Source organism: Chionomys nivalis, chromosome 4, assembly GCF_950005125.1.
Source record: "Chionomys nivalis chromosome 4, mChiNiv1.1, whole genome shotgun sequence".
Lineage (NCBI taxonomy): Eukaryota > Metazoa > Chordata > Mammalia > Rodentia > Cricetidae > Chionomys > Chionomys nivalis.
In genome coordinates this window covers 54290173-54866888 of record NC_080089.1, presented here as the reverse complement: position 1 = coordinate 54866888, position 576716 = coordinate 54290173, and the positions used below count along the sequence as shown (strand labels likewise).

The following is a 576716-nucleotide window of genomic DNA, read 5'->3' as shown; positions in this document are numbered from 1 at the left end:
ATCGATGGGCATGCGACTTGCCTGCCCAGCCTCCAAAAGGACAATTGGGAAGCTTCTCACACATCTTGCAGTGAGATTGTGCTCCAGTTGTCCACAGTGGTCACATACTCACCATCTACTTGGTCTCTGACCCACTTTCTTCTTGTCTGCTTATGCTCACAAGGGTCACCTTCCACACAAAACCTGCACCCAGGATCTCTTTTCAAGCAAGAATTCAAAATGAGTCAGGGGCAAAGGTCTCTAAACTAGGAGAGTCTAAGGATATTGGAGAGAGGGAATTAAGATTTTGTTTTGTTTTTAGGTCGGGTCTTATTCTGTAGCTCTGGCTGGTCTCCCTATGTAGTGAACAGGCTAGCCCAGAATTCATAGAGATCTGCCTGCCACAGCCTCCAGACTGTGAAAATTAAATGCCAACCTGAATTAAGTTTTGTTAGTGAGTCATTAGGACTGGTAGTTTCCAGGATCTGGCTGCTGTGTTTGCTGTGTAAGGGAAACAGCACCATCTGTTGGTCACTGGTGTAAAACATCTCTTTCCTTGGTCTTGCTGAGCCCTGTCTGTCTAGTGGTCCTCTATTTACAGCTCCCATCAATCATTTCACCAATCTACTAGGTAATCAGGAAATCTACTAGGTTCTCAGGTAATATGATATGTGACAGGACTAGCCAGTTCCAAGATTGTGAATTTGCTTCTCTTGCTTTCAAATGCAATTCTTGGTGGAAAGAGACCTTGCATTGGATGAAATGATAACAACACAGAGGATCATGATTTCCTATAGTTCCACAGCTGGTGATGCTGCAGAGTTATTTTAGGTAAGAAAAGAAAAGAAAGAATCTATTCCAGCAAGGACAAATCTCTGCCCTGTCATTTATAGAAGAGGCCTAACATAATCAATGTGTTCTCAGTATCAGGAGGAGTGGTACCCTATCAGGATCCTGATGCTGTTGGCAAACTCAGCATCTGCCTCACTGAAAGCTGTCTATAGGCTGACAGTAGTCTTCTGGCTAGTTTTATGTCAACTCGACACAAGCTAGACTCAAAAGAAACACTCAAGTCAATTACAATCCATGCTTCTTCAGCTGGTCACATGGCCTTAGCTGGTATTTATAACTACATTCCTCTACTCCTATTCATTCTGTATTTCTTCCACCTTCAGCAGGCACCTCACCAGGTGTTGGCTCTTTTCCTGGAGGGGTGACCCAAACCTTCATTCCTAAATGCTTTGGCCCTTTGTCATCCTCTCTGGATTGGGCTAATACTGAAGTTTTCCGTTGACTTTAATCACAGGGCATGGTAACACCGAGAGACACACTAAAGGATCTCTTACACTTCATACACAATCTTCTGCAACTAATTGTGGAATGCCACACTAATTTCTCATCTTCTGAAACTCTTTTTTTTTTTCTGAAACTCTTATGTGCTATCAACAAGTCCAAAGTGGTTGCTACCTCCTGCTCACTTGGTCCAGTCAGAATAATATCATCAATATAGTGGACCAGTGTGATATTCTGTGGAAGAGACATGTGATCGAGATCATTTCCAACAAAGTTATGACACAGGCTGGAGAGTTAACACACTCTTGAGGTAAAACTGTAAAGGTGTGTATACTGCTGCTTCTGTAAGAATGCCACATCTGGCCCAGCGGCTGCAAACAGAGCCACCGTTTAAGTTTTCAATTGTCTACTGTCATTTTCCATGATCCATTTGTCTTCAGCACGGGCCAAATGGAAAAGTTAAAGGGAGATGTGGTAGGCATCTTTCATGGTGGTAATGAATCTCTGTGATCCCTACATGGGAGGCATGATGGCTATCAGGGAAGGTATCTTGGCAGGTGCAGGGACAGGGTAGTCACCTGACATCTATAATAATTAAAAAGCATTGAGACCAGGTTCCCATGCCTAAAGATCTGTCCCCAGTGATTGACATCCTCCAGATAGACTCTACCTCTTAAAAGTTCGAAACCTCCTCAAATGGTGTGAACAACCTGTGACCAAGTGTTCAAACACATGAGGACACAGGGGACATTTAACATCCTCAGCAGGGCACAAATCTTAGGGCCCTGTATAGGCTGGCTGTCATGGCACAGAATGTAGCCTCGTAGTGGAAATCTCAGGTCTCAGCTTTTCATTTTTGGCCTCACTTTTATCCATCTTCCAGCTGTGTCATGTGCCCAAGAGTTTTATCTGGTTACCAGCTTGTACCCAAGCCAAAGCCCATTTGCCTGCCAGTGTTCCTGTCCTTCTGCTGCCTCCGTTAGACACTGGTTTAATTATTTCTTTTGTGATAACTCTGTTTGAAGACATAGATGATGATGGGCAACTATTGTACGGGGGGACGTCACACAGAAAGAATGTGAATCACACAAATTGTGTCGAGACTTCAAATGCAAAAATCACAGGAGTGCAGAAAGCTCAGGATTTCACCATAAAGGAAAAACAGCCATTGTCCCCATCTCTGTTTATGTTATTTTGATAGGCTGGATTTTTCAGGTGATGACATACTAGCTTTGCTAACATAACGACGTTGCCATGAATTGATACAGCAACACACACTAACTAGTGGTGTGAGGAAGTGAAGAAAGGACAGACACACAGCCATATGTAAAGAAAAATAGAGTCAGGTGTAGGGTTGAGGTGTAAGCTCTTATGTAGGGTACCTACTAACTCTAGCAACCCAAAATTTCAGTGTATTAGGTACAGCATGGGGGAATGGCCTGCTGCTGTCTGGCAGGAGGTCTCCATAGGCAAGCAGCCTCACACTGTAAACACCTGGAGGAGGAAGATGCAGCTGCTAGTTTTTGTACACACTGACCAGTCATCAGTAAACACTCACACTTGGACCAGAGGAAGGCTTCGCCAACTTCCAGCCCTGCCATCGTGGGAGAAAGGATTTGCCAATTTCTTCTGGGCCAAGGCCTTGGTCTTTCTGTGGCTGAGCCTGTCAATAATACTCACTCACTCAGGACTTCACTCGCGCGGCTTCTTCTGCTCCTACAAACTGACCAGTGGCTAAAGGGGGAACCCTCATATTTGTGAGGCATTAATAATGTAAGATTGGTGTGTTTTCCAGGCCTAACAGTAGGAGACATTTTCATATACAGTGTTAATCTTCCCAGAGTTCTGAGCTCTTGTCATTCAGAGAGGCACTATTTACCGTGGTTATACAACTGGAACATTGTGGAGAAGATTCTTGACCTTCCTTAGGACGTGGACGCTGAGTATGCACTAAGGCAAACATAGAAATTGTTTTAAAACTCTTGACTTGGTCCGACTCAGCTCTGTATGAGAGGACATTGCTGTTATGATAAGCAGGGTGTAGCCAAAAACAATCACTTTAGAGACTTAGGTAGGCTTTCTGTGAGACCATGTGAGGTCTGTGGCAGAACGTTCTGTCAATTACTATCACCCTCAGCATTTGCCTCCCATCTTTGTGTGTCAGTCACTCGGGAAGAGCTCAGATGTGTGTCCATCTTCATTAAGATCTGCATTCCCCATGTGGAGTGGAAGAGACACAGTGAAGAGTCAATGAAAGCACCGAGTGCTGTTCTGTGAAAGGGCCAATGTGGGCTCGGATGTGTGGATCCAGATTTGGAGGCTCTAAACTGTTGTCATTAGCCAGATAAGAGGGGCTGGAGTCTGCACATTTCTGGATTTCCAAAGCCAATATGGATGTGTAGAGTTTGAGGTAACATAGCCCAGGGCAGGTTGCTACAGGAATCCTGATGGCATCACCACGGTGATGTGAAAAGCTCATAGAAAGAACCAATGCCACTGCAGAGAATTGAGGCTCACCATTTGTGAAACCACACCCCATGAGCACCAGATCACTCCTCACTCTGCCCTAAAGCCACTTAGGAATAGAAGATCCTTTAGTGATATGTAAAGGCAGTGTAAGCGTCATCTAAAAGTTTTGATGAAAGTGAATTCGCTGACTCAGAGGATGATGTGGCCAGCACAATAAGCATGATCAATCCAGAATGCACTAGTGTTAAGTAATGCATCAGATTAAATGGGAAAGGACCCAGGAGTGGCGAGGTTACACCTCCTTTAGAGGTGGGAAAGGGTGGGAAGTCAGGTCAATAGGCTGAGAGATGTGCAGAAGCAATGCTGTGCCTGCATCACTGAACAACGTGCTGCACTTTGCTCATATAGAGTGGCCATTTCGTATTACATACTGCGTTGTCTAAGTATCAACACAAGGACTCAGTTTCTCATTTAATACTTTGTTCCTTGTCATCTTCAACAAAGGAAGATAGTGTATTCTAGTTAGAAAGAAATGCTTGTGTTATCTGCCCAAGTTTATTTATCTTTTTCATTTTACATTCCAATCCCAGTTCTCCCTTTCCTTCCTACTCACACCTCCCCACCCCACCCCAGCCCACCACCCATCCACTCCTCAGAGTGGATAAGGCCTCATCTGGGGAGTCACCAAAGTCTGGGATTCCGAGCTGAGGCAGGACCAAGTCCGTCCCCCCTGAATCAGGCTTGGCAATGTATCCCATCATAGGTAATGGGTTCTAAAAAGCCAGTTCATGCATCCAGGATAAGTCCTGGTGCCACTGCCAGGGACCGCCCACCCCAAAACAGATCAAGTCACATAACATTCAGTCATTCAACACACACACATTCAGAGTGCCTAGTTGAGATTACCTGAGCACCACCCAAAAACAGACCACCCAAAGAAAATGCCTAGCATTCCAGCCACTGTAGATAGGACCACCTGCCAGCACACACTCACCAGGACACCCCTAGACAAATGTCAATCAATCAGGGGCCCTAAACCTCAGAAACCCCTCACCCCCACCTTTACTACTATAAAAACCCAACTCTAACTTAACTTGGGGCTCTCCGTTTGTTCCAATATGTTGGACATGCAGGGAGACAGAGTTTGCAAACTTGCATAAAATAAAGGCTCTTTGCTTGTACATATGGGACTCACTTCCTTGTTGGCTTTTTGGGGGACTTCGCAGATTTGGGCATAACAGGTTCTATGATAGGAGTTAGGGTGGTCACTAATCTGATTATGGGGGAAGCCTGTTCAGACATCTTCCCCACTTTCACTAGGTGTCTTAGCTGGGGTCATTCTCGAGGATTCCTAAGAGTTTCCCTAGGACTAGTTTTCTCACCCAGCCCATAATGGCTGCCTGTGTCAGGACAAGTCTTTCCTGGTTCTCCCTCTCTTTCACCCTCCCAATTTGGTAATCTCAATTCCTCATGTTCCCATTCCCCACTCCTTCTTTCTACCTCTCCTCCCAGTTTACTCAGGAGATCTTAACTAGTTCCCCTTTCTGGGGCCCTCCCAGCATGCCCCTCTTAGGTTCCTCCTTTTTACCTAGCTTCTCTGTGGCTGTGCATTGCAGCCTGATTATCCTTTGATTTACCTCTAATATCCCTTATGGGTGAGGACATACCATATTTGTCTTTCTGTGTGTGTGTTCCCTCGGGATGGTTTTATCTAGTTCTATCCATTTGCCTGAAAATTGCAAGATGTCATTATTTTTTTTTTACTGCTAAGTAATACTCCATTGTGTAAATGTATGACATTTTCTTTATCCATTCTTCAGTCAAGGGGCATCTAGGTTGTTTCTAGGTTCTGGCGATTACAAACAATGCTGCTATGAGCATAGGTGAGCACATGTCCTTGTGGTATGAATGTGCAATCTTTGGGTATATGTTGTAATATGAACGGCGGGGCTGCGTCCGCCCGCATGGCTTATGCCCCAAAATAATTACACGGAAACTGTATTTTTTTGAACATTGCCTAGCCCATTAGCTCCAGCCTCTTATTGGCTAGCTCTTACATATTGATCTAACCCATTTCTAATATTCTGTGTAGTACCATGAGCTAGCTTACCAGGAAAGATCTTAACCTGCGTCTGTCTGGAGTGGGAAAATCATGGCGACTCCCTGACTCGGCTTCTTTCTCCCAGCATTCTGTTCTGTTTACTCCACCCACCTAAGCATTGGCCTATCAAATGGGCCTAGGCAGTTTCTTTATTAACCAATGAAAGCAACAGATTAATACAAGACCCACCTCCATCATTTCCCCTTTTTCTGTTTAAACAAAAAAGAAAGGTTTTCATTTTAACATAGTAAGATTACATATAGCAAAACAGTTATCAAGCAAGAATTACAGTTACAATATTTATATCTATTTTATCTTTTATCATAACTAAGGAAAACTATAACTATAACTAACCATTTTTCAACTCCATCAAAGACTCCAGAAGGATATAATATTACCTAAGCAAACAAGAGATCCAAAACTCTAGAAATGACAGAGATATCTCATTGCCTGGATAGTCACCCAAAGTTCTTTTGTACCGTTGGGGCATCCATCTTCAGCCTACAGGCCCATAGTATCCAGCAGACTCTTCCATGAAGCAGGAAATTTTAAAGACAGTTCAGTCACTATTTGCTGTGTCCTGTAGAATGTCTCGCAGACTCTTTCAATGAGTCAGGAACCCCAAAAGACCATCTCACCTTCAGGCAAGTTCAGCAGTCCTCTCTCTGCAGGTTCTCTGTGTCCAGCTTATGCATCAGTCCAGGCAAGATCAGTTTCTTACCCAAATAGCTATCAAACTCCATAAGGAGCCTCTTCGATGCCCATCTTCTTCTTGAAGTAGCTGGTGCTGCCAGGAGCAGATGTGTCTCATTGTCATGAAAAACCCTAAGTTATTAAAACATTTAAAATGCCATATTCTGTAGTCTTTGAAAGACATGAAGAATGCCTAACCAACTGAAATATATCTATGCACATCTAGAAAATCTAACTAACATGACTAAAAGCTTGACAATTATTGATGATTATCCATTAACAACCTATATACATTACATTTTTAAATGAACTATACAATCACAATACCTTAATCAAGATTAGAAATATGCATATACATATAACAAAATTGACCTTCAAATCCACAACAATGTAAATTATTCATATCTATATCATATCCCCCTTTAAATGTAAAAGAACATTTATAAACAATATTTGGGAACATGGGGGCAGTTTTTCTCTCCAAACTGCTTTCTGTTGAATGGGGGCGTCGTTAATTAGGTCTTTTATGGTATAACCTGTGTGCCAGGGTCATCTCAGTTGGCAGTTGAGTGAAGTAATTTTTTGAAGGTGTTCACAGCAACCTTTCAGGAGGGCGTGGTCTATCATACCACATTGGTATAGACGCAATCCACAGAGTCTCATCCTCTGTGAAAACAAAAGAAGACCCTCTCCAAAGCATCATATCCTTAGACCCATATTATGAAATCATAATACCCTTGTATCCATTTTGGTTTAGCTTGGCAGCCCATATAATGAAATGTCTCTCTGCACTTAGCTCCTTTACAGTCAAAAATTTTAAAGAAAACACAATAATATAAAGAATCCAGACTCTCTGTGAATTTTCCATTTTTATGTGGCTTATTTTTTTTAATTTTTTAATCTATAACTATCTGTACTCCGGTCTTTCACTTCTTTGGTTAGAGTTACCCCAAGATTTTTTTATGTTATTTATGGCTATTGTAAAGGGTGATGTTTCTCTGATTTCTTTGTCAGCCCTTTTATCATTTGTATATAAGAGGGCTATTGATTTTTTTGAGTTAATCTTATATCCTGCCACATCAATGAGGGTGTGTATCAGCTGTAGTAGTTCCCTGAAAGAATTTTTGGGGTCACTTATGTATGCTATTATATCATCTGCAAATAATGAAAGTTTGACTTCTTCCTTTTCAATTTGTATCCCCTTGATCTCCTTTTGTTGTCTTGTTGCTCTAGCTAGAACTTCGAGTACTATATTGATTATATATGGAGAGAGTGTCTTGCTCATGATTTTAGGGGAATTGCTTTGAGGTTCTCTCCATTTACTTTGACATTGGCTGTTGGCTTGCTGTATATTGCCTTCATTATGTTTAGATATGTTCCTTATATCCCTGATTTCTCTAAGACCTTTATCATGAAGTGGTTTTGAATTTTTTGGTTACTTTTTCAGTATCTAATGTGATCATGTGGTTTTCTTTTCTTTTGGCTTATTTGTATTGTGGATTACAGTGATAGATTTTTGTGTGTTGAAGTGTTCCTGCATGTCTAGCATAAAGTCAACTTGATAATGGTAGATGATTTTTTGATATGTTCTTGGATTTGTTTTGCTTGTATTTTATTTAGTATTTTTTGTTTCAATGTTCATGAGGGAAACTGGTCTCTAATTCTCTTTTTTAGTTGTGTTTTTGTTGTTGTTGTTTTTTTAAAGTTGGTTTGGATATCAGGATGACTATAGCTGTGTAAAAAGAATTTGACAGTGTTCCTTCTGTTTCTATTATGTGGAACAATTTGAAAAGCATTAGTATTAGCTTTTGAAGCAGAATGTGTCAGATGGGTGGGAGAGCACAAATAAAAGAATCCTGCACTAGCTCAGAATAGGGTATAGTAAGGTTTTTCCTTATTAAAAAGGAACTCACGGATCACAACGAGGAAATAGGAATGGGGTCCAACATCCAGTTGTGGCATGTGGGAAGAAGAGGGATGAGTGGCCAGGACTGTGGCATTTTGGTAGCCAAAGCCACAGTCCAACCTGGTCTAGCCTCTCAAAGGCCATTAGCTGAAGGTCTAATCACCTCCTCTTTTTGTCTAAATAAGAGAGTTTTAAACCTGATACAAAACTATATGAACAGATATCAAGTATAAAAATTAGAATTACAACCATCATAAACAATATTAAGCAAGGAACATATGCTAAATGTCTCAATAATCATTTTATCCTAAGGAGTCTAAGTCTTGTATTAGAAATGGCGTGGCTAAATAATAAGAGGAAAGTAATTACGAGTATCTAATCTTTAACCCCATCAAAGGCCTGAGAAGAGAGATAATATTACTTGAGTAGGCAGGAAGTGCAATCAAGCAGCTTCCAAACTGTGCAGTAGATGACAGAGACATCTCACTGTCTGGATAGTCACCCAAAGTTATTCTGTAACATTGGGGCACTTGTCTTCAGCCTACAGGCCCATAGTATCTGTCAGACTTTTCCATGAAGCAAGAAATTTCAAAGACAGTTCCACCTATATTGGCAGTTTGTCAGTCATTTTCTTCTGTATCTTGTAGAATGTCTGGCAGACTCTTTTATGAAGCCTGAAGGACCGTCTCACCTTAGGCAAGTTAAGCAGTCATTTCTCTGTGGGTTCCGTATGTTCAGATCATGCAACATAATATCAAAGGAGATGATATAGGAGGTCCTTCTGTATAGGTGTTGCTTTTATTGGTTAATGAATAAAGAATCTGTTTTGACCTGCGATAGGACAGAGTAGAGCTAGGCAGAAAACCTAAACTGAGTGCTCAGAAAAAGAAGGCAGAGTCAGTGGGAAACCATGTAGCTGCCAGAGGAGACAGATGCCAGAACTTTGCCCAGTAAGCCACAGCCACGTGGTGATACACAGATTAATAGAAATGGGTTAATGTAAGATAATAAGAGCTAACAATATACTTAAGTGATTGGCCAAGCAGTGATTTAATTAATACAGTTTCTGTGTAGTTATTTCAAGTCTGAGTAGCCAGGAATGAATGAGCAGCCTCTTCCAACAAGCTCTTCTTTGAAGTTCTGGTAGAATTCTGTACTGAAACCATCTGGTCGTGGACTTTCTTTGGTTGGGAGACTTTTGATGACTGTTTCTACTTCCTTAACAGTTATAAGTCTATTTAAAATGTTTATCTTGTATAGATTTAATTTTGGTATGTGGTACCTACCCAGAAATTTGTCTATTTCTTTTAGATTTTTTTATTTTTTTATTTTTTTAAACCTTTATCTATTTATTATGTATACAATAGTCTGTCTGTGTGTATGTCTGCAGGCCAGAAGAGGGCACCAGACCTCATTATAGATGGTTGTGAGCCACCATGTGGTTGCCGGGAATTGAACTCAGGACCTTTGGAAGAGCAGGCAATGCTCTTAACCTCTGAGCCATCTCTCCAGCCCCCTATTTTCTGATTTTTGAGACAGGGTTTCTCCGTAGCTTTTTGGTTCCTGTCCTGGAACTAGCTCTTGTAGACCAGGCTGGCCTCGAACTCACAGAGATCCACCTGCCTCTGCTTCCCGAGTGCTGGGATTAAAGGCACGCGCCACCACCGCCTGGCCTCTTTTAGAATAATTATAAGTTTTGTGGAGTACAAACATTCAAAATGTTACCTATTTGTTATAATCTGCTGACCTGGTTTGTTACCTGGGTACCCTGTCCCTTTAAGAGACAAGCTCTGCCCACTCCTAACCTCCCCATCTTCTGCCAGGGAAAGCGAATCCCCCACCTCCTCTCCAGCCTGCTCTCCCTCTGTCCCTCTTCTGAAGAGGTAACTACTGCCCCTCTCTCTTCTTACCCCCTTCTCACCTTTTCCATTCCTCCCCTTCCCCCTTCCCTTTTCCCTCCATAACCCAAACTCTCTCTCTCTCTCTGCATAATGTATCTGTCTGTCTCTTACCCGCCACAGCCTCCCACCTGCCAAGGGTACCCACCAAGGCCACGGGTGACCCACCACTGCCCCCAGTGGGACTGGTCCTCCACCACCTGATTATAAATGATAACACTATTGATTCTTTGCATTTCCTCGGTGTTTTTTGTTATGTCCCTTTTTTTCATTTCTGATTTTCTTAATTTGGATATTCTCTCTCTGATTTTTGGTTAATTTGGATAAAGGTTTATTCATCTTGTTGATTTTCTTAGAGAATCATCTGCTTGTTTCATTGATTCTTTGCATTGTTTTCTTTCTATTTTATTGATTTCAGTCCTCAGTTTGATTATTTCCTGTCTTCTGCTCTTCCTGGGTAAGTCTGCTTCTTTTTTTTCTAGAGCTTTTGGGTGTGCTATTAAAGTCATTATGTGAGATTTCTGTAAGCTTTCCTCTTAGCACGACTTTCATAATGTCCCATAGGTTTTGGTATGTTGTGTGGTGAGCCCACGAATATTACACAGTAGATGTATAGCTGATCTATTGGACTAATGTATTGCAGAGCTACGGGAACACCTGTTCTTTAGATGAGTCACTGTCATTCTGTAGAAATCTCGTGAAATCATGATATTTCCCCCTTCTATAGTGTCCCAGCAGTGGGTAAACCGGACTTTTCCCATAAGGACAACCCAATACCTCCCCCCATACCAGGAAGTCATGGTATGAAAGGCATTCACTCAGTCAAACTTTTGTTCTCACAGCCAAAATCTGCTCCCCCACAAACTTTCTTTATTGACAGTACTCACTGAAAAGAAAGGAGCCTCATACAGGAGGCGATATGTCTGCTCTAACAGCAGACTCAGGAAAGTACAATCTACTGGTCTTCTGCTCTGACTTAACAGGTTATTAATATTCTGTATTTACCCTTCACCTTGATTTCAACTAACATAGGATCATAGCCCAGAAAATTAGCTGTTTATACAGGGAAAAGGCCTGAGTCACTAAAACTAATTTCAGAGAGAAAAATTCTCACTTGGGCACCCTGCTGGAGTCAAAAGCAAGGCCCCCAGAAGAGATTCCTTTTAACTCACCCAGCTAGACGCTAAAGTAAATCAAGTGTGCAGATCACTGTAGCTACCAAAGCTGTGTTCCCAGCCACCTGGGAGTTTCACAGCCACGCCCCCTCTGAGATGTAAGGCACCTCCTTGCCAGATCCTTGTGGCTGTGAAAATGCATGCTTGAGACTGTTGTTCCTGTCTATGGGATTGCTATGTCAGTATGCCTATATAAACTGAACGCTTTGTGGAGATCACCTCTTATGCTTCTTCTTGCTCCTTCTACATTCCCAGGAATAAAGAACATGTAGCAGCAATGCATGTGAGTTGATTTATTTCGTTTTACCCTGGGATCCAATTAGCCAGATTTTCGCCTGCCATCCTGAATCTTTCTGGACCCTGAGGCATTTAATGGGCTTAACCCCAAAATAAACCTCAGTAATGCGCACTCATTTTCTTTGAATTCCAGGAAGGTTTTAATTTCTTTCTTTATTTCTTCCTTGACCCAGTGGTGATTCATTTGAGCATCTTTCAATTTGCGTGATAGTAGACTTTCTACAATTAGTGTTGTTGTTGAGTTCTACCTTTAAGCAATGGTGATCTGATAAGATACAGGGGGTTATTCCAATTTTTTTTTTTGTATCTGTGGAAGTTTACTTTGTTACCAAGTATGTGGTCAGTTTTAGAGAAGGTTCCATGAGGTACTGAGAAGAAGGTATATTTTTTTGGGTTTCGGTGAAATGTTCTATAGATGTCTGTTAAGTCATTTTGAGTCATAACATCTGTTAGTTCCCTTATTTCTATGTTAAGTGTCTGTCTGGTTGACCTGTCCATTGGGGAGAGTGGGGTATTGAAGTCTCCTACTATTAGTGTGTTGGGTTTGATATGTGATGTAAGCTTTAGTAATGTTTCTTTTACAAATGTGGGTGCCTTTGTATTTGGGGCATAGATATTCAGAATTGAGACTTCATCTTGATGTATTTTTCTAGTGATGAGTATGAAATGTCCTTCTCCATTCCTTTTGATTGATTTTAGTTTGAAGTCTATTTTGTTAGATATTAGGATAGCTATACAGGCTTGTTTCTTAGGTCCATTTGATTGGAAAATCTTTTCACAAACCTTTTTTTTTTTTTTTTTTTTGGTTTTTCGAGACAGGGTTTCTCTGTGGTTTTGGAGCCTGTCCTGGAACTAGCTCTGTAGACCAGGCTGGTCTCGAACTCACAGAGATCCACCTGCCTCTGCCTCCCAAGTGCTGGGATTAAAGGCGTGCGCCACCACCGCCCGGCTTTTTCACAAACCTTTAATCTGAGGTAATGTCTGTCTTTGAGACTGAGGTGTGTTTCTTATATGCAGGGAAAAAAATGGGTCCTATTTTCATACCCATTCTGTTAGCCTGTGTCTTTTTAGAGGCAAATTGAGTCCATTGACATTAAGAGATATTAATGCCCAGTGATAGTTAATTCCTGTTATTTTTGGTTTTTGTTTTTGGTAGTAGTGTTGGTGTGTTTCCCTTCTTTGGGGTTTGCTGGGGTTTTCAGTTGCCTGTGTTTTTGTCATTGCAGCTAACTTCCTTGTGTTGGAGTTTTCTTTCTAGTACTTTCTATAAGGTTGGATTTGTGAATATGTATTATTGAAATATGGGTTTGTCATGGAATATCTTGCTTTCTCCATCTATTGTGATTGAAAACTTTTCTGGGTATAGTAGTCTGGGCTGGCATCCGGGTCTCTTAGTGTCTGCAGCACATCTGTCCAGGACCTTCTGGCTTTTAGAGTTTCCATTGAGAAATCAGGTATAATTCTGCCTTTTTATGTTGCTTGGCCATTTTCATTTACAGCTCTTAATATTCTTTCTTTATTTTGTATGTTTAGTGTTTCAATTATTATAAGTGAGGGATCTTTATAGCACAAATTCTAATTGGTCTTAATAATAAAAACTTGGAGTCAGTTATCAGGGGGGAAAGCTGAAGGACCATAGAAGCAGAGGGGCCAACCTCTAGTGTAACATGAAGGGCCAGGCCTGCTTGTTTGTTGGGGTTTTCTGTCCTGCCCAGTACCTCACAACCACATAGCCCCAAAGAAAAATCACACATAGGTCTCCATAAATTATAAACTGATTGGCCCATTAGCTCTAGCCTCTCCCTGGCTAACTCTCACATCTTGATTAACCCATTTTTCTGATCTATGTTAGCCATGTGGCTCAATACCTTTTTTCAGTGGGGCAGATCACATCCTGCTGCTTCTGTGGTCTGGGCAGGAGTGGGAGGAATCAACTTCCTCCTTCCCAGAATTCTCCTGTTCTCATTACATCATTTCTATTTCCTGTCTGGTTTTTCCATCTATATTTCCTACCAGGCCTGTCAGCATTTATTTATAACATGATTGACAGAATACAGACAATTTTCCCGCACCACTCTAGGGATTTCTTACCTCTACCAGTGCTCAAACCAAAGGGACAATCCTGTCCTCAGACTGCATCCTCAGACTGGATTGCTCTTCAGACAGCATTGAGTTCCTGTCTCCTCACTCCTTATATTACTCTTTCTGCCCAGCCATATCACTCCTATGTTCACCTCCCTAGTGCTAGGATTACAACTGTGTTATCCCAACATTTTTGTGAGCTCTCCTTTAAGCTGGATCAATTTCATGTAGCCCAGGGTGGTCTTGAACTAACAGAGATCTGTCTGTATCTTGAGTTGTGTGCCTCCACTGCCTGGCCTCTAGTGGCTTTTTTTAAAAATACAAACAAAATATCACTACAGGACTTTTTCCGTCCAGTCTATTTGGTGTTCGGTATGCTTCTTGTACTTTCGTAGGTATATCCTTCTTTAGACTGGGAAAGTTTTCTTCTATGATTTTGTTGAATATATTTTCTGTGCCTTTGGGCTGGAATTCTTATAATTAGGTTTGATCTGTATCCCAGATTTTCTGCAGATTTTGTGTTAAGAATTTTTGAATTATCATTTTCTTTGACCAATGAACCTATTTCCTTTATTGTATCTTCAAGTCTTAAGATTCTCTCTTCCATCTCTTGTATTCTGTTGGTTATGCTTGCATCTGTAGTTTCTGTTCATTTACCCAGATTTTCCATTTCCAGAATTCCTTCGGTTTGTGTTTTCTTTATTGTCTCTATTTCAATTTTCAAGTCTTGAACTGTTTACTTCACCTGTTTGTTTATTTCTTAGTTTTCTTGACCTTCTTTAAGGTATTTATTGATTTCCTGCAATTTTCTTGTTTGTCTTTTCTTCCATTTCTGTAAAGGAATTTTCATTTCTTTTTTTAAGGCTCTCTATCATCTTCATAAAGTTATTTTTAAGGTCATTTCCTTTTGCCTTATTTGTGTTGGTGGCTGCCATGGATCCTACCCAAAATTTTAAAGTAGCTTGTTATTATTTAAATAGTCAAACCAAGTCAAGTTTGCTTTATGTCTCCTGGTCCTCTCTGTTCTCACATTTATAATAATTTTAGTTATTTATTATGTTGTCTTTTGTGGAGAGTCACTTATATAGAGAATATATTTTGACACTGGAGAAAAATAGTGAGCATGTATCACTGAATCATAAAAATCTGTGAAGCCTTAAAAATCATTTTGTATGTCTTATGGCGTAGACACGGGATGCAAAAGCAGCAGTGAAGCATGATTCCTAAAATCTCAGAGACAGAAACTGAGGTTCAACCTGAAAGTTACCTCCACCTCAGTCCAAAATGGCAATCTGCCTCCAGGAATCTCAGAATGATACTGAGAGCTGTCCCCTCCCATCTTATAATCCTCTCTAGTTCTTAGTTTAAGGGCGTGCACGACTACCACATGATTTCTATGGCAACTAGTGTGGCTACTGGGATTAAAGATGTGTGTCATTGTGGCTGCTGAGATTAAAGGTGTATGTTATTGTGGCTGCTCAGATTAAAGGTGTGTGTCATTGTAGCTACTGGGAAGAAGGTGTATGTCATTGTAGCTATTGGGATTAAAGGTGTGTGTCATTGCTGCTTGGTCTGTAAGACTGGCCAGTGTGGATGTTTTACTTTTCTGATCCTTGTGCAAGCTTTATTTTTAAAATACAAATGAAATGCCACTACACATCAGTCTCTGTGTAAGAACAGGAATCACCAAAACTCTGGATGTCCTTTTTGATTTCACCCACAAGATAATCAGCTAGTAGTGTGTTGTGAGGATTGGTGTTCAGTCCTAAGTTCCATGTAAATAAAGTGGGCAGCAGTTTATAATACCAGCCATCGGGAAATGCAGAAGCTCCCTGAATTTAACATCTGTGAACAAAGCCAGAGCTCAAGGGTAGCAACTTCAGGGAGATTGACCAAAACCCCTGAGGCCTCATCAGAGGGAAGCAAAAGGGTGTGCATACAAAATAATGCGAGAAATACTTGAGTGCATTTTTGATATTTCAATTGTTCTCTGTGTGGTGTGTGTACGTGTGTGTGTGCGCATGTGTGTGTGCTTGTGTGTGTGTAGGCCCATATTTTCCATTTGGCACAAGAGCCATTAGCCCTGTCTGAGCTGATCACGTAACTCTGCAGACAAACTGTCTCTGTTTAACAATAGCCAGGATGTGCTGCTCCTAGTTTCTTTTGTTAGAATGTGGATTACCTGAGAAGAGATGTTGGCTAATGCTGATGACTTAAGAGTTTACAGGTTCAATGCTTCCTCCTTTTGTAACTAAGAGGATGTCTTATAGAGATGCTAATTCATGGCCTACCTGACTGCTAGATGACTTGAGGCCAGGCACCTGGTTGCCTAGGAGACAGCCTAATGTGTTTTCCCCCACTCAATTCAGGGGGATATATAAGATGTTTGGGGAATAAAGAGTGATCTGGCTTTTTCCATGATGACCTTGTAAGCTGGGTCAGTTTTATTCCTCACGACTCCGTTCCAGCCGGGTTAGGGAATCTGTGTTGGACCCACACGGGCTCCGACAGTGTGCATCTGTGTGAGTTCATACCACATGTCTACAATGCCTGGGGAGGTCAGACTGTGTGTTGGATCCCTGGAGCTGAGATTATAGGTGGTCATGAAATACCTGGAATGGCTGCTGAGACCTCAGGTCTAAACTGCTGATTCATCTCCAGCCTCATAATTGATGCTCTAAATTGTTGTGTGTTGGTATTTTAAAAACTCTATTGAAAGTTTATGAACCAGAGGAAAACTGTAGTTGATCTTGTGGGAGCCAGTGTGGCTTCACCTAGCACAGGCAGGAATGAGGGAGCCGGCGTCTGACAAGTGTAGCACTTAGGGGACATTGGGATCTAATGACCCTGCAGAGGGAGAAGCAGAATGGAGTGAAGTCAAAGCATCCCTGTGGGATGCAGTGTGACCAGGAGCAGCCATGCCGCACCCTGTGCTTCAGAGGCTGAGGGAGCAGGGAAGGGGGTGAGACACGTGGAGGTGTGTGTGCTTTTCCTTTCCTGCAGTAGGATGAGCAGTGCTGTCTGTGGACTTTGCTGCGCTTGCTGCTGGCTCTGCCATTTATGGATGATCTTTGCCAGAACTCTGACACCCTCCTGTTTGCAGGTAAAGAATTGCCATCGAAATTGGGGTTGGTTATCCTATGATCCCACATTTTCATCTGGGCTGAGTTGAAATGCCAGTGTTAGGATTCTACGGTGTGGGTAGCTCAGGGTCACTCAGGTGCTCAGCCAATCCCCTCTTTATGCCTTTACCCTGTCTTGAGGCCCGGAAAGATCAAGTCTCTTTCCTTCCGATGCCTGCTGGCTGGAAATCTGAGCCCAGGAGTTAAGCTGCCTGCTTAACTAGATTTGAAGACCACATCCCTCCCAGGCTTATGGATGCTCCTACAGGGTTGCCCCTCCTCTCTTCTGGGTTTCCATGCTTTCCTTGCTGCCTTCTGATTCCTTCTCCCTTTTAGAGCAGTTTTCAAGTAATCCCTTTAGGGTTCTGGCCCCTTGACTGTGGGTCTCCTGGCAGAAGGATGATGGCTTCCTTGTGTATGATCCACCCTTCTTTCTCCCTGCCTCAGTTCACCCTGCTGAGTGGTAGGGTTTGGACTGAGCCAATGCTTCTTGATCTGGAGGGTTCCATTCCTCTCGCTTTTGTTCCCAAGCAGCCTCTCCTGAGCTGTGTCCTCCGCAGGTGGAGCTCTGACACACCATGGCGAGGAGCTTGTCTTTTCAGCAGGGTCCCGTGTCTCTGGACATGGGCACGTGTGAAGAAGGGCTGTCTGTGATGGCTGTGACACTGGGGGTGACACAAGCAGAGCTTCTCTTCTGGGTGACTCTGAGGTGGCACCCTGAGGTGTAGAGATTCTGATGTCTCTGTTCCTTTTTCAGGTGACTTTGAGACTAAGACTGGAATTCTTTCCTTATGAGAAGACACAAATGGCACAGAAGGACCAGAAAACTGATCTGTGGCCCAGAAGGTGACAGCCCTGAAGGCAGGAAGGTAGGATGAAGCCACTAACCCCTGTTCTTGAGAAAACAGGGATCCTCTCTGGGGTATGTGTCCCATGTTCCCTCACCCCACCCCTTCAAGCACCAGTCCAGCTTGTGCGACCCTGAGGGTCCAGTTGCCTGACCTGTTGGAACTTTCTGGGCCATGGTTTCAGCACTGTCTGCTTGGGGCCAGTAGGTTCCAAGACCACCTTTGTTATTATTTCTGCAGGGTTGGAAAGGAGACACGAGACACGTGGGGTCCCACGTGGGTAAACTTTAATGGGAGGGGGTAACAGACAAGGGACAGGAGTGGAGAGATGGAAGGGAAAAAGGGGAGGCCGGGTTGGGACGCTCCGTTTTTAAGGGGCTCTAGGTGTCTGGGAGAAAATGTCCTGTGCATGTGTGGCTTTCCATTGTGCTGCTGGGATTTGTGGTCCACTGAGAGGCTGTATTCTCTGCGCATGTGTGGCCTTGTCTCCAAAAGAACAGCATTTCACCCTTTTGGTTTTATTAAAAAAAAATTGAGGGGGGTTGAGGATCTTAACGGGTAGGGAATAGGGGCGTAGCCTGGTCTCTCATGACTGCTTCCTGCTGGCTTTGGGCGCTGAGGGATCCGGGGAGCGTCCGATTGTCCTGATGATGTCCTGTTGATTATGTCTTGTCCGCTGGCGTTGAGTGGCTGATTGAAGAAATCGCGTCTGTCTGGAAATCGCATCTGTCTGGCTCTTGAGTAGCTGGGTCATCGTTAAGATGCTGGAAAACAAAAGTCGCATTAGTAGAGAGAAAAAAATTAGAGGGGAAATTTGGGGTGGAGCGGGGGGGGGCGGTTTTAGGAGGACAGGGGTCAAGAATAATAAAAAGTAAATGATACTTATTCCGTTAATTGAATGATACTTATTCCGTTAATGATCCGCTTGTGTCTGCTTTGTTCAGATGGGTCGGGCTGGTGTTTTGGAGCTTAAAGAAAATGTCTTAAAAGAAATAGATTTTAAACATATATTCCTTAACAACCTTGACCTGCACCACAATTTCAGTTCCTGGACAGCCAGAGCCACCTTTAGTGTGGTAGCCCCAGGGCAGGAGTTGATACGAATACTAAACCCAGGAGACTAGGCTTAAAGTCTTTGAACTTTTTAACTTGAGAGTATTTTGTAGGGATAAACCCTTCTAGAGCTGCAGCTGGCTTGGTTCTGGAAGGCTGCACTGAGCCTTCATCTGCCCTTTGTCATCAGCGCCTTCTTTTTACAATATGTAAAGAGTGTCTGAGAGATTCCCAAAGGTGCAACACCCATGCAAAACTTGGCTGGGAAAAATCCTGCAACCTGTGGTATTCCTTGATGGAGAATTTGCATTTGGCATTGTCCCTTTGAGAAACTTAGGTGAGATGTTTTGGGATATGATAATGAACTTGTTAAAGGTGTAGATTGGCTAACAATAAAAGTCCCTGGGGTAAGAGAGAGTGTCTCAGCTGGAAAGGCTAAAATCATCCTGAAGGTGCCTCTGCATCTTCTTCCCAGGGTACCAGTGTGCACTGACACCCGATCTACATTTGGTGCACCAATATCACAGGGCTTGAAGAAGAACAGATTTGCTCTTGAAGGACAGAGAATCCGAATACTCTTAAGGCCTGCAGGAAGTGCATTCTCAGAGCAAGAGGACTCCAGGATTGGCAGGGTCCAAAGTAACTTCCTATCTCTGGAGCAAAGGTTTATGCAGGTATTAAAATGCCTGCTAAAGGAAATGGAGAGGAAGTGAAGGACAAACAGCTGGTGTTAATGGCGCTGCCACTGGTTTCAGGCAATGAACGCTTTGTGTTCAATGAAAACTGGCAGTAAGGAAGCAAGTGTTGAGAGCTTTGAGGAGAGCTCATCAGAAAGGAGAGTCCAGATCATCCAAAATTTCATCTTTTGTAATTTAATTTCAAATGTTCTTGAGTTGTTTTAGAGTGAGGAGTCACTCAAAGCTTGATCCGATGAAGACCAGGGAAGGGAAAAGGAGCAGAGTCTGGCTGGAAGTTGTCAATCAGCAGAGGAGGATGTTTCTTCACAGTTAGATAGAGTGCTGTTTCGGAAGGAAAATGTAAGTGAGGACAAACAAGAAACTGGAGATGATGCTCCTCTTCTTTCATCAGATGAAACAGACTTAGAAATAAGAAAGGCTAAAAACTAACTGTACATTTAAAAATACAGGGGCTACCAAGCCAAAAAAATAGGAGAAGAAAAAGGATACTTCTCAGTAGAAAAAAAGGGGAAAAGGAGAGTTTAATAAAGAAAATCTTCCCAGTAGAAAAATGGGAAGACGAAAGAACTGAAAGGAAAAATTTCCCAATAGAAAAGGAAGAAAGAAAAGGAATTTTCCCTACAGAAAAAAGAAAATGCTTAATTATGGTCCTACATTGCTACCTGATGATGGAATTGAGGCATGGTTGCCTAAGGTGTTAAGGACACCCCCACAGGTATTCTCAGTCACTGCAGCAAATGCCTGCAAGTAATCAATATCCCCAAGGTCATGTTCAGATTAATAGGAGACCTATGGACATGGCAGATCTGAAAAGGTTTAAGGAAGCAATGGTAGCATATGGGATGCATCTGCCCTATGTAAGACAGGTTTAAATCACTGGGCTACTTGGAGTTATTCTGCAAGATTGGAAAGACCTCATGGCAGCTACACTAGAAGCTAGTTCTCAGTTACAGTGACTCACTTGGTGGAGAGAAGCAGCAGCAGCCGTGGGACGGTGTAATCAGACTAGAGGAGCAAATGTAGTAAAGGACCAGTTATTGGGACAGGGTCAGTTTGCCAATTTACAAAGGCAGGTACTGTAGGATGGTGCCACTGTTGTGCAGTGTCATCTAGTGGCTTTAAGGGTCTGGGATAAGCTCAAGGAGTCAGGGAACAGAGCTATCGCCTTCCTAAAAATCACACAAAGTGCAGAGGAAGCATACACAGATTTTTGCAAAGATTGACATCAGCAGTGCATAGAGTAGTAGCTGATCCTGATGTTAGACAGGTATTAAAAGAGTCTTTGGCATTTAAGCATGCTAATGATGATGCAGAACGCGAATCAAATAATCCCAACACTACCTCCGAATAGAGTACACTAAGGTTTTCTTTATTAAAAGGAAACTCGCAAATCACAAGAAGGAAACAAGAATGGGATCCAACATACAGGTGGGGCAAGTGGGAAGAGGCCAAAAGGATGGTCCCACTGGACTTTTGGTACCCAATGCCATGCCCCACCTGGTCTAGCCTCTCAAAGACCATTGGCTGGGGCTGAAGAGATGACTCAGTGGTTAAGAGCACAGCCTACTCATCTAAAGGTTCTGAGTTCAATTCCAAGCAACCACATGGTGGCTTACAACCATCTGTAATGAGATCTGGTGCCCTCTTCTGACCTGCAGGCATGCATGTAGGCAGAATACTGTATATACAATAAATAAATAAATCTTTAAAAAGAAAGACCATTGACTGAAGGAGGTTCCCCATCACCTCCCCTTTTGTCTAAATAAGAGCGTTCCAAATCCAACACAAAACCATATACAATAAGAACAGATATCAAGTATAAAAATTAGAATTACAACCAGCATAAACAATATTAAGCAAGGAACATATGCTAAATGTTTCAATAATTATTCTACCCTAAGGAGTTTAAGTCTTGTATTAGAAATGGCTTGGCTAAATCATAAGAGGAAAGTAACTACAATTATCTAATCTTCAATCCCATCAAAGGCCTGAGAAGGGAGCAGGAAGTACAATCAAGCAGCTTCCAAAATGTGTAGTAGATGACAGAGACAATTGACTACCAGAAGAGTCACCCAATGTTTCTCTGTAACATTGGGGCATCCAACTTTAGCTTTAGGCCTAGAACATCTAACAGACCATTTTCAGAAACAAGAAAATCTGAAAGATTGTCCTACCCTGTCTTGGCAAGGTTCAGCAGTCACTTTTATTTGTATTCTGCTTGTCCTCATTTTGATACCGTCTACCTTATAAAATTGTTACTAACAGGAAATGATTGTTTCTGTAAAGAACTGCATAGCAAGCCTGCAGCAAATGGCCTGTTTCTCCTCTTTCCCAGATCCTTTGAGCTGCCTTTGTAAGTTAGTCTGTTGGGCTGCTATAACAAAATACCTTAAACTAAGAAGTGTATGAACAACAGGGATTGTTTTCTCACAGTTCTGGCTGGGAATTCAAGAAGAAAGTACTAGCTTATTCTGTTTGGTGATGGTGTGCTTTCATGTTGTAGATGACACTGTCTATACCCCCACATGAGGAGGGACAGGGGTCTTCCTTTAACTTCTTTTACAAGGGTTTCAGTCCCATATATGAAGACTGTGAGTCTTAATTACTTCCCAAAGTATTTACCTATTGCTGTCACTTTGGAAGTTAGGATTCCAATATGAATTTTGAGTAGACACAAGCATTGCCAACATAGGTCTTTGATTAAACACCTGATGTTTTTATATCGTAACCAGGGTTGCCATATAAATATTTTACAAATAATTTCGGTGACTGGGTTCCCAAGGTTTTATACAGATTTTTAAAATGCTTTTCCTTTGTGCTTCCTAGACCTTAAAAAATCACTGAAAGATTGACTTGATGATAGACTTTATTAGTGCCTTTGTGAGTGATTTATACGAGTGTTTTAGTGATAAGGTGACAGAGTTCAGGTGTTCTCTTGTTGTCTTCCTGCTTCCCCAACCCCCACAACCCAATCCAGTTTTAAAGGAGACACAGAAATCCTTTGGGAATTACATGTAAATATTCTTCAATCTCTAGAAATAGATGCTGTTGGGGCGAGGGAGATGACTCAGTAGGTAAAATGCTTTCAGTGTGAGCATGAGGACCTGAGTTCAGATCCCCAGTCCCCTTGTAAACATCAGACACATGGGTGCATTCCTGAAATCCCAGTGCTGGGAGGTAGGAGACAGAAGCCTCCCTGGGGGTCCCCTGTCCTTTCAGGTTGGCCTAATTCAGTGAGAGGCCCTGTCTCCCATTACCCTGCCAAAAGGTGGTGGGGCTGGGTGGGAAGCTGTCTCAGTGGGTAAAGGGCTTGACTGTGGTTTAGATCCCACCACCTACATAAAAGCTACATGTAACAGTCAGTTCATCTGTAACCCTGCTGCTGGGGTGATGGTGGTTGTGGCAGAGACAGGTAGATACCAGGAGCCTGATGGCCAGCCAGATTCATGTGTACAGTGTGAGGAAGATACCCATGTCAACTTTTGTCCTTCGTGTTTGCACACATATGCACACACACCTATTATCCCTTCCCCAACACATAAATAATAAGGTAGAGAGTGGCTGAAGAAATAACTGATTTTAACCTACTGCATCCACACACATTCGTGCTTACCCCACACATGCATATTTGTACACACAGTGTATGCTGTTATGTTCTTTTTTATTATTATTTATTTATTTATTTATTTATTAAAGATTTCTGCCTCCTCCCCGCCACCGCCTCCCATTTCCCTCCCCTGCTGTTATGTTCTAAATGATATAACAGTCTTCTCCTATGGTACAATATCAATATTGTGGAATTGCCATTTTTGAAATTGTAGACATAAAGATTACAAATGGCTGTGGCTGGAGAAATGGCTCAGAGGCTCAAGAGCACCAGTTGCTCTTTTAGAATAACTGAATGAGGTTCAGTTCCCAGCAATCACAGATGGTTCATCACCAGCCCTGGGGAATCCAACACCTCCTCTGGCTTCCTCACACAGCAGACATGCAAATGGTGCATAGACATACTTGCAGGCCAACACCCATGCACATAAAATAAAAATTTAAAAATTTAAAATCCTGCAAATGACTTGTTTAATAAAAATTAAGTCAACGTAACTATTTTTGAATTTTTTTTTTCTGGGTGGAGTAACTTTTTTACAAGCATTTTTGGCTAAGTCTTACTACTGTGCTGGTTAGATTTTTTTGTCAGTTTGTTTAATAATCTGGGAAGAGGGAATCTAAACTGAGAAAATTCCTCCATCAGATTGGCCTGTTGGCAAGTCTATGAGGGTTTTCTTAATTGATGATTGATGTGAGAGGGCCCCGCCCACTGTTTATGGTGCCACCCTAAGGCAGTGTGGTCCTTGTTAGGACCAAAGAGCTACCTGAGACAACCAGGAGAGGCAAGCCAGGAAGCAGCTTTCTTGTGCCTTCTGCTTCAGTTCCTACATCCAGGCTGAGTCCCATCCTGACTTTCCTTCATGACAGTCTGTAAGGTCTAAGCTAAAATCCGCCTTCCACTCCAGGTTGCTTTTGGTCAGCTGTCTTATTACAGCAATAGAAAGCAAACTAAGACAAATTCAGACAGTGAAAAAGATCTGCAGTCCAGTGCTGGAGCTGCCCTTAAATAAAGAAAATTTCCTTTCTGTCATACTAAGGATTTCATGAATGTAGCTCGTAGTTCCCTTTTGTTTGTATTCTGGTGTAGGTAGACACCTGGGGCCAGCTCAGCTGCCATTCCTCAGGAGCTTGCCACTTTGGTTTTTGAGACAGGGTCTTTTGCTGGGACCTGGCCTTGCTTAATTGGTTAGACAGGGTAGCTGGTCAGCAAGTCTCAGTAATCCTCCTGCTTCTGCTTCCCTGATCCTGGGATTACAACTGTGGGTACTACACTTGGGCTTTTTTATGGGTGCTGAGAGCTGAAATCAGTTGTTCATGCTTGATGCCCATACTTGTGTGGCGTGCATTCACTGACTGAAATACGGTCCCAGCCTGTTTCTGGACTTTGTAGCTCAGAATGCCTTGAATTTAAACAGTAGGTTTCTTATGTATTTTGAAGGCTTGCAAAAGTGGAGAAAGAGTTGCTGTATATCACTCTGAGCAATCTACATGATTGATAATTTCCCATAAAAGCCATCCATGTCCACATTTTATCTGTAAAGATTTCAGTATGTGTTGCCCTGCTTTGAAATTCAGTATAGCAAGAAAGAGATAGTGTTGCCATTTTCAGTGGGTCCTGCCACATTGACAGGAAAATACTTCTTAGTTGATTTATTGATGGCAATATGCACTGAAGCAATTGAAAAACTCTTTAAACAATAAGGAATGATACAGTTTCTGTATTATTCTTAAAAATATTTATTTTTGTGCTAATATACTTAGTTTGTACTCATAAAAATGTGAAAAGTTGATAGCTTTTGAATATATCAATATTATGTAACAACATTATGTACCAAACTCTGGAAGTTTAAAGTTTATTTTTTAAAAAAATACAATTTATTTTGATCATATTCATCACCTGTTCCTCCTCCCAAATACTCGCAGATCCACCCACCTCCTCATTACCCCCTCAATTTTGTTTTATAGCTTAGCATACAATCTATCCTAGAAAATGTACTATTTGTAATTAAAAACACTGTGTACTCTGCTGTTGAGTTTAAAATTCTAAATATGTTGTTAGGTTCATTTGATCTGTAGTATTATTCTTGTTAAGTTTACCTTAATGGTTATGTGCCCTGATCTGTCCTTTCTCTAAAGTGGGTTATTGGGCTGGTGAGATGCATCAGTAGGTAAGATGCTGATCCCTTAGACCCACATGGTGGGAAGAGAGAATTGCTGTGGCATGCATGTACCTCCCCAATGAATATATGTATATATATTTATATATGAATATATATATATACACACATGCATCCATATATATTTTTTAATTGCAGGATTATAACCCATGTGATTATGTGGAAAATGATCTTGTCATAGAATACAATTTAAAAATGATTGTAAGTGCAGCTATTTTTATCATATGCGTTCATTTATCAGTGTCACACGTGCCATCGTGTTTTGTGGTAAGATCAGAGAACAGGTTTTAGCAGTTGATTCTCTCCTTCTACCATATGACTCCCGGGGATCAAACTTGGGTCTTTGGTCTTGGCAGCAAGTGCTTGTACCCACTGAGCTGTCTCCCTGGCCAGTGTGATCAAGTGGCTTAAAAACTAACTTTAGGTTTGCACTTGTTTGTTGTTTGCTTCTTTTTCCTACTTCCTGCCATCTACTTTTCATCTTTAAACTTCAGTCTTAGTTGTTGTTTCAGGCGCTGCTCCTGCCTCCGTCTGATGCTTGTGAAGTGTGGGTTAGGAAAACAGCCGAGAACTAGCTTCTCTTGTTACAAGTAGATCCAAGCTGACTTCCTAGGCTGCCTTAATCCAGGGTGGGCACTGATGTAGGGGAGCTAAGAACGGAAGCAAACATGCTCTCATTCCTCACAGTTCTACAGCTCAGTGTTTCCAGGCACTGCTGTATACCTGACACTACCCAAAGAAGGGCTTAGGAAGAGGGAATTTAGTCTTGACCTTAGGAAGAGGGAATGTAGTCTTTTTTTTTTTTTTTTTTTTTTTTTTGTTTTTTGAGACAGGGTTTCTCTGTGGCTTTGGAGCCTGTCCTGGAACTAGCTCTGTAGACCAGGATGGTCTCAAACTCACAGAGATCCGCCTGCCTCTGCCTCCCGAGTGCTGGAATTAAAGGCGTGCGCCACCATCGCCCGGCCTGGGAATGTAGTCTTGACCTTAGGAAGAGGGAATATAGTCTTGACCCAAGTCCCTCCTTAGGGAGATTTGGGGATAGGGACAAGTCTTAGAAGTATGTAGACTGTGTTGAACATTCTGAGTATTTTATTTCTTAGAATGTACTGGGCAAGATTTGAATATAACTTAATACTGGCGTTTATTGCTTTTATTTGAAACTTTATTTGAACAAACCTGTGTAAAATCTTTATGTAGCACTAAGTGGCACACTATGACTTTAAGTCAAAAATCTGTTGAGCTCTGTAAGAAAAGTGCCCAAGTAAGAATGCTGTTGAAATAGACATCCATAAAGTGATTACATATCTCATACTCATGGATTCCCTGGTGTTTATACTAAAATGAGTAAAAGCATTATGTTCCTGACACGTTTACAAGAATTAAGTTGTGAAAAATGATCAGATTTTGAATTTTTACTGAAAGGAGCACATTTAGCATGTTACAGAAAGCATCCGTAATATAAAATGAAAATTGTCTGGACACATACAAAAGGAATAGTAATATTTTTATATGTTAAATATTAGGATAAAGAAGCCATGCGGTGGTGGCGCATGCCTTTAATCCTAGCACTAGGGAAGCAGACACAGGTGGATCTCTGTGAGTTTGAGACCAGCGTGGTCTACAAAGCGAGTTCCAGGACAGCCAAAAACTGTTACACAGAGATACCCTGTCTCAAACAAACAAACAAACAAAAAATTGTATACATGAATAAAGAATAAAAACAGTCCTCAAGCTGGTGCCTTTTCCTTCCGTCTTTCTGTATTAAGTACAACAGAACTGAGTTGGTGATGGTAATACTCACGGAGAAAGGGGCATTCAATCTCAAGTTTCAGGTTTAGTATTACTGAAGTCTTGGGACTGAGCTCATCTGCTTTGGTTCTTGGAAACTCATTACTTTATGAGGACTTGATTAGATAGGACACAGAGTAGGGAATTTTATGTGATGATGTGTATACCTGTAAGATTTTCTACAGGGGAATAGAGAAATTATCTGAGGGAGCTGAAAGTAAGGCATCTATTTAAACTTGGTCATTTGGCCTGGAGTCAGTCGTGGTGCTTTTGTTTAAAGCTATGGTTGTGTAATCTGAGGGATAGCAGGAAGTTCAGACAAATGGAGGGAATTTTCACCATCATTGGGAAGCAGAGGGAAAATAGAGAATTTTGAGAATCTAGAGACCATAGTATAACACAGGTCCCTGCGGAAGCTCTAATTAGTTAGGTAGATGTTTCTGGGAATTTCAGGACAAGGCCTAAAGAGTGAAGGATGGAAACATAGACATTAAGTAGAAGGCTATAAGTTCTGGAGAGAAGACATGAATTCGCCTCTGATCAGAGTATTCTGATAGGTGGGATCATTTTTTTCTAGTGTTCTGGACTATTTAATAGTAATTAGTTCACTCATTTGTATACTGAAACTTTATTTTGTTCTGTTTTGCAGTGCTGGGAATGGAAGCCAGACTATGCTAAGCAAGCGCTCAAGCACTGAAGTACAATTCCTAGGTACAGCAGGCTACACAATACAGGCTCCTTACTCATAGTTCTGGTGGTTACAAACATGATACTGTCGTATGCTCCATCTTCAAGACCAGTCCTTCCTTTCTTCTCCATCTCCAAGACCAGGAAGGCTTTCAATCAGCTTCAGCTAATGGAGAAAACAGTGCGAGAAGGGCTTCCCACAAAACCACAATGAGTGGGGTTTATCTCCATCCGTCTCACCCACTGCATCATCCGTGGCCAACAGTTTGCCTGAGCCTAGAGACGCGGGGGCTCCTTGGGCTTCATCTGGAAACCTGGGATTGCACCAGTGAATAGGCCTCGCTCAGCGCCAGTCTATCCTTTTTCTCCTTCTGTAACACCTGCTCTTCCCACAGCACCTGGCCCACTGGTCATCGGTGAGCAGGACGGGCTTGAACTTCTCCTCGAACAGCCTCTCGTTGGCCTCAGAGTGCAGCTGGTGGGGCCCGACGACACAGAGGTGTGCGGCCAGGTGGAGAAACTTGTCTCGTTGATGTCGCAATCATGCATGTGGTTCTCCAGGATCCACCAACGGCCCACGAAGCCCACGTCGAGGACCCGGCTGGGGAAGTCGATCCAGCATGGCTGCAGGTAGTGGCAGCGGGCCTGACAGAGGCCGGCCTGGGCATCGAAGGGCGCCTCTTACACCAGCGAGCAGAGCCCCAGAGCCCGCGGCCCCTCAGCCACAGCTGGCACCAAGCAGCAAGAGAGATCCCTCGCTGGGCGCCAGGGCACAGCAGGCCGCGCCGCCGCTCAGCAGCCCCACGGTACGGGGCCGCGGCCCGGTCGGGCACTGCCGCAGCCGCGACATCTACACATGGCGTCATCTCGAAGCAGCGCAGGCCCAAGTGCCCAGTCGCAACCACACCCACACTTTGCTGCCACCATCGCGGAACCACTCGCCTCTCTTCCTGCTTCACTGCGCCCACTGGACCAGAATCTCCTCAGAGCGGCTGTCGCCGTCCGTTGGCCCAGGCGTTTCTTTTTGATAATCTTCGCCGGGCAGTAGATGAGATCTATGTGACTTATGAATCGGATCAGAGTGTGGTGGACTATAAGGTAAGGTGTGCTTTGCATCCTTCATCTAAAGTCAGATGCTTCAAAGTTTTCCTATTTCTGACTTGCTAACCTCACTTTTTTGAGTTTTAATTGTATAATTTTTACTTTATTACCTGTAATGAGAATTATTCTGTTGACCTTTAACTAAGATTGACTGACGCATGCTTGAGGCTTTCTTGATTTTATTTTTAAAAATTTTAATGTTTTATGTTATGTAATATATGTCCTCTCATATTCTTTGAAATATTTAGTGGAAAACTGTCTTAACTCGTAGTCCTGGGGAAGATAGTATGTACACACACACACACACGAACACTCTAGAAAACACACAGACACACAAACAGGATTTCAAAAGTCGTATCTGCATTTTCTTTGGCTACTGTTGGTGGTTATGGAGAGATTTTATTTCTTTTTTTTTTGTGTGTGTGTGTGGTTCAATGTTTGATTCCAACTAAATGCTTTATTTAGAAATTGCTCCCTTTTTGCCGAGATAATTGGCATGCTTCTAATTCATTCTGCTTAGAGAAGAGACTGATTGCTAGCCATAAACAATCCTGGGTGACATTGGGATGTCACTGTAAGGTGTTTTCTGATTTTAGGTAACCTTGTGATTGTAAGACTTTAAACAGTTATATAGCATAGTTTGTACAGAAAACTCACCAACCAGCCTGCTGGCCTTTTAGTAAAGGCAAGCTTTATACTGTGTTAATTTTTATTTAGTAAGATATTAAGAAAATCAATGGTACATTTTCATAGAATTATTAAAGAAATAACTGAATTTATATTTTTCAAGTAACTGTGGTTTTAAGAGTAACCATGGTTTATTATTTAGCCTTTGTGATACATGAAAAGTCAAAGAAAAATTACAAGTTGAGACAGCATTGTGTTTCCTTTTTGATTGGCACTAACCAAGATAAGTTTTGTCCTAGCTTGAAAATATGGTTCATCAGAAGTGCGATTGTTCCACTAATCCCACTATTACTCATCATTGTAGTATGGTGGTTACAACTGGTATTGCTATCATTGTGTAAAACTTTTTGTTGTTTAAGAAAACCACTTCATTTTAAAAGTTAATTTATTGTGTGCATATGTACCATGCACGATAAATGTGTGGTAGACAAGACAACTTGTGGGAGTTGATTCTCTCCTTTTACTGTATGGGTCTGGGGATCAATATCAGGCTCTTAAGAGAGATAGCAAGTACCTTAAGTTGCTCACCCATCCTGTTGACCCAAGAAACAAATATTTTAAATTAAAATCATATCATTTGAGTGTACTGAGTCAGCATGTTGTGGTAGGACACATTACGATATTTGGTATGGGGTTCAGCTTCTTCTATCAAGTGAATGCATGAGTCTAAAAGTGAGCAGAGGAGCCTGCATAGTTTCTAGGTCATTCCCAGAACTCTGATTTTTGTCTTTCAAAGTAGCAAATGTCCGACTGAAGGAATCAGATTTGTTGTGAAGTGCCTTCTGTAGAGGAGGGAAATTGAGCGGTTGCAGCCACAGCTCTTGAGATGAGTGAAGCATCATCATCTCCCTCTAGTTTGCTGTGTTTGAGGAACACTCACTGGTGTAAGGAACTCTTTTATTTCTGGTTCTGATACTTGCTTTATCCAGAGTGCGAGTTTAATAGCTACAAAGATTTATTATGTAACTTGTGGATTAAGAGTGAAAAGGGGCTTGAGAGAATTAAAGTGATGGCTGTACTATGACGAGATGCTTGAAGACTCATGCTCATAAAATCTGGTGACTTAAAGCTCTACTTACTTTGTCTTGTACCCTTCTTCCTACTGGGACTTCCTACTTCTTAAGTAATGTAAATAGATACAATTTGGTCATTGCTTTAAGTATATACCTTGTTATAATTTTTATTCTCTTTTGTTTTTTTCTCTTTTATTATTATCAAGGCTCTATGATTTAATTTTCCATTTTGTTACTGTATTTGTAAGGTACAAAAACTCAGACATTTCCCTGGTGTTTTACTTTTTAATTATTTTTATGTTTATGGATGTTCTGCCTACATGTATATGGGTGCCTGGTGCCTGCAGAGCCCAGAAAAGGACATCTGATCCCCAGGGACTGGTGATTGAGACACTTGTAAGCTGCCATGTGGGTGCTGGGAATTGAACCCCAGTTCTCTGGAAGAACAGCCAGTGCTCCTAACTACAGAGAAATCGCTAGCTGTATTCTCTTATTTTTCACGTGATTTAACCTGTGTTTTCTTATAAAGCACTGAAGGCTTTATTTCTTTTCTTTCTTTTTTTTTTAAAGATTTATTTATTAATTATGTATACAGCATTTTCCCTACATATATGGTGCAGACCAGTAGAGGGCACCAGATCTCATTACAGATGGTTGTGAGCCACCATGTGGTTGCTGGGAATTGAACTCAGGACCTCTGGAAGAGCAGTCAGTGCTCTTAACCTCTGAGCCACCTCTCCAGCCTTGAAGGCTTTATTTCTATTGGTGAGTTTTGTTCCTTGACTGAGTAATCACAGCTCAGTTTGGTGTCCATATTTAATAGCAGTTAATAACACCTGTATTATGTAATCTCATGAGAGGTGCAGCATAGTAGTCAAAGGTATTTTTATTTTACTCAGGATTGTTGACCTGATTTATTTTTCACTACATGATTTTCTAGGCACTGACATTCCTGGAATACCACACTCCAACCTTACCCCTCCATTTCTCTTGCTTCCTTACAACGAGGGCTAAAAGATGGGCTGAAGAGATGTTGTCTTTTGACATTTGTGCAGTTAGTATAGTGGTGGCCAGCCCCCTTCTTTGTTCACAGTAAAGTCTGAGGAGTAGATTAAGAGAATTTTGTTAGGACATTTGAGGGTCTAAACACACAAAGAGGGGAAAGGATAGAATCTTCTCTGGATGGATATTTGCCTTGACTATGATGTGTCTGGAATGTATTAATTAATGAGCTTTAAGGGAAAGAATGCTGAGAACATATTTTCTTCCTTTCCATGTTTCCCATTTGAATCTGTAGTGTGGGGAACTTGACATAAATTTGTATACCTTGGGGGGGGGTTGCTTTTAGAGTTTAGTGTTACCTGTGTCTTAGAGAATTTATGGTGTAATCAACTTACTGTAGCAGCCCATTCCCACTTGAGGGACGCTTGGGCAGTATGCTTCTGACCATTTGGCTTACTGAATGTGTAAAGAGTTCAGACAGATTTGAGCAGAGGGATCCAGTGTGAACTTGCACACTGCCCGGAGATCACATATGGTACCTGTGCAGTAACCATGATCTGTGTGTGCAGTGATGAGGTTGAGGCCACTGCCTTCAAATTGAGTCAGAGAAAAGAACCTGACCATATCCTGTCCTGGGAGCACTTTTGTTGGCAGCTGTCATCAGTTGAACTCCTAGAAGAGGACTGACTGATGACTATGGTGAATGTTTCTACAGATACCACTTAGGGCAGAGGATAGACGTTTGTAAAGGAAAGAGATAGAAAGGCAAGCTGAAGAGGATGAAGGAAAGAGAGCTAGCGAGAACAAGTTATGTTCTTTCCTGCCACTTGTGCTAATGAGGTGTCAGTAGATGAGATTTTTTTGTCTTTGTTTGTTTATTTGTTTTGTTTTGTTTTGTTTTTTGCTTTTTTTTTTTTTCAAGGCAGGGTTTTTCTGTAGCTTTGGAGCCTGTCCTGGAACTAGCTCTTGTAGACCAAGCTGGCCTCGAACTCACAGAGATCCACCTGCCTCTGCTTCCCAAGTGCTGGGACTAAAGGCATGTGCCACTACCACCCGGCCAGTAGATGAGATTTAAAAACCATGATTTTGAGCGACCTCCGCCAGAGTAGTTCCTAGTGAGCAAGTTCCACAGGACCAGATTTGAGCTAGTTACCTCTACTGGAGCAGGCCTGAGTCAACAACCTATGCCAGAACAGGCCTGAGCCAATCTATGCTGGAGCAAACCCAAGCAGGAGACCTACACAGGACCAGGCCCATGAGAGCAACCTCCATGCCTGAGCTAGCAACCTCTGCTAGAGCGGTCTTGAACCAACTATCTCTGCTGGAGCAGGCTCAAGCCAGCATTCTTTGCCAGAGCAGGCCTGAACAAGTGACCTCTGACCTCTGGGACCAGGCCTGAGCCAACAACCTCCACCAGATCAGGCCCTAGCCAGAGACCTCTGCTGGAGCTGGCCTGAGTCAATGACCTCCATGAAAGCAGGCCCTTGCCAGTGACCTATGTGGGAGCAGGGCTGAGACAAGGACACCAGTGGGAGCAGGCCCAAGCCAGTGACCTCTGCCAGAGTAGGCCTGAGAGAGCTACCGTCACAGGACCTGACTCAAACCAGTGACCTCCACCAGAGCAAGCCGAGCCAGCAACCTCCATGGGAGCATGACTGAGCCACTGACCTCTGTGGGGGGAGGCCCAGGCCAGTGACCTCTGCTTCTGCAGGAGCAGATCCAAGTTTGTGACCTCCACTAGAGCAGGCCCAAGCCAACGACCTCTGCAGGAGCAGGCCTGAGTGAGCGACCTCTTTGGGACCAAAATCAAGCCAGTGTACTCTGCCAGAACAGGCCTGAACTAGTGACCTCCTCAGGAGCGGGTACTGGGGGAGCAACCTCTGCTGGAGGAGGCCTGAGTCAGCTATCTCTGTTGGATCCGGACTGAGCCAATGACCCCTGCAGGAATAGGCCTGAGTGAGTGACCTCTGTGGGAGTAGACCCAAACCAATGGGTCCAAACCCTGGGACCAGGCCAGTGAAGTCTGTGGGACCAGGCCCAAGCCAGGAACATCTGTAGGAGCAGGCCTGAGCCAGTGACCTCTGCTGGAGCAGGATTGACCTAGCAACCTGAGCAAAGGACCTCCACTGGAGCCGGCTCCAGCCTTGACTTCAACAGGACCAGCCTGAGCCAACCACCTCTGTGGGACCAGGCCTGAGCCAGTGACTTCTACAGAAGCAGGCCTGAGCAGTTCTTTGCCCAAAGGCCAGTTTTGCCAAGGAGAAAACATCTCCAAGTGGAGTGTCTTCGGTGCCCAACATTCTCTCAGTAATAGATCGGTACTGCCAGGAGCAATTGTGTCTCACTTCAACAGAACCCTAAGTTATTTAAATGGCATACTCTATGTTCTTTGAAATGGTTGAATATTATCTGTCTATGCAGAATACAATCTCTATGTACCTAAAGAACCTGATTAGTCTAATAAGTATGGCAAACCTGGATGACTGTTCACCTATAATTCTTAATACCTATATAGCTTAAAGACTAAAACTTCATATTAGAATATTAAACAATCTTTAAACAACTGTGCAATGACTTTAAAATGTAAACAATATATAGGTATCTTTATCAGAGGTAGAAATATATAATGCAATATGATAAATATATCCTAAAATTGTATCAATATATAAAACGTCTGAAGCAGAGGTAGAAGCCTGCATGCATACAATATGACAAAATAACTTTGTATAGGTGTACAAATATTGTAAACATAAATAGGAGCATATTCAATATAACAAATATAATTTGAATTTATATCAATATACAAGAACCTATACCAATGTAAATTGTCTACAAATAATAGCTCACAAGTATTCACTCTATTACTCACTATTATTATTAGTGTGAGTAAGCTCACATTATTATCCTATTATCCCATCCAATTTCCCTTTTGATTCCGAAGAGATCCCTGAGCCTACATAATTTCTGCCCCAACCCTCATCCATATACTACATATAATCAACCCTTAACTGATGTCCCTAACCCTGAGGACAAATTTTGTTGGGAGAGGGGACATCATCTTCTAGAATTACTTCCAGTTGTCATGGGGCGATGTTTTTTCTATGGGATTCTGTAAAACTAAAATTATGGTTATGTTTCAAGACTACTGTCTTGTATAATTGGAAATAATCTCTGAGTAGTTGCTAGGGTTTTTCTGAGGTTCTTGTTTGAAGTTCTGGCCAGAATGTTGTAAGAAGGTGCACCACTTCAGCTGACCAAGCTGGAATAATTTTGAGCAGCTGGCATCCAAAACTGATCTTAAAGTAGCACTAACAGCATCATGACATCATATCAACCAGGTAGAATTATTGTTGTGGGGCCCCATGTTCTTCCTGGAAGCTTCAAAGATTACTGCAGGAAAATTTATTGTTAATCATGGAAAACTTAAACATTTTTCATATAAACATAAATTCAATGAAAGGTACGATAGAGACAAAAAATATATATGAGGAAAAGTAAAAATCTTTTCTAAATTAATTCTTCTCTCTGTCCCATACCAGATGATTCCTGATATGAGATAGAAACTCTAAATTTTTCTTTTAACAACATGCTTGGATTTATAGGAAAGCCATTGTCCAACTCCAAATCCACCGTTAATTTTTAAGTAGAGATATATACATGTTCAGGTAATGCAATTTTTTTTTTTTTTGGTTTTTCAAGACAGGGTTTCTCTGTGGCTTTGGAGCCTGTCCTGGAACTAGCTCTTGTAGACCAGGCTGGTCTCGAACTCACAGAGATCCGCCTGCCTCTGCCTCCCGAGTGCTGGGATTAAAGGCGTGCACCACCGCCGCCCGGCTGGTAATGCAATTTTTATACTGCAGATGACCTATCATCATAAGTCAGATTTCTCTTTGCTTGGTGATCTTTTCTATTTAAGCATCTAGATGTCCAAGGTCTCTCCATTTTTTTGAAGATGGGTATTTTCCTGCAAAGACAGGAACAGAACCCTGTCACAACTCTTATGAAGTTTACGTGCCACCTGTATGATTGTCACCTCTGTGGACGAGTTGTCATTTCTCTTTCTCAAGAGGTTTCTCTTTTTCAAACTGAGTTTTTATTAATTTTGATGTATCCATAGCTTTTCTTCTCCTGTGGAAGCAAGAGTGAAACTCCTTCCCCAATGTAGCACATCTCCTAGTTTCCATTCTGAGGTCAACACATCTGATGTGGGAGAGTCTTTTGTTTTGTGTTGATTTCATTGGTTAAATAAAGAAACTGCCTTGGCCCTTTGATAGGACAGAAAATTAGGTAGGTGGAGTAAACAAAACAGGATGCTGGGTAGAAGTCAGTGAGGCAGCCGCGATGAAGCTCCGACCCAAGATGGACATAGGCTAGACTCATCCCGGTAAGCCACCACCTCGTGGTGCTACACACATTAATAGAAATGGGTTAAGCAAGATGTGAGAGTTAGCCAGTAAGAGGCTACAGAGAATGGGCCAGGCAGTGTTTAAAAGAATACAATTTCCGTGTAATTATTTTGGGTAAAGCCAGTGGTGCGGGAGCCGGGCGGGACAAAAAGCAGGCCTGCCTGCAGCTCCTTTCTATACGCATCCTTGAAATTCACTGGCTGATTTAATTCAGAAGTCTTTTCTATTATCTAATGTCTCTCTGTTACCATTGTTCCTTTCTCATTACCATTAAGAAAATTCAAGGTTAATAAAGCATTATGCAATCTATTTCTAGTGGCATTTTCCATCTCTTTCTGTTTGTTTAACACATCTTTTATAGTTCAGTTTGATCTTTCTATAAGGGCCTGACCTGTAGGATTGTTTGGTATACCTGTAATATGCTTTATATTATAATAAGCAAAAAACTGTGTCATTTCTTAGACACATATGCTGGACCATTGTCTGTCTTTATTTGTGTAGGTATACCCATGATGGTCATAACTTCTAATAAATGCTTGATTACTGAATCAGCCTTTTCTGAGCTCAAGGCAATTGTTCACTGAAAACCTTTATAATGTCTTTATAATCTCTTTAGCTTGTTGGCAACTTTTTCTTCAAACCTTTGCTATTGACATGACCTTTTTAATGAAAGTTTGAGGCCTTTAGCACACTTCCAATCAATAATCAGTCAATTTCCGCATTACCTTGTGCTAGAGGACCTGGCAGACCCATATGGAATCAAATGTGTGTTATACATATGGAACAAAGCCTATTTCTGATTATATTTTGAACCTGAATGAATATGAAGTCAATTCTGTATCATCTGATATAAATTCAGCAATTTCAATATACATGACAACTCTTTCTACATATTATGAATCAGTAACTATATTGAGAAGTTCTTTAAAATCCCTTAGTACCATAAGAATAGGAAATATTTCAGTCATTTGGACAGAATTATAAGGGTTTGTTCCACCTTACTTAAATCATCTGATTTCTAACCTGCCTATCCTGATTTATTTGTATCAGTATAGAATTTACAGGCTTCAGCTATTGGTCTGTCACATACAATATGGGGAAAGATCCACATACTTCTCTTTATAAGGTTAATTCTATCACTTTTGGGATAATTGCTATTAATCTCTCCTAAAAAATAGCACAAGCTCTTTGCCATGGTTCATTGCCTTCCCACACATTTTTAATTTTATCAGTAGTAAGAAGAACTATAATCTCTGCTGGGTCTATTCCTGCTAGTTGAAGTCTCAATTTTCCTTTTATAATTAAATCAGAGACCATTTTCATATAAGTTTTTAATTTTGTACTTGGCTTATGCCTTTCCTAGAATCCCTTCTCAGATATCCTATTCTACCACAATTAAAACATTTGGGATTTTGATGTCTCCTCATACTGTTGGAAATTGCTTCTTCTATACAAGCTTCAGTATTATAGTCAAATGTCTCAATGTTCATTGTATGCAGGATCCATTCATCAATTGATACTGATCTAACCTTTTAATGTCCAAGTATCTTTTTGCATTCTAAGTTGGCATTTTCTTTTTTTTAAATTAATTAATTAATTAATTTGTTAAAGATTTCTGCCTCCTCCCTGCCACTGCCTCCCATTTCCCTCCCCCTCCCCCAATCAAGTCTCCCTCCCTCATCAGCCCTAAGAGCAATCAGACGGTGCTCTGTCTCTGTCTCCTTTCATCGCCTGATGAAGGTAATATTCAGGAGGATGCCTATATGTTTTTCTTTGGGTTCACCTTCTTATTTAGCTTCTCTAGGATTACGAATTATAGGCTCAATGTCCTTTATTTATGGCTAGAAACCCATTATGAGTGAGTACATCCCATGTTCCTCTTTTTGGGTCTGGCTTACCTCCCTCAGGATAGTGTTTTCTTTCTTTCTTTTTTTTTCAGATTGGATTGGATTCTTTTTTTTATTGTTTATTTATTTATTAAAGATTTCTGCCTTCTCCCCACCACCACCTCCCATTTCCCTCCCCCTCCCCCATCAAGTCCCCCTCCCTCATCATCCCTAAGAGCAATCCGGGTTCCCTGCCCTGTAGGAAGTCCAAGGACCACCCACCTCCATCCAGGTCTAGTAAGGTGAGCATCCAAACTGCCTAGGCTCCCACAAAGCCAGTACGTGCAGTAGGATCAAAAACCCATTGCCATTGTTCTTGAGTTCTCAGTAGTCCTCATTGTCCATTATGTTCAGCAAGTCCGGTTTTATCCCATGCTTTTTCAGACCCAGGCCAGCTGGCCTTGGTGAGTTCCTGATAGAACATCCCCATTGTCTCAGTGTGTGGGTGCACCCCTCGCGGTCCTGAGTTCCTTGCTCGTGCTCTGTCTCCTGCTCTTGATTTGGACCTTGAGATTTCAGTCTGGTGCTCCAATGTGGGTCTTTGTCTCTGTCTCCTTTCATCGCCTAAATGTTTTTCTTTGGGTTCACCTTCTTAATTAGCTTCTCTAGGACCACGCATAATAGGCTCAACGTCCCCTATTCATGGCTAGAAACCAAATATGAGTGAGTACATTCCATGTTCCTCTTTTTGGGTCTGGCTCACCTCACTCAGGATAGTGTTTTCTATTTCCGTCCATTTGCCTGCAAAATTCAGGAAGTCATTGTTTTTTACGGCTGAGTAGTACTCTAATATGTATATATTCCATACTTTCTTCATCCATTCTTCCATTGAAGGGCGTCTAGGTTGTTTCCAGGTTCTGGCTATTACAAACAATGCTGCTATGAACATAGTTGAGCATATACTTTTGTTGTATGATAGGGCATCTCTTGGGTATATTCCCAAGACTGGTATTGCTGGGTCCAGGGGTAGATTGATCCCGAATTTCCTGAGAAACCGCCACACTGCTTTCCAAAGTGGTTGCACAAGATTGCATTCCCACCAGCAATGGATGAGTGTTCCCATTGCTCCACACCCTCTCCAGCAAAGGCTATCATTGGTGTTTTTTATTTTTTTTAACCATTCTGACAGGTGTAAGATGGTATCTTAAAGTTGTTTTGATTTGCATTTCCCTGATCGCTAAGGAAGTTGAACATGACCTTAAGTGTCTTTTGGCCATTTGAACTTCTTCTGTTGAGAATTCTCTGTTCAGCTCAGTGCCCCATTTTTTAATTGGGTTGATTAGCCTTTTACGGTCTAGTTTCTTGAGTTCTTTTTTTTTTTATTCTTTTTTAATTAAAATTTCCACCTGCTCCCCGTTTCCCATTTCCCTCCCCTCCTCCCAAATATTGCCCCCTCCCCCCACTCCCCTCCCCCTTTCCCCACTCCTTTTCTCCTCCCCCCACACCATTCCCCCTCCCTCTGGATACTGAAGAGCAGTCTAAATTCTCTGCCCTGCGGGAAGACGAAGGTCTTCTATCTACGTCCAGGAAGGTGAGCGTCTAAACAGGCTAAGCTCCCACAAAGCCAGTTCATGTATTAGGATCGAAACCTAGTGCCATTGTCTTTGGCTTCTCATCAGCCTTCATTGTCCGCCATGCTCAGAGAGTCCAGTTCCAACCCGTGCTTATTCAGTCCCAGACCAGCTGGCCTTGGTGGGCTCCCAATAAATCAGTTCCACTGTCACAGTGGGTGGGTGCATCCCTCGTGGTCCTGATTTCCTTGCTCATGTTCTCCCTCCTTCTGCTCCTCATTTGGGCCTTAAGAGCTCAGACCGTTGCTCCAAATTGAGTCTCTGTTTCTACCTTGATCCATCGCCAGATGAAGGTTCTAAGGTGATATGTAAGATAATCATCAGTATAGGATAGGGTCATTTCAGGTTCCCTCTCCTCAGTTGCCCAAGGTACCAGCTGGGGACATCTCCCTGGACACCTGCGAACCCCTCTAGAGTCAAGTCACTTGCCAACCCTAAGATGGCTCCCTTAGTTAGGATATATACTTCGCTGCTCCCGTATCCACTCTTCCTATATCCCAACCATCCCAATACCCCGAGCTCCTCCCATCCTCCCCTTCTCATGTTTCTCATCCCATTTCCCCTTTGCCCCATGCCACCTCACCCGCAAGTTCCCAGTTTTTGCCCTGCAATCTTGTCTACTTCCCCTCTCCAGGCCGATGACTATACGATTTTCTTTGGGTTCACTTTCTTATTTAGCTTCTCTAGGATCACAAATTGTATGCTCAATGTCCTTTATTTATGGCTAGAAACCGATTATGAGTGAGTACATCCCATGTTCCTCTTTTTGGGTCTGGGATACCTCACTCAGGATAGTATTTTCTATTTCCATCCATTTGCACGCAAAATTCGAGAAGTCATTGTTTTTTACCGCTGAGTAGTACTCTAATGTGTATATATTCCACACTTTCTTCATCCATTCCTCCATTGAAGGGCATCTAGGTTGTTTCCAGGTTTTGGCTATTACAAACAATGCAGCTATGAACATAGTTGAACAGATACTTTTGTCATTTGATGGGGCATCTCTTGGGTATATTCCCAATAGTGGTATTACTGGATCTTGGGGGTAGGTTGATCCCAAATTTCCTGAGAAATCGCCACACTGCTTTCCAAAGTGGTTGCACAAGTTTGCATTCCCACCAACAATGAATGAGTGTGCCCCTTTCTCCACAACCTCTCCAGCAAAGGTTATCATTGGTGTTTTTGATTTTAGCCATTCTGACAGGTGTAAGATGGTATCTCAAAGTTGTTTTAATTTGCATTTCCCTTATCGCTAAGGAGGTTGAGCATGACCTTAAGTGTCTTTTGGCCATTTGAATTTCTTCTGTTGAGAATTCTCTGTTCAGTTCAGTGCCCCATTTTTTTTATTGGGTTAATTAGCATTTTAAAGTCTAGTTTCTTGAGTTCTTTATATATTTTGGAGATCAGACCTTTGTCTGTTGCAGGGTTGGTGAAGATCTTCTCCCAGTCAGTGAGTTGCCTTTTTGTCTTAGTGACAGTGTCCTTTGCTTTACAGAAGCTACTCAGTTTCAGGAGGTCCCATTTATTCAATGATGCCCTTAATGTCTGTGCTGCTGGGGTTATACGTAGGAAGTGGTCTCCTGTGCCCATGTGTTGTAGAGTACTTCCCACTTTCTCTTCTATCAGGTTCAGTGTGTTTGGACTGATATTGAGGTCTTTAATCCATTTGGACTTGAGTTTTGTGTATGGTGATAGATATGGATCTATTTTCATTCTTCTACAGATTGACATCTAGTTTTGCCAGCACAATTTGTTGAAGATGCTCTCTTTTTTCCATTGTATACTTTTAGCTCCTTTATCAAAAATCAGGTGTTCATAGGTTTGTGGGTTAAAGTCAGGGTCTTCTATTCGATTCCATTGGTCGACTTCTCTGATTTTATGCCAATACCAAGCTGTTTTCAATACTGTAGCTCTGTAATAGAGTTTGAAGTCAGGGATGGTAATGCCTCCAGACAATCCTTTATTGTATAAGATTGTTTTGGCTATCCTGGGTATTTTGTTTTTCCATATAAAGTTGATTATTGTCTTCTCCAGATCTGTGAAGAATTTTGATGGGACTTTGATGGGGATTGCATTGAATCTATAGATTGCTTTTGGTAGAATTGCCATTTTTACTATGTTGATCCTCCCAATCCAAGAGCAAGGGAAATCCTTCCATTTTCTAGTGTCCTTTTCAGTTTCTTTCTTCAAAGACTTAAAGTTCTTGCCAAATAGATATTTCACTTCCTTGGTCAGAGTAACCCCAAGATATTTTATGCTATTGTGGCTATCGTGAAAGGTGATGCTTTTCTGATTTCCCTCTCTGCTTCCTTATCCTTAGTGTATAGGAAAGCAACTGATTTTTTGGAGTTGATCTTGTATCCTGCCACATTACTAAAGGTGTTTATCAGCTGTAGGAGTTCTTTGGTAGAGTTTTTGGGGTCACTTATGTATACTATCATATCATCTGCAAATAATGAAAGCTTAACTTCTTCCTTTCCAATATGAATCCCCTTGATCTTCTTATGTTGTTTTATTGCTATTACTAGAACTTCAAGTACTATATTGAAGAGGTGTGGTAAGTTGGCATTTTCAAAAGCCGTAGATTCAATAAGTACTTATCTAGCATCTGGGTCAGTTACTCTTATTTGTACAGCCTTAGTTAATCTTTGTAAAAAGTCACTAAATGGTTCTCTTTGGCCTTATTTAATGCTAGCATATGACTCAGTTATTTTTCTTGGTTCTTGAATCCTGTCCCAAGCATTTAAGGCATAGGGACAAGGTATGTTTGTTATAAAGAGCCTGGTCCTTTGGATCTGTGTAATAGCCCTTGCCAGGAATTCAATCTTGGGAAGCCTCAAATCCTTTTTCTCTTTCCTGTTGTTCTAAAATTTTTACCTCTTCTTGCTCGTAGCATTTCCACAGTAGTTGTGACCCATCTTCCAGGACTGCTGAAACCAACTGTGTGGGGTAGCCTTATTGCTGGGATGTCTTTACCATTTCCCTAACAAATGGTGAATGCAAGCCATAAGATACTAACAGCTTGCTTAAATTTTTAGATCATTCATATGTATAGGTTTTCATCTACATTCTTTGGATCCTTTTGTGATGGAGGATGGTCATCTGTCTATGTGTTACTCTTATTGGTTAATAAAGAGACTGCCTTGGCCTTTTGATAGGGCAGAAAATTAGGTGGGTGGAGTAGACAGAACAGAATGCTGGAAAGAAGGGAAGTGAGACAGATGCCGTGGAGCCAGCCACCAGGTCAGACATGCTGAATATTTTCTGTTAAGCCACCACCTCATGGTACTACACACATTAATAGAAATGGGTTAATCAAGATGTGAGAATTAGACAATAAGAGGCTAGAACTAATGGACCAAGCAGTGTTTAAAAGAATACAATTTGTGTGTTGTTATTTCGGGTGTAAAGCTAACCATGTGGGAGCTGGGCGGAATGAAAAGCAGGCCTGCCCGCAGCTCCTTCTATAAATGAGAAGCCATGGAACTGCCATAGGAGAAAGGCACAAACCTTCAGCTAGAACCTTGCTAGTACGCCATGAGCCTCATAAAGTAATAGAAATGGGTTAACCAAAGATATAAGAGTTAGCTAGCAATATGCTTAAGTGTTTGGCTGTAGTGAGGAGATGAGCAGGCCTGCTTTTCATCCCGCCCGGCTCCCGCATGGTTATTTTTACACCCGAAATAACAACACACAGATTGTATTCTTTTAAACACTGCCTGGCCCATTAGTTCTAGCCTCTTATTGGCTAATTCTCACATCTTGATTAACCCATTTCTAATAATCTGTGTGGCACCACAAGGTGGTGGCTTACTGGGAAAGATTCAGCATGTCTGACCTAGTGGCTGGCTCCATGGCGTCTGACCTCACTTCCCTTCTTCCCAGCATTCTGTTCTGTCTACTCCACCTACCTATGTTCTGACCTATCAGGCCAAGCAATTTCTTTATTAATTAACCAATAAAAGCAACAGATAGACAGATGACCCACCTACATCATTTGGCCAAGCAATAATTTAAATAATATAGTTTCTGTGTGATAATTTCAGGAGTTTGGGCAGCCGGGAAATGAACAAGTAGTCTCTGCCTAAAGCCAACCAACCATAAGTGCCCACACCCCTTATTGACCTTCCTCTTATCTACAAGGCTGTTAACAATCTGGCTCAGATTCTCTCTACTTTGCCAGGGGAATATGCAACTGCGAACACATTATGACTGGTACCATCTTCTTACAGCTGTTCTGGAGCCTGCAGTTTTCCTTCAGTGGCACTCTGCCTATGATAATCAGGCAGAGGCACAGGCCCATCTTAACCTGCAATATGGGCTTGACATCATCTTGATTGCTCACCTGGCATGGCCAATATATTGATCCAGGGTCCCAATCCACCATTGGTCAATATGACTATTTCCAGCAGGTCTCGAACCTGGCATTTAAGTCCCTTAAGGCATGCACTCCCTGTGACCCTTCTGCTAATTTCTACAATTGTCCAACAATCTAGGGAGTCATTTACCAACCTCTTCACATGAGTTACCGAGGTGGTGGAATGTAGGGTGGATATGGCTCAACTCAGGAAATATTGATTAAACCATTGACATGGGAATGATGGGAAAGCCTGTCTGGAAAGTGGTGGCTGCTGTGTATAATGATGAGATCCATAAATGAGTTCTGGCTACCCTGTACCTTCACCCTGGGGCTGGCCCTATTGCTGTCTGACTACATCCATCAATGTCCTGTTGTCATATGGGCAGCTGTCTTCTGACTGATGAGGTTCTTTTGCCCTGCTAGACATTCTTTGGAGCTGTGGCAACTCCGGTCACCTGCGGTGTAACTGTCCTAACATGCATCCAAAGACAGAATGTCCCAGATACAATAAGGCTTCCATTGGTCTAAGGACTGCCATTTGTAGCCTTTAGACAACACGGTTCCTCTATACTCCCTCTGGGCATCCCTTAGCTCTGCCAGTAAGAGGGAATGATCCCACCCACAAAGTGTTCTGAACCTTTCCTGTTTTCCCCAACTCCCCTATGATGACCATATACTTGTATAGAAAACCTGTTAAAGGGTTCATGGACACGGGAGCAGATGTTATCATCCTCACAGAGACCAACAGTCTCTGATTCCCTCAAAGAAAATTCTGACCTGGCCTCTCCATCAACAGGGTGGACAGATAAAAGGACTCCTGAGTCACCATATGTTTAGTCTACTGGAAGGATATTGATGACAACCAGGGCTTCTTTTCCCCCATAGTAGCTAATGTCCTTTGTAACCTTTGGGAAAGGGACATTTTGAAAGACAGGGGTGATCCTAACCATGGATAACAATGCATCTTTTGATGACATCATGACCCATAACAAAATAGGCCTTTCAGGACGCATGCTCTGAAAGAACAATACTCCCAATTCTAGAGGTCACTGCTCACCTAGAGACCACACAAAAACTTTTACCAGACCCTATATTCCTCTCATGACTCCTTGATAATGATGTCTGGTTGGACCAGTGTCCCATCATTGAACCCAAATTATTGACACTTAAAGAGTTAGTCAAAGAACAATCAGATGTGGGGCATTTGGAGCCTTCTACCAGTAGATACTATATTTTTATCATTTTTATCATCCAAAAGAAATTAGGCTGTTACTAATCCCTTCAAGACCTACTTGTCCTTAAGGACTAAATGGTAAAGATAGGGACCTCACAGTCTGGCCTGCCATACCCTAGTGCCATACCCCTCTCATACCACATTGTTATGTTAGATGTTAAGGACTGTTTCTTTCAAATGCTCCTGGCACCAATGGACGGATATTGATTTGCTCTTACGGTCTGGGAACCTAATATGAGAAAGCCAACCCAAAGATACTAATTAATGTACTACCCCAGGGCAGAAAAAATAATCTCACTATCTGTCAAATATATGTCTCAAAGGTCCTACCAAAATTCCAGAGGATGTCCTGTTCATTCATTATATGGTCCTTATTACCATTCTAAAGCATAAAAGTGTGTCTGAAGCTCTTTTGAGCAATCTAACCTCCCTAAACTTACAGGTTGCCCCAGAAAAGATACAAATTGCCCCATTTATGCTTTCTTGGGGATCTTCATTACTCAGCAGATTTGGACATTATCATTCAGATTGACCCTCCAAGACTGCTATATCATCAACTATATGCTACGGTTAATTGGTTCAAACTGTTCTTTTAAATCCTGGCCCATGAAATGCTTTTTTCTGTTAGAGGGTCCCACATGCCCTTCTGCCAAGATTCAGCTGACACCCAGTGCTCTTTCACTTCTAAACAAGGTTCTCTCCCTCTTGTCCCCCTCTTCCTTGGGCAGACATGATCCTACCGAATTCCTCTTGGAAATTGTGTTGTGGACACCGTCTGGCTTCTTGGGGGGCCCTATGGCAAGCAGGGACTGTAATTCATCAGGTGTTTGCTGACCTCCACAAGGTCACTTCAAAATTTGAACAAACTTTTTACCTTGTTTTAAAGGCCTGTGCATTGGCTCACAGGACTCACAACCATAAGCCTGACAAGAATATTCTCACCTTTTCCCTCTGCTATTCTCCATCTCTCTGAGCAGCCTCTATCAGTTTTCAATAACTGGTCACTGGATATTCTGGCACTATAGACAATCACCTCCCAAAGGATAGGAGGATCTCCACCTTGTCCTCACTCCCTATTGAAATAAAACCCTATAGCATCCCTTCTTCTTCTCTTATTCCCCAAGCAAACATGGCCTTCTCAGATTCCAACAAAAATAGGTATGGCATTTTGATACAACATAATGTTACTGAAGATATGTCCTACATCATTCCCAATCTGGGATATGTCCGATTGGGTGTACTGCTTGGTACTTCTTAAAGTTTTCACAGAATGCCAATTGGAGCCTGTCAATATTTTCTCTGACATATTTTACTAGACATATACGAGCTATTAACACTGGTGCCCTGTTGTCCTGTGATATTAAGTACCAGGAAGAGGGCTTTTTCAGAAGTATAAATACAGCACATATACTTGACTTTTACACTTACTATTATTTTGGAAAAAGTTACATTTATTTACATAGCTTGTTTTCATGAACAGATCACATGAAGTTTGGGATTGAATGGCCTTTCTGCAAATATATGCATGACAAGATGGCCTTTATAGCTAAGCTACAAAGTTAATTGTACATGGCGATGGTTATTTGAAATAATATATAGAGCAATACAATAATTTTGTTCATGCCCAACACCCTTACCCTGTCAGAAGAATGGTCTCAGAAAATGGCATGTCCTATTATTTTCTCAGTGAGCAGTAGCTCAGCCTTTAAATTCAGAGATAGAAAAATCCCTCCATGAATTTAGAAATTTAGACAAAGATGCTCATAGTAATAGAAACATCAGGCAAAACATGCAGTTTGGTAGTTACATTATTATGGATAGGCTATGGAACATAAAATAACACATATAATAACCTCTTCTTTAAAAATTATTATTATTCAAAGCAACACAGAGAAACCCTATCTCAAAAAACAAAAAAAGTATTATTATTATTGTGTGTGTGTGTGTGCCCTTGTATGCCTGTGTGTATGTTGAGTACAGGTAAAAGGATGCCATAGTACAAGAGTGGATATATGTGTGTAAAGTACAAACTACACTAGAGGACGACTTTTCAAAGTTTCCTCATGGGTTCTGGTGATTGACCTCAGGTTGTCAAGCTTGTATGACACTCTTAGAGATAAGCCATCTTGCCATACCATTAACTTACTGAGAAATATGGCCTTAAGCATGTACTGTCACACTTGCCTATGTGGAAGCTTATAGATGTCACAGTAGGGATTGTGACTTCATTCTTCTATGACTGTAACACACTGTTGCCATGGTTATGTGATTATATATATTCGTGTCTCAGTTTTGGATTTCAGTGTCGTTGAGACTTCCCAACTAGCACTTGGGATAATACAGACTGTAATATTTTGATTGTGGTAAACGTTTAAAATGGGCAATAACTGCCCGTGTAAAGGTATGATATTCACCACTGGATGCTCTGCCTTCAGCTGGACTGGTTAATAGTCTTCAAAATATTTTGTTCAAATATTTCTTTCTTTATAGTATATATAGTTTTGGTTATGCTTTTCTATAACATGCATTTGATTGTCCTGTAAAGCAATTTTACTTTAATCTTTTCCTGTATGTTGTAAATAGGGTTCTCTAAAGGAACAGAATTGATAGAGTGTGTGTGTGTGTGTGTGTGTGTGTGTGTGTGCATACATAAAGGGGGTTTATTAGATTGGCTTATGAGATGCTCTCTGGGAACTCAACAAAGGCTGTCCCGTGTTTGAAAGACTGAGAATCCAGCGGTGGTTGAGTCCAAAGACTGGATGTCTCAGCATTCTCAATCTAGCACTGGAGTCCTGGAGGATTCCTGGAGAGCAGATGATCTTCAGTCTACACTGGAGTCCCAAGGAAACTGGTACTAGACTGGCAAAGGAATGCCTCGGCAACAGAGTAGCTGAGCTCACCAGAGAGAGTGAGGCCAGCAGGCAAACAGGATAGCTGAGCTCACCAGAGAGAGTGAGGCCAGCAGGCAAACAGGGTAGCTGAGCTCACCAGAGAGAGTGAGGCCAGCAGGCAAACAGCAAACTTATCCCTGTCCTTGCGCCTGTTGCCACCAGAAGCTTATTATCGCTTCTGCCACTATTATAGCTGATGTTGTTAAGTTCTTCCTTACTAGATGCTCTGTGGTGTAAATACAGTAACTTTTATAAAATATTTTATGATAAGGATATGTATTTAAACTATTAATCACAAAACATTGGAGTGAATCAAAAATTTTGGCGATATTTTGAGGCATTTTGTAAAATAACGTGTGTATATCTTTATTTTAACATATATTCCATTTTTACCTGATAGGTTTATTTTACTCAGGAAATTATGGACATGTGTTTTCCAGTATGTGATGGTTCATAGGAATGTGAATTTCTATGTTCTATTACCCTGAAAACATTTATTTTGAGGACTAACTGAATTGCCAAAGGTGTCAGTTAGAGGTAATTTTCCAACCTCCTTGCCTCTAGAGCTAAGCACTGTCAAATGTGGTAAATGGTTTTTCAGTGTAGAATCAGTTTTAATACACAAAAGTAGAGGACTAGGGTCAATTGTAAAGACTGATAAGAACATAGAAGCTAAATATTTTTTTATAATCAGCAGTTAGTATATAATGTATAGCTATAATATGATTATTAGAATTATTCACAGAGATAATTATGGTTACCTGTAGATTTGAAAAGATGTTAATGGCTAAAACTGTTTCCATGTGTTGGGTGACTTAGTTCTCCTGACCTGCCATTTTGAACTCTTTCAAAAGTTGAACTCTAGACTTTCCTATGATTTTATCAATGACTAAATGGAGATACACGCATATTTTTGGTACATTAATGATGTAAAATGGTGGGGTTTTCAGCTCTTAAAATATTAAATGTTTTAACACATAGTGTTATTACACCCAGTGTTCAGTGGCTGCTTAATTGAAATAGGTATTCCATTTACTATGATCATGCAACTGGGATATTCTGAACAATGCTAATCTCACTTTAGGAGTGGACAGTGAGTGTGTACTTAGGCCAACATAGTCATGACTTTTTCCCACTGAAGTCTGCGTGAAATGAAAAAGGTTGCTTTTGGGCTAAGCAGGAGTATGTCATAGAAGAGCAATGGCTTTAGAATTTAGAACTCAAGACTTTCATGAGTCTGGTTCAGTCTAAGCTGGCAGAACTTGACAGTTTATTTTGCCAATAACTTGACTTGCCTGAGTATTTATACCACATGCCTTATGCTCATTAAATCGCTCACCAACAGCACAGATGTGTGGCCCCATGGGTAGACTCGAAGAGAGACAGCGATGAAAGTATTGAAGCTGCTCTACCTTAGGTGAAAGGGTCAAGGTAGAAACAGATGTGCGGCCCTCATGTGACACTCTGTTTATCTGTCACATCATTCAGCTGTGGAGTTCTTAGCTACCATAGATGAGGGTCCATCATCTGTGAAAATGTGTGGATTTCTACCACTTTACATAAACTGTAAACATTATCCACTTGATGTCCATGCTACAAACCCTAGGGCAGATATGACTACATGAATATCAGATTTCATTCTAGTTATTATGTGGAAAGCACAAAGAATCTATGATTTTAGTTAGTTCACAGATACTGAGGGTTTGGGTGTGCATATTCTGTGAGTCCTTAGTTTCCAACTCTGCCATAAAGTCGGTTAAAATTGGACATATCTTTTAGTGATATTTGTGAAGTTAAGTTCTGAGACTGTACGAGCTGCACACATGGGGCTCATTCCTTATCACTGTTTTATATCATCCTAGTGAAAACTCAATATGGAGTGGTCAGCAGGGGCCAGATCCTCATTCTAACCCACTACACTGTGGGTTCACTGATCTGAATCTGGGCAGTCACACGTGAAAACAAATTCTTAGTTTATCAAAGGAAGATCATAACAACTACATTATGGATAGTTATCACTTAGAAAATGTATTAATGTCAGCATCTTCTACTGTTCAGTATTTTTTTTTTTTTTGATTTTCGAGACAGGGTTTCTCAGTAGCTTTTTGGTTCCTGTCTTGGAACTAGTTCTTGTAGTCCAGGCTGGCCTCAAACTCACAGAGATCCGCCTGCCTCTGCCTCCCGAGTGCTGGAATTAAAGGCGTGCGCCACCACAGCCCAGCTCTGTTCAGTAATCTTATTGTGTATCAAAGGATAAGTATATAAATATAATTATAACTTGTGTCTGCTAAGAAATATATTTCTCTAGCAGTCTACAGACTATTGACTTTAAATTCTCATTTTCTTAATGAAAAATGCAAATTCTGTGTATTTCAGTTTGTAGGTATTGAAATGGGTTTGAGAGATTCCTAGAAAGTCAATATTCTTTGGCCTCAGAATGGCCTGAAGACATGGTAGAGCTCCTGTATAACACTAAGATTCATTTTAGTGGTCACTCAGTCAAACATGAATTATTGCACATTGTCTTAGATTCTCATTACTTAGAGAGACCAAAATTATTGTCCATCTTTTCTCTTCTTGTATTTTTCCACTTTCCCTTTCCAATTGAAGAGGAGGGTCCAGCAGTGGCCCAGTCATGAGTATTAATGAACTACATCCATTCTGTTCAAACGTATGGACTAAATCCATAGATCATTGCCCATATAAAGGAAAAAGTTTTAGGCAATTACAAATTGCAGTTTAAACTGTTTTTGTGTGTGTGTTCTAGTTATTCCAGAGGACAGCGAGTTGCCAGCCCCGCAAGAAGAGTTGGCGACATCATCGAAGGTAAGATAGGCATCACATTTTCTACGGTAGAAAGGCTACTTTCATGATCCCTTAATTTTTAATAGATACCATATTTGATTAGCAAAAAGAACATTGCACTATATGTATTAAGCTGTTTAATTAGGAAGTGAATGAAAAGGAATTGTACCAAGTCATCCCTAACTCAAATGCCACCGTTGGGTGTTTTAGGAAGCCTCCTCTTCTTGAACAAGTGTTCCTTTTTATATTTAACATTGTTTAATTTTTACTCAAAAGGTAATAGATGGGGTTGTAGCAATGACTCGGTGGTTAAGAGCATTTGCCACTCTTCCAAAGGACTCAGGTTCGATTCCAAGCATTCACATGGTGGTTTATAACCATCTGTAGCTCTAGACCCAGAGAGTGACACCCTTTTCTGGCCTCCATGGACTCCTACACACTTGTGCACATCCATATACTTAATCACACATAACACAAATAAATATTTTCAAAGGTATATAACTTGTTGTTTATGAAGATTTGTATTTTCTGTAAGTATTGTCTCCAATTTCTCTTGCAGGATTTTATGTTTTAGATAGTGTAAGTAGGGTTTTGAAGATTCATTGTGACAGAAGCTTCCTGTGTCAATTATAGTAAGAGTAAAGTTGCCAGACCTTTAAAGCTTGAAAATTACTGTAGATAATTGGATTATGGAGGCACTTCTCAAAGAGACTCATAGGATCAGGCTGTTCAAACTTTCTCATTCATGTGACAGCATAGCCTTCAGAACCCTTAGTAGAATGATAGGGAGACCCAATTTAGACTGAGTCAGCAAAAGCGTGAAAAATATGTCTTTCACAAAGTATCCAAGAACAGGTGCTTTGTGACAGCATCATATGACAGACTAAAATAGAATGATTTTCTTGACTATTCTTCCCCATATTGCTGCAGGACAATGGTCTTGAACCTTATAAAGATTTGTTACTTGTATTTTAATAAAATGCTGATTGGCCGGCCAGTAGCCAGGCAGGAAGTATAGGCAGGGCGACCAGACAGAAAGTAGAGGTGGGGTGATGAGAACAGGAGAATTCTGGGAAGAGGAAAGAGTCAGTCTACAGTCATCACCCAGATGCTGAGGAGGCAAGATGAGAATGTCTCGCTGATAAAAGGTTCCAAGCCACATGGCTGACACAGACAAGAATTATGGGTTAATGTAGGATGTAAGAGTTAATAAGAAGCCTGAGCTAATAGGTCAACCAGTATCCGATTAATATAGACCTCTTTGTGTTTCTTTGCAATTGTACACCTGTGGGACCAGGTGGGACAGAAACCACTGTCAACATGGGCTTGAACCCAAAACCCTGAGATTAAGAGTCTCATGCTCTATTGACTGACCAAGATGGGCAGTATTGGCACACGCCTTTAATCCCAGCACTCAGGAATAATGGAGCAATTGTGTCTCACATCAACAGTATCCTAAGTTGTTTAAATACCATGTTCTACAGATCTTTGAAGTGGTTGAAGGTTACCTATCTATGCAGAAAACAATCTCTGTGTATCTAAAGAACCTAATTAGGCTGACTAAAAATATAACAAACATGAATGACTATTGACCTATAATACTTAATACCTATATAACTTAAAGATTAAGACTACATATCAGAATATTAAACAATCTTTAAACAACAGTGCAATAAAGGAGGACATTACCATTAAACTAAGTACTATGAGGAAAAAATATGTAGAAATAGAACTCATCTCATTCTGTACCTAATAGTGTTTCTTTTCTCTAAATTGTAGGTGGTACCAAAGAAGAAATCATATCGTATGTATTGTGAAGCCACTTTCTTAATACACATTTTAGATAAGAACATACTGTATAAGTACTGCCTGTCTTCTGTCAGTGCAACACTACAGTTTCTATCACCTGCTGAGAATGACACTTGAGACTTCTAGTTAAAGAAAAAGAAGCACATATGCACACACATGTGTGCATACACACACACACACGCGTGCGCACACACACACACAAAGTGATGTCCCAAGGAACAAATTGTGAGCATGTTTACTATCCATGCATTTAGTTGTGATCACCTTAGTTTCAGATTTTATGCACTGGGATGTGTCTATATCTGTATTTCTCCTAGATAGAAAACCCAAATATTTAAACCCACTGTCAGTTTCTCCAAAGAAAAAAATTAAAGTGCGTATTTTCCCTTCATTAGTTCAGACCTCATCACAGCCATGCGTGCTGGCATTATTTCTCTGTGTGCTCTGTCACAGAAGAAGCCACCAAACACAGAGGTCAGTGGTTGAGCTGTGTAACTACACAGGCCAAGATCACCACTGTTTACATAAACTTGGGGCTTAGTATCAGGGCTATGAGATGAAATTCCACTTACTACCATATCAAGGTACCATTAGTATTAGAGTTCCAACTCCTAGGTATACCTCGAACAAATCATATCTTCAGAGGTGCAAAATAACAGCAACAATAAAACCCATCTTAGCATCCACGTGCCTGGGTGCAGACTTCCACAAGTGTGAAAGACAGAGAAAGCCCACATGTGTTGGAAAATAGCTCACTTGGTAAAGTGCCTACCTAAGATGTATGAGGCCCTCAGTTTGATCTTTAGTACCACATACATCATAGTGGTAGTGCACAAATCTCTACTAGATCGTGTTTATTCTCACTCTGTGACAGTTTCTGGTCATCCTGGGCTGTACAAGGAGGCTGTGTCTGACGACAACAAAAATGGGAACCAAAAATGATAGGAGAGAAAGAGCTGACCGTCCGCTAGTGAGAACAGTGATTCTAATGATGGAAGTTACAGCAGAGGAAAACACATTGCATATGTGTCGTGACTGGATTTCTTCTAGAAATAGACTCCAGGAGGAACTGGGGAAGTGCTTAGCTCATTATCAGGAGCTCAAAGCCCCACACAGTTTTGGGTCCATGTCTCCTACATCTCGTCTCATTCTTTTAACGAGCCACATTTGAAGATGCGTGGACTCTGCTCTTAGGCATTTGCTCTTGCTCATGGTCAGTCTCCATGCTGACTGGTGAGAACGTAGGGAGCCTATGCAGTCAGTGCAAGGAAACGGTCAGCACTGAAGTATGACTGCAGATCACACCAGGATGTGTCCGTGTGTCCAGCCATCTGCTAAGGGGAGTTTTAGTTCAGAGGAAGCAGGACTGTGTGACCTGCCTCTGGATAACCAGTGGGTGGAAACAAAATCTGTATAGAAAAATCTGGTTTCATTGAGGAAGGAGTGAGTAGACCAGGCACATAATCATGGGTAGCTCAGCCACTGCCCTTCTCACAGGCAGGCCTGGTCTGGCCATAGAGACTGTTGCCAGGGTGACTGTCACTGAGGAAGTGGAGTGCACACACTCAATCCTTATTCACAGTGATCTAGGCATCTGGTCCTGTCAGTTTATGTTGAGGGTTTTATTCAGAGTTTACCAGCTGAAAGATGGCGTTGTTTTCCTTCCCACCATCAAGTGACAACTGGGTTAGTGTGACCTGGCTTCGGAGTCACTGTGGTAGACAGAAGTGGTCCCTTGTCCATGTACTTAGCTGTTAGAAACTACAGGGAGGCATCATGAAGCTAGTGGCAGAGGGAGACGCACATTGCACCTTTGAGGTCTCTGAATGACTTTTTACAAACTCATATTTTTGTCAGGGATTCAAAAGTAGAACATTCATCTCTATTTTTTGTTCTGCCACACACTTTGGTCACAATGACATAAAATTAAATACTCCAGTAGCCTCGGGTGAAATGTAGGAGGTAAAATTTCTCCTGCTCTGGCCCACTGAAAGTGATACTATATGCTCTCCCTGACCTGTAAAACATTGCGCTGTATAAAGAATGAAAAGTAAACAGTCACTGCCCATTGCCCTAGGGTCACGCAAACACCCTCTCTGAATGTAGCCTATCTTATCTAGCTGGGGTTTTGATTATTTTTATTTTATTCTTTGCATTTAACAAACATCGGGGCTGAAGAGATGGCTCAGTGGGTAAGAGCACTGACTGCTCTTCTAGAGGACCTGGATGTAATTCCCAGCCCCCACGTGGCAGCTCACAACTGTCTGTAACTCCAGTTCCAGGGCATCTGATACCTTCACACCAATGCATATAAAGTAAATTTAGATAAATTATATAAAAACAAAAACCAAATGTCATGACGTCTCTGAAGTGCCACTGCTTTTAACCAAGCCTCTGTTGTTAATTATTTCCACACTCGTAAAGTTCATGTGGGGTCTTAATTAATTTCCATTGTCACAGTGTAAAGGGTGGAGACACAAGGGATTGTACAAATTTCACACTGCTTTTCTGTGGGTACTATGCTATACTGTAGCACGATTAATAAAACCCCAGAGACAGAAATTGGGGTACAACCCCAAGGTCAGAAAAGCAAAACAGCCACCACTGCCTCCAGGAATTTCAGAATGAGATTGTCTGAGAGCTGTCTTCCCTGTCTTACATTCCTGTCCACTGCTGGGATTAAAGGCGTGCACCACTACCGCCTAGTTTCTATGGCAAACAAGTGTGGCTACTGGGATTAAAGATGTGTTTTACCACTGCCTGGTCTGTAAGACTTCCCACTGGGGCCGTTTTACTCTCTGATCTTCAGGGGAGCTTTATTTATTAAAATACAAATGAAATACTGCTACATTATGCCCATAAGAGACCTTACCCATCTTGACCAGGTAATGCCTACATACACTGATCTCCATGATGTCCCAGAGACGAGCAATGAGATAAAGTATTTTAAGTATTTAAACTCAGACCAATGACACGTCGTCTTCTGCTTTGTTTGTTTGCCCTTAAGACTGAACTCTTTCTGTTGGGTTTTCATTCCTTTTTCAGGTAAGACCAAAAGAAATCTGAGGCGCTGTAAACCCTCCCATGACAATGAAAGATCCGCAGCAGAGCCTGGTGGAGCCGCAGGAAGCACCAGCAGTTCTGCTGAAGGTAGCGTGGGAAGTCAGTAACTGTGAGCTCTTCACAGCCTTTGTAATTGCTGCTGTGTTCCACATGGAAGAAACAACCATGCCTAGCTGCATTTGCTAACGTGATTAGAAACACGGAGGGGAAGCTGGTGGTGTGAAGGCACTGGTAGGAGAAGGCCACATATTTGAGCTAATCAAGGTCCCTCATTCTTGTTCTTTTGGAGGTAACTCTTTTTGTGTCAGGGATCACAAATTAGTGTATCCATTCTCGTCTGTTTTTTTTCTATCAAGAAATTTGCTCCCATGGCATGAAAGTAGTAACTAATACAGTATCTGCAGGTTCAAAGTAAGAGGTATAGATTGCCCTGTCCCTGAAATGCTATCACGTGTTTCCCATGAATGTAAAACACCTTGGTCGGGCAAAGTTAAGAAGGAACAACCACTGTCCACTATCCTGAGACACACAGACCACCAGTGGCTCTAACTCCTGTGTCTAGCTGCCTCTTCTGGCTCTTATCAAACACCACAGGACACTTTTAAAGGACAAGCGCTTCTTAAAAAGAAGTTTTCTATTATTTGCTTCTGTAGACTCATCAGGCATATTGTGAGTCCTTAGGAACTTTAGTGTCATAGTGCCAAGAACAGTTACGTGAGGAGCTGCACAAACTTCACTGGCTCATGTAGCTTTTGTGATGACGCGGATGCTGTCCGTCTGCAGTCTCAGCCGGTAAACTTCACTGGTTCATGTAGCTTTTGTGATGACGCGGATGCTGTCCGTCTGCAGTCTCAGCCGGTAAACTTCACTGGTTCATGTAGCTTTTGTGATGACGCGGATGCTGTCCGTCTGCAGTCTCAGCCGGTAAACTTCACTGGCTCATGTAGCTTTTGTGATGACGCGGATGCTGTCCGTCTGCAGTCTCAGCCGGTAAACTTCACTGGCTCATGTAGCTTTTGTGATGACGCGGATGCTGTCCGTCTGCAGTCTCAGCCGGTAAACTTCACTGGCTCATGTAGCTTTTGTGATGGCGCGGATGCTGTCCGTCTGCAGTCTCAGCCGGTAAACTTCACTGGTTCATGTAGCTTTTGTGATGACGCGGATGCTGTCCGTCTGCAGTCTCAGCCGGTAAACTTCACTGGCTCATGTAGCTTTTGTGATGACGCGGATGCTGTCCGTCTGCAGTCTCAGCCGGTAAACTTCACTGGCTCATGTAGCTTTTGTGATGGCGCGGATGCTGTCCGTCTGCAGTCTCAGCCGGTAAACTTCACTGGTTCATGTAGCTTTTGTGATGACGCGGATGCTGTCCGTCTGCAGTCTCAGCCGGTAAACTTCACTGGCTCATGTAGCTTTTGTGATGACGCGGATGCTGTCCGTCTGCAGTCTCAGCCGGTAAACTTCACTGGCTCATGTAGCTTTTGTGATGACGCGGATGCTGTCCGTCTGCAGTCTCAGCCGGTAAACTTCACTGGTTCATGTAGCTTTTGTGATGACGCGGATGCTGTCCGTCTGCAGTCTCAGCCGGTAAACTTCACTGGTTCATGTAGCTTTTGTGATGACGCGGATGCTGTCCGTCTGCAGTCTCAGCCGGTAAACTTCACTGGTTCATGTAGCTTTTGTGATGACGCGGATGCTGTCCGTCTGCAGTCTCAGCCGGTAAACTTCACTGGTTCATGTAGCTTTTGTGATGACGCGGATGCTGTCCGTCTGCAGTCTCAGCCGGTAAACTTCACTGGTTCATGTAGCTTTTGTGATGACGCGGATGCTGTCCGTCTGCGGTCTCAGCCGGTAAACTTCACTGGTTCATGTAGCTTTTGTGATGACGCGGATGCTGTCCGTCTGCGGTCTCAGCCGGTAAACTTCACTGGTTCATGTAGCTTTTGTGATGACGCGGATGCTGTCCGTCTGCGGTCTCAGCCGGTAAACTTCACTGGCTCATGTAGCTTTTGTGATGACGCGGATGCTGTCCGTCTGCAGTCTCAGCCGGTAAACTTCACTGGCTCATGTAGCTTTTGTGATGACGCGGATGCTGTCCGTCTGCGGTCTCAGCCGGTAAACTTCACTGGTTCATGTAGCTTTTGTGATGACGCGGATGCTGTCCGTCTGCGGTCTCAGCCGGTAAACTTCACTGGCTCATGTAGCTTTTGTGATGACGCGGATGCTGTCCGTCTGCAGTCTCAGCCGGTAAACTTCACTGGCTCATGTAGCTTTTGTGATGACGCGGATGCTGTCCGTCTGCAGTCTCAGCCGGTAAACTTCACTGGCTCATGTAGCTTTTGTGATGACGCGGATGCTGTCCGTCTGCAGTCTCAGCCGGTAAACTTCACTGGTTCATGTAGCTTTTGTGATGACGCGGATGCTGTCCGTCTGCAGTCTCAGCCGGTAAACTTCACTGGTTCATGTAGCTTTTGTGATGACGCGGATGCTGTCCGTCTGCAGTCTCAGCCGGTCGCTCTTCTGTCAACACTGCCGCATCCACGTGAATTGAGACCTTTCCTACGCTGACCGTGTCACACCTGCCGGTACTTCACAGTGAGTCTGTGATCGTCCAGAAATAACATCCTGAATCAACTGAGTGTGCTTGGAATTAATAAAACCCAAGCAAAAGGAATAACTCAACCGCTCCTAGACCCTCCCATTAGATCTGATCAGGAATCCATTTCCTCCATGAGATAAATGTTGAAACACAGAACAACAATTAGTTTGCCTCTTCTGCTTGCTGTTCCACTGACCTCCTTTTGTGGTGAATGCATTCCAGTTGCTCCTGTGGAAAAACCAGCGGGTTTTATTAACACCAAATCGCATAAGGACGGAAGAATTTCAGAAACGGAGACCGTGTGTTTAGTGGAGAAGTCCTGCGGCCCTGCTGATGGTAATGACAACTCAATAATTGCTTTGTTCCCGACAGTAGTTGTAGATTATGTTGCATTTTCTTTATGAAAAGAATGAAGATAGAGGGCTGGAGAGGTAGCTCAGAGGTTAAGAGCACTGACTGCTATTCCAGAGATCCTGAGTTCAATTCCCAGCAACCACATGGTGGCTCACAACCATCTGTAATGAGATCTGGAGCCCTCGACTGGCCTATAGGATATATGTAGGCAGAATACTATATACATAATAAATAAATCTAAAAAAAAAGAATGAAGATTTCTTGCACTGTTTTTTTGATTTGTTAAATATCCATCTCCCTAGTTCATCAGCAGAACTACAGCCACAGAATGTAATAACACACTTAAACTTCTACTGTGGTTCTCAGCAAATGATGTGAGCCAAAGAAAAGCTGAGGTTGTTCTTGTGTGAGGCAGTTTGGCTTCACCTACTATAGTCACCAAGGTAAGAGTCACTCACCCTCCCCACTCTCTTCCTTCCAGATATGAACATCCTGGAGGAGAACAGTGTGGAGAGGGAAATGAGTAAGGAGAACAGCCTTCAAAGTGATGATCTTGGTAGCGGTAGGTAATGGTATTCCTGGTCACATCCAATTCTCCACTGACTCTTCCAGATACCAACGAAATGGATGCTGACAACACCAAAGATGAGCTGGGTAAGGAGAACGGCCTTCAAAGCGATGATCTTTGTGGTGCTAGGTCTTCCTGGTCACGTCCATCTCTCCACTATCTTTCTTCCAGATGCTGATGATCATGAAGAAGATGACTCTGGGAGTAGCATGGAGAGTGAGCACATCCATCCGAGTGATCAAGGTTACGGCAGTGGTAGGTAACGGCATTCCTGACCCGATCTAATGGGAGGGTCGAGAAACGGTTGGGCTACTCCTTCTCCTTGGGTATCTATAAGAGAATGTTAGTTTGAAGGGTCTTCCTACTGGTCAGGTGTTCTCATTGTTATGCCCAAATATCTAACAAAGCATTTTAATTGAGAAAGGGTTTGTTGTGGTTTATGATTAAAGAGATGATTCCATTATTGTGGAGAAGACATGGCAGCTGGCAGGGAAGGTGTCTTAGCCAGGGCAGGTAGCCAGTTGGTCACATTGAATCCACCCTCTGGAGGCATTGAGTTAACAGCTGGGCTCCAAGCCTAAATGTTTTCCTCAGTGACTTACTTCCTCCAGGGAAGATGCACCTCCTGCTGGAGCCCAAACCTTTTCAAGCAGCACCACCAGCTGGGGACCAAGTACTCAACCAGATGAAGCAATGGGGGATGTTCACCACTCAAACCATGCACACAGTGGGGTGTAAGGCCTTGTGGAGACTGACCATCTCAGGTCACAGAATCTGGACTCTAGGTGGAAAAGCAGGGACCCAGTTTCTTATTCTTTCACTCTTGGTAACCAGTACATGGGATCTGAGTAAGTCAGCTTTATTGTAACATCCAAAAATGAGCATGCACCTCATCTGCTTCCTGCACTGTTCTCCATCTTGAGTTAGGAGAGAAGATGCCCCCAGTGACATGCAAAAACTATTACATCATAACTAAACTCGCCATGGTTCCTCAGATGCGTGATGCTGACTTGGGGCAATCTTGTCATTCATTCCCTTCTGTTGCTAGTCTGCCAAGAGGAGCAACCATGGTTTCCTTCCTTCCCCAGGGCGGTAGTTTTCCTGTTGGACATGGGGCACTTCCTCAGATGTACTACTACTTATCTTACCACTAATGATTGCACTATTTATTTTTAGCAGTCTCAAAGCTTTTTGATGCAGAAAATCATAATTGAAATTGTATTTATTTACAAACCATTTCTACAAGACATTACAATTACAATGTTTGTTGTTTTTAAATTTCTTGGTGCCAGGAGAATCCCCAGCCTTGCCGGTCTGCAGAAGGAAGGACTGGTTTGTAGTGAGATGGTTCATTCTTGTGGATTACTGTCGTGTTTGGTAATTGGCATCTGACCTTATGGTGTAACCTGTGAAAGCTCGATAAGTGGAGAATCCTACCTCAATAGCTCATGGGATATAATAAAAGACTTGGCGTTGTCTGATGTTCATCAAAAAGTCACCTTCCTGGAATTCAATGCTTTGGCCTATGTGATTTACAGTGGCTAGGTGTCACTGTTAGAACAGGAGTCTGCCATTTAAATCCACGTAGACATGACCCTATCACAGTGGTTTTTGCACTACAGCAAACATCCCCGTTCAGTGTTCTGTGATGTGGGAGTGATTTCTTTCTAATCTGTTGCTTTCATTGGTTAATTAATAAAGAAACTGCCTAGGCTCATTTGATAGGCCAATGCTTAGGTGGGTGGAGTAAACAGAACAGAATGCTGGGAGAAAGAAGCCGAGTCAGGGAGTCGCCATGATTCTCCCACTCCAGACAGACGCAGGTTAAGATCTTTCCTGGTAAGCCAGCTCGTGGTGCTACACAGAATATTAGAAATGGGTTAGATCAAAATGTAAGAGCTAGCCAATAAGAGGCTGGAACTAATGGGCCAAGCAGTGTTTAAATGAATACAGTTTCCGTGTAATTATTTTGGGTAAAGCTAGCCGGGTGGCAGTGGGAAGCAGCCCCGCCGCTCCTATTACTACAGTTCTGGTTTCAGAAAACACTGAACCTGAGAAGATGCAAGAAGCTCATAGACTTTAGTAAGGCAGAGGGCTGGGATGGCTTTCAGTTTCAGGTCAGTCTGCAGTGGAACTGGAATGCTTGCCAAAACTGCACTTCTTAGTCAGAACCTTGAAGAGGCTCTGTTTTTTAAAAAAAACAGCCTTTTGACTTCTGTAAGCCCTCTTTGTTGAGGGTTCCCTCACCCACCCCTTCTAAAATCAGCCTCTGTCTTTGTGACAAAAAAAAAAAAAAAACCTTTGATTATTCCCCCAGATGGAGGAAAAGTTCCAGTACTCAGCCTTAAATGTTTCTGTCATGTTCAAATGTACCTTCTGTAACAGAAACATGCCTGCAATGTTTCCCCTTACAGTTCTTTGGAATTCAGCTGCTTTAGAAGTCTCATGGTCAAATTATATACTCTAACAATGGCGTATTATAAATATACTTGTCTTACCTCAATAAAAAGGTACTTTTCTATTCAAAAAAAAAAACAAATAACCCCTTATCAACTTGACACACAAACACATTGCTGTTAAATTCAAATCATAACCTTTCCTTTATTGTTTGTCCCCAAGATCTCTTCTTAATATCATAACATAAAATACTGGCCAGTCGAAAATAATTCCAGTCATTTAAAATCCAAGTTCTCTTTAAAAATCCAAATCTCTTAACCATAGGCTCTCGTCAAGTATAAAGAAGTTATAGATCTTCTTTTCTTCAGAAGGAAGAATCAGGGTACAGTGACAATGAAAACACAATTGAAATCCCATGGTTTAAGACATTCAGTGCCCAGTATCTGTGACTTACTCAGATCCCATGTACTGGGCACGTCCTGCTTCTCTGGTTCCAGCAGCAGCATCACACACACCTTGTCCTGTAGACTCAGGCCAGTTGCAGTTCACACCTGCTGATAACCCTGTAGAGTCCCTGCTGCTGTGTAAAACTTCACACCTCACACCTGCGCTGTCTGCTTTCAGCACAGTTTTCCAGATTCTGACAAACCAACCAAGTGAGCTCTATATTGAGCCTAAGGACACAGTGGCTCAAGTCAAGTCCCACATGCTTCTACAGTCCTCCTCAAAACAAGATGATTGGTTCTTTGCAGCAGTATCTCATTATTCTTATGTGTTAGTGTCTTTTCTGTTGCAGTAATAAGACAGCATCAGCAAAAGGTACTTAAGGAAGAAAGTGTGTCTGGCTTACATTCCCAGAGGTAGAAACCCAGGAGAATAAGAGTCAGAGCAGGAAGCTGAGAGATCAAGTAGTCAACCAATGCAGAAAATAGAGCGGGGACAGTGAGAGGGAGACGCTATCACTATTAACACTGCTCCCGGTGATGTACCTTGGTCAACAAGACTTCAACGTTCCATTACCTCTCCCAAACACCACCACCTACTGCCCCGAATGTTCAGATACATGAGGTTTGGTATACATTTCCTATTGAAACCATAATATTATGGTCTGGCCCCTTAGACATGTGACCAAGTGACATTGAACAATGCTTTAAAATCCTGCGACTCTACCAAGATATTGTGGTAATCCATCATCTATAATGGCAGCTGTACATTTTACTGTGTCTCCTCTGTGAATAAAATGAAGATGTCTACCAAACTTTTTCTAATATGTGAAGTGTTAATTTCCCTAACTCATGGGAGGAAGTGCAAACATGGGATTTAAACACACATTTAAATTCTCTTGTGGCCCTCATTGAATGCTGTGACTGAAAGGAAAGTCGAGGTTGTTATTTTGGGATGTGTGTTTAACCTGCTACCGGAACCAATATCTGATTCACTCTCTCCACTTACTTTCTTCCAGACATCGATGAGACAGAGGTCATAACTGATACGTCTAGTGACAGCCTAGAAAGTGAACACTCTCCCGATGGTAGGTAACAGCATTCCTGGTCATATGCAATGAGATGTCTAGGAGCAGTCATTCTATTCCTTCTCCTTGGATGTCAGAGAAAGTCAATTGAAGGGTCTTCCTAATAGACAGAAGCAATGACAAGACTCTATTAGTGAATCATTGTTCAGCTGCTCTTCTCAATGTTAGGAAGTCTGGAAACAACTGGGTTATTTCTTTGCTTGGGTGGTTGAGGAAGAAAGATTGTCAATTTGAAGGTCTTCCAAGTGGGCAGACGTGATGATGATACTCTGTCACCGAACCATTGTGTATTAGTTGTTTTCCTGTCGCCTCCACAAAGACCTGACAAAAAGCCCAGTAAGATCCTGACTTACAGAGCAAGGGAATCCTTCTAGCACAGTGCGAAAGACACGGGAGGTGTTTTAGCAGCTGTAGTGGCTATTTTAAAAATGTGATACTATCAGTATCTTCTACTTTTTAAATAAGTCATCATTGTATATAAAAACGAGTACTTCAGGAGCTGGAGGAATTTGTGTATCAGTCCAGGGTGTGTGCTACTCTTCCGGAAGACTCAGGTTCAGTTCCTAGTACCTACACCAGATGATCACAACCCTTTGTTACTTCAGTTTCAGGACATCAAATGCCCTCTGCTAACCTCTGTGTTATCAGCCATGAAGTGGTGTACATACATACAATAGGCACTTGTAGGTAGACATAAAAAACAAAACGAAGAAACAAACCCATTGTGACTATTGTGTTTGATTCCCAGATTACATGTAAACCATGAAAGTTGCCCTCTGAACCCACACACATGACGTGGTGTACACAAATACATACTTTACACACACAAACAATATTAAGAATACATAAAATTAATTGAGAAAATCATATTCTTACTGCATGCAGAATTTAAATGTTGGCCTATGGGGTTAAAAGAGGTTTGCCCAATATCTAGAAAGAATTGCTAACTGTCCTGACTTCAAAATGGCCTGAGAAAGCATGAGAAAGCAGAAACTACTTTTCTTTTTTATGAGACAGGGTTCTATGTAGCCATGGATGTCCTAGAACTGCTGACTCTGTAGACCAGGGTGACCTCAAACTTGGAGATCCATCTGCCTCTGCTTCTCAAGTGCTGGGATTAAAGGCCCGGGCTACTACAACTGCTAAAAACCCATCATTTAACGTTTATTTCAGGGTCTCCCCAATGAAACATTTTTAGGTTGTTTTAGATTCACATTATATAAAAGGGCAAAATTTACCATTCTCATTTCTCGAGGTCTTGATTTTTTCCTCAGCCAAGAGGATGGTTCTTGTATGAGAACAACCATGTTTATTAATGAACTGTGTGCACTAAGACCAAATGTTTAGATTAAATTCATAGAATTCTGTCCACATCAAACCAAGAGCCCCTGTGGCACAGGAAGTGATCCCACGATCTCAGAGCTATTTTGTGTTCTCCTAGTGCTGTCTGACAAGGACCAGATGAAGACCACCCCAAAAGAGGAGACAAATACATCACTAACTAAGGTAAACCATCTTTTCCCTTTTTGAAGACAGAAAGGTTAGTTTTAGGATTCCTTTATATTTTATTTTGTCACATCAGGATGATCAACTGATAACCTACACTGTAGGTATTCGAGTATTTTCTATGTAAAAGGAGGAAATGGAGGAACTGGATCAAGAAATTATTGATCAAGAAATATGTAAAAAAAAAGTCAGTGCCAGATTTTACAGGTTTTTTTTTTTGGGGGGGGGCTTTCTTCTCACAAAAGTTTTTCTGTCTAAATTGAAACTTGAGTGATTTTCACTCAAGAGTTGTCACACAACCTGTGAAAGTTCGTTTTTCTCCAAGCATCCTCTTGTCTTTCTTTAGAAGACTTCCTATGGTTAAGGCAGTTGGAATGTATTTTCCCAATTACTGATGTGGTAAAAGATTTTTACATCTATTATGAGGACATCAAGGTTTTGAGTTCTCTACAGCATGAATTCTGAGTAAATAATTCAGACACAGAGGCACCCCTTAGTAGGCATCCCTCTCACAGCACCAGATTGTCACAATATTTCTCTGCCATGCTTCAGTGTAGCTTTGAGGAAACCTTTAGTAGGGGACAAAGAGGTAAGTTTGCCTGATCTGGGCTAAATGATCAAGAATCAGAAAATTCTTTTTTTCCATACATTCCCCAGCCTCAGGTGTTTTGAAACAGTATCCTACAACAAACTAATGCAGACTCTTTCACTTGGCCACTCTTCCCCATCCTACATATTACTCCCCCAAGTCACTAGAAAAATCAAAGACAAATAGAAGTCAGTATTGTCTGACTAAGAGTGTTTTCTCTAAATTGCAGGTCCAGTCGAGGAAGTGCAGATGGAGTATGTATTTGGAAGGACTTTCTTAACTCACACTATAGATAAGAATTGTGTATTGATCGCACCACTGTTTTCAGTGTGTCCTGAAAGCCAGGGGACTGGCAGGCTTAGTTTAAAACAACTGATTTTCCAGGAGACACAGCGTGGCTTTGCGTCTTTAGTTCTCGTTTCCCTCAGTCACCCTGGGATTCTCTGTAACAGACGATATCTGTGTGTGTGTGTTTCCTCCAAAGATAACTCAATTTCCCAAGAAATTTCCAATGTCAATGAAGAAATTAAGAGCTCACACTTTGCCCACATTAATTTAAAACTCATCCCAGGTACGTATGACAGATTCATTCTCAGCATATACCCTACTAAAGAGGAGCACACAGGTCAGGGAGGCATGTGACCCACATGTCTAGCTAGGGGGACATAAACACGATCTGTTCCCAGATATGAGGTATACAAGTGAATTCCCAACTATAAACCCTGCCTCTTAACCTACCGCGATATGGGTAGAAATTATGGAGGAGCTGTAGCTTTCCATTTTCAGAATAATTCCAGCTGACGTTTCGCTGTAGCATCTGTGCACTGTACTGGAGACACAAGCCTAGGTGCCTCAGGCTGTTTGGCTTACAGAAAACTAGGCTGTCATACAGAAGGTGTTGGGTTTGACCCTCAGCACTGCATGCCCCAGGGAGTTGGTAATTCCTGTCTATCTAGTACTGAAGAGTGGGGTGTATGGTGATCAATCAAAGGCATTTCCTGGCCAGCCCAAGTGGTGGCATAAGACCCTGCCTGAAAAAATTAAAAACAGCTGCCACCACAACAAAAACTGAAAGACAAAAGCTTATCTGCTTGTTGTCAAATTGATTTCGACAATGGGAGACTCTACATCAGAAACATGGTGTCATAATTGGGTTTTTCTTCAACATGGTTGATTCTGGATGAATGCTTTACCACTATAGAGATGTTATGGTAAGTCCAAATAGCCTCACATATCTGGGCTTAGGTCTACTAAGTTATTAATATTGTCTTATTATTTTGACCATACTTCTTTTCAAGAGGAGGAACATTAATACCTGAAGGGTACTTTCCCTCACTGATGTTCAGTTTCCACGTGGGCCAATAAATGAGACATTAGGGAGCCAATACACTCAATGGATGTATACAGTCATCACCGAATGATTGGATTTCATGTCACAATTTCTAAAATGCCTTGTGACTGATTGTACTTCTACATGTTGAAGACATATGCTACAGATTGTTTTTGTTAAGCGTACATAGGACTATGTATCTTGCTCAGGGATGTGAATAGCAGAGTTTGTAGTTTAGAAACTGGACATGTTGAAGCATGAGCAGGGAAGGTGCACACTTGGGGCTAGAGAAGGCTCTGCTCTGCTCTTCTCTGAGCTTTTCAGGCTCCACAGATAGTGCTGAGGGCATTTGTCACCTAGAAAGTGGTGTGCACAGTCACATCCATTAAATCGTCAAGCCATCAAGCTTCTTGTCCCGTTTGCTGAGTTGGAAGGCTTATCCAGAGTATGACAATTGTAGGAAAGTGTCCCCTCTCCCCACTGCAACTCTACTCTACCATCAGGGTTAGAATGACTCGGAGTCTGAGTTACTGTGTGGTGTCTGCTGAGCATGGTCATGTGATCAGTAGAAAGAGTGTAGAGGAGATGGAGACTTTTGAACTAACCAAACTCTCAGATCACTTCTTTCAGAGAGATGGGCAATATTCACATCAGGAACTGGAAAGTAGAGCATCCTTCCGTGTTTTGAGGTTTGGTTTTTATTTCCTGTCAGAGTCATTATGTCACAGTGGCATGAAGATAGCCCCTTACCTAATTCCCTACCTCAGTGTGATATACAATCTTCACAAACTGTAAAACGCCATGGTTAGGTAAAGAATGAAAAGAAACCGTCATTGTCCACTGTTCTGGAACTGTCTCTGGATCCAACCACTGGTCTCTTATTGATCCTTTTCGCATTCCGGAAACCCCACAGAGCATTTCTCTAGATCTAGTGCTATTCTTTTTTTTTTTTTAAATTATTTATTATGTATACAATATTCTGTCTGTGTGCATGCCTGCAGGCCAGAAGAGAGCACCAGACCTCATTACAGATGGTTGTGAGCCACCATGTGGTTGCTGGGAATTGAACTCAGAACCTTTGGAAGAGCAGGAAATGCTCTTAACCTCTGAGCCGTCTCTCCAGCCCCTCTAGTGCTATTCTTTAAGGTTTGATACTCATTTGCTATGTTAGATTCATCAGGCTTAGTGTAAGTGCTTACGCAGTTGGAGTGTCATAGTGCCAAGAACTGGTGTAGTAAGTAGCTGCATACACTTCACTGGGTTTACATGGATCTTAAAGTGATTTGGATGCTGCCAATCTCACACTGAGTCACATTGCTTCTCTGTCAATACTGTGTCATTCACATGGATTGAGACCTCACTGACCATGCCATAGCTGTATAGAGAGGACACAATGTTTGTGATTTTTCAGAAGTATCATTCTGAATCAGATGTGTATGCTTGAAAAATTACTAATGAGATCAAATTTTTATATATAGAACAGTTGTTAGCTTTTCTGGGGTGTTGTTTGTTTGTTTGTTTGTTAAATGCAATTGAGTTGACATCTTTTTGTTGTGAATGCATTCCAGTTAGATCCATGATGAGAAGGCTGGGGCTTTGGCACACCAAGTCCTCCAGTATCAGACCTCAAACCTCAACTGTGTGTATAATAGAAAAGGCTTGCAACACCAGTGAAGGTAGGTACTGTGTATATTTGCTAATTAGTTTGTTATTAATAGTCATGATGGTAATATTTTCATGTTACTTTTCTGTTGCTATGGTAACACACTATGACTGAAACAACTTATAAAAGAAGGATTTTTATGTTGACATATGTATTCAGAGGGATAGCTATCAATCATGGTGGGGAAAGTCATGGCAACCAGTGCCAGGCATACTGTCAGGAACAGTAGGCCGAGAGATCACATTTTCAACATCAAACTGGAACTTGGGTGAGGCTATAAATTCTCAAAGCCTCCCCAACAGTAGTGCATTTTCTCCAGCAATGCTCCACTTGTAAACATGACACAACTTTCCCAAACAGTATCAACTACCAGGGCCCAAGGTTTCAATTACTGGACCTCTGCAATACGTTTCTCAACACACCAGCACATTCTACTTCCTGGCCTCTGTAGGCAAATGACCATATTATAACACAACATATTATAACATGTTATAACACAACATATTATAACATATTATAACACAACATGCATTTAGTTCAACTTGACAAACACCCAGAGGGTGCCCAGCCCCAGTTGATGCATCTACAACACACCTGAGACTCAGGGAACATTAGGGAAGAAGGCATAGAAAACTTTTAAGAGCCAGAAGACCCAAAAATCTGCTGTGAGGTTGACTTCTAGAAATGTCAGGGACGCCTCCCCCATGATACCTCAACAGTACGGCTGCCTAACCAAGAGTGGAAGCCCAATACCGATAGACATGTCAACTGGAAGTGGGGTCTCATGGAGCCCCACCCATTGAAAAAGAGCTGCAGACAAGTAAGGAATATTGAGGAAGGGAGAAAGAGTCGTCTTCAGAGATGAATCCCCAATTGCTTATTCAATAACAGTGGTCAACCCTGAAATCATATACAGACAAGTAGCTCCAGAAGGACTGAACAAGTTTTATTGATTTCGTTAGACTGATTGATCACGGTTCAACTACAGACACGAAGGAGAGAGAATGAACTGGAATTAGGGTGAGGCTATGAGGCTTCGAACCCTACCACCAGCAGCAAATTTCATTCAACAAGGCTGTCTCCTAAAGGTTCTACAACCTTCCCAATTGGTGCCACACTGGGCACCCGATGTCCAAATACCTGAACAGGACATTTTTGATTCAAACCACACTGCATAATAATATCTCTTATTAAGAGAAGAAAAATGTCTTGTATATTTTTAATGTGCGACATGTCCATTTCCCTAGCTCAACAGTAGCGTTTCAGCCATAGAACTAAAAATGCATTTCGAGGTCTATTATGGTTCACTCTGAATGATCTGAACCAAAGAGGAGTTGAACGGGTTCTTGTGTGAGGCAGTGTGCTCCACCTCCTATAGACGGTTAATATGTAAGTCACTCTCCACAGACATGCTTCCCGACATTGATGCCATGGATGATAACAACACTGAGAATGAGCTGTCTCCTGAGGACAGCTTGAACCGTGAAGACCATGGTAGGTACTGGCATTTCTGGTCACATCCAATGAAAATGTCTAGCAGAAGTCAAAGTTTTTCTTCTGTTTGGGAGGCAAAAAAGAGAGAAAGTCAATTTAAGGACTTCCAGAGGGGGAGAAACGATAAGACTCTGTTACTCAGTCATTCTGTTTAGTGACTTTTCTTATTTCTGTGACCAAAGAACTGAGGGAAAACCATTTTGATGGGGGAAGGGGTTTACTTTGGGTGTTAGGACAAGGGTGTCATTCTGGCAGGGAAAATGTCTTGGCAGGTGTATGGTGCTGGCTGGTCACATTGATCTGTACAGGAGCACATGCACCTGTACTCAGGAAGCAGGGACTAAACAGAAGTTAGACAGAGGTCTTTCCCGAGTGACTCACGTTCTCCAGGGATGCTCCACTTCCTGAAGCCTTTCTTAAGCAGGACTATAGGCTGGGGACCAAGTGTTCAAACACATGAGGCTGTGCAGAACATTTTATGATCAAACCAGAACACACAATATATGATTTGAGGCCTTGTGTTGATGACCATTTCATGTTGCATGATCTGAACTCTATGCAAAATACAAGAATCTGCTTTCTTATTTTTTGCCTCTTTATTGTCCTCTCTTAGAGGACTAGAGTATGTTCAAGTACAAAGAAATGACCATGACATCTGATCAAGAGATTAATATAGTGTGTCACAATCTTGGCAATTGATTCGAAGACTACTTCTTTCCTGTGTTATTATCCTACCTGTGCTTTTGTTAATTCGTATTTTAGTAATTTTCTGTGCACTTCCTCTTACTGAGACTGCACAGCGAATATAGGGAATCTGCTTGGATACTAAGGAAGTTAGACAAAATGAAAATAAGTCACACAGGCATCTGTGTCGACCTAAGACTGTTGTGCAGGTCTAATGCCCAGAAAGTGAATGAAAAGACCTCATTTGTTATGTGAAAGGATCCATCTTTCACTAAGTGATGAGTTCCTGGGTCTTTTCAGCCTTGTAAGTGCTAGCTCAGCTGATACAGGGCTTGCTTTAGGCACACAGACGTTCCCATGTCTTGTCCATGAATAGCTCATGGGAGGCGTGAACACATTTCTGAGGCAGCTGTGATCAGATGGTCATTTTCTGAGACTGTGGTTCGTTTCATTCAATTTGTGCTGACTAAAGTCAGTCAGTTGGAACATTTTGAAGAACGATGCTGACCTTACTTTAGAATTGGAGTCTGAATATGCAGGTAGGCCAACACAGGCCAACACAAGAATTCCTTTTAAAGTTTCAGCTGTCTCTGTGCAACAGAAGTCTACGTGAAATTAATACTTCTAAGAAAAGCAGGGATATGTCTAGGAAAATAGCTTGAGGGTTTGTTACAGGGCTTTTGTGGGTCTGGGAAGAAAGGTGCCCTGCACACTGCACACGGCTATGGCAGCACATTTACTGACAACTCGACTCTCTGAGCATTCTCACCACATATGTAATATTTACAGACCCACTCAGGAGCAGTGCAGACACACGCAGTGTTTACTTCTTTACTGTCGATACATGGGAATCAGAGACATGCAATGATGCATAGACCCAAGGTCGTGATGTTCTCAGGAGAACATGTCAAGGTGAAAATCAGATGTGTGGCCACTGATTAGGAGGTTCCAAACTGTTAACACCTTCTTATATTTAGGCTATCAGGACATTAACAACTGCACAAAAGATCTCATCTTCTATATGAATGTCTTAATTGCTGAAGCAAGTGGAAATCCAGGGGACAGATGATCAATGTTCTCTGCCTTAACATTAGTTGGCTAATCCGAACCTGGATGTGCACCCCACAGAATGAACACAAAGGGTGGCCCAGTAAAGAAAAACTAGCAAGAGAAAAAACAACGTGTGGTGTTTATATTTTAATGTAACAATGTCAGTATCTTGCATTCATCAAGAAGGCACTATTATGTATCAAAGAGTGAATCATTTACTGCCATTACATTATGTACCTGATATTACATGAAATTTCCCTGAATAATGTGTATATTTTCAAGATCAAAATCTATATGCTAGAGCTGGCTGCATGATTCCAAGGGTAATTGTGCATGTCTTCCAGTGCTTGGGACCTGAGTGGCATTTTTCAGATCAAATGAAGGTAGAATGAGAGAACCAACTTCACAAACTTATCCTTTGACCCCTGGACAGATGTTACATAGCATGCCTGCCTATACATACACTTTGCTTTTTTGTTCGTTTGTTGGCTTGTTTTTGTTTTATTTTTTGTTTTTTTTTCAAATGTTATTAGAATTGTTTTATTTTTTTCCAGTTCTTTTTTATTGTTTTTATTGAGTTATATATTTTTCTCTGCTCCCTTCCTTCTTCCTCCTCCCCTTCTGACCTCTCCCATCATCACAACATTCTCCATTTACTCAGATCTTGTCCTTTTCTAATTCCCATGTAGATTAGATCCATGTAGGTCTCTCTTAGGGTCCTCACTGTTGTCTAGGTTCTCTGGGATTGTGAATTGTAGGCTGGTTTTCTTTGCTTTATATCTAAAAGTCACTTATGAGGGAGCACATATTCTATTTGTCTTTCTGGGTCTGGGTTACCTCACTCAACATGATGTTTTCTAGACCCATCCATTTGCCTGAAAATTTTAAGATGTCATTATTTTTTTTCTTCTGTGTGGTTCTCCATTGTGTAAATATACCACATCTTCTTTATCCTTTCTTTGGTCAAGGGGCATTTAGGTTGTTTCCAGGTTCTGGCTATGAAAACTAATGCTGTTATGAACATAGTTGAGCACTTGTCCTTGTGGTATGATTGAGCATCCTTTGGGTATATACCCAAAAGTGCTATTGCTGGGTCTTGAGGTCGGTTGTTTCCAAATTTTCTGAGAAATCACTATACTGTGTTCCAAAGCGGCTGCGTTCCCACCAGCAATGCAGGAGAGTTCCCTTTCCCCCACATCCTCTCCAGCATAAGCTGTTGTCAGTGCTTTTGACCTTGGCCATTCTTACAGGTGTCAGATGGAATCTCAGAATTGTTTTCATTTGCATTTCTCTGATGGCTAGCTATACATATACTTTGTATATGCATATACACGGGTGATAATGAACACAAAATATTTAAAAATAAGATCATACTAAATGAATATGGAATCCATGTATGTCGACTTGTGGTGAATGAAAGAGGTTAGAAGAGATACAGACAGACTTGAATGGCCAGAAAGTAATAGAAATCTGACATTTAACATAACATTTGTTTAAGTGATAATCTAATCGAAGATGGATTATTTCAGTTTCTTAGACTCACTTTATTTATGAGAATAAAAAGTCTCTTCTTATTTCTGTAGAGCTCTTGCTTTGTTTTTCCTTTTTCTAGCAGGGAAAACTGTCCTGTAGTCCTTCAACTATGTTTGTTAATGAAATGCGCCAAAGCTAGGCATAAACACTAATTCCACATGTCACTGTCCCCAGCAACATAAAAGCCCTTGAAAATAGCAAGTAGTACCATGAGCTGAAAGTTATTTCCTGTTCCCCTAGAATTCTGTGAGGAGGACCGAATGAAGACCTTACAAGAAGCAGCAGAACCAGCCTTGGTTGCGGTAAGATGGCTTTTCCTTTTCTAACATAGAAAGGATACCTTCAAAATAATTCTTATGGGCATCAGATCTCAGTAACAAAACTGCTCACACACGATAAATATTAGAGTGTTTACACAGGAAGAGGACACAAGCGTGAGAGGACATTGGAAACCACGCCAGGCTCCACAGTGCCTGCCAGGACCCTTTCTTCTCACAAACAATTTCCGGTTTAGATGAAAATGCATAAGAAACTGATAGACATATTGTATAGGAAAAGTTCTTGTTTCTTCTGTGAGTGTCCCTTGTCTTTCTTCTGGGGTGTCCTAAGGTTAACACAGATGGAATGTGTTTCCCCAAATATTGATGAGGCAAAAGTTTCTGAAGTGCATAAGGGAAACTGAGGTGGTGAGACCTTTGAAGCATGAAGTTGGAGCAGATGATGGGGCTACAGAGGTTCCTTAGAAGGGGTTCATCTCACAGTACCAGGTCGTCATGAGGTTTCTCTGCCACATTTCAAATAAGCTTTGTGGAAACCCTCAGTAGAGAACAAAGAGGTGAGTTTGATGCAGGCTAACTGGGCAAAGGTGTCAAAACTACGTACTTATTTCACACAGTTCCCAGCCTCGGGCGTTTTGTAAGAGTACCACATAACAGACTAATATAGCATTCTCAAATTGGCTGTTCTTCCCGGTCCTGATTACCGCTCTCCTAAGTCACGGGAAAGACCAAAGCCCTGTGCAAACATAACTCATTATGATCTGGGCCTAAGTGTTTTTTCTCTCGATTGCAGGTCCAGTCGAGGAAGCGCAGATACAGTATGTATCCTGGAATGGCTGTCTTAGGACAGACACACTGTAGATAAGAGCCGAGCACAGTTGTCTTTGTCTGGCTCACCACTCTCCCCTTCTATTTATTTGTTTATTTACAAATCCTTTCTAATTTTTAAGAAATCATCATATTCCCCTCTCCCATTTCTTTTCAGATCCTCCCCACCTCCCCACCCATTGAACTCCACGCCCTCTTTAGAAAACAATCAGGGTCAAAAGAGAATGAAGATACATAGAACAAAGGAAAACCACATTAAACACACACATCTCATGTACACACAGAATCAGAAACCTAATATACAAGCAAAAGAGCAGTAGGACAAAAAAAAATGCCCATACAAAGCAGTAAGAGACAAAAAAATCTACAAAAATGCCATGACTTTGTTTGCGGTGACCCTCTGCTGTTGTGCATGGGGCCTGCACTGGAGTGTGGTTGATCTACCCAGGGAGACTTCCCTGGGGAAAGCCACTTTTTCCTTTGTGGGAGCTTGTCAGCTGCAGATAGCTTCCTGGTTAGGGAAGGGATCCCATGTTTTCCTCCCCCTCTCAGGTCTAGGACCCTGTCTGGCTTAAACCTATGTAGTCATGCGGCCACAGGCTCTCTGAGGTCATATTAGTTTCTTCTTCCTTCCAAAGAAATCTCACGGCAATGAGACTGTGAATTAGGGTAAATAACAACAGCTATCCCAAAAGACACATCGTGGTCATGTGTATGTAGTTCTCTCATTCACCCATGCTTGCCTTGTATCAGGAAATATCTTGTTTTCTCCCCAAGTTATTCCAATTACCCATGACAATTTTGTCAGTGCAAAGCCTCTGAGGTCATGCTTTCCCTACATCTCTAGTTCAAAGCTCAGCACAGCTGCATATGGTGTATTCATTTCTCAATAGACCATGCTACAGGAGAGCCAGCTAAGATAGGATGGAAGTGACCAAACCAGATAGCTAGGGAGTACAAGAGCAAATGTGCTCCCAGATATTTGCTATAATAGTGACATTTTTAGTTATAAGCTAAATTTTGTCCCCATGGAGAGATGAGCTATCATTTTACATGAATCCCTTCCGCATTCCAGGATGTACCCAGAAATAATCCTTCCTGTAGAAAATACAAACAGTATCTTTTCTGCCTCAGTGATCAAATAACATAGGCAGAATCTATGGATCACACGGGCAGTTATTCACAACCATGAAATTTAGACAGACACAGCTGAAGTGTGCTGGTTTTGTGTTTTTTCTCAGTCACTGGAATGCCAGGAAGACTCTGGGTTTGATATTCAGCCATGCTTAACGTGAGATGTGGACACAACGTAGGTTTGTTAGTCTAGCGCTCTAGAGGGGACACATGGCTGTTAGGAACTTAATCTCATCTTCTATCGCTGACATTGCCTAGCCAGCCTAGGCCATGACAATGCCGGAATGTTTCACTGAGAGAAGCTGACCATGAGCAGCGTAGTGAAGGAGTGTCATACGTGTAAATGACCATGGTCCCTTACACCACTTCTTTGGGAGGGATGGTTACTTTTTGTAGTAGGGATGGAAAAGTAATACATCTGTCCAGCTACATTATTTGTCCTCTGCATGGGCACAGTGTCCTCAGTAGGTAACTAATACAGTGCCTTAGGTCAAAAGTAGGAGATGCTGATTGTCCCCTTCTCTAGCACCTGTCTCTGAGGGTGATACAAATATGTCCATGAACTTTAAAAAGCTAAGTTGTGTGAATAAAGAAAGAAACAGGCATATGCTCTCTCCAGAAGGCTTCCCGACACCGTAGCTAGTTCTAACCATCACCCTCCTGCTGGTGGTTCTTCTGATGTCGGCAAACACCACAGAGCTCCTTCGTGGCACCAGTCTTGCTAGCAGGGCTCTCCCTTCATTTGCCTTTCAGCTATGTTAGGGGTCATGTGAGTTCTTAGGAAACTGTGGTGTCAGATGTCAGAACACAAAACTGAGCAGTGTGTTCACATGGCTCTGAGAGTGACTGGGATGCTGGCCATCTCACACGGTCACATCCCTTGTCATGTGTTGATCCTGTCTCATCCTCGTGAACTGTAACCTAGCCTACACTCACCATGTCATATCTCTATTAAGTGGACACCAATTTCCATGATTTTCAGAAGTGTGTTCTGAGTCAGATGAGTGTGCTCACAAATCAATAATGAGATTGAGTGTTAGACAAGGAACAGTCATTAGGTTCTTGTTTGTGTGATTTTTGTTTTATTATGAATTCAGTGGAACTAAACATTTTTGGGGGGAATGTGTTACAGTCATTGCTGCTTTGAAAAAACTTGGTGTTCAATGCTGCATTACTGAGAGAAACGCTGAAAGATCTGAACCCTCGTTGGTGACTACAGCAGAAAAAGCCTGCGGCACTGCTGATGGTACTGTGGAAATTTGATAATTAATTAGTCATTATCAGTAGTTGTAGATTATATAGTATCTGCTATAAAAAGAATGAAGATGCCTTACAATAGTTTCAAAATGGGAATTTTTTTTTTTTTTTTTTTTTGGTTTTTCGAGACAGGGTTTCTCTGTGGCTTTGGAGCCTGTCCTGGAACTAGCTCTTGTAGACCAGGCTGGTCTCGAACTCACAGAGATCCGCCTGCCTCTGCCTTCCAAGTGCTGGGATTAAAGGCGTGCGCCACCATCGCCCGGCCAAAATGGGAATTGTTAATTTCTCTAGTCCACCAGTAGAACGACAACCACAGAGCATAAAACCACATTTAAATGCCGATTTTGGTTCTGATGGCATGATAGGAACCAAAGAAAAGCAGAGCTGGTTCTTCTGTGAGGCCGTGTGGCTTCACACATGGCAGTCACCATGTGTCGTTCACTCTCCCCTGGCCTTTCTTTTAGTCATGGTGTCCATGACAACAATGCTGAGAATGACTTGTCTAGTCTGGGCCGCCTGAGAAACAAAGACCGTGTTATACCTGTAGGTCATGGCATCCTGGTCAGATACAGCGTGAGGCCTTCTAGACAGACAGGAGCCATGATGAGTCCCTCATGAAATCGTTGTTTCCTCCCTTGATCTGACCTAAGAAGGGTCACTGAAGGAAGGCATGACTCATGGAAGGGGTCATTCTATAATGTTTGAGAATACCTGGCAGCTGGCAGGAAGGTGTGGGTGACCCCATTTGTAGGAGACAGTTTGTCATGTTGCATCCATACCAGGGATAGAAGAGAACAGAAGTTGAACTCAGCTCCAAACCCTGAGTGTTGGCACTAATGACTCACTACCTCAGGGTAGCCCTGCACCCCTAAGCTCCAAACTCTCCGCATGCAGCAACACCTGCACACCATTCATCCAGAAGTCACGTAGCTGTGTAGACCATGCCATGTCATGTAATGTGGTGTCTACAAGGACCCACTTTATTTTATTGCTTCTTTGTCATCCTTTTTCCACAAAGGAAGACAGTAAATTCTTTTTTGTTGTTATTTTTTTTTATTTTTTTATTTTTTTGAGACAGGGTTTCTCTGCAGCTTTGGAGCCTGCCTGGAACTAGCTCTTGTAGACCAGGCTGGCCTCGAACTCACAGAGATCCCGAGTGCTGAGATTAAAGGCATGCACCACCACTGCTCAGCAAGACAATAAATTCTAAGTACAAAGAAATAACTGACTATGTTGTGTGGTCAAGGATTTTATGTAGTTTGTTTTCATTTAAGACAGCAAACCAAAGCCCACTTTCCTGCCTTGACTTCCCATTGCTTTCATTTGTAAGTGTTTTGTTATTTCCCTCAGGCTACCACTTATGGAAAATGTGCATATGAAAATAGAGACTCACTGGGTGGTGGTGATGCACACCTTTACTCTCAGCACTTAGGAGGGAGAGGCAGGCGAATCTATGTGAATCGATCCATTCTGATCTATAGAGTGAGTGCCAAGACAGGTTCCCAAGCTCTACAGAGAAATCCTGTCTCAACAACCCCCCGCCCCAAATTAAGGCCTTTATTTTGACAAGGTCCAATCAGATGAACATATATCATGCAAACTTAAAAGTTATTATTTCAGGCACATAAATAAATATAATAGAAAAACTTATGTATGAAAAGATCAACCTGTCTTGGAAGAACAAGTATTCTCATGTCCCTTTCTACATCTTTGAAGGACAAAGGAGATAACTCATTTGATAAAATGTTTGCTTTGCAAACCCGAGGCTTCCATCAGTTGGCCCACACATAAAGGGAGAGACCTTCATATCTGTGAGGCCCTAATAATGTAAGATGGAGACCTTTCTTTATCTTACAACACATGAAATCTTTTTTCTCATTATTGTTTTATTGAGCTATATATATTTTTTTCTTCACTCCCCTTCTTTCTTCTCCCCTTCCGTTCTACCCACTCTCATGGTTCCCATCAACACTCGAAATCTTAGTATATAATGTTAATCCATCCTATGTTCTGGGTTTCATTTCATTCAAAGAGAATCCATGGATCTTAGGCAACTGGAGCACTCCAGGGATTAATGCTGAATTTAATTTAAGAATAGACACGCAGCCGGGCAGTGGTGGCGCACACCTTTAATCACAGTACTTGGGAGGCAGAGGCAGGTGGATCTCTATGAGTTCAAGGCAGCCTGGTCTGTAGACTGAGTTCCAGGACAGACTCCAAAGCTACAGAAAGAGAAACCCTGTCTCAAAAAAAAAAAAAACAAAAAACAAAAAACAAAAAAAAACCACCCAAGACTATAGAAGTTATTTTTAAACCTTTATCTAATCTTCCAAACCCAAGTCTGTGTGAAATTAAAATTAATGTTTTTCAGGATCAGCATAGATAAATCCTAGAATACCAATCACTGCTCAATCCATGACAGTGATTCTGCCAGAGCATTTATACCACATCCCTATGCTCGTTAAATCACACACCAACAGCACAGACATGTGATCCTTTGTTATGCCACGCATGCCACAGATGGAGTCAAACAGTGATCGTGATGAATAAACCCGAGCTCCTGATGCTCTGAGGTCGGTCTTTTTCAACTTTCCTAGTGCTTCAGTGCTTTAATACAGTTCCTCATGTAGTGGTGACCCCCAACCACAAGACTATTTTGTTGTTATTCATAGCTGTAATTTTGCTATATTATAAATCATAATTTAAATATATAGATATGCAGGATATCTGATATGCGACCCCAAAGGACTCACGGCCCACAGGTTGAGAACCACTGTCTTAGGTAAAAGGGCCAAGCTGAGGTTCTAAACTTGACCTGTGCCCATAATTAAGGCTTTGGGGTCCTTAGCCACCATACCAGACAGGTCACCTATGTGCAAGTTTCTGAATCTCTGAAGCCTGGAGAAATGCACATGCTAAGGTAAATCCAGGATGACATAGCCCAGGGCAGAGCTTGCTGCTGCAATGTTAGAGTTCATCATTGACATGATGTTCAAAGCACATAGAAATAACCAAATGCAGTAAGGATGGTTGAGTATGACCATTTGTGATGCTCACACTGTGAGCCCTGAAGCCACTTAGGATTGGGGATATCCATTACTGATCTTCAAAGTCCATGTGTCACCATAGAAGTTATGAAGGTCTGTGAATTAAACACCCTGGGATAGGGACATATAATAATTGAGTATCAGTTTGGTATTAATATAATGATTCATCCTCGAGGAAAGTCTCATATGGAGCCCTCTTAACTATTCTCAGTGGCCCATGGCTGCCAGATCACCATTCTTCATCACCTTAGTTTGAGTCAGCTGGAGTGAACCTGGGCAGCTACTGTATACAAAGAACACAAATAATAGCACAGCAAAGGAAAACCACAGCAAATGGAGAAACAGCTGATGTATGAATGCAATGCTATCAGTATGTCGTGATTGTATATCAAAGAGTAAATACTTGAGTATCATTACATCTCATGGATGCTACATTCTATCCCTTGAATGATGTATATGCTAAAACTAAAATCCTACCTACCAGGATTAATGAGACAGTTGCCTGGGTAAACATGTTTCCTTTCTAAGGCTTATGGCCTAAGTTTGATTCCAAGAACCCACCTAAAAATTGAAGAAAAGAACCAACACCCCAAAGCTTTCCCTTGAATCCCCCACATACGTTATTGCATGTACCACCACACATGCATAATGACAATAACAACACTTTAAAGCTAAAGTTGCATATGGTTAATGAATACAAGATATATTAACATAGTCTGTGATGGTTAAATGACGTTTCACAGACACTTAGAAAGGAGCCTCCTTTTTCTTGGTTTGAAAATGGCAGAAGAAGTGATAGAAATTTGCAGTTTAACCTGACATTTATTGTAGTGTTTGCCCAATCGTCCTAGTTTGTTCTCTGTTGCTGTGATAAACTCCAATGCCAAAAGCAAGTTGGGGAGGAGAAGAGTTTACTTAGCTTACATTTCCAGGTAACAGTTCCTCACAGATGGAACTCATGGCGAGAGCACAAACAGGAAACTGTAGGCAGAAACTGAAGCAGAGACCATGAGCACATATAAGCATGTCCATGCTTGATGGCTTGCTCTCATCACTTCCCAGAATTCTTCAGTAGCTGTTGTTTCTACCTTGGGACAACCAGCTACAGGTAATTCCAAGTCCATTAGAAAAGTTCATTTTTACAATTCTTTTCCCCAAATCACTCGTGGTACCACAGTCAGAGTTTTCTAGAAAAACAGAACCAATGGACTGAATATATATGTATATATGTGTGTGTATATGAGTGTGTAAATATATATGTATATATATTATGACATATGCATATAAAAAGCTGAAAACTTTCTGGAGAGTGTTGGTCCTTTGTTATAGATAAAACCTGGAAATACTGGTTGTATCTCGGGGATTGAATCAACAGCACATCAACAGATACATCAACATGGTGGTAATGAGGAAGCTAAATGACCACACTGCCTTCCTCCTGCCATATGCCTTTTTATCCAGACTGCTGGGAAAAGAGGCTGCCTGAGTCAGGGGGGTCTGTAGCATCAATTAAAGCAATTGAGACAATTCTTTAGGTGAGGCTTCCTACTCATGTGATTCTAATTTGTGCCAAGCAGGCATATAAGCAACCTTAATATCAATCCAAAATGTCTGATGCCAACTTGATATTGCCTTAATTCCCATTATTTAGAATGGCAAAAATTCCTTTCCTATTTCTCTTGTGATCTTCCCTTTATTTCCTAACTCCAGGGGTGAGGATAGTCCAGGAGAAGCACAAACATGTTCCTTTTCAACTCCATCACCAAGACTAGACATACAGACCACATCCATAGTCCTTTCTGCATACCAGGCTAATAGACCTTGACATATAACAAGCAGTACCATGAGCTGAAAGTTATTTTCTGTCCCCTAGACTTATGTGAGGAGGTCCAGATGAAGACTTCTCAAGGGGCAAAACCAAGGGTTGTGGTAAGTTGTCTTTGCCTTTTTGTAACATAGAAATGCTACTTTCACAATACTTTATTTTTATGAGTATCAGATCTCAATAATAAAACTGCTCACATGCTATAGATATTAGAGTGCTTGCATAGGAAGAGGACACAAGCGTGAGAGGACATTGGAAACCACGTCAGGTTCCATAGTGCCTGTCAGGACCCTTTCTTCTCAAATTAATTTCCGGTTTAGATGAAAGCATGTATAAGAAACTGACAGGCATATTGTATAGGAAAAGTTCTTGTTTCTTCTGTGAGTGTCCCCTTTATCTTTCTTCTGGGGTGTCCTGTGGTTAACACAGATGGAATGTGTTTCCCCAAATATTGATGAGGCAAAAGTTTCTGAAGTGCATAAGGGAAACTGAGGTGGTGAGACCTTTGAAGCATGAAGTTGGAGCAGATGATGGGCCTACAGAGGCTCCTTAGAAGGGGTTCATCTCACAGTACCAGGTCGTCATGAGGTTTCTCTGCCACATTTCAAATAAGCTTTGCGGAAACCCTCAGTAGAGAACAAAGAGGTGAGTTTGATGCAGGCTAATTGGGCAAAGGTGGAAAAACTACGTACTTATTTCACAGTTCCCAGCCTCGGGCGTTTTGTTACAGTATCACACAACATACTAATACGATCTTTGACTTGCCATTCTTCCCACTCCTGTTTATCATCCCCCTGAGTTCTAGAAAAACCAAATACCTGTGCAAACATAACTTAGTATGATCACAGCCTAAGAGTGTCTTCTCTATATTGCAGGTCCAGTCAAGGAAGTGCATATGCGGTATGTATCCTGGAATGACTGTCTTAGGACACACTGTAGATAAGACCTCTACACACTGTGATTGTCTTTGTCTAGTTCCCCACTATTTCAAAGCCACCTTCTGGCAATGAATTTGTGAATTTAAACTACTACTGATATCCCAAGAGACACACTATGGCCATGTGTATGAAGTTCCCTCATTTGCCTTAGTAGCCTGGAGAGTTGAGTATCAAGAAATGTTCATGTGTTTTCTTCCATAAGTTAACCCAATTACTCAGCTTAATTTTCAAAGTCAATTTTGTAAATGAACAAAAATCAGAGTCTGCTCCAATGATAGAGAACTGCAGGCAGCTTCTGTGCATCAGGCTGCAAACGTTAACAACTGAGAAAGACAGAGGAAGCTCAGATGTGCTGTGGTTCTTTTGCTTTTGTTTTTTGTTTGTTAACTTGATTGTTGAAATACCAGACTGTTCTTCAGAAGGCCCAGGGTCTTGTGCTCAATACTGCAGAAGCTAGGGTGTTGGCTCACAGGTTTCTAGTTAGTATTCCAGGTATTCCAGAAGGGGATCGAGGATGTTAAGAGTTTAATGTCATCTTCTGCTTTGGGCATTTCCTGAGCAGTCTGGACTGTGCCATGAGACAGTGCCTGAAAAACAGTGGTTATTACTCTCGTGATACCATCACCACCACCACAACCACTACTGCCAGTGACGCCACCACCACAATATCAACAACAACAGCAAACAAAAGAAAAATCCTGCCTACCTCTAGCCTCATCATCCTGAAAATAGGAAACCTGACATTAGAAAACACAGCGATGTGTCTCATAATGGGATTTTCCTTCAACATGGCTGATTCAAAAGCTACGTGGTAGCTTTAGCATGATAGCAACCATTACTGTGACTTCAAAACCTACACAGTGTAGGGATGCTATCTACTAAGAACTCCAGTCGACACTAAGTTACTAACCTGGTCTCAGTCATTCTTTTCACTTTTCTGGATGAACTGGACTCTGTCCCCCCAAAGTGCTTGCCCTCACTGACGGTCAGTCCCTGTTGACTGATAGGTGAGAGCGTAGGGAGCCCTTGCGCTCAGTGGATCTGGTCAGTGCTGCATTGCATTATTTCTGAAATGGTAGCGGCTCAGGGTGTGTCTGTGTCTACAGGCGTTGGTCAAGGGGGTTTCTAGTTAAGGGAGATAGGACTGTGCATCTTTCTGTTTTGCTTTGTTTGAGACAGGGTTTCTCTGTGTAGCCTGGCTGTCCTGTAATTCACTCTGTAGACCAGGCTGGCCTCGAACTCAGAGGTCCTCCTGCCTCCCGAGTGCTAAAATTAAAGATGTGCCCCACCACCGCCCAGCAGGATAGAAGAGTTTGTAGAGTGCAAACTGGACTTTGCGGAGGAAGCAGTGACCAGGGAAGGTGCAAACGTAGTTAGTGAAGCCCCTTCTCCTCCTTGGCATGGTCTTGTCTAGGCTTCACAGACAGTGCTGAGGGCGGTTGTCACCAATGTTGTGTGAACAGACACAGTCCATTAAATCACCAAAGCATCAGGCCTCTGCTCTGTCAGGTGAGGTGAAAGTCTTAAGCAGGCTATGTCAACAGAGGTAAGGGGACCCATATTTTCCCAACCCTCTCTTGATAGCTGGTTTAGGGTGGCTGGGAGCCTGAGTCACTGTGCGGCCTCTCACCATCCTGGTTGTCTGATCATTAGAACCCGTCGCTGACAGACAGCGGCAGTATGAAGGTAGTGGCAGAGGAATCCACACACTTGCCCTCACCGAAGGCCGTGAGGCTGCTTCTTTGGGAAGAATTGGTTTCTTTTGGTCTTAGGGACTTAAAATTGCATCCCACTATTTGCGGGGACTGTCTGGTAATTTGGTCACAGGGTTATGAGGAAAGCTAAGACAGTGCCCTTAGGTTAGAACTATTAAGTACAGATATCCCCTTACCAGCCCCACCCCACACACTGAAGGTGATATTACCTGCTGTGTATGAGTTACAAAATGAAATGGATAGCTAAACAATGAAGAGTAGCATCCTCTGGCCACTGTTCTGAGCCCATGCAGCCACTATCTCTTGTCCCATCATTGCTTTCTATCTGATTCTTCTAGCGTTCACCAAAGACAATGGAGCGCTCGTGTAGACCTCATGTTATTCTCTAAGGGTCTACGCTCATTTCCTTTTCTAGAGTCATTGAAATTAATGGTGGTTAGGAGAGCGCAGTGCCATATTGTTCGGAATGCGGAATTGAGGAACTGCACTCATTTTCACTGTGTTCACATGGAGTATCAAAGTGATATGGAGTATCAAAGTGACATGGAGTATCAAAGTATCATTCTGACACACGACCCTTCTGTGGACACTATGTCATGCACATGAACTGAGTCCTTACCTGTGCACAGACCTATGTAAGTGCTCATTGAGGCCTGTGATCTTCAAGACTTTGGAATCATATAAATATGGTAAATGTTTAAACACAAGTATTGTAGTTTTCCTATTTTTAAAATGCAGTTCAGCTGATATAATTGTTTTTGCTGTGACTGTATTGCAGTTCCTAAAATCTTGAAAAGACTGGGTTTTGAAGGCATCAAATCCCAAAAGGACAACAAAGAACCAAATATAATGGTACTGAGTGCATCAATTAAAGTTAGTATGAGTTCTGCACAGAGCTGTGGATTGTACTGCATCTCCTCCATGAAAAGAACGCAGATGTCTTGTATATTTTTAATGTGGCGTGTTCATTTCCCTCACTCAATTGTAGACCTCAGAACCTAAATGCACTTTTCCACATCTATTGTTCTCACTGCATGGTAGGGACCAAAGGAAAACTGTTTGTTCTTGTGTGAGGCTGGATGGTTTCACTCACTACAGGCACCAGTGTGTGAGCCACTCTCTCCACTGACTTTCTTCCAGGTATTGACAGTGTGGATGACATCACTGAGGATGACCTGACCTATGAGAGAAGTAGGTAACACATTAATGGTAATCAGTGGCATTTCTGGTCAGACCCAAGCAGAGGGTCTAGAGGAGTCAGGTTATTCCTTCTGCTTGGGAGGCAGATGCTCTGATGCAGGGCATCTACTAACTCATGCAACTTGAAATCTCAGTGTATTTGTTAGGTACTGTACGGGAGACAGGGGAATGGCCTGCTGCTGTCTGGCAGGAGATCTCCATAGGCAAGCAGCCTCATGCTATAAACATCTGGAGGAGCAAAATGCATCTGCTAGTTTTTGTACACACTGACCAGTCATCAGTAAACACTCACACTTGGACCAGAGGAAGGCTTTACCAACTTCCAGCACGGCCCACTTGGGAGAAAGGATTTGCCAATTTCTTCTGCGCTAGGGCCTTGGTCTTTTCTGTGGCTGAGCCTGTCAATAATACTCCCTCACTCAGGACTTCACTCGTGCGGCTTCTTCTGCTCCTACAAACTGACCAGTGGCTAAAGGGGGAACCGTCATATTTGTGAGGCATTAATAATGCAAGATGGTGTGTTTTCCAGGCCTAACAGTAGGAGACATTTTCATATACAGTGCTAATCTTCCCAGAGTTCTGAGCTCTTGTCATTCAGAGAGGCACTATTTACCATGGTTATACAATTGGAACACTGTGAAGAAGATTCCTGACCTTCCTTAGGACATGGACGCTGAGTATGCACTAAGGCAAACATAGGAATTATTTTAAAACTCTTGACTCGGTCCAATCCAGCTCTGTATGAGAGGACATTGCTGTCATGATAAACAGGGTGTAGCCAAGAACAATCACTTTAGAGACTTAGGTAGGCTTTCTGTGAGACCATGTGAGGTCTGTGGCAGAACGTTCTGTCAATTACTATCACCCTCAGCATTTGCCTCCCATCTTTGTGTGTCAGTCACTCGGGAAGAGCTCAGATGTGTGTCCGTCTTCATTAAGATCTGCATTCCCCGTGTGCAGTGGAAGAGACACAGTGAAGGGTCAATGAAAGCACCGAGTGCTGTTCTGTGAAAGGGCCAATGTGGGCTCGGATGTGTGGATCCAGATTTGGAGGCTCTAAACTGTTGTCATTAGCCAGATAAGAGGGGCTGGAGTCTGCACATTTCTGGATTTCTTTTTTTTTTTTTTTTTTTTTTGGTTTTTCGAGATAGGGTTTCTCTGTAGCTTTGATGCCTGTCCTGGCACTAGCTCTTGTAGACCAGGCTGGTCTCGAACTCACAGAGATCAGACTGCCTCTGTCTCCCGAGTGCTGGGATTAAAGGCGTGCGCCACCACCGCCCGGCCATTTCTGGATTTCTAAAGCCAATATGGATGCGTAGAGTTTGAGGTAACATAGCCAGGTCAGGTTGCTACAGGAATCGTGATGGCATCACCATGGTGATGTGAAAAGCTCATAGCAAGAACCAATGCTGCTATGGAGAACTGAGACTCACCATTTGTGAAACCACACCCCATGAGCACCAGATCACTCCTCACCCTGTCCTAAAGCCATTTAGGAATGGAAGATCCTTTAGTCATGTGTACAGGCAGCATAAGCATCATCTAGAAGATCTGAGGCTGTGTGAGCTACATACCCTGGGACAGAAATAGATAACTACTCAGAGTAGCCCTCAGTATTTACATAATGCCTCACTCTTGTGCAGACTCTCATGTGGAATTTTGTTACCAAACCACAGTGTTGAGCAGGGGCCAAATCTCCATTCTTACTCACCTTAATATGGGTTTGCTGGTCTGGACATGGACAGATAGTTTATGCAGTGAATACAAATGGTGCCACTGTAAAGGAAAACCAGAGGGAGAAATAAATGATATGTAGTGGTTGTCTTATAAATATGTTCATGTAAGCAGTACCCACTCTCCAATAAGCTATTACTGTATTACAAAGCATGAATGCTTCAGTATGATTACATCAGGTGCGTTGTGGTATATTCCTTTTTCTAGAATGATGTGTACTCTATCAAGATTTAAATTGTCTATGCTACATCTGGTGAGATGGCTCCATTAGCAAATTACTTGCCTTTTATAACTGCTGACCTGAGTTTGATTCCTGGAGCCTTCATAAAAGGGAGAGAGAGAACCATCTCCTCCAAGTTGTCTTCTGAACCCCACACATGTGCCATGGCATGTACTCAGATACTACAAGTACATACATAGGTATAATAATAATTAAATAATAATAATATAAAAACAATTAAAAATAAAGCCATATGTGTTTTACAAATGCAATATATATGTTTAATTTGACCTGTGATGGAGAAGAGAGGTTTGTCTGACTTTAAAAACAGTGTCCATTTTCCTAATTTGGAAATGGCCTGAAGAACTGATAGACATTTGTCTTTTAATTATAACACTTATTTCAGTATTTTCCTGCTGTGGGAGCCCATTCTGCTCCTCCAGCCAATAGCCCTTAAGATACAGCCCACTTGGGCGTGGTCTCTTATACTGTAAAAGCAGTGGTAATTGTGTGCTTCTCTCTTGCTTCTCGCTTTGGCTGCTAGACTCTGTTCTTGTTAGCGCAGAGGACTGTTGTCTAGGACAGTGATCTATAAGTTTTCCCCTTAAATAAATAACCATTTTATTATTCATAATTCTGAACTGGTGTAGGATTGTTTTGTGACTTACATCATCATTTCCCTGACTCAAGAGAGCTTCTTCTAGGGTTCCTTTGAGTTATTTAGAGTACTCATAGGATATTTTGCATCTCATTGGTAAATATATAATGTTTGCAATATTTTTAGTATGTGAAGTCTACATTTTGTAGTCATTAGTATGACTGCAGCCACAGGATTTTAAGATGTATTTTAACACCCATTTTAATTCACATTGAATGATATGAATCAAAGGAAAGCTGAGGTAGTCCTTTTGTGAAGCAGTATGGCCTCTTCCCCTACTAGAGGCAATGATGTGTGTGTTTCTTTCTGTACTGGCTTTACTGCAGACAGCATTGGTGACAGTGAATTCGCTGACGCAGAGGATGATGAAGCCAGCACAATAAACATGAGCAATCCAGGACGCGTTAAAGGTTAGTAATGTGTCAGATTCAATGGGAAATCTCTGTCTGGTCTGTCCATACATGCAGGACCACATGCAGGTTTTTTCTGTCCTTATAGTCCCTCTTTAAAGGGCACACGTGGAGAGAGAACAGAGTGGCTCTCGCCTGTGCTCTGCTCTCTGTGGAGCTGGGAGGGGAGCACAGAGCTAACTTTCACCTCCTTTGAGGTTAGAGAACTGTCTGTCCATCTGGGAGCCTCAGACGGAGTGACTGTTGAGGGATATGGGCTTTTGGTCCGGCTTTGGCCTGCTTTTTAAATATTCTTGCTTGAGTACTCAAGACACAAAGTTCTACCTACAACTACGGTAGGCATTCATAGAGCTAAAAGGCCTGGACACGTGGGCATCACCTCTCCTGGGCCATAGACTCACACATGTGTAAACCTCATTTACTACCCCCATCTTCTCCGATTACAGTGTCATGTCTGTGACCTCTGTCCTCTGAGGTCTGTGGAACTCCTGTGTGTTCTACTCAAGAGAGTTCTGAGTCCTTCTCTTCTGCAGGCACCAGTTTGTAAGCTGAGTATTCTGTCCTCCAGCTGTCTTCCCAGGAGCCTCTGCAGTAATGTCGTAGCCTTTGCTCATCACCAAGAGTGATGACCACCTTCTCTCATTGTCCATGCACTGAGTCTGTCCTGTGGTCCTGCCTAGAGCCCCAAAGAACCACCTGCCTGACCACATCCTTCAGTCACACTTTCTCTGATTGCCTCTTACCCAGAGTCCCCCTCTCCATTGCCCTAGGCCATTTTGTCACTGAGTTCTGTGCCTGGCAGTCCATTAAGGCCTTTTGTATATTTTTCACCTGCTACCTTGTTCCTGACTTTGTATCCCTGGCCTCACCTCATTGTCCACATGTCCTGACCTAACCATGTTGTGATTCCTCAGCCTCAGAACTGAGTGTATACAAATAGATCCTCAGTCACCCATCAGTACCTTGTCCCCTTTCCCTTGATTCATGGCCCTATTGACTCCCTCACAAAGCTGCACACACAGTCTTAGGCCCAGCTGTGAGGGGACAGAAATGAGCACTTCACAGGAACATTCCCGGGCAGACAGTCACCTGAGACTTAGTACACCACCTGATTTGGTCCTTTTGTTAGGGAGCAGAAGTGAAGGCCACTGGTGACCAGCTGTTCAAGCAGGAGAACTGAACCAAGAGGGAAGAGCTCAGTGCCCTAGGAAGTGTTGTTCCCAGATGAGGAAAGACATAGAAAAAGAAAAAAAGCAGCAGAAATTTCCCCAAACATGCGAGTAGCAAGGAAGACGGCACCTAGGGGGTCACCTTGGTCCTCCAGTGAACATCAACAGTCTGATAAAAACTTGATGAAAACCTCATCTCTGTTTCCTGACTGAACTCATTCTGTTTCCAGATCCAGCAGAGCTGGGAGAAGGCCCTTTTGGACTCCTGCATCGTGCATGGGAACAGAAGTAATTTTCATGCCTTTCCCCAAACCCTGAAGGGGCACCAAAATGAAGTGCACTTGGATCCTCCTCTCTCCTACCCCTCAGTGCCCATGATGCGATGACGCTGTGCTGGGCACTACTGGCAGATGCACACATCATTCCATCTGTGGCTCATGTCAACAGAAATGCTACAGCGTAGCTTGAGACAGTTGGGCTGTAGGATCAGGCTGTGCATCAGGACTGCAGCATCTCCCTGGCCAGCTGCTGTCCCATGTGCACAGAGCAGTGCACAGCGCAGTGCACCTCTCCTGCACACACATGTGGTGTGAGCGCCCATTCACCTGGTACAAGAGCAGCTCTTTACAAGACTGCCAGCAACCACTGGGCACCAATTTCTACACAAGCACCTGTGGAACTTGTCCACCACTCTTCTAAAGGTATGAGCTTCAGAACCGTGCCTTGCACAACTGCATCTCACACGTGGGTGGTGAAGCTGCTGTCAGTAGCCACAATGGCACGCACCTTTAATCCCAGTAGCCATAATGGCATGCACCTTTAATTCCAGTAGACACACTATTGCCATAGAACCCGGGCGGTGCATGACTTTAATCCCAGCCCCTCATACCTTTAATCCCAGCCCTAGAGAGAATTATATAACGTGAGGAGACAGCTCACAGACACAGTCTCATTCTGAAATTCCTGGAGGCAGGATCACCATTTCATACTGAGGTAGAGAGAAAAACCAGGGACTGGCTGCTTTGCCTTTTGGATCTTTAGGTTGATCCCTATTTTCTCTCTCTAAGGTTTTGTTAATCATGCTTTAATTGAGTACATTGCCATGGGTTTCTCCTAGTTCAGAATGGAGACGTTTACAGGTAAAAATCTGCCATGGAAATTGGGGTCTGGCCATCCCACATTCCTGATCCCATGTTTTCATTTGGGTTGAGCTGTTATGCCAGTGTTAGGGTTCTGCTAACACTAAGGGTCTTTCAGGGTCTCAGCCAATCCCCTATTTATGCCTTTACCCTGTTTAACGGCCCAGAGAGGTCAGGTCCCTTTCTTTGGGATGCCAGCTTCCTGGGAATCTGAGCCCAGGAGTTAAGCTGCCTGCTTAATTAGATTTGAAGGCCACATTCCTCCCAGGCTTATGGATGCTCCTACAGGGTTGCCCATGGGCTCCTCTCTTCTGGGTTTCCAAGCCTCCCTTGCTGCCTTCTGACTCCTCCTCCCTTCTAGAGCAGTTTTCAGGTAATTCCTTCAGGGTTCTGGCCCCTTGACTGTGGGTCTCCTGGCAGAACGATGATGGCTTCCTTGTGTATGATCCACCCTTCTTTCTCTATGCCTCAGTTCACCCTGCTGAGTGGTAAACTTTGGACTGAGCCTTTGCTTCTTGATCTAAAGGGTTCTGAAAGACCACCAGAGTGGGGAGACTCTCACTCAAGTCTCGGGATAACACGACCCCCCAGGAACTCATGAGAGACCGTCCTTGCTGCAATCACATGAGGTTTATTGACAGGACAGGAACCAGTGCACTGGGGCCGAAACTCATTTCCCATGCAGGGGTAGAGAGTTCAACCCCGAGTAGCTGGGAGAAGGGGTATTTAAGGGAAGAAACCACAACCCAATAACCCAAAGTGAGTAGGGAGGGTGTCATTGGAAAATTCCGAAAATACCAGTGATCATTGGAAAATTCCAAAAATACCAGTGATAATCACAAGGGGGTAACTTGAGTTTTTCAAAATTATTTTCAAGATTATATATAATCTAACTTTATGGTCAGCTAGTTCCTGGAACAGAGTCACTGAACTGGCTAACCTAGATTTTTGGTTCTTCTCTCCCTGCTAGATTTTTTTGGCTCTACTCTTTCTGCTAGAGGGGTCTGAATTTGTTTGGGTCTTTTAGTTCCATCCCTCTTGCTTTTGTTCCCAAGCAGCCTCTCCTGAGGCCTCAGGTAGAGCTCTGACACACCATGGCAAGGAGCTTGTCTTTTCAGCAGGGTCCCGTGTCTCTGGACAATGGGCACGTGTGAAGAAGGGCTGTCTGTGATGGCTGTGACACTGGGGTGCCGTCTGCTGTTCTGGTGCAAGCAGAGCTTCTCTTCTGGGTGACTCTGAGGTGAGACATTGAGGTGTAGAGATTCTGATGTCTCTGTTCCTTTTCTAGGTGGCTTTGACACTGAGGCCAGAATTCTGTCCTTATCAGTGAAATTACCTGATGTGAGTGAGAAGGAAACACGGAACATGCAACAAACCAGCTTAGAAGTTTATTATAGGGGCATGCATAGGCCTGGGGAAGTCAGTGTGCAGAGAGAGAGAGAGAGAGAGAGAGAGAGAGAGAGAGAGAGAGAGAGAGGAGAGAGGAGAGAGAGAGGAAGATGGCATATCCAGCTTTTAAAAGCTGTTTAGGGCATGCATATAGAGGGTTGATGTGGCTACATCATATGCAGATGATGGGGTTCATACATGTGTGCAGAGGCTTAGCTGAGTCATGCATGGATGATGCAATCCATGCCTCATGTGGGTCATGGGGGGGGGTCTTTAACATTGCTGGGGGCAATTAGGCACTTCTGCCTGAGGGCTTGTCTGCACCTGCATGACCCCTAGGACCCGGAAGTATCAGCTTTATGTGGCTGAAATCATTACAATCAGAAAACACAACTGACTAAAGGAACCAGAAAACCAAATCCTGGCTCAGAAGGTGACAGCCCTGAAGGCAGGAAGGTAGGATGAAGCCACTAACCCCTGTTCTGGAGAAAACAGGGATCCTCTCTGGGGTATGTGTCCCATGTTCCCTCTCCCCACCCCTTCAAGCACCAGTCCAGCTTGTGCGACCCTGAGGGTCCAATTGCCTGACCTGTTGGAACTTTCTGGGCCATGGTTTTAGCACTGTCTGCTTGGGGCCAGTAGGTTCCAAGACCACCTTGACCTGCACCACAATTTCAGTTCCTGGACAGCCAGAGCCACCTTTAGTGTGGTAGCCCCAGGGCAGGAGTTGATATGAGTACTGAGCCCAGGAGACTAGGCTTAAAGTCTTTGAACTTTTTAACTTGAGAGTATTTTGTAGGGATAAACGCTTCTAGAGCTGCAGCTGGCTCGATTCCAGAATGCTGCACCGAGCCTTCATCTGCCCTTTGTCATCAGCACCTTCTCTTTACAGTATGTAAAGAGTGTCTGAGAGATTCCCAAAGGTGCAACACCCATGCAAAACTTGGCTGGGAAAAATCCTGCAACCTGTGGTATTCCTTGATGGAGAATTTGCATTTGGCATTGTCCCTTTGAGAAACTTAGGTGAGATGTTTTGGGATATGATAATGAACTTGTTAAAGGTGTAGATTGGCTGACAATAAAAGTCCCTGGGCTAAGGGAGAGTGTCTCAGCTGAAATCATTCTTAAGGTGCCTCTGCATCTTCTTCCCACAGCACATTTGTGAACCCACACCTGATCTACAACATTTGGCAAGCCAACATTGTGGGGCTTAACATAGAACAGAATTGTTCTTGAAGAATGACAGAGGATCCGAATACTCTTAAGGCCTGCAGGAAGTGCATTCTCAGAGCAAGAGGATTCCAGGATTGGTTGGGTCCAAGGGAACTTCCTATCTCAGGAGCAAAGGTTTATGCAGTTATTAAAATGCCTGCTAAAGGAAATGGAGAGAAAGTGAAGGACAAACAGGTACAGAGCTGCTGGTGTTAATGGCGCTGCAACTGGTTTCAGGCAATGAACGCCTCATGTTTAATGAAAACTGGCAATAAGGAAGCAAGTGTTTGCGGCGCGCAACTCTGCCAGCAGAGAAGACGACCACAACAGGATTCTTCTTGGAACGTACTTTATTGGAGCGCAGAAGACTGAAGATAAGATGGAGGCGAAAAGACCCCGAGCCCGACCGCGCGGGGAATATATACAGTGCCTGGTCCGCCTATGATGTGTCATTGCTTGATTGGCTCGGCCCACACTGATGCAATTGCGTGAGCAAGACGTGTGAGCAATTGATAGGTGGATTCAAACCACTCTTGGGCCGGTAGTGAGCGTGCGCAGAAGTTGTTTACTACTAGGGACACTAGCAAATGGCGGCAACGGGCTTAGTGCCAGACCCTGTGAACATGACAGCTGACAGCGCCGAGGTGCGCAAAGCGCCTGGTGCACAGAGCGCCGTGGCGCGCTACATCGAAACATGACAGCTGACAGCTGACAGCGCCGTGGTGCGCAGAGTGCCGTGGCGCGCTACAAGTGTTGAGAGCTTTGAAGAGAGCTCATCAGAAAGGAGAGCCCATACTATTAAAAATGTGGTCTTCAAGCTAGTCCTCAGTTACAGTGACTTATTTGGTGGAGAGAAACAGCAGCAGCCATGGGACAGTGTAATCAGACTAGAGGAGCAAATGTAGTAAAGGACCAGTTATTAGGAGAGGGTCACTCTGCCAGTTTTACAAAGGCAGGTACAGTTGGATGATGCCACTGTTGTGCCGTGTCATCTAGTGGCTTTAAGGGCCTGGGATAAGCTCAAGGAGATGGGAAACAGATCTGTCTCCTTCACAAAAATCACACAAGGTCAAAGGGAAGCCTACACTCATGTTTTGCAAAGATTAATGTCAGCAGTATATAGAGCAGTAGCTGATCCTGATGTTAGAAAGGTTTTAATTGAGTCTTTGGTATTTGAGCATGCTGATCAGAATATCAGTATTATAACATTGATACATACTCTGGATTTCAATGGGCATCTGCCTTGTGTATGAAAAGGTTGATTCTGTAATTACACATTTATTGGAAGCAATGTCTGTGATGAACATACCGATACAAATTAAAACTGATAATGCCTCAGGTAATGTTTCTAGTAAAATGAAACAAAATTTTTTGTGTGTATTACAACACAAAACACATTACATGAATACCATATAATCCTACAGAGCAATCAATTGTCAAAAGATTTAATTGAAGTCTAAAGGAGATGCTTGTTAAACATAAGGGAGATATGAGGACCCTCTGGGATAGACTGCATAAAGCCTTACTAACTATAAATTTTTTAAACGCTAATGAAACAGGAGCAATAGCTGCTGAAAAACAGTGGGTTATGGAAGAACTGCTAAGTATTATAAATGTTTTAGAATCCAAATAATTCAGGAAAAATGTTAAGTTAGCATCGAGGGTATGCTTATGTTTCCAAAGGAGATACATTATGACAAAAATCTGACATGAGCAAGAGGAGTCTCTAGGATGCTTCAGCTGCTGAGATGCCTCTAGAAGGCCTTTGAAGCAGACAACTAATCCTCCCACCTGGCGAGAGTTTAAGAGTTTGTGTGTCAAAGAGGGAGGCCATAATTGAAATGATCCAGAAACCTCTGAAGGCTACAACTTTATTCCTTGCTATGCTGTCAGTGGGACTGATCATAGTTGTATTCCCAATCCTACAATTAACTTATCAGTGTGTGGGATAGGTACGGATATTCAGGTGGTGGTTAACGAATGTCCTTAGCTACTTGGTCCTTATGACAACCAAGGTCCTAATTAGGCAGTAGACTTGGGTAAAGAGATTAAAAAATATGCTGTGGGAATACAAGGAATTCCTATTTGTATGGGAAAATAGAATTCAGTGTCTAAATATAACCTTTCAAATATGGTTATCTATCGTCAATACTACACATGATTATCATAGTAAGTTTTATATTTTTTATAGTCAGTACCACCCAACTTATTATAGTAAGTTTTATAATTTTCATGCATCTGGTTTTGATGGACAGAGTAGTTTCATCCATCTTCCTTTCTGTGAGATGAAGGTTACCAACAAGGAATCTGACTGGGTGCATTGGCAACAACGTTAAGAGCGAGAAACCTTGAGTGCTAATGCTGTGTCCTGCATCTGGGAGACAACATTAATGATGTCCCGCCTGGTTTATTTCATACTTGGAGGGAAAGGTGAAGATTAAGAAATGGCAGGGAGGAAAATATACAAAAGAAAAGACAGAGACACAGGATAGAATCAGACAACCCAGTGAATTCTGAATCTGCCCATGTTTATTTCTCAAAAGCTTTAAATACCCTAATCCAAAGAGGAGGGGGAAGATGAAAGACTTTTTTACAGAGATACAAGGAACCAAGAAAGTAATCACCTTCTTAATACCCAAAGCATCAAGTAACCACACCCCAGATCCATACATCCTGTTAGTAACCACACCCTGAGTCAAACCTCGTGTCTTAAAGAGCTAGACTAGGACTGAACTCTCTGACCTTTGGTCAAAGTGGAACACAGCACACTCGTGGGCCCTGACATGCTATTATCTCCCAAGGAGATGCTATTGATTGGAGCCCTGGTGGCTCCCTGCAAGGAAAATATTCTCACTCAAAGGTAAGATGGCAGCAGTATAGTTTAAATGGATCTGTAGAAATTAGCTCTTCTGTTAATGAACCTATTCAATGGCATGGAGTTGGAATGTGAGTCCTCTCCTGCAATTTGGAAATTCCATTCAGACTAACTTGTAGAAATTAGCAAGTGCTTTCAACCTCTTAAAGCAGGGGAGGGAAAGTTAAACATTAAGGATAAGTATACTTTGACTTTTAGACTAAATCAAAGCCATCCTTTTATGGCATGTGTAACGTTACCTTACTTGCTACTGAATGGGCTTGTAAATGACTCCCTGCTAATTTCAACATCACTTGTGAATGTTGTACCTTTCATATCTGTGCTAATTCTAGTCTGTCTTTCAATTTAACCTCTGAAAGTTTATACATTCTTAGAGCAAGGCGAGCAGTCTGGATACCAGTGAAGTTGTCAAGGCCATGACCAGATTCACCTGCGATGATCCTGATACAGAAGCTCGCTGAAAGAATATTAAGAAGAACATGTTGAATAACAGATTCACTGTTATTATGGGAATAATTGAACTGACTGCTACTGCTGCAGTTTACGAAATTCAACTGCTGAGTGCGTTAGAGACTAGCATAAACATTCAACAGAATTTTGGACTGAACAAAATAAAAAAGATAGTGAGATAGTTAATGAATTACCTGATTTGAAGCAAGCTGTTATATTGTTAGGAGATAAGTTAGAAATATTGAAGGAGGAGATAAAATTAATATCTGATTGGTGAAAAGTTTTTACAGCCCAACAAACCTCTCTGCTGATGGAATAATCCAAATCAGATCAAATCAAACCGAATTAGAAAAAGCCCAGATTTAATGAATGCCTGCTCTCCCCGGTGGCCAGGAAAGGAAGACCAAAAGACCACATGTTCATTCTCTGGGAGGCAGTTCCTGTAGGAGTGGTCTTGAGCCATTACTGGGGAGGAGTCACTGTTTGACAGGCTTTCTTGGAGGAGTCTGGACTGAGGCAACTCCCAGGGGAGGGGGCTTGGAATGGAACTTTCCACCAAACATTCCAGATTCCTTGGATATATGGATGTCAGGGGTTGGGGTGAAGCCCCAAGCCAAACATTCTAGACTCTTTGGGTGTAGGAGTGCCAGGGGACTGATTATCAAGTACATATAGTAGCCAGGCCTTAGTGCACAGAGAAATTAGACTTTCAGGACATATGGTGTTGACAGCCCCAATTTTAATAGATTTTATAAAAGACACCCAAAGGATTTTAGGGATCTGGCTTTGATCCACAGCTGCCCATTTCACAGAACCATACTGGAACCCAAAGTCTAATGTACTGTGTCCAGAACTGTAGACTTTGGGTCAAAAAAGGGGTGTGTATGGGGTGTACCCTTGAGTAGGACATCTCCTACAGAAGGGGTCCTAATGTAGGATTCCCTTCTGTATGCTGTGAATAGTTAATAAACTATCTTATGCCTGTGCAGGGCAGAATACAAGTAGGCTTGGAAAACTAAACTGAATGCTGGGCAAAAGAAGACAAAGTCAGTGAGACATGGTGTAGTTGCTGCCAGGAATAGATGAACTGGAATCTTGCCAGTAAACCACAGCCACATGGTGATACACAGATGAATAGAAATGGGTTAAATTAAGATGTAAGAGTTAGCCAATAAGAAACTAGAGCTAATAGGCCAAGCAGTGATTTAATTAATACAGTTTCTGAGTGGTTATTTCAGATCTGGGCAGCTGGGAACAAACAAGTGGCCTCCTACAACAGATTGGCATGCCAACATGTGGTAGCTAAATTCACATAAAACCTGAGAGGGCTTGGAAAGGAATTCTAGACACTGAAAACCAAAGTTTAGCTGTGGTTTCAAAACGGCAGCACAAACCACTCTGTCCATGTTGGGTGCCAGATGAAGACAGACGCTAAAATGAAATCCCACATAGCTCAGAATTGAGTATAATAAAGGGTTACTTATTTAGGAGTAGACTCACAGATCACAGTCCTCTGCTCAAAGGGGAAACAGAGAAAGAGTAAGCATGCGATTTACACGACATTTATAGTATAAGAGGCCACACCCAAGTGGGAAGGTAACTTAAAGGCTACTGACTGAAGGATTTCCTACAGCAGGATCCGGGGAACAAAGGCTGCCTTTGCTTCAGAAACATGTTTGGGCCCTGGCACAGCTACCTCTTTGACAAGGTACCCCCCAAATCAGAGGAGATCCTAGGCCTCGAAGGCAGTGACTTAGAGAGGGCTCCTTACAGGGCTGAGAGCTGATCTAGTCTGACATAGGGGGCTTGTGTGGGGGAGAGGTGTGTTTTCCCACCATGTGGTTGAGGGGCTGGGGGACAATCAGCCTCTCCCAGCCAAAAACACCAGATGGAATGTTTCTATACCCCGATATTAAGACTCCCTGCTAACGCAGCCAATCAATCCAAGTCAAAATAAGAAATAAAAGTTCAGGTTTATGAGTAAAATGTCTCAGAGGTCTTCTGGCCCCTAGAGAGGAGATGGGAAAAAGGAACCAGAAAATCACATGGATTTTCCTTAAGAGACTGTTTAAATATCCTGCAGGAGTGTTCCTGGGGATCTCCAGGGGAGGAGACTCCACTTAGGGCTGTCTAAGACTTGACAGGGTTTATAGTGAGGAGGAGTCTGAGGTGGAGCTCCAGGCAAACACAAATCTCATTCAACCCTGTGAATCATTTTAATCAATTTAATAGATTTCCTTGTCTAACTAGATTTGTTTGTCTCCTGACAACTGTAGACACTTAAAAGCCTGCGTGTTCCTTTTGCCCAGACTAACTGCAGACAGTTAACTCACTTTCACCCCAGAGCAAGTTCAAACTATGCTGAGGTCTGCAGGAATCATGCAGTGAGATTTCAATCGGAGACAAACCCAGGTCACAAGGCAACGCGCTGGGCCTAACACCTTTGGCATATCAACTGATTTTCACAGTGGGTTTCTTGTGAAGCCATAAGCACTCTGCCTTGCTGCAAAATTATGCAGAGTATGGAGAAGTAGGCACAACTTTTTCCCATGTACTGGTATATTGGGTTTTCCCCACCGCTCTGAGGTATCTCCAGTGGGAAACTCACACAGTCAATAACCTTGGTTCCCACAGTCTCATCTCTGCTTCTCTTCCTGAGACAAACTCGTTAGCCAGCTCCCTGCAATTATCTTCTATCTGGCAGGACATTTGTTGAGGAGCCGAGTCTTCATACGGCTCACTTTCCACACCTCCTAGATAGGGGTGGTGCATCCTGGGCCTGGCTTGTTTCTTAGTCCTTCCTGATAAAGAGACTGGTGTCCTAAATTCTCTTACAACTGATTTAGGAAAAGTGCTTACCTCAGTTAATCCCCTGCTTTACCCTAGAAAAGCTCTTAAACCCCTTTCACATGGATGGCATGGAGGCCAAGCGCCATTGTTTGACTTAGGTGCACTAGATTTTGTAAGATCATGAATTTTGTATTATATTACCATAAATCCCCCTTGTCCTAAACACATTAGGTATAATAGATATAATTTTAAGATCTGAAAAGTCCTCTAGTGACCTTTGGGATGGTTCTCTCCAGTCATGGCGACTTCAAGGTGATGTGATTACTGGTATCTCTCTGGGTTCATCTGCCTACTCTCCAGGTGGAAATATAGTGAGACCTCAAAGAAGAGGGCACCCATCTCTAATGCCCCCATGGGACTCTCATTTCTGCACTAACACCTGCTAAGAAGGGGACATGGCATACCCAAGGGTGGGTGAACTTAGGCTGAGGAAGGGGGCAGAGGAAGATGGGAAGGGTGCATGGAGTCTAAGACTGGAAATCAGAACGCTCAATCCTCACCCATCACTGACTATTAAATCAGTGTGTGCCTCCAAATACTTACTCATTGAGCTCAGTTTTCTCATCTGTAGACCTAGTGCTGGAATGAGGATATCCACAGCCCCTCCTCAGGATTTGTCTGCCTCTGTCACATGCCCCCTGTCGAGGGCCCAGTAAGTCTCAGCTGTGATTTTGCAGCCTAGGGGACATCTTTTGTCGCCATGGGTTCAAAAAATTGCTTCACAGTTCAACAATCTGAGAGCTGATGCAGGCCCTTCCTGGAGGGTATGGGCATCCCTTGCCAGGGAGATGGGATAGAGGCAAGATCACAGGCTTTGGAGAAGATGGGTAACTCCCTCAGACTGACATGGGTTTGGACCTGTAGGTAGTGCAAGACAATACACACATGCTGATGTGTATATGTGTGAATATGTATTATGTTCTCTTACAGAAAAATATTCTGTAAATAGTAAGAAAAAATCTAGCCCAAATGCCCATTCCCTAGTGGTACTCACCAGTTGGTCATTTTACCAGTGACTTGAGATATAGTGTCTGGCTTATTTGGGTAATTTTTAAATATATGTTACAGATTTTTCACAAATATTATTACTTTTGGGGTTGACAACACAAACTCACTTGAGGAAAAATCATTGGGACATTGACAGTCTGAATTTCTTCTTATAAAGTCATAGAAGGTTTAACCAAATGCTAGGCTCTCAACTTTGGACTTGCTACTTTTTAAAACTGTGAGCCAATAAGTGTCTGTTCATTGTACATTAAACAGATTCTTTTTTTTTTTTTTTTTTTTTTTTGGTTTTTCGAGACAGGGTTTCTCTGTGGTTTTGGAGCCTGTCCTGGAACTAGCTCTTGTAGACCAGGCTGGTCTCGAACTCACAGAGATCCGCCTGCCTCTGCCTCCCAAGTGCTGGGATTAAAGGCGTGTGCCACCACCGCCCGGCTAAAAACAGATTCTGACACCTTCATAAAATACACTCTTTCCTTGTTTACACAACCCTAAGGAAGGCAGGGCTATGTCTGGGAAACAGTGTGGACTGGGAAGACTATTAGGTTCATTTAGAACCAGATTACCATTTTTATTATGTTCCTTTTGTTTGCTTTTTTTCCAGATAAGGTTTCTCTGTGTAGCCCTGGCTGTCCTGGAACTCACTCTGAAGACCAGGATGGCCTTGAACTCAGAGTGATCAGCTGTCTCTGCCTCCCAAGTGCTGGGAGTGAGCCACCACCACCCAGCTTTGTTTGTATTTTATGGCTCAATTTTATTAAAAAATAAGACCCAGACAGAAACTACTCTGAAAGCATGAAAATCAGATGTACTGTTTACTTTTCAAAATGCAGGCTTTCTTTTCATTGGTGAGTGTGGGAGTAATGAAATTGATCTTGTTATGCCAGCATCACAGGACCCCTAAAGAAGACCACCACAGAGCTGGTATCTGATGCAAACACACTGAGGTGTATTCAAGCTAGCTGGGACTACAATCCAACACACCTTTGCAGTGGGTTGGGGAGAATAGCCCCAAGGCTTCAGGGTAGAGGATTTTAAAGGGAAAACCACAATCAGGGTGGCACAAGCCTTGGCATTTTGGGACTGGGTAAAGTATACAATTTTTGAAGTTGTTGTTGGGGTATGGGGAATTTCCAAACAGTGACTGTCAGCAGACAGGAATTTTAAAACAGTACTTAATTAGATGCCTACAAGGGTGTTCAAAGCAAGCAGATGTTGTTTTGTCACTTTGACCAGGGCAGGCACAGTTCCTTGGAAGTTTATGACTTTATGACTTTGCTGGGCTGCATTCATCTCTTTAGTTATGTCCTGTCTAAAATGAAGCTCTTTTTCAAAATGAAGTTTGTTAAGCTCCTTCAGCCTTACCTTAACTGATTATTCTGTAAGATCTCTACATGGACTTGCTTGTTCCCAATCTTGTGTCTCGTCCTACTAATAATACAGAAAGCTGAACTCGGGATATAGATGGGGTAGAGATAGTTTAACTCTCTTAAATCACAGAATCTGTCTTAGTTGGGAACATACACATCCAACATGATGCGGGATTACCCTCCTCTGTATGCTGTGATTACCATTAATGAATAAAGAAACTGCTTTGGACCTATAGTAGGGCAGAACATAGTTAGGTGGGGAAAAATAAATGGAATGTTGGGAGAAAGAAGGGCAGAATTGTAGAGACTCCGTGGAGCCACCACCAGAGTCAGACATGCTGAAACCTTGCTGGTAAGCCACTGCCACATGGCGATATACAGATTAATAGAAGTGGGTTAAATTAATATAAGAGTTAGCCAATAAGAAGCTAGAGCTAATGGGCCAATCAGTGACTTGATTAATACAGTTTCTGTGTGATACTTTTGGGTCTAAACTAGCCAGGCGGCCGGGAACCAACAAGTGACCTCCAACAAATTCTCTTTCTCTGACACCAACAAATGAATATGCAATATGATATTACAGTTTTCAGGGACAATACAATTTGTAAAGCCCTGAAGGAAGCTGTTGGGAATTGGCCCACGTTTTTGAATACCTGCTTTACATCAGTCTCATTCCATCTATTCAGGTCAGGAAGTGTCACACTCAGACAACACAGGCCCCACCAGCCTTCAAGAAGGAAGTAAACATGATGACTCCGCCCCCCCCCCCCCCATTCATAGAGGACTGGGCTGTACTAACTTGCCCCATATCAGAGTGTAGACGAGGGATGTCCTTCATTTTTTCATATAAGACTCTTAGTTTAAAAATATTTTGAGGGCTGAACCTGGTACTAAATCCTCTAGTAGTTTCTGATATGCAGGACCCTAAGGCAGGAGCATCACTTAAACCAACCTGGGCAAAAAGGGAGTGCAAATCTCTAAATTTCTAAATTTATAAATCCAAAAATATAAAAATTCTCAGTCCATGTAGAGAACCCTTTCTGATTGGTGTGCTGTAGCTGCTCATTTGCAGTCAGTCACCTGGGTTTCAGTTTCTTCTCTGTTCCTTCTAATGTGTAATGACAGATGAAATTCCACTTATGCATTGAGACAGGAGAGGCTTTGGGGGATAAGTACAGTCATGCACTTGTAAAGGTCAGAGAACAATCTCAGATACTGCTTCTCTCTTTCCACCTTGTTTGATGCCTGCTATCATTACCTACTGCATGCCAGGCTATTGGCCATTGAGCTTCAGGGAATTTTCCAATCTCCACCTAGCCTGCTGGGATTTTATAGACATGCATTGTGACCCTAGTTTTGCATGGGTTGTGGGGTTTCAAATAGAGGTCCTCATGGTTGCATGGCAAGCTCTTTACCTACTGAGTCTTCTCACCAGTTCCTATATTGGTGTTTAACTCTAACTTTGTGTTTGAAATAAGATATAACAGTCCTTAAATCAAATGAGACCCTCAGGAATGGTAGAGTCTATACTGTGTAGTTTTCTCTTCAGGAGCAGGAGAGTCTATACTGTGTGACTTGGACTCTTCAGGAGTGGGAGAATCTGTTCTGTATGATTTAGAGTCTTTACGGGTGGGAGAGATTATACTGTATGGTTAGGGCTGACAGACATTTAGGTGGACTTCATTGGCTGAGGCAGCAGCTTCCACATCCACCCATCCACTGCTCACTGCAGCAGCTCTCAGGAGTACTTTGGTTGTGGGATCCCACAAGAGTGGGTCTGCTCCACCTTGACTGGAGGGCAGAGATTTCTGGCCTATTCTTGCTCCTTCAAGGTTACAGACAAGATGTTTGACTTAAGGTGTGGCTACTAACAAGTTATTTTGTCCTAGGGTATGGTTACTTAGTGTTTTGGGTATTAAGATGACCCACAGAGGTAGATCTGTTCCACCTTGACCAAAGGTCAGAGAAATCAGGCCTCTTCCTGCTCCTTCAAGGCTATGACAGGAGGTTTGACCCAGAGAGTGTCTGCTTACGGGATGCTTGACCTAAGGTGTGGTGGCTGCAAGTCCTGCCTAAAGAAAGGAATAATTAACTAAGGATATAGTTGCTTGATGCTTCAGGTATTGAAGAGGTAATTGCTCTGTTTGTTCTTTGCATCATGTTAAAGCCTTCTCATACCCCCCTTTTTGGATTGGAGTAATAATCATATGGAAAATAAACATGACTGAATTCAGTATTACTGAACTGCCCACCCAACTCTATTCTGTGTCTCTGTCCTTTTCTTTCGCATCTCTGTTACTTCTAATCCACATGCCCCTACCCTTGAATGTGCAAATCCCGTAGCTGGACCTTGACATTTGGCAAAGAAAGTGATAAGGAAACAGAGTTCATCATTCATTTTTTAAATTTATTTATTTATTATGTAGACAATATTCTGTCTGTGTGTATGTCTGCAGGCCAGAAGAGGGCACCAGACCTCATTACAGATGGTGGTGAGCCACCATGTGGTTGCTGGGAATTGAACTCAGGACCTTTGGAAGAGCAGGCAATGCTCTTAACCACTGAGCCATCTCTCCAGCCCCATCATTCATTTTTTTCATTTAGTTCAGTAATGTAGATCAAGACACTGAACAACAGTATGCATGCTGGGAAACTCTAGAAAACAATAAACTATCAAAAATGGACCCAGTTCCTGCAGGTAAATGTGTCTTAAGGATGTTCATAGTTTCTGTTTGCTTTTAATTAGTTCCAATAAATATTTGGAAATGTTTTTAATGCAGGAATTAATTCCATATGAGGCATTCAGTAAACTATTTGTTCAAAAATATTTCAGCTATATTTCTATAAATACCTCCATTGGAACAATGTTAAGCATCTGGCTAGAGTTTTAAATAGCAACTCAAGACAGGCAAATATATAACAAATATAAATATACCAAATAAACATGCAATTGTTAAGAATAATGTTGATTGACATGAGTTAATACAATTACTTTTCCTGTGTTCAAGCTGAAAATAAAGAAGTAACAGCAATGTCAGAGAAGCAAAATGTTAGAGATAATTAGCAAGTTGGAACTTATAGACTTGAGTGTAGCACAGTGCTTCAAGTTGAAACCTCTTCTACAGCTGAGACTGGGCAGATGTAAGCAGCCTCTCTCTGGGGTATTTTTGCATTCTCCCGTAGTTGAATCAAAGTTGCTACTTGACTCACAGTAGTCACTCGTCAGACTATAAACAAACAGCTGGAGGGATGTGAAGCACAGTGGTCCACATCTGCAGGTGCTTCATGAACAAACATGCATGCACACCTGTGATCACAGATTCTGAGAAAATACCTGTTCAACTGCCAACATTAGTAGATGAAAACAGGAATATCATAAACTATACATATTAATAGCAGGAGAAAGCCTTGAGGACAAATATTTTCAAGTGTGGTTCCTTGGTTCTCTGAATCAGCAGAAGTTGGGGCAAGATGTAAAATTCTAGCACCCTACCCCAGCTTCACTTGGTTGTAATTGTTCACCATGGTGCCTGAAGTATGTTTTCTAACAGGTGGCTCTGGTATCAACCCTTACATCTGCTGTAGTTTGAGATCCACTAAGAGTCGATACTCACATAGAGTGTGTCTACAAGTGTGAAGAACAGAAATGTCCATTTATCTAATTTCTGAAGACATATGAAGTGAACAGATATAGCAGAGAGCCTGAGGAGGAGGCAAGGAGTGAGGGGAAGAGATAGTACTGACTTTGGTCCTTGGGCAGTCTTTCAAGGAGGTAGCCCAAACCTTCTTTGACTTGCTCTTCTGTACTCTGTCATTCACCAACTGGGCTGGGGCTTGTTTGCAGGAGGACAGGTGGAGAGGTGCCTGAGTCCCACTGGAGGGCTTGACTAGCTGGATGGTTGTACATAGTGAGTCTGTGCTGCTCCTCCCTCTAGAGGTGCCTGGATATGAATTAACTACTCCAGTGGACCCCAGCCAGGCTCTAAGCACCATTTGCTTTCTGAGGCTGGAGGACGATTCCTGCTGCAGCTGTGCAGAGTAAAACCTTGGCATCTGCAGCTCCATTTTGCATCTACATCCTCTGCTCTGGAGAATTTTCTTCCCAAATCACCTTGGACTCCAGGAACAGGTCTGATGGATAAACATCTTGTACAGCATCAAAACTAGTAACCAGACACCTTTCTATGGACAAAACCTACCTGGGCTGGATAGCTTATGTAAGTCTGACATAAGCTAAGGTCATCTCAGAGTAGGGAACTTCAGGTGGCCAGGTGCTTCCATGGGACTGTAGGCAGGCAAGACTGTGGGGGCATTTTCTTAATTAGTGATTGGTGGGAGAGGGCCTAGCATATCCTCGGTAGTGCCACCTTTGGTGGTCCCGGGTTCCGGAAGAAAACAGGCTGAGCAAGTCATGAGGCACAAGGCAGTAAGTAATGTTCGCCTATGGCCTCTACATGAGCTCTTGTCTCAGGTTCCTGCCTCACTTGAGTTTTTCCCTTGTTTCCCTCTGTGGTGGACTGTTGCCTGGAAGAGTGAGCAGAATGAACCCTTTCCTCCCCAGGTTGCTTTGATCAGGGTGTTTCATCCCAGCAACAGTTACCCTGAGACACACTACCTGAGCCATCTTGCAATCAGTCATCAGGCCTTGCGTGGGTGCCTTATAAGACAGGGCTGATGCTGTGCTTGAATGCTTGAGATAGCTCCACTCACTGAAATCCCCACTCTGCTTTTTAATCAGAATCTTTTCTGTTTCCTCCCGTTTATTAAACATAGATTCTTTTCTCACACAATATAATCTGAATACATTTTCCTTCTTTCTCCTCCTCCCAATTCCTTCCTACCTCCTCTTCCATCCAGACCCACTCCCTTTCTAGCTCTCATTAGAAAAGAACAGGCTTCTAAGAGATAACAACTAAATATAACCAATTAAAATACAGTAAGATAAAGAAAACCATCATATCAAAATTTGGACAACCCAAGGCAACACAAAAATAAAAAAGCCCCAAGAGATGGCACAAGAATCAGAGACCCATTTGTTCACAGTCAGGAGTCCCATAAAAATACTAAACTGAAAGCTATAGTATGTATGCAGAGGTCCTGGTGCCGACCGGTGGAGGCCCTGTGACTGCTGCTTCAGTCTCTGTGAGTTCATATGAGCTTTGCTCAGTTGTTTTAGAGGCCTGTTCTCTTAGTGTCCTCTGTCCCCTCTTCCCCATTCCTGCCCCGTCTTCTTTGGGGTTCCCTGAGCTCTGAGGGGGATGATTTGATGGAGACATTTCATTTAGAGCTGTGTCTGTCTCTCTGCACTGTCTGTCCATCTGTCTGGCTGTAGGTCTCATATTTGTTCCCACCTGGTGCAGGAGGAAGCCTCTGTGATGATGGCTGAATAAGGCACTGATCTAATCGTCATTTCTATTTGGTTTTGGTTGAAGAGCTACTGATCTGCTTTGTTGTGATCACCTTGTTCCATGGCTTTGGTCTCAGGTAAAACCACCACAGTGCCAAAGCCTTCAATACTTGGGCCTTTGGGGAAATTAAAAATTCAAATTACTGCTGGTTGTGCTAATAACATCAGTAGGATTTGCAGTACGGAAATCCCTAGTGACTTTGTAAAGAATGGCCAGAAACCAAAGTGCACTAAGTCCAGACCTGAATAGGAACTGAAGTAGGGGAGATATCTTGTAAACTACAAAGTGCCAAAGGTAGTTAGAAAGTGGGATGAAGACATGTTGAAGTGAGGATGGCAGTTGGGAGATTCCAAGTTGAAAGAGACTGAAGTTGTTTAAATGTCAGGTGACATAAGAGAAGATGCTTAAAAAGAGAAAGACGACACTGATCATTACTTATGTTGTACTATGTCCCTTCTGTTTGCGTTTATTGTTTCCTCCCAGTTCAAGAACACTCCCTCCCCTCCCAGAATGCATTTCGGGGGATTTATTCTGTTCGTTTATTAACTCTAAGCAGTTAGTGTATCCAACATGGCAGGTGCTTCATAACTATTTGTCAGATGACAGAGCGAATGGGTTTTCTAAGGAACCGAGAGGAGGGGGAAGATAGAAGGAGCCACTAATATAGTGCACACCTGCTTCCACAGCTCTTCCACTCCCGGAAGGGAGGTAGACTTCAGTCCTCATTGGTTTCCCACCTACTGTGATACGATGATGTGCACACTCTTTTTCAGTTAGTTCAGATCTGTGATTTAAATACCGACACATAGTCATCCCGTGCATACTGCTGTCTTCGAAGTAGCTTAAACATATCTGTTAGGTCTTTGTTCCTGGATCCTTGGCTCCAAGTCTGGCACACGACGCCTGAAAGAAGCCTTAAGGTGCAGGCTAAGCTCCGGAACTCTATTAATCACAGATTTCTCGAGAGGACCTGCTAGGTCCTTCACGTACGGACCGTGGTGAAGAGACAGACCGGAGGGAAGGCTGAATCTGAGAAAGGGGCCCGTGCCGCCAAAAGCCGAGTTGGATTTTTATCACTCCACGGGGAAATAACAGCTCTGGGGAAGTAGGCGCTCCAAGGCTGGGAGAAAACTCTTGCCTTCACTTTTCCCTTAAGCGCAGGGCTTGAATCCGGCTGCGCCTGCGCGAAAGGCCCTGAACCGCCTAGAGGGCGGGGCTAAACTTCGGCTGGCATCACGTGGTCCGCCGGCCATCTGCCCCGCCTGGTCCTCGGCTGCCGCCCCGCCCCACCCCGCCCCTTTCCCGCCGGGACGCTGGGAGCCGCCCCAAAGTGCGCAGGGCGGACGGGGTAAGTGTCCGCGAGGGGCGCGCGTCGCTTCGACCCGGACGGACCCTAGAAGGGGCACGGGCAACCTGTGTTGTGGGGCTAAGGGACAAGATGGCGGCGGAACACCCTTCCACCTCCTCAGGCACCTGGACGTGTGACGGGGGAGGGGAGATACGGGGTCCACTAAGGAGGCCGGGCCGGGGTGGGGAGGGTGGAGCTGGCCCGCAGCCCCGCTGGGCTGTGAGGGTTGTGGGACTGTGAGCTCCAATCCGGCCGGCCGGTGCCGGGGCTGGGCCCGGGACAGGATGCTGTCTCTAGGGGACAGTCGAGGCTTCTGGAATGTCCGGACTGCGGGGTCCTCAGGAGCTTTCTTGCCTGCCTTTGACAGTTGATCGCTTTAGCATCTTTCCCTTCAGGGGTTTGCACCTCTTTCTATGAACCTTTCTCATGGAAGCAGGAAGGGGAAGAATTATTATTTTCTTCTTCTCAATTTACAAATGTTTAATGTCGGGGCCTCAGGTGCAAAACGCAGACCTCACACCCGGGTCGCCTCCTGCCTCAATGACCCTGCCCCCTTAGTTTATTAGTGCCTCCCTCAGCTCAGGCTTGCAGTCCTGTCCTGCTCAAGGAAACAGGTTAGAGTCAGCTGTTGACTGCAGATCTTTGAACTTGTTACAAAGCAATCAGAAAATTGCTTCTCAAGCAGCTCCAGCTGCTGTCCAGTAGGATCCCTCTGAAGAGGGCCCTTTGGTCTGAGATCCTCTCATTTTGATACCGTCCACCTTATAAAATTGTTACTAACAGGAAATGATTGTTTCTGTAAAGAACTGCATAGCAAGCCTGCAGCAAATGCCCCGTTTCTCCTCTTTCCCCTATCTTTTGAGCTGCCTTTGTAAAATTCTCCGCGTTAGTCTTTTGGGCTGCTATAACAAAATACCTTAAACTAAGAAGTGTATGAACAACAGGGATTGTTTATCACAGTTCTGGGTGGGAATTCAAGAAGAAAGTACTAGCTTATTCTGTTTGGTGATGGTGTGCTTTCATATTGTGGATGACACCGTCTGTACCCCACATGAGGAGGGACAGGGGTCTTCCTTTAACTTCTTTTACAAGAATATCAGTCCCATATATGAAGACTGTGAGTCTTAATTACTTCCCAAAGTATTTACCTATTGCTGTCACTTTGGAAGTTAGGATTCCAGTATGAATTTTGAGTAGACACAAACAGTGTCGACATAGGACTGTGATTAAACACCTGATGTTTTTATGTCATAACCAGGGTTGCCATATAAATGTTTTACAAATAATTTTGGTGACTGGGTTCCCAAGGTTTTATACAGATTTTTAAAATGCTTTTCCTTTGTGCTTCCTAGACCTTAAAAAATCACTGAAAGATTGACTTGATGATAGACTTTATTAGTGCCTTTGTGAGTGATTTATACGAGTGTTTTAGTGATAAGGTGACAGAGTTCAGATGTTCTCTTGTTGTCTTCCTGCTTCCCCAACTCCCACAACCCAATCCAGTTTTAAAGGAGACACAGAAATCCTTTGGGAATTACATGTAAATATCCTTCAGTCTCTAGAAATAGATGGTGTTGGGGCGAGGGAGATTGCTCAGTAGGTAAAATGCTTGCAGTGTAAGCATGAGGACCTGAGTTCAGATCCCCAGTCCCCTTGTAAACATCAGACACATGGGTGCATTCCTGAAATCCCAGTGCTGGGAGGTAGGAGACAGAAGGCTCCCTGGGGGTCCCCTGTTCTTTCAGTCCAGCCTAATTCAGTGAGAGGCCCTGTCTCCCATTACCCTGCCAAAAGGTGGAGGGGCTGGGAAGCTGTCTCAGTGGGTAAAGGGCTTGACTGTGGTTTGGATCCCGCCACCTACATAAAAGCCACATGTAGCAGTCAGTAACCCCACTTCTGGGTGATGATGGTTGTGGCAGAGACAGGTCGCTCGATCCCAGGAGCTTGATGACCAGGCAGACTGGTTAAATAGGGTACTCCAGATTCATGAGAGATCTTGTCACAAAAAAAAAAAAAAAAAAAGAAAGAAAGAAAGAAAAAAGAACAAAAGTGTACAGTGTAAGGATACTTTGTCTTCCATGTCAACCTTTGTACACATACGCACGCACACCTATTATCCCTTCCCCAACACATAAATAATAAGGTAGAGAGTGGCTGAAGAAATAACTGATTTTAACCTACTGCATCCACACACATTCGTGCTTACCCCACACATGCATACTTGTACACACAGTGTATGCTGATATGTTCTAAGTGATATAACAGTCTTCTCCTGTGGTACAATATCAATACTGTGGAATTGCCATTTTTGAAATTCTAGACATAAAGATTACAAATGGCTGTGGCTGGAGAAATGGCTCAGAGGCTCAAGAGCACCAGTTGCTCTTTTAGAATAACTGAATGAGATTCAGTTCCCAGCAATCACAGATGGTTCATCACCAGCCCTGGGGGATCCAGCACCACCTCTGGCCTCCTCACACAGCAGACATGAGGAACTGCCAGATGCTGTACTAGGTCAGCTGTACCAGTTTACATTCCCCCTGCAGTGTGTGAGGAAGGTGCCAATTTCTCTGTTTCCTCTGCCACTCTAGTCCTGTCTTTTGAGTGTAGATACCTGAAGTGATGCTTCATTGTGGTTTTGATTTGTTTCCCTTATGACTAGTGATTTGAACATCTTTTCTTGTACTTGTTAGTCATCGAATATCTTTTGCAGAAATGAGGACATGACCCTTTAACCTACATAGTGCTACTATTTTAATTTGAGATGTGTTCCACTTTTGTGCACTCTTTGAATTACTTTTTAAAATTTATGTCATTAAAGGGATTGCTTCCCAGAAATCCTTTGCTGTGTTGAGATTTTCTTTTGGGTAGCACACAACACTTACTCATGTTCATTAGTGCACATATTGCAGTATCTTTCTTTTTGTTCAAAGAACTATCTTAAATTTTCCCAGAAGAAAGAAAATTTAAATTTTTCTTTTGAGAAAAGGTTTTGCTATGTAGCCTAGGCTGTCCTCTTATTCAGAAAACTCCTGTCTTAACACCACGACTGCTTTCAGTTTGGAGGTAGAGATAATAATCTACTTAGTACCAAATTTAACAGTAGTGCCTGAGGCATGGTGGTAAGATTTGGAATAAATCAGGGTCTGGCAGGATATAAGAGATTATGATTCTGTTTTGAGCCATTATTTTTATTCTGTAAGTTAAAAGTATATTTAAATTTAGTAATTAGCACTTTTAATAATTTAACACTTTGGTGTTTGTAATTGTGGTAGAGTTATAATTCAGAAAATCAGGAAACCATTGATGAGCATGCACTCACAATCTATATATTGTATGGTTATCAGGTTTTGGTGGTTCTGGGATGTCAGGTTCTTCACATAAAATTTCTTTGCTTTTGTAAATAACCCTATGGGGGTAGATAGTTTTACTCCATTGTCAACGGTGAACTCTTAAGCTAAAAGCAGTTAGGTACCTTTTGTAAAGGTTGTGCAGTATGTACAAGGCAGCCTTGGAGTATGTGTGAGTCTGACTTTAGAGATCACATTCTTCTCACTGTGTCCTTTGGATGTCTGCTCTGTTTTCCAGTGGGTACCACATTCTTCTCTCATCCCTACAGCTTAGTTTATATGGTCATAGGATTTTTGTGTCTGCTTGCAAAAGTGTGTGTTCTCTAAAGCTCTCTTTATTGGGAAGCCTCGTAGAGTTCACAGCTTCATAGACTGGTTTTGGAATGATGGAAAGCAGGTGTTTCTGCTGAACCAGTGAGCCCTGCAGTGCTGCATTCTTCTTTCCTGCAATCTTTTGAGTGCCTACTCCAGGGATTCCAGTAGGGGAGCGGTCTTTAGTCATTGATACTGACCCCAGGGTCAGGAAATGTGAGAGAAGTGGGAGAAAGATAAAAGCATTTATCATGCACTGGGTTTTATGTAGTATTTCAGAAATTATTTGGACATCTATGTGTCATCTGGTGGGAAGTTCCTTGCTAGCACAGAGAATAATAACATATCTAAAGTTGCATAACTGTGATGAGTAAATAGCGAAATCAGAAGTTGCTCCCTCAGTGTATATTCTTCCCTATCATCTGAGTTTATTTCAGAATATATGTATCTCCCCTAGTTCTCCTGAGAGCTTCTTGTATGGGGGTTTGCTTGAATGTTTATCTATGCACCACATTCCTGCATTGCCTGCAGAAGGCATTGGGTCTCTTAGAACTGGAGTTATAGATGGTTCCAAGTCTCCATACTGGTGTGGGGTATTGAACCTGGGTCCTCTGGAAGACTAAATAATGAACCATCTGTCTATCCCATTTGCAGAATATATCTATCTTTCCTGGAAGTTCCTTCTGCTCCTTCTGAATCCCTCCAACCAATTCAACTTCCTCTTCTTTTTTTAAAGACTAATTTTGCCTAATATGTAGCCTGACATAAACAGAGTCATTGGATATTCTCTTGTCCTTTCTTTTTGTGGGTATAATATGTGGTATTCCTCTGTTACATTTGTAATTAGTTCATTCCTTTCTGTTGGTGAGTAGCACTATGTTACATGGATATACTGCAATTTGATTATTTTTCTGTTGATGGATATTTGAATTGTTTCCAAGTTGGAGCTATTATGTATAAAACTACTTCGAACATTTGTTTATAAATTTTTGTGTGAAAATTATTTTTTTGGGGAGGTCATAAATATTTAGCCTTGGTTTTTATAGATGAGAACAGTGCTACAGAAGTTAAAGGACTTCTTTTAACATGTTTCTATTTAATATTCATATATGCATAAGTTGTGTTTTAATTAAATCCACTCTTCATTCGTCCCACTCCAATTCTTCCCGTTCTTCTTCCTCCCAACTACATGTGCTCTCTTTTTAAAGATACCCATGGAGTCCATTTAGTGCTGCCTGTTTGTACATATGGGCGGTTCCATGTACTGGATGGGGAACACTACTGAGCATGGGTAGCCTTTCAGGGCCCACATCTCTGAAGAAAACTGCCTTTCCTTTCCTCGTAGCCACCATTTGCCAGATAGCTCCTCAGACAGGGATGGGACTTCATGAGCCCCTCCTATTTTGACGCTGGGACTCTGACTCCCATGATTTTGTGCATTGATATGTGCTTCCAACTGCTGGGAGTTGGTGCTTGTAACTACCTTGCATGACTTCTTAATGTCCTATAGCTAGAGCCAGTGATTGGACTGATGCCAATAATTCTCTATACTTTATAGTACACTTTCCTCAAAGTTTGGAGGAAAAGTATGAGTGCATGTGTGTATTATAATATCTATCTATCTATATATTATATTAGTCTTTGAGTTCAGGTTAAGGTTTCTATTAGCTGGAAATTTTAAAATGTAGGTTTCACAATGGGAGATAAGGCTTTACAGGTAGAATGCTGTAGGTTTGATCTCTAGTACTGCAAAAGAAAAAAACAAAAAACCATGTTTCTTTGTGATGCTGACTTTTGAGCTGTGTTCGAAGAATTGGTGGCTTTCAAAGTTTTCTTTTAATTCACATTTTGTTTGTTTGTGTGTGCATGCACATGATCATGTTTACACTTGTGTACATGGACAGAGGTCAGAGGATAAAGTTGCCACAGTTGATTCTCTCCTACCATATGGGTTCTAGGACTCCAGCTCTGGTCTTCAGACTTGGCAGCAAGTGTCAAGGGAATGATGCCACCCACAGTGAGTTGGATTTTCCCACATCACTTAATTCAGAAAATCCTGTACAGATTTGTCTATAGTCCAACCCAGTGCAGACAATCCCTCATTGAGACTGTCTTCCTAGTGATTCTAGGTTGGGGAAGTCGACAATTAAAGCTAACCATCACGGAATATTTAAGATCTAATCTCTTAGGTGTTTTCAAGTATTGGCTTTAACTGTAGTGTCTATGCTGTACAATAAGCTCTAGAATTTTTTCAGAATCCCCAAGGAACTTTGTGCCATTTAATTCTCTCTCTCTCTCTCTCTCTCTCTCTCTCTCTCTCTCTCTCTCTCTCTCTCTCTCTCTTCCTTCCTCCCTCTCTCATCCTCTAGTTCCTGTCTATTACCACTCTACTTTCTGCTTCTGTAAGATCAATTACTTTATATTTCACAAATAAGTAAAATCATACAGTATTTATTTTTCTGTATTGGCTTTTTTTCTTAGCATAATATTCTCCAGCTTAATCTGTGTTGTTAAAAAAAAAATCACAGGATTTTCTTTTCAAAGGTTGAATACTATATCATACTCCTGTACAAACAGCATGTTTTCTTTGTATGATCATCTGCTGACAGACACTCTGACTGATTATCTTGGATATTTTGATTAATGCTGAAAAGAACATGTAATATCTTTAATATTATTATTTAATTTCATTTAGATATTTACCAGAAGTGGTGACTGTTGGATAATATAGTAATTTTAGAAACATTTTGAGGACTCTCCATCTGTTTTCCATAAAGGTTTTACTAATGTACATTCCCTACAATGGTGTAAATGATCTTTTTCTCCTAGCGTCTTTGAGAACAATATCACTTGATCCTGGAGTGTAATTTTCTTGATGTGGTGTTTGGATTCATCTATTTTCTCAGATATATTGGTTTGTAGTCTCCTTCATTCATCTTTTCCTTCCTCTTCACATTCAGTAATGTTGGCATCAGAGTAATGTTTGTATCATAGACAGAGGTTGGAATAGTTCTCTTCCAGATTTTTAGAATAGTTTGATATTCATAGTAGTTTTATTTAAAAGTTTGGTAACATTCAGCAGTAAAACCATCTGGTCCTAGGCCTTTCTTTGTTGGCAGGCTTTTTAATTCAGTCTCATCACTTATTATTGATCTCCTCAGGTATTCTATGTTTTTGCAATTCTGTTTTTTTTTCCTTGATTAGTCTGAATCTGAAAGGTTTTCCAATTTTACGTACAACCCAAGTCTTGCTGGCACACTCCTGTACCCTAGCCCTTGGATAGTGATGGCAGGTGGATCAGAAGCTCCAGGCCATCTGTGGCTATCTAGAGTTTGTATCCTAAAACTTTAAAAAGATTTAATTTTTTTATGTATATAAGTGTTTGCCTGCATGTATGTATGTGCATCATGTGTGTGACTTCAGAGGCCAGAAGGGGGTGTCAGAGACCCTAGAACTGGACTTACAGGGTACTGTGAACGCTATGTGGGTTCTGGGAACTGAATCTGGGTCCTCTGTAAGAGCAGCGACAACCCTTAACTGATGGCTCCAGGCCCCTGAAACATTTCTTAATTAGATCAAGCAGTTTTTTGGTGGAATCTTGAGAATTTATATATATAGAATCCTCCGTGGTTGTCTTTTTTTTTTTTTTTTTTTTTTTTTTTTTTGCCGACTTGACACAAATCTATACCGATCTGGCTAGAGCAGTGGTTCTTAATCAGTATATCAGAGGGTTTATATCCATGGGCTAAAAGGAGTCACATGATGAAAGTGTATAGTCACAGGGGTGAGCCACACGTGATGGGCAAGTTGCACATGGCAAAAACATGTTTTTCCATAGAAGCATATAAACAAATAACAGTTGTAATGAATATTCTGAAGTAAATTCACTCCTATCTGCTATACCTGGGAGGGGCATGAAAACATATTTCAAGAACAATTCTGTGTTTTTGAAGAAACGGAGGTCCCAAGACTCCTCTTTATTCTTGGAGTTTTCTCATAAGCAGGTGTAATTCTCCTCACACAACTCCATTCTTGGACTGTGTTCTGACACATGCTTTGCTATTTATATTTCCATTTTAATCTGTCCCAAGGTGTTTTATTGTTTCTCCTTTGATTTCTTCCTTAACCTTTAGATTGTTGAGGAATGTGTTGTTCAGTTTCCATATATTTGAATTTTTAAGTTTTCTTCTCATTAATGATTTTTATAATAGTGTAATACCATATGTGGTCATACTATTTGTTTTGTGGCCTAGCATATAATCAATCCTAGAAAATGTTCCATATGTGATTATAAATAGTGTATACTCTGCTGCTGAATTTAATATTCTAAATATGTTAGGTTCATTTGATCTGTAGTATTATTCATGTTAACTTTTCCTTAATGGTTTTGTGCCCAGATCTGTCCTTTCTCTAAAGTGGGTTATTAGGCTGGTAAGATGGGTGAAAAGGCAAGATGCTGATCCCTGAGACCTACATGGTGGGAGGGTAGAATTGCTGTGGCATGCATGCACCTCCCCAATGAATAAGAAAATGTGCTATTTTTTTTAATGTGTGGTATTAAAGTCCTTAGTATTAGATCACTATAATTTTTTTCTTCATTCCTGTTAAAAATTTGTCCTATCTTTTTAGTTACTCTGAGTTTGGGATATAGTTATAATTGTTGTATTTTCTAAGGAATTGACTTTTCATTTTCATATGATGATGTTTTTGCTCCCAATACCTCTGTTTTCTTTGGGATATCATTTACATGGAATAATCTTTTTCAATCCTCCCGCTTTTAGCTTATTTTCTTCCTGAAGGATAAAGTTGTTTATTGACAGTATGCTGTTTGACCATTTTTTACAAATTTGTTTAGCTACTCTTTCCTTTAGATTGGGGGATGTAATCCATTTATAGTAGTGGTAGATAGAAAAGCCCTTACCATAATAGATGGGTTTTGATTTATACTTCTTTCACTGTCAGTTTCTCTCCTGATATTTTCTTTTTAAATAATGATGTTTTGATTTTTTTTTTTTTTTTTTTTTCGAGACAGGGTTTCTCTGTGGTTTTGGAGCCTGTCCTGGAACTAGCTCTTGTAGACCAGGCTGGTCTCAAACTCACAGAGATCTGCCTGCCTCTGCCTCGCAAGTGCTGGGATTAAAGGCATGCGCCACCACCGCCCGGCGATTTTTTTAATCTTTACTCAGTGTGTATTTACTATAGGTTTTTCTCTGTGGTTATCATAGGCATACATAAAGCATCCTGCAGTTATAGTCTGTTCTAAGATGCTAAAACATTAGCTTCAACTGGTTTACACCTTTAATCTCAGCACTCAGGAAGCAGAGGAAGGAGGATTATGTATTAGAGGTTAGCCATGGTAAAATAGCAAAAACCTGTCAAGAAAACAAAAACATGCCTTTAGTTCCAGATGTTGGGAGGCAGAGGAAGGTATGGATTGCTGTGAGTTCTTGGCCAGTTTGGTCTATGTAGTAGGTTCCAAGACTGCCAGGGTTACATAGAGAGACTCTATCTCAGTTCCCTCCCCACCAGAAAGAAGAACAAACAAAAACAAAACAAAACAAAAAAACCCAAGCAAACAAAACAAAAAACAAAAAAACACCCTTCAAGCAAAAACAATAAACACACACATAAAATTGCATTAACAGTCTATGTTAATGATGTCCTAGATTACAACTTTCATGTATTATGTATCTTTACAAATTGTTGAAACTAATAGTGTTATTTAGTGTTTTGAGACAAAGTTTGTTCTATCATCAAGACTGGTACTGTACTTCTGGCCCCAGTCTCCTGAGAATCCTGAATTACATGTGCCATTCACTCAGCTGCATTTCTTTTCAATGTTTGCATTTTAACTTTCTTGTTAGAGTTAAAAGTTATTTCATACCATACTGAGGTGATTTACTCTTCATTTGGTTAGCACCCTTTCATTTCTTGTAGGCTAATCTGGTGGTGATGAGCATCCACAGCCCTTGCTTGTTTGTGAGGGTTGCAGTTTTACATAGGGGTCATTGAGAAAGTCACATTGGCCAAGACAGAGAAGGGACCTCAAGTACAAATCTCTGAGGCCCAAGTCTTAAGAAACATAAAGAGGCCATTGTGGCTAGATTGGAATGAATACTGGCAAGGAGCAGTGAAGGATGGGAAAAATTTGGGGTGAGATAGCTGACTGTGAAGACTGACTTTCACTTGAGTGACGTGGGGTGGTGTTGGAAGTTTGTGAGCATGGGCAATGCACATGAAGAATACAGTGGTTTACCCATGCCTATATCATGTACAGTGTCATTCACCTCCTTAAAATTCATCTATGTGTTCACAGAGCTGCATGTCTGTATCAGAGTGGATTTTAGGACATTGTTCCCACCGTGATAGCCTGTTCTCATTTGTGGTTACCTCCATTTTCTCCCTGATTCCTCTATGTTTTGACTCCATTATTTATAATTAATTATTATTAATTATTCTGGACAGTTTATATAAATGAAATCATACAATATGTGATCTTTTATAACTTTTTCATAATGTATAATGTTTTCAGAATTCACCTGTGTTTAAATATGAGAATTTAATTTTTATGGCCAAATAATATTATATTGCTTGGTTATATCATATTGTGTTTAATCTTTAGCCAATGGGTATTATGCCTTTTTGATTGTAGCTTAATAATGCTATTATGAGCATTTGTAGTTATTTTTGGGGGGTGTCTGTGTGTGAATATTCTTGCACTTGAGATGCTGCTTTAAAACTATATTCTTACAGTACAGGCAACTGAGTCCAGGCCCACAAGTATATGAGGCAAAAACTCTACCATTGGGCCACATCCCAGCCTGAAAGTGTATTAAAAGAGCATATTCAATTGATGAAAGCTATATGACTTGGTTCTTAGAATTAGAATGTTTGATTTTATCTGCTACTTTTATTCAGTGGTTCTTGTTACAGAGTTAGGTACACACACACATACTAGTTTCTCTGCTTTGTGTTTCTTTTGAGTGAAAATTTGATTACATTAAGTAGGTATCCCGAAAGGTAAGGTCCGTTCTGTGAGGATACTTACATAAAAGGTGATTAAAATGTTCTGATAAAATTTTAGTTTATGGAAGTTCTTAAAGATATGTTTTTATCTTATGTTAATGAATTTTCTTGCATAATGGTATGTATACCATGTATGTGTCTGGTGTCCACGGAAGTCAGAAGAGGGAGTCAGAGTCTTGGATCTGAAATTATGGATGGTTGAAAGCCACCATGTGTGTGGGTACTGGGACCTGAACCTGAGTCCTCTGCAAGAGCAACAAGTTCCTATCACCATTGAACCACTCTCCAGCCTCCATTTTATGGAAATTCTTAAGGAGAGGTTGCACATTATTTTCTGTGTTAAGTTGGAGATTATTAATGAGGTAAGTTAGATAATATTATTACAAATGAAATGGAGAAGGCAAGAGTGGATTTCTCACAATAGGGATAAATGTTTGTGGAAGTTTTCTTTTAGTTAAACATTATTAATTGGGTCAAGATAGGAAATACGTGACTAGAAAGATGGCTCAGCAATTAAAAACACTTGCTGCTCTTGCACAGTACCCAAGTCTGGCTCTTAGTACCCACAGGGTGGCTCATAATCCTCTACAATTCCAGTTTCTGGGGGCTCTGATGCCCTTTTCTGTCTTTACAGGCACATATACTAGGTACATGTGGATTACATTACATGCAGACCCTTAAATATTAAATAAAATTAAAATATACTTTTAAGCCAAGCATATAAAATGTATGGGTGTGTTCTGTGTAAAGACATATACTGAAAAGAAGCTTAGTGCCTCTGGATTAGGATATACTATGATAGCCCTGTAATTAGTATTGTTTCTTTTTCATTTTGTTTTTATATTTTGGAGTATTAAGGTATTCTTCAGGGTGGAGTTTTTAAAGCTTACTGTATCCTGTGTATTCTATCAGACAATAAAATGTAGTTTTATTCACTTTTTATATTTACTGTAATGAGGAACATGGAGGGTGAGATTTTAACTTTTAATGATTACATATGATTTTATGATAATGCTGTGAGTAAGGAAATATATATAAACTTATACATATATATGCATATACATACATATATATTTTAATTGCAGGAATCATAACCCATGGGATTATGTGTTAAGTGATCTTGTCAGGGAAGAGAGTTAAAAAATGATGGTAAGTACATCTATTTTAATTGTATTTCTTTGTTTATCAGTGTTACATGTGCCATAGTGTGTGCCTGGGAAGATCAGAGAACAGGTTTCAGGAGTTGATTGTTTTCTTCCACTCTATGTGTCCCTGGGATCAAATTCGGTCATCGGGTGTAAACGGAGGTTTTTCTTTCCCACCCAGCTCTGAAGCCCCTTCTAAATAATCACTCAGGTTTAATATTAATTAAAAACTATTTGAACTATTGTAGCATGAATTCTAATTGGTCTTAATAATAAAAACCCAGAATCAGATATTGGTTAATGCTGAAAGATCAGAGAAGCAGAGCAGCCAGCCTTTAGTTCTTACCTCTAAATCCTTAGACCAAAGGGGCGATCTGGTCCTATGATTTCTCAAACTGTATCTGTCTCTACAAATCCCCAGACTGTCCTGAGCTCCTTTCTCCTTCTGCCTTATATTTTTCACTCTATCCATCCATATCACTCCTGTCTCTACCTCCCTTGTGCTGGGATTAAAGAATGTGATCTTAAGTGCTGGGATGACCTTTTTGTGAGCTCTGCTTCTCTTTTAGACAGATCTTGTATAGCCCAGGGTGGCCTTGAGTCACAGAGATCCATCTGCCTCTGTGTCTGAGTGCTGGGATTAAAGATGTGTGCCACCACTGCCTGGTCCCTATGGCTAACTAGTGATTAAGCTCTGCACTCTGATATTCAGGCAGGGTTTTTTTTTTATTTTATTTTTTTTATTCTTTTTTAATTAAAATTTCCACCTGCTCCCCGTTTCCCATTTCCCTCCCCTCCTCCCAAATATTGCCCCCTCCCCCCAGTCCCCTCTCCCTATCCCCACTCCTCTTCTACTCCCCCCACACCATTCCCCCTCCCTCTCGATACTAGAGAGCAGTCCAAATTCTCTGCCCTGCGGGAAGACGAAGGTCTTCTATCTATGTCCAGGAAGGTGAGCGTCTAAACAGGCTAAGCACCCACAAAGCCAGTTCATGTATTAGGATCGAAACCTAGTGCCATTGTCCTTGGCTTCTCATCAGCCTTCATTGTCCGCCATGCTCAGAGAGTCCAGTTTCAACCCATACTTATTCAGTCCCAGACCAGCTGGCCTTGGTGGGCTCACAATAAATCAGTTCCACTGTCACAGTGGGTGGGTGCATCCCTCGTGGTCCTGATTTCCTTGCTCATGTTCTCCCTCCTTCTGCTCCTCATTTGGACCTTAAGAGCTCAGACCGTTGCTCCAAATTGTCTCTACCTCGATCTCTGTCTCTACCTCGATCCATCGCCAGATGAAGGTTCTAAGGTGATATGTAAGATATTTATCAGTATAGGATAGGGTCATTTCAGGTTCCCTCTCCTCAGTTGCCCAAGGTACCAGCTGGGGACATCTCCCTGGACACCTGCGAACCCCTCTAGAGTCAAGTTTCTTGCCAACCCTAAGATGGCTCCCTTAGTTAGGATATATACTTCGCTGCTCCCGTATCCTCCCTTCCTATATCCCAACCATCCCAATACCCCGAGCTCCTCCCATCCTCCCCTTCTCATGTTTCTCATCCCATTTCCCCTTTGCCCCATGCCACCTCACCCGCAAGTTCCCAGTTATTGCCCTGCAATATTGTCTACTTCCCCTCTCCAGGCGGATGACTATATGATTTTCTTTGGGTTCACTTTCTTATTTAGCTTCTCTAGGATCACAAATTGTATGCTCAATGTCCTTTATTTATGGCTAGAAACCGATTATGAGTGAGTACATCCCATGTTCCTCTTTTTTTTTTTGCTATAGCATAAACAAAATATTACCATACCTATAACTCAGGCTTATTACTAACTAGCTATTTTATCTTAAATTAACCCATTTCTATTACTGTATATTTTACCCCGAGGCTCATGGCTTGTAGTTTCATTTTTCAGGATGTCCTGCTCATTTAGGGTCTGGGTGGTATCTCCCTCTGACCCTACCCTCTTCTCTCTGTATCTTTGCCTGAATTTCTTGCCTAGGTATACTCTGCCTTGCTATAGGCCAAAATGGCTTATTGACCATTGATAGAAATACATATTTATAGCTTACAGGAGAATTATCCCACAGCACTTGGTTTTGGCAGCAAGTGCCTGTACCCACTGAGCTGTCTCTCTGGCCAGTGTGATCAAGTGGCTTAAAAACTAACTTTAGGTTTGCACTTGTTTGTTGTTTGCTTCTTTTTCCTACTTCCTGCCATCTACTTTTCATCTTTAAACTTCAGTCTTAGTTGTTGTTTCAGGCGCTGCTCCTGCCTCCGTCTGATGCTTGTGAAGTGTGGGTTAGGAAAACAGCCGAGAACTAGCTTCTCTTGTTACAAGTAGATCCAAGCTGACTTCCTAGGCTGCCTTATGGATTAAGGTGGGCACTGATGTAGGGGAGCTAAGAACGGAAGCAAACATGCTCTCATTCCTCACAGTTCTACAGCTCAGTATTTCCAGGCACTGCTGTATACCTGACACTACCCAAAGAAGGGCTTAGGAAGAGGGAATTTAGTCTTGGACTTAGGAAGAGGGAATGTAGTCTTGGACTTAGGACTTAGATTTCTTAGAGTGGATTGGACAAGTTTGAATATAACTTAATGCTGGCATTTATTGCTTTTATTTGAAACTTTATTTGAACAAACCTGTGTAAAATCTTTATGTAGCACTAGGTGGCATACTATGACTTCAGGTCAAAAATTTGTTGAGATCCGTAAGAAAAGTGCCCGAGTAAGAATGCTGTTGAAATAGACATCCATAAAGTGATTACATATCTCATACTCATGGATTCCCTGGTGCTTATACTAAAATGAGTAAAAGCATTATGTTCCTGACAAGTTTGCAAGAATTAAGTTGTGAAAAATGATCAGATTTTGAATTTTTCTGAAAGGAGCAAATTCAGGATGTTACAGAAAGCATCAGTAATATACTATAAAAACTGTTCCAGACAGTAACAAGAGGAGTATTAGTATTTTTACATGTTAAATATTAGAATGCAGAAACTTCGTGGTGGTGGCACATGCCTTTACTCCTAGCACCCGGGAAGCAGAGACAGGCAGAACTCTGTGAGTTCAAGGCCAGTGTGGTCTACAAAGCAAGTTCTAGGACAACCAAAAACTGTTACACAGAGAAACCCTTTCTTAAAAACCAATATATATGTATATCTCAACAAAGAATAAAAACAATCCTCAAGCTGGTGGCTTTGTTCTTTCCGTCTTTCTGTATTAAGTACAACAGAACTGAGTTGGTAATGGTGATACTCATGGAGAAAGGGGCATTCAATCTGAAGTTTCAGGTTCAGTATTACTGCAGTCTTGGGACTGAGCTCATCTGCTTTGGTTCTTGGAAGCTCATTACTTTATGAGGACTTGATTAGATAGGACACAAAGTAGGGAATTTTATGTGATGCTGTGTATACCTGTAAGATTTTCTACAGGGGAATAGAGAAATTATCTGAGGGAGCTGAAAGTAAGGCATCTATTTAAACTTGGTCATTTGGCCTGGAGTCAGTCGTGGTGCTTTTGTTTAAAGCTATGGTTGTGTAATCTGAGGGATAGCAGGAAGTTCAGACAAATGGAGGGAATTTTCACCATCATTGGGAAGCAGAGGGAAAATAGAGAATTTTGAGAATCTAGAGACCATAGTATAACACAGGTCCCTGCGGAAGCTCTAATTAGTTAGGTAGATGTTTCTGGGAATTTCAGGACAAGGCCTAAAGAGTGAAGGATGGAAACATAGACATTAAGTAGAAGGCTATAAGTTCTGGAGAGAAGACATGAATTCGCCTCTGATCAGAGTATTCTGATAGGTGGGATCATTTTTTCTACTAGTTTGGATTTTTTTAGTAGTAATTAGTTCATTCATTTGTGTACTGAAACTTTATTTTTGTTACTCATAGATTTAGCAGGCATCTTCATTCTCTTTCCCCCATATAACAAATTTTTCTATGAGCATAAAAATATGATCTCTCTTTTAAAAATCTTGTTTTTCTTTAACTCAAAAAGTGTTTTGTTGTTGTTGTTTAGACTTTATATCTTTTCTCTAATTTTAGTCTTTGATCTAGTCTCTCATTTGCTATTTTTTTATTGTTATTTTGATTGATATGGGGCTGGTGTAGGTACAGAGTGGTGGTGGTTCTGCTGCTTGCTGTAGTGGTTCAAGCTTTTGGTTATATTTGTTTTGGAAGTGATTTAAATTTTATTTTATGGTTTTAAACCTTAAGACAGACTTGGTGTCTGATGAGACACATTCCAAACCTCAGATTGGTTTGTGTGTACATGATGTGGAGGCCAGAAGTTGACCGTGGATGGCTCCCTCTGTCTCTCTCCTCATTGTTATTATGGTGCATGTCTGGAAATATGCATGTTTACGCATGTGTTGGGGGTACATGTGTCTGTGTATGTGTGTGTGGAGACTAGAAGTCAACATTGGGTGTCATGCTCTTGCTTTCTACCTTGTTTTTTGAGATAGTGTTTCTCACTGAATCTTGAGCTCACCTACTGGCCAGGAGCTCTTGGTATCTTCCTGTTTCTGCTTCCTTTGCTGAGATTCTGGTGCATGTTGTCATGCCCAGTTCTTTTTTACTGGGGTTCTGGTGATCAGACCTGAGGTCCTAATGATTGTAAGTTTAGCTAAAATATTTGTCCCTTTTTTCCCAGATAACCAAAAATTTCTCTTTATAGGATTCTTTCCATGAGCTTAAAAGTAAGATATGATCTGTTTTAAAACCTGTTGCTGCCTTTACTTGATGTCAGTAAGCACTTTTACATTAATCCATTAATCTTCCCCCTTTTATTTTTAGTTCATTATATATTTATTTGTATTTGCTATGTGTGTGCATGCAAGTGTCACAGTGTTCATGTGTGGAGGTCAGAGAAGGTCAGAGAACAACTCATGGGAGTGGATTCTGTTCTTTTACTATGTGGGTACTGGGGATTGTACTCAGGTCTTCAGACTTGTTGGCAGGAGCCTTTAGGACTGAGCCATCTGTTGCCCCATCTTATCTTTTGAGTCAGAGTCTCTCACTGCGTCTGGAACTTGTATGTTGGCTAAAGCAGCTGGCCTGACTCTGCCCGTCCTTACTGGGTTCACAGCTGTGTTCCACATCACTCACTTTTCATGTGGATCTTGGAGACCTGAACTCGTTCTCTCATGCTTACACAACAAGCACTTTAACCACTGAGCATCTCCCAAGCCACTCAAATCAGTTTTTAAGTATTTGCTCTCTGAATAAGTGTGGAGAGTAAAGAATCTGTTAAATATACGCCAAGTGGTGATTGACACCTAACAGTCTCATAAATAGTGCTGTTTCAACGTGTCTAGGCTTCCTTCCAGCGCTCCAACAGTCATGACAAAGTGAGGAGGATTGTTGCTGAGGAGGGCCGTACAGCAAGAAACCTGATTGCTTGGAGTGTTCCACTGGAAAGCAAGGATGATGATGGTATGTGTTTTAAGAGTTAGCTTTCCCTTTGATGTAAGTTGGGAGGACAGACGGGTGTGCTGTAAGTCTCAGTGGTGTGGAAGACATTATGTGAGCTTTAGAACTCAAGACTAGCCTTGGCAGTGTAACAAGGCCTTCTGTAAACAAAATGAAACAAAGCAAAATGTATAAAGGTATATTTAGTTCTGGAGGGTGAGAAGATTTAAAGTGAATGCGCATAACTAGAACGATGAAGCAAACTGGCATAGTAGGTAAAATCCATTTTAAGAAGTATAATTTTAAAAGTATTATTATTTGTTTGCTGTTTTAAAAATGATGAAATTAGCCGGATGGTGATGGTGTACTTTATTTTTCCCAGTACCCGGGGAAGCAGAGATAGGCAGATCTCTGTGAGTTTGAGGCCAGCCTAACCTACAAGAATTAGTTCCAGGACAGCCAGGGCTGTTACACAGAGAAACTCTGTCTCAAAAAACACACATAATAATAATAATAATAATAACAATAATAATAATAATGCGAATAAGCTATTATTCTGGTAGGTGAAATGCTGACTTACTTCATAATTTCTATGTTTGTCAGTCATCTAATATAAAGAATAGCTTTCTCTTTTATTTTAAAATATTTATATGCTTACAAATTTTAATTTGTGTAGATTCATAACTTCTTATTTAATGGGGTACAATATATGTCTCTCTCTTGATGTTCAGATTGTTGTAGATTTGACTAATGGGAGATTCTTGGTGCTCCTGTTTCCTCTGTGTGTCCTTTGCTCTTTCTTTGAGAACAATTTTACATGATAGGATGTTTTAAGCTAACTAAGAAAACACTTAGGCTTCGTTGTAGAATGCTTATGTTTAAAGTCTTGGCTAAAAAAAAAAAATCCAGCGCTGAATATTTCTTTCTGAGAAAGCCATTGAATAAAGCAGTCTTTGGGAATTAAGAATATAGATTTAAAAATCAACAAAACAAGAAAACTTCATCAGCCATTTATATATTCATTGATGATGAATAAAACTGTACTCTTCTGTGGTTTCTGGATGGAAATTAGGAACTAGAGATGCCTGAATGTATTGTGTTGTTTAGTTGTATATTATGTATCACCTATAGTTTGTACGTTATCTCTTTTTGTTTATGTGTCTATTTCCTTTTTCATGCCTTGAAGGAAAACCCAAATGTCAAACTGGTGGAAAATCTAAGAGGACAATTCAAGGCACTCATAAAACCACTAAACAGGTATAGCATATATACCTTTTTTTTTTTTAAAAAAAACTAATCTGTTGTAATTCATTTCCTGAGTATATTATCCATTATATATTTATATTTAATGATTTGCATATTATCTATGTTTTACTTACACAAAAATTTATTGTAACTTTTTTTAATTTAAAAGTGTAGATTCTGTATTCAATATTTAAAAGTGTAGATTCTGTATTCAATATTTACCTAACCCTAACTACTTTATAAATATATACTTTTTTGTTGTTCTCATAGTAACCCTTATTTTCTTCACTTAACAAAGTGAAGTTATGAGCAGAGGATATTAGCCATTGGCTATGCAAGCATGAGGACCTGTATTTGAATCTTCATTATCCATATTAAAAAAAAAAGCCAGATATGGCAGTATGTACCTGTTACTCCAGTTTTGAAGGTCAGATACAGGTGGATCCCAGTAATTCGCAGAGTGGCTAGTTAGCTTCCCTAGCCAAAGCAGCAATCTTTCAGTTTACTGAGATACCTTGCCTTGAAAGGAATAAGGCAGAGAGTAGTATAAGACACCCACGCTCCTCCTATGGCCTCCACCTGTGTGTTCTGGGATTGAACACCTGCACATTGGAGTGCAGTCTCCAACAGAACCACAAGAATGTGAAATTACTATCTGAAGAGAGATGCTCAAAGAGCTATATAACGTCCCAGCGAATGGCAACCAGCAGTGTTTCTGCCTTAACTGCCAGATTTCAGTTTATAGCCTTAACCTTTCTACCACCTGCTCCAAATGTGGGAATTTATGATATTTTTAAAGCAATGCTACTTTTCATTTGTAGAAGTCACAATTTAGTGACTTTAAAAGTTTCCAAATAGATTCAGTAGAGCTATATAGAATCCAGACCTTCCTCTTCTTAAAAAAATGTTCAGGATAATTATAGTGAACTTTTCATTTTTTTCTTTTCATATTTGTTATTTTAATATTATTAGATATATTAAGTTAGCCGAAAGCAGAGTTTAGATCATGCTATCATTTGAGTTTACAAAGAGTGCACCTTACAGAAGCATCAATGACAAAGTTTCTTTTTAGATATGAATAAAAGATATTTTAAAAACAGTATAAGTATCCACGGATAGAAAGAAAACCAATCTTTCTATTTAGAAGTAAGTGGAGTTGGGGGACACAAACTGAATGGTCAAAGCATCTAGAAGATGAATGAGTTCCAATGCGATAAGAAGCCTGGGTGCCCTTTGCAGTGGGAAACAAATTCAGGTTCTGATTTGAAAACTTAGTCCTGTTCAGAACTGTGTAATCTTGGAATGAAAGAGACGCACCCTGTCAAAGGTGAAAAGACTGACAGTGGATTCCGAAGGCAGTGGAGACTGTCTCTGGAGTAACCCTCTGACTGAAGACTCAGTCTGTCATACTCCCTGGGGGAAAGTGTAGGCTCCAGTAGAAGACCCAGGAAACAGAACTATATGGTGCCAGATTGATGTTATCTAAAGGTAAACCAAATAAGGAAGTGAAAGACACAAAACTCAAAACAAGTAAATAAAATATCAAAGCATATGAAGAAAATGCCATGAAACACAGTCAGTACTTATACAAAGGAGAATTTCTTCCTTAGGACATGAACAGTAAGATGCTATTCTAAGGAGAACTTTCAAATAAATGAGTTTAGGTTCCTTAAGAGAAAGAATAGCTGTACAGGAAATTTGGTAAGTTATAAAATAAAGAAGTGAACTATTAATTTTAAATACTTATAGATTATCAGTCAAAATTTGAAAAACTGCAATCAATAGAGTAAATGGCACATTGGAAAGAGATTAGTGAAAGAACCTGCAAACTGGAGGGTGCTCTGAGGAGGATTTAGACGATGAGAGGCTGAAGACATGGAAGATGTGAAAGAATCTAGGGTGGAATTTCTAGTTCACGTCTTCGAAGGCTTCCAAAAGTAGGAAATAAATGGTACGCTGAAAGTTTTTTCAGTTGCTGAGTTCTCTGGGACTTTAGAACATAAACTGGAGCTAAGCAGCATAAATGAAAGTAACTTTTAACTTAGCTCTATTTTACAGTCTTCAGAACAGCAGGGCAAAGAAAAGTCTTTAAGCTTACCAAAAAGTACCACCACCTAGGATTACAGGTTCCTAGCAGTCTCTGTAACCACAAAAAGACAAAGGAGCAGTATCTAAGAGTTCTAAGGCCAGTGAACCCAGAAAACATTTGAGCTTAAGTTCTGTTCTTAGTCAAATAATTATTCCATTACAGAAGTGAAATAGAATCAGTTTTAGATACACAAAGACTAAGTTTAACCATTGTTTTAGTTTGTCTTGTGCTGCTGTGAAACACTTCCACGCGATGGGTAATTTAAAAGCAATAGCCAGTTATCTGGAATATAGTTCTGCAGGCTGAGAAATCCAAGGTCTTGGGCCCAGTCTTGTGAGAACCTTCTTTATGTCTCAGCTGCCAGAAAGTATTATGCCAGTACCATGAGAATGGGTTTGTTATTCCATGAATAGTGTCCTTTAAAAAGTGAGATCAGCTGGGTTGGCAGGATGACTCTGGGTAAAAGTGCTTGCTAACAGGCCTGATGATTTGACTTTGATCTTGGGCACTCACATGAGGAGTAGAGAAAACTGACTCCCACAAACAGTCCTCTGCCCCCACACTTGCACTGTGGCATGTGTACATAGGGTGCATGCACGTGGACTCTTCCTCTCTCAGCAGCCTTTAACTGCCATTGGTTTCTCAGCTAAGAGTGGGGCTTTGGGACTTCCTTACCCCCTCATGCTGGGATTTTACTGGAAAAATCTACCTCTGGTTTAGGGTAGAAATTTATTTGATGAGCTCAAGTGTGACATAAACTGAAAAAAAGTCTCAAATATTTATGTTGAAAGGTGTGCTTTATAAAAAAAACCCCTAATTCCTAGAAGCCTTTTTCTTACCTTTTAAAGTGTTTTGTTTATTTCACCAGAGTACTGCTGTAGACTGTAAAATAACATCCACAAGTGGAGAGAAGCATTTTGATAAAAGTCCCACAAAGGCAAGGCACCCACGGAAAATTGACCTAAGAGCTCGATACTGGGCGTTTCTTTTTGATAATCTTCGCCGGGCAGTAGATGAGATCTATGTGACTTGTGAATCGGATCAGAGTGTGGTGGAATGTAAGGTAAGGTGTGCTTTGCATCCTTCATCTAAAGTCAGATGCTTTCAAAGTTTTCCTACTTCTGACTTGTTTACCTCACTTTTTTTGGGTTTTAATTGTATACTTTTTACTTCATTACCTGTAATGAGAATTGTTCTTTGACTTTTACACAAAGATTGGTTAACACATGCTAGAGGCTTTATTGATTTGTAAGTTTTTAAATCTTGAACTTCTTGTTTGTTAAGTATTCTGTGAGCAATATAGTGGAAAGCTGTCTTATTTCATAGTTTTAAGGAAGGAATTAGATGTTATGTGTGTGTTTGCGCATGCACACACACATGTACACACACACATACACGTACAAATGTGTGCCTTCTCAAGAAAACACACAAATAGGAATTTGAAAGTAGTATCTGAGGCTGGGTGGTATTGGTGCACACCTTTTATCCCGCCACTGGGGAGGCAAGAGGCAGCGACAGGAGGATCTCTGTGAATTTGAGGCCAGTCTGATCTACAGAGCTAGGTTCAGGGCAGCTAGGGCTTTTACACAGAAAAACCTTGTCTCAACTCCCACCCCCCAGAAAAGTCATATCTGCATATCTGACTACTGTAAGTGATTATGGTGAGATTTCCATTTTTTGTTTGTTTGTTGTTTCATGTTTCATGCTTTAGTTGGAAATTGCTTCCTTCCTGCTGAGATAATTAGCATGCTTCTAATTCATTCTTGTTAGAGAAAAAAGATTGATTGCTAACTGTAGCATGATTAATAAAAACCCAGAGACAGATATTGGGGTTCAACCCGAAGGTCAGAAAAAGAAAACATCCAGCCACTGGCTCTTACCTCTATGTCAGTCCGAAATGGCAATCCTGCTACTGGGAATCTTCAGAATTGAGACTGTCTGAGAGCTGTCTCCTCTCATTTTATATTCCTCTCTAGTGCTGGGATTAAAGGCATGCACCACTACCACCCAGTTTCTATGGCAAACTACTGGGATTATAGGTGTGTGTCACCACTGCCTGGTCTGTAAGGCTGACCAGTAGGGCTGTTTTGCTTTTCTGATCCTCAGGCAAGCTTTATTTATTAAATTACAAATGAAATGCCACTACGGGAGGTTAGGATGGCAAGGGGGCTTACATTTGGGGGGCCCTTGGAGACTCTGATCTTGGGGTGTTATGTACCTCCCTGCCCCTAGCTAACGACAACTCCCAGTTGCAGCCACAGCTCTTGTGCATCGTCATCTCCCTCTAGTGTTGCTGTGTTTGAGGAACACTCACTGGTGTAAGGAACTGTCTTTTATTTCTGGTTCTGACACTCGTTTATCCAAAGGTGTATGCAAGTTTAATAATTATAAAGATTTTTTTAATGTAAATTATAGGTTAAGAGTGAAAGGTAGATGGCAGGGGCTGAAGAGATGGCTCAGCTGTTAATGAGTACTGACTGCTCTTCGCTAGAGGACCAGGGTTTGTTTCCCAGCACCCACATGGCAGCTCACAACTGTCTGTAACTCCAGTTCCAGTAGACCTGACACACTCACACTGACATACATGAAGGCAAAATACCAATGCTCATTAAAGAAAGAGTGAGAAAGGGTTTGAGAAAATTAGAGTGATGATTGTGCTATGAGATGATGCTTGATGACTCTTGCTAGCTTCAAGTTATGTTCATTTTCTCCTCCACTCTTCTGCCTACTAGAACTTCTAAATAATGTAAATAGACACATTTGATCACAGTCCAAGTACATGCTGTGTTACAGTCTTTATTCCTTTTAGCATTTTTCCTCTTTTATCATTATCAAAGCTCTATGCTTTAATTTTGCATTTGGTTAGTATATTTGTGAGACACAAAACTCAGAGATTTCCCTGATGTTTTAGTTTTTATTTATTTTTATGTTTATGGATGTTTTGCCTACACATATGTTGGTCCCTGGTGCCTGGTGGCAGAGCCCAGAGAAAGGACATCTGATCCCCAGGGACTGGTGTTTGAGACACTTGTAAGCTGCCATGTGGGCGCTGGGAATTGAATCCCTCTTCTCTGGATGAACAGCCAGTGCTCCTAACTACAGAGAAATCGCTAGCAGCATCCTCTTGTTTTTCAGGTGATTTAACCTGTGTTTTGTTAAAGCACCAAATGTTCCATTGGTGAGTTTTGTTCCTTGACTGAGTAATCACAGCTCAGTTTGGTGTCCATATTTAATAGCAGTTAATAACACCTGTATTATGTAATCTCATGAGAGGTGCAGCATAGTAGTGAAACGTATTTTTATTTTACTCAGGATTGTTGACCTGATTTATTTTTCACTACATGATTTTCTAGGCACTGACATTCCTGGAATACCACACTCCAACCTTACCCCTCCATTTCTCTTGCTTCCTTACAACGAGGGCTAAAAGATGGGCTGAAGAGATGTTGTCTTTTGGCATTTGTGCAGTTAGTATAGTGGTGGCCAGCCCCCTTCTTTGTTCACAGTAAAGTCTGAGGAGTAGATTAAGAGAATTTTGTTAGGACATTTGAGGGTCTAAACACACAAAGAGGGGAAGGATAGAATCTTCTCTGGATGGATATTTGCCTTGACTATGATGTGTCCGGAATCTATTAAGGAATTTTAAGGGAAAGAATGCTGAGAACACGTTTGTTTCCTTTCCATGTTTCCCATTTGACTCTGTAGTGTGGGGAACTTGATATAAATTTGTATACCTTGGGGGGGGTTGCTTTTAGAGTTTAGTGTTACCTGTGTCTTAGAGAATTTATGGTGTAATCAACTTACTGTAGCAGCCCATTCCCACTTGAGGGACGCTTGGGCAGTATGCTTCTGACCATTTGGCTATGTGTAAAGAATTCTGACAGATTTGAGCAGAGGGATCCAGTGTGAACTTGCACACTGCCCGGAGATCACATATGGTACCTGTGCAGTAACCATGATCTGTGTGTGCAGTGATGAGGTTGAGGCCACTGGTTTCAAATTGAGTCAGAGAAAAGAACCTGACCATATCCTGTCCTGGGAGCACTTTTGTTATCAGATGTTTGGGAATAAAAGTTGAAGATTTAGAGAAGCAGTGCAGTCAGTAACTAGAGAGACCTTTTACCTCTCCCAAATTCTCAGACTGAAGGATGATCCTCTTCTCAGACTGCATCTGCAGACTGCATCTATCTACACCAAAGCTCAGACTACAGTGAGTGCCTATCTCCTCCCACCTTATATTCCTCTCTGTGCCCAACCATATCACTTCTGTCTCCTCCTCCCTAGTGCTGGGATTAAAGTATGTGATCCCAAGTGCTAGGATCACCTTTGTGTGAGCTCTGTTTCTCTTTTGGATTGGATCAATTTCATGTAGTCCAGGGTGGCCTTGAACTCACAGAGATCCCGCTGCCTCTGTCTCATATTGCTGGAATTAAAGGTGTGTGCCTCCACTACTTGGTCTCTAGGGGCTTAGCTCTGCACTCTGATCTTCAGGCAAGCTTTATTTGTTAAAACACAAACAAAATATTCCTACACACTTGAATGATGGTAGTCTTTTGTGCTGGCTATTTTTTTTCTCATTTTGACACAAACTAGAGTCATCAAGAAGGAGGTAGCAGCCTCAGTTCAGAAAATGCCTCCTTAATATCAGGCTGTAGGCAAACCTGTATGGAATTTTCTTAAAAATGATTGATGTGGGAGGGCCCAGCCCATTGTGAGTAGGGCCACATTTGGACTGGTATCCTGAGTTCTATAACAAAGAAAGCAGACTGAGCAAGCCATGAGGAGCAAGCCAGTGAGCCATTCTTCCATGACCTCTGCATTAGCTCCTGCCTCCAGGTCCCAGTCCTGTGTGAGTTCCTGCCCTTACTGCTTTTGATGATGAACTGTCGCATAGAATGGCACGTGAAGTAAACCCTGTCTTCCTAATTTGCTTTTGGTCATGGTGTTTTATTACAGCAATAATAACTCTAAGACACCTTTTGCTGTACAAAAACTTTAGGTTTTTTTAAAATGATGATTTTATTAATATTTGGGAATTTCACATCATGAACCCTGAGCACACTCACGTCACAGGTCTCCTTGGCCACCCTCCCACCCTTGTGACCACCCCCGCCCCAAGAAAAAGAAGAAAAAAGAGAAAAAAAAAAAACAAGTCTAAATTGTATTCCTTATATACTCATTGGAGTGTGATCAAACTACAGGTGGCCAGCCCCTTACAGAAAATCGAGTCTTTCCCTGACTGCACCCCGAACAGTAGCCATCAGTTGTGGAGATCTACACATCAGCATCCGTATCACAAGTTTTAAGAATTCTCCTTGATGACTTTCTGTCTAGGCTCTTATTTTTTAGGGAGTGTGTTGGGGTGGGAGTATGGTTTGCCACAGAAGCCTTCAGTGTCCTTCTTTCTCAACTGAGTCTGCAGTCATCAATACCATGCCTAAAGAGTCAGTCCTCAGGAGCACGGATCATAGACTTATATATGGTCTCTGGCATTAACACATACCACTGACCTCAGCATGGTCCCCAGTGACAGTACAGACCATGGACATCATCATGTCCTGTATTTGAAGCAGTACTATGTACCCAAATGTGGCTCTCAGTGACAGCAGGGACCATGGATATCAACATGGCTTCAGATGGCAGTATAGGAAACTCACATAAGCATGGTGTCCTGCAGGAGCACGGTCAGGTGGTGGCCCATACCAAGGACCAATGACATCCCTATGGTCTTCATTTGTAACTTGGGTCAAGGACATCAACATGGATCCTGGCTGCTGTAGGACCACAGAATTCCCCAGGAATCTTGGGCTTCCACAAAGCCCAGGGCAGCAGACCATAGATACCAATGTGCCCTCAAGGGGCAGCATGGACAATGGAGGTCTTTTGAGAAGGTCCATTCCAGAAGATAAAGCATTCTTTATCTTGGACATCCTGTCATTGCATAGAACCAGGGCCATCATGCAGCTGGGCAATGTTCAGGGACTGAGTCAGAATTCAAGCTCCAGGCTGCTGCACACCACCCTGTCCACCCTGCTGGCTTCTAGGAAACGGATATTTTCCCCTGTCCACTGCAGGATTCTCTCACACCTACCACCAACATTGAGTCTCTAGTTTTGTCTTTCTCCACCACTCCATTCTTCTGTCTTTCCCATCTCTCCATCGAATATTCAAAGAACTTTAGTTTTATCGGTTTCCATTTATTCGTTTTTGGTCTCAATGCCTGTGCTACTAGATCATGTTCAGATAGCCCCATCCTTTGTCTGTAAGTTCAGGGATGTTCCCTACTTTTTTCTTTTACCATACTCAGGGCTTCGAGTCCTATGTTGTGGTGCTTGTCCATTTGGGGTTGAGTTTGTGTAGGATGAGACAAAATGATTTATTTTATTCTTTTACATATAGCTTTCCAGCTTGACATGCACAATTGGCTGAAAATGTTATTTTTTCCAATATGTATTGTTGACTTCTTTATAGAAAATAAGGCAACTTATATTTATGTCTTCATTTCTAGTCCATTGATTAGCATGTTTGTTTTATGCCAGTACCATGGTTTTTTTGTTTTAATTATTACTGTAGTTCTGAAGCTAAACTCAAAATATGGGGTGGCGATAACGCCAGTGGCTTTTTTTTATTGTTTATGATTTTTAAGCTATCTTGGTTCATTTGTGTTTCCACATAATGTTTAAGATTGTTTTCAATGTCTATGAAGGACTTTATTGCAATTTGGTGGTGATTGTACTGTTGGTAGGTTTTGGTAGGATGCCATTTTCACTGTTTTAATACCGCAATCTACGAGCATAAGAGGTTCTTATAAATCTTGTATCATCCTCATTTTTAAAATAACTGTCTGTAGTTTTCATTATATAAATCTTTCTTTTCTATTGTTAAATTTACTCCAATATACATTAAATTTATTCCAGTGTATTTTGTGATTATTATTTTGAATGGTGGTGTTACTCTGATTTCTGTCTCAGTGTGCTTGTCATAGGAAAACTACTGCTTTTATGCACCAGTTTGCATCCTGTTACATTGAAGAATGCAATAATGGAGAAAATTCAAGATATGAAAATAGAACTTAATAAAGAAATAGAATTTTGGAAGAAAAGCCAAAAACTAAAAACTTGAGGATTTCAACCCAAAATTCAGACAAAAGCTTCACCAAGATATTGTATCAAGTGGAAGAGAGACTAGTGCATCCTGAAGACAAAGGAGAAAAATTGGATTAATAAAAAAAAAGTCAAATCTAATAAAAAAAAAAGTCAAATCTAGAAGGATCCAGGAACAGAACATGCATGGACTCTGGGACACTATCAAAAACCCAAACCTATAAATAATAGCTATATAAGACAAAAGAGACCCAGGCCAAAGGCACCAGAAATATTTCAACAAAATTGTGGAATAAAATATCTGTAATCTAATAGATGTCTATCAAGTTCCGAGAGATATAGAGAATACCAAATACATGGGACCAGGAAAAAAAAACCAAACAAACAAACAAATAAAAACTCTGTATATCATATAATAGCCAAAACTCTAAATATGAAGTATATTTAAAAATATATCAAAAGCTGGAGGAGAGAAAGATCAAGTCATATACATAACTGTTCTTTCCCACTATAATACAATATTTTTTTTTTTTTTTGGTTTTTCGAGACAGGGTTTCTCTGTAGCTTTGGAGCCTGTCCTGGAACTAGCTCTTGCAGACCAGGCTGGCCTCGAACTCACAGAGATCCGCCTGCCTCTGCCTCCCGAGTGCTGGGATTAAAGGCGTGTGCCACCACCGCCCGGCTATAATACAATATTTTTATTGAGAATTTCATTCAGTGCATCCTGCTTACACTTGCTTCCCATTTCTCCTTACCTCCCTTTCACCCCCACCCCCCAAAACGTACCAAGTTCAATATACTCATTGGAGTATGGTCAAACTCCCAGTAGCCACCCTCTTAAAGAAAATTGAGTGTCCCATGATTTCCCCACCACTACTACCACCAGAAGCCATCAGCTGTGAAGAGCTACACTTCAGCATCTTTATTACAGTTTTAAGGATTATCTTCACCTGTCTGGACTGTTTCTTTTGTTGGGGTGGGTGTGCAGTGGTTGTCACAGAGCCTTCAATGTCTCTCACTCTCAGTCATGAGTGTGCAGTCATCAGTACCACTGCAAAGAAGCTTCCTTGCCCATGGCAACTGGCAGCAGCATGGACCACATACACCAACATGGCAGTTCTCAGTGACAAAGGAAAACTTTCCATGATAACAGATTTAAGGAGCTTTTGACCATTACACCAGTTCTATATAGAATTCAGAATAATTAAATCTGAAGAGAATGTCAGACATGGCCAAAAGTGCGCAAGGAAGAAAAACATCCCAGAACACTGAATCAAAAGAGATCTAATAACAACAACAACAACAACAACAAAAAACCCCACCAAAATGATGAACATTACACATTGTTTAGTAACTCTTAATATTTATTGTCATTGGGCATGGACTTTGAAGTTTCAAATTTTCGAGTGTATTGTTTATTTCCTGTTTGTGGTTTGAGATATGAGCTTTCAGCTTCTGCTCCATCCTCCTCCATCTGCTAACTATATTCTGCCATCGTGGACTCTAATCTCTGAAACCATAAGCCCTAAAACAAATTCTTTATTCTGTAAGTTGGTCATCATTAGAATAGTAATAGAATAGAAAAAGCCATAGAAAAGTAACTGACTTTAAAGTATAACTATTTCAAAATGTATATGAATTTAAGGCATTGAGAGGTTTCTGAATGCAAATGTGGGGAAAATAGATATCCAGGATTGGAGGAAAAATTTAATAGGATCTTTTTTTTTTTTTTTTTTTTTTTTTTGGTTTTTTGAGACAGGGTTTCTCTGTGGTTTTGGAGCCTGTCCTGGAACTAGCTCTTGTAGACCAGGCTGGTCTCGAACTCATAGAGATCCGCCTGCCTCTGCCTCCCAAGTGCTGGGATTAAAGACGTGCGCCACCACCGCCGGGCAGGATCTTTTTTTTTACTCGGATGCTAGAGTAGGAATTCTTAATTTGGGGTTGCTTTGCTCGTGTGTTACTACAAAATTATTTTGCAGAGGTCTTAAAAATAGTTATGATCTGAAAATAATTTGCAGGTCTGAGTCAATGTCTGTTCCACCTAAATCTTCCTGTCTTAACATGAATTTTAAAGGATCATGAGGAATGATAGGAAACCTTTGCATGAACTTCATAAAGGGTTGGAAATTTAACTTCCTCCTACTGTGGGAAATGCTCTTGTACACTGTAAAGATTTGTCACTCGTATTGGTTTAATAAAATGCTGATTGGCCAGTAGCCAGATAGGAAGTATAGGTGGGGCAGCCAGACTAAGAGAATTCTGGGAAGAGGAAAGGCAGAGTCAGTCACTAGCCAGACTGAGAGGAAGCAAGATGAGATTGCCTGACTAAGTAAGGTACCAAGTTACACGTCTAAACATAGATAAGAATTATGGGTTAATTTAAGTTGTAAGAGCTAGTTAATAATAAGCTTGAACTAATAGGCCAACCAGTTTATAATTAATATAAACCTCTGTATTTTATTGGGACTGAGCGGCTGCAGGACCAGGTACGACAGAAACTTTTGTCTTCATCCTCCCTCACAAGTTAGAGATGGCGTTCCTAGATAGCTTTCCCAGACAGGCCAGATAGCCATCCCAGATGACCAGATAGTGTTTCTGGACAGCACAAATAGCCATTCCAGGGGGGCCAGAAAGCCATCCTAAACAGGCTAGGTGATATCAAGGTGTAGTTTCCTATTAAAGGATAAGGTGCCTTAAAATGCCTATACTTGGCTTCTGATAGAGCTTAGTAGGCATATTGTACTTAGCATGTGTAGCCCTAGGTTGGTTCACAGCAGTGCTCCCCAGTAAAAGAGCATGCGCTTGCCTTTCCATTCTATTGTTTTTGCCAGGCTTCCTTCAGTGGTACTGGTAATTTGGCCATAATTAAAGTTTGTGGCAACATGTCACATTTTCAAACCCTAAGTTCCTACATAACTGTGCTTATTTGTCTCAAAAGAACACTTTTTGATGGCTTTAGAATTAAAAACAAAAAGACTGGCATTTTATCTTTTATCTAACAGCCTCATCATTGTATAGAACATTTAGTTCAGTAGTTCAGTTCTGTTCATAGCACAGAACAACAAAAAGCAGGGAGAGCCTTGCCACTTTTAAGGAGACAGGTTGCGGGGTTCGGGGAGAAGGCATGTGAGCTGTAACAGCTTTGGAACTAGCATGGGGATTTGATCTGTTACAGGCTTGCTTGAGTTCATCAGGAACTAGATACCCTTGCCAGAAATTGTTGGCTGTGGGGGATGGATAAGGGAAGTAATGACTTTTCCTGATAAACAGAAACCCACTTCATAAGATTCCTGAGGAATGCTCAGTTTGGTAGCAATCCTTTGTTTACCCAGTTAGAGTCTAGCCTGAGCTGAGCCTAGACTGTCATTTAGGACATTGTCAGCAGCACTGCCATTTTGGGACCTGCTTTGGACCTATCAGGACCCATAGAGGAGGAGTGAACCAACTCATGCAGTTGTTCTCTGTCCTCCACATGTGTACCATAGTATGTCTGCATATGTGCATGTGCCTACACTCAATAAATAAATGGTCAAACAAAACTGGAGAAATAGGACAGTTCAGATTCTTCAGAGAAAAATGAGATTGGTAATAAGAAAATGGGCAGAATGCGAAATGGAATCATAAATCATAATACATAAATGTCATCTTATAAATCATAGACTGTAGCACTCTTATGTATTGATGAGGAACTATAAAAGTATTAACAGTTCTGAAATTACATTGTGAGTCAGTAGCATGACTGAGGACTGGAACTAAAGTAGATATCTCTATACTCAGCAACTATCTGTTGAGTATTCCAACATTTATTTCCAACAATGCTACTCTTAACACTTATTCATTCATTTATTCATTACTTGCTTGTTTGCTTGCTTATTTATTTATTTACAAGATAATATAGCCCCCGCTGTTCTGGAACTTGCCATATAGCGAGCCTGGCCTTGAACTCAGGGATCCACCTGCCTCTGCTTTCTGAGTGCAGTGTTTAAAGTGTATGTCACCCTATCTGACCCTCAACATTTATTTATTCCAAAGATATTTATTCTTGGAACTGTTTATAGGACCTAAAGAAAGTGTAATTCCAATTAAGTTACCTTCAACCCATGTTGATTCAAACAGCAGAGTTTTTCATTTATTTATGTGTAGGGTTTACTAAAGACAGAGCATCCATGTTTATGTTTTATGTAAATATTATCATTAATTATTTACACTTTTTGTTGAGAGATTCTGTTTTTTTTTATTTTTTTGTCACTTAAAATTTTCTTTGATACTGCAAAGTCACTTCAGTATAGAAAACAGTTCTTGTTGTGCAGACCACTTACACATTGTAGCAAAGGCTGCAATTCTGATAGTCATCCTTCTCCTGCTTTATTCAAATAAGCACAGATTTGCCTTTTGGTGAGAAAGGCTGTTTAATATTTTTCTGGCAGAATAATTTTTGCTTCTCCATGTACAGTGCTGCAATGAAGGAAAAGATTTTCTGAAAAACACCATTTTCTTGCAGTGACTTGGAAAATGTACATGCTAATATTACTTAAATAGTTTGAAAGAGAGACTTATTTGTGTGGCACTTGTGAGTTTTCAGCATGTACTAACATTGATAGTTATACCTGATAGTGTTTATAAGAGTGGTGACTTCTGACTGCTGGTCACAGGAGACTGTGAAGTCTGTGCTGTTTCCTGAAAGGAAAACACATTTTCCTATTTCTGTAACTTTGGATAAAAGTAACATTATTTAACTCTAATTTTTAGATGAGTAAGTTGGTATAGATGAGGTCTGAGGACCTTTCAGCTTTCACAGAAATTTCTTATTTGCTATTGGGAGAACATTTTAGGCAAAATAATGCCTTGAGCATTGATATAGGTAAACAGTGGGGTATTTGAGTTTGAGCGTGTTTTTGTGAGCCTTGTAACTTGTCTTTGCCTTTTTATTTTCACAAGCACTAGATCTTTGTATTTTCTTACTAAGTTTATTTAGTTTTTGTTACCATAATGAAGTACCACAAATGAGCAATATTTATAGAGAAAAGAAGTCAATTTAACTCACAGTTCTAAAGATTTGGCTTCAAAAAATTTGGCATTGATTCAATTCTGCTATATAACCTTTTGTGTATATCACAAGTCTGTGACTCTTGTCATGGCGGGAGTATGTGTGCGAGTAAGGAATCACCTATCAAAACTGGAACCTAGAGAGACTGGGATCCCACATCCTCTGATACATGCCTAATTTGGTTTAACGATGTTCTACTAATACCCATTTTTAAAGTTTGAGCACCTTCCATTCAGACACCCTGGGGATCAGTCATTTAGCACATCTGCTATGTTGGGGGCACACTTTAAATTGGCAACCCCACAGCAGTGGAGAATTCTGGAAGACAAGCATCTGGGAAGACAACTTGCTGCTGAGTTAAGAGTAGTTGGCAATTACAATAAAATATTTCTATATTATTATCTAGACAGTGACAGCTTTTTTATTTGCTCACAGAAGTTCTGGTAATGATGGATTTATGGGAGAATGGCTTCTAGCAGATCTTCACTTCTTGTTTTCTTTCTTCCCCCTTCAGGAGTTTGGTAAATGTAGTTTTGTGACATTCTAGGTTTTTATATTGAAAATTAAGAAGAAATATTTGAAAGAAGAGAATGGTTGATGAGATGAGCTGTCCCTAGTTTTGAAAACTAAAATGTTTGCCCACCATTTTGCTCTTGGCTGATTTCTTCTTTGAATCATGGCTTTAGTAATAGCCTTTCAGAAACTCAGGAGTTATTGAAAAGCAGTATTCCTTAAGACACATGGTCACCTTGCTGAAGCACCTCCCAGGAAAGTTCCCTTTTAGCACTGATTTTATGTTTTTACCTCTTCATCACCACCGGCACCCACAGTGCTCGTTCCCATAGCTGAAGTGGACGTCTGTAGTGATGTTTTGTGTCTGCAGGACAATGAGATGGTGTCAACCATCCTGCTTTCTGTGCCAGTTGCTAGAATTAATTATGATCCAATCGAATCTGTTGCAACCAATTGGTAAACTAATTGGTAATTTTAGCCGCACATCTATATGTAGTTATCTGAATGACTGTAACTTTACTTTCAGAGCCACTTTTGTTCTGTTTCATCCTGCTTGACAAAATGGCCTTCATAGCTTCAGGGAGAAAGATGTGCATCAGTGACTGCCAGGCAGCTCCAGCAGCTCCTCATCTGGTTGTATTTGCTCATTTGCAAACATGACTCAGATTACAGCTGCCTGCTACCACCCTGATCATTTTTGATAACATTGAGCTAAACATTCCTTAAAATGCGTTAACCATCAAATGTATGTTCTCTCTGTCAACTAGTATAAAAAATATGGTTGCTATGGTCTTACAATACATTTTTTTCAAGCCAAAGGGAAATCAGTTGAAAATTTCCAAAATAAATCATTCAAAATTAAATTTTACTATCCCCATTTAATGTAGGTAGTTTAAGTAGAATGATTTTAATTAGACAATTTGAGTTCTATTAGTAGAATTGAGAGAAGGAAGCCAACTAACTTCTTAGATTTGTCCCTTTCCTGATTGTAGTAGACTTTCATTACCAGTAATTTGGCACCAAGGACTACCTTTGAAAGGAAGTACATAATGCTTCTTTGTTCAGAAGTCTTTTAAAGTAAAACATACCTTGTATGACTCTTAAGGGTGGTATTTTATTTCATTTGTAAATAACTTGACAAATTTATTAATACTGGGTCTGATTTATGAAGTGTATCTCAATGTGTACTTTTAAGATATTTGCTCTAGATTCTACAAAGTTACTTTAAACTTAGCTATGGAAAGATCTATTATATAAATGATGCTTTGCATTTTCTGATCTTTCTGAGCCTATTGAAAAGTGTTTATAGTAAAGTGAGACTGGGATTTTTAAGAAGGCCTTTTTTAATTTTATGCTTATCAGTGTTTGTCTGTATGCATATATATGTATAACATATGCATGCCTAATACTGGTAGATGCCAGAAGAAGGCATTGAATCTCCTCAAACTGGAATTACTAGTGATCGTGAGCTGCCATATGGGTGCTGGTAACTGAATCCTAGTTCTCTGTAAGAGTAGTAAATACTCTTACCTACTGAGCCAGTTCTCGAGCCCTGCCACTGACATTTCTTACAGTAAGAATGGAATAGGATACTAAAAATGAATATAGTTTACATTTCTTTGTCTTGTGCAATTAAATGACAGCTTTGACTGGTGAACTATATATATAGTGACTTGTGCTTTGCACTCATTTCTTACACAAAATAAAAATCAACATTTGGGTATATAATGAACCCATTATAAAAGATTGCTTTCATGAGATGTATAAAATATATTATCACAGTAGTATAATTTTGGGTTATCTAAAGAAGAAAACTAGGGCCCGGGGAAATGGAGAGGGTAAATGCTTGCTGTGCAAGCCCAGGGACCTGAGTTAGCATTCCCAGCATCCATATAGAAAGTCAGGCTTGGTGGCATGCATATGTAATCCCAGTGCTGGGAGGCAGAGCATTCCTAGTCCATGTTGGCCAGCCCTGGAGCCAGTCATTGGGCTCCAGGTTCACTGAGAGATCTTGCTTCAAAAAAATAAGATGGATAAACAGGGGAGATGGCTTAGTGGGTAAGAGCATGTCTCAGTCACTGTTCTATTGCTGTGAAGAGACACTATGACCAAGCCCAGGTATAAAAGAAAGCATTTAATTGGGGACTTACTTACATTTTCAATGGGTGAGTCCATTCATGACTGTCTTTTTTTTTTTTTAAATTAAGTTTTATTGAGCTCTACATTTTTCTCTGCTCCCCTCCCTGCCTTTCCCCTCCCCTTCAACCCTCTCCCAAGGTCCCTGAGCTCCCAATTTACTCAGAAGATCTTGTCTTTTTCTACTTCCCATGTAGATTAGATCTAGGTGTGTCCCTCTTAGGGTCCTCATTGTTGTCTAGGTTCTCTGAGATTGTGATTTGTGGGCTGGTTTTCTTTGCTTTATGTTTAAAAACCACTTATGAGTGAGCACATGTGACAATTGTCTTTCTGTGTGTGGGTTTGGCAGGGAGCGTGGCAGCAGATAGGCGGGCATGCTGCTGGAGCAGTAGCATAGAGTTTACATGCTGATCCACAGAAAGAGGTGGCAGAAAGAGTGAGACAAGGGCTTTTGAAATTGCAAAGCCCCCCCTCCCCACTGATATTTCCTCCAAGGCTATATCTCCTAGTTCTTCCCAAACAGCCCACCAACTGGGAAACAAGCATTCAAATACATTAGCTGCAGGGACCATTTTCATCCAAAGAACCACAGGATACTTTTCAAGCATGAGAGCCTGACTTTGAATCCCTAGCAGCCCTGTAGGCATACCTGTAACTCCAGTGTTGGTAGGCAAAGACAGGCATCTCCTGAAACGTTGCTGTGTAGTCAGCCTAGCCAAAATAATGAACTTTTAGTTTAACAAGATGCTTTATTTGTATTTATATGTATAGATGTATTTGCATACCCACACATGCATGTGTACATACATGCATACATACAAAAAAGAAGAAGAAACAGAGGGCAATAATGGTAATTATGAAAGTGGACATTGAGCAGAGATGGTATGTTCATCCAAAGTAATCTGGCTTTAAAATGTTTCTGTCCTGTTCAGTGAATTTAGCATTTGTCTTTGGAAATTGAAAGGGACATTTTGAATAGCAGGAGATGCACTGTTAAATTTGCTTCCTTCACCTTTGTCTTCTTTCCTAGCCAGGAGACACGGCTGCTAAACTATAGCTGGAATTTTTTTGTTACATCATATCTAATTCCTTACTTATGTAGTCTCATTTGACTTTGCACCAGCCATATGAGAAGTGATCATTCATTATATATAACTAGAAATTTGTACCTTTTGTCCTATAGCCTCCCCATTCCTTCTACTTCTTGTTCATGGTAACTTTCTGTTTCTGTGTATTATGCTAGTTTTTTTTTTTTATTTATTGATACCCTGCTTTCTCCTTCCTTTTAGCTTATTTCACTTATAATTTGTTTAGGTTCATCCATGTTGTTGTAAATGTGACAACCTCCTTTTAAGGTTAAATAGTACCCTCCATCATCTTACCATTTCTTTATGTATCCATATCATGGTACAGTGAACATGGGAATATGCAGATAAGTCCTCAAGGTGCTGGTTTGATTCTTTATGGATATTTGCTTATCAGAGGGACAACTAGGATATGTGGTGATTTTAATGTAATATTTTGAGGATTTTCTGCACTGTTCTGTACAGCAGATTCTCTTTTGCTCGTCCTTACTAACAGAGTACAAAGGTTCTCTTTCCTTTTTCACCTAACATTTGTTATCACCTGTCCTTTTAATAGTACCCAGTCTAATATGTGTGGGCAGTGTCCCTTTGGGATTACAATTTGTATTTTCCTCACAGTTAATGCTGTTGTGTTGTTGGTTGTTTTTATTCTTTACTCTTTTTGCTCTTTGGGGGGCCTGATACCCGACTACCAAATAAATACACACAGGGAGACTTACTATTACTTATGAATGCCTGGCCTTATCTTGGCTTTTTTTCTAGCCAGCTTTTCTTAAATTATCCCATCTACCTTTTGAGTCTGGGCTTTTACCTTTCTCTATTTCTGTATACTTTTCTTCTTATTCTGTGACTGCTGTGTAGTTGAGTGGCTGGGTGGTGGCACCTGAAGTCCTCCTCCTTCCTCTCTGTTCCTTGATGCTCCCTTTCCAGATTTCTTCTTCTGTTTATTCTCTCTACCTGCCAGCCTTTCCTGTCCTTTTTCTTGCCTTGGAATTGGAGATTTCTCTTTTGTTCCTAGCCACCCAGAACCAAATAATCACACAGAAACTATATTAATTATAACACTGTTTGGCCAGTAGCTTAGCTATATTCTTATATCTTAAATTAACCCATTTCTATTATTCTGTATATCACCACGAGGCTGTGGCTTTCCAAATAAGGTTCTGGCATCTGGCTCCTTCAGCAGCTACATGGCATCTTTTTGACTCTATGTACTCTCTCTCTATCTCTTCCAGCCTGACTATATTCTGCCCTGATATAGGCCAAAGCAACTTCTTTATTAACCAATGATAATAAAACACATTTATAGCATACAAGAGGGGAATCCCGCATCAACTGAATCATACTGAACAGGAACCTTTTAGAATTAAAATACTGCCTGGTGAGTCACCTTAGAAGGTATTGGTGCTCTGCTGCCCAAGCCTGGCAATCTGAGTTCGATTTCTGGAACTCATGTAAAGGTGGAAGGACAGAAGGAGAGTTCCTCAACTTAATCATGGGTATGTGTGAGAAAGCCAAGCACAGATTGTATTTAATGGTTTAAAGCTGAAGGCTTTCCCCTCTAAGGAATCAGAAGTTATGGCTCTTCTTGTCACGTGTCCTAAGTATTATACTGAGGTACTGCTTACCCTGAAGGAAGGCTGGAGTAGGGTTTGGGAGGGTACATGGAGGAACCTTTAGTTAGTGTTGTATTCTTTGTCATGTGTGGTGTTTACAAGGTCTTTGCAGTGTGTTTAGTGTTGTTCATGTGATTTTTTTCCTTTTAACAATTTACATGCATTATTTGTGCACTTTTCTGAATAGGAACGGCACAATAAAAGTATTAAAATTATTGCTAGTTAATAAAGCCTCGAAAAGATATATTGGTGCCATTTCTTGGAATTTAGCTCTAGACTTTAAAGTACTTTACATTACCTTACTAACAGAATGAAAAATGAGCAACAATTCAAAAAGAACAAAAAAGTAGACTGTCTGTCTTCTTTAATGAATGTAAATATAAAAATTATTAGCCTAAAAAATTATTAGCCTGAAAACCATTCACTTTAATAAGTTTTCCTAAACTTTTCTCCTACCACAGCTAATGTTTTGTTGTTTAAATTAGGAGGTGCTAATGATGCTGGATTACTATGTGAGAGATTTCAAAGCATTGATTGACTGGATTCAACTTCAGGAAAAGTTAGAGAAGACAGATGCTCAAAGCAGGTAATGAACTCTGGTATTCAAGTTTGTAGTAACCCCAGTTACTACATTGAAGCAAGCATTGAAATAGACAGTGGACTTAACACCAGGTTGATCCAAAATCTGTACCAATCTAATAGTTGACTAGTACTTTACTCTTTTGGTTATGCAACAAATATTCATTATTAATGCACTTGACAGTGCTAGTCATAATATGTAGTACAGAAATTAAATTGCTACACATGACACATAGATTTTGTGATCTAATGGTATAACAAAATGAAACTTAATGCTATATATGTATGGTAAGTTTTTTTGGAGGGTGGATCATTGGCATTTAAGACAAAGATAACAAATCAAACTGTTTTAAGTGTAGGGAATACATGAAGTAAAACAGGCTCTGGAAGATGTATAGTGTATTTTCTCATTGTGGTAGGCAGTGAGGAAATTGTTTTTCTGTTTCTCTCTCTATATATACTTGCTACTGAAAAGATTTCATTTTGTTACAATTTTCGAAATCTGGAAAGCCTAATTATATACACTATTATACTTTAGCTGTTCAATATTCTCTTTACATCATTTCAAGTTATTGTATTTCATCTTATAGACTAAAGGAACTTAAAGCACACAAGAATACTCAAGACTCATTGATTCTTTGATTTAAATGAAAACGTCATGTTCATTCATGAGAAGTCATTCATGTACATTTCAACTACATAAATTCCTTAAAAATTACTGGTGACAGGGCAGGAAATGTAAGGAGAGAAATACATCGTAAAACTCATTATCATAGATAGATTATTCAAAATTATTCTAATACTGTTTATCCTAGTGTTTAATAGCTTCCTTAGGCAGCTGCCTTAAATTACCAGTAGAGCAAGACAGAATACAAGTTATGCTGAGGTCCAAGACTTAGTGTGTGTGTTGTTTTCATGCAAGTATTTATGCATGTACGCATATGTGTGCACATGTGGAAGCTAGAGGTTGGTGTTGGGTACCTTTCTCTATCACTTTCTACCATATTTTTTGAGAAAGTTCTCTCCTCAAACCTGAAGCTTGTCAGGTTTAGCTAGAGTGTCTGGCCAGTAAACACTAGAGATCTGCTTATCTCTGTTCCTCTTGGTCTGATATTATAGATGCACGCCACTATAACTAGCTCTTTTCCTGGATATTGGGGATCCTGATTCAGGTCTTCATGCTTGCATGTAGACACTTTACCCACTAGCCATTTCCTCAGCTCTTAGGGCATCTCTCTTTATATTAACTAGCTACCAACACATCTTCTCATTGCTTCCTGAAGCAGCTCCAAAATAAGAAAAACAGCCTTAAATTTCCTGTTGATGGCATTAGTCTTTGAGTAGTATTCAAGTCATGCTTGACTTGGGGGCTTAAAGGTTAGGATTAAAGATACATATATTAAAAAATACCCTGACAAGACTTTATATAGATAGATTTTAAATACCTTGAAATAGAATTAGAAACTACTGAAGAAAGTAGTGACTCCCTTGATTTAGCAGGAAGAAAATAAGCCTATGTATAAATATAAAATGTAAGGAATACTTACAAATCAGCAAGAATGCATGGTAGTAGCAGCAGCAATAAACTTTCTTAAATCATTTGGAAAATGACACAATTTCCAATAGAAACAGTGAGCCAAAGTTACCAATATGTAAACTCCTAAAGAAAAAAAATCAAAACGGAAAAAAATATAAAAATAGTAATTGATAATATATTATTCTTACTAATTATAGTAATAAGCATACACAATTCAAAAAGAAAACAAAGACAGTGTTGTACTATTTTGCCAATAACTTTTTCTTTGTTTTTTTGAGACAGGGTTTCTCTTTGTAAAGCTCTAGCTGTCTTGGAACTAGCCCTATAGATCAGTCTGGCCTCAGACTCACACCTGCCTCTGTCTCCTAAGTGCTGGGATTAAAGGTGTGTGCCACCTTTAATTTAATAAAAATTTATTTATTTTTTTTAAAAAGATACCAGGTGTTGGCAAGGTTGAATGGAAATGAATGTCCTTCATCTGTAGGGCTATAATAGTCTTTTAGAAAGATGATTTAGTAACAACTTATCCAATCTTCAGGCTTTTGAATAATATTTTATCTAAATTTTCTATCAGTAATCAGTTTTGTGTTTTGGTTTTGGTTGTTTTTTCTTTCTGAGTGAGTGGGTAAAATATCTAAGGACTACATCACATGGAAAGTAAGCTATAGAGTGACTGACTGGACTGATAGGCTTTGAATAGGAACATAGGATGGTGCTTAGAAAAACATTTCAGGGCCCTGCCAGAGAGTGAAAGCGTGAGTGGCAACAGCAGCTTCCAGAAACTACAATAAAAAGTTCCTCTGAAAAAAAAAAAAGTTCCTCTGGAAAAGAGCGCCTTTGTCCCAGCAAGCCTCCATTATCATTCTCTGTATGTGATATCCGGTCTCATCAATGACCTAAGGTGCCTCAGAAATGCCTGCACCTAGAGGAATGATCACTTGAGCCTTAGCCACCCCCTCTCTGCATCTAGAAGAGCATTCTCCAGAGGCTCTGCTCACCTAGCCCCCAGCTATACCTGTTGAAGAAGGAGGGACCCCCTGAAGCATAGGCTCTGTACTGATTGGAGGAAGAGATGAGTAGGCAACAGGGTAAGACTACACTCAGCAACATAAAAAGTAATAAGGCACCATCAGAAACTAATGGCTCTACATCAGCAAGACCTGAGCATCCTAATAAAGAAGAAACAGAAGAAAATGACCTTAAATATAACTTTATGTAGATGATTGAAGCCCTTAAAGAAGAAATGAATAACTCTCTTAAAGAAATGGAGAAAAAAACAAACAAAACATTGAAAGAAATCAACAATTCATTTAAAGAAAGTCAAGAAAAAGCAATCAAACAAGTGAAGGCAAAGGTTCAAGACTTAAAAACTGAAATAGAGGCATTAAAGAAAACGCAAACTGAGGGAATTCTGGAAATGGAAAATCTGGGTAAACAAACAGGACCTATATATGCAAGAATAACCAACAGAATACAAGAGATGGAAGAGAGAATATCAGTCATGGGAGACACAATAGAGGCAATAGATTAATTAGTTAAAGAAAATGTTAAGTCAAACAAATTCTTAATACAAAATATCCAGAAAATCTGGGATACCATGAAAAACTGAACCTAAGAATAATAGGGATAGAAGAAGGAGAACTCCAGCTCAAAGGCACAGAAAATATATTCAATAAAATCACAGAAAGAAACTTCCCCAACCTAAAGAAGAACTTGGCTATGAAACTACAAGAAGCTTACAGAATACCAAATAGACTGAACCAAAAAATAGTCCTGTCCCCTTGCCACTTATTAATCAAAATACTAAACATACAAAATAAAGAAAGAATATTAAGAGCTGCAAAAGAAAAAGACCACGTTACAAGTAAAGGCAGACCTATTAGAATTAACCCAACTTCTCAATGGAAAAAATGAAAGCCAGAAGGTCCTAGATACACAGACATTATGCAGAAACTAAGAGATCATGGATGCCAGCCCAAACTGCTGTACCCAGCAAGTTTTCAATCACCATAGACAGAGAAAACAAGATATTCCATGACAAAACAAGATTTAAATAATGCCTATTAACTAATCCAGCCCTATAGAAAGTATTAGAAGGAAAACTCCAATCCAAGAAAGTTAGTTATACCCACAAAAATACAGGCAAAAGATAATCCAAAACAGCAAATCCCAAAGAAGGGAAATGTACACACAATACCACCGCCACCAACAACAAAACAAAATAACAGGAACAGTCACTGGTCATTAATATTCCTTAATGTCAATGGACTCAATTCACCTATAAAAGGACTCAGGCTAACAGAATGGATACAAAAACAGAATCCTTTCTTCTACTATGTAGAAGAAAGACAGCTCACTTCCAAAGACAGACATTACCTTAGGGTAAAGGGTTGGGAAAAGATTTTCTGATCAAATGAACATAAGAAACAAGCTGGTATAGCTATCTTAATATTTAACAAAATAAACTTCAAATTAAAAGTCATCAAAAGAGATGAAGGAGGACATTTCATATTTGTCATAGGAAAAATGCATCAAGATGTAGCAATCTCAATTCTGCACATCTATGCCCCAAATACAAGGGCACCTACATTTGTAAAAGAAACATTACTAAAGCTTAAATTACACATCAAGCCCCACACACTAATAGAGGGAGAATTCAGCACCCCACTTTCACCACTGGACAGGTTTGTCAGACAGAAACTTAACAGAGAAATAAAGAACCAACAGATTTTATGACTCAAATGGACTTAATGGACATCTGTAGAACATTCCATCCAAACACAAAAGAATATACTTTCTTCTCAGCACCTCATGGAACCATCTCTAAAACTGACTACATATTAGGTAACAAAACAAACCTTAACAGATACAAAAAATTTGGAATAGTCCCCTGCTTTTTATCAGATCACTGTGGCTTAAAGTTAGAATTCAACAATACTGATTACAGAAAACCCACAAACTCATGGAAATTGAACAGTGCTCAACTGACTTACCACTGGGGCAAGGAAGAAATAAAAAAAGAAATTAAAGACTTCTTAAAATTCAATGAAAATGACAGCACAGCATATGCAGACTTATGGAACACAACGAAAGTAGTGCTAAGAGGAAAGTTCGTAGCACATATAAAGAAGCTGGAGCAATCTAACACTCATGAATTAACAGAACACTGAAAAGTTCTAGAACAAAAAGAAGCAAACTCATCCAGGAGAAGTAGATGCCAGGAAATAATCAAATTGAGAGCTGAAATCAATAAAACAGAAACAAAGAAAACAATACAAAGAATCAGTGAGACAAGAGTTGGTTCTTCAAAAAAAAAAAATCAACAAGATAAACAAACCTTTATCCAAACTAACCAAAAGGCAGAGAGAGAATATCTGAATTAATAAAATCAGAAATGAAAAGGGGAACAGAGTAACGGACATGGAAGAAATCCAGAGACTCATCAGGTCATACTTCAAAAATCTGTACTCCACTAAATTGGAAAATTTAAAGGAACTCGACAGTTTCCTGGATAAATACCATATACCAAAATTAATTCAAGACCAGATAAATTAAATAGACCTACAATCCCTAAGGAAATAGAAACAGTCATCAAAAGTTTCCCAAACCCGCCCCCCCCCCCAAAAAAAAACACCCAGGGCCAGATGTTTTCAGCCCAGAATTCTAGCAGAATTTCAGAGAAACCCTAATACCAATACTCCTCAAATTGTTCCACACAATAGAAACAGAAGGAACATTACTGAGCTCTTTTTATGAGGGTACAGTTACCCTGAAACACAGATGACATAAAAATGCAACAAAGAATTACAGACCAATCTCCCTCATGAAAATCGATGCAAAAATACTCTATAAAATACTGACAAAACAAATTCAGGAACACATCAGAAAAATTATCCACCATTATCAAGTAGGCTTCATCACAGAGATGATGGCTCAACATATGAAAATTTGTCAATGTAGTTCACTATATAAACAAGTTGAAAGAAGAAAAAAACCCCACATGATCATCTCATTTGATCCCGAAAAAAAAAAAAACCTGACGAAATTCAACAAGCAAATAAACAGTGCATCTCTGTATTTTATAATCCCATGACCCTTTTGAAAGAAGTAGTGCTTGCTGTTGTTTGACTGTTTAGAAAATCCTGTATTGTGAACCATCAGGAATTGCTCACTTGTTAGTATAGAACCGTTCTGGTAATCAGGGTTGCAGGCTTTGACCATGTTTTTGCTCATTAACAGCCAAAAGGAAAAATTTGTTTGTTTCCCCATTTCTTTTTGTTGTTAAAGTAATCTACTTTATGTTCTCAATTGTCAGACCAACCTCACTGGCATGGGAAGTAAAGAAGATGTCTCCAGGACGCCATGTGATTCCAAGCCCATCAACAGATAGAATGAATGTAGCATCAACTGCAAGAAGAAGCTTAAATTTTGGGTGAGATGATTTAAAAAAGATACATAGTATTATAAACCCATGTTTATATATGTATGTATTTGAAAAATACTCATAGTATTATAAACCCAGTATTTCATGAGAAAAATATTCATAGTACCAACCCCATGTAGGAGAAATCATGCATCATTTCCAGGGAAGGGCTCACCAATTTCTGCTCAGATTCCTATATCTGAGAGAAAGTTACTAGAGTATGAGATTTGTAAAACAAAGCATATGCACAAAAATCTGGAAAGGTGACTTTATTACTCACAGATTGACAGAAGGTAAGAACAAAAGCCTATATACTTGATAGCCTAGTCCTTTGACATCCAGGGAAGTTTTATCTGTGTGTCTTCTCTTTTACCTAAGAGGACTCAAAAAGCGTTCCAGTAAGAACATTACACATTGGATGTTTTTTTTCTTTTTTTCCTGAGCTCAGATATTATAGGTTCTTTTCTATAGGCACAATGATGAAGAACTAGTTATGCTGGACAGTTTCTTTTCATTTCATAAGTTTGTATTCTTGTATGTTCTTCATGAAAGTTGGAAGCCAGAGAGGGGAGGAATGAATGACCAAGGCTACTGGTATCATTTTTTTCTACATTGTATATATGCTTGAAATTGTCAGAGTAAAATAAAAAAAAAATGCAGTGGGCACATACTGCAGGCAGGTAACTATTGTGGCTCTCAGGGTTGTTGCTGGGTAAGACTGATTATATTAAAGCAGCGGTTTTCAACCTTCCTAATGCTGTGATTCTTTAATACAGTTCCTTATGTTGTAGTGACCCCAAATCATACAGTAGTTATTTTTGTTGCTATCTGACATGCAGGGTATTTGATATTTGACCCCTATGAAAGGGTTGTTTTATCTCAAAAAGAGTCGAGCACCCCAGGGTGTGAACCACTGAGCTAGAGTGAAGTTGCACATGTATGTGAAGAGTCCTCATGATTGCATGGTGAACACTTTAGCAATTTAGACTGTTTCCCCAGCATTATAATTTTTAGTATCTGTTTTCTCTGCCGTTATCATCTTTGAAGCAAGATCTTTGACATATCTGTATATCTTGAGGATCCTAACACTGTATCTGGCATTTAGTAAAAGCTGATTCTTTGCTCAGTAGAATTAGACTTTTGCTTTCAGTCCCTCTTATGAGGTTCTTAGATTGTGTTTCCTTTGGTGAATGTTAATGGGCTTTAAGAATCCTGTCATACTTGGACCTTGGCAGGTGGGAAAAGATAGCTAGCAAACAACCAAAATACAATCTCCCAGACAAAAGAGTGTTACCAAGCGAACTTGTTCTTTACTGAAGTTCATTAATCTCTTTCCAAGAATTTTATAACACAGATTTATTTTAATTCTGGAGACTTTTAATTCATGCATCAATTACCTTTCTCATGGCCATTATCAAATACCTGGCAAAAGCAACTTAGGGGAGCTTTGAAGGATTTACTTGGGCTTATAGTTGGATAGGACACAATTTATCATGACAGGGAATATGAAGTGTTGATCTCAACATGTCTGCAGTCATGAAACAGAGAGAGAGAAAGGAGAGAGAGAGAGAGAGAGAGAGAGAGAGAGAGAGAGAGAGAGAGAGAGAGAGATTAATACATGCTTATTTTCTCTTTTTTTGTTCCATCTGGAACCCTACCCCATGCAGTGGTTCTGCCTTCATTTGGATGGGTCTTCTACCCTCATTAATTCTGTCTAGAAACTCCCTCATAGACATGACCAGAGGGTTGTCTACTAGGTAATTCTAGATCCTGTCAAGTTGACAGTATTATCCATGGCACTGCCTATGTGCATGAAGTTCTTATGCTGTTCTCTGTGTGATCCTATTCATTATCCTTGTATAAATGCATTGCTTCTTTTTACTTTCTGATATGGTTCATTGGCTGCCCTTAGTACCCACCTACATCTCATGCTGCTTGAGTTGTGTTTTACAAACTGAAATATAGTTATAAAGCTTGGGTTTTGTTCATTATTTTAACTCAAAATTTAAATAGTAAGTAAACCATTGAGTATATATTATACTACAGAGCTACTTTTTCTGAAAATCAAAAGAACAAAACACTAAGATTTTGGAAATCTTCAAAGCCATAGCCTCAGGGAAGGGAAAAGGTGGGAGGGAAAGAAGGTGATGTCTCCTTACTTGCAATGAGTTCTCTTTGCCTGTTTCACCACAGATGAAAGGGGCTTGGGAGCAACCCTAATCCCAACTAGCCAGCAGTACTGTTTCCATGTCAGTGCACCAAGATAGGGACCTAATTTTGGTGACAGAGAAGTGAATGAACACCTTTGGGTCAATATAAGAGTGGAAGGATGTCACTGTTAGGCTGTACTTGAACCCAAGAAAAACCTGCGTTCTTTTGTGGTCTCACAGCCCTGGGGCCTCCTCAGACCTGAGGGATCTGTAATGCTTACCAATAAATTTACTTCCACTGTGGCATAATTCTTTAATTAGCGAAGGAAAAGAATTCCAGGCTTAGCTAGTAGCAGATTTTTTTTTTTTAAATAAATGTGAGCTATTAAAGAGCCTGTAGAAGGAGTGGATAGGATAGTGTGAAGATTCAGGAAAAATAACTTTAGATAATAATGCTACTCAATTTCAAGGAACCAAAATTGAATATTGCCAATGAAGCATCGTGTTTGCAATTGATGAAAGAAATATATACAAAGAAGAAACAATTTTAGCCTGAATCAAGAATGACTTGTTAACACACATTGTTATTAATAAAAACTAGTAATAGTAATGTTATGATTTCACAATTTTTACTTTGATATTTAATTTATTACTTGTGATTATTTTTCTCAATAGGAGTTTACCTGGCACAGTAACTGCCCCATGTCTGGCTCCTACAGGTGGCAGCTGGGCCGACAAGGTAAAGGCTCATCATACTGGCTCTGCCACATCTGATGTAACACCTGCTCAAGCCTGTGCACCAACAACAGTGCAAAAGACTTCCCGCAAAAATGGCAAGTGATTTTCAGTTAACAGTTTTTTTTAGATTTTTATTTATTCCTGTTTTGACGGCCTGTAGTTAAAAGGGATATTTATACTTTAAAATACTTGGCCCTAATATATTTTTATATTTACATTTTAGTCTTACCTATGTCATTTTGATCTCTGTTAGTTAAAATCATGAAATGCAGTAATTCATTGTTAAAGTGCTTCCCTAGCATATATAGGACACCCTAAATTGAATTTTGGGCATTTCTTTTTTGGTACTGAATGTATTTAATTTATTTTTTTCACTTTGATTTCAGTTATTTTGACTCATTTTAAATATTATTCCTTCCTTTTATCCAGTATATTGTCCTTGATTTCATTGTACAAGCAAACTTGTAGCAAATTGGCAGTAGGCAAGGGTTCTATTTTCTTTTTTGTTGCTATAGTATAGTATCAGAGGGTGTGTATTTTCTAAGCAAAAGAGGTTTATTTAGCCCACAGTTTTAGAGGGAAAAAAAAATCTAAGATTGGTTGGCCCCATCAATTTAATATCTAGAAGCTGCAAATAAATTTTTATAATTATCAAAATTCTGAAAGAGAATTAATTTCTATTCTAGAGATGATGGCTAACTAAATTGCCCATTAAAACTGAGAAGAGATTAGTATGCTGTTAAACATGGAAGATCTCAAGAAAGCTTACATTCTCAGACCCAGTTACTACTAGGAAAAAAAAAATAGTACAGAGAGCCAAAGGTGTTGTAGAAAGGCTGCTTGTTTGTTCCCAACTGCTCAGCCCCAAAATAATTGCACAGAAACCATATTATTTGCAATAATGTTTAGCCAATATCTTAAGCATATTTCTGGCTAACTCATATCTTAAATTAACTCATCTCCATTAATCTGTGTACCACCGTGAAGCTGTGGCTCACTGGGTAAAGTTCTGGCACATCTGCTCCCTGCAGCGGCTACATGGCATCTCACTGACTCCGCCTTCTTTCTCCTAGCATTCAGTTTAATTTTCCATGCCTAGTTTTACTCTGCCCTATCAACAGGCCAAGGCAGTTTCTTTATTAACCAATGGTATTCACAGCATACAGAGGGGAATCCCACATCACAATGATGATAGTATCAGGATGACAGCAACTGCTACAGACTTTAAAAAAAAAGATCACAGTGCTCTGAAAATGAAGAATTCAGAAAATAATAGTATTAAGAAATTTAAAATTAGCTAGGTATGGTATCATGCACCCCAGGAGAATGAGATAGGAGGATCATGAGTTTGAGACGAGTCTGAACTTGATAACAGGTCCAGTCTACTCTGAGCTACCTAATGAAACCTTATCTCAGCAGCAGCAATGGAAAACATTTGAGGACTTTAGCGATATGGTGACTCTGAAAACAACATAAAATATCAAGGCTAGCCCAGAGAGACCAGAGAGACAAAAAAGGAAAGAAATGAAGAGAAGAACATGAGGGGACATACATGAAATCCATGAAAAGGTGTAGAGATTTTATAAAGCAGCATTAGAAATGATGTCAAATTTCCAAACTGCTAAAATAAATTGTTAGACTTAAGGAATCCTCTCAGGCCCAAGCAGGAAAATATAAAATAAATTTCCTCTAAATACAATATAATAAAAGTACTGAAATTTGAAGAAACAGAAAAATCTCTATAAGTGGTTAGAGGACACAATTGCCATTTTCAAAAAGGAAAATCAGCAGGTAGCTGACTTTATAAGAGGAACTATGGATGCTAAGTACAGTGGAGAATATGTTTAGAATGCTAGAGACATAGCCAAGAAAATGTATGTTACCAAGTTAAAATAAAAGTGTTTTCAGGGAAAAGTTTCAGAAAGTTGTAAACAGCAGGTCTGTGTTCAATTGCTGTAGATAGCTTTTGGGATGGATGGAAAATGATTTCAGATGGACACCTAAAACAATAAGGAGACCCAGAAGGAATAAATGTAAACAAGTCAGGAGTGTCGACTGTGTAAGCATTATGACTGTGGGGTTTGGGATACAGCAGAATGAATGTTGATAACACAAAATACAAAGTAGAGGATGACTACACTGCTGAATTTTCTTTCTTTCTCTTTTTTCTTTCCTCTCCTCCCCTTCTCTTGCCTTCTCTTCTCCCCTCCTTCCCTCTCTGTCTTTCTTCCTGTCTCTTTTATCTTTCGGAGGTCAAAGTTGATGTCAGGTGTGTTCCTATTGATCTCTACTTTATTGTTTGAGACAGGGGCTCTCACTGAACTTAAGAGTTCACCAGTTGGCTAAATTGTCTGGTCATCCATTTCCTGAGATCTTCCTGTCTTTGTCTCATAGCTTTGGGATTGCAGCCTAATGCTACCATCCCCAGCTTTTTGCATGAATGGTAGGGGTTGGATTCAAGTTCTCCTAAAACAGCTACCAAACAGGGACCAGGTATTCAAATACTGAGATATAGGTGACATCTCATTCAAACCATCACATTCTACTCCCTGATATCCATTGTCTTGTGGCCATAACATAATGCAAAAATGCGTTTAGTCCAACTTGAGAAGTCCCCCTAGTCTTTCACAGTCTCAACAGAGTTCAAGTCTGTTCTGAGACTCAAAGTAGTACCAGTTGTAACCTCTGTAAAAATCAAAAAGCAAATTATATACTTCCAGCAATGATACAGAATATACATTACCATTCCAAAAATGGAAGAATATGGGTACAATGAGAAAATACTGGACCAAATCAAGACATCCTGTTCACTATCTGGGCTTGCCATGCTTCTATGTACTTTTTTTGTCTGAATGCAGTATGCCTTTTGTCTCAGCAGGTGTGCTGAGCTCTGCAGGTCGGCTCTGATTTGTAGCTACAGCAGCCCTTCCCTCTGCTTCTGCCGCTCATTTTGCCTTGTTAACCTTCCTGGCACAGAATCCTTTTTATTCCTATTTGTTTTCTAATTTTAGTTTCTCAGGCCTCTTTGAACTTCATAAAATCCCTTGCTTCTTATCCCTTTTGAGCCATTTTGTAACTTACATATTTATATACAGATAGGTAGCTTTGTTGTGTGATGTGTAATGTGTGACCTGAGAGTTCATATTAGTAATTAAAATTGGAATTAAAAATCTGTTTGACTCAGTCAGGACTATCAAAGAAAGTGAGAGCTGTCAGGAAAATTCCTGCCAATTGAACTACCCTAACTTGTGAATTTATTGTTACTCAATAAATTCTGACATTGTGAAAAGACACAAATATGTTCCTCTATTTCTGACATAGCATGCTTGTGGCAGTAGCTGAGTGTGTACATAAACAAAATCAGTAAAGATATTGAAGGTTAAATGTCTAGCAAATTTGGCACAGTTACATGTTTAACAAAGTGTATGCATTCCTCACTTTTCTTTTTGCTTCTGTACTTCAGTCTGAATTCTTGATATGGACATGTATTCTTTTTTTTTTTTTTACTTATTTATTTATTTTTATTCTTTTTTAATTAAAATTTCCACCTGCTCCCCATTTCCCATTTCCCTCCCCTCCTCCCAAATATTGCCCTCCCCCCACTTCCCTCCCCCTATCCCCACTCCTCTTCTCCTCCCCCCACTCCATTCCCCCTCCCTCTCGATACTGAAGAGCAGTCCAAATTCCCTGCCCTGCGGGAAGACCAAGGTCCTTCTATCTACGTCCAGAAAGGTGAGCGTCCAAACAGGCTAAGCTCCCACAAAGCCAGTTCATGTATTAGGATCGAAACCTAGTGCCATTGTCCTTGGCTTCTCATCAGTCTTCATTGACCGCCATGCTCAGAGAGTCCGGAATCAACCCATGCTTATTCAGTCCCAGACCAGCTGGCCTTGGTGGGCTCCCAATAAATCAGTTCCACTGTCACAGTGGGTGGGTGCATCCCTCGTGGTCCTGATTTTTTGCTCATGTTCTCCCTCCTTCTGCTCCTCATTTGGACCTTAAGAGCTCAGACCATTGCTCCAAATTGAGACTCTGATGGACATGTATTCTAACTTGCTGATCTTCTGTTCTATATGTCTAATCTACTATGAAACCAGCTAGTATATTCATAATTTTTTATCATTAAAAATATGGATTCTGGCCGGGCGGTGGTGGCGCTCACCTTTAATCCCGGCACTCGGGAGGCAGAGGCAGGTGGATCTCTGTGAGTTCGAGGCCAGCCTGGTCTAGAGGAGCTAGTTCCAGGACAGAAACCAAAAAGCTACGGAGAAACCCTGTCTCGAAAAATCAAAAAAAAAAAAAAAATGTGTGGATTCTGTGGGTGTAGGACTGCTGAAGGATGGGTTGTCTCTTGGGGTTCACATTCCTGAAGAAACATGGCTTTCTTTCTCATTAGTTGCCAGTGGTATGTCAACTATGGGTGGTTTTCATCAACTCCTTCCCAGCCATGCTGGGACTGTGCTTTTCTTTATCTTGTTCTGATCTTGTGTACACAGTCACAGCTGTTATGAGTAAACACATGCAATGACCTTGTCATGTCCTATTTTAACTATAAGTGGACAAAAGAGCACATGAAATTAGGCGGGAAAGTGGTAGATGGGTAGGAGAAGAATTAGAGCAGCGAGAATAGGAGTAGATTTAACCAAAACACATTCTATAAAAATATGAAATTCGCAAACATAACATATTTTAAACCTACGTGAAGTATTGATGGATTTTGGAAATGTAGTATTAGATTTAAAAAATGCTACCCAAATAGAGTAAGTGGTGATATCTGCATCCCAGTCCCCACACTTCTCACCTGCTGGTCATCCCTTTCTTTCCACACTTATCACAGCTGTTTTGAATTATCTGTACTTGAAAAAACAGAACAAAACAAAACAAAAAAAATAGAAAAACCCAAACACCAGAATTATACACACTGTCTTTAAAGTAGGTTTTAGTAGATTTCATCTCTCGGACTTCCCCCTTACTTTTCCATATAATTTTTCCCTACTTCTTAAAACTGGTGCTTCTTTGTGTGGTTAATCTCAATCTCTACGTGAAGATGCAATTTTCTAATCTTTACAGTAAACTGTCTCTTCAACCATTAACCATTTGTATGTTTGAGGCATTAATATTCTGTTTATTTTCAAATTCTTAAAAGGTTGTTTTCCCTAATAGCTTTCTCTATTAAAAAAAAAGTTATCCTGGGCTGTATCCAATTGTCCTTAAGAATATTTGATAGACCTGTCAGAATGGCTAAAATCAAAAACACCAACGATAGCCTTTGCTGGAGAGGTTGTGGAGAAAGGGTCACACTCATCCATTGCTGGTGGGAATGCAAACTTGTGCAACCACTATGGAAAGCAGTGTGGCGAGTTCTCAGGAAATTCGGGATCAACTTACCCCAGAACCCAGCAATACCACTCTTGGGAATATACCCAAGAGATGCCCTATCATACAACAAAAGTATATGCTCAAATATGTTCATAGCAGCATTGTTTGTAATAGCCAGAACCTGGAAACAACCTAGATGCCCTTCAATGGAAGAATGGATGAAGAATATGGAATATATACATATTAGAGTACTACTCAGCGGTAAAAAACAATGACTTCTTGAATTTTGCATACAAATGGACGGAAATAGAAAACACTATTCTAAGGGAGGTGAGCCAGACCCAAAAAGAGGAACATGGGATGTACTCACTCATAATGGGTTGCTAGCCATAAATAAAGGACATTGAGCCTATAATTCATGATTCTAGAGAAGCTAAATAAGAAGGTGAACCCAAAGAAAAACATATAGTTATCCTCCTGGATATTAACCTTCATCAGGCGATGAAAGGAGACAGAGACAGAGACCCACATTGGAGTACCAAACTGAAATCTCAAGGTCCAAATCAGGAGCAGAAGGAGAGAGAGCACAAGCAAGGAACTCAGGACCACGAGGGGTGCACCCACACACTGAAACAATGGGGATGATCTATCGGGAACTCACCAAGGCCAGCTGGACTGGGTCTAAAAAAAGCATGGGATAAAACCAGACTCGCTGAACATAGGGGACAATGAGGGCTGCTGAGAAGTCAAGAACAATGGCACTGGGTTTTGATCCTAGTGCACGTACTGGCTTTGTGGGAGCCTAGGCTGTTTGGATGCTCACCTTACTAGACCTAGAAGGAGGTGGGAAATCATTGAACTTCCCACAAGGCAGGGAACCCTGACTGCTCTTCGGGCTGCTGAGGGAGGGGGAGTTGATTGGGGGAGGGGGAGGGAAATGGGAGGCGGTGGCGGGGAGGAGGCAGAAATCTTTAATAAATAAAAAAAAAAGAATATTTGATAGGAAGTTAAATGATGTTCAACACACTAGGGAAAAGATTCTGTTAAGCACTGTTAAGAATGCTGGTTTAATGTTAATTCCTTAATACAGCTATTCCTTGAAGTTTTCCCCTTTTAATAACTTGAACTGTTTAGAAGCAATTACTCAACTTCCTGAGAGGTAGTTGTCGAGTTGTTCTAATATATGCTGCCCCAAGTGTGCAGCTGACAAACAGCCCTGGGCAAAGGGAGAAACTGCCTGGAAGTCAGCCTGCTGTTTCAAACCATCATCTGCCATGCACGAATGCTTTATTCTAGCTATAAGGACCACTACACCCCAAGCTGTAACTCCTATTTCAGAAGGTCCTGCATGGTCATGGCTTCTTCAGACAACTTGCACCAGCCTCAGCTGGTGACCTTTTCACCTGCAGCAATTCTCACTAAGGTCTAGGTGACAGAATAAATTACCCTCTTCCTTCAACAGAAGCCCCTGACAGTTGTAATTCAAAGCCTCCATTTGGACCTTATGCCAGACTTGAGATCAGTGTGGAAGTTGAAACAGTACTGTGAATGGTGCAAAAACATAAAAGTTCTGCATTTATATCCCAGCCCCTCCAGGCTATATAACCAGTGGGCCAAGCTGGTAATATGAGGAGGGGACAGTGCTTGTCATGGTGGTAACAGCCCCAACACTAACAAGTGATGTAGAGGTAGTGGCTTTAGCCACAATAAGAAGGCTATTGAAGAGTTATAAAACCTGGATAGCAGTCAGCCTGATGACCTGAGTTCAGTTTCTAGGTCCCACAGTGGAAGGAGTGCTGACTCCTGAAACTTGTTCTCTGAATTGCTATGGGCACCATGCACAGACAACATACCTAATAAGACAAATGTGGAGAACAATTGAGGGAGACACCTGCAATCAATCTCTGGTTTACATGCATATTCTCTCTCTCTCTCTGTCTCTCTGTCTCTGTCTCTCTGTCTCTCTGTCTCTCTGTCTCTCTGTCTCTGTCTCTCTCTCTCTCTCTCTCTCTCTCTCTCACACACACACACACACACACACATACACACACACAAAATCCACACAGAATTATAGGCTTTTCTCCTCCTCTGTCTGGAAAGATGATAAGAGAGGTGGAGTACTGTGTTCCTAATCCTATCAGGGTTTTGTTTGAGATTGTGTTAGGTTGATTACTCCATTTGAGATTTCCAGTGAAAAGCCTCACAAAACCCACTACATCCCTGAGTTACAGTTTTTATTTTCCAGTCTTGTACAGTTGCTTTGCTTTTTGCTTAGCTTGTTAAGATCCCAGCTGCTGCTCTCTTGTTTTCTTGGAGTCTTGCCTTGTATACAAAAAGCTGAGTTGTCAGGCACCTTGGGGAAAAGTGAATGCAGATTTTTTTCTTCTCTTCCTTCCTTCCTTCCTTCCTTCCTTCCTTCCTTCCTTCCTTCCTTCCTTCCTTCCTTCCTTCCTTCCTTCCTTCCTTCCTTCCTTCCTTCCTTTCTTTTCTTTTGCTTATTTCTCTGTAGTATCCCCCATTTTCTGTAAGACTTTGCCTCTGGCCTCTAATGCCTGTTTAGCCATCCAGGAATGCAGGCTTTTGCTAGCACCCAGTTCATTGGACTCCCAGTTTCAAATGTCTTCAGTCAAAATACTAAGGTGAATGTAGGTCTGATGCTGCCATTCCCTTTACTCAGGAATTGTAGTTTTTCAGGATATGCTTATGCTGGGTGCTTTCCAGTGTTTTAAACAGCTCATTTATATATTTTGTCTAGTTTTTATGGCTGTTTTTGGCAAGAAAAAGGCCAATTTTCATTCAAATTCTTTTTTTTTATGGCCTGAACTCTTAACTCTAAATACATATGCTTGCATACATGGAACATTTACCAAAATTAAAACATGCTGTATTGTTAGAAAGTCTTAGGAAATTTCAGGTGATTTAAATCATTTCAGAGGTGGGGTGTGCTGGTAAGATGGCTCAGTAGGTAAAGAACTTGCTGTCAGTACTGATGACCTGAATTAGATACCTGTGAACCACATAGTAGAAAGAGAGAACCAATTCTTGAAAGTTGGCCTCTGATGCCCCCATACATGCACATGTACACACACTTTATAAAATAGAAATAAAATGTATTTTGTTACTATTACATGGATTTTTTTTTTTTTGGATTTTTTTTTGGATTTTTTTGAGACAGGGTTTCTCCATAGCTTTTGGTTCTTGTCCTGGAACTAGCTCTTATAGACCAGGCTGGCCTCTACATGGATCTTTATAAGATATTTATGAATAATGTCAGAAAGAACATCTCAGTGAAAATTTGAGAAAGTGAATTGAATAAAGGTGAATGCTTAAAAACTTATGAGATAAAGAAGAAAAACCAAAATCCCTTTCTTTTGAATTTGCAAAAGAAAAGGTTAAGCCGAAGGAACTTAAAAAAAAAATAGATAGTTGTAAAGTTAAAAGGTATTTTTCAGATAGATAAATAAAATGACCACACTAATAATCTGGGTGAAGGAAAAAAGAGAACTAAGGAATGTCATAGAGAATGCCAGTATTGATTGACAAGATAGTAATAGGGTATTAAAACAGTATTACGCCTCAGATTTGGAAAATCATAAGAAATTAACAAAATTCTTATACTATAACTTCACAATTACAGCACAAAAATTAGAAAAACTTAAAGGGACTCTATAGGTATCTTAAAAATGTGAATCTGAAATACTTTTTCACAAATAAGATTCTAGGTCAAGATGGTTGTATGCGTAAAGTCTTCTAGACTTTTAAAATAAAAATATCAAGCCTATGAAAATTTATCCTGGGGGAAAGAAAGATCATATTTTATGATGTTAGCACAATCTTAACATCAAGACCTAACATAGAAATTACAGAAAGTTTGTCTCTTGGACACTAATATAAATATTCTAATCAAGCATTAGTGAACTAAATGTTGTGATAAGTAATGCATCACAACAAGGTGGGGTATTTCAGTTATCCTTCAGTTAGTGTATTGAAGTGAGTTGAATGCAATTTTGTTAATGAAATTTATACTGCTGGAAAATTTATACATATAAAATTGTGAAAGGAATTGTAATTTTTAGTTTTTAGTTTTTAATTTTAATTTTTATACTTCTATTCCAACATTCTGTTTAGTGTGGCTCAGTTTAATGCATGATTTGCTGTTCTTAAACATTCATTATTGTGAGAATAATTTATCAATATAGTTTTCACTGGAGGTTCATTGAAGATGTAATTTGTAAGTATTTTTTGTTTCCTAGTGACCTTGGTATAGTTTTTATTCTGAAATACTATTTTTTACTTGCACCAGTTGTTTAATTATATGGCAGTATTTGTGTTGGCCGTCTGGACTCATGGATTAGGTCCAAGTTTTCAGTAATGTTTTTCTTTCTTTTAAAGAATGAAGTGATTGATCATCATGGTTTGAAGGGGAACTGGTTAAATTAATTGGGAAGTGAAATCTTTTGTTAAACTCTTTTAATTTTGTTATTCAGTGTTTTTTCTTCCTCTGTGGTTCTTACTCATTTTATGATTTCTCTTTTAATTTGTCCTATATCTAAATATTGCATATAGTTGATATAATTTATTGTGTTATTACTTTTGTTGGGTATACTAATAGTATTAAACATGTTTTCTGTTAAAAATAGACTGAGTAAAAGTGCAATAATGTCTAGAATTTACCTTAAAATATTTTAGGAAAAACAACGGCATAGGAGAAATTAATGAAATTAGATTGGAAAACATTTTTATTGTATAGGTTTCTCAAAATTTTTACCATCTAAAGAAAATTTGATTTATTTTTGTCCCTTAATTGCATAGAACGGAAAGATGCTGAAGGATGGGAAACTGTTCAGAGAGGAAGGCCAGTTCGTCCCCGATCCACAGCTGCGATGCCACGGGCTTCACTGGTGACAGAAACTTTAAGGTCAAAGGATGACAGTGATAAGGAAAATGTGTGCCTTTTACCTGGAGAAAGGACACCGAAGGGTGATCTTGTTGAAGACAGACCTTCTGTTGTTGAACCTCTGTCCAAAGACTCACCACATTCTTCTGACCGTCCTCTTGCTGAGAGAACTCAGGTAATGTGTTCTGAAAGTCCTCACTGCTGTTTTCGAGGACAGCTGTGTGTGGTGGGATGTCTCATCCTCTCCACTTCACTCTTCATCTTTAAGATTGAGAGCTTAAGGGAAGTTTAGGATTCGATGGGTGAATCTTCCCCTACTTAGATTCCAAGTTATTTCTTTTTTCCTCTGTCTGCCTGTCTCTCTATACTTTGCTAAATACTTGAGGTTAATGTGCTAACATCAAAGTCATCTAGTTTTGTACCATAGCATGCGTCTTCTGAGAACAGATGTATTCTTTTATGTAGCAATATTATGCAATTATGTAAATTTAACATTTATATAATATCTAATTTATGGTCAGTATTCAAATTTTTCTTATTGTTAATAGGTTTTCTACCCCTATCCCCAATAATAGGTTCTTCTGCCAATGTAGTACGCCAGTTCAAGCCAAATTGAAAAAGTATAACAACAGGTTTTCTTGAGCAAAGCAGCCCCCAGGCAGGTTCTTCAGTCTCAGAGATGGAGGCCTGAGAAGTGGTGCCCACAGATGAAAGTCGGGAAACTTTATAGGTGTTAGGCCAGAAGTGATGATGTGATCAACACTAACTGAGTTTTCCCCCAAGTATGGTCAGAAACGGAGCACTTTAGGCAGGGATTTGGGCAACTGGCAACTTCAAAGGAGGAAGCTGCAGTAGCTGCCAATCATGTGGAACCAAGGCTTTGGGCACCTTTTCTTTGTTTGGCAACTCTGAGTGGGCAGGGTTTGGAGAGAGAGAGACAGGCTTTCTAGATTGCAGAGGCAAGCTGGAGGTTCCAACCACTCAATTGTATTAAGTTTTTAGTATTTTGTTTTAATTTTAAAGACCTAGGTTTTTTTTGTTTGTTTGTTAAAATTGTACTTATGTGTGTGTGTGTGTGTTTGTCAGGTTGCACCTGTGGAGGTTGGAGGTCAGAGGACAACTTGGAAGTGTTGGTTTTCTCCTTCTATCTTCTTAGTTTGGGGTTTTGAACTCATATCATCAGGCTTGTGTAGTTTATCATGTGAGCCATCTTGTTCACCCCTTTGATTATAGTATGAAGATGGGAGTCTTACTCTGTAGCCCAGGCTGGCCTAGAATTTAACTATTCTCCTGCTTCAGCCTTTTGGGGTTGGCATTACAGTTATATCCTGCCATGACTGACTGCCTTTATTGTTTGTCTTTTTTTTTTTTTTTTTTTTTGGTTTTTCGAGACAGGGTTTCTCTGTGGTTTTGGAGCCTGTCCTGGAACTAGCTCTTGTAGACCAGGCTGGTCTCGAACTCACAGAGATCCGCCTACCTCTGCCTCCCGAGTGCTGGGATTAAAGGCGTGCGCCACCACCGCCCGGCTTATTGTTTGCCTTTTTATTTGAGACAGTCTTGCTGTGTAGCTCAGGCTGGCTTCAAACCCATGATTGTCCTGTTTCACTTTCCTTAGTTCTGGAACTTCAGGAATATGTTATTATGCATGGCCCTACTGATCATCTTTGTGAATTATTTGTCTACTGATTTGGGATCTCATCTAGAATCTCATGGTACTTTTGGTTTTGTTTCTTTACTGTCTTTTCTCCATCACCTTTTCCCTCCCACCCTGCCCTCCCCCAGCCATTCTTTTTTTTAATTTTTATTATTTAATTAAAAATTTCCACCTCCTCCCCTCCTCCCATTTCACTCTCGCCCCAGCCATTCTTTTGACAGAGTTTCTCTGTATAGCCTTGGCTTGGCTGTCCTAGAACTCGCTCTGTGGACAAGGCAGCCTCAAACTTAGAGAGATGTGCCTGTCCCTGCCTCCAGGTTGCTGAGATTAAAGGTGCGAGTCACCATACACAGCTTCTTTACTGGTTTTCGTTAGGGACAGTCCCTTATCTTTTTTAGGCTTTTATGACTTGAAGTGTTTGGAAGAACTCATTGCCATTTTTGTTTTGTTTTGTTTTGCTTTGTAAACAGTGTTCTTTCTTTATTCATTTTTTTTTGCCTACAGTTCAGTTTGTTTTATTCCTTTATGACAGAAATAAATGACTTTCTGTAATGCCACAATGATTATAATTTGACCAGATTTATTATTGATTGACTCAGATGGTGTTCTCTTGCTTCATTTGGAGTTTAGTGATTTAAAAAATGATATTGAGGGGTTGGAGAGATGGCTCAGTGGTTAAGAGCACTGGCTGTTCTTCTAGAGGTCCTGAGTTCAATTCCCAGCAACCACATGGTGGCTCGCAATCATCTATAATGAGATCTGGTGCCCTCTTCTGGCGTGCAGTTGTACTCCAGGCAGAACACTGTATATGCAATAAATAATTAAATCTTTTTTAAAAATGACATTGATATATTGAAATTATTCTGCTTTAATGGTCTACAAATATCAATCCTAAGTATCCTTTTTGTAGTTAAGGTTCCCAGTATTTCTTCTCTTTGACTTAAGAACTCATACACTTTTTAGATATTTATATACAATTTCTCGTTTGTTTGCTGTAATTATTATGTAAAATTAACAATGATATATTCCTTGTTAGCAGAAGAAAGGATCTAAAGAAATCATTTATACAATAGTTATATTATAATATTTTCTGTTTAGAATATCTACTGTTTAAATTAATCTTCACCCAAAAGGTATTTTCCTTGTTGGAAATAATCCTTAACTTCCTGGTCTTGCTTTTTTCTTTTTCTTTTTCTTTTGGTATTGGCAAATAAACCTTGTGTGGTCATACACATGCCAGGCAAGTACTCTATCAATGTGCAACTTTTTTTTGTAAAATTTTTTGTTTTGAGATAGTGTTACCTAAGTGCTCAAGTTCGCCTTGATTTCACTTTGTAACCCAGGCTGATTTTGAACTTGTGATCCTTTTATCAGCCTTCTGAGTACTTAGAGCCACAGACATGCACTACCAGTCCTGGCCATGACAAAGCTCCAATGTTACAGTACCCTTGATGTGCTAGACTCTTCACTGTGTTTTTTTATGTCATTGTGGGATTGCAAGCTTCTTCAAGTGATACCTTACATAGTGTTCTAATTTGAGACAAAATGTAAAAGCCCTAGACATGCAGAAATTTGTCAGTATATATTTATTAGATGTAATTTAAGAAACTCTAATGCTTGGAGATCCTTAGTGAAGAAATCTCCCTTCTTTTTTCCTTTCCTCCCATTTTACATCTCTTTTTCTTTTCTTCTTTCTTCTCTCCATTCTTCCCTTCCCTTCCTACTTCCCTCTCTTCCTTCCTTTTATTTTCAAACAGGGTCTCACTACATAACCTTGGTGGGCCTGGGACTTCCTATGTGGACTAGGCTGCTCTGGAACTCACAGAGGTTCAATGCCTTTGTCTCCTGAGTGCTAGGATCAGAGGTGTGCGGCACGATGCCCAATTCTTGCTCTTTTGAGATAGGGTCCACAGTGTATGTAACCTGTGATCCCCATGTTCTTTCTGCCCCTACTGCCCCAGTGCTGGGATTCTAAGCATTTGTCATCATGCCTAGGAATAAGTCACTTTTTAATTTTACCTATCATCAGGAATTTTACTGATGTGTCTTCTTAAAACTATAATCTGATAAGAAAACTCATGACAGTTTTTGGGCATTGAAATATATACATTTTAATTTTGAGATTTCAAGAGTAGTATATACAAAGAATTTCTGAGTAATTCAAACATTACCATGATGTTATAGTTTGAGAACTTAGTTCTATAATAAACAGTCAAGTATGCTGTGAACATCAGTAATGCTAATGTAAATATTGCCAAGAAGAGTACAAACCATGGTGACTGACAGGTTAATAATGCTGATAACATTGTAAACAGTGTGACCCAATTTATATGATGTTTATATTAAAATCAATACTTTGGATGCTTAGTTCTGACCAAGAGTGGGATGTCTAGAGTAGCTTGTATGACTTGGCCAAGTTTTATATTTTCAGAAAGAGTTCCTTAACCTGGGAACTATATGGCCACCATAGTATTTATCAGTGCTTATTTAAAGGTGATATGAGTATTAAATTCATTAATTTAGGTTTAGTTCTTTGACCCAAATTATAATTGTAACATAAAGGAATGTTTGAAAAAAATCTGTTGGAATGTAAAATAGACTTGTTTATATTTACTAAATTAGATTTTAAAATGGATATGTAGGTGGTCTAAGCCAATGTTACAGTCTTTTTGTATTTTAACATTTGTTGGTCATGTGTAAGTTACTCTAAAGGGCGAGTGGGGGACATATAAATCTAAAGTATTTATCTGGGTATTTAATCTGTGTATTTTAGATGTGTTCTATTAGGTCAACCTTTTTTTTTTTCCTTGAGACTTCTATAGGTTGTCTTTTTAAATTTTTTTTTTCAAAATCTCAAAAATTGGTGAGATCATGTTTTAAGAGGACAAGTTTTATACTTTTACGTAAACGTCCCCAAAATATATTTTAGTAAGAAATAATTTCAGGATATTTTTAGAATGCTGGCTCTTTCCATTTGATATTAGACACTTCACAAACAACCAACTGCATAGTACCTTTGGTTAAATGAGTACAGTAGTTAGCATTATGAGTGTGACTAGATTTCCTTGTGAGAGATATGAAATGCTCATTAAAAATTAGCCTACTAGGACTGGTTAGATGGTTTAGCAAATAAAGGTACTTGTTGCCAAGTTCAGTGACCCAAGCTTAATATCCAGATCCCACATAATAGAAGTAGAGAATCCACTCATGCAAGTTGTCCTCTGATCACACAGGCTCAGTGACAAGTGTGTACATGTATACACATGCAGACATTTATAACAAATAAATGTTAAAATAAGTAAAAGCCGGTCTACTAAAAGGAAATATTGCAGTTGTTATGGCATCATTTCTTAGAATACCAAAGACTGATGCTCAGCACATAGTAAGCGTGCAGATTAAAGTTTCTGCAGCTGAATAGTTTCTTCCTTCTGCTGTGCTATGCTTCACACAGAGAAAGAGAGAATTTTCTATTGCACAGGTAAGTGCTGCTTCACAGTTGATAGGTTAAGCAGAACTAGCTTTTACAAAATGTAATATTTGGTACATTTGAAAGTTGTCCCTGAGTTATTCTAAAAGTATGTGTTTTTAGTTCACAGTGAGTATATTTGATGATGTCAAGAATTCTGGTAGTAGTCAAGACAGTTCAGTGAATACTTCTGAAATACGAGCCATTCACAGTGATGCAGTGTGCCTTGCTGTTCCTCAACAAGTCACCACAGCTTTGCCAACAGATAAAGACAGAGTTCTGGCAGAGAAAACAGGACTAGTGAACGAGACAGACCCTTCAGATATTTCAAATGTGAGTGCTGCTGACTTGGTAAGAATAACTTATCAGAATTCTGTACAACTATATTAAAAAGGCATAAATTTAAATAATATTGATCTTAAAATATAATCTTATATTTTACAAAACTGGTTTTATATAGTATTTTATATGTCAATTCATTTCAACATTTTTCTTACAGTAATATTTTCCTATAGTTAAGATTCTTACTGATTTGTACAGGACAAAAATGGTAATATAATGGTTCAGAATCAGATTATATATGATTTGATTAAATGCATTTTAGTTCAGGGTTAAGAAATCAAACCTAGCTGGGCAGTGGTGGTGCACACCTTTAATCCCAGCAATCTGAGGCAAGTGAATCTCTCTGAGTTCAAGGCTAGCCTGGTCTACAGAGAAAGTTCCAGAATAACCCGAGCTACACAGAGAAACCCTGTCTCAAAAAAACCAAGCTCACACACACACACACACACACACAAAAAAACACAAGCACACACAGAGTATAATTAGATAAGTAAATAGATAAAACTAGAAAGAAAAAAAAAACTAACTCTGTACCAGAAAAGACTATTTTTCTTCAATATCTAGCATTCCCATAGATGGAAAGGATGCCTGCTGGTCTTTGCTTTGTTTATGGTTTGTTTTTTTAGTCAAGGTTTCGTGTACTGTCAGATGGCTTTGAATTTGTTTTGTAGCTGAGGATGACATTGAACTCCTGATTGTGTTTACACCTGTCAGGTGCTTGGATCGCAGGAGTGGGCCTTCAGAACCAGCTGGAGTTAGTCTTTAAGATGACATTTATTTATCTTTAGTCTCAAATCTTTGAAAATACATTGATCATCTGTAGTTTTATGTTTTTGTATGATTGTCTAGTATGTGCTCATCTATTCCTGTTTCTCATTTTAGTATTACCAGTGAGGCTGGTCCACAGCAGCACTCAGCCAGCTTTCCTTTACTGTCTTTTTAAAGAAGTGGACACATATATAACATGAGATACATTATGATTCAAATTTTATCTTTTAACCTTTTCCTTTGTGAATATATATGTAGGATATATGTACATATATATACGTATATGAATACATATTTTAAACTTTCCCTTTGTGTAAATATATATATGATATATGTATGTACATGGCATGTTTGTGCATGCAGATATGTGTGGAGACTGATAGTGAGTATCAGTATGTCTTCCTCTATTGCTCCCCTCCTTAAGTGAGACAGGGAGAATTACTAACCCTGTTATTCCCAGGGTGGCTAGAATAGTTAGGCAGTGAACTCCACGGACCTGCTTGTTTCCGTCACTTCCATGTCCACACCTCTATTCCCAGGTATGTACAGAGATGTACTTCTATGCCTGAATTTTATGTATGGTGGACACCTGAACTCAGGTCCTCATGTTTGAGTGGCAGGCACTTTGCTAAATAAACCATTTCCTGGGTCCTTCATTTTATTGTTTTAAAGGTGATTGTATATAATAATTTATTTTAAAATTTAATAACTTAGGATATCTGCAAGTGTAGTAGGAAATTGATATGGGATGTTTAAGTGAAAAAAAAAAGAAATGAACATGATAGCAGTAACAAAAAATAAATTTTGTTTCCTTTAACAAGGTCATGCTAGTTTAAATTTTCTTGTGTCTTCTAGTAATGAACTTAAAAATTGCACATAATTAGGATCAAACAAGTAATTATTTATCCTAAAATCTAAAGTTTGTCATATTATATTTTTAGTTTCTGCAGTCAGAAAGCACAGTTGTCTATCTAGTGATTTGACTGTGGGAAGGCTCTCGTGGGTTGCTTCTGTAGCGTCACATATAGTTTCTTAAGTGAACAGAAACAGATTCTTGCAGTGATGAGAAAACTGATTTTTATTTTGTTTCTCAGTATATTGTCACAGAACTACTTAAAATAAAACAAAACCCAAATACTTTCTATTCACCTGCTTAACAGAACTATTACCAGAAATTGACTGGAAGTCTCTCTGACTAATAGCATACTTGCTTGGCATGTGTAGGGCCCTTAGTTTGAGTCTTAATGTTAAAAAAAAATTTAAAAAAGCCAACCTTTTCTGCAGAGACCCTCAGCCCTTGTGAAGATTGTAAGAAGCAGAGGTAGTCAGTAACATCAAGAAAACAATATTCTCCATGCACAGCAAGGCAACTGTGCATTGAACTTATCACAGTTGTGACAGCATACACAAGATTGTCCAAGCTCCAGCCAGACTAAAATCCCAGCATAGGGTGTGTGGGGGGTGACTTGAAATTCCAGCACTAGTTCGGGAGCTATGGCATTTGGTAGCTTCTAGGAGAGGCAGAGTCAGGGGTTTTGTTTTGTTTGTTATGTGATCACATTTCTTTAATGAGGTTGGCCACTTGATAGGGTAGACCCTATTTCCAAGACTAGCTGGGCAACCCAAACTCAACTTGATACGAAAGGAAAAAGGAGAAGAAGATGAAAGAAATCCCTACTTAAGTGGGAAGAGATGGAAGGTAGCCATGGGAATTTTATATACTTTATGAAATTCTCAATTAATAAAAATATTCTTGAAAAGATGCATTATATATGTACATAAAATATCATAATAAAGTCCATTATTGTGTCTAATGATTATATGCTGATAAAATCATTTGAAAAGACAAAAGCCAACCTTTGCTAACATAATAATAATAATAATAATAATAATCTGTTAGAAGCCTAATTTCTATTGATCCTAACGTTTTAGAATTGAATTTTCAAATTTTCTTGAAAAGTTGATTAGAATGATAGTAAATTATTTGTATCTTACTACCTGGTCCAAAGTTGTGTATGAATACTGAATCATTGTGTCATTCTGGTACAAGATTTGAATCTTCAGATTTTTATGTTTCAAATATAAATATATTTCAATAAATATAAAATTGAGTGAGACAATGAGGAAACAGTGGATTTATGTATTAACTTACGTTTTTCAAACACACACTCACACACTTTGATGTTTGGAATTTAGGTATTGTTTTTATGTTATGTGAAACATTAGTAACAGCTACTTTCTGTAGGACCTTCAGGCTTCCAGGACGAATGTCTTATGCACAGTCATAGTTTTTAAACTTCCTAACTCATTCTATTCCTTGGGGACATAAACTCCTTTGTGAGTTTTTGTTTTGTTTTGTTTTGCTATTGTTCTTGGTTTGTTTTGAAGGGAGCCTCTTAGTGAATGTGGAAGGGGAGTCTAATAGAGATGTGTAGATTTTGTTCCACATTACTTAAACCCTGACATTTAAGTTTTTGCAGTTTGAAATAAATATATTGAGTTATAACTGGTTTTTAGTAGTCTTCGCATATTTAGTGTATGCAAAGTGATCAACTTTTCCTTGTGTTTATACCTTTGAATCCAGCACTATATCTGAGATCCTGAACACAGTGAGTGCTGCTCAAAGTTCCCACTCTTCTCTCCACAGCCTTCCTTCCAGCCCTGCTTTTGCCATCTTCCTCTTCCCCTGTAACCTCTTCTCCATCTTTCACTATGTCTAAATTTGTGTTTTCAGACTTTTGTATAAATTAAGCCTATGCTCTTTGTTTGGCATCTCTTGCAGAATAGCTGTTTGTAGGTTCATCCACGAGGTGTGCGTGATAGTGCACTGCTTTTTCAGCAGGAGCAGTGGCTTCTTTTGTACACAAGTGCAGTGTTTGTTCCTTCATTTGTTTATAGACATCTGGGTTGCTTCTAGTTTAGTATCTGCATACAGGTCTTGATATTTATATGTTTTTATTTATCCACTGTACTTTAGGAGTTTTAAATCTGATAGGCTATATAAACTTCATACTTAATCATCTAGAGAACTGCTAGGGTTTTTTCTAAAGAAGTTACTGGGTTTTTTGTTGTTGTTCTTAGATCTCTTTTGTTTTTCCCTTTAGGCTTTGCCTTGTATAGTTTGAAACTCTCTTAAATTCATTAGACTTTTTTTTTTTTTTTTTTTTTTTTTGGTTTTTCGAGACAGGGTTTCTCTGTGGTTTTGGAGTCTGTCCTGGAACTAGCTCTTGTAGACCAGGCTGGTCTTGAACTCACAGAGATCCGCCTGCCTCTGCCTCCCAAGTGCTGGGATTAAAGGCGTGCGCCACCACTGCCCGGCCAAATTCATTAGACTTTAAGAGGCTTGCATTCATGGTAAATTGTCCCTTTATGAAATGACCTTCTTTGTTCTGGTGGTAGAGTTTGCTCTGAAATCTGGCTTTGATGTAACTATATCATTTTTTTTAAAAAAATTTTCTGAAATTAAAATATAATTACATCATTTCCCCTACCTTTACTCCTAACAGCTCCTTCCAGTCCTTCTTGCTTCCTATGTCAGGTTTTTTAAATTATTATTTACTTTTAATCTATATCTTTATTTTAGTTTTTTATTAGAAGCATGGTTGAGTGTTGCTTTTGATTCAGTTTCACAGTCTTAACTGATTAATTGGTGATATTTAGACTACATGTATTGCGATTTGTTTACAGTTATCAGCTTAGTATTTGTTTACCTTTGACTTGTGTATATTGTTCCATCTTTTGATTTTTTATTTAAAAAATTTATTTTTAATTTTACATACCAACCCCAGTTCCCCCTCATTCCCTTTCTTCTGCCCCTGCCATCTTTTGCTTTTTAAAATTCTGTTTTATATCTTTTGTTGGCTTATTAAGCATAAATCTTTTTTTATTATTTCAGTGATTTATAGTATAAATTCTGAGATACTCATAGTACTTATTAACAGATAATTCTTAGTCATTGTTTAATTATATTTATTTTTAGATTATAAAAACATGTTCAAAATATGCAATCACCTCCATAGCCTGCATTCTTTTTATGTTCCTATTACAGCATACTATCCTTGTTTCATTTTAAAGGAAAACATTTGATCTGCAGCTGTTTTGGATTTGGGCATTAAGATGAAATTTCCACTTTCCTTGGATAATATCTGTTACTTACATAACTTCACAGTTTCTCATAAGCCTGGTAAAGAAGGTCAGAAATGTATTGTTGTTGCATTTCATGGAGCAACAAGTAAGGCCTTGGCTTTATGCACCTTGTAAGTCCTACTGCTAATGTGTGCTTGAGCTTTTATTGGATCCACGTTTTCTGATTCTAGGTCAACATTTTTATTTTGTATATATACTTTCATATCTATATTTGTATATATACTTTCATATCTATATGTATTTAGTTTATTATCAGAGAGAAAAATTCATTAATATTTTTTGATTCTGTCCTATTTTTTGTTTTTAAAAATGTTATAGTCCATGGCAGAAGTTCTCGCTAAAAAAGAAGAGCTAGCAGATCGTCTAGAGAAGGCCAATGAAGAAGCCATTGCCAGTGCTATTGCTGAAGAAGAACAGTTAACTAGAGAAATCGAAGCTGAAGAAAACAATGAAATTAATATAGAGACTGACAACGATAGTGATTTTTCTGTGAGCTTTTTAGTGTTTTAAAATCTTGAATAATAGTAAAATTTATTGTGGTGGATTAAATAATAAGCAACAGCAAATCTTTCTTTTAACATTGTTAGAAAGTATTTTCATATATGATACAATTGATAAGTAGAAAGTTCTCGTTCTCATTTTACAAATCAAGAAATTGTATCTGTCAGAAGTTAAGAACCTAATATTTCTCAGACTTTAATTTCTAAGGAGAGAAGAATGTATTATTTTTGTTTTATCTTACTAATTAATAGCAAATGATGTATTGCTTTGTTGCTAAATACTCAGGGTATATATGTTGATGGAGGAGATTTGTTAAATAAAACAACCATAAGTTTTATATTTCATTTTTTTCTAATAATTACTACCAAATAATTTTGAATTCAAAAGTATGTTTTGTGTAAGACTAGTTTACTTGTTTTGAAATATAAGTGCTTATGAATGACAATATATAGTCTGAGTATTTTAACTTGGTGATTATGACTGTGTAAGGGATATAGTTTTGTTTTGGTTGGTTGGTTCAGTGAAGTTTATTAGAAGTTGTTAGAAGAATTTCATATGTAGTTCATTTTTAAGTTTATAATATTATGTGTAAAAGATTTTTTTCCAATTTTTATTACATTCTAGGCTAGCATGGGCAGTGGGAGTCTATCTTTCTGTGGCATATCTATGGATTGGAATGATGTTCTTGCAGATTATGAAGGTATTGTGTGTATATGTCTCTGAGTATTTGTAGGCATAATGGGATACACTAGATCATTTTATATGCAATTTTTAGGTAAAATAATTTGAGGTAGAAATGCTTTTACAAGTCGTGTTTATGTGGAGACAGCTTGTAAATAGAGCGATTGCCTTAAAAGGTTGTGCAGTGGGGGTCAGCTCTCAAATCCCAAGTTAGAATGCCAGGCATGGTTATATGTGTTCATGAACCCAGCAAGGGGAAGTGAAATCAGGTATATATCTGGGCTTGCTGGCCAGGCAGCATTGTTTAATTGTTAAACTCTAGGCCATTGTGAAATCCTGTATCAAAGAAAGTAGACAAGGTTTCTGAGGATGGCACCCACAGTTTCCTACAATCTACTTATTTGTGCATATACACACATGTGTATTTTAAAAAAGAAATCTCAAAGTTAGCTTTAAAGAAGTACATGACTAAACAGAAACCTTTTTTTCAAATTTTATTTTACTCCCTCCCCCCCATTAGCTCGTGAATCTTGGCGTCAAAATACATCCTGGGGGGATATTGTGGAAGAAGAGCCAGCGAGACTTCCAGGGCACGGAATTCACATGCATGAAAAACTTTCTTCACCATCTCGTAAAAGGTCTGGTATTTGAAAATTCTCTTGAAATGCTTGATAGTAAGAAATCTTGATTATTACCTGAAATTGAATTGTTCCACGAGTCTTTTCAGCATTTTTTATTTTGACATTCCATATTTATCTAGTTGACAAGTACTAGGCTTAAATGAATCTTGTATACATTGAGATTTTTGAAGCCCAAAGATCTCTGATTTAGTCTTGTCATTGACCACATGTGTCTCTTGTTCATTTGTCTGTATATTAATAGGACTATCGCAGAATCTAAGAAGAAATATGAGGAGAAGCACATGAAAGCTCAGCAGTTAAGGGAAAAGCTACGTGAAGAGAAGACACTAAAGCTTCAAAAGTTGTTAGAAAGGGTGAGCTTTTACATTTTAAAAATGAAATGATAACCATAAGTTGGTCTGTTTTCAAGTAGATTTTTTGTTTTGTTTTGTTTTTTGTTTTTCAAGACAAGGTTTCTTGGTGTAACAACCCTAGCAATCCTGAAACGAGCTTTGTAGACCAGGCTGGCCTCAGACTCACAGACATCTGCCTGTCTCTGCCTCCCGGGTGCTGGGATTAAAGGTGTGCGCCACCATCTTCCAGCTCAAGTAGATTTTTGTTGTTGTTGTTGTTCTGAGACTAAAGGGACTTATAAAAATGGATGTAGGATATTAAGGCAGTTCCATTTCCAAAAGGTTAGCTTTTTTTTTAAAAAAGTATTTGTCTGTCTGGTACATGGATATTTTGGAAGGTTTTTACAGGTATACTTTGTTTTGTCACTTGCCATTTTCATTGGGAGATTTCCTTAGGGAGGTCTTTCCAAAATATAGAACTATTTGCTAGGAGAGTTTTGAAGTTAAAATTATTAGGCTTGCTGTGTGCATCTGCTCGTGGGGTTCCTGGTCCCTGCTCTGGATTATTGTAAGTTTGGCTGTGGCCATCTCCCTTAGCTACAGAGACATAAGCTGGATATACATATGCCACCAACACTGTAGTCCATGTGAATAGTCCCTTACTGTCACATATGTACTCAAGCCAAATTCCATAGCTGTTGTACTTCTGGCCCTAACCCTGGCTCCTACTGTTTTCTGCCCCAGCGCTTATTTACCTGGCACATGCACTACTTAGCACAGAGGTGCTGTTGAGGAGGCCAGCATCCTGCTCAGGTACTTCAAATACCAAGAAGCTTTTGTACCTAGTAAACACTGGTAGCTTTTGATGTTACTCCAGCCCTCAGACTTCTGTGCTGTTGCATAGCTCTAGACCCAGAGTATATGTATGCCATACTTTGTGCCTCAATATATGTTTCTACTTTCTTGATCCCCATTGGTGCGTCTATAACCTGCTTCCCCAGGTAACTGTCTTCTCCTATTGCAACTAGGCTGTTACACTTAGACAGCCAGGCTGTTACACTTAGATAATCAGGCTGTTATACAAATTGACTACTTTCTAAAAATGAACAGATAGCAATATGGAGACAAAAGGAACCTTAAAATGAGGAAAACTTAACTACATCAGAGGAGAATAATAAAACCACAGCAGCTGATTCAAACAATTGGAAATATACAAGTTTTTGACAAAGTATTTAAAATAGTATCTCTGTAGATGTTAACAAGAGAATACAAGTAATTTAACAAAACACAAGGATAAAAAAGTTAAAAAACAGATTGGAGATACAGCTCAGCAGTTTAAGAGCACTGCAGTTCTTCCAGAGGTCCTGAGTTCAATTCCCAGCAATCACATGGTGACTCACAACCATCTGTAATGGTATCTGATGCCCTATTCTGGCATACAGGCATATATACATATAAAATTTTTTTAAAAAAATAGGTTCAAAATCAATATAAAAACCATGAACGGAAGCAAATAGAAATTCTAGAGCTTTAGAATATAGTAACTGAGGATGATTCTGGACTGGCATCCTGCTCTGAATAGGCACTTCTAGCATAGCTGGGCAGTCATATGGAAATTGTTTTTTGTCTGGAGTTAGATCCTTACTGTGAAGCTAAGCATACTTTTTGTTCCACTGGTTTGCCTATTCCAGTTATGAAGGACAGTGCTGTCATTGAAATCTCATGCCTATGAGCCCCTTTTCAAAATTTAAATAAGTAGACCTCCTGAGACACTTGAAAAATTTACATGATGCCATTGGTTTCATGAATACATTAACAGGTAAAAACAGAACATTGGAATGCTAGGAACTTTTCCAGCTTAGCAACTGTATATGTCCTCATCCTTGACCTGAAATATGTGTTGTTTCTGCTCTAGCAAAGGACCTACCTGCTTTTTTTGAAAAAACTGACTGCACTGTCAGGGAAATGGAGCACTACTTGTAGTGGCAACCATGTCATGAAGCACATTTTAAAAATGCTAATGTAGATGAAATTGGACAATAAAATGGATTTATTATGCGACATAGACTGTCCAAGCTAGCCCAGGAAAAGCTATGGCAACATGGTTTGAATAGCTCATCTCTTGGTACTTTGTATTAAGGACATAGGAGTCTTGGTTGAAATTGTAGTAGAATTCAAGAAAATAGAAACAACTGTGCAATAATGTTTCTTTACAGTGAAAAATACACTTATTTGGGAAATAAAATAGCTAAATCCTGTTTTATCCATCCATAAAACAGTTTTATTACCCTTTCAAACCTCATTTAGCAACTGCAATTCTGTCGAATCTTTTGAAAGCATTTGTTTTAATATTATTCACAGATGGTTTTATAATTTTGAATATTACTTTAGCCTGTGAAATTCCCTTTTTTATACTAAAGAGACACAGGACACTCCTGTTTTGTAAAACCTTTTGTTCTGCAGCTCTTATTCCTCTAGCCACCAGCACCTGTTTTTTAGGGGCTATCTTTACACTTGCGGCTTTCTCAGCCTTTCTTCCGTGGGGCAGGCATGTTAAAATGCACGTGGATAGAATTGATGCATAGTAACACAATGCATAATAACAAAATGGAACAACTTTTGGAAAGAAACTGAAACCATAATATCATTCACAATTAGCACATCCATTATATCTTACTCTGTGTAGAGGGCTTGAGTAGCATCTAAGGTGTTTTAATTCTCAGTAGCTCCCTCCCCAGAACAAAAAGTGAACATCTTAAGTAATGTTCCAATTCCAATTCCCAGCCTTTTGCAAAATCAGACTATTATACTTCTCAGATACGTGGGTTCTTCATCCCAATAGTGACTTTTCATGGAGCTACTTTCTCTGATGCAATAATTATGCTATTTCATTAAGGGCTTTTTGATAGTTTAGAAGGTCTTCATACCTTATGTAACTTAGTTTTTTGTGTTCGTGTGTGTGTATGTGCGTGTGCATGTGCCATGGTGTCTGGAATGTTACAGGAGAACTTGTAAGAGTTCCTTTTCTCCTCTGACCATGTGGGCCCTAAGAGTTGAGCTCAGGACATCATGCTTGACAAGGGTGCCTTTCACTGAGCTGTGTTGCTGGTTCTGCTGTAACTTTTGAATCTGACTACCTTCCATTCACCTAACTTAAAAGTTATCTGATTACCAGATTTCCAGATGTGGTAAATGCAATATTAAAGAGGAAATTTATTTCTGGTTAGCCTTTTAGAATTTGCTAGAAGCATTCTTTTGAGAGATAGGTAACTTACCATCTCTAAAAACTTTAGTTTTTTTGACTCTAAAATGACTTCTTTTCTAGGACTATAAAGTCTGAAGTCATATATGTTTGGCATAGCAGTTGCACATCGAATGCAAATTATTATCTCAGGGCTGTAATAATTAGCCAAAGAACAAAATATCATGCTTGATTTGGCCAAATGTGAATTATAGGCCAGCCCTTCCTAGGATTGTATCACCTAGACTTGGAGCTGAGTGTAAGTTATTCAGTAAGTCCTCATGCAAGATGTCCCACAGCTTGCTGAGCTTGTGCTTCTGAGTTCCTGTCTGTGTCCTGATATTCTTCCTTTTTTCACTTCAAGGACAGGTGTTTGTTAAGAACCTTCAAGTCACTGTGCTTTCATTAAGTAAGGCCATCAGCCATCAACCAAGCTTTCAAAGAGATCCCGTATTTCATGATTAGCTGACTCTGATTTTTTTCTTATTCAAGGAAAACATACTAGTATGTTAATGGGATTGAGATCAGAGAACATAATTTTTCTTTTATATTTATTTATTTATTTATTTATTTATTTATTTATTTATTTATTTATTTATTTATTTATTTTTGGTTTTTCGAGACAGAGTTTCTCTGAAGCTTTGAAACCTGTCCTGGAACTAGCTCTTGTAGACCAGGTTGGCCTGAAACTCACAGAGATCTGCCTGTTTCTGTCTTCCGAGTGTTGGGATTAAAGCATGTGCCACCATTGCCTGGCCAAATAATTTGTTTTATATTTAAGTAGGATAGTTACTGTTTTACCTAATACTTAACTGAGCAGTATATTATATTATCTTTAAGGTCTTATAACAACCTTAATCACAGATATTGCATAGATACTATTTACTCACCAAAGTAAGTCAGGGATTAGAAAGTTTTGTATAACCTTCATACGGCAGCTGAGCTAAGAGCAGTCAGAGTTATATTGAATGAATTGGGCTCACTATGCTAATTGTGGTCTTTGGACTAGTACAGCAGGTATTTCTTGTCTGTTGGGAGGTAAGTGTCGATACTGATAAAACAGATATAGAAAATATAGTTTGCTGAGTGTATTTTTCTTGTTCAACAAAAAGAAAACCTTGGAGAAAAAGAATAATGTGACCAAATTAAGATATTATTAGAAAAATTCAGCAACAGATTTGTTCAAGCACATTGAAGAGCCAGGATTCATGATCCTCTGCCTTGTGATTGCTGATTACATTTGTGTCTTACTATACCCAGCTAAAGTAAACTCTCTAAAAGGGAAAGCAATGACACTCACAATGTAAACAATAGAATTAACCTAAGCACAACAAGCTAAAGATGTATAGTGAAAATTGTAAAAGGAATAAATAAAAGAAAATAAAAAAGTCACAAGTAAATGGAAAAATACTTAATCTTCATTGATTAGAACAAAATATCTGATGCAATGCCATACTACTATGAGAAACTTCATATTCAGTGGAATACCTAATAAAATTCCTCTATTTTGGGATTTCTTTTTTCCCAAAGATAGAAAGAAAAGGAAAAAATTCTGAAATTCTAATGGAATATAAAAGACCACAAGTAACAAAACTAATTTTGACCAAGAAAAAAAACCCACCCAGAAACATCAGATTTCCTGATTTCAAACTTACTTCACAGACATATTAATCAAATGCTTTTACACGTGTATACAAGTATGCATAGATGTCAGTGGAGCTGCAGGTAAGCCAGGACTAACATGGTCACTAAACTTTTTCAATTTTTTTTAGTTCTATTTATTTATTTATTCAATAAAATTGATTTTTTAATTGCTTATTGTTTACTTACTAACTGTGGGGAAGTTCATTATAGAGTTTTTTTTACATTTTTTTATTAAAAATTTCTACCTCCTCCCCGCCTCCCTTTTCCCTCCCCCTCCCCCCATTCCCCACCCACACTCCCCTTCTCCTCCTAGTCCAAAGAGCAGTCAGGGTTCCCTGCCCTGTGGGAAGTCCAAGGTCCTATTTATTTTTATTGTACGTGTATTGCTGTTTTGCTTGCAAGAACGTTTCTGCACTATGTTCATGCCTATTGTCCTCAGAGACTAGAGAAAGAATAATATTTCTTGTGACTAGAGTTACAGATGGTTGTTAGCCACTTTGTGGATTCTGGGATTGAACCCTAGTCCTCTGGAAGAGCAACAAGTGCTCTTAACCACTGAGCCATCTCTCCAGGCTAGTCTGATTCTTTGATAAGAACACCAAAAATGTACAATGGAGAAAGCATAGTGTTTTCAGTAAGTGGTTCTGGGGAAACTGGATACTTAAAGACCAAAAAAGGATGAAATAATACTTCGTTCTCATACCATACACAAAAATCAATGCAAAATGGATTAAATATTTCAAAGAAGACCTGAAATTACAGAATTTGAAGACTGCACAGGGAGACATTTGTTATCTTAGCAATAATTCTTTTTGGTATAACACCAAGATATAGGCAACAAAAGTAAAACTGGATAAAAAGAATTATACTAGTTAAAACTCTTCTGCACTGCAAAGAAGAAAAAAATCATTGAAATGATAACAGCTTACAAATAGCAAAAATACTGTGAGAGTGATCAGATTTGGTATTAAAATGTAAAGTACTAGGGAGCCAGCACAACTGAGTATTTAGAGCAATAATAACTTGTGCATACTGGACAAAGGGCCTAATTGACTCTTCTTAAAAAGTAAAATTTCGATGGCTAAAAAGTACTCAGAAAGATGTTCAACTTCTGTAATGATCAGGGAAATGCAACTTAAACTTCAGTGATGTATCCCTTCACACATATAGAATGACTCTCCCCAAAATTACAGAGGCTATATACCCAATGTAGATGTCTAGAAAGTGTATCTCTTTTAAAAATATTTATATCAATTCTTTGAGAACTTCATATAATGTATTTTGATAATATTCACCCTAACTTTGTCTCCCTAATCTTCCCAGAGCTATCCCCACTTTCTTACACTGCCCAACTTTCTGTTGTCTCGTCATCTTTATCATCTTTACCATCACCCTCTTCTCCCCTTTAAGAAAACCTAATTCTTCCTCCCCTAGAAGCCACCAGTTCTTCATAGCTCCTCAGTTGGATGGGGACTCATGACCCTCTCCTTACTCCATGCTAGAGTGTTGATCTTGTGCAGCAGGTCTTATGCAGGCATCCACAGTCTGTGAATGCATGAGTGCAGCGGAGCTGTCGTGTCCAGAAGACACTGCTTTGCTCAGGTCCTCCTCTACCTCTGGCTCTTAGTCTTTCCACTCCTGAAGTCTTGAGGACGGTGTGTGATGTGGCTGTTCCATATGTGACTGAACACTCCACTGACACTCACATTCTGCCCTTTGTCCATTGTGAGTTTCTGCATTAATAACTGAATAAAGTTCTCTGATGAAGTCTGAGCGCTGCATTAATCTATGGGTAGAGTAGTCTAAATTTAAATGGCAGTTGATACTATCTCCATTTAACAGAACAATAGTAATAAGTTCATCCCTGGGGCCTAAGAGCCTCACAATCATGGCTTATTGGCCGGCAGGCATGTCTTTTCTCTTGTGAAGAAATATGTTTAAAAGTGTTTACTCTTCCTTGCCAATTAGAGATTTGGATGGACTATCCACTTAAAATAATATCCAGTAGGATAATACCCAATTTGAAAATTGGAAATTAGAACTACTTTTGAGGTTTTATTATATCCCAGTCAGAGTGAATAAGATAAAGAAAACAAAAGATTGATCATTTGAGATTGAATAACTTCTTAGGAGCCTCCTCTCTGGAGATCAGTTCTTCTCTCAGCTGGGGTACAGCCTTCTAAGATTTCTCCCATCCATGTTGTCATGCCAACTGGTGGTGTTTTGTTTAGTGACCATATTGTTGAGATTTAATGTGGACAACTTCCCTTTCATAAATACAAGACACTTTCTCACAGCAGAAGTTCTCCTGTTCATCAAGTTGTATGTAAGGTGTGTGTGTGTGTAAAATAGTAATAAAGAACAAGAGGTCAAGAATTTGAGAGGATATGTGAACATGGAAGGAATTGGAGAAGGAAGAGGGTGGGCTGGAAAAGATACAAATAAAATTCTTTTATATGAAATTACCAAAATTAAACTTTTTAAATAAAAAAGTGAGGGCAACTAGTGCTGTTGATAATGTGAGAAACAGAGAACATGCATGCATTATTGGTGGGACTGTAAACTGCAGCTACTGTGAAGTCAGAGTGGTGGTTCCTCAACACAGCTGCAGATAGATCTACTCTGTGGATATGTACCCGAAGATTGTTTCCTATGTAATCTGTAAAATAGTAAATGTAGTTGTTGCTGTGATGTGGTGTTTAAATGGGGTATATAAAAACATAACATTGGATAGATAGATTTTGTTCCAACACAGGATCACTTTTATTGTTTTTCATGGAAAACTAGGAATAGACTGCTTAGTGGGCCTTGCTCTGGTTTTGTGATGACTCTCAGTCCCCTGGGGTAAGGGAAAACTCCCACCAAACTCACTGATGCTGTTCCTAGTCCTGAATTTATATTCTGTTATCTAGAAAGCCCAGTTCCCTGCCAGGTGTTCTTTTCAGTCTGGGTGTCTTCACACTGAAATGGTGGTTGCTATACAAAGTAATCAGGCATAAAGAGAGAAAGACAAGAGCGAGAGTATGAGAGGTAATAAAATGGAAGCAGGACTGTCTTCACATCATTTTGCTGTGTTCTTTGGAGCGCAGTCTTGACACATTTGGGGAGGATATTATACAAGGAACTTAATAACAGTTGACCTTAACCATTGGGAGCATCTTAGAAACTGACTCCCTCACACTTTTTTTTAAAAAAATATTTATTTATTTATTTATTTATTTATTTATTTATTTATTTATTATGTATACAATATTCTGTCTGTGTGTATGCCTGCAGGCCAGAAGAGGGCACCAGACCCCATTACAGATGGTTGTGAGCCACCATGTGGTTGCTGGGAATTGAACTCAGGACCTTTGGAAGAGCAGACAATGCTCTTAACCTCTGAGCCATCTCTCCAGCCCAACTCCCTCACACTTACATGACAAAATGACATGCGCAAGTATGTGACAAAAGATGCCTTTCAATAGTTGGAGAGTTAATATGTATAGGTTAAGTGATTATGTACATTCATAAGGAATAATGAATACAATAATAAGAATGCTTATAAAAATGAGATAGGTAGCTTTAGAACCTTCAAAATACAGTAATTAATTTTCTAGGGGTAGAAGACAATGTGACCTTTTTTAAAATTTTAATCTTAAAAAGTTGTCATTTAGAATGAGTAGATTGTATATGAAAAGCTGTCAAAGTTACTTCTTTTTTTTTCTTTTTCTTTTTTAATATTTACTTATTATGTATACAATATTCTGTCTGTGTGTATGCCTGAAGGCCAGAAGAGGGCGCCAGACCTCTTTACAGATGGTTGTGAGCAACCATGTGGTTGCTGGGAATTGAACTCAGGACCTTTGGAAGAACAGGCAATGCTCTTAACCACTGAACCATCTCTAAAAAAAAAAAAAAGTTTCATCGGGACGGAACCTTCATCTGGCGATGGATCGAGGTAGAGACAGAGTCTCAATTTGGAGCAACGGTCTGAGCTCTTAAGGTCCAAATGAGGAGCAGAAGGAGGGAGAACATGAGCAAAGAATCAGGACCACGAGGGATGCACCCACCCACTGTGACAGTGGAACCGATTTATTGGGAGCCCACCAAGGCCAGCTGGTCTGGGACTGAATAAGCATGGGTTGATTCCGGACTCTCTGAGCATGGCGGTCAATGAAGGCTGTTGAGAAGCCAAGGACAATGGCACTAGGTTTCGATCCTAATGCATGAACTGGCTTTGTGGGAGCTTAGCCTGTTTGGACGCTCACCTTTCTGGACGTAGATAGAAGGACCTTGGTCTTCCCGCAGGGCACGGAATTTGGACTGCTCTTCAGTTTCGAGAGGGAGGGGGAATGGAGTTGGGGGAGGAGAAAAGGAGTGGGGATAGGGGGAGGGAAGTGGGGGGAGGGGGCAATATTTGGGAGGAGGGGAGGGAAATGGGAAACGGGGAGCAGGTGGAAATTTTAATTAAAAAAGAAATAAATAAAAAATATAAAAGAAAAAAAAAAAAGAGATACAAAAAAAAAAAAGAAAAGCTGTCAATACTGTGGATTTCTCCAGAGTTAATATTATGTCATTTTTAGATTAAATATTCTAACATAGCCATGTTTTCTTTTTAAATATGAATAAATTTTTTTTATTTTTTTATTTTTTATTTTATTTTTTATTCTTTTTTAATTAATATTTCCACCTGCTCCCCGTTTCCCATTTCCCTCCCCTCCTCCCAAATATTGCCCCCTCCCCCAACTCCCCTCCCCCTATCCCCACTCCTCTTCTCCACCCCCCACACCATTCCCCCTCCCTCTCGATACTGAAGAGCAGTCCAAATTCTCTGCCCTGCGGGAAGACGAAGGTCTTCTATCTATGTCCAGGAAGGTGAGCGTCTAAACAGGCTAAGCTCCCACAAAGCCAGTTCATGTATTAGGATCGAAACCTAGTGCCATTGTCCTTGGCTTCTCATCAGCCTTCATTGTCCGCCATGCTCAGAGAGTCCAGTTTCAACCCATGCTTATTCAGTCCCAGACCAGCTGGCCTTGGTGGGCTCACAATAAATCGGTTCCACTGTCACAGTGGGTGGGTGCATCCCTCGTGGTCCTGATTTCCTTGCTCATGTTCTCCCTCCTTCTGCTCCTCATTTGGACCTTAAGAGCTCAGACCGTTGCTCCAAATTGGGTCTCTGTCTCTACCTCGATCCATTGTCAGATGAAGGTTCTAAGGTGATATGTAAGACATTCATCAGTATAGGATAGGGTCATTCATTTCAGGTTCCCTCTCCTCAGTTGCCCAAGGTACCAGCTGGGGACATCTCCCTGGACACCTGCAAACCCCTCTAGAGTCAAGTCTCTTGCCAACCCTAAGATGGCTCCCTTAGTTAGGATATATACTTCGCTGCTCCCGTATCCACCCTTCCAATATCCCAACCATCCCAATACCCCGAGCTCCTCCCATCCTCCCCTTCTCATGTTTCTCATCCCATTTCCCCTTTGCCCCATGCCACCTCACCCGCAATTATACAGTGCATTTTTGCATTATTGTGATGATTTCTAACTTCATATGAATAATTCAGAGATTGCTAAAATTTTTATAATTGTGGAGATTCTTTGGTTTAATTTGATCTTTCCTGTTTGTTTTCTAATTTCAGTAGTAAATCCCATTTTTCAATTTTATAATAGGTTATCATTTTAACATTGTTAGGTAAAGGGTTTCATCTGACCACAGTAACTGTGTGGTACTCAGTACAGGTGTTCTTCAGATGTGGCAACTGGGTATATGAGAAGACTGTTTTTAGTGTCACATGAGGAACAGTTTTCAGAGCTCAGACTTCAAGGAGTGGTTCCTAGTATAGTAATATTTTTTTTTTGCATAGTCGTTTATGTGACTCAACATGTAATTATGGATTTTAGATAAAATCCAACTGACATGTACATTGCTTTTCTTCTTCTCATGCAGATCTATCTGCCTTCTTATTGAATCTGATTTCCTAAGGCACTGAATATGTCTTTTATGTTTCTTATTTGAAATGTTAAAAATAAAAAAGTATTCTTTAGTGATTATAGATTATTTTATAGAAATATTAAACATTTTAAAGAAAAGAAATGCACCATATATTAGTTTATTTTTTTTTCACTGCCCTGGCAGAATTCTGACAGAAGCAACTGAGGAATGAGAGGGTTTATTTTGGTTCACAGTTTGCAGATGCTGTCCATCATGGCAATGGAGTCATAGAGGCAGGGGCTGGCACTGCAGCTCACACTGCAGCTGGAGTCAGGAAGCAGACATGAATGTCAGTATTCATCTTGCTTCTCCCTTTTCTCAGTTCAGGATCCCAGACCGTGGCTTGCTGTGGCCCACAGTTGTGTTGGGGTTTCCTGTTAGAGTTACCCTAGCCTTCCTCACAAGAGGTTTGTCTCATAGGTGCTTGTAGACCCAGTCAGGTTGATAATGAATACTAAATATCATATGAAGTGTTCATTCTCAGTGTGTCATGGTTCAGTGCAGTGATAATCTGCAAATGCAGTCACATCTAATGCACCATCTTAAGAGGCTAATTCATATAATTACGTCTTCAGAATAACCCGGTTAGGTACTGTTTTTTTCCCTTACCCCCTTTGTCAGAAGTATGATTTTATTAATAACTTACATAGTCTTTATAAGTCCATACCTGTATGTATTCCTTCTGATTACTGTTCTCACTTCTCCTGTCTCCCTCCTGCCTCTGTCTGTCCTCATCTCAGTAGTCCCACTCATATCTTTTTGTTTGGTGACCTGTTGTGTTTTACCAGGGCCATCCTTGTGACCATGGGTGTAGAGCTATCCACTGAAGCTTGGTGGGCTCAGTAAACAGGCACACAACTAATGGCATGACTCTCCTTCCAGGCGACCATTAATAGCAAATAGTTTCCTATGAAGAGACAGGGTCTTATGATCTCCCCACCCATGACTACTGTTGAGAGACCTAGTTTTATGTAGGCCCCATGCAGGTAACTGGAGTGGCTATTGTTCCATAATTGTAATGGCTGTGTTGTGCCCAGAAATTAGTATTTTACAGACCTTTTTCCCTGTCACCCAGCTCTTACTGTTCATCTTTTGTAATATCCTGAACCTTAGAAGAGGTGATATAAATGTATTCTTTAGGGCTGAGTACTATTCTCCTTTTTATAGATAAGACAATTGAGACATTATTAGCTACACTGTTGCCAGGAGTGCACAGTTATTAAGTGGCCAGTGAACTGTGGAAGCTGTATTCTGGTTATGTAGTTGGTTTTTAATCATTAGTCATACTCATGAATTTTTCCATTTATCCTTAGTCTTCTGCTAAATTACTGTATATTTTGAAGTTAATGATGTGATAATTTGTCATACATAGGAGAAAGATGTCCGAAAGTGGAAGGAAGAATTACTAGATCAACGGCGTAGGATGATGGAAGAGAAATTACTTCATGCTGAATTTAAACGAGAGGTACAGCTACAGGCAATTGTGAAGAAAGCTCAAGAGGAAGAAGCTAAGGTGTGGTATATTTAAATCTATAATCATGCAACCAAGTGTATTTTATAGTGTATATTAGTATCACGGATTTATCCAAGTATCATTTAATTCTAAAATAACAGATTTTCTGGTTTATTTAAAATTTGCTAGGTACAGTTTCATACTTTATAATAAGCAGGTCTATTGAGATATACTAGACAGAATAACAGCACAGCTGTAAAATACTACATGAGATGAGTTTTGTCATGTGTATATCTCTGCAGCTATCATTATAGTGAACATTCATAAGTCATCTGTGGAATTCAGCTTTTTTCTTCAGCTCTGCAGATGTGCAGTTACTGCTCTGCTTTCTATCACCATATATGTTTGAACCTTCTAGAACTGTGTGACTGGCTCATAGAATCTATCCTTTCTTCTCTCCTCTTTCATTCTTCATCATGAGTTGATTTTTTTATTGTTGTATGGGCTGGTCTTCTTTTCTATTTTCTTGCCATGAAATATAATTATTGTATGCAAAATCCATAGTTTGTTCTTCCAGTTACCTATTGATGGACATTTTTTCTCCTAGTCTATTCTAATGATAACTGCTGAGAGGATTCATTATAAAGCTTTTAGGTGATGTTTGCTTTCTGTTTTTATTGTTATTTTTTTTGTAAATACCTAGAGTGGGTTGACAGTCTTACAGTAGGTTTATGTGTAACTTTTCTTTTTACATGTATTTATTTTGTGTGCCTATTTATGCTATCTTACAGGTGTGGGGATCAGAGAACCATTGCGGGGCTCAGTTCTCTCCTTCCAACAGATGGGTGATGAGGTTCAAAGTCAGGTTGTCAGTCTTGGCATCAAGTGTCTTTATCCAGGCAACCATCTTGTAGGCCTCTGTTTAATATTTTAATAAAGCACATCTATTAATAATATAGGACACTATTTTCTTGTTTCATGTTCATGCCACCTGTCAGAGATAAAGCTGTATTATTATACTAGGACGTGTGAAGTAACCATTCAGTTTGCAATTATATTTTAAGTAAGCTCCTATTTTTATACCAGAGAGTGAACCTTGTTTATTATTCAATAACTAGTTCTCATGTGTTAAAACATTTAACGTTAATGAACCAACTATACATATGACTTTAAAATTTTATACAATGTTGAAATTCATGGAAAGGTTACTCTTTAGATTACATAGCAGGGTGAAGAAATTAAAAGTATTAAGTTGGATTATGTCTTTGGATACATTTATGAAAAAAATTAAGCAACATCAAAAAACAATCCCTGCACATTTGTCACTAGGATCTGCAAAAACTTCATGAAAAAGAAGGAATATTCTTGTCTTGTTTAGACTTTTAGGAAATAAAAGAAATATGACTGTGAACTTGATAAGATATTTTGGCACTTATATTAATTGGTAAATTGTGTTAATCAAAATGGCTGACAGAATTTAACTAGTATGACCAGGATATTGCTTCTCTCATGAATTCATTTCTCTGCACTTGTTCTTTTCATTCAGTGGCACAGCAGCTGTGATTGTTTCAGCCAGTGTCCCTGTGGTGAATCCTAACTGTGACTATTCAGTCTCACACTCTCCACTGAGTCCTAGACTGAGCCCACTTGGGTGTGGTCTCTTATACTGTAAATATAGATGTCACTTGCTTCCAGTTCTTGCTCTGGCTGCTAGACTCTGTTCCTGTTCCCCATTCGTGCAGAGGACTGTGATCTAGGACAGTAATCTGTCATAAATAATCCTTTATTATACGTAATTATGAACTAGTATGGGATTATTTTGTATCTTCCGCCATCACCCCCATTCCACCATTATTACTCCGTGTTATATCAGAGATGGTGAAGTAGGTGACCATTTAAAAGCTGATGAAAATGACCAGTGACCCAAAAGAGCATGCAGACATGGAGATGGAGTTCATTCAGGACCTTGGGAAGAAAGTCAACAGCACAGGAAAAAAAATTAGGAATAGGATGGAAAAGTCAGCAATAGGCAAATAAAAATTTGGGGAAAAAATGAGATTTTCAAAGAAACACAATTAGAAATGTTAGAAATTAAAACTAAGTCAAATTTAAAAACACAGTGGAAGATACCACTATTAATCAAACAGGAAAAAAAATATTAGGGAGGAAGGGAAGGCTGACTATATGAAATCAAAATTTTGTAAGGGAAAAATAAATAAACCTATACACAGTATCTACAGAAAATTAAAAAACAGAGTCACAGGTGAAGTGTAAGCAGAGGCTGCTTGTTTCCTGGTTGCCCAGACCTAAATAATCACACAGAAACTATATTAATTAGAACATTGTTTGATAGAAGGCTCAAGCATATTTTTGGCTAGCTCTTGCATCTTAAATTAACCCATTTCTATTAATTAACCCATATCACCACAAGAATATGGCCTACTGGCAAGGTTCCAGCATCCTTCTCCTCTGGCAGCTACATGGCACCTCTCTGACTCCTCCTACTCTCTCCCTATATCTCTGTTAGGGTTTTCCTGCCTGGCTTTACTCTGCTAAGCCATTGGCTCAAACAGCTTTATTCATTAACCAATAAAAGCAACACATGTACAGAAGGACTTTCTACATCAGTAAAGCCACCCATAGTGAATGGTAGCTGGAAACAAGACAGTGTAGTTGTTCTGCTATATAATAAAGTTAAACTTCAGACTAAAAGTTAGAAGGGTAACAGCATTCATTACCTATTAATAAATGGAATAACTAATCAAAAAGGTGGTTATATGATTATATGTAATTATAACAATTAAAATTTTATGTGCATATGAAGTTGAACTTAATTTCATAAAAAAGCACCGATGAACATAAAAAATCAAATAGTTTCTAAAATGATAGTGATAGGTGATTCCAATACCACATGCTAATCTGTCGATAAGGATCTACCCTCAGAGTTAAAAGTTCACCACAGATCAAATGGACTGAACATTTCAGTTTATAAAATATTCCATCCAACAGATACTGAGACATGCAACTCTCTCTAAAATAAATCATATTCTTATATGTCATCCTATTCAAGTCTTCCCGAATACAAAACGATTGAGTAGTTTTTCATACTATCATAGATCATAGTGCAACCAAACTAGAAATCAGTAGGGAAAGAAAACAAATCAACCCTTACCAAAAGCCATAAAACAATCCCCTATAGGAACTATGTAGATACAAGGACATGGAATAGCACAGTCTTGATTAGTAGTCACTGAAGAAGTCATGGAGGAAATTAAAGTTTCTTTAATTAAAAAAAATGAAAGTGTAGCTTTCTAGAATCTTTAAAATGTATCAAAATCAGTTCTAAGATGAAAGTATATAGCTAGGCGTGTTCACATTAACAAAAACCTCCAAAAGTCCTTGTTTTATTATTCTTTTTTTAATTAATATTTCCACCTGCTCCCCGTTTCCCATTTCCCTCCCCTCCTCCCAAATATTGCCCCATCCCCCCACTCCCCTCCCCCTATCCCCACTCCTCTTCTCCACCCCCCACCCCATTCCCCCTCCCTTTCGATACTGAAGAGCAGTTCAAATTCTCTGCCCTGCGGGAAGACGAAGGTCTTCTATCTACGTCCAGGAAGGTGAGCGTCTAAACAGGCTAAGCTCCCACAAAGCCAGTTCATGTATTAGGATCGAAACCTAGTACCATTGTCCTTGGCTTCTCATCAGCCTTCATTGTCCGCCATGCTCAGAGAGTCCAGTTTCAACCCATGCTTATTCAGTCCCAGACCAGCTGGCCTTGGTGGGCTCCCAATAAATCAGTTCCACTGTCACAGTGGGTGGGTGCATCCCTCGTGGTCCTGATTTCCTTGCTCATGTTCTCCCTCCTTCTGCTCCTCATTTGGACCTTAAGAGCTCAGACCGTTGCTCCAAATTGGGTCTCTGTCTCTACCTCGATCCATTGTCAGATGAAGGTTCTAAGGTGATATGTAAGACATTCATCAGTATAGGATAGGGTCATTCATTTCAGGTTCCCTCTCCTCAGTTGCCCAAGGTACCAGCTGGGGACATCTCCCTGGACACCTGCGAACCCCTCTAGAGTCAAGTCTCTTGCCAACCCTAAGATGGCTCCCTTAGTTAGGATATATACTTCGCTGCTCCCGTATCCACCCTTCCTATATCCCAACCATCCCAATCCCCCAAGCTCCTCCCATCCTCCCCTTCTCATGTTTCTCATCCCATTTCCCCTTTGCCCCTTGCCACCTCACCCGCAAGTTCCCAGTTTTTGCCCTGCAATCTTGTCTACTTCCCCTCTCCAGGCGGATGACTATACGATTTTCTTTGCGTTCACTTTCTTATTTAGCTTCTCTAGGATCACAAATTATATGCTCAATGTCCTTTATTTATGAAAGCAAGACCAGTTCAAATCCAAAAGCAGTAAATGCCAAGAAGTTAAAAAGATCAGAGCAGAAATTAATGAAGTGGAGATGAAAAGAATAATACTTAGAATTAATGATAGAGATGGTTCTTAGAGAAAGCAAAACCAATAAACCTTTTTCAACACCAACCAGGGGATATGATGATCTAGCTCAGTGAAATCAAGAGTAGCCTTTGATTCCAGAAACTAGAAGTTACAGAAGAGATGGTTAAAGTGAGGTTGTGGGGAAGTATGTATCCTTAGATGGTATTGTTGAAAGGTAAATTGATGCAGCCAAAAAAGCTAAAAATACAACTGCCATATAATCTAGCTATACCACATCTGGGTATGTTACTGAAATACTCTGACATTACCACATAGAGACATAACTGCACATCCTTGTTTATTGCTGCATTTTCACAAAAGCTAGGAAATGGGCCCAGCGTAATTGTCCATTAGTAAATGAGCAAATAAAATTTGGTGCATATTTGCAATAGAATTTTATTCAATTGTAAAGAAAGATGAAATCATGACATTTATAGAAGATGAATAGAACTGGAAACCATTAAACTAAGCAAAATAAGCTTGTCTTAGAAAAACTAAATTTTCATATATAGAACCTTGACTTAAAATTGTGTATATGAATAATTTATGAAACTGTGAAGGAGACTATGAGGAAGATATTAAGGGAGGAAGGTAGATGGGGAGACCATCTGTGGATGAAGGCGACAACCAGGCAGCTGGAAAGACTGGGCACAGATCGGGGGGAGAGGACCAATTGGAACAACATGTACTCATGGATATGATGAAATGCATTACTTCTTTTTTTTTTTTTAAAATATTTATTTATTTATTATGTATACAATATTCTGTCTGTGTGTATGCCTGAAGGCCAGAAGAGGGCGCCAGACCTCTTTACAGATGGTTGTGAGCCACCATGTGGTTGCTGGGAATTGAACTCAGGACCTTTGGGAGAGCAGGCAATGTTCTTAACCACTGAGCCATCTCTCCAGCCCCGAAATGCATTACTTCTTACACCCAATTTAAAAATAGAAGTATCAGAATAATATGACCAGACCTAATTTTATGTAGTCTGTTTTTTATATCAGTACAAATTCATATTAAAATTTTGTAAATTAGTCTCTAAAATACTACATTGTTTCCTGTTTTAAAAATACTTTAAATGACATGTTCCTAAACTAGTTCTTTTTTTTTAAAAAAAACTTATTTTAAAAAAGAAAACAAACTATCTTTTTTCATTATACATATCAATCCCAGTTCCCACGCCTTCCTTCCCCTCCTTCCATTCCTTCCAAATACCACCCCACCCTTCATCCACTCCTCCGATTAGGTAAGGCACATTGCTTTGAGGAAGGTCCAAGGCCCTTCCTACTATATCTAGGCTGAGCAAGATATCCATCCAAAGAGAATGGGTCCCCAAAAAGCCAGTACAAGCAGTAGGGATAAATCCTGGTGCCACTGCCAGTGGCCCCTCAGTCTGCCCAAGCCCTACAACTGTTACCCACATTCAGAGGATCTAGTTTGGTCCTATGCTGGTTCCTTCCTGTCTGCTGGGGTTGGTGAGCTCTGATTAGCTCAGGTAGACTGTTTCAGTGGGTGTCCCCATCATAGTCTTGACCTCTTCGCTCATATTCTTACTCCTTCCACTCTTCAGCTGAACTTGGGGAGCTCAGTCCAGTTCTCCAGTGTGGGTCTCTGTCTCTGTTTGCATCATATGCTGGATGAAGGTTCTATGGTAACATTTAAGATATTCATTAATCCTGACTAGAAGGCAAGGCCAATTCAGGTACCCTCTTCACTATTGCTTAGGGTCTTAGCTGGGGTCATCCATGTGGATTCCTGGGAATTTCTCTAGAGCCATAATGGTTCCTTCAATCAAAATATCTCTTTTCTTGCTCTCATCTCTGTCCCTCCATCTCGACTACCCTATTCCAAGTTCTCCTTTCTCCTCCCCTACGCTTCTCCTCTTCCCCTTCCATCATCCCCTTTCCTCTACCCCCATGTTTTCGATTTGTCAGGAGATCTTGTCTATTTCGACTTTCTAGGTAGATCTATGTATGTTTTTCTTATGGTTCACCTTGTTACTTTGCTTTTTTAGGATCATGGACTATAGGCTTGTTATTCTTTGCTTTACAACTAGTATTCACTTATGAATGAGTACATACCATGTTCATATTTTTGGGTCTGGGTTACCTCACTCAGGTTGGTGTTTTCTAGGTCCATCCATTTGCATGCAAATTTCAAGATGTCATTTTTTTTTAACCACTGAGTAGTACTCCATTGTGTAAATGTACCACCTTTTCTTTATCCATCCTTCGGATGAGGGGCATCTAGGTTATTTCCAGGTTCTTGCTATTATAAATAATGCTGCTATGAACATAGTTGAAAAAATGTCCTTGTAGTATGATTGAATATCCTTTGAGTATACGCCCAAGAGTGGTATTGCTGGGTCCTGAGGTAGGTTGATTTCCCAGTTTTCTGAGAAACTGCCATAGTGATTTCCAGCATGGTTGTACAAGTTTGTATTCCCACAGCAATTATTCCCACATTAATGGATGAGTGTTCCCCTTACTCTACCACCCCTCCAGCATAAGCTATCATTGGTGTTTTTGATCTTAGCCATTCTAACTGGTGTAAGATGGCATCACAGAGCCATTTTGATTTACATTTTTCTGATGGCTAAATCCTAATTAACCCAATTAAAAAAATGGGGCATTGCACTGAACAGAGAATTCTTAACAGAAGAAGTTCAAATGGCCAAAAGACACTTAAGGTCCTGCTCAACCTCCTTAGCGATCAGGGAAATGCAAATCAAAACAACTTTGAGATACCATCTTACACCTGTCAGAATGGCTAAAATCAAAAACACCAATGATAGCCTTTGCTGGAGAGGATGTGATGTAAGGGGACCACTCATCCATTGCTGGTGAGAATGCAAACTTGTGCAACCACTTTGGAAATCAGTGTGGCGGTTTCTCAGGAAATTCAGGATCAACCTACCCCAGGATCCAGCAATACCACTCTTGGGAATATACCGAAGAGATGCCCTATCATACTACAAAAGCATTTGTTCAACTATGTTTATAGCAGCATTATTTGTAATAGCTGGATGTTGAGCATTTTCTTAAATGTCTTTTGGCCATTTGAGATTCTTCTGTTGAGAAATCTCTGTTTAGTTCTGTATCCCATTTTTTTTAAAATTGGGTTATTTTGAATTTTGATGTCTAGTTTCTTTAGTTCTTTATATATTTTGGAGATCAGTTCTCTGTCTCTTGTGGGATTGGTGAAGATCTTTTCCCATTCAGTAGGCTGCCTTATTGTCTTATTGACTATGTCCTTTGCTTTACAAAAGCTTCTCAGTTTCATGAGGTCCCATTTATTCATTGCTGCTCTCAGTGCCTATGCATTGAAGGCTACTTTCCACTTTCTCTTCTATCAGGCTCAGTGTGGTGGGGATTTATATTGAGGTCTTTAATCCATTTGGACTTGAGTTTTGTGTATGTAGATAGATATGGATCTATTTGCATTCTTCTACATCTGACATTCAGTTATGCCAGCACCATTTGTTGACAATGTTTTCTTTTTCCATTGTATATTTTTATCTTCTTTGTCAAAAATCAGGTGTTCATAGGTGTGTGGATTAATACCCAGATCTTCAATTTGCCGTATCCTGTAGTTTACTTCTTTCTGTCTATGGAAATGTTTCTTAATGTCATTGCCATGCAGTCTATCTCTTTGTGTAATGCCTACAATCTTCCTGAGACATGCCATCTCAAACACATTCAGCCGCTGTTCTGAAGAGCATTTTATTGGCCCGGTTCCAGAGTTGTAAAGAAAGCAGTTCCAGACAAGTGTCTCATATACCTGTAATTTTGTTGTTGTTGTTGTTATGTCTCTTGATGACCAAACCTCTCCTAGTACCTGGAATACAGCCCGCACTTTCCCTATACGTCTCTTGAAGTGTGAAATAGTTCCTTCCTTTGAACTAAGGTTTCCTACCAGATATACAGAGTTGTTTGTTTGCTTGAGTTTCTTATTCTTTATTACAATGTTAAAATCCTTACATGCCCTTCCCATGTGTTATATCTCAGTCTTGATGCATTAGTTTACTTTGAGATAAATACTGGCAGGAAAAACTTATCAGTTACTTTCCCCATGCCTTACTGCTGATTTAAATAATATTATGTAAAATCATTGCTAAATTTCTTTTTTTAATAAGAATTAAATCAAGGGGCTGGAGAGGTGGATCAGTAGTTAAGAGTGTATACTGCTCTTCCAGAGGACCTGGATTTGGTTCACAGCACCCCATCATGTAGCTGAGGTGCTTGTGACTCCAGCCCCAGATGGTTCATGGACAGCTGCAGCATACACATACTTTTCTTTCTCTTTTAAGAATTAATTTGATTCTAACTCTTTCTTCATTCTCATTGAAGGTAAATGAGATTGCCTTCATAAACACCCTTGAAGCTCAGAACAAACGCCATGATGTTTTATCAAAATTGAAGGAATATGAGCAGAGGCTTAATGAATTACAGGAAGAACGTCAGAGAAGACAAGAAGAAAAGCAAGCTCGTGATGAGGCTGTGCAGGTAGGATTCTGCTAAACCTTTACTAAGCACTTTTCATATCTCAGGCTCTGAGTCAGGGGCTGGAGATAAAACCTAGTCTCCGTTCTCAGGGGTGCATGACATACTGCAGCACTGCAGTGAATGGAGAGGACCATCAGTGTCCTCCAAGGTCAGCTGGATGTACACTGAGCTACTCTGGGACACTCTCATCTGTTGTTTTGTAATTATTTCCTTCTTCTGATCCAAAAAGAATATTATTGAAATAGTTAATAAAGATTTGGGCAGTCCTTGTCCTTAGGACCAGAGGAACATATCATTTATTAACCAGTATCATCAGATAATCTTGATTAGTGTTGAATTTCTGCAGCTCTCATATCCATAATGGAGGAAGCATCATAGGGAATGAGTTGTCTTGTGAAGAATCTATCTTAGTTCCTTCTTGGTAAAATATCTTATCTGTGGAGAATTTTGCTACAGGAAAAAAAAATTGCAGTATTTACATAAATGGAGACTATCTATCCTAAATACCTTCAGCTGTGATCACTTTGAGTACTACAAATAAGGCTTTTGGGCTGGTTTGAAGTCATGAAAATACATATTCTTTTCTAATAAGGAGCAGATGTGCATAACAAATCTCAACTCACCAGGACAAGGACAATTATTGATATTATTAACAATTAATAATTAATTATTATTTACCTTGTGGCAAATCAAAAAATGCCAGTTTAATGTGTAAAAATGTACCAGGTATAAAAGTGCCATGAGAGAGGGAATAATTGCTTTGCTTGTGGGATGATGGTGTCAAGGAAGGTTCTCTGTTTAGGTGATTTTTTTATTGGGTTTTCACAAAAAAAAAAAAAAACTTCATTTTTTTGACTTGAGTACTGGTGGTCGAGTCCAGGGCCTCCCTCACATGTGCTAGACAAGTTCTTTTGCCTGAGCTATATCTTTGTCATTGATAACCATATCATAAACTATGGATAGAAAATGTCTTTTCATTCATCTGTGCCTTATATAGTTTACTTTAGAAATATTTTATAGTTTTTGATGCATATCATGGATTTTTATTACATTTATTACTTATTTTTTATTTATTTTATTTATTTTTTTATTTTTTTTGGGGGGGTTTTCGAGACAGGGTTTCTCTGTGGTTTTGGAACCTGTCCTGGAACTAGCTCTTGTAGACCAGGCTGGCCTCGAACTCACAGAGATCCACCTGCCTCTGCCTCCCGAGTGCTGGGATTAAAGGCGTGCGCCACCACCGCCCGGCTTTATTACTTATTTTTAAGAAACATTTTCTTGATGTTATTTGTATTAGGTTTCTCAAAGGAAAGAACTAACAGAATGAAATTTTTATATGTGTATGCGTGCGTGTGCATATGTGTGTGTATGTATGCTTGCGTATGTGTGTGTGTGTCTGTGTGTTTGTGTATTAGAGTGGCTTACAGGCCGCAGTCTGGATAGTGCAACAATAGCTGTCTTCTGACAGAAAAGCCAAGGATCCAGTAGTTGTTCAGTCCATGAGACATCGGCGTTAGAGTCTCAGGGACGTCCTAGATAGCTGTCTATTTTCAGTCCATATTGGAATCCTGAGGAAATAGGTTCCAGTACCAGCGAAGGAACGGCTCAGGAACAGGATAGATGAACTTGACATGAGAGAGGACAAGCAGACAAAAAGTGAATCTTTCTTCTTCCATGTCCGTTTATGTGGGCTGCCTCCAGGAGGTTTGGCCCAGATGTAGGGTGGTCTGGGCTTGGGGTAGGTTTTTCACTTCAAATAATTCAATCAAGAAAATTCCTATACTGTTTTACCAGCTGCTTTGTTGGGTTTTATTTAATCCAGATTTAGTCAAGTTGACTACCAAGATTAGCTATCACACTATTGCAAAACATTTTTTACCTCATTGTATTTTCAAAGTATTACTTGTTAGTTTGTAGGAATACAGTTGGCATATTTTTATGGATCATGAATATTCAAACTTGATTAAATCTGTTTTCTAGCTGTGCCATAATATGTGTGTATAATTTGTATATATATTTCTATGTAGTTCTTAGGATTTAATTCATACCAGATCATGTTATCATTATGTGTAACACTGATAAATAACATCTGAAAACCATGTCATTGCTATTTAATTTTTTCTTAAATTCTTAGAAACCATGTACATAGTGACAATCCAGGAATAATCTAGAATATATGTTTGTGTTAAAGTTACATCGCCTTTGATTATTTTAATTTCACATAATTCTAGTAACTTTAGTTTTTAACATCAGGAACGCAAGAGAGCCCTAGAGGCAGAACGGCAGGCCCGTGTAGAGGAATTGTTGATGAAGAGAAAGGAGCAAGAAGCCCGAATTGAACAACAGAGGCAAGAGAAGGAAAAAGCCCGTGAAGATGCAGCCCGAGAAAGAGCTAGGTACCTAATTTGCTATCTTGGTTTTTGTCTTGATGAACAGTTTGCCACTGAGAAAAATTAGATCTTAACATCAGCAATTTCTTACATATGTTCTAGAAATACCAGAAGTTTAAAAATGTGCTAAATTCCCATGATACTTTATATTACATTCAAAATGAAGAACTTTTTAAACTTTGTATTGCCTGAGAAAGTTATTTGAAGTTCTTGTTTTTTAATTGCCCAAGAAAAGGTAATTTGAGTTGATTTATGAATGAAAAGAAATTGTCTTTCAGGGTATTTGCATCATAAAGGGTGGGTCTGTTGAAGAATTTATTTTTTATTCCTAGGTTATTTAGATCCCTTTGACATTTTTTTCCCTTTGACATTCTTTAGATGTGTATATTTAGCTTTGTTTGCCACATTGCTTTCTGTTACTGGTTTCTAATGAAGTTTTTTGTCATTTGAGGAATATACTTTGCCTATTTTCAGTGCTTCTGTATTTGTTGAGACCTTGTTTATAGTCTTAGATATGGACTATATATACACCAGAATGGGGATGGTATTGGGTAGAGTGTTCTCTATTTATCAGCTGAGTAGGGGATAGAGCCCTGTAGTCTTCTGTGTATTTTATTTACTGGGTTTCTGTTCAGTCTGCCCTGTCTCAAGTGGAGTAGCAAAATGGTATCTTCATGTGTTTTGATCCTCAAGTGCATACATTCTTTTCTCACTCTATCTTACTGGTACAAAAGCCAGTTTTGTTCTGTTATAAATACGACCATAGTTACCTTTTAGTTTGTCTTCTGTCCTTGTACTTGCATCTATTGTGGTTTCGTTTCTTGAACATGTATTTTAATTTTCTGAAATATGCTTATTTATTTCTGCCTTCTGATTCAAATGTTTGTTCCTAATATGATTGGTTTTTTTTTTTTTTGCCACAGTTTTGGATTTGTCATCTCTGTGTCTCAAGTCTTTCTCAGTTTTACTGCTTTGTTCTTTGTTAAACTAAAACTTTCTGGTAAATGATTTGTAACTCCTTTTCCAGTTTTCTTTCTGTTACTGTGATAAAACACTAGAAAGCAACCTGGGAAAGAAAGGCTTTATCTGACTTGCAGGTTATAGTCCATCATCAGTAGAAACCAAGACAAGCACTGAAGCAGAAACCCTGTGGGAATGCTGCTTACTAGCTAACTGGTCTTACATCCAGTCCTGGGTTGACACTGCCCATGGTGATATGGGCCCTTCCTCCTCAATCCATACTCAAAATGCCCCTCAGACATGACTGTAGACCTATCTGATAGAGGCAGTTCCTCTGTCACAGTTCCTTATTGAGTCTTAAAGGTGCATTTTTTAAATTTTTGTCTTACTGTTTACTGGCTGAAGTATAGAAGTCTTTTTGGCTTATTACAATATACTTAAGTTTATGACAAAATTAGCTATGGTAAATGCAGCAACTTTGTTCTTCCTCTCATGCCCTATTGTTGCACATCTTGCATCTGTATGTGTTATGAACAGAAGAATATAGAGTTACAGTTATTTCTTATGCTGTCCTATATTTTTTAAAGAAACCACAAAATTAAACACAAAAGCATTTTTGCATTCCTTTGTGTTTCTTTAAGCATTTATTAATCATTCTGATATGTGTCATTTCTTTTTATCCAGGTGCGATGTTTTTTTTTTTTAGTTGATAAGACTTACTGTAGCATTTTTTTGCAAAGGATTTTGTGTTCAGTGAACTTCTGGTTACTCATTCATCTGGGAATATTTTAATTTTATTTCATTTGAATAATAGTTTTTCTTTCAAAATTTTGATTTGTTCTTTTCCTTTGTTTCTAATGAGACCTCTGCCTTTAATCATGCTATTTTTCCTAAGTGTGGTAAATTGTTTCTTCATGCTCAAAAATAGTCATTCTCTTTGTCTTTTGAAATTTTGAAAATATTTTTTCTAGAGATCCATTTGTTTCTCTTTATATTAATGGTTTGTGTATTAATGTGTTTTTGTTTGGTTTTGTTTTTCTTTTTTGGATTTTCAAGACAGGGTTTCTCTATGACAGTCCTGGCTGTTCTGGAGCTTCCTTTGTAAACCAGGCTGGCCTCAAAATCACTGCCGTTGCCTCCAAGTGCTGGAATGAAAGGTGTGTGCCACCGCCGCCCAGCCAATTAATGTGTTTTTAAAGATAAATTTTGGAAGCATTTGACCATTATTTACCATAATTTCTTCAAATATTTGTTAGTTCTCTTTGGTTCTTTGAGGTTTGATGGTTTCTTAAACTTTCTTTGGGTTTGATGATTCCACAGTTTCAAGGAGTTAGTATTTAGTATTTTAAATTATCTTATTTTATGTATATGGATATTTTTCATACATGTGTGTCTGTGCTGCCTACTGCCCTCAGAGGCAAGGAGATAGCCTCAGATCCTCTGAAATTGGAGTTTAAGATGGTTGTGAGCAGCCATGTGGGTTCTGGGAATTCGACCTGGATCCTCTAGAACAGCCAGTGCTCTTAACTGCCTAGCCGTCTTTACATCCCAGTGTTTGAGATTTTTATAGGATGTTTCTTAGGACATGTCTGATATTTTTCTTATGGTTAGATTGGGGTTATGATGTTTTATGAGGAGGATAACACAAGTGGAGTATTATTAACATATCAAAAGCTTATGATATCATCTTGATTTATTCCTTATTTGTATTTCACATGGGTTTAAGTGCATATGTGCACGTGTACATTTGGAGGCAAGAGATCAGCATCAGAAATTTCTTCAATTGATTTTTAATCTTATTTTTGAACAAGAATAACAACAAAAAAGTTCTGTCAGTAAACCTGGAGGTCACTAGTTTGGCTAAACTTGTTGGCCAACAATACCCAAGGATCCTCTGGTCTCCAGCTGCTTAGCACTAGGCTTATAGGCACATGCTAAAAACCCAACTTTTTATGTGGGCCCTGGGGAATCTGAGCTGAGGATGCCTTATGGGACGCAGTTATCCTCTGAAATCACTTCCAGCCCTGATGTTGTTACCTTTGATTACCTAACTGAGGTAGTGTTTCTTCCCTATATAATTTAAAAATCCATCCGTGTCATGTTTGTTAAATTCTTTTTTTTTTGTTTCTTTTTATTATTTATTTATTAAAGATTTCTGCCTTCTCCCCGCCACCACCTCCCATTTCCCTCCCCCTCCCCCATCAAGTCCCCCTCCCTCATCATCCCTAAGAGTAATCCGGGTTCCCTGCCCTGTGGGAAGTCCAAGGACCACCCACCTCCATCCAGGTCTAGTAAGGTGAGCATCCAAACTGCCTAGGCTCCCACAAAGCCAGTACGTGCAGTAGGATCAAAAACCCATTGCCATTGTTCTTGAGTTCTCAGTAGTCCTCATTGTCCATTATGTTCAGCAAGTCCGGTTTTATCCCATGCTTTTTCAGACCCAGGCCAGCTGGCCTTGGTGAGTTCCTGATAGAACATCCCCATTGTCTCAGTGTGTGGGTGCACCCCTCGCGGTCCTGCGTTCCTTGTTCGTGCTCTGTCTCCTGCTCATGATTTGGACCTTGAGATTTCAGTCCGGTGCTCCAATATGGGTCTTTGTCTCTGTCTCCTTTCATCGCCTAAATGTTTTTCTTTGGGTTCACCTTCTTAATTAGCTTCTCTAGGACCACGCATAATAGGCTCAACGTCCCCTATTCATGGCTAGAAACCAAATATGAGTGAGTACATCCCATGTTCCTCTTTTTGGGTCTGGCTCACCTCACTCAAGATAGTGTTTTCTATTTCTGTCCATTTTCGTGCAAAATTCAGGAAGTCATTGTTTTTTACTGCTAAGTAGTACTCTAATATGTATATATTCCATACTTCCTTCATCCATTCTTCCATTGAAGGGCATCTAGGTTGTTTCCAGGTTCTGGCTATTACAAACAATGCTGCTATGAACATAGTTGAGCATATACTTTTGTTGTATGATAGGGCATTTCTTGGGTATATTCCCAAGAGTGGTATTGCTGGGTCCAGGGGTAGGTGGATCCTGAAATTCCTGAGAAACCGCCACACTGTTTTCCAAAGTGGTTGCACAAGTTTGCATTCCCACCAGCAATGGATGAGTGTACCCCTTTCTCCACAACCTCTCCAGCAAAGGCTATCATTGGTGTTTTTTATTTTAGCCATTCTGACAGGTGTAAGATGGTATCTTAATGTTGTCTTGATTTGCATTTCCCTGATTGCTAAGGAAGTTGAGCATGACCTTAAGTGTCTTTTGGCCATTTGAACTTCTTCTGTTGAGAATTCTCTGTTCAGCTCAGTGCCCCATTTTTTAATTGGGTTGATTAGCCCTTTACGGTCTACTTTCTTGAGTTCTCTATATATTTTGGAGATCAGACCTTTGTCTGTTGCGGGGTTGGTGAAGATCTTCTCCCAGTCAGTGGGTTGCCTTTTTGTCTTAGTGACAGTGTCCTTTGCTTTACAGAAGCTTCTCAGTCTCAGGAGGTCCCATTTATTCAATGATGCCCTTAATGTCTGTGCTGCTGGGGTTGTACGTAGGAAGTGTTCTCCCGTGCCCATGTGTTGTAGAGTACTTCCCACTTTCTCTTCTATCAGGTTCAGTGTGTTCGGACTGATATTGAGGTCTTTAATCCATTTGGACTTTAGTTTTGAGCATGGTGATAGATATGGATTTATTTTCATTCTTCTACAGGCTGACATCCAGTTTTGCCAGCACCATTTGTTAAAGATGCTTTCTTTCTTCCATTGAATACTTTTAGTTCCTTTATCAAAAATCAGGTATTCATAGGTTTGTGGGTTAAAGCTAGGGTCTTCTATTCGATTCCATTGGTCGATTTCTCTGTTTCTATGCCAATACCAAGCTGTTTTCAATACTGTATGTAGCTCTGTAATAGAGTTTGAAGTCAGGGATGGTAATGCTTCCAGACAATCCTTTATTGTATAAGATTGTTTTGGCTATCCTGGGTATTTTGTTTTTCCATATAAAGTTGATTATTGTCTTTTCCAGATCTGTGAAGAATTTTGATGGGATTTTGATGGGGATTGCGTTGACTCTATAGATTGCTTTTGGTAGAATTGCCATTTTTACTATGTTGATCCTCCCAATCCAAGTGCAAGGGAGATCCTTCCATTTTCTGGTCTCCTCATCGATTTCTTTCTTCAAAGACTTAAAGTTCTTGTCAAATAGATCTTTCACTTCCTTGGTTAGAGTTACCCCAAGATATTTTATGCTATTTGTGTCTATCGTGAAAGGTGATGCTTCTCTGATTTCCCTCTCTGCTTCCTTATCCTTAGTGTATAGGAAGGCAACTGATTTTTTGGAGTTGATCTTGTATCCTGCCACATTCCCAAAGGTGTTTATCAGCTGTAGGAGTTCTTTGGTAGAGTTTTTTTGGGTCGCTTATGTATACTATCATATCATCTGCAAATAACGAAAGCTTAACTTCTTCCTTTCCAATACGAATCCCCTTGATCCCCTTATGTTGTCTTATCGCTATTGCTAAAACTTCAAGCACTATATTGAAGAGGTATGGAGAGAGTGGACATCCTTGACGTGTTCCTGATTTTAGTGGGATGGCTTTGAGTTTTTCTCCGTTTAATTTAATGTTGACTGTCGGCTTGCTGTAAATAGCTTTTATTATATTTAGGTATGATCCTTTTATCCCTAATCTCTCCAAGACCTTCATCATAAAGGGGTGTTGAATTTTGTCGAATGCTTTTTCAGCATCTAATGAAATGATCATATGGTTTTTTTCTTTCAGTTTATTTATATGGTGGATTACATTGATAGATTTGCGTATGTTGAACCAGCCCTGCATCTCTGGGATGAAGCCTACTTGATCATAATGGATAATTTTTCTGATGTGTTCTTGGATTCGGTTTGCCAGTATTTTATTGAGGATTTTTGCATCGCTGTTCATGAGTGAGATAGGCCTGTAATTCTCTTTCTTGGTTGGGTCTTTGTGTGGTTTTGGTATCAGGGTAACTGTAGCTTCATAAAAGGAATTTGGCAATGACTCTTCTGTTTCTATATTGTGAAATACATTAAGAAGTATAGGTATTAGCTCTTCTTGGAAGGTCTGGTAGAATTCTGCATTGAAACCATCTGGTCCTGGGCTTTTTTTGGAAGGGAGATTTTTGATAACCATTTCTAATTCTTCGCGACTAACCGGTCTATTTAGATCATTCACCTGTTCTTGGTTTAGCTTTGGTATATGGTACTTATCTAAAAAAGTGTCCATTTCTTTTGCATTTTCCAGTTTTGTGGCATACAGGCTTTTGTAGTAAGATCTAATGATTCTCTGAATTTCCTCTGTGTCTGTAGTTATGTCCTCCTCTTCATTTCTGATCTTATTTATTTGCGTGTTCTCTCTCTGTCGTTTAATTAGTTTGGAAAGGGGTTTGTCGATTTTGTTGATTTTTCTCTAAGAACCAACTTTTTGTTTCATTGATTCTTTGGACTGTTTTCTGTTTCTATTTTGTTGATTTCTGCCCTCAGTTTGATTATTTCCAGTCTTCTACTCCTCCTGGGTGCTTCTGCTTCTTTTTTTTCTAGAGTTTTCAGGTGTGCTGTTAAGTCCCCAATGTATGCTTTCTCCATTTTCTTTAAGTGGGCACTTAGTGCTATGAACTTTCCTCTGAGCACAGCTTTCATCGTGTCCCATAGGTTTGAGTATGTTGTCTCTTTATTTTCATTAAATTCAAGGAAGACTTTAATTTCTTAATTTCTTCCTTGACCCAGGTGTGGTTCAGTAGTTGACTGTTCAGTTTCCATGAGTTTGTCGGCTTTTTGGGGTTAGCATTGTTGTTGCCTTCTAACTTTAATCCGTGGTGATCTTATAAGACACAGGAGGACACTGATATTTTTTTGTATCTGTGGAGGTTTCCTTTGTTACCCAGTATGTGGTCAATTTTCGAGAAGGTTCCATGAGCTGCAGAGAAGAAGGTATATTCTTTCCTATTTGGGTGGAGTGTTCTATAGATGTCGGTTAAGTCCATTTGCTTCATTACCTCCAACAATTCTCTTAAGTCCCTATTAGGTTTCTGTCTGATTGACCTGTCCATTGGTGAGAGAGGTGTGTTGAAGTCTCCTACTACTAGTGTGTGTGGTTTGATTTCTGCCTTGAGTTTTAGTGATATTTCTTTTACATAAGTGGGTGCTTTTATATTAGGGGCGTAGATATTCAGGATTGAGACTTCATCCTGATGAATTGTTCCTGTTATGAGTATAAAGTGTCCATCTCGATCTCTTCTGGTTGATTTTAGTTTGAAGTCCGTTTTGTTAGAAATTAGTATGGCCACACCTGCTTTTTTCTTAGGACCATTTGCTTGAAAAACCTTTTCCCATCCCTTTACTCTGAGTAGATGCCTGTCTTTGTGGTTGAGATGTGTTTCTTGCAAACAGCAGAATGTTGGATCCTGTTTTCGTATCCAATCTTTTAGTCTGTGTCTTTTTATAGGTGAATTGAGACCATTAGTATTAAGTGATATTAATGACCAGTGGTTGATTACTCTGGTTATTTCTATTGTTTTTTTGTAGTAGAGTTTGTGTGTCTCCCTTCTTTGAGTCGTGCTGGTGAAGGGTCGCTAGATGCCTGAGTTATTGTAGGCAGTGTTGGCTATGTTGGATTCCTTGTGTTGTGATTTTCCTTCTATTACTTTCTGTAGGGCTGGATTTGTGGCTACGTATTGTTTAAATTTGTTCTTATCCTGGAATGTCTTGTTTTCTCCATTGATAGTGAACGATAGCTTGGCTGGGTATAGTAGTTTGGGTTTGCATCCATGGTCTCTTAGTTTCTGCAGTACCTCTATCCAGGACCTTCTGGCTTTCATGGTTTCCATAGAGAAGTCAGGTGTAAGTCTGATCGGTTTACCTTTATAAGTAACTTGCCCTTTTTCCTTTGCAGCTCTTAATATTCTTTCTTTAATCTGTATATTTTGTGTTTTGATTATAATATGGCGAGGGGATGTTTTTCTTTGATCCAGTCTGTTTGGTGTTCTGTATGCTTCTTGAATATTCAAAGGAATATCTTTCTTTATGTTGGGAAAGTTTTCTTCTATAATTTTGTTAAAAATATTTTCTGGACCTTTGAGTTGTGACTCTTCTCCTTCTTGTATCCCTATTATTCTTAGGTTTGGTCTTTTTATTGTGTCCCATATTTCCTGAATGTTTTGTGACAAAACTTTGTTGGTTTTGCTGTTTTCTTTGATTTGTGCGTTTATTTTCTCTATGTTGTCTTTGGAATCTGAGATTCTTTCTTCTATCTCTTGTAGTCTGTTGATTATGCTTGTTTCTGTAGCCTCTGCTCGTTGACCTAGATTTTCCATATCCAACTGGTCCTCATTTTGTGTTTTCTTCCTTGCTTCAATTTCCGTTTTCAATTCTTGAACTGTTTCCTTTACCTGTTTGATCGTTTTTTCTTGGTTTCCCAGGGCATCATTTACGTATTTACTCATTTCATCAAACTTTTTGTTATACTTCTCATCCATTTCTATAAGGGTGTTTTTTACATGTTGTTTAAGGGACTCTATTGCTTTCATAAAGTCAATTTTTTCCACTTCTTCTTTGTTAATGTGTTCAAGTCCTTCTGTTGTAAGATCATTGGGTTCTGGTGTTTCCATGTTGTTTTTCATATTGTTGGGTGAATTCTTGCCTTGGCGCCTGCCCATCTTCTCCTAACAATGCTATCTAATGGGTCTTTTAAGTCAAGAACAGGTTTCCCTGCTGGCCAAGGGCTCCGCTTACAAAGTGCCCTCGCTCAGTTTCCTGGCTCCCGCCGTGGGCCAAGATCGCTCTCACCACTCAGAAGGATCTTCAGGACCAGGACCAGGCTCCCCGTTTGCCCAGGACCTCGTCCACAAAAGGCCTACCCCTTTGTAGGCCAGCCACCAAGACAGAGAAACTCCCGCTGTCCTCTGCCCGGAGCTCCCGACCCAGTGCCCAAACAGGCTTTACTGGGTGATCTTGCAGTCCCGCAGAAGGGAAGGGGAGTGGAAGAGGGCCCTGGGCACAAGCTGGGATGTGCCAGAAATAGAGAGGTCGCAGCAGAGGAGGAGCAGCCCCCGCAGAGGGTATCAGCCTTTGCAGGCTTACCAGGGGGTGAAGGGGGTCTGAGAATGCTCCCGCTCCGTTTCCTGTGTCCGGGCACGGGCCCAGAACACTCTCCCCACTCAGGAGGGTCTTCAGGGATAGGACGCGGCTCCTCGTTCGCCCGTGGACCTCACCAATAAAAGGCCTCCCCCTCTACAGGCCAGGCCTCAAAAAAACCTACTTGATTTAACTGTGCAGGCCGGGGGTCCACCGCTTCCATCCATGCGCGGGCCGAGGGTCCGCCACTGCCGTCCGCAGCGTGCCGGGGTTCTGCCGCTGCCGACCGCCGCGGGCCGGGGTTCTGCCGCTGCCATCCGCTGTGGGCTGTTAAATTCTTTTAGTATCAATATGGCATCATTTATTTTGTATGTTTAATGCTACAATTTGTGGTGGTTTGAATGAGAATGGCCCCACAGGCTCATGTATTTGAATGCTTGGTCACAATTTGTGGAATTATTTGGGAAGGATTAGGAGGTGTGACATTGAAGGAGGTGTGTTACTGGGGTGGGCTTTGAGATTGGAAAAGGCTACACCATTCTCATTTAGCTCTCTCTGTCTCCTTTTGTTGTCTCAATATGTAAGCTGTCTACTGCTGCTCTAGTGCCATGCCTGCATGCCTGTCTCCTTGATTTCCTCTGCCATGATGCTCATGGGTTCTAACCCTCTAGAATCGTGAGCCCATAAGATAAATGCTTTCTTTTATAAGTTGCCTGAGTTATGGTTTTGGTTTTTTTTTTTTTAAAGAAAACAAACTATCTTTTTTCATTATACATACCAATCCAAGTTCCCACTCCCTCCTCTCCTCTTATTCACTCCACTTACCCTCCCCCCGTTCCCTGCCATCCACTTCACAGATTAGGTAAGGCACATTGCATTGGGGAAGGTCCAAGGCCCTCCCTACTATATTTAGGCTGAGCAAGATATCCATCCAAAGAGAATGGGTAATGGGTCCCCAAAAATCCAGTACAAGCAGTAGGGGTAAATCCTGGTGCCACTGCCAGTGGTCTTACTGTTTGCCTCAACCCAATAAATATCACCAACATTCAGAGGGACTAGTGTGGGTCTATGCTGGTTCCTTCCTGTCTGCTGGGGTTGGTGAGCTCTGATTAGCTCAGGTAAGCTGTTTCAGTGGGTGTCCCCATCATGGTCTTGACCTCTTTGCTCATATTCTCACTCCTTCCACTCTTCAACTGGACTTGGGGAGCTCAGTCCTGTGCTCCAATGCGGGTTTCTGTCTCTGTTTCTGGATGAAGGTTCTATGGTAACATTTAAGATATTCATCAAGATATGATAGTATACATAAGCGACCCCAAAAACTCTACCAAAGAACTCCTACAGCTGATAAACACCTTAGGGAATGTGGCAGGTTACAAAATCAACTCCAAAAAATCAGTTGCCTTCCTATACACTAAGGATAAGGAAGCAGAGAGGGAAATCAGAGAAGCATCACGATAGCCACAAATAGCATAAAATATCTTGGGGTAACTCTAACCAAGGAAGTGAAAGATCTATTTGACAAGAACTTTAAGTCTTTGAAGAAAGAAATTGAAGAGGACACCAGAAAGTGGAAGGATCTCCCTTGCTCTTGGATTGGGAGGATCAACATAGTAAAAATGGCAATTCTACCAAAAGCAATCTATAGAGTCAACGCAATCCCCATCAAAATCCCATCAAAATTCTTCACAGATCTGGAGAAGACAATAATCAACTTTATATGGAAAAACAAAAAACCCAGGATAGCCAAAACAATCTTATACAATAAAGGATTGTCTGGAAGCATTACCATCCCTGACTTCAAACTCTATTACAGAGCTACAGTATTGAAAACAGCTTGGTATTGGCATAAAAACAGAGAAGTTGACCAATGGAATCGAATAGAAGACCCTGACTTTAGCCCACACACCTATGAACACACCTGATTTTCGATAAAGGAGCTAAAAGTATACAATGGAAAAAAGAGAGTATCTTCAACAAATTGTGCTGGCAAAACTGGATGTCAATCTGTACAAGAATGAAAATAGATTCTTGTCTATCACCATGCTCAAAACTAAAGTCCAAATGGATTAAAGACCTCAATATCAGTCCGAACACACTGAACCTGATAGAAGAGAAAGTGGGAAGTACTCTACAACACATGGGCACGGGAGAACACTTCCTACGTACAACCCCAGCAGCACAAACACTAAGGACATCATTGAATAAATGGGACCTCCTGAGACTGAGAAGCTTCTGTAAAGCAAAGGACACTGTCACTAAGACAGAAGAGCAACCCACTGACTGGGAGAAGATCTTCACCAACCCCACAACTGACAAAGGTCTGATCTCCAAAATATATAAAGAACTCAAGAAATTAGACCGTAAAAGGTTAATCAATCCAATTATAAAATGGGGCACTGAGCTGAACAGAGAATTCTCAATAGAAGAAGTTCAAATGGCCAAAAGACACTTATGATCGTGCTCAACTTCCTTAGCAATCAGGGAAATGCAAATCAAGACAACATTAAGATACCATCTTACACCTGTCAGAATGATTAAAATCAAAAACACCAATGATAGCCTCTGCTGGAGAGGTTGTGGAGAAAAGGGCACACTCATCCATTGCTGGTGGGAATGCAAACTTGTGCAACCACTTTGGAAAGCAGTGTGGCGGTTTCTCAGGAAAGTTGGGTTCAACCTACCTCTCGACCCAGCAATACCACTATTGGGAATATACCCAAGAGATGCCCTATCATACAACAAAAGTATATGCTCAACTATGTTCATAGCAGCATTGTTTGTAATAGCCAGAACCTGGAAACAACCTAGATGCCCTTCAATGGAAGAATGGATGAAGGAAGTATGGAATATATACATATTAGAGTACTACTCAGCAGTAAAAAACAATGACTTCTTGAATTTTGCAGGCAAATGGACGGAAATTGAAAACACTATCCTGAGTGAGTTAAGCCAGACCCAAAAAGAGGAACATGGGATGTACTCGTTCATATTTGGTTTCTAGCCATAAATAAAGGACATTGAGACTATAATTCGTGATTCTAGAGAAGCTAATTAAGAAGGTGAACCCAAAGAAAAACATATAAGCATCCTCCTGAATATTAACCTTCATCAGGCGATGCAAGAAGACAGAGACAGAGACCAACATTGGAGCACTGGACTGAAGTCTCACGATCCAAAGGAGGAGCAGAAGGAGAGAGCGCACGAGTAAGGAACTCAGGACCGCGAGGGGTGCACCCACACACTGAGGCAATGGGGATGTTCTATCGGGAACTCACTAAGGCCAGCTGGCCGGGATCTGAAAAAGCATGGGACAAAACTGGACTTACTGAACATAGCGGACAATGAGGACTACTGAGAACTGAAGAACAATGGCAATGGGTTTTTGATCCTATTGCACATAATGGCTTTGTGGGAGCCTAGGCAGTTTGAATGCTCACCTTAATAGACCTGGATGGAGGTGGGTGGTCCTTGGACCTCCCACAGGGCAGGGAAACCTGCTTGCTCTTTGGGCTGAGGAGGGAGGAAGACTTGATTGGAGGAGGGGGGGAAATGGGAGGTGGTGGCGGGGAAGAGGCAGAAATCTTTAATAATTAAATAAATAAAAAAAGTATAAAAAAATAAAAAAAATACAATAAGATATTCATCAATATGACTACAAGGCAAGACCAGTTCGGGCACCTTCTCCTCTATTGCTTAGGGTCCTAGCTGGGGTCATCCATGTGGATTCCTGTGAATTTTTCTAGAGCTAGGTTTCTTGCTAGCCCCATAATGGCTCCCTCAATCAAGATATCTTTTTCCTTGCACTCATCTCTATCCTTCCTCCATCTTGACCATTCCATTCCAAGTTCTTCTCCCTCCCCTTCTCCCCTCCCCGCCCCCCCCCCCCGTTCCCCTTCCACCCTCTCTTCTCTCCCCACCCCCATGCTTTCCATTTTGTCAGGTGATCTTGTCTATTTTGATTTTCTAGGTGGATATATGTATGTTTTTCTTAGGTTCACTTTGTTATCTAGCTTCTTTGGGATCATGAATTATAGGCTCAATAACCTTTGTTTATGGCTAGTATCACTTACAAGTGAGTACATACCATGTTCATCTTTTTTTTGGTCTGGGTTACCTCACTCAGGATGATTTCTTTTTCTAGTCCCATCCATTTACCTGCAAATTTTATTTTTTAGTGGCTGAGTGATATTCTGTTGTGTAAATGTACCATATTTTCTTTATCTATTCATAAAGAAATATTGAGAGAGTTCAAGGTTGTTTATGATTTCTGGCCATTATGAGCAAGTGTCTCTGTGGTAGGATGAAGTGTCCTTTTGAGTATATGCCCAGGATTGTTATAGCTGGATCTTGAGGTAGATTTATTCCCATCTTCCTGAGGCACTGTCACACTGATTTTCATAGTGTAATGCTATACAAATTTTCACTTCACTAGCAATGGATGAGTGTTCCCCTTACTTCACATCCTCCTAAGGATGAACAACATGTTACCTGTTTTTTGTTTTTGTTTCTTTTTTTTAAATCTTAGCCATTTTGACAGGTATAAGATGAAATCTCAAAGAAGTTTTAATTTTCATTTCCCTGGTGACTAAGAATTTTGAACATTTGTTTTTCCAGCCATTTGAATTTCCTCTTTTGAGAATTTTCTGTTTAGAACTGTGCCTCATTTTTTAATTGGGTTGTTTTTTCGATGTCTAGTTTTTTGAGTTCTTTGCATATTTTGGATATTAGCCCTCCATCAGATATGTAGTTGGTAAAAATATTTTCCCATTTTCTAGGTTTATGCTTTTCTTCTTGTCTTTTTTCCATCTACTTCTTTTGGGTATAACTTTTTTTCTTTTTCGTCTAGGGCTTTCAGTTGTTCTGTTAAGTTACATTATAAGATCTCCATTTTTTAAAATGTAATCACTTAGTGTTATAAACTTGCCTCTTAGAACCACCTTCACTGTGTTCCATAAGTTTGGGTATGTTGTTTATTCATTTTCATTTAAGTCTAGAAAGTCTTTAATTTCTTTTTTAATTTCTACCTTGACCCATTTTTCATTCAGCAGTGAGTTGTTCAGTTTCCACGTTTGTAAGCTTTCTGTTGCTGATATGCAGCTTTAATCTGGTGGTCAGATAGGATGTCTGGGTGAAACGTTATGTAAATATGTTAGGTCCCTTTGACTTATAATGTTCATTGGTTCCAGCCTCTCCCTGTTTAGATTTTGTTTGGATGGCTTGTCTGTTGGTGAGAGTGGCGTATTATATTTTCCCAGCTCTGGTGGACAAAGAAGCATGTAGCTGGCAAGAGCGCCTGGGCTGTGAGATTAAAAATGCTTTATTTTTCTGGATTAAGTCTTGTTGATAACCTTCTATGGTGTGTGCTGCCTCTGGATACCATTGCCTGGGGAGACAGCTCCCGGGTGCTGCAGGACTCAAAAGGAAGCCATAGAGTAGACACATACTAGACTTTTTAATCTGAGGGAGTTAAAGAAAAAGTCACTCACACATTCTTTTGATGGTTTCCTTTAGATACTTTTCTCTATTCTCCTTTTTTTAAAAAAAAATTCTGATTTTGTATTCTGTATTCTCTTTTCTTATCTTTATCCAGAAATGTCACTTCTGTCTCTCTTGATGTTTTCCTTCTCCTTCTAACTCTCTTGATGTTTTCCTCCTAATTCTCTCAATATTGATGTTTTCCTCCTAATTCTCTCAATATTGATGTTTCCCTTTTAATTCTCACAGTCTTGATATTTTCCTACTAACACATTTTAACTCTATTTTTATTCTTTTTCTTGCACCTTATATACCCCAGCAAAATCTTTGAGGCAATATAAAAATTACAATGTGGTTACATTCTGTTTTTCAAGTGAATGATTGCAATGGATACAAAACAAATAGTAAAAATCAGCTTGTTTTTTTACGTGACTACACATTTCACATATTACAAGTGAAAAACAAATTATCCCAAGAACCAGTGTACATACATACTCAAACAACGTATTATAGATTAACCGTGTAGGGAAGATATTCTTTTTTGTCATGTCTTTTACTGGCAGGCTGTTACAAAGAAAAGACCAATCACTTTATTGCTTATCTTGAAAGGTAATCTTTTAAGGACTCTTAAAGGAATCACAAATCTAAACTTTTATATATGAAAAAGAATCAATCAACTCTACTTTAAATCTTTAGGGTACATAGCCACTTGTCAATAGTTTCTTCTATCAGGAGATTGAGGGCAGAAATGGGTATAAGGAATTAATCATCACCGTTGGTCATCAACCAATCCTAGCAAGCAAGGCAAGTCAGCTAATGGTAATTGGACTGCTTTGTTCTTGTTCCCTGACCTCAACAAGTTCCTCATTCAGCTATGTGCCTTTCTAAAACTTTAGGTTGTCTTTGTGGGTTTTCCACCTCAAAACTATTTGACAAAAACATCTTAGTCTAACCTTACATTATTAGAAGGCTTTGTTTCAGCTACAGTGCACTCTGAAACCTGTGAACACATCTGCCAACATTAAGGTTAAAAGAATATAAGGTAGCTGGACTAACTAGGACTCAATTGTTTTTCTTTTTTTTTCTTTTTTCTTTTTTTTTTTTTTTTTTTGGTTTTTCGAGACAGGGTTTCTCTGTGGTTTTGGAGCCTGTCCTGGAACTAGCTCTTGTAGACCAGGCTGGTCTCGAACTCACAGAGATCCGCCTGCCTCTGCCTCCCAAGTGCTGGGATTAAAGGCGTGCTTGTTTTTCTTAATCATTAACCTGAGTCATAGTTTATATGGCTCCTTAATGGAATCTCATGTATTCTAGCTGTGTGACACTTCCTTGTTTTATTTTTAGTCATCAAAACTCCGAATAAACTAACATTATTATTACCTATTAGACAGTACAGCTTAAGAAGGAATTATCTTCATAGTAATCCACAGGTAAAAATGCTCAGTAGAACGGGAAGTTTCCATGAGATAAACACACTACATTAGAGGCAATGGGAATCTCTTCACCCATTATTCCAGGCCTGATACAAGAGACAGATAGCAACAGCAAATGTGTAAAGGCACAGCAGAAGCAAAACACATTTTGGGGTCTGTGGTCTTAGGGCCTTGCTTATCTGAGATTTACCCCTCAGAGATTTGCCTCCTGGTGGGCCACACCTTGAACTTCAATTGCCACCTGCTGTTCCTCTGATGTGGCCACCTACAGCTGGATGATATGTTGATAACCCTGATCCCTTCTGCTGCCTGCGACCATATTGATGTCCATGACCTGAGCTGCTGCCAGAAATAATGTGGAAGTCCATGATCCATGCTGCTGCTGACTGTTATGGGCAAGGACCCTTCTTTTGTGGTGGTATTAATGACTGCATTCATAACTGTGGATGAGAGACATTGACAGTGTCTGTGACAACGTGTCCCCCCAAAGAAACAGTCCAGACAAGAAGCTATTAAAGAGAGTCCTTAAAAGCTGTTATAAAGGGTTAGGCAGTTTGTTGGGCACCAACCTTGACAAAAATACCATTTACCAGGGTAGCGGTGTAAGGCTCAGAAAAATTAGTAAAGAGTATGAAGACATGAGTAAAATAATAAAACAGAAAACATAAGATAGTACCAGGAGGGAGTTCCAGTGAATACTGAAATTGCTTGTGTTTAATTTCCAGTTGCTTAAAATATCCCTGACTCAAGGGGTAGGAATAAGATAAAAAACCGCATTAACATGATGTAAGGTTGTGGGCTGCATTCATAGTTAAACATTCTGTTGCTAGAACAAAACAAGTCAAGCTCACACCCTATACCAAAACATTCTATAGGCAGACCACTCCTGTTTGGATTCCATTGTTATCTCCTTAAGGGAGTAGGAACTTAGTTGTATACTTAGACTTTTGTTTGGAGTTGTACATATCTACTTCTCTATTCCTGAAATACAAGGTCTGGATATTATTACCAGGGCTTGTTGACAGTTACCTTGAGAGAGTTACCTTGAGAGAGTAGAACTCTCAGAACTGGTGGTGGTGGTGGTGGTGGTGGTGAATATAGGTGGGACCTTTGTTTGAGGTAAAAACAGAAAATAACCTTGAAGGAATAGAGGTAAGTTCCAACTCTCTGACCTTTGGTCAAGGTGAAAATAGGTTCACATTTTTGGGTCTTCACAGTGGTTGGTGCATACCATTTATCCCAGCACTAGGGAAGCAGAGACAGGCAGATCTTTGTGAGTTTGAGTCAGCCTGGTCTACAGAGCAAGTTCCAGGACAGTCAAGGCTACACCGAGAAACCCTGTTTTGAACCCCTCACATGCAAAAAAAAAAAAAAAAAATGTGATAAAGATGCTGAAGTATAGCTTTTCACAGTTGATGGCTTTTGGTGAGGGATTGGGGAAGGAGCTTATCACTAAGAGTTTGACTGTGCTCCAACGAGTATGTGGGCAACACAAATTGGACTTGGTATGGTATTTTGGGGGGGTGCAAGGGTGGGAAGCAAGTGTGATTAGAGTGCATCGTATGAAATTCTCAATTAATAAAAGTATGATGTTGGGGAATAAAGGTCTCATCAGTATGTGAGGGTCAATATGTGTGGATTTTTCCTTTGAGTATGTAGCATTCTTCCCCATCTTTTTTTGATTCATTTTGGTTTGAAGTCTATTTTGTTAGATATTAAATGGCTATACCAGCTTCTTTTTTCCATTTTCTTGCAATATTTTTTTATTTTTCTTTAGCCTGAGGTCATATCTATCCTTGATATTAAGATGCTTGTCTTGGATTAAGCAGAAGGCTGGTTCCTTCTGTTTCTTCATCCATTCTGTTAGTCTCTCTCTTTTTTTTTAACTTGGGAATTAAGAACACTGATGTTGAGAGATATCAATGAGAAGGGTTTGTTGATTCCTGTTATTTTATTGGTGTTGGTGTGTATGTATTATTTCCCTTTTTATTTGCTGGTCTGGGATTATTTATTCTTTGTGTTTTCTTGGATGTCATTAACCTCATTAGGTTGGAATTTTCTTTCTAGTGCATTCTGTAGTGTTGGATTTGTAGAATAGATATTGCTTAAATTTGGCTTTATCATGGAATGTCTTTTTTTTTTTCATCCATGGTGATTAAAAGTTATGTTGGGTATAGTAGTCTGGGCTGGCATGTATGGTCTCTTAAGCATCCGTAGAACATATGTTCAGGCCCCTATGGTTTTAGAGTCTCCATCAAGAAATCAAGTGTTATTCAGATAGGTCTGCCTTTATGTTACTTGGCCTTTTTCTTTTGTACCTTTTATTATTCTTTATTTGTTCTTTATGCTCCATGTTTTGATTATTTGTGCCTGCGGGTTTTTGTTTTCTGATCTAGTCTATTTGGTATATTGTATACTTCTTATACCTTGAGAGCCATCTCCTTCTTTAGGTCAGGGAAATTTTCTTCTATTATTTTGTTGAAAATATTTCCTGTGTTTTTGACTTGAATTTCTTCTCTTTCCTCTATTACTGTTACTTTTAGATTTGGTCTTTTCACAGTGTCCTAGATGTTTTGTGTCAGGATTTATTTTATATTTAACATTTTCTTTTGTTGTGGTATCCATTTCTTCTAAGCATCTCTTTAATGCCTGACATTTTTTTCTCCATCTCTTGTATTCTGTTTGAGGGGCTTACCTGTGAGGTTCTTGTTTGATTTTCTAAATTTTTCTTATCCAGATTTCTCACAGTTTTTTTTTCTGACTCTATTTCCAGTTTCAGGTCTTGAACTGTTTTATTTCCTTCTACTAGTTGTGTTTTCCTAGATTTTTTAAAAAGAGATTTATTCATTGTCTTTAAGGATCTCTGTCATATTCATAAAGGCTATTTTAAAGTTTTTGTCTTCTGCTTCAGCTATGTTGCAGATCTCAGGGCCTACTCCTTGCAGGGTTGCTGGACTATGGTGGAGACATTTTGTCCTAGCTGTTATTGATTGTTTTCAAGCTGGCATTTAGGTATCTTGGTTTTGAATATTGTAATTCCAGGTGCTGATATCTGTCTTTGTTGGGTGGATGTTTTGTTCCTTGTTTGGTTGCCCTCTCTGGTTAGTAGAGTTTGGTGGCTGTGTGTTGTATAGTAGGAAATTCTTCAGGGATCCTGACTTATGTAGCCACTGTGGCTTCCAGCAAAAAATGTGTTTCTAAGTGTTGGAAACTGGCACTTAGGTAGGAGGATGGGCTAGGGGTGGGCTGTGAGGGGTTCCACAGGAGGGAAGAGAGTAGGGTGTTCTACTAGGATTTGATTAGTCCCTTGGAAATGGGGACAAAGAGTGAGAAGTGGCCACAAATAGGGATGAAACTGGGGGATTGGCTATGGAGAAGAGAGGGAGGGGTGAAAATCTGAAGCTTGCCTACCTACCTGCTTTAATGACTTACTACTTCCTAATGCTGTGACCCTTTAATACACAGTCCTTCATGTTGTAGTGACCTTTGGCCATAAAATCATTTTTGTTGCTACTTATAACTGTAATTTTGCTAGTTATGATTCATAATTTAAATATCTGATATGTGACCCTTGGGAATGGGATGTTTGACCACCAAAGAGGTTACATTCCATAGCTTGAGAACTGCTGGCCTATTTGCCTCCATGTCAGACTTGCCTGGCAAGTTCCTAGAGGAAGCCTACTGGAGTGGGGTGCTAGAACCACAGGATGTGTGGGGAGGCAGGCTGGAGGAGATCTGCTTGGTTCACTGGAGATGGGGCAGAGAGGAGGTGGAGGCGGCAGCAGGTGATCTGCTACAGTTGTTGTGTTTCTGAGCTTCTCATCAAAACACCTTCCTTTCTAATTCCTCCCCGAAAGCTCAGATACCAGTATTCTTTGTTTTGCTTTTCAGTTGAAATGTTGATATTCAGAGCACATCATAGTTACCTCTTCTGTTCACTTTGCTTATTGGTTTATAACTTTTCTATTGTTTCCTTGTGATATTAATAATATTTTTAAGAAGATAGGTATAAATTATGTTTTCAATATTTTATATTTAATGATAGTTCCAGAACTATTCTTGGGGTCAGAAACTTATTTTCATAGTTAATCAGCTGTATTGCTTCATTACTAAAAACAAACAGGATGAACAAACTACTATTGCTTCTCAAGTATTTATTAGGCAATATTTGAGAAAATATAAGCCTTGCAACTAAATTGTATTTTTTTGTTTCATGAGATTGAGGTGTGTTACTCCAAGCAGGTGAACCTACAGATTTGACTGTGTCTTACAGAGACAGGGAAGAACGGTTGGCAGCACTCACAGCAGCTCAGCAAGAAGCTATGGAAGAGCTGCAGAAAAAAATTCAGCTCAAGGTCAGGACAGCATGTTATTTTAATTTGAAAATTGAGAGCTTAAATGGAGCACATTATAAAATTCTGTGGAATAAAAGTTGAATTAATGTGGAATAAAAGTTGAATTAACTTGTATTTATAATATTTAGATAACAGATTTTTTATGTATGAGTCATAGCTGACTCAAACTCAGCTGTTTGGCAACCAAATTTATTTTGTTATAAATTTATTTTGATATTATAGAATCATTGTGGAACAATAATAAAAATATTTAGTATTTACTCTTATTAATCAGTTAATAAATAACTTGAAGTCATTATTTGTTGCTGGAGGCTTCTGTCCCACCTGGTCCTGCAGCCATTTGTCCCAAAGAAATACATAGAGGTCTGCATTAATTATGAACATAAACTGGTTGGCCTATTAGCTCAGGCTTCTTATTCATTAATTCTTACATCTTAAATTAGCCCATTATTCTTGTCTATGTTAGTCATATGGCTTGGTACCTTTATCAGTGAGGTGTTTTTATCTTGCTTCCTCTGTGTCTGGGTGATGACTGCAGATTGAGCTTTCCTCTTCCCAGAATTCTCCTGTTCTTATTGCCTCGCCGCTCTTCCTGCCTGGTCACCCTGCCTCTACTTCCTGCCTGGCTACTGACCAATCAACATTTTATTAAAATACAATTGGCAAATCTCTACAAGACCATTGTCCCAGAGTAATTATTAATAGTACTTTATTATTTTAATTATCTAGCAATTATTCATTTGATTTCAATACTTTTGAATTGCATAGTTCTAACTTGGAAGATTATAAATACTAATAATTTCTAGAAAAAGATTTCCCAGTATTATAACATGTAGGTGGTCTCTGCTAAAGAAGTGCTTTATATTGTATCAATGATTTACTTGTTGGCTCCTTGTAGAGATAGTAACTTTTTAATCTGAAAGATAGGAATTTATCATTCATTTAAATTCAGTGCAGCAAATATTAATAAATGGATAAGATTGGAGTCCCATTTTTAGGAAATGCCTAATCTAGTATAAAATTCAGATGTTAGCAGATAACTTCAGCATAGTAGAGGTAAGGTTATGGTCTATCAAATGTTAGGAAGAATAATTACTCAGCTGAATCTTGAAAAGAGTAGTTGAAAATAGAAAATTCAAGCCGGGCAGTGGTGGCGCACGCCTTTAATCCCAGCACTTGGGAGGCAGAGGCAGGCGGATCTCTGTGAGTTCGAGACCAGCCTGGTCTACAAGAGCTAGTTCCAGGACAGGCTCCAAAACCACAGAGAAACCCTGTCTTGAAAAACCAAAAAAAAAAAAAAAAAAAAAAAAAAAAGAAAATAGAAAATTCAGTTGAGTAAGATACATTCTGGCTATACAAAATAGTGTTAACACAAAAAAGATTTTCTTGGGATTGTGATTGGAAGTGAAAAAGTAGTTATAGGGCAATTATATACTGTAGTATGATTTTGTCACTTTCCTGCTGTGTGTCTAAGCATGAGTGTTCCTGTGGGTCAGCACTTATCATAGTGTTTGATAGGGAGGCAAATGGGTAGTGGGTAGACGCTTACCAAATTCTACCTCCAAGTAACCAGTAATGTTGAGTCTCTGAGCACAGTGATGTGCTAGAAGATGTATGAAGTTCTATGTTAGAAATATTTAACTTATTCTTTTACAAATTTGTTTATGAAACTGTTCCCACAAAACATGCACTACCATCCTGTGGACACACTTTAGGAGCATTATTGTGCAAGAGTGATATGTTAAAAGACGGTGAACTTTGTTGTTCAGTGTGAAAGTTAATACTGAAACCAGGTACTTTTGGATTATTTTAGAAGTTTTAATGGAAATTCTTTTTCCAAGATCTTAGTATAACTTGAATACTTTTTAAGTTTTCTCACACTTTGACCCTGTCTACAGCATGATGAAAGCATTCGAAGGCACATGGAACAGATTGAACAAAGGAAAGAAAAGGCTGCTGAGTTAAGCAGTGGGCGCCATGCAAGTACTGATTATGCCCCTAAACTGACCCCTTATGAAAGAAAGAAGCAGTGTTCTCTCTGCAATGTCCTGGTAGGTGGTTGTCACTGTTAATAGTCTTTTGATATAATTTATTGCTAAAATTTATTAAAAGGCTTCCTGCCTTTTAAATCTTGTGCTAAGACATCTATTAAGTGCTATTGACTTCTTTGAGGATTTTAAATGAAAAGTAAGAATTACAAATAATAGCATTTAGGAATGGCAGTATAAAGTGCTGGTGTATGCAGTTGTTACTAAAATGGTTGTTTACCTGCTTAATCATAGATTAAGTCAATATTTTAATGTATTGGGACCAGAAATCAAAACCAACTTTTTGAGAACTGAGACTTGAGTCTTTAAACTTAGTCTCAGAATTGCATTCTAGGGGAAATATTTTAAGCTATATATATATACACACACACACACACACACACACACATATATATATACATATATATATACATATATATGTATGTATTATATATTCTAGAATGATCTGAACTTTTATAAAAATACTGGATTGAATGTTTAGTTCTTATTATTGTATACAGTGGTATGTTGATTGGTATGGCTTTGATTTTGTGTTTTTAGATCGCTTCAGAAGTTTATCTCTTTAGCCACATCAAAGGGAAAAAACATCAGCAAGCTGTGAGAGAGAATAGCAGTATCCAGGGGCGTGAACTTTCAGATGAAGAAGTGGTAAGCTTTACTTTCTGTTTTTTACAAGTACTAATTGACTATCTAGGTGTGCTCTTTTATTATGAGTTCCATATTGATTTGTATTCATATAACAATTTAGACCCATACTTAGCACTTAATAGCTCAATTAATATAATAGGCATATATGTTGTTATTTTAGTATACATATACAAACAATTTTTGTTATCACTTACATAATTTTTGTTTCAGAGTTACAGTATTTTGCACTTGTGAGATAGCTAGCGCAGAGGAAAAAGGCACATGCAGCCAAAGCTGTCAGCCTCAGTTTGATCCCTGAAACTCACATAGTGGAAGAAGAGAATTGATTCCTTCAAATTGTCATGTAATAATCCCCACCTACATGCCATGGCACGTAAACAACTGAGTATGTACACACACAGCCTAAATAAGTAGAATCTATTTTAAAAGATTTTTAAGAAGCCCTTCTCCCATCCATTCCTGGGCAGAGCTCCCGGCCCCCACCCCCTGTACATAACTTTTTGAAACATTTTTTTTTTAGCGAATGAAATAATGAAGTATAAGATTTCCTTTTATTTTTCAAATCAGTGGGAATGTGTCTGAGGTCCCCTGGGTCCCTGGGCTGTGGAAGGCAGGATGTAGGGAAAACTGAATATGTGTGTGTGTGTGTGTGTGTGTAATGTGGGTGCATGTTTCCACAGGGAACCATTCCCAGTGCCCCAGGACTCCTGTGGATCCAACCAGCTTCCTCTCCCCTAGGACTACAGTTTAAGGGTGCTCACAGGTCCCAGCTGGCTGAGCCCACTCCTGGGGGCTGAGGCGGGCAGGGTCCACATCCATTGTTGGTGGTCTGTGGAGCTTTCCCTGGCCGCTCCTCCACTCTCAACTCTCCAGGAGCGAGCTCTTGGGTTTCTGAGTTTAATGTGTGAGCGCAGGGTTTCTGTCACTCCCTCATTAATGTCATTTCACCATCTCACTGGCTCTCTTCTAGCCCTGACCTCCTTCCCTCTCCCCAACTCTGCATTCTAGCTGCCTCTTCAGAGGCAAGGAGTTGCAGGATTGGAGAAGGTGGGATGGAGCCTTTTGAGTCAGATCTGGAGACCTGCCTCCAGGCCAGCAGCACCCTCTAATCTGCCAGGGTCCCTCTTAACATCTGAAAGAGTTACAGTGAGGGTGGGATGTTGGGTCTGATTTAGCCCCCAGTACCTTAGCCCTGGGTGACCAAGTGGAGGGGAGTTGACACCCCTAGCTGAAGCACAAGTACCTTAGTCATACCCCTTCCCTCTACCCTTGTCCGGCCTGTTGTCCCACCTCCCCCAGCGAAGATCCCAAAGCACAATCTCCTGGAAACTTGGCAAGAAGCTGAGCCTGGCCATGGTGAGGGCAGGCTGTGCTCCCTGCCCAGGCTTAGTAAAGGGGCAGCTCCATGGGACTGAGAGGTCGTGTAGAGTGGGCAGCAGAGCCCGTTGGTTCCAAGCACCTCAGGAGGTGGCCCTGACTCCCGGGCTTAGGGTGGGGGAGGTATAAAGTAGGGGTACAGGGGAGAAAACTAATCACTAGGAGAGCCAAAGACAGGGTTGTACCTTACTACCTCAGGAGCCACCCCTGCGCCCCTCCACTGACGGTCAGCTGCTTGCTCTGTCCTCCTGAGAGCTGCATGCTCCCACCCCAAGCACCCAGGAGAGTGAAAAAGTAACCCACCTAGTAGGAAAGACAACTAGGGGCAAATCCAGTGGCTACCCTCCCACCCATCCACGCCTCTCATGGGGACAGTCATCACCCACTGGCCCATGTGAAGTGCCAGTGCCCTTCCCACCCAGAACCAAGCCCCTACCCTTCCCAGGCCCACAAGTGAGATTGCACATTAACTACTGTACGGAGAGGAGCGGTGTTGGGAAATGTGAACCCTGAGAGTCAGTGATGCTGATAAGAATAAACAATACGCCTTTGTAACAAAAAAACAAAACAAACAAACAAACAAAAAAAGAAGTTATACTCAGGTGCTCCAGAGGTGACTCTGCAGGTAAGAGCACCAGAGTTTATAGAGAACCAGAATTTGTTTTTGAGCACCGTATTGAGTGGTTCATGACTGCCAGTAACTCCAGTTCTGGCAAATTTGATGCCTTCAATTGGTCTTTGTGGGCAACTACATGCACTTTGTATATGGTAGGTACAGGCAGGCAGGCTCGCGCGCGCACACACACACACACACATACACACATCTTTAAAAAAGATGTTATAATATTTTGTTATTAATTTGAGACAGGAATTCATTCATGTTTTATCAAATGTTTTAGAAAACATAGATCAATGTCTAGTTCATGTAAGTGGTTGATACTGGATTAGTAAATCATTTACATAGTTTTAGAAATGTTTTATTTTCTTACCTATAGTTATTGTATGCTAAAATTATATATTTTTATGAATGTTTATAATTTTTTATTCAGTTGTTCTTGAACTAGAATATCTATGAATTTGTTTTCTTTATTATACAGAATGTCTAAAGTTTACTAAAGATATAGAATTCATACTTGATAAACATCTGTTAAGATGCCCAGGAAAGATTATTGTGGTTTCTTTGAGGACAACACCTATTAGTAGATATCTTATATTTAAGATTTATTTTTATTCAGTTATTTTGTGAGTGTGGTGAGAGGAGATCGGGAGATGACTTTGGGGGTTGGCTCTTTCCTTCCACCTTGTTTTTGAAGCAGAGTCTCTAGTTAATATTTGCCACTGCCCTGCATGCTCAAGCTTCTCACCTCCCATTTTGACGTAGGAGTAACCAAAGACAGCTAACTCTTCTATTATATGGGCTCTGGGGAGTGAATTCAGGTTTGCCATCAGGGTTATATAGTGAACACTTGCACTCACTGAGCTGTCTTACTGGGTGTGTGTGTGTGTGTGTGTGTGTGTGTGCATGTGTGCATGTCTTGTGCTTATTATTTCAATTCCTTTGGCATATCTGAAGGTTAGGAAGTGAATATACATACAGAATTCTAAACAGTTCCTAAAATGGTTTTACTGTTGGCCAATCATCATCTTTATTTTGAAAGTCTTAATTGCTAGATATGTTTAAAGTTCATTTTTTATCTTATCAATAGCAGAATTTGTTTTGTTTAAAAAATCCTAGAAAATATTTGAGCAGTTGGAAAAGTCACAAAAAATTCAGTGTATCTACATACTCTCTTCTGTAAGATGACCCCAATACTGCTATGGCACTGATTTAGAGAAGTCACCAACACAAACAAAAACGTTTTGATACCAGGACTGTCAGTTCAAGGCCTTTTCCACTTGAGTTGTGAGTGATACTGATACTGGGGTCCCAGTTGAGGTCCTGCTCTCATCTCCATCAGGGAACACTTAGTTTCTACATCAGTCTATTCAAAGTCTGTACCCTCTGGTTGGGAGGTGCTACTGTGGAGGAACTTTATTTTTGAATGCCAGTTGATGATTCTTATTTTAAAGTTTCAACATCAGTAAACTGAACAGATTGTTCATCACTTCGTTAACATCACCCTTACTTTAATCTGAATTTCCCTATTGGAAGCTCCTTCCTGGTGGGTCAGCATGTACTTCTCACTCTTAGCTAGCACCTTTTCATTTTCAACAGACACTGTAGTAGTGTAAGGGACATGTGATTGCATAACTGTCTCATTTTGCACATTAGAGGGAAGTAGACTTATAATCTACTCATCTGATCCCTAAAGAATGGGGCTTTCTGTGTCAGACAGTGCTTGGTGTATTAGGCATGTGTGACTCTCAGGAGCGTCTCTGGCTTCTCAGGTTTGGGTTTAGTCCCAGTGACCTTCAACTATTTGAGCTCTTTGTCTTTGAGCCACAGTTTATTCTGCATCTCTGAGTAACTGCTACCTGATTCTCACATTCCTTCTGCCATTTCATCTGTCACATGCCTTACAACCTGGCCTTTGTGCTTGTCAGACAAAGCTAAAGCTTCTGACTCTGGATTTTAAGCTCCTGCTGTAGGTTGTATTTATCATCTTCGTGGACTGTAGTTTTCTCCAAAATCTCAGTCTTACACTTCAAAATTTTTTCTTCTCCAGTTATTCTATTTCTGATTTCAGTCCTGAGATCAACCTGTAATTTTTTTTTATTTCAGTCCTGAGATCAACCTGTAATTTTTTTTTATTTAAAATATCATTGTCACTTTCTTTTTAAAAAGTTTTGAAAGTAATATATTGTTTGCTAAACTCCTCAGTTATCACTTGTCATAGGTAATGTTGTTTCTTCAAAACTTCAATTACTTTAGGAAGGATCTCTTATTGATAGCCAAAGTTTGCACGGGGCAATGATGAGAAGCTCTTTAGAATCATTTCTGTCACCAGTGGCTCATCTAGTCATCCTGCCTAGCCAGATTTCTCCTTCACCTTCTTGTGTCAATCCACATATCACTACTGGTTTCACTACTTCACCTCTTGGATTGCTTCAGCAAATCTCATGACTTGGAAGACTTCTTCATAGTCTTCAGCATTTGTATTCACACAGTTAGCTGTATCTTCTCTTCCCCACTGAAATACTTCTTTAACAGATGGTATGGTGGTTTGGAAAAAAATGGTGCACAAAAGCAGTAGCATGATTAGAAAGTATGGCCTTGTTAGAGGAAGTGTGTCACTGTGGGGGTGAGCTTTGAAGTCTCCTTTGCTTAAGCTACAGCGAGTGAGACAGTTCACATCCTATTGTCTTCGGGCCAAGACGTAGAATTCTTGGGTCATTCTCCAGCATCATGTCTCCTTGTATACCACCGTGTCCCACAATGATGATAATGGAGTAGACCTCTGAAACTGTAAGCCACCCCATTATAAGAGTTTTGTGGTCATGTTGTCTTGATGGGGAAACCTTGGTAGCCTATTATCTTTAAGAGGTGGATCCAAGTTAAGGCATGGCTTTCTGGGACTGGGAGAGAAAAACAGGCACACGGACCAGGTGTGCTCTTTCTGTGTGATTTCCACGGGGCACAGCTGAGCTTGAACTTCTTGTTCCTATTTCATGAGTTATCCCCTTATAATAAATAAAAATATAATTGTTTTATCCTTTAACTAGCCTGGTTATTTCACGAATCGAGCTAATTTCTACAGTGCCTCTTCACAGAAATAGGAACCCTAACTAATACAGAAGTGTAACTTTGAATGTTGATGTGGAGCCATCTTGTTAGTCTTTGTGGTATTTTGAATATTATTGACCCCAATAATCTCATAGGGAATGCCACTATTGGTAGATATGGCCTTGTTGGAGTGGCTATGACTTTGTTGGAGGAAGTGTGTCACTATGGTAGAGGGCTTTGAGGTTTAATATGCACAGAATACCACCCAGTAAGTCAGTAAACTTCCTGTTGCCTGCAAGATTTAGGACTTTCAGCTATTCTTTCAGCCACATGTCGACCTGTATGTCCCTATGCCCTCTGTCCCATGATAATGGAATAAATCTCTGAAAATGTAAGTGAGTCCCCCTAATTAAATGTTTCTTTTGTAAGAGTTGCTGTGGTCATGGTGTCTCTTCACAGTAATAAAAACCTTAACTAAGACAGTCCTATACAGTTTGTTCTCTCTCAGGACTTATATGATGTTCTTAGTGTTGCCACTGACTAGTGTTACCAGCTTCATGTACTCTCTTCCCATCTGCTTTAGTCTGCTTGGTTCTTTCACATACAGCAAGATCCAAGAGAGACAATAATTTGTTATTTATATTTTATTATATAGTAATTTGCTCCTTTTCCTGTAACTTATTGTCTCTTTTGGCATCCAGAGGAACTTGGATTAGTTTAATGCTAAATATGATATGGGAAATAGTGGATTCTATTCAAATGGGTGTTAGCAACATGTCTCTTTTTTTTCTGATTTTCAGGTGCCTCCTTCTGTACATTGTTGTGGAATATTCCTCTATACTATGTGAAAATATGTCACTGTAATTGGTTTAATAAGGAGCTGAATGACTATTAGCTAGGCAGGAAGAGGTTAGGCGGAATTTCTGGAGACAGAGGTCTTGGGGAAAAAAAAAGGCAGAGTCACCAACTGACACAAAAGAAACAGGACATGCAGGAGGAGAGGTAAAAACCATGAATCACGTGATAACATGTAATAAAAAATAGGTTAATTTATTAGATCTAATTAGAAACAAGCCTATCAAAGACCAAGCTCTTATAATTAATAATAAGTCTTTGTGTCATGATTTGGGGGCTGGTGGTCCAAAAAAGCCTCCTGCAATATATCCTTTAACATATGTACTGTGGTTCTTACCTTCTAGGAGCATTTTAGGTTGTTGGAGTAAAGACTCCATGTTCTTCACAGGTGTACTATAGCCATTCAACTTGGGCTTCTTAGGATCAAACTGTACCTCTTCTATGGTGATTGAATAGGTATTTGGCTCTAGTAGATTCCTGTGTTTGAATTCTTGATCTATAGGGAGTGGCACTATTAGGTGTGGCCTTGTTGAAGTATATTTGACCTTGTTGGAAGAAGTGTGTCTCTGTGGAGGTGGACTTTGATGTCTTATATACTCAAGATATACCCAGTATGGCTCACAGTTTACTTTCTGTTGCCCATAGACCAAGATGTAGAACTCTCAGCTCCTTCTCCAGCACTATGCCTGCTTGCACACCACCATATCCCACCATATTGGTAATGGAGTGAAGCTCTGAAATTGTAAGCTAGCTCCAACTAAATGTTTTCCTTTATAAGAGTTCAGGTGATCATTGTGTCTCTCCACAGCAATAGAAATCTTAAGATAGAAGTTGGTATCAGGGATTGAGGTATTGCTATTGTAGGCCTGACCATATTTTTGCTTGGAGGAATTTGGACTTTGGTACTCTGGGTTTGGAAAGTAGTGTTTGCTTCAAGCATCGCTCAATGGGCCATGCTAGTAGAAACATTGAAGACCATGGTGATGGGGGTGATTTGAAATGTAGGACCTGGCTCAAGAGGTTTCAGAGGAGAAGAATTTCAGTATGTTGTTACTGTGATATTTTGGTGAATAACATGACTTCCTTTTGCTCTTGTCTGAAGAGTCTGCCTGAGGCTAAAGTGAAGAGATTTGGATTAATTCCCTTGGTATAGAAAATCTCAAAACAGCCTAGTATAGACTCTGTCCTGTGGTTATTGGTGATCACTCTTTTAAAGATCTATAATGGAAAGGAGCAAGCTGAGCAAGGCAAGTTACAATATGTACAATTTGAGGAGAAAAGCGGTACCAAGAAGTGAAATGGACCTAAGTCCTGTGTTCAAGGAGATAAAAAGATTAAAAAAAAGTCAGATGTTAAATGGAATAAAGGGAGTGGTGACTTCAGGGGAAGATCCCACCCAGCTTAGCTTCCATCTTGTGGAAAGGAATTAAAGAAAAGTTTAGGTCCAGGAGTCAGTGGTACAGTCCTTTAATCCCAGCATTCTGGAGATAGAGGCAGGCAGATCTCTGAGTTCAAGGCCAGCCTGGTCTACAGAGCAAATTCTTGGACAGCTAAGCATACACAGCGAAGGAAACCCAGTGAAAACAGAGAGCTCTTAAAAATGTAATTGAAGAAATGGGCTTTGTACCAGCCCCAGCAAGCAGCAGAAGTTGGCAGTTTTGGCTACGTGTTTCTAGCTTTAGAGTCAAGGATGGAAGAAAGGGGTTGTGGAATCAGCCTCTGTGACTAAGGAAAACTGCTGAGGTCAGGCATACGTCTGGGGTGTCCCTCAGGAGGCCCAGAGGAGCGATTAAGTGAAGCTGTGAAGGTGAAACCTGGTTTTCCTTGGAGACCCCAAAATGTTAGAGATATAGACCCATGGGATAGCTGCTGAGGAAAGCTGCTAACGGAAAGTGGAACTAGCCTAAGAGAAAGAAATGTGTTGCAGTCAACAAAGCTCAAAGGGTTTGGAGTCTGAAGACCGTTTTGATATCAGACATGGAGATGCAGAGTTTGGAGTTTGCCCAGCTGGTCTTGCTTTGTGCAGTATTTTCCTCACTATTCTCACTTTTGGAATTTTAATGTATATTCTGTGCCATCACACTTTGGAAGTATGTGATCTGTTTTTTTTTTTTATTTTGATTTTATAGGGGGTTACTGTTAATAGATTACATGAACCTTAGAAGAGACTTTGAACTTTTAAAGATTGTTGAAACTGTGAAAGACTATGGGAACTTCTAAAGTTGGACTGAATGTGTTTCTGCATTATGTTATCACCATAAGTCTGTGGGGGTCAGGGAGTGGACAGTGATGGTTTGAATAGTTCTGGCCCCATAGACTCATGTGTTTGAATTCTTGTCCTGTTAGGCACTGTAAGGTGTGGCCTTGTAAGAGTAGATGTTTCCTTGTTGGAGGAAGTGTGTCACTGTGGAGGTGGGCTTTGAGGTCTCCTATGTGCCCAAGGTAGGCCTAGTGATGTGGTCTGCTTCTGCTGCCTGGGGATCAAGATGCGGAACTCTTAGCTCCTTCTTCAGCACTATATCTGCTTGCATGCCGCCATATTCTGCCATGGTGATAATGGTCTATACTTCTGAAACTGTAAGCTAGCCCCAGTTAAACATTTTTCTTTATAAGAGTTGACGTGGTCATGGTTTCTCTTCACAACAATAAAATCCTAAGTCATCTTCTGTCGATCATTTGTAGAATTTTTATAGATTTCAATATGAGAGACAAATATGGCATAGACACTGTCTTTGTTAACTTCTGCTTTGCAGAATTCTTGTATATTTATCTTATCTGCAAACTCTGGATGTACTTACCACTTGCTAGAGGGGTTCTTTGGAATGTGCATGGCTTCTATTTTCTTATGTTCCAATAAAGCATCAATTTCACACTCTATGTCCATACTATTCCTATCACTAGGTTTAAAAATGTAACATTTTGCTTGAAATAACCCAGTGATATTAAAAATATGTTCACATAATGAGGAAGCAGTCCTCCATTATCTGGAGAACCTGTTATTATGTGACCTTTTCCATTTCTAGCCACACTGTCTAAAAAACAAAGACCATTCTTGTCATGAATGAGGCCAATCAAGGAGTTAGCCACAGCATCAAAAAGCTCCTTCTGCCACCCAGAGGATTCCCTTTTGCCCATTCACTATTAATTTCCCTATACTATGACTAGTGTACTGATAGCATCAATTTCTCCTGCCTATTCTGGAACTTCATATAGATGATACTGCATGATATGTACTTTCCTATGTCTTCATCTTTTTGTGAGACTGGACCTTATTTTTTCTGTGACACTGCAGCAATCATATTTATTAGATGGTGCAGGAGAATTGTCTGTAATCTGTCAATCATGTTTTAAATAAACGCTGATTGGCCAGGCAAAAAATATAGGCGGAAAAAAAACAGACAGGAAATAAAAATGATGTAATGAGAACAGGAAAATGAAGGCGAAGGCGTAAGTCACAAACAATCCAACTCTAGTTTGGAATTATGATTAATATAATGGTTATTTATTTAAAGAGGAAAAAACTTACAGATTACCGTCTCAGACAACAGCTCTCTGCGCAATCAGGAAGGGAGTCTAGTCGCTGTAAGTGGAGCAGGAAGTAAGAGAGCGCGAGGAGGGAAGTGGCCGCTTTTTTAAAGGGAGAGAGACCACGCCCCGATGGGCTGGTATCTCAGCGGCTATTGGCAGGAGGAGCGGAAGGACCTCCCGCAACAGGAAAATTCTGGAAAGGAGGAAGCAGACCACTGAAGCAGCAGGATGTGATCTGCCCCACTGAAAAAAGGTAATGAGTCACATGGCTAACATAGATCAGAAAAATGGGTTAATCAAAATGTGAGAGTTAGCCAGGGAGAGGCTAGAGCTAATGGGCCAATCAGCTTATAATTTATGGAGACCTATGTGTGATTTTCTTTGGGACTAAACAGTTGTGGGGTACAGGGCAGGACAAAAACACAAACAACAAGCAGGCCGAACCCTCCATGTTACAATTAGATTTTTATTAATACCCTACAGGCAAAGACCATCAGTAATGCAATTGGCATAGAATAAAATTTTATTTATTGAGTTGTCAAAAGAAAGGGAAATACACCTGGGGAATTGTATTACTTCTCAGTAGCAAGTATCTGAAAGCCTTTGTGTAGACTTTGGCTACTCTAGGAGATGAGGTGAGGGAGTTTGAGCAGAAAAGGCGTGCTCTGGGTTGAAAGCAGTCCTCTCAGCTGAATACTCTGAGGAAGTGAATAATTTGGTGACTGGTTTCTTAGTAAAGTTCTATGTAAATATGTGGAAGGAATAAAATGACGTTTTACTCCTGATTTTCTGGATATAAGTGATGGTTAAAGAGAAATTGCACAAAAGTGGCCAGGCTCCTTTCTCTGCCATTTCCTCCTTTTACAGCTCTAAACTCTGGCTGTCTCCAGCTCATTAATTCTCATTTGTAGTCCATACTCCCAAGCCAACAATTGACATAAGCCCATAAGGAAGAACCAGTGGCAGTGGAAGCATACTTCTGGGGCTGCTTGTCCTTGTCATTTGAGGTTCTGGCCACAAGTACTGGCTGTCTAACTGCTCCTTACTACCTTTACTTGCTTGCCTTTTGCGTTTTGTGTAGACTTTGGAGTTGGAAGATAAATCTAGTAGTAGCCAGTTTGTTGTGGCTGGAATTAAGTCTCCAGTGTTGAATTTCTATGAGTTTATATTTGATACTTAGTTTAGATTTCTAGTAAACATTTACTGAGTTGAATTTAATTCAAGTGGAAAAGTATACATATCTTTAAAGATAGTATTTGAATATACCTCTAAATTTCTTTGTAAATTCTATGTAATTGTAATACAGTTGAAGTGGAATATAGAACTAGTTATCTATTTAGTTTGCCTCAAATAATTTATCATTTTTGAATCTTTGTGACAGTGTTTCTTTGTGTAGCTTTGGAGTCTGTCCTGGAACTTGCTCTGTAGAGTAGGTTGGCCTTGAACTCACATTGATCTGCCTGCCTCTGCCTCCCAAATGCTAGAATTAAAGGTGTTTGTCACCATCACCCAGCCTTTAATTTTGAATTTTTACTCAGATTGTATGAGTACTTTTAGAGAAGGTGGTATGGATTTTTCTACTTAAATCTTTTACAATATTCCTATTTTTTGTTTGAATTTTATTTTAATTGTAGCCACCTGTGGGCTGTGGTGACCCATGCCTACATCCCAGCCGTAGGAAGACAGAGGCAGGAGGATCTAGGCTTCAAGGCCAGCTGGGACTGAGACTCTGTATCAAATAACAGAAAAACAAAATCAAATAAAATGAAACAAACCAGTGACCTCTATCCTTCTTTCAAGACTGTTTGTTTTAAATGAAAATACTGCCCTAAATGATGGGTACTACTTTCTGTTACTAAAAACATAAAAAATAAAAAGATTAAAAATGTATTTATTTGTTAAAAACATTTGCTAGTAGATTTCCTTAATAAAGCTGAATATATTATTCATTTCAAAGTAAATTAAAGGTAAAAGTTAAAAAGTTTTCTGGGATAATGGGTGCAGCTTGGTGAGAGTGCTTGCTGGCATCCACAAATTCCCAGTTTTAAGAATGGAAAAAATTCTGCAGTGTGTGTATATATATATACACACACATACATACATATATCTCAGATATATAAACTCAGTTTATTATATATATATACATACATATATTATATATATATATATATACATATAAAGATATATATCTTCATTTATGAGAAGAGATGAAAAGGAAAGAATAGTAGACTGATAAAACAATGTGTAGCAATGTAAATTTTCTAGTTATTTTAGTGGTCTTTATTTAGTCTTTGTAGATTGAGGTTTGATTGATGTGCTTATTTTGTGTACTCTGTCAGTTGCAAATAATGAAACTTTTTGACTTCTTAGTTAATCCATGTAACTGTTCTAATGAAAGCTCCTTTCCCCTAAAAACAACATTGGTAATATAGCATATGAGCTGTGTTATAGAGAGGCTGTTTTACTCACATGGAAGTTTCCTTTTTAATCAGTGAAGGTATCTATAGTAAACACACTTGTTCTACTTAAACTTATTACTTGTCGCCTATGATGTCTTTATATTTTATACACCATGTCTATTACCCTTCTTCTTTGGCATATAAGATTTTATTTATGTCACTTCTGACCTAATAAAACTATCCCTTTGACCCAGTGTACTTGACATCTCAGATAACTTACTCTTGACCTTTGACACATTTTATTTTAAGACTGTTAAACATAATAGGTAGCTGCTGAGTAAGAAAGCTTTATTGTTCTATGTTTTTATCTAATTTAACTGAAGAATTTTTCTAGCATTTTAAAAGGCTTCTCACAAAAGAACTGATGTATATTTGATATTTTGGTGATTTTATAATTCTGTTTTTAATATAAAATGAATGCGAGTTATAAATATATTCTAAAGTGAAATTTTTTACATGTATTGTTAGAGAAACAGCATTAATTTTAATGCTTGGTCTCTTCACTGTCCCATCTCACAATTTAATGAAGTACCCAATTTTTGGTGTAATATGTATTCATTTTTGTAAGGAGATGAAGTTCAAAAATGGTGGGTGGTTGTCTTTCTTCATTGTGAATTTGTATATTCTTTCTTTGTGACAATCCTTTGCATTCCAAAAATGTGACTTAGACAAATTCTGTTTTTTTATACTGCATTCTCACGTATGAAGGAAAATGATAGTAAATTTTGTTTTATGAAAACTATGAGCAGGCTCTTCATGAAGGTTCTTAAATTCACTAGTGTGCATTGGATGCTTGGAATCAAAGATGATTTTTTTCAAATGCTAAATTTATATTTTATTCTCAGAAATTATGTTAACTAAGTGATGGATAGGGAAAATGGGACATTTCATAACAACAGAGGATAAAATAGTCACTGCATCTTGTGAGATATAAGCTGAGCTCATTGTTGAGCTTAGGCTGTGTGTGACACTGACACTCGGTCCATCTGGGAACCGGCTCCATAATGACGCACTCATTTCCTTACCCTTCCTTTGGAGGAGCAGAAACCTTTACTCTCTATGAAAGTGTTAGGAAGAACATTGTGTAGCTGTCAACACAACAGCAAAGCAAATGAATAAACTCTGAGTCAGTAGTTCTCAACCTTCCTAATGCTGCAATGCTTTGATCCAGTTCTTCATGCTTTGGTGATCCCAATCATACATTTTCACTGCTACTTTTTAACTGTAATTTTGCTACAGTTATGAATTGTCATGCAAATACCTGTGTTTTCTAGCGGCCTTAAGTGACTCCCATGAAAGGGTCATTTGACCCCAAAAGGAACCACAGACCACAGGTTGAGAACTGTTGCTCTAAGTTGTTAAATTCTTCCATTTTTTTCATTTTGTGCTTCAATAAGGATGATGAGTTTAAGTCGATTTGAGAAATTATTTTAATTATTGTGTGCATGTATGTACATGTATGTGTATGTTTGTGTGTGTGTGTGTGTGTGTGTGTTTGTGTGTGTGTGTGTAGATCAATGGACAACTTGTAGGAGTTTTCTTTCCTTTTAACATGTGGATTCTGGGGATTGTACTCTGGTTTTAGGCTTAGTAGCCAAGCACCTTTACCTACTGAGCCATCTCTCTAGCCACTAATTTTATTAATAATACTAATGATCATAGTTACCTTTAATGCTGATTATTTTTTTCTTTAATTAAAAGTTTAGTTTTGGGAGCTGAAGAGATGGATCAGTTCAGTAAGAGCCTTTATTGCTCTTACAGAGGATCTGAGCTCAATTCCCAGCATCTACTTGTAACTCCAGTCACAGGGGATTCGGTACCCTCCTCTGATCTCTGCAGGCATCAGGCACACACTTGGTATGCATAAAACAGTCATAAAAAATAAACCAAATCTGAAATTTTAAAAATAATTTACTTTTAGAGATATTACTAAAGATTCAGGGTTAGAAACCTAAAGAGCCCCAAGTTTACAGAGACTTTCCTTTCATGTCTTTTCTTTTACACGTTAGTTTATTTCAGAGTGTGTGTGTGTGTGTTGTATGTGTGTACTTGAGTGCAGGTTCATGTGTTTGTAGTTAGGTCCATATGTGTGCATGTGAAGGAAGGAAGACAGCCTCCAGTGTCTTTTTATCAGGCATCTTCCCCGGTGGGGACAGAATCCCTCGCTGCTCTGGTACTCAGGTAGGCTGACCCACCTGTGAGCTCCAGGGATCTACCTACCTGTCCCTCTTCAGCACAGCCGACCCCACTGCACCTGACTGTTAAATGTGTTAGAGGATGGTCCTTGTACTTGCACAGTCAATGCTTGACCAAGGCTCATAAAATAAAACTTTAAGTAGGTAACAAATGCAGTTAAAAAATTAAGCCATTTAATTTTTTATAAGACTCCTAGATACATAATTTTTTATGACTCCTAGATACATCCAATAGTGCAGTTAAACTAATACATATGTGGAAAGCTACTTCTGCAATAGTTCTGTGTATGCCGTCAGAGTCAGTGAATTTTAATTATGTTTTCAACAAAAAGGTACATCTTTCATGTCAGAAAATCAAAGGCTGTGAGCACGATTTCCACCAGAGCTTTAGTTTTCTAAAGTTCCTGTTTCAGATTCTTGTGGATATATTATCCCCAAGTGAATTTTTGACCAAAGTGTGTGTGTGTGTCCTCCTGTCTGTCCATTCATCTGTCCATCCATCATCCATCATTCATCCATCTATCTAATATTTAATTTTATTTATTTTTTTGAGACAGAGTATCACTACATTACCTAGACTGGTCTTAAATTCAGTTTTCCCTTCCTTAGGCCTCTGAATGATAGGATAGCATTTGGCTCCTAGTTTTAATTTGAAAAATAAATTTAATGATTATCTTTATGTGTTGAAGATTTTGTTGAAAACAAAAAATATATATATTTTTCCCAACATATAAGTATATGTAACACATACAAGCCTGGTGCTCACAGAGATCAGAATAGGTGTGATTGCCTGTAAGATTTGTTTTTAAACAACTTATTAGTTTAATGATCAAAACTACGAAAACATTTTCTTTCACTTTGACTTTCCTGTGATGGTTCCAAGGAATTATTTTATACCTTTAAAATTAATTTCTTACAGCTACTAATTATTCCTGCATTCTCTACTTAATTTGTAGATGTAGCCCACCCTTAGTCCTAAGACTTTTTTATTTTTGTTCTTAATTTGATTTTTTTCCGTTGTATCTGTGCAAATATTTTATTTATTTATTTTTTATTTTTATTATTTTTTAATTAAAATTTCCACCTGCTCCCCGTTTCCCATTTCCCTCCCCCTCCTCCCAAATATTGCCCCTCCCTCCACTCCCCTCCCCCTATCCCCACTCCTCTTCTCCCCCCTCTCCATTCCCCCTCCCTCTCAATACTGAAGAGCAGTCCAAATTCCCTGCCCTGCGGGATTTTTAGATGAATCTCTCAAATAACTTTTTCCCATGGTTTGTTCTTATAAAGTATTCGGTACTTTATATTATTGTAGTGTTCTTTACAATACCTTGCTTCATTACAGTGTGTATATTATTATACAAAATTAACAAAAACTTTCAGTTAAAGAGATAGAAGGATGTTTTGGAATTTTTTTAAAGAGCTCAATTTATGACGTTATTTTTATTGTGCTCTTAATTATAGTTTGATAACTTGACATATGCACATTCTCTTGAACCCATCATCATGGTCAAGACAGCTCATCTGGTTCCTCATCTGCACATCTATTGATTTCTGTTTCTGTTTTCCCAGTTTTTAGAGAGGGATTTTGAAGTTTCTGGTTCTAATTGTAGGCTTATCAGTTTTTTGACAGAAATACCAAAACTGTTACATTGTCTTGATTGACTCCTTTAATAGTGTAAAATTACCCCTTTATCCTTGGTCATTTTTTTTTGCTGTGAAAAATCTCCCTTGCCTCATATTGATATAACAATTCCCTAATTTTCTTTTTACCTTTGTATCCTATTTTTGAGAATATTGTTGCTGCTGCTGCTGCTAAGAAGTTGATGGCTTCCCACAGCCTTGTCCTTATGACTGCATACCACTAGAGATGGAGCAGTACTGCCTCTGATCATTGCCTCCCTCTTTGATTTGAATCTCAAGGGTGATGCTTTTGTAATATGTAACATCATTGCTACTCTGTTATTGTAACGATTTCTGAGGGTGGTGCTAACAATCCAAATTCCTAAAGATGAGCATTGTGAGAAAACCCCTTTTGCTTCTTTGTAAAACTTGAATTGTTACAGTTCAACTATTTCTCACTGCAGAACTGAGCTTAGACCTTCCAGTCTCCACAGCATAATCTAGTAATGAGGTTGTTGAACTCTGAGCCTTTCTTTGAGTCATCTGTTAAACCTCAGATTAGATCAGAAAGAATGTCAGGATCTGCACAGGAAAGCCCTTGCCTCATTCATCACCTTCACCTACTCGAAAACTGAAGGAGAATTTGTAATTGTCACTGAGTGGCAGGGGGACAGATGGCAGACTAGAATCCTTATCAGGGGATGGCTTTTTCTCTTTTGCTTGGTGTCTGTTTCACTGTATTTCATTAGCTTCATTTTTCTCATCTGTCACTTCAAACAATATAATACATAGATTGTAATTGATAAAACCCCTACTGTAGTGTAATCTGGAGTAGGGGACCTTACCAGAGTTGAGCCTTTTGTATAATTAAAATGCCCCCTCTAGTTTAAACTTGTCAGTGCCTTATATATTTAATTTCATTTTTCAAAGAATTCTGTCATTAAGGGCACCATTTTGACAGAGGATACTGCATTTCAGGCTTTTTCAAATTTACTGTTTGACAAATTTATAAACCATAAATATAATGGAACTCTTAAACCTTTTTATTTCTTGACATATTTTTAAGAATTTTCTTGTACACTGCATTAGGGCCTCACCAGGGAACAATGGCAATGGTGTCATATGAACCCACCTATGATATATATTACAGTTTCTTAAATCTCTCAACATTATCAACACCCCTGTTTTAGTGTGAGCTAACTTCTCCGTGTGCTGCCTTCATTTTTCATAGTCTTAGGTTAGTCCCCAGAAGTAGTTTATTTGTACAGCTAACAAAAAGCTGTCAGTAGTTATGATTCAACTTTAAAGAGTTTGTCCAAACTGTTTCTTGCAGATAAGATCAGATTATGAGAAATGATGTCAATCAAAAGAAGAGTTTGTTATAGATCTTTTTAAATTCTAGCCAAAAATTCTGATATCCAGAGAATGGTTCCTCCTTAACAGAAACAGCTAGCCCAAGTTGTTGACACATAGTAGGTGTTGAGTTAAATGTTAGTGATTTGAGCTAAAGCTTACATATGTATTATTTTCTGTGTCTTGTTTCTGGGAGCACAATTTGAAATGCTGACTTATCTAAAAATGCCATGTTTTAAATGGATGTTATTTTATCTGCCCTTTCTTTCTGTTTTCCTCCTGACTTTCTTTCTCCTCTTCCTCTTCTTCACATTTTGCACACCGTCTTTTCTCCTTCTCTTATCTTTTTACCTCTGATATTTCAAGTTGTTTGGCCTTGTCTTCCTGAGAACACAATAAATGCAGGTTTAAATTCTTTTGTCTTCCATTTCTTGCTTTTGATAGAAGTCAGCGGGAGAGTGTTGTAAAAGTACCTTAAAAATTTGATTTTTTTTTGGCAAACTAAGAGTGGAATACATAATAATTTTAATAATGTAATAAAAACATTTTATTGTTGAATAAAGTAATATTGAATTTTAGATTTCAAACTACATTCGGAAGTTACAGGATGAAGTTGAGAGAAAACAATTTTTAAGGTAAAACATAACCATAATTTTCTGCCTGTGCAGATTCCGATCCAGCATCACCCTCATTTTAAACATGAGCCTTGGATCTGAAGAACCTAACTGAAACATGACTTTAGATTTATTTCATGTTTAGAAGAAGACTTTATGTTTTTTGGCAAACAGTTTCTCACTATGTAGCCCTGGCTGTCCAGGAACTTATTATGTAGATCAGGTTGGTCTTGAACTCACAGAGACCCACCTGCCTCTGCCTCCTGAGTGGTGGAATTAAAGGTTGTGTGCCTCTATGCCTGGCTAAGAAATGGTGATTTTTTTTTTTCAAAGCAGACATTTAAATCATTTTAAAGGATCTGTAACCATTAGCATTCTTAAAAATTCAGTTTGGCATTATAAGATGTTAATGATGTGAAGTTGATCATTTACTTAGTGCCATATTTTATGAAATGTGTTTATTTGAAAAGCCATACTATTGACAATTTGAAATTTTGTGTTTTATCATTTATATTTTTGTACTTATTCTGTTTTAGAACATTATTTCTCGTAGATCATGACTTTTGCCTATATAGCTCAGTTTTGTCTGGTTTTGGGGTTTTTTTTCTTTTGGTAAAATAAGAAACTTGGAGCCATTAGGAGGAGTCTGACAAGATATCATAATCCAAATTTAGGATCAGTCATTTCATTTAATATAGTAAAGTATGGTAGAGAATCTGGAGTCTTATATGCAGGAAAAGGTAATTAAAAGATTAATAAGATAAAATCTTTGACAAGATGTCTGTATAGGTATTAGTGTCTTTATGTACATCATTTGTACTTCATGTCATAGCAATATTTAGTAAGACTTGAGTTGTGACTTAAAAACTAGACTTAATGTGTGTGTGTATAGTTACCTTTTGCATTTATTACATTGACATTTAAAATATTAGGAAGAAAATTTCAAATTTATCATTTGTTCTCTTTAGTATACCTTATTTTCTTTAAACTTATTTATTATGTATGCAGTGTTCTGTCAAATGCATGTCTGCATGTCAGAAGAGGGCACCAGATCTCATTATAAATGGTTGTGAGCCACCATGTGGTAGCTGGGAATTGAACACATCACCTCTGGAAGAGCAGTCAGTGCTTTGAACCTCTAAGCCATCTCTCCAGCCCCCTCTTCAGTTTACTGAGTAAGTGGGTACAGGAGACGTCCTGTGCCGAGTTGCAGATGTGATGGGGAGCTGTGCACTTGGCTTCTTTCTGCTCATCATAGACAGCAGTAGGAAAGACTGACTCCTGTTAGTGCTTACTTAGAGTCAGCAGTGAAATGCTGTTACGGATCATTTCTGCAGCCTGGACTCCCATAAGGCTGAAATTTGCACTTAGAAAATTCAGTTAGGAAAGAAGAAGGTCCAGAACTACTTCAGGATGAGATCTGGTGCTCATTGCTTCACATTGCGACTGTATCTTACTCATGCCCATACCACAATAATTAGAATTCTGAGTAACTATAGAAGGTGTTTCTTACTCAATAATGCTTATTCTTCCCTGAAGTAAACCATCCTGCAGTAACTGTAACTTAGTGTAAATTTACTTTCTTTGAAGAGTCTGCTTTTCTTTGCATTTCTTTAAGTAATTTTAATCATTATGAATATACTAATATGCATTCATAAAAAATGATCAAAGTAGAAAAACAGTAATGCCTACTGTTAACATTTTGATCTAGTAATATTCATCATTTATGTACTAATATACGTATCTTAACTAAACATATGTTCAGTGTGTTAAACAAATTTGAGCCCTGAAACTTTTATTTAAGATTGTGTAATAAAAACTTAGAAATGTTACTTTTTAAAAATCTGATCCAATGATGTGTAGCAATTTTGTAATAGATATGCCATAATTGTATAATTAATTGTCTGCTTCTGTGTTCTTATGTATTTACTAAAATAGTCATTTGGACCTTTGTTTTCTTATTCTAATTCTATTAAGGTGAAATTTTTAAAAATAACTATTAAAAACTGAACATTTATGAACTGTTAAGTAGACAGGGTTGTAGAACTTGTTTACCATGGTGGATTGTTAGCAGTGTCCATCCGTGGAACAATGTCTGTGTGTGAAGCAGAGACAGGAATGCCAGTATCTAAACAGCACCATTGTCGTTTGTTATTATCTTTACTGGTTAGAGCTCTAGCTGCCTCGATGAGTTGATGTAAGAGGAAGTAAGATTGTTGTGTTTTCAATTTTATTTTTATTTTTAATTTTTTTGTAACAAATTCTTACTGTGTGCCTTGGCTGGCCTGGAACTTGCTATGCAGAAATCCACCTGTGTCTGTGTTCTTAATACTAGTATTAAAGGTGTGCACCACCACACCCAGCCCAATTTACCTGATTTTAGCCATTAAGAAACAATGGGGTGTGAGAAGTGGTGTCAGAATGTGATTTTTAAAAAGGATCAGAATAAAAAGTTCTGTTCTAGGTTTCAGCACGGAGGGAGCTTACATCATAATAAGAATGACCAGTAAGTAGGAGAAAACCATACTTAAACCCTAATCTCACGGAGTGCAGAATGCTGCCTTCAGGCACAACTTGTAAGCCATGGAGCAGTGAAACCATCACACTGGACCATTCCATGGATAGGAAGAAAAGTGTATTTGGGAAATCAAACTGCTAGGCTGTTCTTGGGGGTGACAAGAGGGGGCAGAGGACAGCCTTGTTACTTTTAAGGGCACACGTACTGGCAAGAAGAGAGGTGCAGCCAGATTTAGTATAGGGGCTTTGCTCTCTTGTAGGCTGTTTATGTTAATCAGGGACTAGATTACTTAGAAAGTGCATAATGGAATAAGTTTTACCTTTCATCGGTGTTTTGCTTTTTATCTTTGAGAGTGATGAACACATTTCATTATTTTGTGGCATAAAATGCCATTACCTAAAAGGCCGATGGTCATCTTTCTTGCCTGAAGATACTTGATTTGTTTATTTGTTTTCTTCTCTAAATGATATTTTTTTTTCCTTTGGAGCCAGAAAATTTGAGAAGTTACGTCTTGATATTATCCATTAAGATTTTTTATTTTTGGAGATAAGGCCTTACTTTGTAGCTCAGCCTGACCTGGAAGTCGCAGTTTAATAGGCAACCTCAAACTCTAGGCACTACTCTAGCCTCAGTCTCCCCAGTGCTGTAATTATAGGTGTGAGCTCCTAGTTTGACTATTTTTGTTTGTTTGTTTAGGATTGTGTTGTATTTAGTCTTTGTCCCGGTAACTTTGGCACTTGACATTGCTAATGTTGTGTTTTTAGTTTTGCATTAAGTAAGTTTTATAAAACCATTTAGAAGGAGTTGTGACTCAGCATAGTTGTTACTGTGTGTTGGAAAAGAAGCTGGCTGGCTTTCTCAAGAGTCCTGTTGTCTATCTGGTCTTCTCTCACCTGGGCGCTTACCATTGTTGTCTGAGTGAAGTGTAAGGCCTATCCCTTGCATGAATCCATGGTGGCTGAGTTTTGATAGCATGTATGGCCTGTCCTTCAAATTGACCTTCATAATGCAGCTCACCTGGAGATGAGCTAATCACCTTTCTCCTTCCCAGATCCTGTTCTCAGGTGACTTGATGATGCCTTCACTGGACAGTGACCATGACTCCTATGGATGTGATGTTAGTTTGTCTTCACCTGCTTTGAGGCTCATTAGCATTCCTAGTTACTTCATTTTGGTGTAAATTTTTTTGGAGGGTTTTGCTTTCTTATTGAATTTCTCTATTTGGATAAAGTGATTCAGATAATCTGAAATTCTACTCCTATTGTCAGTGTTTTCCCAGACTCCTGCTTGATAAGGATTTTAATGACAAAACTTCCTCAGAAATTTACCGGGATTTTCCTGAGCTGGTCCTTGGAGATTGAAGTCTTTTAAACTCTTTCAAGTTCATGACTGTAAAAGCAAACTGGTTGTTCATTTCCCAGCCGCTCAGACCTAAATTATCAACAAAGACTATATTAATACAACACTGTTTGGCCAATAGTTTAGATGTTTTTCTAGCTAGCTCTTACATCTTGAATTAATCCATTTCTATTAATCTGTGTATTGCCACTAGACTGTGGCTTACTGGTGCTGGCATGTTACTCCTTTGGCAGCTACATGGTGTCTCTCTGACTCTGCCTACTTTCTCTCTATATCTCTGTTTGGATTTCCCATTTGGCTGTACTCTACCAAGCCATTGGCTGAAACAGATTTATTCATTATCCAATAAAAGCAACACATATACAGAATGGCATTCCACATCATCTCCCCTTTTCTGTCTAAATAAAAAGGAAGGTTTTAATGTTAACATAGTAAAATTAAATATAACAAAACAATTATCAGGAAAGAATTATAGTTACAATATTTAGTCCATTTTTCATTTGGCAAACTAAGGAAATATCATCTATCTTATCTTTATCCTATAAAATAACTAAGGAAAGCTATAACTATCTGTTTTTAACTATTCAAAAACCCCAGGAGGATATAATATTACCTAAGTAAACAGGAAGTGCATTTTAAGCAACTTCCAAAGTTCTAGAATTGTCAGAGACATCTTGTTACCTGGACAGTCACCCAAAGTTTTTCTGTAATGTTGGGGCACTGATCTTCAGCCCACAGGTCCATAATATCTGCCAGACTTTTTGGTGAAGCAGGAAATTTGAAGATCTGTTCTGCCTTGTACTGACAGAGTTTATCAGTTGTTTTCTTTTGTGTCCTGTAAAATGTCTGGCAGTTTTTCTTATGAAGGAGAAACTCCGAAGGACCATCTTGCTTTTTTTTTTTTTTTTTTTGACTAGTTCAGCAGTCATTTTTCTGTAGGTCCTGCATGCCCAGTATGCCCAGTTCATACAGCATACTGTCAAGCAGTACAGGCAAGAGCTGTTTCTTGCCCAAATGGCTAGCCATGTCATTTTGTAGGCAAGTTCCATAATGAGTTTTTTCAATGCTGATCAAGCTCTCTGAAGTAATTGGTGCTGCCAGAATCTGCATACATGTCTAACTTTCGAGAAAAGTGTAAGTTTTTAAAACATTTTAAATGCCATATTCTATAGGTCTTTGAAAGATTTGAAAACTATCTATCCATCTGAAATCTATCTCTGTACAACTAGAAAACCTAACTAACATGACTACAAGCCTTGTTATCATTATAGATTATTACCTATTAATCTGCAATTTTAATTATACATTACATTTTAAAATGAATTATATAAACATTAATACTTTAAATAAGAGTAGAAATATACATATAACAAAATTGATCTTAAATTTGTATCAATAAACCAAAATCCATACCCATGTAAAATACTCATTTCTATATCATATATACACCTTATTTATTATTTGTTTGGAAATTGACTATGACCATTAAACATTTAAGACTAACCCTTTTAAAATGAAAACAAACATTTATAAATAGCCATTTTGGGAATTTGGGTGTAGTTTTCTCCAAACTGCTTCCTGCTTTTTGTGGGGTGAAATATTTTTAGGATTCATGGAAAACTTTCAGGGGATCTTGTTTAATCAAACCACATTAGCCTGAAAGGAATCCATAGATTCTCATCTTTTGTGGAAACAAAAGCAGAACCTCTTTTCCAAAGAAATATATCCTTAGACTTAAATTTTGAAGTCAAGATAACTTTAAAATATATATGATTGGTTAGCTTAGCAGTCTGTACAATGAAATGTCTCTCTGTACTTAGATTGATTTACAGTAAAACAGTTTAAAGAAAACACAATAATATGCATAATCTAGACTCACTGTGCATTTTCCATCTTTACCTGGTCTTTTTTTAATTATTACTTTTACTCCTTTAATCTGTGTGTGTCTGTACTCTTTTATATTAGTTTTACTCTCTTTAAAGACTTTGTTTTATTTTTTAAACCCATTTTTTATAACTGTCTGTACTCTTTTTCTTCTCTCTCCCAAGCCTATGTACATTTATCCAATACTGTGATCTATTCAAATTATTTTGTATATGTAGACATATTTTGACGAGGAGCGCTTTTTTTTTTAATGCTAAGTGAGCATGTCTAGGACCAACTCCCTGCCCCTGCCTGTTTGTTCCACCCAGTCCAACATGGTGGAGGCATGTTCACTGCCTCTGCGAGTCATGTGCACCACCCCAGCTCCAGGGGCACAGCGGGTCTATGTCACCATTAAGCAATTGGTAACACACTGTTCACAGACCCCATTTAAATGCAGGACCTCCCAAAAGAGCCATAGTTCATTCTGCTAGCACAAGCCAAGAAGTCAGATCTTAAAGAAGCCGAGTAATTTTTGCCGCTAACATTGAGTCAGGAAGATTTCTCTTAAAGGAGCTGTGCCTTTTCTTGACACCAGCAAACAGAATCTATCTGAAAAAATGTGGCTACCAAGAAGCTGTGCCTAATTCTGTTCATTTGTGTCCAGAATTTCTTCTCAGGCTCTCTCAGTTTTTATGTGGATGTATTTGCCCCACGTTGGTGAGTCATTTTATAGGCAGAGACTGCTCGCTCATTTCCCAACTGCTCAGACCTGAATAATTACACAGAAACTATTTTAATTACAATACTGCTTGGCCTGCTAACTCAGGTGTCTTTCTAGCTAGCTCTTGCCTCTTAAATTAACCTAATTCTATTAATCTGTGTATGGGCACAAGACTGTGGCTTACTGGGCAGCTCCATGGTGTCTTCCTGACTCAGCCTGTTCTCTCTATATCTCTGTTTGGATTTCCCACTTCAACCTTTGCCGTAAGTCAAAGCAGCTTTACTCATCAACCAATAAAGCAACACATACAGAGAAGGACATCCCACATCACATGCCCCTGTCAATACTCACTTACTGTATAGTTCCTTCCTGGTTTGTTGTAAAACAACTGTTTATTGTACCCAATAGTGCATTCTTTTTAAAATCAAATGGTTATCTTGGGTAAGGAGAGAGAAAAGATGATCTTGCTCTTACAAAAAGCCAAACATAAATACATGAGTATTGGTTGTACTGCTACCTTTTATATCAAAAGTATTAAGCTCCCCACATGATTAACAATTAGACATCAGCAAGATTGTATGTAGCTGTGAAATACAACACCTGCACTCACTAACTTTGGTTGTAGAAAAATTAGTGGGAAGAGTATATATTTTGAATATCTAATGAAAAACAACTCATAAAGTGTTAAGGTACATCCAATTTTGTTACACACACACACACTATGAAAAGGACTCAAGTGGGACCCTGACTGGCTAGCCCACAATGGGTGAGGGACAAACATGGCCAGGCAGATAGAACCTAATTGGAAAGTTCTATTGGAAGAAGGGAAGGGCATGGGGAAAGGGATGGGAGAAAGGGGAAGAGAAAAGAAAGAGAAAGAAAGACACAGAGAGAGAAAAAGAGAAGAAACTGGAAAGTCCTGCCTGCCCCTTCAGAAGAGCACCAAGAAAGAGACTAGGAGTGGGTGGAGCTTGTCTCTTAAAGGACCTTTGTACTTGCATAGTGACATAGCAGCCATAGGACCCTGGGGTGGTTAGGGTACTGCCTGGGTTCATCCTGTAGATGACAGGAGGGAGCATAATGCCTGAATCCTAATGAGGGGGGCAGAGGAAGTGGGGGAGGAAGGCTAGAGAGGGAAAGGAGAATAGTTATTTGGGGTTCCTAAGAGTCATAGGATGTTTCCTTTTTAATCTTACTAATTTTTCTATGCTTAACATGTATTGATTTTGTATTAAGTAAAAATTTTAGTCAATCAAATAAAAACATTTTTATTCTTAATTTTGAGATTTTAAATGAGTTGGTTGGTGTGTATGCATTGTATATATAATACACATGTAAATGTATTGTATGTTTTAAAAGTATGATTCTTTGAGGGTTTACTCTATCCCAGTATATTCACAGTATAACCCAAGGTGGCTTCAAATTCATGACAACGCTCCAACCTCAACCTTCCAAGTGCTACTATTACAGGTGTGCATCACCATACCTGACTAAAAAAGTAAGGTTCTTTGTAGTTCTGTGTGGTTTAGACTTTATTTGTCTTGCCAGCCAACTCCCAAATCATGGCATGGAGGCTTATTGTTAATTATGAAAGGTGGCTGATAGCTTTGCCTTGTTTTTTTTTTTTTTTTTTATTCTTTTTTAATTAAAATTTCCAACTGCTCCCTGTTTCCCATTTCCCTCCCCTCCTCCCACACATTGCCCCCTCCCTCCACTCCCCTCCCCCATCCCCACTCCTCTTCTCCTCCCCCCAGTCCATTCCCCCTCCCTCTCGATACTGAAGAGCAGTCCAAATTCCCTGCCCTACAGGAAGACCAAGGTCCTCCCACTTCCATCCAGGCCCAGGAAGGTGAGCATCCAAACAGGCTAAGCTCCCACAAAGCCAGTTCATGTATTAGGATCGAAACCTAGTGCCATTGTCCTTGGCTTCTCACAACTGAACATGGCGGACAATGAAGGCTGTGTACTTACTTTCTAACCTATCCTGCTTTCCTGCTTCTTCTGTGTCTCTTGGCATCTCATAGCATCTCCACCCTTCTTTCCAGCATGCTTTCTGCCCCCCAAATCCTGCCTAGCTATTGGCCATTCATCTTATTAAACCAATCAGAGTGACATACCTTTACATAATATAGTCAAATATCTTGCAACAGTTCTAGTTAGTGTCTAATTCTTTTTGTAGAATGTCTTTCATTGTTTTTTCAGTCACAGTCCAGCTGGCCTTGGTGAGCTCCCCATAGATCGGTCCGACTGTCTCAGTGGGTGGGTGCACCCCTCGTGGTCCTGACTTCGTTGTAAATGCTCTCCCTCCTTCTGCTCCTCTCTGAACATGGCGGACAATGAGAGCTGACAAGAGGCCAAGGACAATGGCACGGGGTGTTGATCCTACTTCAGGTTCTGGCTTTGTGGGAGCCTAGACAGTTTGGATGTTCAACTTCCTAGATCTGGATGGAGAGGGGAGGACCTTGGACTTTCCACAGGGCAGGGAACCCTGACTGCTCCTGGGACTGGAGAGGGAGGAGAAGAGGAGTGGGGGGAGGGGGAGAGGGGCGGGAGGAGGGGGAGGGAAATGGGAGGCCGGGAGGAGGCAGAAAATTTTTTTTTCAATAAAAAAAAAAAGAATGTCTTTCATTGGGTATAGGACCCTTAAGGATCTCTAATAGAGATATAAATGGCATATATGCACCTGAAAATAATATAATTGGGCCTTTTATAAAATGTCATTTGCGGCACTCTCGTTCTGTAGTGTAGGAATAGAAATGGCATATAGAGTGTAACCTGTATAAGCAGTATAGGGAGAAGGGATGTAGAGTATTGACAATAGGTTGTCTTGTGCAGGTCTTTCATACAGCCACAGCCTCTGCAAATTCATATGTACAACAGTTCTGTTGTGTCTGGAAACCAGTGTTTCCACATTTCCCTCTGGCTCTACCGTCTTCCTACCACCCCTTCCACACAGATTCCTGGCCACTGAGTGGGAGGGCTTTGATGAAGACATCCCATTTAAGGCTGAGTTCTCCAGAGTCTCTCACTCTCTGCACATTTCCAGTTATGAACCTCTGTCTTAACTTCCATCTATTGCAAGAAGAAGCTTCTCTGATATGGGTTGAGAGAGACACTGATCTATGGTATAGTAGTGTGTCATTAGGATTCACTATATTTCTGTGTTCTCCTGGCACAATAACAAATTCAAGCTAAACTGTGTCCCAGTGTTAATCCTGGGATTCACCAGAGAAGAACCAGTTCCACAGTTCATTGAAGCAAGCTTTAATTAATTACTGACCAGGATGGTCTTTTGTCAGGACCACTCCCTGGGATTCCCAGCTGAGTGATCCCAAGACATGTGTTGTAGGGCTTTTTAAGAACAAACCCATATGGCCACCCATATTTTCCTTGTGGCTTGACTGTTATTTTCCAAGAACTACAACTCCCAGCATTTGAGAAAGTTGCAAATTCCTTGGGCAGGTGGGGCTTACAGGTTAACTTTAACTTTTAAGTCTTTTAAGCACTGAGGGGAGGAGTACACAGGGAAACCTACCCCTACCCAAGAAGCCATTTGTAACTGATACCTGTTAACAAGGGGACAGTGGTTTTCTCCAGTGGAGTGTCATGGGGTGTAGCAACCACTCCAGGGCAGGCCCCAGGCCCAGTAGGTGGCTAACACAAAATGACCTCAGTGATGTGTGTCTGTTTGTCTGTACTCTTTGTTTTGTCTTATCATTTTTTTTTTGTTTTATTAGTTTTTTGTTTGTTTTGAGTTTTGTTTTTGTGGAGTTTTTGCTGTTGGTTTTTTGTTTTGTTTTGTTTTTTGAAAGAGAGGTGGGGAGGATCTGGGAGGGGTTGGAGAGAGGAAAACATGATCAAAATATTGTATGAAGAAAATTAAGTAAAAAAAAATCCTTGGAAAACCACAATAAGCAAACAACAACAATAATAACAATCAAAGCGAAACTGGTGGAAGGTTGCAAGCTTCTTCTTTAAAGTCAAGATTGTTAGGTGGGGCTGGTGAAGGTGGTGTGGAAATGAAAGAAAGCGAAGCTGGCCTCTCCAGAGGCAGAATTGTTCCTTCAGTCACAATCTCAAAGGAAGTAGAGACTCAGCAAATGGCACTGGGGGCTTGGAGGATAGACAATTCCGTCTGCAGCGTGCCCTGCAGCCTCCAAGTGGTGGATCGAATGGAGGTTGGTGTATTGGTCTTCCCTGAAACCTCTTGGGTCCTCACTGTGCACGGAAGTTATCTGTCAAGTCCACTTTCCTGTTTGCAGTTTTTCAGCCCATCTGAGACTTTTCCATCAGTAACCCTTTAAGATAAAGATGTCTGGAGAGATGGCTCAGAGATTAAAAGAACTGACTACTCTTCCAGAGGTCCTGAGTTCAATTCCCAGCACCCACATAGTGGCTCACAACCATCTGTAATAAGATCTGATGCCTGTTTCTAGCCTGCATGCAAACATGCAGTCGAGACTCTGTATGCATAATAAATAAATAAGTCTTTAAAAAATGTCCACTTTTTGGTAACACTACCAAAAATTTAACCAGAAAAATTAAACAAGAAAAAGTTTGAAGCAGGAGCTAGGTTTAGTGGCACATGCCTGAAAGCACAACACCAGGAAGACCATGAATATATTTAAGGCCACTGTAGTCTCTGTAGTTAGTTCTAGAAATGGATTGACTTTTCAAAAGTACACTTATGTATCTACATGTATATTTCCCACCTAGGTCATTGCTTTTCATTAGTGCCAAAGTATAAAGGTCTTCTCTGAGACAGGCAACGTCATCAAATCACTCCTTGTACTTGTGAAAAATCGCCTTTTGGGTGGAAGGTCTGTGAGTCTTCCTTTTTCCTCATTTTTTCTCCCCCGCCTTTTCTTCTGATGCTATGAGAAGAAGAATATGAGCATGTTTCCACAGTTGAAACTCATTCCCAAAGCTCTAACACAGAAAACCAACAGTATAGGCTCTACAGCCAATGTCTGGTTTTGGTCCCTGTTCCTCCATCAAAGTTTTAACTGTCTTGCTCTGGACACTTTAAGACTGTTCTATTACTCGACATGGAGAAAATAAAATTATATCCCTTCTACTTGTGCTCTAACTTTAGTTCTAAGGACTAAATAAATGGTTTTTTGTGTGAAACACTTTGCTAAACCGGTATTGTGTAATAACCTTTCCGACAGTGTTGTTTTCATTTGCTCATTTAACACATTAAAAGTGTGTGCCATATGCCAGGCACAATTTTAAAGAGAAAGTTTGTCTTCTTGGGGACTATAAATAAATATGTGCTGTTATGGAAGCTCTAGAAGAAAATAGAGTAAGGAGATAGCAAACAGTAGAGGCTATTGCTAAAGTGGTACAGGTTTTTTTTGGGGGGGTTGGTTTTTTGAGACAAGGTTTCTCTGTATAACAGCCCCCTGGCTGTCCTGGAACTCACTATGTATATCAAGCTGGCCTGAACTCACAGAGATCCACCTGCCTCTGCCTCCTGAATGCTGAGATTAAAGGCATGCGCCACCACTGCCTGGCTAAGATTATTTTAGTTGAGAACATGCACATCCTGGTGAAAGACTACTATTGGCTAAGGAACAGCATGCGGAGTTGTGAGACAGTAATGTTTCCGAGGAGTTTGGGGAAGAGGAAACCCGATTGTGGTTTTACTGGAAACAAGTGTGGCAGCTGTGGTGCGAGTGATGTCAGAACTTTGTGAACTGTGGCATGGAACGTACATTCTACCCTTGTGTGATAAAAATAAACAAGTATTGTGTGGTGTGTGTGCACATAGGTGTGAGTGCAGTCACCTGTGTGCATGTGGAGGTCAGAGGTCAACTTCAGTTACTGTTCTCTATTGCTCTACACCTTGTTGGTTTTTTATTTGTTTTTTGACAGTCTCTCAATGAAACCAGAATTCATTGTTTTCACCTGGACTAATTGAAGGGGGCTCTGATCTGCCTGTCTGTATCCTCAGTGCTGGAGCTACAGCCACTTGTTGCCACACCTGTACCTGGCTTTTACATTGATGCTGGGCTGCTAGCTCAGGTCCTTATGTTTGCACAGCAAGCACTTTGACCACCGAGCTTTCTGTCTAGTCTTGTCCCCCAAGGTTTTAAATACATTTATAGTAAACATGTATTTAAAATTATGGCATTTGATTTTACAAAAAGGGTACAAATATACTTTCCTCCTCCTCAGACTGTGGAAAAGATATTTAAAGATCTTTTCTTTTAAATGTACATGATTTTTTCCCTTCCCATCTTCCCTTCTATGTTGCACTCCCTCCAGCTCTTCCCATGTTTGCACAGTGTCTCCCTCTCAAATTGATGGCTTCCTTTTCTTTGATTATTATGTAATGTCAAGAAGTCTTGTGATGAAAGAGTCTTGGGGAGAAGGAAGTGATCTATAGGGCAAAGGCTAGAAGAAAGATACGGAGAGTGGGCCTTGATGTTGGTTCCCTAACAAGGACAGTTTGCAGTTTAGTTAGGGTTGGTAAAGCATTTGCTAGACTCGTGAGTTCAAGAGAAACAGAGTTAAAGAGATAAAGGCAGAGAGGTTAGTACACTTCCAACACATTCTGCTGTCCTAAGGTAGTAGCCTAGGGGAACAAGACAAAAGATCTCTTGGATGAGTTAAATGGAAAGTATTTAAGTGACTTAAGTAGAAAGAAAAGTGTGAAGAATCAGAGAAATAGAGATATAAAAGGGAGAGAAGGAATAATATTTTGTGTACATTTGGGAGTCTTAATCCTTACTGGAGCATGAGTGTGCTTATAGAATAGTGTGAAAAAGATAAAATGTATAGGCACATAGAGTGGTTGGTAAATTGGTCATGGGAGTATATGCAACTTCTAAATAATGCTACTTTTCTTAGTTAAAGAAACATGGGTTGCAACTGAGACATAAGCAGGGAAAGAAGGAAGAGGATAACATATATTTGAGATCTGAAGTGTTGTTCTGAAAACACTTTCTAGGAAGATGAGCGTGTGAATAAGCTAATAATGTATGTGTGCTTAACTGCCTGGCATTTGTACTTGAGGTACAGTGTCCTAAAACAGTATAGAATTTGGCAGTTTCTCCTATAGATACATTAATCTTCTGTAGCTACAGACACAGAATAGGTGGAGAGCTAGATGTAGAGTTGGGATTTGCTGTGTAGGTGTGAATGAAGAGAGAGGGAGAGGAGTTTAGTACCTGAAATGGGGTAATTCCAATGAGAAGGCATAACATCTAAGATGATGAGAAGGGAAGCAAATCAAATGCTGTGTTCCAGCCCAACCACAACTGTCTCTAGTGCTATATTTCCACTCTCCCTCTGGCTTGTGTTCTCTGAGATGACCTTCCTCTTCCTCCCCTTTTTCTACTCTTGTCCAGATGGACACATACAAATCCAGCATCTGCTCAGACCCTATTCACCATTTAAAGTACAGCAAACGCTGTGCTACCTGCTTGCCGTCTTCCCTCTTCACCCTCAGTGAGTGCTGGCTTGTCTTCCCCTCGGCTCCTACAGCGCATTAAATAACTAACTTGTATGGTGCTATAATTGTGTGTGTGTGTGTGTGTGTGTATTTTAACTTCCCCTTTGTACCTGTGTGTCCATGTATCCTTAGTGTATAGTACATTTTATGTTCACCAAACGTTTGATGAGTCATTGAAAATCTCAAGTAAACAGATTCTTCAGTGTTTTTCAAAGCAACTGTGAAAGCCATTATTGTTTGGAGTTACTTTTAGTTTCTTTTTCAACCTGTGTACTACTCTCTGGTGATCTGGTATTGTTTTAAAATATCATCACTGTCATCATTGTGTTTATTATTTTGCAGGAACATCTGTCTTTGAAGAAATATGTTGTTGACATTGTGATTGAAAGTGCAGCTCCATCAGAGCCTGTGAAAGATGGAGAAGAACGGCAAAAGAATAAGAAAAAAGCTAAAAAGATAAAGGCGCGGATGAACTCCAGGTAGCATAAATGTCCTTAAATACAAAACAAAAGCTCTAAGGGATGGGTCATTTAGTTTAATGGAATAAAAAACATTTAAACTTCTTTGTTTCAAAAAGCTTTGGAAATAACACTGATGAACCTAATTTATAGCCACTTTCTTTGATTGAGAAAGAAAGCAGAGTATTGATCCAAAGCCCTCACTTTCACCTGCTAAAGGGCTCTTCTTATAATTAGATGCCAAGGCCATGCCAAACTTGTGTCTCTTCCTGCATACAATAGTATATTTAAATATTTGTAAACTAAGCCTATTTTTCTTTCCAACTATTGATTTTTAAATGAAGTATCAAAGAAAATCAATAGCAATCAACAAATAGAAGTCAGCTGGCTGTGGTGTCAAAGCTCCATGACAGGGTTTAATTAATTTGGTTGCCTGTCACAAGAGGAAAAAGTTCAAAAAATATCTTAAAATGGAAAGCGAGTTATCAGACCTGTAGTTTATCATCAACCTCCAAAGTGACATCTGAGACCAGACAGCTGTGTAGTACATTACCTCACAAGCTTTAACTGTCACATGGTGACTGATGGGTCTTGTTTGAGGACACAAATACAGTTCTTTCTTATTTGCTACCTGTAGGATTTGAGAGAAAACATTCTGAACCTTACCTTTTATCATGAGTGACCCAAAAGTTGGCAACTCTTAACCTGTGGAATTATTTAGAAAAATTTGGAACTAGAATAACACCAAGTGATGCACTTGTCTGTAGTTCCCATGTCCAGATTGGGATCTATCAAGAATTCTGTTTCATCTCACAGAATCAGACATAACTTCAGAGTGATTTGTTTCTTTGAAAGTGGATAGTTAGAAACCAAGTAATGGTTTTTCTGATTCGACTTCACAAAGAAGAAAGTGCCATTCCTTGGGTATAATCTTGTTTGTGAATTTCTTGTGTATAATCTTTTGTTTGTTTGTTTGTTTTGGTTTTGTGAGAAAGGTTTCTCTGTGTAACTTTGGAACCTGTCCTGGCACTAGCTCTGTAGAACAGACTGGCCTTGAACTCACAGAGATCTGCCTACCTCTGCTGAGGCCTGAAATTAAAGGCATGCACCACCACCACTGGACTCTTGTGTATAATCTTAAAATGAGTTTTTATGGGTCATTTATGCAATGACCAGAAAAGACTTTCTTGAAGTTAGTATTTGCAGTTACTGTGTGTATCCTGAGAGTTGTTTCGTAGTTTACTTCAGGGTGTTACTGCCTTGATTTGAAGTTTCTGATGAGAACTTTTGACTCCCGTCTCATGGATACTTGTTGTTTGGTTCCCTTCTCTTGTCTGTGTACACTCACCACTATGTCCTGGTTGTATATGCCCTATACTTGCTGATTACCAAGTTTACACCTTTAAGTGAAATTTAATGTGCCTTAAACAAAGTGCTATCTGATATCCCTCTAACATCAGACCTCATTGTCTTCCCTCTGCAAGGAATGAGCATTCTCTTGTCATTGTCCAGGTGAGAGCTCACTTGACACAAACTACATGTTCATTCTTACTTCAAATAAACTCACATGCTTTAAACTGTGCAGGAGCTCAAGCCAGACCCAATCTCATCATGGGGAGGGAAGGAAGACACTGGGTCTGGAAAGTTGACTCAGGCGACCCAGGTTCATTCATAGTACCCACATAGTGGCTCACAGTCACCTATAGCTCCAGTTCCAGGATATCTGATACCCTCTTCTTGCATTCTAGAACACCAGGCATACACATGGTGCACATACATACATGTAGGCAGATACTCATATATGAAATAAAAGTAAATCTTTTTTAAATATAGACCACCTACATTGCCCTGAAGTTTCTTTGTCCCCTTTCTTCCTCTTTGTTTCCATCCCCTTTTCCTTTCTCCTGACCTCTTTTCCACTCTATCTCCTTTTGATTTTTTTCCCCTGCGTTTCCCTTCTTTCCCCTACTCCCCTATTTCCCTTCTTTTTTCTCTTCTACTTCCTCCTCCTCTATCTTCTTTCTCTTCCTATCCTTTCATTCCCCTTCCCCATTTTCTTCCCCTACCTTCCTTTCTCTCCCATTTCCTTTCCCTTTTCTTTTCTTCTCTTTTTTCTTCCCACTCCTATTCCTTTCCTTCCCTTTCTCAGTGGATATTGAAACCAAAGTCTTACACATGACAAGCCAATATAACCCTGAGTTGTCCACAGCTGCTTCATCATCATCATCATCCTCATCACCATCATCTTAAGACAGTATCTCTCTGTGTGGCTCTGTCTGACCCTGAACATTCAGCAGTCCTCCTGCCTCTTCTTTCCTGAGCGCTGGGATTTTAGGTGGGCCCTACCATACTCTTTTGTATGTCCTTGTACTCATTTTTCTACTACTTTGGCCTTTGGCAATCACTTATGTTTGGTAGCTTGTGAGTTCAGGTCGTAAAACTACCTCCCAGAGTTTAGGTCAGAAACCACAGCACAGCAAAAGAAACTTAGAAAATTTCTTATCCGCGGGGCTATGGAATAAATTCACATGTGCTTTTTGAGTCATGTTCTTTATTCTTCTGCCTCTCTTGTCCTAATTATCTATAATTTCTTAGCTCCAATTTTTTTTTGTTTTTTTGAGACAGGGTTTCTCTGTTAGCTCCAGTTCTTTATGTATTAAAATAAAATTTAAAAATTAATAAATCAAGCTTTATTTATTAAAATACAATTGAAATGCCACTATATTTTCCCTTTTTGTCTGAAATAAAGACAAAGGCTAAAACTAAAATAAGAAAACTATATACAATAAGTAAAATGACTATATACAATATATACAGGCAATAAATACTTCAACAGTGTAATTCTTTTATTCTAATTGCCTATAATTTCTTAGCTCTAATTCTTTAGTTCCAGTTCTGTAGTTCTAAATCTTTTTCTAATTCTCTGTTTCAATTCTTTCTACTTCTCTGTTCACCTAGCTTAAATACATTTTTTACAGAATGCTTGAAGAAATAATAAAAAAATTACAAGAGTTCCATCTCATTGGTGAAAAGCACATTCCTTTGGATCAGTGATAAGGGCAGAGCCCTTTACCATGGCAATGCAAAGTTTCAAGGTTTCTGGAGATCAGGGACATGGTACCCAGAGAGATAGGCTATGAGACATAGTTCTTTTGTTAGCTAGACTTGGCATGAATTTTTAGGCTTCTTTATGTTAATAACCTTGGTTAGATACCTGCAGCCCTTGAACTTGTGCATAGCTGTAAAGTTTTAAACTTATGATGTATTTACAAAACCATTTAGTCTAGTTTGAACTTGCTCTGAGGTGAAAGTGAGCTAATTGTGTGCAGTTAGTCTGAGAAAAAGGAACAAAACAGGCTTTTAAGTGCCTCACAGTCCTCATGGGACAATAGATCTAGTTATAAAACATATCTTAGTATATTTCTACATATCAGAATCATACAGATTAATGAGAAGTCATCTTCCTGACCATCCACAGATATCTGTGTGCTCAGTAGATGTGATAGTTTCACAAGTTAAACACACAAGCAGTGGGAAAACACTCAAAACTATTTTAGGGAAGAAATGAAGTGACTTGTGAGAGAAATTATAGACAGAGACAAACAATTATCAACAGCCAGTGAGCCCATGGCTTTTCCAAGTGGGGCTCCCCATCAGAGAATCACTCATCTGACAGGTTAGCCTGTTGAACACTAGTTATCACCTTCTGTATACTTCTGTGGCTTCTGATAACTTACAGGCTTTCTGTAATTATGAACTACCTTGTTGTTGCTCTATAAATTCTTATATTCAAAATCATGCTCTTTTGCTGCTGTCTCTTGCTGAATAATTTTTTTCCAGATATATCTGTATTTTGGATCAATACAATTTGCTTCCCTTTCACTATTGAGCATATGGATTATAGGATAGTATCATAACATTTGTCCAGTTCTCTTTCAATAGGCATAATTGAGTTTGTAGTTTAGACATTTTTAATAAAATTCATGCCAACTTACTCTTTGGTCAAACCTAATATCTTCATTTCTTTTGGGTAAATAACCAGAAATGTAATTGCCAAAGTCCTGAATAGTGGTTGTTCTGATTTATTCTTGCAACACCAATCTATGGAGGTTCCAATTGTCCCACAATTTTTCAACATTAACTGGTGCAGTTTTATGTTTGTAGCCTAATTCTAATGGATATGTGTCCTACTGATCTTCTAATAGCAGTTCACTGTGACTATTTATTGTTATTAAGGATCTTTTTATTTGCTTTTTAACCTATTAGTAGCTTTCTTTATGAAGCATGTGTTTCATATTTCTCCCCATTTTGAATAGTGACCTATCATTTTATTTTTTAGTTGTGTTTATACATTCTGGCTATACATTCTTTGGCAGATACATGAATTCAAGATTTTTTTTCCTCACTGGGTATTGGTGGTACACACCTTTAATCCCAGCACTCAGGAGGCAGAGGCAAACAGATCTCAGTGAGTTCGAGTTCAACCTGATCTACAGAGTGAGTTCCAGGACAGCCGGGACTGTTATATAGAGAAACCTTGTCTCAGAACCACCCCCCCCCAATTTTTTTCTCTTAATATGTAACATATGTGTATATATATATTTTTATTTGATACTTTTTAGTATCTGTGTGCATGTGGATATGTATGCAGACATGCCCGCCTTTTGTGTGTGCCAGCCAGAGATAACTTCATGTGCTGTTCTTCAGGCACTCTCCACTTTGATTTTTAGATAAAGTCTCTGAGTGTCTTGGAACTAACCACTTAGACAAGATGGCTGGCTAACTGTTCTTGGGGATCTTTTGATCTTTTCTTACCCAGCTCTGAGAATACAAATATGCACCATCATGCCTGACTTTTATATATAGCTTGTGAGGATCAAGTTGAGGGCCTCATGACTGCATGAGAAACACTTTACCTACTGAACTGTTTCCTCAGAATCCTATATGTGCTAACTTTCAACAAGCAAATCCATCTGGCCTTGAACTTCTGAACTCCTGATTTTTCTACCTCTATCACTTAAGTTCTGGGTTTTCAAATGCGTACCACTATACCCTGACTGAAAGATTTTAATTTTAATAATGCCTATTTCATCAACTTTTTTCCTTTATAGCTAATGCTTCTAAATATGTCTAAGAAGTATTTTCTGAGAAAAGCTTCTAAGAAAGCACCATGGTTTTTTTTTTTTTTTTTAGTATGAGCCTTATTAATTTTAGATTTTTCATCTAGGTTTATGACTCATCTCAGATAGCTAATGGTAGTGATAGAAAATGCAGATTCTGGTATATTTTTTTCACATAGATAGTTATCCTAGCACTATGCTTTGAAAATATTTTTCTTCATTATTTTATTTTAGTATCTTGTTGATTTTTTAAGGCTGACATGTCTTTCTGGATGAGTCTATTCTAGACTTCCTGTGCTATTCTCTGATCTCTGGTTTTCTGTTTTGATAATTTCATAAAATTATTAATCAACCCTTTAATTGTAGAGCTGGATTTTCAGTTCTATTCTGTTCCATTTGTATATTTGTCTATCTTTAAATTATCTTGATTGTCATAGCTTTATAGAAAGTTATTGAGTAAAGTGTCAGTTTATATCACTTGTACCCCTCCCTGCTTATATCACTCTCCCCTTCCAACTTCTCCCAAGCCTGCTGCCATGCTTCCTGTCATGGTGATCATAGACTAACCCTATGAAACTGTAACAAAGTCCCCAGTTAAATGCTTGCTTTATAAGTAGCCTTGGTTACTTTCCACAACAAAAGAACACTAGTATACACACACACACACACACTCACATGAACACATGCACACAATATCTATAACGTACTGAGCCCATTTAGCCTTGTGTCTGTATGCTTGTGTTCAGGGCTAACCATGTGGGATTGGACAACATATGTCAGAGCCCATCCCTGGAGGCAACTGATTCTCCCCATTTCAACTGCCATTGAACACTTGCATCTCTACATCTAGGGGTGGGACCTAGAATTTCCCATCTGCATTGGCATGTCAGCCATTGCCATATTAGTCTTCATCACGTAACCATATTGTTAACAGTTCATGATAGTATTTTGTCTGTCATATATAGGTAGCACAGTCTATCAACAAGAGGTGACTTGGGCCTCTGACTCTCAAAATTTTTCTGCTTCCTCTTCTGTAACTTTTTCTGAGCCTTAGTTTTAGGGGTTGTATTGTAATCATATCAGTGGGGATGAGACATCCCACAATCATTATTCTCTGTATTTTGAGAAGCTATGTATCTGTTAATAGTTTTCATTTCTTGCAAAAAGCATCTTTGAGGAGTGAGAGCTACACTTACCTGTGAGTATAAGAGTAGTTATTTAGAAAACAGAGCTTGTATTGGGCTAGGAAACTGGCAGTAATAGATTCTCCTATTGTGGCCTGTATCCTCTCTAGTCACATGTAGTAGGCTAGGTTTACAGTACCAGGCATGTATTTCATCCTGTAGAGTATGTCTTAAGTCCAATTAGACATATGTTGGTTACCTCTAGGATAAAAGTTCCACTGTTACCATTATAAATAACATGTAGGTCCAGTCCTTGCTATTGTTGTCTCTTAGGCTTTATTGATGGATAGGACTACTGATTCCCCTTCTCCCTTGGCACTTGCATAGCACCTTCTGGTAGGTGCGAGCTAGTCCTCAAGGATGAGGCTTCTCGATCAGTTCTAGCTCAGTTCCCATCAAGTCCTGTTTCTTCAACAAGAGGGTTTTACCTTCAAATTCTGGGAGGTGACCGAGGGCAAAGGCAATAATCTATATTGTCTTTAGCTCTCCTGACCAGCAGCCGTAGAAGATGTTTCTGCTGAGTGGTGCTAGGAGTTTTCTTTCATATTTCAAGGATTTTGGATAAAGTATTATCACCCCAGGTGGAGTGACTTCTTCAAACTTTGTTTGTGTATGTACATGTACATATGCATTATATGCAATCTTAGGTAAACATACAACAGTATGATTTCCTTATGAGTTTTCAAATATCCTTGGTGTTATTAATCATTTTCATACCCCTATAATGCCTTCACCACTTTGCAGTTCAAACCTCTTCACTTTTCCCAGTTACCCCTTCAGAGCACCTGCCATTCCCCACAAAGAGCTCTCTCCCTACCCCCTTGGTCCCTTTTTACTTTACCAACTTCTTTGAGTCTCTGGATGCATTCTTTTATAATTATGTCACTGTGGTACTTTGTATTATATATAAGCTTCTTAATAACTGTATAATCATGTATTGTTCATAGCAGTTTTATTTAGATATAATTCACATTTTATACAATTCACCCATTTTAAGTGTACAATTTGTTCTTTTATTACTAGTCTAAACCATTATAATGCAACTTCTTTTGTATATATTGTTCAGATCCATTTTCTTGTAGTTTGAAGTGGACTCATTTTGTTTATGTTCATATATCTTACAGTTTTCTGGTATATTTTTACTATCAAGACAGTACTAACCACAGTCAATGAGTTCTTCTTATTTTCTGTGTTTGCATAGGGTTGAATTTTTAAAATCTAAAGTGTGTGTATGTTTCTATAGTGTTTTATAAGACTGAATTTTTTATCTTAATTGTGCATACATAATTTTACCAATGAAGTAAAGTTTTGGTGATTTGTACTTTTCAGTTTGATAATCTATTTCACCAAACTTGTTGAATTTTAGCACAAAGCTACTAAAAGTATCTGGGATTTATACTGCTTGTACTGACTTTTTGGAACCCATTCTCTTTGGAGGGATACCTTTCTTAGCCTAGATATAATAGGCCTTGGTCCTTCCTCAAAGCAATGTGCTTTACCCTCTCTGAGGAGTGGATAGGGTGGGGTGGGGAGGGGTGGGGTGGGATGGGGAGGAAAGTAGAGGGAATGGGAAGAGAGGAGAGAATGGGAGCTGGGATTGATATGTAAAATGGAAAAAGATAGGTTTTTAATTAAAAATCAAAAAAGAAAACAATAAAATTCAGGGTTTTATTCTGCCGCATAAGAGGTTGTCATTCCATCCCTACAAGTCAAAAGTTGAACAAATTCAGTAACTCATATCTATAACACATCATGACAGACCTCTATCCTCTAATTAGGCAGAGAGACAGACATAGATGGTTGCAACAATGACAGCAGAAATTCATGAACAAAAGATTCTGTGGGAAATATAATTTATGAAGATTGCATGTAGAAAGCCATAGAGTTAGAAATTCTGAGCAGAACCCCATTGTGGTGGCATTTATACTGCTTTTGAGGTTACCTTTTACAATGTGACTGTTTTCTCACAGTGAATATTAGAGAAAATTACCCTTCTGCTTCTAGCAAAAAGAAGGAAATGGAATTCCTTTTAAAAATGTGACACAGCCCTCTGTTGTTAAGTTCTGCTGTGAGGAGATTGTATGTAATTAGGGCCTAACCTTGCTGCGGTTTTATCACACTGACTGATACGAAAATAAGGAAAACACTCAAGTTTAACTGGCTGGAGGAATCCGTTGGAAAAAGAGTAAAAGTATCCAATATAGCTCCATGCAGCTTTGCATGTGGCAGAAGAGAAGTGCTCAGCTCCACCCAGTATATTAGTCATGTTCCTCCTAAGCAAGGGTGGAAAAGCTCGGAGACACCGTGTGTTTGCAGTTCACAGGCATGGGCTCATCAGTAACCCGAGATGTAATGATAGGACTGAAGAAGGCTTCCTCTATGTCCGCATTTTGCTACTAAATCATTAAAGCCTGACTAATAATAGGGTTTTTTTTTTTAATGTAATTCATCTTGTGTGACAATTTAGAAAAAATAGGCAAAGGAAAGGACAAAGACACTGGAGAGAGAAAGCATTAGAATCAGGCTGAGAATAGTAGAGGCTTGAAATGATAATATCATACTGGGAAATTAAAATAACCACATCTAGTAACTGAATTCTTAATGGAAAAAAACAGACATAATACAAGACAGATGGATAATTAAGTAGAAAAATGGAAATTCTAAAAATTGCTGAAAAGAAAAACAAGAGGTGAGAAGGTGGGACTCTGTCTCTACTTGCTATCGTGATTGTTGCCATACATAGTCTCTGTGATTTAGCTATTTTGAGACTCTGGAATTTATTAACATCTTCAACTTCCAGGAGAAAGATTTAGAGAATGAAGTGGGTTAATTTCTCTCAATTCGAACTTAATACACTAGCACTTAACCAAGATTAACTCTTAATCAATAGTAGGCAGCCATATACACATTCTAGTAGTTTGTAAATAGTTTGAGGATTCCAGGGTGAGCAAAAATAACTTTCTCCAATAAAGTCCTCTCTTCTGATTACTGAGTGATCAAACAGGTAGGAACAAAGGGTGCAGTCACTACAGCACATTGCCTGCCATCTGTTGAAAGCCTTTTCTACTCTGCCTAAAGTGTATAATCATGGATTTACAAGTAGCCTCAAGCACTTTCTTTCTCCATACACTTTGTCCTTCTAGAGAGCTAGACATGAAAGACTTGGTCCTCCAAAATATATCAGTATACATATATTTGTGTGTGTGTGTGTGTATATATATATATATATATGAAATATATAAATATATAATGTATAAGTAATACATATATAATCAGAAAGTGACTGCACTTGTCAAGGAAATGCTCAGGTTCAAGCAAGACTTCAAAAGATCTTAAGTCACACCAATCATGCTACAGAGACTGTACAAAAACATACCTAAAACAAATACTGTCAAAACAATAAATCTTATGCATGTATAAAATCTGACTTACTAAATTTTCATACTATTAGATTCAAACATCTAGTTTTCAACAACAAAGCACAGGGTATACAAAGAAACAAAAAAAAATCAAATGGAAATTCCACCCATAAAAGGAATTCCTGTCAAACATATGATGATTTGTCTAATATTAGGGGAAAAAAATAAAAACAACTGTCTTAAAAGTTTGAAGAATTAAAAGATAATGTGAGGTCATGAGTGTCGTGACTGAATAGAATGAAAATATGGGTAGAGACTTAGAAAGTCAGAAGGGAATAAGCTGACAAAAACAAGCCAAGATAAGAAAACAAAAAGCAAAGGACGTGACTAACAAGACAAAACAGCAGCCTATAGAATGAGGAAAAGAAACAAAACAAATAAACAAAAAAACCTACCTCACTGAAGAAATTCAGAATTAGGAGTGAGCAGACTGAAGTTGCAAACAACATAATAAAAAGTACAGAATTTGTTGACTAAGAAATAAGAATGAAGAAAATCTAGCATTTTGCAAAGCAAACGTGGCCATGTAGCAAATATATACATTCTGCAAGTTTAGCAAGAAAAGAAACTGAAAATCAGGCATAAAATATTTGAAGAAGTAATTGTCGTAACTATCACACACTTTATGGTAGATGTGAGTATAACATTCAAGAAGCTTAATACACTCTACAAAAGATGAACTCAAAGATATTCCCTAATGCCTTATCATCAAACTTAACAAAAGACAGAGGAGGACGCAACCATTCAAAACCCATCCCAAACTTTTTCAAAAAAAAAAAGAATGAAGAGCACTTTTTAACCAATTTTAACTAATATTACTCTCACACCAATAGCCAGGCAAAGACTCTATAACTAATCACTGATGTATTTTGTGAGCATTGATGTCATATCTAAAAGAAAATGCTATCAGGCCATATTGCCAGTGTATTTAAAGAACTTTACATCAAAACAATGACTTTTTCCCTTTCAATTAAAAGATAGAGCAAGGTATAAAATTTAGTATAATGTACCACAAAACTAAAAGAAAATTCTTGGCAAGATAGAATAAAATTTTCAAAAATCAGTAGAGTTACTGACCAAAATCTTAGAGGGCATATAATACATAGTGATGAATTACTGGGGGCATTCTCTTCCATATTATTTTGTTTTCTGTCAGTGTAACAAATACCTGAACTTAATTCTAGTTTCAAAGATTTTAGTTTGTTTCACACATTGGCCCTGTTATTTTAGGACTGTAGAAGTGTAATATATTATATACAGAAGCCTAGTGATCTCTTGGTGGCCAGAAGTTAGGAAGAGAGGAAGAGAAGATGCTAGTGTTCCAATATCCCCCTCTATAACACATCCCTAATGACCTAAGTGCCTTCCACTAGACAGCATGTCCTATAAACTCCACTAATTCCCAAGAGTGCTTAGGCCGGTGCATGTGCCTATACCTCTGTGGGACATTCATGATCCAAACTGTTGACACTTTTCAATACTAAAGAAAGATACGTTTATTGCTGTTATCTCATTTCAACATATTAACAGGGTTGAACAAGGAGGAGTGGATATAAAGATCATAAAAGTATATGATAATTTTGTATTCTTTTGTTTTCTTTTTATCTGTAGTCAAGAATTCTGTCTGCTAAACTGACTTTCATAAATGAAAGAGAAATACTATCTTACATATAAAAATTGAGTTTGCTTACCTTTGGGAAACTCTCCAGGGAGTCCTTCAGACTAAAATGGCTAAGGGGTCTATGTGGAAGAAGAGGCAGGAAGATAAGAGTCAGAGGTGCTTGACAACTCCAAGGAAGCAGTATCTTTTAGACACAACAGGGATCATAAACATATGAATTTACAGAGACTATGACAACATGCTTAAGAGTTGTACAAGTGCTGTGGGATAACCGTTTGGTATGCTATGACTATATGTTACTCTCATTGGTTGATAATAAAAACTACTTTGGCCAATGGCAAGGCATAATATAGCCTGATTCCCGCAGTTGTTAAGTCCCAAAGAAATCACACAGAGGTCTACATTAATCATAAACTGATTGGCCCATTAGCTCAGGCTTCTTATTAACTCTTATAACTTATATTAGCCCATTATTCTAGTATATGTTAGCCATATGGCAAAGTACCCTTTTTCAGCAAGGCAGTCACATCTTGCTTCTTCTGTGGTGGGCTCACAACTCCAGAGAGAGCTTCCTCCTTCCCAGAATTCTCCTGTTCTCATTGCTTGCCTCTACTTCCTGTCTGGCTGTCTCACCTATACTTCCTGCCCTGGCTACTGGCCAATCAGTATTTATTTAAAACATAATTGATAGAATACAGAATTGTCCCACACCACGTCTCTCTCTCTCTCTCTCTCTTTTTTTTTTAAACAAAGGAAAAAATCCATAGTCCATTTTTTGGGAATGTGGGTATAGTTTTCCAGGCTACTTCCTGCTGGTTGGGGGTGCTGATAATCTTTTGGGGACCTAAAGAAAATTTAGAATTATGATCAAGTCCTGACTGGAGTATCCTTTGAGTCTTGATCATCTCAGGCAGCAGTCTTGAATCTGTTCTGGATGTAGAATTCTGACATCTGGGCCGTCTGTTCCTACCGGAGATTTCTCAGGTGACCTTCCTTGATCAAACCTGATTTTTCTTAACTCAGAATGAATCCACAGCCTCTCATTTCCCATGGAAACAAAAGCAAAATCTCTTCTCCAAAGTAACGTACTTTTTGACTTCAATTTTGAACATTTATAAGCAAATATCTTTTAGCAGCTGTTGCTCCTTCCTCAGCATTCAAACAATTCAAAGAGAGCATAATAACATACAGTATCAAGATTCTCTGTGTATTTTTCATCTTTACGTGGCTTTATTTTAACCTTTATTTCTTTTATTTTTGCTTTTACTTTTTGAGACAGGTTCTCTGTATATCTTTGGCTGTCCTGGAACTCCCTCTTTAGACCAGGCTGTCTTTGAACTCACAGAGATCCACCTGCCTCTGCTTCCCAAGTGCTGGGATTAAAGGTGTATTACAATATACCAAACTACCTCTCTTTCTTCTTTTTATTTTAAGGACTTCAACCTTTTTCTTTACTCTCCCAAGCTTGCATATATTTTTAACACACTATAAAACATTTAGAGGTTTTCTTCATCTTTGAATCTCTCTTTATTGTATATCTTTTTCTGACCACGTGAGTTTTTAATTTGCTAAGATTGCTTAGGATGGGTAGGATTAAAGCTATGGCTTTGACGGCTGGATCCAGCCCATTCCTTAGCTTTCTAAGATTCTAGCCTTGTGGTGGAGGTACCAGCTGTAGCCATGTTTATTGCTACAACTCTATGGCGTTTCAAGGTCCCTGCCAGTAAGCAAACAGCATCAGTCTGATCACAAACCACACTCAAATACTCTGTAACAGGAACTCCTGCGTGAAAGATTCAGAGTTTCTGCTGGCAGGACAGTGCAGAAAGCCGCCATTTTAAAATGGCATGGCATTCATTCATTTTGTTTTATCTATCTATCTATCTATCTATCTATCTATCTATCTATCTATCTATCTATCTATCTATCTATCTATTTATTTTGGTACTGCTGAAAACCAAAAAGCATGCGGGCAGCTTTTCATCAACACTGTGTAAGTGTTTCTTGGCAAGACCTCTTAAAAGAGCTGCAAGGTTTTACAGCTAAAGCTGAGTCAGGAAGCCTCTCTTAAATGTGAGCACTTGCCTCTAGCAAGCAGAGGCCACCTGAGAAAATGCTGTTATCAGTAAGCCATGCTTAAATCTATTCTTTTCATCTAGAATTATTTCCCAAGTAATTTATGTGGATGCATTTGTCCACGTGGGTGCCATTTGTTGTTGAGGGTTTCTGTCCTGCCCAGTTCCCACAGTCGTTAAGTCCCAAAGAAATCACACAGAGGTCTACATTAATTATAAACTGATTGGCCTATTAGCTCAGGCTTCTTACTAACTCATAACTTATATCTGTTAGCCACATGGCTTGGTACCTTTTTTCAGCAAGGCATTCACATCTTGCTTCTTCTATGGCAGGCTCACAACTCCATAGAGAGCTTCCTCCTTCACAGAATTCTCCTGTTTTCATTGCCCTGCCTCTACTTCTGTCTGGTTGTCCTGCCTATACTTCCTGCCTGACTACTGTCCAATCAGCATTTATTTAAGACATAATTGACAGAACACAGAATTGTCCCACATCAGAAATGGGTTAAATTAGCATGTAAGAGTTAGCCAACAAGAAGCTAGAGCTAATGGACCAAGCAGTGATTTAATTAATACAGTTTCTTTGTGGTTATTTTGGGAGTCTGGGCAACTGGGAAATGAACAAGCAGCCTCCCTACAACACTTCTACATGTTGATACCCAGTTATGCAGCACCATTTATTGAATATGCTTTCTTTTTTCATTTTATATTTTTGGTTTCTTTGTCAAAAGTTAGATGTTTGTAGGTGTGTGGATTGATATCTGGGTCTTCGATTCAGTTACATTGGTCCTCCTGTCTGTTTTTATGCCAATACCAGGGTGTTTTCCTTGCTGTAGCTCTATAATAGAGTTTGAAGTCAGGAAATTATGCCTCTGGAAATTTCTTTATTGTACAGGATTGTTTTGGCTATCATAGGTTTTTTGCTTTTCCATATGAAGTTGAGTACTGTTCTTTCAAGGTCTGTGGAAATTTTTGCTGTGATTTTGATGGGCATTGCATTCAATCTGTAGATTGCTTTCAGTAAGATTTCCATTTTTACTGTGTTAATTTTACCTACCCAAGAAAATGGGAGATCTTTCCGTTTTCTGGTGTCTTCTTCAATTTCTTTTTTCAAAGATTTAACATTCTTTTCATACAGGTCTTTCACTTGTTTGGTTAGAGTTATCCCTGAGATATATACAGCAAGCCAACAGCCAACATCAAACTAAATGGAGAGAAACTCAAAGTGATCCCACTGAAATCAGGAACAAGACAAGGCTGTTCACTCTTTCCAAATCTATTCAATATAATGCTTGAAGTTCTAGCTAGAGCAATAAGAAAACAAAAGGAGATCAAGGGGATACAAATTGGAAAAGAAGAAGTCAAACTCTCACTATTTGTTGATGATATAATAGTATACATAAGTGACCCCAGTTATTCTACTAGGGAATTTCTACAACTCGTAAGCACCTTTAGTAATGTGATAGGATACAAGACTATCTAAAAAAAAATTCAGTAGCTCTCCTTTATACATATGATAAATGGGCTAAGAAAGTAAGCAAGCAGAGAAACATCACCCTTCACAATAGACTATGTATTTCTTATGGTACATAGAAAGTTAGCCACCTCAACTCTTCTTTTGTAATCATATAGTCTTTCAGATTAAATCACCATGATTATTTATTCAGAAGTGTTCTTATTGAATCAGATCTGTATCTTCTGGGGAATGTGTGTTTTCATTCTCTCAGGATAGCATTGATGTCATTTGAGGAAGGGATTTTAAAAACGAACCAATTTGTCACATTAACAGCATGATACTGCACTGAAAAAGGAACAAAAGAATTATTATATAATTGGCTATGAAATAACTAATAATGGTAAATCGCCTTTTCTCTTTAGGGCTAAAGAATATGAGAGTTTAGTGGAAACCAAAAATTCTGGCTCCGATTCACCTTATAAAGCAAAGTAAGTATTTTATCCCATATTTTATTTGTTTCTCCCTGGTTTCTGCCTTTAAAAGAATTGTTTCTGAACAATCATACTGTTGCTGAGGAAATTGGGATTCCCTTTAGGGTTCTTAGTTTTGTTAATAAAACAAATTTACAAATGGCTTCAAACAGATTCTTGAAAATGATTTTATTAGAATATGATTAGAAACACAAGTTAAAAAGAGCAGAAATGATGCAGTGTCTGCTCCCAGTATAATGAAAGTGTCCCCCAAAAATAGGCATCCTAAAGGTAATTGAAAAATTCACAAATGCTTGCAGATAAAAATAGGGAGATTAAATAACAAATGGCTCAGCTGTGATGTCTAAGAAGAAATTTTTAATTCTTTTGAAATAAATGGAAACTTAAATAATGCAACCGTATCTGTGGGGTGCAGTGAAAGGGCTAGGAGGGAACTAATAGTACCAGATGAACATGGGGAAAGAAAGTCTAAACTGAGTTCTCTGTACTCCTACCTTCAGACACTATAAAGAAGAAGAGTGAGCTTAAACAGAAGAAAGTAAATTCTTGGAATTGGAAGAAGTAGTTTTCAGTGAAAACTGAAATAGATTCTCATTGGAGGGAGGAGAGAATCCATCAGCTGGTGCTTTTTAAAGATGAAATTGTAATTTGTCTCCAGGTCCATATCCTTTGTGTAGTAGGTCCAAGTACCTCTGCTGCACCCACTGTTTCCTCTTGTTGATCTGATGCCTGGAGATCGACAGGAGAATACTACACCCTGGGAATCAGATATGTATTGGTGATTCAGATGGAGGAATATAGTGTACCAGTGGAGTGCCAATCACTAATGTTAGTCACTCTGTAGAATAGGGTGAAAACAGCTGGCAAGCTGTTCAGGCTGTGGGTGATAATGTAGTCACTCCTATTTCAGTAGCAAACAGTCACAAGTATATTTTAAAAACAGAAAATTTCAGAAAGAGAAACTGAGGGAGAGAAAGATTATTCAGTACTTGCAGCTATCCAAGCTGTAGGGAGTAGATACCGAGACAAAAGAAACAAACCAAGAGCCTCAAAAATGTATATTGTAATTTCAGCTATGAACTAATAATCTAAACCAAATTGAAACCAGAAAATTTAGTGAGCAGAATGAGAAAAGAGAGATCTTCAGGCTGTATAATGACAGAAGAGACAAAGATAAGAGTGAGCAGTACCAAGAAATCAGCATTCACCTCATTACCAAGCTGATTTCCTGTTCAAAACACAGATGTCCCGAAGTCTGTGTAGCAAAATAATTGAAATTATAATAACATAATTTTCCAAACAGAGAAAAACTGAGGACTATATAGGTTAGCTGCAGAGTTTTACAGGATCTTCAAAGATGAACTAGCACTATTCCATGAAATAAAATAGGAGCAATTCCAGACTTGGATAAAGATACAATAACTCAGATTTAAAACATCAACAAATTTAATTAATATGCACAGATGTAAAAATCTTCCAAAAAGTACTTATAAACCAAGTTTATTAACACATTAAAAATCATAGATCATGATCAGTGTTGACTGAGTTTTCTCTATCCTGCCCAGTTCCCATAGTCATTAAGTCCCAAAGAAATCACACAGAGTTCTACATTAACTATAAACTGATTGGCCCCTTAGCTTCTTTTAACTCTTATAACTTATATTAAGCCATTATTCTTGTCCATGTTAGCCACATGGCTTGGTACCTTTTTTGGTGAAGCAGTTACATCTTGCTTGCTCTGTAGCTGGGTCAGGAGTGCAGACAAAGCTTTCTTCTTTCCAGAATTCTCCTGTTCTCATTGACCCACCTCTACTTCCTGACTGGTTGTCCTGCCTATACTTCCTGCCTGGCTACTGGCCAATCAGCATTTATTCAAAATATAATTGACAGAATACAGACCATTGTCCCATTACCAGATCAACTTGAATTCCTTACAGTAATTTAAGGATGGTTCAACATATGTGGCATGATAAACATAATATATAAGCATAATAATGGACAATAGTCAGTTATCATGTTAAAAGATGGAGAAAAAGCTTTTCACAAAATCCAACTTTCTGTCTTGATAAAGGCCCTCAAGAAACAAGGAGTAGGATAATACCTCAATACATTAAATGCTCTGTGTGGCGGACCTGTAGCTGAAGTTGTACTCATGGTGAAAAGAAAACATTTTCTCTTAAGTCAGCATCCACTATCACTTTTCTTTTTGAAGATGTAGGGGGCAGGAGGAGAAGATCAGGAGGAATTCTTAGCTGTTAATAAAAAGGTATGAAAAATAAATAAGAGGGATACAAAAAAGAAACCAAATTCCCCTGTTTGCAAGTGATACAATCCTATCATTGAAAGCCCCTAAAAATAGTACCAGAAAATTCTTAGATGTTCTAAACACTTGAAGGACACAAAATGAGCTTACAGATTGGTAACTTTTCTATATACCAATAACTAACTCACAGTAATCTTTAAAATATTAAACACCTAGTCATAAACTTAACCAGACATTAAAGACCTCCATAGAGGAACCTATCAGGCACTGAAAAATGAGACTGAAGAAGACACTGGAATATGCAGACACCTCTCTTGTTCATGGTTTGACATACTGTTGTTAAAATTGCCATGTTATTGAATCAGTATACAAATCTAATGCAATCTCAGTTAAAATACCACAGAAGTAGAACAACATTCTAAATTTCATATGGAAACAACAAAGACCTTGAATAGCGATATAAATCCTGAACTATAAACCCTGTTGGATGTATCACAACACCTGCTTTCATACTATATTAACAAAACCACCATGGTCCAGGAATAAAAGCACACATATAGACTATTGAATAGCATTGTTGATCCTGAAGTAAGCCTAAAGAACTATTCATTCTTCTCTAAGATACCCAAAAAAGACATAGGCAAGGAAGTCTATCTAGCTCAGAGTGCTAGGAAAACAGGCTATTGAGATGTGAAGACTAATCCTAGATTCCTACCCCTCCTACCCCAGTACAAAAATCAATTAAAAATGTGTGGAGTAAACCAAAATTCAAAATCCTACTTTAACACAATGACAGAAATTTGAAATTGCTATAAGAAAACATTGGGAATCCCTTCTAGATAATAGGAGAGGCAATGATTGTCCAAATAGAATTTTACTATCTCAGAGAATAAGATCAAGAATTAACAAATGAGATTTCTTGAAATTAAAAGGAAAACTTCTGCAAAGGAAACAATAAAGATAGCCTACAAAATATAAGAAATTCGTTACCAACTTTGTATTTGATAGGATTTATTTCTAGAAGACCAAATAATCCAATCAACAAAAATGGACAGTAGACCTGAGCAGATGCTTTTCAACATAGAAAAGTACACCTAACCAATATATATATGATACTTTACAGTATCTTCATCTATTTTGTATTGGCAAAATTATACTGAGATTCTCTCCTTGTTGGAATGGCTGTCACCAAAAAAGTAAAAATAAAAAAAATAATATGTAGGAAAAAAGAAACACTTATTCAATATATATGGGAAGTAAATGAGTCTAGCCAATTTGAAACTCATTATGAAGGCTTCTCAGAGAACTAAGATAGACATTTGACATGATTACCTATACCAGTCAAGTTGTTTGGAGGATTGCTCTATCCTCATCATTGTCATGGTGCAGTTCATCATAGCCATGCTGTGGCATCACTTAGCATCAACTCAGCTGACATCTTTAAAACTCTGATATAAAAAAAAAAAACTATGTTATAAACAATGGTGAGTTTTATTCAGCCATGAAGGATTAAACAGTGGTGCTGGTAGTAAAGTTAATGAAACTAAAGCTCTTTGTTTTAAATGTTTCTTTTGTGGAATCTAGTGTGTAAAAATATGGAAGGGAAAGGATACAGAATAAAGCCAGACTGAAAGAGATAGAGAGACAGAGTAGGCAAAGTCAGAGAGAAGCCATGTAGCCACCAGAGGAGAAAGACTCGAGCTGCCAGTTGGAACCTTGCTGGTAGGCCATCATCCTCATGGTAAAATATAAAATAATAGAAATAGGTTAATTTAAGATATAAGAGCTAGCTAGCAATACACTTAAGTGATTGACCAAACAGTGATTTAAATAATATAGTTTCTGTGTGTGGTTATTTCAAATCTGGGCAGCAAGGAACAAACAAGCAGCCTCTGACTACAAATTGGCGCACCAGTGTGGGACTGACTACATCCATATAAAACCTGAGAAAGCTTGGAAAGGAATTCTAGACACAAAAGAACAGAGTTAAGCATGACTTCTTGGTAGCAGCATTTTATCCGGTGGGCTCTGTTTGCTAGAAACAAGCAGAGACACAATTCTTTTAAGAGAAGGCTTTCTGACTCAGTAGTGGCAGCAACAACTGCTTGGCTCCTTTTTAGAAGGTTTCCTGGTTTTGGCTAGTTGCACGAAAAACTCTGACTCTTTCAAGAGGTCTGGCTACAGAGCATTTAAATGGGATTTGTGAACAGAGTGCTACAACTTGCTTACTGGCAACACAGACCTGCTGTGACCCAACCCTGGATCTGGTCCACAGAGAATTTGGCTCTCAAAGGCAATGAACATGCATGCCTCTGCCATGTTGGACTGAGTGGAGGCCACAGGCAGTGCTTCGGAGTTGATCCTAGGTTTAGTAGGACTTTTTGTATTATTTCTTTGTTTAGGTAGCCTTACCTGAACTGGAGCTCACCTCATGAACCATACTGCAGTGAACTTAACAATGATTCTCTTGTTTCTGAATGCTGAGATATGGGCATGCATCATAATGCTTAGTTCAGAGATTTTCATTGTTGATCTTTTCCAAAAGTTACTTTTGCATGTGTTAGAAGCTAGGTATGGTGGCACATACCTTTAATCTGAGCACTCTGGAGGCAGAGGTAGGCAGATCTCATGAAATACCTGATCTACATAGTGAGTTCTAGACCAGCCACAGATACAATAAGACCCTATGTCAAAAAAAAGAAAAAAAGCTAATTTTTTTCATGTGCTTCTAAATTTTTTGGTATTTTCTTAAATAATATCTATGAATTTTAATTTTTGTTTTAATTCAAGTTACTTAAAAAATAATTTAAAATAGTTAATAAGTATAAAGTTTTTACTAATAGTTTTAGTTAATTATAATTTGTATATCATTAATTGATTGCCAACTTTAAAGTTTGGATTTTCCTTTCTTGTATGCAACCAACATTATAACTATCCTTGTTTGAAAAGTATATTACTGCTTACTGATTACAAAGTAGTTTCTAATATAGTCATACAGGCAGATACTTTCTGTATGTTCTTTAATATTAACATTGTGAAAAATTTCAAAAGTTCTAAACACCTTGGAAAATTATATAAGTTTTATACATCCTCCAACTATTTAGTTTATTTGACATATTTGTCTTTGCATTCTTTTTTATCAGTTCATCAGATTTTGAGGCACAATTTTTGCTGGTACCACTGAGTCAGGAAGCTTTCTCTTAGAGGAGCCGCATCTCTGCTTGTTGACAGCAAACAGAGCCTATCTAATAATAAAAAATAAAAAAAGTTGCCCTTGGCTCCAATTTTTGTGGGTCTAGAATCCCTCCTTTTTTTAAATGCTTTATTAGGCTTATGTGTATGCATTTTACAGAACGTTCAGGTGCCATTATGTAGGCAGAGACTGCTTGTTTGTTCCCCAGCCGTCCAGACCTGAAATAATCACACAGAAACTTTATTAATTAAAACACTGCTTGGTCTATTAGCTTATGCCTATTCCTGGTTAACTCTTATATCTTAAATTAACCCATTTCTATTATTTTATATTTTACCATGAGGCTTGTGGTTTACCCATAACAGTGCACATATGTCTTTCTCCTCTGGCAGCTACATGGCTTTTCTCCAGCTCTGCCTTCTTTTCTCTTTTATCTGCTTAGAATTCCCACCTTGCTCTATTTTGCTAAACCATTGGCCATAACAGCTTTATTCAATAACCAATAAAAGCAACACATATATAGAAGGACTTCCCACATCAGTAATATCTTTTAGTTTTATGGTTTTGCATTATATAAGCAGTGATGAATTTTAAATTTATTTCTTTAATCCAGACTGATCTCCCAAACTCCATGTTTCCAGCTTAGTTAGCATTTGACTTTGATGTCTGTATACCTGAACCCTTTACATAAACATGTATGAAGTGAAACTTTTAGTATTATTCCTCATAATCTTGCTCATTTTAGGCAATGACAAATATGTCTTGAAAATGGAAGCTAAAACCCTATTTTTCAGTCTTTTTTTTTCTCATTTTTTTAATTCTTTTTTAATTAAAATTTCCAACTGCTCCCCATTTCCCATTTCCCTCCCCCTCCTCCCACATATTGCCCCCTCCCTCCGCTCCCCTCCCCCATCCCCACTCCTCTTCTCCTCCCCCCAGTCCATTCCCCCTCCCTCTCGATACTGAAGAGCAGTCCAAATTCCCTGCCCTACAGGAAGACCAAGGTCCTCCCACTTCTATCTAGGTCCAGGAAGGTGAGCATCCAAACAGGCTAAGCTCCCACAAAGCCAGTTCATGTATTAGGATCGAAACCTCGTGCCATTGTCCTTGGCTTCTCATCAGCCTTCATTGGCCGCCATGTTCAAAGAGTCCAGTTTCAACCCATGCTTATTCAGTCCCAGTCCAGCTGGCCTTGGAGAGCTCCCAATAGATCAGTTCCACTGTCACAGTGGGTGGGTGCACGCCTCGTGGTCCTGATTTCTTTGCTCATGTTCTCCCTCCTTCTGCTCCTCATTTGGACCTTAAGAGCTCAGACCGTTGCTCCAAATTGGGTCTCTGTCTCTCTCTTGATCCATCGCCAGATGAAAGTTCCCGTGCCATTCTCCTTGGCCTCTCGTCAGCTCTCATTGTCCGCCACATTCCGAGAGTCCGGTTTTATCCCATGTTTTTTTCAGTAGCAGTCCAGCTGGCCTTGGTGAGCTCCCAATAGATCGGCCCCACTGTCTCAGTGGTTGGGTGCACCCCTCATGGTCCTGACTTCCTTGTTCATGTTCTCTCTCCTTCTGCTCCTCATTATAACCTTGGGAGTTCAGTCCGGTGCTCCAGTGTGGGTCTCTGTCTTTATCTCCATCCATCGCTAGATGAAGGTTCTATGGCGATATGCAAGATATTCATCAGTATGATTATAGGATAGGTTCATTTCAGGTTCCCTATCCTCAGGTGCCCCAATGAACTAACTGGGGACATTGCCCTGGGCATCTGGTAGCCATTCCAAGTTCAAGTCTCTTGCCAACCCTTAGGTGGCTCCCTTAACTAAGGTATGAGTTTCCGTGCTCCCCTATCCAACCTTCCTTTATCCCCAATCACCCCGATTCCCCCAGTTCCCCTCATCCTCTCCTTCACACTTTTCTCTCCCCATCACCCCTCATCCCCATCCCACCCAACCCCAAGATTCCAATTTTTGCCCATCAATCTTGTCTATTTCCCATAGCTGGGAGGATATCTATATGTTTTTCCTTGGGTTTACCCTCTTGTTTAGCTTCTTTAGGATCACAAATTATAGACTCAGTGGCCCCTGTCCATGGCTAGAAACCAATTATGAGTGAGTACATCCCATGATCTTCTTTTTGGGTCTGGGTTACCTCACTCAGGATCGTATTTTCTATTTCCATCCATTTGCATGCAAAATTCGAGAAGTCACTGTTTTTTACCGCAGAGTAGTACTCTAATGTGTATATATTCCACACTTTCTTCATCCATTCTTCCATTGAAGGGCATCACAGTCTTTTTAAAATTCATTATCAGATTGCCTTTCCCTTCAAAATCTAACCACTGTTCACTACTTCCATGATATCTACTCCTGCTAAAGATGTCTTAAGCTTTTTTACACATGACTTCTTTCACTAGAGGAATTTTTATATCAAATGCTTACATATGATAAATCATAAAGAACTTTAATTTAAAACAATTCTTTGATATACATATTATTTTATCATGTTTAAAGCTGAAAGCGTTTTAATCAATGAAATAGAGTTTCTTTTTACATAAAGAATTAAACCATAGCTGAATATTTGATGCTTAAGGGCATAGAGCACCTTTAACTATTTCCAGAGTAGACTGATGTTTTCTTTTTTAATTCTTAATCCTGAGACTACCACTTTAGTTAAATAAGTGTCATAAAATGGCAAGAGTATATGTCAGGTCTTTTCACAAAATGTTGGAAATTTTGTCCTAATCTAAGTATAAAACTCATTTTACATTTTTTTTTGTGAAACTCAATTTAACAACTCAAACAGCAGTATTGAAAACCAAACATTGTAGCTCAATAAACTGCAAATATGCTTTAACTTGATACTTTAATGGTGAGGAATGACATTTGCAAATTGCATATTTTTCATAATTAAAGCATTATATGAGAGCATTCAACTATATGTGTAAAAACACTGCATTTCATAATCTAGACTAGTCTTTAATCTGTGCCAATGTTTTTAATGTAATATTCTAGTTGGTTTTATGGGGTATGACAGCATGTGCAATGCAAAGTGTATATATTGTTTGCTCAGAACCAAGGCTGCAGTGAAGTTACATCTTTCTAAGTGGATAAGCACATCTCATATTTATTATCCATCTAATTTTGAATTAATTTTCAGTCTTTGCATTCAAAAGCCTTTTACCGTTGCCAATCTTTCTTTTCTGCATGGACTTGGAACCCAAGGCTTTTGAAGATGGCCTGTAGCTTAAGCTGTTTTCGTTCCTCAGCTGAATTGCTCTGGTAGCCCCTTAGTAGCAAAGCCTCTGTGCTCTTCATAGCAGTCCATTCCCCACATGGCAACCAGCGGGAATGGCAGCAGCTGACTTTAAAATATTTTCAATATTCATATCAAAATTAAAGGAACAAAATTCTTTTAATTATTGCTTTTACATGATTGTTTATCTTAAAGACCTGTAGACAACTGCCCACATTTTCTTTTCTTAACAACTACTAGAATACTTTTTGCTCAATATTTCTGTAAACTAAAATTTTGTCTTTTACAAAAATAAATATTTGTAATAAAACTGAAAGTGAATAAACTTCAGGCAATCAGAATAACACATTAAATAAGATCTAAAAATGAGTACTAAATTTGAATTTTCTTTAGAATTAAAATTAACCAATTCCCTGAAGGAAAATAATATGTATAAAATGGCTATAGTTCATCTAAATTTTTGATGTTAAAAGGTTAGATAATGAGGAAATATGTATTCCAAAGTTTATTTTTTGTACCTGTAACAGTTTTAGTAGTATTGCTCCTCTTAGTCTAGTGTATCTGTGTATGAGGTAAAGATGTTGCAGGCGCAAATCCTTGTTCTTCCCAGTAGTCCTTATTTATAAACAGTGATCTACAGTTGTCTTCATTCCTTTACCTATTTTGAACTGGATTAATATAATGGGAGGTTCTTTGAATCAGTTTTCATCATTTTCTCGTTTGAGAATTTCATACATGCATGCTGTATTTTGATCAAATCCATACCTCACCCTTCCATTTCTGTCACTGTTGCCTCTCACCACTTGTCCTTCTCAACTTTATAAATGTATGTGCTTATTGTTTTCAACTGAGTCCTCTCAGTACTGCCATGTGTCCATGGGTGTAGGGCCATCTACTGGAACATGGGGCCACATCCCTTAAGGAAACTGACTCCCTCTCCCAGCAATCATCAGTTACCAATGTCTCTTCAATTAGGAATAGAAATTCATCACCCCCTCTGTGGTAGTTTGAATGAGAATGACCACAATAAACTCAAATATTTAAATACTTGGTCCCCAGGTGGTGGAAGTATTTGAGAAGGATTAGGAGGTGTGGCCTTGTTGAAGAAGGCGTGTCACTAGACTGGGCTCTGAGGTTTCAAAAGCCTCTACCATTTGATTAGTTCACTCTCCTGTCCCATGTGTGTGGATCACACGTGCATTTTCAGTTAATATTTCATTGCCCTGTCTGTCTACCTGCCTGCCTGCCATGATGGGCATGTACTAACCCTTTAGAACTGTGAACTGCTGTGAGTTCTTGTGTGCAATAACCCTATTGTGCCTGGAAAATATGTTTGCTGTTGTCATGTACTCTCTCTGGCTCTTAAAATCCTTCTACCTGACCTTTCTGGATTTTCCCTGAGCTTTGGGTTGGGAAAAGAATTTTGTTTCCTTAGTTTTGTTATGGAGATTGAAGGCTTTGCTTTTTATTTTTTATTTTTTTAAGTATGCTGCTGTCACTTCTGCTGGTTGCCCTGTGAAGAAGATACTGGTGTGAGGAGTTGTGACCTAGTTGTCCCATTTAGAGTTCATTACCCTATAGTCTCTTAGTCTCTTCATGATGACAAATACTTATGGGTTTCTGTTTTGGTTGTTATCTATTATAAAAGGAACTTCTCTGACAAGTGTTAATTGGTGCACTAATTTATGGGTACAAAGATAAATACTTAGGCAGTTTAATATGATGTCCATTTAGCATAATAATAACAATGACTTCTCTCCTTGGGTTTATGACATCGTGGACCATGGGATCTTGGCCAAGGTAAAAGTACCAGACACAGTTTTCATCTTAGAGACTAGAACTCTTTAACTTAGTGTTACCCAGAGAAATGGAGGTCTCAGTCTTGAATAAAGGAGGTTGATAGGCTAAAAATCATGAACCCATATGAATTTACAAGGTGTTTTAACTTTTTAAAACTTTAAATGTTATTCATTTTTGTATGTGTGCTCACATTTTTATACATATCAGAGAGAGAGAGAGAGAGAGAGAGAGAGAGAGAGAGAGACTTCCTAGATTTTGTCTGTTAAAGAGACTTAGAAACAGTGACTGAATGGCAGTTTTGCTCATTAGTACTCACTGATTTAGGGCCTGAAAGATCATTTCTCATAAAAAGACAAAAGGGTAAGTTGAATTGGGAGATTTCACATCTGAATACATTGCCACACATGCAAAGATGGTGTTAAAGACTGCTGTTGTACTTACTACTAAAGAACCCGGGCATCAGCTTGAAGAGTCTTCTTACCAAAGATGGGGCAGTTAGAATTTCGCAAAGGATGATTGTACTGATTGATTGAAACATAGCAAACAAGTGAAAGTCATAAGTTTATAACATCCTACAAAGTTGATTATTTTTGAAGATAATAAAATTAATAAAGGAAAAGAATCAGACATTCTTCCTGCCTTTCCTATGTGAATTTGGTAACTAAATAGTACAAGTAAAATAATTTTCTTTAGAATTAGTCTTACTTATAAGTAAAAATGATACTTTTCTCTCACGCTCTTGTTTATTGTCCTTCTTTTAAAAGAAAGACAGTACTTTATCCATTATTTAAGCAGCCACCTCACGGGTATCAGCACTTGAGTAATATGGAATGGAGACTTTGATATGGAATAGGGCAATGAGGCCTGCTAAGGCGAATATAATAAGAATGAGTGGGGCTTCTCTTTGGAAAGTCCTCTTGAGGAATGGGGAGTTGGGGTGGGAAGCAGTGTCAAAACTCAAATATGTGAGGGGCATCAAAGATCCCCCAATGGGCTTTTATTAAAGCTCAAGTGTGGACAATGGCAAATATACAGTAACATAGACAACATGTGACTAAATATATAAATATATTAAGGGTGGCAGAAGACAATTTGCTAGTTACTAAAGGGAGCAGTTAATATAGGCAAGGAAGAATAGCAAAATTCTGTAGTAATGAATTAGATCGGAAAAATGTGTGTTTTCTAATATATATGGATAAGCATAGATGTATATACATAAATGGTATGCATACATTCCCTAGCTCGTCCCATTAAGGAGATACCTAGTTGTAGAATAGTTGATAATATTAGGTACATCTACCCATCTAAGTGTGTGGTTTGCACTGTTCTTTAAAAAAGAACATGGTGTAGTTTTTTTCATGACAAGGCACCAGCAGCAAAATGAGAGCTACATTAATAGTTTAGGAAAGTGGCAATAGTAGAGTCTCCTTTAGGTTCCAACCTCACCAGCAATGGGTAGTTGGGTAAATTTACTGTGCCAGGTATGAATTCCCTCCTATTGAGCAGATCTTAAATCTAGTTAAGTGACAGTTGGTTATCTCCAGGACGTAAGTGCTACTATTTCACTTTTTGGACTCCCTTGACCTTCTGGTCATTGTGGTTCCTAGTTGTTAATAGGGATAGGTGTGCTGACTGCTTTTCTCTCTTCGCAGCGTCTATGGCTCCTTCTGATACTATGAGAACTAATCTTAGGGAAAAGGCTCCAAGATCATAACCAGATTGATCATTCATAGTATCCAAAATTTATGGTCTCTTCAGCAATAGGGTCTTAACTTTCTTTTTCTGGAAAGCGCCAAATGGCAATAGCAACAACCTGCATTGTCTTGGGAGAGTCTCTTATCCTCTTCTGACCAACAATTCAAAAAGAGATTTCCCATACCTGTCACTGAAGCTTTTTAGATAGTCTCTGGTTGGCGGGGGGTGTGGGTGTTATTACTCCAAGTGGTATAAATTCAATGTATATTGTATAATATGTACTTATATATTACATGTACATTTAAGTATACAAAATGATATGATTCCATAGAGATTGTTCTGTATTTACATCAGCCAGTGACAAATTTGAACATAAAGTTGTTAGAATTTGTTCATATTATAAGAATAAAACTATTTACATGACAGATACTCCTCACATAATAGACAAGGAATTACTTTCTCCACTTTTGCTTTTTACTAGAAAAAAAAACTTACTGAAAGTAACCCCAATAACAATTTCTGTGGTTAAAGCTGCATTCTCTAAGCTGCTTTTGTCCTTAGACTTTAGGAAAGATACAGATTCCAGCTTGACTCCTGCAATGCTCTATAATTATTGATACTAACCATCAAAATTTGATGTTTCGTTTTTCTTGAAAGGGGCTATATTGTCTGTGGTGCTTGAGTGGTGGCAGGGAATGACACTTGGGTTTAGCTCATGTTACTAAAGTACCCCCTTGATTTGGCATTCTTCCTTGAAGGTGGGTTCATATGAACCACAGATTGATTTAACTCAGTGAAATATAAGCTTCTTTCATTCTGTGAATTAAAATGGTCCTTGAACTTCCCTAAGTACTTCTGGTTTCCAGTAGAATGGAAGCATTCTCAGTAAGAATACTGCCAGCTTCTGTTATTATGCCTGGATATTCAGTTACATACTGTGCAGACTTTATTCAACCAAAAGTCAAAGTAGCTACTTATCCATCGCACTGTGAAGTTTGCTGCTGGTGCTTTTCTACATGGTAGAACCAGTAGGTAGTGTCAGATGGGAGTCTCTTTCATACTTGAAATGAAGGGAAAGGATGCTGGTATTGTTTTAGATTTTGTATTCCTCTTTCCCTTTTGTTGGATTTATACTGTTTGTTAAGGTTCAGTAATGGTAGCTGATTAAGACAATTCATTGTCTGTAATAGGAATGGTACTCGTACAATCTCTTATTAAAAGAGTCTGGGGAAGAGGCAGAGTGAGGGAGTAAGGAGAAGGCAGGGGAGTGGGGGGAGAGAGAGATCTAGCTTTTAAGATAAAGAAACCATATTATAGAAAAGTTAAATAACACCCCTAGGGGTAATATATAGTATGACAGTGCTGGCTCCAGATTTCAGGCATGCATACTTTGGTTTTTAGAGTTTATAGTCTTTTTTTGACTTACTGAAGTAGACTTCATATAGATAGATGAAACTTAAACTTTAGTCTATTGCTGCCTTTTGAGCTGTAGTTGCTATTGTATGCTTTGACATTTTTTTAAAAAAATTACATGAATAAAGTAAAATTGTATTCTATGAAATTACTCATATGTGAACCAGGCTTCCCTATTTAAGTTGACTAATGTCACATGGCAGTTGGAGATCAAATGTTTGAGTCCCAGTAGTACATTTTGCCAGATGATTGGCCTTAAGGCAGCCACTGGAGTTCCTCTTAAGAGAGTCCCAGGACAGAGCAGGGTGGTCCCATAGCTGAGATTTTCAAGTAAAAGGGCAAATAGCAGCAGACAGACAGTGCCATCAAATCTGGTGCTCACAACATCCAGGAAAAAAAAACTGAGTAGTCACCTAGAGTTCCTGAGTTTCCTGTGGCTTAACATCTGCCTTCATGTTCCCACTGTATGCATTTTTATATCAGGATAAATAATAGTCACACCTTTGGAAATGGCTTTCTCTCTAGCTGTTCTTGAATACATGAGGTTTTAAATACTTGTTGTCTTTCCCTCTCTGGTGCAGAGATAGGCCAACCTGACCCAGACCAGGCTTTAGGAAAATACTTGGCATAAATATAATTGTTTCTGAAGTTGCAGGGGGGAACTACCCCACTTTTAGAACAAGCTTCTCTGATAACTCAGATGACACACAACAACTGAACAATATAATGTAAATTACATCTGCTTCTGTACTGCCTAATTCAGTAGCTTCTAGTCACACACACAATACCACTAAACTATTAAAATTCTATACACCTTAGGGTTCAGTGCTTAGGATTCTCCATGTGCTTAATAACCACTTGAAGCTAACAATTACCAATTTTGTTATACAAATAAAAAACATATATGTCATTGTAGAAAGCTCTTCATGGGAGAAGCACATGTTAAACAGCTAGTTAAGAACTTAATTTGCTTGAGATAAGTACATTAAAGAAATATCCATAGTATAGAAAGTGACTTCTGTGCTAAAGATAGAGAAGAGTGGAGAAGGCATTTCAGAAGGAAATGAAGAGCCTTTTCAAAGACACTAAGACAGGAAGAAAAGGAATTGAGATCCAGAAGGACCTCATGCATTGCAGTTTGTGTAGAGGGTTCAGCTCTACTGATGAAGAGGGGAGCTTCCTAGGGTAAAATAGGGGAAACAAGAAGAGATGGGTGACTAGAGATAATGAGGCTTATTTTTTTTCTACTAGCCTCTGTTCTTTTTATGAAATATAAACTCATAAAAGCAAATGAGAGAAAAAGAAAGGCTTACATTCTGAAAAGAGTAGAATGGTGTGAACCAAGTATGTGGAGGCTGGGGGATTAGCAGACTGAGAAATTCAGTGAGAGTGTGAATCTTTGGCATCAAGAGTGATGAGTGGAAAAGGCTCATTGGTGTTTTTATTGAGTCAGTTAAATAAATTAATGTATTAAAGGAATTGAGAACATTGACTAGACTATAGTAGAAGCTTAATAAACATTATTACCATTGCTGGGGCTTGTCTAATGTCAGTAACAAATGAAACAGCAGAGGGAATGTCTAATAAATTTTTAAGAATCTGTTTATAGTTATGTCGTGTGGAACCTACCATACTTGAAATGTTTGAAGTCAGAGAAGAGAAGGAAAATAGACTTTATATCTGAGAGACTGGTGTGGGAGGTTCTTCTGTCCATGTGTTGCTTTTATTGGTTAATGAATAAAGAAACATCCTTGGCCTGTTGATAGGGCAGAACTTAGGTAGGCAGGGAAAACTGGAGTGAATGCTGGAAGAGGGCGGAGTCAGAGAGTTGCCATGGATCCTCCACCAGAGTCAGACTTGCCGAAACTTTGCTGGTAAGCCACTGTCACGTGGCGATACACAGATTAATGGAGATGGATTAAATTAATATGTAAGAGTTAGCCAATAAGAAGCTAGAGCTAATGGGCCAAGCAATGATTTATATAATATGGTTTCTGTGTGATTATTTTGGGTTTAAGCTAGCTGGGCGGCCAGGAAGAATAAGCGACCCTCCTACAACAGGAGACAATCTGGCGATCATCGACTGCTCAGGCAAATAAGCAGGAAAGAAGGATGGGCTGAGAAGCAAAGCAAAGGGAGGGCTATCATGAGATGTTAGTCTCAGCTCCCTCTCTAAGGAATCTTGCAATCTAGAAAATGTATGGCACTCCTAGACACAAAGCAAATGAATACTCTTGTTCTGGTAATACCAAACCGCCTCTAAAGTGAACCAGGGGAAGATCAGTATTGTGGGAATTTGCAGCACTTTTGAGCCAAACAGGAGGATTTGGATCAGAATGTGAAGCCTTCTTGGGTTCTTTACTCATGTTCCAGATCATCACCCTGTCACTTTCTTCCGCTCCCAGTTCTTTTCTAATCTGAGGATCACACAAAAAGAATGGTTTCAATTACTGCAGCCAAGGATGATGTCATCTGCTAGTCATTTTATTAGATGAAGAGTAAATGGGTGATCTTAAAGATGAAGAGCTACAATTTTGTCTCCTTGCCTCTCCTGGCTGCTCTCTAGAGAAGTTTCAGGTAGACTATTGAAAGTAATTTGTATTCCATGTGTTCAGAAAAATAGGTTTATGATCTAAAAATATTCATATATACATTCATACATACATACATAATTAATGCAGTTTTTTACTTTGTATTCAAGGCTTCAAAGATTAGCCAAAGATCTTGTAAAACAACTTCAAGTACAAGACAGCGGCTCCTGGGCAAACAATAAGGCTTCAGCTTTGGATCGGACCCTTGGTGAGATTGCTAGAATACTGGAGAAGGAGGTATGTAACAAGCCTTTGCTGCCTAACCCTTGCTCTTTGTGATAATTTCTCACTGTGGCAGGAAACATAGCAGAATTTGTGTCTTTCTTCTGTGTTGTTAAAAACTAGTCAATAGCCGGGTGGTGGCGGCGCACGCCTTTAATCCCACCACTTGGGAGGCAGATGCAGGCGGATCTTTGTGAGTTTGAGACCAGCCTGGTCTACAAGAGCTAGTTCCAGGACAGGCTCCAAAACCACAGAGAAACCCTGTCTCGGAAAAAACAAACAAACAAACAAACAAAAAAACTAGTCAATAATTGATAGATAATTTTAAATTCTTGTTCTTTTTGTTTTGTTCTAACTTGTTTTCCTTTCTTGGTTAAATTGTAATTGAAACATGGTTTTCTGTGATGATTTTCCCCTTATAAGTAGATGAAATTGTTTAATGAGGAGTGGTAACTATGCAGACCTATAATTTTATGGCAGAAAATACAAAACTTTGAATTTTATAGCTTATAAATTACAACCAAATAAAATGCCAATTTTCTCTCCATTTTGGACAGAAAATTTGGCAGTTTTCTTTAATAATTTAAGGGTTACTGCCAGGTGATAGTGGCACACACCTTTAATCCCAGCACTTGGGAGGCAGAGGCAGTCAGATCTCTGTGAGTTCAAGGCCAGCCTGGTCTACAAGAGCTAGTTCCAGGACAGGCCCCAAACCTACAGAGAAATGATGCCTCAAAACAAAAACAAAAATAGTTACTTATTATTTCATCAACACTTTAAAATCCATAATGACTTTACTGCACAAAGAAGAAAAATATTACATGTATAAAAAGATATAAAGTTCTGTATAATAATTTCAATAACATGTCACTTTATTTTCCTCTAGTCCTTTTATTGTGCTTTTACCCCCATTATCTGGTTAATTTCATACTTCCTCATGGCTTTAAATTTTTTAAATGATTTTTAAAATTTGTTTTGAAAATTTCATACTGTGATTACATCATTTCCTTGAAACTGAGTGATAGTATCACAAGTTAATAATTAACATTTAGATTAAATCTCATTTTTCATTTAAAGTAATGTTTGTAATTATTAGGAGCTAAAATGCCCCTAATAAAAATTTTGTATTTTCTAGACTTGAAATGTACTATGCAGTACTTGATATAAACAGAATTACGTAGTAATAAAAATGGCCTCGGAAAGCCTGTGACATCACCACTTAAGAGATAAATTGTTGCCAGTATAGTTGTAGTTCCTAGAAATAACTTCCTCACTTATCCCCCGCTTCCTCTTAGGTAAACTGTGTAGAGTAGAAGGTACATCATTTCCTTGTTTCAAAAATACTTTTATTGCTTTGTCATACAAGGTTTTTTCTTCTTAAATAATATACCAAGCAATCTTCCTTGTTTTCCTTCTATAAAATATACCATAGACCTATGTTATTGGTCCAATCTGTGTTGTTTTAGTTTTATTATCTTGTAAGTGTAACTGGAATATTTTCATTCATCTTCTGTATTACAAAGTACTTGATTGTGTTCGCACTATATTTTATCCATTTTTCAGACATCAGAGTCCCTTGAGGACTTGTTAAAACACATATTGGATTTCTGATTTAGTAGATTTAGGGTGGGTCCCCAAGAATTTTAATGTCTAATATATTCCCATGAGATGATGGTGATACTTGTCCAAAAACCTTATTTTGAGAATCACTGCTGTAGGCTGGGGTATGTGCCTTCGGTGTGGAATTGTTGAGTTCTCAGGTATGTGAATGAGCAGCCTTTATGCTAAGTTGCACTTTGACATAGATAGTACAGTCCTTCAAAGGCTCCAACAGCCGCATATTCAGTACTGCTATGTGCAGAAAAACGCAGTGACTTCCTCTCTAAAATATTCTTTCAGGGTGTCGGAGAGCTCATAAACTGGTAGTTGTCAGCATGTATTAGGTAAATTATTTCAAAGTTTGATATGTCAGAAGAAAAAAATGCCATATACTGAAATTTGAATTAAAGAGTATTTGCTTAAAGATACCACTGTTGTAGCTAATCTCAGAAAAAGTATTTCATATTGAATTATTCAAAGAATTTTTCAGTAAAATGTTAACATAATCTATATAAAAAGTATTTAGTATAGATGTCTAAATAAGATTATTTAATGCACAATGGGGCAATTTACCAGAATACCACTGATTTCATATAATTTAATGGAGAAAAAAATGTTGTCTGGCTCCCAGTCTAAATGGTCTGTGTCGGAAACCTGCTGTGAAGATGTCCACAGAGCACACACTGCAGGACCACCTAAGAGTGTAAAATGAGCTGCAGAACCGACCCTTCAGATGCTTTGATGACTAAATTCCTTTTCACCTGGCCAAGACACACTCGCTTTACACAGACCTGTGTCCTGTGGAACTGCACTGACATTGCAGTGCAGTCCAGCTGACTACGTTTATAATCCAGGGCTAGGAATTGTAAATAACCTTTCCTTTTATTGGGAAAATTGTCTGGAGTAACAGAACCCCAGGAAGGATTTGAAGACGGCCTGTCAGTGACAGGACTGGGACTGGTGGCGGGACTGGTGACTCCTGAGCACATCTTCACTGTTCTCTTAACAGACCCCAAAGCACTAGTACTTTCTATTACTGCTGTGACATAATAAATTTATAATTTTTTTCTGAGGTTCTGAGAGATATAGAGCTAATAGCTCAAATTTATTCTCAAAACCTCTCTTGTCTTGGAAGCAATCAGAAATAAAGAACTCCTAGGATTTTCAGGTCTTCTCAGGCTTTTGCAGTTCTTTCTGTTCATACGTGAACAGTGGATAAATTTATTGCATGTGTTATTCTATTAAAAATATGTAGCAACTTCCTTGTATATATAGATGTTGGTCTTGAAAGTATTTCTGTCAACTCTCTCAAAAACAATTTTTAATGGTGAAGGGGATTTTCTTTAAAGAACTGTAATGCCAAAGCAAGAGAAAAAAACTTCTAAAGCTGTGCTTCTGAGTGCCCATAAGCGTGTGCCAGCCGGGGGGCAAATGGAAAAAAACAGTAAGTCTAGGCTGCGAAGGTATATGAGGTCTAATAGAAGATTTTCCTCCATAATAGACTACTCCACAAATAATGGACATTTTATCTACTGTCAGGGAACCATGAAGAAGGCATATTGGCATAGCACAAAACTTATAACCTAAAAGATACTTGAAATCCCATTTCATGTCACTTTTTTTTTAATTTTAATTGGTTAATTCAGTTTCAACTGGTCTGAGATCTAGGAAGTGACATCCTTAGTGGTAAAATAAATACAGATATTTCATCTTAGGCCTCAGATAATTTCTTTTTTACTACATTATTTATTTGCATGTGGGTGTGTAGATGAGAGGACAACTTGAGGGAGTTGGGTCTCTCCACCATGTTGTGTAGTAGTGTGGAGCGGCAGGGCTCCTGAGGGTTGGCCTATCAAATGGGCCTAGACAGTTTCTTTATTAATTAACCAATGAAAGCAACAGATTAGAAAGAAATCACTCCCACATCAATGTTGGTTCCAGGGATGGAACTCGGGTTGTTAGGCTTTGCTGTAAGTGTCTTTTCCAGCTGTGCCATCTCACTGACCTACCTCAGATAACTTCTGTTGATTTGAGAAGGATATACAGATAAATGCATCAAAGAAAATTATGCAAACTGTGCTGATTCAAACAAGAAGCAGCAGCCACGACATTACATACAGGCATTACCATTCCCGGTTGGGGCTGCAGAGTTACACTAGTAGGCTGTTAAAGAAACGAAATATAGTTTGAAAATACCTGCAGGAATGAAATTAGCAGTAGTGATAGAGTAGACCTAACCTCCCACTGATGACAATAACACAAGACAAAGGCAAAATATAAATGAGTTGAATTGTTGAAAAGGTAATGAATTCCTGGGTTGAGTTAGGTAGGAGACTCAGAAGATGTAGGCAAGACTCAGCAGTATTGATGACATATTTGTTAAATTTGCAGAGAAATCTCTGGAGTCCTAGAACATAAATGTTCAAGACTGAAGAAAACCTTATTTTTGAATTAGACTTTTCCAAGAGTATTCGAACAGAGCTGATAGGTGGACAGTTTATCTATCATTGCAGAGCCAGCACTAAGCTCTCTGTCTTTAAGTTGATTAGAGAATTGCAAATCACTGCAAAAAGACCTAAATGATTGTGAGTTGCTAGTGGTTACTAGCATAAGTGTAACAGAAGCAAATGCAAAATTTACTCTGGATAATGATAGTAACAGTCTTGATTTCAAATAATTTCAACAAAATTTCCAAATAGAGTATTGCACAGTAAAATAATTAGGCATGGCAGAAATAAAAATCAATATAAGCAGACTACCAACTCTGCATAACTGCTTATCAAATGTAAGGGCAAATTACATTTGTTCTTAAAGACATGTAGCATGTTTAAGAGAAATGGACATTTGAGATCTGAGGATTGTAGTAATCAAAAATAATAGTAATTAAAATAGTAATCAAAATTGTAATCCAGACTAAGCTTGTAAAACGAAAAAAAGGTAGAGAAAAATAAAAGAAGAGCATAAATAATATGATGCATAGTGAATATTTTAGGTTTTTTGTACAACACTCTAGGGCAGGGATTCTCAACCTTCTTATGCTGCAGCCCTTTACTACACATCCTCATGTTATGATGACTAACAATAAGAATATTTTATTGACACTTCGAAACTATTAGTTTTCCTACTGTTAAGAATTATAATGTAAATATCTGCTATGCAACACCTGGTGTTGAGAACCATTGCTCTAGAAGAAGAGACTAGGACAGAAATAACACTTGAAGTAATTTTTACTAAGAATGTTCCAAGAACTCCAAGATTCACTGTGAAGTCCATTGAACTCATAATAAAGAGGATGGGAGAATCTACCCATAAGCCATTATCATCCACAAACTTGGATTCAGAATTCCTAAGCAGAATTTTAGCAAACTGAATCCTGAAATATGTATGTGTGTGTGTGTTAAGTGGGAAAAAGGTGTTTTAGAATAAAGCTGAGTTGATTGAAGATTCTCACATTTGGCTTAATGCTGGAAAGTTAAATTAACAAAAGAAAACACAGTCATTTGAGAAATATAATGAAAGAATTTGCTAAATTGTATACCAAGTCATTATAAGGATCTATGGTAAACCATGATGTGATTAAGTCTAAATTTCCTCAGTCTGACAAAATATGTCTACAAAAAGTTATATCAAGGGGCTGGAGAGATGGCTCAGAGGTTAGGAGCAGTGACTGTTCTTCCAGAGGTCCTGAGTTCAGTTCCCAGCAACCATATGGTGGCTCACAACCATCTGTAATGAGATCTGGTGCCTTCTTCTGGCCTGCAGCATACATGCAGGGAAAACTCTGTATATATAATTAATAAATATTTTTTTTTAAAGTTATATCAAAATCATACTAGTAAAGTGTTCTTAAAATGTCTCATTTAAAATTGGGAACAAAAAGGGAATGCCTGCTGCTACTACTTCTCAAGGATTACTTATCAGAAAAAAAGAAAAGTTTTAAGATTTTGAGGGAAAAAAAGAATCTTTATTAGCTAATAATGGAATTGTACATGAATTATTACATAAAAAATTATTATAACTGGCAAGTTTATAGTAAGGACACTAGATATAAGGATAATATGAAAATCAATTACATTGATAATATCAGCATATGACATATCTAGGAATAAAACTTAATTTACTATTATTTTTAATTTTTCTCCAAACTGATTTGTGCATTCAATGAAATCCCAGTTAAAATCTAAATTTCATGTTGTGAAAGTTGAAATAATTAAGAATTTTTAAATTTATATTTATTACTGTGTATACTCATGTATATGCATTGTCAAGACAAGAGGGCAGCTTGTATGGGTAGGCTTTCTCATGTGGATCCTAGAGGTCACACTCAGCTCATCAGACTCTGTAAGCACCTTAATCCGAGGACCATCTCACCAGCCCTAATGGGATTTTTTTTTTAAATAAATTTTTGTTGAGCTCTACATTTTTCTCTGCTCTGCTCCCTTTCTCTCCCCTCCCCTTCAATCCTCTCCCAAGGTCCCAGTGCTCCCAATTTACTCAGGAGATCTTGTCTTTTTCTGCTACCCATGTAGATTAGATCCATGTATGTCTCTCTTGGGTCTTCATTGTTGTGGAGGTTCTCTGGGATTGTGATTTGTGGGCTGGTTTTCTTTGCTTTATGTTTTAAAGCCTTTTATGAGCGAGTAAATGTGATAATTGTCTTTCTGTGTCTGGGTTACCTCACTCAAAATAATGTTTTCTAGCTCTATCCATTTTCCTGCAAAATTTAAGAGTCATTTTTTCTGCTGTATAGTACTCCATTGGGTAAATGTACCACATTTTCCTTATCCATTCTTTAGTTGAGGGGCATTTAAGTTGTCTCCAGGTTCTGGCTATGACAAACAGTGCTGCTATGAACATAGTTGAGCACATGTCCTTGTGGCATGATTGAGCATCCTTTCGCTATATACCATATGTACCCAAAAGTGGTATTACTGGAGCTTGAGGAAGGTTGTTTCCTAATTTTCTGAGAAATCTCTATACTGATATCCAAAGGGGCTATACCAGCTTGCATTCCCACTAACGATGCAGAAGTGTTCCCTTTTCCCCACAACCTCTCCAGCACAAGTTGCCATCAGTGTTTTTGATCTTGGCCACTCTTACTGGTGTAAGATGGAATCTCAGAGTTGTTTTGATTTGCATTTCTCTGGTGACTAAGGATGTTGAACATTTCCTTAAGTGTCTCTCAGCCATTTTAGATTTCTCTCTTGAGAGTTCTCTGTTTAGGTCTGTACTCCATTTTTTTTATTTGATTATTTGTTCTTTTGATGACCAATTTCTTGAGTTCTTTGTATATTTTAGAGGTCAGACCTCTGTCTGATGTGGGGTTAGTCAAGATCTTTTCCCATTCTGTAGGCTCTCATTTTATCTTGTTGACCATGTCCTTTCCTTTACAGAAGCTTTTCAGTTTCAGGAGGTCCCATTTATTAATTATTTCTGTCAGTGCCTGTGCTGCTGGGGTTACATTTAGGAAGTGGTCTCCTGTGCCAGTGCGTTCAAGTGTACTTCCCACTTTCTCTTCTATAAGGTTCAGTGCGGCTGGCTTTATGTTGAGGTCTTTGATCCATTTGGACTTGAGTTTTGTGCATGGTGATATATATGGATCTATTTTTATTCTTCTACATGTTGATATTCAGTTATGCCAGCACCATTTGTTAAATATGCTTTCTTTTTTCCATTTGATATTTTTTTGCTTCTTTGTCAAAACTCAGGTGGTCAAAGATGTGTGGATTAATATCCGGGTCTTCTATTCAGTTTCATTGGTCCTCCTGTCTGTTTTTATGCCAATACCAGGCTGTCTTCAGTTCTGTAGGTCTGTAGTAGAGTTTGAAGTCAGGGATTGTGATGCCTCCAGAAGTTCTCTTATTGTCAGGATAGTTTTGGCTATCCTGGGTTTTTTGCTTTTCCATATGAAGTTGAGTACTTTTGAGGTCTGTGAAGAATTTTGCTGGGATTTTGATGGGCATTGCATTGAATCTGTAGAATGCTTTTGATAAGATTGCCATTTTTAGTATGCTAATTCTACCTACCCAAGAGCATGAGAGCTCTTTCCACTTTCTGGTGTCTTCTTCAATTTCTTTCTTCAAATATTTAAAGTTCTTGTCATACAAGTCTTCCACTTGTTTCGTTAGAGTTACTCCAAGATATTTTATGCTATTTTGTGGATATTGTGAAGGGTGATGTTTCTCTGATTTCTTTCTCAGCCCTTTATCATCTGTGTACAGGAGGGCTATTGATTTTTTTTTTTGAGTTAATCTTGTATACTGCTACATTACTAAACGTGTTTATGAGTCTTAGAAGTTGCTTGATAGAATTTTTGGGGTCATTTATGTATACTATCATATCATCAGCAAACAGTGAGAGTTTGACTTTTTCCTTTCCAATTTGTATCCCCTTGATCTTCTTTTGGTGTCTTATTGCTCTAGCTAGGACCTCAAGAACTCAGTGGAATCGCTGCGAGTTTCTCTTCATTTAGTTTGATGTTGGCTGTTGGCTTGCTGTATATTGCCTGAAGTTATTTTTTAGGTCATTTTCTTCTGCTTCATCTATATTTGGTTGTTCAAGTCTTGTTGTTGTAGGGTTTTACTGGTGTTGTGTTGCTCTTTGTGGTGTTGTGTGTGTTCTTACCTTTTCAACTCATCTTTTAGTCTAATAGGTGCGGTTGTTGGGACTGTGATTCTGGTGATTAATCTTCTAGATGCCAGTGAATCCAAGGCTCAGATGGTTGCTCCTCATGGTACAGTCAGTGCCACGGTTTTAGTTACCTCGCTGGTCACTCTGTGTTCCTGGAGGTCGCTCAGAACTTCCAGGCTTTGCTCCACTCCCTTGGAGTTTGCTGTTTCAGGCTTACTCTTGTCTAGGTTATTAGCTCAGACCTGTTTCTGTAAATGTCCCTGAACTGGTTCTGCTCCTGCTTACCTGGAGCTTGCTTTCTCAGGCCCCTTCAGCCTAGGTAGCTGGTTCAGTCCCATTCCTGTGGAATTTGTTGTGTCAGGCCTGCTCCAGCCCAAGGTGGAGTTCATTGCCTCAGGTCTACTTTGGCTTTGACCTTTTTCTATAAATCCTGGTCTGGATCTACTCCTGAAAATGTCCATGGCTTGGAATTGGTCCTTCAAAGGTCTCTGGCTCTGATCTACCCCTTTGGAGTTCCCAGGCAGTTCCCAGGCTCGGGTGTGCCTAGTCCTGCAGAGGACCTGGCTCAGGCTTACTCTCTCAGAGGTCCCAGACTCACACTCACCTGCAGAGATTTCTGGTTCCTGCCTATTTCCTAGGAGGTCCCAGATGCACACGGGGGAATTTTTTTTTTTAACAAAAAAGAATCAAAATGACCAAAACATTTTTAAAAAGTGCTATATGAGGATTTGCTTACCCCAATATCATTATTTACTTTAACTATACAGCTAAGATTGCAAATATGTCTAGTGGATACTGTGATGCAACTGGATAACAGTAATGATTTTCTTACTCGGGTGTCATTACTTACTATAAGAATACAGTAAAGATAGATCATTAGTAGGTACAGTGATCCATCTGGATAGGAGAGATATCTTTTAATGTTCTGTGATACAGTAGGATAGCTATACTTGACAACAACTAATTTAATATGTCAGATTAGCTAATAGGATTTTGAATTCTCCAAACACAAAGAAATACTGTGTGTTCATGGATATATATTTGGATTCTGATCTGATCATTGCACATTATTAACTGTATAGAAATATCAGTGTCTCATAAATACATGCCATCCCTCCTTTCTTCCCTTCCTCCCTCCCTTCCTTCCTTCCTGATTGATTGAGACAGGGTCTCACTAAGTAGCCCTGGTTGGGCTGGAACCTACTGCTATGTAAACCATGCTGATCTCAAACTCATAGAGATCCACCGGCCTCTGCTGGGATTAAAGGCATAAGCTAGGATGACATAAGCATACTGTGTCAAAAAAATAAAAATATGTATTTTGTAATGCTGAAGTCATTCAGATAATTTGCTAGTAAAGCACACATGGAAAAAAGAATAGAACATAATTGAATTAATTGTTCATTCATATCTACACTAGATATGTAACATGTGACATACATACATGAAAAAAAGAAAGCATCACAAATCATCAGAATGTGTGTTCCAATTAAAAAATATATACTTTGGAATGCTGGGGAGATGTCTCAGCAGTTAAGAGCACTGACTACTCTTTCAGAGGCCCGAGTTCCTTTCCCAGAACCATGTGTGACTCAAGTTCCAGAGGATCTGCCATGCAAGTGGTACACCCATTCACACCAAAATAAAAGTAAATTCCAAAAATCATACTGTTTGAACTAAGGTGATGGATTAGAATTTCCATCTTGCAACTGGGAATTAGAAGAGTCAGAATGAAAAAGGAGAAACTATAATCTGAGGAAGAGAGATTGAAAGTCAAGAGAAAGCTAACAAGATATCTAAAAAGAACAGAGAAACAGAAAGGCAGTACAGAGAACAGTAGAAAATAGTCCACAGTTCCACTCCTACTCTCCTGAGAAGGAGAAGGTAAAGCTTCCAGCAAAAGAAGCCTCCAGAGTTCAGCAACAGCAGATTGTCCTGGTAACATCAGACTGGTGATCCAACAAAAGGAACCCTGACTTCTTGGGGCCCAGAAATCCAATGACTGGGTTTTACCTGAGAGTGACATTTGTGTGGCAGAGTAGTAATGAAGTTAGAAATCCACTCCCCCAACCCCACAAAATATCTCACAGACCTGAAGTCAGGTCCCATTTTGTGAAAGATCTCAACTATTTTAGGAACCTGAAAACAGGATCAGCCACAAGTCAGGTGTAACATGAAGGGCCAGACCTGCTTGTTGGGGTTTCTGTCCTGTCCAGTACCCTACAACTGTTTATCCCCAAAGAAAATCACACATAGGACTCCATAAATTATAAGCTGATTGGCCCATTAGCTCTAGCCTCTCACTGGCTAACTCTCACATCTTGATTAACCCATTTTTCTGATCTATGTTAGCTATGTGGCTCAGTACCTTTTTTCAGTAGGGCAGATCACATCCTGCTGCTTCAGTGGTCTGGGCAGGAGTGGGAAGAATCAACTTCCTCCTTCCCAGAATTCTCCTGTTCTCATTACATCATTTCTACTTCCTGTTTGGTTTTCCCACCTATATTTCCTGCCTGGACAATCAGAGTTTATTTATAACATAATTGACAGAATACAGACAATTCTCCCGCACCAGTCAGGGAGACATCCAGCCACAGTATCCTAGTAGAAGGTGACCTGAGACAGTTTCAGAGAAGGGAGGGTATGGGGCAGATCTACTATGAAAATGTAGAGAGTGAAGATTGAGAGCTCTGGTGGGTACAGTGTTCAGTGGCCCCACATTCTCTAGCCATGGCATCTCGGCCCTAATACCTCTGCTTTACTGCAAAGGCTTTTAGCTCCATTGCCTGTGAGCTGGCCAGTCTTATGTCAACTTGACATACAAACTAGAATTAACTGGGGCTGGAGAGATGGCTCAGGGGGTTAAAAGCATTGGCTGCTCTTTCAGAGGACCTGGGTTCAATTCACAGCAACCACATGGTAGCTCACAACCATCTATAATAGGATCTAATGACCTCTTCTGGCATGCAAAACACTCATACAGAAAATATAAATAAATAGAAATTAAAAAACAAAAGGAAACAACAAAAAAACTGGAGTATCTGAAAGGAAGGAACCTCAATTGAGAAAAAAAAGTCTTCATAAGATCCAGCTGTAAGCCATTTTCTTAATTAGTGGTTGATAGGGGAGGGCCTAGCCCATTGTGGGTGGTTCCATCCCTGCGTTGATGGTCCTAAGTTCTATAAGAAGCAGTCTGAGTAATCCTTGAGGAGCAAGCCAGTAAGCAGCACCCTTCCATGGCCTCTGCATCAGCTCCTGCCCCCAGGTTCTTGTTTGAGTTTCTATCTGGACTTCCTTTGATGATGAACAGGGTTGTGGAAGTGTAAGCCTAATAAGCCCTTTCCTCCCCCAGTTTCTTTGGTCATAGTGTTTCATTATTACAGTAATAGTAACCCTAAGACACCCTCTTATCTGTGAATTACTGTGTAGCTATTAACTCTATGCCCATGACTAGTATTTCACCTTCCAGAGCTACATTCCTGCAGTGTGTGGTAGGACTGTGAACTATGAGCCCAAGTTTGACAAATTATTTATTTCCACTTGTTCTCCCCTCAGTGTACTGCTGGGCAGCAAGTAAAAGTACTCAGATGGGCACACAGAATGCCTGGTGCCTTTAAGTGCAGAAATCAGAAATCAGTACTTTGCTTCCTGTACCTTCTGAGGCACTCATGGGACACCTCTTGGTTTGGACATTTGCTTTTTCTAGAGTATACAAACCAGCATGCCTCTGGGACAAGTGAGAATCTTCTTAGTCCACAGACCACAAAGCTCTTTGAGTCAGCTGGTTCTTGATATGTAGTTAAAGGATGCTTCTGAAATAAATGACTCTGACACTGACAATAAACCCTTGATCTGCCCCACTGACAGCCTACATACAGTACCAGCCTGCATCGTGAGAATACTGAACATAATAAACTCCAACTCTGGCCCTCTAACCTACCCCCAGCTACTGGTAGATTCAGTTCCAGAGGCCCCAAAGGGAAGTGTTTCTAAATGTTTTGTTTGTTTGTTTGGTTGGTTGGTTGGTTGGTTGGTGTTTTGTTGTTGTTGCTGCTGTTTGGTTTTTCAAGACAAGGATTCTCTGTGTAACTAACTCTTGTAGGCCAGGCTGGCCTTGAACTCACAGTGATCCTGGGATTAAAGGCATGCACCACCACCACCCGGCCCCCAAATGTAATTTTATATATTTTTTTCTTAAAGATTTATTTATTTAATGTTTATTAGTGTTTTGTCTGAACATTTGTCAGATCCCCTAGAAATGGAATTACAGACAGTTGTGAGCTGGGAATTGAACCCAGGTCCTTTGGAAGAGCAGTCAGTGCTCTTAACCTCTGAGCCATCTCTCCAGTCCTCCTTTTAATCTTTTTACTGTTATTCTCAGTGTTATTTCTGCTTTATATTTTGAAGGTTGATAATTCTATTTTGATTTTGTAGTAGGAGCTGTGGGCCTTTTCCCATAGCCCGGCTCCCGCATGGTTAGCTTTATACCCGAAATAACAACACACAAATTCTATTCATTTAAACACTGCTTGGCCCATTTCTATTCATTTGTGTAGCACCCCAAGGTGTGCTTACCAGGAAGATTCTAGCCTACGTCCATCCTGGGTTGGAGCTTTATTGCGTCTGCCGGGGAGAGGGGAGCATGGCGTTTGTCTCTCAGAGGAGCTGCCCTGCATCTGAGCTCACTTCCTCTTCCTCCCAGCATTCTATTCTGTTTACTCCACCCACCTATGTTTTAACCTATGAGGGCCAAGCAGTTTCTTTATTTTTAACCAATGACCTTCCTCCATCATGATTTGTCTTCTTACTTTTGCCTAATTTTATGTAACTTTTCTTTATTTTGTTATCACAATTTCATCTCTTGCTCTTTTCCCCTTTACCATATCTTTTTATATTTTTTCTTTTTTCTCCTCCCTTACTTCCCCCATTTTTGTACACCATGTTTATTTGATTCTTTTGTTATTATTACCTTTACTGTTGTTAATGAACTTCATAGTTTATTATGTATACTTTTGTTGTTTCCTTTTCTGTGGTTATTGAAGAAAATACTGAAATACAGAAAATGTATTCAGTAAAATTGAAGTTTTCCCAAATCTAGGGAAAGAAATGGACATCCAAGTACAGGAATAATTTAGAGCCCCAAATACACATGACCAGAAAATAGCCACTTTGCATTGTTTTACAGTTAAAATTCCTAAGAACAGAACCAAGATCAAGTATGCAAGAGAAGTGTGCCAATAGGTATGGAATAATATCACACCTTTCAGCAACAACTAAATGCCAAGAGAGCTCAGATTAATGCCATGCTCTAAAACATGGTCACAGCCAACAAGACCATGATGTCCAACAAAATTATTCTTTAAAGTCAAAGGAGAAATAAAGACTTTCCATGATAAGTAGAAACTAAAGCAGTCGTGGCCATTTATTCAAACAGCTTTATAACAAAATATGTGTAAACTGATAGCACACAAATGAGGAGGAAAGAATCACACAATCATAAGTACATGAGGGCAATAATAAGTGTTACAAGAACGAAAAACAATTAGGAAAGAGTCAAACAATAAATCAGTAAACCTCTAGATCAATAAAATGCATATATTTTTCAGTTAGTGTTTCAGTTACTACTCGTTGTCAATTTGAGAGAATCTAAAAGCACCTAGGAGACAGGCCTCTGGGAGTGTCTGTGCAGGATTATGTGGATTAGGTTTATTAAAATGAGAAGACCCATCCTGAATGAGGAGGACACCATTCTCTGTTCTGGGGTCCTATTGTACAGGAAAAGGAGAATGCAAACACCAGCACTATTCATCTCTGTCTGATTGCACATACAGTCTGCCTCTTCAGACTCCTGCCACTGTGATGGTTCCACATTCCTGGCCTGTACCCCAACCTATGAACTAGGATAAACCCTTCATTCTTTAAGTGGCTTTTGTCAGGCATTTGGCCAAATCTACAAGACAGTAACTAATACACATAATAGCACTCAATTTACAAAATGCTAACACTTCAATTCAAGGACATAATATGGTAATAATTGTAGATAATAAAACAAGACATACTGGTTTGCTGTCTGCAAGAAACTCTCAGCTCTATGGTAAATACATACATAGACTAAAAATGAAAGTATCTGAAGTGGAATTCCAAGCGAATGGAATCCTAAAACAAACTTAACTGTATACACTCACATCTGACAAAACAGACCTTAAACAAAATTTATAAGTGATAAAGGTCACTACATAGTAGCAAAGTAAAAAGGTCCTTCAAAATATAGGGTTTTTAAATTTTTACTTATTTTTATCTTATGTGCTTTGGCGTTTTGCCTACATGTATGTCTGTGTGAGAATGTTGAGTCTCCTGGAACTGGAGTTATAGACAGCAACAAGTTGCCATGTGGGGTTCTGGGAATTGAATCCAGGTCCTCTGGAAGAGCAGTCAGTGCTCTTAACCACTGAGCCATCTCTCCAGCGCCAAAATAGAATAAATATAATAGTTTTAAGTGCATCAAACATTGGTATGCCTGGTTTAACAAAACTAATGCCACTGGACATAAAGGGACAGGTCAGTCTAAATATATGATTTCCACACTCCATTTGTCAATACCAGAAACACCCTCTCCCCAGCACCCCCCCCCCCAAAAAATCAATGAACTTGCCACCAAGCATAACAACAAGAGTTTTGGTTCCTATGCCCCACATGGTAGAAAGACAAAACTCATATAAGTTGTCCTTTGACCTTTCCACACATGTGCCATGACATACACACAGCCACCCATATGCACATGCGCATACAAAATAAATAAGTGTTTAATATTTTATACTCAATGCCTTAGGGTTTCTATTGCTGTGAAGAGACACCATGACCATGGTGACTCTTATGAAGGAAAAAGGTTTAATTGGGGTGGCTTACATTTTCAGAGGTAAAGTCCATTATCATCATGGTGTGACATGGTGGCATGCTGGCAGATCTGGTGTTGGATCTGAGAGTCCTTATGTCTTGATTTGGAGGCAACAGGAAGTGATCCATCTCACTGGTCACTGGATGTGTCTTGAACATATATGAGACTTCACAGTGACACACTTCCTCCAACAAGATCTACTTTCCATTAGTGCCACTCTCTTTGGGGGCCATTTTCTTTCATACTACCACACCCAACAAAGAAACTTTAGAGTTAATGTGTATGATAACCAAATGGGGGCTGGGGGTGGGGAAATGACCTTAGTGAACATCTGTAGACTATTCCATACACTAGCTGGAATATGCAGACTCTTCCCAACATCTCATGGAACTACCCTACACTGATGACCTTTTAGGCCATAAAACAGCTCTTAACAAAGGCAGAAAATATGAACTATTTTCTTGTATCTTATGAGCATAATGGATTAAAATTCAAGCAGCAGAAACACAGAAAGATTAATCTATATTCTATAATGATCCATGGAAAGAGTTAGAGATTAGTAGTTAATGATTCATTGAAAGAATCAGCAAAACTTCATAATTCTAGGATCAAATGAATAATTTATCAGAATCTTTGAAATATACTGAAGCAATGCTGAGGGTCATTTATAGCTATAAATGTCTACATTTAAAAATATAACTAATAAAGCCAGTGACATAATTGTTCACTTCAAGGTCTTGAATTAGAAAAAGTCAAATTCAAAATTAAGAAACAGGAAGTATAATAAAGAATGAGACACATACAAATAAAATGGAATTTAACAAGAAAGGTAAATGAAACAAAAAGTTGGTTCTTTAAAAGATTAAACAAGAATGACAAGATCTTAGCCAAACTATACAAATGGAAAACACCCAGTTAGTAAATTTAGCAGAAAAAAAAGAAGATATTATAACAGGGCATTACTGAGTCCAAAATATTATTATGAAACATTTTGAAAGTTATATTCCAGTAAGTTGGAAAATAGAGAAGAAATGGATAAATTGCTAAATACATATGATCAACCCAAATGAAACAAATATAAAGCTCCTGTCTAGGTGCACAGTGGTCAACAACACTAAAGCATTAGTAGGGTTCTTCAACAGAAAATTCCAAGACTAGACCAAGACTGCCAAACAATACCATTCTTTTAAAGGAAATTAACACCAGGGGCTGGAGAGATGGCTCAGCATTTAAGAGCACTGACTGTTCTTCCAGTGGACCCAGGATTGATTTTTAGCATCCACATGGTGGCTCACAGCTGTCTGTAACTTCATTCCCAACGATCTGCTGTCTTCTGGCTGCCACAGGTATCAGTTGTCACATGGTACACAAGTAGTCAAAATACCCATATAAACACAGTATTTTTTTAAAAGAAGAAAATTAACAACAATGCTATATAAACTATTATTTCTTAAACAGTCAGGGAGTTTTTACCAAACTCATTCTACAAAGCAACAAATCCTTAAATTGCAAGGCAAAATAATAGTTTACCAAATGAAAACATAAAACATTATGGCATATCCTTATGCTATAATGAAGCTGATTTCATTCCAGGGTTGCAATGTTGATTTAATACAACAAATATATTAATACAGTGCAGCACAATAATGTAGACAAGTCTTTTGACAAAGTCCAGTTTGTACATGATAAAAAAAAGAAACTAGTGATAGAAAAAATGTGTTTAATATAAAAATTATATATGGGAAATCTGTTGCCAAAATTATACTAAAATGGAAAAAATAAAAATTTCCTCTAAAATAAAGGAGGAAACAAGAGTGTTATTCACTCTTAGTTAGTATAGTGCTACAGTTTTTAAGCAATAAATGGGGGACAAGCAATAAAAACCACAGAGACAGGAAAGAACAAGTCAGATTTCCCTATTGGTCTGATAAGCAGTTTCAGTAGAGTATACAAAATCAAGAACAAAACCCAGGAGCTTGTATATATCAATAGTAAACATACTAGGAGGAGAAATACAATGAATATTGCCATTATGAGAAAGATATCCTCAGAGAAAAACAACAAATGATTAGTTTTTGGTTATCAGAAAAAGAAAATTTCTCTAAAGCTGTTGGAAGAAATGGAAATTAATGCCTCCTCTATGGGAATCATTATGAAAGTTCTTCAAGGAAATAAAAATAGAACTATTGTCTGATACACCTATCCCAATCATGTGGAAATCACACTGCCATAGAGTATAGATAATCTGCCCACCCATCGTATCTTGACCTTGTTTAAAGTGACCACCATCCTGAACCAGCCTTCACTCCATCAACAGATGTCATGAAGGAAAATGGAATTACACCATTTGTAGGAAAATTCATAGTACTGAACAACCTCATGTTAAGCAAAATAATGCAAACTCATAAAAAAGGGTTATATATTCTCTTTCATGTGAAATCTAGAGTAAAAAAAATGTGATAGTAGAAAGGACAGAACGTAGACGATGAGAACTTGGGGGAGGTAGAGTAAGTACAGAAGAAGATTGCGAATGGGATGTGCATATAATAAGCCACATTATTCATGTATAAAAATGTCACAGTATAACCATAATTATTTTTAACAATTAACATATGCTAATAACATGATATAAGGAAAAATGCTACTATAGTGATTTTTATATCCAATTCTTAAAATTAACTTTTAATCCAATGTAGTGGGAGCTGCAGGCTGTGTTCCTGCCACCCCAGCTCCTGGTCGCCTAGCTAGCTTATGCCCCAAAATAACAACACACAAACTGTATTCTTTTAAACACTGCTTGGCCCATCAGCTCTAGCCCTTACTGGCTAATTCTCATATTTTGCCTAACCCATTTTTAGTAATCTGGGTAGCATCAGTCTTACCGGGAAAGATTCAGCATGTCTGACCTAGCTGCTTGCTTCATGGCATCTGGCTCTGAGAGGAGCTGCCCTGCATCTCCCCGGGAGAGGGGAGCATGGCATCTGAGCTCACTTCCTCTTCCTCCCAGCATTCTGTTCTGTTTACTCCACCCACCTATGTTCTAACCTATGAGGACCAAGCAGTTTCTTTATTATTTAACCAATGACCTTCCTCCATCATTTTCCCCTTTTTCTGTTTAAACAAAAAAGGAAGGCTTTAACTTTAACATAGCAAAATTACATATAGCAAAATAGTTATCAAGTAAGAACTACAGTTAAAATATTTACATCTATTTTATCTTTATCATAACTAAGGAAAACTATAACTATCTATTCTTCAACTCCATCAAAGACTCCAGAAAGATACAATATTACCTAAGCAAACAAGAAATAAGAAACTTTCAAACTCTAGAAATGACAGAGACATCTCGCTGCCTTGACAGTCACCCAAAGTTTCTCTGTACCGTTGGGGCATCCATCTTCGGCCTACAGGCCCATAGTATCCAGAGACATTTCCATGAAGCAGGAAATTTCAAAGGCAGTTCAGTCACTATCTGCTGTGTCCTGCAGAATGTCTCGCAGACTCTTTCATGAATCAGGAACCCCAAAAGATCATCTCACCTTTAGGCAATTTCAGTAGTCCTCTCTCTGCGGGTTCTCTGTGTCCAGTTTATACAATAGTCCAGGCAAGAGCAGTTTCTTGCCCAAATGGCTATCAAACTCCATAAGGTGCCTCTTCGATGCCCATCTTCTTTCTTCTTGAAGTAGATTGGTGCTGCTAGGAGCAGACGTGTCTCATTGTCATGAAAAACCCTAAGTTATTAAAACACTTAAAATGCCATATTTTATAATCTTTGAAAGATATGAAGAATGCCTACCTAAAATATATCTATGTACATCTAGAAAATCTAACTAACATGACTACAAGCTTGACTATTATTGATAATTATCCATTAACAACCTATATACATTACATTTTTAAATGAACTACACAATCACAATACCTTAATCAAGGTCAGAAATACATATACCTATAACAAAATTGACCTTGAAATCTATAGCAATGCAAATTATTCATACCTATATCATCTCCCCCTTTAAATGTAAAAGAACATTTATAAACAATATATGGGAATATGGGTGCAGTTATTTCTCTCCAAACTGCTTCCTGCTGAATGGGGGCGCTGTTATTCAGGTCTTTTATGGGATAATCTGTGTGCTAGATTCAACTCAGTCAGCAGTCGAGTGAAGTAATTTTTTGAAGGTGTTCACAGCAACTTTTCAGGAGGGTGTGGTCTATCATACCATATTGGGGTCGAAGAAGCAATCCATAGAGTCTCATTCTCTGTGAAAACAAAAGAAGAATCTCTTTTCCAAAGTATAATATCCTTAGATCCAAATTCTGAAGTCAAGGTATTTTGAAAATATCTATCTTGGATTAGAACATTTATAAACAAATATCTTTTAGCAGCTGTTGCTCCTTCCTCAGCATTCAAACAATTCAAACAGAGCATAATAGCATATAGTATCAAGATTCTCATTGTATTTTCCATCTTTGTGCGGCTTTATTTTAACCTCTATTTTGTTTACTTTTACTTTTATTTTATATTTTCTGTATATCTTCGTCCTGGAATAACTTTTTAGACCAGGCTGTCCTTGAACTCTCAGAGATCCGCCTGTCTCTGCCTCCCAGGCATTGGGATTAAAGGTGTGTGCTACCACACCTTGAAGTCACAGAGGTCAATCTCCCTCTGCCTCCAAAGTGTTGGGATTAAAGGTGTGTACTACCACACCCAACTACTTTCTTTCTTCCTTATTTTTTTTTTTACTTTTAAGAGCTTTAACATTTAGCCTGCATATATTTTTAAGTACACTGTAAATCATTTAAAGGTTTTCTTTGTCTTTGAATCTCTCTTTACTGTATCTCTCTCTTTTTCTGACCACACGAGCCTTTAAATTACTGAGCAATATGGGTAGGTTTAAAGCCGTGGCTTTGCCAGCTAGATCCAGCCCATTCCTTAGCTTTCAGCCTCATGGTGGAGGTAAAGGCTGTAGCCATGTTTATCACCACAACTCTGTGGCTTTTCAAGGTCCTTGCCAGCAAACAAATGCTCTCTCTGTAGCTGACCTCCTGCCTCAAAGAGTCAGAGTTTGCCCTGGCAGGATGGCCCACAAAGCCAGCATTTTAAAACAGCACAACTTTTTTCCTGCTATGGCTGAAAACAAACAATCATGCAGTCAGCTTTTATCAATACCATTTAAGTGTTTCATGGCAGGACCTCTTGTTTTGCAGCTGAAGCTGAGTCAGGAAGCCTCTCTTAGATGAGAGCGCTTGTTTGCCTCTAGCAGGCAGAGCAGACCCAAGAAATTGCTGCTACTAAGAAAACATGCTTTACTCTATTCTTTCCCAAGCTTTCTCAGGCTTTCTGTAGATTCAGTGCCCCATGTCTGGGCGCCATTCTGTAGTGGGAGCTGCGGGCTGCGTTCCTGCCGCCCCAGCTCCTGGTCGCCTAGCTAGCTTATGCCCCAAAATAACAACACACAAACTGTATTCTTTTAAACACTGCTTGGCCCATCAGCTCTAGCCCTTACTGGCTAATTCTCATATTTTGCCTAACCCATTTTTAGTAATCTGGGTAGCATCAGTCTTACCGGGAAAGATTCAGCATGTCTGACCTAGCTGCTTGCTTCATGGCGTCTGGCTCTGAGAGGAGCTGCCCTGCATCTCCCCGGGAGAGGGGAGCATGGCGTCTGAGCTCACTTCCTCTTCCTCCCAGCATTCTGTTCTGTTTACTCCACCCACCTATGTTCTAACCTATGAGGACCAAGCAGTTTCTTTATTATTTAACCAATGACCTTCCTCCATCAATCCAAGATTAAGTCCAAATGTTTAAAGCCTAAACTTTTAGAAGATAATGTTAACTATTATCTCTTTACTTTGCTGTTTTGCTTGGTTGGGGGTGGTAATGTTGCTCAGTTATGTGCAAATTTTCTAAACATGTGTGAGGTCCGGAATTCAGTACCCATCACCACTTCCCCCAAAAAAAGATTTTAAAATTATCATTAAAAAGAAATCTTTATATGATGCCTTTAATCTTAGCACTTAGGAGGCAGAGACAGGCAGATTTCTGTGAGTTTGAGGCCAGCCTGGTCTACAGAGCTAGTTCCTGAACAGCCAAAGCTACACAAAGAAACCCTGTCTTGAAAAGCCAAAAGTAAAAAAAATTTAAAAATCTTTATAAATTTGACCATTAAGAGTAGAAACTTTGATTCAACAGTATACATCTTTAAGAATAAAAAGCATAGGGGAATTTTATATGTTTAATCAACTAAGTATGTCTGGATTCCCTACAAATTAATGAGAATTAACACTGCCACCAACAGGGAAAATAGCTAAGCAATTATCTACTCTAAAAGAAATCCAAATACTCAGTAAACTCAAATTATCAGCCTTTTTACTAATCAATCTGGAAAATTTAAATTAAGAACTCAGTTTGTTATTATGGTTCACAACACAGAATAATAGAATTTCAAGTGCCTGAAAATAGAAAATCCTGAAAAAAGATCTAGAACAGTGGAAACATTTTTACATAGCTGTACATTTGCATAGTTGGTGCTCTCCCTTTTTAAGTTTGTTGTCATTAACTAGAGTTGTGGGCATTCGTATTATATTTTATGAACACAGATATTCAAAGACAGCATCAAGTATGGAGAATACCTTAAATATTCATCAGTGACTGAAAGGGAAAATTGTGAGATGTTCATATAATATAGTATTTCTTGAATATTATTGTCAGCAATGAAGACTATATATTACAACCCTGGGCATGGTTATTCTTCACAGTGCATAGAGAAACAATATAGGTGCATACCAAATATTTTTTTTAAATTCCAGTAGTACAAAATTCAAGAAATGGCCAAATAGCACATTCTCTCTCTCTCTCTCTCTCTCTCTCTCTCTCTCTCTCTCGCTCTCGCTCTCGCTCTCGCTCTCGCTCTCGCTCTCTTTCTCATGAACACACACACACACTCATATTTTTACAGTTTTACCACATAGGTGGTAAGCATAGAAAGAAAATACTTAATGTTTTCTCACAATAGTGATTATTCATTCAGAGAAGGGGGCATGTCCAGGATGCATTACCCAGGTACCTACATTTTTTGTTGTTTAGTTTTTGAGATAGATTATTACTCTGTTGGACAGATTGATCTAAAACTCCTAAACTCAAGTGATCCTCTTGACTCAGTTTCCAAAGTGCTGCAACTATAGGTACTCAACATTGATGCTGTGCTTACACAAATGACCTCTTGACTGTTTCTGTTCTCTAATGTGTTCATATCATAACTATTCTTTGCTGTGTTCTTAAATTTTTTCTATATGTCAGCATAAAATTATCATTACAAATTCAAGATAAATTGCTCTAAACAAAAGAATCTTATTACAGAAATGCTCGGTTATTTTATATGTGTTTCTAAAACATTTTTGTATCCAGAAAGGCATTTCCTTTATTTCTATTCTATTGCATTGAATTTGGTACAAGTGAGCATGATTTGTATTTGCTTTGACTTCTCTCATGACTCTGTGATGATGAACATTACTCTTATGATTGGATAGTAACAGTGTTCCAGAAACTTTCTGCAGTTTATCAGTAACATGAGACATTTGTATGCTGTTACTGCAAGTAAACAGTTTAAGCAGATAGACTGGATATGGAGTTTGACCAATTGCCCTTACGAAGTTTTTATATTGCTGCCAAATTTAAATAGAGATTCAGCTGTTAACCTTTTAAACCTGAATAAGCAAGCCCCATAGCTGAAGGATTCACATTTTAAACTGAAGTGAGGAAAAAGTCACATCACAATCTACTTTGTAATGCTTTTAGCCAATCCTGCCATGCATGGGCTTTCAGTTTTATCACAGAAAGATATACTAACATATGAAGTACAAACACAAAAACTCCTCCCCACCTTTTCCGAACTGTTTGCAAGTACTTACCACATACCTAGGCTAAGTCACAAAACTGTGAGACTTTTCACCACCTAATTGAATTCTGAACATTATGTTCAGCCTTCTAGACATTGCTGGTATTGTTTGGTTTTGTGTGTCTTGCTTTCAAGCTGGGATTTTTCAGTGTAGAACTGGAAAGTCTGGAAAGTATTCAATACCAGATATTTCATTTCATGTCCTCACTGTTCTCAGCTTACACAACTGCTTTCTTAGAGCTTCTGATAATTAGCTGAATTAGCTTTTGTGGGTCCGTATTGTGTCAGAAATTGAAGTATCTGTAGCGCAAAGTAATAGAAATGTTTGTTAGATGTTCTTCAGCTACCTTAAGTTAGAAGACCAGTGTACTGATACATGGGGTTGTTAATTTTACAATCTGACAAAGGTTTAGTTTATATATGAGTTACATTTTTTTCCAAGACAGGATTTCTTAGTATAACCTTGGCTGTCCTGGACCTTGCTCTGTAGACCAGGCTTGCCATGACCTCACAAAGATCCACCTGCCTCTACCTCCTAAATGCTGGGATTAAAGGCACCACCAACAGGCTAAGGAAGGATATTTTTAAGGTGAGGAATTTTGACTCTTAACAAGACAGCAGGAATTTTCTGGAAAGGATGATAGAAATGTCATGCATTTTGTTTTAGGTGATAATTAAACAAGTGCATGAGTTGACAAAGATCATTCAGTTGAATAAATACCTAAATTTGTGAATTGTTATATGTCAATGGTATAATATTTTATAAGATACATCATGTGAATATTATTTTTAAAATGGTAGTTACTAAGGTAAGCCTTTCCTTAATGCAAACATAGCTAGCTTTGTTCCATTATTTGGAACTACTTATTGTGGTTTCCTTATGAAAGTAGTTTTTTAATAGGCAAAGGAATTCTAATAAAAATTTCACAGATGAATATTTGCAGTGTTGATTTATAGAAACATTTTTTCACATAGTTTTGGTAATAGTGTTATAGCTATACAAGTTAACTCTCTACGAATTTTTTTTTCCATTATAGTTTGAGCCTCTTGTCTTTTGTAAGAAAAAAATGCATATTTAAAAGAACACACTTACACAGTATAATGATTTAAGGTAAACTTACCAGTGACCATTTGAAAACTAGAACGCATCAGTGTCCTGGGACCCTTTGTCTTCCCTCCTCCTTTTTTGCTTAATATAACTCATTCTCTTAATTTTAAGATGAACTAGTAATTTAGACTTTCAGAGTCACTTTTTTCTAAATTTTTCATGAAAATGTCATCTCTGAACTATATACCAATTATGTAGCAGTCTTCTCTGAGGTTAAAAACCTTGCATCTTGGAGGAAAAATAAGACATAGGATATAAAAAGGGAGATGAAACAACAGCATTGTACAGGATGTTGTAATGAGAGGTGAAATACTCCATCCTGCAGGGAAACTTTTAAGACAGGAAGTTAAAGACCCACAATAGCTTCAGAAAGGATCCTCAACTGGCAAGATTCGCTAGATCCCTCCCTCCCCAAAAGCAAGCAGTAAAGACTGCTGAAAGTCACTCTCAGACAAGTCACTCTCAGACAAGCCCAGCGGAGGCACCTGGAAAGGACACTCTCAAGCCTGTTTAGCTGCCTGCAGGCTGTGCAGCAGGCTCCAGGTTCCCAGCTTTGTGAGCTGTTACTCATGCCTGGGTGGGCTTTGGTAATGCAGGTGTCTTTGAGTCATTTCTGCCCCTGTGTGGAACTTAACCCCTTAACCTATGCTTCTATAAGTAACTCCAATAAAACTCATTGGTTCACCAGGCTTCATTTGGGTTATGGATTGGAGAATGTGTGGACCATTGTTTTCTGAGGACGGAATAGAGGAGGAGACAACGAATGGGCTGGAAGTCTGAGAGGCAGCAGACAGACTACTGTTGATGTAGAAACATTAAGATTTTTGTCAGTGTGGAGAAAGAGGGTAATCAGACATCATTTCTGGTGAGATACAAGTTAAAACACAGTAGCTTAACAATGACAGAAAAACAATTAAAGATGGTAGCAAAACAAATAAAAACAACTAAAACTTTTATGTATGTTTCAATTGGCAGTAGCATGAAATAGAAGGTAATAATCCCCAAGTAAATATTTTCCCCTCGTTGGGATGTTGTCCTTTTTCCTCTTGGGTTATCATTTGTATAGTCTCCATGGATATGGGGCTTGGATGCTAGTCTCATAAATTCAGACAAGTTATATTATTTCATTGTATCCCAGGTTTCTGTGAGCATAGACTTGTGTTAGGATTCACTGGTAAGAGTTCCCTGTAAATGGAAGCTGCTCATTCATTTCCCGGCTTCCCAGACACGAATACAGAAGCTATATTAATTACAATATGTTTGACGTATTAGTTAAGGCTTCTTATTAACTAACTCTTATGTCGTAAATTAACCCATTTCTATTAACCTATGTACCGCCATGAGGTCATGACCTACCGGAAAGGTTCTGATGTGTTCTTCTCCTTTGGCAGCTACATGGTGTCTCCTTGACTCCACCTACTCTCTCTGTATATCTCTGTTCAGATTTCCTGCCTCGCTTTATTCTGCTCTGCCATAGGCCAAAGCAGTTTCTTTATTAACCAATGGTAATAAAACATATTCACAGCATACAGAGGGGAATCCCACATCGTCTCCTCTTTTCTGTCTAAATAGTTGATTTTAACTTTAACATAGTAACATTACATATAACAAAACAGGTATCAAACAAGAATTACAATTACAATAACTTTTGAGAGTCTAAAGTTTCATATTTAATTTATCTTTTATCATAACTAAGAAAAACTATAACCATCTGTCTTCAACTCCATCAAAGACTCCAGAAGGATATACTATTACCTTGGTAAACAGGAAGTGCATTATAATAAGCAACATCCAAAACTCTAGAATTGACAGAGACATCTGACTGCCTGGATAGTCACCCAGAGTTCTTCTGCAATGTTTTGGCATACATATTCAGCCTACAGGCCCATCGTATCCGGCAAACTTTTCCATGAAGCAGAAAATTTGAAAGACTGTTTAGCCTATATTGGCAGTTTTTCAGTCACTTTCTTCTGTGTCATGCAGAATATATGGCAGACTCTTTCATTAAGCAGGAATCCTAAAGGACAGTCTCACCTTCTTTAGGCAACTTCAGCAATCATTTTTCTGTGGGTCCTGCATGTCCAGTTCATACAGTATAACATCAAGCAGTCCAGACAAGAGCGGTTTCTTGCCCTAATGGCTAGCCTTATCACATTGAAGGCAAATTCCATAATGAGTTTCTTCAATGCCCATCAACCTCTCTAAAGTAATTGGTGCTGCCAGAAGCAGACATGTTTTACTGTCAAGAAAATTCTAATTTCTTAAAACATTTTAAATGCCATATTCTGTAGGTCTTTGAAGTATTGAAGATTATCTCTCTAAATGAAATATATCACTGTATTTTTGGAAAACCTAACTAACATGACTACAGTTTGACTATTATAAATGACTATTAATCTGTATTTCTTAATTATACATTTCATTTTTAAATGAGCTACAGAAACACAATACCTTAAACAAGAGCAGAAATACATATACACAGTATAACAAATTTGTATTGATACAAATTAAACTTGTGTCAATAGGCCAAGATCCAAACAAATGCAAAGTATTCATCTCTATATATCATATTCCCTCTAAATGAAAATAAACATTTATAAACAATCATTTTGGGAATTTGGGCATAGTTTCTCCAAACTGCTTCCTGCTGTTTGTTGGGCAAAGTATTCTTAGGGTTCATGAAGACCTTTTTGTGGGGAGTCTTGGTCCATCAAACTATATTAGCCTGAAAGAAATCCACAGATTCTCATCTTCTGTAGAAACAAAAGCAGAACCTCTCTTCCAAAGTAACATATCCTTAGCCTCAAATTTTGAAGTCAAGACAATTTAAAATGTATATGGTTTAACTTAGCAGCCTCTAGAATCAGATATCTCTCTGTAAATCAAATATTCAAAGAAAACACAATAATATACATAATCCAGACTCTCTGTCTGTTTTCCATCTTTACTTGGCTCTTATTCTATTACTCTTTAATATTTATTATCCTTACTCCTTTAACCTATCACTGTCTGTACTCTTTTATATTACTTTGCTGTCTCTTTAAAGTCTTTCTTTTATTTTTTAAAATTATTTACTTCTTTTTAAACTGTCTCTAACTCTTTTTCTTCTCTCTCCCAAGCCTACATATATTTCTTAAACACACTGTGACCTGTTAAGAAGTTTATTTTTGTCTGATCTGTCTTTATTGCATATCTGTAATCATTTTCTGACCAGGAGCACCTTTTTTTAAAAAAAATTTATAACATTGTTTGGCTAATAACTTAGGCATATTCCTAGCTAGCTCTTACATCATAAATTAACTCATTTCTATTAATCTGTGTATTGCCACAAGGCTGTGGCCTACCAGTAAGGTTCTGGTGTGTCATTCTCCCTCAGTAGCTACATGGCATCTCTCCAACTCCACCTTTTTTCTCTTTATATCTCTGTTCAGATTTCCCTCCTGGCTTTATTCTGCCCTGCCATAGCTCATAGAAGCTTCTTTAATAGCCAATAGTAATAAAACATATTCACAGCATACAGAGGGGAATCCCACATTAATTCCCTATAGCCTACCACATTACAGTTATCTCATAGCGAATTAGAAATCAAATTTCCCCTAAGCAGGGCTTCTGTGAGTCATAATCTGAAGGGACATTACAGGACTGCACACCTACATATCCGTGTCTGTCTCATTAGGATACTCTGTTGGGTTCCACTGTACACTTCTACTCTCCATTAATGGTGAGGTAAAGAGAGTTCTATTCTGTGGCTGCTGTCTCAAATTCAGGTTACATGACAACCCTTCCCCTATACATTCTCATGCTAACAACTCTCTCATTTGATCTCAACAACCCAGACTTCTGCTTCTGAATCTCCCATTGCCATTCCTATGAGCATATTGGTGAGCATACTTCATGATGATCAGTTGGGATAACTGTGGCTGCTGGAGCAGCATAGGTAGCAGCAGTGGCCCTTAGTCAGTCAAAGTCTTCCTGGGAGACATGCTGACATGTGGAGTTTGTGATGCTGATGCTTAGTAATTTAGGGAAGGAAGTTTAGTAGCACAGCAATCCTAGTCCTCATTCAGACATACCCTCTCATCTACCATCATACTCCAAATTCTCTGATTAAATTATTAAACGTACACTTTTAAGAATGTGTCCTGACTTTGTAAAAATTGTGACATGGTAAAAATTTCGCTGAGGAATGTAATTCTTGGGTCATATATACATATCCTTAACATTCCTTTATATTGTGTTAAGCAGTTTGTTTTCACAGGCAATTTTATCAGTTTGTCCTATTAGTATGTAATGGCCCTAGTTCTGTTTGCTCTCAAAATACTAATAGTATAAGATTTGATTTCTGTTAATCTTGTAGCTATTATAGATATATTGTATAGTTTTAAATAGGAATTCTCTTTTGGAAGGTTCAAATACTTTTTTTTTTTGACCATTTTGATTTTTTTTTCATGGAATACCTGTTTAAAATTTTGTGTGTTTTTCTTCTGCTTTGTAAGAATTTTATTTTAAGTTTTGGACACCATTCTTATGTTATTCAGATGTCCTAAAAGTAACTACTCTACTTCCCATCTTTCCTTTCACTGTCTTTTGGTAAAAACTGCTACTTTCAATGTGTCATATTTATTGATGTCATCTTTTGTGTTATTTTGTCCTTCTTATAAAATATTGTCTCACCTTCTAGATTTTTGAAAGTGTAGTTTTGCCTTTACTTTTAGCCTAGTATCCACCTGGAATTAATTTCTCATTGTATTGTGAAAGAAACATTTAGTTTATTTTTTCTTCCATCTGAATGATTATTTATAAGAATGACTTAATATCTTACTACATAAACATTTGCTCATCTGTGTTCATTGTGACTCTTACTCACAATAACTAAGAAATGGAATCAGTCTAGAAATCTATCAACAGATAAATGAATAATGAAAGGTGATATATATACACAGTGAAATTTTATTCTGCTCTAAAGAAAAAAGTTATGAACTTTGCAGATAAAGGAATGGAACTGGGGAAAAAATATGGTAAGTGAGATAACCAGGTCCAAAGAGACAAAACTCTGGCCATTCTTTCTCATACGTAGATCTTAACTTCTAATCCTTAGTTTCATGTACTTAACTTGGAAAAACTGAGATGCCAGGAAACTAGAAAGTGGTCACTGTTGGGGAATGGCTTAGGGAGGGGAACATGGGTGAATGAAAGTAAAAAGGGGTAATACTAAGTATGAGAGGATTCAAGCAACTGTGGGATTATGGGGATGGGGGACAGGCAAAATGAAGGGTTAGGAAGGGAGCATTAGCTAAAATAAAGGTCATATGAAAACACTTTGTAAATCAATTTAAACAATAATTAAAAGGCTGATATCTTACATAGCTGCACAATGTTGCTCCTAGAAGCCACTGTTTATTAAAAAAAATCCATTGCCATGTGTGGGGTCTCTGATTATGAGCTGTTGGTTAGGGAGATTCCAGGAGTACTTCCGAACAACACAAGCTGTTGGCATTCCTCTTGGGTTCCCACAGAAAAAGCAAGCTAGAACTGAGCTGGACGTTTCCTCCCTACTGGCTAGCTTTCCTTCTGCTCGAAGATACTATACAGGTGCTGGGAGAAATAAGGCATTTGTGCTCTTAACCAACTGTGAACCCTGTGAAATACAATACCACAGGCAAGATGTGCCTTCCGGTGTTATGTATGATGGGAGTAACTACTGGCTGTCAGATTGGATGTGAAACCTGCTCCACAGGTTTCTCTTAGTCTGGTCAAAGCTCTTCATTTAGGGAGATTATAATGCCTAGGAGGACCTCATTACTATGACTTGAACAGTGTTTGGAATGTGATAGTGCTTAATTTTGGAAATACTTCATTTACTTTGAGTAGATACTAAGACTGATACTACTTCTGGATCCATTCACTTCAAGCTCAAAGCCTACATGTTTCTCATGAATGGAAGGAATCTACATCATTCTCCAGGTTTTTAACTGCTCCTGAAGTTTTGACTGGTAGTTCTCTATCTGCTAGCTTTAGTTTTTGTAAGGGAAGTACATAGATCTTTTATCCATTTTTTTCAGTGTTTTCAATGGAATAATGAAATCCTTCTGATGGCATTTTAAAACTGTGTTTTAAAAATTAAATATTTAGCCGGGAGGTGGTGGCGCACGCCTTTAATCCCAGCACTCGGGAGGCAGAGGCAGGTGGATCTCTGTGAGTTCGAGGCCAGCCTGGTCTACAAGAGCTAGTTCCAGGACAGGAACCAAAAAGCTACAGAGAAACCCTGTCTTGAAAATCAAAAAAAAAAAAAAAATTAAATATTTATCAGCTAGAAAAGAATATATAAATCCAGAATTTTATGAATTAGTTATATAAATTTTATGAATTAGTTATATTAGTTATATTCGTCATATATAATATATTGTATTAGTTATATATTATGTTAATTATATTAGTTATATGAATTTTATGAATTAGTTATATTAGTTATATATATAATTAGTAATGTGTGTAATTGAACATCATCCTGTTTGATGTTGAACCTTGTTTCAGATGTTGGAAAACATGTGTGCTATCTTGTACTTACAAATATATCACAAGTAGAAGATTTAGTTGAAGCATGAGACCTGCATTGGTTGACTGAGCCCTGCGCATAGCCTCATCTAGAAAGTCTGTATTGAAACTGGAACTGTAGGCTTAGAGTTGACATTTTTAAAAATGTGAGTGAGTGTATATGTGAAGTGTATATACTGGGTGGCTGTGGTGGGGGTCACTCCAGATGTCAGGTGCTCTACTCTTTCATTCACCACCATGTTCCCTCGATGCAGAGTCTTACTGAACCTGAAACTAGGCTAGAGGCCGGCAAGCAACCAGAGGTCCTCCTGTCTATTACTACCCTGGTCCAGCAGTGCTGGGGTTACAGGTACACAGGATTATGCTCAGCTTTTTGTAGGGCTTTTGAGGATTTGAATTCAGATCCTGATGTTTGCACAGCAAGTACTTATACACTGAGCATCTCCCCAGCACTAGAGTTACCTTTATACTAAATAAGCCTTACATCCTTTGGGGTGACTTTTATTTCTTTTTAGGTGCAGAGTATTGCTTATCTACAGAAATGTAGACATAGAAAATCAAAACCATATTTACTACTCATTATAGGCAGGTTAAACCTAAACACCATAATAAAATTTCCATAAGGCTACCTCTCCTCCATTACTCTGCCTGTGGCTCAGCGTAGTATTGATTGTATCATGTGTAAGTGAACGCTTACTGTTTTTAACCACATTTATCTAAGTCCCAGTTTCTCAGAAATAGTGACAGAAAAAAAAAAAAGCAAAATGCCTATATCTGTGTGTGGAACTTGATGCCAGATTTTGTTTGTTCAACTGAGTTCTTTTAAATTAGCAAGTTTCTTGGCAAATAATAACTAATATTAACTAAAGCAAATAGAAATCACTTTCTTAATAGTATAGGATTTTCTGGTTAAAATAAGACTTTGTAGGTTTCACTTTCCTTTGAAAAGTAATCATAGGATTGCATATCAACCTCATTGAGTTGTGACAGCTTAGTAACATATTCAAGTAAGTCACAAGAATTAAAGGATTATAAAACATTTAAAGTATGAATTCTCATATTTATAGTTTAGAGTCAAAGTATGTTATTGTAGAAATAGGGCACAAATTAAAAATTAAATCATTCCTACCTTTTAACAGTATTGAACATTTATTTTAAAAAAGAATTTGGTAAGGAATAGTTACCAAAAACCTATAACCTTATATTTAATATAGTAAAACACTGATGCACAGCCTAAGAGTCCTGGGAAACTGGATATAATAAGAAGGTTATTGGCTACCAGAACAAACATGTGGTGCTTTCCTTTTATTTGATCTTGAGATCTCCTTGTATATAACCTACTACTAAATACCTAACTGGTGACCAGCTATCCCTCTTACAGAAAGTTTGTCACACTGGCAGATGCTTTTGTGACTTTTGTCTGACCTGTGCCCTGTGATGGTTTTGTAGGGTTTTGGGGGGTGTTGTTTTTTGTTTTTGTCATTGTTGATTTTTGTGTGTGTATGTGTGTTTTGTTATTATTGTTTTTAAGATAGCCCTTCTGTGGGAGAGCCTGGATTGAAGGAAAGATAGATTCAGATTTGTCCCTCAAGTAAGACCCAGAAGAATTACCTCAACAAACTACAAAAAGTAACTTGTACTATAGAAAGTAGTGTATTACTTATAGATTTCAGAGAGGAGGGCAGGATGCATCATAGGAACAACGGGAAGTAGAGAAGCATCCAGGAGATGCACATTCAACCAAGAGAAAGGGACCTGCAGACCAGAGCCCACAGGTTTAGGAAGCTACTCTGTGGACTTGTGAGGTGAGTTCTTCTTGAAGGGCTTTCAGCAAGCAAGGTGTAATTCATGGGATCATGGTATAATTCAGAAATGGCCACTGTGGCCTAACTGTGTACTGTGAAGTGTCCAGGTCAGCAGAGTAAGTCAAGTAGATTGTTTATCTAGCTGACTCATAAGGAGTTAAATAAGTCAGATGTTTGCATTAACCATATTGAAGAACAGAGTTGAGGTGGGAAACTGAAGATCATGACAAGACTGCCTAGCTGCTTCTGTCATGAGAAGGTTGGATTTATATTCAGAATGATCCAGGGCAGCATACTTCTACAAGAATCCACCATGAACTTGCAATGTTGAAAGCCTCTGTGCCAATCTAGTTTTCTGTAGTTATAAGGTATTTTGCAAAGATTTGGACATAATTCTATAATGAAAGATCAACAAGAGAAAACATTCTTATATCTGGTAATAATGTCTCTCTTTCCACTGAAACTTAAGAAAATTCACAAATTCTTAAAACCAGAAAGAGAATAAAGTGAAATTCCTTATTAGAGGATTCGTTTTCCAAAGTTAGAAAATGACATCAAATAGTATCTGTAAATGTAAAAAAGAAGACACTTTCTTGCCGTACTTGGTAGCAGTAAAACCATGTTCTGTGCCTAAAAATACATCTTTGAAAAGTAAGACTTACACAGCGAGTTCCAGGACAGCCAGGCTTACACAGAGAAACCCCATTTCAAACAAACAAAACAACAACAACAAATAAAACTTTCATGAGTATAATTCTAAAACTATATGGAAATACATTTTAAGTAGTAGTTTCTGAATTTCATTATTGGGAAAGCTCAATACTCCCAGGTCTTGGGGCTGGTAATTGTAGTTCAGATGGTACAGCATTTACTCTATGTATAAGTTCCTGAGATTCCCAGCAGCTGGAGTGAGGAGAACGGACAGGAAACAAGCAAAAACTGCATATTAGGATGCCAGGTCTCCACAAACTTAACCATAAATAGAGTACAATCCTGACTATTCATGCAATATTACAAAATGATCCTAAAAGTCTCTTAGAAAAAAAAGATTTGAGAATGCCAAGCCAACTTTGATGAAATTAATAATACTTTGTTTCAAAGCTATAAAAATTCAGTGTATTAGTAAAAATATATCTGCTTGGAAAATATTAGCTGAGAATAGCTTTGCATATATACATGTATAAAACATGTACATGTATGCACATATATAAATATAGAGAGAAGATTTTCACATACAGCATAAATTATATATTCGATTGTAGGGAAAGAATGAACCCTTTAGTAAAAGAGTCTGAGATGATGATTTATCTACCATTTGGTAAATAAGTATATGTACGAGTAAATGAAAAAAAATTAACACTAAAAATTAATTCTAATTAATTTGTGAAAATTAGAACTTACTGTATTTAGTGTATTTATAATTTTTCTTTACAACATTAGGAAGAAAAAATTAAAATCCCAGGACATTTATAAATAAGGTAACATAATCAATTATATTAAACTAAAAAATGAAATTCTTTAAAAGGTAATGAAGGACTGGTAAAATTGCTAAGTGGGTAAAAATGCTTGTTTCTAAGCCTGAGGACTTGAGTTCAATCCAAGAACCTATATGGTGGAAGAAGAAAACCTCCTCCTCCAAGTTACCCTCTGACTCTTGCACACACATTGTGCCATGAGTATGCATAAAGGCTGGCGGGGGCAGTAAAGGAACAAACGAACAAATGAATGAATGAATGAATAGATAAGTAGATGTAAATTTTCATGGAAAAGGTCATATAGCATAAGCAATAAAGGCCAAGATACTTGTGGCATACTTAGCTGGCAAGTGGGCTAGTAAAAACACATAAGAATTAAAAAAGGAAGCCCATTAGGAAATTGAGCAAAGCCACAAATAAGACATTCAGATTCAGGGAGCCAATAAATATTTGGTAAGATGCTCAGCATCATTAACAACCAGAGTTCCATAAATGTAAGCATTATAAACATATCATTGCTGTTTCTGCAGCAAATAAACTAGAAACCATGGGACACTGTGTTAAAGAGGCTTGGAGAATTAACTCTCACATGCTGGTGGTGTGTCAGTTGGAAGACCTGATGAAATTTTAAGCTGTATATTCCTTATTTTACCCAAAAATTGTTTTCCAAGTTACTACCCTAGAGAAAATCATAAGCTTGAATACAACAACATGTATTAAAGTATTAGTGTTGTATTATCTTTTTCTTTTAATGTTTATATATTTATTTTCTGGTGTTTTTTGTTTTACTTTTGAGGTTTTAATTTAATTAAAACATTTCTCCCTTCCCTTTTCTCCCTCCATGTCCTCCCATATGCCTTTCCCCACTCTCCTTCAGAGATGCATACATATAGCCTGTTCCTAAATATAACCTCTTCCCTCCATGTAATGCTGCCTTTATGTATGTCTTCAGGGCTGACTGCTTGGTCCTGCACAGCCAGTTGATGTGCTCTTCTCTGGGGGAAGACCATCTTTTGTGTTCCCAGCTTTCCTCAGTTGCCTGTAGTTCTTTGTGAAGGGTAGAAGCCTTGGGAGCTTTTCTCTATCCAGTTTGGCATGCTCATTGGTTCAGATACCATTTGGGTAGTTGTGTTGGTGAGACTTTATGGGTGTAGCATCTGACATTACTAAGAGACAATCTCACAGCAAACTCCCTGATCCTTTTGCTTTTTACTGTCTTTCAGACCCTTCTTCTGTAATGTTCCCTGAACAGTGGGTATAGGAATGTTTTGTAGATGTTGGGATCGGGCTCCACAAACCAGGATTTTGATTGATTGTGTTTTCTGTGGTAGTCTCTGTCTATTGCGAAGAGAAGTATCTTTACTGAGGGGTGAAGACTATACTTCTATATGGGTATAAGGACAAATATTTATAGATTTTTGTTAGGAAATATGCTTGTTTAGTTAATTAGTGGTTATAGCTTCTCTAATAGCTGTCAATTCACTCATACTGAGTAGTTAGCTAGGTTTCCAGTACCAGGCATGTTTTAACTCCTGTTGATTGGCTCTTAAGTCCAATTAAAGAGCTTTTGGTTACTGCCAAACTATGCATGCCTTAGGGTTATTGTGCCATCCTGACAGTCTTTTTTTTAAAGCTAAAACTTGAAAACAATATAATTGTGCAGTAGGAGAATAGGTATGTTTACAGCATATAATAGACTGTCACAAACAAGACCGTTGCATCCTCTGTTTACCATGAACTGTCTGCCACTGTATGCCAGATGCTCTCTAAGTTCTGAGAATGTGATGGTAAACAGTAGACATTATTTTGAGTCATTGATCTTAAGTTCTGCTAGTTACAGTGAATAGAGATAAGAAATGTACAAACTGAGGAAAGCTGGAAGCCAGAAAGTTAGTTGTTCTTCCCCAAGAGACAAGCACACCAATTGGCTGGACAGTGCCAAGCCGTCAGCCCTGAAAACATACATACAGGTATATTTATAGGGATTGGACAGGCTTTATTTAGGAATTTTGTGTGTGTGTATAGGCACATATATATTGTATGTGTATGTATATATTGTGTACACACACACACACACACAATAACCATTAGTGAAAAAAGAAGCAGTGAATTCCCGAGGAGAGTGGAGAGTGGAAAGGGCTTTATGAAAAGATTTAGAGTGAAGAAAGGGAACAGAGACCTGTTTAATTATAATCTCAAAATTAAAAAAAAATAAAATACTTGCAAATTTTGTGTTTAAAGTCATCAAGCTTTGCGCTCAAGATTTATGTCTCTCCTTTATGTATACTTAATTAAAATGTTGCTTTCAAAAACCAGTAAGCTCGACTTTTATTACCAAGCATGTTACAAAAGTTCTTTATCTTAGGAGATGTGAAGGAATTCACACATCATAAAAATAACTTATTTAAAATGTGCAGTTCAGTCAATTTGATATATTCAGATTCGTATAACAGTTACCGTCATCAATATTTAAAACAAAATGCACCTCCCCCTCAAACCTTTGTACCATTAGCCTTCACTCCCAACTGCCCCCAGTAGTCTAGGCAGACACTGAGCTATATATGTCTATATAGATTTACCTGTTTGCATTTCATGTAGGTGGAATAGTATTATACATGACTTTTCATAGTAGGTTCCTTTCACTTAACAGAAAAGCTAAGGCTCATTTACATTTCATCAGATATATTTATTCCTTTTTATTGTTGAGTTATAGCCTATCATATGTATACAGTAATATTCCTTTGTATAGCACACTTTACTTTGTTGGGAGATGATTTAGCTTGATACACTTTGGGCTATTAGTGTTGCTAAGCACTCATTCACAGGTTTTTGTTTGGAAATATGGTTTCTTCAGGGACATTTCAACTCATATGCTAATCCTATTTTAGCTTTTTGATAAACTGGCAGTTTTCCAAATGGCCACAATATTTTACATTCTCAGTAGCTGTATATAAAAGTCTCAGTCTCTCCTTTCCTTATTACTGTCTTTTAAATATAATCCTAATGGTTATGAAGTGACTTATGTATGAAAATGACACAATGATGTCCATTACTTTAAGAAAGATAGTACTTTACGTGTCTTCAAACTAGCTTGGTAAAACTTCTTTTTAAGCCGGGCAGTGATTGCACATACTTTTAATTCCAGCACTCAGAAGATAGAGGCAGGTGGACCTACACAAAAAAAAAAAAAAAAAAAACTTTTTAAATTTATCACTCCTTCCTTCTTGCATAGGTCCTTTTTTCCATCGTTCTCATTGTAGATATTGTATGTATTGTCTCCCATTCTTGGCTCTTTTTACACCTTCTCTAGGTGTCTTTATAATAGAGTTCCACAAAGTTTATTACAACTTTATTGAGCTTCAGTATGTTGAAATATTGAATACAGTTCATCTACTAAAATCTAAGGGACAAGCTAAGCACAGCGGTGTGTGCCTGTCATCCTAGCTGCTTTGGAGGCCAAGACTAGAGGAGCCCTGGAGGTCAAAATCCTTCCCTTTCAAAACAAAAATAAAAATATTAAGATTCATCCTGCCAGAAAAAGGTAAAGCTTAGAAATACCTTGCAGGAGCTAGTGTGTTGACTGAGAACGTGCTTCCTGTGTGGGTACAAACCTCCACAGGACCATATTCCAAATAAACTATGGTTCCATGTCCAAGGTAACCTAAATTACATGAAAATAAAAGTAGGATTCTATATTTTTGCCTTTACTCAGCATGGCTCTTCCCTTGAAGGAGAGGTTAAAGACATTTCCTCCAGAGTTTCACAGGAAGTCAGGTGGAACCTCTGGCATGCCATTTCTCTCTGAGCTACAGCTCTGTGCTGTTTTACCTTCATCACAGTGGCCATGCTTTAAACTGCTAGTTCTGGCCCCCAGACAATGGCTCTCTGGCTGCCACTAAAGGTAGTTCTAACTAAATCTCTGTCTTTGTAACTCATTTCAAAGACTAAGGTGAAAACCTGCAAGCTCAGAGAAAGTAACAATTGACTAACTTTCTGGCTTTGCTGGAGTCCCAGAAGCTTCCCTCCTTCCAGGCTGCCCCAAATAAAAAACCCACTCTGAGGCCGGCAGTGGTTTCGCAACCTTTAATCCCGGCACTCAGGAGGCAGATGCAGGCAAATCCCTGTGAGTTCGAGGCCAGCCTGGTCTACAGAGCAAGTTCATGGTCTACAGGATCCAAAACTACAGAGAAACCCTACCTCGAAAAACAAAACAAACAAAAACCCATTCTGAGCTCCTCCCTGCTACTTCCTGTCAATTAGTGACTATTCCTGCCTCTCTGAGCCCAGGCTAATTTTATTTAATTAACGCAAATGCAACACATCTTTACATAGTTAAACAAATCCTGCATAAACAAATGTAATACATCTCTGCTTGGTTAAATATTCCATAACAATCTTGTTTTAATTTATATACTATGATTAATTAATTAAGTTGAATTAAAAGATTAAATCCTAAAAGTATTTGATGTTGTGCTTTAAAGTATTATCATCTATGCAAAAAATATTCAGATGACCAAAACAGTTTCAAAGTTTCTTGATTTTTAGATTTTTCTTAAGTGGTTTTTCTCTCAACTCAGTCTCAAAAAAAAAAAAATCCCGGTGTTACCTTCATTTAGGAATGATACCTTGATTTTATAACATAGAAAAACAATGATCAAAAATATTCCGTGTCAATTTATTTCAATTTTTAAAATGTTACTATCAAGTATTAAAAGTGCACATGCACAGGAAATTGAGATTAACTTTATGTCATGCTTGGATCTAGGTGAATGTAGCAGGAAAGGGTGGTGGAAAGATAAATTCGGAGATGTTAATGGACAAACCCCACTGGAATTTATATTTTTTTTCATTTTTCTAAGCATTATTATGCTACCAGTGAAGTCTCATTATTTCTAAGTGTCCTAATCAATAAGGTCATAAAAGATTGATTTCAGGAGCTGTCACTGTGTTTATGACAAGATACATAGAGTCATTTATACAAGGAGCAATAATTCTCATGCTAACTAGCAAACCAGAGAATTAACAAGCGTGCTTCCATGTCTTTGAGGGGTGAGGAGAGAGAATCTCCATGTTGTGTGTCGGTAGCAGAGGAGACAGTGCTGCTAACTGAGATCACCATGAATACACTGTGATGTAGGAGGACAGAGGAGCAGCTCCTGGCAAATCTACTATGTTAAGATGGCTGCACAGATTTTCCTCTGCTAGTGCCCTAGGATTGAAAATGAATTGTCCTTAAGAATTTCAGCCCACCTTTATACTCAAGACTTCTAAAATTCTGAATACAAATTTTTTTAATTATGTGATATCTCTGTGTAGTTTAATTAAAAACTAAAACATTGTAGTTTTAGTCTACTAATATGTATTATATAGAATGGGTAACATAAAGTTCTCTTCACTCCTTATAAATAGGAAAGAGAGGAGATCATGATATTCTGTCATGTAAGGATACTGTAATGGTCTCTGGCTTGAAGACATTTAGGTTCACAAGACCTTTTAAAAGAAAAATTATCTGTACTATTATAATATGTGTAATATAGTCATTACTTTAAAAATATACAATACAGAATACAGGAATGAAATCCTTCTCACTTTTTTCTCCTAGCCTTCTCTTCCTGTATCAGAAATGTTAACTCTTTGGAATGTATTCTTCTACATTCTTTCTATGTATATTACTTTGCATATGTATGTATGTATATACGCATATATATGCACATATATTTTACATGTATACATTATATATAATGCTTTTTACATAATATATAAAAACATAATTCTGTACCAGCTGGTGAAGATCTACTTAGTTTATTTTTAACTTGCTGGATTTATTTTTCTGTTTAAAAGGATGTTGCACATGACTCAAATAAGCCAAAAGAGAAATTTACTATTAGAATATTTTTAAAATCTGCATATTATTCCATTGATTTTCTTTTTGTATCGTTAGCTTAAAGTTTCTCTATGGAAAAATTCTTTTTTATTAACATAATAATTTTATTATTTGGAAATTTTACATAACACACCCCAATCACCTTCACTTCCCAGTCCTCCCAGGTCTACCCCACATCCTCCTGACCTCCCCCAAAACAAAAGAAGAATAAGAAAGAAGTAAAAAAATACTAAGTCCAATTTATAGTGCCAATATACTCGCAGGAGCATGGTCAAAGTTCCAGTGGCTAGCCCCTTAAAGAACACTGAGCCCTTCCCCATCCCTGTGCCCTGCCAGAAGCCAAAAACTACCCCTCAGCATCCTTATCACAAGTTCTCTTCAAAGGCTTCCAGTCTAAACTTTTTTTAGGAGGGGATGGGGCTGGGGGAGAGAGGTTGCACAGAAACCTTATGTGTCTCTCATTCTCAGCTCTTATTCTGCAGTCGTCTACAGCACTGCAAAAGACATTTCCTTGCCTTTTTGGTTTCTGACAGTAGCACAGCCCACAGACATCAACATGGCTTCAGGCTGAAGCACAGATCATGAACATCCATATGGCCTTTGGTGGTAACATGGGCCACGGATATCCACATGACCTCCAGCCGCAGTAGGACACCCATATAGCCCTTGGAGGCAGCACAGACCATGGACATCAACATAGGCTCAAGTGCAAACACAGAACACAGATATCTGCATAAACTCTGGCCACAGCACAGATCCCAGACAGTCATCAACACAGCCCTTGGCTACAACACGAGAGCAAGGCCACACTATGGACAGATTCTTATTTCAATTGGATTTTTTTTCCTTCCCTGTAAGTACGTCACTCTATACTGGGGCTTATGTCCAAGATAGAAGATTAGATATAAAGATGAAATTTTGAGTTTTTTTAATTTGTTGATCTAACATACCAAGTAATAGATTTCATTATGACATTTTCATCCATATGTGCCATTGTATTTTCTCCATCCCCTCTCCCTCTGTTCTCCAATTTCCCATCTGCCTTCTTATCATGGATTCTTCTTTTCTCTTCCCTCCTCTTTCCCTTAAGATCTCTTCCTTCAATCCAATATCTCCCTTTATGCTTTCAGAGCCTAAACAAATACACACACACATATCTATGTTCATATATACATAAGTATAGAGATATTAATATATGTACACACCTATGAAAATTTAAATCAACTGCATATTATAGAAAATGTGCAATGTTTGTGTTTCTGAGTCTAGCTAATGTTTTTCTGGAATATATAATGCTGTTGTTTTCCTTATGGCTGAAAAAATTTGTTTTTTCTTTATTCATCCATTTGTCTGTGACCATCTTTTCTAGCTATTTTAAATACTGAAGTAATAAACATGGGTGTGCAAGTATCTCTGAGGTTTATTGACACAGAATCCTTCAGGTATATATAATCAGGAGTGATACTACTAAGTCATGTAGTAGTTCTCTGTAGTTATGTGAAGCGCCTCCACACTGACTTCCACCATGGCTGCAGAGGTTTACATTCTCACCAGCAGTGTATAAGGATTCCCCTTTCCCACATCCTCACCAGCATTTCTTATTTCTTTTGGATTTATTTTCATTACTGTTTTTTTATATTGTGTGTTTGTATGGGCGTGTGCATGTGAATGCATGTACTGACAGATTCAGGAGAGGGTGTCAAAATTTTTGGAGCTAAAGTTACAGACAGTTGTGAGTCACCTGGCGTGTGTGTGTGTGTGTGTGTGTGTGTGTGTGTGTGTGTGTGTGTGTGTGTGTTGAGAACCAAAGTGGTCATATGCCAGAGGTACATACATACTCTCCTCTCTATCCCCCATCTTTTTGATGATAACTAGTGCTGACTAGGGTGAGATAGAATCTCAAAGCATTTTTTAATTAGCATTTACCCTGATCAGTCATATAGACTTCTTTCTTTCCCCCCAGGCCTGTCACTTTGCTAACCTAAGACTAATTTGCTCGTACTTCTTTATGACAGCTGCTGACACTGCATCTTCAAAACAAAGATAAAAAGCATTCAGGTTTTTTTTTTTTAATTTACTGAAGCCACACAATAAAAATCTGTAGTGAATTGATAGTAACTTATTTTGAAACAAATACAACATATTCATAGTTGGTACAGCACTGAGATTCAAGATCCCTCACTGAGAGTTAGTTATCAGCCTTGCAGGTGCACAGAGGAGCTGCAAGGCCCTAATGTTTCAGCTGAGCAGAGATCTAAGCCTCCTATTGCAGCCATTCACACACCTAGCCATGGTTTTTCAGAATCTTATTTCTTAAAACCTTTTGCAGGCTAGATATTTATGTTTCTTATTGCAGTACCTTCTATGTTGTCTTTTTAAAGGAAGACAATGTGACAGTGAAATTAATTAACTAACTTGACCAAGGTAACTTGAAAAATGCCAGAGCTAAGATTCAAAAGTATTCTATGTATTTTTATTTGACATAGTATATTCATCATATTAATGAAATATTTAATATTTCACTGTCATTCTCTCAAGAAGTTAAACCATTTTTGTCAAATATAGAAATGGGCTCTGTGGTACCCCCACCTCTGAGGTGACATTTCACACATTATAATCTCAAAGGAAAAAAACTGTTCTGAATCTTTACTTATGCTCTTAACGTTTTTGTGAAAGAGAAAAACTCTTGCTTGGGTAGGCAGCATTTGTCTGAGTGAATTAGACTGGCATACTCCAGTGTTCCTGCTTTTGTGGCTAATTTAGTTAAATTAGCCAACAGTTTGTCAATCTTGATTTTCTTAAAGGACTCTTTGCTTCATTGATGCCTTGTATTTATTTGTTTGTTTGTTTCTATTCACTTGATTTCAGCCCTGCATTTATTTCTTCCTGTCTACTCTTTTTGAGTATTATTTCTTCTTGTTTTCTTAGAATTTTCAGCTATGTCATTAAATTATTAGTATAAGACCTATATAAAGATTTAGTGCTCTGAACTTCCCTCTAGAACTGACTTATTTGTGTCCCATAGGTTTGGGTATGTTGTATTTTAATTTCATTCACTTCTAAAAGGTTTTTAGCTTCCTTCTTGTTTTCTCCCCAACACAATTTTTATTCAATAGTGAGTTGTTCAGTTCTATGAGTTTATACACTTTCTGCCATTTCTCTTGTTGAATCCAGCCTGAATCCATGGTGGTCGAATAATATGTAAGGTGTTACTTCAATTTTCTTTTATCTGTTGAGACTTTCGTTGTGTCCTAATATGTGGTCAGACATTTTGGAGAAAGTTCCGTAAGTTCCTGTGAAAGAAATCTATTCTTTAGTGTTTTGGTGGAATGTTCTGTAGATTTCTGCTAGGTATGTTTGATTTATGATATTTAACTCCAGCATTTCTCTGTATGAATGGCAAGAGTACGGTACTGAAGTCACCCACTATTGCTATGTGACAGTTAATATTTAATTTTAACTCTAATAGTGTTTCTTTTAGGAACTCAGGTTTCCTTGTGTTTGATAAATAACTATTTAGAATTGCAGTATCTTTTTGGTAGATTTTTCATTTAATTAATATGTTCTGTCCTTCCCTGTCTCTTCTGATTAGTTTTGATTTGAAATCTATTTGTCAGATATTAAAATAGCTACACCTGCTTCGTTCTTGGGTTCATTGTTTGAAGTACCTTTACCATCTTTTTACCCTGAGGTGATAGCTATGCTTGATGGTGAGATGTGTTTTTTGGATGTAACAGAAAAATGCATCTTATTTTCTAATCTATTCTGTTAGTCTCTTTATTGAAATTAATATTATTAATGCTGAGTTAGTAATGGACAGTTTTGTTGATTAGTAATATTTTGTTGTTGTGATAAGTTATTTTATCCCTCCATACACACCTTTTTAAATTTATATGTTCTTGGATTTTATTCCTTGTGTCCTCTTGGGTATAGTTAGCCTCATCAGGCTAAATTTTTCCTTCTAGCTGGGTTGATGGAAAGAAATTGCTTAAATTTGTGTTTTGTTGTTGTTGTTGTTGTTGTTTTGTTTGCTTGCTTATGTAATGTTTTTTATCCCCCATCAATTGGGAATGATAGTTTTGCTGGGTATAATAGTATGGCCTAACATATGTGGTTTCACAAAATTAACAGAACATCCATTGAGAACTTTCTGGTTTTCAGTGACTTTCAGTGTCTCCATTGAAAAGTCAGGTATTATTCTAGTGGTCCTGTCTTTATATGTGACTTGATCTTTTTTCTTTGTGAATTTTAATATCATTTACTTGTTCTATGCATTTATTATTTCAATTAATATGTGTTGTGGAGAATTTGTGGTATGTTTAGTGCTCTGTATACTTCTTACACCTTAATGAGCATTTCTTTCCTCTTTTGTTTTTTTGTTTGTTTGCTTGATTTTTTTCAAGAGAGGGTTTCTCTGTGTCACAGTCCTAGCTGTCCTGGAACTCATTTTATAGACCAAGCTGATCTCCAACTGACAGAGATCTGCCTACCTTTGCATCCCAAGTGCATCCACCATCTCTGCCTGACTTGATAGACATTTCTTTCTTTAGATTGGGAACATTTTCTTATATGATTCTGTTAAAAATATTTTCTATGCCTTTGACCTGGTTTCTTCTCCTTCCTCTATACTTATTATTTGTAGGTTTTATCTTTTCTTAGTATCCCAGATTTTCTGCATGTTTTGTGCCAGAATTTTTGTGGATTTAATGATCTAACTTGTCTGTAAGACTTGGACGTTTTCCATGTCTTCTAATCTATTGGTGAGGCTTACCTCTGAGTTTTGACTTGACATCCCAACTTTTTCATTTCCAGTTTTATTTCAGTTTCATTTTCTTTAATGATTCTATTTCTTTGTTAAATTCTACTTTTATTTCTTCAATTGTTTTAGTTATTTCATTAACTGTGGTTTTCTGAGACTTTATAAAGGGATTTTTTTTTCCTATCTTCTTTAAGGTCCCTGAACATATTCATAATTTCTACTTTGACGTCTTTGTCTTGCACTTGAGCTAAATTACTTTTCTCAAGACCTAATGCAGTAGAGTTGCTGGCTTCTGGAGGAGACATATGTGTTGACTATTCATGTATTTATGTTCATGCTTTTGTTCTGGGATCTAGGCACCTGGAGTTATGGTGTTTGAAGTGTTTCTTGGTATAGATGTCTATTCTCTTCTTTGTTGCTTAGGTGGGTGTTCTGTTCTTTGCTTGCCGTTTGGAATCTAACCATGTGTGGTGGCCGTAGGGTCCCTGGTAGTTCAGCAGGTGTGTCACAAAGGAATGAAGAGAAGGCTGAAAGGGGTGGGGGTGAGGCTGGAGGAGATGCTCCTGCAGACAGTCCACAGAAGGACTAAGAATATGTCTAAGGAAAATATGATTGGAGAGCTGGCAGAATAGTGCAAATCACCTACTCGAGTCTCAGCTGAGTGTGGCCACTAGAAAGCCCTTGAAAATATGTGGTTTTGCAGGTCAGTAGAAGGTAACAAGAAATTCAGCAAGGACTCAGGACCGTGAGGGGTGCACCCACACACTGAGGCAATGGGGATTCTATCGGGAACTCACCAAGGCCAGCTGGCCGGGGTCTGAAAAAGCATGGGACAAAACCGGTCTCACTGAACATAACGGACAATGAGGACTACTGAGAACTGAAGAACAATGGCAATGGGTTCTTGATCCTATTGCACGTAATGGCTTTGTGGGAGCCCAGGTAGTTTGAATGCTCACCTTAATAGACCTGGATGGAGGTGGGTGGTCCTTGGACCTCCCACAGGGCAGGGAAACCTGCTTGCTCTTTGGGCTGAGGAGGGAGGAAGACTTGATTGGGGGAGGGGGGGAATAGGAGGTGGTGGCGGGGAAGAGGCAGAAATCTTTAATAATTAAATAAATTAATTAATTAATAAAAAAAAGAAAATAAAAAAAAATTTCAGAAAAGCCCTATCTGCTCACCTCAGCACTCACTGTCAGTTTATTACAGCAGGACTCAGTTCTTCAGAATGGCTTTGCGACTTTTAAAAGGTAAATATGGGACTGGGCAATTCTGTCCTTTTTACTGTCTCTTTTTAAGTTTTTGTGACATGGAATCCCACTGTGTATCCCAGACTGGACTGGAATACACAACACCCCTTCTGCCTCAGCATTCCAAGACCCGAGATTATAGTCATATACCACTCTGCCTGACTATGTTTGAAATTTTTTGTCTGAAAATTGGGGGGAAAAAAGCTTTAGACCACACAGATCAAATAAATAAAAATCCCTGTCAATAATGCTGAGGTGTAACTAGGAAAATGATCCCCAGATAAACATAGTCCATTGACTAGTCTCTCTTTCTCCATGGTTGTTGAGTCCCTGGGAGTCATTTGGTCTCTGTGTCACTACAAAGTATTCTGGTGTGTGACAAGTCATAGAGGCTCTATACAGACACTGGAGAAGTTAATTAAGAGAATCTAACAAGATAATAGAATTTATATTTCCAAATTTTTTAAGGAAAATCAGATATGATATTCTTTGAGGGGAGAACGAGAAATATACCAAAATGGGCAATTTCCTATAGTATTATTACAGTGCTTTAACTGTAATTTTCTTATTTAAAAGAGTATTAAGCTATTTAAGTAAATTATTTGTGAAAGATAGAAGCTTGCTTTCATATCACCGTTGGTTAGGTTTTGTTTTGTTTTGTCCCGTGGATTAGAGATTTAATCTAACCCATCTGTGATACAATTTCTACATTTAGGGTCAGACAGATTTCGAAGAAAATGAAAAGTATCATCCTAGGTAAATAATTTGGCACAATAAAGAATTTTGCTTATCTAAGAATTTTCTAGTGTAATCAAGACCTCAGGTTAAAAAAAAAAAAAGAGGTCTGAGTATCTTGGCTAGTACGAAGAGCAGGAAAAGGAGAAATAGAAGAAAAAGTTGAGAAGAACTGGTGTAGATGAAAAATCAGCATGTAGACTTGAGCAAGAACTTGACACACACCTGTAACTGGCCAACTAGATTGAAGCAGAGCAGCTGTTTAAAGCTCAGTGCCAGCCGTGATAACACAGTGAGTCTCAGCTAAAACAAACCAAAAAGAGTTAGAATTAGTCTATGACTGAGAGTGCTATTACACTCCTGCTTTTAGTAGCATTAGACATGCTCACGGATCTTTGGCAGTTGTATTTGGTTGTTTGGGGGTTGGTGTGTGTGTGTGTGTGTGTTTCATGTGTGCACATGTGAAAGCCAGTTGGTATCAGGTGACTTTCTCAGCTTTTGTCAATCACTGACCCTGAGCTCATGATTCAGCCTGGCTGGCCAGCGAGCTCCTGAGACCCCCTTTCCCACCACGCCAGTACTGGGACTATAGATGCTGGCCCCTACACTCTGCCTGTATGTGGCTCATGTGCTGGACACCAACATGGAGGTCCTCATGATTGCACAGAGCACTCTACTGACTGCACCATCTTCCCAGCCCCATCTGTGCATTGAAGGAGACTAGAAGATTTGTTGTATCATTGGTATTCTCTAAGAAACAGTCTGAACTAAACAGTTGGACCCACTAAACTAAGAAAACAGATTCGTTCTTTTGTCTTTAATTTTATAATGCACTATTTCAAGATAAGTATTTGATATGACTTTAAATAAATTTGTTAACATATCTTGAAGTGACTTCCACACCCTTTTTACCAATGTTTTACGTGTTTAGAAACCAAAAAAATTCTAATATATTTATCTTTCACACTAAAAGTCCTTATTTTTTTTTTAAAAAAAAAAAGCTAACGATGGTGGAGCACGCCTTTAATCATAGCACTCAGGAACAGAGTGAGTTCCAGGACAGCCAAGGGCCACACAGAGAAACCCTATATTGAAAAACAAAACAAAACTCTTTATTAATCTCTAAGTATAAAGATGGACAGATAATAAGTATTTTAACTTATTATATAACTATAATAATTTAGCAAAGTTATAATTTATTTCACAAAATTATAATTTATGAATATAATTTTATTTAACCTTATAATTTGCAATTAGAAAATCATGGACTTTGAATTGCAAACAATATTAGGATTTTAAGATAATGTAAGCACTTCAAAAATTGTTCATTCCGTTGGAATTACATGACTTTTTATGAAAGTTGTGAAAGGATTAATAACTATTATAACCCATAAAACTGAAGTAGAAGAAAGGATATATTAAATTTTATAGAAAATCAGACCCAGATTGTAATCTATGCTCTTTCACTTAAAAATCATTAAAAATGCAAAAATTAAAGTGAATAAATATTTAAAGTCTTCAGTTTAAAATTGTCCTCTAAAGGGAAATATTTTCTTTTCTTATACTGGCTTCTAATCTTTTTATTTCTCAAATTACTTATTCTCTCTTGAACCAAGTTAAGCCGACGTCTTTAGTGCGTATTTTTTGAAGACTGATGACAACACTTATGACCTTCCAGAGCTGCTCCCTTAGTGAACACTAATGGTTTATCTAGTGTCAAACAAGATCCTTGCTTTCTTGATTTTAGATAAATTTGCAGTGTGCTGCTTCACTCGTCATGATGTCGGTTGTTTACATTTCAGCAAAATGTTTGTCGTAACTTTCAAATACAGGGGAACTGTAGACAGACGGTGTTTATCATGTTGCAGAGACTGTCAAGAACAGTTGGCCTCAACATAACTGAGTCAAACCGAGTGTTTACATTTTAATCTACAAACTGTCAAGCCTGCTCACTATGGTGACCAATTACACCATGGTAAGATGAATAGCACACAATTTTATATATAGATTGCTCTGAATTAGTCTTTCAAAAACATATTTTATTGTGGTGTTTCCTAAAAGATTGGAAGAAGCCACTACCGCATCAGAAGTGTAATGTTGCTGTCTACAGAGTGCAGTGTGGGGTTCACATGTACAATGGTTTGTTCTTACATCCTTTCCTGTCATCTCCAAGTTCTTCAGAAGAAACTGTTGGCTTCTGGATAAAAAGAGGAGGGTCTGCAGAAAGGAGGATTCACGCTGTGTGAATGCAGGAGTCATGTCAAGTAATAAAGCTTGTTAAAAGCTATTTGTAGGTTTCAGTCATTTCCCCTATGAGATATTGAGTAGGAATAAGGGAAATGTACAAATAAATTTAAAACTGTTTTATGTATATCTGTAAATAATATATGTACACAAATGACCAATTTTACTGGTATTTTTTCCTCACTGAATGTCTACATCATTTCCTTTTCCAAATTACCTGGTCCTCTGGTCCCTACTTATCCTTGAGAACAATCTCAATGCTCTGTACCAAAAAGAAGCTTTCACAACTCCTCCTTTTGCCCAACATTATCATAGCTGTAGAATGAATCATTTTACTATATATCATGTTTGTTTTCCCTTAAAGTTTAAGTTCCTAAAAGTTAAACACTATTTAAACTTGTATAATTGGTTTAAAAAGCAGTATTTGGCATATAACATGGTCAAATGTTGAATTGCTTAATTTAGGACATTATTCTCTTGTGTATACTTCTAACATTTATGGACCTCCTTTTCTTGATCTTTCTTGTTTCCACAAGGACATCATCGCATATTATGCCTGCACCTTCCATCATTTCTGTATTTCTTGGTGGATGTGTTTCTTTTGTAGGCCCACATTTTCTCTGCTTACCTCTGTCTGCTATTTTCAGTACTGTATTCAAGATACATTTCCTTCAGGAAGGGTATGATTAATAATTCCATCTTTAATGTCAGAGTTTATGAGTGCTAAATGGGCCCTAGAATACTATTGAAGAAAATGAATGAATGATGTAGAAATTGATAAATCAAAAGTCAGCATAAACCTGAAGACTCAAAAGGGAAAAATTATATGCTGAAGGAAAGAAGAAACTGAGTGATTGTTGTAGGGGACCGCTTGTTCGTTTCCCGACTGCCCAGACTCCTGAAATAATCACACAGAAATCATATTATTTAAATCACTGCTTGGCCCATTAGCTCTACCTTCTTATTTGCTAACTCTTACATCTTAATTTAACCCATCTCCATGAATCTGTACATCACCACAAGGTTGTGGCCTACCAGCAAAGTTTCAGCGTGTTTGTCTCTGGCAGTGGCTCCATGACTTCTCTCTGACTCTGCCCTCTTTTTCCCAGCATTCAGCCTAGTTTTCCCCGCCTAAGTTCTACCTTGCTATAGGCCGAGCCAGTTTCTTTATTCATTAATGGTATTCACAGCATACAGAGGGGAATCCCACATCAAGTGATGGAAAAAATAATCTTGGAGCACTTGAGCACTAATTTATTTACTCCTGCTGAGGGTATAGCCTTCTGGGTGATGAGAGAGCAAAGCTGGAAGATGATCCTTAATTTTTTACCTCAGTGTTTACCTAAGCATGTAACCTGTCAGATGCAAAACCCTTCCAGTGTTTTCTATGAAGTCATTTTGAAGACTCTTAAACTTTCTAATCTTTGGACTCTTAGACATAGGTAAGAATGGCAAAACTTTCCCTCAGCCTCTCCCTTTCTCTGTCTTTGCTTCTTGCTGTCACTGGGTGAGTGGCTTAGCTCAACCATGTGCTCCCCACCATGGTGTTCTGTTGCATCACGGGTCCAAAGTGATATACCAAACAACTGAAAGTGTGATCTAAAACAAGCGGTTGCCCTTCTGAGTTGTTTATGTCATGGATGTTGTCACAGCAGTGAAAGTGAATGAACACAATTTTGATTTAAAAAAATGTTAATAGAATTATTTTCAGATTATGTATATAAAGTAATATGAAATATAAATGAATTTCATGTTTTAACTTGTTTTCTATCTCTTAAGATAATTCATAATGTAAATACAATTATTCCAAAATCTGAATTCTGAAGAATTCCTGTCATTTAGGCATTTTAGGTATGAGTTGCTCAATATGTCCATAATTAGCATATGCTCGTGATGATTTCCAGAAACACAGCCCATGAAAAACATGCTCTCAATTTCCTGTGGTACAAACTCAGAAACCAAGTGTAGGTTCTAAACACTCATAAAATTCAATTGTTTGGAAAAACCATGGAAAGAACAAGATACTCTTTAAGTATGATTACAGGGCATGAATAAGTTTGCCATACTCACTATGACATAATTTCTTCCTGGCAATGAAGGTAGCACATGATGCTTTAATTGTTTTCTCTTTCTCTGATCCCTGCTCTTTCAAAAACATTCAGTGTCTAAAAAGCAAATAAAATGCCTAAAAGTCAATAATTATTTGTGGTTCACAGAAATCAGGCAATCAACTGATCATCGATGGGTTGTAGCATATATATAATTCAGTCAATAAAGTCTTACAGTGACACATGCTTTAGAAACTTTTTATCTCCACAAAAAGCATATTAACTTTTATTATGAAATATATTATGTATTTCTCAACTTAAAAACCACATTCAAGGTAGATCCTTAGGAAAGAGGTCATTTTTTCAGCAACTGTGAATACCTGTGTGTCAGATCCTGCCCACAAGGCATTTTAATAACTGATTTTAGGCAAGTGAAAACTACAGTATTATACACTTTCCAGTAATAATGGCTTTGCTTCTGTCCTAACCACTCTCTGTATAGTGCTCTCATAGTTCATGAGCCAGGTCACATCCTTTCTCCCACTCAGTACCTGTCAATGGCTCTTCACCTTAGTTAGGTAAAAGCTGTAATATTACAAGGACCTTGAAAACTTGAACATGTTCTACTTTGTATCTCTAACTTCAACTGTTAGCACTTTCCTCCTTATTGTACTGCAACCCCATGGTTTGTGTAACCGTCTAACATGTTAGCATTCTTTGGCATTAGGTTCTTTACATTGATCCTTCCCTCTGCTGGAAAGCTCTTCCTTCAGTATGAAAGAATGTAAGTAAGCATATGACTTACTTCTTGATCTTCAGGTCTTAGCTCAAATGTCATCTTCTTAGGGTTTCTCCCCTACTCTATTTAAAATTACTTCATTAACAACTTTCTACATCAAGTAAAATAAAACTTCTAAAAAATTGGGATTTTTGTCTGTGCTTAGTAAATACTTTGAGCAGTAAAATTAAATGCAGGGTGCAGTCAGAGCTATTATCTAGTCATGGACATCAAAGAAAACCTTAAACTTACAATAAGACTAAGTTTCTCAAAAACATGTAGGAGTAGGAAGATTTTAAAGAATATTTCAGAACAGCCTTGCAAAGGCCAGAGAGGTGAAAGGATTGTGGTGCATTAGGGATTCATAATATCTGAGCATGGCGTTAGGGCATGACAAACATAATGCCACAAAGACCATCAGAACCCTGATGATAGAAAGTCAAAGACAATGACTCACACTGTACTCAATGCAACAGATCTGGCCAGCTACTCAGTATTCAGTGCTTATGTGTCCCAGTTAGCTACTCTGTTCCTGTGGTAAACACCATGGCCAAAAAGCAACTTGAGGGTATAAGATTTTATTTGACTTTCATTTCCTAATCACAGCTCCAGTGAAGGAAAGTAAGAGGAGGAATGCAAATCAGGGACTTGGAGGCAGAAACTAAAGTAGACTTCACAGACAAGTGCTACTTACTGGCTTCCTCCTACTGGCTTGCCCAGCCAGCCTTCTTATATAATTTAGGTCCACCTGCCTAAGAGTGGCATCACCCCAAAGTGGGCTGGACTCACCTATACCATTATCAATAAACAGAATGCTCTATAAACTTGTCTACAGGCCATTCTCATGGAGGAATTTTCTCTGTTGTGATTCTCTCTTCTCAGAGAACTCTAGCTTTTGTCCAGGTGACAAAATACTAACCAGAACATACAGTACATTCACCAGTGTATTTCTTCTACTGTAAATACATAAAAATAAGAAATAAAATTAAATATTGAACATAAGTTTAAAAGTAAAATTGCCATTTCTATGGATCTGAAAAGAAAACAATAGAAGCATAAAGTTGTAAAAATAGCAGAAACCATAATTCTGATACATTCTTGGATCTGCAAACTGGAGTGATTGGGCTTGGAGTCTGAATAAAAGGAAGTCAAATGTGTTGTACTGAGTCATGCTCACAAGCTGAGGTCAAATCTTAGGTCTCTTCCACACGTGAGAAGGAGGTGAATAAAAATGTAAACGAATACTTAGTGCAGCAGCTTATAGGAAGCTACAGACTTTACAGAGAAGAGTCTAATGCTCTACAACCAAGAACTGAGCCAAGCCATCTGCCAACTCAATAACTAAGCCTACCATGTCCAGGGCCACCACTAGAGAACCATCCTCCCAATGGCTGTTCATTTGACATGGAGCCCTAGATGACTGGGAAAGATACCTGTGAAGCCTGATAAATGAGAAAGCTGAATGTGGAGTAGGCAACAGGATGAAACAAAAACTGACTCAGAATGTGCCTATTAGGAAAGACCAACAGGATAGTTTTTTAACGGAACAATGATCTATATTGTATAAGAGCTGGGAGTATAGCTCAATCAGAACTCTAAAAGCCAAAAATAAAAAATTTAAAAAAACACACATACACACACATTAATTCCCAGAACCACATTAAAAACAAAACCAAGCATCGTGGTGCATGCTTGTAATCATAGTGCCAGGAAGGCAGGAACAAGAGGATCCCTGGGTCTTGCTGGCTAACCAGCCTGGCCTACTTAGGATGGGTTCTAGGCAAATAAGGAATTCTATCTTTTTTTTTTCCTTTGTTGGTTTGGGTTTTTAAGCAGATAGCACCAGAGGAATGATATTTGAGGTTGTCTTCTGTCCTACACACACACACACACACACACACACACACACACGCACGCACACACGAAGAGAAAGGGAGGAGGAAGGGAGGAAGGGGGAGGGAGAGAAAATTTTTTTGTTTGATTTTGTTTTTCAAGACAGGGTTTCTCTGTAGCTTTGGAGCCTGCCCTGGAACTAGGTCTTGTAGATCAGGCTGACCTTGAACTCACAGAGATCTGCCTGCCTCTGCCTCCTAAATGCTGGGATTAAAGGTGTGCACCACCACTGCCCAGCAAGAGAGAGAGAACTTTAAAAGATGGAATTTTATTAAACTATCTGAGACAGCTATTTAGAGAAATATATTTTGATCAAGTGTGCTGGTGTCCATTTGTATTCCCAGCACTCAGGAAACTGATGTAGGAAGATCATGAATTTAGGGCCAGCCTGGGCAAGTGAAACCTTATCTCAAAAAAATGAAAATGTACTTAGCTGACTATGAGGTATGCAGTCCCAACTATTATGTCTACAACATACCTCATGCACCCAAGGCCCAAGGAGCATCCAAACTAGAGGTCCAGGAAGTTCGCTGTAAGATTGTAACTTCTAACTATGACAGGAAAGCTTTAACTTGGAAATCCTCAACATGGCTGCTTAAATAAGACCTGAACAATTTCAATACCAGTTGACAGCCCAGTGTAGATGAAGGAAATCTCACCAGCCCCACTCCTAGATAAAGAGCTACAAGCAATTAAAACCTGATGAGGGAGAGAATTAGTCTTCCCCAAGGATGAGCCCTTGATTAGGTTATCCAGCACCAGTGGTAAGTCCTAGAAACATACATGCAGGCAACACTGAATAGATTCAGCAAATTTTGTTTATATGTTTGTTTATATGTTTATGTAGCAACAGTTTTTAAAGAAGATACCATTAATTTTGGGGTTGTAATTGGAGGGACAAGAGGGAGGCAAGAACGATGTAATTTATTTTAATTAAAAATTGTTAAAGAAAAAAAAAAGGCCAATGAGATGACTCAGTTGCTGAAGGTACTTTCCATCAAAGTTGACAGCCTGTCAATTCAGTCCCTGGAACACTTGGTAGAGGGAGAGAACTAACTCAGACAAGTTATTCTCTGAGCAACACATGTTTCAATCAGTGTTTCTTTTCTAATGATTTGAATTTAGACTCCTGGAGACATGGTAAAATGTACCCCAAATGACAAAACTTCCTAATGACCCAAGAAAATAATCTGAAGTCAACTACATCATGGGTAAATTTTTACTTGCAAGTAAAAAAGAAAAATTGTATTTAGTATTTTTACATTAATGAGAGTATTTGTTTAAAACAAGAAGGTGAGTAGCATGTAAAGACAGCGTTGCAGAGACATGCCAACACAGGGTACTTCTCAGTTCCTGCAGTACCAGCACATTCATAACGTAACACATGGTCTGCCTGATTTAAATTGGCATGGACAGTAGAAGCAGACACAAAGCAAGAGCTATAGGAAGACAAACACTCCTAGCCAAAAAAGGAAGCAGTAGTGTGGCCATGGCCATACTGGTGCCTCGGACTGAGAAAGTCGAGTGGAGGAAGCCTATCCAGCACATGGGGAAAAATAACTGAGGAATTTTCTAAAAGCAACATGTTATGGTAAAAACTAGGCAAAAGTCAGGAAGGGCTGACACCTACTGGGGACTGAGCAGAAACTCAATCTAAATGGCAGTTTGTTTGAACTCCACTGAGATACTACAGACTGCAAATGTTTCACACTACTGAACTGAAATTGCAAACCATCTTCCCAGTAAGCACAGTTTACTACATGGCATTTCACAGAGAAAGAAGACATTCAAAATTTATCTCAGTAAGGGAAAGATACTGAGTGATCCATATTTTTATCTATTTTACCTTTATTTCACCTTGTCTTTTATGTAGAAAAAAAATCTTCCTAGTGGCCCTGCTTTAGTTCTTAGGTTGATCGATTGTTATGTTTGTTTCTCCATCCATTCTATTTTCTACTATCTATTGTTCTTGTTAAGTAGATACATGTAATTTTCCTGGCATTCCTACCTCTTTCCCTCTCTTTTCTCCATTCCCCTCTTCTTATTCATTAACTGTAACTTTCCATTTCTTTAGTAATCTTTGCACTCTGTGAATCCTAACAAATCACAAGTTCCCCTTTGAACTCCTTTTCCTCCTTGATATTTTTCTCAGTTGATCTAATTAATATTGATCCTTATTTTGCCTATTTCCCTTACCTTTTCTCCTTCTGTAACTAGTGTCCTACTACACACCATATGTGGTTCCTTTACCCCGAAAACCTACCAAAGTTAAATGCACAACTGTTTTTTGTTTTTCAAAACAGAGTTTCTCTGTGTAATAACCCTAGCTGTCCTGGAACTAGCTCTGTAGACCAGGCTGGCGGCCTTGAACTCACAGAGATCTGCCTGCCTCTGCCTCCCGAGTGCTGGGATTAAAGGCAGGTGCCACCACCACCCAGGCTGGACAACCGTTTTAAATGAATTGTTATGATATTTGCTAAGGGAGCTTATACTCTTGTAAGGGATTGTACTCCATACCCTGAAAGAACATGGACTATGCTCTGAAGTGCTCCTGCCAGTCTACTGAAGGGACTATACCTCTGCCCTACTACAACTTGGTCCTCTACTTGAACATTGCAGATATTTCAAATGAAATACAACTGACATTTTAAAAATCCAACTAACTAATTTAACTCAGATCATGATGCAGAAATACAGTAACAAAAAATCACAGCAATATGATCCCTCTGAAAAATAGAAACTTCATAATAATGAATTGAATGGAAATGAATTAGATGAAATTCCAGACAAAGAATACAAAAGAAAGGATGTCAAAAATGTTCAACAAAATCAAAGAATATATAAACAAACTCCCAGATGACTTCAAAGAGAATTTTTTTAACCAATTGAATTAATAAAGGAAATTTATAAAGATACAAGATTTCAACAAAGAGATAAAAACACTTTATAAAATGGTGCACAAAATTTAACTTTGTAAACCTTTTATATCTGGCATGACAGCTATTCATAACTTGAAATTAACTATTTAGGCCATGCTTAGACATAAACAAAGCAAAGTTTGTCATACTTTTTAGTTGTATTATAATAATTGCATTTGGAAAATCTATTTTAATTTAAGATAAAGTAGTTCTTTTAAAAACAGCCAGTATTTGACCAATGTTCATATTAATGGTGCTTTATTTAATGAAACTACTTGCAAGAGATTGATTGGTTCATTTGATGACATGTCACATTGCTTTAGAATAGTGTAAACACTACACAGACACCTTCTCTATATTGTTGAAATGTTTCAATGATCAAAATTACCTTTGTGTTCAAGCTAAATTTTACTGACTGTAAAAAAAAACATATAACAAAAAGAGCAAAATGAAAACACTGAAAAACAATTGAGATTAAAATTTTAAAAATGAAAAGCTCACTAAGTAAAATATAGAAGACAGTGGAAAGCCTCTTGAGTAGACAGAATCAGTTGGAAGCTAGAACTTAAGAAATGGAAAGCAAAGATGGATTATATCATTCATTAGTCTACAAAATAAAATAATAAATAATTGTACATTGTATTCATCACAGTATGGTTTATAATAGCTAAGTTATGGAATCAGCCTGGGTGTCCAACAGAATAGATATAGAAAATGTGGTATATATGCACATTGAAATTTTATTCAGGCAGAAAGAAGAATGAAATGATACTTGGAAGAAAGTTGATGTACCTAGAAATTTTTATAGTCGGATAATAAAGTCAGACTCAGAAATAGAAATACCATGTTATCACTCATGGATTCTAAACTTCCTACAGATGGAGGTGGGTGGTCCTTGGACTTCCCACAGGGCAGGGAACCCGGATTACTCTTAGGGATGATGAGGGAGGGGAACTTGATGGGGGAGGGGGAGGGAAATGGGAGGTGGTGGCGGGAAGAAGGCAGAAATCTTTAATAAATAAATAAACAATAAAAGACTTAAAAAAATAGAAATGTGAAAAAAAAACAAAAAAAATAAAGAACATTTAAGGAACATCTTGGTTAGCAGAGGGAGACAGATAATCAATGATTAATTCCTCCTTGAGACAGTAAAATACTCCACACTGAGGCAGCATATTTAAGTGTTTGCACTAGCCAGTGCATGGGAGTCTGGGGCTGACAAGGTATGCGATGTAATGTTGAAAGCACTCACCCTAGTGTGCCCTCCTTGATGTTAAACTTGGGTTCTCAAAACATTGGTGCAAATGAGCAATCTATGCTCTTTTATGTGGCAAATGTTCTAGTCAAGAATTAGATAACAAAATACATAATGAAGAAGCAAATACTGAAAATATCAAGAAAAAACATCTAGTGAAATCCATGAATGATGTAAGGTTAGGAGGTGGCATCAATGAGAAGGATAGACATAGCAGCTCAAGATGTTCATAGAAAAAGTGACATTGAAGCACTGGGATAAGCATGCAGCTGGAGGGAGCAGAGAGCGCTGTGGTAGTGATTTAACTTTGGAAACAATTTAAAACTCTTTTCTATTATTTGGTGTTACTTTAATCTGCAGTTACTCTTTTAAAATGGGTGAAAAATAAGTTTTCTTATATTCCATGATATATTTGCATATTTCTTCTAATTACTACTTTTAATTAATTAACTATTTATTTTATTAATTTATTTAATTAATTAACTATTTATTTATTTTTGAGACACAGTCTCAAAGTTGAAAGTGTATCGAACTTTATTTTAACCAACGATAATCTTGAACTTTGATAGTCATGCCTGCACTTCCACAGTGTTTGCATTTTAGGCATGCAATACCAGACCCTATTTCTGGGAACCGAGGGCTTTCTGCATGCTAGGAAAACACTAAAGCTACATCCTCTGCACTCAGTTACTCTCATTTTTGAAACTAAAATTTTAAGATGTTTTATCAAGTTATATTTTTCTTATATGATCATGTGACACTCTAAGTCTTATTAATGTGAAATACTAAGTCTTCAATTTAATTCTTTGACTTTCTTAGTAAAATTGTTTTTAAATATTTCTTTAAAAAAATTATGTGTATACATGACAGAAGGAGAAGTAAAACTATCTAGGGTGATGAATGGTCTGATAGGAGGGCAGTATGAGAGATACAGTGTTGTGGACTGGACATTGTTAAAGTACATTATATACTTGTATGAAAATGTCTTTATGTAATATATCTTGTACATGAAATTATGTTAATTTAAAAATACAGCCTAATGGAAATATACAAATAATGTGAGAGATTGCAAAACTACAAATGTGAAATATGAAAATTACAGGCTGGGGGGCCACTAGCGGCGGCACCAGGATATATCCTTGTTGCATGTACTGACTTTGGGGGACCTATTCTCTTTGGATAAAATGCTGCTCAGCCTATATATAGTAGGGACGGACTTGGACCCTCCCCAAAGCAGTGTGCCTTACCCTCTCTGAGGATTGGATGGGGGTGGGATGAAAGGGTATGTGGAGGGAATGGGAGGAGGGGAGGGAGTGGGAACTTGAATTGGTATGTATAATGAAAAAATAGTGTGTTTTCTTTTTTAAAAAAAATAAAAATAAATTAAAAAAGAAGACTCACTTGAGTAAGGTGTATGATCACAAGGACAAGCCACATGTGGCAAAAAACAAACAAGGCATATTTTTTCATAGAGGCATATAAACAAATAACAGGCAGCTATAATGAATAATCTTCAGGGAACTCATCCTATCCATTCCACGTGGGAGGGGCACAAACACACATTCCAAGAACAACTCATGTTGTGGAGGAACATAGGTTACAAGACTCTAGTCTTACTTACTTAGAGTTTCCTCAGAAACTCTCAGAAATCTCATACAGGTTTGTTCATGATCTGTGTCCCGACAATCACTAAAAATAGAAAAACAAGGTTAATACCTACAAAATGAAAACAAGAATTATGAGGAATGAGAAATAAGCAAAATCATAGATACTCTGGAAACTAAAATCTATAAATAAAAATCATATTTTTGAAACTCAAATGAATATGTAGACTATAAGTAGGGAATTGAATAGTAGTACAGATAGTATCAATAAGTATATCTAAAACAGAATAGTAAAACAAAAATTATGAAACAGCAGCTAGGAGTGGAAGACTGAGGCTCTAGAGACATTTGTTTGGAGTTCCAGAGGAAAGAATGGAGAAAAAAGTTGAGACAGCCATATTGGCATGTAACACCTGAGTATATTTTGAAGAAAAGAATATGTGAGGATTTTAAAAAAGAAATTAGTTCAAAGTACTGAAGTAGAAATTATTTAAGATATACTACAGACCCAGGGCAAAGTTCCTGTGAACAGTTAGAAGTATCAAGAAAAAAAGCAGAAGGTTCAAAATGCATAACTGTTATCTAGAGTTTTATGTTCAATGAAAGGAGAAATATATTTTGGAGACCGCAAGACAAAAAGCAATTGAGAGGCGCATTGCTGACCATGTAACATTTTCATTTGAATATAATTTCAAAACTATACAATTCCCCATTTAAGATTTTGTAATTTTTTGGTTTTCTTCTTTTCTAGTACAGTACATTGAACCCAAGGCCTGTGAACACTTGGCAAGAAGTCCACATTGAGCTGTCCTCAGCCCCCAACCCTCGTTTGAAGTGTGCAGCTCACTAGATATACTATACAACCAGCTTCGTTAGAGACTGAGGCAAGAAGATCATTTGAATTGAAGAATTCAAAGCTAACTTGGGCAATATAGAGACCCCCATCTTTCTAGACAGAGACAGACAGAGCTAGGAAACTTCTAGTACCCCAGAAAGAAACTGCATATCCTTAGTCATCATGTCCCAAACACCTTTCTGCCCATGTCTCTGCATTAAACACTGGGGTTTTAAATGCTTCTTGCTCTTAGTATACAAATGTTGCTGACGTTTTATACCTGCATTTGTATTTCAGCAATATATTTCTTTGTATAGTCTGGGTTTCTCTTCTGGCTCTAAATTATATATACACACGAGCCACACATTTAGTCATTTAAATATTAGCATTTTACACTTTTCCTTTTAAAACCATTGCTTTGTTGACAGAATTGAAATCAGTCTTCTAACTAATTGGGTCAGATATTGTTCAATGATCTTTCTCTTTGTCTCTGTCTCTCGCGCGCTCCTCTCCTTACATACATACACACATCATTTTTATTCAGCATACTTCTTGACATAAATTGTTCTTTTTATAGACTTATACAAGCATTAAAAAGCCAAGACCCATTTTAGATTTTTCAAAATAGAAAACCCCGTGTGAATGACAAGTGATTTTATGCAATATATTTGGATGAGTAGAAATGTTATATAAGTGACTTTTTCAGAAATATATTACATGATTTTTATCTATGTTATTTATACTAAATTAGTACTGTCACTCTTGTAAAAGTTATAGGGTGCTTATAAATAATATCCTTATAGTCAAGGTCAGTGATAAACAAATTGATAGCCTAGTATTGAGGACAAACAAGTTGTGATTAAACTGCTAAGTCCATTTGATACAGATATTTCAAGGCTTTCCTTCTGTCTGCATCAACTACCATAAAACCAAATTTAATAAATTTCTCATTACATTCAAATGAGGACTTAGGTAAATATATAATGATCTCAGAGAAGCTATAGAAACTCATCTTCCATATTCTTTCTCTTTTGTATATGCTCTGTGTCATTCATATTTTTGTGTGACTAAATAATAAAGTTGTATATGTATTACTCAAGTATGTCAGTGAAGAGCTACCTGTTCTTTTCATTGATGTACTTATGAAAGTTACTTTTTTATTTTTGAATTGAATGACAGCATTTCTCCCTTACCTTTTCTCCTTCTGTATCTTTCTATATACCATTCCTTGCTCTCACGGAAACTACTTTTTATAACTTGGTTAACTTGAAGTAATGTTACATTTTGGAGATGTTTTCTGATAAAATATTCAAACTAAAGAACTGAGTGATGCTTCATTACTTTTCTTTTACTATGTTTATAATCCATGCATATTTATAAGTACAAATGAATTATCTGGGATGAGAATCCTAGGGTATAAGCTCCACAGAGGATGAGCATCTGCTTCTTTGTTCCTAGTCCTAACGTGAAAACAATACAGTCATTTTATATAGTCCAGACACTAATTGTCAGATATGTAGCTGGTACATAAATTCTCCATTATGAAAGCTGTCTGTTCACTCAAATTCTTTTGTTGCTCAGAAGCCTTTCACTTCATACAATTCCATCTTTCAGTTCAGTGTTTGTTATTTCCCAAGAACTTAAATTATTTTTCAAAAAAAGAAATGTCTTTGCTCACGCCTCTACCTTGTTTTTTCTTTACAATTCCAGACTTTAAGAGCTTGGTTTTAGTTTACAGTAAGGGTTTTTATCCATTTAGAAGTGGATAGATTTTTCCAAATCATTTTTTGAGGAAGCTGTCATTTCCCCAATATATATTTTTGAATCCATTTAAAAGTCAGGTGGCTGAAGCTGTGTAGGTTTATTTCTGCATCCTCTATAGTAATACACTGATTTACAAGTCTGTGTTGTCCCAGGGCTTTTCTGTTTTTGTCACTGTGTCTCTGTAGTATAACTTGCATCAGGTATCATAATAGCTCTCCCCTTGCTCTGGATTGTTTTGCCTCCTAGGTATTTTGTAATTCCATGTGAATTTTAGGATTGTATCTCCTATTTCTGCAAAGAATGTCATTGCCTTGAATTTGTAGAGCCCATTTGGTAATATCTATGCTCACTATATTAATTCTGCCAACCTACAAATATAGCAGATCTTCCCAACTGCTAGTGTTTTATTTATTTAATTTTATTTTTCAGTGTTCTAAAGTTTTCATTATAGAAATCTTTCACATTCTAGTTTAAATGTCTTCCTAAGTATTTTTAATATATTGTGAGTTGGACTCTTTTCTTCATTTCTTTCATTACTTTGAGAGTCTTCATTAGCTCAAAGAACTCCTGGTTGAGTTTTTAGAATTTCTTTTTTTTTTTTTTTGAGTCTATTCTCAAAATTATTTTATTTTTTTAAATTTCTTTCTTTTTTTTATTGAAAAAAAAATTTCCGCTTCCTCCCAGCCTCCCATTTCCCTTCCCCTCCTCCCACTCCTCCCCCCTCCCCCCATTCCTCTCCCCTCCCTCTCCAGTCCGAAGAGCAGTCAGGGTTCCCTGCCCTGTGGAAAGTCCAAGGTCTCCCCCACCATCCAGGTCTAAGAAGGTGAGCATCCAAACTGGCTAGGCTCCCACGAAGTCAGAACATGAAGTAGAATCAAAACCCAGCGCCATTGTCCTTGGCTTCTCATCAGCCCTCATTGTCCGCCATGTTCAGAGAGTCCGGTTTTATCCCATGCTTTTTCAGTACCAGTCCAGCTGGCCTTGGTGAGCTCCCAATAGATCAGCCCCACTGTCTCAGTGGGTGTGTGCACCCCTCATGGTCCTGACTTCCTTGCTCATGTTCTCCCTCCTTCTCCTCATTTGAACCTTGGGAGCTCATTCTGGTTCTCCAATGTGGGTCTCTGTTTCTATCTCCATCCATCGCCAGGTGAAGGTTCTATGGTGATGCAAGATATTCATCAGTATGGCTATAGGATAGGGCCAGTTCAGGTTCCCTATCCTCAGCTGCCCAAGGAACTAACTGGGGATATGGCCCTGGGCACCTGGGAGCCCCTCTAGGTTCAAGTCTCTTGCCAACCCTAAGATGGCTCCCTTAATTAAGATATATACTTCCCTGCTCCCATATCCACCCTTCCTTTATCCCAACCATCCCAATTCCCCAAGTTCCCCCCATCCTCCCCTTCTCACTTTTCTCTCCCCATCTCCCCTTACCCCCATCCCACCCCACCCCCAAGATCCCAATTTTTTGCCCGACAATCCTCCATATCCAGGAGGATAACTATATGTTTTTCTTTGGGTTCACCTTTTTATTTAGCTTCTTTAGGATCACAAATTATAGACTCAATGTCGTTTATTTATGGCTAGAAACCAGTTATGAGTGAATACATCCCACGTTCATATTTTTAGGTCTGGGTTACCTCACTCAGGATAGTGTTTTCTATTTTCATCCATTTGTATGCAAAATTCAAGATGTCATTGTTTTTTTTACCTCTGAGTAGTACTCTAATATGTATATATTCCACACTTTCTTCATCCATTCTTCCATTGAAGGACATCTAGGTTGTTTCCAGATTCTGACAGGTGTAAGATGGTATCTTAAAGTTGTCTTGATTTGCATTTCCCTGATCGCTAAGGAGGTTGAGCATGACCTTAAGTGTCTTTTGGCCATTCGAACTTCTTCTGTTGAGAATTCTCTGTTCAGTTCAGTGCCCCATTTTTTAATTGGGTTAATTAGCATTTTAAAGTCTAGTTTCTTGAGTTCTTTATATATTTTGGAGATCAGACCTTTGTCTGTTGCGGGGTTGGTGAAGATTTTCTCCCAGTCAGTAGGTTGTCTTTTTGTCCTAGTGACAGTGTCCTTTGCTTTACAGAAGCTTCTCAGTTTCAGGAGGTCCCATTTATTCAATGTTGCCTTTAATGTCTGTGCTGCTGGGTTTATACATAGGAAGCAATCTCCTGTGCCCATATGTTGTAGGGTACTTCCCACTTTCTCTTCTATCAGGTTCAGTGTGTTGAGATTGATATTGAGGTCTTTGATCCATTTGGACTTGAGTTTTGTGCATGGTGATAAATATGGGTCTATTTTCATTCTTCTACAGGTTGACATCCAGTTGTGCCAGCACCATTTGTTGAAGATGCTCTCTTTCTTCTATTGTATACTTTTAGCTCCTTTATCGAAAATGAGGTGTTCATAGGTTTGTGGGTTAATATCCGGGTCTTCTATTTGATTCCATTGGTTGACTTCTCTGTTTTTATGCCAATACCACACTGTTTTCATTACTGTAGCTCTGTAATAGAGTTTGAAGTCAGGGATGGTAATGCCTCCAGAAGTTCCTTTATTCTATAAAATTGTTTTGGCTATCCTGGGTTTTTTGTTTTTCCATATAAAGTTGATTATTGTCCTCTCAAGATCTGTGAAGAATTTTGATGGGACCTTGATGGGGATTGCATTGAATCTATAAATTGCCTTTGGTAGAATTGCCATTTTTTCTATGTTGATCTTCCCAATCCAAGAGCAAGGGAAATCCTTCCATTTTCTGGTGTCCTCTTCAATTTCTTTCTTCAAAGACTTAAAGTTCTTCTCAAATAGATCTTTCACTTCCTTGGTTAGAATTACCCCAAGATATTTCATGCTGTTTGTGGCTATCGTGAAAGGTGATGCTTCTCTGATTTCCCTCTCTGCTTCTTTATCCTTTGTGTATAGGAGGGCAACTGATTTTTTGGAGTTGATCTTGTATCCTGCCACATTACTAAAGGTGTTTATCAGCTGTAGGAGTTCTTTGGTGGAGTTTTTGGGGTTGCTTATGTACACTATCGTATCATCTGCAAGTAACGAAAGTTTAACTTCTTCCTTTCCAATTTGAATCCCCTTGATCCTCTTATGTTGTCTTATTGCTATTGCTAGAACTTCAAGCACTATATTGAAGAGGTATGGAGAGAGTGGACAGCCTTGGCGTGTTCCTGATTTTAGTGGGATGGCTCTGAGTTTCTCTCCATTTAATTTGATGTTAACTGTTGGTTGCTGTAAATAGCTTTTATTATATTTAGGAATGACCCTTGTATCCCTAATCTCTCCAAGACTTTTATCATAAAGGGATGTTGAATTTTGTCAAATGCTTTTTCAGCATCTAATGAAATGATCATATGGTTTTTTTCTTTCAGTTTATTTATATGATGGATTACATTGATAGATTTGCGTATGTTGAACCAGCCCTACATCTCTGGGATGAAGCCTACTTGATCATAATGGATAATTTTTCTAATGTGTTCTTGGATTCGGTTTGCCAGTATTTTATTGAGGATTTTTGCGTCGATGTTCATGAGTGAGATAGGCCTGTAAGTCTCTTTCTTGGTTAAGTCTTTGTGTGGTTTTGTTATCAGAGTAACTGTAGTTTCATAAAAGGAATTTGGCAATGACTCTTCTGTTTCAATATTGTGAAATACATTAAGGAGTATAGGTATTAGGTCTTCTTGGAAGTTCTGGTAGAATTCCACATTGAAACCATCTGGTCCTGAGCTTTTTTTTGGTAGGGAGGTTTTTGATAACAGCTTCTAATTCTTTGCGACTAACAGGTCTATTTAGATTGTTCACCTGGTCCTGGTTTAACTTTGGTATATGGTATTTATCTAAAAAAGTGTCCCTTTCTTTTACATTTTCCAGTTTTGTGGCATACAGGCTTTTGTAGTAAGATAGAATTTCTTATGTACAGAATCACATTGTATGTAAATAGGAATAGTTTGACATCTTTGTTTTTCACTTATATCCTTTTAATTTCTTTCTTTTGTCTCATTGTTTTGAGACTTCAAGGGCTGTTTTGAATATTAGTAGATCAAGTAGATACCCTTGTTATTACTATGTAGTGGGGTGCTTTGAGTTCCCTTCCCTCCCTAATATGATGGGCCATGTAGATGCCATATTGCAGTGAGATACCCCTTCTAGTCCTAGTTCCTCCATGACTTTTATCTTTTTTTTTTCTTTTTTTTGGGGGGGTTTTTCAAGACAGGGTTTCTCTGTGGTTTTGGAGCCTGTCCTGGAACTAGCTCTTGTAGACCAGGCTGGTCTCGAACTCACAGAGATTCACCTGCCTCTGCCTCCCAAGTGCTGGGATTAAAGGCGTGCGCCACCACCGCCCGGCTCATGACTTTTATCTTAAAGGTACTTTGGACCTTGTCAAAGGCCGTAGGTAGATCAGGAAAGATGATCCCATGTTATTTCTGTCTTCGAGTCTATTAATGTGACATACTTCATTTATTTTCATATATTAGACTATCCTCACACCCCTAAAATGAAACTTTGTTCATTGGTGAATGACCTTTTTGATGTATAGATGGTTTTGTTATATTTGTGTGTGGGGAAATGGGGAGAGAGAGAGAGAGAGAGAGAGAGAAATGTACTTGGTAATGTTGGTAATGGGGATGGGGTACACATGCTCATTCAAGTGTGCATGCATATGTATATGAGTATGCTTGTGGAAGCCAGAGTCAGTTTTCCATTGTCTGCCAAGGCTATTTTAGGGTTGGACTCTCTCACTCAAATCTCTCTTTCTCTTTCCCTGGATGGGGGAAATCTGGGTGTAGCCAGACTCTCTCAATTCCCGGACAGGAAGTGGGAAAAGAATGAGAAGCAGTATGCATGAACACTGAGTGTGTGTGTGTGTGTGTGTGTACACATACATACACACACACACACACACACACACACACACACACACACACTCAGTCCCCAGGCAAGAGATTCTGGCATCTGAGCATCTGTTAGCTGGAAGTCACAGAAAGTGTCTCAATGGGGTGTCTGTGAGTATCTGTGAGAGGAGGAAGGTTGCTGCAGGTATTGTGATTTCAGCAGTAGCTAGAGTGGAAGGTTATAGTCTTATAACAGGTCATAGCAGCAGCGTGGGCCCTATTCATGCTGAAGGTCCAAGGACAGTCAGGGAGCCCTCTGTGTGTCACTCCTTCACACACACACACACACACACACACACACACACACACATCAGGTGTCAAGAGATAGTTAGGGTGGAACCATGCCATTTTTGTGTGTGTGTTTATTACTTTATGAGGTCCAGGTGAGAGAGTTACACCCTTTGCTTGGTCTGTCATGTCCAATAAGTTCTTTGTCCTGGTTTTCTTGATAGAAGTTTAATACATTTAATGCCCTTATGGTTTAAGTTTTCACTCCAGTAAACTTATATGGAGGCCCTCTTTCTACTCTAAAGAATAAATATCAGTGTCTCAAAAAATCAAAAAAAAGAATAAATATCAGTTTCTGTTATGTGTATTATGCCTGACAGATGTAGTCACACTTTGCTCTCAAAATGAAGTCAAAAGCTACTTGTAAAATGGAGTCTGTTAGAGAAATACACAGCCTGAAAAATAGTATTTTGTATAGTATGGGGTAACTTAGATCAGAGAATAGCCTGATCTCAATGCGTAGGATAATGTATGCAATAAGACATTAATTGCTAAGGGAAGAAGTGGAAAGGAAATATACTGAACAGATAGTGATTTGTATTAGAGATATATAAGAAAAATTTGAAAAGAAGGTAAATAGAAGGGGAAATAATCAAAGAGAAAGGTTGGGAATTAGGAAGTGCAGCCAAAAGTTACCAGAAAAGAGCTAGAGGCAGCATTGTGCATTCAGACAATTTTATATAGCCCCAACACTCAAGGACTGAACAGGGAAATCCCTGCTTCAGACCAGTGAGTTCTTTGGCAAAGCCTATCAAGAAGAAAATGAAATGAGAAAACAAAATTGGACAGGATAAATTAAAGCAGGTCTACTAAATTGAAATTAAATACTAAATAAGGAACATATAAAAGTGGAGGAAAGAGAGCTGGGGGTAGGGGTTCAGAGCCTGGATGCAGGCCCCTCCCCTGGATTCAGGGGGCCAGGTCTGCTCTCTGCATCCCCTTGTAAGATGCCACCTCTGTGCATCCCCTAAAGGGGATTTGTCTCTGAGGTCTACTCCATTGACTGAGACCAGACTTGTATTTCACAGAATACCACATGGTTCTGACTCACTGTTTTCCCCTTCTGTGTAGAAGTATTTATAGGTCAAATCTCAGAGTATCATTCCCAGGATACTCTGGGTTCCCAGAGTAATCATTACCAGGAAGGACATTTACCTCTAGATCCCTATGCCATTGACTCCGCAGGAGTCTTAAGATGACTGCTCAAGGGTTCCCCTCCATACACCATAATTTCCTCACTAGTTCAGCTGCCATGTGTACTCTCCTGCCTAGCTCTCCCCCTTTTTCCAATTACCTGTTACTGAACGTACTGTGAGAATTTTCTGACACTCTGTCTTGTGGTGCTGACCCTCAAAATGGACTCTGACTCTCTCCTGTTTTCCAAAGATTCTTTTTTGCTACTAAAACTAGTATTTTCCACCATTTCCTCCTCATTGATCTTTATTATAAGTACTTCTTTGAGTGTCCAGAAGGCAGAGCTATTTCTTTCTTATTAGCTGCCATTATTCATGGGCTCGCACACTTCGTCAGCCATGTCTGTTGAGCTCATAGTGTCCCCACCCTGCCCCTCTCTCAGCACTGTGTGAAGTGCTGCTTTGCAAGAACTGTCATCCCACACAAAACCACAGTAGGATGAGGTTGATATTTTTACCATTCCCATTAGTTTCACTTATGCAGGTAAACTAAAACTTAGAGGAGTAACTTGCAGTTCTGTAATAGTGCTGACCCAGGAGTCACACTAAAATGTGTATGACTTTGTAGAGTCTTAGCTCTTAACCGCATACTGTATTTCCTTTCTGCATAGATTGCTCTAAAAACAAAATTGTTCAACTGAACTAAAACATCTGTAAAGTGTATGTAATGTTTTATATATATGTATATACATATATGTGTATATATGTATATACATATATATGTGTATATATGTATAAAGTTTCCTTTGACAGATAGCACTATAGACTTGAGGAGCTGCAAATGTCTAGGTTGGAGAAGACGCTACATTATTCCTAAAAGCACAGCTACCACAGCTTGAAAAGGAGCCATTGCTTTCATAGCTAAAAATAAATAGTAAAAGACATAAAAGAATTACAAAATCTTAAGAATTTCTTAAGGACCTTGAAAATAATCTACTTCTGTTCTCAGAGTTGGACACTATATATGAAAGAAAGATGTATCACAGAATAATTAAGGTGGTTGTTTTGCTAGTGTAAAAAATTGTATATAATCTCTAGTCTTACTATATTTTTCTGATTTATTTTATAGGTCATTATCTTGAATTGACATACAAACAGGCTTGTTCAGCTAACAATTTGTCACGTCAGATATGTAAGGAATATACAGCTAGTACTTTAGTAGTTCAAATCTGGCTGAAGATATGGCTCAGTGGTTAAGAATGCTTGCTGCTCTTCAGAGGATCTGTGTTCTGTTCCCAATACCCTTCCTTATCCAATGGCTTACAACAGTAACTCCAGCTTGGGGTGATCTGATGCCCTATGCAGATAACTTCAGTAATATGCATAAACTCCCACTCATACATATACACATAATAAAAATTTTTGAAAACACTCATACATATATACATATAATAATTTTTTAAATTAAGTCTAAGTCTAATGACAACAGCAAAAAACCCTACATAATGAAAATCTATAAGATTCTATACTCAAGAAATACATGTGTATTGCTTACTTTTAACTATTTTTTATATGTGTATGTGCACGTGTATGACTGTGTATACATCTGGAGGTCAGGGAACAACCTTGGGTATCATTCCTCAGGAATGCTGTCCACCATGGTGTTGAGACAGATTCTCTTTGCAGGAGGAAGCAAATGGATTGGCTAGGAAGATGGGTAGATTTCAGAGAATGATGTGGGTAAGGAAGATCAGCGTCAATTCAGAAAATTATATACCATTTTAAATGGCTGTAGTGATGGGACTGGAGAGATGGTTCAGCGGCTAAAAGCACTGACTGCTCTTCCAGAAGACCAGGGTTCAATTCCCAGCACCCACGTGGCAGCTCACAACTGTATGTAACTCCAGTTCCAGTGGATCCAATACCCTCACACAGACTTATATGAAGGCAAAAACCAATGCATATAAAATAAAAATAACTTATTAAAGTGGCTGTAGTGTATTATGAGTAGGGAAAAGTGACAAGGTGATTACAGTCCAGAGGACATAACTGATCTGTGTTCCTGCTGATGAGGGAAAACTTATTTTGTGATACAGGGCCACCGCACAGTTGTTCCCTCTAACTATTGTTTGTGCCTCATTCTCCTCCCCTCTTCCATGCAGTACATTATTTCTGCTTACCATTCTCAGATCCCCACCTCTCCATCCTTGCTAGAATGGCATTGTATGCTCCCAGTACCTGTAAAGGCAGTTGCTTTTTTAGCATCTTTACAGTTCTGTTTTATTTAATAACTATTTTTGTATTGTGGATATATGAACTTACATCTGACTTAAAAAATCTACTTCCAATTCACACTAAAAGCCTCATTATATATGAATTGGCCATCAGATTTGTCTCTCAAATGAGCTTGTAATGGGAAAAAGATTTATATTTGCATTTCATAAAGAAGAAGGAGCTATCATGGGCCCCTGTTCTCCAGCTTAATGATGCCTCTGAATTGTATTTGCCTTAAGTAAGCAGACTTTACACATCTCATTCCCCTTTAGTAAAGCCTGATTCTCACTCAGTCCAAATAGCAGCAAAGCACACTCTGATGTAGGAGTTCAGTGGGGCAGTACTAACCCGTCTCAAACATTTGTTCAGATTTACTTAGCAAAATCAAGAAAAAAACCCACACATATTCTAGAAAAACCCACTGTATTGTACTGTTCTTCACGTAGGAAGACAGTGTTTATCACTAGTTACTTCCTTTCATTTCCTTTAGATTGAAGTAAGCAGACCCCATGTTTGTAAGCAGAATCATTTCTAATCTGGCCATACTTCATTTTTCTGTGTCCCATTGCAAGTCTTTTAGGGCAGCTGCTTCCCCCTGCAAAAGAAAAGAAAAATCATGAATAAAAAACATCAGGCAGTATCTTGCTAAAATGAGAATGAGAACCCACAGAGATGTGCTAGGTTCACTGACCTCCAGGAAAGAAAGGAAATGGAGTTTGGTTTGCAGGGTATTGCAGGACAGTTGAGGTGAAGCTAAGTAAAGCCCATCTTGGACCAGCTGGGATCTCTACTAACTCTGGTCCCACATTCCTTCCCACCTCACCAAAACCCTGCTTCTCCCCTGCTGTGTGCACATTTTGTCCCCATTTCTAGAGTTAAACCACTGAAAAAAAAACAGCTGAAAAAAACTACTCACATTTCCATTCCTTAGTATCTTGTTACTTCTTTCATACTTTTTTATTTCCTTGTGACTATCAAACTTACATTATATTCTCTGGGTCTGAGTTGTTTCAAGAATTTCTTTTTAAATGCAAAGAAATTCTAATATATTTTGGCCAGGAAAATCCAAAAATGTAAACAGTTGAATATTGTATCAGTGTGTACCCATGTGTTTTCTGAGTTTTTTTTTTAAATATTTATTTATTTATTGTGTATACAATATTCTGTGTGTATGCCTGCAGGCCAGAAGATGGCACCAGACCTCATTACAGAGAGTTGTGAGCCACCATGTGGTTGCTGGGAATTGAACTCAGGACCTTTGGAAGAGCAGGCAATGCTCTTAACCTCTGAGCCATCTCTCCAGCCTGTGTTTTCTGAGTTTTGATGAGGATGCCGTGATAAGAAAGAAAAGTGAAGCTAGATGAAGGCTGTAGAAGCTATGCTATCCTCGTAGCCTTTCTGTAAATCTGAATTATCACAAAATGTTTTTAAATTTTTAATAGTACTAAAACTAATACCTTACAGGTTTGGAATATTTAGTAATAAACGTGTCAAAGACAAACATATACTAGATTTCCCTACAGCGCTCTTGGTCTAAACCCCTCCCACACTCAGGAGTGTTGGAATAGGAGTGGCGGGGCTGCGTCCCTGGCACCCGACCGTCCGCATGGCTTTACCCGAAATAATTACACGGAAACTGTATTCTTTTAAACACTGCCTGGCCCATTAGTTCCAGCCTCTTATTGGCTAGCTCTTACATATTGATCCAACCCATTTCTAATATTTTGTGTAGCACCACGAGCTGGCTTACCAGGGAAGATCTTAACCTGCGTCTGTCTGGAGTGAGAGTATCATGGCGACTCACTGAATCTGCTTCTTTCTCCCAGCATTCTGTTCTGTTTACTTCACCTACCTAAGGGTTGGCCTATCAAATGGGCCTAGGCAGTTTCTTTATTAGTTAACCAATGAAAGAAACAGATAGATACAAGACCCACCTCCATCATTTCCCCTTTTTCTGTTTAAACAAAAAAGATGGCTTTCATTTTAACATAGTACAATTACATATAGCAAAACCGTTATAGAGCAAGAATTACAGTTACAACATTTCTATCTATTTTATCTCTTATCATAACTAAGGAAAACATAACTATCTATCCATTCTTCAACTCCATCAAAGACTCCAGAAGGATATAATATTACCTAAGTAAACAAGAAATAAGAAACTTCAAACTCTAGAAATGACAGAGACATCTCGCTGTCTGGACAGTCACCCAAAGTTCTTTTGTACCGTTGGGGCATCCATCTTCAGCCTACAGGCCCATAGTATCCAGCAGACATTTCCATGAAGCAGGAAAATTCAAAGACAGTTCAGTCACTTTCTGCTGTGTCCTGCAGAATGTCTCACAGACTCTTTCATGAATCAGGAACCCCAAAAGATCATCTCACCTTTAGGCAAGTTCAGCAGTCCTCTTTCTGCGGGTTCTTTGTGTCCAGTTTATGCAGCAGTCCAGGCAAGAGCAGTTTCTTGTCCAAATGTCTAACAAACTCCTAGGTTTTTCTGCTGGTTGTTTCTGTCTCGAAAATTATGAGCAGTTAATTGATGACTCTGAAGCTAGTTTTCTTGGATGTCTAACTGAGATATTCACTGCCTTAAGAGACTGTCCTGAGGACTGCCGCACAGCCTGCCACATGTAAACTGTCAGCATCTTAATCATGCATAGTGACCATCTGGAAGGCTACTTTGAGAAAAGTAGAATTTGTATCTCTGGTTTCACTTTATCCTTGTTTTCACCCCTTAAAAATATTCTTTTTTTCTTTAATAATATATAAAATGGTCTGGGTCTTGACTTTTCCTAAAAGTACGATGAAAAAAAGAAGCAAGCAAAATTAATGAGGCAAGATATAACTAAGATGGTAAGAGACCCTACAGTTCACCTTCTCCCTCTGGGCCTTCCTCCTATGTCCCCTTCAGGTAGGCCCGAGAACAGGACCTGCCTTCTCTGAGACTTTATTTCTAGTCTGCCCACGTATACTCTAGACTTGGCTCTTCCAAGCACATAGGTGTTTCTAAGCCTTCTTTTCCTCATTGTGATTTGACGGGATCCTCTCCTCTCAAGAAAATTTCTTCCATCAGAAAAAAACTATGCTTTAGTTAATTTTATTTGGTAAATATTTATTGAAAAGCTCCTTTTTGCTAGATCCAATATGAATATAATCCCAGATGTTAGAATTAACTAAATGACAAGTATGATCTAATTAATAATTTAAATTAAATAAATAGAAAGATTAGTAAAAAGGTACAGTTGTTGGAGAGAAAGTGGGATACTATAGAATACTCTTCTCTGTGGCTTAAAAGTACATCCCTGGGAGTCCATGACCCAGAAGAATTTGACCATGTTACAGCTCTTGTCAATATTACCTTCTTGCCTAAAACAATCTCTTCCTTGGTCATAAGGTCCAAAATTTGTTTCAGAGAGCTTGAAAATATGATAAAAATGTCCCCATTGTAGACAGTATCAATGAATTCCATACTAATTTTTAGTTATCTTTCATACACCTTTTAAAGAAAGAGAAGCATAGTCAAGCCTTGACATCTGCTATTAGTCTCCTCTGCTAAAGCCACCATCTCTCACCCTGATCCCTTCACCCGTAGTTCAAATGGGTTAGAGAAGACACAGTCCAGCACCCATTGAGGAAGCTTTCTAAAGGCTGCACGATTTCATTAACATCACAGAGTAGTTTTCGCCTGGTCTTGACAAAGCTTCTCCAACCTTCCTTGGTCTCACCATGTTCCCTAAGCTTTCAACTTCCCTTTAAAATTTCAGTCTTTTTGGCTCCACATTCCCACAAGTTTAGAATTTCAATCTTGTGATTTCCTTGCCCATAGATCCTTAGTCCTTTTGGTGCTGGTGCCTACAGCTAGAAATCTGAGCATAGGTACTTACTCAGATTGTAAAAATGTGGGGAAGCCAGCAAAACTGGCTGAAAGGTTTAAGGGGAAAGCAAAGGGGTTGTATCTGCCCATTTTTCTTTCTCCTTTTTAAGTTGCCATTAACATGTGTGGGTAGTAAAGGAATAGAGAAGCATGTCCTTGAAGTGTGGGCAGAGCTTTACTTGCAGAGAACAATTATAAGAAGCTGCATTTCCAGGATCTCTGTATCTATAAATTGGACTACTGAGTTCCACATTTATACATGTCTCAGAACTATTTCTAAATGGGTCTTAAGGTGCCACAGATGCACAGAATAAATGCCTAGCCTATCCTGCTAATGAACATGCAAACAGTTTTCCCCATCTGCTGCCTCTCTAAAAGCTAGGAAGGCCTTCTTCAGTGATCACAAAGAACATAATGACTGTGTACAGAGAAGTCAAGTACAAAGGCCAGCAGCCTTTGCAGGTCACCAAAGATTAACAGCTGCCTCTCCTTTGATTGGAAGAGCTAATAACAGTTACTCTACTTAATAATTGGATGGGCTCCCAGGCCATGTAATTCAGATTGAAGCTGTCATTTTTTTCTGCCCTTTAACTAAGCTGGGTTATTAGAATGAAGCCACTAATCCTATTAGTCAGTTGTCAGTCCATAGTGGGAGAGAGCAAGGGAAGACAGAGCTGTTAAGATGTTATAACAGATATAGAAGGAAGAACTGTACATTCCATCCCTAGAGGTACTTTTTCTTGATCAAATCATAATTATAAAACTTTTTAAAGTTCTTTATGAAATTATTTTTTAGCTTTACATTCTAGGAGCAGAGTATTTGCAAAGGAGGTAAAGGAGGAAGATAGACTTAGTTACTATAGAATTTTTCCTACTAGAATAAAGTATTTTCAGCTAAGGAGTAGTCTTTACTTGTTAACTGTTATATACATCCTATGCTTGACTGTGCTTGGAAACACAGAGACCAGAGCTTTTAAGCTTATCATAGACACAAATAAATATATAGAAGATTTGGCTTTAGTTGAAAGGATCAGAAAGTCTTACTGGAAGAAGTAACTTTTGATCCGAGTCTTAAAGAATTGAAAAATGGCATGTGAACACTAAGACTGAGAAGGCTGGTAGTTCTGATGGAGAAAATAATTGTGTTAAGCAGTTTTAGTGTAGTTACTCTCTGTGCACGCTTAGGAGGAGCATGTATGAGACAGTACGTGGGAGAATGCCCCACTACTGGGGCATTAAGGTACCCAAATATGAAGAGAGCAGCAAATGCCAAATGATAGGCACAAAAAAATCAGTGTGACAAGACTTGGGAAGAGACAGAGGAAGGCCATCTACTCTCATATCTGTCTGGATTATTGTGTGAAAGTGATTTTATTTTTTCATTTATATGTTTAATGTCAGATGTTTGAAAAGTTTCTTTTTAACCCCTTAATTTCAACATTTGAAACGATTCATCATTGAGATACCTTGATTTCCCTTTTTAGTACCCATGAGGTAAAGAGGTAATCTCAAGCCAGGTTTGGTGGCTTGTGCCTTTAATTCTAGGCAAAGGGAGGTGGGTTCGAAGCCCAGCCTGGTCTATGTAGCAAGTTCCAGACCAGCCAACTCTTTATGCATTGTCAGACCTTGTCTCAAGAAATCAAAAAAACAACAACAAAATAATCTCAGACATTATAGGTTATTACGACTGCCTTTAATGTTTAGAGAGGGGGCAAGAGCTGTTTATCTTGCTTTCATAAGGAGTGGGATCCATTGGGGGTTGATCTTTTTTTTTTTTTTTTTTGATCTTTCTTATAATACGGACAGGCCGCGGTATTAACTTAATCTCATATGTCATAGGATGTTTTTGTTGTCTACTATTTATTATTAGTTGAGCCATTCATCCAACAAGTGCATACCATTGCCCTTTTCTGCCAGAACTAGGATTGAGTGACGAGTCAATAGCTCATAAGGAGCTTGTAGACTGTAGGGTAAGAGAGCAGATAAAACAAATAGGAGTTGATTGCAGGGCATGAAAGAGAGGTTAGGAGGATGCTGAGCAAAGTGTCCATCATCTGGCTGTGCACAGATGATGCTTACTCCATATCTAATTCAGAAATAAGCACAGAGATTGCTTACTCCATATCTAATTCAGAAATATATATTACCTTGATTCCTGAAGGAACTGAATTTTTAAAATTTTACAGTTGATTTTTGCCTCTTGCTTTATTTTCCTAAAATGATTAAAAATTTTCTATTTTCAGTAATATATTAGTAAGAAAAATGGTTTAAGTTGGTTTTCATCGTTCCTGAAATTACTGATTTTTGTTCTGCTAAATGTCCATTAGAGTCAGTGCCTTAAGATCTTCAGGAGGTCATAGCCATGTTGGCATATCATAAAAGGCTTTCAGATGGGTGTTGTGTTTTTTTTCCATTGTTGTATACATTAAACTGCTCTGCTTTTACTCAGTCTGCCACTTCTACAGTGTTGATCTAGGCTCCTCCTTCCTGCCTCAAGCAGAAGACTCTAAACTGAATATGGGAACAGTAGGCATAGACAGAATGGGCAGTAGTCAAGCTGAAGCAGAAATAAGATTATCATCACCCTGGAGGCTGAAACAGTGTGAGAGTAGAGGAAAAGAAAAGAGCGTAAAGAGCCAGTGTCTTAAGATGTGTTAAATCTGCATCCCTGCCCTCAGTTACTGTGCTTTACAGATGTTTTCACTTGTTCTTAATAATCTGTATATTTTTAAATATTGTATCTATAATTTGAGTATAATACAAAAGTTTTTTCTTTTTTTTAAGACAGGGTCTCTCTCTATGTAGCTGGCTGTCCTGGAACTTGCTATGTAGATCAGGCTGGCCTCAAACTCACAGAGATCTGTGTTGAGATTAAAGATTTGTGTGTGCCGGCATGCCCAACTGTGTTTACTTCTTGATGCAAAGCCCTTTCACTGTCTTCATTTGATTTCACATATCTCATGTTACCATAGGCCGAACTAGTAGCTGCCAAATAGTATTCATATGTAACAATTCTATAATAGACAGATTTAATTTATGGTACTATTACACAAAAGAGGATTGGCTGCAAAAGAGAAGTGAGGAAACCTAATTGGGTTATAGAAATATCTGTGTCTTGATAAGCATTTGTCAGATTTAATTGAATACTGTCTACTTAAGATCTCAGCGTTTCACTCAGCTATAAAAAAGTTGAAAATATCAAACCATAAACAGCCAACAAACATAAGATACTCACTTCCTAGTTACCAAGAAAAGATAAATACAAACCTCACAAAATGTCAGCACATACTGTTGAAAGGACTAAAGTTAGAGAGACTGATAGAACCAAACTTATATAAAAAATATGAACTAACTGAAATGACCAGTGTACCCTGGTGCGTACACAGATTGATTAAAATATTTTAGGACACTGTTTGTCCATAGCTAGTAAAACTAATACTGTGCACAGCTGTGACCCATAAGTTCCACTCCTAAGCCTATGCCCAATTCATCTTATGTGCTAGATATGTAGAGCAATATTGTCCAAATGGAGCCACATAAAACTAAAAAGCTTCTATACAGTGTAGCATATGAATGGGGTGGGTTTGGACCAGAATATGTTGCTATCCTATTTTTTTTACATGTGTGGTAATTAAAAACTAAGGCATTATGGGGCTAGCATGAAACCTGACATCAGGGAGATTCCAAGGAATCCACAAGGATGACTCCAGCTAAGACCCTAAGATATAGTAAAAAGGGTGCCTGAACTGGCCTTCTCTTGTAGTCAGAGTGATAACTACCTTGACTGTCATCATAAAGCCTTCATCCAGCAACTGATGGAAGCAGATGCAGAAATCCACAGTGAAGCACTGGGCCATGTGTCTGGAGACCAGTCCAGAAAGAGGTGGGGGACAGGGGAGGGAGGAGCAATAATATGAGCAAAGGGGTCAAGTCCATAGCGATGCCCACAAAAACAGCTAACCTGAGCTAGTGGGAGCTCACTGACTCTGGACTGATAGCAAGGGAACCTGCATAGGACAAACAAGGCCCTCTGAGTGTGGGTGACAGTTACGTGACTGCGGCAGTCTGTGGGCCACTGGCTGTGGGGCCAGGATTTATCCCTAGTGCTTGAACTGGCTTTTTGGAGCCCATTATTTTGGAGAGATACCTTGCTCAGCCTAAATATAGTGGGGAGGGCCTCAGTCCTGCATCAAAGTGATGTGTCAGACTTTATTGGCTCCCCATGGGAAGCCTTACTGAGGAGTGGATGGGGGTGGGGTAGAAAGAGCCAGAGGAGAGGAGGAAGTGGGAACTAGGATAGGTATGTAAAATGAGAAAAGATCATTTTTAAAATTTAATTAAAATTAAAAATCATAAAATAGTATAACAGAAAATTGCTCTTTCCTTCCCCATGCAAGGAGACTACAAAGAGTTTAGAGAAATTTCTTTACAGAAAAGTTATGTATAATTCAGAAATTATATAGAAATCATCATAGATTAAGTTCTGAAATGCTTAATATCCTAGCAAAAGCAAAGAGAAAAAATGTATACAACAAACATGTTCAGCTGCCTGGTATTGCTGACAAACATCCCAATGGAGAAAACCTATGGAAGTCAGCTGCTCTTGGTACATAGGACTTATGATTACAGGACAGCTGTTTTCTTTTCTTGATAAATGTGCTTTGCCATCTCCCCGCTGCTATGTCCTGCCAATCCCTTACTTCTTTCTGCCTGTCTAATGCTATAACTTGCCCAGAAAAGCATTCTCCCCAAAATATGATTGGTCGCCTATATTCATGCATCCTTTGCCTTCCCTTCAGGATACTAACTGTAATAAAAGTTGTAGTGTGGAGTTGCGGGCTGTGTTCCTGCCGCCCCAGCTCCTGGGCCGCCTGGCTAGCTTATGCCCCAAAATAACAACACACAAACTGTATTCTTTTAAACACTGCTTGGCCCATTAGCTCTAGCCCTTACTGGCTAATTCTCATATCCCGATCAACCCATCTCTAATAATCTGTGTAGCACCGGTCTTACCGGGAAAGATTCAGCATGTCTGACCTGGCGGCTTGCTCCATCGTGTCTGCCTCTGAGAGGAGCTGCCCTGCATCTGCCCAGGAGAGGGGAGCATGGCCTCTGCTTCAGAGAGCAGAGCTGTCGAGTCTGAGCTCACTTCCTCTTCCTCCCAGCATTCTGTTCTGTTTACTCCACCCACCTATGTTTTAACCTATGAGGGCCAAGCAGTTTCTTTATTTTTAACCAATGACCTTCCTCCATCAAAAAGTCATTTATAATGATGTGATTGGTATGTGTCCAATTCATCAAACTTTAAATTCATAATTCAGGTGGCCATGTCTATGTTCACCACTATTTGCCCTCATTTCCCTGCGCCAAGAAATCATTCAGCAAATATATCTCAACTGCACACTAAATATTTCATTTGCTTAGAATTTTATGCCTAGGATATTGTGCTAACTTCTGTTTGTGTTTCTGTCTAGAATGTGGCAGATCAGATTGCATTTCAAGTTGCTGGTGGATTAACAGCCCTTGAACACATCCTTCAAGTAGTGGCCCCTGCCTCAAACATGAACACGGTTTCACGAATTCCTCCTAAGTAAGTCTAGTTTCTTAATCTGAATTTCATTTGTAAGTAATTTCTGCCTTGTTTTCATATGGGGGAACCGCAAGAAAATTGTGTGTGTGTGTATTTAGACTTGAATAGCAAGAGCTTATATTAAGGAGAAAAACAGGGTTGCTTGACTTCATTTACAAAATCCAAATTAGCCTCAAAATCCTATAAGGAAATCTTTTTAGTCTGTGATTGACTCTGTACTTAAACCAAGAAGAACTGATGAAGTCCTGGAATAGGAGTGGAAGAAAGCTAACCTTCTGTGTTGTATGTGAAAGAGTTAGGGCCATAGCCTGGAAATGAGCCTGCAAATCTACAGAAATCCTCAAACTCAGGAAGAACATTCTGAGGCCAAGACTGCCAGAGTCTGGAGTCCCAGCCAGATTGCTGGAAACTGAATTGCACCTCAGTCACTAATGGTAGATTGTCCTTTGTCATAAAGATCCTATGTACATTTGGATCTAATTTCTATCTTCTGATTTGGTCAACTCATATTATTAGTGTCTGTCCATTTGAAGTATAGTATTAGAAAATATTATTTCAGAAGTATTTTTTCACAGCTGTAGCATATACAATTTCTAGGCAGTTTATGGGGATTCTTATTTGGAGTTTAAATGAGTTTTTGATAAAATTTTATCTACACCTCTGAGAAAATGTTACTCTTTTAACTAGTAAAATAAACAGAAAGTTCCATTTGTCCTTTGGGTGCAATGAGGGATTAAAAACAAACAAACAAACACAACAGTTTGTCTTTTTTTCCTGGGATGTATTTTGGTAAGATTTAAAACAAAAACAAAAAACCACTCACCACATTGACTTCAGAGTCCCACAAATCTAGCTCTGTTTACCTCAGCAAGTGCCTTATTCACGTTGCAGCTCTTTCCCTATTTGGGTAAAATGCATGTAAGAATCTTTGCAAACTGTGGAAAGTGTTTTATAACTGTTAGGTGAAGTATCTTAAGTAGTGGTCTTACCTGATTTAAATTATAGTCTGTTTGCATGAGGTACTTACAAGTAACACAAACTTCTTGACACAATTAACATGAGTTCCTTTGCTCTGCTGACAAGATTGAGTTGATTAAATGGAAGGTATAGCCTTTAAGTCTGAGATAGAAAGTGCCACATCAGACAGTTACAGCAGGCATAATGGTTCCCCTGATATTGAGGCATTTCTCATCAAAATATTTTATTCCCATGTCATTGCTGGGTATGAGAGATGAGAATCACTTCTGTGTTGATTGACAAGACAGGAAGGAGAAAAAGACTGAGATGTGTAAAAAGTATTTAAGATTAAAAAGTGAAATGGCATTTCATTCTTTGGTTCAGAGTTTTGATAATCATTAATAATTCATGTTGTCCAGCTTGAGTTTATCTTGAGATTTTTAAATTTTGGTTTTTGTTTTTATTACTTAGTTTTCTGGTGAGTGTCAAAACACATGATCCAAAGATCTTGAACTAGCAAACTAGATTAAATGCCATTTCTCAAAAGCTGCTTTTGCTACAGGCTAAGATCGTGTTCTTATGCTTATCTGTATTTCTCCTCAATAGAGCAGAAGAAAGTGTCCACAGTTCCTAAAAAAAGACTTATGTGAGAAATAGTATGTTCCCGTTGGAAAAGAGAACTGGAATCCTGAGAGTCTAGTCCAGTGCCCTCAGCTGTCAGCAGCACTTGACCACAGTGCCATGATGAGAACTTGTTTCATTGCCAATAGATCAGAGTTTTCAGTTTTACGTTGTGAAGTGGGAGCTTCAGGCTGTGTTCATGCCGCCCCAGCTCCCGTTCGCATGGCTAGCTTATGCCCCAAAATAACAACACACAAATTCTATTCATTTAAACACTGCTTGGCCCATTAGCTCTAGCCCTTACTGGCTAATTCTCATATCCCAATCAACCCATCTCTAATAATCTGTGTAGCATCAGTCTTACCAGGAAAGATTCAGCATGTCTGACCTGGCGGCTTGCTTCATCGCTTCTGGCTCTGAGTGGAGCTGCCCTGCATCTGAGCTCACTTTCTCTTCCTCCCAGCATTCTATTCTGTTTACTCTACCCACCTAAAGTCTGGCCAATCAAATGGGCCAAGGCAGTTTCTTTATTAGCCAATGACCTTCCTCCATCATTTCCCCTTTTCTGTTTAAATAAAAAAAAAGGAAGGCTTTAACTTTAACATAGCAAAATTACATATAACAAAACAGTTCTCAAGCAAGAATTACAGTTACAATATTTATATCTATTTTATCTTTTATCATAACAATGGAAAACTATAACTATAACTATCTATCTAGTCTTCAACTCCATCAAAGACTCCAGAAGAATACAATATTACCTAAGCAAACAAAAAGTAAGCAACTTCTAAACTCTAGAAATGACAGAGACATCTCGCTGCCTGGACAGTCACCCAAAGTTCCTCTGTACCATTGGGGCATCAATCTTCAGCCTTCAGGCCCATAGTATCCAGCAGACTTTTCCATGAAGCAGGAAATTTCAAGGCAGTTCAGTCACTATCTGCTGTGTCTTACAGAATGTCTCGCAGACTCTTTCATAAATCAGGAGCCCCGAAAGATCATCTCACCTTTAGGCAAGTTCAGTAGTCCTCTCTCTGAGGGTTCTCTGTGTCCAGTTTATACAATAGTCCAGGCAAGAGCAGTTTCTTGCCCAAACAGCTATCAAACTCCATAAGGTGCCTCTTTGATATCCATCTTCTGCTTGAAGTAGATTGGTGCTGCCAGGGGCAGAGTGTCTCATTGTCATGAAAAACCCTAAGTTATTAAAACACTTAAAATGCCATATTCTATAATCTTTGAAAGATATGAAGAATGCCTATCTAAAATAAATCTATGTACGTCTAGAAAATCTAACATGACTACAAGCTTGACTATTATTGATAATTATCCATTAACAACCTATATACATTACATTTTTAAGTGAACTACACAATCACAATACCTTAATCAATATCAGAAATACATATACATATAATAAAATTGACCTTAAATTAATATCAGTAAACCAAGATTCATATCAGTGCAAATTATTCACATCTATATCATCTCCTCCTTTAAATTTAAAAGAACATTTATAAACAATATTTGGGAATATGGACGTAGTTATTTCTCTCCAAACTGTTTCCTGCTGAATGGGGGCACTGTTATTCGGGTCTTTTATGGGATAACCTGTCTGCTAGGTTCATCTCAGTTGGCAGTTGAGCAAAGTAATTTTTTGAAGGTGTTCACAGCAACCTTTCAGGAGGGCATGGTCTATCATACCATATTGAAATAGAAGAAATCCACAGGGTCTCATCCGCTGTGACAACAAAAGAAGAAACTCTTTTCCAAAGTATCATATCCTTAGGTCCAAATTCTGAAGTCAAGGTATTTTGAAAATATCTATCTTGGATTAGTTCAGCAGCATTTATAAACAAATATCTTTTAGCATCTGTTGCTCCTTCCTCAGCATTCAAACAATTCAAAGAGAGCATAATAGCATACAGTATCAAGATTCTCTGCGTATTTTCCATCTTTGTGAAGCTTTATTTTAACTCTATTTTATTTTTACTTTTGTTTTATATTCTCTGTATATATTTGTCCTAGAATAACTCTTTAGACCAGGCTGTCCTTGAACTCTCAGAGATCCTTCTGTCTCTGCCTCCCAGGCATTGGGATTAAAAGCGTGTGCTACCACACCTTGAAGTCACAGAGGTCAATCTCCCTCTGCCTCCAAAGTGTTGGGATTAAAGGTGTGTACTACCACACCCAACTACTTTCTTTCTTCCTTATTTTTTTTTTACTTTTAAGAATTTTAACATTTAGCCTGCATATATTTTTAAACACACTGTAAATAATTTAAAGGTTTTCTTTGTCTTTGAATCTCTCTTTACTTTATATCTCTCTTTTTCTGACCACACGAGTCTTTAATTTACTGAGCAATATGGGTAGGTTTAAAGCCGTGGCTTTGCCAGCTAGATCCAGCCCATTCCTTAGCTTTCCAGCCTCATGACGGAGGTACCCGCTGTAGCCATGTTTATCACCACAACTCTATGGCGTTTCGAGGTCCTTGCCAGCAAACAAGCTACAACACTCAAATGCTCTCTCTGTAGCTGACCTCCTGCCTCAAAGAGTCAGAGTTTGCCCTGGCAGGATGGCCCACAAAGCCAGCATTTTAAAACAGCAGAACTTTTTTCCTGCTACGGCCGAAAACAAACAATCATGCAGTCAGCTTTTCATCAACACCGTTCAAGTGTTCATGGCAGGACCTCTTAATGAGCTGCGGGTTTTGCAGCTAAAGCTGAGTCAGGAAGCCTCTCTTAGATGAGAGAGCTTGCTTGCCTCTAGCAAGCAGAGCAGACCCAAGAAATTGCTGCTACCAAGAAAACATGCTTTATTCTTTCCCAAGCTTTCTCAGGCTTTTTGTAGATTTAGTGCCCCATGTCTGGGCGCCAGATGAAGTGGGAACTTTGGGCTGTGTTCATGCCGCCCCAGATCCCGGTCGCATGGCTAGCTTATGCCCCAAAATAACAACACACAAATTCTATTCATTTAAACACTGCTTGGCCCATTAGCTCTAGCCCTTACTGGCTAATTCTCATATCCCAATCAACCCATCTCTAATAATCTGTGTAGCACCGGTCTTACCAGGAAAGATTCAGCATGTCTGACCTGGCGGCTTGCTTCATCGCTTCTGGCTCTGAGCGGAGCTGCCCTGCATCTGAGCTCACTTTCTCTTCCTCCCAGCATTCTATTCTGTTTACTCCACCCACCTAAAGGCTGGCCAATCAAATGGGCCAAGGCAGTTTCTTTATTAGCCAATGACCTTCCTCCATCAACGTTGTCCAGATAGAAACCAGCATCAGAAGCCATAGTCATCTAGTAGTGACTCTGGATTCTCTTGTCTGAGCATACACTCAAGATTGTAACTGTGTTTACCGTTATCTTAGATACTTCTTAGAGCTACTGTGTTAAAGCCGAGTGTTCTGTGCTGCTTATCCATAGATAGGTGAGAGAACTTCTTCAGGCACTGTAGCCTGAGTCAGAGCAGGCTGCTGGGAATATGTCAGTGTGTAAACTTAAAAATACTTTCTGCACAAACTCCTGCTGTGGCCCTGAACTTTCCATAGGACCTTGGTACCTCACTTGCTCTCAGACAGCCCAGATCTCCCTTTCCATCCCTGATTAATTCTTACTACTCATCTCCATGAACCTTCTGCCGTCTTATCTCATTCGGTATCCCTGTTTTCTGCTTCCTGTGATCCTGTATGGCTCTTACGGAGAGAGCTGGCAGTTTAGGCTACCCTGTATTGTTTAATTTTCCTCAGTGATAAGCAGCAGACTTAAACCATTGTCTAGAAATAGCCATCATTTTGAACTCTGGAATCCCGTGACTGACTGACTGTAAGCCTGATGCATCTCTGGCTAGAAGCCCTGAGTTCCATGTGCGTAGAAGAACCTCTCCCTGCTCCTTTTTTCTTACCACACTGTGTATCTCAGTTACTTCACATAGTGACTCTTTAGCCTTGCTTTGTCCGTAGTTATGGCAAGGTAGCTTCCTAAGAATAGTATTTCCTTCCATATTTCCTTTATTTTTAAGGATTCACTTTGCTTTTTTATCTATATGAATGTGTGGTTTATGTGTGTACACAAGTATGTAAGTACCCTCACTGTGAGCTGTTTATTATAGGCACTTGAAATTAAACTTTTTTTTTCTGTAAGAGCAGGAAGCTCTCTCAACTTTTGAGCCATTCTTCAGCTCTCCCCCCTCAAAAACCCCTAAAGATTTCCTAAGGTGAAATTAAGAATATGGAACTAGAGATTTCATAATTTGGTTTTTCTTAGAAACAGAATAATACTGTGTCATGTAAATGTACCATATTTTCAGACACATTTGTGGTAGTTTGAATATAATTGTCCCCATAAACTCATAGGGAGTGGCACTATTAGGAGGTGTGACTTTGTCAGAGTATGTGTGGCATTGTTGGAGGAAGTATGTCACTGGAAGTGAGCTTTATGGTCTCATATATGCTCAAGCCACACCCATTGTCTCAGTTTACTTCCTATTGCTTGTGGCACAAGATAACAGAACTCTCAGCTACTTCTCGAACACCATGTCAGCCTGCATGCTACTGTGTCCTCGCAAGATGATAATGGACTAAACTTCTGAAACTATAAGCCACCCAATTAAATATTTTCCTTTATAAGAGTTGCTATAGTCATGATGTCTCTTCACAGAAATACAGATCCTTAAACACCATTCATCAGTTGATGGATATCTAGGCTGTTTCCATTTTCTAGTTCTTGTGAATAAAGCTATGAAAGGGAAGAAGTACCTCTGTGGTAATATAATATAGAGAGCCTTTGGGGTCTATACTCAAGAGTGGCAAAGCTTCATCGTGTGGTAGATCTATTTTAAGGTCTGTGCAGAACTGCCACACTGATTTCCAGAATTGGCATACCAATTTGCATTCCCACCAGCAACAATCAAATATTCCCCCTTTTCCCACATTGCACCAGTATGTATTATCGATTGTTCATTTAATCATGGCCATTCTGACTGGAGTAAGATGAAATCTCAAATTAGTTTTAATTTACATTTTCCAGATGGCTAAAGATGTTGATTTTTTTTTTTAAGAAAAAAAAAAAGTCCACTGATGCAATAGTGGCACAAATGATATAGGGAAAACCAACCACTTTTCTGATTGGATCCAGAGTCAAGTGGATGAAACCCATACCTGGCACTGTTAAAGGGTCCAAGAACATATACTAGATAGGTCATAGTCCCTAAGAGATAACCTAAAACTTTTTCTACTAAATGGACATAGTATTAAAATGACTTCTAATGATTTGATGCTGTGGTGGTTTGCATGGGAATGGTTTCCATAGGCTCAACTATTTGAATACTTGTTCCCCAGTTGGTGGAACTGTTTAGAAAGGATTAGGAGATATGTCTTAATGGAAGAGGTATATCACTGGGTAGGGGGTAGAGTGTAAGGTTTAAAAAGCCCGCACAGTCCCCAGTTAGTTCTTTCTCTATTTCTGCTTATTATGAATCATATGTGAGCTCGCGGGTACTGATACAGCACCATGCTTGCCTGCCTGCCTGCTGCCATGTTCCCAGCTATGATGGCCATAGACTTTAACCCCCTGGAACCATGGGTCCCAAATTAAATGCTTTCTCGTATAGGTTCCCTTGGTCACAGTGTTTTGTCACAGCAATAGAAAAGTAATTAAGACAGACTAGTGATGACAGGCCTGACCATGTTGTTCTTTGAAGAAATGAAAGACTTTGGGACTTGGGGCTAAGAAAGTAGTTAAACACTGTAATTGGAGCTTAAAGGGTCATTCTAGTAGGAACTTGGAAGACAGTGGAGGTCAGTGTGGACTATGGAGGACCAGCTCGAGGGTTCAGAGGAGAACAATATTTGCAGCTGGCCTAAAGACCATTCTGGTGATATTTTGACAAAGATTGTGGATGGTTTTTAACCATATCTTAAGAATAATCTGGGCCAGGCGGTGGTGGCGCACGCCTTTAATCCCAGCACTTGGGAGGCAGAGGCAGGAGTTCGAGGCCAGCCTGGTCTACAAGAGCTAGTTCCGGGACAGGCACCAAAGCTACAGAGAAACCCTGCCTCGAAAAACCAAAAAAAAAAAAAAAAAGAATTCTGCCTGAGGCTAAATTATTTGGGACTAATTTCATGGGTGGAGATTTGAAGACAGTGGTATTGACTCCGTTGTGTAGTTACTAGTGATCACACTTATATAGGTCTATAATGAAAAAGAGGAAATGGGACAAAAATAAATACAGAAGGTACAATTTGAAGAGGAAAAGAGCACCAGGGAGTTTTTAATGTTGGATGCAAGGTTTGTGCTTAAAGAGATGAGAAATGAAATAAAGGGAGTGGTGCCTTCAGGAGACCCCACCCAATCCTGCAATTGGCAAAAAGAAAACGGTAAGGAATTACCTGTTTCTACAAAGCTACAAAGGAAAGCTTATGCAAATGAAATTCAAGATGGGGGCCAGTCTCCAGACCCAGCAGACTGAAGAACTTGATATCTTTGCCCATATGATTGTGGGCTTTAGAGTCATGAAGGATACAAGAGTAAAGGGCTTGTGGAATCTTCCTCAGAGGTTAAGAAAAGCTACTGAGGCCGGGGATGTAGCAGGGGCCTGATAGGCCATTGCATGAAGCTGTGAAAATGAAGCCAGGATTATTAAGATACTAGAGCTATGGGATACCACCAAGGAAAGTTGCAAACGTGGAGTGGAACCAAGCCAAGAGAGAGAAGTGTGTTGCAGTTAGCTAAGACAGAAGGACAGAGCCACTTAAGACTTTTGATATCAGACATAGAGTTCCAGGATTTGGAGTTTACCTGGCTGGGTTTCAGTCTTGCTTTGTTCCATATTTCCTCACTATGCCCCTATTCCTTCCTTTTGGAATAGTAATCTATAGTCATTGCCATTGTACGTTGAAAGTATGTGATTTGCTTTTTGATTTTATGAGGGGTTACAATTAAGAGATTACCTTGATTAACAGAAGAGACTTTGGATTTCGTAATTTTAAACCCTCTTAAGTCTGAAAGACTGCAAGGGGGGGGTCTTTTGAAGTTGAACTGACTAAGCACATTTTGCGTTCTGATATGGCCACAAGTCTATGGGGGCAGTGGAATATGATGGTTTGAATGATAATGATCCCCATAGACTCATATATTTAAATACTTGGTCCCCAGTTGGTAGAACTGTTTGGGAAGGATTAGGAGATGGAGTGGCTTTGAGGTTTCAAAAGCCCACACAATTCTCAGTTAGTGCTCTCTATCACTGCTGTGGATCAGTTATAAGCTCTCAGCTACTGCTTCAGCACCATGTCTGCCTGCCTGCTCCTGCCATGACCTTCATGGTCTCTGATCCTCTGAAAACATGAGTTCAAAATCATTGCCTTTATAAGTTGCTTTGAATATGGTTCCCTTGGGCATCAGAACAGTGTCCTAGAAATTTTCATCTCAGGAACAGTTTTGTGGACACACAGATATGGAAATAAGACTGAGATAGACCTTTATCCTTGGAGCTTATAAGCATGGAAAATGAGATGTAATAAACTCTAAACATCACTAGTGTTGGCCTGCCGTCTTTACAAAATAGCTCCCCTGGATGTATACATAAGACTTTATAAGAGGACTATTTTGCTGAAGATCCAGTACCTGTAAACACAGTTTTCTGAGATGACTGATCTTTTGTGTTTAATTTGCTGTCTCTTAACTCACGTGTCAGCTGTCTTTGAAGCTCATCTACTGATAAATCTTTACCTCACTCCTCATCCACACAGTGTAATTCAGACTCCCAGCTTTATTCCTTGCTACCCTCTCACCTTTCTTTTTAAATTTCTTACTGTGTTTATTTATTGGAGGAGGGTTGCACATGCCACAACCTATATGTGGAGGTCGCAGGACAGCTTTCAGGAGTCCTTCTCTCCTCTTGCTTAACTGGGTGGGTCCTGGGGATCAAATGAAGACAACAGCCTTAGCATGTACTTGTACCCACTGAATCACCTCTCAGGCCTCATCTTTCTTCTTATCTTTCCCTATCACCTCAGCGCTCTTGTTTTTATTATGTGTTTAGTTTTCAGGGTGTATTTTATACTGCATTATGCTTTCTCTCATGGCCATAGCTATTTAAACTGTTCATTAAGAACATTTGATTTGAGAACAACCAATCTATAAGTCAGCCAGCAATAGAGAATTTGTAATCTAGCACAAAATGCTAACCTGAGCCAATCTCTCTCAGGAATTTATAGTTGGGAAATTATAAAACTTGAAGTTATTTTCTCTTGGGTATTGAGTTTGAAAGAAAATAAATAAAAACTTCTGGGATGGCTATTACAGGGCTCTGTGTGTCTCAGTTGAGAGGGACTACAGAAAGTCAGTTTAGGATGCACACACCACAAATGGGGAGAGACCAGAGCTCATTCAGGAGAGAGGAGTGTGCTAGAAATGAAAGCACGTCATCCCACAGAGCTGGAACTGCCCTGTCCTCTTGAGACTAGTGTTCATCTTCTGAATTCACCTGAGAGCTCTCATTAGCCCTACTCTTTCCACTTGCAGAAACCTGAATGGGTTCACCTCCCAGACAAAAAAAAACCTGATACTTTTTAAATAAAAAATACTAAAGATTCTTTTAACTCTAGATTGGATTGAAAATATTGGGTTATCCCATAGAGCCTTCTTACAAAGCCATAGACTTTTGCTGGGCGGTGGTGTCACACATCTTTAATCCCAGCACTTGAGAGGCAAAGGCTGACCAGTCTCTATGAGTTTGAGGTCAGCCTGGCCTACAGAGCAAGTTCCAGGACAGACTCCAAAGCTACAGAGAAACCCTGTCTCAAAAAAACAAAACAACAACAAAAGAAAAAAGAAAAAGCCATAGTTTTGTTTCCAAAATCTCTTATTTAAAAGAAGACTGATGAATGTCCATTGTTGAAAGCAGGAGAGAGAAAGTTGGTCTAGGGACTATTGGAACATTCAGTGAGCAGTAATGAATGCTTCTCTAACAAACCGGGACTGGCAGAACTTCCATTTTCTTACTTACTAATTACAATCCTAATTTGTAAAATCTATATAGAAATGACCTACGTTAAGCTTGCTGTCCCTAAACTGTAAGATAAACACATTCAAAACTGGCATGCTTTCAAGGAAAACAACTTGCCTTCAGAATCAAAAATAAGAAAATATATGATAATGCGGTTCTTTAAGCATGTGAGTTCTATAAGAACAGGTAACGGTACTTGCCACCGTCTTTATTCTTTAAGGGTTTCTCATCCTTTTAGAATTAGAACTTAGTTTAGATCTTTAGAGCATTATTTTCTATTTATAAACAACTGAAAAATATAAAAATATTTAGACTTTGCGGTCTAAAACGTGATCACAGTGGACCGTGTCTGGCCATCTTAATAAAAAGCAAGTGTTTCATGAGAACTTAATCATTCATTACACCAATTACTTATGTGACACTAGTAGCTAACTGCCTAATTTTAAGGTGAGGTTAAGATGTTTAAGGTCAGAGAGACCGGATGGTGGTGGCACACGCCTTTAATCCCATCACTCGGGAGGCAGAGGCAGGTGGATCTCTGTGAGTTTCAAGGGCAGCCTGTTGTGCAGAACTACTGCCAGGACAGACACTAAAGCTACACAGAGAATCCTGTCTCAGAGGGGAAAAAGGCTCACAGAATGGTTACGTATGTACGCCTATCTTCCATTCTTCACGCTCCCAACCCTAAATCCTAGCAGCATAATTCTACTCAAAACTTTAATCCTGCAGCTACAGCATGAAGCTCTTTTTGTAAGTTAATAATGTATTTATTATTAGAATTAGCTGTAATTTTAACAACTAGAAAATAGGTATCATATTTTGTAAGACAGTGTTTATTGAAAGCAGTAAAATTTTACAGCATTTAACAAAAGAAACAAATGATTGGTTTGTCTCATTTCAGGGAAGGCTTTTTTATTTAAATTACAATTCTGCTCATCTCAGGGAAACCATAGTATGTATCTACCCTAAAACATGGTGTGCTCAAGCAGTAGACACAGACTTTCAGGGAACTACACCTTTTCTTACTCCTCTCTTACACATCATGCAAGGAGAGCCAAATGCTCAACTGTGTACCAAACTGCTACTAGAAAGTACCCTCATGCACGATAAGAGAAAGTGACACTGCAAGGTCCTGGGCACATGTGCTGTGAAAAGCAGCAGTAGCAGTGTTAAGACTTTGGTGTAGCCATACCTGCACAAAGACAGTCGCTTTCCACGTGGGTCTGTCACATAATAAATTTATTTAATAACTGCAGGATCTATTACATTTTTTACCAAATTACCATTTTATATAGGTAAAGAAACAAAAGTTTTAAAAAACTGGTTTCTCCCCATCATCACATTAGCTGAACTGAGACTGTCATGTACTCCCTCCTCTCTGCCTTATTACCTACCTGCTGTCACCAGAAAAACAGCTTAACCAACCCGTATTTCTTGAATTTCTTATATTCCAAGATCTGTATGTTTGTCATCAAAAAATCTTTTACCGCTTTGAAGACTATGAGATTAATAAATATATTCTGTATCACACATCATACAACAAAAGAAAAGAGAACAATGTAATTTAAAGTGTTAGTATCTGAGGACCTTTGGTTGAGTGTCTCATAAGCTAGTATTTGTGGGGTGGCAGTGCTATATGTACTGCCATATTGTATATGTATAGTATAGTGTTGTATGTATTTACTGCTTTAAGAAAATGAAAGCATTTCATTGGTATAGTTTTAAAGACTGATAATGTGATTGCAGAGGATTTGTTGTTAGTGTTTTTATAGTTTGTGTGTGGGAAGACCATCATTGTTTGGCTAACCTTGATTTATGCTTTTTGTAGTTGGGTGTGGGTACTGTGTGTGAGAGATGGTTTGGGGCCACCTTTTTTTTTTCATAACAGACTAAGAATTAAATTCACTGGTACATCATTTGGTACCGTGAACCAAAATCATTTGTAACTATTTGTATGTAGAAGATACAGTGTTCAGGGGAAATGTAACAATTATTTTCAGGGGCTGAAGAGATGGCTCAGTGGTTGAGAGCACTGCCTGCTTGCTCTTCTAAAGGTTCTAAATTCAATTCCCAGCAACCACATGGTGGCTCACAACCATCTGTAATGAGATCTGATGCTCTCATCTGGCCTGCATGCATGCATGCAGACAGAATGCTGTATATATAATTAATAAATAAATAAATCTTTTTAAAAATTATATTCAGAAAAAAATGCAAGATTTCTGTGTATTTACTGCATATTTAGGATAAATTTATCAGATAATTTCTTTCTCATAAGTTCAGATGTAGCTTTTTAAATAATTGGGACCCATGTTGCATTCCACTGTGTCCACTATGTCATAGACTTTCAGTAATGTTAGCAAAATACTATTTACCGATATGGAAGAAACTCAAGATCTAACCCACTGCTAAATAATTGCATATATATAGACAGGAAAAATTAATATATGTTTTAAATCACATTTTATCTCTAAAACACAAGTAACTTTCTCCAGTAGACAAAGTAAAATGAAATGTTTTAGAAGCTAACTAGCCATAGTGATTGATAAATATATTTCTTCACTTGGCATACTAAGGTATTTTGTTTATGTCTCAAAGGCTTTTTGCATAGATGGTTACAGTTGACAGCTGTTGAACCACTAATAAGATTAAAGTAAAGAAATTAGTTGTGTCAACTTTAATCTGCTGTTTAGCACTGCAAACCACCTGGGGTCTTCTCCAGAGCCATCTTATTTAATACTGAACTTTAAATTACATAATGGGATCCTATCTTAGACTATGTTTAAAGACTTAATAATAATAGCTGCCTTATATCAAATTAATATTAGCAGGAAAAATAATGGTTTAGCACTAGAAATAAAAAATTATTAATTTGGTACTTACCCTACATTTTAATGCATTATTGTAATGTTTCAACATACTTTCTAAGTTAGAGATTAATTTGAGGAAATACAGATGAGCTTATTATATATATAATTTTCAATCTAAAATTAAAATGCCACTATGGAATATTGAAATTGCATATTCTGTTTGTGCCTAATTTATCAGTTTAAAACACTTTGAAATATCACATCTAGTTGGAAATTTCTTACTCCTTGCTCTGAGGAATTATTATAATTAGGACAATTATTTTAAAGTTAATTTAAATTTCACTGACATTTTATTATGTATGTAGCATAATACTACTGTTGATACAGTGAAAGTTGACTAGTTAACAGACAGGATTAGCATCATGGAAAGACCACTTTTGAATGGATGGGTGTTGGGTGTTTAAGTCCTTCGCTGTGCCCCTCATTCTTAACTCTCCCAGCATCTGAAAGGTAGTGGGGGTTATACTAGCTAAAACAGGGTGTGGCCAGTGAGATGGCACTGCCTGACAGCCTGAGTGAGCATGACCCCTGAACCACACGCAGAAAGACAGAAAAGATTCCCACAAGCTGTCCTCTAACCATGCGTGCAGTGTGGCACATTAAAATTTTAAAAGCAAACTTGAAAAACAACGCAGGACAAATGGTAGAAATTTTAACCTTTTCTCAATAACACTCTGAGTCACCTGTCACAATTATCAATTTCAATTTTTAAAACAAACTACCAAAATGTGCCACAAATCTAAATTCTCTGTTGTGAAAAAATGTCAAAATTGAATAATTTCTTCCTGTTTAAATTTCAGCAATATTCTTTATCTAAATTTCTTGCTGGCAAGACATCTTATTTACTGGGTATCTTTAAAACAGAACTTTACAATGTTTCATGAAACACATCTTTTTAGCTTTTTAAGTTAGCATGTAAAATAATGATATTTGTTGTGGTATTTGCATTCAGGCATACTTTATTCTTATGAATCTCTCTTTACCCATTGCCTTCCCTCTCTCCACATTGTTCCCGTTTGCTTTTGTGTCATACACTCTCTGCCTTTCTCCATCTTCTCCTTTAACATCTCTTCCTGTTATCACAGTCCCTTTTCTGCCTTGAGACCTAGACACTCACACATACATGGGCACACATAGGGACACACACAACATGCAGATAGAAATGCAAGTCTAGAGTCTGCCTCTGAGAGAAAACATGAAGCATTTGCCTGTCCGCATCTGGTTTGTCTCATTTAATATAGTGATGTCCTCTTGTGTTCATTTTCCTACAGATGTCATGTTTCATTTTTATAAATACATGAAATTCCATTCGGTACATGTGCCATATTTTCTTTTTCTATTCATCATTGATGGGGCAGTTCCATTTCTTAGCTTTTGTAATTAATGCAGTGGTAACATGCATGTATAACTGTAGTGTTGACTTAGTTCTTTAGATAAGATATATGCCCAAGAATGATATAGTAGAGTCATATAGTGGTTTGCTCTTATTTTGTGAAAAATTTCCATGCTAATTTCTATAGTGGCTGTACCAGTTTACACTCCACCAACAATGAAGAGGGTTTCCCTTTCCCTCTGTCCTCATAGCATCTGTTGTCATTTATTTCCTGCTCATGTCTGTCCTGACTGGAATGAGATGGAGTCTCAAAGTAATTAATCTCAAAGTAGTTTTAATTTGTATTTCCTTGATGGCTAAGGGCCTTGAACACTTTTTCAAATACTTATTGACCTTTGTATTTCTTCTTTTGAGAATTGTGTGTTCAGTCCATTTATTGAATTAATGATTTGTTGTCTATTTTTTGCTGCCCTTTGTATATTCTAGATGTAAATCCTTTTTTAATAGAACTGAATATATTTTATTAGATTTATTTACTAAAATATATAAGATAAAAGTATAATTCATATATCTACGAGAATATACACACATGAAAATCTGATAAATGAGAAGCTTCTGTAAAGCAAAGAACACTTCATTAAGACAAAAAGACATCCTACTGACTGGGAGAAGATCTTCACCAACCCCGCAACAGACAAAGGTCTGATCTCCAAAATATACAAACAACTCAAGAAACTAGACATTAAAATTCTAAATAACCCAATTAAAAAATGGGGTACTGAACTGAACAGAGAATTCTCAACAGAAGAAGTTCAATGGCCAAAAGTTACTTAAGGTAATGTTCAACTTCCTTAGCCATCAGGGAAATGCAAATCAAAACAACTTTGAGATACCATCTTATACTGTCAGAATGGCTAAAATCAAAAACACCAATGATAGCCTTTGCTGGAGAGGATGTGGTGTAAGAGGAACACTCATCCATTGCTGGTGGGAATGCAAACTTGTGCAACCACTTTGGAAATCAGTGTGGCGGTTTCTCAGAATCAACCTACCTCAGGATCCAGCAATATCACTTTGGGAATATACCCAAGAGATGCTCAATCATACTAGATGTAAATCCTTTATCTGAGAAAAAAAAATTTCCAATCTGTAGACTGTATCTTCATTTAATTTTATGAGATCCGTTTGTCAATTTGTAGGATTATTTCAAATGATAATGGAATCTTTTTTTAGGGGTGTGTGTGTGTGTGTGTTCATGTGTTATGTGTTCAGGTACACATCCACAGGTGTGCGTACAGGCCAGACATCAACCTCCAGTGTCATTCTTCAAGTTCCGTCCACCTTGTTTTTGAGACAGGTTCTGTCACTGGCTTGGAGCTTGCTGATGAAGCTCGGCTGCCTGGATCTACCTATCTCTTCCTTCCCAGCTTTGGGATTACAGTTGGACACAACCATCACCATTCTTTTTTAGGTGAGACCTAGGGATTGAATTTAGGTCCTCGCATTTAAACAGAAAACACTTAAAAGTGAGCTCTCCATTTAGTCTCATCTTTGCGTGTACCTTGAAGTGTTTTCCCCTAGCAGTTTCAGCATCTTAGGATTTGAAGTAAGGTCTTTGATCTGTTTTCAATTGACTTTTGTGCTGGTGATAAATGTGGATCTAATTTCATTTTTCTCTATGTGTATATATCCTGTTTTCCAGCGTTATTTTTGGTAGTACTTTTTCAGTGCATATTTTTTACACCTTTGTCAGATATTAGGAGCCTGTAATTCTCTTTGGATTTGTTTTGGGGCACTCTGTAATTAATGTTGTTTCATTCCTCTAGAAGTCTGTTTTTGTGTCAATACCATGCCGTCTTTGTCAGTATGACTCTGAATTCAATATTTGAAGTCAAATATTTTGTGATACCTCTGATATTATTTATTCTTTTTATTTTGGCTATCCATGATCGTTTGTACATGAATTTTAGGTTCATTTTAGTTCTGTGAAAAATGTCATTAGAGTTTTGATGAGATCACATTGACTCTGTAGATTGCTTTTGGTAACATGATCCGTTCTTACAATAGTAATTCTAGTCCAAGCATGTGAGGGTCTTTCTGTCACCTAGTGTCCTCTACAATTTATTTTTTTTCAATGACTTGAAGTTTTCATTGAATGACCTTTCACCTTCTTGCTTAGGTGTATTCCTAGGTATATTGTTTTTGAAGCTGCTGTATATAAGTTGTTTCAGCTAATTTCATCCTCAGTAATTTCATTATTATATAGAAAAGCTACTAATTTTTGCATGTTAGTTTTATATCTTGTAACTTTACTAAAAGTATTTATCATACCTAAAAATTTTGGGGAGAAATCTGTAAGACCTTTTAAGTACAGAATCATGTTATCTACAAATAGGGATAGTTTGACTTCTTCCTTTCCTCTTTGTATCTTTTATATATTTCTCTTGTCTTATTGCTTCAGCTAAGATTTGATTACTATTTTGAATGAAAATAAGAGTAGGTTTCTTTGTTTCACTCAGTTTTTTTCCATTTAATCTGACTGCTGCAGCTTTGTCATACGCCTTTCTGTTGAAACATGTTCTGTCTGATTCTAACTTTTTTAGGATTTGTTTTATGAAGGCACATTGAACTTTTTCAGATGCCATGTCTGCATTTATTGAAATGATTGATTTGTGTCCTTAAATTTGTTTATGTGATATATTATATTTATTCATTTCCATATGTTAAACCAGTATTCCATCCCTGGAATGAAACCAACTGGGTCATATTGTATGACGTTCTTAGGGTGCACTTGAATCTAATTTTCAGCGGGGTTTTTAACTTTTTTTATTTTAATTAAAATATAATTGCATTATTTTACTTCTTCTCTTTCCTTTCTCTAAAACAATCTGCTAAGTTCACTTAGTGTTACTTGTGTGTATAGGATTTCAGGGCTTACCACTTGGTATTGTATAATTAAGGAGCTCATCCCTGGGAAAGGCTAATTATCCCTCTCTCAACAGTCATTAGGTGCCTGTAGTTTTTTGTTTTGGGATTGGACCCCATGAGATTTTCCTCTTTCATTTAGCATATCTTGGTATTGTCCTTGTTCAGGTCTTTCTTGGGAAGCCATGTTTTTGAAATATCATGGGTGAATCTTCTTTGTCATTTCTAGGAGACACAATCTCACAGCACAGCACATTTTCTGGTGCCCCTGGTTCTTTCTGCCCCTCCTCTGTGATGTTTCCTGTGCCATAGATGTATGAGTTGTGTTGTAGATCTATCATTTGGTGCTGGACATCCCAAGATAAACTGTTGAGCAGGCCTTAATTCCAATTAGGCCTCTATTGGTTACTGGCGAGGTATGAGTTCCACTACTGCAGCTTTAGGGTTATCTTGCCATGTTGTGGTTCACAAGCATCACACCCTCTTGACAGCACAGCACCTCTGGCACCAGAGAAACGAGACCTCAGACAGGAAACTTTCAGGTCAGCTCTGGATGGAATCTTCTGAGTTCTGTGCCTGAAGTATGTGGTGAGTTCAACAAAAAGGACTTATCCTCCACCTCTGGGACACAATTATGGACAACAGTAAGACCCTATATTGTTTTGGGGTATCTGGGATTACCCTGACCAAACAACCTAAAAAGAAGTTCTTTTGCCTGGAACTGAGGTTTCTGTTTGTCTGTGACTCTTGTGAGAAGCATCATCAGCCCAAATGGCATAATTCTATTCAAAATATAGACATATAGAAATATATGTGGGTATACACATACATGTATGAGAATGCTGACATGTGTGTTCATTGGGAAAATTAGTCTGTAGTTTTTTCTTGTAAGGTATTAATCTAGTTTTAATATCAGAGTAGTTCTGGCATCGTATAATTAATTTGGTAGTGTTCCTTCCCTTTGTATTTTGCAAAACAGTTTGAGGTCTAAGAGCTTCCTTGACCATATAATAGAATTAAGTAGTGGATACATCTGGCCCTTGGCTTTTCTTTGCAGAGACTTTTAATTACTGCTTCAATCTCTTTGCTTGTTATTATTCTGTTTGTTTATGAGTTCTGAATTTAATTTTAGAAGGTCAAGTGAGTTTAGAAATTTGTTCATTTATTTCCCAGATTTTTAAAATGTAAGCTTTCATAGTATTCCCAAATGACTTTCTGGATTTCACTGGCATCTTCTGTAACAAACTCCATTTTCAGTTATTATTTGATTAAGTTGGATTTAGCGTGTTCTTTGTCTCTCTGTCTCTGTCTCTGTCTCTGTCTCTCTCTCTCTCTTTGCATGTGTGTGTCTGTCTTTCTTTCATCAATCTTACTAATTTTTTAAGAGTAACTCTCCATTTCATTGACACTATATATTCTTTTTATCTGTTTCATTAATTACTTGGGATTTGGTTTTGACTTCTTATTTTTCTAGAGCCTTCAGGTATATCATTACATTGTTAATTTGAGATCTCACTAATGTTTTTAATGGGAGTATTTACAAAAGTGAAACATCTGCTTAGGACCACTTTGGCTGTAGCCCAGTGGTTCTGATAGGTAGTGCTATCATTTTCATTTCCTTATAGTTTTGTTTCAGACAGGGTTTCACTACATAGCCTAGAATTTGCTATATGTACGAGGCTAGCCCAAAATTCACAGGGATCTGCGTGCCTCTACTTGTGCTGGCATTAAAGGTATGTGTCACCATGCTGCGAGGGCTCTAGGAATATTTGAACTGCTTTCTTGATCTCCTCAGTAACTCACTGTTAGTTCATAAGCATGCTACCTCCATATCTTTGCTGGTTTCTAAGGTTTCTCTTGTTGCTGATTTCTAGTTCTACTCCATGGTGACTTTGGTAACTTAAAAATTAGTTTTTCACGAATCTGCGTGTCATCCCTGCGCGGGGGCCGTGCTGATCCTCTCTGTATCGCTCCAGTTTTAGTGTACGTGCTGCCGAAGCGATAGGGCGAGGGGAGTGGGGGGAGGGGGCAGTATTTGGGAGGAGGGGAGGGAAATGGGAAACGGGGAGCAGGTGGAAATTTTAATTAAAAAAGAAAAAAAAAAGTTTTTTTTTAAAAAAAAAAGAAGGTGAACCCAAAGAAAAACAATTAGGCAATGAAAGGAGACAGAGACAAAGACCCGTATTGGAGCACCGGACTGAAATCTCAAGGTCCAAATCAAGAGCAGGAGACAGAGCACGAGCAAGGAACTCAGGACCGCGAGGGGTGCACCCACACACTGAGACAATGGGGATGTTCTATCAGGAACTCACCAAGGCCAGCTGGCCTGGGTCTGAAAAAGCATGGGATAAAACCGGACTCTCTGAACATAGCGGACAATGAGGACTACTGAGAACTCAAGAACAATGGCACTGGGTTTTGATCTTACTGCACGTACTGGCTCTGTGGGAGCCTAGGCAGTTTGGATGCTCACCTTACTAGACCTGGATGGAGGTGGGTGGTCCTTGGACTTCCCACAGGGCAGGGAACCCGGATTACTCTTAGGGATGATGAGGGAGAGGGTACTGATGGGGGAGGGGGGAGGGAAATGGGAGGTGGTGGCGGGGAGAAGGCAGAAATCTTTAATAAAAAAATTAAAAAAAAAAAAACAAAGAAAAAAATTACTTTTTGTTTTATTGTTTGTTTGTTTGTTCTGGGTTAAGGGTTGCTTTATTGCCTTCCATGTGATCAGTTGTACAGAAGGTTCCATCTGATTTTTTTTAAAAAAAATGTGTATTCTCTGTCTGTTGAATAGTATATTTATAGACATTTGTTGTATCCACTTAATCTATGGTATAATTTAACTCTGAGATGTCTTCATTGATTTCAGTTTGTAAGACCTCTCTGAATATGAGAGCAGGATATTGAAGTATCCCCTACTATTGTGTTAGGACCTACATTTAAGTGATTTTTAACATACTGGATATGTATTTAATTGCATTCTTTAATCATCATTTTTCTATGTACGCTCCTGCACCTCTCACTAAAAGGCTTAGTTTCATCATGCTTTTTTCTGTCCTCTGTTTCTCAGAGGAAGCATGTTCAGTAAGAAATTTTCTGACAAAAGAAAACCATTCATAAGTATATTTGGGGCAAGAAAGTCTGTATCTTAGACCAGCACTGCAGTACACTCTTGACAGAATATGCAGTGAGATTTTAACATCTCCTGAGAAGTTTCTTTGAAAAGTTGGAGATTTCTATTTGATGTCAGAAAGTGCTTCAAGTCATTCACGTTTAAAATTACAGAGAGGGTGCTGAATAGACCACCCAAGCTGGGTTCAGAGCAGTGTGCGCTTTAAACCAGGTGCTCTTCAAATAAAGATTATCTTTCAAGTAAGTTCACTGCGTACACAAGTTTTTCCTCACCCTGAAAGTTTGGTTCCCTGTTCTTTTCTTCCTCATTTGAACATAGTTTCTTGAACAAGTTATGTGAACCTAAGACCGTTCAGAGGTAAAGTCTTTCCCAGGGAGGGTTTCTTTGTTGAGCACAGAGGATGGTAGAGAAGGTGTGTGCTTTTTATGTGTACACTTCCTTATGCCTCGGCTTCTGGTTTATGTGTACACTTCCTTATGCATCAGCTTCTGGTTTATGTGTACACTTCCTTATGCCTCAGCTTCTGGTTTGGAGTGCACCTTCAAGACAAGCTGTAAAAATTTGATTGACTTAAACACAAAAATATTAATTCATACTTAAGGCTACAAAAATACAGATAGCTGCAAAAGCAGCTTGGGTGCAGTCCTAGAGTTGAACAGTTCAGCACAGCATTCTCACAGGGTTTTTAATAGTTTTTTGGAGACCTATAATTTTGTATATGAATTAACCCTACCATTAATTTACATAGTAGTACACAATACAATATTAACATAAAGGCAGTTATCAATTGCCAAGGAAACCAGAGAATCTATTCTCCATGTGTGTCACTGTAAACACACGAAGGGCGGTCTTCTTCACTCATCTCAGTGGTGATCTCTTGAGGCTCTTGTTTTATGCATCATACCAAAATAAACTTAAAAGAAACTGATACAGTGAATTATGAAAACCATAAAATTATCACTCAGTGATAATTTAAAAACATACACATGAATGATTACCTAATTTTATAATTTGAAAGTACTTTTAAGTCATGAAAACAAAACAAGAAACAAAGAAATTGGCCTAGATGAATGGACAAAAGAAACATGGTAATACACACTATGCATTTTATTAGACCATCAAGAAAAATGAAATATTAAAAATTGCCCACAATTTGATGGATCTGAATATTGTTATATTAAGTTAGGTCCAGGCTCAGAATAACAAATATTGCATATTCTTCTTTTATTTGTGGATCCTGGCTTTACATGTGAATATGTGTATGTAAGTGTGTATAAATCCTGAAATCAAAATGGGAACTCTAGGGGATACAGTGTTCATGGGCTGTGTAGTAGAGCACGTGTCACATGAAAGCAAACAGCACACTGACCGTGGGTGGACGATTGCAAGCAGGGAGCCGGGGAAGCAGAATAATTACATGTGAAAAATGCCATAATGAAACCTGTTACTTTTTAAAAAATAAAAACAAAAAAATTAAAGTATAATTTTTATTTTGTGCTCAAATGTATGAAGATGTAGTCAATATTGGCCATAACATGGATGGGGGAGGTACCTTACTCAGAGTAAAAATCGGTTTAAATTTTTTTTCTAGAAGTCAGTTTTAATTTGGCAGTATGTTTAAAAATCTTAAAAATGTTCATTTCCTTTTACCCATTTCATCATAACCAGCAATTATGAAAGGAGCAAGCAGATATTTACTTCCTAGACTTCATTGTGTCTGTGTGCAGGCAGGTGATTGAGGCCTTAAGCCAGACTCTGACTATGGCGTTAATGAAGTAAAGCAGGGGTATCCAAACTCTAGTCTTTAAGAGTTGGAGGCTACTGTTTATAAAGCCCAAAGTCACACTCAGGGTGAGGCATATCATGCCTGGTCGTGTTTTGGATTTGTTTTGCTTGTTTAGGCCAGTCCAGTAGTGTTTGATTTGGGTAGCAGACCTAGAAGTATTTCCCAGATTCTATTATATATCTAACAGCCTGTCCGCTTTTCTGTTTAAATCAGCTGAAGCTTTTCTCCAGCAGTTCACAACAAAGAGTTCTCACTCACAAAAAAAAACATTATTTGAAAGTTGAGTACAATAGTAAGAGATTGCTTGAACTAAAATTTTAGTCTATAAGACAAAGCACTGTTCAAAATTTTTAAAATTTTGCAGCATTTTTTCCATTTCCTTTATCAGAAAGGAATTCATAGAGGACGTGGTTCAGAAAAGTACTGGAAGACTTCTGAACCTGACTACAAATCAGTGATGCTGCACAGATGCCCTGGGGCTCTGGTACATCTGAGGCCACACGTTTTAGGAAGGAGCTCAGCTGACTCTACCCCCACAGTTGTTAAGCTGTGATTGCCCTTAGGTACTCAGAAATTACAGGTTAAATTTTAGCTGTATCTTAGTGCATTCGTTTCCTCTGCATCCCAAGGGATGCGTCTGAGGAAGTCTTTGGGTTCTTTGAGAGGGAGAACCTCCATCGTCCACTTTCACTTCCACTTGAACCAGTACAATTCTTGCTTTCTGTTTTGTGGTTTGTGCTTCTGGGTAAGATTCTGCTTCTCTTTTTAAAAAATTCAAAGCTAGTATTATAGGAGACACTAAGTGTTACTGAGAAATACTTACAACAGGAGGGAAAGGATGGCATTACAAATAGTTTTCTCCTAATAGTGTTTTACCATTTCCTTATACATCGCCTTCTCAAATATACTATTATTGTTTTTATAATCATAAACACCACATTTACCTTATGGAAAAAAACACTTGTAGTCTTATTCTTGTTATCAAATAACTGTAATAATATTACATAATGAGTCCTACTAATTATTAAGTATTTCCCTATCCACTTTGTTATCATTTAACTCTCATGACAATCATGGGAAACTTAAATATTATCTAGTTTTTAAGCATGTGAAATAGGTGACGGCATGCTGAATTAAAAGCTTGCTAAAATCTTGACTGATAACTGGGACTCTGCCCTAGAAGTATCTGGTTCCTGCAGCGCTACTCTTCACTAGTACACGCTACTGTAACTGACTTCCAGAAACTCAGTAATTCTGGGTCAGGACCAGCCATATCAAGCATTATTACAACAGGGACTCCTCACTTTCTTTTTCCCACTAAAGCTTTAGCCCTGGGCACTTACCTGTCTTATCTGTGTAGCACATGTATTGCACATCACAGGGACCTTCAGTATAGGATGGATGGATGCATGGATGCATGGATGCTCACATGGTGTTTCTGAGACCTGTGGTTCTCATCTCTGTTGTTGTTTTGTTTTTTTTATTTTTCGAGACAGGGTTTCTCTGTGGTTTTGGAGCCTGTCCTGGAACTAGCTCTTGTAGACCAGGATGGTCTCAAACTCACAGAGATCCGCCTGCCTCTGCCTCCCAATGTGGTTCTCATCTCTGGCTACAAAATTTTTATGAAGACACAAGTTTCTGTTGAGTAGGTATATAGTAGATCTTGGCAATTTGCATTTCTTAAAGTTCCCAGGTAATGTTGAATCTGCTGATTGTCAAGTTACAATTCAACAAATGTCCTAGAACAATGGTCCTCAACCTGTGGGTCGTGAACCTTTTGGGTAGAATGACCTTTCACAGGGGACACACACCAGATATCCTGTATGTCAGATATTTACAGTACAGTTCCTAACAGTAACAAAATTACAGTTATGAAGTAGCAACAAAAATAATTTTATGGTTGGGGTCACCACAACATGAGGAACTGTAATAAAGGGTAGCAGCATTAGGAAGGTTGAGAATTACTGTCCTAGAAAGTTGGTTGTGAAAGACTAAGCAGAAAATTCAGTCAGACAAGCCAAAATAAATAAACATTGCTCACACAAGCAGTTCTAGGCCCAGACTACAAAACATTCAGAAGAGTACCATGTCCTCTGAACTTACTGCTTTAAGTTTCTTTGAACTATTAATAAAATGGTTTTTCTTAATATCCTCTAGAGAAAAACCTATGGCTAGGTTTTCTTTGGATTGCTTGGGTCCATGACTAGTTTGGAGTCTCAAGGGAAGAAATCTTCATCTACCTAGGACCAGATCCATGTTCATACCCCTTCAAACAGTGTCAGACTCTCTTCCCAGAACTGTAGGGCTTACCTCATGGGGAATAGCTCCAGTTTTTCTGCACTGTTTTTTCAGCTGCCTTGTCATGGACCAGCTGATCTGGCAACAGGCAATTTGGCAGTCTTTTTTTTTTCTAGGTGTTATTTAAAAGACTGAGGCTCCTGGTTGATGTCTGATCTTAAATGAAGAAATTATCAGAAAGACTAGAAAATTCTTTGCATTGTCTGTCTTGTAACTAATAGACATTAGTAAGAGCTGTTAGGTACTAATGAGCTGCACTTGAATAAAAATAACTGCCTTTTGTGTCTGACTGATGGGCCTGTACTAATGGTTTCTGGCTTGGTTTTGTAGAGCAGCTTCCATCTCATGCCTGTTTCTTGCATACCATTGACTTTATTATTTTAAATTGTTGGGAGAAGAGTTGCTCAGGTTTTACAAATGGTGTTTTTTTTTCCTATTAGGTCTCTCTGCAATGCAATCAATGTTTACAACCTCACCTGCAATAACTGTTCAGAAAACTGCACTGATGTTCTGTTTAGTAACAAGATTACCTTCTTAATGGATCTCCTGATACACCAACTGACGGTATGTAATATTAGTGCCTTGGGTAAGAAGCTGTTAAAGTTTGAGAAATAGTCCTGTGACCAAAACTAAGAATTCAGCCTATTTACTGTTCAAATTTAAAACCAGGGGTGGGGGTAGGGCAGCGAAGACAGTTAAGAATGTACAACAGGAACTGACAGTGAAATCTCTTGAACAGTCTGTGTCAAAGTCTCGAAATACTAACATTGAAGGAGTAATGGGTATGTAACGCTGTGAAGAATGCCAATTTGCATGTTAAACTTGGCTCTGGCATCAGGTAGACCCAATGCCAAACCTCCACAGCCACAGGAATGGGGGTTACCAAGAGACAATTGAGAGCCTCAGAGCCTCTCACCCACGTATGTCAAAAGGGCTGATTAAAGGGGGGGTTATGGCCATTTACTCTTAAAAAAATTTTTTAGGAAATGCCTTTGTCAGGAAGGGCAAACTACTTAGGATGTGAACTGGCAGCCAGTTATCACCTTAAATTTTACCTCCATTCACAGGTGTTAGATGAGGTAAGCTCAGTATAATATCCAAAGGTTTAGGTCTGTCAATGCAGTCTTCAGAGCCCTGGGACCAGAAGTTTCCTGGTGAGCTTTCTGAGCCCCTGAGGTATTGGCACTGCAAGTTTACAGCACAGGAGATTGCCCAGAGCCAACTTGCTTTTATTCTCCATGGCCCTAATTGTTCTCCATAAGCTCCACACCTCTGCTCCCTTTCTTCCTTTCCTTCCTCTGCATTCTGCAGCCTTAATTTAAGCACAAGAGCATCTTCTTTATGAAATCTCAAATCTGTTTTCCCAATCCCAGCTTTAAGAATGCTTTTTTGTGATCCCAGACATCACATCTCATAAACCTGATTATACTGAATTATAGTTATTTATTTATCTGTTTTCCCACTAGTCCTAAAATCCATGAAGACAAGTAGCTTATTACTATGTCCAATATCCTAACAGAGGAGAGTAGATTTGGTATAACATTGAATATTTACCCATATTTATATGGGTAAATAAATCAATACCTACTGATTATTGGTCACAAGCTAAAATTCATAAGGTGACTATGAAGTCTTATATACAGACATACCAGCAAGAATTAGAGAGAGCAATATGGAAAAGCTAGCAGAGATGCAGGCTAGCATTGCCATAGATAATAACACCAGCTATTTACAGTGAGGCAACGTGTAGGAATCAAAGGCTCATTGTACATTGTTTTATTTACAAAACAAGTCACTAAAATATAGATAAGACATTGTAGTAAAAAAGAAGATAAAAAGACATAATTTATATTGCCTCATTTAATTTTCAGAATACTCTTAAAAGGTCACTGTCACTTGAGTCCCTGAGAATCTGACTTTAAGGATACATAGATCAAAACCACAGAGTCAAGAGTCAAATCAGGGACCACCTACACCATATAACTGGCTGACAGTTTTCAGCCAGGCACAGTGAGAACTGTCACTGTACGGGGAGACACAGTGTAATATGAGACCCTGAACAGGACGAGAGATAAATGGGGAAACGGATTTAAATAAACTTTGTAAGACAGTTCATTTTATTCACTCAGTCCTAATTTCTTCCTTTCAGTAGCTGTACTGTGCTTTTGTTGACAGCAGGGAACACCGGGTTAACTGGGCCTACTATTTTTATAATGGGTTTGTTGATCTAAAATTATTTTAAAGTAAGAATGATGAAAATACTAAGTCTCAATCTTTTCCCTCAGTTGTACACTATAATTGTTTGGAAGAATTTATTCTGTCAATAATGGAAGAGGAAACATTACTTTAAATAGAACACAGAACTGAATAGAATGGCTTTATAATGTGAAAGAAGGAACAAAATCTCACAGTAAAAGAAAAATATATCTTGATTCTTCATGCTTTTAAGGGGAAAAATTTTATTAATAGAAATGTTATGAGACAGTGAAACAAGGCTATGATCCCAGCCTTCTAGGAAATCCCTGCACAGGGAGTAAGATAGGTTATGTCTTAGCTTGGGCAGCCATGAGAAAAATACTACAGATATGTAGCTCTTATACACTGGGGAATTTTTTACTCATTGTTCAAAAAAGCTAGAAGTCCATAATCAAGGTACTAACACAGTCAGGCTTTTCTGCAGACCCTCTCTGTGTTCAGAGGCTTGACATGGCAGAGAACGGCCCCTTAGCTGCCTCCTAGGAGGGGATGGTCCATTCCTGAGGGCTCCACCTGCAGAAACTAATGACTTCACAAACAATTTACCTGCATTTATCAGTTTTGCAGATTAAGATTCATTTGAATTGGGGCGGGGAGATCACAAACTTTGATTTATATAGAAATGCTGAGATGACATCCTTTGCTGTGATTCGGTAATTCTACCTGGTCCATCACAAAGGAGACGAGCTGGCTCTTATCCCCTCATAATTGCTCGCATTTATTCAGTACCAGCTATCAGCCGAGGTCTTGTTAGGTGGCTTATTTCCCTCTTGATTGAAAGCCCTAGTTTCTTTTAATATTCCTTTGTTTGTTTGTTTGTTTGTTTTAGTATCTCTCAGAAACACTTTTAATTTGGCAGTAATAGATTTTGTCACATCATGTATTTATTCTGTTTTGTTAATTTTCCTCAGTTTGGATCCAGAGACACTGGTTTTGTCAAACACATTTTAGTCCTTCTTCCTTATCCTGATTATCTCTGTTCCTCTTAGGCTTGTGATCTTATAACTGTCAGTCGTCCCGTGCTATGACTGGCTTTGTAGCAATGAGGCGAGAAAGGTGTATTTCCTAGTTTGGGATGGATGCTGGTGGTGACTTTTATGTTTCTGGTAACAATTTGAAAATTTGAGTACATTTCTGTCTTTCTTGGTAAATGGTTTTCATGTACATATAACTGAAATATGAACCGCTAACTTGATAATACCCCTTAAATAAGAGATGAAGAGTAGTCACCAACACATTGTTCAGAAGTGATAGAAAAATGGAGCAAAGAAGCTAGTTGTGACCTAGTAGAATTTTCAGGGTCCTTCAGCCTTCCCGGTTCCTGATAGATCCAAATGCTTTAAGACATTTCTTCCCCCTTCTAGCTGCTTGAAACTTGCTCTAGCACTCAGGCACTTCACTTCAGTCACCCTTAGTACTCAGGTGACTCCGGTACAGGGCTTTATACAAGTCCTTTTTCTAGAAGCCCGCAGTCGAGAGGAGAGGAAATGACAAGATTTCAGAGACTCTCTGTGAGCAGTTCTGTAAGCAGAGACAGCAGTCCATGAGACCTAGATGAGTGCCTAGCACATCATGGTTTTCTAGATGTGATGGATGGAAGAGCTGTTGTGCCCTGGGGCATTTGGAGAAGGTGGATTTGACTATGCCTGGAATTTGAATGAAGTCTCTGAGGTTATGGGTTTTTAATTTAAAAAAATACAAATCAATATTTGTAACACTATAAAAGTACATACTTCTTACAATGTTAATGCAAAGCTGTATTTTTAGGATATGTTCTGTGGGAATTTATTTGAAGCTCTACAAAAACCAGTTCATTAAAACAAATTTTTCCTAAGAATAGAAGCCAACCCTGGTGTAGTAACTCTGTTGAAGCATGAAAGGTTTAAAACACATTAAAATGGATTGCTTTCTTCATTAAGTAATTAAGCATCTTCTCTTAATTGTAGTTGATTCCAGAACATGGAATTTTATATGTCTCCTTAAGGAATCTAGACAAACACATTGGAAGGTAATTAAAAAGACCAATGAAAAAAGCAAGATGGCAGAGTAGGAAGCCTGAGACCTCATTCCCCAATAGAGACACACTGACTTAATATATTGGCCAGTTTACCCCTTTGGTAAACCACTTAGGAAATTGCAGTACACCATACAGCCTGACGAAAAAGTCACACTGAAGCAGGTAAAAGGAGCTCTTTCACTTTACCCATGATTATAGTTTGTCATGCCACCCCCACCTCAGTGCCAGGGAAGAGCAGTTTGCCTTACCACTTTTCCAAAACAGAGTTAGAGACGTAGAGACAGCACTGCTAGCAAGCTGATTTCTGTCTTTACCCAAATGCTTGGAAAGAACCAGTGTGGCCTAATGGGGGTGAGTACTGAATCCAAAGAGCAGGGGAGACAACTCGCTATAGCACCAAAGAATCCTGGTGCCTCAGAGTCTGTGAGCAGGGGAAGACACTCAACTCTAGCTATTCTGTCGGTCTTAGAAAGAAGAGTGGAGCTAGTGGGTCTATGTTCCACTTTTCAGTGAACTTCTTGAAGGACTGTGTTTGTCTCACTTCTCTTGGGGTTCTCAGTGGAAGCAGCCTACTTTGGATGTTGTTGAGAAGCAGAGAGAGCAAGGAAACTTAGTACATTTCAACCAAAGAATGCTCGGAGATGATAAATTCCTGATTTAAAAAGCCTCTCCCTTTACCCAGACAGGGTATCCACGTGACTCAGAGAACTTTATGTCCTCCAAAGGAGATGATGGGACCCACAATCTCTGTGTCAGTTTATTCTTGAGAGTCTTTCCAGTTGGAAGCTAGTCTAGAAGAGGAGGCAATTTATCAAGTTCACAAAACTCATAAAAAAAAAATAGCCTGGTAGTGGTGGCATACACCTTTAATCCCAGCACTCGGAGAGGCAGAGGCAGGTGAATTTCTGTGAGTTTGAGGCCAGCCTGGTCTACAAGAGTGTTGACTGAGGTTTTTGTCCTGCCCGGTCCCACAACCGTTTAATCCCAAAGAAAACACACAGAGGCGAACAGCCTCATGGTAAAATATAAAATAATACAAATAGGTTAATTTAAAAGATAATAGTGAGCTAGAAATATGCATAAGCTAATAGGTCAAGCAGTGATTTAATTAATACAGTTTTTGTGTGATTATTTCGAGTCTAGGCAGCCAGGAACAAACAAGTAGTCTCCAACAACACAAGAGCTAGTTCCAGGACAGCTAGGGCTGTTACACAGAGAAACCCTGTCTTGAAAAACAAACAAACAAACAAAAGTTACAAAAATGTGCAAAGAAACAGAAATATGAAGCCAGGCTGCGGTGGTGCATGCCTGCAGTCCCAGTACTTAGGAGGCAGAGGCAGACGGATCTCTGTAAGTTCAAGACCAGCCTGGTCTATAAGAACTAGTTCCAGGACAAGCTCCAAAGCTACAGAGATACCCTGTCTCGAAAAACCAAAGAAAGAAAAGAAACCAGAAGAAACAGAAATATGGCCTAAGAAACAACTAAATCTATTGAGGAGTCCTAAGGAAGCAGAAGTATGTGGACTGACAAGAAAAAACAGTTGTCAGAAAGATGCTTTATAGACTCGGAAGACACTGCATGGGAAAATGAAAATATCAACAAAGATAGAACATATATTTAAAAGAAACAAGTATATTTGGAAGTGAAGAACATAATAAATGCATAGATAACTTTGCTGTAGTGATTCCACCCAGATTCTAAGCTCCATCAAGTAAAGAGCTACAAATTTAAACCAGGAGCTTAAATAGACATTTCCTCAAAAAATGTATAATAAAAGACAAAAGATATGTGAAAAGATGATCTAAATCACTAACCCTCAAGGAAATGCACATCAAAAACACAACAATGTAAACTTCACACTGTTAAGATGGCCATAATTGCTATTTAAGTCAGAAAATAGCAGTTACATTTAGTTAGGTAAGGACATGGCTAAACTGGAAGCTGTATGCACCACTGGGAAACAAGGTGGTACAGCCGCTGTGGAAAACAGTACAAGTGCCCCTAATAAGATGACAAAATGGAACTGCCATATGGTCACAGCTTTTGAGCATTTATCTTAAAGAATTAAAATTTGGATCTTGAATAAATACTTACCTTGTCATGTTCACTGCGTATTCACAAGGCCAAGAGGTAGGAATAACCCACATGCCCATCAGTAGATGATGGTTTTAAAATGATATATGCAAAGAAAAGAACATTACTAAGTCTTAAAAGGCTATAGCATGAATGAATATTGAAATTATGGCTAGTTAAAAGTGAAATTAATACTTGTGGCCAAATACCTAATAATCAGGGGAGGATTTATTTAGGCATATAGTTTGAAGGAATGCAGTTTATCACGGTAGGGAAGAAGGCATGGGAGCAAGAAGCAAAGAATGTAAAGGAAATAAGATCAGGACCCACCCTAAGTGTTCTGTAACTTTCCAGAACAGTTCTACTGACTGATAACCACATGTTCAAACACACCTTCATATTCAGAGTATTTCACATTCAAATCATAACACAAACAAAATAAAATACTACATGATTCTAGCTATATAGGGTATCAAAACTATTTAAACTCTTAGGGAAAAACAATGAGGTGTGTTTAAATAGAACATCAATCATGAATGAGGAAAATTTCTAGATACGTTTCATAACCATGCATATATAAATTAACAATATTGTAATAGATTCTTAGAGATTTGTAGGAGGACAAATTTATGTTATGCATTTTATGTCATTCACCAGAACACTGATGGTGCTAATCAGTGCTGTGAACAGTTGACTGACAGACATTTAAGGTTGAACCGAAACCAAGAGGTACAACAGTCTAATGAGCAGGTTGATGTAAAAAAGGGGGGGGGGTCCCAGAGCTACCTACATGCAGAGTCAGGACCTGAACCTTACTCCCCTAAGTACTTGTCCAAGACTTCACCTTTGACCTCAGTTGTGTCCTTACTTTATTAAGTACACAAATGAAACATCAAAATGTTGTGACTTTGATTGTATGTTTAATATTGTCATTTTAGTAGGATATGATAAAGAATCAATTAACTCTTTGAGTTATAATTTCTTGATGGTTCATTGTGGTTTTTTAATCCATTAAAAATTTTTAGTAGTCTTGTTTCTGATTCATAGTGATCTGTTCTTTTGAAATATTCAGAAAATATGCTGATAAATCTCAGGTATGTGTTTTATAGAGTTGAGGGGGTTGTTAATTGAAAAGTGATGTACAAACTTTAAATAATTGATATGATACTGTTGAACCAAAGAAGTCGTTGGGCTTTTTAGATGGCAGGAAAACTCTGAATTCAAACAAAGGAAACATAAGTGCAGTCTTAGAACAGGGGATTGTTTTTCACTTAACCATGTGCAGACCCATCCAGGTGCCTGTTTGATTTTCATTATAGCCACAAGGCCTGGAACTCTCTTGGTTGCCACATTGTTTTCTTTATCCCGAGCAACCAGAACATGGGCTCCATAGTTAATTACATAGGAGCAGAAATCTCATTGCTGAAGGGAACTGTACTGAACTGAACTCTTGCTGAACTGAACTCTTCCTGATGCCAGTTGCATCTTGTTTTATTCTTTCTTCACCCTGTACCACTTGCTTGGATTGTCCCATATATTTCCTTCTTCAAAAATAAAATAAGGCCTTTCTGCTGGGAACCGGCTGCTCGCTGTCGAAATGGGCAAGTTCATGAAACCCAGGAAAGTGGTGCTCGTCCTGGCTGGACACTACTCGGGACACAAAGCCGTCATCGTGAAGAACATTGATGATGGCACCTCAGACCGCCCTTACATCCATGCCCTGGTGGCTGGAATTGACCGCTATCCCCGAAAAGTGACGGCTGCCATGGGCAAGAAGAAAGTTGCCAAGAGATCCAAGATCAAGTCCTTTGTGAAGGTTTATAACTACAACCACCTGATGCCCACAAGGTACTCTGTGGACATCCCCCTGGACAAAACTGTTGTCAACAAGGATGTCTTTAGGGACCCAGCCCTGAAACGCAAGGCAAGGCGGGAAGCCAAGGTCAAATTTGAGGAACGATACAAGACAGGAAAGAACAAGTGGTTTTTCCAGAAGCTTCGCTCTTAGGTATATTTTTGTTTACATCATTAAAAGTTTTAAAAAACTAAAATAAAATAAAATAAGCTCGATTTATGGTCGCCAAGCTATATGTCTTATAGGAGAGAGTTGCAGAGCTAGAGAGAAAACTTTCATAGGGCAATGTGTCAGGAGGTTGATGGGAGACTGTGAAGTAGGGTGCTCACCAGGGTTCCATAACTGTTGCTAGTGTAATCAGGGTAAAATTCATCTTTAACATGCTGAAAAATATTATCTTTCTTAATTTTTATATGCAGAGATATGCTTAAGAAATAAATGCAAGGGTTAGTAAGAAGGCACCATAGGTAAAGGTTCTTGATGTAAAGCCTGACAACCTGAATTCAGTCCCTGGCACCTATGTGGTGAAAGAAGAAAACCAACTCTTTCGAGTTGTCCCCTGACCTCCACATGCATGCTGTGGTATGAGTGGCCCTCCCTCTCACATACGTACATGCACACGCAATTTATTATAACAAGTTTTAAAAATTAACATGAAAATTAAATTTATGTATTCAGTACTTTCATATTAAAAATATCCATCACAAGATTCATTGCCAGCACTTGTACTAGGCTTGTGTTGTAGCTCACTGGTAGTGAGGCCCTAGGTTCAGTCACCACAGCACATACCCATACACAAAATTAGACAAGGAAAGAAGAAAGATCAAGAAAAATGGAAATTTATAGTACTTAAATGTTTTTAAAAATGACTTAAAGCAAAAATGTCAGCATTGTCATTTGTGCTGCATGGGATAGTGTGCATATCATCTGACCAAAAGTAAACCTATGAAGTTACAGTCTTTCTACATTTTATTTATATGTGTGTGGCTGCTTTGCCTGCATGTATGTTTGAGTGCTGCATACATGCACTGCCTGCGGAGACCAAAAGAGGGCATTGAAGTCAGAGATGGTTGTGAGCCACTGTGTGGGCTCTGGGAATTGAACCCAGGTCTTCTGGGAGAGCAGCCAGTGCTTAACATCTGAGCCATCTCTCCAGATCCATTTTTCTACATTTTGCACAAAATTGCACAGTATCAATTTAGAGTGTATAGTGAAAGTTAAGATTGTATATGGTAATACCTTTAGAGCAAACACAAGCAGTATAACTCAGAACTCAGTAGTTAAACTGAAACTGGCTTCTAAAACATACTCAAAAATTTAACAGAAAAAAAGAACTAGAGAATAAAGCAGGAGGAAAAACAAAGCAGTAATGAAACAATGGACCTAATGTAATAATAATTATATAATGAATGTTTACCCTTGTTGTGAGGCAAAAACCATTGAAGAAGATACAAAGAAGGACCCAGCTATTATGTAAATAAGATGTATTTGAAATATAAAGAAATATAATTTAGACCCTGGCATGGGTTTAATCCCAGCACTTGGGAGGCAGAGGCAGTGCATCTCTGTGGGTTTGAGACCAACGATATGCCAATATGATCAAGGCAGTTCTTCAGTTGAGGTTCGCTCTTCTCAAGTGATTCTAGAATGTGTCAAGTTGATGATAAAAACTAACCAGAACACAGTCAGAAAAACAGGCAGTCCCAGTACCCAGATGGGAAATAGGTAATGTTGGGGTAGCTTGTGGTAGGATGTTGCTGGTCTGACTGTAGGGAGCCAACTACAGCTCGAAGTAAGAGGCTGTCAATAGTATCAGGATAGTTCAGTTGACCCCTAACTCGGTTAGAAGGCTTGGTAGCCCCTACCCAGAATGAAAAACTAGGAAAGAAACCTGAACTAAAAACCAAGACCCTAAGAAGATTAAGAGTTACACAGAGGCCCACATGTATATGTTGCACACGATGAGAGAACATAGACTAAGAGGAAGATCAGGAGAGTAGAACAGTGAAGACAGGTCTGAGTAGTCAGGTGGGATGGAGCAGAGAGCAATACAGGAGAGTCTGCTGTGGAGGGTGGGTGGAAATGAGAAGAGTGAATCCAGGCAAACTTGCACAGCCTCCCCAACACTTGTAATGACATAGCCTCAGTCTGCCCTCCTGAAGCTTCCAACCCAGCATCATGGTGCTCCTGTGGAGATGTAGCAGGGCACAAAGCAATCGACCTTGTTTTTCTAGTAAGTGAAAGATAAATAATAAGAGCAGACATTAAAGTGGTCATGCTCATAGCTGAAGTTCCTGTTTCTCTGTCCTTCCTGATCCTCTTGGGGTTTTATAAGATGTGAGAATGGACTAGCTGCATTCTTTGTGGTTGGCCTCTATTCTAGCCCAGCTCATTCTCACCTGTGAAAGCACTTGTTTAGAGAGAAAGCAATGTTGGGTCTCATTAGCACCTCTAACTGCAGTGATTCAAACCACAGCCATGCTCTAGCATTCCTGTCCCCTGAAAGACAGCTTGCCTTCTCTTAAACCTTGGCAGTAGAATTTAATAGATCCCTCTGTTTAAAACAACAACAACAACAAAAAGCTTGTTTTAAGTTTGGAAGATCCTTAAAAATGTGCACTTACCTAGCTACTTCCCAGTGATCTCACTCTTAGCTGTTTATTCAAGAAAAGCTAAAAACATTTCTCCACAAAGACTTGCTCAAGAATGATCTTAACGAATTTATCCATAAATAGCTGAATATGCTAAACAACATATTAATCTATCAACAAGTAAATTTATAAGCAGATTAGGGTATATCTGTGCACTTAACAGTAAAAAGGAATGAAGTATTGATATACACAAACACATGGATAAATTATTCTGAATCCCTGAAAACATAGAGTCTAGAAAGCCAGATTCAAAGGCCTACCTATTAGAGAACTGATCTGTTCAGTGTCTTACTGATAACACATTTTTTCAGAAATGAAGAAATAGTAACTGCACAGACTCTCCCCCTTTCCAGGATTCATCAGTAGGGGCCACATTAGATACTAGTGAAAGTGATGTCAACCCCAGTCTCTGTCTTGTGAAGACAACTTAAGGAGAAGTGATCTGCTGTGCCTGTGCACTAATGTGAATTCCTATCTTAACCATTAATAACAAGGCTCCTTCACCATTATCGATGAAAGCCAGTGAAAAACTTGGACTTCCACCCTCATCTGGCAGTAATGAGATGGCACTTCTCACCCCACTCTCAGTAAAATATCAGGGAAATACTTTCTAAAATACAATATTATTTTTTCTGAGACAGGGTTCCTCTGTAGCTTTTAAGCCTGTCCTGGAAATTGCTCTGTAGAGCAGACTGACCTCAAACTCACAGAGATCCACCTGCCTCTGCCTCCCGAGTGCTGGGATTAAAATCGTGTGCCACCACCACCCCATCTCTAAAATACAATATTTGAAGAGGACCCAGAACCTTATAACATAATATCTCAAATTTCCAGGGTACAATAACAATAAAATCATTCAACATACCAAGAACTAGAAAAAAAAATCTCAACCAATAAAGACAATTAGTAGATAATACATTTTTCACACAAAGATTCAAACAAAAATACTTCATCATGCAATTAAATAATATGTATAAAAAGTGAAAATGGGTTTATCAAAGAAATACAAAATGAAGAATAATTAAAAGGAAACACTACAACTAAAACAGTGAACAAAAACATTTAAAGTCAGGGTATAGACTTACCAGTAGAATGTGAAGAATGAAAATATGAATTTGAAATCAGAATAATCTAATATTGTTCAATTTGAAGAGCAGAGAGAGGGAACGCGGGCTCCTGATGCTGGGGCTGCAGTGTCTGCTGTGCTCTCCTGGACCAGCTCTGCCTGCCCCCTACTTCCCTTGGTCCCTGGCTCATTGGGGCTACCAGGAGTCCCTGTGTAGGTGCTAAGAAGTTCCATCTGGACGGGCGTCCCTGTGTTGGTGTTGAGGAGTTCATCTGGAAGGGAACGGTTCCTGCCCCTACACTGAGGAGATACACCCAGAGAGTTAGTCACAGCAAAGACTGGTCCAAGACACCAGGCCTCTCCTGGCTCCATTTGAAGGAAGAGATGGGCAGGCGCCAATGCAAGAATTCCCCCAACAACTTGAAAGGCAACGTGACATCACCAGAATCCAGGAATCCCGAAATAAGAAGTGTACACCCTAATCCAGAAGAATTAGAAGAATTCGACTCAAAAGTGAATTATATGAAAATAATAGAGGACCTTAAACAGGAGGTGAAAAACTGCCATAATCAATTAGAGATTACAAACAAAAAGGTAGAGGAAATGAAAAAATCTCTCAAAGATACCCAAGAAAACCAAGAGAAACAAGAAAAAGTAATCAAACAGGTAAGGGAAACGGTTCAAAACTTGAAGAATGAAGTGGAAGTAATAAAGAAAACACAAACCGAGGGAAGGATGGAGATGGAAAATTTGGATAAACGAACAGGAACTACAGAGACAAGTACCACCAACAGATTACAAGAGATAGAAGAAAGAATCTCAGACACTGAAGATATCATAGAGAAAATAAACACTCTGATCAAAGAAAACAGCATAACCAACAAATTCTCATCACAAAACATTCAGGAAATCTGGGACACAATAAAAAGACCAAACCTAAGAATAATAGGGATAGAAGAAGGAGAAGAAGTACAGCTCAATGGTCCAGAAAATATATTTAATAAAATTATAGAAGAAAACTTTCCCAACCTAAAGAAAGATATTCCTTTGAAGGTCCAAGAAGCATACAGAACACCGAATTGACTGGATCAAAAAAAACATCTCCTCGTCATATAATAATCAAAACACAAAACATACAGAATAAAGAAAGAATATTAAGAGCTGCAAAGGAAAAAGGTCAAGTTACCTATAAAGGTAAACCTATCAGACTTACACCTGATTTCTCTATGGAAACCATGAAAGCCAGAAGGTCCTGGATAGATGTACTGCAGAAACTAAGAGACCATGGATGCAAGCCCAGACTACTATACCCAGCCAAGCTTTCGTTCACTATAAATGGAGAAAACAAAATTTTCCAGGATAAAAACAAATTTAAACAATACGTAGCCACAAATCCAGCCTTACAGAAAGTAATAGAAGGAAAATCACAAATCAAGGAGTCCAACAATGCCCACAATAACTCAGACATCTAATGACCCTTAAGCAGCACACCTTGAAGAAGGGAAACACACAAACTCTACTACAGAAAGAAAGAAAGAAAGAAAGAAAGAAAGAAAGAAAGAAAGAAAGAAAGAAAGAAAGAAAGAAAGGAAAAATGACCGGAGTTAACAACCACTGGTCATTAATATCACTTAATATCAATGGACTCAACTCACCTATAAAGAGGCACAGGCTAAGAGATTGGATACGAAAACAGGATCCAACATTCTGCTGCTTACAAGAAACACACCACACCTCAACCACAAAGACAGACATCTACTCAGAGTAAAGGGCTGGGAAAAGGTTTATCAAGCAAACAGACCTAAGAAACAAGCAGGTGTGGCCATACTAATTTCTAAGAAAGTTGACTTCAAACTAAAATCAATCAAAAGAGATGGAGAGGGACATTTTTTACTCATAACAGGAACAATTCACCAGGATGAAGTCTCAATCCTGAATATATATGCCCCTAATATAAAAGCACCCACTTATGTAAAAGAAACGTTACTAAAACTCAAGGCAGTCATCAAACCACACACACTAATAGTAGGAGATTTCAACACTCCTCTCTCACCAATGGACAGGTCAATCAGACAGAAACCTAACAGAGAAATAAGAGGATTAAGGGAGGTAATGAATCAAATGGACTTAACAGACATCTATAGAACATTCCACTCAAATAAGAAAGAATATACCTTCTTCTCTGCAGCTCATGGAACCTTCTCAAAAATAGACCACATACTCGGTAACAAAGCAAACTTACACAGCTACAAAAATATATCGGTAACCACCTGTGTCTTATCAGATCACCATGGATTAAAGTTAGAATTCAACAACAATGCTATCCCCAGAAAGCCTATGAACTCATGGAAACTGGACAGTCAACTACTGAACCACACCTGGATCAAGGAAGAAATAAAGAAAGAAATTAAAGTCTTTCTTGAATTCAGTGAAAACGAAGACTCAACATACTCAAACCTATGGGACACTATGAAAGCAGTGCTAAGAGGAAAGTTCATAGCATTAAGTGCCCACTTAAAACGGAGAAAGCACACATTGGAGACTTAATAGCCCACCTGAAAGCTTTAGAAAAAAAAGAAGCAGACTCACCTAGGAGAAGTAGAAGACTGGAAATAATCAAATTGAGGGCTGAAATCAACAAAATAGAAACACAGAAAACAATCCAAAGAATCAATGAAACAAAAAGCTGGTTCTTGGAGAAAATCAATAAGATTGATAAACCCCTATCCAAACTAATCAAACAGTGGAGAGAGAATACGCAAATTAACAAAATCAGAAACGAAAAGGGAGACATAACCACAGACACAGAGGAAATTCAGAGAATCATTAGATCTTACTACAAAAACCTGTATGCCACAAAATTGAAAAATGTAAAAGAAATGGACACTTTTTTAGATAAGTACCATATACCAAAGTTAAACCAGGACCAGGTGAACAATCTAAATAGACCTGTTAGTCGTGAAGAATTAGAAGTTGTTATAAAAAAACCTCCCCACCAAAAAAAGCCCAGGTCCAGACGGTTTCAATGCAGAATTCTACCAGAACTTCCAAGAAGACCTAATACCTATACTCCTTAATGTATTTCACAATATAGAAACAGAGAAGTCATTGCCAAATTCCTTTTATGAAGCTGCAGTTACTTTGAAGAGCAGAGAAAATATACCTTAAAAATGAACCATGTCTTAGGATCTGATAGGGCTGTAACAAAAGGTCTGTCATTCATATCATCAGACACAAAAAGGAGAAAAAAGATAAGACTGAAACATACTTCAGGAAATAGTAATAGGAGCCGGGTGGTGGTGGTGCACAACTTTAATCCCAGCACTCTGGAGGCAGAAGCAGGCAAATCTCTGTGAGTTCAAGGCCAGCCTGGCCTATAGAGTGAATTCCAGGACAGGCTCCAGAGTTGCACAGAGAAACCCTGTCTTAAAGACAGAGGGGGAGGATATAAATGTTTGGATTTCATAAACTGAGCAAAACCATATCCAGAATGAACAGAGAATAAGGTGATGAATATAAGCCCTCACACATCAGTCATTATATTAAATGTGAGTGGTCTTGTAGCACAAATAATAAAAACCCAGAGACAGATACTGTGGTTCAGCCTGAAGATCAGAAAGGCAAAACAGCCAGCCACTGGCTCTTATCTCTACCTCAGACCGAAATGGTAATCCTGCCTTCATGAATCCTCAAAATGATACTGTGTGAGAGCTGTCTCCTCTCATCTTAATTCCTCTCTAGTACTTTGATTAAAAGCTTGCACCACCATTGTGCGGCCTCTATGGCTAGCTAGTGTGGCTGCTGGGATTAAACGCGTGTGCAACCACTACCTGCCTGGACTGTATGGCTGACTAGTGTGGGTACCTTGCACTTGTTAAAACACAAATAAAATACCACTTCTATGGTCTAACCTTTTGTCCCCAAATTGTAACAACCAAAATATCCTTTAATAAGAAATGATTAAGCTTTGATACATCCATCACGTAGTACGTTATTCAGTAAACATTAGGGAGCTACTCACATGCACAGCCTCTTCGCATCCTGTTGAACCAAAAAGCCAATCTCAAAAGGTCACATACTGAATTATTCCATTTACAAGAACAAAATTTTATTTACATAAAGATGAAATTAGGTTAGTTGCTAGATGAAAGTGAAAGGAAAGCATATGTTACTCATTATGAAGTGGTGTGTTTATGGTGCTGAAATAATTCTGTATGTTCTTTGTGGCCATAGCTATACCAACTCCCAAATTTTATATTCTACTATATAAACTAACCATTGCAGAGAAGCAAGATGCAATGTAGCTCCAGAGTAAAGAATTGGCATAACATTTATGAGGCCCACAGTAATGCAAGATAAAATAAAGAATAAAGAGGTAAATTCATACAGACTAAGCCAGCTAGAACTCATCTGTCTCCTTGCTCATTAACACACTGCTCATTCAGTCCTTGCTGTCCTTCATTGTTTTCAGAGTTGTCTTGAGGCTTGATTAGATGTGCTAGGTTACAGAGGCCAGCATTTCATATAACATGCACATATATTTTCCTCATTGTTCCTCATTTCTTTTCTAACATTTCTGTCATAGCAAATGGAGTTTAGGGTTATGCACTTTTTACTATGACATTGACCTTTTGCCATTTACTAGGCTGTTGTAGGTAGTCCTTTAGATGTCAGCTAGATATTGAACTATTTGAAAATACTTGTTTCTTAAAAAATGATCATGAGAGAAAATGCTTCCTGAGAAGTACCACATACCCTTCAAAAAGTAATGTAATTAAGATTCTGAATTCAAAGCTACCAAAGTTCAACTCTGTGTGTGGTTAAATGACATCTAAGTGTTAACAAATTACTTTTCCTTTCTAAAACATTTAAAATGACAGTAGATGATAGTGTTACTTAGATTGTTGGTTCTTGAAAGACGTTTATTAAGCACTGATAGTCTACAAGGAAGTCTGTTCTAGGTAGGAAGTGATGATCCATGGTGGAAATGCGTCTGTCCTAATCATCATAGAGCTTATATTTTCCAAGTCTTCACTGTGGGATTTGTTTGTTTGTTTGTTTGTTTTTGGTTTTTCGAGACAGGGTTTCTCTGTGGTTTTGGAGCCTGTCCTGGAACTAGCTCTTGTAGACCAGGCTGGTCTCGAACTCACAGAGATCCGCCTGCCTCTGCCTCCCGAGTGCTGGGATTAAAGGCGTGCGCCACCACCGCCCGGCTTCACTGTGGGATTTGAAGCATTTTTGTTATCTGTAGAAGTAGTATATCTCATTATAATTTTCATTTGAATTCCTTAGTGAGTTGAATTACATATGTTCTTTCGATGTTTGCATTTCTCATTTGTAATGCCTTAATTTTGTTTCCGCTGATTTGTTTTTAAAATTTTTCATTGAAATTCATTAAATATCCCAGTTATCAAAAAAAAAAGGAAAATGATCATGCTATTAAACTTATGTGATATGTGCTATAGAGAAGAAATATAAGATCCTAGGAGAGCATAAACAGAGTCTGAGTCAATCAAGAGCATCACAAAGGCTTCTCTGAAGAAGTGCTTTTCAAAAATAAATCCTGAAGAATGAGTATTAATGGAACAAAGCTTCAGAGGTTGAAGCTGAGCTACGCAGTGGGAGCAACTCCTGTGTATCAAACAGTTGAGTGCATCAAAAAGGGTATTGAGGCTCAATACTCGTGCACAAGTAGCAAACAAGGAAGGAGTCAGTTGAGGCAAGTGGGCTATATAGGAAATAGAGCACACTGGACTCTGTAGACTAAGTTAAGGATTTTGGACTTTAATCCTAAGATGTAGTAAGATACTACTGAAAATGTTGTGATATCACTCACTTATACTGAAGTGGATTAGAAGGTTCAAAGAGTACTCCAGTATTCTGAGAGAAGGGAAATGGTCACTTTGCCTGTGAGAGTAAGTGCTTTGTGCTAAAGAAGGGGTTGAAAAATATCTAGCTTACCACCATGGTCTAAAAAAAAATCAACACTACTAACTCTTAATTCTTAGTTTTAGTAATAGGTAAATTGGTTTAAGAAGACTTACATATTGGAAATTGCTCCTACTTGCAATGATATTAACAGTTGATGTTAATTAGGAACCACTCATTATTTTAAATAATGGTGTTTGTTTTGACTTATTAACAAATATTATTAAGAGAAAAATTGTAGAATGTGTACTTGATACTAATTTTTAATTGGATATGTAGGATGAGAGGGATGGGGCTCAGTTTTCTGGATTTTGCACCTGGAAAGACAGCAGTGCTGTTTTGGAAGCACTGTAGACAATTAAGAGCTCAAAGACAGGGAAAATTAGTCTTCCTCAGACATATGCCCCAAATTGGTTATCTAGCTTCAAGTGATCATCCCTAAAAAGATATACATACAAGCAACACTAAACAGTCTCAGCAATTATATTTATATTTTTGTTCATTTCTGTGTAATGAAAATTAAAGGAAATAAGACATTAATTTGAGAGATGATAATGATAAAGTATTGGAGGAGGAGAGGGAAGCAGAAATGATTATATTGCATTTAAAAGTAGAATAAATTAGTTAAGTAAAGTATAACTTAAACAGTGGAAAAGAACCTGATTGGTGCCAGAAGAGCCTTTTGTAGTTAAAGATTGTTCCTGTTTACAAGATCTTCAGTAACTGAGCAGAAGGGATATTATTTTACTGTAAAATGCTAAATAATTGATTTAGGAATTTATCATTTTCATGCTAGGAGATCAGGTGTTTCACAGTCACAGATATTCACCAGGTATAATGGCACACAAATACTGCTCTCTTTTATTCTGCCTACTATATTAGCCCCAGTGACTCCTGTTTTACAAATGGCACAGGTCATGTATATCTAAAAAATAATAAGCATTGTTTAGGCCAAATATACTCCATTGTGGTTTTGGTAGCTGTATGGATTCAGAACGTTCAATCCTTGTGTTCATTGGATCCAGTTTTGAGAGGTATAGAAGGCAGGCATAGCAAATCTGTATACAACTGAGATGAGTAAACAACCTTAGCAAAGGGAACCAAAGTATGTAATAGTCACAGTAGAGTGGTAATTAAGTTGTAACGGCCAACACTTAATACAAGAAGCAGGTTGTGAATAGAATAACTATTTTTTCTGTTGCACCAGTGGGAAAAGACTTAAGGCTAAGGGTGTCTTTATGTGGGGGTTTAAAGATGTCTGTGAATTCAATGTGTCCAGAGTGTATTATGACTTTCTGGGGTGGAAACTGGACAAAAGCTAATGTTGTGTGATATAGTTAAACAGTATTGAGAACAAGATGACTGTAGAATAGAATTGTCTGGATGATGAAGGGATTAAAAACTATTACGTAAGAAACGTGGTGAAACCGAGGCAATGCTAAGGAGACCTGTTTTGAAATCTGAATAGTTCTCAAAGGAAACCTTGTTCTGGTGATCACAAATGAGGGGAGAAACCAACAACAGCCAGGTCATCAGGGCATTGTCTTATACACAATAAACCACTAGAATTGTCTGAAATGGGGTTGGCTGTCTCCAGTGAGAAGCTGGTGAGCACTCTGTGGTCGGAATAGCAGACTGATGTGAACTAATCTGTAATATTTGGGAGGATAAGCTACAGGAACCATTATGGCTGAGACTTCCTTTCTCAGTTCTTAGAGTAGGGTTTAAGAACCTACACTTCACAGCTATCAGAGTCCTGATTAGTTTCTAGATCCTTGGAGAAGTTTCTTCTTTGGACCTTGAGTTCCCAAAATTAAAATTGAGAAGTTTTTATTTTATGGTTTTTTTCTATACCTAAAATTATGTGAAATTCCAACAGATTTTAAGATCAAATAATGTTGAGAGGAGGAGATTGGTTGTAATAAGAAAATATATATATATTCTACCAGAGAACTTTTAGACCTAATAAACACTTTAAAGGCACTGGATACAAAATCAGACAATAGTCCCTTTCTGACTACAGTAAACATGTTGAGATCAAAATCATGAAAACAACCTATGCACAGTAGCTTTAAAAAGACTTTGGAATAAACCTAACCGTGGACGTCAAAGACCTATACTGCAAACACTTTAAAATGCTGAAGAAATGGAAGATGACAGTAGATAGAAAGACTTCCATACTCTTGAATGAGCAAAATTTATATTGTGAAATGGCTGTATTAGCAAAAGCAATCAATAAACTCAGTGTAGTCCTCCATCAAAATTTCAATGACTTCACAGAAATAGTCAATCAGTCCTAAAATTCATATGAAAGCACACAAGATCCAGAAACAGCTAAGCAAGGTTTTCTACAGAGCTGTAGTAACCAAAAGAAATGGTACTGGCAAAAAAACAGACACAGTGGGCCAGGGATATCAGCAGGACAAAATGCTTGCTGTCTAGCCCAGTGACCTCAGTCCTTCCTAAAATCCATGTGAAAAGCTAGATGTTGTGACCATCTACAATCTCTGCATTTCTACCAGAAGATGGAATGTAAAAACAAGAGAATCAGCTGGAAGCTAGTCTGAGTACACTGGCCATTGCCAAAAGAGGAGAGACCCTGCCTCAAACAAAGTAGAAGATGAGAACCAAAGTCCGGAAAATTGTCTTCTGATTTTTACACATGTATCAGAGCACACTCACTCTTACATTCACACACACACATGTACATCCACACACAACAAATTAAAATTGTTTTCATTTTTAAAAGACACATAATTCAGTGGAATAAAAGACCAAGTTATAAACCCACAAAGCTACAACCACCTGATTTTAGATAAATGTCCAAACACATTGGACACAAGGTAGCCTCTTCTACAAATGGTAGTGGAAAAAATGGAATGTCCACATGGAGAGAAATTTAACTAGGGCTCTATCTCATCCCTTGCACAAAAATTAGCTGAGAATTGACCAAAAACTTCAAATGTAAGACCTGAAACTATTAGGGAAACTCTAAAAGAGGAATAGGAAAGGACTTTCTCCAAGGGATTCCAGAGGCTCGGAAGTAAAACCCAAAATTGACAAGTGGGATTATATTATATTCAAAAGTTTATGTACAGTTCAGGAAACAGTTTTGTACAAAAATTTTAAAAACAAAAAAGACCCTACAGGAAAAAAGTGTTAGCTCTACTTCTGATATATAAAGAATTCCAGAAAGAAAATTCCAAAAAAAGAAACATAATCCAATCAATAAGTGAGCTAATAAAACAGCTTTCAAAAGATGACATACAAATGGCCAATAAACATGAAAGAAATGTTTAATAACCTTAGCCAAGAGAGAAATTCAGTTTAAAGCTACTCTGAGATTTCATTTGGAATGGCTATCATTAACAAAACAAATGGCAGACGCTTTTAAAGTGAAATGAGCCTTATACACTGTTAGTAGGAATGCAAGTTAATTCAGCCATTGTGGAAATCTTCAAAAAGCTGAAAATAGAATGTCCATGTGACTGAGTACTACTCCTGGGTATGTACCCAAAGAACTCTTACATTGTCATAAGTACAGACAAAGATGCACATTTGTGTTGTTAGAGCACTATTCACTGTAGCCAAAATATGGAGCCAATTCAGTGTTCACTACCAAGTAGCCAGAGAAACTGGTATATTTGTACAATGGCGATTTATTCATTCATAAACTAGAATGAAATTATTCCATTTAAAGGAAAATAGGTATAATTAAAGATTATCATATAAAGTAAAATAAGTCATACTAAGAAAGATAAATACTGGGTGGGTAAGGTGTCTCAGTGGATAAAGGTATTTATTGCCAAACCTGACATCCTGAGTTGGGACTCACATGGTAGAGGGGGAGGACTGACTCTGACAGGTTGTCCTCTGAATGTCACTTATGTGTCATAGCAAGAATGTGCATGTGTGTACATATATATACACATACACAAATACATAAATGTTTATTTTAAATGATAGTTTGGTCCCGTGCAGACTCCCCAGCTGTCAGTTAAGAGTCCAGGAGCTCCTATTAGCTTGGGTCAGCTGTCTCTATGGGTTTCCCCATCGTGATCTTGCCCTCACTTTGCTCACATAATCCCTCCTCCCTCTCTTTGACTGGACCCCAGGAGTTCAGGCCAGTGCTTGAGTGTGGATCTCTGAATCTGCTTCCATCAGTTTGGATGAAAGTTCTATGATGACAATTTGGGTAGTCTCCAATCAGATCACAGGAGAAGGCCAGTTCAGGCACCCTCTCCACTATTGTTAGGAGTTTTAGTTGGGGTCATCTTTATGGATTCCTAGGAATTTCCCTAGCACCAGATTTCTCCCTAACTCCATAATATCTCCCTCTATCAATATATCTCTTTCTTGCTCTCCCTCTCTGTACCTCCCCCAATTTGACCATCCCGCTCCCTCATGTTCTCATACCCCATCCTCTCCCCTTTTTCCCCCACCCACCCCCAGTTTACCCAGGAGATTTTATCTATTTCCTCTTCCTAAGGTGATTCATGCATGTCCCTCTTAATAAGGGTCCTCCTTATTACTTGGCTTCTCTTGGGCTGTGTATTATAGCCTGGTTATTCTTTCTTTTATATCTAATGTCCACTTATGAGTGAGTATATACCATGTTTGTCTTTCTTGATCTGGGTTACCTCACTCCAGATGGTTGTTTTCTTGTTCCATACATTTGCCTGCAAATTTCATGATGTCATTGTTTTTTACAGCTGAGTAATACTCCATTATGTAAATGTGCATTCTCTTTATCCATTATTTGGTTGAGGGGCATCTAGGTTGTTTGCAGGTTCTGACTTTTATGAATAATGCTACTATGAAAATAACTGAGCAAGTGGCCTTGTAATATGATTGAGTTTCCTTTGGGTATATGCCCAAGAGTAGTATTGCTGCATCTTGAGTAGATTTATTCCCAGTTTTCTGAGAAACTGTCTTACTGATTTCCAAAGTGGCTGTACAAGTTTACACTCCCACCAGCAGTAGAGGAGTGTTCCCCTTACTCCACATCCTCTCTAACATAACCTGTCATAAGTTTTTTGATCTTAGCCATTCTGACAGGTGTAAGATGGTATCTCAGAGTCATTTTGAGTTGCATAAAATACTGGCATGATGGAGGAAGGTCATTTGTCAATAAACAAACTGCCTTGGCCCATTTGATAGGCTACCCCTTAGGTGGGTGGAGTAAACAGAATAGAATGCTGGGAGGAAGAGGAAGTGAGCTCAGATGCAGGGCAGCTCCTCTGAGAGACAGACGCCATGCTCTCCTCTCCAGAGCAGACACGATGAAGCTCTGACCCAGGATGGACGTAGGCTAGAATCTTCCCGGTAAGCGCACCTTGGGGTGCTACATACATGAACAGAAATGGGCCAAGCAGTGTTTAAAAGAATAGAGTTTGTGTGTCGTTATTTTGGGGCATAAGCTAGCCAGGCAACCATGAGCCGGGCTGTGGGAAGAGGCCCGCAGCTCCCTACTACACTGGCAAATGGAATCCAATAACCCATCAAAAAAAATCATCCACATTGATCAGGTAAGATTAATCCCAGAGATGCAGGCATGGTTCAACATACGAAAATCTGTATATAAAAAAAATGGAAAGAAGAAATCAATATGATTATCTCATTAGATGCTGAAAAAGCCTTTGACAAAATCCAACACCCCTTCATGATAAAGGTCTTGGAGATATCAGGGATACAGGGAACATACCTAAACATAATAAAGGATATATACAGCAAACCAACACCAAACTAAATGGAGAGAAACTCAAAGTGATTCTACTAAAATCAGGGACAAGACAAGCCTGTCTACTCTCTCCATATCTGTTCAATATAGTACTCAAAGTTCTAGCTAGAGCAATAAGACAACAAAAGATTAAGGGAATACACAATAGAATGGAAGAAGTCAAACTTTCGCTATTGGCAGATGATATGGTAATATACATAAGTGACCCCAAAAATTCTACCAGGGAACTCCTACAGCTGATAAATACCTTCAGTAATGTGGCTAGATACAAAATTAAGTAAAAAAAAAATTAATAGCCTTCCTATATATAAATGATAAACAGGCTGAGAAAGAAATCGGAAAAACATCACCCTTTTTAATAGCCACAAATAATGTAAGATATCTTGGGGTAACTCTAATCAAATAAGTGAAAGACCTGTACAACAAGAACTTTAAGTATTTGAAGAAAGAAACTAAAGAAGATATCAGAAAATTGGAAGATCTCCCATGCTCTTGAATTGGTAAGATCAACATAGTAAAAATGACAATCTACAGTTTCAATGCAATCACCATTAAAATCCAAACACAATTCTTCACAAACCTCTAAAGAACAATACTCAACTTCATATGGAAAACAAAAAGCCCAGGATGACTAAAACAATCCTGTACAATAAATACAATAAAAGATCTTCTGGAGGCCACATCATTCCTGACTTCAAGCTCTACTATAGAGCTATAGTAATGAAAACAGCTTGGTATTGGCATAAAAACAGACACATGGACCAATGTAACAAATAGAAATCTGTGACATAGGTCCACACACCTATGAACTCGTGATTTTTGACAAAGAAGCCAGAATTGTACAATGGAAAAAAAGAAAGCATCTTCAACGAATGATGCTGGCTTAACTGGATGTCAACATGTAGAAGAATGCAAATAGATCCATATCGACTGCCATGCACAAAACACAAGTCCAAGTGGACCAAAGACCTCAACGTAAATCCGGTTACACTGAACCTGATAGAAGAGAAAGTGGGAAGTAGACTTGAATGCATAGGCACAGGAGACCGCTTCCTAAGTATAACATCAGCAATACAGACACTGAGAGCAACCATTAATAAATGGGACCTCCTGAAACTGAGTAGCTTCTGTAAGGCAAAGGACATGGTCAATAAGACAAAATGGCAGCCTACAGAATAGATAAAGATCTTCACTAACCCCACATCTGACAGAGGACTACTCTCTAGAAATAATTCAAGAAACTAGACATCAAAATACCAAATAATCCAATTTAAAAATGGGGAACAGGTCTAAACAGAGAATTCTCAACAACAAAAAAATTCAAATGATAGGAAGACATTTAAGGAAATGCTCAACATCCTTAGTCATCAGGGAAGTGCAACTCATTCTACTTTCTTATACACCCTAGGACTACCTGCAGAGAGGTAACATCACCCCCAATGGACAGGCCCCTGCCACATCAATCACTGATTAAGAGAATGACCTACAGACCAGAATGGTAGAAACACAGTCCATATTGAGGGTCCTCTTCTAAAATGACTCCAGCTTGTGTCGAGTCGACATAAAAGCAGCTAATACAGTTTTCATCGATAAAGGGCCAGTACTTGCAGGAGGAAAGTAAAGAACGGTGGAGGGAGGAGGACATATGCAAAAACTGGATTGGATTTGAAGAGTACTGACACCTGGCACACATAATTTTTTTTTTTAAAAAAAGTCATATACTGTCTTATGTATTGAATTCTGTAGAGTCTGACCTGAGGTCCCAGAGTTCATCCCAGCAAGCCACACAAAGGAGACTGCCTTCTTTGTATTTACATTAGTACACCCTGAAGAAAAATGGTACTTCTAAAATCCAGAAGCTGTCAGCTATGGGAAAAGAATATAGGAGTAGCATGAGAACAAACCTGATTTACATAACATTTTACCGTTTTTCTTTCTTTTTTTAGGCAAATGAAACATTTGTTTCCCAAACCACATTTACAGCTTCTGGACAATGAGATTAGTATTTCAGCCAGTATTACCACAACAGCCATTTATTGTTGGTTTTGTTTTGTTTTGTTTTTTCTTTAACCAGCATAAAGCTCTTGCAGAATCCATTGGGTTTTAAGAGACATCAATGAAGCAGTGTTTGTTTGGCCTGTGACCAGTTCACTTCTGTCCCCTAGAGACAAAATTTCTCAAAGTCTTCAATAAAGAAATGTGTAAATGGAGACTGCACTTTTGTTTCCCTGTCACCCAGACCCCAATAAATACACAGAAACTATATTAACTACAACACTGTTTAACCAATGGCTTAGGCATAGTCCTAGCTAGATCTTACACCTTAAATTAACCCATTTCTATTCATCTGTGTATTGCCACGAGGCTGTGGCTTACCGATGCAACATGTTACTCCTTTGGCAAGCTACATGGAGTCTCTCCAACTCTACCTACTCTCTCTGTCTCTGGATTTCCCACCTGGCTTTTCTTTGCTAAGCCATTGGCCAAAACAACTTTATTCATTAACCAATAAAGACAACATATATACAGAAGGACATCCCACATCATCTCCCATTTTCTGTCTAAATAAAATGGAAAGTTTTAACTCTAACATAGTAAAATTACATAAAACAATTATCAAGCAAGAATTATAATTACAATATTTAGTCTATTTGTATCTGACAAAATTAAAGAAAATATTCTATCATATATTTTATATTTGTGAATCTAAAATTTTACATCTAATTTATCTCTTATCATAACTAAGGAGAACTATAACTATCTGTCTTCAACTCCATCAAAGACCCCAGAAGGCTATAATGTTACCCAAGTAAACGGGAAGTGCATTGTAATCAAATTCCAAAATTATAGAATTAACAGAGACATCTCACTGCCTGGACAGACACCCAGATTTCTTCTGTAACATTGGAGCATCCATCTTCAGCCTACAGACCCATAGTATCCAGCAGACTTCTCCATGAAGCAGGAAATTTGGAAGACTGTTTTGCCTATATTAGCTGTTTGTCAGTCACTTTCTTCTGTGTCCTGCAGAATGTCTAGTAGACTCTTTCATGAAGCAGGAACCCTGAAGGACTCTCTTACTTTCTTTTAGCAAGTTCTTGTATAGTTTATACAACATGACAAGCAGCCCAAGCAAGAGCAATCTGTTACCCAAATGACTAGGTTTGTCACATTGGAGGAAAATTCCATAATGAGTTTCTTCAATGCCCATCAACCTCTCTGAAGTAATTGGTGCTACCAGAAGCACACATGTCTCACTGTTGAGGAAAGTCTAAGTATCTAAGTTCTGAAAACATTTTAGATGCTGTATTTTATAGGTCTTTGAAGTCTTTGAAGGTTATCTATCTAACTGAAATATATCTATGTATAACCAAACAGCCTACCTAACATGACTAAAAGTTTGACTATTATAGATTACTATCTATTAATCTGTATTTCTTTATTATATATTATATTTTTAAATGAGCTGTATAAATATAACACCTTAAACAAGAGTAGAAATATACATATAACAGAATTGACCTTAAATTTAAATCAGTAAACCAAAGTATTCATTTCTATATTATATCCCCCCTTTTTTAAAAGAAATTGACTGTAACCAGTAACCACTTATAATCAACCCCCTTTAAATGAAAACAAACATTTAGAAGGGCATACCACATCAGAGATGCCTCATATGGAGGAGGAGTGAGTGCTTGATCAGGAAAGCACACCATGGACTTTAGAAAGAACAGACCAGGGTCAAGGCCCCATTCTTCTATGAAATAACTGTGAAATCTGGGTCTGTTGCTTGAAATCTCTGAAATTTGATTCCTTAATCTGTAAAACTTATATGAAATGGGTGAACCAAGGATATTGTCTAAATTGAAAACCCCAGTAGGCATTTTACTTTTAATCCTTTTTCTGTATTGTTACTTTCTTGTTATTGTTACAAACTGCCTTTGTAGATACAACCCTTGTAAGGGAAAAAGAAATAAAAACTCAAGGATGAGCAGAACACTTGCTCTGTTCCCTTGGTCATGTGATTAAGTAGGTTTTTATGGGTGAGATAAACAACTAATCATATAGATAAAGACCATTAATTTTATATCACAAAATTCTTTTTCCTCTAGATTTATGACTGTATTCTTTTTTTTTTTTTTTTTTTTTTTTTTTTGGTTTTTTTCGAGACAGGGTTTCTCTGTGGTTTTGGAGCCTGTCCTGGAACTAGCTCTGTAGACCAGGCTGGTCTCGAACTCACAGAGATCCGCCTGCCTCTGCCTCCCAAGTGCTGGGATTAAAGGCGTGCGCCACCACCGCCCGGCTTATGACTGTATTCTTAAAGATCAAATTGTCTAGATAAAACACTTCTAGGTGATCAAAGGGTTTCTTTAAAAAAACACCTTCATTCATGAATAGTGCTTATTTTAAACATTATGATGAAAACAGTATAATCTTGTTGAAAAATATGAAAATTGGTAAAGACTAAAAGTGTCTAACATTAACCCAAAATGGGTCATTCATATTTTTCTATACTATTTGAAAGAACCAGAAAATTTTATCTCTGGTGAGTTAACTTTAAAATGTAGTGATCAAACATACAAATTACATTCTGTCTAAAGACCCAATAATTTTATAATAAGTAAATACAATAATCTGCTAAAGGACAAGAATGGGAAAGAAAATGAGGTAAATACTTCATTTAATCTGGAGAGCAGATAATTGAAATGTAGCTAAATGTTAAAATTTAAACTAGCAGGAAGAATGCCAGAAGAAAATATGTGCCACCAAACCCTAAAAGGCTTGAAAATGAGTGTTGCAAACAATCTCAGAAAATAAGAATAGAAGGCAGGCCCAGTGCCCATGCCTGTAATTCCAGCTCTCAGAAGGCTGAGGCAGGAGGATTGAGAATTTGAGTCTATTGTGAGCTATCGTGGAAGAAAGAGAAGAAATGGTGAGAATAGGAGGGAGATATAAAAAGATATGAATATAAAAGGTCATGTGGTGACCTGCAAAGAGTAGGACTGGGGCTGTAGAGATGCTTCGGTGGTTAAGGATACCTGCACTGCTCTTGTAGAAGATCCAGATTTGACTCCGGGCACTCACACTGGATGGCTTCCAACTGTGTGTAACTCCAGTGCCGGAAGTTAGATTGTCTGAAAGTCTGAATAAAGGCCAGTTTAGGAGCTAGAGAGATGACTTCAATGGCTAAGAGTGCTTACTACTCTTGAAGAGGATCCAGATTTAGTTCCCAGAACTCACATGGGAGCTCACAACCACCTGTAACTACAGTCCCAGAGGATTCCACACTATCTTCTGGCTTCTTTGGGCACCAGAATATACTCAATGCACATAACTTTTATATAAAATTTTTTTTTCAAGACAAGGTCTCTCAGTAGCTTTAGAGCCTGTCCTGGAACTAGCTCTTGTAGACCAGGCTTCCCTCAAACTCACAGAGATCCACCTGCCTCTGCCTCCCAAGTGCTGGGATTAAAGGCGTGTGCCACCACCGCCCAGTCTATAAAAATATTTTAAAGAGGTGGTTTTAGATGTCTTGTATGCCTGAGGTCTCACCTGCTTTGAGTATATCCAAGTATTTGTCCCTCTCCAGCCCTCACACAAAAAAATTGAACCAATTATTCAGGACCTGGAAACTTAACCAGCCATACAGAAATATGAATGACTCACTAAAAACCTTCTCCCTGATCAGTGACACTTGGACTTGAAACCTCTGCCTTTTGGGCACCATGTTACACACTTGAGGTTTGAAGAATACAAAATTATGTATAGTGAAACTGAATAACCCAAGAAAATAGACTTAAAAATATTAATAGTTGATGTCTTCCACTGGGGGGGGGGGACTGGGTCTCTCCCTAATCAGTCATATTGAAGCTTGTCAGACAAATCGTGTAACACAGTTTTTTTTCCTTTTTATTAAAAATTTCCACCTCCTCCCATTTCCCTCCCCCTCCCCCCAATCCCCCTTCCCCTCCCTCTCCAGTCCAAAGAGCAGTCAGGGTTCCCTGCCCTGTGGGAAGTCCAAGGTCCTCCCTCCTCCATCCAGGTCTAGGAAGGTGAGCATCCAAACAGACTAGGCTCCCACCAAAGCCTGGATCCAGTCTATATATGCTAAATGATTTACCTGGACATTAATCTTTAGTATGTTTAAAAAGCAAGACAAAAGAGAAAACTCTCAAGATTACTATGTTTAAGGAAAGTCTCCAATATAAAATATATAGAGAGAACTCAGAAGAAGCAGAGGTCATGTAAGATATGAAGGAAAAATCTTTTTAAAAATGAATTCTTCTTTAAAACATGCAGTTTCACAGAATTAAAATAAAATTAGTTAAATGAAAATCATCATGGAGGAGCAAGCGCTGGCCTCCCAAGAACGAGAGCTTGAGTTTGCACCATCAACATCACATAAAAAGGCAGGTGCAGCGCATATGCCTTTAATCTTACGAGTGGCAAGATGGCATCAGAGACAGGCAAAACCTTGGAAGCTTACATCCAATGAGAGACCCTGTCTCCAAAGAAAGGAGAAGAAAGGGTTTGAGGATCCACACAGTGTGACCCTGTGTGTTAGAAAAAGAACTTTTTTCCATTTTATAATAAGAAATGCAAATTTTTTCCTAATAGAAATATTTAAATTAGGGATTTTTAAGATCCATTCTAATGTGAAACAGTGTATAAATGTATAAACTTTAGTTCATACAAAACTTTAATGTAGTTAATTTAGTACTAGCTCCATGCCTAAGCATTTTATGTTCATTAGCTAATTTAGCCTCTCAGAAACCTATAATGTAGACATGTCATTATCCCGGTTTTATAGATGAAAAGTTAGAATTTAGAAAAAAAAAAAATGTCCCCAATGTCACCTGACCAATAAAGGCAAAATATTGTGAGGAGCGACGGGCCGCATTACTGCCGCACGGCTCCTGGCCACTAGCTAGCTTATGCCCCGAAATAATTACACGGAAACTGTATTCTTTTAAACACTGCTTGGCCCATTAGCTCTAGCCTCTTATTGGCTAGCTCTTACATATTGATCTAACCCATTTCTAATATTCTGTGTAGCACCATGAGCTGGCTTACCAGGAAAGATCTTAACCTGCGTCTGTGTCGGGTGGGAGAATCATGGCGACTGCCTGACTCGGCTTATTTCTCCCAGCATTTTATTCTGTCTACTCCGCCTACCTAATTTTCTGTTCTATCAAAGGCCAAGCAGTTTCTTTATTAATTAACCAATGAAGCAACAGATAGAAAGATGACCCTCCTCCATCATTTCCCCTTTTTTTCCTATTTTTTTTATTCTTTTTTAATTAAAATTTCCACCTCCTCCCTGTTTCCCATTTCCCTCCCCCTCCTCCTACATATTGCCCCCTCCCCCCACTTCCCTCCCCCTATCCCCACTCCTCTTCTCCTCCCCCCACTCCATTCCCCCTCCCTCTTGATACTGAAGAGCAGTCCAAATTCCCTGCCCTGCGGGAAGACCAAGGTCCTCCCACTTCTATCTAGGTCCAGGAAGGTGAGCATCCAAACAGGCTAAGCTCCCACAAAGCCAGTTCAGTGGAACTGATCTATTGGGAGCCCACCAAGGCCAGCTGGACTGGGACTGAATAAGCATGGGTTGAAACTGGACTCTGTGAACATGGCGGACAATGAAGGCTGATGAGAAGCCAAGGACAATGGCACTAGGTTTTGATCCTAATACATTTCCCCTTTTTTCTGTTTAAACAAAAAAAGAAACCTTTCATTTTAACATAGCAAAACAGTTATAAAGCAAGACTTACAGTTATAATATTTATATCTATTTTTTATCATAACTGAGGAAAACTATAACTATTTATTAATTTTTAATTTCATCAAAGACTCCAGAAGGATATAATATTACCTAAGCAAACAAAAAATCCAAAACTCTAGAAATGACAGAGATAACTCGCTGCCTGGACAATCACCCAAAGTTCCTCTGTACTGTTGAGGCATTCATCTTTAGTCCAAAACTGGGATTTGAACTGGTCACCTCAGAGCCCACACACTTGAATGTCTCATTGCCTCGAGTAAATTTTCAGAAATTGTTTATGATTCTAAAAATGTTCCAGATCGTGTCTGTCTTGTTTTCATGGCCTCACTGAGGCACACTCACTGTTTTTCATTTCCAGGTTCACGTTCCAGATGAAAATAATGCTGTTTTGGGAAGAAATACAAATAAACAAGTTTTTGAAGGATTGACAACTGGACTTCTCAGAGCTGGTGCTGTGGTTTTTAGCTGTCTGATTGCCAACCGACCAGATGGAAACAGCCGGCCAGCTACACCAAAAATACCAGCACAGGAAATGAAAAACAAACCCTCACAAGGTGATGCTTTTAACAGTCGAGTTCAAGACCTTATCAGGTAAAATTGCTACATTTCTTTTTTAAAAAAAAATTGTTTTGCTTAAAAATATTATAATAATTTGAACTTAGGAATTTCGATGCAGTTGTAGTTCTTGCAGCTCTATCCATAAATTCTTGGTAGAGTCTGTACTGTCATGTATAGAAAGAAGGCAAAGCAAATAGAGCTCAGCTGCCGCTCTCAAATGTGCCAGATCCCACAGCTCTCAATAGCAGTGTTCTGCTCAGAAGCGTCTGAGCACCCCTTCAATCCCACATGCATTCAGACTTAATAGAACAAGAGGTACCGTTTATGGAGCTCTTCTTACGGGAAGATGCTGGAGTCTTTGCAGCCCTCGAAGAATACAGCTTCTAATTTAGGCTAGATGAGGAAATTGTTCAAGGAGGTTAAGTGCTTAGAGCACGGTTATGTAATGAGTTAGAGAGTAGGGAGGAGAGTGGAGACCGGAGCTCACATCTAGACTCGGCAGCGGTGCACTTCACTCCACACAGATGTGGCCTTTCTGACACCTGTTCGGGGCCTGCCCTGCTTCCTGCAAAGGGCTCCTTTGCTCCAGGGAAATTTACTCTTACTTTAGCATCTGAACTTTTTTCCCCTTGTGAATCTTGAATCAGGTAGAATGTTTAATTTCCCAGCAGGGTTCCATCTGGTGTTAATCAGTTACTGCTCCACCAGTCAGCAGGCCTTCTGTGGTCTGCATTGGTCTTTGGATGCCAAATCCCTGCAATTTGTTGCTCTCTGAAACTTATGGTAGGTTAATAGAGAAAGAAAATGCCCTCCTCCACATTTGTTTCTTTCACAGCTCTTAATTCCCAGACTTCTTGTCCTAAAAAAAACAACTTTTTAAGAGTTGTTTCATTCAGCATGTCCCTTACTCTTGATTACTTCCTTCACTTACCCTTCCTTCTGCCTGCCCACTTTCCTGAGTCTGTTTATTGCCAGAGAGCACCAGGCGCTTTGGGTCCACAGCCGTTAATCTTAGAACACTTGACTTTTACCCTCCCTGCCCTTTCTCTCAGTTGCTTGATCCCATTCAATTTCCTCGTGTCCTTTTGGTCACTGTAGGACTTAGCTGTCCCTGCTGCTGAATGTCATTGTGTCCCAGCATTCTCCATTAGGCTGTGCTGTGATGCAGCAGCCCTGCATTCCTATCAGCCAGACAGTTGAGTCACACCCCTTGTCTGTGATGAGGCAGAAGGCCCAGCCTAATGCTTCAGTGCAATTACAGTCCCCCTTCTAGGAAGAACGCTTTTTCACATGTATAACTTTAGTTGCAAATCCTTCCTAAAGGAAAAAGGGATCGTGAGGGGAAAGTAGCAGTGTTCTTTTATCAAAGCAGATAACTGGTATGGCTTTTAAAAAATGTTTGACAAGCTCAGTACTCGAGAGTAAACCCTGACATAGGTCTCTTTCTTTTCACCTGGCACAGAACAGGCATGAATGTATCTTTTTCAGTGTTTAAATGTTCTATTATTTTTAAATACATTAATGTGCACAAAAACAATATTGTAGATACTGTATTCTAACAGTTGGTAACTATTTTTCTCTCTAAATCTTAGATTTTGGGTTTTTTTTTCTTTTTATGAAGAAAACAAATGCCACAGCTAGAACTACATCCTCACTTTCATCCCTTTTGTTCCATTTGCTCTCCTCTGAAACCTACATCATTGTGTTGGAGCTAACATACATCATTTCCATGCCTGTTCTGTGTGTCTGTATGAGCATGTTAAATATAATAAACTATATATTCTACTTTAAAGTTTTATGTAAATACTCATAGTATGTTGGGGGAGGCTTCCCAGACCCAAAATAATCACACAGAAATCTGTATTAATTGTGATACTGTTTAGCCAATAGCTTAAGCATATTTCTGGCTAACTCTTATATCTTAAATTAACCCATTTCTATTGATCTGTGTATCCCCATGAAGCTATGGCTTATGGCCAAGGTTCCGTGCATCTTTCTCCAGTGGCTACATGGCTTCTCACTGGCTCTGCCACATTTCTCCCAGCATTCAGTTTAGTTTTCCCCACCCAGTTCTACTCTGCCCTGTCACAAGCCAAGGAAGCTTCTTTATTCATTAACCAATAAAAGCAACACATGTACAGAAGGACCTCCCACACCAATAGTATTTTGACAATTATTTGATGCAATTAAATTCAATATGTTCTAATGTTGATAATTTTACCTGTTCTGCTCTATGAATAAGTCCATAATATTTATTTACCCATTTCCGTAGGAAAATAATTCCTCCTTTGACTATTCACTAAACAAATGGAGCCTTAAACTTCACAGACATGTTATATATTTGTATGAGTTTGAAGGCCATGTGCTTACAGGAGGAATTTATGGGTGATAAGATAAATGGATATTCATCTTTACCAGATAATACCACACTGCTTTCTATAGTAACTGTATAATTTTCTATTTCTATCATCAAAACCTTAGAGTTCTCATTTCCCATATCCTTGCTTTTGTGATTGCCATAGGTATCAAAATGGTAAGTAATTATTATCTTCATTTATATTGTACTTTCCATTTGTGAGGCGGAGCATTGCTCATCAGCATTCTGTCAATTCAGAATTTGATTGTATAAAACAGAAACTACTGTAACAAATTGAAATTGAAAGGATTTAATATAGGAAATTAGACACCTACAAATTTATCTATGCTGGATCTCCAGGACCTCCCAAAACAATAATGTAAAACTGCAGGACTATTATATCCAACTTAAATTGAACCAGAGACCTTAACTAGTGCCCGAAACTCTGAAAGTACTAGAGGAAAATAGAGGAAAACGCCAAAGGCAACAGTTTACTCAGTAGTGTTCCAAACGCAGGAAACCTACAAGAGGAGACTCCTTGGATCACCGTTGACTGAGTTTTCTGTCCTGCCCGATTCCTGCAGTCATATAGCCCCAAAGAAATCACACAGAGGTCTATATTTGTTATAAACTAATTGGCCCAGTAACTCAGGCTTCATATTAACTAATTCTTATAACTTACATTAGCCCATAATTCTTGTCTGAGTTAGCCACGTGGCTTGGTACCTTTTTTGGCGAGGCAGTCACATCTTTCTTCCTCTGAGGCTGGGTCACAACTGCAGAATGCACTTCCCTCTTCCCAGAATTCTTGTTGCCCCCCTTCTACTTCCTGCCTGGCCAATCAGCATTTATTTAAAATATAAGTGACAGGGTACAGACCATTGTCCCACAGCAGACCACAAAACAAAAGCATATGAGGCGGGGGAGGGGGGATAATTGAAAGAAGAAGATAAGAAATTGTGAGGTGGTTAGTGAGACCAGAATGCTCTGTGTGTGTGTATGTGTGTGTGTGTGTGTGTGTGTAATTATCAAAGAATAAATTAATTTTTCAAAGTATATCTGGAAAGCATCATTTTGTCTTCTAAACCCCTATGTTGTGGCAAATTTGGTTCCCTAATCCTTAAAAAAGTACTATTTGATAGGACTGTAGCCAGGTGGTGGTGGCACATGCCTTTAATCACAGCACTCTAGAGGCAGAAGCAAGTGGATCTCTATGAGTTCAAGGCCAGCCTGGTCTAGAGAACAGGTTCTAGGACAGCCAAGGCTACACAGAGAAACCCTGTTTGAAGTGGGGAAAAAGACAGTAAGCTCATTTCAAATGGTTTCACCTGTCATCAGATTCTTCAGAACAGGGAAGTGATTAGAGAATAGCCGATTATCTCATGCCAAATCCTAGACTATTGGTTCACAAGCTGCTTTATTCAAAACTATATTCTGTCTGCATGGTGAGGGATACAAACCTGGATGTGGTAAGATTTATCATGGAAAATGAAGACATTGTCACCTGTGCAGATTGAGACATACTGTTCTCTCTCACTAGCTATGTGGTGAACATGGGTCTGATTGACAGACTGCATGGCTGCTTCCTCTCAGTGCAAGGCCCAGTGGATGAGAATCCCAAGATGGCCACATTTCTGCAACACGCCACAGGATTCTTACGTGGGATGTGTACCCTATGCTTTGCTGTGACTGGAAGGTAAGACTCGCATGTTGGAGCATCTCTTAAGCTTTGCCTATCTTTGAATTTCACTGCTGTGCGTTACTTACTCAGCTCATCCCCTCTTTCCCTTGTCATTGGTTTTCTACATTGAGACATGGGTTGTATTTTTCATAGGGTGGGATACATATTCCTGTCAAAGTCTGCTTTCTCACTGGTGTCATGAACTTGACTGTCTAAAGACGTGAATCATCCACTTCCTCTTCTGCTGAGATCCAGAGGTGTCAGATGCTTCTCTGGCAGTCGGTTAGTCTGCGGCAAATCATATACCAAGCCAGATCAGGCCATTGGCCCAGAACAGCACAGTTCACCAGCAAGAAATCTTGCTGCCTTCACCTCCTTTTAGTTAATCTCCTAAACTTTATTTTCTCTACTTTTCCTTCCAACAAAGTACCGAAGCAAAAGAGCCATCCAACAACAGTAGCTCCCTGGAGGCACTTGTAACTCATGGCTGCAACCAAAGCAACATGCCAGAAACTACTGTGGACTTGAGCACTGCCCTGTAAGGTGTCCTCAGAAATGATCATTCCCAGGCCAATAGGGTGGTTCAGGAGTTAAAACCCACACAAGCCTGATGGTCTGACTTTGATCCCCCAATCAGGGTCGAAAGAGAGAACTGACTCCCAAACTTGTTTTCTGACTTCCACGTGTGCTTTGTTGCATGCATGTGCTTATGACACACACATACATAAAATTAATTAATTAAAAAGTCACAGTTCTCCAGAAAGGGCAGGGAATCTCCTGAGTGTGAGTCATCCACAATAGTGACTTGGTGTTTTGATAGGAATATGATACATCCCTGAAGCATAGTAAAGACATTCAGTAAGTAGTTTACTTAAAATTAAACTCTAAACAGTGCTTAATTGTATTTCAGATTTTCTTTCACTGTATATTTTAAAGGTTTTTCATAAAGAAAACAAGTTATTTGAAGTTTATAAAATCTAGCCTCTTAAAGAAACCTGCCCCACCATGGTATACATGGAATGTAAGTGTGCACTGTGTTTTGTGAGAAAAGCATTTCTTCTAAAATGAACATTGGTTTAGTCCTTTGCAAATGCGATCCCTAAACCCACCTAATCTTCCTTACTCTGACCCAGTCCCTCACCTCTGTGACATTCATAGGAAGATTAAAACTGTCTGAGACTTCAGGAAAGCAAAGATAGCCTGTGTTGAGTGTCTCACATAGTTACTTTCTATCCAGGAATGTAGACAAAGCCCCCCTTTCTGAGAATAGAATCAGGAAATAGTTGCTACAACACTGGGAAGAGTCTGGGGCAGGAACAGCTCTGTCTGCGCATTGACACCAGTTTCAGGCACCACTCTGCGCACTTAGTTCTTACCTGCTGTTCTCTCAGACAACAAACCCCTTCAGGTCCTGACTCTTATCTGCAATGCACAGTATTGCAAACTTGCCAACATTTTGTCTATGTTGCCTGTGCTCACTTTGAATTTAAATGACCATCACCAAGGTAAGTATATGCGGTTGGTGTATAATTTGTGGTCTTTACCCTGTGTTACACAATTTCAGTCTGTGGCACTTGAAAGAAATCTAAAGGTCTTACCATCTCATTTCAGTAGGAAAAGAACTGAGCCAAACTGAATTGAATTATGTTGTAATAGGAGTAGCGGGGCTGCGTCCCCGGCACCCGGCCGCCCGCATGGCTAGCTTATGCCCAGAAATAATTACACGGAAACTGTATTCTTTTAATCACTGCCTGGCCCATTAGTTTCAGCCTCTTATTGGCTAGCTCTTACATATTGATCTAACCCATTTCTAATATTCTGTGTAGTACCACGAGCTGGCTTACCAGGAAAGATCTTAACCTGCGTCTGTCTGGAGTGGGAGAATCATGGCGACTCCTGACTCAGCTTCTTTCTCCCAGCATTCTGTTTGTTTACTCCACCCACCTAAGGGCTGGCCTATAAATGGGCCAAGGCAGTTTCTTTATTAAATGAAAGTAACTCCTCCATCAGAATTAGGACTCAAGGTTTTAACCTGGGTGCCTCCATCTCTACACTTGATGTAATATTATTCAGAAGGTTAACACATATATTAACATGTGCAGTTAGACATACAAACTAATCACTGCAGTAATAGAGACTGTACATAGAGGGAAAGAAAGCACCCCAAGAGAAAGTTAAACACTTCTGTAGGCTGAAGTCTGGGGATTTTGTTGAGACTAAGTCTTACTTTGTTGCCACTCTGGCCTGGAGCTCCTTATATAGCTCAGGCTGACCTCAAATTCATAGAGATTGGTCTACTTCTGCCTCCCCAATGCTAAGATTAAAAGACGTAGCCCACCTCACCCTGTCAGTAGGCTGACTCTTCAAGTGTGCCGGACAAGTAGAAGGAAAATGCACTGTAGTATATGGTAAAGCAGACAGAATTGCTGCCTTTAACCTGCCTGACAGTCCTATTTCTCCACCTAAGGATGTTCTCTGCCAAAGATGAGGGGAACTAACACACACAGGAGTGAGCTCGAACAGGAAGCTAGTGAGTGATACTCCAGCTTTCCTGTCCCTCAGTGGAACGATTCTGAGATATTTTCACTATGGTCTCACAAGGTTCCCGGCAATAGCATATTCATCCATAATTTCTTGTTCAGCTTTTTCACCTGCCCTACCTTCTCACCCACACACAAGAATGTATTTATACCCATATCCTTGTTTAAAGATCTGCTTTGGGAGCAGCCCAAGCCAAAATACATGGATATTTAAAACTATGTAGTGTTTTGTGTTCGTTTTGATGTCCTTGTGACTATGGAGAGTAAGGGGCCATTGATTGAGCTCCTTAAATGTTAGCTCTTATGAGGCTCAAAGGAAAACAGGGGCTTACTGCCACTGGCTTGTTTGGACAGGATCAAATTTCTATTCCAGAAGGAGCACTCCTAAAAAATGTAGAGATGGATGCAGCCAAAGGATTAGCAAAGAGACTTTATCATGGTTCACATGAATAATATTGAGTGCCTATAGACCCAGTGAAAATAGGAGCAAATATATTAAGAGGAGGTAGAATAAATAAGATAGCAAAGGGCTTCATGATATGGGAGATGAGATAAAGAATCTAGGTGAACCCCCAGGCTTCTGACTTGCAATTGTTGAGCAGTAAATGTTACAGTCTCCAAATTAGGGAAGATTAAGTAGTTTGATAAGTGATTTGCTCTTTCTAAGAGTAAAAATTCTTAATTCTCTCAATATAATTTCTTTTTCCAATTTTAATTGCTTAGCAAATTTCTATTAACAGGACTTATTGCAAAAGTAGATTATTCTGGAAGTAAAAATAAGTCCATGTGGTTCTGTGATATGATTTTCCTAGGAAATTCTAGTAGAGTTTACATAAGCTACTATTCTCAAAGTCGAAAAAATAATCCCTAACTAGTCTTGTCCTTCTTCAGTCTCCATTTCCTGAGAACCACAGCCAGTGCAGGGAGTAGTCTGTCACTCAGGTGCAGGGAGCAGTCTGTCACTCAGGTGCAGGGAGCAGTCTGTCACTCAGGTGCTGGGAGCAGTCTGTCACTCGGGTGTGTTCACATTTAATGTTTACAGGTCGTCTGTGCTCTTCTCCTGTCTTCATAGATGGTTTATTTCTAAAGACGAACTACAGCAGCCCGTCCAAGCATTTTGTTACATACATTAGAATTTCTATGCTACCTTACAGCCCTGTCTCAAGAAGTAGGAGCTGTGGCTTTGCTTTATTATAATAATTCACATAACCTGTTTTGGCTGCAAGAGACTAGCTAGATCCAGAATGTCAAGGAAAGCTTGTCCTTAAAGCTCTTTTGTGAGTAGCCAGAGTAAAAGACAAAGAAGAGCCTCGAGGCCTTTAAGAATCGCCTCTCAGACTGGCAGAGTCTGAGATAATTAAGCAGACTAATTGATAGCACAGGCTTTGAGTAAACACGCTGCAGTCTGCCAGCAGCCTAGCCTTTGTAAGGGAGATTGAGCAGGTCCACTTTTGGAGTCCTCTCCTATTGTGCCCTTAATCTTCTAATTTTTACCTAGCTGTTCTGAAAGACAGTTAGGGTGTCAGAATCGGTGCTGTTAATCTGTGCTTCATTGTGGGGGAGGAAAGAGTGAACCCACGATTTCTATACCAGACTTGGTTTTGAACAATGAATGTGTATTTACTTAAGTAAAAGTGAAAATGTGATAAAAGAATTGGCTTAGTTTAGAATTACTACAGAATTTTAAATTAAAATTGTTCACAAACTACAATTCTTACTCAAACAAAACTGAGCCATTTGTAATAGGATTTTCAGAAATGCTTATTTCTGGCCTTTATGGCTATCAGTTTTCCATTCTTGGTCTTACAGGAAGTAAAAAAAAAAAAGGATAGTTTTAGGTCTCAGGGTGGCACCCAAATCCATAACCAGCTGGGCTCAGCCTCCTTTAAGGTGTGGACTCCTCAGCAGAACTAAGAGTGTTTGTAAATGACAGTCAGTCCTGGATCGTACTTACTCTGCAGTGACTTACTATCTTCATAACTGTACCTACAGTTATGCAGTAGAGGCAACAGAGGACCAAGAAGCAGCAGATCGATAATAACAAACAATCATATATATTAATGTTATAACCCTTGCAAAACTTTCGCTTCTGAGGAAAGAGAAGTAAGACATGACTGATAATGATTGGCTAGAGAAGACACCTGAATTTAAAAATCATTTTATAAAAAGGAATTTTGTTGTTACATGTATATATGTTTTCCATTTTCATATCCAAACTGCACTAACAAAATACGTTGTAGCCAAAGTCTGAAAGCCTATGTCATAAAAAGATCAGAATGATTTATAATTTAGCCCATTAATTATGTGGATATAAATGAATACTTCTCAAGTGTTTAAGGATGCTTCTAAACCATTTGTTCAAACAAAGGTAAACTTTTAATTCTGCCTCCCTACCTATCCATTCATTCATTGAACAAATATTTATGTAGCACTTGTTCCATGCCAGGTTCTATGCTAGACTTGGGAAAAAGCAGAAATGACTCAGGACTCTTATTCTGTCCTCAAAGACCTAGTAAGTTAAGAGGAAAAAGAAGAAACATATACAAATATCCATGATAAAAGATAGTGAGAAAGAAGTTAGAATGTAATACATACAAGTACTTAGCAGGCTGTCTGGCACATGTAAATGTTTAATAAATGTTGGCCACTATCATCACCATTGTCAGTAGATTTCAGAAGATGGAAAGGTCACTCTGAGTTTATAAGGGCTAGATATTTTCTGGAGTACCTAAAAATTAGTCCAGTACCAAAAAACTGGTAATAATAAGAGTTGGTAATAAGGTAATAATAACCATATAGAGTTGAGGTAAAGATAGACAAAAAATAACATAACCAAAGACATAAAAGCAGAAAAACATGAGTAAAAAATACAGTTAGCTGAACTTTGACATGTTTGGTGGTGATTGTAATGCTTCCCAGATGATGGCAAGGCTAAAGTGTAAAAATATAAATTATTTTCTAGTATGTTGTGGGGACAATAGTGTCATTAATAGCCTTTGAGCAGAAACATGGCCTGTTAAAAAACAAATTTTGAAGCATTAACAAGTACCATATGAATGATGTATTTGAGAGAAGAAAGTACGTGTGGCCATTAATAGTATCTAAAGCAAAAGACAAATGGGAAAAGAAGTGTGTGTGTGTGTGTGTGTGTGTGTGTGTGTGTGTGTGTGTGTGTGTGTGTACTTACTAGCCTTTGAGGATCCACCTCCAGACTTATCATGATTGACCATTTCTCTGCATACCCCAGGTAATCTATTACCATATTCTATTGATTGAAAAGAACCTTAAAATCACCCAATCTTGCAATAAGGTTTGAATCTTTTTAATGATCTACCGTTTTCTATGTGGGTATATCTAATGGCATGGGGCTTAGTACTTACTGCAGGGCCAGTTCTACCACTGTTGGATTTCTGCAGCTTACAGAGCGTCCCCTCACACCAGGCTGCTGCCTATGGTAATCCTGCTTATTCCTTGCTAACATACAGAATGAGCTGGTCCTGCCTTTCTCCCTGAATGTCTGTGACCTCACATTTCCTTGATTTTCTTCTCCCTATTCCAGTTGGCTGCTGTGGTAGTGTAGCAGATTACCCCAAAGTCTCACAGAGTTTGTAGGTGAGGGTTTCTGTCAAGGTACAGAGAAGGATGAGTGATCCTTATTGCACAGTGCCTAGGCCCTTGGGAGACTTGAAAACTAGAGGCGTTCTGAGTTCTTACATGTCTGTCAGAGAAGGCTTCTCTGGGGTAATGAAATTGTATCTTCAAAGGAGCCAGCCATGGGAAAAATCCAAGGGAAGAATATTCTAGTTGAAAAGAATGGTAAGGTTCTGCCTGGTTTTCTGTATTCCAGAAACAAAACTGGTGGGTGCTGAATTAGATCAGGAAGAAAGTGATAGGAGAGGAAGTCCAGCCCAGGAAATGAGGAAAGACTCACAAAGAAATCTGAGTTTTGCCAGGCTTGGTGGCACACACCTTTAGTCCCAGCACTTGGGAGGCAGAGGCAGGTGGCTCTCTATGAGTTTGAGGCCAGCCTAGTCTATAGAGCAAGTTCTAGAATAACCAGGGATACACAGAGGAACCTGACCTAGAAAAACCAAAAAAAGAAAAAGAAAAAACAGGAAACTTGAGTTCTATTCTAAGCTTGATGGAAACCAATTGGAGGTGTTTAAACAGAATGACTTGTAAAGAAAAAAAAAATTCATACCCTATGAAGTATGGATTAAAAAAGCAAGAATGGGAGACAGAAAGGTCTGTGAGGAATGGCTGTAGTGATCATAGTTCCATTGGGGCAGTTTTCTTCCCCAGTTACTCATCCTTTACTAAGCAAGGCAGAAGAGGCTATGGCAGATTCTCTGTGGCCCAGTTGAAGATCAGAAGGGTCAGACTAGCCAAAACTAGGACCCTTTTCTGTTTTCAGAACAAAAATTGAAACTATGGAGGTCCAAGTGTCTCAGATGAGAGCCATTGTTGTACCACATCCCTGTTGTGCACTTCCAAGATCTGGGGCTAGTACCAGTCAGTCACCCTGAGCTGCCTTCTCTTCCTGGAAGCTTCTCCTTTCCCTTCCAGTCACCTTGTTTTCCCAAGATTGTACTGGGTCTCCTCCACTTCCTGGGCTTAGCCAGAGACCAACCACCATCTAAAGAAACTCAAAACCCCCAGCAAGGACTCTACACCAGAAAGCCCAAAGCTGGCATCTGACACTAAACACAGTGTAGTGTGTGTGTTAAAAATATATGAAGATGGTGCACTGTGGGCCTTAGGTCTGAGTGTGATCTGCAATTTGTGAAAGGTCAGGAAGCACCCCTCTGCCCTGCACCCCTGAGGGAACGCAAACTGTGGCAATGTCTTTAGTACAACCTCCAGGACTCTAAAATGCTACATTTATGTTGTTTGCTGCCAATAGGCTATGACAGTTTGTTCTAACAGCAAGAGGTAGTTGACAGACCCACCATTACTGGACTGCAGCCTCCTCCAGTTTAAGGGCCAGGTCTTCCTTGCCTTTTGGTTCATTGTATTGGAGCACAGGCACTTTGGCTTTTGAGCGGAGTACCCAAGAGAGCATCATTGATTTTGTGCTCACGCAAAGCCTGGTAAATGATGATGTCACTAGATGAGTATTGCCTGTCTTGGAATATCCCATTATCTAAGAACCCAAAGCTGGAATTCTGCTGAGAAATAATTCACTTCTTGTTCAGTGAAGTTCTCATCCATCACCAAGGCAGGCACAGCCTTAATTCACTCCACACCAACACTGTGCACGGTTTCAGTACTGAAATTGAAGTTCCACAAGATGCCTCAGAGATTCTAGAAGTAACAGATGAATGAAGCAAAATCCCAGATGCTATGAGAGTAATCTAGATGGTCCTCAGCCCTACAGAAGGGAAGCATGGATACTGTAAGTCAGGAAGATGAACACAGACAAACTAGGAACAAATGGGAGGGAAGGAGCTGCAGAGTCTGGAATTGCACCTCTCTACTGCTGGTTTAGGCTGGTTGAGGCCAGTGATGTAATGGATGGCTTATGATTCACACCTATGCAAACTGATGCTTTTTTGCCTAATTCTACACTCCTGTAAAGCAGTGTTGGGACTGGCATCGTGGCGCACGCCATTAATTCCAGCACTCAGGAGGCAGAGGCAAGTAGATCTCTGTGAGTTTGAGGCCAGCCTTGTCTACAAAGTGAGTTACAGGACAACCAGGGCTGTTAAACAGAGAAACCCTGTCTTGAAAAAAAAAAAAGAGCTAGATTTCAGGTGGTATATGCTATATGGCAGTAATGATAGCCCAGTTATACTTACTCAAATCTAGTTTTAGTGAATTCAAATAAATATTTCACTAAAATTTCTAGTACTGGAATCCAAGTAAAAATACCTTAAAATATGGTTAAAAACAATTGAAGAGTCTTAAAATTTTAAAGTTTGCTATGCAAAACTTCACGTCTAATTTTTAATATCTTTCACGCATTTTTAAAATATTTTTATTAATTTTTGAAATTTACATACAATGTATTTTATCATATTTATCCCTACTCCAACTCTCAGCTCCTCCCCATTCATCCCCACTTTCCTCGCCTCCCACAACTTTGTGTCCTTTTTTCTCTTAATAACACTTTTTTAAGAAAAATTCTATAATGCATTCATGATATGCATAAAGCCTTTTACTATAAACATGTGGGATTAAAGAGATTATAACTAAGAGTTAAGACTCAACAGGAGCCAGGCATCTACTGACAGCTAATGATCTGTATTTCAGGCTAAATCAGAAGTAAACATTGACCCAGAGAGATGGCTCAGCAGGGAAAGAGCTTGCCCAATCCTGAGGACCTGAGCCTGGTCCCTGGGACTCACATGGTAGAAGAAGAAAACAGACTCCCACAAGCTGCCCTCTGACCTCCACGCATGCGCTGTAGTGCACATGCACACACAAATAAATAGACTGATGAATTTAAAAAAATTAAAGTAAATAAAAGGCCCTCACAGCCTTTTTATATTTCATGAGATCACTTTAAGAGAAATATACTTTTCCTCAAAGCAATATTATATGCATTTTGAACCATTTCCACATCTCACTCCCTGAATGCTTGGTTGATTTTCATCAGCCAACACTTTCATTTCCTTAGGAGAATATTTCCAAAGACTGTGTTGTTTTATTAGCTGTAAGGTCAGTTCTTTTCCCCATGAAGCTGCAGGAGAAACACTGCTGGTGACCTTCTCTTTAAGCTTTCTGTTTGAGTTTTGATTTTTTTGTTTGTTTGTTTGTTTGTTTGGCTGGTTGGTTGGTTGGTTACTTTTTGCATTTATTCTTTGGAAGAAAAAAATAGAGAATTCATGTCATTCAGTAATTGCTAAGAAAGGTTATGACAATGTTCTTATCAATGAAACTGTATTTTTTTGCATTTATTCTTTGGAAGAAAAAATAGAGAATTCATGAGTTTTAGTAATTGCTAAGAAAGGTTATGACAGTGTTCTTAGCAATAAAGCTGTATTCCTGAATATTTGTGTTAGAATATGCTAATAATCTACTGAAAGCAGCAGGCTCAGTAAGGGGAAGTCAGCATTCAGATTCAGAGTCATCAAACTCTGATTACCAGCAATAGTGTCACACTCCTCAGGTTCTTAAACCAATTAAGAATTAGTGGCACTCGGCAAGAAGAGGCAGGAGGATCTCTGCGTTCCAGGCCAGCCTGGTCTACAGAATGAGTTCCAGGACAGCCAGGGCTACACAGAGAAATCCTGTCTCAAAACAAACGACAACAACAACAAAAAAAAAATTAGTTTTAGGGAGAACTGCTTTCTGATTTAGCCTGTTTGAACAAGCAGTTAACTAATCCCAACACAAGTCTCTTTTCAGACCCTATATAATAACTGCAAACAAATTAATCTTTTCTCGTGTCTGTAGTTAGGGTCTGACTCCTAGTTCTTTTGACTTCAATGGCAGGAAGCTAGCACCAACTGATACTCAATTAAAAAGTTTGTAAAAACTGTTCCAAATGTGCCTATAATCAAAGTCCTTTTTAAAACTTTAATCTTTATATAGTAACATACTATAAAAAGACCCCCTTATGTCACAAAGGTGTATTATATTTAACAATATTCAGTGAATTGCAAATTCTCACTAAAGAAAAGGCAGAGAGAAAATAAGAGATCACTTCCTGTTCTGTGTGAATGTTTTGGTCCTTGGGCAGAACACAGGTAATAAGGCCTGTGTCATGCCCCTGCCTCTGCTACTTAAGAAGCTCATATGATCTGCTTTAGGTTGTAGTTGTTACATAGTGCACACCATGAATAAGAATAGTACCAACCCCAGCAACTGAGAGGATCTTGTTGTGTGCATAATGTAATAGTATTCCATGAGAAGAAACCAAGGATTTGTCATGTTCTGTGGTTGTGTTCTGAGCAATATCAGAAACAGAATATATCTGAGATATAAATGCTGACTAAGGTTATCAATAAAACTCTACTTCGATGCAACTACCAAATTAAAATAAATAAAACGATCCCTTTAGACACGATACTAGAAACTCACCAGCCAGCCCTCTGAGTTCTTTAGTGATTTCTTCTGAATGTTACAAGCAAGATGATGGAATAAGCATAGATCTTAGTGCCTCTCTCCCTCCAGCATTCCTGCTTGAAGGGTTGACAAATGATAGAGGAAAACCTGTTGATGTTCTGAGCTTGAGAAGGTGTCATTGCATGGTCACAGAGTAGTGTGGGCGCTGTGCTGAGGGCTGCACAGATGATAGAGTATTAGGAAGGGACACCGAGCAGCATCTTAAAACTTCCTATGAAAAAGCGGTAACTGACCTACTTGGAACAGCACCAAGGAACATTAGGGTTTGTCCCTGCTATAGTTAGAGCCCCTGCCTATCACACCTTAAAACTTGCATCTTCTTGGACCCAGTAAAAGAAAAAAAGGGAATTCTTTCCAAGTATAGTGACAAAAGTGTCCCTCTGCAGCCTTCTGGCTCTGAGTGTGGCATGTGCTGAACAGCTAGGGAAATAAAACGTAGAGTTTAAGCTTCCAGCTAGGCACCCTTGTGCCAGAGTAAACAAAGGAGGGCTCCATCACGTACTCTAGCAATGAGGTAAGAAGGGCTGTTTCCTCAGAGGGTAGTCTGTTGTTAGTAGCTGGAAGCTGGGGACGGGAAGGTGAAGGAATAGTTGGCAGCTGTATGTGCTTTGTATGCCTTATTTCAGGAATGAGATAGATTTAGCAAAACCTTGCTGTCTCACTGTTGATTTTAAGAATTCATTTACCACTAAATTGCCTTTTCTGTCTCATCAGTAAAGCTACATACCTCAATGACTAAGCTGAGTCTGCAATGATCTATATAGACCTAATCTTAGGGTTTGGGAAACTATGGCCTACACAACCTATCCTGCTAATATATTTTTTATTCTGGAACAGGGCCTACAGAGCAGTTGAAGCATCTCGCTTTGGTATATGGGCTTACTGCAGGTTTTTGAGGACCTATGTTTCCCTGGTAACTGCTTCCCCTGAGAAGATTCCCTTTGTAGGTCCAGAAAAGGAAACTATGAATCTCTGAGTCCATAAAGCTCTCACAGACTCTTTACAGTTTGCCCAGATGTAGGCACTAGAGATAGTAGGGGTATCCTAGGCTGCCAAGTACAGGAAGGGCAGTAGCAGCCTCAGCACCAACTGCGTGGTGTTCAGTTACCACAGCGGAGCAGGCTGCTCCCCCAGGGAAAAGAAAGGGAAGCCACATACACTAAGTGGGGAAGGCTACATTTGTTTCTAGAGGTTTCTTGTTACCTTATTACACAACTCAGATGGTTTGCTTTTTAATGGTCTGCTTGTTGTGTTTCATTTAACCTATAAAAATGCTAACATCCTTTAACTAGATTTTTCTCAGAGTCGTGTGTTTCTTTGTCAGGTCCTGCAGCATATTTGACAATAATCACCCGGACCCCACAGGGCTAACAGCTGCTCTTCAGGCCACAGACTTGGCTGGAGTTCTACACATGCTCTACTGTATCCTCTTCCATGGCACCATCTCAGACCCCAGCTCTACCAGTCCCAAGGAGAGTTACACCCAGAACACCATCCAAGTAGCCATTCAGAGTCTGCGTTTCTTCAACAGTTTTGCAGTTCTTGATTTACCCGCTTTTCAGGTACTAAACCTTGATTCAGGTTGTGTTAACCAACAAAAAAGTTGCTATGTGTGTGTCCTTGCATGTGCATGTGGAGGCTAGAGGTGGGAGCTGGGTATTCTCCTCTCTCACTGGCTGTATTGTTTATTTATTTATTCATTTTAGAAAGGGTCTCACTATGTAGTCCTGGCTGGGACTCCTACATAGAACAGTTGACCTCGAATTTACAGAATCTACCTGCCTTCAGAGGGATTAAAGATGTGTGCCATCATGCCTGGCTCTACCTTTTTTATTTTTTATTTATTTTTTTTATTTTTTTTATTTATTTATTTTTGGTTTTTCGAGACAGGGTTTCTCTGTGGCTTTGGAGCCTGTCCTGGAACTAGCTCTGTAGACCAGGCTGGTCTCGAACTCACAGAGATCCGCCTGCCTCTGCCTCCCGAGTGCTGGGATTAAAGGCGTGTGCCACCATCGCCCGGCTTCTACCTTTTTTAGAGACAGGGTCTCTCACTGAACTTGGAGCTCACCATTTATGATAGACTTGCTGGCCAGCAAACCCCCAGGATCTTCCTGTCTCCCTGTACCTAGTACTAGAGTATAGACACTCGTTGGCATGCCAGGATTTTTACACGGGCGCTGGAAGTCTGAGCTTAGACTCTCATACCTGCACAACATACATTCTACCCACTGAGCCATCTCCCTAGCCCCCCAAAGTTATTTTTTTTAGAAACCATTTTTAAGGTTTATTTATTTTCATTTATATGTTTTCCTTGTGTGTGTGTCTATGTACCACATGTATGCCTAGTACCAGCAGAAGCCAGAAGAGGGCATCAGATCCCCTCTGGAACTAGAGTTATAGACAGTTCCTAGCCATCATGTGAGTGCTAGGAATTGAACCTGGGTTCTCTAGAAAAACAACTAGTGTTCCCAACTGCTGAGCCATCTTTCCAGTCTCCAAAAAGTTAATCTTTTAATGTATATATAATGGGAGGTTCTTCTCTGGGTTCTGAGATCCCAGATTACAGTAAATAGAATTATAAAGCATATGTACCCTTCATTAAGCTACTGATTTTGGTACCATGCTAAATGTTCCACATGTGCTTCCTCATTTATCCTCATAGATACTATGTAAAATGTTATTGTACCCATTTTACAGACGGAGAAACTGATAAATAATTTACCTAAATTCTATTTAGCTGAAGTAAGATTAGTTACCATGACTCTCCACTCTTTAAATGTAGCCTATGCCATGCTGCCATAACTTACAAAACTTCCATCCTGAATTCTTTAGATAAAGGTATTATCATCCTGTCAACTTTTAAACGTTAAAAAAACTAATGGCTTCTTATAGAATAAAATCAAAATTGATTATTTTGATTGATATAACTCTGGATGATTTAACTGATTTGTGTCCAAAGTAAAGGTCATTTATACATAACTGTACAAAGTGCTATAAATTTTTATAGCTAAAAAAGAAAAATGGCTTTTGCTATAATACCATGCTGTCAGCTTAAAAACAGACTTTTTTCAAGTAGGAAATTTAATTTTCAAAAACACTGAACCTGTGTAACAGAGCAAGCCCCAAGGAATAGACTTTCCCTGTCCGTTTATTAACTGCCAAGTGATTTCATTAAAAAAGGAACAAACTTGGCAGGTGATGAACCCATAATCTAGATGAATTACTTGTTGAGAGGGGAAAGGGCTATAGAGATGCACACTGACGGCAGTGTGTTCTGCTACCCTGAGCTGGAAGAAACACTTCTGCTTTGTAACTGGTGGCATGTGTTCCGTTCATTCATGTCCTCTAGGATTCTGTTAAGAAAAGTTAGTGCGTTGTATCGTTGGAGCCTGTACTTTATAGTACTTTATCCATCACAAGCATAGAAGACCCTCCTCTAGGATCAATGTGTGCTGCTTCCGAAGCAGCTGAAGTAGCCTCTGCTGCTAACTGCAGTCTTCAGGGATGTAGTAGTTTACAGCACGCCCACGAGAGTCTGCTCCAGACAGTGTCAGGGATTGCTGCTTCTGGTTGATCAGAGGACTTCAGAATATAGAATCCAGTAGTAGTCCCATCAGTTAGATCCAAATAAAATGATCTCCTTGTTACCATAGATTATGGAAAAAGTGTACACCTAATTCAGTTGTTTTTATGAATTTAGAAAAAAACACTTGAACTTAATGGAGTAAACAATAGCAGTGTGATCAGTTTTATTATGCTCTCAGACTCTGTGAGTATATAATTCATATAAAGAATTCTGTAGCTCACGAGGGTGACTTGACTCTACTCCATGATGACAAGGCTTCAACCAAGAGAATCACTATGCTACAGGAGGAAAAGGGAGGAAGGGAGCCAGACAGCGGTGGCACAGGCCTTTAATCCCAGCACTCATGAGGCAGAGGCAGGTGGATCTCTGTGAGTTCGAGGCCAACCTGGTCTACAGAGTGAATTCTAAGACAGGATTCAAAGCTACAGAGAAACCCTATCTCAGGAAGGGAAAAAGAAAAAAGGAGAATGAAAGGAAGGGTAAGCATGTCTCATGGAGCTAGGAACTGAAATTATCTAGAGAATCCTTTGCTCATGGTTGGTGTTTGGGATACCGCAAAGGCTTGAGTACTAGCCAGCTGATAGTCCTATACACAGCTTATCTATATGATAGAGACTGCTCAAAAGATTATGATAGCAGAATCCTGAGGGGAATGACCTATGAAGAAGTTTCTGGAAAGTAAGTGTTCCAAGAGAACCAAACAGCATGACTTTTCATGACCTATTTTGAGAGGTCATATAGCTATATATCAAGCGCACTATGCTTAGTCCTTAGAAACTGGGCAAGAGGACCCCTACAATTTGAGGACAACCCTACTGCATTACTAGGCCCTCTCTCAAAAACAGTGTTAAGGGGACGGAAAGATGCGCAGCAGTTCAGATCCCTGGCTGCTCCTGCAGAGGACTCTGGCTCAGCCCTCAGCACCCACTTGAAACTGAAAAACATCTGCAAGGTCAGTTTCAGGTGATCACATGATCTCTTCTGGCTTCTGCAGGCACCAAGCATGTGTGTGGTATACATATATACATTGCAAGCACTCATGCATACACATAAATAATATATATTTTAAAGATAATAACAATGTTCTGTGCTTATAGAATGGGGGGAGGGAGAGGGAGGGAGGGAGGGAGGGAGGGAGGGAGAGAGGGAGAAAGGAAGGAAGGAAGGAAGGATAAGAAGAGGAGGAAGAAGACATGAATTCAAGACATTAGCAACATAGTGAGCAAAAGGCCAGCCCAGGCTACATGAGACCTTGTCTTAGAAAAACAACAACAATAACAACATTTCTCTATATAAAATGTGTGTGTGTGTAGTGTGTACTTCTGGTTGGATCACTCATAAACCTCCTAGACTGAAAGAGAGACATAAGTCTCACCTTTAGTAAGAGAATGGTGAAATATTTGAGGGCATTTATGAACCGCACCACTGTTTAGCAAGCTAGATGACTCATCTGTCCGCACAGACACCACTGATGGTCACATCACACCTCCAGCTATCACAAGAATTTAGAGTGCCAACGACTCTCAATGCTCATCAAGCTCCTGCGCCCGGAGTCAGACTGACCCTACTAAGCAGTCCCACCACCATAGATTGTATGGCCTTGGACAAGCCATCTGAGTATTTAAGATTCAGTACCCTCGTCTAAAGCAAATTAGAAACATCCACCTTACAAAAACAGAAGATTAAACAAGATTGTACAATGCTATTGTGCTAGCCGGCAAGTGCTAGGCCCAGACACATGAATTGACACCCTCTGGTCTCTGAGTCTGGGTCTTCCCTGGGCAGTCCACTTGCTGGGCATTTCTGTGGATTCTGTTACCAAGCTCCTTACTGTGTGGCTTATAAAGATAAAGCGTTTACTCAGCCTCCTGGGAGACATTGGATCAGAAAGTGCCGAATGTAGCATTCATGCTTCTCTACATTGCTTCAGAGCCATGCATCTGTGTGCTTATTGTGTGTCATAACAACAAAAGGGTTGTCCATTAGAACATTTTCATCATATACCAATAAGGCTGTTAAAATACTTCCTCCCTCAGCAAAGAGCAGGAGTCTGCTCTGAAATCATACTGGCACAGATGGCCTAGAGGGCAGTGATACTGTACATTGCATTTGCAGTGACAGTTTTAACAATTGAAGGTGGTCTCAAGAAACAAATCAATGTACTGACTTGGCAATTAATTCTGGCTAGAAAGGAAATATAGTTTCCCTGAAAAATTGGTTTGATTTTTATATTCAAACATACATGCCCTTTGACCTGCTCTTATCAGGGAAGGTTAAACAGAGGGCACTAGGTCACAGCATGCTGGACGCGACTAATTAAATAAGGGCTGAACTGAGAAAGTGTCGGGACTTGATTTAAAGGAGCAAAGCCCTCCTCGAGTGTCTTTGGGACTTGAAGACTATTTGGGGTGGGGGTTGTCTTGGGGCAGTATGACTGTGACAGAAGGCACTCTTGCAGCCTGCAGTCATTGTGTCACAGCAGTGCACCTGAAGGGCTGTGTGTCACCCCATTTAGACAGTGGGTTTGCTGAAATTTCCAACCCACAGCCATCAAACCCAACAAGCCCTCAGATAAAGAGGCTTTCCCAGAGGCCAGCAGCAGTGCTCCGCTCCAGTGTGGGCTGCAGTGCGCTCTGCGGGCTTCGCCTCTCCCCTTTGCCCTCCTGTCGCTCTGTCTGCTTGACATGTTTATTAAATAGAAGCTTCAGGCTACACAGGCAGACTCAGACTCTCCTCCCCAGTCACCCACCACTGACAGCCCATAGGCTGTCTGGAGAAAAGATCCCAGAAGCCTCATAGCTGAAGAGCTCCTAAGTTTGGGGGGAAGATTTTTTGTTTTGGTTTGGTTTTTCACATTCTTTTAGTAGCCTTTGTTTTAGAGCACTATTTATTTGAATAACAATTCTTATTTAGATTTATTTTCTATTTGAACATAAGTAAATAACTACAAATAGGTATTTATCTCTATATACAAATGTAGCCCAGTGGTCAGTGTCTTCTTAACATGTGCGAGGCCCTGGGTACAATCCCCAGAGCCTACAAAAACACTAAATGTCTTCACTATGTACAAGAATATACTTCTTCCCTTCTGAAAAAGTGTTAGAAATTAGCTTACAGGGTACATTCACAGATAAATTTTAGTATTTATACACTTCTGCATATTTTCTACAATAAGAATTCTTGACAAATGAGAAAATGTAAGTTATTAAGCATGTACTAAGTAACTGTTTTAGGTAGACAGTGTCTTGATCCTATTTTCTGTCCTTCAGGTTAAACATTACATTTATTTTGACCATTTACTAAATTAAGAACACCTGAGCACCCATAGTACTGTAGAAATATATCAGGTTCATGATATTTTTGTCTTATATTGCTTCATTTGGGCATTTTATCTTATTGGTCTTTTACTTGTATATTTTGGATTCCTTTGGGGGGTGCTGTATGTGTTTCTCATTTGTTTTTGGTTTTGTTTAAAAAAAAAACAAAGTGTAGAGGTGGGTCTGAAGATTCTGCGAGACAAAAAGGGAAAAACATTATAGTGTATGAAAAATTCCAATTAAAAAATAATACAGAAACTTAAAAAATAAAATAAAAAGATAAAGTTCCAGGTTCAAGCAAACTTCCTTACATTTGACACCTAGGCTATTTGAAAGTTCAGAACATCTATAACTTGTACCATTAGTCCCTTTCTCCACTTTTCTAGGAACAGGAACTCTGTTGTTAAATACATGCTATAAATGTTTAAAACAAGACGAGAACGAGATGTCACGCTCCTCTAGCTGCATGGCAGAGAGTGTGCAGAGCCTTGTCTTGCTATATGATGTGCAGCCGTGGCTCTTCCTGGCCTGGGAGTTCTAATTGTTCCTTGTCTGTCAGTCTATTGTAGGGGCAGAGGGCTTGTCCCTTGCATTCCGTCACATGGCTAGCTCCTTGCTGGGCCACTGCAACCAAGTCTCCTGTGAAAGCCTCCTTCATGAGGTCATCGTCTGTGTGGGCTACTTCACTGTCAACCACCCAGATAACCAGGTAAGAGGCTCTGGAAGTTACCTTTGATTACTCCCAGCAATGAGGGTGTGAGGTATTGGAGTGATAAAAGGCAGGCTGGCCTGCTGGAACCCATCTGTCCTGTGTGAAGGCCCTTAACCAGGCTCCCAGCATATGTTGATGGCATTATCTCTCTGAAGATATTTGATCTGCACCAGATAGCCCAAGGGCCTCCTCTTAGAGCTATAAAGGTAAAATCTTTTCTACAGAAGCTTCCATTCCCTCCTATACAGTCAGCTTCCACTCCCACACTGCATGAACTCTGATGCCCTCACTGTGAGAAGGAAGAGTCTGCATCTCTTGGCTCAGGTCACTTAGTAAAACATATAAAGCTGTCCTTGGCCTTCCTCTGCCTGGGTGTTCAGAGGTTTCCAGATGTTTGGGGCAGAACCTTAGAGTGCAAGGTTCTGACTTCTCCTGCTTGACTGACAGGCATGGTTTTGCTCCTGGCTGCTTTATTTGGTTTCTGAGTAAAGGTTCTTCTATGAATGCATTCTCCTGCTTTATAAATGTGGAATTTTGTTTGTTATGAATTGGAAGATGATAATAAATCACCTTCTCCTTCCCACTTTTTTTTTTTTTTTTTTTTTTTTTTTTTTGGTTTTTCGAGACAGGGTTTCTCTGTGGTTTTTTGGAGCCTGTCCTGGAACTAGCTCTTGTAGACCAGGCTGGTCTCGAACTCACAGAGATCTTCCCACTTTATTTTTAAATAAATTATGGCACAGCTAACATATCAAACTATTTCTTAACCACCTAATTTATATAGTTTTTATATAGACAGAAATATGATTGTATAAATTATAACTGAGAAAAAGATCCTAACAGCCCACTAGCTTTTACTCTAAACTTACTGGTTTTTATTTTAATCAAATCTCAAATAAATGTGCCTATTAGATATACCAGCCTAGAGCACAATAGAGGAAGGCGAGAGAAGAGGTAGGTGTGCTGTCAGAGCCACATCCAAGACAAGAAGTCGCGCACTGAGAGCTGCCACTTCATGTCCAGTGAGGGGAAAGGACAGAGAGAACAGGCCAGGCTCAGAAGGCCACAGCCACAGCCTTGTAGGTTCACAGGAGCATTTGGCTCTTAGTAAGCATGGAGACAGAGTGAACCTTTGGTGCATTCTCTGTAAGAATGGCAAGAAATGGACAGTCCATTTTAGAAAAACATTCTTGTGGTTAAAATATTGAAGATCTAGGAATAGTAATATATACAAAATTTAAAAAAAAAATCCTTTGCCGAGAGCCTGTTGCCAGAAGGCAATTATTGTCACATCCCCACATAGAAATACCCAGGAAGCTCGTTCCCTTGCAAACACCCAGGGTTTTATCCTTTCTCAGGGTCTGGCCCATTAGGTTGACAAAACTTTTAAAATCTACTGAGGAAAAGATAAGTGAGGGGACTGTTCTGTGTGGATTTCTCCCCTTTGTGTGTCTCAGTCTACTAAATGATTTTTATATCACTTTAACATTTCGTCTAGTGTTTATGACCACAAAACAGTCCTTATTTGTTATGAAAAAGACAAAGAAAATATAGAGAGTAAAATGGAATCCCTGGTGTTTCTGACTCCAGCATCTGAGATGTCACCAACAGGCTTCATTGCACGTGTGCTCATGTACTGTTTCCTGTATACTTCATATTATACCAGAATATCATTTTTAATGGCTTTACCTTGTGTGACACTCATAGTTTATCTAACAATTTCCTGTTTTACACATAAGTGGTTTGTGCTGTACATCATGACTCTGCTGCACTTGTAAAGAGCTAGTTTGTGAGTGTGCTGTTTGACCATGTGTAAAGAGCTAGTTTGTGAGTGTGCTGTTTGACCGTGTGTAAAGAGCTAGTTTGTGAGTGTGCTGTTTGACCGTGTGTAAAGAGCTAGTTTGTGAGTGTGCTGTTTGACCGTGTGCCATGCCACATCAAAAGTTTCATTCTTTCAGCACCTTTCATTCTGCTGCACTTTGAAACTTTTTGTACAAACCAGCTCCATTATAAGTTTACGGAATGCGGAGTTCTGTGCGTTTCTGAGTTTTCTACAGATGCTACGTCACGCAGTAGTTCTCTCCTTTTAGATAAGCACACACTTTGGTATTTCTGGTCTCACCAGAGAGATCAGATACAGAGGCACATATATTTGAAGAGATAAGGAAAAAGGCAGCTGAAGTGGATAGAGAGAGCAGTAAGGTAGGAGTGGAATAGAAGGGAGACTTAGGAGGGGGAAGATGGTAGAGGAGCAGGAGGCTTCATTGCCCCAGCAGGCTACTTCTTCTAGAAGAAGAAAAAGATGCAGTAAGATTTGGAGGTCACTGTTGAGAGATGAGCTCACTCAGAGGATGAAATTAGAAAAGTGAGAGAAACCAGACCTTGTGCCCTGGCACCTTGTGCTCCGGCACCTTGTGCTCCTGTACCTTGTGCTCCCGTACCTTGTGCTCTGGCACCTTGTGCTCCCGTACCTTGTGCTCCCGAACCTTGTGCTCCTGTACCTTGTGCTCCTTCACCTTGTGCTCCCGTACCTTGTGCTCCCGTACCTTGTGCTCCTTCACCTTGTGTTCCTGTACCTTGTGCTCCTTCACCTTGTGCTCCCGTACCTTGTGCTCTTTCACCTTGTGTTCCTGTACCTTGTGCTCCTTCACCTTGTGCTCCCATACCTTGTGCTCCTTCACCTTGTGCTCCCGTACCTTGTGCTCCCATACCTTGTGCTCCCGTACCTTGTGCTCCTGTACCTTGTGCTCCTTCACCTTGTGCTCCTTCACCTTGTGCTCCTTCACCTTGTGCTCCCGTACCTTGTGCTCCCATACCTTGTGCTCCTTCACCTTGTGCTCCCGTACCTTGTGCTCCTTCACCTTGTGCTCCTTCACCTTGTGCTCTGGCATCTTGACTCCCACGAGGGCAAGGGACTGAACTGATCCTTTGCTTCTGCTCTGGAGGAGAACCAGTGAAGTCAGGTCTGCCTGAGACAGTTGCTGAAATGCAGCAGTTTACGAGGAGAAAACAATGTGTTAAAATATGAAACACTGGAAACTGATAGCAAAGGTAGTAATGGTAAAAAGCAAAGATTTGTAGCAAAGCAGTTTGTAAACATCACCCCTGACCTGTAGACCTTGGTTCTGTTATACCCATGTGTTGTCTGTCACCTCTTCAGCCCTGCAGTGCTGTCATCATCCACAGTTAAGTCCTACTTCAAGTAGGTGGGTAGAGGGTGGGATCTAAGAGGTACATTAAGCCTCCAGAAACAAAGAACAGTGCTAGGAGACTTAAAAATGTTAGGTGTGGCTGGGCATGGTGGCGCACGCCTGTAATCCCAGTACTCAGGAGGCAGAGGCAGGCAGATCTCTGTGAGTTCAAGACCACTCTGGCCTGGTCTATGATGTGAGTTACAGGACTGCCAGGACTGTTACACAGAGAAAACCTGTCTCAAAAAAAAAGGAAGGAAAGGAAGGAGTGAGGGAGGGGGAGGGGGGAGGGAAAAGAAACAGAGAGAGAGAGAGAGAGAGAGAGAGAGAGAGAGAGAGAGAGAGAGAGAGAGAGAGAGAGAAAGAAAGAAAGAAAGAAAGAAAGAAAGAAAGAAAGAAAGAAAGAAAGAAAGAAAGAAAGAAAAGGGAAAGAAGTCAGGCCCATCCACTGGTGGTCAGTGATGTGTGTCTTGAGCAATGCGACATGGCAGTGTACTACAAACTCTCATTCTTCCCTCCAATTGCAAATGCCAATATGGGCTGTCTGGGCATATGTGTGTGACTCATTCCAGGAGACCCATAAGGATCCTAGGAAGATATAAATAAACCCAGACCACAGTTTAGCAAGTAGAGGGTCTGGGTTTTAGCTCAGCTCTGCTTCTACCTATCTTAGATGAATCTTCTATCTTTAGATTTATGGATCTGTAACTGTTGAAAAGTAGAGTGGTTCTGGAGAGCAGTGACATTTACATTTGTGTGTGTGTGTGTGTGCACGTTTGTATTGCCACTGAGCACACACGCATATGTAATGCCGCTGAATTGTAGGACTAAAATGTTCCAACTACTAAATTGTGTGTTATGTCTATTTCACATGGAAAACAAAAAAGAAAAAGAAGAGAATGAGAAAGGTTGTAGTAAGATGTTCTTGCCTGAAAATACCTTGAGCCTATAGCATTAAAAGTCTGAGACTAAGCTGGTCAGTAGTGGTGTATGCCTTTAATCCCAGCACTTATGAAGCAAAGTTCAAGGTCTGGTCTACAGAGTGAGTTCCAGGACAGGTTCCAAAGCTACACAGAGAAACCCTGTCTCAAAAAAAGAAAAAAAAAAAAAGTCTGAGACTAAAACCGTAGACGACCAGCATTCTGGTTTCAGGAGGACTCTCCACCTTTTGTGGTTTTTAGATCCTCCTTACTCTCCTCCAGACCCTGTCACCACCAGACAGCCTAATTAATAAGCTGCCTGTCCCGTTAGTTTTCCCAGTATGGACTGAGGAGAATGAGAACCATTGGCAGACACAGCAGACTTCTCACGGGTAACTTATTAGGGTTTGCTCTGCCATGCCATCACCAGCCACAGTTGTCTTATCTGCTGGGTCCCCCAGCCCAAGTGGGGATCTCTGTCATGCTCTGTGGGCTAATCTGCATAAGGAGGACTGCATAAGGCAGACAGTCACAAACCTGCATCCAGTGAAGTCAGGAAGTTTTCTACAGATAAAAAGGTATTTGCTTTCCTTTAAAATGGAACTTTTTTGGCAGAGGGGGGTTCGAGACAGGGTTTCTCTGTGCAGCTTTGGAGTCTGTCCTGGAACTCACTCTGTAGACCAGGCTAGCCTCAAACTCATAGAGATCCACCTGCCTCTATCCCTTGAGTGCTGGGATTAAAGACGTGCACCACCACCACCTTGCTAAAATGGAACTTTTTGATTGCCTTTCTATCCACCACAAACCCTGCAATTCGCTAAGTGAACATTTGCTCAGGAGGTGTGGTAAGAGCAGTTATAAGCTCCTACCCCCATGTCCTTTTTGTGGAGCTTTTATCCTAAAGGTTATCTGGGTAGGCTCACCTCACAGGCAGCAGCCGCCCAGAGGTACCTGTCCAGCCACCCCTGTTCTCAGCCTTGCACAAGCTTCGCTAAATCAAGGGATTGATTATATGGAGAAAAGATAACCCTCAGCCCAGGTAGGTCTCATGTTAATCTGCAGGCATGTTTTTCAAGAGAGGATTCTTCCTTTCCTACTGGGGAAGCAGCATCTTTATCTAAAAGGTAGGAGTGGGTCCTGAATCTTGCTGCAGCCTAAATCTGTTTAATTAGGTAACTGCTTTGCATAAAAGATTGACTTTTTTTTATTTGCCACCACTTAGTCAATTAACTAGAAGGGCTGAGCCCCATGAATCCGCAGATCAGGAGAGCAAGCCAGATAATAAAAGTAATGCCCTGTGTGTGATTGAACCATCATCTGTTTCCTATAGGTTTGCAGTGTCTAGTTAAAATGATGTTTTAATCAAAAGCTTCCCTGTAATTTACAGCATTTTCATGACTTTCTAAATTCTTTTCCATTTAATTATTATAATGAACATAATTAATATGTGCTGTCAGCTCTTCGCTTTATTTACATTGTATTGGATAATTAAATTTGGTCTGATAATTAAATTAACTCAAATGAAAGATTGTATGACTGCCTGAATATTACTATCCTGGGAATAAGCACCTTTGCATATTCATTTAGATTAGTATCTGCCTTTCTCATTTGGAAAGGCCTGATAGCTTCCAGGTATCCCAGCCACAGTCTTAGGATAATTGAAAGGAAGGATAGCTTTGGCCCACCCACCCACCCAGCCTCTCTGCAGTACCAGGAAGTAGATAGATCAGAGCTTTATACTTTCTCAACTCACGATCCCTTTTTGTCCAAGAAATTGTTTCATGACCCTGAGTGCATAGGTTTATAAAATAGGTATAGAAATACAATATTTACTGATAATAAGTTGTAAGGAAATTTATTTAAAACAATCCTTGGTATACATGTAAGCATACTATTTACTAGAAACTAGAGCAGATGTGCATACTAATTAGATTATTTTTACATATATAATTAAATATTGGCTGAATATTTGATACGGTAGATCATAAAGCATCTTCAGTGGTTTTCAGAGTTGATTGCTATTTATAATCATCAATATTAAGACCATCACACACACACACACACATACACACACATGCACAAACACACATATATAATGCAAAATGGCAAAAGTCCATTTAGCAGAAAGGGTAGCCTTTCACAGGGAAGAGCATACAAACTGTTCAGTACTGAAAGGTCAACCCTGAAAACGTATATACAAGTAACATTACTCATCAGGTTGTATTTAGGAATATATGCATATGCAAATACATATGTGCATGCAATGACAATTAGTGAAAAAAAGAAGCCACGAATTTGAAGGAAAGCAGGAGGGGCTATATAGAAGGCTTTGAAGGGAGGAAAGAGAAGGGAGAAATGTAATTAGATATAATCTCAAAATTAAATTTCTTAAAGTATTTTCAGGGCCCTTGAAATTATTGGAAATTCTGTCCTAACCTGAAGAGAAATTAATTTCATAGTTTTTTTTTATGAAACTCAAGTCAGCAACTCCAACAGCAATTTTTGAAATCAAACATTATAGCACAATACAACTCAAAGATATTCTAATTACTTACATAATAGTAGGAAAATATTAGAAGTCTTTGTTTTCTGTAAGTAAACCATTATGTCTCTGTAAGAGCAGAAAGCATTGGTTGTATTGTAAAAAACACTTTATTTCATATCTAATATAATAGCTTGAATCTGAGCCAAGGTGTTTCAGATATGTTTCTTGTTGCTGGGGGTATAAAGACCTGTGTAGTAAAATGTTCACGTGTTGTATGTTCAGAATCAAGGTGGTCGTGAAAGTGCATGATACATGCTGCCAGAATCATCTTGGAATAATCACGTTTGATTCATGTTAATCTTTAATCACTGCATGTTGAAAACCTTTTCCTGTTGCCACATTTTTCACAGTCACTTTAGTAGTTTATGTGACCTCATAATAAGGTCGCGATCCACAGTTCAGCAAGCTGGGGTATAGATCATGTATTCATCTTCCCTGCACTTGTGTGAAGCACCTGGAGGCTTCTAGGAAGACGAGAACAGGCAGGGGGACCATGCGACTGTCATGTCTGTTTTCCAGATCATTTGATGACCTAAGCTTTTTGTTTGTTCTTGTGTTTGTTTGTTTGTTTGTTTGGTTGGTTGGTTTAGTTTGGTTTGGTTTTTCGAGACAGGGTTTCTCTGTTAGCCCTGGCTATCCTAGAACTCACTCTGTAGACTAGGCTAGCCCCAAACTCAGAGAGATCTGCCAGACTCTGCCTCCCAAGTGCTGGAATTAATGCTGTGTGCCACCACCACCCAGCTTGTTTCTTCGTTTTTGAGACAGAATCTCACTATGTATCTCTGGTTGTCCAGGATGTAGATTAAATCAGGCTGATTTCCAACTCACAGAGATCCTCTTACCTTTGTTTCTTGTATGGTGGGATTTAATGTGTGCATCACCATGCCTGGAGATTTTTTTATGATAATTTCTGAAAGGAATCTGTTGCGCTCGTGTCAGGCATTTTCCTGCACACATAAGGAATGTCTTCATCTTAGTCCATCTGCTGTTAAGGCTGTGGCTGTTGCTTAGCAGGTGCTTTGCCACTTAGCTACAGCCTCAGCCTTTTCTTTGTGGTGTTATATTTATTTTTTAGTGTGTGTGTGTGTATGTAAATCAGAGAACTCTTTGTAGAAGTCAGTTCTCTCTTTTTACCATTCAAGTTCTGAGAACTCAAGCTTGGCAGCAAGCACTTTTAGTAGCTGAGCCATCTCACTGCCCTTTGTGGAATTTTGTTTCATCTTATTTGTATTTTATTTATTTGCAGTGGTAGGACTCAAATCAGAGCCTCATACATGGTAGGCAAGTGCCTTTCTACTGAGCGTATCCCTAGCTTCAGTGTGTTCTGAGAATGCCAGTTAAGGTAGAAAGAGTACTTGCCTAGCAGTTTCCAGAACCACTGTCCAGCCTCTGGAACACTCAGAGCTAGCCTAAGTCCCAGGCAAACATCTTTGTCTTGTTCTTTGTCTTCCTCAAAGGCAGATGATCAATCCTAGGTCACACCTACTTGGTACACTGCACTGGCCTCATCTGGTCCATGGAGGGCGAGAGTGTCCTCCACTCAAACCTTCCTGTTCTCCCGGTGTCAGCACCTCATTCTTCACCTGCCACATGAGCATTCGCCTTTCTGCATGTTCTTCCTTATGATGGCTACAGTTTTTTTCATGAGATGGAAAAACTCAGGAATTTCAGTAATGGAACCATTTTGGAGCCAGGCTATACTCAATATTATAGCACCAGAGAAAAACATGGTTCTTGAGGTCCACTTGAGAGACTTATAGTAGATCATTAAAAATAATATTTGTGGCCGGGCGATGGTGGCGCACGCCTTTAATCCCAGCACTCGGGAGGCAGAGGCAGGCGGATCTCTGTGAGTTCGAGACCAGTCTGGCCTACAGAGCTAGTTCCAGGACAGGCTCCAAAGCCACAGAGAAACCCTGTCTCGAAAAATAAAAAAAAAATAATAATATTTGTGCTGGGCAGTGGTGGTGCACACCTTTAATCCCAGCACTCGGGAGGCAGAGGCAGGCAGATCTCTGTGAGTTTGAGGCCAGCCTGGTCTACAGTTCCAGGACAGGCCCCAAAGCTACAGAGAAACCCTGTCTCGAAAAAACAAACAAACAAAAAAAAAGTTTGTTGTTGTTGTTTAAAAGTAATATTTGCCTAAACATAGTGATGTGCCTGTGTTAGAATGAAGAGGTTTGCCAGCCATCCCCTTTCACAGGATCCAAAAAGACCTTTCACTTGCCTCATCATTTGTGAGTTTTCCCCACACGATTTTAGTGCAGTGCAATATGTCACTAGGCATGTTTTGTTTTTTTTTTCTCCACAAACCACCTGAGAGATCCTAAGAAATTTCTGGCCTGATAGTGGCTGCCTTGCCAAGGAACAAGGCAGAGCAGATAGCAGGCAGTGCAGGAATCTGCATGCAGCCTCAAGCCTGAGTACTTAGAGCAAGACCTTAAGACTGTCACACTTCATTGTGCAGGGACCATTACTGGGATTGCTTCCTGATATGTGACACGGTTGCTCCAGGTGCTTTTGCTGTGACTGACACAGTCTCAGAAAAGGAGGCTCTAAATGGCTCTGGATGACTCTGCAACTGAAATTTTGAATTTAATCATGCAAAAAGCTAAATACCATGGTGATTCTAAGTATAGGCTGGCTTTGACACCCTAGCACTGTGACCCTGCACAAGTTACTAAGCCTCTGCTTTCTTACTTCCATGGATTAGTTTAGCCATAGGAATGACATAAGATTAATGATTTACATGTCTGTTTTAAGACTTGTCCCTGCTTCAGAGCATCCGAAGATGGACAAAGGATTGCCCAGCCCAGATACATGTTGTTCGTAGAGTTCACAGGCCTCAGCTATCTTTGGTCCACTTGAAGAAGTCTGCTGGGTGTCATATGTGCACAAAACATGAGAATTCAAGACTCTCATCAGTTTAACTCATGAATGATGGTAAATCACAGTTTTCTGAATCTGTGTCTTTGTTCATTGAGGAACGTTTTTAAATAAAATACCCAGAGATTGACCGTAAAAGTCTAGTCTTCACTTGAGGTCTCCTGAAATAAGGCAACTATATCAGCATTGTCCCAGAAAGATCCATAATTGTTGTACTGGGATCCTTCTATATGTATGTGGCCCTGGGCAAGTCACTGTCCATCTCCAGACTTCAGTTTCCTGTCTATAAAAAGAATTAAGTAGGCCAGCAAGATAACTCTGCCGGTAAAAAGCTCTTGCTTCTTCCAGCTATAACAGATGAATTTACACTTCTAAGATGTAAAAGCTGTCACCAGCTCAACATTGAGATAAATTTAATCATTTTCTTTTCTTTTTCTTTTTTTTTTGTGTGTGTGTGTGTGTGTGTAAGTTATACACACATTCATGTGGGTGCCTGAGAAAACCAGAAATGGGAATGGGGTCTCTTGGCTGGAGTTACAGGTGGTTGTGAGCTACCTGACATGGGTGCTGGGGAGCAAACTCAAGTCCTCTGAAAAAGCAGTAAGTGCTCTTAACCCCCAAACATCTCTCCAGCCCTGTTCGTTTAAGGATAGTGACACAAATACTCCAGTTACACTGGCTTTCTGGCTGTTCTTCAAGCACGTCTCACCCTTCTCTCTACTAGGGCCTTCATCCCTGCTGCTTTCTGCCTAGAACCATCCTCAGAGGTCAGCATGATTTCGGGTGCTCACTTCCAAACAGTTGGTTCTTCCCTGTCCTGTTACCAGAGTACCTGCCAAGGTTCTAATCCTTGGACCAGGCATGCAGTCACTGTTTTCAATTCCTATGATTTATTTTCCTTGACCCTCATTTATTTCCCTGATAATTCATTTGCTTTATCTGCTTGATTTTGTCTTTTTACCCTGATAAAATGTTAAATACCTTAAGAACAAATTCCTCATTAATGGTACATATGGCAGTACCAGGCACATAGGATAACTATGTCTTGAACAAATATTGAATGGTGAGATGATAAGGTCAAATTGGTCCATCTTTTGAAAGATCCATCACTTCTACTTACTGACAAACTATCTTCTAAGCTTTCAGTTAAGACTTACTTTAGCCATTTCTTCATCATCATAATTTATCTTTCTAAAAAAATGTCCTACCTATAACTACTGACTTTGCGACCCAAAGGAAACAGCTTTGTTCAGGGTGTGGCCAGTTGTGTGTTTGAGAAAGCAGCAGTGTGAAGGGAGCTCTAAAGGCCAATGGTCTCGTCTCAGCCCCTCCTCCCACGGAGAGTGCTTGGCCTACGACAGGCTATCTGAATGTTGACATCACTGCTATGACAGAGACAATGGCCCTAACTCCTGAGGCTGTTGTAAAAATTAAATACCACCTTGTTAGCCAGGTTACAGTTTGGCTGTGTCATGCTGTGGAGTAGAAATCTTTGAGGTGGGTCTTCTCTCCCGAGGTTGGTGGCAGCATCACAAATCTCTGACTTTCTGTGAGTCAGTTTAGAAGGAAGCTCTTTGATGGGTGTATAGGCATCAAAGGACTTAGGCAACCTTACCTCTATGCCCTTATTGGCTGACAGCCCGCATGACCTTGCTCTTTGTCTGGCCATGTTCATTCCCTCCAATTTTCTCAGCAGACGTTACACATGGTTGGCATTTTTCATTGCCTGAATCTCTACTACATCCTCAGTTCCACTCTTAAAGCTTCATGTATCATTCTTTCAAGGCTTCTCCTGAGATTCTGGCCTTACTACAAATTTCTTGGTCTCCCAGGCTTTCCTTTGAAATCTTGATGGAAGCCTCTCTGACCCCACAACTCCAGTTTACCTTTAAAACCAGCATCTCTTGAGGTATGATAAAGTCTGCCACTGGGCCAAACAGTAGTGACCCCTCCCCTAGCCTTGACCTGTGTCTACAGTGGACTCAAATCCCTGGGGTGGAGTGGGGGGCTGGATGTGGACGCATATGTCCTGAGATGACCTTGAGTGTACAGGACTACAGAGCTCTCTCCTTAGAGCAAGGGCTTTCAAATGAGTTTACCCTTTTATATTCCTGTCCTTGAAAGGATAGGGTCCTCCTTATTCCTGAAGTATCTTCAAGACATCTTTACTTTGCCCTAGTGCCGAGTATTTAGTCTATTTTTAATGATATGAATTTCCTTAATACCCATGCCTTCCTTGCTAGCAACTTTAACTGTGTTCCTTTTCTTGCCAGTCCACAAGCTTTTCAGAACTTTCTCCACTTTCATTTGCTCCCAATTCTCACTATAAACTTGGCTAAAAGCAGGCAATGCTACCCACACCACAACCTAAATGCTGGACTGCCTCAAATTTCCTCCACGAGACTAATTAGTCCATTGCTTTAAACTCTTCATCCCACAGTCTCAGAGCTTGGATAAAATGTAGGTAAGTCTTTACCAGAATGTAACACACATGAGTTCTAGCCCAGCTCCCAGCAGAGTACTTGACTCTCATCTGAAACTTCCATGAACACAGTCTGTAATCTCCACATTCCTGTCAGCGTGCTCAGCTCTTGGCAGAATTGCCCGTTAAGCCCTGCTTGCAGCTATGACTTCTGAAGCCTGTGTCTCCAGATTTCCTCCATAAACTAGTTCCAAAGGTTCATGAATCCAATGGTCAGGTCATTGGCAACAACCCCGCCTTTTGATCCTGATTTTCTGTTGTTGACAATATGACAAAATACCTCAAAAACAACTTCAGAGAGGACAGGTTTATGGTGTGAGTCTAGAGGACAGTTAGGAGAAGTAGGCATGCTTACTTTATGAAAGCAAGAAGCAGAGATTGTTCCTCTGCTCATGGTCTTGTTCTTACTCCCATTTTGTTCTGTCGTCTGGGCCCAGCCTCTGGGATGGTGCTGCTCACGTCCAGGGCATGACCTGGACCCTGAGGTAGGCATCTGTGGGAACACCGCACAGACACACAGAAATGCTTTACTAATATCCTCAGCAGCTCTCAATTGAATCAGGTTGACAGGTAAACTATCACAGCCTTATAATCTGTTGTTTCTCTGCTGCCTCATAGTACCTGGTGTGCTGGAATCCTCATGAGGTCCCTGCTTTAAGGAATTAATAAGTCTGCTCTTAAAGCCTGATGAAAGGAAGACGGGCTTTGAAACCAGGCAGAGTAAATATATTAACAGTTGTTCCATTCTATAGCTCTGAGATCCTAGGCAAGCCACTTGCCTTCCCAGTACCTATGTCCTTATCTGTGATATGTAAATCCTATTAATAGCATGCCATGTGATTGGTATACACAGTGAATTAGTGATTAGAACATTCCACGGCCTAACCTGTAATATTGTTAAAACTGTTGTTGTTTCCCTCCAGATTCCCTACTCCTAAAGAGAAAAGCCCCTGTGTCCACTCAAGTCAGCTCTGACACTTCCTACCATCTTAAGAAGGTTATCTCTGCTGTCAGATATTTTCTCCCATCTGCTGAGAAGATGGAGAAATCTCTGTCTCCTGCCTCCAAGGTTCCTCCTTGGACCCAAAGCGCAGGATTGTCTTTCCATAGCTGGGCCTCTGGGCTGTCATTTCACACACTGCTCTGACCCAGCCACCAAGGAGTCCTAGGCCAGTCAGTCTGGCATGGCTGGTTCAGCTGGACCTGCCTGACAACTAAGCAGTGTGTGCTTGTCTGGAAGGCAGTGAAGGTAGGTACAGAAGCGGGAGGCACGAAGACCTCACGCCCAAACACATCTCCTCTCTGTGTAGCCAACTGAAAAGCACGGAGATTACTGCGAGGTGCATTGAGATTGTGTTAGGAAGAGAAACTAGAAAATGGCTCACATGAATCAATGTGAACATTTAATGGGCTTTAATTGGAACCTTATCCTACTATTCTTAGAGCAGAGAGATGAAAGCAGAAGAAATCTGAGAGACCATTTATTTTACTTGAGAAAGCAGTAAACTGAAACTACAAAAAGATTTGACTACTATTATATTTTTATGATTAAATAAAATTGTCATAGACTAGTGCTGGTGAGCCCGTAAATGCTCCATGGAATGCACCCATAGTCTCTGGCAGCTGTTAGGTTATGGCCAGAAAAACCTATCAGCCTGTGCTCTGCATTTGTTAACCCTGCCATTCTCACCACACAGCAGCTTATGGGAAGGAACACTCACCCAGTTCTGCTGGCAAGGACCACTGGAGTATTTGTGTTTGAAAGTGCTAGTAAATTCTGGCTTCCACTTACTCTCGTCCCCATTCCCTACATCCTGCCATTTGTAAAGAACAGAATCAATCTCACTTCTGTCTGTCTGTCTGTCTGTCTGTCTCTCTCTCTCTCTCTCTGTGTGTGTATGTGTGTGTGTATCTCTGTATCTCTGCCTGTCTACATGTATGAAAGTATATATGTATGTATGTTCTTTATTTTTTAGAGACTGGATTTTAATTATCAGACCCTAGGCTTTGAAGTTTGAATTGGAATATTTCATGTAATAATTTATTTCATTTCTTTTTAAGAAAAAAATATGTAATTTTACACTTAACCATTTTTACCATTATTTACATGTAGTATCTGTAGGTATAAGCAACATAGGGCATGTTCATGTGCCCATGCTCATAACACAGGACAGGGTGATGTCTGGGAACTTGAAACTTGGAGAACTTCAGAGACCATCCAGCCAACTGCCCTAGTAGCCAGAGAAAAAAGGACTTGCTTCCTGCCTTAGAGCTGGTTTTCCCCCCAATGCCTTATCTTGAACTTTTGGCAAACAGTCTTCCCTCATATTACTGCATCCCAGTGGCAAGTGGGATGTGGATACATAAGCACATAAAAAACCCAAATTAGTCCCTCAGAGTGATGGTGACTGTGATGAGTCTGCATGACTCCCATGGCTAGCGCTCTCTGAAGAAGGCCTCCCTCCTCTGATGGGAGCCAAAGTGGAGGCGGAGCTTTGTGTGATCCCTGAGGAATTGTAGAACCTGTGGTGTTGGGCAAGTGTGTGAGCTGGTCTAGCACAAGCTTCTGCTGCAGGATGTGTTTGAAAGGAATTTAGAATGTGCTTCTTTTAAACTATAGTTCTTTTCCTCACAGAAGATTTAAGAAAAATCAAAAAAGAGTCTCTATCAGGCAACAAAAGGCTAGAGGGCGGTTTATTCTTTTTTTTTTTTTTTTTTTTTTTTTGGTTTTTTGAGACAGGGTTTCTCTGTGGTTTTAGAGCCTGTCCTGGAACTAGCTCTGTAGACCAGGCTGGTCTCGAACTCACAGAGATCCGCCTGCCTCCCGAGTGCTGGGATTAAAGGTGTGCGCCACCACCGCCCGGCTAGGGCAGTTTATTCTTAAGGAGATGCCAGTATTTTGAATTTTTGGCCCTTTCTTTAGACATTTATCAGTTATTCCTTCCCATTTATCAGCTTTTACTAAATGCCCACTGTGGTTTAAACCATGCACTGAGAGACACAGAAATGCCTACAGTCCAGACTGTCTTTTGGGGAGTCCACAGAGCAGACGCAGAAATGCCTACAGTCCAGACTGTCTTTTGGGGAGTCCACAGAGCAGACGCAGAAATGCCTACAGTCCAGACTGTCTTTTGGGGAGTCCACAGAGCAGACACAGAAATGCCTACAGTCCAGACTGTCTTTTGGGGAGTCCACAGAGCAGACACAGAAATGCCTACAGTCCAGACTGTCTTTTGGGGAGTCCACAGAGCAGACACAGAAATGCCTACAGTCCAGACTGTCTTTTGGGGAGTCCACAGAGCAGACACATGGCATTAGTGTTGAGCCTGTGCTTCCTTCAGCAGACATTGCAAGATTGACACCCAGGATAGTGGGACACAAAACAGAGCAAGTCCTTGCCTTCATGTTGCTAATGTTCTGAAGAGTGAGGTTCAAACAGAAAATGAACAACAACTCAGATCTATGATAGAGATATTTCACAACTGAAGCAATGCTTGTGCTGATACATAAGATGAAAACAGAAGTCACTGGGTTACAAGGTGGGAACATGCATATGAAAATGTACAAGCAAAGGTTCTGAGGTATGAAAGAGCCTGGCAGGTAAGGAACTGCGGGCTGTTCATTATGACTGAAGCGTAGCATGTGAGCAAAGCTAAGACCTAAGCCTGAGATGTGTCATGAGGAACATGTGGTGACAAGGACTTGGAGATTCTCTTCTGGGACATGAGGAGTCTCTGGTGCCGTTAGCGTGGGGCTGACCTGGTGAGACATGACTCACAGTCCAGTATTTGGAGAATGGGTCGGTAGTTGTCAGCCCTCCACAGTGGATGCCCAGCACCCAGACCTAGTACCAATAGTCCTGAGTCACTATTCTCCCCTCAGAAGCAGAGTGAAAGACCCTGCCCAGGGGTGCTCTCCCTTTCCTCTGCTAGTGACTCTAGCAAATATCTGACCTCCCTCAGGAAAGTAGTTAGGGGCCTTCTCATTTTCTCCATAGAGGCCCTCTCTAGATGATGAGGCCCGTCTCTGGAGTCCACCCAGTTTGCAGTATATAGGTCAGACCAAGTCCCCAACTGCTATACATTTTGTTTCTCTTGACCCTGGCTTCCTCTCTATTTTTTCCCCTCTGTCTTCCTCCTTCCTGGATTTTCTACTGTTGCTACACAGCACTGAATCAAAGACCACCACTCAGAAGTCTACTGCTCAGAGGCGTAACTACCTCTTATATAGTCTACAAGAATTCTGCAGTTAACCCCAGCCTAGAAATACTTATGAAAGAGCCAAGTTTGGAAAGGGAGAAAATGGTTGCAGGACTAGACAAAGAAACATTTGGGTTTCCTTGCCTCCATCGTGATTTGATAAGTTTTGATATGTGGATGGAACCTTCTCATTTTTCTGCTGGGATGTTAATAAAATAAAGCCACCTCTTCCACCCTCCCCACACAGCATTGGGTTAAAGAAATGAGGAGGGGGTGTTGTGGGCATGCCATCTTCTTTAAAATAATGGAGAAGTTTCTGGCCTCAAGGACATTCTTGTCCTATTGCTCCTGTCATGAACCTTGGTTGCAGGTATAACAAGCTGGCAAGGACACCAACTGATGAACCTGGCCACTAGAGCTGCTGCGTCTGCTCCAGCATTGCGTAGGCCCAGGTCTGCAGAGAGGAATGCAACACTGCTTTGTTTCTTCTCTGCTAGAATAACAATGATTTACAGACTCTCTTAGCTGTCTGTTTTAATGAATTTAGATGTCTAGACACCTATTTTGCCCCTGTGTTAAGGACATCTTGTCTCTTACGACCAGAGAAGGAAAAAAACAAATTGGGAATTCGTAGGCACAAGGAATTTGCCCTGTGAGATTTAACTATTTGCATTCATTCCCCTATACTCCATTTACACCACAACACTGACGGACAGAACCGCTCTTCCCTTCAGTCTGACAGACAGCTTTCAGTGCATATTGAACAAAGCTGCTCCCTTACACACATGTGCACACGCATGTGCACACCTATCTGACTCCCTACACCACTGTGCCAAGATGCCAAAGAGCTCCATCATCTCCCCTTACAGATCCAAAGATAGAATTAACTGAAGGCCTTGAAAGCTTTCTGGTGAGCAGCCCCTGGGCTCTGATGTGATAGATACAAGCTCCTGAAATAACCTAGAAACAAAAGCTAATTTATAGCTTGGTTTTAGAAGCCAAATTCATTGATTCTTTTGGGGGGAAAGCTATCGTTTACCAGGCACTAGGCGCAATGATGTGTAGCAGTGGCATTGTCCTCAGCACAGTCTGGGGCATTTGCTGAAGAGGATTCACTTCAGTCTGTTGTAGTCTTTCTCATTCTCAGTCTATTTTTTCCTTTATTTTATTTTTATGTGTACGAGTATTTTGCTTGTGTGTATGTCTGTGCACCACATGCATGCAGTGCCCAAGGAAGCCAGCAAAGAGTGTCTTATCCCCTTTGACTAGAGTCATAGATGCTGTGAGATGTCATATGAGCCCTGGGACCTGAACCTGGGCCCTCAACAAAAGCACCTAGTGCTCTTAGCTACTGAGCCATCTCTCCAGCCATGGTAATTTTCTCTTAAAGTCAGTGATAGATGTGAGGCTAGTAATATTTGGTGGCAGTAAATATTTAGAAACCTGCTTTAAGTCCTTCTTAGGGGGAGAAATATTGTCCACAAATAGAACAAAATAGAGAGATTTCTGTGATTACTCCTAAATAAGTAGGGAGTTCAGAATCCCTCTTGGAAATAGATAAATCAGAATTTAATGGGTTTCTGTTCAGTTTCTGGTTTTTTGTTTTTGTGGGTGAATTCCCTAGAGCTGTGGATTTTGCTCTAGTGCTTGTAGATTGTAATCCACATGTATAGAAGGAGTAGAGAAGCTACCATATGCGCCTTCTGCAGCTTATGACTTCGTATTGTCATTTTGATACTGACAGGAATGTGCAATTTCCCTCAAAAAGTGAATTTTTCAAGTAATCAAGTCACCTTTAAAATGTAATATGTGTTTGATATTAACTATTTACAATCAGTTTTAAAAAAATATTTTAACTTCCTACCTTCTTATATTATTTTATATTCTTTTGCTCTCTTAAGAAATTAGTTCCTAACCAGGTGTGGTTGAACCTGCCTTTAATTCTAGCACTCTAGAGGCAGAGGCAGAGGCAGAGGCAGGAGGATTTTTGTGAGTTTAAGGCCAGCCTGATCTACAGAGCAAGCTCCAGGACAGCCAGAACTATTATACAGAAAACCCTGTCTTGAAAAAAAGAAAGAATGAAAGAGAGAGAGAGAGAGAGAGAGAGAGAGAGAGAGAGAGAGAGAGAGAGAAAGAAAGAAAGAAAGAAAGAAAGAAAGAAAGAAACTAGTTACTTCTGCAATGTCAGGTATATGAGGATCATTATGTATGTAGAAGTAATTTTTAAATGTGTGGAGTATTGTGAAGATAGTTGATTGTAATTAATAAGATAGTCCATCATAATATAGTCATCCTCTCAAGACCAAATGGGAAAAGAGAGATTTCAACTTCCATAAGATGATTCTTGACAACCTTCTGAATTTTTATTTTTTGAAATCATTTTAATCCTCACTTCTCTTACTTGTGACCCTGTTGTTTCCTTCTGTTGTCAGCTCACCACCTTTTCTGCAGCACTCTTCCCAGACTTGCTGGTCCTGAACTGCCAGAGACCAGAAACCCTGCTCTCTTAGACTGACTTCAGAAATGTGAACTGCTGCACTGCATTCAGTGTGCAGACTTTCCTAGGCTAACCAGCCTGAATCATGCAGGAAGATGGCCCTCTCTGTAAGGATGGAGAGTTCTCTGGACGTTAGTTCCTTAGCCCATTCTGAGCAGTGTAGATTCTCAGTAGATATGTGGTGGTGTTCTCATCTCCCTGCCAAGAGGCCTGCTGGCATCATTCCTTCCTTGCTTGATCTTCCGCAGCCCAGGTGGTCACAGTTGGAGAAAAGGAGTCCTCTTAGGGGAGAGGAGGTCATCGGGCTGCTCTCCATGTTTGTATGGCCAGTCTCTTTGGGACCTCTGAGTGGGATAGATGCTGTCACACAGGTGTGAGTCTGCAGGCTAACCTCTGCCCCACTTTCCTACTTCCACTTACTTTCTGTCTTTTTTCCTCCTCCCTCTTCCTCCTTTTATTCAGTTTTTTGACAGAATTATACCAGGGCCATAACAAGTATTAGTATTTAGACATATTTTCTATGACAGCATTTACTTTTTTAATTAAGACCAAAGGTTAGGTTTAAAGTGGAGCATTGCCTAGAAAGAGAACAGTTGCCGCTCTGAGTCAGTTCTGTACTCTGAAATTGAGAGGTCCCCAAGCAGACCATACCCTGATAAAGGATGTGTGAGTGCTCATTTATATAGATAATTCATTACCAATTTACCAGTCAAGAATTCCAGTTAAAGTATGTCAGCCTGAAAAACACGGAAAGTACGGTAGAGGGCTGCATAGAGAACTGTTGCTTAACCCCCAGCCCAACATCCCCACAAACTACCTGTTCTCACCAGAATAAAATCTACTAAAAGGTAACCACATTGGGATAAAGGTACACTAAAGATGTATGGATCATAAAAAGTATGTTCTCATCAAGTTCACAAGAATGTCTCTAAAGTGATTACAAACCTGAAAGTGGTTAAATTCACTAAGAGTCAAACCCCTGGAACTGTCGCAGAGATTTCCAACAGAGGAGGATGGGTCGCACTCCTTTTCTGGGAGTACCAGTACAGAGGATGGAAAACCTGAGGAGCCAGAGGCAGTTAAGTCCCGATGTCATAACAACTGCATATTTAAAATGCAAATTATAGCACTGACTCAACAATTGAGAATACGAGCTGCTCTTCCAGAGGGCCCAGGTTCAATTCCTATCACTCCAGTGCTAGGGAACTTGACACTTCTGGCCTCTGCCTGCACTAGCCACATATGTACACAGACATGTGAACAGACAAAACACCCATACACATAAAATAACAATAAAAATGTTTTAACTTGCCAGTCACTTTTATTTAAACATGTTGAGAAGATATCTCTATGAAAATATATTTTAAATGTCCAATAAGAAAGGACTAAGGCACTGGAAACCTATGTGCCTGCTCTGGAAGGTGGCCAGATGCTCAGCCATAGCAAGACAGTGCTCATTTGGAATCACATGCTCCAGCGGTTCACTCCTGGGAGTCTTGCTCCATCGCCAACCATTCCTCTCTTTTACATCCGTAAAACTGATCATTTGAAACAAACCCTTGACAGCTCAGAACATAACCAAGAACTGGTCATGTGATACTGAGCCAAGAAAAGCATGTGTTTTGGAAGAAAAGCCTTTTATGTTAGTTTAATCTGTGTATGTTGTTCGGTTTAGTCTGTTTAAAATGGCCATGGATCACGCTCATCTTTATCTGGGCTGGCATTGTCACACAAGACACCGCTGGCTAACAGCCAGTCATGGGAGTAAGCTTAGAACTGGTAAGGAGAACTTCTCTACCCAGGAATGGGCAGCCTTGTGAGCACAGTGGCCGGGATGGCCTGAGAGGCTAGATCAAGCCAACAACATTTGGAGTTAGGAATTTTCCAGACCCAGCTCCAGCCTAGACCGGCTGGGGTCCTGGACCACATCTTTTGAACTTCCTGAAGTTTGAGTCCTCTTTATAACAGCAATCGTTGCTGAGTTGGCCTCAGAAGGTGCAGACAGAGGGACTAGCTCAAGGCCTCCTGAGCACTGAGATGGTGTGGATAGAGGGACTAGCTCAAGGCCTCCTGAGCACTGAGATGGTATGGATAGAGGGACTAGGCTGGGGCCTCCTGAGCACTGAGATGGTGTGGATAGAGGGACTAGGCTGGGGCCTCCTGAGCACTGAGATGGTGTGGATAGAGAGACTAGGCTGGGGCCTCCTGAGCACTGAGATGGTGTGGATAGAGGGACTAGGCTGGGGCCTCCTGAATGCCAGCTTGTATGAGATGAAAGTTACTGAGGTCCTGGCAGCATAGTGTCCTAAAAGACTCTGAGTGCCTTTATACCTCAGAAGACACCAGTGTTACCCAGACGATTCCAGATCTCTCCTTGTAGCCAGACCATAATTTCCTAGTTGGTGCTCAGGACCTTGAGAATCTCAGTTCTGGCATCCTTCTAGACTCTGGCTCAGAGTATCACCAAAATGCAGTCATTTTTCTGTTTGCTGCTAGGGTGGTAGGTGAGAGACATGGAAAGTTTTGATGCTCCTCAGCTCAGGCTGGCCTTGAACTTCTGACCCTCCTACTATAACTTCCCAAGTGCTGGAGTCACAAGTGTGCACCGCTGCACCTGGCTGAACTAACTTGTCAACTGTGCTGCTTGGGATGTCTTCCAGTGCTTGAGGATTTCCTTAAGTGTGTCAGGGAAGTGCATCCTGGATATGAATTGGGAGCCATTCACACTTTTCATAATAGCAAGTCCAGCACAGTAGCCTCAAAGCTATGTGAACACAGACACACAGACACACAGACAGAGTTCTAAGCCTCTGTTGCTCTGCACCACTCACCTGTTTTTCTTGGATCATACTTAGGCAAGGATGTTCTTTTCAGAACTGTCAGAGCGCATTTCCTACCTCACCACAAAATCCTGGCTGGCACCCCAAGCACTATTTGCATAGCTCTGTCCTGCACAGGCAAGGCCAGGGAGCAACCTCAGCAGTGGCTTCTCAGGTGACAGTAAGTTTGCTGATGATTGAAGCCAGCTTCTGCTAGACGCTCTGCTCTAAAGAAATGGGGGAGGGATGCTGGAAAGCATTTGTTGGGCTGGGTAGGAGCTCTGCTCCTGATCCAACAGAAAACTCACTGCAAGGAGCTGATGAGATAGCCAGTATCCCTAACTAACATTGTCTATGCTTTGTAGGTATGGACACTGTTAAACCTTGAAAGCTTCCATCTGCTGGTTTTATGGAAAAGACTCTAAACTTAAATTAGCTGGATGGTTGCATTGATCACAAGTAGAGGCAGACCTAGAACTCACAGCTGTCTAAGGCCAGCACTCTCTAGCCTGCACTGTTCCTGTAGCATAGCCCAGGGAAAGCTCTTCACCTGGAGAGTGACGGCAGCCTTTCTGATGCACGTCATTCTGAGGATTGGTGGCCTTGTTACAGGAATAATAGAAGTGTCACTCTCTCCATTACACTAAGCAAAGTAAAGGCTTTGTGAGCACACAACTAGACAGCCAGAAAGAGGGCCCTCAAGAAAGCCTGACTGTGCTGGTACTCTGACCTCAGACATCTAGCATGCAGAGCAGCAGGAGATAAATATGTCCCTCCAGCCTATGGTATTTTGTTGTGGTCAGCTAAGACAATCTGTTACTGAACCTATGAGTTTCTCCACTAAAACTTTCTTCACCTACAATTTCCTAGTGCCTGCATCTGATCCAGCCTTCCACATGCAATCTACCCTCTCAATATAGCTTCTAGAGAACCTAAGAAGGGGAGTCTCTCCTCCCACAGTACAGCACCCTCACTGAACTCATTGTATTACAATTACTGGTATAAATACCTCATCTCCCACAAAACTAATGTCACACTAATCCATCATATTGCATCTTTGCTTGTGTGTTAGACAAAAACCACTCTTTATTTTCTTTTGTTTCAATGGCATTAGTACATCACTTGGCCTGGGACACATACTACAAATGATGGCTGAAGTTAGCACTCTCTGGTTGCTGCCAGAGGACTAGTGGGTGGCCAGGATCCAAAGCAAATTAAAGAACCACCAACCTCACTTCTCTGCCCTGGACACAGACACACACACACACACACACATCCTCTTTAGAATCCTTTTTCTCTGGTATCCAGTTCCTCCTGGGTCCTCTCTACTCATTTCTAGAATTCTGCTTCTTTTTCTAAAGCTACAGTTTTCATTGCTAGTAACAAAAGAGTAGTCATCATGGGGCTCTGTCTTTCATCTGTGATCCCTCATCAAGGACAGTAAAGAAAACCCTATGGGTCACAGGGCAACTGGGTAAAATGCAGAACTATGTCCTTGGCCTCTTCTTAGGAGACCAGAGAAGCTGTGCTGCCATGGCCCTCCCCAGAGCAGGATTGATGGGTGACTGCAAAGTCTTGAAATTATATTACACTTCTCAAATAAAATGTAGAAATATAGTCTTTCAATGAGAAAGAATATGTTTAAAACTCCAGTATTCTTGGCCATGTTTTCTTGCTTTATTGAGGTGCATGATACTTTTTGTTTACTTTGTGAAATTGAGCTATTTGATTTGTGTGTGAGAGAGACTTTTAAAAAATTACTTTTAAAAACATTGTCTACCTTCAAACCCAAAGCGACTGAACAGTTTGCCAAAGGCTGCTCAGCTAATTGGTAAGAAAGGAAGATTCCCAGATCTCCTACTCTTTGATTAGAACCTATTTTACTTTATTAGTTTTATGAGACAAGATCTCTTTATGTGGTCTTAACTGTCCTGGAACTCACTGTGTAGGTCAGGCTGGCCTCGAACTCACAGAGATCTGCCTGTCTTTGTCTCCTGAGTGCTGGAATTAGAGGCATGCGCCTCCATACCCAGTGAGCACCTATTTTATAGCTGTACCTGAGCTCAAGGTAACTTTTCTTCTCTCTTGGTCTATTACATTTATGTATTTATTTGTGTGTGTGCTTCAGTGTGCATGTGTCTGTTCATGTGAGTACATCACGGTGCTTGTGTAACAGTTCCAGAACAACTTACAGAAGTTGGTCATTTCTTTCCACCATGTCGCCCTCCCGTGTGGGTTGGCAGGCTTGATGGCAAGCACCATCACCCACTGAGCCACCTCACCAGACTTCTCTTGCTTGTGTTAGAGCCCAGCTCAGCATCTGAAACTGGACAATATATTTGAAAGAGTTTGTTTTTACTGGGACTGTACTTGCTGCTGACTTCTATCTCTGGCTGATGACTTTAGCCACCAGGGAAGCATGCAGTCAGGGTATTCCATATCACTACTACAGAGCTCTAGATGAAGGCTCTGTGGGAATCCCATGTTAACCTGTAGATCCTGAAAGAAGAGGCAGTACTGACTTAGTTACAGTTCCATCAAGAAGGTTGTCAGATGTTGTGAGCCTGAGCTGATTGCACACATTCAGGAAGACCCTTGTGTTCCATAATTATTCTACTAACTCCTACTAATTTGGGATTGAAAGGCAGTCCAGGGTGATATTTGATCACCTACGCATTGGCAATGAATGGGTGGCATCTTCTGGTGCTTAAAGCCCTGAGCATCAAAGTCAGGATATTTATAATCCCAGGCTCCCTACCCGGCCCCCAGGAGGAGCGGTTACCTAATGTAGCTGACTGTTCGCTGCATTACTCCTCTACCACAGGCCCACCTGAGCTAACCCACCTAGTCTCAGTGCACTTTCTGGGCCTCCTGCCCCTCCAGGCAAGTGTGAGTAAGGGAGGGTCTCACAAGCCCTTACAGATTCCTTACAGATAACAAGGGTAGGTCCTACCATAGGTGATCTTATGGCAACAGCCCCTTAACAGGAGGTAACCAAACTGCCCTGTGCCCATTTGCATCTTGTCCAGTCCAAAGGCCTAAAAGTAGTGGCCTCCAACAGTGCACCTCACTAACTGCTGGTAATGGATAGTCAGCGCTGTTCCTTGATGGGATGTCAAGTCCCTCGGGGACACTGCTTCAGGAGACTGAGTGCTTCAGGAGACTTATGCTCTGTACCAGCACCAGGGAGCTGATGTCTTTGAGTTAACATTGTGTCTATGCCAGCCACACTGGCCCCTGTTAATGCCTTCAGTAATGGCATTTTAACAATGAAGTTTCAAAAAAAAACCAAACTTTTTCTTAATTTTTGCCCAAAGGTGGGAGGAGGGAGAATTTCAATAATGGCATCATTATAAATTCTAAAGTGATGACCATTTGGCTGTGTTACAAAATGTGTAGCTAATAATTAAAGATTTAAGTGGAAGCTTCATCAGTAAGGTAGAGAGAGCACATTTTTCTCAGTTTGGGTGTCAGAAATGGCACGGCACGGCCATGTGCAGAATTGTCACAGTGCGAGTCTTTAAAATTCCTTTTGGATTTTAAGGTATTAACGGGTCCCTATCAACATTCTCTAAAGTTTTTTGATGTCATATTAGCTATTGAACAAAAATATGCGAACTATTACTTTGTTGATTTTGTTCTTAAACCACACTGCATTATCATCTGAGAATGTGTTCTTAAAGTATTGTTAAAAGTACTTTGAAAACTTGTAAATCCCTGTAATTTATGTTTCTCCTGCCTCTGCTGTTTTGTTCTGTCCTTCTGGTTTCAATTTGAATGCCGTCCTGTCTGGGTGTGTACCTGTAAAATTGTGTTTTTCTGAGTACAATTTACAGTCCCGACCTTAGGCTTTTACAGTGTCCCTAACCTTCTCCGGGTTTCCTCCTGTACTGTGAAGTGAGTTTGGGGTCACCCTGCTCTTTCATATTAGAATTGTCTAATCAAAGTTACTTGAAACAGATCTGATTTTGGCATTTCTTAGTTTATCATTTCGGCCTAGGGAGTGAATTAGGAGAGCGTCCCTGCTAGTCCACTAATTGCATTGCCCTGTTAAAGTGTACACAGTTGTAAACCCAGACTGCTTCAAGACAACAGTCTCATTTATCTAAACAGTTCTCCTTTTAGATTCAATGGCACTGATGGAAACCAAGATAAGAAGTAGGGACTGGAGGAAAGATCGTTTAGAGCCTATACTAGCTGGAACCATTCCATCCCTACAAGCAGTCCCCTTCTCTTCCTAGGACTTGTCTGCATACGGAATCCATCTAGCTGCGTGCAGTGACTGCAGTGGGCAGGGCCACCCCAGACACGGTCTTACTTTGCTGGGAACAGCTCTGTTTTAAGGAACAGGAGACGATTTTAAGGGGCCTGAGGGGATTCTGCTTAAACTGTGCATCCTAAGTCCATTCTGTAGGCATCTCTCTGCGTGGAAGCTGTGCCCTTCATTGTGGAGTTTTATTGTTAAATGGCCACAGAACCTTTGGAATCTTTTTCTTAAGTTGAGAAATGAGATATTTAAATAAAATTTTGGCTCTTTTCAAATATCACTTGCATTAAGCTCTGATAAGGAGTCAAGTGCCTTTCTCTTTTTTTACCTCCTTCAATGTGGTCTCTGTTTGACTCGAGGGAAGGCCACAGCTTTCGCAGCTGACCCAGCTACTTCTCTGCTGTAGGTAATCGTACAGTCCGGCCGCCACCCAACGGTGCTACAGAAACTCTGCCAGCTGCCCTTCCAGTATTTCAGTGACCCAAGGCTCATCAAAGTGCTGTTCCCTTCGCTTATCGCTGCGAGCTACAACAACCTTCAGAACAAGATCATCCTGGAGCAAGAAATGAGCTGCGTTTTACTGGCCACATTCATCCAGGTACCTTCTGCCTTATGCCTTGTTTCTCCTGTTTTACGGGCAAACTCATGAGACTGAAAAGTAAACATGAGGCACTTTATGCTCACCCTCCAAGCTGCTTTTACCTCTCTATGTCTGTGCTTCAGGAAGTCATTTCTAAAGCCTGGAGTCACTACAGAAACCGGGTGGAGCGCTGCATGCTTCTGCCTGGAGCATTTCAACCAAAAAGCTCACTTGCCATTGACAGAGAGGAAACTTGTACTGGGGTCTGTTTAACAGGACTCCAGGCTCCTTTAAGGCTTTGGCCATCACGTGGGTCTGTCTTTTAGTCTTGCTACAGAGGATAACTGCTGAAAAAGGATAAAAAGCTGGGTTTATTTGAACATTTAAAAATAAATATGGTTTGCATATGTGTACAAAGTTGGAAGGATAAAACCTGTTTGATTGCTTTTTTTTCCAACCTAAAAGTTTGAAGTACAACCTTGTATTTGCCTGATCCAGCTAAATTCTGTAGGACTGAAATCAGAACCGGTGCTATGGAAAGTACTAACGAGTGTAAGTTAGCTCACTGAACTGGCAAGAGTAAAGTCAAGGTGACGGTTCCCAACTAGGATTTTTCATATCTTTGTAGATGATTATTTTATGAAATGTCCCAGTTTTTTTTTTTCAAATGTTCTGCTCTAAAATCGCTCCTGCTCCACATGATATTTCCTGTTCTTCCTAACGTGAAACAGAAAGCAGAGTTCTGTGTGTGTTATCCCTGTGCTGGCTAATGTTCAGATACCTCTGTCAGAGTGTGAGCGTGTGCAGCTGCCCGGGAGCCACCGAGGACAGCTGAAGACTTCCCGGCTTGGCCTCCCTCCTTATCGCGGGCAGGCAGTGCTCCCTGTTCCTCTCCCGGAGTGATCAGTCAGTAAGCATAGCTAGGTCAAGGAGACTTAGAAATATTTTCTTTTCAGCTTAGTTGTTACATTTGAGTCTGGGTCCTATTTTCTGCATGATTTCAAACTGGCTCATGATTAAATTAAAAATCTTAGTAGAATCCTGTACTATAAAGCCATGGCTTCAGCACAGAGCTCTTCATCTGCTCTTAGAACCTTAAGCCAGAGAAACCAGCTCTGTCGTGAAGTGGAAGTGCACTTTCGGGTGTTTTCAGACGGTGATCTTTTCCACTGGAATCAGTCCGAGGGGAATTTCTGAGTATGCACTCTATGCTGGACTCTGCTCTAGACCCTGGAGTTGTATCACGAATAAGACAGATAAAACCCACCTTCCGGACCATTCCTAAACAACAGAAGAACCAAGTAGCATGAGAGGTAGAAAGTGAGCCCTGGCCTGGGGAGGGAGGGAAGCCTTTTCTAGCTTAAGCCGAGAGGCCTCAGCCGAAGCAAGTTTCCATGTGGGCCTCATTAGTTTCTTTAAAACTACAAGTGACAGCACTCAGGTGGTTGAAGCAGGAAGATGACAGTGTGAGGCCAGCCTGAGCTATGGAGTAAGACTGTCTCAAAAACAAAGATATGGATGAGATCTAAAACTATAGTAAAGGGTGGGGGATATCAATTACAACTATTCCAAATAGACCATATTTAATACAGTTTTGCCAAATGGTATGGAAATTACTTCTTTCTTAATTTGTGCTAGCATTATTAGATTAGACTAGTGAAGTTAAATCATTTTTTCTGTAAATAATTGTGCTCAAAAATGAATTATTTTGAATCAACTTATAAATGTACCATGGTTCCATATATAGGTTATTAATAATCACTAGAAAGTAATGTTAAGATTATATTATGGCCTGTCATAAGTTTCTGAAGACTTATTATATACTCTATTTTTTTTTTCAATTTCCATCTAAAAGTAAAATGACCAACCTTTAAAGTTTAGATGCAGAATACTTTTGTTTTGGATTGATTTGTTTTTTGTTTATTTTTTGTTTTGTTGGTTTGTTTGCTTGCTTGCTTGCTTTTGAGGCAGGGTTTCTCTGTATAGCAGCCCTGGCTGTCCTGGATTATTAGGACCCTTACATTCATAGTTGTTTTGTTTTTTTTTTTAATTCTTGCCAGGCATAATGGCATACACCTATAATGCAAGCACTCAAGAGCCTGAATGAAACATGAGGATCACTCATTTGAGTCGAGCCTGGACTCCAACTCCCTACTACCCCCCCCAAAAAAAACCCTTTTTAAAAGTCCTGTTAGCTTTTGAAGGCAAAATGGTTCATTTGGCTTAGGTTTCAGGTTCAGGTGTACAGTGGTGGTTTGTAGGCAGCACTATGGCCCTGGGCAGTGCTCACAAAGAAGACTTAGTCTCAGCTTTCAGGAATGTGGCCGCACAGTCTCGTCCTCTGCCATTGTGTCTGTGCCCCAGATAGTTCGTGTGGCTGTGACACCAGCTTAGAGGGACCTTGCGGTTCTCTTCAGAGCGTTGGTCTCAACCCAGTTCTCTCTTCTCATACAGGACTTTGCACAGACTCCAAGTCACGTGGATAACCAGTCTTCTTACCCCAAAGGTAGGTCCCTCTGAAACTAAGTTCCGTGTGTGAGTTAGCTAAGTGAATGGGCTTGCATTCCCTTTTCAGGTTAGAGAATTTCTGTGTTGTCTAAAGTATGTGATGTTCAGACACCAAATACTTGAAGAGTAAGAAATCTACTATATCACTGGAATCTACAGAGAGGCCCCTGGAAATAAAGAAAAGCACAAACCACCTCTCTATCCTTTGCTGGTACAAGGTCTACTGAACGCTGACTACTAACAGGGAAGCCAGTCATACAGCATGACTACCAGCCCAGACATGTCACTCATGAATGCGCCAGTTCCTAACATGGGCTTCCTGTCCGTGTTCAAAATAAAGGTGTCCATAACAGTAGCTAGACCGCTAAATTCAAGCACTTGACCTATTTTAATTGAAAATAATTTTACATTGAGAAAAATTAGGATCCAGTTAGCAGAGTTCTGGAAGTAAAGCTTTTGTTCCCATGATCAGTTGTCAGCTTTCTGTTTACATTCTTAAATATCCTGCTACCCAGGCTATAATTGAGAAGGACAGTTTGGTCTAATGCTGTTGTGGCAGGATCTCTGGCTAATGAGTCCCAATCTAGACTTTCTCCAAGTCCTCCATTAGTTTCATAGTATTAAATGTTCCCTTAGAACTGGACGTGGTGGCACATGCTTGTAATCCCAGTCCTGGGAGATGGAGAGTAATCCTTTCAAAGCCACCCTTGGCCAACCTGGGTTACATGCAAACCTATCTCAAAAATAAAATAAAATAAAATATATAATAGTAATTGTTCAGAGGCTCACTCCTACCCAGTAGGATCCTCTGGGGCACCCACCAAGAAATCCTCACTTGGAGACAATTTGGCTGTCATTTAAGAAAAAAACTATAGTAAGCAGGTAATGCAAGGTACACAGAAGAAAAGACAACAAAACTGTTACAATATCTTGAAAAAATGTGAGGCTTTATTGACTCGGGTGCTCAGGAAAGTAAACAGAAAGTCGTGCAGCTTTCCAGACATTCAAGTCGGCATCACAGCACCACTGTCTGAGTCCGTGTGCAGGTTCAGTTCTGCCCTCACCCAGCCACCGCCTCTTTCTGTTTTTCTCTCTTTGTTTTTTTAAGCTATTAGGACATGTGAAGGAAATCAGTACAATTGTTTAATTTTTTTGGTCATATGAAAATACTTTTCCAAATATTCTAATGTATTTATTTTTAACTAAGCCACAATATTTTTTGCCGGTATAACTATGTAGACTGTTTTAATTCTTTTTTTTTTTTTTTTTCTGCCCTCAAAAAGGATGAGTCACTATTTAAGAGTCTGGGAAGAAAAGTCCCAGAATGAGAAACTGCCTCCCTTCACTTGGCTGAGCATAGCTTGGAGTGGCAGCTCCTTCCTTTGGGGGTGGGGGCACTCTCTCTGCTGTCCCTGCTGCATCTGCTCCCAGCACTGTCAGTGACAGGCCATATGGAACGAGGGCTGAAGAGATGTTCTGCAGTTAAGCTCACCTGCTGCCCTTGCCAAAGACCAGAGTTCAATTCCCAGCACCCACGTCAGGCAGTTCGCAACCCCCTATAACTCCAGCTACAAGGGATCCATTGCCTCTGTCCTCTTAGGGTGCTTCCAGCACTCGCATATGCAAGTGTGCACACACACACGTGATATAATAATGATATAATATCTTCTGTGAATTACAAGCTAGCTAGGACTACACAATGAGACCTGACAAAAAATAATAAATCTTTATTTTTTAAGGCAACGCTGTACCGAGTATCCAGCTTACACTTTGGTCATGGGCCCCCTTTGTGCTTAGATTAAGTCCTCATAAAATATGTCCAGGCAGCCTCTTGAGTGTGCAAGTAGCTGTGTGTTCCCAGGTTCTCACCACTGAGGGGCAATTTCAGCATTCCGACCTGCTGTCTCTTGACTACACCATGCTTTTGAGGGGGTCAGCAGAGCTGGTGTTGCTTACCTTTGCTCTACTAGATAGCTGCTGAATGCCAGATTGAGCACTTCCAAAGTTATGCCTAAATGTATGTTTTTAATTAAGTAGATTATTTCAGGAAAAAGAAGTCAAAATTTAGGCAGGTTTGTGAGTCAGTAAAAGAGCTGGTACTTGTCTGCAGGGTATTGACTTCAGTCCCCAGCACAACAATAATAACAATATAGTAATAATGATGATGATGTCACCCTTCACATATGGTTGTACCCATTCAAAACTATATGTACACAGCTGCAACCCTGTTACCTCTTTTAATAAATATTTAAATAAATTTATTAAATATTTCATAATAATATAATATATAGATAATAATATAGGTTAATGTCTACATGTGTTAGAAGCACAAACTGAATTGTGGCTAAAATACATTTATAACGTTTATACTATAGTAGATTGACAGAAAGATGAAGCAAACACCTTGTTTACAGAAAATGTAGCAAAATTGACTCGAAATACATTGGCTCCTTTTGTGCACTGCTCTCAGAATAAGCTGATTTCTAAGCCTTCAGAAGTCACTTCTTAGTCTCCTTTCTGTCTCCCTCAGGAAAACTCGGGAACCTCGGGGACTACCTGGAGCTGGCTAACAGATTTCCTCAGCAGGCCTGGGAAGAAGCCCGGCAATTTTTCTTGAAAAAAGAGAAAAAATAAATGTTTTTTAGCTAATTCTATATTTGAGTACCTTTGTTAGTGTTTTACATTGTTTCTTAAGGGCCTCCTCTGCGCTGTTTATAAAGACTGTACATATTGGACTGTTCTTCCTAATTTTGCAAATTGAGCTTGTTTCATTTATGCACAATATTTTGGAGTTTGTTTACTTCCATACTGTATAATTTGCATTCGTAATATGGGTAAAATTAGACTTAAAAATGGCAAATATTGTAATGTAGTAACACAGTTTTCAGTGTTGACTTTTCACGTTAAAGCTGCACAAATCTGAGAAAGTGTTAAGACATTTAACCTGCTCTAAGTTTTTCTTCTAAAGCTTGGAGTTGAGACCTGTGTAACTAACACTTTCCATAAGTAAGCCTTGGGACTGTTTGAAATTAGAGTACCTAGTCACTGGTCGGGAACTTCCCTGGGAGAAAGCACTGTGAACTATTAGCTTTGCTAACCTAAATTTAGTGTTCAAAATAAAAAAAATAATAATAATGTGGGAGCATCAAGTATTTTCTTAAATGATTTATTTGAAACAACATAAAAATAAAAGAAACAGTGAGGGTGGCCATGTCTCTGAGTATAAGGCAGTCATGGGCACACAGCTAGCTCTGTCTGGGCCAGGCCGCGGGGACAGGGTAGGGGTTGAGGGTCTCCTCCGTAAGTGCTCCTCTGCTGAGCCTGAGTGGCATTGCTGATAATTACCAAGAAAGACCTGGCTGTGGAGATTTACCCGAAAACCTAAAATTTGTCACAGGAAGCTAAACACAAGAATCTTACCTTTCTTCAAACAAACAAACAAACAAACAAAAAATACTTACCTAATATTCCGGGCACTTCTTTTTGGAACCTCACAGCGCTGCAGTTATGTGTGTTCAATTTTTTACTGTTTTACAAATCGAAAGAAAATAAAGAGGTGGGCTGTAAACCATGCGGAGCATCTCCGTGGGCGCTCCTGTCCGGAGGACTCGACACACCCCATCTCCGGAGAGGGAGGGCGGGAGCCGGTGGAGGGCGTCCCCGTGGGGAATCAAGTTTATAAGGTTCCCTGCGAGGTGCTTCGCGATGGAATATACCTCTTATCTGGTGGGAAATTTGCCAAAAAGCCGTAAATAATCGAGACAGCAGTGATTAACCTCCCAAAGCTCTACCAGAATTCGCAATTAAACTTGTAATCGAATGGTCCCCCTGCCCCTCTGTGTGAAGCGTCCGATAAAGTCTCAGCGCCGGCGGCTTCCTTCTGGGGCCAGGGCGCCGCTGGCCCCGAGTTTAGAGAGTCTAGAATTCGAACCCGACTTGGAAAAGGTGCTCAGAGCCGAGGAGCAGCGACATTTACAACCAAAATACGTACCTGGGGTGACAAAATTTCTCCCAATCACTGCAGAACCAGTCCTTCTGAAAGCCCAAGGGCACATCAGAGTTTCAGACCTCTGAGTCCTCAGCCACAGCTGTCCCCAGCCCCGCCCGCCAGACTCTAGCTGGCCTGCACTGTGACCTTGAATCTGGAGGCCTCAGTGGGTCCTAGGTCAAGCCCTGGCCTTAACCTTAACTTCTTTGTTCCTCAGATTCTTGCAGCTGTGAAAAACACCTGCATCTTTCCTGGTGGATGTCAAAAAGGACATTGTCCTCTAGGTCTCCAATCTTCCCCCATCTCAACCCCCCAACACACACACACACACACACACACACACACACACACACACACCAGCACCAGTGCCCCGGCTCAGCCTCCATAGTCACACACCTCATTTACATATCCAGCTTCCCAGCTAGCAAACTCTCACTCAGCCCACCCCCGATGCTGACCTTCTTGTCCAGAGGAGGGTCCTGTGGTCAAAGGCTGGACCCACCTAGCATTCCTGTTCCACTGGGGATTGCTGCTAAAGGCACAAATGAGCTGGGACCTGGAGTTGCCCAGCCCCACATCTGGATCTGAGTGGAGGACTTCCTCATGCCCTTTCTTGCTCCCATCGCTGCTCTCAACCTAGCTCTGTTTATCTGCATTTTCTATGCACAGTCTCCATCAACAAGGTGCTAGCCTGTAATTGGTCACACAATCCTCATTATAGCACTGAATCTCCGTATTTTAAAGAAAGTTTACTTTTACGTCAATCAGGCCCACGGTTAAAAGCCTCTAATCTTCCCAGCATCAGCTTAATAAACTGAATTTCCTGCTTTTATCGCAGCTCCGTTGGGGACTGACTTCTCTACAAATACTTTTACCCGTCCTTACCCATCCGTTGTTTTCTCCCCCCAGCAGGCTTCTATTCGGCCTGGCCCTTTGGTGAGCACTACCTTCCACCTTGGCAGAGAAAGCCTACCTCTAGGCAAAAGTGGCGGAGTCTCAGGTTTTTGAAGGGTAGAGTTAGAACAAAGTGTCACTTAAACCCGCTCTTCCCAGCTCTGGCAAGCTTGAGCTTTAATGTACTCCATATTCAAAAGAGAAAAGGCTGGTGTCTGTCCCACAGTCATTCAGAACACTGCCACAAGGACTCTGAAGTTCCCAGAATTCTGTGGCCTTACAAAATTGTGTAACCAAAAATTTGTCTGTCTCTGGGATGTTTTTCCTGCCACCATTTCCCAGATTTCAGCAAATAATTAGTTAAATCTTCTGAGAAAAAAATCTTATTCTGAAGTGAATCACTTTAAATAAGCTCTTTTTTCATCCATAGTCTCTTCCCTTGAACCAAGGTTTTACTACTCTTAATAAACATTAACAGAAGGCACAAAAGTTGTAATTGTCACAGGTAATTTAATTTACCAGGAAATCCCTACTTCGTTACAGAAGATGTTTAAAGATGACCTGGGAACCAGTAAAATGAATATTTATTCATGTAACTAACTGTAGATCTGATACCTTGCCAAGGACATGCAAGTTTATCCCCTGGGAACTTGAGAGCACCACACGCTCCTTTGGGTAATGGGAGAAAAAACATTTGTGATGCCTCATACAACGTACTGCACAGTGACCACTGTTACCTGGGTAATTTCCCAAGGTAATAAAAGGCACGCACCAGCGTTGAAGTCAAATGTTTGTTTCAGCTTTAAACGGTGAGGGGAAATACCGCAGTAACTAGATATGTAGATGTTTGTAAAATACTGCATGCACCCAGTGAAGCAAAAATTTAGCACTTATAATGACCCGTTCCTTTTTAATAAAAAAAAGTAAAAACCCAATATTCTGATAATCTAAAGTTTCCAAAAGTAAGATTTAGCGAAGTTTCGTTTCCTATCCAATAGCCAGCCAGATGCAAAACGGAGGAATCTGTATTTCTGCTTAGGAGGGAATGGTCTAAGTCCCGGGAATGACCAGCCTTGAGAGGTAAAGCTGGCCCTGATTAACGTGTGTGTGTGTGTGTGTGTGTGTGTGTGTGTGTGTATCTTATCTCTACATTTGCAGACTTTCCTAAATCTCCAAGAAAGGGAATGCCCCGCCCCTTTTCTAAGTGCTAGCATCACCTTGACTTTCAGGAAGTGAACTATAAATGTAGTTCAATTTTACCACCTCTTCTCATTTTGTTTAATTGCCAGGAAGCCTTCCACCCTTAATTGGTGCTATGGGATGGATGGGTGTGAAACTGCTGTACTGCCCAAGCGGCTTCTTCTAAGGGGGGGTTACTCCTCTATCCCGAACTGCAGCTGCCTTTTGAGTACATTTGTCCCCAATCCCTACCTATACACTAGGATGGTTATTTGTCCCCTACCCCGAAAGTGCTCTGCACCCCTTCAAAAAACAAAACCTGGACATAGAGGGACGCCCTGTGGGATATCTAACTGTGAGAACTAGAAAAGAGAGATGTCAGATTGTTGCAGGATTGGCAGGTTGGCTGATAGAGGCAGCTTTCCAAATCAGCCAAGGGAGGACAGGAGGCTGACTTTGGGAAAGAACTGTCCTAGACTGCCAAAGGGTTAAATATTTGTAGAGGGTAAAACTTGAGCCTGCCGGGATTTTTTTTTTTTTCCTTCTGCTTGCCTGGGGCGGCCTGCTGGAGATTCAGTATCTCTTGGTTATTTCCTGCGATCGCTAAAGCCAGTTTTCAAGAAAACAAGTCGCAGGGGTTTGAAATGTCACACCAAGTGACCTGGGCACGACATATCCAGGGGCCATCCCCCGCCCCCTCCATTTCGGGCCTGGAAAGAAAATAAACCAAGGACACGCCAGACTGGTTCTGGGTGGACTTATTTTCTCCTGCGCCGCGATCCTAGCGGGGGCTTGTTGTGGCTCCTTCAGTGTATCGCTTGCAGGTGATGCCAAACGTAGATAAGGAGCCGCCCCGGCCTTCTCTGTCTAGACAGGGGAATTAATAAATGCAGCGAGATTGATCACGTCGCGCATCCACTCTGGGGACAGCTCGTAGGACGCGTTGCAGAGCCCAGGGGCGCAAGGTGGGCTTTGCGCCCTACCCAAACCCATCACCCCACAAGTGGACACCGGTCTCCGGGCGCCCACGCCTCTGGTGCAGAGCCTAGCAGAAACGCCTGAAGGCTCGCACTGCACCCGAACCGCCCCGCCCCGCCGGCACCCAATAAGTGTCGGGCCCGCCCTGTAGGTGCCCAATCCCCGCCGGGCACGCCCGTCGGCGTCCAATCAGCGTCCGGCCCGCCCGTCGGGTACCGACCGCACCGTAGCACGAGGGCGGGTGAAGCGGGTGAAGCTGAAACTTCTCTTGAGGCCCACTTGCGAAGTGGCGTTCGTCTGGCTCCCCGGGCACCAACAGCACACAGGAGTGGCATGGCATCGGGTTGTTTTTTATTAAGATCAAAATATTCATCCCACTATTCGCCTCACAATAAATAACAATAACTTACGTTTGTTCGGCAAAGGCTCTCACTGTCCTCCGTCGACTGATAATTTAAAACATTTTTTAAAGATAGTCTGGTTTCTACTTTGTCCGGCAGTCATGCGCTTTCGGGGTTGTGTCAGTTCCTTGGAGTTGTCCCGTCCTCCTCACCGCCAGGGTCGGTGCAAAGCATAGGGTCAGCGCAGGTGGGTCCGGAGCAGCTCCCACGAGGAGGGGCAAGTCCCTGTAGGGCCCCACGCAGAGGTGGGTTCCTGGGCGAGTGTGGCACGAAGAGGACGAGTGGCAGCTCCCCACGCAGCGCGGGAGAGCCGAGGGCGGAGCTAACCCAGAAAGTCCCAAATTCTATTTCAAGAAAAACAAAAAAGTCCTGGGAGCAGCAGTCTCCAGTCTCGGCGGCGGGGCAGGCTGCGTCCCGCTCTTCTGGTTGTCCTGTCGTTGTCGTCGCCTGCCTCTGCCCCCCTCGCTTTAAATAACAACAATAATTACAAGGGCCAGAGAGTTTTCGGAGCTGGAATGGCCTGAGCATGGGTGAGTCTCATGCAGGGAGCATGCGAGGTCCGCGGGCTGGCAGCTAGGGGTCCTTGCTCACGTCTCCACGGGACTCGGCACCATACTGTTGGGGGTGTCCGGGAGCTGTGAGGACAGAGAGGTCACGTCGCTGCCGGAGGAGTTGCCTAGGGAGCCAGACTCTGAGAAGGAGACCTGGGAGGGCAGAGACACCAGGGTAGAACAAGTGAGTACACGCCTGAGCCGGTGATCCTGGGTCACCTGCTCAGAGACCCAGCGTGTTCCCAGCAGACAAGTCGCCAGCTGAGTAAATCCTGAGGAGAGGGATGCCAGGTCCTTCAGTGACACAGGGAGATTCGGGCGGGTGAGGGAGAAACATTAAAACCAGGTTTAGTGTCAGCAGTGAAGCCCAACAGCCTTTCCCCATTGCCAGTTCTGTCCCGGACCCCTTGTCCCAACACAAAGTCCCCTCCACTCCTCTCCCACTGGGCAGTTAGCGCAGGGCCTCACCAGCTGTTGAAAAGCGGGTTGGTCCAGGTCACTCTGGAGTGCGAACTCGCTAAGCGCTTTCCAAGGTGGCTGGTACGTCTGCACCTCCACTGCGCTGCCCTGCACCGCGTTCTCATGGCGGATGGGGCTGCCCGCCACCAGGGGCGTCCCAGTCAGTCCCTGGAGGCTCTGAGGGGCAAGCGGACGGCACAAGGCATTAGAGTTAGGTCTTGGCTTTTGCACCACTTTTCGAGCATGGAGCCCCAGGTTCTGGAGACCGACTTGGAGACTGCATTGGTGTGAGGAGGCACACTTGACTGCACACGACTTGACTCCACACCTCCGCAGTGGAGATACCCTAGGGCCCACAAATCCACCACCCGCTTCACTACTATGAGCCAAACACCAGGCCAGGGAAATGGAAGCTTTTACGCCCTTTCCTAGCCAAGCATACAAAGGGGGGGACCTTCGGATCCTGACAAAGAAAATTACACCTGGCAATCCGTGCCTAGGACTCTTTGTCTAGGACCCCTCGACTCTGGGCTGTCGCTGGCACAAGACACCACCAACAACCACCGCAACTTGAAGGCTAAAGCCAGCCTTTCATTGTGGTGCCAGGCTACGTGGAGAGTCCAGTTCCGCCTAGGTCTCCCCAGAAAGAGGCCTCCGGAATGCCTCGGTGGCCACCACCCGCCTCCCGGCCACCGCCAGCACCTCACCGCCTTGTCGCTGTGCTGCTGCTGCTGTAGCTGCTTCATGAGAATGGACTTCTTCTTGTCCTTGCAACGCTTGTTCTGGAACCACACGCGGATGACCCGTGGGCTCAGGCCCGTCATCTCCACTAGCTGCTCCTTCATGAGCGCGTCGGGCCGCGGGTTAGCGGCGTAGCAGGTCCTCAGGGTGTGCAGCTGCTTCTCATTGAGCACAGTCCGCACCCTGGTTGTCTTCTCTGCCTGCTTGTGCACGTGCGTGCGCAGCGAGGGCTGCCGTCCGGACCCGGTGTCTGCAGGGGCCGAGAGAAGCAGGAGGTCGGATGAGTCGCCAGTCATGCTCCCCAAGATTTCGTTTCCCTTTTATTCCGTTCATTTGGTTATTTTTCATTTTTCTCTCCATCCGTTCGCCTTACCCAAAAGGAGCATGCTTTTTGTTCTGTCCCTGGCTCCCAAACCCGACTGCCTCTCAGCGATCTCCCGGAGTCCTGCAGGACTCTGGAGTTCTGCTCTAGGCCGCTGCGCTTACTAGGAAAACCCAACTGCGCCCAGCTGGACAAGCGAAGCCCTGTGTAAGAAGGTGGGGTTTTAGAGGAAGAGGTGGAAATCGCAGTGCGACTCCGGAGGAGAAAGGGAAGAGTCCGGGGCTTGGGACCCAACACAACTCCCAGACTGAGAAACTCTTCTGCTCCTAAAGGCCTGCTTCGGCCCGTCTCGCCGTTCGGAACACTCTGGAACACCGAAGAATCCAATTTGAGACAGCGAAGGCCTTCTGGGTACAGAATGGTTCCTTCCTGGCTGTCTGCCCTGGAGCTTCGGCCCGGAGATTCTCCCCTTCGCTTGGGTTCCCTCTGCCCAGTGGCTGGTGCCACTCACACCCACCAGGAACAGCCTTAAGCCTACATTTTCACAACAAAGGGAGCCCCTGGGCGATCTCCAGAAGGGGTTCGTTAACACCAACTCCCCTGTGTCGGCGTCCAATCTGGTCTACACGACCACTGGATATTAGCTGCACAGTTTACATTGATGTCCCCTCTAGGCATTTCTAGGTCTGGGTAAACATTTACAAATAGCCCACCCAGACCAATTTCCTCTTTCTACAGTGTGGAAACGGAGAAAGAGAGAGGGGTGGAGCCCTGGGGCCACACAGCTTGGAGAGGTGATGTCTACTAGGGTCTGAGCCTCAGACATCCTGGCTTCCTGGAGCTGGGGTCTCCGTGACACTCTCTCCACCTGTTTCTGGCCAACACCCAGTCTGAGCAACTCCTAGTTAGGACGCCAATCGTCCTAGTGATGGTTTTGTTCAGTAAACTCCCTGAACCTTTATGCTAGCTGGACCTCAAAACAAGAACACAGGCCCCTCTTTTACAAGGCTGGTCTTCTCCGGTAGGCTCCGGGCCGGATATCATCTTTTCTCCCTGACGATAACCTGTTCTTTAAAGGAATTCTAAACAAACCCAGACAAGCTCCACTCTCCGGATCCTAGCATCATGTCCTACAGGGTACGGACCACGGAGAACACAACTCCGGAAGCTCAGGCTCACACACTTCCAATTCCCCACCCCAGATACACACGGCCGGATTCCCAGCGCCAGGGCCTCTCACACCAGCTTCCCGTCGGAAGCTCGGCGGCCGGCTACACATTCGCACAACCCATCGACGCGGCGCGGCTACGCGGGCCGGGAGAGCGGCTTACCTGGCAGATGCAGGCCGCGGGCGCCGGGGAGAGGGCCGGGGCTACGCGGGCTGCCGGCCGCAGCGCGCTCCAGCAGGAGGCCGTGGTCGGCTCGGCAGAGCAGCTCGTGCTCCCGCAGCGAGAACTCATCTCCCGGCAGCAGCTGGCGGCTGCACACGGAGCAGCGGAAGCACTCGATGTGGTACACGCTGTCCCGCGCCCGCATCACCAGGTCGCTGCTGCTGAAGCCCACCTGGCACTGGGCGCACTTGATGCCGAACAGCCTGCGGGCCCGGGCGCGGCGGGCGTCAGCGCGGGGGACCCGGGCCCGGGACGCGCAGCCGTGTCCCCCAGCCCACGGGGGCCGAACCCGAGGTCCCGCCAGCTCACCTGACGTAGTCCCGCTTGCAGTAGGTTTTCCCGTCTCTCACGAAGCACGTGCACGTCTCGTCCAGGTACTGGCTGCACTCGGCGCACTTGAGGCAGGCGGCGTGCCACTCGAGGTCGGGCGACACCCGAAGGATAAACTGGTCGTGGATCTGACTCCCGCAGCCCACGCACATGGCCGTCCCGGGCTTCTCTGGCGGGGAAGGGCGCAGGGCCCGTGTCAGGCCTGACTGCCGACCCCGGCCGGCCTTGGCCGCTGCATCCCCAACCCAACCCTCTCTCGCTCTCTCGCTCTCCCTCTCTTACTCTTAGAAGTGCGACCACAAGGGAACGGAAAGCTTTCGAAAGGTCCAGAAAATAGGAAACGAAAACAACATAATCTCCTGACATTTCCGTTATCACGGTCTTTGAACGGGCGCGTCGTATCGGTCCAGATACAGACAGAACTAACGGGAGGCGGACGACAGCACAGTGACACCGGGGAGCCCCGGACGCCTCCGCGTCCACACTGGCGGCCAAGCCCGGATTTCCGCCCGCTCACAACGACTCCCTCCAATCCCAACATCTACACCGCAGCTTTCAGCGCGGTCCCCGCTCAGCTTCTTCGACAGATCTTAATTAAACACAGCGCAGATCAAGCGAATGAAATCTCTCTAGCTTCGAAAGACCGAAAGACAAGCAAACAGAAAAAAAATCCCATCTCCCTAAGTCAAACCTAATCGTCCTAGCAGAAAAGAGAAAGAATTCACAGTCTTGGGGTCAGTTTAGCCGGCTTGGGAAATAAAGTCTAATTATAAAATAAAACAACAGGATTCCAAAGGATAAACACTGCTACAGGCGAAATGCATTGGTTTTTTCTTTTATTCTCCCAAGTATTTTGTCAAATAGAAGCCACTTGTAGAATCCGCTAAACATTCTTCTGCATTGGAAATGTTGCATATTAAACACGCATACACACCCACACACACAGAAAGACTTACTCTTGGAATGATCCCCCATAGCACCCAGAAAAGGATAATGAAAAATAATATCCACCATGCAGAGAGAGATGTACGCAAAGCGTGCGGCCGGGGGCAGAAGGACCAGGGTCGCGCGCCCAGCCTCTGCTCTTTGCTAACTAACTCCTGCCCCGCGGAGTTGAAGGGGCGATTCCGCACCGGCCCGCACGCAGCATGACGTCAGCACGCACTCTCCCGGGCCGGAGCTGGAGGCGGGACCTGTAGCGTCGTCACCCGGCTCCCCCACAGCCGCGGGGACTGCGGGGGAGGTGATGGGGACCCGGAGGGTGGGCTTGGGTAGCGCCGGGAGATTGGCTGCGAGGAAGTGGGCCAGCTCTGATTGGCGGGGAGTGAACAATGGAGCACAGCCCCCTCCTCCCTGAACCTTCCAGGATCCGCTCTGCGGGCCCCGGGTCCCGCAATCCCTGGGAAACTGCGTCTCCACCCAGCGGGCTCTGCCGCAGCGCCGCGCTTTCTGTGGACTTGCGGGGCGGTTGCCCCAGTCGCTGCCTAGCAGGGTGATGGACACCTGGGGATAGATGGGAGCCGTCGCTCCCTTAAAAGTGTTTTTCTTTTATAATTTTTAAAATAGGAATTCCTCCTGGGGACGACAGGACTAAGGGAGAAAAGGGGATCCGTTGGGTCGCGACCATCGCTGGTCCTGCGGGCCACCTTCCTCCCTGTGCGCCTGAGCCTTTGTTCGGCTGGGGTCCAAGTTAGAGAGAACGGGTAGGAATTGACCACCTGGGTTTGGATAAACTCTATTCGGACTTTCCCACCCGCGCCGCCCGTACAAAACTCGATGTTGCAGGTGGGTAAAGTCGGAAGGAATCCAGAGGCTCTAGCCAAGGTCCTGCTTCCACCCTTGGGGCGGCTCTTTCTCCTCCCTCATCTTTTTCGTTTTTTGGTTAAATTAAAGCCGACTCCCACCCCCTCCTTTCTGCACTCTACTGCTTGGCTCCTTCTAAGAACATTGTTGAGATGTGTTACACTTCGAGAATAAACGATTTTCACGAACTCTAATTGTGGATTTCACAAAACCGATTACAACGCAAATAATCAGAAACAAATGTGGAGCGAGAGGTAATTTGCTATCTTCCCAATGGCTTTTTAATCCTTAGAAAATCTGCAACTTCTAAAAAGTCAGGGCTTTTTTTTTTTCCTTCACAAAATTCGCCATGAGTTTTGTTTGAAAGGGTTGAAAGACAAATCGGTGAGGTATAAACAGCGTTTATCCATAGATGGTCTTTAAGTTCCCCACCCCCATTTTAAAAGGACACCAAGAACTTGATGCCTTTCTAGATGGAGTGCGGGTGGGCTCCTGGGATAGTCTCCACCCAATCCTCTGTCCCGACTCGGTTGTCTGCAGGCCTCTCAGCCTGAGAGCGAATTCGGGCGCGGCAGCCCAACTGCTAATAGCCAGAGGCTGTTGGGCTGGGAAACGGAGGCGGCAAAGAGCTCGGAGAGCTCTGTAGAAAGTCGGGGCTAGGTAGACCCTGGCTGCACAAAAACCGCTCCTCCGAGGTGCTTCGGTGCAGGAAGCCGCCCTCTGGCTCGTCGCTCCACAGCCCGGTTTCTGCGGCTTTGGGCCCCCACCTCCACCCTAGGAGCTCTAGGGCTCTCACTGGACCTGCCACTGACCACAAACCCCTGACAACAGGCTGATCCCTTCCTGTCTCATCCACTTGCGCCCCAGCCGCTCTCAGTCTCTGTGAGCTGTGTCAGGGGCTGGAGCCCTGCTAAGTTTGCTAGTAAACCCAAACCACCACGAGGAAAGTAAGGAGCCTCGAATCTTTGCCCTGGCCGCTGAGCTGAGCCGTGTGTGACTTCGGGTGTTTCATTCTCTTTCCCTCACTTTTCCTCATCTGTAAAATGGGATGTCCTTAGACCAGCTCTTTGCTTTGTAAAAATTAAACTAGTTTCAGGGAAAGCCTTAAACTCATACCTGGTGCAAAGGAGTTGCTCATGTGTGGTGACCATGGTAACCACAGTGGCTCTCTCTGTGTTGAGAGTCTGTGTTACCAAGACTGCCTTTCCTGTGTGGGCCTTGTTAGAAGCGGGGTCTAAGTACGTTCTGCCTGTTGCCCAACGATTTGTTTGTGAATGTAATGCGTGCTTGTTCTGTGTGCCTGCCCCGTGGACGGGAGGACCATCCTGCCCTAGGTGTGGACTTTGTTTATTGGTGATGTTAGTGAGCGCTCTGCACTGGGCCTGCTGTGTGGGAAGCTCCAGGCACACCAGGACAGTGTTCCCTCACTCTCCACCCCAAGACAGCCCCTGGCCAAACCTGGCTCCCTTTACCCCTAAGATCCCACTGTTCACCCTGGTACTGGCTGTCAGGAGGAAGCAGATCTCAGCAGGAATCCTAAGCTCAACCTTTAACCCTCTTCTGCCTATAGATACTCCCCCTTCCTAACAAGAAACCCAGTCTCCCGAGACTATGCTCAGAAGACTTCTAAACCACTCACCTCTATTTCTCTGAGAGGCCATTTTCAGGTCCCTCATGTGGATCTCCTGGGTCACAGGAGTCCAGTGCTGGCATGGGAAACACATGGGTGTCTTTTGTCCTGCCTGCTTCTCTGTTCCCCTCCCCCCAACACACATAACACCAAGCTCCCCTTCCAGAGGGACAGGGTCCTCTTCTCTCCATTTCCCTTGCTGTGGCACCCAAGAGACCTTTCTCCTTTCTTGTCCTTGTTGAGAGCCGTAACCCCAGCTATTGCAGGGGAAGACTTAAGGACTGCAGAGGAAGTCCCTGAATTTGTCCCCATTCTGTCATTGATACTGAATATGCTCACAGTTGGCCCAGGTGCAAAGGTCCCTGAGAAAGCAGGTGGTCTCGCTCTGTGATGGCAGCAGCTTCTGAGAACAAGCCTTGCCTGAGGGAAGGAGCAGCAGGAACCTGTGGCCAGGGCTAGGGAGTCACCTACATAGGGCAAGCAATGGAAAACAGACTGGCTTTTGTTTTTTGGGTTTTTAGTAGTTGTTGTTGTGGTGGTGGTGGTGGTGGTGCTGGTGGGCTTAGGCAATTTTTCCATCCTTTCTACCCTTCCCATTTCCTTTCTCTTAGTACCAGGAGGCAGGACAGAGAGCAGGTCATGCTCCCCTTGACTGACAGGGCAGAGGTAGCACATGCCTGCACAGATCCCAGCTCAGGACCCAGAGAGCCTGTGGCAGCCTGCATGTGCATATTTATGCAGACACACAATCCTTCCTTTTCACATCTCCCCTTCCTGTTCTTACCCCTTCTTTTCCTGTAGATTCACAGATGTAAAAAGGCATACTGATCGTGGTCAAGCCATCACCATGGCCAACCAATACATGAGTCTCGGGGCCGTGTGCTTCAACATATCACACAGAAATCCTAGGGATGGGTTGCTGTGGAGTTACCCCTACATCACAGCTGACGAGCAGCGGTGTGGAAAGGCTACGTACCTGGTGCCAGAGCATGCAGCTATCGGAGAGGCAGCATTTGAACCAGGCTCTCAGTGTCCAGTGTCTGCTTGGGGATTCTTTGATGAAGCCGCTGGTAGTGGGAGGAGCCTCGATCTACACTCTGGATATCTTTTCAACACTATAACAAAATAGTCAACCCCCCCCCCAAAAAAAAAAGGTTAAAAAAGAGTTATAACTGACCGTCTCAATTTTCGGTCCACGGTTGAGGCCCCTTGCTCTGAGGCTGCAGTAAGGCAGTGTAGGGTAAAAGAGCCAACCAAAGAAATCCACCCTGATTCTGAGACCTGGGCCAGCCAAAGAAATACACCCTAGCTCTGAGAACCGAGCCAATGAAAGAAATACACCTTGGCCCTGAGACTCGAGCCAGTGAAAGAAATGTTTTAGCCCTGAACCCAGAACCAAAGAAATACACCCTAACTCTGAAACCAGTGCCAAAGAAACACACTTTGTCCCTACAATCAGAGTCAGTGAAAAAAAATATATCCTGGCCCCCAAACTAGAACCTAAAAGCTTTAAAAGGCTAATGAAAGAGTTTCTCTGAAATCAGCCATCTCTGCCACAGACCAACTAGGCTAGCCAATCCCTGAGCAGGGAAAAACTAACCAATCCCCCTTCTCCCTGGGAAAACTCCACCCCTAAGAAGCCCTATATAAGCCCTGGTCAATTTGCTGCTTATTTCTTCCACCCTGGTAGAGGCAGCCAGTCTCCTGGTTTCTTTGCTCCCAATAAATCTATTTCCCTAGAGCAGAGACAGAGCAGAGCCGGACTGTAACACTTTTTCTGGGGAAGCCAGAGCAGAGCAGGACTGGAACACATCTTTTGCTGGGGAAGCCTTTTCCTAGCAGCTGCAGAGTTGTTACAACTTCGCAGGGGAAGTCCCAGAGCTGAGAGGGCAGGGCTGTAACACTTTCCCTGGGGAAACCTTCCCCTAGCAGAGCAGAGTTGTAACAACTTCCCTGGGAAGCCACCTCTGTTACACTGGGGAAAACCTTCCCTAGAGTAGGGCTCTCAGCTGCTAAGTTTTCTGTGGCCTGTGCTGTTCCCTGCTCCCTACTGCCAGACAGAGCGCTCTTCCATGGGAGCTGTAACACTCAGTGTTCCTTGACTCAGGACTGCCAGGATCCCATTCCTTCTGAGCCGTGTCACCTCCAGGCGGAGCATCATGGCAGAGAGGGTATGATAGGACATGGCAGGATCCCTGGAGGTGGAGGTTTGAGGGGGACAGCCCCACGACAAGAAATGCCTTTCATAGACACCTGGAGTGTCCTAAGCCATTCATCCAGGCCCGTTTCCTAATAGCCCGTCAACTACAACCTTATCGATGGATTTATCTATTGGTTAGGTCAGCATGCCCCGGGATCCAGCATCATTCAATTCTACCTGCAGAATCGAAGCCCTCAATACATGAGCTATCTGGGGAGAAATTTTAAATCTACATCACAATAATATTACAAAAGAATATGAGATTTATTGTGCAATATATAAACAACAGTACTAGAGCTGAAAGTCAGGTTCCTTGGCCCAGGTCAAGGCATGACTGCGGGAGTACCTGCCTGAGGATGCCAGTCTACCCCGGTCCAATTCTGAGACCACCGAGCACCTCTAAGGCAGCTACTCCAGGCTTCTCCTCTTGCTTCTGCCCCACCCCTCCATATATGCGTTCACGAGACAGTTCTTTTTCTCCAAACACTGTTGGAGATGCCAGTATTTATGACTTTACCACCATAGGCTTCTCTTGGGAGGTGGAGACCAGAGCACCATGCCTCAGTTGAGCGATTAAGGCCTGGGGAAAAGAGGAAACTGGGCAAATCAGGATGAGGCATTGGGCCCTCTGCTACTGAGAGCCAATCCTCCTTCTAGTATGTATGACTGTCTTTCCTGCCCCTTTAACAGAGAGCTACCTACCGGCTGACCCTTCTCTCCTTACCATTTCCTGAACACTTGCTATAGAATGGACCCGGGGCTTAGGATCAAGTAAGAACCCCCGTCTAAAGCACCCAGACACCTCCTAACAGGATTAGCCACGGTGTTTGTAGATCCCACTGAAATGAAGTTGCTGCACTTCCTGCTCTAAATTTCAAGACCCTGACAACAGAGTGTAAAACCCTTGTGACTGCAGAGGCTGTGGTCCCACAAAGCCAGCCCAGCCTTGCAGTGCTGGGCAGGTTCCAGTATCGTCTTTAAGCAGCTCAAAATCAATAACCTTCAGAAGTCAATCCAATTAGTGAGAGATGACTGAGACTCAAGCCCACTTCAGGCCATGAGATGGGTCATGATCTTGCGGTCTGTCCAGATGGAAATGGTTTTGTGCTGTTTGTTACTTTGTTTATGGTGGACAGGCTTGGGATTAAACTCTTCCATATTTAAACAAACAAGCCATCCCACGATCTACAGCATGCTTGTCTCTGGGACAGACACTGCGAGAGGATGCAGATGAGAGGTGGACAACAAAATCACCACAGGTCACTGCAGAAGATGGTGGCACATCCCTTTAATCCCAGCAGAAACAGGCAGATCTCTGTGAGTTCGAGGCCAGCCTGGTCTACAGAGTGAGTTCCAGGACATCTACGGCTCTTACACAGAGAAACCCTGTCTTGAAAAAACAAAAGGAAAAAACAAAACAAAACAAAACGAAATGGAGACAAATGAACACTTTTGTTAAACAAACACACATACACACACAGGCGTGCGAACATATGTTTCACTCTAAATCACACCCTCAAAGACAGCTGGAGGAACACAGAGAGAGCTGGAAGCCAGGCTTCCTGCTGGATCATAGAAACAGGAGCCAACCACAGGAAGGAACTATGGCGGCTGCTTCGGGGAAAGCTGCAGTTTCCCATCTTTCCAGAAGGGGGAAACAGGATAGCTCAGCATGGCCTGGGAGTGATTCTGAGCATCTTGATTCAGGCGCCACAGGCTTGGAGCTAGGCCCTTGTCTCTTTAGTTCTCTAGTTTTGTTTTCTGAGGCAAGGAATCATGCACCCCGGGCTAGCCTCAAGATCACTAATGTGTATAATCCGCACAAGGCTCATGATTCTTTGTCTGTACCTCCTCCGCCCTGTGATTACAGGTATGCATCTCCAGACCCAGGATACATGTCTGCTTAACAACACTGCTAGATTCAAATTAGAGGAATTATCAGCATAAGCATTAATAATACCTTTCAAATTTTTAGTCACACAGCAGGATAACAATAATTTTATTTATTTTATTTTTATTTATGTGTCTGTGTGAGTGTATATCACATGAGTGCAGCAAACACAAGCCAGAGAAGGATGTCGGGTGTCCAGGAGCTGGAACTTCAGGAAAGAATGTCAGGGTCCAGGACCTGGAACTTCAGGAAAGGATGTCGGGTGTCCAGGATCTGGAACTTCAGGAAAGGATGTCGGGGTCCAGGACCTGGAACTTCAGGAAAGGATGTCAGGGTCCAGGACCTGGAACTTCAGGCAGCTGTGAGATGCCACATGTGGGGGTGCTAGGAACCAAACTCGGGCCCTCCGCAAGAGCAGCAAGCATTCCTTTATTTCCCCATCTATTTATTTTATATCCTAGCTGCAACCTCCCCCACTTCCTCTCCTACCCCCCAATCCCCTTCTCTTCCATCTCCATCCAGGAAAGGGCAGGTCTTCTGTGGGCATCAATAAACATAGCTTTTCAAGTTGCAGTAAGACTAAGCACCTCCCCCTGTATTGAGGCTGGGCAAGGAGACCCAGTGTGATGAGTAAGGTCCCCAAAGCCACTGAAAGAGTCGGAGACAGCTCCTGTTCCGGCTGTTAGGAGTCCTATAAAAGGACTAAGCTACACAACTGTCACACACATGCAGAGGGCCTAGATCAGTCCCATGCAGGCTCCCTGGTTGTCAGTTTAGTCTCTGCAAGCCCCCATGAGCCCAGGTTAGTTAACTGTGTGAGCCTTTCCATGGTGTCCTTAGCCCCTCTGGCTCCTACACTCCTTTCTATCTCAAGCACAAGACTGTCCTTTAACAAGCTATTGTCCTTTCGATGGCTTTTTGGAATAGCTTCTATTCTTTCCAACACATATTTACAAGAAACTAAATGTGTGATTCTTTTCTCCTAATAAAAAGTAAAGATTCTTGTCCTATTTTGCCTGTTCATCACCTCACATCAAAAGAGGAAATTCAACAGCACCAAATAATGGACTCTGGCCAAAGTCCGGAGCAGAGTCACTGCTCCAGGGACCCCCTGCCATTGCACAACATCTCCTGGAGGTTTGAGCTGCTGGCAGGTTCCAAATTAGGTAATCCAGGAGATAACAGAATCCAGGTCGTCAGCTCTCCTCTGTGGAGACCGCCCAAGGTCTAATCATGGACAGATTGTGATTTATGATTAGTGAGATTGGGATGAGCATTAGCCCCACTGCAGGAGGGAACCCAGTCAGGCGCTCAGCCGCTAGGAACGTGTAATTGGTTTGGAGGCAGGCAGATCCTGCCCCATATCACTGCGCTGAGCTCCATTTTGATCAACTTGAATTATGGACAGTGTGTGTTATTTATAGCTGCCCCAGACAGGCCTGATGGTTGAGAACAAAATCATAATGCCACCCTTGTTGAAGCCTCATTCTGCTGAACGGCGGCATCATTGCTTGCGGAGAGAAGAGATTTATCACCAGCAGGCTCCTCATCACCTACAGCATCAGGCGTTGTCAAGACCGTGCAGTAGGCCCAGGGCCAGGAGGCTAGCTAATCCTTGAGGGCTGGCCCTGTCCTCCATGGGATTTCAGCAGAGAGGGAGGAGGTGAAACCAGATAGCGGGTGGCCACAGAGTAAGGCCTGCTGTTTGCCAGTGGTGGTATTTGAGTTTGCTCACGGAAGAAAAAGCTGCAAGCATGGTGAGTTTAGAGAAGGGAAGGGAGAGGCAGCCTGAAAGGGAGGACAATTGTGAGGAAGAGGAAGAGGAGGAGGAAGAAGAGAAGGAGGAGGAAGAGGAGGAGGAGGAGGAGGAGGAGGAGGAGGAGGAGGAGGAGGAGGAGGAGGAGGAGGAGAAGGAGGTGACTCCCTGGCTGTGCTGGTTGATTTTTTTTTAACTTGACTCAAACCTAAACATATCTGGGAAGAGGCCATCTTAATTGAGGAAATGCCTCCCTAAGACTGGCCTGTAAGCAAGCCTATAGGACGTGTTCTTGATCAATGATTAATGTGAGGAGGGCCCTCCCTTTCATATTTTTATATTTTAAGGAGATATTCTCACCCAGGAGAAGCCCTAACTGACTTTTACAATCTTCCCACCCCCTCTTCTTCAGCGTTCCTAGGTACTAACTTATAAGGGTTGTGCTGTAGATGTATTATTGGAGATGTGGACCCCAAAGTCAGTAGTTCTCTGCATTTTGACCAGTTGTGACTTTCTGTAATGGTTAAAAAAAAAAAAAAAGTAAAAGTGAAAACAAAAAACCAGCATCTTTGATGAGGATTGAGAGCTACACTTATCTGTGAATATAAGGATAAGTGTGTAGAATGTAGTAGAAATTGTGATTTAGGAAGGTGACAGTGGCAGATCCTCGTCCCGGTTGGTTGGCTAGGTTGACAGTACCAGGCATGAATTACCACCGACTGAGTGGGACTTAAGGTGGCAGCTGGTTATGCCAGGATGTAAGTACCACTATCGCACCTTTAGAGACATCCTGCCTTCCTGATCATTGTTGTGGTTCATGGGCATTGCCCTGATTCTCTGTAATCGGTTTTCTCTCTTGTCAGCTTGCATGGCTCCTTCAGGTACTTCATGTATTTCCTTAGGAAGGAGGCTTCCATTTCAGAGCCAAATGATTTCTCCAAGTCCTGTATTCAAAACGTGTGCAGTCTTCAGCAATACGATCTTATTTTCTAGAGAGCAACCAATGACTATAGCAATAGCCTGTATTGTGTGGGAGTCTCTTGGACTCTCCTGACCAAAATGCCAGTATCTTTACAACGTAAGGTTGAGACTGAGGACAACATCGACATCTGGCTTCTATATACATGTGCTCACGTTTACACAGGCACGTATACAAGCATACAACACACACACACACACTTCTTATTGATGTACCACTATATTAAAACAGAACCTAAAAGACCAGTTTTGAAAAATAAGCCACGGTAGACTTGTACAGCTTGGCATTATCTGCCTAGCATGTCTTTTTCTCATGATTATTGTCTGTCATCAGTCCCACTGGGGTCTTTACTGGAAATTTCAGCTTCTAAACTGAAAATTGCAGTCCTCTGAACTTATGATTACCACAGGGTGGGCGAAGGTAGACACTATTCTGTCAAGCACTTGGATCATGGTAATGCTTTAATTATCAACGGTGCCTTTTAAGGGAGCACCTTTTTCTCTTTCTCATGGGGAGAGGATGTCTATTTCCGGAACATTCCCTGTAGCTCTCTAGAACATAAGCTCTTGACAGCAAGTGCTATGTCTGTGTTCCTAAGCCTAGCTGAGGGTTAGCTTTAATTGTCAAACGGACACATCTAGCATCTCCTGGAAAGAGGGTAAGTGAGGAATTGTCTACATCAGGCTGGTCTGAGGGCCTGTCTGTAGGTAACTGTCTCTCTTCCATTAATTGAAGTGAGAAGACCCACCCACTGTGGGTGGCATCATTCCTTATGCAAGGGGCTTTGAACTGTGTAAGAGTAAATACCTGAGCATATGTACGTTCATCCATTCCTTGCTCTTGACTGTGGATGTAATATGACTGGCTGCTCCAAATCCTTGCTGCCTCAACTTTCCAGCAATGATGAACTTTAACCTGGAATTGGGAGCTAAAATAAATCCTTTCTCCCCTAGGTTGCTTTTGTCGTGGTGTTTATCACAGCAACAACAAAAGAAACTAAGACAAGGGTCTAAGCACACGGTGAAGGCTCCATAGGCGGCTGTTGATGGTGTCTGGGTGTCCTTCTGTGTACTTTATACGCTGGTGGGAGCCATTTCCAAGATGGTGCCCAGGGATCCCAGCCTCTTGCTTTCTTTAGCTGGGGTAGTCACTCCCTAGATTGTTCCAGTACTGATTAAAGCCACTAATAGAATTTAGCAATTATAATGGCTTATAATCCTACATTTAGGTTAGAAAAGACAAGGAGGGAAGGGCAGGAAGCACCACGTGACAAGGACGTTAAGCCTCCAGTCAACAGCAGAACAGTGGGCCAGAAGCTGTTCTCCAACCCCGTTTGAGCTCTAGAGACTACATCCCTGGTTACTACATGAATACAGCTTGATAGGAGATACTGAACCACAGTCGCCAAGTAAGCCGCTCCAGGACAACACACCTTCAAACACTGGATGACAGGTGGTGGTTGACGCCACTGAATGGGAAGGTGGAGCTGTTTGTTAAGGAGCAACAGGTAACACTGTCGGTTAGATATGAGGTAACCTCCAAAGGTTCAAGTCCTAAAAGCTTAGACCCACTCAGTGGAGCTTCTGAGAGGTGCTAGCTTCGTCAGTAGGTTCATTAATTAAAGGCGGAGGCAACTGGAGCGAGCAAGTCACGGGGAGAGGCCTTTTATAGGGTGTATCCGGCTCTAACCCCTTGTGTCTTCCCTCCTCTGCTTCCTAGCCACCACGAGGAGAGCACAATTCCATCTCTGTGCCACAATTCCATCTTGCCACACCACAACCCCAAAACAAAGGAACCAACAGGCTATGCACTATGACCTCTAAAATCTCGAGCACAGATTTTTTTTCTTTTTGGTCATTTCCCCCAAAGGCGTGTTGTCATGGTGATGAACGGGCAACCCGGCAAGTAACACAACATACCAGCACACATTTTCACCCACAGCCTGTGCAGAAGGTGCGGGCCTCCCCCTCCTACCATTTACTACTCTGAATAGAACGCCAACGAGACTGAGAAACTTGTGTGGACCCCTCAGCTGAACCCAGAAAACACTGGATGCACACCCGGGTCAGGCACCTGCTACCTCCGAGAGAACAGAGTCATTACATTTCTCTCACTTAAATAATATCAGCTTTAAGTCTGTCGCTCTGTTACCATTCGGGATTTCAACATCTGGTAATAATAAGACTCACAATTATTAAAAATACACCAAGGGGAGCTGTTTGCATAGCCTATAAAGGTTCGGTTTCACGGTCATGCCTTTCAAACGGAGAGATGACAACACACGGGGGCGGGAGGGGGGAGTGGAGCCGAGCCGAGCGTCTACATGTTGCACAGCAGAAAGCACTTGTGCGTATTTTCAGATCAAATAAAGGAGTCCTATTGGCAGAAGTCGCCAGAAGATAAGCCCATTCTCATGCCCTGTCTTTAGAAAAGCCAAGTAACTCTTGTTGAGAACACACACGAGCATGGAAATAGAAGGAATCCATATCTGTTTCTTTCTAGGCCACAGCAAATTGAAGGAAGGACCACCTGGAAGCAGGACCATGCAGTCGTCATGAGCTTCCGAACACTTAGTCAAAACAGTAGGTTGGTTGTGCTGTGCAAACAGAGCTTCTAGACAAACCTCTGAGCCTCCGTCTTATCCAGACATTCTGAGCAGCCATAGGAGTGAATTGTAACTAACCAGACTCTTACAGATAGACAGGAGTGGAGTGTAATGTATGGATGAGAGACAGTAGTGACTGTAACATATGGATGCTTTGCCTGCACGTATGTCTGCATTCCCTGTACATGCGGTGCCTGGTGAGGCCACGCGAGAGTTACCAGATCCCCTGGAACAGGAGTTATACGTGGTTGTAAGCCACCATGTGGTACTGGGAAATGAACCCCGGTATTTTGGAAGAATGGCCAATGCTCTTAACCTCTGAGCCATCCCTCCATCCCCCCACTAGCTTTCTTATACTGTCTAGGACCACCTGGGTGGGGATGGATGCACAGCCCACAGTGGGCTGGACCACCCCGGGTCAGTTAGCAGTTGGGAAATGCTCCACTGACCTGCCACAGGCCAATCCGATGGAGGGAAGTCTTCTGACTGAGATGACTCTAGGTTTATATCAAGTTGACCGCTGAAGCGAACCATACTGTTAGCACAATCTTTTCATCTATGTTGCTCCAGGTATTAGTACTTCACGACATATTATTTATTTTATGGCTATATCTCACTCTGACTATTTATCGGTTGAAGAACATTGTCTTCTCTTGTTGACTATTATGAATAATGCTGCCACTCCCCAGTTCCTTAAGATTTTGCCTCCTCATGATTTTGCCAGTCCTCCCCTGCCCATATGTTTAAATATAGGTTTTATACATGACAGAAAATGCTGCGCTTGTCTGAGTTTGGTTTATTTTTCTTATTGTAATGACTTCCAGTTCCACACATTCTCCTTCAAATATCATGATTTCGTTTTCATTACAGCTGAATAAAATTCAATTATGTATACGTGCCACATTTTCTTTATCTATTTGCTGACAGACATCTACGCTGGGTCCATTCCTGGCTATTGTGAATAGGGAAGCAATGAGCATGAGTGGACAAGTATCTCTATGGTATCCTGATTTAACCTCCTTTGAGTTGGTACGCAAGAGTGGAATAGCTGGGTCATATTATAGTTACATTTTTAGTTTTGAAACGATCTCACATTGATTTCCATAGTGGCTGCACAAGTACACATTCTTACCAGCGGTGCATCGCGACTCCTCTTTTCCTACAGTATTCATTCTCCTTTGTTTCCTTTGTAATGACCATCCTGACTGAGGTGAGATAGAATCCCAAAGCATTTTGTTGTTGTTAGTTTTGTTTTTCTGAGACAGGGTTTCTCTGTGTACTCTTGACTGTTCTGGAGCTCTTGCTGTAGACCAGGCTGGCCTCAAATTCACTGAGATCCTCCTGCCTCTGCCTCCCAAGTGCTGGGATTAAAGGGGCCACCACCCCCTGATCCAGGATGTTTTTAATTTGTATTTTCGTAATGGCTAAGGATGTTGCTTGTATATCTTTGGAGAATAGTCTATCCATTCATTAGTCCATTTACTGTTTAATTTTTGTGGTTCACATCTATTCTAAATATTTATTCCTGGTCTAGCTTTATATATAGCTAGTAGCCAAAGATCTTTTCTCGTTGTTTTGGTTTGCTTGCTTGTTGCTGAGCTTTGTTATTGCGGCACTGGGGGCTGAACTGGGGCTGTGGGTCTAGGAATCGAGAGCTCTGTTACTTAGCCAAACCCTAGCCCCAGTTCTTTCCCATGCTGTGAGCTGTGGTGTTCATTCCTTTGCTGTGCACAGGCTTTTTGATTTTCTCTCTCTCCATTTGTCGAGTCTTGGGATTGCTTCCTGTGCTCCTGGAGTCCTTTTCCAGAAGCTGTTGCCTAAGCCTGTATCTTCAGGTATCTTATCTGTGTTCTCCAGAAGTTTCAACACTTCAGAACTTACATTGAAGCCTCTGAATTGATTTTTGTTTTGAGAAAGAGGGAGATAAGGATCTTGTTTCATTCTCATACACATGGCTATCCAGTTCTACTTGTTGAAGAGGTTTTGAATGTACATTTTTGATAGCTTTATAGTTGTAGTTGTGTGCGTTTCTTTTGGGCCTCTATTCCACTGTGTTGGCCGACATATCTGTTTTTGAACCACTACTGTGGTTCATGGCCACTCTGGCTCACAGGCTGGCTTGAGACCAGGCATCATGATACACCCAGCACTGTGTTTTCTGCTTACGATTGGTTTTGCTCTTTCGGGCCTTTTATGGTCCTATTTGAATTTTGGTTCACTAATTCTGTAGAGATGTCACTTGGATTTGGATGGAGAATGCATTGAATCTGCTTGGTACTTTGAGTAGCAGCTACTTTTAGAGTACCTCAGTCTGTGCATCTTCTAGTGTCTTGTTTCTCTGGAGCCCGAAAGATTTCATTGAGAAGTTCTATAATTCTTTTGTTAGGCTTATTTCTACATATGTTAAGGCTATTGTGAAGTGGTTTTTTTTTTTTGTGAAAATTTATTAATGATATATAGAAAACTACTGTTTTTTTATAACTTGGCTTTTGTGCCTTACCACTTTGCCAAAGGTGTTTATCAAATTCGAGAGTTCTTTCTCTTGTCTTATTGATGCATTGAAAACAATGAACACTAAATTGAATAAGAGCAGTAAGAGCAGTCATTCATATCCTGTTCCTTATTTTAAAGGAAGTCTTTCCATTTTCCCATTTAATAATGCTGACTCTAGGTGTGTCACATACAGTCTTTATTATGTTGACTCTGTTCCCTTTATTCATCGTTTCTTCCAGGACTTTACTACGAAGGGATGCTGAACTTTGTCAAAGGACTTTTCTGCATCTGTTAAGATGATCATGGGATTTCGGTCCTTAAACATAATTTTTAAAATGTATTTTTATTATTTTTAATTATGTGCCTGTATTTATGGGGTGTGTGCACATCAGTGCAGGTGCCCACAGAGGTATCAGATTCCCCCTGAAGCTGGCATTACAGGCAGCTGTGAACTGCCTGACTTGGGTGCTTAGAATCAAACTTGGGTCCTTTGAAAGAGCATGCCTGCTCTTAACCACTGAGCCATCTCTCCAGTCCATGGCCATTTTTCTAGTTCTTCTGATGGTTGGTCTATGGAGACTATTGTAGTAAGTGTTTGGTCTGTAATGTACACATATGTCTTTCAGCATGAATAGACAGTGTCTTGCTATCTAGTTCAACAACAGGATGACTCGTGTTCTACTGGATTAACACTCAAATGGATCCTAGAGCATAGCTTGATATGTACTTTAGCCTTTTTTTGGACCCTGCTTTCTAGAAAAACCAGAGTACAAAACTGTCAGAAAAAGCAAGCAATACAAGATGGGGCTTCAGATGTATTTTTTTGGTGCAATGGCACTGAGGATCCCACCACATCTGGTAACTGGAACATAGATACCTTTAGCTTATGATGGTAATTCACCTGCTAGAGATTATACTAGTGTTGAACTGGAGTTGTGTGCTCCTGGTATGTAACATGCTAGACATTTCAAGATATTTGGGGGGGAGAGAATAGTAACTACAAATAAAATAGCTCGAGGGGTAGTTAGGCTGTTCTATAAAAATGTTACAGGAGACTAGGGATTGTTAATAGTCAATCAAGATCCACATATAAAACGAAAAGATCTCCTTGACGATACGCCATAAAACAAACATCAGAATGTAACCTTTAAAGGTCATTTCACATTTCCATCAGCAGTGTTGTCCCTGAAGAAACCAAACTGAACCTGGAGGATAATGACTGATAGCAGAGCAGCCAAACCCAGTCAAGCGGTAGGTCGTCCAGCAGCCACCACACCTAGTCTGGCATCTTTACCAGAGGAGATGAACATAGCATCAAATCCATTTTAGTGGTCACTGATTTGGCAAGTGCGTTCTAGCCCTGTGAGAAAAACAGACTCAAAACGGTATTCATCCAAGTACAATGAGCAACACTATATTACAGTTTTGCCCCAGGGCTATGCTAACTTTTAGCATCTGTCATAACAGCCTGAAGAGATCTAGACCATCTGCAGACACTGCAGAACATTGAACTACCACATTCATGACATCATTCTAATTCAGTCAGATGGGCAAAAGGTGGAGAGCACATTAGAGACATTCATCTGACACAGATCCTTCAACGTGTGTGTGTGTGTGTGTGTGTGTGTGTGTGTGTAAACCCTCTAAAGCAGCAGTTCTCAACCTTCCTAATGCTGGAACCCTTTAATACAGTTCCTCATGTTGGGGTTACCCCTAGCCATAAAATTATTTCATTACTATTTCATAATTGTCATTTTACTAGTTATGGATCATAATGTAAATATCTGATATGCAGGATATCTAATATGAGACCCTATGAAATGGTTGTGACCCAAAGATTGTGAACCTCTGCTCTAAAGATTCAGGGACTCACTGCTCCGTAAGATACTTAGGGGTCCAAAGACAGGGGCATGCTAGGCTATCCCATCCAAATGAAAAGACAAATATTACACCTTGTACTTCCCAAGATGAAGAAGGAACCCTATACCTGATAAGCCTCTCTGGGCTCTAAATACAGTGTGTTCTACACCTGAAAATACTGTTCCAACTCACATACGAGGTGACACAGAAGGCTGACAGATGTGAGTGAGCTCAGCGCAGGGGATCTAGGTTGCAGTACAGACAGTCCTGCTACTTGGCCATTCATGTTTCCATCAAGATTTTATGGCAAACTCTCTGGAGTGTCATCACCCAACCCCCTGTGGTATGTGCCAAATCACGACATCTGAAGTAGATTTATAGACCTTCAAAACATAAAACAAAAAAATCATTAAATAACAACAAAAAATTTTCTGGTGTAATACTAGGCTTAATTATAGGGCATCAAGTGACCAAATGTCGGGCGTTAACTATCATGAGGTGGGAGCCATAAAGGCCAGTAAATCATAGTATCAGGTAGGTTGAAGCAACCCATTCTAGGGAGGAACTGGTATATTTAGGAATGAGTACAAGTAGAAGCAGAAGGCACAGCAATGTGCAAGGCTGGTGGCCTAGTCCCCATGAGCACTGCTATACCAGCCCCAGGAAACACTACAGCTATAAGAAGAGCCCTTTAAAACCTCCTAGCAAGAGGAGAAATCCCTTATGTGGCTAGGGGGTCTTTCAGTATGTGAATGCGGACTGAACATAGACAGCAGGTGTGCTATAGCCGTACTAGGGCACAGTTTTGAAAGACGGTCATGAAGGGAGACACTTTAAGAGCTAGAACTTCAGAAAGGTATGCTTGACCATCCTGGAGGGGCAGAGGGTAGAGGACTGGAAGGCCAGGAACAAGAAGGTTTGGGACAGAGACATGAAGAGGAGCATACAGAAGAATCCACCTTGGTAGAAGAACCAAGTCATCAAGACAGCAATGCCTAGACAGGCTCACTCAGCCAGCCTTTGTCATTACCCAGCCTGTGCTAGCACCAAGTGTTAGGAATATTTCCTAACCAAGCTCTCTGATGACGTAAAAATTCCAAATCAAGTCAAATCAAAACAAGTCAAATTAAGAAATATCCAGGTTTAATGGGAGATCTGTGCTATCGGGTGGCCCCGAGGGGGAAACAGGAAGCCGCAGAAAAGCGACCCTTGGGGAGGAAGAAAGGTGGACCACGTGTTCTTCTTTTGGGGGATCACTTAAGTACCCTGGGGAGTGGTCCTGACCCCACCCCCAGGGAGGGGTCATGACCTGGCCTGCTGGGATTTGAAGTCCAGACCAGGCCTAGGGGCTGAGATAGATTCCAGGGACTGGGGCCTATGCTCCCAACCTAACATTCCAGACTCTTTGGCTATAGGGTTGACAAAATTGGAATGGTAATTATGACAAACACTTAGGCTCTCTTTGGGAACAAAGGGCGTAGACTCAAATCCGGCTACTTCCTGCGGGCACGGGACGGCGTGGGGAAGGGGAGAGCCAGGTGTCCACATTTAGCGAGAGGTGTGGCTGGAAAGGCATCCCATGATCTGTCATCCTGGAGAAGGCAGGCATCTGTTCCTTGGGGGAGATGAGAAGGCAGGTGTCTAGGAAAAAAATTGTTATTGCTAAAGATGAGTGTGCCAGAATGAGGAGCAGGCAGGCCCTTCATTATGGCATCCTGGAGAACCGGAGGGTGGAAGGTCCTGTCTGCTGGACAGACCAAATGTCTTGAGTAGGTGCCTGCTTGAGCCTGGAGAGATGGTACCAGCATGGGTGTCCCAAGAGCTTGGCAGCCAAGGGTGTGGTGAGGATTACCGTGTGAGGTCCTGTCCATCGAGGCTCGAGAGACCTAGGAGTTAACTGTTTGAGGAGTACTCTGTCCCCTGGGGAGAGCGGGGCAGGTTTAGGGGCATTAGGATCCACTGGTGTGGGGGCAGGGAGACAACTGTCAGCGTGTGAGCAGAGAAGGGACCTTAAAAGGGAGAGGTAGGGTAGGTACCCCGCCAGTGGAGGAGCTTGAACTGGGAGGTGATGGTTAAGGAGAAAGGGCCTGCCATAAAGCAACTCAAAAGGGTTCAGGCCCATAGGGGAACATGCGGTGGCCCTGAGGCGAGGGCCAAGACAACCTGAATTCAGTGGAGAGCTTGTTTAGTTGTTTGATGAGTCCCATTGTCCAGGAGATGTTGAGAGCTTCTGACGCGAGCTCTGTGACCCTGAGCCACCGCATCTGCTGTTTCCCTGGAGACTGGAAACATGTCTATCCATCCTGTAAAAGCGTCTACAAGTGTTAAGAGACAATGAAGTTTTTTATGAGTAGGCATTTGGGTGAAATTAACCTGTCAATCTTTGCCCTGTTGGTGTCCATGAAGCTGGTGTATGTGGAGAGCTCCTTGTGGGCTGGCCTGGGCACACGTCTGGCAGGAGGAGTGAACCTGTAAAATAGAATCTTGGAGATGGACGGGGTTAAAAGGGGCTCGAAGAAGTGGAACAAAGCTTTGGGGAAGCGGCTAAGGATATCTCCACCCAGTAAATGTGCTGGGCAAGCCGGTATCACTAAGAAAGAACGAGAGAAAAAATGTTCTGCAAGAATGTAGGACAGTGGCAGAGTTTTAAGTGGGGAGGAACAGGTCCCGTCTACCCCTATAACTGAAATTGGTGAGGGAAACTTAAGGCCCGCGTGAGAATAAAAGTAATGGACTTACCACCACTTGTAGCGTGACCCTAGGCGAGGAGAGGGTTACGGGATATACCACGTTTGGTAGCGTCAATCTTTTGCAAGGCTGAGATGTTTGAAGGCTGGAACAGTTTCACTTGCCAATGGTGATGAGGCCGGACCTCTGTGGCTTGGCATAGAGGACAAGCCCGCACAGGAGCATTGTGATTTCCAGTGTTCAGGTTGCTGGCAGATAAGGGCACAACCTTGAAGCAGGTGTAGTGCAATATCGTGCCATGTGACCATTTAGGCCACACTTGATAGAGCCCTGTGATTGACTTCCCTTGTCCCCCTTCCTGTGACCTTAGGGCAGCTGGTAAGGCCTGGGCCTGTAGATTGTTGTAGCTTTGTCTGTCGGGAAGACTCAGCTGATTCCTAACACCAAGGACACAAGGATTTAAAATCACCTAGGAGCTAGACCTCAGGGCAGTTCTGTGAGGGAGTTTCCAGAGAGGTTTAACTAAAGGGTGAAGACCCACCCTGAATGAGGCAGCACTATCCCATGGGCTGGTGGCCCAAACAGAATGAGAGTGAAAAGCGGGGCCAGCCGAGCTTGTTGTAATTTTCTGCAGGGCCCCACAGAAACGAATCAAGGATCACTGTATCCCAAACACATTCTGTAATCCAGATGCTGCTATTTTGATAGATAAGCAGACCGACATGCTGAGGGCTCACTTAAAGCAGAGCCTGTAGGCAGGACCTTACAAGGACTGGGGTACATCTTTCAGAGTGTCAAGTATCTCTTGAATCAGGGGGCAGAGGCAGGCAGATTTCTGAGTTCTATGTCAGCCTGGTCTACAGAGGGAATTCCAGGATGGCCAGGTGTTGATTGGGGTTTTCTGTCTTGTCCAGTTCCCGCAATCATTAAGTCCCAAAGAAATCACACAGAGGTCTACATTAGTTATAAATGGATTGGCCCATTAGCTCAGGCTTATTAACTTTTATAACTCACATTAGTCCATTATTCTTGTCTATGTTAGCCACATGGCTTGGTACCTTTCTCATTGAGGCAGTCACATCTTGCTTCTTCTGTGGCTGGATCAGGACTGCAGACTAGGACTTTCTTCTTCCCAGAATTACCTGTTCTCATTGACCCGCCTCTACTTCCTGTCTAGTTGTCCCACCTTTATTTCCTGCCTGGTTACTGGCCAATCAGAGTTTATTTAAAATACAATTGACAGAATAGAGACCATTGTCCCACACCAGCCAGGGATTCACAGAGAAACCCTGTCTCGAAAAACAAACAAATGAAAACAAACAACAACAACAAAAATCCTGTCAGGTCCAAAGGAAAGGGAGGACAAGTGGCTAACTGTGGTGCCTGTTAGCACACCAGAGTGTCTGCTGGCTTCCAGGCTCACTCAGCACTTGTGGCTCCCCTCAGCTCTTCTCCCTCTTCCCCCTCCCCCACTAAACTGCTCCAGCTCCTGGGCTTCCCTTCCCCCAGCGTGTCATTTCATCATTCCCATATAACCCTGCCATTTTGGCACCAGAGGTAGTAAGCGAGAACATGACTGCTTGGAGGCATGGCTGAGAGGAGGGTTTTTATTGTAGATATGAGAGCACAGCCTAGGCCAGAGCAGGGAGAGAATGTGAGAGATGAAACACGGACAGTAGACCAAATTGTGCCATGGGACAGGGGCAATGGAGAGAGAGAGAGAGAGAGAGAGAGAGAGAGAGAGAGAGAGAGAGAGAAGAGAAGAGAAGAGAAGAGAAGAGAAGAGAAGAGAAGAGAAGAGAAGAGAAGAGAAGAGAAGAGAAGAGGAGGGACACAGAGAACCAAGAAGAATATTAAGAGGGCTCATGGCCAAAATGGCAGGGTGGAATGAGACAATGGGGGAAGGGAGGCCCAGGAGCTGGAGCAGTTCAGTGGGGGAGGGGAAAGAGGGAGAAGAGCTGAAGGGAGCCATAGGTGCTGAGTGAGCCTGGAGGCCAGCAGACACTCTGGTGTGCTAACAGGCACCACAGTTAGCCACTTGCGCTGAGTTTCCTTTGGACCTGACAAATTCTACTGAGCTACAGCTGTCATCTGGGAACTCTGGGGACTTACGTGCAGGACCCAGAAGTCAGGAAGGAAGGCCGCCACCTTGATCAATAGCCATCTAAGAGGCATTGCATACAGTACAGTAACCCCAGCATGAGAAAGGCCTGGTGGTCAGGGACTCTAGTCATCAGCATATGAGGCACTCAGTTAGCGCAGGCTCACTGGGAGGTGCTGCAGAATGAGGAGACAATGAGCATCAAGGATGGTTCCCAGCCAGAGTGTCCCATGAATCTTTGTTTTCCACCAGGAATCCTGGAGGGGCCGTGCCTAAACGAGTAGTCAAGTCTTCAAAGTAACTTTTCTCTCCTCCCTCCTTTCGCTCTCTTCCTTCCTTTGTTCTTTGTATACTTACTTTTATAAATAGTAAGCAGCCACATACAAACCAGCTAATGGGAGCTATGCCTCCTGCCTCCAAAGCATCTCATAACAGAGAGGGAAAGACAAGTTTCCCAGCACTGATAGGGAGCAAGGTCCTAACATTAATCTTCACATACACATGTCTCTGGTACTTGACATTCATGTAAATGTAGAAACATATCTATCTGTGCCCTCCCTCCTGAAGTACTTCAAGGACATTCTTCTGTCTTCAGAGTGAGTCTGGTTATTTGTTACAGAGGAGGGCCATTTTCTCTGTCTTCCTTTGCACTACCACTGCTCTGCCTGGAACCGTCATGTCCCATGGGCATTGTGCCTCTGCTGGGCACAGCTGCTGCTGATTCACTGGAGCCTGGGGTGTGCCAGAGCCATCCCAAGGGTGGGGGGATTCTCTCCTCTTTAGTGTTTTGCCTTGTCATGAAGGCAGGAAGGAGGTAGCTCATGTCTCAAAATCTTTTTTTCAATAAAAGTATCTTTAAAAAAAAAACTTAAAGTATGCTTTTTTTTTCTTCTTCTTTCAATTGTACTTAGATTTGAGCCCAGTTGGGAGTTGTGTTGCAAGGAGAAACTGATCAGTTCCTCAAGGGGCCAGCTTCACAGGGTGGGCACAGTCCCAGTCCTCCGCAAGGGTTGTCTTGTATAAGACGGGTTCTCACCTGGTTCACAAAAAAACAAGGAAAAGTGAAGAAGATAAAGACTCCTTGCAGGGGAGTGGGGAGGATCTTAGTGAAGAAACCAGCTCTTAAGGGTGAAATACACCCTGTGAGCTAGGGCTTGAGTTTTGGGGGACATCTTGAGAAGTCCAGAAGGCAGATAGATTGGTAGATCCAAAGAGCATGAGAGATTTTAACAGCCCCGGGCATTGATGCCAGGGGGTGGAAGTGGGGCTGCCCAAGGATAGGGGAAAGTGGGGAGAAGATCAGGGTGGACCTCAAGTTATACCACCCTCACTCGAATCAGACCCCAGCCTGCTGGTGAGACCTCCAGCCATTCTTCCTCCTCCCTGCAGCTCCACAAGCCTGACAGGGATTGTCAGTCCAGCTCAAATATCGCCAACTCAACAGATCCTTCCCTGCTAGTAGCGACGATTAATTTCTTTCTATCATTTATAATAGGCCTTTTTTGCATATCTTCCCGGAGTTCTGTTCCCAGGGCCTTATACACCTAATGCAGGTTTAAATTCTCCTCACTCGAGACTGTGTTTGGCACATTACAGGTGCAGAGCTGATACCGTGAATAAATGAGGGAGGAAAAGAATTAATGGAGCGAGGGATCTTCTGCACGGCTGGAAAGCTGCGGTCAGCTGACCAGTTAGTCCAGACAATGTCACCACTGCAGGTCTGCGACAGTCCGAGACCAGACGCTGCCAGCGCGTCCGTCCACACCCTTACCTTTGCCCTACTCCCAAGTCCCGCCTCTAACTTTCCGCTTTCCTCATTGGCTGCGTGACCGCCCAATGAGCCAGCGGGACGCGCGAGCCCGCATTCCTGGCCTGGGCCGATCGCTCTCGCTCTCGCGTCTCGCGAGCGTTCGCGTCTCCGGCGGCGGCGGCTCCCGCGCGCTCCGGGTCCCTGAGGCCGAGGGTACAGCTGGGCTGACTATAACTGAGACCATGTTCCGAGCGGCGGCGCCTGGGCAGCTCCGGCGGGCGGTGAGTCCCGGCAGGAAGGGCCGAGCAGGTGACCTCCGAGCCGCAGCCTGCTGACCCTGTCAGGCGGAGGTCACGGGCTCCCACCAGTCCTGCAGACAGTCCGTGAGGTGTCTGAGACCCAGGTCAAAGTTCTACAGCCGCCGCCCTTGACCTCTCCGGGTCGCCCTCCCCCAGCCGGGGTTCCCACGACCCTGGCTCCTGCGGGGCACTTTGGGGCTGCTGGCTCCTTGCGGCCCCAGGGTGTCAGATGCCGCCGCGGAGACTCTGGGGAAAGAGTTCGAAACCCGGGCTCCCGGAGGCTGCCCCGAACGCCCACTGCCCACGACACGGGGGAGGGGCGGCGCGGACGGGTGGCCCAGCCTGGGTCAGTCTGGAGAAGCTGCAGACTGATGGCTCGGGAGCCAGGGAGCCCTGGGTAGTGGGAAGTTCTCGATGTTTGTTTCCCGTGGTGATAAAGTTTACCACTTGTCTGTTTTCCGAGGGCTTACCGAGAAAAACCATTGTTTGGTTGAGTGTTGTGAGGGAATAGCCGGTGGAGGCTGACCAGGTCCAAGTCAGTAACTTAGGGAGCCTGTAGGTCGCCCAATTTACAGTTTAGGTTGTTAGAGAAACAAAATCGTCCGCCTTGTGCCAGAAGTTATCCAGACGCCTTGCAACTTTTCTACCCGTTCATTTATTTGTTTAATCTTAGTGCCTTTCCCCCCCAGTCGCTACTGTGATTTTTTTTTTTTCTCTCTGGAACACAATTTGTGGACTTCTTGGGAGTATAAGGATTTTTTTTTGGTGCCCTTGCCTTGTTCCATAAAACGTTTCAACTATCAGTAAAAAAATTAAAACACATTCTTCAGGTACCTAGTCCATCTTCTCCCACTAGATGTTTTTTAACTCCATTTCCTTAGAGAGCCAATAAACAAGTTTTGGGGGAAAATGCCAAGCACTAGATCCTGACTCGAAGACCTGTGCAGCTCTTGGAAGGCAATTTTGTAGATAGGTTTTATGCCCAGCATAATTGTAAAGAGAGGTTACGATTTGGTAAGTTTGTAGTGCTGGTGGGGAAAAGAAATTCACATAGCCAGTATTCGTACATAGACAGCATTGCCAAACCTTCGTTGTGCTTGACCAAGAATTGTGACCTTGGCCTATTTTTAAAATTAGAAGTCAAAGTGTCTTAGAGGTCACTAAGGATATTTTTAAGGTTTGAATTGCAAGCCCAAAACAAATGGTGGGAACACACTCAAATGGACCCACAACACACACACACACACACACAACTTTAAATTTTAAAATAATTTCAAGTTTACAAAAAAGTGACCAAAATAGTTTTTTAAAAAATTCCCAGAACTTCCTTGAATTTCAACAGTTCTTAACAGTTGACAAGTTGGTTTATCTCTCACTGTACACACACATTGTTTTACCCTTTAATTCTAAATGGTTCCCTAGGTATTTTAGAAGGATAAGGCTAAGGGATTCGCTCTGAGTAGATCCCCATGCCTTCTGTTAGATTCATAGTACAACAAAACCAGGCAAATAAAAGAAATCCCTAAGGGGGTTCTCTTTGCTAAGGTGAAAATGCTGGCAAAATCATGCCCTTTAACCAGTGTTACAGTGCCACTTTGTTACCAGTCACATGTTGCCAGCCATCCTGTCCTTTAAAGCACACCTAAAGTATCCAGAGCCTCTGGTTTTCATGCTGGTTTAGTCTTTGTTAGAAAAGCTCCTCAGTTTGGCTTTTATACCACTGACTGGCAGTTTGCAGACTCTTACCCAGTTTAGCTGTCTGACATTTCCCTCGTGACTGCACGCAGGTCCTGTCTTCTTGGCAGGGATGTCAGATATGATTTACGCTCTCAGTAGTTCATTGTACTAGGAGGCACACAACACTAGCTTGTCCCATTAGTGAAGATCTTAGGTTATGTGAAGTTTGCTAGGTTTTTCCAATGTCAGGTAGTCCTCTGTGTAATTCTTAACTAATTACAAAGATAAAGTGAAACTTCGTGGAGCTCCTCTTTCTCACACTTTCACCTACTAATTTTAGCACTTGATTTTTAATTGAGAAATAATGCTGTGATACAGAATGGTGGTTTTTCTAATCTATGATTCCTTCGTTTATTACTTAGCATTCAATGCTAAGGAAAAACCTTCCCCTCTTGCCTGTGTAGACCCAGGGACCCTTATTTAATAGGCTATCATTCTTAACACCCTTATTTTGATGTTCAGGTTCCTCCTATATTTATAAAGTAGGAACCAATTTAATCTGGTTACTGTTTATATAAATTTATGATACCATAAAACCAGAATGGTTTATCTCAAATCTTTGCAGGAGTTGAGTAGACTAGCTATCGAGGTTGCCCTGATGTCTGAGATTACAGGTAACCGATATATCTGCCCCTCCTTTTTAACATGAGATTTTGGTATTCAGACTCTATTCCTCATACTGCTGGGCAAGTACCTTAACCACTAAGCATTCTCCAACTCCTACTCTTAAATTTAAAAAGCAAACAAAAACAAAACTTCTATAGCTAATTATGATTTCTTTGAAAATAAAAACCAAAAACATATTTTTACTAATGACATGTACTATCAAAGCCACTTTAATTTTGGCTGATTTGTGTCACTAAGCAATGTCCTTCTGGAGGAAATCCTCAGTCATCTGTTAACAAAGGTGTTTTTGTTTATTTTGTCTTTTTAAGGTAAGATCTTGTCTAGACTAGACTGGCCTGAAACTCATGGTAATCTGTGCCTATTGGCGTTCTAGTCACTACGTTATAACACCCATTAGTGAAAGTAATTTTGTACCAAGTGACCGAGATAGCACAGTTAGGAAAATAGTTAAGGCTTTGCAATTAATTGGTGCTCTTGCTGAATTATAGTATGAATTATTAATATTAATATTATTATTACTTATTATACACCCTAGCCAGTTTCTCCTCTCTCTTCTTCCAGTACCTCCCCATTACCCCCCTCTGTCCCCACCCCTACCTCAATCCATTCCTCCATTTCTGTTCAGGAAGGGCAAGTATCCCATGGATATCAATAAAGCATAGCATATCAAATTGCATTAAGACTTAGCACCTCCTCTTATATTAAGGCTGAGCAAGTTGACCTAGTATGAGAAGTAGGGTCTCAAAAGTTAGTAAAAGAGTCAGAGACAGCCCCTGTCCACACTGTTAGGAATCCCACAAGAGGACCAAGCTACACAGCTGTATCATATATGCAGAGTGCCTGGGTCAGTCCCATGCAGGCTCCCTGGTAGTCAGTTTAGTCTCTGTGAGCCCAGATTAGTTGATTCTGTGGATTTTCTTTTTTTTTTTTTTTTTTTTTGATTTTTTCGAGACAGGGTTTCTCCGTAGCTTTGGTTCCTGTCCTGGCACTAGCTCTTGTAGACCAGGCTGGCCTCGAACTCTCAGAGATCCGCCTGCCTCTGCCTCCCGAGTGCTGGGATTAAAGGCGTGCGCCACCACCGCCCGGCAATGTGTAGCCCAGGCTGGCCTCGAACTCGTGATCCTCCTGCCTCTGCCTCCTTCAGCAAATCCTACCGGCGTGCGCCACCACAACCGGCTCTGTGGATTTTCTTGTGGTCTCCTTGATCCCTCTGGCTCCTACAATCCTTCCTCCCCTCTTCTGCAGGATTCCCTGAGCTCTGCTTAATGTTTGGCTGTTGGTCTCTGCATCTTTTTCCATCAGTTGCTGGATGACAGTAGGACTAGACGCCAATCTGAGTATAGCAGAATATCATTAGGCATCATCACATTGACATTTCCCCCTCAAGTCGTGTTTGGTTCTATCCTAGGTCTCTGGGTCATTCAGCCTGTGGGTCCTGGTGCTCCAGGCAGTGCTAGGGGTGGGGCTTACTCTCCTGACATGAATTTTAAGCTAGTCCAGTCATTTGTTGGCCACTCTGTCAATCTCTAGGCCACCTTTACTCCGGTACATCCCATAGGCTGGACAGACTGTGGGTCAAAGGTTATGTGGCTGGGTTGGTTCCCCACTTCCTCCACTTGAAGTCTTTCCTGGTGACAGGAGATGGCCAGGTCAGGCTACATAATCCATGCTTAGCTGGGGTCATCTTTGTAGATTCCTGGGAAATTCCCTATGCCAGGTTTTTACCTGACCCTAATATGCTCCCCCTTTTCAGTAGTCTCTTTCAGTTTATTTTATTAATTTGTTTTTAAAATTTTTGGCGATTAGTAAGATCCAAAAAAATTTTATGTAGTAAGTGAAGCAACATTTTGATGTCATTTACATGATCTTGTTCCTATATTCAATTCATTAGCAGACAGGAAGGAGTATCTGTCATGCTTGAGAAGCTGTGAACTATTAAGGACAGGACATTTTTCAAGCCCATTGTCCAACATTGATGAATGATAACTCTGTGTTTCACATGCAAATTTAAATTTCGTTTGAAAGAAGAGAGCCAATTTTTGTGTGATTCTGAAACAAAATTTATTACATAAAGTGATTTCATTAAAATTATGCTGCCTGCCAATGTGTCTACTAAGAGTCTTGTCTGTTTTTAAAGTGCAGTAAATTGACTGTTTTTAATATTATAATCAATGTCATACATTTCTAGTCATGGTTAAAAGCTGCTGTGTTTTATTACTAGAGAGGTTAAAGAAGTTTAAGTACAGAAATGTAATATACATTTTATTATGACAAAATGTATGTTAAAATGGGAATAGGAGACTTTAATTATATATTATTTAATCCCTTTAAGTAGTATTTAGCAAGATTTTATAGCTCATTCCTGCTGTTTTCTTGTTTGTTTTTTAGTTAAGAAACAAAATCAGAACAAAGTCTAACCCTTCCATACCTGTCCCCTATGTTCTCATCCATTTACTTTTTTAAATGTGGTTAGGGGAGAAATAGGTTAGCAGAGCTCTTACTACTTTAGGATATGAGTAGTTTTGTTGGGGTATTAAAGTTTGTAATTTAGCATCTGTTAGTTTGTCTAGATCATCCAGTTGCAGCAACAAGAATGCTAAGAAACTGAAGAACAAAAGTAGGGTTAGTAGTGCTAAGTTTGAATAAAAGAAGTACCGAAATGTGTTCACTGGACTAACTAATCAAGAGTGTTCGTGACTTAAGAGACGGGCTTCAGTGCTGTGGTAGAGATGAAAGACAGCTCTCTCTGAGTGAGGAAAAATAGAAGCATGATAATAGGAGTGTCTGTGAATGTTTTTAAAGGGTATAGGGAAGGTGATGACCTCTTTAAACCATACACTCAAGAAGTATGTTGCTTGTTAAAAGACCCAACACAGGCAAAAGAAAAAATGGCGGGTCATCTATGTTAATGACTTAGCAAGTTATGTATTGCCTAGGTATCCTTGCCTGTGTTTTGATGCTTGTGGTGACCAGTTGGATTGTCAGTTTAATTGGATTAGGGAGCCCAGTGTAGTAACATAAATCTTTAATCCCAACTCTCAGGAAGCAGAAACACAGATCTCATGAGGTGGAGGTCAACCTTCTCTACATATTGAATTCCAGGCCATCGGAGCTACATAGTGAGACCCTTCTAAAACAAAACAAAAAACCACGTGGTGCATTAACAAGGCATGTCTTTGGGTTTGTCTGTGAATGTGTTCACAGAACTGTTTAACTGAGGAGGGAGATAACCCTGAAAGTGGTGGCAGCTTCCTATGGGCTGAGGTTCTAAGTAGAATAAACGGAAACGGGAGAAAGCCACTTGAGCACCAGCATCCATTTCTCTGTGCTGTTCCAGCAAGGAATCCCAGCAGCGTGCTCCACTGCTGTGAATTCTGCCATATTGCCCTGCCCTGATGAGCTCTGCCTTAAGCCACAGCCAGAGCAAATCCTTCTTTCGTTAAGTTGCTTATTACCCAGTTGCAGCAGTGAGGATAGTAACTAATAGTGATTAACTCACAGGTGATCCAGGAGTTGTTGCTTTTCAGGTTTCAGATACTTTGGGAAACCTTTTTAGTCTCTCAGCATTCATTAAGGCCACTTATGTGCCAGGCACAAAAGTAGATACTGAATTCATAGTGGAAAGCAAGATAGACCTAGTCCCTGCCTGTTTGTTGAAATCTGGAGATCTGTGCTGTTAATCACATTAAGTGTGATCAGTGGAGGAAGAGTGAATGGATATTTGGGGAGCATAAAATCCTTTGGGGAAAGTCTGAAAGTGTATTGCAGTCCTAGTAAACCTCAGTTTGCTAAGTTTATTACATGATAATAAAATGATGGTTTTTTATAATTTTATTATTTGTGGTGCTAGGGATGTTAGGCAAGTGTTCTACCACTGAACTTTATTTTTTTATTTTTTATTTTTTTTTTTGGTTTTTCGAGACAGGGTTTCTCTGTGGTTTTGGAGCCTGTCCTGGAACTAGCTCTGTAGGACCAGGCTGGTCTCGAACTCACAGAGATCCACCTGCCTCTGCCTCCCAAGTGCTGGGATTAAAGGCGTGCGCCACCACCGCCCGGCACCACTGAACTTTATACCCACACTCTTTCTACTTTTTACTTTGAGATAGGTTCTCACTTTGTTGCCCAGGCTGGCCTTGAATTTGTGATCTTCCTATTTTAGACTCATTAGGATCTGAGATTCCAGGGCTGTACCACCCAGTAAGATTTTTCTTAGGTTAAAAATGTAGGCCATTGAGATAACGCAGTGGGTACAGATGCTTGCCATCAAGCCTGATAGTCTGTGTTTTGATGGGTCCCTGGAACCCACATGGTAGAGAGAACTAACCTCCTTTGGTTATACTCTGACCTCCATATGCTTACTATGGTATGTGTGTGTGTGCATGCACACACAAGGTTAATACTTGGGCTGGAGAGATGCCTTAGTGGTTAAGAGTATTGGAGTTCCAAGCACCCATGTAGCAGCTCACAGCTATCCATAACTCCAGTTCCAGAGGATCTGATAGATTCCTCTGAGTTCTGTGGGTTTCAGATGGTACCCATACATACATGCAAACAAAACATTCATACACATAAAATAAATATATGTAAAAATAAAATGTTCTTTTTTTAGTGTTGTTTGTTTTAAATCAATGACCTCACCATTGTTTTGATCCTGTTCATGTCATATATGCTAATTGTTTTGTTTTTAATATGGTGTTTCTGAGGCTGAAATAGAAACAAAATATCTGTCACATTAATTTGATTATTTAAAACTATTTTAAAAAATGTGAAACTGTACCCACTGAGACAGTGGGTCTGATCTATTGGGAGCTCACCAAGGCCAGCTGGACTATGACTGAAAAAGCATGGGATAAAACCGGACTCTCTGAACATGGCGGACAATGAAAGCTGATGAGAGGCCAAGGACAATGGCACGGGGTTTTGATCCTACTTCATGTTCTGGCTTTGTGGGAGCCTAGACAGTTTGGATGCTCACCTTCCTAGACCTGGATGGAGTGGGGAGGACCTTGGACTTTCCACTGGGCAGGGAACCCTGACTGCTCTTGGGGCTGGAGAGGGAGGAGAAGAGGAGGGGAGGAGGGGGAGAGGGGTGGGAGGAGGGGAAGGGAAATGGGAGGCGGGGAGGAGGCAGAAAAATTTTTTTCAATTAAAAAAAAATGTGAAACTGGGTGTGGTGGCACACTCCTTTTAATCTCTGCATCTGGGAGACAGAGGCTCTCTTGTGAATTTGAGGCTAGCCTGGTCTACATAGTGAATAGCCAGGGCTACATAAGAGAAACACTCAAATAAATAAATAATAAATGAAATGTGGATTCCTTATAGAATAGTGTGTAACATACTGAAGAGGTCCTGGGACTCAGGGGAAAGTCCTAGCAGACCAGGGCATAGTCTAAAAAGGCAAATCTACAGCCCCATTTTTTAGTTTCCAGATCTCAGCGTCCCTACTGGTTGTTAGGGCTCCCCTGCATGTTGCTGCCTCTGACCAATAATGTAGTTCAGGTTAACAGTGTGAAATTTTGTCTCAAAACAACACAAAACTTCAAGAAATCAAGGTATCATTTTTCTTCCTTTTCCTTTGAGTAGACAAAAAAGGAAGAAAAGGAGAAGAAATACCATCTGCTGGTATCACTGAGTGTCCTCTGGCATTATGTCCTCTTCCCTAATTCTTGGGGTAGTGTGACCTTGGAGAGTTTTCTACTAATGAACAACTTTCTCTAGAGAGGTCTCTGATCTCTGGAAGTGGTGGGTGGTATATGCCCATGTCTGTCCAGGTTTGCTTTATTGTAGTTAGATGGGATTTAGAAGGCTGGGAGAAGGTTGGGGATGAAGTGCTATAGTTTAGGGACATAAGGATACATATCTTGTTGAGAGTAGGGCTGAATTTGGCTTATGGAGACCAAGAAAGCCAGGTGAAAGAAAGCCTGCTCAGGTTCCAGCCCTAAAGATTATTTTAGCAGAAGACATTCTGATCTGCTGAAGTTGTACTGTTATTTAATTTGGAGGATTGTTTTCTCCATGTTGCTTATAATACTTAAAACCTTCAAAATAGGCCAGAGATCTACAGAGACTGACCATTAGTTATGTAAGCAGCCTTAGGGTACCATCACTGCCCCCCCCCCCTTCATTCATACCTTCCTTGTGAGCTTCTAAACCCAGGTGTGTGGGGGGTGCACAGGGTCTAGCCTCGAAGTGTTCCAAGGGTTCGCACATTCCAGGGTATGAGCGTGTTGTTTAGGAATGTTAGGCAGAAAAAGCAGAGATAAAGAAAAGACAGACACAGGATAGAGTCGGGAGAGCAATCCAGTGAATATGAAATCCACCCCTGTGTATATCTCATGAGCCTTAAATACCCCATCCCAAAGAAGAGGGGAAGACAAAAGTCTTCTTTACCAAGAGATAGGGAACAAATAGTCACCTTCTCAAATACCCAAAGTACCAAGTAACCACATCCTAGGTCAAAACATCCTGTTGGTAGCTGCACCCAGGTCAAACGTCCTGTGACTAGCCTTAAAGGAGCAAGAAGAAGCCTGAACTCTAACCTTTGTCAAGGTGGAACAAATCCACATCTGTGGGCTCCGACACCGGGCTTAGCTTTGTTCAGTGCTCTCTTCACTCCTGTTCGAGCACTGAATGTCTTTGTTAAGTGACGTCACGCAACAGTGCCATTTGATCCAGTGCTTCTTTCTTAGTTTCTTATGCCATCCTACAAGGTCGGGTCCAGTCTTTTCGTCTTTCCTCCTGTCTCTGGTGCAATTTCTCATCTTTTTATATCGATTCCTAAACTTACTCCCTTTCTCTATTTGACTGACTTCATGATCTATCTGCATCTTTCAGCATTTGCTTCTCTTCATTTGAAAAACTCTGTCTTACAATTGGTTATTCATGAAGAAGTCTTATTGCCCATGAAATCTTTAAGCATAGGAATTATTCTTATTAATTTTTTTCTTCTTGTTTTTGAAAATGCCCTGAACGATTTTGAAAATGACCATGAACTATGTTTTGGTGGTGGTTTGGTAGTCTGTGCTAGATAGGGCTAGATAGGAGTTCATCTCACTGGTGCCCTTTTCATTCCAAAGCGTATTTAAACAGTTGAAACCCCAACAAAATTGCAGCTAGTGTCATCTTTAGAACTTTTTAAAAGTGCATCTTTTGGTGGGAGATACACGCACATGCCACAGTATACATATGGAGGTCATAAGACCATTGTGGGAATCAGTGCTCTCCTTCTACCGTGTGAGTCCTTGGGGTAGAACTCAGGACCTTGGGCATAAGGCAAGTGCCTTTACCCAGTAAGCCATCACCAAACTTTTTGTCATTTTTTAAAATCAGATTTCTGTTTTCAGTTACTTTGATATTAAATGGTTCCCCCCCAAATATCTTAGTAGGAGTTCTTTTTTATGTAACTGAGTATAATTGATGATAGAATTTGTCTAATCCCTTGCTTGACAGGTAATATATTGTGTTTAAGAATTTTAAATATAGGTCTATAGAAGTTATTTATTGGACATAGTGGGAAAATTGTTTTGATGTAAGTTTTTTTTTTTTTTAATGTTAAGAAACTTACATTTTGAGCCAGGTAGGTGGCAGTAGCCCATGCCAATAATCCTAGCCAGCACTTAGGCAGAGACAGGCAGATCTCAGAGTTCGAGGCCAGCCTGGTCTACAGAGAATTCCAGGATGGCCAGGGCTATACAGAGAAGCTCTGTCTTGAAAAACTAAAAAAGGAAGAAAGGAGGAAACTAGCTGTCTTAAAATTTGTTTTGCTGCAATGAAACACCATGACCAAAAAGCAAGTTAGGGAGGAAAGGGAGGCTTACAGTGCTACATTGCTGCTCATCATCAAAGGAAGTCGGGATAGGAACTCAAACAGCACAGGAACCCAGAGGCATGAGCTGAGGCCATGGTAGGGTGTTGCTTACTGGCTTGTTCAGCCTGCTTTCTTACAGAACCCAGGACCACCAGCCCAGGAATAGAACCATCCACAATGGACTGGGCCCTCCTCTATCAATAACTAATTTAAAAAAATGCCTTACAGCCAGATCTTACAAGGCATTTTTCTCAATTAGGGTTCCTTCTTTTCAGATAATTCTAATTTGTATGTCAAGTTGACATAAGACTAGCTGGCACAAAAACAAACTTGCATTTTGGGTTTTGTTAGGTAAAGGTAGATTGAGTTTAATTTATGTCATCGAAGAAGTACTTTATTAATACACTTACAAAACTGAACATTGCATACAAAAATATTTTCCTTAAAGCCTACCTGCATAATGGTTATTTTGAAAGACTACAATAATGTTTTTCTCCTTTCCTTTTAGGCCTCATTGCTTCGATTTCAGAGTACCTTGGTAATAGCTGAGCATGCAAATGATTCTCTAGCACCCATTACTCTAAATACCATCACTGCAGCTGGACGTCTTGGGGGTGAAGTGTCCTGTTTAGTAGCTGGAACCAAATGTGACAAGGTGAGAGATTTTTAAGGTCAGCCATAGCATATATAATCTCCATCAGGAGACAGTGAAAGATGGCAACAGAGAATTATGCCGAGGACCATAGCCCAAGCTGGTCTCTAATCCTCATTAAATGGTCAACCTCACAACTATTACTTGTGTAGAAATAGAACCAAAAGGTTTTCTCATGAAACATTTCATCTTTTAAAATGAGGTAGAGTGCTCTTGATTTAGTTCTGCTGGCTGGCACCATCCTGTGCCATCAGGCACCAAGTAGAATGGTAGCATCTGAGTCCCCTTAGAGGTTAATAGCCGATCCCTTTTGTTCTGATGAATATACTTGTTAATTACTTCTAATTCCCAAAAGTGGTAAATCTAGGCGAAGTATCGGGGGTGCTCATTAACTGGCATAAGAATTCAGATCTAAGTTCCATTCTCCTCAAATTACAGCTGATATAAATGTTGGTTTTGTTGTGGTTGTTAAGTAACAGCTTTGGAAAGTTTATTCTGTACTATGTGTGCAGGATCTATGCCCTTGGGCTACTGTGTAGACAAGTACTGTTAAGACTCGCAAAGCTTTAGCTGCCAGTTCTCCACCATATCAGAGTTGCCAAGTGTGTGACTGGGGCTTGGCCCTCAATGAAGAGTAAATGTAGAAAGAGAATGTTTTTTTTTTTTTTTTAGCAGCTTATATATTTTACTAAATAAAGCATTTGGTAATGCAGGTTCAGAATGCTAATGTCACTTCTAATTCCTTGCATAAACTTGGTATTTAAAAGACTATTCAGCAGGTTTCAGGTTATAGATTTCTTTATCACATTCCTCTTGATGATCATTGAATATTTTTCTTTCTTTCTTTCTTTCTTTCTTTCTTTCTTTCTTTCTTTCTTTCTTTCTTCTTTCTTTCTTTCTTTCTTTCTTTTTTTTTTTTTGTTGTTGTTGTTGTTTTTTGAGATAAGGCTTCTCTGTGTAGCTTTGGCTGTCCTGGAACTTGCTCTGTACACCAGGCTGTTCCCAAAATCATAGATCTGCCTGCCTCTGCCTCCCAAGTCTTGGGTTTAAAGGTGTGCGCCACCACCTCCAAGCTGCTTATTGAGTATATTGAGTATTATATAGTTGCTGTTTACAATGTCTGATGATAGGGTTAAACAACCCCTTTTTTTTAATTACTAGATATTTAATCAGTTGCAGTCTTATATATGTCATGTTTTTATTCTAAAAAATGCCTAATAGTGTAGACAGATTTTAGTTTTATATTGTTTTCTTTAGCTATTAATCATAAACAGAAGGTGATTATTCTGTGTAGTACTGAAGTTTTGACAGTAAACAATTATTTCAATGGGAAATTTTGTTCCACATTATATACAAGCTGCTGTGTAGCGACTTTGGAATTAAGTGGGTTTCTTAATTGGAAATATTTTGAAGCTGGGGATGCTAAACTCCGATGTATCTCTTTGTAAGACAGTGTAACTGTGCTGATCAACGCCTGGCCCGGCAGGTTCTTCACTGCATCCTCCTTTCAGTGAATACTGCAGAGCCGTATAGTCTGTGGAGAGGGCTGAAGGCACAACCCTTGTGTCCATTCACCAGTGAATTAGCAAGTGGAAGACAGTAATGGCAGATGAGACTGATAAGCAGAAACCACTCATGTTAAAGTTACTTTAAAGGGAGAATGCTAATTGCCTTCTGTATAGGGAAAATCAGAGTAATCAAAGCTTTCTCAGAAGCACTTCCTGATTCCAAACAGGAAAAATGAGAAGTTAAACAAGAAAATACTTTACTTTGTTATAGATAAGTATCTGTGTATAGGCAGAAACTCCATCTTAACAGTGGGCAGTAATTGAAGATTTCTTTCTGTTACTTAGAATTATTAATCTTAGTCTCAGGAGAAATTATTGCCAAATGAAGTGCAGTCAGCATTAAACAAGTATGATGCTTAAGTTGTGCCTTCACTTCTAGTAGGTTCTGAGTCTTACTATACAGAGAGAAAATCTTATTTTACCTCTCTCTTCCTCCTCCCCCTTCATTTTCTTTTTTTCCTTTGGATTTGTGAGAGTGGACATTATTCTACCCTGTAGTTTTATAGAATTTGTGATCCTACTAACTCATCCTCCCAAATGCTGGGTCAACATAAAGTTTTCTATAGGGCATTTTCTTATTTAGTGATTGGTTGGGGGAGGATTGAGCCTTGCATGAGCTTTGAAACCTCAAAGCCACCTCCATCAGTACTGAAATTGTCCTTTTTATCACAGGTGGTCCAAGATCTTTGTAAAGTAGCTGGTGTAGCAAAGGTTCTAGTGGCCCAGCATGATGCCTACAAAGGCCTCCTTCCAGGTGAGGTGTTCCAGTGGAAAATGTAGCGACTGTTAGGTTTGAATATGTGATTATAAAAATAGCATGAAATGTATTTTACCAAATATGTTTAATTCTCAGAGGAACTGACACCATTGATTTTGGAAACTCAGAAGCAGTTCAATTACACACACATCTGTGCTGGAGCATCTGCTTTTGGAAAGGTGAGAAGTGGAGTCTGACCTCACTGAACAGGATATCTTTTGCTGGGCCAGAAATATAATAGACCTTTTTTATTTTTTTTTTATTTTTTTTTTATTTTTTTATTTTATTTTATTTTATTTTATTTTATTTTTTTGGTTTTTCGAGACAGGGTTTCTCTGTAGCTTTGGAGCCTGTCCTGGAACTCCCTTTGCAGACCAGGCTGGCCTCGAACTCACAGAGATCCGCCTGCCTCTGCCTCCCGAGTGCTGGGATTAAAAGCGTGCGCCACCACCGCCCGGCAATAGACCTTTTTTAGACAGCCCGTCCTGACTTGGTCATACCTAGGGGAGTACGGCTAACATTTACATATATTCTTTCAAGATTTTATCCAATTTTCTGTTAAAATGTCATTTCCAGATCTTTAAATTTTGTTACAGACTAACTATTCTTGCAGGATTTTGTCATAATTTATTAAACCTTTCACTTCTAGGTTTTCTAATTTGGGCTGGATAATGCTATTATTAAATTGATTTCTGTGCATGTGTGTGTGGACGTTGTGTATAGTTACTCATCCGAAGAGATGATTTACTTGAGCGTCTGATAGATACAGTAGGAAATCTGTCTAATCAAGGGATTTGGGAGTGACTCTGTTATGGTAGGAATATCCTTAAAGACAGCTATAATCTGATCACGTGTACTGTGATAAAACACCCTGACAAAGTAACTTTAAGGGAGAAAAGTTTTTCTCAAAATTCTAGGGTACAGCCCATCATGGCAGGGAGTCACAGTGCCAGGGACTTGAGACAACTGGTCATATAACATCCACAGTCTCATACACAATTCAATACCCAAAACCAGGGAATGGGTGTTACCCATAGTGGACTGGGTCTTCCCACACCAATTAATGTAATCAAGGAAGAGCCCTTCCCAGGTAATTCTAAATTGTGTCAAGACGACAATTAGAAGTAACCATTACAAATGAGTAGTGCCGATCTATATCAAGGGAACATGGAACAAAGGGCAGTGAGGATAGGGTGTACTCTAGAGGTAGAGTGTTGGCCTACATGCATGGAACCCAGAGAGTTCAATTCCCCACCAGTTCCCTTTTTTTAAATTCTGTTTTGTTTTCATTTTTAAAATGTATGCATGTTTTGCCTACATGTATGTCAGTGTACCATGTAGGTGTAGTGTACATAGAGGTCAGAAAAGAATATCAAATACCTTAGGACTGGAGTTATAGACACTTGTGATGGTTTGAATGAGAATGCCCCTGTAAGTTCATATATTTGAATACTTGGTCTTCAGTTGGAGGAACTGTTTAGGAAGAATTAGGAGGTGTGACTTTGATGAAGGAGGTGTGTCACTGGGGGCAAGCTTTGAGGTTTTAGTAAGTCCACACCATTCCCAGTTAGTATTTTCTGCCTTGTGCTTGTGGAAGGAGACGTGAGCTCTCAACTTCAGCACCATGCTGGCCTGTCTGTTGCCATGTTCCCCACCATAATAGTCATGGACTCCTACCCTCTGGAACCATGAACCCCAAATCAAATGCTTTTTAAAACAAATTGCCTTGGTCATGGTGTTTCATCATGGCAGTAGAAAAGTAACTAAAGCAATTGTGAACTGCCTTGTGAGTGCTAGGAATTGAATCTGGGCCCTCTGGAAGAGCAGCCAGTGCTTACCTATAATTTTAGAAGCCCAAGTGGTGGAGACAGTAGGCGTGCATTCAGTGCTTGCCTGAGAAACTTAGTAAGACTTTGTCTCAAAATAAAAAGTAAAAGAGAAGGCTAGAGAGATGGCTCAGCAGGTAAGAGCACTTGCTTTGCAAGAATGAGGGCCTGAGTTCAAGTCCCCAGCACTCAACATAAGGGCATGGCTGCATGTGCCTATAACTTCAACACTGGAGGCTGGTTACAGGAGAATACTGTGAGCTTGCTGGAAAACCAGCCTAACTCAAATAGTCAGTTTCTGATTCAGTGAGCGACCTTGCCTCAAAGCAATAAGATGGAGAACTATAAAGGAAGATTCTGCTTTGGCCACCTATACATTTGACACTAGGTACATGCACCACATACACATGCACGCATGTATGCATGTACACACACACACAAGGAATAGAAGCTGATTTGGAGATAGAACCCTTGACTACCCATTCATGTGCACGAGGTGCCAGGTTCAGTCCTCAGTACAAGAAACTTAACTACACAGATAACCTCATAGTAGGAAGTTGGATATAATATAGCAGTATGAAGAACAAGGATGTAACACTGTCCTTTATATTTTTAGCTTACTCCTCCTATTTCAGGAGTGTACCTTACTAATGGCCTCTTTCTGTTGTTTTTAAATTGTGCATGTACATACATATTTTTATTGTTTTGTGACTAGGAGTTTTTGCTTAACATATTCTTGAAAATATTAGCTCATAATGTATCTGTCTCTCTGACTGCATAGCATTCCATATTAGTCAAGGTCAGCAAGTTGTTTTCAGTCACTTGCTGCAAGGAAGACATCCTTGTACATACATCTTTGTATGCCTTTGCTGGCATATTTTTAAAATAGAGTTCAAGAAGTGAAATAGGTGAGTTTAAAGACTGTGCTTTAAACATTGTTGATAGATATTGTTAAATTGCCAACACATGGTATTATAAATTTTAGCACCTCCCTCCTCAGAATTGATGGATGAGTCTTGTGGACCATCCTGTCTCCGAGAGTACTGTTTCTGTTCTGGTGGTTTAATTTTTTTTTTTTTTTTTTTTTTTTTTTTTTTTTTGGTTTTTTGAGACAGGGTTTCTCTGTAGCTTTGGTGCCTGTCCCGGAACTAGCTCTTGTAGACCAGGCTGGCCTCGAACTCCCAGAGATCCGCCTGCCTCTGCCTCCCGAGTGTTGGGATTAAAGGCGTGTGCCACCACCGCCCGGCCTGGTGGTTTAATTTTGAGTTTAGTTGATGAGAGTTCATCTGTGAGACTATGAGCCCAAGAAACAGTGTTTGCTGTGTTTTAGTTCCCAAGTCCTATGACCCTGGCTGGCACTGACTTCTCGGTAGTGACAGATGAGAGCTTGACAATATGAGTCACAGAAGAGATGCTGGTGCTGTAGCCTACAAATGCAAATGAGATGAGAAAAAGTCCATAGGAGAAATGCCACAGGGAGACTATAAGTAGATCTGCGACAAACCTGTGAATTGTGTTTATTACTTTTTGTCACGGTGAAAGGAAAACTGAGCAATGTAGACTTAAGACTGCTCTTTGGTTCCCCGACTGCACAGTTCCGAATAATCACACAGCTGCTATATTAATTATAACACTGTTTGGCCAACAGCTTAGGTGTCTTTCTAGCTAGCTATTATGTCTTAAATTAACCCATTTCTATTAATCTATATATCACCACAAAACTGTGGCTTACTGGTAAGGTTCTGGCATCTTTTCTCTTTCGGCAGCTACATGGCGTCTGCCTGACTCTCTCTCTCTCTCTCTCTCTCTCTCTCTCTCTCTCTTTCTTTCTGTTTAGGTTTTCTGCCTAGCTCTGTTCTGCCCTGCCATAGGCCAAAACAACTTCTTTATTAACCAGTGGTAATTAAACATATTCACAGCATACAGAGGGGAATCCCACATCAGAGCAAAATGAGGAGGAATGTATTTTGATTCATGGTTTCACTCACTTCCTCCTATCACTTTGGCCCTGTGGCAAGCCCTCCTGGTCATGACTCATGGTAGAAGTACATGAGAAGACATAGTTGGTAATCTCATAGTAGAGAGAAGGGAAAGGGAGAAAGACAGGAGTGAGCATTTCAGTATCTCATTTGAGGTTCACTGCCAGCTATCTTGCCCTAGGTCTTACCTCCTAAAGGGTCTGACATCTAGCAGCTGTAAAGGCTGGCAACCAAGATTTCAACACATGCCTTGTCAAAAATATTCAACCTCCTTCACCAGAAAGAAAATTCAAATTAAAACTTGAGATTACAGCCATGTGTGGTAGTGTACACCTTTAATCCCAGCACTTGGGAGGCAGAAGCAGGTGGATCTTTCTGAGTTTGAGGCCAGTTTGGTCTACAAAGTGAGTTCCAGGACAACTAGAGCTGCACAGAGAAACCCTGCCTCGGAAAACCACAAACAAACAAAAACAAAAACCTAGAGGTTCCACTTCATCCTCATCAAGGTGGGCATCATCAAGAAAATAAAGGACAGAGAGTTCTGATGAGGATATAGGGAGAGAGGAGACTTTATTTACTGCAGGTGGGAGAGTAAGCTAGTGCAGCCTTCGTGGAAATCAAGTTTCTCAAAGACTTAAAAAGAAAATGACCATATGACCCAGCTGTACCACACCTAGACTTATACCCAAAGAACTCTATAGCCACCACAGAAGTACTTGCACTTCTTACTGTTGTATTTTTCACCACAGCAAGGAAATAACTGCCCATATCTATCAGCGTATAAATGGATACAGAAAATGTACATACACAGCTGTAAAAAACTGAAAATTTCAGGAAAATGGATGGATTTGGAAGTTCTTATATTGAGATGAGCCAGACTCAGAAAGACAAATACAGCATGCTCTCTCTGGCATGCAGTTCCTAGCTTTTAATGTTTATATGTGCATATATAAGTGTACAGGTCATATGAAATGAAAGTAGAGAGGGGACCCCAAGAGGAAAGAAGGGGTGTTTAGGAAGTTGGGGGGATGTAGAGCTCATTAAGGTGAAAGTGGGAAAGGAGATCCCTGGAGGTGTAAGGCTAGTGGAAATAGAAATGCGGGAAGGGTAGAAAAGGAAAATCCACAAAAGCAAGGAAACCGACATTGGTTAGTATTTTTAGTAGTCAAGGCCAGCATTCTTTTTTTTTTTTATTGTTTTTTGTTTTTGTTTTTGTTTTTCAAGACAGGGTTTCTCTGTAGCTTTGGAACCTGTCCTGGAACTAGGTCTTGTAGACCAGGCTGGCCTCAAACTCCCATAGATCTGTCTGCCTCTGCCTCCCAAGTGCTGGGATTAAAGGCGTGCCGACTGTCAGGCAAGGCCAGCATTCTTTATTCATGGTTGAAAGAGGATTGCTGTTTAGTGCAGGTATGACAAAATGAAAATTAGAAATTTTTTTCCTTCAGAAACTCTAGCAGTCATGAAGCTGGTTCTGTCAGTGCTTGTAGTTACTTTATATAAAGTATGAAGTCACTGAGTAGAAACAGGACAGAAACACAATAAGACACAACCTTCTACCTTCAGGGTACTTAGAACCCTAGTTAGGGGTTATTCAACATGTATGTTAAAAATGGTTTTACAACAGAAATTCATGCTACTCACAGCTAATATATTGTAATTGTGTGTGCATGTGGGAGAGTACAGAATGAGGGGTAATGACGAGGAGTCTGGGAGACTCTGTACAGAACAGAGAGTGCTTGTTGTGCTATCTTGAAAGCATGCCTGCCAGAAGCAGTGTCATGAAACAGGAAGTGCCACTGACTGAGCTCTGTAGAGGTCAGCATTTCTAATTGTGTGATAAAAGGCAGTGCTTCACTTTTAAAATTTCTTATATTATCTTAAAGAACTTCAGTCCAGAAACATGGAAATTCAGTCTTCACAAAGTGACTCTCTTCTGCTTTAGAGCCCTAGAGCCTTAGTGGAATTTTAACTAGACACGTGGAGGCTCCCTTTCCCTCGTTATATGTCAACTAGACACAAGGAGATTTTGACCTGCTTAAGGACACTGGCTACTGAGAGCAAAGTTGTGCGTGTGTTTACTTAACTGTTATGTACCTGTGTCAACAAGAGCATGTGTGCTTGTTTCTGCTGCTCACATGATGTTTGGCTCTCAGGCTGCTGTGACTGATTCATTTGTGCAACATGAACTTGACAGAGTTTGAAATGTTGGCTGAAAGTTTTTCTTTCATATCTTATAGTAAATACATAAAATCTTTCCAGTATTTTACTCTTCTGATTTTTTTCTCTTTCTCTTGTTTAAATTCAGGGATCCATAACTGTCACATCTTGTACTTGATATTTATTAGGGCAGTAGATCTCATAATTTATCAAATTGAATCAGCTTATTATTGTAAATCTTGTACAACTCTTAACATAGAGTAATGGTAGGCACTTAATTTTAAAGATTACCTCAAAAACTGGACTTCATGTCCCATGTTCAAAGACACATGTGAAGTATAAAATATTTGAATTTGAATTAACATTTATATAATCACTTCCCTTTAAAGGAAATTAGAAGATACCATTGTTGATCATTGTATTAATCAGCTTGCATTTTTGTAGCTCACTACTTTTTTTCTTTTAGAACCTTTTGCCCAGAGTAGCAGCCAAACTTGATGTTGCCCCAGTTTCTGACATCATTGAGATCAAGTCACCTGATACATTTGTGAGAACTATCTATGCAGGTAGGTTCCAAGGAAGATAATTAATCAACATGCTGTTTTTTGGGGTGGGGGAGGATACAGTCTTAAAAAGAGATTTGGAAACAAACCATATGATTAAATGAACCATCTTAAAGGTTTCTGAGAAATGCTTTAGTTCAAAATTGCTACTATAGCATGACATGGCATTCCATCTGATTTATCCAGTGCGTGGTGCTTTTATACTGGCCTTTGAGTTTTTGGAGTGAGATTTCCCCTGAGTTAATAGAGATTAAGCTTGCCTCCAAATATGTATGTATGTATGTATGTATGTATGTATGTATGTATGTATGTATTTTAAAATTCTAGTTAAGATGTAATTATATCACTTCTCCCCTCCAACCTCTCCTTGTGTCATTCCCCTTTACTCTCAAATTGATGGCGTTTTTTTCTTTATGTTATACACGTAGGCATTAATATGTAAATACCACCTGGTGGGTCTGTTTAGTTGTGTGTATGTGATTTAAGGGCTGGCTACTTTGCATTGGATAGACAGTTGTATTGGATAAGCAGTGAAAGGGCCCATCCATCCCTGGGAGAGTCTAGTTCTCCCTGTCTTACTACTCATTAGTTGCCTGTAGTTCTTTGTCTAAGAGTGGGACCTGTAAGGTTTCCCCTTTCCACCTTAGCATGACTGTTGCTATGGTCCTTTTTCAGTTCTTGTTTAAGTAGCTATATTTTGTAAGTAGTTCCTGGAAAGGCAAAATCTTCTTTTTAAAATAGTTTTCTCAGTCTTTGCTTTCAGTTCCATGTGCATTGAAAGACATTCAGAGATTCAGAGTATAGTTGGTCCCTTGTGAAGCTCTTCACTGTTGTGCTCTTTTCTATATATAAGAGACATAGGAAACAATTGGTCCATGATTATTTTTTTGCCTCATCTTCATAAAGTAAATTCTGAGCCTGAGAGGAATACTTTTGTTCTTCCTTCTTCATAATAAAATTTATGTTTCAGGAAATGCATTATGTACAGTGAAGTGTGATGAGAAAGTGAAGGTGTTTTCTGTTCGAGGAACATCTTTTGAAGCCGCAGCAACAAGTGGAGGTAGTGCCAGTTCAGAAAAGGGTAAGTATTTATTTGAGCCTTTTGATAGCTTGGCATTTCTTATTTCTTCAGTCTGTAGATTATATTAGAAATAAGAGACAACCTCTGATTTAATTTCTAGTACAAAGTAAAAATTCAGCTGACTCATATCCCAAGGTTGTATAAATAATTATAATTTATGTCTGTTTTACTTCCTCTTGGTACAAGAATAATTTCTTTGGTAGATTGAAAGAGTAGGAGAGAGGATCAATTAAGATTGATCTGTTATGCTTGTATTAGGACTTTTACTTTCATTATTGTTTCCTCATGTGGTATTTGAGTGAGTCAATATAATAGAAGAATGTAATAATAGTAAAAATAGGGGTGGCATTTTAACATGTCTGGCATCTTATTTGAACACTTAAGAGAATGGGTTATTTTGTTTTTTGTAGATGAACTTAGGAGAAGTAAATGATTTCCCCAAAGAATCTTGTCTTCTTAAACCTTTATAATTAAAGAAAACGAAATTGGGAACATGAAAATATGTGTACTTAAATTTCTTAGAATTGGATGTTTATTTGTTGGTCTTAAAAATAATTATCACTATATGACTTGAAGTCATTCTCATTTTTAAATTTTATTTATCAATGTATGCAGCACCAAGTTCTTCGCCAGTGGGAATATCAGAGTGGCTTGACCAGAAATTGACGAAAAGTGATCGACCAGAACTAACAGGTGCCAAAGTGGTGGTATCTGGTGGTAAGTGCAATAGTAATTTAAAAGATGGCATAAGCTATACACTACAGACTTCATTTAAAAAACATAATCTTTTATTTAGTTTTTGGTGGTGCTGGGGATGGAACCCAGGGTCTTGCACATTGTAGGCAAGCTTTACACTACTGAGCTGAATCTGTAGTCTGAGTCCGTCCTTCCTTCCGTCCTTCCTTCCTTCCTTCCTTCCTTCCTTCCTTCCTTCCTTCCTTCCTTCCTTCCTTCCTTCCTTCCTTCCTCTGTAGTCTGTAGCATCTAGTCCATCCGTCCGTCCTTCCTTCATTTCAATTGTGGGTTTTTTTTAAACTTTTATTTATTTTTATATTATGTCCATTGTTGTTTTGCCATGGGTGTTACATCCCCTGCAACTGAGTTACAGGCATTTGTGGGCTGCCATGTGGGTGCTGGGAATTGAACCTGGGTCCTCTGGAAGAGCAGTTAGTGCTCTTACCACTGAGTCATCTCTCCAGCCCTTTACTTTTTCTTTCCAAGTGTCAGAAGTTGTTAAGTTGTAAGTATTAGTCATATTTTACTGGAAATATGAAAATACGATCATAATGCAGAACTTGGGCTTCTTGGCACACATCTGTTGATGGCATCTGTGGAACAGGGTTCAAATCTCAGTCCACACCTCTGCCATGTGGTGTTTTTATTTTACAGAAATCTGTGGGGTTTGTTTGTTTTGATTTTTAAATGACATTTGATAGGCTTTTGGGCTGTGGAAAAAGTGATTGGAATCTCGAAGTTGTATGTAAATCGCCTGCTCCATTTTACTTTCGGGGACTTTCAAGGGTAAACAAGTCTCTGTGGATGACACTTGGGAAGCCTTTCACAGTTAATGTCAACGCCTGACTTACCTCTTTTTGTGTATTATGCTCCTTTATAGTTTGTTGACTGACTTTTTGAGAAAATAATGATTGATGTGATTTTAAAATTTTTTTCAAATTAAGCATTAAACAAAGTAGTTAATGTTCCCATCAGCCATTTATTTCTCAAGTGGTATTTAGAGGGAACAATTTAATATTTTTCAAAGATGTTTGTCTTGTTTATTGTTTTGTACATTCAGGAAATATTAGTCCATATCTGTTCTATGGGCCTGATACATTTCCATTTCCTGAAGAAATAAAAACAAAAAAGAATATGTTTGCTCTTAAGGAGTTTGAAATCTAGTAGGAACTTTGAGTCGGTCATGCAGGGAATATTCTCCAGGTACTAGTAAGAGTTTTCCAGTACCACAGATAGTGCAGTGACCTAGAGAGCAGTGGTTCTTGCATCTTGGACTTAAAGTGTTTCCATTATAGTGGAGGAACGGCAAACATCACAGTGTTCTCTTTATGTAGTTAATTAACTGCAAGCTGAATGTTTCGTAGATATCAGGAAAGGCTTTGTGAAGGAGGTGGTACGCTTAATGTGGCAGTTTGTAATATGGGCATTCAGTTTAGCATATAAAATGGCAAACATTTTGCAGAGTCCAACTTGTATATACCTAATTTTTTTTTTCTTTTTTAATGAGGTCGGGGCTTGAAGAGTGGAGAGAACTTTAAGCTACTGTACGATCTGGCAGATCAACTGCATGCTGCAGGTAAAGGCATCTTCCTTTGTAGCACGATGTTCTCTTTTTGCTGGAGATATTTTATTTTATATATATGTATATTTATATATATTATATATATGTGTGTGTGTGTGTGTGTGTGTGTGTGTGTGTGTGTATATATACATATAATATATGTCCTCCAAAGCGTCAGGCTATTTTGCTTTCCATGGTTTTCAGTTTTTATTTCATTTATTTATTGACTCAGCTTTATTGTTTAACTTTATTATCATTTATCAATTATACAAAATAATATTTGTGGCATTTCTATTCATGTTTATAACATATCTTGGTCATATTTTCCCTGATTACTTTTTTTTTTTTTTTGCGCCTTCCTCTTTTTTCCTCTTCTTATTTCCATGTCTTTATTTCTTCAAATCTAGATTCTACATGAGAGAAAACATAAGATACTTGCTTTTCATGATTTGATGTCCTGACCATTAAATCGTTCTTTCTGAAGTAGTCTTCTTAGTCCTCCAGTAAATGCTGGAACATCTCAGTAAAGGGGTATCATTTACTTTAGTAAACCTTAAAGAGTGTGTGTGTGGCAGTTTTACATTTGCCAAATCTTAGGACTCTCTAGTTTTGATTTTTAAAATACTCAAAGCCTACTATAGACCTCCTACTAGCTATTCCCCAACATACTCACATGCTCTGATTCCTATATGACTTACATATACACACTACTAAATAAATGTACTTTTCTTTATGCTGAGAAAGAACTGGGAAAAATGATAAAGATTTTTAAAAAAATGGGAGCAGAAGTGGCTACATCTTATGCACACAGTAAACTGGATAGACTGAGGAAAGTGTCTGTGAACTTGAGGACACGTCACAGACATGGTTAAAGCTAAAATGTAAAGAAAAAAAAGAGCTAGAAAATAATAAAACATCCAGAAACTAGGGGACAACTCTAAAGAATATAAGTAAAATGATAGAAAGTAAACTAAAAAGTGACCACAACTGAAGGACAATGGTGTGATGTGGAGGCGGGAGGACAGGACAGAGTTGAGTCAGTGAAGCTCGAGAAGTTCCCCACGTTCCCGTCACACCCAAGCAAAGATCCAGGAAGCTCAGAAACCACCATATGTATGTGTGTATAATTTGCAAGCTAGAATAGTCAAAGGTGAAGATAAAAATCCTGAAAAAACCAGAGTAGAGTTTAAAAAGAAGGTCATGCTGTAGCAAAGATAAGAAATACATTCAGCTTTTCTTCAGAAGCCATATGAATGAGGATGGGATAAAAATCTTCAAGTGTTGAGAGGAAAAAAACCACAGCAACCTAGAATTCTGTAACCATGGAATTATCCTTGGAAGGAAAGGGGAAATAGAAAACTCTCGGACCAAAATAAATAAAAAGTAAGGAATCTGTTGCAAATTTACCTTGCAAGAAATGCTAAAGAGGGAGAGAGAGGAACTGTGATCGGCATGTAAAATAAATGGAAAATGTTAACTAAATAAATGAAAAAAAATTCTTAAGAAAGGAGGAAAATAGGGGTCAAAAGAGAGTAAAGAAGAAAAAAAAAGACAGAGTAAAGAAGAGGATCATAAGACATGAAAGTAAATAAAAATGTGCTTATTCTTAATCTAACAATTAATAGTGTAGTCGAAATAATAAACAGTAATGTGGTCAGTTCCTTCTATATTTATAGAGTATTCGTTTATGCTTGCTTATAGGTAGGTGATGTGTGACAGATACTACCAGGGAACAGCAGGGATAGGATTTTGGGCTATCCTGCAATGCATGCATACCCTGAAGTGGCACAGTGTTAATTTGAAAGTACAATTAGAGAAGATGTCAATTGCAAACTCCAGCACAGTCACTATAAAAAAAAGGGGGGGGGGGTGAAAAAGATAAGGTAAATTATATAAAAGGCTCAATTTAAAAAAAAACACAGAAAGTATAAAAGATAAAAATAACAAAGAAAAAGGGCAACAAATAATTTAGATACCAGTCAATCCAAGATTGTTCATAACCATTTTGAAAGTCAGTGATCTAAATGCACCAATGAAGATTATCATAGTAGATGGAACACCAAGACCTAATCCTTCCTTCCTTCCTTCCTTCCTTCCTTCCTTCCTTCCTTCCTTCCTTTCTTCTTTTTTTTTCTTTTTTGGTTTTTCAAGACAGGATTTCTCTATAGCTTTGGAGCCTGTCCTGGAACTAGCTCTTGTAGACCAGGCTGGTCTCGAACTCACAGAGATCCGCCTGCCTCTGCCTCCTGAGTGCTGGGATTAAAGGCGTGCACCACCACCACCTGGCTCTTTCTTATTTACAAGAAACTCCTTTAAATATAGAAGTATGCCAGCAGACTGACACAAACTACCTCGATGGGTAAAGGGGAAAAAAATAAAAGTTGGATGATGTTGTAATGGTGAGGGCCTGCTTGTTTGTCCTGGCCGCCCAGCTTGCTTAGCCCTGAAATAATCACACAGAAATTATATTAATCAAATCACTGCTTGGGCCCTTAGTTCTAGCCTCTTATTGGCTAACTCTCACATCTTGATTTAACCCATTTCTATTAATCTGTATATCGCCATGTGGCAGTGGCCTTCTGGGAAAGATTCAGCACATCTGTCTCTGGCGGCTCCATGGCGGCTCTCTGACTCTGCCTTCTTCCTCCCAGCATTCAGTTCTCTTTTCCTCGCCTACCAAAGTTCTGCCCTATCAAAAGGCCAAGGCAGTTTCTTTATTCACTAACCAATGAAAGCAACACATGAATAGAAGAGCCTTCTACACCAGGATGGGAAGGGATGGAAGGTTAGAGAGGGCGTTAAGGAGGAGTTGAGGGGGGATGATTATGTTCAAAATATATTGAGTGAAATTCTCAAAGAGTTAAAATGTGTATTGTGTACACATCCACACACACATATACATATATATACACACACATGTTGATTAAGACCAGTTGAAAAAAATTTAAACTGAGACTAGTGGCACACGCCTTTAATCCCAGCACTCAAAAAGCGGAGGCAGGCAGATCTCTGTGAGTTCAAGGGCAGTGTGGTCTACAGAATGAGTTCCAGGATAGCCAGGGCTACACAGAAAAGCCTTGTCTTGAAAAAGCAAAAAAAAAAAAAAACAAAAATTTTTAATACTGTGCTAGCTTAATAGCAAAGCAAGTTATCAAAAATGAGGGAGGCACTACATAATATTTAAAGAGTCATTTCTCTCAGATGACATGGCAAGCCCTAAAGTATAATCTTCTAAAAAACAATAGCCAACTAACTGAGGCAAAAACTGTTGGAATTGAAGCTTGATGTAGTATGTGCTTATAGTCCTAGCACTGGGTGGCTAGAGCAGGAAGACCCCTACTCCCAGGAATTCAGGACCAACTTGGATGACTGTATTATTTACTGTCTTGTTGCTGTGAAGAAGCAACAAAAGCAATTTTAAAAAGGGAATATTTGTTTCTCCATCTCAGGGAATACAATCTATCATGGCAGGGAGGATAGGGTGGGAGGAGTAGGGTGGTTGGCCTCATTATGTCTCATACAGAAGCAGAAAGTGATGAATGAATGCTGCTGCCCAGCCCATGAAATGGTACCACCCACATTTAAGATAGATCTTCCCACTTCCTTCCTAATCTAGGTAATACATTATACATTATAGATACACCCAGAGATTTGTTTCCATGGTGATTCTATCCCATCAGGTTGACAGTCAAAAGTTAAATATCAGAAGTATAGCAAAATGTCTCATAAACAAACACAAGGGGCTGGGGAAAAGACTTAGTCAAAAAAATGTTTGCTGAGGAGTTCAGTTCAAAGCCCCTATACCCACATACAAAGCTGGGTGTGGTGGACAGATGCACTGGTAGGTAAGAGCAGGGGAATCCTGAGGACTTGCTGGCCAGTTAATCAGCCAAATGCTGTACTCCAGGATCAGTGAAGAGACCATTTCTCAAAAAATGAAATGGAGAGGGGCTGGAAAGATGGTTCTACAGTTAAGGAACACTAGATGCTCTTCCAGAGGACTTAAGTTCAATTCCCAGGACCCACATAGCAGATTCACAACCATCTATAACTCTAGTTCCAGAAGATCCAATGCCGTCTCTGGTATCTATGGCACTACACAGAAGTAGTGCACAGGCATATGTGCAGACAAAATACCCAGACACACAAAACAAAGATAAAAGATAAAGCTAAAACTTACACACACAAATGGTGGAGAGCGATAGAGGAAGGTACTCAGAGTCAACCTGTCTTTTATATACACATACACTTGTGCACACATATGCTCTACAAATACCTGGGTACACACAAAATACTTCTAAAAAGAGAAAACAGTTGATAAACTCCAAGGAGAAATAGATGAATCTACTAGTACAGTTCAATGAGTCTATCAGAAATGTATAGAAAAAAACAGGGAAACTTAGTTGAACTCAACCGATAGCTGGATCGAATTAACATCTATTGATGTCTTTGTTGCACATCAGCAAATTCTCAAGCTGATAGGAGCATTCAGCAAGGAAGACCACATTTGGGACCATAAAACGCCTTCATAAATTTAAAGGAATAGGGATCATATGATGTCTGTTCTTAGACCACAGTAAGCTTGAGCTAGATGTTATAAATGAAATATAGCTAGAAAATCCCAAGACACATGGAGCATGTTTCTATGTAACATGAGTAAAGGAAGACATCTCAAGAGAAATATTTTGAACTGGATGAAGAAAGTGTGTGGTACAATGAAAGCAGTGCTTTGGCTGGGGTGGGGGAGTGTTCTAGGACTGGGAATTAAGCTGAGGGCCTCTCACATGTTAGGCAGGTGTTCCACCGTTGAGCTGTGTCCACATGCCTCCATCTTAATTTGTTTGTTTTTATATTTCAAATCTTTTTTTTTTTTTTTTTTTTTTTTTGGTTTTTTGAGACAGGGTTTCTCTGTGGCTTTGGAGCCTGTCCTGGAACTAGCTCTTGTAGACCAGGCTGGTCTCGAACTCACAGAGATCCGCCTGCCTCTGCCTCTGCCTCCTGAGTGCTGGGATTAAAGGCGTGCGCCACCACCGCCCGGCTATATTTCAAATCTTTGAGACAGTCTCGCTACCTTGCCCATGCTAGCTAGCCTTGTGATCCTTTTGCCCCAGCCTTCCATGTAGCTAGGAGTACAGACCTGTACCAACAGGATAAGTTCTTATAGGGAAATTTATAGTATTAAATATGTATTAGAAAAGAAAGATGATCTAAGTTTAATCATCTGAGATTCTATCTTAAGAAACCAGAACAAGAATACATTAATGCGACAGTACACAGAAGAAATAATTTAGTTCCTTTCTTCATTCTCTCCAGAAGGGGTGGTTCTACTCCCAAAATAGATCTCCTTGTGGATAGGAAACCAGTTACATTTTTATTTGTTAGTTTAATATGAGATACTTGTGTTAAATGTGACTTTATCTGATCATAAGAGGTAATGATATTATACAGCATTTCTTTAAAAATCATGAAGTTAGTATATAAAGGAACATTGTATGGTATTTCCTAAGTAGATTATAATGTGAAGTTTATGGATGATTTTTTCATAAAAGTAAATATCAGAAGCCAGCTAAATTGAGGAATTGAAATTTGTGCCTGGAGTGGTGGTCTAAGCCTTTAAACCCAGCACTCACGAAGCAGAGACAGGAGGATCTCTGCATTCAAGGTCAGCGTGGTCTAAATAGTGAGTTCCAGGACAGCCAGGACTACATAGACCCTGTCTCAAAAAAGGGGTGGGGGTGGAGAGATGACCCAGCAGTTAAGAGCACTAGCTGTTCTTTCAGAGGACCTAGGTTCAATTCTTAGCACACACACGACAGCTCAGAACTGTCCAGACCAGTTCTAGAGATCCAACACCCTCACACAGGCTTATATACAATCAGTCAATCAATCAATTAATAAAATATTTAAAAATAAATTTAAGAGAAGGAAAAGAAATTTGTGGAATTTTTTTCTTGAAAAATGCACTTGTATTTAGTGTTTAGAATTCTTAAACAGTTATAGGATTTCTTTTTCAACAGTGAGTTCTTTATACAATAATTTCAGAGTGTATAATATATTAGGGTGCTGTTGTGGTTGTTGGTGACTATCTTACTAGCTGAATGATAGAGCTTGAAAATAATGGCATTTCCTCCCCTTTTAGTGGGTGCTTCCCGTGCTGCTGTTGATGCTGGCTTTGTTCCCAATGACATGCAAGTTGGTCAGACAGGAAAAATAGTAGCGCCAGTAAGTATTGCAATAAAATATGCCCTGCAGAGTTCTGTGGGGATCAGCACTGTGTGTATTTGTTTGACAATAATTTCAGTGATTTATATCTTACTCGATGATCCTATACAGCTAGCCATTATGATAGTGAATGTGTCCTTACAACGTCTGGAGGGTTTTTGGTCTTATTAAAATGCTTAGCAGTTTTAAAATTAGGAATTATTTTGTAAAAAGATGTAAAGCAGTATGAGGTCATAATGCATGTTATTTTGTGTGTGTGGTGTGGTAGAGCTACTAGGACTCTGTACATGCTTGGCAAATGCTATTCCACTGAACTACATCCCTAACTTAGTTTTTTATTGATTTTGAAATTTTCATTGATAATGTTGTTCATAAAGTCTTTTAAGCATAAAAACAGGACAATTAGCCTATTTTAGTTAGACTTTTGTCGTTAGAAGCTACAAATGACAATTATAGTCTTGTATGATCCTGAGCACCTAGTTTAGTTCAATATTTTTATCTATTTACATAAATTTCAGGACATTTTGATTTCTTCTGCTAGAATTTTCATTTTTGCCAATAGGATGAGACAAAAAATTTCTGTAGTCCAGGCTGGGCAAAAGCTCCAACAGTCTTCTTGCTTTAGCTTCCCAAGTGCTGAGATTTCAGGCTTAAGCCACCACGCCTAGCCAGGCAGCATATTCTAAAAATCTTTGCAAAACCTTAAAGGGGAGATGTAGGAAAAGTTGAATCTTTTGCAACATCTCTTGACAATTCATATTTCCTAAGTAAAATCATTTTTCAACTAGTTTATATTGCATGAAGAAAATATTTTTATGTTGAATCATGTTTATTAAACTCTCTTAGTACCCTAGTCTTTAAGATGATGACTTCAAAGTAGTTATCCCTTTTTAAAAGTTTTCATACAAAATATTTTGAACATGTTCCCTCTCTCCCAACACCTACCAACTCTTTTTTTTTGTCTAACTTTTTTTAATATTTATCGAGCTCTACATTTTTCTCTGCTCCCCTCCCTGCCTCTCCCATTCCCCCTTCAACCCTCCCCCAAGGTCCCCATGCTCCCAATTTACTTAGGAGATCTTGTCTTTTTCTACTTCCCATGTAGATTAGATCTATGTGAGTCTCCCTTAGTGTCCTCACTGTTGTCTAAGTTCTCTGGGATTGTGGTTTGTAGGCTGCTTTTCTTTGCTTTATGTTTAAAAACCACCTATGAGTGAGTACATGTGAGTACATGTGTCTGGGTTACCTCGCTCAAAATAATGTTTTCTAGCTCCATCCATTTTCTGCAAAATTGAAGATGTCAGGTTTTTTTTGTTTGTTTTGTTTTGTTTTTGCTGTGTAGTACTCCATTGGGTAAATGTACCACATTTTCCTATCCATTCTTCAGTTGAGGGGCATTTAGGTTGTTTCCAGGTTCTGGCTATGAAAAGCAAAGCTGCTATGAACATAGTTGAGCACATGTCCTTGTGACGCTATTGAGCAGCCTTTGAATATATACTCAAAAGTGGTATTACTGGGTCTTGAGGAAGGTTGTTTCCTAATTTTCTGAGAAATTGCCGCAGTGACGTCCAGAGGGGTTGTACCAGCTTGCATTCCTACCAGCAATGCAGAAGTGTAGTTCTCTTATTTCTCTGTTCATTTTTTTTTGTCTGATTGACCCGTCCAGTGGTAAGAGGGGAGTGTGTGTCGTTTAATGTATTTTTAAGCTTTAGAAGTGTTTCTTTTACATATGAGGGTGCCCTAGTATTTGGGGCATAGATGTTCAGTATTGAGATTTCCTCCCGATGGGTTTTTCCTGTGACTAATATGAAATGACCTTCTTTGTCTCTTTTGACTGATTTTAGCTTGAAGTCAATTGTGTTAGACATTAGGATAGCTACACCGCTTGTTTCTTAGGTCCATTTGCTTGGTATATTTTTTCGCAACCCTTTACTCTGAGACAGTGTCTGTCTTTGAGGTTGAGGTGTGTTTCTTGTATGCATAAGAAGGATGGATTCTGTTTTTGTATCCAGTCTGTTAGCCTGTGCCTTTTTATAGATGAGTTGAGTCCATTTACATTAAGGGTTATTAATGACCAGCGATTGCTATCTCCTATTAATTTAGTTTTCATTGATGGTGATGTTAATTTGTGAGTTTTTCCCTTTGGGATTTGCTGCTATGAGACGATCAATTGTCTGTGTTTTTGTTGGTGTAGCCATCTTCCTTGGGTTGGAGTTTTCCTTCTAGTATCTTGTGTAGAACTGGGTTTGTGGCTAAATATTGGTGAAATCTAGTTTTGTCATGGAATATCTTGTTTTGTCCTTCTATGGTGATTGAAAGTTTTACTGGGTATAGTAGTCTGGGCTGGCATCCAGGTCTCTTAGTGTCTGCAACACATCTGTTCAGGGCCTTCTGGCTTTCAGAATTTCCATTGAGAAGTCGGGTGTAATTCTGATAGGTCTACTTTTATATGTTACTTGGCCTTTTTCCTTTGCAGCTCTTAATATTCTTTTTTTACTCTGTAGGTTTAGTGTTTTGATTATTATGTGGCAATAGGACTTTTTTTTTTTTTTTTTGGATCCAGTGTATTTGGTGTTCTGTAAGCTTCTTGTATCTTCATAGGCATATCTTTCTATAGGTTGGGAAAGTTTTCTTCTAAGATTTTATTAAATAAATTTTTGTGCCTTTGAGTTGAACTTCTCCTTCTTCTATACCTATTATTCTAAGGTTTGGCCTTTTCATGGTGTCCCATATTTCCTGGATATTTTAAGTTAAGCTTTTATTAGATTTAATGTTCTCTTTAACTGATGAGTCTATTTTCTCTATTGTATCTTCAGCGTTTGAGATTCCCTCTTCCATCTCTTGTACACCTGCCAACTTAGGCTTATCTTTGAAGCTTATTTTGAAATATCTATTTTGTTCCTCTAAATTTGGATCATTTATCTTTTTATTGTCTCTTTCTGGAACTTCTTTATATAGTTTGTATACAAATTATTTTTCAGATATGTACTGTGAGTTTTTTTTCCAGTGCTAGGACTTTCCTATGTTTCTTTTGATGTCAGAATGAACATGAAAGTTCAATGAAGCAATCTTTCTTCTTCGGTTAATATATTTTGTGTTACTTAGCTTACTTGAAGTCAGAGAAGATCTCAGTACTGAATATAGGCACTAAAACTATTCATAAATTAAGTCAAAGCGCTGTGTGACTGACTTGCTTGTCATACCACATTAGTCTGGCTGTGGAAGTAGATTTATTGAGCAGATGAGCTGGAGCTTTCCATAACATTTAATTAGGTGTGGCACACATATTTTTTTGTGGAAATCTTGCGTGTACAGTTTTATGTGAGTAGACACATTCAGGCTTGAATTCATAAAAGTTCAAAAAGTCAAAACTATTTTATAAGAAATTCAGTGTATACCCTGAAGTATCAGGCAGACTTACTGTGACAGAAAGGGGGCATTCATAGTTATTAAACAGGAGTGCAGGGAGTGGCTGGTGGCATCCATTCTTGTATTGGAAACAAGTTTCATATAACCAGCTTTATTCAGCATTACTCTTATAGAACTATTGAATTTTGCTCATAAGGAGAGTAAACATTAAATGCTTTGAAGACTTTAACATAGCTCATACAACTTCAGAGAATTCTAATGTATTAACTGTATAGTTGAGCACTGTGTTAGTTCCTTTTCTTGTCGCTGCGACAAATACCAGACAAAAGCAGCTGAAGGAAGGGTGATTTCGGTTCTCAGTTTATGGGTACAGTTCATTGTAATGAGGAAGACATGATAAGAACTTAATAAGATCACCCAGAATCCAGTCAGGAAACAGTGAATACTGATGCTCAGCTCACTTCTTTTCAATCTGCAGGGACCTTGGCACATGATAGTATCACCCATGTTCAGGATGGTTCTTCCTGCCCAGCTAAGCCTTTCTGGAAATATCCCCAAAAGTATTCACAGAGGTGTGTTTTTGTTCAGTGGTGATTTTAAGTTGATAATGACGAGTGGCCACTACAGGCATAGATGTATATTTACACACACACACATCATGGTTCTAAAACCTTTTTTGGGAAACAATTTGCAAGTATAGAACAAAACATTTTGTGTGTGTGTGTGTGACCATTTAAGAGTAAGTTGCTGAGATGATGCCATTCCAGTCCTACATAACCATAATGCCATCTATCAAATAAAAATATTAATATGAACACATAATGCCATGTAGTCATAAGACTCCAGTTGAATTTTTCTTATTACTTCATTAATGTCCTTTATAGCAAATGGTACTAGTTTAAAATCATCTTTCATATATCTGTCATTCCTTCAGTCCTCATTTCTCAATCTTACTTCACATCATGAGGAACTTCAGGATTATAGGGCAACTTGTAGGGAGATGTTTCTTTCCCGCTAGCCACACCTAAGTAGCCACATTGAGGCTTATGTTAATTTTAAATGCTTTGCCAATAGCTCGAGCTTGTTACTAACTAGCCCTTACAACTTGAATTAACCCATTTCTAGTAATCTATGTGGCTTTACCTGTCCTCCAGTATGCCTTGCTCCCTCTGTGACTCCTGGCAGCTCCACTGACTCCGCCCTTCTTTCAGCATTCTCAGTTTGGCTGTCCCGCCTGTAGCAACTCTTATATTACTGGCCATCTAGGTATTTTTCTTTTACAGTGTTTATTGAAATCTTTTACTTTTATTAATTGAATTGCTTGTTTCTGTTACTGATTTATGGAAGTTTTTAAAAGAAATTCGAGTAGTGAGTTTCTTGTTTACTTTCTCCACGTCTATGGTGTGCCTATTTATTTTTCTAATATAATCTTTAGTTGAGGAACTTCTTTGCTCTTTCTCATTTGCTGCAAGCTCTCATCATGAATGGAATTTCTATGCAGAGTCTGTAATTCTCCCTCATGTTTTCTCTTCTCTGGAACTTTCCCCACACTCCAGCTATTGTGGCAGTCACCTATCTTCTGTGTGTTTTCTTCAACCAGTAAGACCTCTGGTCTTTATTTAAAAAGCCTCATTTCTGATTGGCCTGTGGAGAAATTGCAGATACCCCAGGTGAAAAGGGGAAAGTATGCTGGACTCATGTCTGCATACTTCCCTCCCCTACAGAATTTGGACTCCTCAAATTCTACCTGGCAGTGTTGATATCCAGCATTTAAACGATTGCTATCCATATTTGATCCTGGTTTATAGTTGTTTTAGCAGGATAACATGAGCTGTTTCCTTAGGGCCATAAGGAGACCCGAGGCCCTGGATTTGAATGTATAATTGTTTTACTTTATGTGCTCGCTGTGTAGAGTTGGGTTATTATCACCCTAAATAATAGCTTTATTAATGTTACTTAATATTGCATTAGGTTTTTTCAGCCATATCCTACTGTTGGCAAGAATTACACTTGTAAACATCCAAAAACTCTGCACACCTCCACCCGTTTGAATTGTGTGCTATTGAATCCATCTCTACTAATACTAGTGCAGCATTCTTTGTTTTTAACAACGCAATTTATTTATTCCTTTTTAATGGGGCCATTTTGCCTCTTTTGAACAATTCAAGGCTTATTTTATTTTCTTATTTTGTTGTTAAAATATCCAATATTTTGACTTATAACAACTTTGAAAAGCATCACCACTGTTTTTTCTAATGGTAAGGAGCCAAAAGTTCCGTGCTTCAAGTAATGGAACATAAAGTCAATTTTGTTGTCTGTACAAGAATAATTGGTTTGCTTTTTATTATTAATTTGAGAAAGTATATACTACCCAAAATAGACATTAAATTTAGTTACATGGCATTTTTGTCACTCACAATAATTTACACAGTGTGAAACAGTTTCCAGTATCCTTATGACCTCACAGTCTTGCAAGATATAGATCCCTGCCCCCAATCAGGCCACTGGCTAGTTCACAGCTTACTGTTGTGACAGTGATCACTTTTTATTTCTAATTAACTTTTGATATAAAAATATAATGCAATGTACATGTGTGTACATACATGCATATATTTTTCTCCGTTTTACATTAAGTAACGTAGGTTTTTCCTCCTAAATACTTCGGTGCATAATTTTTTCAGACTGAAATATTCTCATCTGAAGTACAGTTACATTTATTTTTTTCTATATTTATTACTTTGTGCATGCAGTCCATTTGTATACTTAGGTATCAGGAGTCTTTCTCTATTATTCTCCACCTTATTTTTTTAATTTATTTATTTTATGGGTGTGGGTGTTTTGCCTGTATGTATGTTTGTGTGCCACATGCACGCCTGGTGCTACAGAGGCCAGAAGATGGCATTGGATCTCCTCAGACTGGAGTTACAGACTGTTGTGAGCTGTCATATGGATGTGAAGAATGAATCTGGGTCCTCCAGAAGTGCAGCTAGTGCTCTTAACTGCTGTGCTGCCTCCAGCTCCAGCTCTAGTACAGTTGTATTTCATACTCCAATTTTGTTTGTGTTTTTATTCTAATTTTTTGTATTTTAAATATTTATTTATGTATTTTGTATGTATGGGATCTTTGGAAGAGCAGCCAGTGCCTTTAACTGATGGACCATCTCTCTAGCCCCCAATTTTCAGTGTTTTAACATTCCAGTTTTATCATTTATCTTCACATTCATTACTAATTCTGATCCCCCAGTACAGAATCTACTTTTGGGTCAAGTCATACATCCATTGTTGTGCTTCTTTTGGTTTTTTTGAGACAGGGTTTTTTCTGTGTTTTTCAGGGTTTTTCCTGGCTGTCCCAGAACTCACTTTATAGACAGGTTGGCCTCAAACTCACAGAAATCCACCTGCCTCTGCCTCCTGAGTGCTGGGATTAAAGGTGTGCACCACCACCACTCGGCCCATTGCTGTGCCTCTTTAGTCGTTGGTTTCTTGGTTATGATGAACAGTAGAGCTTGGTTATTTGGCTTCAATCTTAGTCTTTCTCAGTATTCATGCTCCTACTCCCTACCACCTATCTATGACAGGCAAGCTTTTCCAATCTCTTTGTGGTAGGCGGCACTTTAAATGGTTTTGAGCAAGTTCAGGTGGCAGATGAAGATTGGAAAACTATGTGGCCATCTCTAGACGTGGGATACAACTTTGGCATTAGGCTTTCTAGAAGCCAGTTCATATTAGGAAACAAGATCAGTGCTCTGATTTACAGGGTCCCAAAAGTAAAACAGACTAATTGTACATGAGAAGTATCATTTGGCCTGGTATCAAGATCAGAGAAACATATCCCTTGAGTCTATATAAAGAAGACACTATTGATTGACATCCTCAATAATATCTTTACTATAAATAGGACAGTAGTTGTATAGGGCTGTTTTTATGATGACCCTCAGGGTGGGCCAATTGCATAGTAAGTGCATTTCTAAGGGAGACAAAAACTATTTGGTTTTTGATTCTGTGTCTGCTATTCAGTCTTATGGTAAAACTGCAGGCTGGCAATTAGGTTGTCAGACTGCTTCAAATGAATTTTATTAGAAAGAATGGAACTGAAGTCAGGTGGTGAATGTATGGAGGTGCTAGCTAAGCTCTCTCTGCAAGATGATTGTAGCCTAGAGCACAGGGTAAAGACTGCCTATTTGGGACAAAAAAAAGCAAACTTAATGTACTTGCTATAAAAGCAAAAACCATACAGAACAAAGCCCAAGCTTATTTGCATGTGTCAGAAAAACACTATTCTTTCCTGTCCTGGAACTAGCTCTTGTAGACCAGGCTGGTCTCGAACTCACAGAGTATTCTTTCCTTGTTTGATGTTAATATTGTACCTGCTCTCTAGAGCTCATCATTCCTGCCTCCTTAGGAACAGTCCCATTGGTTACCCACTTCCCCTGGGCCCAGTGTCTTTCCTCTGCTTACTCCTTCTCTGTAATTTTAAAAAGAAAACTCTCTATTTACCTGGCAGCCTCTTTCCTCCCTTTCTCATCTCACAAGGCTAAGTTTGAAATGTTGTTTACACTTGCTCTATTTGCTTTGCTTGCCATTATTTTCATCAAAAATTATGTATATTTTTATAAATATACATAACATAATAGTGAAATAACACCCAATTTAAGAAGCAGTGTTATAGCTGGGTGGATCTCTCAGTTCAAGTCCAGCGTGGTCTACAAAGCGAGTTCTAGGATAGCTGGGGCTACACAGAAAAACCTTGTCTTGAACCCTCCCCACCAAAAAAGAAGCAGTGTTATATTATTAAAAGCCCCATGAACCTTTTTTTGAATGTATAGTCTTCTCCTCAAAAGTAACTGTCATCCTAAACTTGATTATTGTTCTAATACATTTCATTTTCATGTTTACTATGTTTGTGCAAATCTCTAAACAGTGTATGGCTGAACTTTTCAATTTGAGTCCTATATAAAGCTAGATAGAGTGGTATTTGTTTATAATTTCAGCATTCAGGAGGATGAGACAGGAGGATCGCCATGAGTAGTTTAATGCCAGCATAGGATATAAAGCAGAACTCTGACTAGGAAAAAGGAAGGGAGAGAGGAAGGAAACCAGTTTGAGTGCTATGTATGAGTCTCAAGTGTTCCAGAGACAGATCTTGTCAGCCTTTGAATTGTAGACATTATGACCAACTTTATTCACTTACTGAAGTGTAACATACTGTGTTATCATGATCTGTATCTTGTGACCTAAAAATATTGGAGAAAAATGGTATAGAGTACTTTTAAAATATCAGTAAAAAAATACACTATATGTGTTTTTTCTAATCTTTTGAGGGTTTTTTTCTATGTAAATACAGGCAGGCTGGGTTTTGTTTTGTTTTTGCTGTTGTTGCTTGCATGCTTTATTGATTCTGCAGTATCCCACTATATGAATATATCACACTTGACCCATTTTTATTAATAGATATTTTATGGATGGCCTGCATGTTGGGGAGAGGGAGCCATACTAACTGTTCAGTGGCGTCAGGATAATTGAAAGCAAGGTGGTAGCTCTCAGATATGAAGAAGAGGTGATCTTCTCAGTTCCTGAAATACTGAAATAAATGGCTGTTAACCATTGCCTAAAGCCTTGAATCAAAAAGTGATACGAAAAAAAATCTCAAATGTATGTTTCTGTTCTCTTTGCTTGTAGTTACAGTGTGGACATAATACACAATCCTGTCTAGATAGTAGCTGAGGAATAGCTGCTGAGTTGATTGTATAGTCTCACTCACATTCATAATCACCTGAGATGCACACTCTTGTAAATGCTTGATTGGGTTGTTTATTTGAATAGTAATAGTGACACCTGCATTACAAAATGCCCAGATTGGGCGCTTAGCATGGTAGCACATACTTCTGATCCTAGTCCATGGGAAATAGAAGCAGGAAGATCAGGCTGTACATAATAATTCCAGGCCAGGCTGGACTGCATGAGACTCTAATCTTAAAAAAAAAAAAAAAAAATAGAGAGGGGAGGGAGGAAGAAGGATGGAAGGAAGAAAGGTTGGTTAAGAATCTAGATGCCAGCCAAGCTGTCTGAGTTCTGCATTTAGCTTCCCATGTGCTTTCTATTGACCTTGGATAAATCACTTAACCTCTTGTGCTACAGTTTCCAGAGATGTGTAATGGTGATAAAAAAATACCTATTTCACAGAGTTGTAAATAATAAATGAACTAATATATGCAAAACAAGTTTAAATGAAAGATTGTGTATGTGTGTGTATATATATATATCTTAAAACTGTGCCTGGCGTATTATAAATGCTGTGCAGTAGCTAATTTTAAAGCGACTTTAAAAATTATTTTTGTATATGTGTTATAGTATGTGTGTATTGTAGTATGTGTTAACACATAGGGGTATGTATTCTACATGTGCTCGCAGGGACTAGAAGAAGGTGTTACCCGTTTTTCTTTATTGGTCTTCACCTTAATTTTTGAGACAGGTCCTCTCAAATGAATCTGAAATTCCTCCCTTTCAGCTAGGTTGGTTAGCCAGCAAACATAGGATCTGCCTATATCCACTAACCGGTGCTAGGATTACAGGGTACATGGACTATGCCCAGATTTTACATGGGTACTGTGCATTTGAATTCAGATCCTCTTGCTTTTACAGCACATGCTCTTACCCAATGGGTCACCTCCCCAGTCCTGAAAAGATTTTGTTTCAAATCATGAACAATTGTTAAATTATTTCTCATATTTATCAGACTCATTGGATTTTGTTATCATTTAATACTTGTTGAGATTCAGCGTTTTAGGTTTACGCTGTGACTAGATTTACGTAATATGACTTTTTAAGTCTTGATGTATTTGGGAGAAGTTCCTCTTCTGTGTTGCTCTCAGTGATCTGTTTGATGGTTCAGACCTGACCTTTCCAGCCATGCAAGCACAGAAGTGTATTATGATCATTAGAGTCTACTGTCTGTTGCCAGGGAAGTGTGTCTTTACACTTAGTGCAGCATCTTAGTAGGTGTGGTGTGGAGGATTACTTTACCTATATTTTGATATTTTACTGACCGACCAACTTCCAGTTCATAATTTTGAGATTATGTGAATAGAGTCAAAAGTTACCAGATGAATAAGCAGTTTAGGAGAATTTACCAAGACAGTACATTTTGTTTCTGACTTTTGTTTTGAAAATTCACTAGTGTTGAAAAGTCAATGTGGAAACAAACTTTATAGAGTTGTTTGTATACAACTGGGAATGAGTTTATGGGATGGGCTGCCCTCTAACTTGCTGAAAAGCTGAAGATTGACAACCGCTTTCATACTGCATTATCTAGCTTGGCTTTTAGTTCCAAGAGAACTGTGTTCACAAATTGATGTGCTTTCCCTTTGGGGTTGGTATAGAAGCATTAAATTGTACTAAAATATTCATATGTGAGTGCATTTGGCTGAAAGCAATTGATGTTCTGTCCCTAAGAGGATAAAGAGAAATGCTGTGTGGACCCGCAGTCCAGAAAACACCCTAAGCATGCTTCTTAAAAGGTAATTACAAAGCCTGCATGATCAAAGCCCTTACAGGGAAGCTTAAGTGACAGAGAGAAGGTACAGCATTTGTAGGTTGTGGTTTGCATGTATATGTTGTTAGGTTGTGCAGCTGCCAAAAGTTAGCAGTTCTATATATATCTTTGGTTTGTGTTCTCAGCTAAAATTTATCAGACTGGTTTTTTGTTTACATTTATTCCAGAAGACTTGAATCAGTGAATATTTTTTACCCGTTACCACTTTATTATTTAAAGTTAAACTATTTAAATTTTAGAAACTATTGTATACATGCCCCCCTTTTCTGCTTCATTTATCTGCTTAAAAGCATGCTACTGAATGATAGATTGACATGTCTTGTACATAGTCAACCTAATTTAACAGCTGACATGAAAATCAATTAGCATAGATAGCAGATCTACTTTAGTCATCTTGATGTGGTTACTTGAAAGAAATGAAACTTCTGAATTTCTATTCTGCAAAACCAACACTGTATATTTTGGGGATCTTTCTTACAAAAATGAATTTATGTTTTTGTGCATGGCATTAAGTTGATACGTATGCATTTGAGTGTCAAAGAATATAAGACACTATACTAGATGGACATGTAAATCCGGTACAAGTGCCAGTGAATTTAGCACATGTAATTCAACACCTGGATTTACTTTTAGTTCAAAGAAATGAATACAAAAATCTATGAAAAGAAAATGTTAAAGCTTAGTGTAGTGCCATATGCCTGTAAGAGACTGAAGCAGAATTGCACACTAGGCCAATTTAGGATACGTAAATCCGGGCCACCTGTGTCATCAAGCAAGACCCATTCTCAAGAAACCAAAAAGAAAAATAATGTTAACTACTTAGTTTAACTGTATGTTAATATTAGACAAACAGTATTTTGGAAATAGTTTTTTGTCAGAGGACAACAGTATGTGTTCCATTTCCTTTGTTTGTTGTTTTTTTTTTTTTTTTTTTACTGGGGAGGAAAAGTTTTATTTTTTAATTTCATACTTCAAAATTAGATCATAATTTTATGAACTTGTCCTTTAGTATACTAAGTATTTTGATTTGGGCAGTATCTGGTCTGAACTTAATTGAGATACAAATTGGTCGTTTTGCTTAAGCACTGAAAAGTAACTTGTGTTTGTGCTAACGTGCTAGAGATTACTTTGCATAAATAATCCTGGGTCACACTTAAATCATCACTTTTATGATTTGATAAAGAAGTGATGATTTAAGTGTTTGTTGTTTTTGAGACAACAGGGTCTCAATGTATTGCCTTGGTTGGCCTGGAGCTCACTATGGAGACCAGGCTGATTTTGAATGTCTGGTATTGGCCTTGAACTTATAGCAGTCATCCTGCCTCTACCCCTTCAGTGCTGCGATTGCGATTGCAGCCTAGCCCATTTCCTTAAAAAAAAAAAATGAGATTATTTTAGAGCAGTGGTTCTAAACCTGTAGGTAGCAACCCCAACAGGGGTCTCTTATCAGATATTTACATTATGATTCATAACAGTAGCAAAGTCACAGTTATGAAGTAACAATGAAATCATTTTATGGTTGGGGTCACCACAGCATGAGGAACTGTATTAAAGGGTCTTAGCATTTGGAAGGCTGAGAACCAGTGTTATAGAGAGAAGCTCTCTGGTTAGGTTAGATTCATCAGTGATTTAATATATTCCTCCTGATGTTGCATTTCTCCACAGTATTAGCTGGATTCCATTCCCTTTAACTTTAAGAAGATACTTACAAGAGGATTTGTGTAATTCCAGCTGACCTTCCCAACTCAGGTTGCTTGTTTGAAACATGTACATTTTAGGATCAGAGAGATGGCTTAGTGGTTAAAGGACTTGCCACCAAACCTGTTGACCTGAGTTTGATCCTCAGAACCCATGGTGGAACAACGGAACCATCTCCCCAAAGTTGTCCTCTGACCGCCACACAAATAGGAGTGTGAAATTATGTTTTTAAAATACAGTTTTTAAAGCTATTATAGATTTACAGAAAGTTGACAAGACAGTACAGAGAATTCCTCTGAGTACTATACCCAACTTCCCCTGTTGTTACTGCGTATGAAGTGTTTTCAAAGGATAATAAAACCAGAGATTCTCGCATTTAGCTTTGTAATTATTGTCTTAGTGCGGATTTGTGTGTGCATGGTGCACATGTGAAGAGGTCAGAGGACAATTTTAGATTTGGTTCTCTTCTTTCACCTTACATGGGACATGTATGGGGTTTGAACTTAGGTTGTTAGGCTTGTGTGGCAACTGCCTTTACTCTGAGTCATCTTCATGGACCACACTAAGGTTTATTTTTCTTTTTTCTATTTTTCATGTATATATGTGTCTGGTGGGGGGCTGGGCACATGTGTGTAGGTGCAAGTGCCCATCAAGATCCAATGTTGATGTCAGACATTATTCTCTATAACTCTTACTTTAGTCATTGAAGCAGAATCTCCCAATCAAATCCAGAGCTTGTCTGTGAGACTAGTCCCAGTGGCCAGCCTGTTCGGAGGATCCCTGCCACTGTCTCCTGGGCCTGAAGTTACAGGTGGGCCATCATGTCCACCTGGCATTTGCATGGGTTTTTAGAGATCCAAACTAGTTCTCATGCTTATAAGGCAAGTGCTTTAATTACTGGGCCATTCTCCATTTTCCCGAATTAAAGTTTTTGAAGGTGGAAAATTGTATGAAAGTTTCAAGAGGATAGCTTTCTTTTTAAGGATTACTTGTTATTGTTGTGTCTGTGTATGATGTGTTGTGTGGGCATACACCACAACTCGCATGTGGAGGTCAGGGACAGCTTTCTGGGATCGGTTTATCCTGCTGCTGCTGCTGCTGTCACCTGCAGGTCCAGACCTAGGAGTGGAAGTGCTGAGTCACACTGTGTGTGACTTTTGCAAAGCTGCCAAACTGTTTCCTCCAGTTATGACTCTTTGTGACTCTTCTGTGCTATTTTATAGAAATTGTCTGAGTATTAATAGATTAAGCATCAAGAAAGCCTTTGTTACCTGGGCATGGTGGCCCGTACCTTTAATCCCATCAGTCAGGAGGCAGAGGTAGGTAGAGCTCTGAGTTCAAGTCCAGCCTGGTCTACAGAGTGAGTTCCAGGACTGCCAGGGCTACACAGAGAAACCCTGTGATGAAGAAAATCAAAGAAAAGAAAGAAATCCTGCTTCTAGAAGTTTGGGGAGAAAGTGGTTTGGTAAGAGGAAAGAGTGCTACTGCTTGGAGGTTGGAGTTTGGAGTCCAATACCAGCTTTTTCCTGTAGCCTAGATTTATTTTTATTGATTAAAATATATGATATTGATGATCACAGTTGTTCTTTACAACTCTCAAATTCTACAGATAAGTAAATATTACAGGGGCTGGAGAGATGGCTCAGTGGTTAAGAGCATTGCTTGTTCTAACAAAGGTCATGAGTTCAATTCCTGTCAACAACATGGTGGCTCATAACCATCTGTAACGAGGTCTGCTGCCCTCTTCTCGTCTGCAAACACACACAGACAGAATATTGTATACATAATAAATAAATAAATATTACATATTTTGACTTGACTCCATTAAGATATTTGCTGATAATAATTTTGGTGATCAAAATAAACTTTATGTGTGAACATAAGTTGAAAAGCTTTGTAATAGACTTGATTTTGTATCTTAGTATTTTATCTAAATATTCTGTGCCTTATATTCAAACATTTCAATATGAATTAACCACATGAGTAGCTTTGGCCAAGTGTAGAAGGTCATACTTGGCTTTCTGTTATTTTAGGTATATAAAAGTATATTCTCCAAATGGGAAAAAATGTGAATTAGTATAGAAACAAACTAAGAAAAACTATTTCATTACAAAGTAATTAAATCATATTTTAATGTGAAAACATTTTCTTAAGGAAAACTTGTTTCAGATTCTATACATACTATGTAATTGAAACCTATAACTAAAAATACTATTAAAGGGGTCAAGGGCAAAATTTATTTCTTTTTTGTTCATATTTAATTTTTCAAACAGATTAATATCCATGTTTAAAGTAAAAATAAAAATAAAACCCATAAAAGTTTATATTTTGTGCCAGGCATGGTGTTATCACCCCAGCAGCTTGGAAGATGGCAGGGGTGTCGTGAGTTCATGACCAGTTTTCAACATTTCATAAGTAGGCTGCTTGTGCAGATGATGCCAATTCCCTGAACCTCTTAGGAAAGAAACTGGGCTGTAAAAGACTATAGGGGATCTCTATCTACGGATAGATTTAGGGGTTTGGAGAACCCGTGACTAAGAAGCCAAGGCTATATATTCCCTAATAAGCACCAGGTCCATCTACTAAATCACAGTACCCACTCATTGGCTTTGCTTCTAGATAATTATTTCCCTTTAATGGTTATCTGGGTTCAGGTACTGACTTCATTGATAGTTACCCCCAAAAAATCAGCTAGTAACAGGTGTCATAAATAAGTATCGTTAACAGTAAAGATAGCAGTAACTTCAGAGTGTTGCCACTTCTACGGGTCAGTCTCATCTGTCCTCATAAGTTTCAGGAATTTTCTCTATAGTAGGTATATTATTTGGGCTGGAGAGATTGCTCAGCGATTAAGAGCACTGTCTGCTCTGCCAAAGGTTCTGAATTCAATTCCCAGCAACCACATGGTGGCTCACAACCATCTGTAAGAGATCTGGTGCTCTCTTGAGGAAGAAACCTGGCCATTCATCCTCATCAACGTAGACCGTGAAACCCAATGTGGACAAGTTCAACAGAACGGCCATATACGGGCTGCCCATTCACACTTCAGCACTGCCAGGGCGTAACTTTCAATTCATTCAGATGTGTTATTTGCTGTAGCTACAGGTGACTGATGACTCCACTTGAAGCATATTATGATACTCTAATCACTTTAGTCATGCATGGTATAGCAGAAAAAGAGCCTAGCTTTTGAGAGAGTAGAGAAGGGTTGGTGGGGGGTGTGAATAGGGAGAGGGTAGCTAAAGGGTATGTAGTTTCCATTGTCAAAGACAATGAGTTCTAGAGATCTAATGCCCAGAATGATAGAGTACTTTATAAAGAATCTTTTTCAGTGCTAGGAATGAAGCCCAGAGCTTTGCACATGTATGCAAGTGTCTATGCCTGAGTTATACTCTGGCCCTAAGAGTTAATCATAAGTATTCAGTATCTGAAAAACAGAAGAGGGAAGGGGTGATGATGTGAGACAATAAGTATGGTGACCAGCTGATTGTGGTAGACATTGCACAGTAGTACACATACCAGGGTGTTGCACTGTATACTTTCCACATAAAAAAACTTTTCAAAATTGTCCCAATAAAGCTAGGAATAAAAAGCTTGCCTTTTACTAGGTATGTATAACTTCAGATAGCTCAGTAAACCTGCCTAAGTTTCTGCTTTCTTTTTTATACAATGGAAATAGTTTCTTCTTTGTAAAGTTATTGTAGGTCAGTGAGATAATATAAAGAACAGTGTGAGTGCTGGCATTTCACCAGCAACACATTTGTGTGAGTGACATGCAGTCTTGAATCCTGGTCAGCCTTGAGGCAGTCTCAATATGGGAGTTAGCCTGATAAGAAAATCTTGGATGGGACAGAATTTCAGCTCTAAAGAGAGACTGAGTCCAACTTCCGCTCATGTACAATGTAGCTTAACCAAACCCTGCACAACAGTTTTGTCATATAGCAGGGGGCTGCTTGAGAAAAGAGCCACAATTGTCTTTGTGTTTTGGAGTCTCTTCCATAAAGAAGTCTTAAGCACAACTTGGCAAACAGAGAAAATAGTTTGGCTTTTAAAAATGAACAGCAGGATGAAATATAGCAATGTTAATGCATAGGAAGCTCGCAGTAATGAGAAAATATGGCTCGGTCAATCTGTTCCTCAAAGAGGCATTTATTATTTGTGGAGATAAGTTCATTTCTTTCCTCACCTGGCACGTGTCCTTTATTCTGTTTAGCTGTAACAGTGGATGTTTGGGTTCTGCCTCCAGCCTATTGAGTAAAGAGAGTTGAAGTTATTTGCCCTTCTGCAGAACTCTTGTCTCAGGCAACATGAGGATTTGGGCTTTGAGTGCATAACATTGACTCTCTGAACTTACTTAATAAGAACTATTTATATGATGTGTTTTAATTTTTTTCCTTTGGCAAGATGTAGTTTGTCATGTTCCATCCTCCAATGTTATCTAGAGAGATGATATTGGTAGAAAACAGTTTTAAAACTTGATTAAATTTTAGAGTAGAAACAATACTGAATTAGTTTTTTTGCTCTGAATGGTCCAGATATAACCACTCTGCTTATATTCATATTTCACATGAACAAAAAAGTAAATGTTTAAATTTCTCCATTTGCCATTGTTTAAAGTAAGGCAGACTGAAGTTACTCCAGGCAGAACCTTGTCCCAGTTCCAGAAAAAAAAAAAAGAATTCATGAGTTCATGTTGTAAACTAATTTAATTTCAGCTTTGTGTGTGTGTATAAACAGGTTTTTTTTTTAGGTATGTAGTGTTAAGGATTTGCATCAGAGTTCATCCCAACTTCCTTGCTGCACTGTTGAGGAATTTAGACAAACATTCTAATTTAAAAGACTAATATATTTGTAGCCATCCCTCTAGCCAATTACCATACACTGTGCTACCCTCTGCCCTTTTTGGTGTTCCATTCCAGATATTTTTAAAATTTTCATGAAATGCAGATGCTTTAGGTTCTTATTTAGAGGGCATAAGGTTTTGAGGATAGTTCTTTAGGTACCTCTAGAATATATATTATTACTAGGAAATAAGATTTACTAGTTGGAGAATTGCTTTTTAGAGTGTAAACTTCGTGTATTAAGCCAGTATATGTTTTTCCACTTTTGGTTTACCCATAGTGATCCCTGTTACCAGAGTTCTCGTACATTTTTGTTGGTTAGTTGAGACTCCACTGGCACCTCTGGTTGGCTCCCACCATGTGTTGCTGTTCCTCTGCTGTATGGCTAGCCTTCTTTTTAGAAGGAAGCCATCAGTTCTATCTCTCACCCACACACCACAGTGTCCTAGTAGAGCTTATCAAAGGTTCCTCTTTATTTTGTTCTGTGATTTTGAATTTGTAAGCCATGTGTGGATTTGGCAATTGAAAATGTGCTTAGTCTAAATTGAGATTATATTATTAAAATTAGTCTCAGTTGTTTCCTTTTACCATAACACAAGTGACTAAAAATTTTAAACATGTGGCTTACAAGATATCTATATTGAATATCTCTGTCTTAGGCTTAATAGCGTTAAGCTCCAATCAGTGTTGTAAGTAGGAGGCAGCTTTCCCTTTAGCATCTGCACTCAGCTTCCCTGGAGGAACAGTGCTCAGATTACATCGCGATCTGAATCACTGATATTAGTGCTACTGACTTCCTAAGGAAGCCAGACCTGACTGACCATTGTAGAAGACAGTGACCACATTGAACTCATCTGGACCATTAGATTTCTATGAAAGTACTAAGGTCTCCTTCAGTCACATGTACTGAGTTAGAACCATAAAAATGTGTGTGTGCTTGAAGGACACGGAACAGACTACAAAAGGGTAAAAACTGCTTCCTGCTCCTGAAGGCTGTCTACTTCTCAGTAGCCAATCAAGAAGTGAAGGTTTACACAAGATACCAGAGCTGTCGTGTTCTTCTCTGCCCTTTTCCTTTATTATGAATTTGCTTAAGCTGCGTTGTTAGACTGTAAGCTTCTTGAGGACAAGGGCAGAGAACATGTCTGCTTTATATTACCTGTAAGGTTTAACAACATCCACAATAGAAAAATGAACTAACCAAACTGGGGAGACTTCAGTGGGTACAGAACCTGCTATGCGAGCGTGAGGACCTGATTTCAAGCCCCAGCATCCATGCCCTTAAGTTGTTGATCAGGAAATCCTCCTGACATACACAAATAGTACCAATGTTCTTGGTTACCTGCCAGAACTTGATGTTACAACCCTGATGTCAAAGATAGCAAGCACATACATGAGTCATAGGACCTGGAGAAATCAAGGTAGTACTGATGTAGAAGCTTTCTCCCTACTGGCTAGTTCTTACAGTGTTGAAGGGAGCGATACAGACTGACAGGAGGAAAACCACCAACAGTCCTATCTGGTGAGCTACCTGTGAACTGTAATGACTGACCTGGCAAGATATGCACATTGCTGTACAGAGGTGTCATGACTGTTGTGGGGCGAGGAGAGGGGTAATCAACAACTTTAAGGCCCACTCCATAGGATACAGCTCATGCCCTAATGCTGTAAACTGGGTCAAAAACCCACGGCTGGGGAGACCATGGGTCCTGGAAGAAAAGCTACTACTGTTATTACTGAGTGGGTGTCATATCAAATTATTTCTAACTACTTAACCTTTAAACTCACAAAATAGTTTATCTGTCTGTACTCACAGAATAGTGTATCTCTCAACCCTCATCAGAAAAGCTTCTTTTTTGCAGTGGATGGTGGTTAAGGCAGACTCACAACAGCTCAAAATGCAGAGAATAAATGTCTGTGGATTGCTCAGTCCTAAATGAGATATAGCTATGTCATACTTTCTATCCCCAAGGCTCAGGGAACATCACAGAAGGAGGGCCAGAAAGGTTGTTAGAGGCAGAGATTGGGAAAGACTGCTACAAAACAGTGTTTTCTGGCCATGACAGGGCTGTTGCACTCCTGAATTAACAGTGGCTGCGGGGTCTTGCACAAGATCCGAACAAGACCAACCCACTCAAAATTCCAGCATGGAGGGGGAGGGGTTCATCATGTCCCACCTCTACCTGAGGAGCTATTGGCAGTTGGTGGCTGTTGAGGGAGGGAGAATTAGAATTCTTCAGGGATGAGGCCTCTGAGAGGCTACTCAGGCTCCAGTAGATGGTTCTGCAGACAGCACTAAGTGAACTCTGTTAAAAGAGGGAGGGAGGGAGGGAGGGAGGGAGGGAGGGAGAGAGGGAGAGAGAGAGAGAGAGAACACATGTGGTTGGGAGGGTATGGGGGAGGAGGGTAGATGTGATCAAAATGTGTTATATGATCCTATGAGATAACCAAGGGATAAATTTAAAATATATTTATAACACAAAATAAGCCATGTGAAACATTGCATACCTATAATGCCATGCTGAGGAGGTGGAGATAGGATGATCCCTGGGGTTTGCCAGCCAACCAGCCCAACCACATTGAAATTGAGCTTCAGATTCAGTGAGAGACCCTGTCTCATAAAATAAAGTGGAGAAAGACTGAAGAAGACACCCGGTGTTAGCCTCTAGGCTGTGCAGCACACACATATGCACACAAAGTAGAGAAAAATCAGCTAACCATTACCACTGAACTCTTTCCTGTTCTGGTACACTTGCATATTTTATTATTTGCATCACAGGGCATTTTGGCTGCTCCTTTGAATTATAAAGTACCTTTTTCTCAAGTTCCTGTGCTGCCATCTGTTGGAAAATTATTGTAATAAAAGTGTAGATTATTAGTGACTGGCATAAGTGGTGCCTTTCTCCAGAGTTGCTCAGTGTACACCTGTTTAACTGTACATGGTAGTCCTGAGGCCACCCTAGGGTACTCCACCCAGATCACCAGTGAGATTAGAGAATTAAGGTTTGAACAGATTTCAGACTGAGAGATGGTACGTTAGTTTCTTGGGAAACCAGATACTGTACTAAAGATGGAAACCTCAGCAATAATCTTAAGAATTGTTATGATATTAGTTTTGAGATAAGCAAGTGGCAGTGGCATAGAGAGGTTAATAATTGGTTCTGGTCTGAACAGCATCCAGATCCTGGGTTTTTGACCCCAGCAGTGCTCTTCTGTGCACATCTGTGAGCAGCAGCTGAGACTTGGTGTTTTCGCTTACAGTCCATTGTGAATCCTCAGCCCCTGAGTTTTTTGCATGGGTTTACAGGTGTAGTGTTTTTGTTTTAGTTTTTGTTTGGCATTTGAGAAAAGTAGAAGAATTAGTGCTTTCTTTGGGCCATGTTTATTGGTGCCATCTCTCTCACACACATCACTTTGGTCCTTCTTCTATCTCGTGACTTTACTTCTTCCCTGCAGGGTAAACAACAGTATTGCTGCCAATATGGTGAGTCTGGTTTTGTGTTCATGTTCTTGTTGTCTCCCCTGCTCTGTCCCTCTTTCCTTCCCTCTCTCCTTCATTCTCTTCTTCCCCTCTCGCCCTCCCTTTTCCTTTTCTCTTCCTGCATTTACTAAAGCCCCTAGGATTAGCTTCAAGATGCCACCTCCTTCTTCCAGAACCTGTTTCTGTCTCTAATCCCACCTCTTTTTGAATCCTTAATTGCTGTTCTCCCCTCCAACATCTCTCATTTTCTCTCCCAGTTATTTCACTGATTTAGAAGAAAAATGCCTCAGGGTAGGGTTTGTCTTGTGCTGCGAAGGAGTATCTAAAGTGCTCCATAAATTAGCATCTGTAGAATTTTGTACATACTAATTATTATTATTGAAATACAGAAAAATGCTTTCTAAAGCCAGAGGAAGCATCCTAGTATATTAGTCTAATTGCCTGAACATGGTTTTTAAAAGGAAAAAGACTATTTCTCTTCCTGCCTGAGAGTCATAGGCCTCAGTGCAGCCCAGCTCCCCAACTCTCTCTCTCCCAAGGTCTTATTTCAGTGTGTTTAAACAACAAAATGAAGTCCCATTGGTCAGGAGGATCCGCTAGGTTGTTGATGTTGGTGGTCATAGATAGCCTGAAGCACCTGCCTTGAATTGGCTTTGGTTAACATTCCGTCATCTCCTTGGTACATTTATGGTAAAAGGCAATGGGATTCATTCAAAAGAGGCAGAAGCTCAAGGTGGACGTATCTATATTATGCTTGTATTTACTGCCAGGGTGAACTAGCATTTTTGTTAGCATTTCATGCTAAAATGGAGCTTTTAAGATGTGTTGAATTTTAATACAGGAAAACTCATTTATAGTACTATTGATCTTTTCCAATGTGTTCTTTGAGAATCTACATAGAAGAGTGATCAGGAAGAATAACTAGTGAGACACTTTCTGTCTGAATAATTTCTTTTAACATCATTACATCAGCTGGGTGTGGTAACATGCTGCAGTTCAGCTGTGTAATTACTGGTGTATTCAGGACAGAACATGTATTAGCTGCTTATCTTTACTTTCTGTGGTAGACCTCTCATCCCAAGACAGAAAATCTTTAAGGCAAATAGCTCTCACTGTCGGCAGGCTTGAGTAAAGGAGGCACACCTCCCATAGCACACTGACACTGTAGTTTTCTTCCCAACTCATTGTAATGGTCTCCTTATAAAAATAACTAGGGAAAAGACTAGTACAGCTGGTTCAGAAAACAAGGTCAGCTCTTTTTAACTTGATTAACTCACCATGGAGACAAAACTGCCTCAAGGTTACAGTGTAGAGGCACTGTGCTGTTCTGGAAGCAGTTGGACACTTTATGCTCTTAAAGAGAAGATCCGTGGTTATGCTGCCAACATGCTAGAGGGGCTGCATCAGAGCTGAAGGCGCTGTCTGCCTATGGTATTCAGTTCTGGCTATTCTTGGGAGTATCCTGGAAGCTTCTGGAAAAGCACCTGTAGACTAAGACCCCCCAGGAGGGAAAATGACCTATGTATGTCCTATATACCTAGATTTTATGAAATATCACAACACTGGAGGGCCATATTACTCCTATCCTAGCTGAAATGCTCTCTGATACAATGGACAGTTGTTAAACTAAATCATAAGCAATAGAAAAAACAAGGTGAGACCACTTGACACTGCCAGTGGCTTTGAAGTGTCTGCCTTGTAACAGAAGTAGGCATGGCAGAGCCACCTCCAGTGCTCTCTCCATGTTACTCATCCAAAAGCAGTGACATTCTGGTTACACGGTCAGTGCCCCTCCCTCCCAAGCCAGGGCATGCCAGCTTATGGGTGGGAAAAGGTTCTCAGTTGAAGTTTTAATTATACCTACTAGGCAAACTGGAGCACCTGAGCTCTTGTAATTAAGTGCTTGTTAAATCACTCTTCCATGATGGTACTTTTAATTTTCAAACATTGGTACTTTAAAATTTTTAGATAAGGGGATAGATAGAACAGTAGTTGGCTATGATTTCCTTCTAATATTTGGGGGTAGAGGGTTAGAAGATGTGCAGATGACAATTATCACTCAGAAACACCCATGTGGGAGCCCTCGTGTTGGATTCTGAAAGCCACACCAATACTTTCAAGAAGTGTGTTTTTTTATTCCGCATCTATTCATCCATCTGTCTGTGAACACAGGCATGCTTAGAACCTCTTCACACTAATTTGTATTTCTGGCATTTATAAATAGGAAATTTAATAAATAGATCCTAATTATCATTTTCACAAATATCCTTATGTGAGAAGGCAAACAAGCAAAAAATATATTTTAATATGTTTGAATATGTGTGTATATGTTAATATTATAATGTGTGCATGTTGTGAATGGGTAGATACAACATATGTGAGTTGCACAGTTATACCAAAGTGAATGCCATAGGTGCCAGTATGAAACTGGGATGGTTGCTGTGAGATGCTGAGCAGTTTGGTGCATTGTAAATGTTCAGTATGTGTTTGTCTATGTATTTTTATACCACCACTACTATAGGAACTCACTAGAAAAAGAGAACTGTGATATAAAAGTTGGAGAAGAAAAGCATGACTTAAGTGGTGCATATAGGATAATTCATTTTGCATATCTTTTGCCTAAGATTTAAGTTACTAATGGTATACACATTGTGAAGTATTTTATAGGGCTGGAGATGTAGCACATAGTTGGCAGAGTGCTAACCTAGCATGCACGAGGCTCTAGGTTCAAGTACAGGACTCCATAAACTAGGTGTAGTGATGGATGACTGTAATATCAGCAGCACTTGGGAAGAAGAGGCAAGAGGATCAGAATTTCAAAGTCATCCCCAAATAGATAGTGAGTTTGAGACAGCCTGGGACACCTGAGACTCTGCCTCAAAAATGTTCTATAATATAAATGCATATTAATAATGTGGTCTCTTGTTTCAGGAACTTTATATTGCTGTTGGAATATCTGGAGCCATCCAACATTTAGCTGGGATGAAGGACAGCAAGGTAATAGTGTACAATAATTGGAGTATTAAAAGAAAAAGCGTTCACATTTCTGTATACATACAGTTGGAGTGTGAACTTGAGCACTTTGCATTAACATATATCTGGGAACTGAGAGATTGAAGCTGCTATGCCCTGTCTGAAGTGTACTGTTAGTGGGGAGGGGTGGCTCATCACAAGGCACAGCTAAACCTAAGCTAAGCTTACTGTGTGCTGAGCCCTGTCTGCTTGTGCCTCAGTTTCTTTGTTTCCCAAATGTGGGTGTTAGGTAATTACCAGTATCCATTTCAGCTCTGACAATCTGTGGGTAGAAGATATGAGACTGAAGCAACTTAATAAGGTTCTGGTCCCTGAATCTCTTGTCATCTTCGCTTGGTGCCCATCAGAACCACCCTCTTCTGGGTTGTTAGGAGTGTGTGACTGACACAGTTGGGTTAGAATGTTGGGAAATCTTAATACTTTTGAAATTGTCAAAGATGTGCTGTGCAGTCAAAACACTTGATTTTAACTTACTACTTGGACTGCATTTGGAAGGCCTCTGTAATAACTCTGAACATATATTTCAGAGTATGACATATTAACTCATGCATAATAATGTATAGTTTGAATTATGAACTTATCTTTCATGAAGGCAGAAATGCATCTGAAACCCTGCATTTATCCATTCAGATGGAAGCTGGATATAAAAGATAATAAAACTTTTAACAGGCTTAAGTTCTCACTTGAAGAAATACATGCACTATCTCTTTGTAGCTTCTAAATGAATTGATTCAGACCCAGTCAGATTTCACAGTTGGATGGCAGGTTTCTTTACTAAGCTCTGAAAACAGCAGTGCCATTGGGGAAATGTGACTTATGCATTAACGCTCACACACACGCACACACAAAACACACACACGACCTCTCTAATACCAGAAGCCTTAGAATATATATATTTTTAGCTAGACCAATTCAGACGTGTTTAAAATACTCCTCCAAAATAAACGATTATGTGTGCCAAGAAGATCCTGGTGAAAATTCCCCTCACCTGGCAACAGGACTAGTTGCTGAGGGAAGCAAAACAGACTTGATAGCGTAAGTCTAAGCAAGCCAGGAACAGCTGAAATACAGAGACTACAGGGAATAATCTGTGAGAATAAACTTCAGTGGTGGCATCCTTTTACCCAGTCCACAGATACGTGATTAGATGATTAAATGAATAAAAGGTAATCCAGCAGATGTGATGACGCACACCTTCAATCCCACCACCATGGAGGCTAAGGCAGGAAAACATAAGTTCAAGGCTAGCCTGCTTTAAAGACCTTGATCCATTAAAAAAAAAAAAAAAAAGGAAAAAATATTTCAACTACAACTACTATTATCTCTGTCTTTTGTGGGGAACCAATGATTTCTTTGATAGTTTTTGTTAAATTCTTGTTTGAATGGCCTAAATCTGATAATTGCATTGAGCTGCAGTTTTTTATTTAGCATGACAGTATAGTGAATTGATTATTATAGCAAATTAGTCAATATGCTAAACTATATATGTAGTGATAAGGTTGAATACAATGTGTGTTTAAAACAGGAAGAGGAAAAGCTTGAATTTACAAGGAGCAAACAATACTTTATTATAGCAGTTTTGCAGTTGATAATTTAAGAATATTATTTTAGTAATCCAGAAAAGTATATCCACTCTCTTTTTAATATCATTGTGGTTCCTAGCCTATAGTTATGTGCTCACTCTTTTAAAATAACTTTATGTAGTGGGACGAAAAAGCTTTCAGATGATTAAACTGTCAAATGTTTGACTAGGTGGCCTCCAGAAGAATCGTTAGCCGTCATCAATTAAATAAATCTCTGCTTCTAGCTGCGAAGCAGGATACACTTTCCCAGAAGAGGAACATCAGTGAAGTCTGGGCCCTGTGAGACATTTTTGTCCTCGCAAGTCTGGATTTGAGACTCACATGTGAAGCTCATGCACTGTCTCTGAGCTGACAACATCAAGGCCACACTGAGCTCCAGTCCCAGTTACTCTGACATGTTCAACTGTCTATTTCAGGAGCCCTGTAGAGGAATTAGACATGTTCTGAAGCCTTTATTTTAGGCCAGACTACATCAGAATAATGCCAGTGGATTTCTCAAGATACAATGATAGGTAGTTAGAAATTTATCTTTACCTTTAGAGATCTGAATTATTATAATTCACTATCCATTAAAATAATTTTACACTTGAGTCACAGCTCTAACTTTACTTAATTATAATGGTGTTTGAAACAACTATGGAAAATACCAAACAATTCTCTTTGCTCTGTAAGTAACCGCCACAACTTTCATATACTTTTTATAGGAGACCCAGTAACTTGTTTTATTGCGTGTATTTGCTGCATACATAAGGACTTTTTAATTTTTTAAAGTTCTTTAATAGCAGGTTGACAAGATAGCTTTTTATACTCAGTACAGATCCAGGATGAATAACAAGTAGAACAGAATAGAAACAAAAGTTTGCAAACACTGTGTTTGAGGTATGGATTAGTTACTATTTTATCTAAAAATCAAACCTTTTTTTCTTAAGAAAAAAATTTAAGGGGATAATAATTTTAAACTCTTTATTCAAGATGGGCCACATGATGCTATTTTACTATACTAAGTGGTGATATTTTGATAGTGGTAGCTATTTTACTACAGTACTACCCAAAACCTTTTTGTGTGTACAGTGTTGGCATAGAAACTCCAAATTAGTCTTGACAGATATTTAAAGACTATCAGTGTATTGCGAGAAGGAACTTAAAAACAGAACCACCAGTCAGTGTTCTGTTTTCACTTCACAGACAATTGTGGCTATTAACAAGGACCCAGAAGCTCCGATTTTCCAAGTGGCGGATTATGGGATAGTTGCAGATTTGTTTAAGGTAAGCTAGTCTTGAAAGGGATTGCTGTCACCAGCGTTGCCATCCAGTGGGTTTTGTCAAAAATGAAATGATAGACAAAAATGTGTGTTGTGCTTCTGTATATATGCTGTTAATTTATTACATAATTTTATCATATTTAAAATATAACAGCTTTGTGATGTTACTGTACAACACAGTTTTTTTTTTCTTTTGAAAAAATCCAGATTATAAAATATCCACAGGACTCTTGGTATATCACACACTGAATCAGCATAGTGTAAAGTGACACCATAGGTAGAATCTTGGATCACATTTGATAGATATACTACAGAAATGAGCGTCAAGCTCTTCATTCAGGGATTGCTGAGGGTATGAGGGCTTTTCAGGGAAGAGTTGGCACTCAAGTCCGGTTCAGCTGGCTCAACAAGAATGTTCTGTTTATTGACTTTGAAAATTAAGAGCTTTCTCATGTGACAGGTTTAAAGAAGACATGTTTTTTCCCCCATTTTTAAGCACATTTGTGAGCATTCTTACCCTACTGTTTCTATGTGTTTGCCTTCCCCATGAGAAAGACTTCAATCATAGAAACTTACTTAGCAAATTATAATTGATGATCACCTGAAATGTACTTAGCTCCATTTAAAAGTACATAGCTCATGCTTGGCCCAGCCTCCTCTTGTCGCCCTGCTCTGCCTATGCAAAATCCCTCATGAGAAGTTGGCACTCTGAAAGTAGCGTTCAGCCCTAGGAGACATGGGTTTGCCAGGATAGGAGCCCCCAACATGGAAGTACGTTGAGGGATGTGTGCCACATCGGGGAGGCTGTGACTCGAGAATAGAAGCAGGACAGTTGACAGCAGCAGGCTGACTCAAGGCAGTGAAAACTAGACAGAGACCCTTCAACTGCTCGGTGGCACTCACTGTTGGCTCAGACTGCATGGAAAAACTAGGTGGGTGTTTTCTCATTCAGCTTAGGTCATCCTTCCACTCAAGGGACCTTCTAAAGGGCTTAGGCCTTGTCTTGGGAAAAATATAACCCACTTCAGTGATGCTGAGGTTCTCTGTCAGGAATCTGCTCCTGTTTGACCTAAGTATGTAACTGTTAGGGGAGTTGTTTAGCGACTGTGATATGTTGGTGAGAGAGGGAACTGGTCTGAAAAGAAGGTGTGTGTGTGTGTGTGTGTCTTGCTATGGATTTGTATATAGTTCTGTACAGACGACAGTGTTTATTTCTTTGAAGTTCTTTTCTCAATATGGAATTGCTGTAGAAGTCTTTGTCAATCTGCTTTCAGAGCGACTGTACTAGTTTACAGTCCCACTAGAAGGTTGTGGGGCTCTGAGTCTTCTGCACACTCATTAGCACATGTCACTGTGTCTTTCTGATTATAAGGGTTCTTGTGGATGTGAAGTGGCATCTTTTAGTTGTGATTTGTATTTTCCTGGAGACTGATGATATTGACTATTTTCTTTGTACTTTTATTAGCCATTTACATATTTTCTCTATAGAAATGACACTTGCGTTTTTAAATTGTGTTGTGCCTTTTTTGTTCTTGACTTGTAAGCATTGTCTGTCTGTGTTGGAAGTTAGTTCCTTATCAGGTATGATTCCCAGTGTGGTCTCTCATCTGAGTTTGCCTTTTCACTTTCATTATAAACATTTTAAATTTTGATTAAGTCTGACTTGTCCAATTTTTTTTTTTAATATTATGTTGCCTATGCTTCAAGTGTTATGTCTAAGAAAACTTTTCCTAATACACTGTAGTAATCATTGGGCTTCAAATGCCCACTTTCATTTTCTTTGCATGCACACAGAACAGAATCGCCCAGTCATACAGTAATTCCATCTTAGCTTTTTGAAAACCTTTTAGACTGTTTTCACAGAGGTTACACAATTTCACATTCCTGCTGGCAGTGTATAAGACTTTTTCCACAGCCTCTGTTCTTTTAATTAGGACCATCCTACGAGTGAAGTCATATCTCAGTTATAGTTTTAATTTACATTGCACCCGTAACTAGTGATGTTAAGAACATCCAAGCACTGAAAAGATGCTTGTCGAACATTTATATCCAAGTCCTTTGCTTCTCTTTTATTGGTGCTAGAGGTAGAAACCAGGGCTTTGTGCATTTTAGGCAAATGCCCTACCATTGAGCTATAGCCTAAGTCTTTGGTTAGACTGTTTATTTTTTTGTTGGGTTCTTCACATAGTCTCAATACAAAGTTGTTATCAAATATGGTTTCTAAATACTTCTTATCATTCAATAAAGGGTTTTGTTTGTATTTATTTATTTGTTTGTTTGCTTTTGTTCATTTGTTTGTTTTTTGAAACAAACTTTGTAGCCCTGGCTGGCCTGGAACTTGCTATGTAGACCAAGCTGGGCTTGAACTCAAGATCTGACTGCCTCTCCTTTCCAAGTGCTGGGATAAAAGGTGATAGCACCATGCCCAACTTTATTCTTACTTTTTTGATAATTTCTTTAGATGTACAAATACTTTTAATTTTTATGAAGTCCAGTCGTTTATCATCTCCTTTCATTGCTTGTACTTTTGTTATTGTATCTGAGAGTCAATGGCCAACCTAAAGTAATGAAGATTCACACTTAGGTTTTCTTCTAACAACTTCATGGTTATAGTCATTTATCTGTTTTGAATACATTTTTGTATATGGTGTTTGATAGGGGCCCACCTTCATTCTTTCCATGTGTATGTCCATTTGCACTGCACCCTCTATTGAAGAGACCATACTGTTTGCATGGGTGGATTTGTTATGCCACCTGTCTTCCCACCACAGCCATTACACTCTCTGTTACCACTTGAACCGCTCCCTCTCTCTCTCTCTCTCTCTCCCCTCCCCCCTCTCTCTTTTAACCAGATTCCTTTTCTCTTCTAGGATGATGTTCTAAATTTTCCTAGGTTACAATGGTCTCTTCTTTCTTGAAAACTCCTAAATTTGGAGCATGTGTTACTGTTCCTCTCATTCTCCTACATCTGGTATAAGATGACCACGTTTAGAGTATATTTCTAGTAACAGAATTGATCAAAAACCTCAATGTCAGTTTGTTGATTTTTAGTTTACCCATAGAACTGTGCAGCCATCACTTAGTCCCAGTACATTTTCATAACACTGAAGAGAAATCCCATACCCAAAGATGTCTCCACTCTCCCAGCTCTAAGGGGAAGATGTTCATTATTTGTTTATGGCAGTAGACTGCTATCTTTTTAAATTCAAGACTCCTCTGATTTGCTCTTCCTGAGTAGGGCTGGCTGCCTCTGCAATGTCTAAAGGATATTAAAAATAAGAATCCAGGTCTTTCAATATGCCCGGGCCTTTACATTTAGCATTTCCCCTTACTGGGTCATATAGACTCCTTGTGAAATCTGTTGTTGGTTTAGTGATGGCAAGAGAAAATTCCTTGACTCTTCTGTGGTTAGTGTGGTGAGGGGACATTTTGTAGGGTGAACTTTATATATTCTAAATGTTTGGTCTCCTGGGGAAAGATTTTATGCTCTGGCATGTTTTTCATGAAACATACTGGTCCTGTGTGAGGCTCGAAGAACATGTCATCCCTGTGACTGGCATGAGCTCTGAGCTCATGGTACCTCCACTGAGGAAAACCAGGGGAAGTGGTGCCAGCACTTAGAGCTGCCCTGAGCGAATGCCTGCTGGCTCCATGGTAAACACAGGCCTTTTAATAGGCTGGAGACAAAGTGACATTCGGAAGAAACAACATGTCGACAATTTCCTTAATAAATTTTGTAGGAACGCATTATTTCCACCTTGTGGAAATGTAGCTCTCTTAAATAATTGAGAAGCTGCATTCATCAGTAGAGCGGTCAGTTGAGATCTCTGAGCTAGGGCAGCCCACAGCCCTTTGGAAGACTGGGTAATTGATATTTTACACAAGCGACCTGGCTGGTGCTGAGAATGTCTGTGCGGCATCACAGTCTCGCTGTCCGCCCTCCTCTGCTGTCCAAACGTTGCACTCTAGTTGCAGCCACTGACCTGACAGGGCCAAGGGTCGCAGTTAATTGTGTTTTAGAATGGGTGTCAGCCCAGTCATTTGCGCTTGCTGTGGTCTGTTCTGTCTGTTAACCAGCCACAGCACAGGCACACAATCTTGATTTTAGTGAAAGGCAATGATACTGAATTCAGTTCATTGGAATGTACCACGTAATAGTAACAAATGTTGAGAAAGCCAACAGAACGTTTATGAAGTGTGCAATGAAAGAATGAAAGAGTCACCGGTAGTGGCAGTGCAGGCCTTTAATCCTAGCACTTGGGAAGCAGAGGCAGGAGGATCTTTTTGAGGTCGAGGCCAGCCTGGTCGACAGAGCATGTTCCAGGACAGCCAGAGCAGTTACATAGAGAAACCCTGTCTCAAAAAACAACAACAAACAAACAGAAAAAAACCCACATACACAAAAAAAGAATGAAAGAGCAAGCGCTGGAGAAGTCTGACAGTTCTGAGCAGTGCCGCTGGTGTGCAGGCTTGAGGGAGAGGCGGGTGCACGAAAGGAAGGAAGGGGAAATACGAAGGTAAAGAAGTCTTGATGCTCTCAGCCCCAGAGAGAAGAATTTAGCCTTCTACTAAGTATTTTTAGTGATGTCTAAGTTTGTGATTGTGTCAAAAGGCATCTGGACAGAAGTTGGCTCTAAACCGTGACAGCTTATGTTCCTGGTGAGCTTTCCCCCAGAGGGTTTGCCATCTCACTAGGGGTGGGAGAAAGAGCGAGAGAGCAAGGAATGTGTGTGCCTGGATGGTGCTTGTTGCTGAATGAAGATTTGTCATGATTTTAGCCTCCATGGCCTCCCCAAGCACTACAGCCTTATTTCAGGTAGGACTTAAGATGTTAATTACTGTTTCAGTTTTTTGTTTGCTTGTTTGTTTTGCAGGTGGTTCCTGAAATGACAGAAATACTGAAGAAAAAATAAATCAAAATCATGTCAAGGAAACTGTCAAAAGTATTCAGCTGAAATCATAGAAATTCATAATATGAGGAAAGAAAATATGCTAATAGCTAGAATGCCTTTTGATGAATCAATTATTATATTTCTTTTTAATTTTTTGTGGTCCTAAACAATTATTTTTGACATTTTCTAATTCTGTAATAAAATATATAATAAAGTTTTTTCATCCTTTAAAATTGCTATTAGAAACATGCCTTACTTCTTAAAGAAGAATTTGAAGAAAGGGAATAAAATGCACTTCTAGCCAGGTATGGTTGCATTCACCTTTAATCGCAGCACCCCAGAAGGAAATGGATCTCTGTGAACCCAAAGCCAGCCTAGTCCACATAGCAAGTTCCAGCCAACCAGGGCTACATAGACCAGATCATCAACATCACTTGCTTCTTCTCTTGTCTTACTCACAGGTGCTCTCTGTTTTAGGCAAGATTATAAGCATGAACATTCCTCTAGCCTGGTCACCCTAATATAATTGTTGAATGGCATATCCCAGAAGATAGCAGCTGTATTGGCAAATTCAGAGCTACAGAAGCTTGACCACAAAGTATAAATGTTCCAGAAGTATTCTAGTTTTCAGAAAAACATAGCTAATGTGACAAAGTTGACCTGACTTAAGCCTGGCCATGCTGAAAGTGTTTGCTTGATTTAACTCAAAAGTTGCCCATTTCAGGTAGGGGGTCATCAGTTTATCAGACTTTGTGTCTGCAAAGGATGGGGAGCCAAGAAAGAAGGACAGCTCTGAAACAATATAACGTTGGTACCACTATGAATGTTTAAAATTCTGCTCAGAAAATACCCTGCCCTTTCCTTTTCTCTCCTGGTATTTTCCTTGTGTGGAGAAAAACAACCAGGCTCCTACATCATCTGTACATGTGGCCATCACTTGCACTCTCCTGCCCTAGGGTTCTGCTGCACCAGGAGCACCAGTCAGGATGCATGCAGGTCTGAGACAGAGAAGCCATGGGCCACATGAGTCATTGGGGCCACATGAGTCATCTGCAAAGGAGAATAAGAACTGCCAGCTGAGGTTGCACCTTGTGTTGAGCATACAGCACCATAAGGAAGAGATAGGAAGTCAGCGGTGAGGGAAGGGTACCCGGTCCTCCAGACCCCATGTGGCCAGCCTGGCCCTTCCTCTGCTGCCTGACAGCTTAATTTGACTTGTGGTCACCCTGCTGCAAAGTGCTTTTGGAAGCTGTGGCATTTTAGCCTTCTAGTGAAGTGAGTGGGCTACAGTAAAGTGATGTCTCTTCACAAGACATGAACACATTGGTACCATGGGATCCTAGAATGCCAGAGTTGTGGCATCCTCTGGCTGTACCCTTGGTTGCCCAGGTTGACCTAGTGGGGTGCAGAGGAAAGAAAACTATAGTGAATTGTCTGGGCATTCATGGCTTCTTCAGTCACCTCATGAAGTGATAACTGTATCTTTCTGTCTTTGGGGTACTTTCTTAGGGGCTTATCCAGTTACCCCTCATCTCTTGCAGGGGCAGGAGCAATGGCAGATATGATGGCTGTAGTGGGACACCCCCCCCATTGAGATATACTGGTTAGAAGGAGCACCCCAGGTAGCACCTTCTGACTTGAACTGATTGTCTTTTCTCCCACTGATTCCTCTTGTCCTTGAACCAGAATTTACTGGACATAGGTCATTGTCATCCTCACCATAGCATTTAGCATAGTTATGTTACTTACCAGGCTGTTAAGTTCTGAGAAATGACCAATTTCTCCAGATATCATTGAATGTACAAACCTAGGTGCCGCAGCCAACTCTACACCTAGAGTTCACAGTGTGTGTATCTGTATGTTCATGTGACTGGCAGCACATCAGTTTGTTTACATCTGTCCCACAGCTGTGTGGCTAATACGTTGTGTCATGTTACTACTGGACTCTTGTCACTTAAGTGTTCTGCGGTCCTTGGCTGTACTGTATTTGCTGTGCATATAATCAACACTGTCCTAGCACTTCCTATCCCTCTAGTCGTCATAATGATCATTAAATTATATTCTGCTTTTGGTGGTTTACATCAATAATTAGAACCTCTACAAAGTTATATAACTTCAAATTCAGACTGTTAAACCAGAGCCAGGATTTGAAACTGGGCAGTCTGGCTTAAGAGTGGTGACTTCACTAGAAATCTGAATCTCCCTCAACTCGAGGGACAGGGAAACCTGGTCTACACAGTGGTCAGCCTCAGACACAGCACTCAGTGATTTCCTGCCACCAGTGAGGCTTTGTGGTGGAAGGAGAGGCAGTGTTCTGGGCTAGTGTCTGCAGAAGGATTTCATGGGATGGAAAAGTCCCTCTGAGTGCCAACTGGGACTGTTTCTGAAAGTCTGGGGAGATGGTTCAGGTAGTAGAGTGTTACATAGCCATGAGGGCCTGAGTTTGGATGACTGGTACCTTTTAAAAGGTCGCACCACTAGTGGGGAGATGGAGATAGGTGGATTCATGGGGCTTGCTAGCTTAACTAAATTGGTGCGCTACAAGCTCAATGAAAGACCCTGCCTCAGAAAAGTACAGTGGAAAGGGAGCGAGGGAAAGACTACTGATGTCAGTTTCTGCCACACGCACACCATTGCACACACATACAACCATGTGCACACAAAAGTCAGCTGTGGGGGATGGGCTCAAGTGGAACCAGTCCACAAGGCATGGTCTCAGGTACCCCTTTTATCTTCACTCTTTTAACCGAACTATCAGATGCTACTGCTCTGACTCTAGACCTCTGGAAGCAGTGGGGGAGGTAGGCAAGGGCAATGTGCTTACTACCTATGTGTGTGCTTCCCCTTTCCTGCTTGTCTGAGGTCTGGTCAGCCTCCTGTGGCCCCTGGGAGTTTTGGCGGTCTGTTTTCCTTTGCAGGGCAGCCCCTGAGAGGACAGAGATGTTCCTTCCCTCACACAGCCTGAGGCCTAGTGGTGACGCTGCTCCCAGCATCGCCCTGTGTGCTCAGCAATGCAGCAGGGAACATACTTGCAGTGTTCCATGGCTCAGCAGTTGTGATGTATGGGAGCCACAGCCTAAAGTAGCTTTGGTTTTGCTGATGGAGAGGACAGTGTGCTAGTCTCTGAAGGCATGGTCCCTGCCCTCTGAATTTTTTCAGAAAAGATGAGAGGAGATGCAAAAG

The 576716-nt window shown here is 39.9% G+C and overlaps 4 protein-coding genes and 3 pseudogenes across 5 annotated transcripts; 3 read left to right on the top strand and 4 right to left on the bottom strand.

Moving 5' to 3' along the window:
• Positions 1 to 28174: 28174 nt before the first annotated feature.
• Positions 28175 to 28988, bottom strand: LOC130873513 (mitochondrial import inner membrane translocase subunit Tim29-like; annotated as a pseudogene).
• A 79404-nt stretch (positions 28989 to 108392) lies between these two features.
• Positions 108393 to 480433, top strand: Scaper (S-phase cyclin A associated protein in the ER). Of its 2 annotated transcripts, none has more exons than XM_057767374.1 (32): positions 108393 to 108451; positions 120225 to 120288; positions 125604 to 125721; positions 126884 to 126954; positions 129900 to 130094; positions 147017 to 147117; positions 152963 to 153079; positions 155896 to 156053; positions 166090 to 166349; positions 171418 to 171627; positions 176869 to 177039; positions 177676 to 177751; positions 178253 to 178370; positions 178615 to 178726; positions 190939 to 191079; positions 199870 to 200025; positions 202279 to 202421; positions 222646 to 222727; positions 224626 to 224778; positions 225316 to 225423; positions 257354 to 257490; positions 272767 to 272832; positions 289146 to 289272; positions 369138 to 369253; positions 394621 to 394744; positions 425909 to 426141; positions 430005 to 430160; positions 442080 to 442317; positions 448218 to 448367; positions 474580 to 474771; positions 477208 to 477259; positions 479792 to 480433. In XM_057767374.1, exons 2-32 carry the CDS (start codon positions 120283 to 120285, stop codon positions 479893 to 479895), a joined length of 4191 nt encoding a protein of 1396 aa, XP_057623357.1. In that variant the 5' UTR covers positions 108393 to 108451; positions 120225 to 120282; the 3' UTR covers positions 479896 to 480433. The 2 variants fall into 2 exon arrangements, with proteins under 2 accessions (XP_057623357.1, XP_057623354.1); XM_057767371.1 differs by having other exon boundaries at positions 171418 to 171645.
• Positions 228681 to 234454, bottom strand: LOC130872603 (kinesin-like protein KIF23; annotated as a pseudogene).
• On the bottom strand, positions 388866 to 388965 carry LOC130874065 (U6 spliceosomal RNA; annotated as a pseudogene).
• Positions 402125 to 402535, top strand: LOC130872602 (60S ribosomal protein L27-like). Its single transcript, XM_057766766.1, has one exon. The coding sequence runs from the start codon at positions 402125 to 402127 to the stop codon at positions 402533 to 402535; it is 411 nt and encodes a 136-aa protein (XP_057622749.1).
• Positions 480434 to 485288: 4855 nt separating the features above from the next.
• Positions 485289 to 489509, bottom strand: Isl2 (ISL LIM homeobox 2). Its single transcript, XM_057768974.1, has 6 exons — positions 489452 to 489509; positions 488475 to 488664; positions 488106 to 488368; positions 486419 to 486702; positions 485721 to 485888; positions 485289 to 485405 (listed from the first exon to the last, which is right to left on the bottom strand). The coding sequence occupies exons 1-6, from the start codon at positions 489507 to 489509 to the stop codon at positions 485289 to 485291; spliced, it is 1080 nt and encodes a 359-aa protein (XP_057624957.1).
• A 22910-nt stretch (positions 489510 to 512419) lies between these two features.
• Positions 512420 to 573772, top strand: Etfa (electron transfer flavoprotein subunit alpha). Its single transcript, XM_057767261.1, has 12 exons — positions 512420 to 512532; positions 523230 to 523376; positions 525614 to 525695; positions 525795 to 525877; positions 532127 to 532226; positions 533194 to 533304; positions 533920 to 534021; positions 535547 to 535615; positions 541740 to 541822; positions 565695 to 565760; positions 568565 to 568645; positions 573516 to 573772. The coding sequence occupies exons 1-12, from the start codon at positions 512494 to 512496 to the stop codon at positions 573552 to 573554; spliced, it is 1002 nt and encodes a 333-aa protein (XP_057623244.1). The 5' UTR covers positions 512420 to 512493; the 3' UTR covers positions 573555 to 573772.
• Positions 573773 to 576716: the final 2944 nt, after the last annotated feature.

What these genes read in the sequence shown, in the direction of transcription:
- Isl2 (XM_057768974.1), bottom strand. Translation starts at nt 489,509, where the DNA reads ATGGTGGATATTATTTTTCATTATCCTTTTCTGGGTGCTATGGGGGAT. An exon ending in TATGGGGGATCATTCCAAGA is followed by an intron (nt 488,665 to 489,451) that starts GTAAGTCTTTCT and finishes CTTCCCCGCCAG; the next exon opens with AGAAGCCCGGGACGGCCATG. An exon ending in AACCCGCTTTTCAACAGCTG is followed by an intron (nt 485,406 to 485,720) that starts GTGAGGCCCTGC and finishes CTGCCCTCCCAG; the next exon opens with GTCTCCTTCTCAGAGTCTGG.
- LOC130872602 (XM_057766766.1), top strand. Translation starts at nt 402,125, where the DNA reads ATGGGCAAGTTCATGAAACCCAGGAAAGTGGTGCTCGTCCTGGCTGGA.
- Etfa (XM_057767261.1), top strand. Translation starts at nt 512,494, where the DNA reads ATGTTCCGAGCGGCGGCGCCTGGGCAGCTCCGGCGGGCG. An exon ending in TGTGAGAACTATCTATGCAG is followed by an intron (nt 532,227 to 533,193) that starts GTAGGTTCCAAG and finishes TTTATGTTTCAG; the next exon opens with GAAATGCATTATGTACAGTG. An exon ending in TAGTTGCAGATTTGTTTAAG is followed by an intron (nt 568,646 to 573,515) that starts GTAAGCTAGTCT and finishes TTTGTTTTGCAG; the next exon opens with GTGGTTCCTGAAATGACAGA.
- Scaper (XM_057767371.1), top strand. An exon ending in GGAAAGCAAGGATGATGATG is followed by an intron (nt 125,722 to 126,883) that starts GTATGTGTTTTA and finishes CATGCCTTGAAG; the next exon opens with GAAAACCCAAATGTCAAACT. An exon ending in TACTGGCCACATTCATCCAG is followed by an intron (nt 474,772 to 477,207) that starts GTACCTTCTGCC and finishes CTTCTCATACAG; the next exon opens with GACTTTGCACAGACTCCAAG.